Source organism: Mustelus asterias, chromosome 7 (genome assembly GCF_964213995.1).
Source record: "Mustelus asterias chromosome 7, sMusAst1.hap1.1, whole genome shotgun sequence".
In the NCBI taxonomy this organism is placed as follows: domain Eukaryota; kingdom Metazoa; phylum Chordata; class Chondrichthyes; order Carcharhiniformes; family Triakidae; genus Mustelus; species Mustelus asterias.
The window spans coordinates 124,122,849-124,536,106 of NC_135807.1; the positions used below are offsets into that span (position 1 = coordinate 124,122,849).

At 42.6% G+C, this 413,258-nt stretch overlaps 2 protein-coding genes across 3 annotated transcripts; one reads left to right on the forward strand and one right to left on the reverse strand.

Annotated features, from left to right (window-relative positions):
- Positions 1-29,421: 29,421 nt before the first annotated feature.
- LOC144495926 (arf-GAP with SH3 domain, ANK repeat and PH domain-containing protein 1-like) lies at positions 29,422-304,147 on the forward strand. 2 transcript variants are annotated; one of them, XM_078216746.1, is made up of 30 exons: positions 29,422-29,881; positions 30,219-30,301; positions 55,521-55,647; positions 123,636-123,708; positions 134,653-134,798; positions 140,054-140,128; positions 151,751-151,800; positions 156,071-156,200; positions 157,801-157,886; positions 159,037-159,112; positions 164,544-164,630; positions 189,532-189,632; positions 195,777-195,846; positions 213,006-213,093; positions 214,925-214,973; positions 223,537-223,700; positions 225,011-225,144; positions 232,703-232,794; positions 233,820-234,006; positions 244,075-244,160; positions 249,384-249,499; positions 251,275-251,342; positions 253,931-254,038; positions 259,339-259,564; positions 268,357-268,533; positions 280,869-280,938; positions 282,368-282,432; positions 283,605-284,311; positions 291,747-291,869; positions 300,836-304,147. In XM_078216746.1, the coding sequence occupies exons 2-30, from the start codon at positions 30,243-30,245 to the stop codon at positions 300,908-300,910; spliced, it is 3,615 nt and encodes a 1,204-aa protein (XP_078072872.1). In that variant the 5' UTR covers positions 29,422-29,881; positions 30,219-30,242; the 3' UTR covers positions 300,911-304,147. The 2 variants fall into 2 exon arrangements, with proteins under 2 accessions (XP_078072872.1, XP_078072873.1); XM_078216747.1 differs by having other exon boundaries at positions 29,511-29,640.
- Positions 304,148-325,396: 21,249 nt separating this feature from the next.
- Positions 325,397-334,006, reverse strand: LOC144495497 (elongation factor 1-alpha-like). Its single transcript, XM_078215514.1, has 7 exons — positions 333,863-334,006; positions 333,479-333,658; positions 332,819-333,115; positions 332,427-332,577; positions 328,895-329,151; positions 327,253-327,487; positions 325,397-325,509 (listed from the first exon to the last, which is right to left on the reverse strand). The coding sequence occupies exons 1-7, from the start codon at positions 334,004-334,006 to the stop codon at positions 325,397-325,399; spliced, it is 1,377 nt and encodes a 458-aa protein (XP_078071640.1).
- Positions 334,007-413,258: the final 79,252 nt, after the last annotated feature.

Genomic DNA, 413,258 nt, shown 5'->3' on the forward strand with positions numbered 1-413,258 from the left:
TGAAAATAGAATTTCACTTAAGAATGGAATATCTTATGAAAAGAAACATTTATCATCTATAATCACATGGAGCTGTCAATCAAACTATTCATTGAACACATATCCCCTGTGATAAAGGTAGGTTGTAAAATTATGCAGCACAAATCCTACAATGATAGTATTCAAGCTTATGTCAACAGACAGATTGAAATAGCAAGCACTGATTTTCTTTAAATTCTACACATTTTCTTTTTATTTTAAAGCCCAGCCAAGTTAAATCACTTGATAGCTTTGATAGACTCAATGAGCTTTGACAGTTCTTTGAAAGTGTCACGGATGCTTTGAAGGCATTTCCCCCAAATCGCCCATGAACAATGTATTTGTATGTATATTTTACCTTTGGAGTAAGCAATTCAATTTAAAAATAACCCAGCAGCAAAAAGAAAAACATTTTTATTTATTTCACTCTACTGCCCTGGAAGTTACTGAAGAAAAAGATAAAGTTACTAACACATACACACCCAAAGATTGGTTATAAATTAATATAAAATTGTACTTACAAACACAAATCAAGAGCAGTCCATATTCGGTGCAGGTGTAACATGTTTTGAAGACAAAGTGTTGTATTGTCTGAAGTGAAGGTCTTGAAGTTGTAGAGTTATGTCTGCAGCTGTGATGGCTTCCACTGTCAAATTTCTGGAGGTTTATTTTAGAGGTGACCCTATTAGGTGGAATCAGGATTTACAAAGAGGAGAGAAGGTTCCTTCCTTTTACTTCTGCAGGTGTGGCTCTTTCAAATTGTCCAGTTATTAGAGCAGAAGAGGTGGCTGTTTCTGGATGCCACTCCTTGTGTTGAAGCTTCTTTTAGATGGTTTTCTGTGGAACTGTCTTTGTCCTGCCCTTTTCAATGCTTTCTGCAAGTACGCTGTTATCATGTGACCTGTATAAAATGCCAAATTATCTTTCCACATAAACTAAGTAAATATCCCATTACAGCTATCCTTAACCCCTGTGGTGATCAAAAGGCTCAAGGTTGTTCACACTTTACAGTGGCTTATCAGTTAGCGCCTACAGAAAAGCTATCCAGTCAATGAGTTTCTGTTAATTCTTTTGGAATACCCATTGAATTTTAAATGTGTATGTCTGAGGATCTCTCCTATCCATCGTGCTGAAGGGTTTCCAGCCTGAATCCATAAGAAAAACATCACATGACCCCTAGAGTCCATTCTGAAAACAGTTTTTAAACTCAGTCCAAGGTTTACAAAATATGATCTTCAGGACTGTTTCCTTTTGTTTAAAAAAAGTGTACTATCATAACTGCACAACAGCTTGACAGTTCCTTAACAGCTTTGACAGTTTTTTGACAGCTTTGACAGTTCTAATGTGTTTATGCACCTTTTATGCAAAATCATGTCTACTTTTAACAATCCCAAAGGGCACTTGACCTACTCCAAAGGATGCCTTACCTCTCCCAAAGAATGCCTTACATCTCCCAACAGTGCCCCAGGAGCCTATGCAAAGGGGTACCTTATGCCTCCAAAAGGGTATCCCAGTTTTTCCACAAGGTTCCTGGTCTAATCTGCACACTTTGGGTTTCAGACATCTATTTCACTAAAATCACATGCCTGGAAATAAATGCTGACTTATATTGGCAACTGGCTCCGTGAACCATGAAGCTGCAATTTAGAACCTGCCCGCATTTGCCCTCTGCAAAAATGTCAGAGGCCAAGTTCTGAAACCACTGCTGGCACGTTAAGAGAGCCTCTCTGTCTGCATGAAAATTCAGGCATTAGGCTTGTTCCTGTTATTGTGCAGTACAATCAGTATTTCAAATTAGACTGCATGTATGAGCCATAGATACCATTGAACTTTTACTTGCCTTCCAATGTTTACAACCACATAGTAAACATTAATGTTATTGCACACAACTTCATTCTACAATTAGAGACAATATGATTTAAATGTCTCTGCCAGTAGCTTAATATATTATTCAGCTGGCAAAAAGCCGCAGAACTTTAATCAACTTAAAGCTCCAAAGGTTTCCACTCAGGCCACTCAGACATTTATGTCCATCTATTGTGCGTTACATGTTCAAATCCATTTGTCTAAAATTCAGGCTTTTACCTCATGAGCCAGCCTATCACTCATCCTAAAAGATCTCTCAGTCTGGTCATAATCTGTCACTATTGTTTATGACACAGGCTGTCTTCAATAAGATGATTTGTGAAGGTTTTTGAAGGTCAAATCAGGAAAGTAACTGTTTTAAATGGCAATGCTAGTCCAAAATGGTACTGAATGCGGAACCTGTGGTATAAGGACTAGCATAGAAAGAGGATATGGGACTGGGTACAGTACCCCCCACACTGTGATGTAAATGAACATATTTCCCCAGTCTAGAGAAGAGTTAGGGGCTGGACAGGGACGTGCGTAGAGACAAGCACAGAGACAGCTCCTAGTTTAGATCTTATACTGTACATATATACATAGTTATGAGTCATTAATAAGCACTTACTGTTAAACTATGCAAGACTCAGAGGGTGGGATTTTCCAGCTGCGCTCAGCCAAAACGTGGAAAATCCCGCCCGAGGTCAACTGACCTTTACTTGGTCTGTGTCCCACCCGCTACGATTCCCTGGGCAGGCGGGACTGGAAAATTCCGCCAGAACCTCTTCATGAGACCTTCTGAACTACACACCACACCTTACAACAGAATCATCACCATTGTTTTTGGTTTCATCAACTTCAGTCACACGCATTGCACAATCCAGAAATTCCAGAAAATTTTAACCAGTGACTTTGGAACGTTAAATTGGTCAGGATTGCATGATATACTGATCAATGATCCAAGTAGCCATAACACGAGATAATACAATTGACAAACATTTCATCTTGGCCCCAACTGTAATTCTGGACAGAACAGGGCAGGTGGTGGGGGGGGTCATGTGGCTACGTCCAACATTTCCCAGTCTTCCGCCCCCACCCCCACATCCTTCTCCTTTCCAGTCAAGCTTTTGTCTGACAACCCCTTCCCATGACTCGGACTTGTTGCCTAGCCAAGCCTTTAACCTGTAGCACATTAGAAGCTACCCCCACCTTCCCACTGGTAAGGTATACGAAGCCTTGCCTGAGACAGCCCTCTGAAGTTGATGTGTTGAAGCCTTGGCATGGAGTTTGCAGAGGTGCAATGCAGAGCAATGCAAGGTAGACAAACGTACTTCGAGCTCACGGGCAAAGTGCAGTTCGCTAGCTGCACATCGCTTATATCTAGTCAGGATGCACATTGGTCGAATTAGGCACTAAAGTGGCTTTTTGATCCAGCGTAGGGGCGTCATCCTGATGAACTGCCTTGATAATGAGCATTCATGATATTCTAATGTATTCAAATGACCTTCCCGACATGGTTTGGAGGGAAATGGGACCCACCATTGGGGTGGACAATTGCAAACTGTTTTCTTGCCAATAGGAAACTGATTTTTTGGCTCCCGCGATATTTTCCCTTCCCACCGACGTCGGGAATGGAAAGCCATGGCCAAAATTGCCATTCATTTCATTCCTCTCTCCACAGATGCTGGCAGACCTGCTGGGAATTCCCAGCCCTTTTTGTTTTTATTCCAGTATCCCCCTTCATTTTTTTTTTAACAATGATAAGAACGACAGTTGTTGACCTACTTTGAAAGCACTGTGATAACAGTAGGCATTCTGGTACACAATCTGTTTATGTAGGACAATACACTTTGTAACATCCAGTAGGCACAGGCCTGGTTCAGCTCAATTTCCTGCTGCGCTGTTAATTAGCCTGCCGTCACTTAATGCTAAATGCTGCTTCACATTTTCATCATGGATCACAATGATTCAGATATAACTAGGAAGCAATTACACCTTCAGCTGACTCAAACAATATTTGAGCAACGGCACTCAATATAAAAGGATGTCCTATCTTATTACCTAGAGAGATTTGTTTTTTGGACGCTAAAATATTTAAGAGACTCATTTCCTTTATTGCCTCAACGGTAATTACATCCTTAGTTCCAAAGTTTCTCTGATAGTAGTTGTGCCTTTTAATGTTGCTGGGGGACTTCTGCTGTTTCTTGTTCTGACCTCATATGGATATGCAGCGATTGTTTCAACTGTTGCCTGCAGAATTTGTCAACCAACAGAACAATTCCCGACCAGTACACATGAAATATTTACTTCGTTTGTCTAAGGGGGATAAAGGAACTCGATACGTACAAATAAGTAAACGATTAGAAATTAAGAATATGAGTTTCATTGGTTAGTTTTGCTCCATCCCATCAACCTGCCTTTATCTGAAGTACACATTATCTCACCTAGTCTGAACCCCACTGCATTTCTGGATACAGCTCAAGTCCCAGTGTCCCCTGGCATGGTGGTGATGGCCACTGGCCTGCAGAAGTTTCGAGCACAGCCTGTATTTACATAGCACCTTCCAAAATAGCTTCATGAAAGCATTGGCAAACGTAATTTGACAACAAGCCAAGCATATGGACAGGGACCAAATGCTTAATTAAAGAGCGTCTTAAAAGAGACAAGAGAGGTGAAGAGGTGGCGAACTTTAAGAATAGAACTCTGGGCTGGGATTTTCCAGCCCCTCGTGGTGGCGAGATCTTCCAGTCCCGCCGACATGTACGCAGTTTTCAATAGGGGAGAACCTGCCACAGTGGGGGCTGGAAAATTCCGGCCCTGGAGCTGAAGGCCACATAAGTTGAAAGCATAGCTGCTAAAGTTGGAGCAGTTAAAATGGGGGACGTATAAGAGACCAGAAATGGATGAGCAAAGAGATCTTGGAGGATTTAAGGCTACAAAGTTATCAAATGTTTGTAGCACAGGAACAACCCATTCAGCCCAACTGGCCCATACTAGTGTTTATGCTCTATCAAAATCTCCTCCCATGTCTTTTCATTTAACTCTAACTCTACCAACATATCCTTTCTCTCCCATAAGTGCATCTAGCTTCCCCTTGCACGAATCTACACTATTTGCCTCAACTACTTGGTGGTGATATCCACATTCTAACCACTTTCTGGATAAGGAACTTCCTCTTGAATTCACTTACATTTATTGCCCTTAGTTTCTGGTCCCATCCACAAGTGGGAGTGTAGTCTCCTCATAGAACCACAGAATCCCTACAGTGCAGAAGGAAGCCATTCAGCCCATCGAGTCTGCAACAACTCTCTGAAAGATCAGCCCACCCAGGTCCTCCCCTCTGTCCTATCCCCATAGCCCTGCACATTTACCATGGTTAACCCACCTAACCTACACATCTTTGGACACTAATTGACAATTTAGCATGGACAATCCACCCATCTTGCAAATTTTTGCACTGTGGGAGGAAACCGGAGCACCCGGAGGAAACCCATGCAGACAAGGGGAGAACTTGAAAATTTCACACAGATTGTCATCCAAGGCCAGAATTGAACCCCAGTCCTTGTGCTGTGAGGCAGCAGTGCTAACCACAAATTGGAGGCAGTCACCCAGCGTTAAACCAGAAGAGTCTTTGTTTAGGAAACAATTTGTTTCTGAACCTCCTTTTGGAATTTCACATCAGAGTGCAAGTGTCTGAGAAGTTGTGAGGTGTACTTTTATTAAAGTGACAACAATTCCTTGACTTGAATATGATGTGGAGATGTCGACGTTGGACTGGGGTAAACACAGTAAGAAGTCTCACAACACCGGGTTAAAGTCCAACAGGTTTATTTGGAATCATGAGCTTTCAGAGCCCTGCTTCTTCATCAGGTGAGTGGGGAGGTAGGTTTCATGAACATGGCATATATAGGCAAAGACACAATTGCTAGATAATGGTTGGAATGCGAATCTTTACAGGTAATCAAGTCTTTACAGATGCAGACAGTGCGAGTGGAGAGAGGGTTAATCACAGGTTAAAGAGGTGTGAATTGTCTCAAGCCAGGACAGTTAGTAGGATTTTGCAAGCCCAGGCCAAATGGTGGGGGTTACAGATAGTGTGACATGAACCCAAGATCCCGGTTGAGGCCGTCCTCATCTCTGAGGAACTTAGCTATCAGTTTCTACTCAGTGATTCTGTGCTGTCACATGTCTTGAAGGCTACCTTGGAGAACGCTTACTCGAAGATCAGAGGCTGAATGCCCTTGACTGCTGAAGTGTTCCCCGACTGGAAGGGAACACTCCTGCCTGACGATTGTCACACAGTGTCCATTCATCCGTTGACTTAAATAATATTACTGGATTTTTATGGTTAAAAATCCCTAAAGGGCTTGTTGCCAAGAAGGTAGTTTACTTGTGCACTTTTGACCAAGCAGGCTTTTTTTCTGGAGGTGGTGGCAGAGGGATGGTGGTTGGGGGGTGGTGGGAGGGGGCGGTGGGGGCAGTTTGCTGGGGGAGGGGGGTTGCGGATGTTCTGTAAGACTGTTTTAACTATGTTACTTTAGAACATAGAATAGAACATAGAACAGTACAGCCCAGAACAGGCCCTTCGGCCCACGATGTTGTGCCGAGCTTTGTCTGAAACCCAGATCAAGCTATTTCCTCCCTATCATCCCGAAGTACTCCATGTGCCTATCCAATAGCATCTTAAATGTTCCTAAAGTTTCTGACTCCACTATCCCTGCAGGCAGTCCATTCCACACCCCAACCACTCTCTGCGTAAAGAACCTACCTCGGACATCCTTCCTATACCTCCCACCATGAACCCTATAGTTATGCCCCCTAGTTACGGCTCCATTCACCCGATTCTGTACTTAAATTTATTTTAAGAAGTCTTTTCTTTTATTGTCAAGTTGGTTGTTACTGAAGTTCTATGCTTTTAGGATCAGTAGCTCTTCCTCCTTATTTTCACAATTAAGAAAAGGGTTTCTGATCAGTGAGACAGACCTCAGTCAGGAGCCTGGCTTTCTCAACAATGACGTCAGTGGTTGTAACATCTGTCAAACAGCACTGCGGGTCTACCTTCACCACACAGATTGTAGTGATTCAAGAAGTTGTTTCGCCATTATCCTCACCAAGACATTTAGGGATGGGCAATAAATAGGGGAATCTAAAACTAGAGGCCATAAGTTTAAGGTAAGCGGGGAGAGATACAAAAGTGCCCAGAGAGGCAATTTTTTCACTCAGAGGGTGATGAGTGTCTGGAACAAGCTGCCAGAGGTAGTAGTAGAGGCTGGTACAATTTTGTCTTTTCATTTAGACAGGATCATAGAATCATAGAATCCCTACAGTACAGAAAGAAGCCATTCGGCCCATCGAGTCTGCGCCGACCACAATCCCACCCAGGCCCTACCCCCATATCCCTACACATTTACCCACTAATCCCTCTAACCTACGCATCTCAGGACACTAAGGGCAATTTTAGCATGGCCAATCAACCTAACCCGTACATCTTTGAACTGTGGGAGGAAACCGGAGCACCCGGAAGAAACCCACACAGACATGAGGAGAATGTGCAAACTCCACACAGACAGTGACCCGAGCCAGGAATCGAACCCAGGTCCCTGGAGCTGTGAAGCAGCAGTGCTAACCACTGTGCTACCGTGCCGCCCACTGTGCTACCTTTGGACATGGGCCATATCCAAAGGTAGCACAGTCTTTGGATATGGGCGAAATGTGGGCAATTGGGACTAGCTTAGGGGTTTAAAAAAAAGGACGGCATGGACAAGTTGGGTCGAAGGGCCTGTTTCCATGCTGTAAACCTCTATGACTCTATGGCTCTAAATGCGAGTGATTCCAACATCCTGTGAAAAAAATGAAGTTTTAAAAACTCCTCTGGGCTCTGTGGTTTCAAAAAATCAGCAGCTTTGTTTTGGTGAATAAAACTGTAGCAGTAAGTGATCTTTAAATAATTAACAGTTGTTGGAGGCCAGATATTAATTATACATGGTCCCAGTTGAAATACCTTAGTTACTCTGAGAGGCTTCACAGATCTGTAGGCTGAGGGATGATTCGATGATGACATGCAAAATGTTAAAAAAATTAGATTGTGTTCTGATTTTATTTAATTCAATATATTGTAGAAGACCAGGTTTTATGCATATAAGTTGTGCCAGGGTAGGCCCAGGTTAGACGTTAGGCAATTCTTTTCTTCCCGAGGATATAAACATTTGTCACAAGTTGCCAGTTCATGTGGTGACTGCTGATTCTCTGCGAACCTTCATTAGAGAGCTGTTCTAGTTCCAGACTGTAGTGGGTATTCTGTCTTTCAAACGGCAGGTGGAATACTAGGTGAATGCCAGAAGCAAGTAAGGTCAATGTGTTTCCTGGACTTAGTTCCAATTTACCCATGGGGGTTAGAGAGCTTTTCTCCAGATTCTTTTCCTAATTAGCCTTTGGTTTGTATTTTTGTTTTGCCTCTTCCAGGACATGACATGGCTGCTGGTGAGTAGTGAGTGTCTAATCATGATGTTCGATGCACCAGATGGTCCTTTCTTGTTTGTCATTTGTATACATGATAACAAAACGTGTGAGCTGTGAGCTATGTGGAATTATAAATATTTGTAAAGAATGCACTGCAATTGCAGCAAATTCTCAGAATGTTCCCTCTTTTACGGCAGACTCACCAATTGACAAATCTTCTTTTTTCCTCCTGTTTCCTTTCTTTATTCTACTTTTCATGAAGAGAAAGTTTGGTGCCCTTCACACTAACAGCAATGTTTCATATGTGAGCCGAAATATTAAGGATATTTCTGCTTAGTCACCCGCGTTATATTCTGAGAACCAGCTCCGTCTCTTTGGTACACCCTAATTAAATAGCTATGCTGGGATCCAGGTACAATGGGGAATCCACCTCTGGGAGAAAGGTAAAACCCAATGCTACTGCAGTAACTGAAAAAGGTTACAGCAGCCGTTTTGTGTCCTGACTGATTCTGTTCAATGCAATATCAGATGCCCAAGGCTCTTCAAGTCACCAAGCCCATTAACTTAAATACTCTTCGATTGTGATGTCCCTAGTGTTGTGTTTGACCCTGAGAAGCGCTTCAGACCTCATATTTGCATCCTCACATAGACTGCCTATTTCCACTTCCGTAACATTGCCTGAATTCACCCTTGATCACAGCTCATCTGCAGCTGAAACCTTCATTCATATCTTTGCTACCTCTAGACTTAACTATCCCAACACACTCCTGACTGGTCCACCATAGTCTATTCTCTGTTAACTTAAGGCCATCCAAAGCTTTGCTGCCTGTGTCTTAAGTCCCATTTCGGTATCACATCTGTGTTTGCTGACCTCCATTGGCCCCCATTCAAGTAACATCTTGATTTTAAAATTCTCATCCTTGTTTTCAAATTCCCCTTTGGCCTCACCTTCCCTGTCTCCGTCCTTGAACCCCACAACTCTCTACGCTCTTCTATTTCTGGCCAATTGAGCACCCCAATTTCAATCACCCCATCAAGTCGCTTACGCCCTGGAATTCCCTTCCCACACCTCTCCACTTCTCACCTTGCTTTACTCCTTCAAGGCATTTCTTAAAAGCTATTTCTTTGATGAAGCTTTTGCTCATCTGGCCTCATATCTCCTTATTATAGAATCATAGAATCCCTACAGTGCAGAAGGAGGTCATTGAGCCAGTACCGACAATGATCCCACCCAGGCCCTATCCCTGTAACCCCATATATTTACCCTGCTAATTCCCCTGACACTAACTGACAATTTATCATGGCCAATCCACCTAACACGCACATCTTTGGACTGTGGGAGGAAACCGGAGCATCCGGAGGAAACCCACGTAGACACGAGGAGAACGTGCAAATTCCACACAGACAGTGACCCACGCCGGGCCTGGTGTCATATATTGTATTATAATGCTCATATGAAGCATCTTGGGACATTTTAAAGACAATATATAATGATATGTTGTTTTCTGTAATCCATCAAAGGGGAATCTTGCTTTTTTGGTTCTGATTCAAGCCCATGAAATGGTTTCGAAAGATGCTAACTGGCCTTTCTGGGGCTAAAGTAAGTGCAGTCAGCCAGACCTTTTAGCAATGCACTGTAATAAGCATGGTAACCAAAGACAATCACCTCACTATCTCGAGCTGAGTCGCCTACAATTTGCCAGCAACATGCAGAGGGTACAACAATTACCCCTCCAAACCACTTCCTCCTTCCGTAATGTTCCTTTTCTAATTGACAAACATATCAGAAGAGTGGAAGACTCACAAGGGTCTTATTTCCAGCACCTGTCATCACCAATCATTAAGGAATACTTTCTGACAATTAAAAAAACCTGCATTTATATAGTGCTTTTCACAACCACTTGACATTTCATAATGCTTTACAGCTAATGATGTGATTTTGCAATGCAGTCTCTGCTGTAATGTAATAACTGAGGTTGCATTCCATATGATGCCATGCAGTGTGCATTCTCACTGTCTATTTCCGTCCCAAAGGATCACCGCCCAGAACCAAAAACAAGGAAGTGACACATCAATTCTTCACCGATGCTGTTGTAAATCTGTAGAGAGACTGGAGGCTAAGGTTATAACTGAAGCAAGAAAGGCTCAGTGGTCATAAATAGTAGGAAGGATGTCAGACTTGTTTCCAATGAAAAATTGTTGTCACCGATGGAGCAAACTAGATTCTACAGCTCGGAAGTAGAAGAACACATTGTGCACTGAACAGCCAAATGCTCATGTCCTTATAAGTTTAAGTCTTAAGTTTATTTATTAGAGTCACAAGTCAGCTTACATTAACACTGCAATGAAGTTATTGTGAAAATCCCCTAGTCGCCACACTCCGGTGTCTGTTCGGGTACACTGGGGGAGAATTTAGCACATCTTTTGGACCGTGGGAGGCAACCCACACAGACACGGGGAGAATGTGCAGACTCTGCACAGACAGTGACCTGAGGCTGGAATTGAACCCGGGTCCCTGGCACTGAGAGGCAGCAGTGCTAACCACTGCCGCCCAACAAACAGTGTATCCTCAGTTTAGTAGAAGTTAATATCTAAGGGAGATATGCTCGTAGATAGTCTATTATTTATTAAAGCCAAAGATATTGGGCGGAATTTTTCCAATTTCTTTCCAAGTGTTGTCTCCGGTGAGAAAAAGGGGAAGGCAGCCCGCCAGTTCCCTTGCTGGATTTTCTCACCGTATTTTAAAACACTTAGATAAAAAATGTTAAGGGACGGGTCCCATGATGAAATTCAGAGCCTGCTCCGCCAGCAACTTCAGCTCCTGACAGATCCGGGCGCCCTAAGAAGATAAAAAATAAAAAAAGAACCCTCCCAAGCCAGGGGATCCCCTCTCCCCAAGGAATGCTGCCAGCCCCCTCGATGGAGAAGCCAATGGAAGCTACCCCATATCCCCACCAGCACTGACCCCGGCAGTCATGTGGAAACCATTAACTATTCATTTCTCCTGTTCCAATTATTTAATGTAGCCAAGTGAGCAGTCATGTAACATTATATTGCCATTGTGATCAGTCATTGAAAGGTCAGCAAAGAGCAGATAAACGACAGTAAATTAGAGGTAAAATACATAACTGAAATTCAGGAAATGCAAATTCAGGAGGTCAGTTAGTAAGTATTAACATGTGAGGTACTGCAGGTGTTTATGTTTGTTTATTTATTAGTGTCGCCTTAACACTGCAATGAAGTTACTGTGAAAATCCCCTAGTCGCCACACTCCGGCGTCTATTCGCACTGAGGGAGAATTTAGCATGGCCAATGCACCTAACCAGCACTTCTTTCAGACTTTGGGAGGAAACCAGAGAACCCGGAGGAAACTCACGCAGACACGGGGAGAATGTGCAGACTCCGCACAGACAGTGACCCCATGCCGAGAATCGAACCTGGGTCCCTGGCGCTGTGAGGTAGCAGTGCTAACCACTGTGCCACCCGCCATTTCCATGTGTATTAAGCAGCAGGTTGTTTGTCAAAATAAAATGGACCCTTGCTACCTTCTCTTTCCAGTTATAATATGTTCAGGAGGGGAAAATTCAAATTTGTTTTGAAAACAAAAGCTTAAAATCTTGAATGTCTGTTACTTAGGTTCAGGGAAAGCCTTTACAAGGATACGGCTGTAGTCGCAAACATGACTTTCCTTCCAGGAATGAAACTTAATTTATTTCTGGCAATGTTGAGGCAATCTAGCAATTTCAATGGGATGTGAGAGGTTTTTGTTGAAGCTCTGCCCAAACAAAGGTCCCAGTGATTTTCCTCCCCTGACCCTGGGCAACCTGCTCACAACCTGCCCAACACCATGCAGGCCATTCCCATTATTTCCATCCACTTTGCATTTCTACAAATCACCATAAGAATAAAGGTGCTGGTACTAAGTCTGTCCAACGTCCCATAATGTGGAGATGCCGGAGTTGGACTGGGGTAAACGCAGTAACCTGTGACTTTAACCTGGTGTTGTGAGACTTCTTACAATGTCCCATAGGCAGGAAGAGATCAGGATGTTGAAAATCACACAGTGGTGCCATTCCATAGCATTGCACTTTGGATGAACTGATCCCAGCAATGTCCCCAAATGCTGGATTCTTGACTGCAACATTTGTGGTAGTGGGGGCTGTATTCCCACTCAGCCCTGGTTTGTAAATAAAAATAGATTTTTTTTAAAGCGCAGTTTTGGCTGCAGATTCTGAGCATTTAAAAGTGTGGAGGATTTAAAGGGAACTGTGGTGTATGAAATCATGAATTTTCCTCTGGAGGCCCCATTGTTCATGCACTTGGAAGAGGAGCATGATGAAGATACGGAGAAGGATGGAGGATAAAAGATTATTGGATCCTATAAGCATGCAACACCTGACCGGCAGGTATCATTGCTATAGGGTCTATTGACTGTAGTAGTAGGTTCGAGTGCATATAGGGTTAATGTGGGACTGAGTACAGTATACACAGTGATGTAAGATGGCACATGACCCAAAACCAGGGTCAGTTTATAGATGGATAGAGGTGCGTAAAGACTTAGGATGGAGTCAGCTCCATACCTAACCCACACAGACACGTGGAGAATGTGCAGACTCTGCACAGACAGTGACCTGAGGCTGGAATTGAACCCGGGTCCCCTGGCACTATGAGGCAGCAGTGCTAACCACTGCCGCCCAACAAACAGTGTATCCTCAGTTTAGTATCTACTGTATCTATGTATAAATTATAAGTTGTTAACAAAGTCTTGCTGTTAATATACTCAAGACTACGAGGCCTACTTTGTGATGTCCGAAGCAGAATTCGCATTGACCATAGGTAGGTGTCCGACTTAGATTTTTCTGAAACATCAAGTGGGATTTTCCAGTCTTGCCAGCAGTGGGCATCATGGCAGGTGAGGTGGTTTTAGCCAGGTCCATAACTCTGTATTATGTAGGGAGTAAAGACTACTATAGGGGTGATGGCCAGCTGGAAACATGGACACAACATAGCGCTATAGGCCACCAGAAAGGTATAAAATCCCTGAATGTTGGTGGATATGTAATCCAGACTCAAGCCTGACAGCCTTGACATAGAGGTCATTGAAAACGAACCCAGTAAGATTAACTCAAATGCGGCTCGCCATTAAATCCTACTCGGTCCACAATGACAATTCTTCAGTGCAGAAGCATCAGGTGAATAAACCATGTTGCAACATCTATGAGGATATAAGACATGATCCTCTGACTCAAGCCTCAGGAATGCATTGGCCAACACCATTTATCTGGAACCAGAGGCTTTGCTCATGTGCCTGCTGTACACAAAGATTGCATCAGATAGAAGAGCCACTCACTAGATGACAAGTTCACAGAAACAAAATATATTTACATACGTGCAAAGGAAATACTGTTTGTGAACCTCCGTGCCAGCTTTTTGCTGTCAAAATGTATTAATTTTTCTTCCACAGCCGCAATGTCTTGGTGCATCTCCAACATCCACAGTAGCGGTAGAGGCAGCCTGCTGACTGCTACACCCTGTTGTCTGTGATGAACTCGTTGGATGTCCTCTGGTGGGCTGAGGCCTGGAAGGTCCCGACCTGCTTTGGGTCTCCTGCTCTGAGGCAGGTGCACCTTCCTCAGCCTGAGGGGCTGGAGCTGATGGGGTCAAGTGGCTGGTCAGCCCAGCAAAGTCCTGGGTGGATGGCCCTTGGGTGTCCGCCTGATACTCTTCATCATAGTGGGTGCCCAAGGGCCCCTCCCTGATGCCTTAAGGAGAAGGGGTTCCTGGAGAGAGATCGGTTTGCCCTGTCCCTCTCTGGCCTAGCCACTGCTGAAAGGTTCTCATGCCTGAAGCTATGATGTGCTGGTCCTTGCACACATCTGGTAGAAACTGATAGACCAAGATTTCCATGGCGAGCTATTTCAATAGTTGTAGGGGATTCTATAATTAGGGGGATTGATAGCAATCTTTGCAGGATCAAGAGTCCCGCATGGTATGCTGCCTGCCCAGTGCCAGGGTGAGGGACATCTCTCATCACCTTGAAAGGATATCAGAGTGGGAGGGGGAGGATCCAGTTGTTGTGGTCCACATTGGGACAAACAACATAGGCAAGAGAGGACCTGTTTGGGGATTATCAGGCACTAGGAACTAAATTAAAGAACAGGTGCTCAAGAGTTATAATCGCTGGGTTACTACCTGAGCCACGTGCGAATTGGCATAGGGATGAGAAAATTAGGGAAGTAAACATGTAGCGAAAGGAGTGGTGGAGGAAAGAAGGGTTCCATTTCATGGGGCATTGGCATCAGTATTGTAAACAGGAGGGATCTGTACTGTTGGGACGGTCTTCACCCGAACCGATCTGAGACCAGTGTTCTAGCGGAAAGGATAAATAGGGTGGTCACAAGGACTTTAAACTAGCAAGTGTGGGGGAAGGGAAGGGTAAAATTACAGGAAGTATAATGGTATAATGGAAGTATAATGGGAAACAAAGCAGCAGGTTAGCATGCGGGGAGGAGAGTTCAACTACATGGGAAAACTATGAAAAAAGTTAAAAGGGAGGAGAACTCAGGAGATGTTATTAATGGAGATGTTAGGATTCAAAAAGAAGGTATGAAAACTAGCATGTGGGCACTTTACCTACATGCTCGTAGTATTCGAAACAAGGTGAATGAGTTGACGGCACAAATCATTGCGAATGAATATGATTTAGTGGCCATTACAGAGACATGGTTGCAGAGTGGTCACAACTGGGAGTTAAATATCCAGGGGTATCAGACTATTTGAAAGGGCAGACAGAAAGGTAAGGGAGGTGGTGTAGCTCTGATATTTAAGAGTGACATCAAGGCAGTAGCGGGAGATGATATAGGTTCTATGGAGAAAAAGGTTGAATCCATTTGGGTGGAAATTAGTAATAGTAAAGAGAAAAAGTCACTGATAGGCGTAGTCTATAGGCCATTGAATAATAACATCACAGTAGGGCGAGAAATAAACAAAGAAATAACTGATTATGTAAAAATGGTACGGCAATCATCATGGGAGATTTTAATCTACATGTCGATTGGTCAAACCAGGTCAGTCAAGGCAGCCTTGAGGAGGAGTTCACAGAATGTATCTGCGATAGTTTCCTCAAACAGTATGTAATGGAACCTACGAGGGAGCAAGCTAACCTAGATCTGGTCCTGTGTAATGAGACAGGAATAATTAATGATCTCATAGTTAGGGAACCTCTCAGAAGGAGCAATCACAGTATGGTTGAATTTGAAATACAGATGGAGCGTGAGAAGGTAAAATCCAATACCAGTGTCTTGTGCTTAAACAAAGGAGACTACCATGGGATGAGGGAGGAGTTGGCAAAGGTAGACTGGGAACAAAAACTTTATGGTGGGACAATTGAGGAACAGTGGAGGACTTTCAAAGCTATTTTTCACAGTATTCAAAAGTATATGCCAGTGAAAAAGAAGGACTGTAATAAAAGAGATAATCAGCATGGATATCTAAGGAAATAAAGAAGGATATCAAATTGAAAGATAATGCATATAAAGTGGCAAAGATTCGTCAGAAAGTAGAGGATTGGGAAATCTTTAAAGGTCAACAGAAAGCCACGAAAAAAGCTATGAAGAAAAGTAAGGTGGATTATGAGAGTAACTAGCCCAGAATAAACAAACAGATCACAAAAATTTTCACAAATATATAAAACGAAAAAGAGTGGCTAAGGTAAACATTAGTCCTTTAGAGAATGAGAAGAGGGAAATGAGGAAATGGCCGAGGCATTGAACAGGCATTTTGTGTCGGTCTTCACAGTGGAAGACACAAATAACATACCAAAAATTGATGACAAGGAGGCTATGGCAGGTGAGGACCGAGAAACTATCATTATCATTAAAGAGGTAGTGTTGGGCAAGCTTATGGGGCTAAAGGTAGACAAGTCTCCTGGCCCTGATGGAATACATTCCAGGGTACTAAAAGAGGTGGTGGAGGAAAAAGCAAATGTGCTCGTGGTAATTTACCAAAATTCGTTTTGGGGCGGTTCCCGCAGATTGGAAAACAGCAAATGTGACGCCACTGTTTAAAAAAGGAGGCAGACAAAAGGCAGGTAACTATAGGATGGTTAGCTTAACTTCTGTAGTAGGGAAAATGCTTGAATCTATCATCAAAGAAGAAATAGCGAGACATCTGGATATAAATTGTCCCATTGGGAGATGCAGCTGGGTTCATGAAAGGCAGGTCATGTTTAACTAATTTACTGAAAATCTTTGAGGACATTACAAGTGCAGTCGACAACGGGAAAAAGGTGGATGTGGTGTATCTGGATTTCCAGAAGGCATTCGACAAAGTGCCGCACTAAAGGCTGCTGCATAAGATAAAGGTGCGTGGCGTTACGGGTAATGTATTAGTATGGATAGAGGATTGGTTAACTAACAGAAAGCAAAGAGTGGGAACAAATGGGTGTTTTTCTGGTTGGCAATCAGTGACTAATGGTGTGCCTCAGGGATCAGTGTTGGGACCGCAATTGTTTACAATTTACATAAATCATTTCAAGTTGGGGACCAAGTGTAGTGTGTCAAAGTTTACAGATGATACTAAGATGAATCGTAGAGCAAAGTGTGCAGAGGACATTGAAAGTCTGCAAAGGGATATAGATAGTTTAAACGAGTGGGCAAGGGTCTGGCAGATGGAGTACAATGTTGGTAAATGTGAAGTAATCCATTTTGGTAGGAAGAACAGTAAAATGGACTATTATTCTAATGGTAAAAAATTACAGCATGCTGCTGTGCAGAGGGACCTGGGTGTCCTTGTGCATGAATTGCAAAACGTTGGTTGGCAAGTGCAGCAAGTAATTTTTAAAGTTTATTAATCACAAGTAAGGCTTACATTAACACTGCAATGAAGTTACTGTGAAATTCCCCGAGTCGCCACACTCCGGTGCCTGTTCGTGTCAATGCGCCTAACCAGCATGTCTTTCAGATTGTGGGAGGAAACCAGAGCACCCAGAGGAAACCCACGCAGACATGGGGAGAACATGCAAACTCCACACAGACAGTGTCTCAAGCCGGGAATTGAACCCAGGTCCCTGGCAATGTTAACCACTGTGCCACCATGCGTTTACATTAAATTAAGAAGGCAAATGGAATTTTGTCCTTCATTGCTAGAAGGATGGAGTTTAAAAGCAGGGAGGTTATATTGCAGATGTATAAGGTGCTGGTGAGGCCAGTTTTAGTTTCTTTACTTGAGAAAGGATGTACTGGCACTGGAGGGGGTGCAAAGGAGATTCACAATGTTGATTCTGGAGTTGAGAGGGTTGGCTTATGAGGAGAGACTGAGTAGACTGGGACTATATTCATTGGAATTCAGAAGAATGAAGGGAGGATCTTATAGAAACACATAAAATTAGGAAGGGAATCGATAAGTTTTTTTTATTCATACATGGAACATGAACATCACTAGCTGGCCAGTATTTATTGCCCATCCCTAGTCGCCCGAGGGCAGTTGAGAGTCAACAACATTGCTGTGGCTCTGGAGTCACATGTAGGCCAGACCAGGTAAGGATGGCAGATTTCCTTCCCTAAAGGACATTAGTGAACCAGATGGGTTTTTCTGACAATTGACAATGATTTCATGATCACCAGGAGATTCTTAATTCCAGATTTTTTAAATTCAATTCAAATTCCATCATCTGCCATGGCGGGATTCGAACCCAGGTCCCCAGAATATTAGCTGAATTTCTGGATCCAGTGATAATAGTCCAGCAATAATACCACTAGGCCATCACCTACCCATAAGATAGAAGCAGGGAGGTTGTTTCCACTGGCAGGTGAAACTAGAACTAGGGAGCACAGTCTCAAAATAAGGGGGAGCAGGTTTAGGACTGAGTTGAGGAGGAACTTCTTCACCCAAAGTGTTGTGAATCTGGGGAATGCCCTGCCCAGTGAAGCAGTTGAGGCTACCTCATTGAATGTTTTTAAGGCAAAGATAGATAGATTTTTGAACAGTAAAGGAATTAAGGGTTATGGTGAGCGGGCGGGTAAGTGGAGCTGAGTCCATGAAAAGATCAGCCATGATCTTATTGAATGGCGGAGCAGGCTCGAGGGGCCAGATGGCCTACTCCTGCTCCTAGTTCTTATGTTCTTATGTGTCCCAATGGTATTTGGAGCTCCAACAACTCTCTGAGTGCTAATTCCAGAGGCTCATCATCAGACTTGGACTCAGCAAGAGTCTAGCCTGTAGCACCCCTCCAAGTGTCGGTGACCTTGGCTGTCACTCCCTCTGCCCGCTGTGGACCCAAATCTGTGCTGTGATGACCAGATAATGACCCAAGCCTGCTCTAAAACTAGGTTCCACTGAGTTGCATGTCTCTGCGCTGATAGAGGGTGCAGGTGAACACTGTAATGGTTTCACATCTGGCGGGTCCTCAGAATCCTCATCTGAGCTGGTCTGGGGGGTGGCACTGCTGGGCTGGGTGCTGGTGGGCACAAGGGTGTAAAAACTCATTTTCTTGCTGGTGCCGGCTATAAAGAGAAGAAAATAATTAGCCATTGGCTGCATAGTCACCCACATTGTAAAGTATAGACATTATGACAATGGATAGGTGGAAGATTTTAATCACATTTTTCACTTCATTTGATGTTTTAAATGAAATATCAATTGTGTTTTAATTTATTTTGAAATGTTGATCTTGGCTTGTTGGGAGACGATTGGTGCAGGCATGGTCTCTGTCTTTCGTGGCCAGCTCTGCTGCCTGCTCCTCATTGAGACTGAGTGGTCTGAGCTCCGACATCCCTCCCCCGGTCTGGAATCTCTCCCTGTTGTTGTGGCCGATCGTTTTCCGCATAAAGACAGATGGACAGACTGTGAGCAGGACAGATGCAGAAGCAGATGAGATGCATGCCTCCCTGCTGTGTATGCTGAGTGCACCGATGTAAAGGCTGAGCATACAACTTGTGACGGATATGACAAGAGATGGAGATATAAAAGTGTATGTGAGGGAATCTGTGGTGATGTCCCTTGTGCTGGTAGTGTGTGAAATTCCTACAACCCTATAGAGGCCTGCTGGCCTTACAAGAGAGTGAGTTGAGATTATGGAAAAGGTTGCCTTACCCTGGCAGAGCGGGTGAGATCATTCATTCTCTTCCTGCACTGGAAGGTAGTCCTCTGACGCACTGTGTTGGTGCTGATCGCCCTGGTGACAACCCCGCCACCACCCTTTTGTGGTGAGGTTTGTGGACCTCCAGCTCCCATTATAGGGGAAAAGTATCACCCGCTGGTCCTCAACTGCCTGGAGGAGTGCCGCCAGTGTGTTGTTGAACTTCAGGGCTGTGGGTATTTATGTTTTTGGGGGCCATGCTTGTCACAAGAAATCCTGGGCAGCGGTGTGATTGTGTGCATTGGGTGCAGTTCAAAATGGCACCCGGAAATATGAGCCAATGTGGTAATGAGGGGCAGATGACTTTCAGCCTGCCACCTGATATATGACATCATGCTGATGCATACATAATGAGCTGAAAAGTGGACAATCCGGTGCAGAAAGCCATCACAATAATCGGCAACAGCTCAGTCTCCAGTGAGGAGAATTCTGGCCATAGTGAAGACTGCTTTCCCATTTACCCTATGACAGAAATATGGCACTGTTGCAATCTGATGTAGTGTCTTTCCACCAGTGGGTGTAGCCTTATCTGTGGCTGTGCAGATGATAGAAGTGCTTCACATTTTTACACCCCTGTGCCCCCAAACGGCCTCTGGGGACAATCCGGCAGTCAATGATGCAACGCTGCTTTGGACACATCATGGATTCCCTGTGCAGGCACATTCTCTAAGTTTGTTTATCATCTCAGGCGTGAGAGTAAATGTTTATCAGCCTCTTCTGAGTGCCCGAATTCTCACGCATAGGTGCTGTTGATGCCACCTATGCAGCTGTGAAAGTTTCATTTGAAAGCCCCATTAATTTCACCAGCAAGAGGGATTTAATTTCCTAAATGCCCAGATAGTGTGTGAAGCTGGCCATTTCATTATGCATGTCAACTTGTATTACCTGTGAGATAGCAATGAGTTGTTTATGCTCAGGCTATGCAGGATACAAGCACTACTCAGTGAGAGCAATGAGATAGGATGACTAATAGAAAGCCATGGCCCCTGGCTTCAACCTTGTCTGATGATTTTGTTTTGCTATCCAAGGTCAGAGACTACAAACAGGTTCATTGCAGGCCTTGTACATTACCAAGATCATTGTGGAATAGATCATGAGAACTCTCAAGTCCCGTTTCCATTTCCGAGAGAGGCCAGGGGGATCCCCTTAGCAAGATTTCTTGAATTGTCATGGCATTCTCCATAATTTGTCCATTACAATATTATTGAGCATTCCAAATGCAGGAAGTGAAGAGAAAGAAAATTGCATCCGGAAGAACAGATTGCAGCAAGATTCACGTCAGAGCATTAATCTGTTATGCAGGTGAATGTAATGTTTACAGTTTATTTATTATGTATTAGTCACAAGTCAGCTCACATTAACACTGCAATGAAATAACTGTGAAAATCCCCTAGTCGCCATGCCCTGGCTCCTGTTCAGGTACACTGAGGGAGAATTTAGCATGGCCAATCCACCCAACCTGCACATCTTTGCACTGTGGGAGGAAACCGGAGCACCCGGAGGAAACCCACGCAGACACGGGGAGAACGTGCAAACTCCACGCAGTGACCCAAGCCGGGAATCGAACCTGGGTCCCTGGAGCTGTAAGGCAGCAATGCTAACCACTGTGCCGCCCCAAAGATGTTTCAAAGATAATTAACATATTGAAAAAAATGGCATATATTATACGTCTATTTTTTAAAATTCAAGTATCAGTAAGTTGCTATATCTCCTGACAGCCTAGCACTTAGTCTAGTACTAACTGTCATTTATCAGTGTACAAATATGCTATAATTCATATCTGAAACAAGTTAAACTAGTTGGGGCAGTATAAGAATGCAGACCTCCATTCTAGCAGCATTCCATACAAAGGAGTAACCCCAATAAATCTGCCTGCAAATACAGAAGTTATTTTAATGTTACGATAGCAACAATGCACATATCTTCATTGGGCTTGCAACTTACATTCACAAAAGTTTTGTTTGAACAGATTGTGGTGTTGGGGTATGACCCATGACATCTTTGGGGATATAATTGCATTGGAATGTGACATTGTGCAATTGGGGAAGATACCAAAGGCTTAGACAGTGGCACTATCATTAGGGATGAGAAGAGTGAGCATTTGAAAGGATAATAACTTTGGGTAGGTTGCCAACAAACTTATCCACAGTGGTCACGTGCTCATTGATAGTAATGCCAGACTCATGAAAGATGCTACTTTCTTTGTAGATGTGAGAGCTTTCTACTCAGCATCACCTTCTGGACTACACTCCTTACCACTAGTAGCCATTTGATCAAAGTGGGTGCTTCGCTTTCACCCCTTTTCTATGTAACCTCTATCATTGGAAATTGTGGGTATAATATGTCCTCAGAGGCAGAAGTCCCTTCACCAAAATCCCTTTATTTACAAGTCTGACAACAGCATACAGAGTGCTTTCAGCTAGCAGTCTACACCAGGGGTCCCAGAGGAACTGACATTACTGGTTAAATACAAAGCAAGAGGCTCCCTGACTGGTCCATCAATTTGGCCCTTAATCAGGGAGTTCATATTCTAACAGGCCAACCTCAATTGCCTGATTAAAGTTGTTACAGTGGGCTTGTGAATGGATGTGGTGAAGCTGGAAGTAAATGATTGTCTGTGAAGTATGAAGATAATATGCAATTTATTACTGGAGAATCAATTTGTTTTGAAAATGGAGACAGACTATTGCGGATGTCATATTGACAAAGAATAACATGTCCATGTGAAATATAACTTGATGCTTCCAATTCACTTCAGAGCGCATACTGATTGCAAATTGATACCTGCAGTACCTGCAATAATAGACTCTTTTTGTTTGACATTTACGCACAATGCGAACCAACTATTTATTTGCACTGTGCAAATGGATGCAAGAAAAAGATGCAAAAAGACATCTGGGATTCTAGTGATGTTCTCCCTTGAGGACTAAGAATGTTTGTTGCCATTTCCTTCCACCACGACTGCTTTTCTGGTGGGACTAAGGCCAAAGATACATAGGCTAACATGCCTAATTTTTACTAATTTTTCTGTTTAAGGCTATTTTTCATGCTTACACATTAATAATTGCTCATGGATAGGCAATAACTACAGAACTGAAGTATTTTTTATTATGATTATAAATTATTATTTAATAATATGTTTAAATCCTGCATCTTGTAGTTGGATTTTATTTAGACAACTTGATATATATTTTATTGCTTGGCAGTTCTTCCTATGACTCATTTTAGCTGTTTAGTTTATTGTGCAGATGGGTGATGGTACAAATGATAAAGCATTGCATGTGGAGGACTAACAATAAATAACTGAATCCAGCAGGGCAGAAATACTCATCAAGGAAACAGTTATGTTGTTTTGATATTAATGTTGCTGTGGTCGAAACAAGGCCAGGATCTAAAGTCAAGATTGTCATATCAAATCTGTGAAATAAGGTTAATGTTTTTCATCCTTGCAGCATGAACTCAAGTTAAGATCTCATGCTAACTCAAACCTACACCAAGGCAGCCGTTTCTGTTGATCCTGTGCCTAAAACAAGGCAACTGCTTCCGTTCATCCAAACACTAATCTCACATTCTGACAAGACTGCATCTATCCCTAAGCACCCCAATCGAGATTCTCATCCCTGCCAATTTTGTGTGCAACTGTAATTCATTGAGCAACAACATCTTTATTTAATCAGCTGCATTTCTGAGCGGCATGGTGACGCAGTGGTTAGCACTGCTACCTCATAGCGGTAGGGACCCAGGTTCGATTCCCAGCTCGGGTCACTGTCTGTGTGGATCTGCACATTCTCCCGTGTCTGCGTGGGTTTCCTCCGGGTGCTCCGGTTTCCTCCCACAATCCGAAAGATGTGCTGGTTCGGTGCATTGGCCATGCTAAATTCTCCCTCAGTATACCCGAACAGGCGCTGGAGTGCGGTGACTGGGGGATTTTCACAGTAACTTCATTGTAGCGTTAATGTAAGCCTACTTGTGACACTAATAAATAAACATTTAAAAAAACTTAAATGTGGAAAATATATGGTATCAATACTTCAGAAGTGGAATCTAATGACTTCGAAGATGATAATTGCTGTCGTTGAAAATGAAGAATTTGAAATTTTGTAGCACTTTACACATCTTCAAGGTGCTACAAAGGCGATTAAATAATTTTTTGATGGAGTCATTATTGTGATGGAAACATGTATTTTAGCTCATTTGCACCGTTAGATCTCACAAACTATCACAAGATAAATGAGTGGGTAATTTATTTTAGGTGATGTTGGTTTAGGGATAAATGTTGGCCAGGATATAACATGTGTCTTCTTCAAATAGGTGACAGAATCAATTATGTTTTATTAGATAGGCAAAACCTCCCATTCACTCCCTCAATGATGCACTCAAGTGCTGGTATTCAATTAGATTCTTTGGAATGAGGTTTCAAGCTATGATCATCTGACTAAAAGGCAACAGTGCGACTTCTCAGCCAAGCCTGGGAATTTCAAAAAAAATTATGTTGTAGTGACATTCTCTTGGATTAGAATCAACAGAAATTATAGTCTTGTTTGCGGATCAGATTCAACTGAGATGGGGGGCCTCCTCTTATTGTAGTGTAGAGTTAGGAATAAAAATACAGTAAGGTTAGGTTGTCATTCAGTAGAAATGGTGGCTTGGATTTAGGTTTAAAGAGGCCTTATTGAATATATAAAAATGCTGCCATTTTATGGAAACAAAGGCCTTAATGTTTGAAGAGAATGATTTTTAAAAGAAAGATTTCACTGAAATATTGCAAACTGTTTAGCATAGAAGAACAAATTAAGTATATAAATCACATGGAAAAAGAATGCTGGTGGTTATCATATACAAAGCTAGATTTGTGGCTAAATGCCCCTTAGTGAACAAATATAATTGCTGTCTGATATGCTTTTGGCGTTATTACTGAAATCTCTGTGGGCTTGCGATCAATATTTAAAATATGTGACCTATATATACCAGAAACATTTTATACTTGTGAGCAGTGATTGTAGTAAGATTAAAGACAGGAGCAGGCAACCTTGCATCCTTTGTCATATATATGTGGATCTTAAGAGATACAATGTGAGGGATGAGGGTCAACAGAATGGGCACTTGACATATCCAGTCATTGTAAACTGTGGAGAACAAGCCCCAACAAAATATTGCTTAATAAGAATAGAAATAGGAAGATGTGATGCTCAAATATGCTAACTCTCTGATCAGACCACACTTTGACCATGGTTACAATCACTCTGATTTGTAGGAAGCTTGCAAGCCCTGGTGGTAAGTCACAAGGCCGATCCCTGGTATGGGAAGATTCAGTTACAAAGAAAGACTGGAGAAATATTAGCTAATCATCGTCTAGATGAAGTTGGGAGGAACCTAATAAAATATTTAAGATCTATGTTAAAAAATTGAAAAAAAGATAAACTTGGAGTATGAGTTCAAGGTAAATTTTGACAATATGACACAACAGAAAGGCAGTTCTTCACTCATGAGTAATCAACATTTCAGTTAGATTTTAGGACAAGGATTGATGGAACATACCTTGCAGTCTTTTTTTGAGACATTTGGATATTGAGGTTTTGGGGTGGGAAGGGGGAGGCGAGACAGATGGAAACCGTGACTTTTTATAGTTAGTTGAGGTGAGATGGGCCAAATTGATTTCTCATCTATATTTTTCTTGCAATATATGTGTTTGCCATCATCAGTGCAAATGATGATGCACTGGTCATTTGCAAGGGCAAAATTGATTAATATGCGTTAGTGTAATTTGAAATTGCCCCATTATGTCCAATACCGTCACTCATGTGGACATTGTTAATTAATCTACGCCTAACAAAAAGAAAGCTGAGAGAGGAAAAGCAGTTAAGGACAGTTAGCCTAAGATCTGTTGTCAGGAACTGGGTAGGGTGAGTGAACACCTTAAAATTTTTCAGCTGATCAGAGGAAGCCGGCATGGATTTGTAAAGGGTAAGTCATGCCCGATGAAACTGATGGAATTTTTTGAAGAGGTGACCAAAGAGCAGAATAGAGGAATGTTTACTGATGTTATTTATATGGATTTCCAGAAGGCATTTGATAAAGTTCCTCATAAAAGACTATTTGCTAAAGCTGAAATTCATGGAAGTCAAGACAAAGTGTTGACATGGTGAGGAAATTGGCTGAGTGGCAAGAGACAGAGGGTAGGGGTAATAGGGAAGTAATCTCATTGGCAGGGGTGATGAGAGGTATCCTGCAAAGCTTCATATTGTGGCCTCACCTTATTTATTAACAACTTTGATGACAGGGGAAAAAAAGTCACATATCCAGATTTGTTGATGACACAAAGACAAGTGACACTCTAGGTCGCATAGATGAAAGCATAGTATTACAAAGAGATATTGATAGATTAAATGATTGGGAAAAACTACGGCAAATAGATTTCGATGTCGACAAATGTGAGGTTATCTACTTTGGACCTAAAGCAGATCAAGCTAAATGGTGAACATAAGGAACATCAAGGACATAAGGAACCTGTTAAGGGATATCGATAGGTAAAGTGAGTGGGCAAAATGTGGGAAAATGTGAACTTGTCCACTTTGGCAGGAAGCATAGAAAAGTAGCATATTATTTATATGGAGAGAGATTGCAGAGCTCTGAGGTACAGAGGGATCTGGGTGTCCTGGTACGTGAATCGTAAAAATTTAGTATGCAGGTACAGCAAGTGTTTTAAGATGATGGAGAGAAAAAAACATGGAATATATAAAGAAGGGGTTAAAAGCTAGCTGAGAGAGCTGCCCGGCACTTGCCTGCCTGGCCTGCTGGTCTGTGTGTGTGTGTGTGTGTATGTGTGTGCATGTATGTGTCTGTGTGTGTTGTGAGGAAAAGCACCTGGAAGTTTTCCATACTGAAGATATGATACAATATCGGAAGCGGTGCCCTTGTGAAAAGGAAATAGACATTTACTGTAGGAATATCTAAAAACACTCTCTCTGATTGTGGAAGGCAACCAGTCAGCAAAAAAGTTTGCAACTGGAAAAAAAGGAACTCAAATATCTCTACCAAACCACAGAACACCTGAATCAAAGAGTCAACTACTCGCCTGCAGAAGTCAACTATACTGGAATCAACTTGTAACAATGACATGCGTCATAATTTACTCCTTGCAAGTCAAGGACTGTTCCAGACAAAGTTTCATTTATATGTACTTACTATTGGACTCAATTCTTACTTCTAATCTATTTGAATGTAGATGCATGTGTTTTACCATTTCTCCTTACCCTTTTAGTGGTTAATGAACTTACTCTATCTTAACTCAAGGAACACAAATATAGGGTTTGAAAAAGCTATCCAAGGCAGAAGGAACCTTGTTAAATGAAGTCTCATTGCTATCAGCAGAGGGTGAACTGAATAAAGACTGGGGGCCACTCATCCCTCTTCACTCAGGTTTGTAACAATTTTGGGGGAGGTATCCCAACCAGACAGTGACAAATTGTGGGGGCTTGCCCATATGAACAACGTTTAGGGAACCTCACCTGGGGCTGGTTATATCATTAAGAAGGCAAATGAAATGTTGTTGTTTATTGCAAACAGGATGGAATAGAAAAGTAACAATGCTCTGCTACTGGCCATTGGTGAGAGATCACTTCTGGAGCACTATGTAGAGGTTTGGTCTCCTTATTTAAGAAAGATGTGAATACATTAGAAGCGGTTCAGAGAAGGTTCACTCGACCGATAGCTGGGAAAGGGGGATTATTTTATGAGGAAAATTTGGACAGGCCTGAAGTTTAAAATAATGATAGGTGGGATAGTGGTTAGCATTGCTACCTCACAGTGCCAGGGACCCAGGTTCAATTCCGGCCTTGGGTGACTGTCTGTGTGCAATTTGCACGTTTTCTCCGTGTCTGCATGTGTTTCTTCTGGGTGCTCTGGATTCTTCCCACACCTCTACTACCAAATAAACCTGTTGGACTTTAACCTGGTGTTGTTAAACTTCTTACTGTGTTCTTCCCACAGTCCAAAGATGTGCAGGGTAAGCGGATTGGCCATTCTAAATCACCCTTTAATGTCCCAAGATGTCCAGGTTAAGGGGTTTGTGGAGTAAATGTGTGAGGTGGCAGGGATGGGCCTGGGTAAGGTACTCTGTCAGAGAGTTGGTGTGGACTCGATGGCCAGAATGGCCTCCTTCGGCACTGTGGGGATTCTGTGATCTTATTGAAAACTGTAAGATCCAGAGAGAACTTCTCATGGTGAATTTTGAGTTGATGTTTCCCTGTGTGGGAGAGACTAGAACTTGGGGACACAGTTTAAAAATAAGGAGACTCCCATTTAGACAGAGGCAAGAAGAATTTTGCTCTCTCAGAGGATCATGAGTCTTGGGAACTCTCTTCCCCAGAAAGCCGTGGAGTCAGGATCATTGAATATTTTTAAGGCAGAGGTAAATTGTTGACTAACAAGGAAGTTAAACAGAAGAAGGTAGCAGTCATCCTTCAGCTATACTAAGCGTTGGTTAAGCCACACCTGGAGTACCCTGGGCAGTTTTGGACAGCATACCTTAGGAAGGATGTAATGCCCTTGGAAGTAGCACACAGCATAGATTTACAAGAATGATGAAGTGTCATTAGTGACCTGAAATATTAATTCAGTTTCTCTCCACAGCTGCTGCCTGACCTGCTGAGTGCTGCCAGCATTTTCCATTTTAATTTCAGTTTTCCAGCATCTGCAGCATTTTACTTTTGTTTGATAAGAATGATATCTAGGGGCAGGATTTTCCGGCCACGCTCGCCCTAAGGCTGGAAAATCCCGCCCGAGGTCAATGGATCTTTGCCTGGTCCGTGTCCCACCAGCTATGAATCCCTCGGTGGGCGAGATGGGAAAATTCTGCCCCTAGAGTCTGGGGTAAAATTACAAGGAAAGATTACACAAAATACAACTGTATTCTCTGGAATTTAGAAGGTTTGGGGTTGGTTTTATCAAAGTTTTCAAGATAGTAAGGAGGACAGGTAAGGTAGATTGAGAGAAACCATTTCCACTGGTTGGCGAACCTAGGGTGAGGGGGCACCGTCTACAAATTAGAGCCGGACCTTTCAGGAATGAAGTTAATAAACACCTTCTACATGTTTAGCTCAATTGGCTGGACAGTTGGTTCATGATGCAGAGCAACACCAATGGCGCGAGTTCAATTCCTGTACCAGCTGAGGTTATCCGTGAAGGCCCCACCTTCTCAACTTTGCCCCTTGCCTGAAGTGTGGTGACCCTCAGGTTAAAATCACCACCAGTCAGCTCTCCCTCTCAGCCTATGGTCATCTGAGACTATGGTGACTTTACCTTACAGGGAAAGCACCAGAAAATGGTTCTGAAGTAGAAGATCAGCCAGCATCTCATTGAATGGCAGAGCTGGCTCAAATGGCCTACTCCTGCTCCTATTTCTTATGTTCAAAAGGCTGTAGAAGTTTGGAGCCCACTTCTATAAATGACAAGTGGTGTTGGATAGATCAGTTGTTAATTTTAAATCTGGGATTGATATTTTCTGAACCAAGATTATTTAATGATACAAGGCAGAGTTGGGTATGTGGCGTTAGTTCACAGGTTAGGCATGGTCTCACTGAATGACAGAACAGGCTGGGGGTTAAATAGCTTCCCCCTGTTCCCTATTAGGGCGAGGGGCGAAATTAACTAGGGCCATATTTGCCACATTAAGGTTTTTCACTATCACTCCTTATCGTACAACAATGTATTTTTTAAAATAAATAACCAATGTTTACATGTACTTAATACAAATATTGGCACATTGTAATAATAAACAGTTTCATGGTGTAATGGATGCATTCAATGCTAGGTATTAAGTCTAAAGATGTGCATGTTTTTACAGATATCTGATTTCCGTTGGATTTCCTGGAGTCGCTGCTGTCAGCCACATTTCTGCCCATTGTATTCTGTACCGCTCACATGGTGGATTTTCCTTCCGTTTTTGAATCCCAGCTTCCCGCAGAGCACAAGGAACGGATATGGACACAAGTCACAGTTCTCTTCTCTCCATTGCTGGCGCCGACTCAACAAGACTTTCTTAACAGTCCATTCCACCTAAGCGGTTTGAGGGATAGAGAGGGGGGGGGGGGGGGACCTGAGAGGAGAGCGAAAATGGTATAATGGCAGCGCTAATTTCACCTACAGACTTGCGTGGGGAAGAAAAGCAGTTACAAGTTTTGGTAAGTCGCTGAAAACCATAGGCGTGGTTTGGAGAAACTGCAGGACTTCGGGCTGTTACTGGCGCGGCACATATGTCCCCGAGGGACTTTCTGTAGATTTTAAAATAATAACCACTGGTAAAGTGTGTCGAAAAGTGCCCTAAAGAATAGGCGCTGTGTCTTTCTCTATAAAGCAGATCTTTTAGACTTTGTATAGGATCGGCATGAACCCACTGCATCGACATCGGCGTCCCGTCTACACGTAGGTATTTTAAACTTTAAAACAATCAGTATGATTCCTGAAATCTGGAACTTTTAAATGAAAACCCATAAACGACCAACTAGTAATCCGTACATTAAGCATATTTAAAAAAACAATTATTATCTTCGATTTTGTAGTTATTATAATTCTGAGTTTTGGTTAAAAGGGAAACTTTGTTTAGTTTTGTTCTACAGTTATGCTTTGTCGACTTTCTCCCCCCAGTGTTGTTAGTAAGTGGCTTGCAAAACTCTACATGAAGCCAGGCTGTAACACAAGTAAACTGCAATTTCCATGTTGGAGAAGCCAGCCCGGCTCATTGCTGCTTTCATTCACTTAGGTCGGATTCGGTGTGAAATAAACCATGCGGTCTTCAACCTCCAGACTATCAACGTTCTCCTCCAGGGATTCGCTGTGGAACCGGTAAGCTAACCTGCCAAAGAGACAAGTCCCCCCCAACAACGTGGTTTATCACTCTCCGGGTACTGTTTTCTGTTTAGATCCTCCTGGTTCAACCTCTGACATTGCCCGAAATATTGCAGCAATGTTGTTTTTTTTTGGAGGGCGGGGGAAGCGGTGTAAATAATTGGGAAACGTCTTGGGGTGGGTGTGGGGGAGGTTGGAGGTGGAAAGGGCAACGTGTGCTGAGGGAATGTCCTGATGACAGTGAAAGTTGCCAGAAAGGTGTCACTGGCCCCACGACCCTGGGGAGAGTTTGACTCAAAAGACACACAATGTATGTGCAAATGAGGAATGCTTTAATCTGAGCAATTGGCAGTGATTGCAGTAAACTTGTTTCTGGTGAAATAAAGAATTTGTGGCAGTATATAAGAAATATATTATAAGAAATATATTATTAGAAATATTTCTTCTAAAATTTAAACATTAGAGAAATGAGCAGATATTGTTGCTGCGTGAATATGGTAAAGTAGTTTTTATTAAAGATGTGTTAATTCTAAAGAAGCATCACTGTAATGATATGATTGTGATCTCTCCCCCCCCCCCCCCCCCCGCCGCCTCCTCTCCAAAACTAGTTCTTGTTTCACTAAGACCTGGCAGGATCTGGATCTTTTGAGAGATGACAGATTCCCTTTAGACCCCCCTTCTAACCTCCCCCCAAACACACACACACCACTCATTCTTCAGGGAATTTGCTGATAAACAGTCAGCTTCTGGAAGAAAATATCGCGTGAATAAATCACGGTGGTTTTAAATCATTGTGTGTTCTTTTTTTTAAAACTCCGGGAACATTTTGTGCCGAGGTTGAGATTGCCAGGGAACTCCTGCTTACACGAGGAACGGATGTGTGTGTGTGTGTGTCTGCTTGGCTAAGTGTTTATGTTAAAATGTTACTTTACTCTTGACTACATAAACACTTCCTCAGCTGGCAAATCTTACTATTTCTCCTCGGGTCCGGCCTGAGGGGACACATGGCATGGATCTGTGGTTTTCTTTTTCGGAAAAAAAAACACACGCATTGATGCAAAAATTCCATTATTGCATTATTTTGAAGCAGATTGAACCACTTAACCTATGAATGCTGAGACAAAGAAAAGTGCGGCTTTGAGAGGGAGTAGTTTATTCTTTTGTTTAAAATTCCGAAGTGTACACGATTTAAAAACATACTCTGCTGTTTTGGGTATTCGGCCGAACATGCCGTTTGGTGGAAAGCTCTCTTTAGAACAAAAATGATGATGTGGCACTAAAAAACATACACTCACCCCTGAATTGCGTACATCCTTAAGATTTATCGCTATTGTTCCTTGCTTAAAACCTGAAGGTGGCGCAAAAGCTCCAATGTGTGTGGTGGGTGTGTGTGTGAGAGAGAGAGAGAGGGAGTAAGCTGCAGACCACAAAAAGGGAATGAATGTGCATAGGAGCGGATTTTGTGGTTAGCAGCGAGTACGGAGTTTATACTTGCACTTGCCTATAGACTTTATATGCACTCGCAAGTTCCTCAGAGCCAACCATTGAAAAACCACATGGCTTTCTGCAGGGGTTCTGTTTTTTGTAGGCAAGGCAAACAATTGTGTAACTCCTTAAGCAACCAGAAAGAAGAATTAGTAATAGAGAAGAAACCAGGTACTAATTGTTAGTTATTTAATTTGGTGTGTCAGGGAGAGAGAGAGACAGACCATAAGACATAGGAGCAGAATTAGGCCACTCGGTCCATCGAGTCTGCTCCGCCATTCAATCATGGCTGATATTTTTCTCATCCTCATTCTCCTGCCTTTTCCCCATAACCCCATATCCCCTTACTAATCAAGAACCTATCTATCTCTGTCTTAAAGACACTCAATGACCTGACCTCCACAGTCTTCTGCGGCAAAGAATTCCACAGATTCACCACTCTCTGGCTGAAGAAATTCTTTCTCATTTCTGTTTTAAAGGATTGTCCCTTTAGTCTGAGGTTGTGCCCTCTGGTTCTCGTTTTTCCTACTAACGGAAACACCCTCTCCATGTCCACTCTATCCTGGGACCACAGGAGGGCTGGATTGTGAGATCAGTGGGGAAGCGATGTCTCTGGCCACTGATCTGGACAAAAGCTGTCCGTAAAGACCTAGTGACCAGTGTGGTGTGGCTGCCCTCGCCTCCTCCCCCCCCCCCCCCCCCCACCCTTTTGGATAGTTGTTTAAAATCTAGCATTAAGTCAGGGGGTGGGGGTGCCCTGATGTTTAGCATCAGTGAGATGTCACAGTGACACAGTGGTTAGTACTGCTGCCTCACAGCGTCAGTACTCTTCGATTCCCGGCTTGGGTCACTGTCTGTGCAGAGTCTGCACGTTCTCCCTGTGTCTGCGGGGGTTTCTTCCGGGTGCTCCAGTTTCCTCCCACAGTCCAAAGATGTGCAGGTTAGCTGAACTGGCTATGCTAAATTCTCCCTCAGTGTACCCGAACAGGCGCCGGAGTGTGCGATGAGGGGATTTTCACAGTAACTTCATTGCAGTGTGAATATAAGCCTACTTGTGACTAATAAATAAACTTTAAACTTTACTTTGATGTCAGCAAGCAGGATAAACAGCCAATAACTTTGAAGCGTTCTCACAGACAGGAAGTTAGAAGCATTTCCGTATCCTCCCTTCACTTCGAGCCCATTTCCGGTTTCCTGCTCATAATCTTCTAATTGAGAATTGTTGGCGTGACATCAGCCATCTCAAATTCTCTGCCCCTCTCACCCAGTCTCCCCCTGATAAAGGCAAAATACTGTGGATGCTGGGATCTGAAACAAAAACAGAAAATGCTGGAAAAATTCAGCAAGTTCGACAGCATCTGTGGAGAGAGAATAGACCAACTTTTCAAGTCTGGATGACCCTTCATTTCTTCACCCAAAGAGTGGTGAGCCTGTGGAATTCATTACCACAGGAAGTAGTTGATGCCAAAACATTGAATGCATTCAAGAGGCGGCTGGATATAGCACTTGGGGCAAATGGGGTCAAAGGTTATGGGGAAAAAGCAGGATTAGGCCATTGAGTTGGATGATCAGCCATGATGGTGATGAATGATGGAGCAGGATTGAAGGGCCAAATGGCCTCTGCCTGCTCCTATCTTCTATGTTTCTATGTTTCATCAGAGCCTCTGAACTTGCTGAGCTCTGTCCTCTTGAGTCCATCCCTGTCCATGTGATCAAACCAGCTGACAAGGGTGCTGCCATTGTTGTCTGGCGACTTGACCTCTATCTCAGAGGCTGAGCGCCAATTCTCAGGCACTTACTCCATTCCCCCCTAGACCATGATTCCACCTCCAAACATCAAACCATTGTTTCCAGGACTGTCACTGATCTCATCGCCCCTGGAGGTCATCCCTGTAACCTCACAGTCCCTCAACTCCACACAGCACAATTGTAGATCCTTCCCAAAATCCACAAACAGACTGCCCTGGTAAAACCAGCGTACCAGCCTATTCCTGGTCTGCGTGGGTTTCCTCCGGGTGCTCCGGTTTCCTCCCACAGTCCAAAGATGTGCGGGTTAGGTTGATTGGCCAGGTTAAAAATTGCCCCTTAGAGTCCTGGGATGCGTAGGTTAGAGGGATTAGCAGGTAAATATGTGGGGGTAGGGCCTGGGTGGGATTGTGGTCGGTGCAGACTCGATGGGCCGAATGGCCTCCTTCTGCACTGTAGGGTTTCTATGATTCTATGATTCCTGTCGCACGGAAATAAATTCTTCCTGTCTTGACTCCATCCTCTCTCTTCTTGTCCAGTCTTTTCCCATCTATATTTTATGATTCCTCTGATGCCCTATGTCACATCAACAGTTTCTATTTCCCTGGCCCGAAATGCCGCCTCTTAACTATGGATGTCCAATCCCTCTGCACCTCCATCCCTTGTCTGGAGGTCTGAGGGCTGTCTGACCTTCCTTGAGTGGAGGCCCGAACAATCCCCATCCACCACCTCTGCTCTGCCTGGCTGAACTTGTTCTGTCACTAAATAATTCCTCCTTCAACTTGTCTCACTTCCTGCAAATGAAAGGTGTGGCTATCGGTACCTGCATGGTTCTGCCTGTCTTTGTGGGTTATGTGGAACATTCCTTGTTCCTGTCCTACTCAGGCCTGCCCCTGTAACTCTTTCACCGTACATTGATGACTGTGTCAGTGCTTCTTCATCCTCTTGTCTGGACCTGGAAAATGTATGGATTTGTGCTTCCAATTTCCACCCCTTTCTCACCTTCACATGGTTCATCGCTGGCACTTCACTTCCTTGACCTCTCTGTCTCTATTTCCAATGATAGATTGGCCACCAATATTCATTACAAACCCACTGACTCTCACAACTACCTCGCCTACAGCTCCTCATGCCATGCTTCCTGTAAGGATTCCATCCCACTCTCTGAGTTTCTTCCCCTCTATTGCTTCTGTTCCACCTTTGAAAATGGCCCTTCTGACATGTCTAACTGAGGTTTCCCTCCTACTGTGGTTGACAGGGCACTCAACTGGGTTCAACCCATTTCCTGCTCTGCCTCACCCCTTCCCCTCCCTCCCAGAACCAGGATAGGGAACTGTGTCCTCACTTTCCACCGCATTAGCTTCCTCATTCAAAGGAGCCACTCCTGCCAACTCCAGCATGATGCCACCACGAAACACATCTTCCTCTCATTCCGCATGGTCCACTCACTCTGTGACGTCCTGGTCCACTCCTCCATCATGCTCTTCCCAAGGCATCTTCCCCGGCAACACCTGCCCTTTTACCTCCTCCCTTTTCACCATTCAAGGCCTCAAACATTCCTTTCAGGTTAAGCAGCGTTTCACTTGCATCTTCTTCAATTTGATCTACTGTATTTGCTGCTCCCGACACTGTCTCCTCTACATTGGGGAGACTAAATGCAGACTGGGTGACTACTTTGCGGAACACGTTCGCTCAGCCCGCAAGCATGATCCCAATGGTCCTGTTGCCATCTTAACTCAGAACCTTGCTCTCATGCCCATATGTCCCTCCTTGGCCTGCTGCAATGCTTCAGTGAAGACCAACAAAAGTGGGAGGAGCAACATCTCATCTTCTGATTAGGCATGTTACAGCCCTCAGGGCTCAACATTGAGTTCAATACCTTTAGACTGTGAATCTTCTCCTCCATCTTAACCCCTTTTTTTCTATCCCATACATTTGTTGTCTCAATGCAAACCCTCTTTGCCCCAACCCCCATCTCACACTTGTTCTCAAGTTCACTTCATTTTTATTGCAATCTCTCACAGCGACAGTATAATATCCAACACATTTTCCTTCTCTTTAGTTCTGAAGGAGAGTCAAGCAGATTTGAAACATTAAGGCTGGGATTTTACCGCCTCGCCCGCCCCAGAATCGGAGTGGGCGAGGCTCGCAGCACGGCATTCTCCATTGGCCTTGGGCGGGATCTTATGAGCCTCGGACCGTCAAGGCCTCACTCTGCTTTCTCTCCGGACAGCTTTTCCGGTGTCCTCTGTTTTGTTTCAGATTCACATCCACAGTATTTTGCTCATTTAAGCTAAAGGCATTGATTGCCTTTCATTTTTAATTTGAATTTTCAGATGGAAACATTAGTAATTATGATCGGATTATGGCAGAAGCTAAAATATCATAAACAAGCTTTTAAAAAATTGACTATTATAAAAATGTGTGGAGTTTTCTTTATGTTGGTGAAATTTAATGTTCCACAAATATAGAATTAGCTTTTCAGGGCAGGTACGACTGTTTAACAATGATTATGAGATCAGATTGCCATTAAAAGCCCAGTTACACCTCATTCAACAGGGGTAAACATTTTCAAGAATTTTTATAGTGCGACCATTAGTGTAAAAGTGGAAGTTCTCGTCAATTCAATGATGGCCCAATGGCATAGTGGTTGGCACCACTGCCTCACAGTGCCAGAGACTTGTGTTCAATTCTGGCCTTGGATGACTGTCTGTGAGGAGTTTGTACATTCTCCCCATATCTGCGTGGATTTTCTCCGGATGGTCCGGTTTCCTCCCACAGTCCAAAGATGTGCAGGTTAGGTGGAGTGGCCATGCTAAATTGCACCTTAGTGTCCCAAGATGTGTAGTTTACATGGATTGGCGGAGTAATTGCATGGGGTTACGGGGATGGGCGGGGGGGGGGGGGGTGGGGGGTGGGGCTGGGTAAGATGCTATGTCAAAGAGTTGGTGCAGACTCGATGGGCCGAATAGCCTGCTTCTGAACTGTAGGGATTCTATGATTGCTTAGGAATTTATTTAGGCACAAATGATTCAGAAACTTCACGTGAGGAACTGGTGCACGGTTACATGTGGATATTCAAAACTTGCTGAATGAATCAACTTTGTGGAAATAGCATTTTGCTATCTGCCTCACCATTGAAATACAATGAATGATGTGAAACTATTATATTTGTGCAATAACTACAAACTGCTCTCCACAGAAAGCTAAGTCTTGAAACATAATGGGTGGGATTTTACGGCCTGACTTGAGCGAGACTGGAAATTCCCGCCAGAGGTCAACGGGCATTTTCTTTGTCTGCCCCTCGCCCGCTCCGATTCCATGGCAGGCGAGGCGGTAGATTTCCGGTGAATGTCTAAGTACCCTTTTAGCGATGTGATAAATGTTAATCACTGCAAATCAACCTCTCTGGCATTGAAACCTAACAATTGGCCTGAATTTATGGTGAGGAAGAGAGGAACCTTTTTGGCAACTTGCACCACTCTGCCGCCAGCTTTGTGAAAATAACCTCCCTATGAGTTTCCTGAAGTTGCTGCGTTTGCACATTAAGTAAACTCACCTCAGAATGTTAGGTCTGGTAATCATCATTATAGAAACCATAGAACCCCTACAGTGCAGAAAGAAGCCATTCAGCCCATCGAGTCTGCACCGACAACAATCCCACCCAGGCCCTATCCCCGTATCCCTACATATGTACCTGCTAATCCCTCTAACCCTCTTATTTACCCACTAATCCCACTAATCTACGCATCCCGGGACACTAGGGGGCAATTTATCAACCTAACCCGCACATCTTTGGACTGTGGGAGGAAACCGGAGCACCCGGAGGAAACCCACACAGACACGGGGAGAATGTGCAAACTCCACACAGGCAGTGACCCGAGCCAGGAATCGAACCCAGGTCCCTGGAGCTGTGAAGCAGCAGTGCTAACCACTGTACTACCGTGCCGCCCCTATGTACTGTTATTGACTGTTTCAACAGCTTATAAATTGGTAATGACAGCCAAATACCCTCTTTGGCCCTCAAAGTAAACAGCTTTAAGAGCAGTGTCTCAGACCTTCAGATTTTAACTGTTGTAGGAGATTTTAACCATTGCTCAAAAATATTTTCCTTGCACCTGCTCCTCACGTGAAGTTTCTGCATCAATTGTGCCTAAAGAACAAGGAGCACCATTGGCTTCTCTGTAATTTTCTTTGTAAATTCTGATCCAATAATATCCAGATAACTTGAAACGTTTTGCCTATTTTTTCACATCATTACTATGGGTAAATTGTTAATCTTATGATTGAGATTTGACTATTTAGATCTAAGTAATAGGAAAAAGCACCTTTTGGAGTCACTAGCCATCCTACCCTTTTCACAAATAGCCCAGATTTTGCAGTGGTAATGTTGGAAAAACTGTCAGCATTCACTGTGATCTTTCCATTGAAGCTGACAGCAACTTCAAGGGTCTGAACATGCGCAGGATAACTCAGACATCCACAAGTTACTGACGTTGATACTATACTCCTTCAGAGAGGGTGCTCTTGCGCTCTGTCCAGTGTCCAATCCCCAAGAAATCAGTGAATTGATGAGAACTTTCACCTTAACGCTGACTGTCAATCTTCCTTGTAATCCAATTTTTAAAAATCATCTTTTTGTACCTGATTTGACATTGAATTCACCCATTTTAATTTAAACTATCTTTGTAGCCCTTGTTAATTCACAAACCTTCAATTTCATTTGTTGAGGGAATATACAGTTGCCCATTTCACTCAATTCCCAGTTGCCCTGTTTCTCCTGCTGTGTCATTACCAGCTCGCATGTTCAACAAACAACCTGATACACAAAACATAAAAACTTCACTGTCCAAGGGCAAGGCTAATGGTAAAAGCCATTAAATGCCTGTACCAAAAAAAAATGGCTTGTTGACATTCCAATAAGTGAACTAATAGGAATTTATTTTCTTAGTTGAATAAATAATTACAACGTGAACCAAGTAAAAGGAATTTAAAATCAAGATAAAGGTTTCCAAAAGTCCTTAAACAGAACATTTTTGGATGCTGAGTGGTAAACCAAATTGTTTACAGTTAACACAGTACATAATGTCATAAAATACCTAGCACGAATGAAGATGGCTGTGGTTGTTGAAGTTCAAAAATTTCAGTCCTGGGATGCTAATGTGGGAGTTCCTCAGGGTAGTGTGTATCTTAGGCCCAACCATCTTCCACTGTTTCATCAATGACCTTCCATCATAAGGTTAGAAGTGGGGATATTCGCGCATGACTGCACAATGTTCAGCACCATTCAAGATTCCTCAGATACTGAAGCAGTCTGTGTCCATATGCAGCAAGACCTGGACAATAGCCAGGCTTGGGCTGCTAAGTGGCAAGTAACATTTCCGCCACATAAATGCCAGTCAACAACCATCTCCAACAAGAGGGAATTTAAATGCCTGTAACAAAACAAATATGGCTTGTTGACATTCCAATAAGTGAACTGAGTCTCCTTGACACTTAGTGGCATCACCAACATTGACCAGAAACTGAACTGGACCAACCATGTAAGATGGCTACAAGTGCAGGTCAGAGGCTGGGAATTCTGCAGAGAGTAACTCACCTCCTGGCTCCCCAAAATCTGTTCACCATCTAAAGACACAAGTCAGGAATGTGATGGAATGCTGTCCACTTGCCTGAATGAGTGCAGCTCCAACAACGCTCAAGGAGCTTGACATCATCCAGGAAAAAGCAGCCCACTTGATTGACATCCCATCCACCACCTTCAACGTTCAATCCTTCCACCACGCTCACACAGTGGCAGCCAAGTATACTATTTACAAGATGCACTGTAGAAACTCACTAAGGCTCCTTTGGCAGCATATCCCAAACCTGCGATTTCTACAGCTTAGAAAGACATGGGTAGCAGACACGTGGAATACCACCACCTGCACGTTCTCCGCCAAACCACACACCATTGTGACTTGGAAATATATCGCCAGTTCCTTCAATATCACTGGGTCAAACTCCTGGAACTCCCACCCTAACAGCATTGTGGGTGTTCGTGCAAAGTACGGATGGAAGTGGTTCAAAAAGGCGGCTTACCATCACCTTCTCAAGGGCAATTAAGGATGGGCAATGAATACTGGACCAGCCAGCGGTACCCAAATTCCATGAATGAATTTTTAAATATCATCCATTCTTTTTCCCAAAGAAAATACAAAATTTGTGTTACACGTCATTGAGGTCAAAACAAATTATGGTGAATGTTAATGTTGATTGAAATTTTAGTAATCTTTTGATCTATTAAATTATAAAATACAGCAGAAATCGTCCAAAACACAAAAAGACAATAACTTATTTTAAAATCCTAAACATCTGGTAAATGCATTTCTATTCCATCTATATATCAATAAATTATACTCAGCTTGAGGCAAGGCCGCAGTATTGAATATTATGGAGATTAAGCTTGGGGCCAAATTGATGGTGACATTCCAAGATTTTTCAGTCTCTTTTCTGTGTGATTCCATTTTATCTATCACTCTTATAGGTTATGTTTACCTAGGTCCGAGTCACCGTGTGGTACCAAACTCGTAGCGATTCTTAGCTGTCAGCTGTGGCTCAGTTAATAGCAGTCTCACCCCTGAGTCGGAACGCTATGAATTCAAACCCAGCTTGAGAAGTTTAGGCTAACACTCCAGTGCAGTACTGATGGTGTGCCATGCATATGTTTATAATATATATGTATATATACGTACATAAACATTTAACCAGTGGATATTACTGTAAATTGTGGCATATAAGATGATCCAGTTTTTCTGGGATCAAAAAGGATGTTTTTACTTGGCCCACTCATTTTTCAGCCATGCCATTCTCATATTAGTAGTCAACCTCCATTTTGCTCCCCACAAATGCATGTTTTACTTGCTGGTGCCTTATAAAGGATCAAGCAGGCAATACGTGTTACGAAGATGCATGGTAGTTTAAGACACGCCTGCTCTTTCTGTTGAGAGGAGATGACATTTCAAAATGGTAACCACCCAACCCTTGCCAGCCTTTCAATTTTATTCTCGATCTGGGCATAAAGCTCCACAGATCCCTGAAAGTGGCAACACAGGTGGATAAGGTGGTCAGGAAAGCCTACTGCATGCTTGCCTTCATTGGCCGGGGCATCGAGTATAAAAGTTGGCAAGTTATGTTACAGCTGTACAAAACTTTAGTTAGGCCGCATTTGGAATATTGCGTGCAGTTCTGGTCGCCACACTACAGGAAGGAGGTGGATACTTTGGAGAGGGTGCAAAGAAGGTTTACCAGGATGTTGCCTGGTCTGGAGGACTGTAGGTATGAGGGAAGGTTGGATAAACTCGGATTGTTTTCACTGGAAAGATGGAGGCTGAAGGGCAACCTGATAGAGGTCTACAAAATTATGAGAGGCATGGACAGGGTGGATAGTCAGAGGCTTTTCCCTGGGTGGAAAGGTCAACTACAAGGGCACAGGTTTAAGGTGAGAGGGGGTAAGTTTAGGTTTTTGGGGTCGGACGGAGAGAGGACATGTCCCCTTTTCTTCGTGCTCTGCCACTTTTCTTTTGGCTCACATCCAACCCTTGTTGCCCCTTGTGATGCCTTGCCCTTATATTTTGGCTTGCTGTCTTCTTGTCTCCTGGGCCTTCTCCATTTTCTTATATATTCTTACTCCTGTTAGCTTTTTCTTGTGCAGGGTGGTAAATGGAGGGTACCCTTGTGAGGGGGAGGGGGGGGGGGGGGGAAGTGGGGGTTGTGGGGTGGGGGGGGGGAAAGAGGAAAACAGGGTGATGGTCTGGCTCTGCTGTATTTTAGGTGGTTGGGGGAGATGGTTGTTGACGTGGTGTGTGTGGTGAGAGAGGGTAAGTTTAAGAGAGACGTGCGGGTAAAGAGGGTGGTGGGTGCCTGGAGCGCACTGCCAGTGGAGGAATCAGGCATGTTAGCAACATTCGAGACGTATCTTGATAGACACATGAATGGGAGGCGAACAGAAGGATAGAAACCGCGTATCAGCACAGGCTTGGTGGGCCGAAGGGCCTGTTCCTGTGCTGTATTGTTCTTTGTATAAGTTGACTCCTGTTTTTCGAGGAAGTTTTCCAGGCTTCAAATGTCAACTTATATCCTGACATCTATGGTATATCATTCTGTGTATTCTAATTATATGAATGTATTATTCAATTATAGTACTCTTTATTATGCCAAAATATCAAATATGAATGATAATAAAAACACGTACTTTATGCAGTCCATCTCAGGAGTGCTCAACGAGCTTGTTATCAATGAATCACTATAAGAAAATATAAAGAAAAAGAATCAATGATGAAGAACTGTAAAAACAAGTTACAAATTGTGTTGATGTCATAAGAGAAATTCCTCCAATGGTGAAAAAAATATTAACAAGTAAATCTTTGCTAAAACAGTCAAAGGAATACAGAATGCTACTGTCAGAACCCACTGATGTTTCATCAGATATTTTTAGTTAAAATTTCCTTCCTCACCAAAAAGTTTCCACAGAAACATTTTACAGGATGCGTGGGTGTGCAATTGTTCACAACTTCTTAACACTGGTTGCATATTTCATGAAAACTGCTGTTTGTTTGACCTGACGTTTTCTGTTGAGCTTAGTTTCAGTTTAATTGTTCTAATGTATGAAGGATTTTCTGACTTCATGGAGTTCTTCAATCTAGTGAGAGTCGAGATCATTATTAATCCTTTCATGCTGTTTCTTCTTGTCCTTCCTGGCTGTATTTGAAGTGCATCGATTGGGATTATATTGCCTACCTCCACCTTTGCCTCAGCTCATTTTGCTGATGAAAACCCCATCTTACCTTTGTTGCCTTTAGACTTGACTATTCTGACAAACACTTGGCTGGCCTCCCACATTCTATTCTCCATAAATTTGAGGTATTTCAAAACTCTGCTGCCCATGCCCTTACTCTCACTGAGCCCTGCTCACCAATCACCTCTTGTGCGCGCTGACCTACTTTGGTTCCTGTTTTTGCAATGGTTTGATTTTAAAATCCCATCTTAGTTTTCAAGTCCCTCCAAATCCTCACCTCCCCTCATCTCTGTAATCTCCTCCAGCTGTGGACTGCACTGAGATTTCTGCACCCCCTGTCCCACTCAATTCTGCGCCTCCCCTTCCTCAATTTTCATTGCTCCTCCAATGTCAACCATGCTTTCAGCTGCCAAGATCCCAAGTTCCGAAATATCCTTCCTACACCTCTCTGCCTCTCTTTATTTCCTTTAAAACATACCTTAAAACCTACCCCTTTGGTCATCTGCCCTAATAAACACAGTGTGGCTCAATGTCAAATTTTACTTTATAATGCTCCTATGAAACAGCTTGGGAAATTCATGACATTTAAGGTCTATATAAATACAAGTTTCTATTGTTGTTATATGTGAAAAGAGTAGTTAGATACAAAGAAAAAAATTTGTGTTTGTGTTGGAGAGAGGAAGGATAAATGTAAATGAGGTAGACAAACATAAAAAACTGTAAGGGGATAAAATAAAGATCCAGAGAGAGAACGTGCAACCAAAATTTATTTTATTTTTAAATGTATTCTGTCATGGGAGGTGGGTGTCACGAGCAAGTCCAGCATTTGTTGCCCATCCCTAATTGTCCCTGAACCCAGTGGCTTGCTACACCATTTCAGAAAGCACTTAAGAGTCAATCGCATTGCTGTGGGTCTGGAGTCACATGTAGGCCAGATCAAATAAGGACGGCAGATTTCCTTCCCTAAAGGACATTAGTGAACCAGATGTTTTGTTTTAACAACAATCAGCAGTGGTTTCATGGTCACCGTTACTGAATCTAGCTTCTCACTTCCAGATTATTAACTGAATTCGAGTTCCACCACCTGCCGTAGTGGGATTTGAACCCATGTCGCAGGACATTAGCCTAGGCCTCTGGATTACCAGTCCTGTGACATTACCACAATGCCAACGTCTCCCTATTTTGTGACCTGGGTAAGAGGTGAACATAGAGTTATGATTATATTTTCCCATTGCTCTATATGCAACTGTGATTAATTTTCAAATGGTGGCTGAATGAGTCAGCTAATATTTTAAATCCTTTATATATGGTCCTAGAATATGACTAGAAGTTATGTGTAGTTATTACATTTATAATATTGAAATGATAAGAAATTTGGAACTGAATTTGGTGAACAATCATTTGGCTTCTCTGTCTATGAAACAATCTGTTTGATGTAATAGCATATTGACTGCCGTCCCCTCAGAATTTGCTGACCAGGCCTTCCCCTTCAGGTAGTTCCTATCACTTGTAATGATGAAGTGGTCAGTGAATGGCTCCTTGGTGGCTTTCAGTGCTACATTGTCATCAGCTCAGAGGTTGTGGATTTGCAACAGCAGAAACTATGAAGTCTGAAAAAAAAGGTGCTGAACACAATGCTTGGGCAGGGATGATTACACACTCTGGTTGTGTACGTCCGAGACACAAACCACTTTTGACTGTAGGCTCCAGAACCATGACAACATTTTGTTGCTCCCTTTGCTATGGCACATCTTAAGTGGCATGAAATAAGATCCAATGTATTGAATCAGCTGCATGCACTGCCAGTATATTTTAGTTCATATGTTCGCCCTTGGGAAATCCTTGGTAGTTCAAAAAATATGCACCTTCATATTCTCTATATGGCTCTATCCCACAGCCATAAAGAAAAAGAAGATAGTTTGCTTCTTTTTACATTTATTAAGAATTTTCCCATGTAAATAAATCAGCTTCTGGCAGTTGTATAGAAAGCTGCTGCAGTTTTGTTGCAGATATTTGGTACGAAATTAAACCTACACCATTTGCACTTTATCAAAAATGTCTGCATTCCTTCGGTGTTGTTCGTTAGCTTATCTTTTGTTGACCTTTATTAATGAGTCAATGTGCAGAAAGCACTGACAATTAAGGTAATTAATTTTTGCCGTTTCATTTTCCGAGTATTTTTCGTTATTCACTCTTGGGATGTGGGCATCGTTGGTGAGGCCAGCATTTATTGACCATCCCAGGCGACACAGTGGCACAACGGTCAGCATTGCTGCCTCACAGCGTCAGGGACCCAGGTTCGATTCCTGGCTTGGGTCACTGTCTGTGTGGAGCCTGCTGATTCTCCCCGTGTCTGCATGGGTTTCCTCCGGGTGCTCCGGTTTCTTCCCAAAGTCCGAAAGACGTGCTGGTTAGGATGCATTGGCCATGCTAAATTCTCCCTCAGTGCACCCAAACAGGCTCCGGAGTGTGGCGGAGGGGATTTTCACAGTGGGTGGGATTTTACGTACTCGCTCGTCACAAAACCCCACCTGGGGTCAGTGGAACGTCCCATGCTCCGCCCCTCGCCCGCTTCGATTCCCGTGGCGGGTGAGCCGGTAAAATTCTGGCCAGTAACTTAATTGTAGTGATAATGTAAGCCCACAGGTGACATGAATAAATAGACTTAACTGCCCTGGAGCAGGTGGTGGTGCACTACCTTCTTGAACTGCTGCTGTCCATGTGGTGTCTACCAGAAAATTAAGTCCTGCTGAAAACCCTTAAGAGAAAAATTCTGGTTTGTATTTTTGAGGAAAAGATCTGGCGGTACCTTCTGTATTAGCCAGAAACACTTGGGCATTTTATTTGGTTATTCAAATTTATTTGGATTATTTATAGTACAGAATCACTTGAAAGAGCAGATCTGTAAATTATAGTGCTCACCCTCTTGTTGATTCACTCGCAATGAGAATCTCACCTTTGAGGAAGTTGCATGCAGCAGTGGTTCCAAACAAAGTTAGCTCTCTCAACACTTGGCAAGTAACACCAGTTGCTGGGTAAGCTTTGGAGCAGCATAGAGATGTCGAAATCACTGAACAGTGTGCGAACAGAAGCAGAGGGGCTGAACAATGCAGAAAGGGTGGCAGCAACATTTGCTCATCGCTGCTAACATTTGTGGTTATGCAGCCGATTATAGTGGCGTGAAAATGAAAGCAGGGAGAGTGTATGTTTGCAGTTTCAATCCTTAGATCTGTAATAAAACGGCGGCACAGTGGTTAGCACTGCTGCCTCACAGTGCCAGGGACTCAGGTTCGATTCCTGGATTTAGTGACTATCTGTGCGGAATCTGCACGTTCTCCCCGTGTCTGTGTGGTTTTCTCCCACAGTCTGAAAGATGTGCTGGTTAGGTGCATTGGCTATGCTAAATTCTCCCTCAGTGCACCTGAACAGGCGATGGAGTGTGGCGACTAGGGGATTTTCAGTGACTTCATTGCAGTGTTAATGTAAACCTATTTTGACTAATAAATAAAATTTACTTTTTTACTTTAAGCCAAATGCAACAAAACCTCTATATTTACAATAACAGATAAAAAATATTAATGGAATAATTTGTCTTCCCTGTGGTGGTGGAAAAAGCCTATCTGTCTCTCCCATAATTTTTTTTTCAAAATACTTCTTCTGTTCAATTTTTATCTTTCATTTTACAAATATATTCATTTTGTTGGACAGTTTGTTGGAGAGAAAAAGAAAAAGAGATGCACAGAGAAAATATCTTGTGGTACATGCAAAGATGGCAAGATTTCAGGAAATAATGGAAATTGAAAGTGTGTCCATCTTAAAAGAAATTAGAGTAAAAATAAAGCAAAGAAGTGAATGTGGACCAACTTCCTCAATGGCAAGCCAAAATGTTTCAACTGCATATTTCATCATTCACAATACACAGTTTCCATCAGATTTATTAATTTTATGTTTAATTCTTTCATCATAATCTTTATTAGTCTGATCCCAAAGCTTTCTCTTCTATCGGACAGTTTGCTGTTTCGGGGGAGAAAGCCTACCATTTCCTTTTCTTTCCCTCTTAAGTTTCTATAGATGCATCATCAAACTTGCCTCTTCAGCAGAGGCAACAGTGCAGAATCGCTATAAACAATTCCCTCTGATTCATTCATCTCATCTGGCTTTAGTTTTCCAGTAAATATATTTTAACTGTGGTGAGAAATGGAGTTGATTGCATAAATTGATTGAATCGCTATTTTGTGGCAATGCTGAAATTTACTGCTGGTATATCTATTTAATGTTAATTGTATTTATGTAGCATGACATGGTGCAGGAGGTGAAGCAAATAAAACGTCTGTTTCAAAATAGAACAGTTTTTTCAAAAATGGAACCCATGGAAGTGAGTTAAAGTTTTTGTCGCCACGTCTTTTAAAAATTGATTTTTGTTTTCTAAAATAGTCAGCACTAGGGTTGCCAATTGTGATTAAATGTATTCCTGGAGGCTTCATCACATAACTTGCCCTCAGTAGTCGGCCAAGACATCCATCCTTGTGGCATACAACCCTAAGTTGTTTGCCTACGGCGACACACTGCTGCCACACAGCGCCAGGGAATCCGGTTCAATTCTGGCCTCAGGTCACTGACTGTGTGGAGTTTGCACCTTCTCGTCGTGTTAGTGTGGGTTTCCTCTGGGTGCTCCAGTTTCCTTCCACAGTCCAAAGATGTGCAGGTTAGGTTGATTGGCCATGCTAAATTGACCCTTAGTGTCAGGGGGATTAGCAGGATGAATATGTGGTGTTATGGGAATAGGGCCTGGGTGGGATTGTGGTCGGTGCAGACTTGATGGGTCGAATGGCCTCCTTCTGCACTGTAGGATTCTATTCTATTCTATTCTACTACGCCAATGCAAAAAAAAGATGAATTCTCCAATTGGATGATGCCTGATTGGCAACTAAACACCCGTTTTCCCCCCACCCCTCCAATTTTCAATATTTCTATCTGGTAACATAAATATTCAAAGCAAATGACAAACAAATAATCTTTTCAATGTCCCGATAATTTTTCTCCAGGGTTGCACACAGCAGATTGATCTTCAATTCCTGGAGCCTCCAGGCCAATCCTGGAACGTTGACAAGTCCAGTCGGGGCCAAATTACTTCCAGCTTGAAATAATATGCAGAATATGCCACATTTAGAGAAATAGAACATTTGTTGTGCAAAAGGAGGCCATTCAGCCCATTGAGTCATAAAAGTTTTACAGCATAGCAAGAGGCCCTTTGGCCCATTTTGTTTGCGCCGGCCATCAAGCACCTATCTATTCTAACCCCATTTTCCAGCATTTGATCCATAACCTTGTATGCTATGGAGTTTCAAGTGTTCATCTAAATGCTTTTTAAATGTTGTGAGGGTTCCCACCTTTACCACACTTTCAGGCAGTTCCAGATTCCCACCACCCTCTGGGTGAAAAAGTTTTTCCTCAAATCTCCTCTAAATCTCCTGCTCCTCATCTTAAATATATGCCCCCTGGTTATTGACCCCTCGAATAAGGGGAAAAGTTTATTCCTATCCACCCTATCTATGTCCCTTATAATTTTGTACATCTCAATCAGACTCCCCCTCAGCCTTCACGACTCTAACGAGACCAACCCCAGCCTCTCTTTGCAGCTGAAAAGCTCCAGCCCAGGCGACATCCTGGTGAATCTCCCCTGCACTCTCTCTCATGCAATCACATCCTTCCTATAGTTTGGCGACCAGAACTGCACACAGTACTCTAGCTGTGGCCTAACGAGTGCTTTATACAGCTCCATCATAACCTCACTACTCTTATATTCTATGCTTTGGCAAATAAAGATAAGTATCCCATATGCTTTCTTAACCACCTTATCTACTTGTCCTGCTGCCTTCAGGGATCTTTGGACATGTACCCCTAGGTCCCTCCGGTCCTCTGTACTTCCTAGCATCCTACCATTCATTGTGCATTCCTTTGCCCTGTTAGTCCCCCCAAAAATCCATCACCTCCCACATTTTGGGGTTAAATTCCATTTGCTACTATTCTTCCCATCTGACCAGTCCATCTATATCACCCTGTAATCTAAGGCTTTCCTCTTCGCTATTTACCACACCACCAATTTTTGTGTCATCTGCGAACTTACTGATCATACCCCCCCCCTTCACGTTTACATCTGAATCATTAATGTACACTACAAACAGCAAGGGGACCTAGCATTGATCCCTGCAGTGCACCACTAGATACAGGCTTCCAGTCACAAAAACAACTTTCGATCGTTAGCCTCTGCCTCCTGCTACTCAGCCAATTTTGGATACAATTTGCCAAATCACCCTGGATCCCATGGGCTTTTACCTTCTTGATCAGTCGCCCATGAGGAACCTTGTCAAAAGCTTTACTGAAGTCCATGTAGACAACATCAACTCCACTGCCCTTATCTACACACCTAGTCACCACCTTGAAAAATTCAATTAAATTTGTTAGACATGATCCCCTCTTGACAAAACCATGCTGACTGTCCGTGAGTAATCCTTGCTTCTCCAAGTGGAGATCAATTCTGTCCCTCAGAATTTTTTCCAATAATTTCCCTGACACTGATGTTAGACTCACTGGCCTATAATTGCTCTTTACTCCCCCTACTTCCCTTCTTGAATAATGGTACCACACTAGCTGTCCTCCAGTCCTCTGACACCTCACCTGTGGCCAGAGAGGATTTGAAAGTTAGCATCAAAGTTTAGGATGTATCTTATCTGGGCCTGGGGACTTATCCATTTTTCAGCCCGCTAAAACCCCTAAACCTCCTCGCTCTCAATGCTAATGTGTTCAATTAAATGACAATCTCCCTCCCTGCTTCCTGCATCCATATTGTCTTTGTACATCGTGAATATAGGGGCAAAATATACTCATTTAATATCTCACCATCAAGGCTGTGTTGCCTGAAAAGGAGTTATCCAGTCTAATCTCACAAGGGAGTGAAGAGTTATAGGGGTGGGTTGGGGGAAGGGGGGGGGGGGGGGTGTGGAGGGCGAGGTGGTGGCAGGAAAATAGACTTGAGGCCAAAATCAGATCAGTCATGATTTTATTGGGTGTTGGGCAGCCTCAATGGGCCAAATGTCTTATTCCTGCTCTTATTTCTTATGATCTTATTTCCAGCTCTTGGTCTGTGGATTATAGCACTTAATGCGCATATTCAAGAATGGTATTTTCAAAATATGATGAGGGTTTCTGCGTCTTCCACTCACTAAGGCAGTGAGGTCCATCACCCCCTGAATGATACCATTTCTCTTCAACACCCGCTAATCCATTTGCCAATTAAAAATATACGTTTCTTGGTTACTGATCCCTCTCTTCTCAGGGAATTAGGTCCTTTATATCCACTCTAATTAGGCTCCTCAACTTTCTATTCACTTCAGTTAAATCTCCCTTTAGCCTCTTTTGATTTGATTTGATTTATTATTGTCACCTGTATTGGGAGACAGTGAAAAGTATTGTTTTTTGTGCACTAGACAGACAAAACATACCGTTCATAGAGTACATAGAGTTCGGGGCGGCACGGTGTCACAGTGGTTAGCACTGCCTCACAGAGCCAGGGACCCGGGTTCGATTCCCGGCTTGAGTCACTGTCTGTGTGGAGTCTGCACGTTCCCGCTGGGTTTCCTCCGGGTACTCCGGTTTCCTCCCACAGTCCAAAGATGTGTGGGTTAGGTGAATTGGCCGTGCTGAATTGCCTCTTAGTGTCGGGGGACTAGCTGGAGTAAATGCATGGGGTTATGGGGATAGGATCTGGGTGGGATTGTGGTCGGTGCAGACTCGATGGGCCGAATAGCCCCCTTCTACACTTTCTAGAAAATTCTACGTAGGGGAGAAGGAAAGGAAAGGGTGCAGAATATAGCATTGCAGTTCCTATTAGGATGTAGAGATAGATCAACTTAATGTGTGATAGGACCATTCACAAATCTGATGGTAGCAGGGAAGATTTCGTTTGGTACATGTTCTCAGACTTTTGTATCTTTTTCCTGATGGAAGAGAGTATGTCAGGAGTGCGTGAGGGTCCTTGATTATTCTGGCTGCTTTTCAGAGACAGCAGGAAGTGTAGACGGAGTCAATGGATGGGAGGTCGGTTTGTGTGATGGACTGGGCTACATCCACAACATGACACAACAGAGTTTGCATGTTTCTTGCGGTCTTGGTCAGAGCAGGAGCCATACTAAGCTGTTTTGTGCCAATGAAAACAACCCCAGGCTATCCAATCTTTCCTCTTAGCTAAAATTTCTATCTAACTGGCAGCGTCTTTTAAAATAGCCTCAGTGCCTGTTTTAGTGCAATCATATCCTTTTTGTTTTTTTTATTTTTAATTAAACAGCTATCATATTTCATAGAAACAAAAATAATTATAGGTCACCCCCCAATACCAACATCAAGGTACTTTTTAAAGACGTTTTCTTTGCATTAAAGATGATAAATGATGATTTTCAATTATAAAGTTCTCCTTGGTACCCAGATAGTGTGTGTCCAGGTTTAATATTATCTTTCAGAACATGTTGCTTGAACAGCAAAAACAAAATGATGGTAAATCAATGTGAGATGCAATAAAGGATGTTAACCTGACAAGAATCAGATTGCAAAAGATTCTCATTCATGAATTTCAAATTAATTAAAAATATTAAGAGAGAGCGAGAGATAGACTCAAATCCAGAGAGAAATATACTCCATGCATAATAGCAAAAGGGAACAATAAAGAGAAGTGAAAAACAAATCACATTTCAGGAGCGGGAGAGAGCAGAATTTGTGGTATGTGTGAAAGGATATTCAGTCCCCCTGAAGGGAGACAAGATGTCCTTGACAGTGTAGGTGAGAAGGGTGAGTAATAGGGAGCATTCAAACGCACAAGAAACATCCACGTTGTTTTGGAAGCTGTAAAGTGAGAGAGATTCTAGAAGAATCATTAACAGCTTGCATGAGAGATAAGGTTTCCAATATTGCTGAGTCCACTTTGGTAGCATATTGGCTGCAGCTTTTCTTTTAATGACATACTTCAAATTAGCTCTTGGTAATGATGCATAGGTGCTGCAATTGCAGACTGATAGAATGTCAGCAGATCATATGGAGCTTCCGGCATGCTAAATAGAGTAAGGAGGCAGATACCGTGAACCCAGTCTTAAGTCCATGTAAGCAAATGCGTTTTTAATTAGTTAAATTCCAGGCTCATGGTTCCATAATAAGTGGAGCAAAAGACTTATCACTCTGACGTTTACATGAGAAATGTTCCAAACAACCTGTTTACAAAAACAAATGAGGGTCAGTTGTGCAATCACCACTAGGAATAGATGGAAAAGCAGGGGTTCAGACATATAGGGGGAGTGGTGGCGTAGTGGTATTGTCACTGAACTAGTAATCCAGAAACAACCTAGACAGATGGTGAAATTTGAATTCAATAAAAGACATTAGAAAGTCAAAAGATGACCATGAAACCATTGTCGATTGTCATAAAAATCCAGCTGGTTCAGTATGCCCTTGAGGGAAGGAAATCGGCCATCCTTACTTACACGTGACTCCAGATCCACAGCCATGTGGTTGACTCTTAAATGCCCTCTGGAATGGCCACTCAGTTCAAGGGCAATTAGGGATGAGCAATAAATGCCGGCCCAGCCAGTGACGCCCACAGCTCATGAATAAATTCACAAATCTTTTAGGGAATTTAAGGGGAATGGCCTGATACACCATTGAAGTTTGGCAGGGGAAGTTGATTATATCCTTGAATGTGGAAAAATTAAGAAGAGTGGGCAGGTACCAGACTATACTGGGAAGAGGGTGCAGGGATCAGTTAATTTGGATGGAGATGAATCACTGGTGTGCACATTTTGGAGCATGGGAAATAAAAGGCTGAAAAAACAGCACAGAAAATATTGACAATAAATGGAGCAGAGAAAGGGCCAAAAAAGATGTAAGAAAAATGTAATGACAAAGAGTCTCCAAGATAGACTATATTGATGAACACAAACCTGAGTGCAGGAAAATGGGAACCAAGAGAGTGACAGAAAGCGAAAATGTGTAAGAGAAGCTGAAAGAGAGAGACACAGCAGGTTTTTTTTTTACAGGGTGCAGTAATCACCAAGCCAGGCAATAGCTTCTGCAGTGGCTAAATAGAGCTCTCTGAGTCCTCCACTGAATTTTGTCTTTAATGATGTGAGTTATTGACTGAGGTGCACCACAACTGCAGTCTGTGTCCCCTGCAAGGCCCCACTTGGGCCGATTTGCTGACACAAAGGTTTTGGCCAGTGCTGAAACAGTGGAGGAGTGCCCGATGTTGGCTTGACAGGTTGAAACTCGGGGGGGTGGGTTGTGAAATCTGTGATAAGGAAATGGTTTTTAATGGTGCCTTGTTTGTTCCATTCCTGCTGCCACAGGAACTCTGCTGTTATTTCTTGGAACGGTGGCCTTAGTCATATAAGCTGGTGTGATGGGAGGCGAGCAGGTGGATTGGTAAGGTCCTTGTGTGGCAACAGGCTTGGGTTGATGTGAAAGTTCTCCAAGAGTGTTCACGTTGCAATCTCGCTCCTTTACGTGAGGGGGTGGGATGTTGCTCAGGACTGGGAGCCAGGGCAGTTGAGTTGATCGGAGGGTATCTGAGATGATATGCATAGCTGTGTTGAGCTGGATATGTATAAGACTAGGATGGGATGAGTTGTACCATCCTGATGCACAGTACTCTGCAGTCGAATAGATAATGGCAAGACCTGAGGTCCTTAAGGTTTGGCTATCTGCACCCAATGAAGAGCCAGCAAGTTTGCTTGTGAGGTTGTTTCACATTTTGAAACAAATTTTGCAGCTGTCTTGCGCAGATGTATTTTGTATATGAATTACCACAACAAACAGCTTTAGTTAAATGGTGTAAAGGTTGAAAGTCTCCATTGATAAAGCCCAGGATGCCCTATGCTTTATTAGTTACTCTCTCAACCCGTTCTACTGCCTTCAATGATTTATGCGTGGATAAGGCTGGGTCCCTCTGTTCCAGGGTGACCAATGCTCACAGGAGAAATAAAGGGACAGCCTTTGCCGTGAGGGTCCGTACAAGTGGGTGTGGGTTGGTAGATGCTGCCAGAGCTGTGAGAGCAGGGTGGACGGGGGTTTTGCCAGGGTTGTCAGAACATGCAAACAGAGGAGGGAGTACTGTGCATGCATGAAACATGAAGTTCCTAATTATTGGACAAACATCACCCCAGCACCACGCAACCTGTGGCACAGGAAAATGGGCACAAAAACGAGACAAATCCCATAAAGTAAGGCACAGTTGGTCATCCTGCTCTGCTGCTACAGTCCCTCCAGAATTGTACCCTTCACTTTAGATTGTCTCTCTGCGTTCTTACTATCAAAATGAATCACTTCATACTACTCTGCATTAAATTTTGTAGAATCACAGAGTTTCATAGCACCAAGAGACCCTATGGCCCAATGTGTCTGTGCTGGCGATCAAGCATTTATTTCATCTGCCACTTGTCCGCCCAGTCCAGTATATGCCCCTTTTAAGTTTTATACTATCCTCCTCATGGTTCACAATACTTCCAAATTTTGTATCCTCTACACTGTTATTTTTTTTTAAGCACCGAATGGTTTGAGCAACTGAGAATAAAAATTGAACATAAGGCAGCTTCCCTCCATTTAAAGTAACATCATAGGCACCACGGTGACAGAGTTATTAGCACTGCTGCCTCACAGCTCCAGGGACTCGGGTTAAATCCCAGCCTTGGGTGACTGTGCAGAATTTGCATGTTCTTCCCATGTTGGTGTGAGTTTCTTCCGGGTGTTCCGGTTTCCTCCCGCAGTCCAAAAATGTGCAGGTTATGGGATTAGTCATGCAAAATTGCCCCGAGTGTCCCAAGATGTAGCTTAGGGGGATTAGTGGGATAAATAGTTAGGGTTGCGGGAACAGGGCCTGGGTGGAATGCTCTGTCAGAGAGTCAGTGCAGACTCGATCGGCAGAATGGCACTAGGGATTCTACTCTATGAAACAGTGAGCCAGTCCATGAAGTGGATTATTCCATAAGAGTCAACTATTTGTCCTGCATGTTACTGCGTCTAACAATGAGCAGGTATTAATTATTAAAGTTTTCAATGATTTTACACCACGCACCAAAAAGATCCAATCCTGACCAGAAAAGGAGACGCTGGAAATCTGAAATAAAAACAGAAAATGCTGGAAATACTCAGCAGGTCAGGGGAGCGTCTGTGAAGAGAGAAACTGAGATAATGTTTCAGGTCGATGACTTTGAGCACAGAATGCAATCTGATCGCACTCTCTAGCCAATCCCTCCCCCATTGATCTTGATTTGGTGAAAAGGTGATATTTCTGATTATGGGGAATATAAGTTGTTTGAGAAAACAAACATATCCCTAAGTGATTGGGAAACGACCAGTTTAGGTTGGGTAGATTCAGGATGAGATGCAAGGGAACGTGATGGGGAAGAGAAGGGGGGGGGGGGTACAGTGACAAAATTTAAAAGACATTTGGACAGGTGCATGGATGGGAAAGGTTTAGAGGCGTATGGGTCAAACGCAGGCAAATGAGACCAGTTCAGTTTGGGAAACATGGTCAGCAGGGCCAGGTTGGGCTGAAGGGCCTGTTTCTCTCTGACTCTATAAACAGCCACTCTGCTGAAAGTAAATCAGGAAGGTGCTGTCCCTGACCACGCAGGCGCAGAACACTTCCTTGTTTGGCCATGTGACCGACAGTTTTCGGAGCGTCAGGAGAAGGGGCGGGAGGGAGAGCAAGGCCGGAGGGGGGGCGGGGCTGGCGCAAGAGGAGAGGCGGGGCGAGTGGGAGCGCGAGCGCTGCCGGAGGGGGCGGGGCGAGAGGGAGAGCAGGGCCGGAGGGGGCGGGGCTGGCGCAAGAGGAGAGGCGGGGCGAGTGGGAGCGCGAGCGGCCAACTGCCAGCGTGCGCGAGCCCCCTGGACAAAAACGAACCGACTGCCGAGCGCGAGCCGGAGCCGCAGGACGCGCGTGCGCGGAGGAGAGCGCGAGCGCGAAGGAGCCCGGCTGCTGCCGTTGCCGCCGCCGCCTCGGAGCGTCCGTGATAGCACCCCCGATTAATCTGCTGTCGTATTGTTTCTCTCTTCCCCCCCCCCCCTCCCCCGCCGCCTCACCCACCGGCCACCTTCTTTCTTCATGTGAAAAACACTCCATCCATCAACATCACCACCTGGCTGGACCACCACCATACCTCCGTGAAGGATGCCCGATCAAATCTCCGTGTCGGAGTTTATCGCGGAGACGACGGAAGATTACAACTCGCCGACCACGTCCAGCTTCACCACCAAACTGCTCAACTGCAGGAACACGGCCACCCTGCTCGAGGAGGTAAGGCAGCAAACAATAAAAACAGCGGGCAGAAAAAAACCCCACTCGGGACAGGAAGGAAGAGAGAGAGAGAGCGGGGCACCGGGGGGCGGGGGAACGCCAGAGAAAGGCAGGCAGGCAGGCAGCCATCGATCACACACCGCCCGGAGCTTCTCTCTGTCTCCCCCTCCCAATGCGCAGCTTACATTTAGATCCTCTTGTGTCTAAGTCTGCGTATTTTCTTGCATAATTTAAGATTCGGGAGTGACCTTTGCCAGGCGGTGCTGGCCAGACAGCTGCTGGATGGGGTAGTTGTTGCATCTCTCTGGCAGTGTTGCTCAGCAATCCACCCCCCTACCCGCCCAGTCAGACCGAGGCAAATACACTCCCTCCCTACTGATCCCTCTGGCTCTCGATCCCCACCGATCCCTCCCAGCAATGATTCCTCCAGATCCCTCCCTGACTTGATCCTTCACTATTCATTCCTCCCCGGATCCATTGATTTCCCCACTGGTCCCCTCCCTCCCTGCCCCGTGCCCCACTGGTCCCTCCCTCCCTGCCCCGTGCCCCCACTGGTCCCTCCCTCCCTGCCCCGTGCCCCACTGGTCCCCTCCCTCCGTGCCCCACTGGTCCCCTCCCTCCTGCCCCACTGGTCCCCTCCCTCCCTGCCCCGTGCCCCCTGGTCCCCTCCCTCCCTGCCCCGTGCCCCACTGGTCCCCTCCCCTCCCTCCCTGCCCCGTGCCCCACTGGTCCCTCCCCTCCCTGCCCCGTGCCCCACTGGTCCCCTCCCTCCCTGCCCCGTGCCCCACTGGTCCCCTCCCTCCCTGCCCCGTGCCCCACTGGTCCCCTCCCTCCCTGCCCCGTGCCCCACTGGTCCCCTCCCTCCCTGCCCCGTGCCCCACTGGTCCCCTCCTCCCTGCCCCGTGCCCCACTGGTCCCCTCCCTGCCCCGTGCCCCACTGGTCCCCTCCCTGCCCCGTGCCCCACTGGTCCCCTCCCTCCCTGCCCCGTGCCCCACTGGTGCCCCTTGGTCCCCTCCCTCCCGTGCCCCACTGGTCCCCTCCTCCCTGCCCCACTGGTCCCCTCCCTCCCTGCCCCGGGCCCACTGGTCCCTCCCTCCCTGCCCCGTGCCCCACTGGTCCCCTCCCTCCCTGCCCCGTGCCCCACTGTCCCTCCTCCTGCCCCGTCCCCACTGGTCCCTCCCTCCCTGCCCCGTGCCCCACTGGTCCCTCCCTCCCTGCCCCGTGCCCCACTGGTCCCCCTCCCTCCCTGCCCCGTGCCCCACTGGTCCCCTCCCTCCCTGCCCCGTGCCCCACTGGTCCCCTCCCTCCCTGCCCCGTGCCCCACTGGTCCCCTCCCTCCCTGCCCCGGGCCCCACTGGTCCCCTCCCTCCCTGCCCCCGTGCCCCACTGGTCCCCTCCCTCCCTGGGCCCCCTCAGGTGGCCCCACTGGTCCCCTCCCTCCCTGCCCCGTGCCCCACTGGTCCCCTCCCTCCCTCCCCTCCCTCCCTGCCCCGTGCCCCACTGGTCCCCTCCCTCCCTGCCCCGTGCCCCACTGGTCCCCTCCCTCCCTGCCCCGTGCCCCACTGGTCCCCTCCCTCCCTGCCCCGTGCCCCACTGGTCCCCTCCCTCCCTGCCCCGTGCCCCACTGGTCCCCTCCCTCCCTGCCCCGTGCCCCACTGGTCCCCTCCCTCCCTGCCCCGTGCCCCACTGGTCCCCTCCCTCCCTGCCCCGTGCCCCACTGGTCCCCTCCCTCCCTGCCCCGTGCCCCACTGGTCCCCTCCCTCCCTGCCCCGTGCCCCACTGGTCCCCTCCCTCCCTGCCCCGTGCCCCACTGGTCCCCACCCTCCCTGCCCCGTGCCCCACTGGTCCCCTCCCTCCCTGCCCCGTGCCCCACTGGTCCCCTCCCTCCCTGCCCCGTGCCCCACTGGTCCCCTCCCTCCCTGCCCCGTGCCCCACTGGTCCCCTCCCTCCCTGCCCCGTGCCCCACTGGTCCCCTCCCTCCCTGCCCCGTGCCCCACTGGTCCCCTCCCTCCCTGCCCCGTGCCCCACTGGTCCCCTCCCTCCCTGCCCCGTGCCCCACTGGTCCCTCCCTCCCTCCCTCCCTCCCGGCCCCGATCCCCACTGGTCCCTCCCTCCCTCCCTCCCTCCCTCCCTCCCTCCCTCCCTCCCTCCCTCCCTCCCTCCCTCCCTCCCTCCCTCCCTCCCTCCCTCCCTCCCTCCCTCCCTCTCGGCCCCGATCCCCACTGGTCCCTCCCTCCCTCCCGGCCCCGATCCCCACTGGTCCCTCCCTCCCTCCCTCCCGGCCCCGATCCCCACTGGTCCCTCCCTCCCTCCCTCCCGGCCCCGATCCCCACTGGTCCCTCCCTCCCTCCCGGCCCCGATCCCCACTGGTCCCTCCCTCCCTCCCTCCCGGCCCCGATCCCCACTGGTCCCTCCCTCCCTCCCTCCCGGCCCCGATCCCCACTGGTCCCTCCCTCCCTCCCTCCCGGCCCCGATCCCCACTGGTCCCTCCCTCCCTCCCTCCCTCCCGGCCCCGATCCCCACTGGTCCCTCCCTCCCTCCCTCCCTCCCTCCCTCCCTCCCTCCCTCCCTCCCTCCCGGCCCCGATCCCCACTGGTCCCTCCCTCCCTCCCTCCCTCCCTCCTCCCTCCCTCCCTCCCTCCCTCCCTCCCTCCCTCCCTCCCGGCCCCGATCCCCACTGGTCCCTCCCTCCCTCCCTCCCGGCCCCGATCCCCACTGGTCCCTCCCTCCCTCCCGGCCCCGATCCCCACTGGTCCCTCCCTCCCTCCCTCCCGGCCCCGATCCCCACTGGTCCCTCCCTCCCTCCCGGCCCCGATCCCCACTGGTCCCTCCCTCCCGGCCCTGATCCCCACTGGTCCCTCCCTCCCTCCCGGCCCCGATCCCCACTGGTCCCTCCCTCCCTCCCTCCCTCCCTCCCTCCCTCCCTCCCTCCCGGCCCCGATCCCCACTGGTCCCTCCCTCCCTCCCTCCCTCCCAGCCCCGATCCCCACTGGTCCCTCCCTCCCTACCTCCCTCCCGGCCCCGATCCCCACTGGTCCCTCCCTCCCTCCCGGCCCCGATCCCCACTGGTCCCTCCCTCCCTCCCGGCCCCGATCCCCACTGGTCCCTCCCTCCCTCCCTCCCTCCCGGCCCCGATCCCCACTGGTCCCTCCCTCCCGGCCCCGATCCCCACTGGTCCCTCCCTCCCTCCCTCCCGGCCCCGATCCCCACTGGTCCCTCCCTCCCGGCCCCGATCCCCACTGGTCCCTCCCTCCCTCCTTCCCGGCCCCGATCCCCACTGGTCCCTCCCTCCCGGCCCCGATCCCCACTGGTCCCTCCCTCCCTCCCGGCCCCGATCCCCACTGGTCCCTCCCTCCCTCCCGGCCCCGATCCCCACTGGTCCCTCCCTCCCTCCCGGCCCCGATCCCCACTGGTCCCTCCCTCCCTCCCTCCCGGCCCCGATCCCCACTGGTCCCTCCCTCCCTCCCTCCCGGCCCCGATCCCCACTGGTCCCTCCCTCCCTCCCGGCCCCGATCCCCACTGGTCCCTCCCTCTCGGCCCCCCCTCCCTCCCTCCCTCCCTCCCGGCCCCCCCTCCCTCCCTCCCTCCCGGCCCCCCCTCCCTCCCTCCCTCCCGGCCCCCCCTCCCTCCCTCCCTCCCGGCCCCCCCTCCCTCCCTCCCTCCCGGCCCCCCCTCCCTCCCTCCCTCCCTCCCTCCCTCCCTCCCTCCCTCCCTCCCTCCCGGCCCCGATCCCCACTGGTCCCTCCCTCCCTCCCTCCCGGCCCCGATCCCCACTGGTCCCTCCCTCCCTCCCGGCCCCCCCTCCCTCCCTCCCTCCCTCCCGGCCCCCCCTCCCTCCCTCCCTCCCGGCCCCCCCTCCCTCCCTCCCTCCCGGCCCCCCTCCCTCCCGGCCCCCCCTCCCTCCCTCCCGGCCCCCCCCCCCTCCCTCCCTCCCGGCCCCCCCCCCCTCCCTCCCTCCCGGCCCCCCCCCCCTCCCTCCCTCCCGGCCCCCCCCCCTCCCTCCCTCCCGGCCCCCCCCCCCTCCCTCCCTCCCGGCCCCCCCCCCTCCCTCCCTCCCGGCCCCCCCCCCTCCCTCCCTCCCGGCCCCCCCCCCCTCCCTCCCTCCCGGCCCCCCCTCCCTCCCTCCCGGCCCCCCCTCCCTCCCTCCCGGCCCCCCCTCCCTCCCTCCCGGCCCCCCCCCCCTCCCTCCCTCCCGGCCCCCCCCCCTCCCTCCCTCCCGGCCCCCCTCCCTCCCTCCCTCCCTCCCTCCCTCCCTCCCGGCCCCCCCTCCCTCCCTCCTTCCCGGCCCCCCCTCCCTCCTTCCCGGCCCCCCCTCCCTCCTTCCCGGCCCCCCCTCCCTCCCTCCCGGCCCCCCCTCCCTCCCTCCCTCCCGGCCCCCCCCTCCCTCCCTCCCTCCCGGCCCCCCCTCCCTCCCTCCCTCCCGGCCCCCCCTCCCTCCCTCCCTCCCGGCCCCCCTCCCTCCCTCCCTCCCGGCCCCCCCTCCCTCCCTCCCTCCCGGCCCCCCCTCCCTCCCCTCCCTCCCTCCCTCCCTCCCGGCCCCCCCTCCCTCCTTCCCGGCCCCCCCTCCCTCCCTCCCGACCCCCCCTCCCTCCCTCCCTCCCGGCCCCCCCCCCCTCCCTCCCTCCCGGCCCCCCCTCCCTCCCTCCCTCCCTCCCTCCCGGCCCCCCCTCCCTCCCTCCCGGCCCCCCCTCCCTCCCTCCCGGCCCCCCCTCACTCCCTCCCGGCCCCCCCTCCCTCCCGGCCCCCCCTCCCTCCCTCCCTCCCTCCCGGCCCCCCCTCCCGGCCCCCCCTCCCTCCCTCCCTCCCTCCCGGCCCCCCTCCCTCCCTCCCGGCCCCCCCTCCCTCCCTCCGGCCCCCCCTCCCTCCCTCCCGGCCCCCCCTCCCTCCCTCCCGGCCCCCCCTCCCTCCCTCCCGGCCCCCCTCCCTCCCTCCCGGCCCCCCCTCCCTCCCTCCCGGCCCCCCCTCCCTCCCTCCCGGCCCCCCCTCCCTCCCTCCCGGCCCCCCCTCCCTCCCTCCCCGGCCCCCCCTCCCTCCCTCCCGGCCCCCCCTCCCTCCCTCCCGGCCCCCCCTCCCTCCCTCCCGGCCCCCCCTCCCTCCCTCCCTCCCTCTCTGCCCCCCCTCCCTCCCTCCCTCCCTCCCGGCCCCCCCTCCCTCCCTCCCGGCCCCCCCTCCCTCCCTCCCTCCCGGCCCTCCCGGCCCTCCCTCCCTCCCTCCCGGCCCCGATCCCCACTGGTCCCTCCCTCCCTCCCTCCCTCCCTCCCTCCCGGCCCCGATCCCCACTGGTCCCTCCCGGCCCCGATCCCCACTGGTCCCTCCCGGCCCCGGTCCCCACTGGTCCCTCCCTCCCTCCCGGCCCCGATCCCCACTGGTCCCTCCCTCCCTCCCGGCCCCGATCCCCACTGGTTCCTCCCTCCCTCCCTCCCGGCCCCGATCCCCACTGGGTCCCTCCCTCCCTCCCTCCCGGCCCCGATCCCCACTGGTCCCTCCCTCCCTCCCGGCCCCGATCCCCACTGGTCCCTCCCGGCCCCGATCCCCACTGGTCCCTCCCGGCCCCGATCCCCACTGGTCCCTCCCGGCCCCGATCCCCACTGGTCCCTCCCTCCCTCCCGGCCCCCGATCCCCACTGGTCCCTCCCTCCCTCCCGGCCCCGATCCCCACTGGTCCCTCCCTCCCTCCCTCCCTCCCGGCCCCGATCCCCACTGGTCCCTCCCTCCCTCCCGGCCCCGATCCCCACTGGTCCCTCCCTCCCTCCCGGCCCCGATCCCCACTGGTCCCTCCCTCCCTCCCGGCCCTGATCCCCACTGGTCCCTCCCTCCCTCCCGGCCCCGATCCCCACTGGTCCCTCCCTCCCGGTCCCCCCTCCCTCCCGGCCCCCCCTCCCTCCCGGCCCCCCCTCCCTCCCTCCCGGCCCTCCCCCCCTCCCTCCCGGCCCCCCCTCCCTCCCGGCCCCCCCTCCCTCCCGGCCCCGATCCCCACTGGTCCCTCCCTCCCTCCCTCCCTCCCTCCCTCCCAGCCCCGATCCCCACTGGTCCCTCCCTCCCTCCCGGCCCCGATCCCCACTGGTCCCTCCCTCCCTCCCGGCCCCGATCCCCACTGGTCCCTCCCTCCCTCCCGGCCCCGATCCCCACTGGTCCCTCCCTCCCGGCCCCGATCCCCACTGGTCCCTCCCTCCCGGCCCCGATCCCCACTGGTCCCTCCCTCCCTCCTTGCCCCGATCCCCACTGGTCCCTCCCTCCCTCCCTGCCCCGATCCCCACTGGTCCCTCCCTCCCTCCCTGCCCCGATCCCCACTGGTCCCTCCCTCCCTCCCTGCCCCGATCCCCACTGGTCCCTCCCTCCCCTCCCTGCCCCGATCCCCACTGGTCCCTCCCTCCCTCCCTCCCTGCCCTGATCCCCACTGGTCCCTCCCTGCCCTGATCCCCACTGGTCCCTCCCTCCCTGCCCCGATCCCCACTAGTCCCTCCCTCCCTCCCTCCCTCCCTGCCCCGATCCCCACTGGTCCCTCCCTGCCCCGATCCCCACTGGTCCCTCCCTCCCTCCCTCCCTCCCTGCCCCGATCTCCACTGGTCCCTCCCTCCCTCCCCCGATCCCCACTAGTCCCTCCCTCCCTGCCCCGATCCCCACTGGTCCCTCCCTGCCCCGATCCCCACTGGTCCCTCCCTCCCTGCCCCGATCCCCACTGGTCCCTCCCTCCCCCCTGCCCCGATCCTCACTGGTCTCCCCCCCCCCCCCCCCCCCCGCCCCGCCCTGATCCCCACTGGTCCCCCCCCCTCCCCCGCCCCGATCCCCACTGGTCCCTCCCCTCTGCCCTGATTTTTTTGCCCCTGTGCCCTGATCCGCCTGCGTGCCCCGATCCCCACTGATTTTCCCCACCCCCCACAATGCCCTGATCCCTCTCGCACTGATGATCTTCCCTCCCCCATCCCGGGTCTCTCCCTCCCTCTCTTCTGATTCCTCCCTCCACCAATCTCCCATCCCTCTTGAAATAATTCAAACTGCATTTCCACCGGCCCTTTAAAATTTTGCTGTGTGCTGTGAAATATTACTCAGTGCGGTTCAGAGATGAGCAATGAAACGTAGTGCATGCAGTGAATTTTCTCATGGTGTGTGTGTGTGTGTCAGGAAAAGACTTGCAATTTATTTTTCATCCTGTATGTTTCTTTGGCTTCACTTTGGAAGGCAGATTTATTTATAAACCATGGGGCGTTCGTGTTGCTGATATCTTGGCGAGCGTGTTTTATTATTCTCATATTTTGTGGTAATGTCAGTATTTCCACACTCCGCTTCTTGTTGATTAACCTTGTAGTATCAGTTGTATTTTCTGCCACCGACAGACATAAGTCATACTATATTATTTAAATATTGATTTTACTCTCTCGGTTTGATTTCTGGTTTACTTTAGTTTGAGTTTTAATGCTGTTCATATTGCTTTAATGCTGGTGGTTTTCTAATTTTTATGTTGCTGGTGATGAAGATGGTAAAGTTTTTAACAGTTGGGTTTTACTGTTGAATCTCTATAGCCTTTTGAGAATTGTTATTGGTGCCGAACTGTGCCGTTGCTCAATCAGTTGGATTTACTGATTTCTGCAGGAACATTTGGAAGCTTTTGTTTTAAACAACAAATTGATCCCTGTGTGATACATCACTTCTTCATTTGAGGATGGCAGCTAGCCTGTCAGCTTTTTAGATAGTTATGTTTTTGAACTGGGCATTGAGTGTATGGCATAAGGTGGGCATGCTCCTCAATTATTTTCCCTTTGGAAATTATTTTCCCCTTGTTTTTCCTCTTGTCTCTTTTTGTTTATTAACTAGGCTGAGATGAGGACTGCCAGTGAGGGAGAATAACTGGATTCCTCCATTTCACAGGATATGTCAGCACAATTACAGGCAGCCCCATTTTACTTGAAATTGGAGTGTTATGGTGGTAACAGGACTCAGCAGAGACTTTGGTACAGCACAAAAGTTTTATTCAAATGTACACAAGGAGAGTATATTAGCTGTTGTTCTGACTGTTTAGTTAATGTAAATGCATCAAATTTTATGTAGTGCCATGTTTAATGTGGGAGATGGTGGCATAATGTTAATGCCCTTGGACAAGTAATCCAGAGGCCAGACTGACTGAGACCAGCCAGACTGATGCTGTTGCATCACAGGCTCAAATTCCACCATAGCAGCGGGTGGAATTTAAATTCAATCAATTAATAAATCTGTAATTAACTAGTAATGGTGACCATGAAATCATCATTGGTTGTTGTGAAAACCCATCTGCTTCACTAATGTTGAATAGTGAAGGAAATCTGTGTACTTACCTGGTCTGGTCTACATGTGACTCCAGATCCATAGAAATATGGATGGCTCTTAATTGTTCTCTGAATTGGCCTAGCAAAGCCACTCGGTTACACCAAACCCCACAGAATCAGAAAGGAATGAAACAATTCAGACCACCTGGCATTGTCTTAGGCACAGTAAGAAGTCTCACAACACCAGGTTAAAGTCCAACAGGTTTATTTGGTAGCAAAAGCCACTAGTTTTCGAAGCACTTGCTGCTCCTTCGTCAGGTGAGTGGGGTTTCAGTTCACAACAGGGCATATAAAGGCACAAACTCAATTTACAAAATAATGGTTGGAATGCCAGTCTTTACAAGTAATCAAGTTTTGAAGGTACAGACAATGTGAGTGGAGAGAGGGTTAAGCACAGGTTGAAGAGATGTGTATTGTCTCCAGCCGGGACAGTTAGTGAGATTTTGCAAGCCCAGGCAAGTTGTGGGGGTTACAGATAGTGTGACGTGAACATAAGATCCCGGTAGAGGCTGTCCTTGTGTGTGAAACTTGGCTATCAGTTTCTGCTCAGTGACTCTGCGCTGTCGTGTGTCATGAAGGCCGCCTTGGAGAACGCTTACCTGAAGATCAGAGGCCGAATGCCCGTGACTGCTGAAGTGTTCCCCAACAGGAAGAGAACACTCTTGCCTGGTGATTGTCGAGCGGTGTTCATTCATCCATTGTCGTAGCGTCTGCATGGTCTCCCCAGTGTACCATGCCTCGGGACATCCTTTCCTGCAGCGTATCAGGTAGACACTGTTTGTGAACTGAAATCCCACTCACCTGACGAAGGAGCAGCGAGCGCTCCGAAAGCCAGTGGCTTTTGCTACCAAATAAACCTGTTGGACTTTAACCTGGTGTTGTGAGACTTCCATTACCATCAAGCTGTGAGATCAATCTTAGTTCAATGAAGAGTGCAGGAGAGCGTGCCAGGAGCAGCAGGCGTACCTTTTTTTTTGAAAAAAGCAGCCAAAGATCAACTGAGGGTTCCTTTAACCAACGGTTGAGATCAAAGCATTACAGTTCTGTAACATATAATCATCATTGGTGGTGGACAATTGAACAGCTAACCAGAGGAGGTTCCACAAATATCCCCATCCTCAACCACATGCAATCCCAGCATTTTGGCGCAAAAGACCAGGCTGAAGCATTTGCAAACAACTTCAGCCAGAAGTACCAAGTGGACGATACATCTTGGCCTTCTCCTGAGGATCCTGACATCACAGATGCCAGTCTTCAGCCAGTTTAATTCACTCCACGTTATATCAAGAAATGGATACTGCAAAGGCTGTGGGGACCTGACAATATTCCGGCAGTAGTACTGAAGATGTATTCTCCTGAACTTGCTACAATCATAGCCAAGCTGTGCTTATACAGCTATGACACTGGCATGTAACCAACAATGTATCAAATTGGCCAAGTATTCCCTGTCTACAAAATACAGGGCAAATCCACCCCAGTCAGTTACCACTCTGGGAACGTTTAAGACTTATCTAGATAGCCACATGAACGGAGTAGGAATGGAAGGATACAAAAGAATGGTCTAGTTTGGACCAGGGAGCGGCGCGGCTTGGAGGGCCGAAGGGCCTGTTCCTGTGCTGTATTGTTCATTGTTCACTCCCTCGGTCTATCTTGATCATCATCTTAGTGATAGAAAGTGTCGTTCACAGTGCCAATTGCTCAGCAATGACTTGCTCAGTAAGTTGAGTCACAGAAGGGCCTCAATACAACCTTGGTCCAAACATGGGAGGTATGACTGTCCTTGATATCAAGGCAGCATTTGACTGAATGTGGCATTGAAAGAGCCTTAGGAAAACTGTAGTCAATAGGAATTGGGGGAAAAACCTTACTGGTTGGAGTCTTACCTAATTCAAGAGAAGATGTAAATATGTTAGAAGCAGTTCAGAGAAGGTTTACTGGACTAATACCAGGAATGGGCAGGTTGGCCAGATCGTCTTATGAGGTTAGGTTTGTCTCAACTAGAGTTTAGAAGAATAAGAGGCGACTTGATCTAAACCTCTAATATCCTGAGGGGTGTTGACAGGGTGGATGTGAAGAGGATGTTTCCTCTTGTTGGAGAATCTAGAACTTAAAGATAAGCAGTCGCTCATTGCTAAAATAGAAATAACATTTAGGCTTCCCTAAAATCTTGACATGAAAAATTCTGGATTAGAATATTTTGTACTGAGCATTTTATGTGGTCTTTTAAGTCATTGCTCTTTATTTTTCAAATTGATTTATGTGGTCTGCATCACAAGTTCGAGAAAGCTTTGAAACATTTCAAAGGGTAGTGCAACACATTCATGAAAAAGACATGAAATATCAACTCGTGCAGGAGCATCACTAGCAAATGCCTCCTCTATAGTTCCTGCTTTTAACTATCCCCCTAAGATTTGTTTTTTGTCAAAACCGTACAAGATTGCAGAACATATTGCTACGAATAACTATTGAGAGAGTTCTTGACTCAGAATCAAAACTCAGTCCAACTTAGCAATACATTCAAGCAGTTTTGAATAGATCAAAAGCAAAAATATCTAGAGACCATGGATGAAATTTAGAAGTTTATTTCCAGTCACAAGCTTACAAATACCATAGTTGTGCAACTGCTTTTTATATATACCTTTGTAGGATGTGGGTGTAATAGGCTAGGTCAGCATTTGTTGTCGCCTCTAATCCTTCTTGAACCATTGCAGTCTATTTATTGCAGTTACACCCACAATGCTGTTAGGGAGTTCCAGAATTTTGACCCAGCAACAGTGAAGGAATGGCAATATAGTTCCAAGTTAGGATTGGTGTGTGGCTTGTCGAGAATCTTTTAGTGGTTGTGTTCCCATACATCTGCTGCCCTTGTTCTTTTAGGTGGTGGAGGTCACAGGTTTGGGAGGTGCTGTCATGGGAGTTTTGCTGAGTTGCTGCAGTGTATCTTGTAGATGGTATACGTTGCTGCTGCTCTGTGCCAGATGTGGAGGAAATGAATGTTGCAGATGGTGGATGGGGTGCCAATCAAGCCAGGTGCTTTGTCTTGTTAGAACTGCACTGATCCAAGCAGAGTACTTACTGACTTGTGGTTTGTAGATGTGGACATGTTTTATGGAGTTAGGAGGGGAGTTTCTTGCCACAGAATTCTCAGCCTCTAACATGCTCTTGTAGTGATATTATTTATATGGCTGGTCAGGTTTCTGGTCATTGTAGGGGGTGGGGCCTATACCCTTATTCCCACCCGAGAGGCCAGCAGCATAGTGCTGAGTGGGCCACTGCGCATGCACCGACCTGTCATTGCAGAGATCAGCGCATGCGCAGTGGCTCCCAACTGCTGGTCTTCCAATCACTGGCCTTCCCCAGAACCCCCTTGATCGCTGGCCTTCCTGACTCCCCTGATTGCTGCCCCTATTCCCCCTCCCCAAGGCCAACCCTGACCTCCCCACCACTGATGACCAAGCCCGATTGTGCTCCTCTCTCCCTCTCCCAGCGCCCAAGTGCGGAGTGGCAGTGGGGGCTCCCAATGTGCCCTGCCCCCATGGCACTGCTTGGTGTTCGTTTGTCCCTTGGGCAGTGCCAGAATGCCAATGGGCACCCCCCCCTTTGCCTCCAATCTCTCGAGGGTGCCTCAATGGCCTCTGCCAACTAGAACAAAGAACAATACAGCACAGGAACAGGCCCTTCGGCCCTCCAAGCCCGCGCCGCTCCCCGGTCCAGGATTGAATCCTGAATCCAGGATCCCCGCCCAATTTTCCAGCCTATCTACATCCTAATATCCTATCCACCGAGCTGTCCCTCACAGCTACGATGCTTTGTGGGGTGCGGATGCCTGTTCCCCGTTAGTGGGGAGCAGTCGTGAATCCTGTTGGAGGGAATCACTCCTGGGGGCGGGGTATTGACACTAGCGGGCCCAGGGAATACAGTCCCAGGCCCGCTAATCATATGGAAATTTCAATATGATAATCAGCTCAGCGCAGAGCTGATTGTGCTTTTTTTATAAAAAAAAGCACTTGGGAGACTCACCAGTTGCGAACCTTGTGTCTGGTGTGTCACGCCCATTTTTCCATAGTTTAATTAGAACCTGTTCTCATTTGATTGACTGGTATAATTGTGTGACAAAAATCATATCTGACGCTGCCATTATTCAAAATTTTGAATGATTTTCCTGCTTCCAGCGATGTGTTGCACAATGAACTGAATCCATTTCTGTTTGTAAGCAGACTGCACTGCATTTTGGAGGACCCTGAAACACACTTTATGCAGAATGTATACAGCTGCCGCCCATTATACTCCATACATCATCTGTTGTGAGACATCAGACATATGTGTATAACTGAGTATAAATGACATATTGGTTGGCATTATTCTACATTTGACATATGCTGAACCATTAAGTTTGATCAGTGTGAAGGTATGTCATCAGCAGCAGTAATTTTGATAAGATATTTGGACCACAGCTACAATGATATAGTGTGAAAATATTTTCAGTTTATTGCTTTATGGCTTTTGCATTATTCCACATTTTTGGATTTTACTTGGGCTCAGGTGGAGCACATATGTCAACCCTGCAAACATTACCCGTGTCAACGTCAACTCCATGCTTTCTTTGCCCCAAAACATTGACTATTACATGAGTATATATGATAACGTTAAAGTTTATATACAAATGCAAGTTGTTTATCATGCATATTTTTGCTATGGCATTCTAGTGTTGTTAGGATAAGATTCAAAAATGTCTGACACTTGATTGTATGTTAAATTGTTATGGTAAAGTCTTCTCACGTTTTCAGAGGAATCTCAATTATATGCAGGAGTTGGCAGAGATTAACTTCCCGTCAAACTTTCAGTATTATGCCTATTCCCACCTAATGTCCAGCGATTTCTGGTTTAAAAGTCATGCCCCTCATTTAGAACTTTTTTAAAAAGCTGTAAGTCAATGTATAATCAAGGCCCTAATAGTTCATTGTACTAGTTGCAGTTAGTTAATTCAGTAATCTACAACTTTTTGATTTCCAGTCCTATTACTTATTAGAACATAGAACAGTACAGCACAGCCCTTTGGCCCACAATGTTGTGCCGAACATGATGCCAAATTAAACTAATCCCTTCTGCCTGCCCTTTGTCCATAACCCTCTATTCCTTGCACATTCAGATATGGTCTGAGTTGGGGTCAGTGTGTATTGCAGGCTATGCCTCAGCTCCTATGAAATATTTGAATGTGTTGATACATTTCAAAGGTGGCTCTGTAATTGTAACGTTGTAATGAACTCCATAAGCCAGGCCATTGTGCTCCCTGATCCTCCAGTGGCAGGTTTACATCACAGTTAACTGATGAACTCATTGGAAAATGTCACAGCAAACATGCCGGTAACTTGTAGTGCAGTCTATGAATATCCCTGCAGCAATGGGCGCAGGCACTGATGTTTTCTTCTGAAAAAGTTCACCTCAAACTGTATAGTAAAAGGACATGCTTTGTGTAACAGTTGGACCATCACATTAACTGTTTACTTGGGATTTAATATAAATGTACAATAATTGTGCATTACTTTGTTGTTTAATCAGTAAATACAGGCCTCTGTTTGCTTTGTTTAAAGCAAGGGAAATATAGCAATATAAATCAGTGTGACTGACAGGTCACTGTATAATGTGACGGCAGACTACTTTGTGCGGTCCTAGGGGGCAAATGCTTGTGTGCACAAAATTGATGATCAAACGGGCCAGTGAAACATTACATTAGTCTCTAACAATGTTTCATTTTGTCCATTCAAAGTGCTGCATGGGTGGATTTGTAATTGACCCGAGTTGGTCAGTGATAGAAACTGCAATTGGATAAGGAAAAGCACAGATTTTGTTCTCTATCATCGATTTTAAATCGGACTCATCTGACCAGCACTTTCTTACTATGAACAGATTTCTGTAGTGGTGTGCGTGTGTGCGTGTGTGCGCGTGCGTGCGTGCCATGGTGTAAATAAAATGCAACACCATGGAATGGTTATGAATTTAGGTGTGAGCACTTTTCTGACTACTACGAGAAGCCTAATAGTGATGTTACCCAATACCCCTGATTGCATTAATAGGTAAAAATCCCCAATGGGCTGTTTCCATCAACATTGAAGCTTTGGAAGAGTTTTTAAACAGTCTTTTTAATACAATTCAATGAAGCATATGGCTTGAGCGAACTAATTAAAATATAGGTTTATTTATATTAATCTACATTTTAAAAGCAAAATATTCTTGTTTTTAATCCTCATTTCTGTTATACTGCATAGAATAGAATCCCTGAAGTGCAGAAGAAGGCCATTTGGCCCATCAAGCCTGCGCAGACAACACTGCCACCCAGGTCCTTTCCCCATAATCCCAAATATTTATTCTTGACACCAAGGGGCAATTTAGCATAGCCATTCAACCTAACAACTGTGCAAGGAAACCAGAGCACCCAGAGGAAACTCACGTAGACACGGGGAGAATGTGCAAACTCTGCACAGTCACCCAAGGCCGGAATTGAACTTGGGTCCCTGGCGCTGTGAGGCAGCAGTGCTAAACACTCTGCCATCCAAATATACTGAGTCCAGCAGCACGTTTCTCTAACGGTCCTTTTCTTTATTCTTTCATGGGATATGAGTTTCACTGGCACGGCCAGCATTTATTGCCCATCTGTATTTGCCCTAGATCTGAGTGGCTTTCTAGGCTATTTCAAAAAGGCAGTTAAGAGTCAATCACGTTTAGGCCGGACCAGGTAAGGTTGGGGATTTCCTTCCCTAAAAAACATTAGTGCACTATGACTGAGGCTAGCTTTCCATTCCAGCTATTCTTACAATGGGTCCTTGTTTCCTGGCAATGATAGTTTAACATTTCTGTTTAGGTCAAGAAACTGTAATGCTTCATTGTATGCCTCCTTGCAGCTCAAAACTAGAACTGCTTCCACACCATGACTACTTTTTGGGTATTGGCCATTTGTACTGACTTTACCCATTATCTTTTGGCAGACATGACAACTTTCCAATATGTATATCTAGGCAATGGCCCTCAATTTGTCATGATATTTTTGCAGCTGACTACTTTTTCTCAACCATTTCCCCATCTCCCACTTTTACATCCATTGGTGGAACTCTTGTTCCCAACCTTGTGGCCCAGAAATGCACTCCAGTCCACAGGGTGCTTATTTAAATGTATCTGGGGCACTACTGGCATGGGGGTGAAAGGGAATTTGGATCGTGAGGAAAGCAATAGAAGGTAAAAATAGAGAGCATGAAAGTAGTCAGGCCATAGGAGATACAAGGTTGACAGGTAACTGTGCATATGGACAGGAGAGGTTCAGGAAGAACAAAGTCATGAATTCAGTTGAGGAGTAGGCAAGGGGAGCTGAGCTGGAGATTGAAATCAGCAAGGATGAGGAGATATACTGGACCCCTCTTGCTCCTGTTGGACCATGGTAATTCTTTCCAGTACGCCGAGATATCATAATTGCTTCTTTCAGTGCTTCTACCTCCTGCACCATATGCAATATTTTAAGTGTCATAACTACTCCCAAAAGTTTTTTTTTATCTCACTTCATTAATTGTCTTAAAAACAGGAAATGCTCAGCAGATCAGGCAGCATCTTTGGACAGAGAAACAAAGTTGATGCTTCGTGTCAATAACTTTCCATCAGAATTGGGGAAAAATAGAGATGTAATATAGGCTTTTAAAGCAAGTGTAAACAGGTGTTAAATTAGGAAACCATTCTGCTATATGTAAATAGTATAAGTTTGGGATTCTTCTGCAAGCGACAGTTGATGTGGGTTAATTATTGTAAATCTTGATATTTCTGTCAGTCAAAGGGATATGTGGTTAAAAGCGGGTATATAGAGTTAATCAGCTAGATCTCACTGAGTGGCGAAATGGGCTTGAATACTTATGACCCACTTCTTCACTTCCTATGATGTATATTTAGTTTCAATCTGGATATACTAATCTAGTTTAAGTACAATTTTTGATGGACAATTGTTTCACTTATGGAAGAATGAAAGCAGTTTTGCTTGCATCTGTGATGTCTGTAGGATTTTACTTTATGACAACTGGTTTATCTGAGAGAGAATATTTTTCAGAAAGGTCAGTTAGTGCTTGACAACGTAATTCATTCAGTCTTGAGGTTGTACGTTGTGCACTCTGGTAAACCACAAAGTCTCATTGTGTATTTTGGAATCTGTAGAAGTTGTGCAGATTTTCATGATGCAATTCGTGTTACTAAACTCCAAGTAATATTGGACTACATTAATATGTAAGTGCAATAACGGAGAATAGTGATATGGATAAATAACTCTCTTTTATGTTGAGAAGCATATAATCATGAGCTACCTCATTCAACTGTTATCAACTATACCCCAATGTTATCTGTTAGTTATATTCATGTCTGAAGAATTGCTGTGACTCACCATCACAAAGGCATCATTTTGAAGAGTTTTTAAAAAAAATTACATTTAGCCTTCATTTTCAGTGAAGCAGTCCATAGGCAGCAAGACCTGGATTTTGGCTTTGGAAGATGAGTGACCAGTAATGTTTGTGTACACAAGTGCCAAGCGCCAACTTCAACAGGGGAAAACCTAACCATCCCCCCTTTGATATCCAATGGCATTACTATTGCTGAATCCCCCTCTACCAACAGCCTGGGGATACCATTACCAGAAACTGAGCTGGAACAGGCATGTAAATACTGTGGCTACAAGAGCAGGTCAGCAGCTAGGAATTCTGTGGTGAGTGATTTGCCTCCTAACTCCTCAAATCATGTTCACCACCTAAAAGGCACAAGTCAGGAGTGTGTTGGCATACTCCTCCACTTGCCTGGATAGGTGCAGCTCTAGCAACACTCCAGAACTTTGACACCATCCAGGTCAAAACAGCTCACTTGATTGGCACCCTGCCTACCACCTTCAACATTCACTCCTACTAACAATGGTGGCAGTGTGAGCCATCTACAAGATGCACTGCAGCAACTGGCCAAAGCTCCTCCGACGGCACCTTCCAAACTGGCAGCTTCTACTACCTAGAAGGACAAAAGCAGCAGATACATGGAAACACCGCCACCTACAAGATTCTCTCCAAGTCTCATACTATTTTGACTTCGAACCATATTGCCATTCCTTCACTGTCACTCGGTCAAAATCCTGGAACTCCCTTCCTAATAGTGCTGTGGGTGTATACACCATCTGGACTGCAGTCCATGTAGCTCATCACCACTTTATTTGAGGACAATTGGGGATGGATAATAAATGCTTGCCTATCCTGTAAAAGAACAAAAAAAGTTCCACTTCTAAAGGGTTGATGCAATTAATTATTTTTTGCAAATTGAGCTTTTTGTAGACCAGAAGCAGTATGCTATTTTGAAGTCTCTTTTTTCTGTATGTAACAGTAATCCATCCAATAAAGCAACTGCAGATTGTTGAAACCATATCAATATGAATTTGTTTGCTAAACAATTGATTGACCTGTGGCACCATCATTGCTGGTTAATTATTTGACTGACATTTTGAATTGGACGAGCCATAACTTTGTGCAGTTAACCATTGGAGCAATGCAGCTCTGATTCCATCATAAATTCCCTATCCCCAATATCAGCTCTGTATCTTTCCCTGGCCACTGTCTCAGGTTGATCCAAATTGTTCTCAACTGCAATTAAACCAAGCTTCCCACCCACATCCATTCCATCACTAAGACTGTCTGTTTCCACCTCTGTTACATTGTCTATCCCTTACCTCCTAAGGTATCCATATTTGATAAAGCCTTCGTCATGCATATCTGACTATTGTAGTACTCTTCTGCTGGACTCCAATCCTCCGCCCTGTGTGAATTTCAATTCATAAACTTTGTTTATATTCTCTCCCACACTGACCATGTTTGTCCATCCTCACTAATTTGATTGACTTGTATCATGTCTCTTCCCCATGCCCACAAAACTTATAATTTCCTTTCCTGATCATGCCATTCCTCTAATGCTCGCCTCTTGTGCATCCCTGCTCCTTGCCTTCACTGCATAGGCACTACACTCTGGAATTGCCTCAAATTTTTCATGCCATATAACAAAGATAAGTTATCCCTTCTTGTCATTCTCAACCTGTCTGAAGCCTTTGATAAGATTGATTACTCCTCGTCCAGATGTTCTCGATTGTGGTCTAGCTGGAGGGGACTGCTCTGATTTGGTTCCATTCTAATCTAATTTTAGCTAGAGTAGGCGCTTGCTGTGGCTTCCTTTTCTGTTCCCGTGCTCTCATCTATTTCAGATATTGCAGTGTGCCTTTTGGCATTGTACATTGTACCCTCTGCTTTAATTTGCACCGAGCTGCAGTCACCTTTGTGCTCACTGATTTATGTAGGCTCCCAGTTATGCAACATCTTGATTCAAAAATTCTCATCCTTATTTACAAATCCCTTCATAGCCTTTCTCCCTACCTCTGATCTTCAGCCCTATTACACTCTGATATCTGTGCACCTCTAATTTTTAGCCTCCTTAAGCATCCCTGATTTTTAATCACTCCACTATTGGTAGCCGTGCGTCAATCACCTTGGGTCTTAAATTCTGGGATTCCCTCCTCTTAATCTCTCTTTCCTCCTTTAAGACCTAATATCTCCTTATGTGGCTCAGTGTCATATTTTGCATCATAAGTCTCTTGTGAAGTGCCTTGGGATGTTTTATTATGTTGAAGGCACTATATAAATTTAACTTGTTAAAACTCACCTCTTCTAGAGAATCATAGAGTAGTTACAGAACAGAAAGAAATCATTATCATGTTCTTGCCAGCTCTGCAAGGGCAGCTCAGCTAGTCCTACACCTTTGCCTTTTTTCCATAACCTTGCAAATTTTCTTCTGTTTAGGTAATTATCCATTCTGTTTTGAAAGCTTTAATTGACACCAAGAAATTGCCATTCAACTTAAATTGGTGTCCTCTGGTTCCATTCTGGAACATGCTCTCCCAAGAAGCTGATGAAATCGAGTAAGTTAAACATTGAAATCGATAGGGTTTTTGTTAATTAGGCATATTAAGGGCTATAGAACATAGGCTGGGAGATAGTTGAGACAGCTCTGATATAATTGAATGTTGGAACGGACTTGAGGGCTGAATCCTATGCATGGGTTGAATTGCATTTGCCCCTGCTCTGCCCACTTGACCAGTCCATTGATATCCACCTGCAGTCTATGGCTATCCTCCTCTCTATTTACCACCTAACAAATTGTCATGTCATCTGCGAACCTCCTGATCATACCCCCATATTTAAGTTCAAATCATTAATGTACACCACAAATGTCAAGGTCCCCAGCACCAAGCCATGTGGAACCCCACTGGAAACAGACTTCCAATCACAGAAACATTCCTCTACCATCTGCCTCTCAGTCAATTTTGGATCTAATGTGCCACTTTGCATTGGATCCCATAGGCCCTTACTTTTTTGACCAGTCTGCCATGAGGGACCTTATCAAAAGTCTTGCTAAAGTTTGCATAGACCACATCAAATGCATTCCCTGTTTAACACTCCTGGTTACTTTCTCAAAATATCTGATTAAATTTGTCAACCATGACCTTCCCATAACAAATCCAAGCTGACTAGCTATGTGTAATCCATGTCTATTTGTGTGGGTGTCATGGTGGCACAGTGGTTAGCAATGCTGCATCACAGCGCCAGAGACCCATGTTTGATTCCGGCCTTGGGTGACTGTGTGGAGTTTGCACATTCTCCCCTTGTCTGCGTGGATTGCCTCCGGATGTTCTCCTTTCCTCTCTCAGTCCCAAGATCTGTAGGTTAGGTGGATTAGCTCTGGTAAATGTGTGGATTACAGGGCTAGGATGGAGGGGAGGGTCTGGGTGGGACGCTGTATCAGAGTCGGTGCGACCTATTTCAGATATTGCACTGTGCCTTTTGGCCTTATACATTGTACTTTCTGCTTTAATTTGCACCGAGCTGCAGTCACCCCTGTGCTCACTGATTTATGTAGGCTCCCAGTTATGCAATATCTTGATTCAAAAATTCTCATCCTTATTTACTAGATGACTTCTTTCTGCACTGCAGGAATTCTATGGTTCTATGCAGATATATTCTGTCCCTCAGAATTCTTTCTAGTATCTTGCCTACCCGAGGTTAGACTGAGTGACCTATAATTTTCTGGTCTATCCCTACCTTTTTTTAATAATAGCTGCACCTTTTTAGGGTGGCACAGTGGCTAACACCGCTGCCTCAAAGTGCCAAGGATCAGGGTTTGATTCCAGCTTTGGGTAACTGTGTGGAGTTTGCATGTTCTTGCTGTGACTGTGTGGGTTTCCTCTGGGTGCTCTGATTCCCTCCCGCAGTCCAAAGATGTGCAAGTTAGGTGAATTGGCCATGCTAAATTGTCCAAAGATGTGGGGTTATAGGGATAGGGTGGAATGCGCGGGGTTACAGGGGTAGGGCAGAGAGTAGGCCTGGGTAGGATGCTCTTGCGGTGAATTGGTGCAGACTTAATGGGCTGGATGGCCTCTTTTTGCACTGTAGGAGTTTTATGATCCCTTTGGCACCTCCCTCATGGTGAGTATTTGAAAATTACTGCCAGTGTCCTTGATAATTCATCCCTTGCCTCCCTCAACAATCTGGTATACATTTCATCCTAGCCTGCTGATTTATCCACTTTCAAGGCTCTTAAGGATGCTGGTGACCTCTCTTTGTTCATTTCCTCTAATATTTCACAGTCCTCCAGCATGATGTCCACAACTGCATCGTATTTTTCCATTGTGAAGACTGATGCAAAGTATTCATTGAGGACTGTACCCACATCTTTCGGATCCACACACACATTACCTATATGGTCCTTAGTCGGCCCTACTCTTTCCCTAGTTATCCTCTAGCTCTTTATATATTTAAAAAACCCTTTGAGTTTTCCTTTATTCTACCAGACAAATCTTTTTCATGCACTCTCTTAGCTTTCCTAATTTCCTTTTTAAGTGTCTCCCCCCGCACTTTTTATACTCTATATTGAGCTCTCATATCTGCCAAAAGTTTCTCTTTTTTTCTTAATCCTGACTTTTATGTCCGTTGTTATCCAGGGTGCTCTGGTCTTGAACCTACCCTTTTTCTTTACAGGAACATATTTGCCCTGTACTCTCGCTATCTCCTCCTTGATGGTCTTCCACTGCTCTAACAGTTTTATCTGCAAGTAGCTGCTTCCAGTTCACTTGGGCCATATCATATCTTATCTTAGTAAAAGGGCGGCACGGTAGCACAGTGGTTAGCACTGCTGCTTCACAGCTCCAGGGACCTGGGTTCGATTCCCGGCTCAGGTCACTGTCTGTGTGGAGTTTGCACATTCTCCTCGTGTCTGCGTGGGTTTCCTCCGGGTGCTCCGGTTTCCTCCCACAGTCCAAAGATGTGCCGGTTAGGTTGATTGGCCATGCTAAAATTGCCCCTTAGTGTCCTGAGATGTGTAGGTTAGAGGGATTAGCGGGTAAAATATGTAGGGATATGGGGGTAGGGCCTGGGTGGGCTTGTGGTCAGTGCAGACTCGATGGCCTCTTCCTGCACTGTAGGGTTTCTATGATTTCTATGATAAAACTAATCTTTCCCTGTTAGCTTTTATTCCCGGCTTATCCTTTCCCATAACTATCCTGAATCTAACGGAATTATGGTCACTATCTCCAGAATGCTCACCTACAGGTAATGCCTTCCACCTGCCCGGGCTCATTTCCAGTCCCGAATTGCTCCCTCGCTTGTTGGGCTTTCTACTTGTGGCTAAAAAGATTCTCCTGGCGCCTGGGAGGCAGCACACCATCCTGGAGTCATATCTGTGGCCACAGAAATGCCTATTTACTCCTGGCACTAACAAATCACCTACCACTATTGACCTTTTGCTCCCACTCTACCTTGCACACTAAAACCTATTAAAATTTGGTTAATTAAAATCCCCTACTACTAATGCCTTTTGATTTCTATACATTTCTGAAATTTAATTACATATTTGATCCTCTCTCCCTCCCTGATTGTTTGGGGCTCTATAGTACATGTCAACAGCATGTTTGCCCCTTTTTACTTTTACCCACATGACCTCATTTGATGATCCTTTCAGGATATCATCCCTCCTCGCTGCTTTAATTGATTCCTTCATCAACATTCCGACGACTATCCCCCTCTTTATCTCGCCTAAATACCCTATAATCAGGAATGCTAAGCTGCCAATCCTGCCCTCTTTCAGTCAAGTCTCAAACATAGCTATGATATCATACTCCCACATGCCTATATGTGCCACAATCTAAAGTCTTTCCTTCTGCACCATCTCTCCAACCACACATTCATTTCTTCTATCTATCTTTCTGTTCCTGTACTCACTTTTGCGTGGCACTGGGAGTAACCTGGAGATTATTACATTTGAAGTCCCGCTTTTCAATTTCCCACTTAACTCTCTAAAGTCTGCTTGCAGGATCTCATTTCCCTTTCTACCTATGTCATTTACCCCAACATGGACCATGACCTCTGGCTGTTCATCCTCTTCCTTCAGAATGTCCTGCAGCGGTTTCATGACATTCATAATCCTGGCACCTGGGAGGCAACACACCATCCTGGAGTCATATCTGTGGCCACAGAAATGCCTATCTACTCCTGGCACTAACAAATCACCTACCACTATTGACCTTCCATACTCTTACCCCCCCCCCCCCCCCCCCCGCCCCACACATGATTATCCAGACTACCAGGAGCATCTAGGATGTCCAAATCATGAGACTGAGTTCCCAAGACATAACTAAATTGAATATGTAGTCTAGAAAAATCTAATTCTTGTTTGTGTCCTCGTTAGTAGAATGGTTAGTACCTTTGCCTGTCACGTGAGAGGCCGGTGTCCAATTCCCTAATGGGAAGCTTTGAAGTTACATGAAGGCGTGCTGGTAGGGGCTCTTTTGGGGTCACGGTGGCACAGTGGTTAGCATTGCTGCCTCACAACTCCAGGGACCTGGGTTTAATTCCAGTCTTGGGTGATTGTCTGTGTGGAGCTTGCATGTTCTCCCCGTGTCTGCCCCGGGTTTCCTCCCACAGTCCAAAGATGTGCAGGTTAGGTTGATTGGCCATGCTAAATGCTCCTTAGTGTCTCAGGATGTGTAGGTTAGGGGGATTAGTGGGGTAAGTACGTGGGGTTACGGGGATCAGGTGTGAGTGAGATGTTCTGTTGGAGAGCCGGTGCAGACTCGATGAGCCGAATGGCGGTCTCCTGCACTGTAGGGATTCTATGATGATATCTATGATAATATCAAACACCCAGAACCCCTTAGCTCTATCAAATGAATAAATTTAGTTTTGAAGTTCTAAAATATTAATTATCTGAAGTTTTAAGCTGTACTTGCAGTCTCAGCTAAAATCAAAATTATAAGTTTCTTTTTGTTTTTGTTTCCCTGTTTCTTGTTTCTTTCTAAATGTATGTAGCCACTTCTAATTTAAAAAAAAAGGTTTTTCTAATTATCAGCTACTGAATAACCTTCCCTAACTGTAGTTCACCAACCAATAAACTTGCATTCCTCCTATGATAAGCACTGGTGCTGCTGACTGCCTGTCCCGGTCGGTCCTCCTCTTGCACTCTCCGTTGATAGTCACTGCCGTTAAGTAATTGGAGTATAATGCTTTAATGGGAGAATGCTCACAATGCCTGTAACTCCATGTATGATGGTGAGACCCTGGGGAATAATAGCAATATGGCATTGTGACCTCAGCCAGGTATTTTATTCTTTCACATATTGCTCTCATGTGTTTCATATTTTTCTTTCTGCCAAAGTTAATATTTGTTGTATACGTTGTGATGAAACTGATATACTTAAGTTGAAGTCAGAGGTCTGGATCCCGGGTCTTCTGTGCAGATGGCAGCCAGGAAACGGCTGCGTTTGTGTAGTTAGGGTTTTTTCCAATCTTCAGGCTGGCATTTGGTCTTGGGCACATGCACAATTAGCATTTTTGCTGCCTTCAGGCTGCAAACTAATCCTGTGTACCTGTGCGGAAAGAAAAGAAGCAAAGAAGTGAACCAGTGTGAAAATGCAGATCAAGTGATCCAGAGGAAGGAATCTCGGAGTGGGACGGGGTGAAGGTCCCAAACCATGGAGTGGGGCAGAAATTGGTCCCAGAAGGAAGACCTAGGCAGGGTCAAAGATGGGGATTAGAAAGAGGTCCTTTTTAAATAAAGTTAAAAGTAAGGAGCAGAATTAACCAAATTGAAGACAGAACAGCAAGGAGCATTGGTGAAGCAAAGTGGGCTTCAGAGAAGCCCACAAGATCCGAGAGGGCAGCCTAGGGTTGGTGTTGCGGGTCATATGGGAAAAGGTATCCCTTTGGAGCAGTAGTGTTTTGCTTGCATGGCCGAAGATCTGAAAGTGTCCTTGGAAGGTGATGCTTGAGTGTACTGTGAGGTCCAGGGGAAAGGAGACTCAGAAGGTGTGATTGAAATCCTGGAGGTAGATCCTGTTTGAAGTCATGCCGAGTTGGAGACAGCTGTAGAGAATTCCAAGGCAAGTTCTTGAAATGTGGAGGTTGGAAACCCTTGTGAGAAAGACAAAGTTCCAGGTGAAACTGATTGGCTTGCAATGTGACAAATGTTTAGTGTTGGTGAGAAATCCATGGAATCCGTTTCCATCACACATGTCATTTCGTTTGGAGTGTGGTGTGTCTGACCACAATTCACCTGTTAATTCACATAAAACAATTTACAATATCTAATCATTCTGATTTTGCATGTGTCTGTAAAGATATTGCTGGATTAGAGGAATTTTGGGAAATTTAATCATTTTATGTTTGTATTGAAATCCTTCCAACCTTTTTTTTCTAATGTGTAATGTAGTTAATTTTTCTTGCTTTAATTAATAGTTTATTCATTGTGTTAAGAATTCATCAGTGGAATGTGAATTTGTTCAATAACTCTCCAAGGTTTCTAAAATACGAAGTTAGGAACTATCAAGCCAGATTTCACTCTGGGATCTGACTTGTCTAGTATTAACATAAACTGGGATCTTAATGGATTTGTGTTTTCATACATACGAAAAGAAAGATTTGCATTTAGCTACTGCTTTACACGATCATCTGAAGTTTCAAAGTGCTTTATAGCCACTGAAGTGCTTTTGAAGTGTAGTCATTGTAATATTCAGAAACAATCTTGGGCTAAAAGCTAACAGCTTTACTGCAATTCATGATTTGGAGATGAAAAAGTAACAACAACAAACATAAATAAAATTAGTAGAAAAAAATAGCTTTACATTAGTGTGTGTTTTTCAGTTTGTTTCAAGATCCAATTCAGTGTGTTCAAAATCAGCACAAGGGCTGGCAGTAGAAGCCAGTCTCCAAGTTTGCTTTTTCTTTTTTGGCTTTTGTCATGTTAATATTTTAAGTTCTGTTCAATAAAAATTTTTTAGAACTTGTATTAGTGCTTGTATTAGGTCGATAAGTCCCCTGGGCCTGATGAAATATATCCTAGGATTCTTTGGGAGGCAAGGGATGAGATTGCAGAGCCTTTGGCTTTGATCTTTGGGTCCTCGCTGACAACGGGGATGGTAGTCATGATGTGGAGATGCCGGCGTTGGACTGGGGTAAACACAGTAAGAAGTTTAACAACACCAGGTTAAAGTCCAACAGGTTTATTTGGTAGCAAAAGCCACACAAGCTTTCGGAGCTGCAAGCCCCTTCTTCAGGTGAGTGGGAATTCTGTTCACAAACAGAGCATATAAAGACACAAACTCAATTTACATGAATAATGGTTGGAATGTGAATACTTACAACTAATCAAGTCTTTAAGAAACAAAACAATGTGAGTGGAGAGAGCATCAAGACAGGCTAAAAAGATGTGTATTGTCTCCAGACAAGACAGCCAGTGTAACCCCCACAGAGTTTCACTGGCTGTCTTGTCTGGAGACAATACACATCTTTTTAGCCTGTCTTGATGCTCTCTCCACTCACATTGTTTTGTTTCTTAAAGACTTGATTAGTTGTAAGTATTCGCATTCCAACCATTATTCATGTAAATTGAGTTTGTGTCTTTATATGCTCTGTTTGTGAACAGAATTCCCACTCACCTGAAGAAGGGGCTTGCAGCTCCGAAAGCTTGTGTGGCGTTTGCTACCAAATAAACCTGTTGGACTTTAACCTGGTGTTGTTAAACTTCTCACGGGGATGGCGCCAGAGGACTGGAGAATGGCGAATGTTGTTCCTCTGTTTAAGAAAGGGAATAGAAATGACCCTGGTAATTATAGACCGGTTAGTCTTACTTCGGTGGTTGGTAAATTGATGGAAAAGGTCCTTAGGGATGGGATGCTCCTGGTCAGTATTCAAAATGTGTTGCAGAAGGTTGCCATTTTGCATAATGTGTGAGGTTCTGTAGTACAAGTATTATTACTGATAGGAGTATTCAAAAGTAATGAGGTTGTAATAAAGTTGAAATGTCCTGTTGGGGAAGGAGGAAAAGAAGCAAGCATTTCTTGGGCCATTTTAAAAATCATTTTTTATCCCTACTGAAGAGGGAGAAAGGATTGGTTGATATTCTTATTGATTATGCTCATGGATAGTCCTGAGAATAGAGGAGTAATTGACACTTTAAACTTGCAATAACCTGAGTTCCCAAATTCCAAAACCCAGTATTGTCTCCACAAAAGCAAAAGACCTCAAAGTGCCAAAATAGCAGAATATTTAAAAGCATAACTTCTGCCATTGCATACTTGTGTGAACTATAGTATAAAATTGTAGTTTGTGTGAGATACAAATAATTATTTGCATCAGTAGAAGGATCCATATAATAGCCTGATTGGCAAGAATAATAATGAGTTTAATGTCTCACCTGGCAACTAAATATTGACTGTTTCATGCACAAGTTAATTGTAGTACAGCATAATTAGTTGTGTGCAATAGAAATTGAACTGTCATGCTGCTGGGTCAGACACAGACATCTGTCATAAACTCTTATTACAGTAGCAAGCAATTAGAATATTCCAAATATAGCAAGGAATTATACCATTATGAATAGAGCCTGACCGATTCAAGTGTTGCACCCTGGAGACAAAAGTGCCACCATAGCACAGTATTTTTAACATCCAACAATGGGGCCAGTATGGACAGCTTTTTTCCTTCTGTAATTTTAGGTACTTTTCAACCTTTTCTATGGACCCCTGTTAATTTAGTTTGTACAGGTGGTTTGGTCTGCCGCTTACTTTTCCCTTTTCAAGGGAAAATTGCACTGAAATGTAAACAGCTGAACTTAAGAATTTCTCAATTTAAATTTATTTTGAGCAATGTTTTAAAACAACTATTAATGCAATATTCTGCACAAATTCTAATCGTACTAGTTTTTAATCCCCACCCCCATATTCCTTTAATTTTAGCTTCCTCTTTTCTGAAATATGTCCTCTTGCTACATTTTGCTTGTAAATGTGAAATAGTTTGACATCAGTTTACAAAATATTTTCTGTACAAATGCAGGCTGGTGAGTAGTGTCGAATTTTGTAACATGGGCTCACCTTACTCATTGTCACTCTCCACATGACTTCTTCCCAGTGTTATCTTGAAAGTGTTCAGATAGCTATTGAGCACTTGCTGTGCGTAGCTTTAAAAAAAAGGCTGAAGCCCCTTGAGTAGTAATACAAGGGGTGAAAGCTTGGAGTGATTCTTTAAATTCAAAGTAATCAAAATTAATCTTTTGAAACATCTCCAAATTTTGTAAAGTTCCATAGTGTCCCCAGTTCTCTCTGTTAGTGTTTGCTTGAATCATTTAGTATGCTTTAACAGCAGAGACCTGTGTGTACATATGCACAAATTTGTTGAAGGTGACAGAGCAGATTGAGAAAGTGGGATCCTGAGTTTAGAGTATGAAGAGAATGGCAATAATTATTGGTGATAATCTACATATAAACTGGAAAAATTAGGTTGGCACTTGTAGTCTGGATGAAGAGTTCTCAGGATGCTTTTGAGATAGTTTCACAGAACAGCACATTCTGGAACCAACCAGAGAGGATGCAAAAAATCATCCCAGTAATAGGAGGTGGAGCAGAGAGAGGAACTTGGTGAAATTATAATCACTAGGGAAATGGTACTGAGCAAACTGATGGAACTGTGGGCTGGCAAGTTTGAGTCCTGATGGAGGCTAATGAGATATGATGGTCTGGAAAGGTTCCATCTGACTGGAAACTATTTGTGTTAGCAAATACAACCCCTCTGTTCAAGAAGGGAGGGAAGCAGAAAACAGGAAATTATAGGCCAGTAGCTTTGACATCTGTCATGGGGAAGGTATTAAAATTGATCCTTAAAGATGTTATAACTGGGCACTTAGACAAGCTAAAGATAATTGGAAATAGTCAACATGGTTTTATGAAAGAGGAATCATGTTTAACAAACTTACTAGAGTTTCTTTTAAGGAGTAACATGCTGTGGATGGAAGGGAGCCTGTAGACGTACTATACTTAGATTTTTGGAAAGCATTTGATAAGGTGTCACATTAAAAACTTATTGCAAAAAAATAGAAACTCATGCTTAGGGGCTAATCAATTAGCCTGGATTGAAGATTGGATTGCTGGCAGAAAACAATATGCATAAATGGATCTTTGTCTGATTGGCAGGATGTGATGAATGGAGTCCAGCAGGGGTCATCTATACTGGGGCCTCAATTTTTTACAATTTAATCAATGACTTAGATGAGAGGAGCGAAGGCATCGTAGTTAAATTTGCAGACAACACAGAAGATAGGCAGGAAAGTATTGTTGTGAATTAGACATGTAGGGCGGGATTTTACGGCCTCGCCTCGGGCGAGATCGTGAAATCCCGCCCAAGGCCAACGAAAATTTCCGTTCTGGGAACCTCGCCTGTCCCGGAATTGGGACGGATGAGGTGGTAGGGTTTCGGCCTCAGAGTTTACAAATAGATATAGATGAGTGAGTTAGGATCTGGAATACACTATTTGTGGAGGCAGAGTCAATGTGGCATTCACTGAAGAGTGAGAATTTCTATGGCGTCAAGCAAGTGGGATAAGCTAACATGCTCCTGCAGAGAGCTGCTTGAACTTGATGGGCCAAATCTGTGCTGTGCTCTAACCATTCTATGATTTGAAAAATCTTAAAATCTCTTGTGCATTATTAACAAAGACTCTGCATCTTTATTAGTTGAGTATTGAGCTTTATTGATTACAGTGTCTTCAATTATCCTATTAGCTGAACTATACCTAACCGAAAGTAATCAAATATTTTAGATCATGTACTATCTAGTATTGGGACTAAGCAAATATAGTAAGTACAGTGTAACAAGAGTTTTGAATATTTCAAAGAGCTTTGATAAATGCTTTTCCCATTGTGACGTTTGTCCACTTCAACATTAGTGGACGATCTTTCATTACTCATTAGTAACTGAAAAAACTAGTCTTGTTGGACAGTGCAGCTGCAGAGCTAACTTGGATTTTTGTAATAGAGCAAAGAATAATGCCTAATGTTGACCTTGACTGGCTGGAACTACAGTGCTATGGTTTCGTAACATAGTGTTAATACTGTGAATGCAGATTGGCTATGACTTTGTGACCAGTTGTACTACAGGCACTCTTCAAATTCTGACATCTTTCAAATTCTGGGACCTTTTAGGAATGCAAAATGTTGCTAACGGACCAGGACTTTGTGTTTTTTTTTAAATGAAATACTAAATCCAATGAAGCCACAGGATTTCCTGTTTAAAACAGAATGAATTTTATTCTACAAGAGTCAAACAATGCAAACGCTAAATATGATCTTAGATAACCTATACTCTAACATCTAGAATCAACTTGAGTTTAATTTGAATTAACAGTCAATTTAAATGGAAGTCAGTCTTAAACTATAAATTGCACGTTAAATGTCAGATATAGCTGAGACAAATCTTACAAATTGGTTTGGCAGGCCAAACTATATTAAACACAGTCACAAAGTCCTTCAAAACTATTTCTCACAGGATTTCAGCTCTTCCCCTCCCAGGAGCTCATTTAATCCCCAGCTGACAATAGCACATAACCATAGACATCGTCTTCACCACCATTGGCACATATTTGCAGAACCTGCTCAACTTGGTCTGGATGATATAGATCCTGGTGTTGTTAGACTTCTTACTGTGATATAGATCCGCCAATGTTATCTTCAAGTAACAGAAACAGTGCAGCAACTATACCCTTGCTTATTCTCAGCCTATGGATCAAACCGCTATTTTCGTCAGCCTTCAGTATGCCCGAACTGCGCCAGTGGGCTCCTCAAACGTTTTTACTCAACTTGGATTGACCAAGTTGTCGTTTTATATCCTTCAACCCAGTTCAGTCTGTCCATAAGATTTTATAGAATGTACTTCAACAGAACAATGGATACAAGGACCCTGGATGCATTAATGCATGCATAACCCGGGCAAGTTGACAAACTTTTATCGTAGTTATTTAGCACTTCCTGGCTTGCTTGCTTTCTATTAAGCTTTGAAAATCTTCTTTGTAACATCCTGATGTCACCTTGTTTATTAGATAAGTGGATTAACACAGTACCTTTTGGTTTGAGTGTTCACTTGATCAGCGTTACTTGATCATAAAGCCAAGAAGTATGTCTATGACTCAAATCTCCATGCAAGTTCCAAAGAAATGTGAGAATAAGGCATAATACGATAAAGAGGCAGAAATGAAGAATGTGGGAAAACAAACTAAGTTTCAGATATAAAATAAAGGGAAAGAACTAGTGGAAGAGAGAAACTGTCTTAGAGACATAACAAAACAATGGAAACAACCAAGAAGCCCATATGCAGGGAGAATGTGAAAGAAAATAAGAGTCTGAAATAATAGAATGACTTCTGGTTGGGGAGGGGGAAGAAGAGAAAGAGGTAAAGACTAATTTCTCAACCATTGCATTCGGGATGCCACAGTAAATAATTCCTGATCTTGGTATTGACATGTCACAAGAAAGCATACTGAATCGGAAATAGTGATATATAGTGATCATAACATGATTAATTTGGACACCATCTGGGATTAATCAATATTGTAAACTTACAACATTAAAAGGGTCATCTTCAAGACAACAAACATATATCAGTAAGAGAATAACACTGTAGGAATTTCAGTTCAGTACAAATAGAAAACTGGTACTGGCAATCAATTAAACATTTTCATATTAAGGACAAGTAATTGTCAGTTATTGAATAGACACTTTGAAGAGAAAAAAGTAAGAAAAACCAAACTCTAGCAAGCTTCTAAGGAGTGTATGAGCTACATCAGGAACGCTGAGGAGATTTTTTCTTACTTTCGGTCGCTCACAAAGATCTAAAAACCATCAACTCCTGCCTGCCCTTTCTATTCAGGATCAGCCAGCTGATGGACATGTGATAGTTTCCAAATTCTCACTGCAGGCCTGATGCCAGGCCTGGACACTCAGATCCAGCATCAGGACATCAACCGCAGTGAACTTCAGCAGACACACACGCACGCACCCCCTGGGCCTTGGTGAGGGGACTCGGCAACCAGCAAATACTCAGCCAACCATTCTCCAGTTTAGCAACAGGTTCCCACGGCGCCATTAATTGGACAATTCTGAACAATTAATTGGCAATGTCTCCGTTTCGAATTTTAGGTTTAAGTTAGTATATTTCCTCACCTGTGAAGAATATAGGATGCAACTTAGAAAAGTTTTTTAAAAACTAATGATGCATGCAAACTAACCTAATTTCCCTCCTTACACTTGTCCTCTAGTGAGGAAAGGGATTATCATCATCCAAATATGTGCCCATCTTTCATATCTTTGAGTTGTTCCATTCAGGTTCTGGCCTCGACCAAGCATAAAAGTGGCAGTAGCCCGAGACCATTGAAAGGGCTTGTAATGTTTGGAGGGAGTTGTGAGGTTATGTTATGGCATGGGAGCAATGATAGAGACACTGAGAGAAAATACAAATACTTGGGGTGGGCAGGATGAGATTAGGGTGTGGACACCTAATGTATTATTATAGAACTCATCTCATGGAATACAGTAGATCAAAAAGAAAGCCCATAAACATCTACTCAAGGGCAGCTGGAGATGGCAAGAATTGCTGGCCTTGCTAGCGATGCATATCCCAAGGATAAAAAAAGTAGGATTAATAGCTTTGATTTGTGCTAAGATGCATGGTAACTCAAGATAATTTTCTGCTTATTGGACTGATCAGGAGGATATGGTGAATGGCCTACATTATTTCTGAAGAATGTTGTAACAGATTAAATGTTTATTGTTGGCCTCAAGGATGCTCTCACAATTTCATTGGGCGGCACGGTAGCACAGTGGTTAGCACTGCTGCTTCACAGCTCCAGGGTCCCGGGTTCAATTCCCGGCTCGGGTCACTGTCTGTCTGGAGTTTGCACATTCTCCTCGTGTCTCCGTGGGTTTCCTCCGGGTGCTCCGGTTTCCTCCCACAGTCCAAAGATGTGAGGGGTTAGGTTGATTGGCCAGGTTAAAAATTGCCCCTTAGAGTCCTGAGATGCGTAGGTTAGAGGGATTACTGGGTAAATATGTGGGGGTAGGGCCTGGGTGGGATTGTGGTCGGTGCAGACTCGATGGGCCGAATGGCCTCCTTCTGCACTGTAGGGTTTCTATGATTTCATGTGAAAGATTGAGTCAATTAGGATTATACTCGCTGAAGTTCAGAAGAACGAGGCGGGAATCTCATAGAACCTTATACAATTCTAACAGGACTAGGCTGGTAATGCAGGAAGGATGTTCCCGATGATGGGGGAGTTCAGAACCAGGGGTTATAGTCTAAGGATATGGGGTAAACCTTTTAGGACTGAGGCGAGAAATTCCTTCGCCTAGAGAGTGGTAAGCCTGTGGAAAACAGTTGAGATCAAAACATTGTATGTTTTCAAGAAGTTACATTCAGCTCTTGGGGCGAAAGTGATCAAAGAATATTGGAGAAGGTGGGATCAGACTATTGAGTTGGATGATCAGCCATGATCATAATGAATGACGGAGCATGCTCGAATGGCCTACTCCCACTCCTATTTTCTGTGCTTCTATGACCCTTCCACAGAACTGTGACTCATCTAACCTGGCGGAAAAAAATTTATTTGTTTCGAGCTGAGTGAATTTGAGCCGAAGCATATGGTTTATTGAGCTGACGTTTTGTCTCGGGATATTATTGCTCAGTGAATTTCATGAATTTTTAGTCTTGGTGCTAAGTTTCTTTGTGCAACATCGGTCAGATAGCTTAGAAAAATTATAATAGTGTCGCCTACACTATGGTATTAGTGAACCATATATTAGCCAGGGATTTTTGGTTATAATCAAGTGAAACTGTTGGTATTTGCTGTTGCATTATTAAACCAGCAGAACTTCTGGGGACACGCAGGTGCACTTGAACATAGAAATCTGAAAATTGCTGTCAATGACACCCTGCTCCTTCACAGACTGCTGTTGCACCCAGCGCAGAATAAGTGATTTGACAAGAACTTAACCTTTTTGTGCGCTATTGTTGTAAAAACAGTTGAAAAAGTTCAGCTTTATTGAATGACATGTCACCAAGTTTTTAAACATCTAGTAAGTCATAATTACTTATTTTACAAACCGTCTGTCCATGAAAAGACTAGTTTTAGTCTTGTTCCAGTCCCTCCATTCCACAATCAGATTTTGTTTTTATTTTATTTCGTAAAGTTTAATATTTCAGCTTTGGCTTTATCCCCCATTATTATATCCCAAACTTTATTTTACTTGCAGTAATAAATCAACAATGATCACTCATTTTTTTCCCTAATTTACTCCATGTGAACAATTCAAACTGATTGGCTGCTCGTTGCTTAAAGGCTTCACTGTTCTTGAACACCAGAGATTTCTTATAGATGGTGCCACAATGAAATTCATGACATAATAGGGGAAATTGATGCAGAGACTGCTAAATTTTTGTGGACAGTTTTTATTGGTGGTCACCAGTGATCATTGCTCCATCACTGCTGATGGTGAAATTCAGAACATTACTGCCGTTACAAGACATTGCTTCAAAAACTTGTGGCAAACCGATTCAAAAAATGTTCAAAACAATCTGCGTGAATATCATACCCAAGAGTATTGTCTTGCTGTAATCCTAGTGCTGTTGCTATCCCAAAAGTACCATTAGTGTATCTCTTGTTAAAGTTATGCATGAACAGAAGAAAATTAATCTCTGTTTACACTACTCTAATGTGGAGAAACTTTTATGCCCGTGTCATTGTTTTCCAGATGCTGGTGAAACTAGTAGTTTTTAAAGACACGATATAGCTTTAACATCCCAAACTTAAAGGCAATGTAGTTGCCTTTATCTCTTTTTAAGTCTTTATTTTTGAGATTTAATACTGACCAGTTAATGTAAGAATGCCTCATGTTTTTTCATTTTGTACAAAAAAAACAACAAACTCTCAAAGATTGGTACAGTACAGCAGGGTCATTTTCAAACAAATGCAAGTAGAAAAAGAGGGGAAAAAAATACTAACATGTTAGTTCAGATTATTCACTGTATCCAGCGCCTCCCACCACACAAGTAACAAATGGATACATTGAAGGATGGGAGGAATATCAGGATACAGCCACAATTTGCTCAGTGGTGCACAACCAAGCTCAGAGGTAATAGCGACAGAGCCACAGAACTTATGGAAAACCTTGCAGATTAAGCTTGATAATACGGAGCCCAGAACATGATAAGGTAAGGGTCCCAGTCTTTATGGAATGTATAAGCCAAATCACATGGTACATTCCAGAATGATTTTATGCCAATAAGAACATGAGGAACAGGAGTAGGCCATCTGGCATCTCGAGCCTGCTCTGCCATTCAGTAGATCATGGCTGATCTCTTGGTGGACTCGGCTCCACTTGCCTCCCACTCACCATAACCCTTGATTCCTTTACTGTTCAAAATTTATCTATCCTTGCCTTAAAAACATTCAACAAGGTAACCTCAACAGCTTTATTGGGCAGGGAATTCCACAGATTCACAATCCTTTGGGTGAAGAAGTTCCTCCTCAACTCAGTCCTAAATGTGCTCCCCCTTATTTTGAGGGTATGCCCCCTAATTCTAGCTTCACTTGCCAGTGGAAACAACCTCCCTGCTTCTGTCTTATCTATTCCCTTCATAATCTTATGTTTTTATAAGATCTCCCCTCATTCTTCTGAATTCCAATGAATATAGTCGCAGTCTCTCCTCACAAGCCAATGCCAAATTGAAGGCGGCTTCTCTCTAATCCATGAGCAAAGGATATTCTTCCGTACTGTGACTGTTAAGATATTGTGCAGCTTTTTCCCATTCATATTTCTGATCTTTTTGTCTGAGAGACCCAGTATCTAATGCAAGGATCGAACTCCAAGGCCATGTCAGACTAATCTACCGACGCAGGAACTGCAAGCTAGGCAACCAGTCCTCCATCCGCACACCGACCAGAGTGAAGAACCTCATTGGACACAACCATACCCATAACACTGCAAACCACTCTCACTGTCTCCCAGGCTCAAAGAAGCAGACATTCCAGGAAGTGTGGAAAATGTGCAGGCCTGCAGGTGAGAGTGAAACAACGCGGTCCCAAGGCCCCTCCCCCTCCCCAGCTTACTCCTTGCAAATGTGCAGTCTCTGGAAAACAAGCTGAACGAACTTGGAGCCAGACTCACTTTCCAAAGAGAACTGAGGGACTGCTGTGTGTTCTGTTTCATGGAGACGTGGCTTACTCCTGCTTCACCAGACAGTGCCCTACAACCAGAGGGCTTCTCAATCCATCAAATGGACCGTACAGCGGCCTCAGGCAAGGCTAGGGGAGGTGGGGTCTGCTTCCTAATCAACACCTCGTGGTGCCTAGACGTAGCAACACTGGCAACTTTCTGCTCCCCAGACCTAGAATACCTGACGCTAAAATGCCGCCCCACTACCTTCCGCGGGAGTTCACCTCCGTTATCCTGATGGCAGTTTCCATCCCACCCCAGATCGTGCTGGACGAAATACACACCACTACGAATAGCCTTGAGACAAAACATCCCGAGGCCTTGTTCATCGTGGCTGGGGACTTCAATCAGGCCAAGCTAAAAGCGTACTTCCAAGTTACCACCAACACATCTCCTGCTCCACCAGAGGCCCAAACATCCTAGACCACTGCTACACAAATATCAAACATAGCTACTGCTTATCGCCTGCCCACACTTTGACAAATCGAGCCACAAGGCTGTGCTCCTGCTCCTGGCTTGCAAGCAAAAGCTGGAGCGGGAGAATCTATCAAAGAAAATCGTGCAATGTTGGTCTGAGGAATCAGATGATCTCCTTCGGGGCTGCTTGGAGTCAGTGGACTGATCAATATTTAAAAACTCTGCGACCAGCCTGAATGAGTACGCCACTACAGTAACTGACTTCATTAGTAAGTGTGTAGAAGACTGTGTGCCAAAGAAGCAAATCCGTGTGTTCCCCAACTGGAAACCATGGATGAACAGGGATATCCACTGCCTGCTGAAGTCCAGGTCTGAGGCGTTCAAGTCAGGCGAAACTGACCTGTACAAGAAAGCCAGATGCGATCTAAGGAGATCCATCAAAGATGCCAGAAGACAGTACCAGACCAAACTAGAGTCCCAGGCTAGCCACACGGACCCCCGCCGACTATGGCAAGGTCTGCAAGACATAACAGGCTACAAGATGAAGACATGTAAAATCACTAGCTCCAACGCATCCCTTCCTGATGAGTTCAATGCATTCTACACCCGTTTTGAGCGAGAGGTCCACGAGAGTATGCTCTCCACCCTGGAAGCCCTGGATGAATCTATATCTGGGGTCACTATTGCAGATGTCAGAGCAGCTTTCTTGAAGGTCAACCCAAGGAAAGCAACTGGCCTGGATGGAGTACCCAGACGTGCACTCAGATCCTGTGCAGATCAGCTGGCGGGAGTATTTACAGACATCTTCAACCTCTCCTTACAACAATCTGAGGTCCCTATCTGCTTCAAGAAGATGACCATCTTCCCAGTACCTAAGATAAACCAAGCAGCATGCCTTAATGACTATTGGCCGGTGGCTCTATCATCCATCATTATGAAGTGCTTCAAAAGGTTAGTCATGGCACAAATCAATTCCAGCCTCCCGGACTACCTGGATCCACTACAGTTTGCCTACCGCCGCAACAGGTGCACAGCAGACACCATTTCCCTGGCCCTGCACTCAACCCCAAAACACCTAGATAACAAGGGCACCTATGTCAGATTCCTATTTATTGACTACAGCTCAGCCTTCAACACTATTATTCCCACAAAACCCATCTCCAAACTCCATGGCCTGGGCCTCGGCACCTCCCTCTGTGACTGGATCCTGAACTTCCTAACTCACAGACCACAATCAGTAAGGATAGACAACAACAACACCTCCACGATCATCCTCGACACCGGTGCCCCATAAGGCTGTGTTCTCATCCCCCTACTATGACTACGTGGCCATCCCCCTACTTATGACTGTGTGGCCAAATTCCCTCCAATTTGATTTTCAAGTTTGCTGACGACACCATCGTAGTGGGTCAGATCTCAACCAGTGCCGCGACAGAGTACAGGAATGCGATAGAGAATCTGGTGAACTGGTGGGGCAACGACAATCTCTCCCTCAATGTCAACAAAATGAAGGAGATTGTCATTGACTTCAGGAAGCGTAAAGGAGAACATGCCCCTATCTACATCAATGGGGACAAAGTAGAAATAGTCAAGAGCTTCAAGTTTTTAGACGTCCAGATCACCAACATCCTGTCCTGGTCCCCCCATGCTGACACTATAGTTAAGAAAGCCCACTAATGCCTCTACTTTCTCAGAAGACTAAGGAAATTTGGCATGTCAGCTACGACTCTCACCAACTTTTACAGATGTACCATAGAAAGCATTCTTTCTGGTTGTATCACAGATTGGCATAGCTCCTGCTCTGCCCAAGACTGCAAGGAACGACAAAAGGTCGTGAATGTAGCCCAATCCATCACGCAAACCAGCCTCCCATCCATTGACTCTGTCTACACTTCCCACTGTCTCGGCAAAGCAGCCAGCATAATTAAAGACCCCAAGCACCCTGGACATTCTCTCTTCCACATTCTTCCTTCGGGAAAAAGATACAAAAGTCTGAGGTCACGTACCAACCGACTCAAGAACAGCTTCTTCCCTGCTGCTGTCAGACTTTTGAATGGACTTACCTTGCATTAAGTCGATCTTTCTCTACACCCTAGCTATGACTGTAACACTACATTCTGCATTGTCTCGTTTCCTTCTCTGTGAACAGTATGTTTTGTCTGTATAGCACGCAAGAAACAATACTTTTCACTATGTTAATACATGTGACAATAATAAATCAAATCGTATCAAAGGTCCTCTTAAGCTCTTTAAGACCATTAAACCAAGAGGCCTTAACCTTGACACAGGATCCAAAGCAACACAAGTAATCACCTACATCCACCTTGCACTTCTGGCATAACAAGGATTATGGTGGTGTCAAATCTGTACTGCAAGCTTGGAATAATATGCAGACAGTGCAATATTTTAAGCTGTTCTATTACAAATTTTATTAGCAAATATCACCCCATGTCTCTTAAGACCATAAGACATAGGAGCAGAATTAGACCACTCGGCCCATCGAGTCTGAAATCATAGAAACCCTACAGTGCAGAAGGAGGCCATTCGGCCCATCGAGTCTGCACCGACCACAATCCCACCCAGGCCCTACCCCCACATATTTTACTCGCTAATCCCTCTAACCTACACATCCCAGGACTCTAAGGGGCAATTTTTTAACCTGGCCAATCAACCTAACCCGCACATCTTTGGACTGTGGGAGGAAACCGGAGGAAACCCTCGCAGACACGAGGAGAATGTGCAAACTCCACACAGACAGTGACCCGAGCCGGGAATCAGTGACCCGAGCCGGGAATCTGCTCCACCATTCAATCATGGCTGATATTTTTCTCATCTCTATTCTCCTCCCTTTTCCCCATAACCCCTGATCCCCTTATTAATCAAGAACCTACCTATCTACATCTTAAAGACACTCAATGACCTGGCCTCCACAGCCTTCTGCGGAAAAGAGTTCCACAGATTCACCACTCTCTGGCTGAAGTAATTCCTCCTCATCTCTGTTTTAAAGGATCGTCCCTTTAGCCTGAGGTTGTGCCCTCTGGTTCTAGTTTTTCCTACTAGTGGAAACATCCTCTCCACGTCCACTCTATCCAGACCTCGCAGTATCCTGTAAGTTTCAATAAGATCCCCCCCCCACCCCCCCCCCTCATCCTTCTAAACTCCCAACGAGTACAGACCCAGAGTCCTCAACTGTTCCTCATACGACAAGCTCTTCATCCCCGGGATCATTCTTGTGAGCCTCCTCTGGACCCTTTCCAAGGCCAGCACATCCTTCCTTGGATATGGGGCCCAAAACTGCTCACAGTACTCCAAATGGGATCTGACCAGAGCCTTATACAGCCTCAGAAGTACATCCCTGCTCTTGTATTCGAGCCTTCTCGACATGAATGCTAACATTGCATTTGCCTTCCTAACTGCCGACTGAACCTACATGTTAACCTTAAGAGGATCTTGAACAATGACTCCCAAGTCCCTTTGTGTTTCTGATTTCCTAAGCATTTTCCCATTTAGAAAATAGTCTATGTCTCCATTCCTCCTTCCAAAGTGCATAACCTCACACTTTTCCACATTGTATTCCATCTGCCATTTCTTTGCCCACTCTCCTAACCTGTCCAAGTCCTTCTGTAGCCCCCTGCTTCCTCAATACTACCTGCCCCTCTACATATCTTTGTATCATCTGCAAACTTAGCAACAGTGCCTTCAGTTCCTTCTTCCAAATCGTTAATGTATATTATGAAAGGTTGTGGTCCCAGCACTGATCCCTGAGGCACATCACTAGTCACCGGCTGTCATCCTGAAAAAGACCTCTTTGTCCCCACTCTCTGCCTTCTGTCGGTCAGCCAATCCTCTATCCATCCCAGGATCTTACCCTTAACACCATGAGCACTTAACTTATTTAACAGTCTCCTATGCAGCATCTTGTCAAAGGCCTTCTGGAAATCTAAATAAATCATGTCCACTGGTTCTCCTTTATCTAACTTCTTTGTTACCTCCTCAAAGAACTCTAACAGCTTTGTCAGACATGATCTCCCCCTGACAAAGCTGTGCTGTCAGTCCTACTTTATCATGCACTTCCAAATACTCTGCGATCTCATCTTTAATAATGGAATCTAAAATCTTGCCAAGACCCAAGTCAGGCTAACCAGCCTATAATTTCCCGTCTGCTGCCTCCCTCCCTTCTTAAACAACAGTGTTACATTAGCTACTTTCCAGTCCTTTGGTACCCTCCCTGCCTCCAGTGATTCCTGAAAGATCGCCACCAATGCCTCCACAATTTCCTCAGCTATCTCTTTTAGAACTTTGGGGTGTAGTCCATCAGGTCCAGGTGATTTATCCATCTTCAGACCGTTCCGTTTCCCCAGAACCTTCTCCTTGGTGATGGCCACTACACTCACCTGTGCCCCCTGACTCTCCTGGAGCTCTGGAATGCCACTGGTGTCTTCCACTGTGAATACTGATGCAAAGTAACTATTCAGTTCCTCTGCCATTGCTTTGTTTCCTATTATTACTTCTCCAGCCTCATTTTCCAGTGGTCGAATGGCTATTTTTGCTCCTCTCTTACCTTTTATATATTGAAAAAAGCTCTTCCTATCTTTTGTATTAGTAGCTAGCTTACACTCATAATTCATCTTCTGCCCCCTTATTGCTTTTTTAGTTGTCCTCTGCTCACTTTTAAAGGCTTCCCACTAATCCTTGCCACTTTGTATGCATTTTCTTTTGCTTTTATGCTGTCCTTGACTTCCCTCGTCAGCCATGGATGCCTCATCCTCCCCTTAGCATGTTTCTTCCTCCCTGGGATGAATTTTTGTTGTGCCTCCTGAATAATTCTCAAAAGCTCCTGCCATTGCTGTTCCACTGTCTTCCCTGCTAGGCTCCCTTTCCAATCAACTCTGGCCAGCTCCTCCCTCATGTTTTTGTAGTTGACCTTTTATTTAATTGTAATACCGTTACATCTGATTCCAGCTTCTCCCCCTCAAACCGCAGGGCAAATTCTATCATATTGTGGTCACTGCTCCCTAAGAGTTCCTTCATCTTCAGTTCCCTAATCAAGTCTGCCTCATTACATATCACCAAATCCAGAATTGCCTATTCCCTAGTAGGCTCTGTCACAAGCTACTCCAAAAAACCATCTCTTGGACATTCCACAAATTCCTTTTCTTGGGATCCACTATCTACCTGATTTTCCCAGTCCACCTGCATATTGAAGTCCCCCATGATTATTGTAATATTGCCTTTTTTATATGCCTTTTCTATCTCCTGATTTATTTTCTGCTCCACATCCTGACTACTGCTAGGGGGCATGTACAAAATTCCCGTCAGGGTCTTTTTACCTTTGCGATTCCTCAACTCAACCCACAGAGATTCTATGCCTTCTGATCCTATATCATTTCTTGCTATCGATTTAACTTCATTCCTTACTAACAATGCAACCCGCCCCCTTTGCCCATCTGCCTGTCCTTCCGATAGGACACATATCCTTGGATATTTAGATCCCAGACCTGATCCCCTTGCATCCACGTCTCTCTGATGCCCACAACATCATACCGGCCAATTTCAATGTGCGCAACAAGCTTATTTACCTTGTTCCGTAAATTGTGTGCATTTAGATACAACACACTCAGTCCTGCATTGACCACCTCCCTTCTCATACTTGTTACCTTTTTTGCTCTGCCTAAGGTTAGATTCCTGCCACCTTCTATACTCTCTGTTCTATTATGTGGTCTGGAAATGTTACTAACTTCTCCTGAGCCCTCACTCCATTAACCTGCACTTCTACCCTCTCCTTTAATTTTGATTTTCTAAATCTCCATACAACTGAACCCTCCCCCCACTATTTAGTTTAAAGCCCTATCTACAGCCCTAGTTATACGATTCGCCAGGACTCTGGTCCCAGCATGATTCAGATGAAGACCGTCCCATCGGAACAGGTCCCCTCTTCCCCAGTACTGGTGCCAATGTCCCATGAATTCAAACCTATTCCTCCCACACCAACCTTTGAGCCGCGCATTTACCTCCTTAATCTTATTCACCCTGTGCCAATTAGCTCGTGGCTCAGGTGGTAATCCAGAGATTATTACCTTTTTGGTTCTGCTTTTTGATTTCACTCCTAGCTGTTCATACTCCCTTAGCAGAACCTTTGTTCCTGTTCTACCTATGTCATTGGTACTTACGTGGACCATGACAACTGGATCTTTACTTTCCCATTCCAAGTTCCTCTGCAGCCCCGATGAGATATCCCGAACCGGAGCGCTAGGCATGCAACACAACCTTTGGGATTTTCAATGTTTACTGAGGTCTCTCCCAAGACTGCAGCGTGTCCAATATATTATCACCATTATCCCATCCATTGACTCATCTACACTTGCTGCTGCGTTGGAAAAGCAGCCAGCTTTTTTCTATGGGGTCCGACGCACCCTGCACATACTCTGTCCCATCTTCTTCCGTCAGGATAAAGATACAAAAATCTGAGATCACGTACCAACTGACTCAAGAACAGCTTCTTCCCTGTTGCCATAGGACTTTTGAATGGATCTACCTAATAAGTTGATCTTTCTCTACACCTTGGCTATGAGTGTAACACTATATTCTGCACCCTCCTTTTTTCTCCCCTATGTACTCTATGCACGGTATGCTTTGTCTATATAGTGCACAAGAAAAAATACTTTTTACTGTATGTGACATTAAATCAAATAAAATCAAGATTTTGAGCATGGAGTGTCTTACAATTTACTAATTAAATGCCTGGGCTCCACAGAAAGCACTTTTTTTACACCAGGGAAATCTTAGCATCAAAAAGAAGAGTTGTTTTCTTAAGGACAAAGTTTCTAAGTTGCAAATATCTAAAAAAGGAAAGTTTCAGAATATCAAACTGTCGACACAGCTGTTCAAAAGATAACAAGGTAGCGCCATCAAACGCGTCCCCTAGCCCAGTGGTTCCCACACTGGTGTGCCATGAAGACCCCCCCCCCCCCAAAGTGTGCCGCAAGAAAAGATTCAAAATGATTCAAATTCATGTAATTAATGTAAAACCAACCTTCATCTTCAGTTCTATGGTTCGCATCTCCAAGACTCGACGAATCTTGTGCCTCCCACACATGTGCCAGCTAGGAAAGTGCGTGGTTTAAATGTTCTATGTTGGTTAGGCCCATGACCAACGAGACATAGAACTGAAGACAAAGGTTCCATGCACCCACACAAAAAGCAAGAACTCTCAAAGGGTGCAAAAAACTCAGAGGTGAAAGAGACAAGGGGAGGTTAAAAAAGGGCGAGCAGTTAAGAATAAAATTCCCAGTAAGAGACAAAGACAGAAAATAAGAGGTGCGCCTCAAGTTTTTTTTATAGTATTGAGGTGTGTCATGGCATATAACTGCCCTAGTCTACAGAGACTTCTATCTCCCCAGATACCAAAACTATGATCCATAAGACCTGGCTGGAATTCTGGATTACCCTGAATTGGAGAAAGAGTGGAAGTTAAATTAGATCTCCCCTCCAACTCACGGACCATATTGAAGCCTTTAGAGGCTTATCACACTTAGGACCCCATAGAAATAAAAGTAACTGTAAGGACTGATCAGCTTCAACATCCAGCCATATGGAGAAGTGGTCTCCCCTAACCCATTCATGTATAAATCTAAGGTGGGAAACGAGCTGGTACATCTTAATATTTGGCATCCCTAGACCCCCTTTAGGGCCAGGCAACTGCAACATAGCTAATTTTACACAAGGCGGCTTCTTATTCCAAATAAAAGAACTAAACGACCCATAAATTTCTTTAAAGATCTTAGTGGACAACAGGATAGGTAACATTTGCAGATGGTAAAGTAGCTTGGGCAACACATTCCTCATAAGGCAATTCTACCAAGCCAGGGAATTGGTAAAGGTGACCAGTGATGCAAGTCCCATTTTATTAATAGAGGCCAATAATGGAGGAAAGTTTGCCTGTATAGCAGCCTATAAACGAGGAGTAATGTGAATGCCCAGATAAGTAACCCCAGCGTGGGCCATCTAAACAAAAACTGAGAAGAAGGGAGGGATTTAACCTCTTAACCTGCCCTGGGGCATAACCTCTGATTTTGTGAAATTAATCTTATAACCTGAAAAAAGACCAACTCTAGCCACCACATCAGTAATCGCAGGAACAGACACTCGGAGACCAACAGCAACACATCATACGCAGAAAGCAATGTTTTGTGCTGCCTATCTCCACTGGACAACCTATAAACTTGGGGGTCACATCTAATCATAGAAGAAATCATAGAAATCATAGAAACCCTACAGTACAGAAAGAGGCCATTCGGCCCATCGAGTCTGCACCGACCACAATCCCACCCAGGCCCTACTCCCATATCCCTACATATTTACCTACTAATCCCTCTAATCTATGCACCTCAGGACACTAAGGGCAATTTTTAGCATGGCCAATCAACCTATCCCGCACATCTTTGGACTGTGGGAGGAAACCGGAGCACCCGGAGGAAACCCACGCAGACACGAGGAGAATGTGCAAACTCCACACAGACAGTGACCCAAGCTGGGAATCGAACCCAGGTCCCTGGAGCTGTGAAGCAGCAGTGCTAACCACTGTGCTACCGTGCCGCTGTGCTACTTGGCCTCAGCCAAGAGTTCAATCGCTAAAGCAAATAAAATGGGAGACCGGGCGGCACGGTAGCACAGTGGTTAGCACTGCTGCTTCACAGCTCCAGGGACCTGGGTTCGATTCCCGGCTTGGGTCACTGTCTGTGTGGAGTTTGCACGTTCTCCTCGTGTCTGCGTGGGTTTCCTCTGGGTGCTCCGGTTTCCTCCCACAGTCCAAAGATGTGCGGGTTAGGTTGATTGGCTCTGCTAAAATTGCCCCTTAGTGTTCTGAGATACGTAGGTTAGAGGGATTGGCAGGTAAATATGTAGAGATATGGGGGTAGGGCCTGGGTGGGATTTTGGTCGGTGCAGACTCAATGGGCCAAATGGCCTCTTTCTGCGCTGTAGGGTTTCTATGATTCTATGACCGGGAACATCTCTACCTAGTTTTATTCTGAAAGCCAAAATTCTCCAACCTATAAGCATTTATAAGGACCACCAATGTAGGGTTCTTATAGAGTACTTGAATCCACTTCATAAAGTTCCCTCCTAATCCAAACTTATGCAATGTATAGAACAAGTAATTCTATTCTATGCTATCAAAGGCTTTTTGGCATCTCGGGGGATCACTAACCCATCCAAAGCTCATTTTTGGAAGACTTGGATGATATTCAGCAATTCCCTAACATTATTGTATGAGTTCCAACCCTGAATAAACCCAGTCTGATCACTCTGGATAATCACAGTAAGAAGTCTCGCCACACCAGGTTAAAGTCCAACAGGTTTATTTGGCACTAGCTTTCGGAATCTCAGGCTCCTTCATCAGGTGAGTGAGGACTTACTGTGCTTATCCCAGTCCAACGCTGGCATCTCCACATCACTCTGGATAATCACAGGAAGGATTTTCTCCAGGTGCATGGCCAGAAGCTTAGACAACACTTTCAAATCAACATTTAATAAAGAAATGGTCTGTAAGAAGTGCACTGCTCACGATTCTTGCTGGGTTTCAGAAGTATTCGCTTCAAGGATTGACCGCGGTAGCAAACCTATGCCAAATGAATGATTATGCATACCAATTACTGGGTCTAATAACAATACTTTGAATTCAGGCCTGGATGCCTTATCAGACTGAAGCTGCTTTACCGCAGAAACCACTTCCACCTGAGAGATCGGAGCTTTCAAAGCTGTTCTCAGATCCTCTGTCTCAGAGGGAAGCTCAAGAGAGGAGAAGAAATGCTCCATAATTGCCTGAGCATCCTCAGCTTGTTTCAATTGATACATATTGGCATAAAAGCCTCATTAATATCTTCTGCCTTAATCTGCCAATTTCTCTTGGAGTCCAGCACTATAGCTATCGTCCTAGAGTCCGATTTCTTCCAAGTGAGAAAAGCCAAAAACCTGCTCAATTTATTCCTAAATTCCTAAAACTTCTGCTTAACAAACTTCAAACTCCTCTCTGTACACTGCGTTGAAGAATCTAGTGCCACTGTAACTACACCAATTTCCTTTAGCTTCACATGACAAGATTTCCTACCACTCTCCCTTTTCCCCCTCCAACTCAGCTAGCCAGACCTCCAACTGACGCTGCTGCTCCATCAGTTTATGCCTTTTTCTAGCCGTGAATGAGATGACCAAACATCCAGCAAAGGCCTTGCAGATCTCCCACAGAATAGAGGGGCTCACATCAGAAAGAGAATTAACCAAATAAAAAAACATCAAATTCAATCTTGAAGTAACGATGCATCAAATATTCATGGGCTAAGGGTGGGCCCCCATAAGAAGAAATTCAAAAAAACCTGGAACGTGGTCAGAAATCACAATACTACCTATCGTAAAAGAGGCAACTAACTGACTGCAGGATCATCTTTGGCACAGAATTGTCTATCTTTGTTGTGACACCGATGAGGGGCTGAAAAAAAGTGAACTGTTTATTCTTGGGGTGCAAAATTCTTCACCCATCCAAATAACACACCTCATCACAAGCCAAGGCCAATGCCCTAGTTTGCTGCATGGGAGGTTTTCTCATAACGGAGTTTATTAATTAGTGGGTTTAAGATGGCAATTCAAATCACCACCAATAAATGAATAATGGGAGGCCGGTTCTGCAAAGTCCAGGAAATAATTAAGTGGGGGGGGGGCATAAACACTCATTATCGATACATTCTCCCCATATACCAGCCCTTTGACAACCATGCGCATACTTTGTCTTTTACGCATCTTTCCAAATTAAAAGGCAAATTCTTATTAACCAACATTGCTACCCATCGAATGCTGGGAGTTTGAGGTGCTCCCTGTCAACCAGGTGAGTTTCTTACAACAGAGCTATGTCAACTTTCTCCTTAAGAAAAGATAAGGGCTGTAATTTTATCGTCCAGCCCGCCACAGGAATCGGAGAGGGCGAGGGACGGACCATGGAAAGGTCTGTTGATCTCGGCAGGATTTTACAGTTCCGGGACGAGTGAGGCTGTAAAATCCCGCCCAAGATCTTTTTCCTTTTAATAGGGTGATGAATTTCCTGCACATTCCAGATGCAAATCTGTCTTAGCTAATGCCATTTCTTATGCAACCACAAAAAATACAGGATATTAGCACAAGTAAAATGGCGATTAAACTGATACAGGTTTTCATGCCACACTTGGGCGTGCACCATAGGAAACTTCCCCATCCCCAGCTGTAGTGGAGGTGCTGAAGATACAATACAATGACTCTTGCCAGGATATATAGTCTGTCAGCACTATAACAGGAGTTAAGCAAGGATTCTATAACCTCAAAATAAATGAAATACAAAATATATGCAAGCCTATATGTTTTAGGGGGGGGGTTTTCCTCACCCACTGTGAGGACTCGCCGGGCCCTACCCACTACCTTCATGGGCGGCACGGTAGCACAGTGGTTAGCACTGCTGCTTCACAGCTCCAGGGTCCCGGGTTCGATTCCCGGCTTGGGTCACTGTCTGTGTGGAGTTTGCACATTCTCCTCGTGTCTGCGTGGGTTTCCTCCGGGTGCTCCGGTTTCCTCCCACAGTACAAAGATGTGCGGGTTAGGTTGATTGGCCAGGTTAAAAAAAAAATTGCCCCTTAGAGTCCTGGGATGCGTAGGTTAGAGGGATTAGTGGGTAAAATATGTGGGGATAGGGCCTGGGTGGGATTGTGGTTGGTGCAGACTCGATGGGCCGAATGGCCTCCTTCTGCACTGTAGGGTTTCTATGATTCTATGCTAAACCACTTGTCCATCTCCCTGCAATGGTGCTCCTCATTTTAATCATAATTGTAACAAAACGATATCTGGTGGAAAATGTCCACTGCTGTATGTACCATACATTTATAAGATGGAGAAAACGGATAAAAATTGCACAGCCCTAATACTATACAACTTGTACAATACACTTCTTAAAAACAAGAAATATATTGTAAGATGCATTCCATTAAGGATAAATGAATGTTCTTGGATATATCAGGATAACAAGCAAAAATTTGCTACCACGTACACTCGTAAGATGTGAACTGCAACACTAGACGGGGTCAAGCAGCTGGTGCGCAGTGGTTCGCTGGTGTGCAACAGCTTGCTGGTGCAGGAGGCCGGGTTGGGGGCTTCGGGTTCTTTACCCTTCAACCGCTCCTGACTCGAGCTGACGACCTGGGTGTGTGGGGGAGGAGGATTCGGAGTGACGATAGTGGCGACCCTGCTCCTGCAGGCTGTGATGGCTGCTGCCGTGGCACCGCGCTAGGACGACAGTGGCACACCCAAGAACACGACGTCGGACACAGTCAAACCCACTCTGACTTTCGCCGCAGAGCTTGGCCATCAGCGCCAAAAAATGCTGAGGGGACCTGGAGCCGTCACTTGGCGCAAATGAAGAATGGTCACTGCCAAGACCAGGAAGATGGCACCCCCATTAAGCTCAAAAGTGCCTGGCCGGCCAAGGCAAGGTGGCACAGCAGGGGTACCCTGACCCTACCGCTGTAAGAACAAGGTGCTACGGGTTGGCAGGAAGATGGCAGCCATCCATCACTGCTGGTGGCAGATGCCTGCCTCCAAGAGGTCTGTGGGTCGCTTTCAGGCTCAGGAGAGGAACCTATGCCCGTCGGTAAAGAGACAAAACCTTCCCCCAACCTCCCCTCTTTTTCCCATGGAAAAAGATAATATAAAACTCCTCCCAAAAAGGAAAAAAAAACACTCGTAGGATTGCCCTATCAATGCAGCAGGATCAATTAAGAGATGGAATTACAGGGGATAAATTGAATGATAAATAAGAATTGATAAAGAGCTGCAAAGTATGACTCTAAATAGGACAGCTGGCGAAATCCACCTCTGGATGTCCGGATCTCTCAGGATTTTTCCAATCAGTGTGATAACCCATATAGCAGGGTCAATTAAGAAATGCAATTCTAGGGGAAACATTCAAGGATTAATGATGACAAACTGTAGAATATGACTCTATACAGGATAGTCGATGAAATTCACCTCTGGGCCCAGTCACAGGATTGTCTCCGCCAGTATGAAAAAGCACAGTATAGGATCAACACGAGGAAATAATTATAGGATTACAGTCCAGGATTAACTAGAGCTGCAGATCATGATTCCTGAATCATTGCCTTTACTGATTCTCAAAAAGCTGAAGCCTCAGCCGGATTGTTGAAAGACCTAACGGACCCTTCGAGGGTGACCCTCAGGACAGCAGAATAGTGCAAGGTGTGCTGAATTCTAAAAGCCTTTCTGACCACATTGAAGCCTTTGCGTTTTCACTGCACTGCTGCTGAGAAGTCCTGGAAGAACAAGACTTTTGCCTCATTATAGTGCCAAGTAGCACCACGTTTGACAGTCTCCGAAATTCTGGTGGTCCCTCAAGCTATGGAAACATATCATATTAGGCTGTGGACTTTTGCCACCTTAGGCCTCGAACTTAGGATATGTCGTGCCTCTTCAAGCCTGATTCACCTGGCTTTCAGATCGAGGTTTAAAATAAGTGGCAGCCAGCTTGCAAAAAAATTAACTGGGAGCCTGCCTTCAGCTCCCTCTGAACATAAGAACATAAGAATTAGGAGCAGGAGTAAGCCATCTGGCCTCTTGAGCCTGTGCTGCCATTCAGTAAATCATGGCTGATCTCTGGAAAACCAATCACACGGATGTTCTGCCTCCAGCCCTGATTTTCCAGATCCATCAGGATATCTGACGTACTATGCAGCTGATTCTCAAGGATTGCAGCCGAGTCTCAACTGAAGAAACGGCACTTTCAACATTCAGGATTCTATCTTCTGCCTCACTGAACCTCTTGCTGGTATTCTGCAGTTCATCTAAGTGAGCATTAATATTCTGTGTCATCTATAACTTTGATAATGTTTGCAGTCATCTCATACAATGCCTTCGAGAACACCAAGCTCAGAGGCCTGTCCCGGGTGCCTCTGACTGCTCCTTTTTATCTAGGATTTTCCTGACACTCCTCAGCATTCTGTCATCAAGACTCCCCCCAAAATATTTCAATGACATAGCATGGAGTATGGACTCCAGGATAACGCGACTATGACCTGTGCATCAGGATGAAAAAAGGGGTTAAAAAATGAGCCAGAGCTTGCAGAAATGCAACTATTCCCACATTCATCATGTGACCCCCTGCTGCAATTTTTATTGACTGTTAATATGTTAGATTCTGTCTCAGTATGATACAAAAACAAACAGATCCTTTAATTACCCCACTGACTTTTCGAACTTAAATCTTCAATCAAGTGGTATGTATATGCAGACAGATTTAATGAGCATTCTCTGGACCTAATTGTATTAGTACAGTCATTAATTGCAGAACATGTTCCAATCTTTGTTTTAGTCTCTGAGAAAAATGATTAAATGTTGTTATTCCTGACAGCATCTTACAATATACAAAAATCTTTGGTTCAGAATTGCAAAATCAAATGAAGATCCAATGTCTGCAGTACAGGATACCAAGGTTAAAAATGATAAAAGCGAAGCCAGGTTAAATCAGAAAATTGTGATCAGTCGTTATTAAGTTTGGGTTTCCAAAGACTAACGATTATATGTGGGCATTTGTTTCAGTGCATGGATGAAGTAGTAATCACATTGCTGCTGGACACTAATAAAGCTATACTCAGGAAGCCTGCTTAAATTTAGCTTGGATGTATTAACCTGTTTCCAAGGAATGTAAAATTATTGATTTTTTAAAAAGTGTTTGATTAATCAAGCAAATCATATTAAATACTTTGCAACAAACCTTTTGAATAAAGAAGCATCTCGGGTACTAAGAAAGGTGGCTATGGAATTAGTGAGTGTGTTGGTTGTAATCTCCCAAAATTCTGTAGATTCTGGAAGAGTCCCAGCAGATTGGAGAGTGGCAAATGTAGCCCCACTATTTTGGGAAAAAAAGGAGAGAGAGAATAGGAAATTACAGATCGGTTAGCCTAACATCAGCAGCATGAAAAATGCTGAAGTCTGTTATAAGGAATGTGATAACAGGCCACTTTGTCTAAGTCAACATGGATTTATGAAAGGGAAATCATGTTTAGAGTTTTTTGAGGAAGTAACTCATAGAATAGGTCAGGGTGAACCAATGGATTCATATTGGACTTGCAGAAAGCTTTTGATAAGTCCCACATAGGTTAGCGTGCAAAATTAAACTGCGTGGAATTGAGAGTAATATACTGGCATGGATTGAGAATTGGTCTGCAGGAAATAGTAAGAATAAATGGATATTTTTCGGAGTGGAGCACACTGACTAGTGAGGTACCACAGGGATTAGTGTTTGGGGCTCCAGCTTTTCACAATATATATCAATGATTTGGATGAGGAAATCAAATGTAATATTTTCAAGTTTGCCTGACAGCACTAAAATTGGTGGAATTATGACTGGCGAGGAGGAAGTAAAACATCTTTAAGGCAATTTAGACAAATTGAGCGAGTGGGCAAATACATGGCAGATGCAATAGAACATGAATAGGTGTGAAATTATCCACTTTGGTAGGGAAAAAAAAGAGCATTATTTAAATGGTGATAGATGGGGAAATGTTGATGTACTAAGGGACCTGGGATCCCTGTACACCAGTCATTGAAAGTCAGCATGCAGGTGCAGCAAGCAGGAAGGCAAGTGGTATGCTGGCCTTCATTGTAAATGGATTTCAGTATAGCAGCAAGAATGTCTTGCTGCAGCTGTAGAGGGCCTTGGTGAGACTACACCTAGAGCATTGGATGCAGGGATGATGTTTCCCCTGGCTTTGGCGCGGGCGGAGGTAGGTGCTTTAGAACAAGAGAACATGGTCTCAGGATATGGGATAGGCCATTTGGGATTGAAATGAGCAGAAATTTCTTCACTTGGGTGGTAAACCTGTGGAATTCTCTACCACCCTAAAGCTGTGAAAGCCAAGTCACAATGTATTTTCGAAAGAAATAGATTCCTAGACGCTAAAGGCATCAAAGGGTATGGGGAGAGAGCAGGAGTATGGCGTTGAGATACAGGATGAGCCATAATCATATTGAATGAGAGAGCAGGGTCGATGGGCCAAATGGTGTACTCCCTATTTTCTGGCAGTGAAAACTAGAGTTTTGAACAAGTTGCAATATGGTATATAAAAAATTTATTTTAATGTTGCACATGCTGTTTGTTATCCCACACTTCGTCGTTTTTCCCCACAAATCATTAAGGACTTTTAGGGCAGATAGCCTGCCCCTGGCTGCAAAAGTGGAGTAATGTGTCTGCCACTTTTTTCAAGCATTTAATTCAAGATGACTAATTTATGCAAGACTGAAATTAGTGCTCAGGCAGTTTTTCCATCATTGTGCATTTGCTAAGTTTGTGGGAAACCTCTGAGGCAAGATCATTTTGCTTGCAGATATGGCAAGAATGTGGCTTTGCATGCAACTCATTTTTGCTTTCCCAGTTTTATTTATATATTTAATGCACTGAAGTGTAAGATGCAGTATAATGACATTTTCCCTAATAGTGCAACCATTACTGATCTGGTTCAGTGACATCTTTTAATTCTAATAGTTGGGGGCAAAGACTAAACAACATTCAGATTTCCAAAATTAATCTAGAGTAATTTCTAAATTGCTGGCAAATCAACTTGAAGAAGAGGGCAAAAAATAGCTATTAATAGGCCAAAGCTGCTTCAAATTAAAATTTTATTTGATGGATGTTTTCTGAGCCTTCACTTATTGCAATATACTGAATAATTGCACTTGCATTATTAATTTGACGTGGACTGATGTTGATGGCCTAAAGAGCACAAGCAAGAAGTAAGAGACAAAAATTAAAACAGAAAGATGCTAGATATACTCACCAGGTACAGCAGCATTTGTGAAGAACTAAGCGGATAGCCAACTTTTCAGTTCATTACCATTCATCACTTTTTCTAAAAGGAAAAAGTTTGAAATGTAACCGGCCTGAAGCAAGTACAGAAGCGTGGGGCAGAAAGTTTATTGACCACATCTCAGCTTTCAACACAATTATTCTTTCGAAACTCATCTCCAAACTCCGTGGCCTGGGCCTCAGCTCCTCCCTCTGCAACTGGGTTCTGAACTTCTGAACCTACAGACCACAATCCGTAAGGATAGGCAACAGTACCTCCATGATCATCTTCATCACTGGTGCCCCACAAGGCCGTGTCCTCAGCCCCCTACTATACTCCTTATACAACTATGACTGTCGTCAAATTCCCCTCCAACTCGATTTTCAAGTTTGCTGATTACAGCACCATAGTGGGTTGGATCTGAAGCAATGAAGAGACAGAGTATAGGAATGCGATAGAGAATCTGGTGAACTGGTGCGGCAACAACAATATCTCCCTCAATGTCAACAAAATGAAGGAGATTGTCATTGACTTCAGGAAGCGTAGTGGAGAACATGTCCCTGTCTACATCAATGGGGATGAAGTAGAAAGGGTCGATAGCTTCACGTTTTTAGGTGTCCAGATCACCAACAACCTGTCTGGTCCCCCCCCATGCTGACACTATAATTAAGCCCATCAACACCCCTACTTTCTCAGAAGACTAAGGAAATTTGGCATGTCAGCTATGACTCTCACCAGCTTTTACAGGTGCACCATAGAAAGCATTCTTTCTGGTTGTATCACAGTTTGGTGTGGCTCCTGCTCTGCCCAAGACTGCAAGGAACTACAAATGGTCGTGAATGTAGCCCAATCCATCACGCAAACCGGCCTCCCATCCATTGACTCCGTCTGCACTTTCCGCTGCCTCGGCAAAGCAGCCAGCATAATTAAGGACCCCACGCACCCCGGACATTCTCTCTTCCACATTCTTCCTTCGGGAAAAAGATACAAAAGTCTGAGGTCACGTACCAACCGACTTAAGAACAGCTTCTTTCCTGCTGCTGTCAGACTTTTGAATGGACCTACCTCGCACTAAGCTGATCTTTCTCTACACCCTGACTATGACTATAACGCTACATTCTGCACTCTTTCATTCTCTATGAACGCTATGCTTTGTCTGTATAGCATGCAAGAAACAATGCTTTTCACTGTATATTAATACATGTGACAATAAGAAATTAAAAATCAGGTATGTTATAGGGTGAAAGCCAGAAGTGGTTAAAATGACAAAAGGCATGCTGATGCTTGCATATAGTGTTCCCATATGTCTTTCACCCATGTCCTTCTAGATTGTAATGGTCATGGATTTGGAAATTGCTTTCTAAGGAGCTTTGGCGAGTTGATGTGGCGTATCTTGTAGATGCTGCATACTGCTGCTACTGTCAGTCGGTTGTGGAGCGAGTGAATATTTGCAGAAGGGATGCCAATCAAGCAGGTTGCTTTATCCTGCTTTATGCCAAGCTTCTTGAGTGTAGTTGGAGCTGCATGTATCCAGGCATGTGAAGAGTATTCCATCATACTCCTAGCTTGTGCCTTGTAGATGGTGGACAGATTTTAGGGAGTCAGGAGGTGGGTTTTGGTGCAGTATTCCTAGCTTTTGACCTGCTCTTGTAGCCACAATATTTAGATAGCTAGATAGTTTAATTTCTGTTCAATGGTAACACCCAGGATGTTGATAGTGGGGAATTCTGTGATGGTAATGCCATTGACTGTCAAGGGGCAATGGTTGGAGATCTCTTGGGATGGTCATTGCTTGGCCCTTGTGTGGCATGAATGTTACTTGCCACCTGTCACCCCAAACCTGGATATTGTCCAGGTCTTGTTTCATTTGGACTGCTTCAGTTTCTGAGGAATCACAAATGGTACTAAACATTGTGCAGACATCAGAAAACATCCCCACTTCTGTCCTTATGATGGAAGAAAGGACATTGACACCCCCCCCCCCCCCCCCGCCTGGATTCCCATTGTCTCCAGTTTTGCTCGGGCTTCTTGATGTCATACTTAGTAAAATGTTGCCTTGATGTCAAGGGCAGTCACTCTCTCCTCACCTCTCGCATTCAATTTTCTAATATGTAATGTGCAATGGCTGTATGAGTTCCACTAGTATTTTCTAAAAATGACAAGTGTCAGCACAACTTCCTCACTTCAGATAGAAATATCACTTCAGACATGCAGGCTGCAGCATTTTGAATGTTCACATTTAACCTCGTTTTGGAACTTGTTTAGACTTTGTCTCTTAAATTTTTTTTTGAAAATTGCATGGTGTAATGTTTCTGTATTAAAGTACTGCATTCTTGGACTTAACCATGAGCAGCGTCACAGCTAATTTATTCATAACGATAATACAGGTCATGTTATATCTATAAGCTGTATTTCTTGTCTGTTGCATTTCAGATGCTATGCTCAATTTCATTACATTTCAAAACAGCAGAGAGAAACCAAGGATGTGTACATTCTCTTAATTAATTAAGGCCTGCATTAATTCATTCAATGTCTACTGTGCAGCAGTCTCTTAATTGACCTATTATGTACCTAATGTTTATTTAGCAGAATCCGACTTTGTGACTGTAAAGAAACTTATTCCAGCCTTGTAAAACATGGTATCATTTGTTATACATTGAACACTGCCAAAGGAAATTTGCTTATATGAGGGAAACTGTTAAATGTTTGCAAAAATAGGAGAACTATATATAGTAACCAAAAATGCTAAAACAGTGTCTTAATGCAGCTTTGAAATATCTGGAAAGCAACCAGGCATCTGCACCAGCCAGATAATCTTGATTGATGTGATACAGATTCAAGGGTGAAGCATTGTACTTTTTGAAAGAATTGATAAAATTGTTGTGGCTTGTCAGACTGTAAAGAAATTTATATTAGACCTAATACTTCAGTGATGTCATTTTCAAACCGGGGAAATTATCTCCAATTTAATTTATAGCCTTAATTGTAGGGATGATGAATTTTTGTTCAAGAAAACCTTCAACCCCGCATCATTTATGTGTTCTTCGGCAGGTTCATGCATTTACTGTGGAATGTGGCATACTGCCAATATCGTAAAACATTTTTGCAGTCCTTGACTTTGCAGAGGATCAAGTTGATTTTATTTTGCCGTAAATATGAACCTTTAAATACGTCGGAGACGTAAACTTTGTTCATTTTTCTGTTAATTAAAGACTAGACTTGAAATACAGTTTCAGGTTTATTTATTAGTGTCACAAGTAGGTTTACATTGACACTGCAATGAAGTTACTGTGAAAATCCACTAGTTAACGCACTCCGGCACCTGTTTGGGTACACTGAGGGAGAATTTAGCATGGCAACGCACCTAACCAGCATGTCTTGCGGACTTGTGGGAGGAAACTAGAGCACCCAGGAGAAACCTACGCAGACACGGGGAGAACATGCAAACTCCACACAGACAGTGACTAAGCCGGGAATTGAACCCAGATCCCTGGTAGAGTGAGGCAGCAGTGTTAACCATTGTGCCACCATACCGCCAGGTATAACACTACGTATAACTACATCAGCTTTAATTATTATAAGGTTTGAGCGAAAAAAGCAGATTCCAACACCAGTGTAAACCTATATGATCAAATGTTTTAAATTATTTACAACAAAGAAGAAAAAGGACAAATTATATTTAAATCTCATAGGAAAACTGTATCATGGATTAAGATAGAATTATTATCAATACTGTTCAACAGTTTCTGCAGGTGCAGTCAGCATAATGTAACTTATAAGCAATAAATGAAGAACCAAATTAAAATACTTTGTTCTAGTTTTGGACTGTCTTCTGAGCCAGACTGTAAGACATCTCTATATCCTTTCAATGTGAGCTGAACTGCTGACCCAATATCCTCTGCAACACATACCACGTATTCCACCTCCTTAAAGTAATGTTCTCCACCCCTACTTGTCAGTCCACTTGGTGCTGAAACCCTCATCCATGTCTTGGTCACCTCCAAACTTGTGCAATGCTTCTGTCTTGCTTCTTTTCCTCCATTACTCTAATCCTTTTATGTTTAAACCCTTTTTATGGCCATACCTTTTGCTACCTCTCCAACTTCCTCCAGCTGCCCCTCACTTTTGCTGACTGTGTCTCCTTATGCATTCCTTATTCTTCTGCTTTGGTCCTCATTTGGCAGCTTTGCTTGCCATCTAATCTCATGTGCTGGATTCCTCCATGTCCTCTCTGCTTTCCTACCTCACTCTTCTAAGGCCCGCCTTAAAGCCCATTTCTGACTAAGCTTTTGTTCTCTCTTCAGAATCCATTGTTTAAGCATGCCTTCATGAAATGCCTTGGAATGTATTTGTAAATTGGGATGTAATATAAATTTGAGTTTTCATTGCAGACAATGGTAAGAGGCAGATTATTTCTGCAAGAAGGAAAATCTTGGTATAAGATTCATGCTCCCCGTTTAACACAATTTATCTTTTGTTTTCAATATATAGATTTATAATATGCAATTATTGTAGATGAGGAGTTGTGCAATCCAATATCAGTACTAGAAATGAAAACCTTGAATTGTTTGTGCACCTGAGTTAACTTTACTTTCATTTTACGGCAAACAAATGCTGCCATCAAAGTTGGTTTGTTAAAATTAGTCAACACTCTGCAGTTATGAAGAATATTAATATATATTCTTTCATTTTATAAGTTACTAGTGCAGCCTTAATTTATTCAAACATCCATGTACCTATTTGATTTTATTTATTTATGTAATTGATAATTAAGAAAGCAGGATATTATTTAAATATAGGTTAACTTAAATAATAATGGGCTTTTATTCAGTGTAAAGGCTGAATTTCAGGGTAACTTGTATTGAAAAAAATCATATAAAGACTAAGTAATCTGGTTGAAAACATGCAAGCGTAATAATCATTCAACATAAATAGAAAACAATTCAGTGGGTAACAGGGAAAGTGGTGATGGGCTGTTAAAATAAATTTGAATTAAAATTATAAACCAATACACCCTTCCCATATTGCAGGCACAAGTGCGCATTGATGACTCAAGCCATGTAAGGAATAGGGAGGGCTACTTCAGCACCTTTCCTTTTTGCAGAATGCTGTGGTGCAGAGTGATCCAGGTGGCCTAATACGTGAATCACAAAATGTTAGCATGCCGGGAGAGCAAGAAGTTAGGAAGACAAATAAAATATAGCCCTTTGTTGCAAGGGGCTGGAGAATAAAAGTGGGAAAATCTTGCTATAGATTACAGGGTGTTGATGAGACCCCAGGTAGAATACTGTCTATAATTTTGGCGCCCTTCTTTAAAAAGGGGAGAAATACATTGCTGAACATGCTAATAAAACTTGATGACTATCTACATGAATTACTAATGCTAGAAAATGAAGAATCCTAGATCAGTAATTTTTATTTTTTCTTGTCCAGTCAATGATCTTTTAGAGATGATCAATACTAATATGTCCAGTTCAGCTTTGTCAAGTAAAGATTTTCAGCAACCTTCATGTTTAATAGCATTGGAGGCACTCCAGAGGACTAGGTTGATTCCTTGCATGAAGAGGCTGTTTTGAGCAATTGTTGTGAAGATTGGGCTATAGCCTATACTGATTTTAATTTAGAAGAACATGTACGATTCTTAAGGGACTTGACACGGTACATGCTGAGCGGGTGTTGCCCCTCGGGGGAATTTAGAATGAAGCATAGTTTCAAAATTAGGGGGCTTCAATTTGAGATCAAGATGGATGGATTTTGATTCTGATGCTCATAATCTTTGAAATTCTGTACCCCAGAGAGTGTGGAGACTGGAATATTGAATATAGTCAAGGTTGAATTAGACAGATTGTTGGTCTGGGAGTTGAGAGTTTTGGGGGTAATGGGAGGGGTGGTCGGCAGGAAAGTGGAGTTGAGGCCAAAGTCAGGTCATCCATGATCGCATTGACTATTTCCTGTAGGTTCAAAGGGTGGTTTTGCACACTTAACAGGCTAGTACTGTTGCTCGTAAGAATGTATGCATGTTACACTTGGAGGGGCCTGAAAAAAAGGATAAATGAAAGAAAAATGAAAAGAGTGTGTTTTCTTGAAATATGGGTAAATTTAATGAAAAAGACATTTACCATTGTTCTTTGTTTTCTTGTGAGTTTCAATATCCTGTTTACTGGGCCCAATACCATGAACAGATACTGTTTGTTTGAGTGATGTAAGCTAAGCCAATCTGTTTTCTAGAGAGCTGCACTTTAAGCCAATCAGATTACTTAGGGGGAGGGGAAAAAATGGCGGGAGACAGAGGAAGCTGCAGTAGGGGAGACGCCACGTGGGGAAGAGGAGCTGTTTCCATGCGGTAAAAACCCAGTTTTAACGTCGAGGCAAATAATATTTGTAGACTAACATACTTCACCGTATGGGCACAAATATTACTGTGCAGTTAAAGCTAGTGTTTGTCGCAGTTTAGTAACTCGTTTTTTCCAGTTTGAAGTGAAAGGCAGCAAGGTTTAGTCCTGTTTGTTTTTTCATTACTGTTGAGAAAAAGTGTAAAGCGCATCGTCTTGTACTCTCAAGCGTGGACGTTTCTGCTAGAAACTGCCGGTGAGGGACAGTCAGCTATAAACGCCGGGTGTAGTTTGCACTGAGAAGATGGAGAAAACGAGGATTAGCTGAAGCTAACTTGCTAAGTAGCACTGCCAAGGAGGACAAACTTCAGCGCACTGGACCTGCGTCACTACACGGACAGCTTGCTGCATTTTGTTTTCCTGCTGCATCACCTTCCCGCTCGCAGACCCTTCTGGACTGTGTGTGTCGTGGTTGCGTGAGTAACTGGAGACTATACTATCAAGACACTGAACGGTATCAGCAGTGTGTTGTTGAGGGCGTGTTTTCTTCACGTGCACCAACGTATGGGCCCCAACGTTTATAAGTCCAAGCGCTTGGTAATATTTTGAACATTTCTCAGGGTTGAAACTGTTTAATTGAAAAATCTTTAGTTTGGGACTCTTTGCCTGTTTTATGAGACGCAACAATGCAAGAAAATAAATTTATTTTTGTTATTCCGATTGCATGGTTGTCCTGAACCTTTTCTTATTATAAGGTTTACATACTTACCAGTTTAGGAGGCACCGCGCTATTATTAATAGGTTATTACTCTAGATTGCAACTGCATACACTAATCCTTTTCATTCACGCCTGTACTGACATTTATTGGTAAATAGGAAATTTAGCCTAGCTCAACACCAACCGCTAAGAACTCAGGATCCTGTTAATTGAACATTTACATAGTAGCCCTTTATAACATCAAGCACATCCCAGGTGTAGCTTTACTTAACTCAGCTGGTCAGAGCATATAGTTGTCAGCAGGGGGTTACACACAATTAAAAGAAAATAACATTTTATAGGCGTGCTTTTTCACTGCAGAGCTGGTCAGAATTATTCTGACAAAATACAATGATTTTGGATTTTGACAGTATCTCTGAAAAATTAATGAAATTCAGTTAAATCCTGGTCATATTTGAGATTTATTATGCCAATTAAGTTTGGTGTGAATATGGCATAATTCACTTCAATTGTCAATAGTCTTGAGTTTGTGATATCAAAGTGAAAAGGAATATAAAATCTCTAAATATTGGATTCTTTAAAGAAAGATAGTAATGATGTAAATACTGCTGCTGTTATTTCTCAATTAGATAATTATGTATTAGGCAGCAGTCAGATTTTCATGTGTACTGTTAGGCAATGTAGTTAAAGATACTAATGGTGCATTTTCTAACCACTGTAAAAGCAACAGGAAACTGTTTTGGTAATAGTCATAGAGGTTTACAGCATGAAACAGGCTCTTCGGCCCAACTTGTCCATGCCATTAAAAATGAATAATATTTAACTAAAATATATTGTTTGCTGATGAAACTTGATGACTATCTACATTAATTACTAATGCTTAGAAAATGAAGAATCCTAAATCAGTAATTTTCATTTTTTCATATCCAGCGATTTTACTTTGTTCGGTCAATGATCTTTTAGTGATGATCAACACTAATATGTCCAGTTCAGCTTTGTCAGTCAAAGCCAGGTTGATACAGAGCTCTTCAATAATGATTGCTGATGCATCGATGTTTGGTGAACAATGATGCAGGTTAATTAAATATTTTCTTCAGTTTTTGGTTCCTTTTCTTGCAACGAGATCCTACCCTTTAGCCCAGAACAATCTGTACTCAATAATTAAGAACAAGGCTTACTTTTTGCTTCTCTCATTGAAAGGTATTATCATTTATATTGGTTTTGTTCAAAACATTTTGTTGTACTTAGCATGCAAAAAAAGGTAAATCAGATTAGCTAATGCTTTGATGCTTAGTTGGATAAGAAAATGCATATTTTCTACGTCTACTCATTTAATTATGTAATAAATTAGATACAATCCCTTTGGCAAATGAAATTGTTATTAACCACACTAGGCTGATGCATGCCTTATTGGAATAGCAAGAGTTGAGCGGTAAACTAATCTTTAAACAAATAAGAAAAAGATGATCAGATTGTCTTATATTTAACTGCCCTTTAACCATAATGTTGTAGAATTATGTTTATACCTGGATTTGCATATTAGTAAGAAGTTTAACAACACCAGGTTAAAGTCCAACAGGTTTATTTGGTAGCAAAAGCCACACAAGCTTTCGAGGCTCTGAGCCCCTTCTTCAGGTGAGTGGGAATTCTGTTCACAAACAGAACTTATAAGACACAGACTCAATTTACATGAATAATGGTTGGAATGCGAATACTTACAACTAATCCAGTCTTTAAGAAACAAAACAATGGGAGTGGAGAGAGCATCAAGACAGGCTAAAAAGATGTGTATTGTCTCCAGACAAGACAGCCAGTGAAACTCTGCAGGTCTTAAAGACTGGATTAGTTGTAAGTATTCGCATTCCAACCATTATTCATGTAAATTGAGTCTGTGTCTTATAAGTTCTGTTTGTGAACAGAATTCCCACTCACCTGAAGAAGGGGCTCAGAGCCTCGAAAGCTTGTGTGGCTTTTGCTACCAAATAAACCTGTTGGACTTTAACCTGGTGTTGTTAAACTTCTTACTGTGTTTACCCCAGTCCAACGCCGGCATCTCCACATCATGACTTTGCATATTAGAGCAGTGACCTCAAAAGACATAGACCAATCAAGTTGTTAACTGAGCACAACCATGATTACGAAGTAATAATTCCACTTGCATGGCTGTGGATCTGTTGCTGTATATAAAATTATGGAATTTAGCTCCCATTTTATCAGAATTCAGAAAGGCAGACAAGGCAGTTTTGCAGAGCATAATGCATTAAGCTTATTTCTGCTCATATGGCCTTGGGATATGGCATGACAGATGAGTTGATTTGGATAGGCTGAGGATTTTTTAAAAAAACGTCTGTCTACTGGTATAGGATCTGTTTAATGTGCTGATTAAAGGAGGCAAATAATCCTGTTAATTTGTGCAGGAAAAATGCATGTGAATTTCATATTAAGTATTTAAAATTTCAGCTAAATTGATATTGTCTGTAACTAACACTGTACATAAAGCACCAAGTGACTACATTGTTGGTTAACATTCAAAGTAAAAGCTAGTAATAAAGTGCATCTTTAATCAACAAGCAGCATGGTTTTCAAAACGGAAATGTTAGGGAGCAGTTTTGTATTGTAACCAAAAGATAGATCTAATTGGTTTATCTATTTCCTGTATGCAGTTGAGAAAGATGATTAGAATTTTTGAATACAGAAATATTTTGGTAGAATTGATGGTGTAGAAATAGATTGCAAGTAAGCAGATATTAAGTTCCAGATTCATGCAAGTTTGAATCTATGGAATAAATAAAATTCTTATACAGAGTAAAGTTCTTGTATAATTTACAAAATTTTCAGAAATCAAACCACTGGTGTCAGCAGAATTTTCTAATTATTGAAGACTTAAACTAAAGTTAGAATTTTTTTTCTCACAATTTCCATAGTCAAGCTTTCCCCTTATATATGTATTCTTTGAAAAAGAACATGCCAAACCTTGGGTGAGATTTTCTGTCCTCACTCCTGATGCGCTATTCAGACACGAGGTTTGAAGCTCAGTAAATGAAAGGCTTTTATTTACTGTTAACGAAGCTACCAGAACTTATATACACTATCCCAGACTGAAGGGGTCCCGGCCAGAGCAGGGACTCTTATACCTCTCCCAGGAGGCGGAGCCCGACTGGGATGTGCCACAACACTACAGTACAAAGGTGTAACAACCCCACCCTAACCCAACAGCAACAATAGCACAACCCAACAGTAACATATGTACATCCTTGTAGTCCTGGCCAGCCCCTGGCTCAGCACTATCCAGTGGGAACCAACGATGGTTCACCACAACTCCACCCCATCCTTCCTCCCCCCCTTAAAAATGCCTACTGAGATCCTGGACTTTATTTATAACTAGAAGCATGGATACAAATGCAAAGAAGTTATGATGAACCTTTATACAAAACTGGTTTGAGCTTAGCTGAAATCTTGTGTCCAATTCTGCGCACTTAACTTTAGGAAAAATGTGAGGGTTTTGGAGAGGGTTGTGGAAATAACATGAGGATTCCAGGAATGTGGGACTTTAATTGCAAGAATAGATTGCAGAATCTTGGATTGTTTTCTAAGAGAAAATCGAGAGATTCCATTGAGGTTCAAATTGGGGAGTCTAGACAGAGTAGATAAAGAAAAATTGTTCTAATTGGCGGAAGGGTTAAGAACCGGAGGACACTGATTGATGAAAGAATTAAAGGCGACATGAGGGGAAACCTTTTTTTACTCTGTGTAATGTTAAGATCTGGAATGCACTGTCTTGGTGTGTAGTTGGTAAATTCAGTTGTCGCTTTCAAAAGGGAATTGGTCAAGTACTTAAAGATAAAAGTTGAAGGGATACAGGTGAAGGGTGCATGCGTGAAGCTAGCTAAGTTGCTGTTGCAGAGAACTAGTATGGACTCAAAGGGCTAAATGGCTAACTTCTGTGCTGTAACCGTTCTATGATTCTGTAAATAAATTGGATATAAGAAAACATTAATTTGATTTGCTATGTTGAACTTAAACCATCATCCCTCTTTCTGCAGTCCTATAACAATACAAACGTCCAAACTGAGCATGAGAAGTATCTCGATCATATCTCTTTTCAGTCCTTTGCTTTCTGATGAAAAGAGCCACATATCATTGAGTTGACTGCCATTTGTTTTATTCTCCAAACTGATTAAGTTAATAGTTCTTTCTATAATGTTTCCAGCTTGGTATTTCACATCACCACAATGACCCAAATTTTACATTTTGATGAATAATGAGGCACTCAGTGCTCACAGGTATTGCAGGGTAGCAAGTTCTGCAATTTACACATGCGCACTTAAATGCAGAAATCTGGAAGTTGTTGTCAGTGACGCCCTGTTATTTCATTGGCTGTGCTGTTGCAGTCTTTGCTAATGGAATATGAAAATTTTTCAACATAATGACATGAAATTTTGATATTTCTCCACTTGCTGAGGACTGACGAGGGAGTTGGGCATTTGTAAGTGGGTGTGTTTTTAACAATGTAATAAATACTTATTACTGTTGAACAAGCTTTCTGGCCCTGAAAAAATACAAGTGTGGACTCTCATTTTCTTTGAAGAAAATTGATGTTTCATAATTTTAAATATATATTCTTTTAGTCTTGTTTTTCGCTCTTATCTCTCCCTGAATCCCATGTGTATGTTTTGATCTTAATTTGCACCCTGTGCAGTGTTTTAAATATTACTTGTATTTCCTGTTTTTATGCTACTTGCTTTGCACTCCATGTCTGTGAGGATTTTTCAGTCTGATTAGTTGAAGAATATCCCTGGTGCTTTCCCTATTTGGGCATGGATTTCAAGCAAACACTGGATGACTGGAAGTTTCTAATAAACCTGCTGAAAGTCTATCGGCAAACTGTATAAGATATGAATGGTTAAAGATGTTACTTTGGCACTCAAAATAAGATCTTGGCCAATAGATTTTGACAATTATCTTTTCATTTTTGCTTCATCTCGTGTCAGCTGTGGCTCAGAGGCAGTGCCTCTGAGTCAGAAGGTTGTGGGTTCACATTCCATTCTATTGAGCACAATAATCTAGGTGTTGCTGATGGATTACTGACAGAGGTGTCATGTTTTGGATGAAACGTTATGTGCCCTCAGTTGGACTTGAAGAATCCCATGACACTATTTAATTGAACAGTGGCATTATCCCCAGTGCCCTGTCCAATATTTAACCACAGTAAGAAGTCTCACAACACCAGGTTAAAGTCCAACAGGTTTATTTGGTATCCCGATTTTTGGGAGCGCTGCTTCTTCACCAGGTGAGTGGAGAGTTGGGTTCACAAACAGGGCATATATAGACACAGACTCGATGATAAGATAATGGTTGGAATGTGAGTCTTAACAGGTAATCAAGCCTTTACAGATGCAGACAATGCGAGTGGAGAGAGAGAGTTCAGCACAGGTTAAAGAGGTGTGAGTTGTCTCAAGCCAAGACAGTTGGCCAAATGGTTACAGGTAATGTGACATGAACCAAGATCCCGGTTGATGCCGTCCTTGTGTGCGGAACTTGGCTATCAGTTTCTGCTCGGCGATTCTGCGTTGTTGTGTGTCTTGAAGGCCGCTCTGGAGAATGCTTAACCGAAGATCGGAGGCTGAATGCCTTTGACTGCTGAGGCTGAATGCCTTTGACTGACAGGAAGGAAACACTCCTGCCTGGTGATTGTCGAGCGGTGTCCATTCATCCGTTGTCGTAGCGTCTGCATGGTCTCGTCGATGTACCATGCGTCGGGACATCCTTTCCTGCAGCGTATCAGGTAGACAATGTTGGCCGAGTCGTATGAGTATGTACCGTGTACCTGGTGGATGATGATCTCACATGAGATGATGGCATCTGTGTCGATGATCCGGCATGTCTTGCAGAGGTTGCTGTGGCAGGGTTGTGTGGTGTCGTGATCGCTGTTCTCCTGAAGGCTGAGTAGTTTGCTGCGAACCATGGTCTGTTTGAGGTTACGCAGTTGTTTGAAGGCAAGTCGTGGGTGTGTGGGGACGGCCTTGGCGAGATGTTCGTCTTCATCGATGACATGTTGAAGCTCCGGAGAAGTACTGGACGACGAAGGGTACTCTGTCGACCGTGTCCCATGTTTGCCTTCTGAGGAGGTCGGTGCAGCTTTTCGCTGTGGCGTGTCCGAACTGTTGATTGATGAGTCGAGCACCATATCCTGTTTTATGCCACACCGACCTCCCCAGGTGACAAACACAGGACATGGCTGACAGAGTACCCTTCGTCGTCCAGTACTTCCCCAGAACGGAGAAGCTAGGACATCTTTGAAGCCTTCAACATGTCATCGATGAAGGCGAACATCCCGCCAAGGTCATCCCCACACCCCCACTACTTGCCTTCAAACAACTGCGTAACCTCAAACAGACCATTGTTCGGAGCAAACTACCCAGCCTTCAGGAAAATAGTAATCACAACACCACACAACCCTGTCACAGCAACTTCTGCAAGACGTGTCGGATTATCGACACAGATGCCATCACCTCACATGAGAACATCATCCACCAGGTACACAGTACATACTCATGCGACTTGGCCAACCTGATATGCTGCAGGAAAGGATGTCCCAAGGCATGGTACATCGGCGGCACCATGCAGGCGCTGCAACAATAGATGAATGGACATCGCTCGATAATCACCAGGCAGGAGTATTCCCTTCCTGTCATGGAACACTTCAGCAGTCAAAGGCATTCAGCCTCCGATCTTCGGGTAAGCATTCTCCAAGGCGGCCTTCAAGACACATGACAGTGCAGAATCGCCAAGCAGAAACTGATAGCCAAGTTCCGCACACGCGAGGATGGCTTCAATGGGACCTTGGGTTCATGCCACACTACCTGTAACCATTTGGCCTGGGCTTGTGGAATCTTACTAATTGTCTTGGCTTGAGACAATTCACACCTCTTTAACCTGTGCTTAACCTTCTCTCCACTCGCATTGCACCTGTAAAGACTTGATTACCTGTTGACTCGCATTCCAACCATTATCTTGTAATTGAGTCTGTGCCTGTATATGCCCTTTTTGTGAACCCAACTCTCCACTCACCTGATGAAGGAGCAGCGCTCCAAAAGCTCGTGCTACCAAATAAACCTGTTGAACTTTAACCTGGTGTTGTGAGACTTCTTACTGTGCCAACCCAATTCAAACGCCGGCATCTCCACATCATTAATATTTATCCTTAATTAACATCACTAAAATATATTGTCTTGTCATTATCTTATTCATATCTTATTGCTGCTTATGGGAACCTGGCTGCTTCATTTGCTTGTTGCAATGATTGCATTTCAAAAAATAATTGGCTGGAAATCATTTAGGATGTCTGGTGGTCATGAAAGAAAGACTTGCATTTATATTGCAACTTTTATGACCACCAGACATTTCAAAGCACTCTCAGCTATTGAAGTACAACGATGTGATATAAATGCAAGTTTTTTTAAAATCCAAATGTTGTTAGCTTCTCTCACCATGAGGAAGGGTTCTCATGACTTCATTTAAATCCCTGTTTAGATATCTTCACAATTGCATCCAAGGATTTGCTTGATTTGGGGAGGGAAAGAGGGAGTGAAAACCAATCTAGTTATTATCTTATCCTTCAAATATCCATAATTTTTTTCAAGTCATTGAATGGGGGTGTGTGATTAAGTGAGGCAACGAAATGTGGTAAATACTGTAATTATTTTTCTTTGCTGTTTGCTTTCATAGGCTTTAGACTTGGACAAAAATGCACTACAAAAAGTAAAGAAATCGGCAAAATCAATAAACACTTCAGGTCAAGGTAAGTTTTAGCTGCAGTATTTATTCTTTTTCTGTCTTCACACAATGTATATATGGCAAACAATGTATTTTAAATCTGTAATATGCCTTATACAACAAAGTTGTGTTATTAAACAAAGTACACTTTCTTGTTATATATTTGAATAGTTGCATGATTGCTTTAAGAGCTGATCGCATGATTTGGTGGTAATGTCATTAGGGTGTTGCTGTTTAGTTTCAGTTTCTGTTCCGTGCAGTGCAGAGAACATCTCTTTCATTAAACCTATTGCGTGTTGGTTTGAATCTGTGTGTACAAACCATGCCCTTTTCTTGTGTAAAACCCAAAATCTCAAACATAGTTAGGACATTACAAAATTAAATTGGCAACGAGTCAGGATTTTGTTTTGTCGAGAAAAGATCCTAAGTAAAAACAACAACACTGGGGATCCTCACACTTTGAATGTTAGAAGGCTAGCAAAACTCATCAAGAGGATTAAACATTGAAGTAGGAGTAGGAGGACCAAGAACAAAAACTGTTGTTTTAAAAAGGGGGTTTATCCGATCAGAGAAGGATGAGATTCCAGGCAGTCTCTGGAATATATGAAAAGGATGCTTTGCTATATGGCTGGGGCTGTTTGGAAAAAAAATCAAGTCAGTGGTCTCCAGGGTAAAAAGGAAAGTATTGGGAAGACAGTAAAAAATATATACTGAGCAGTCTCGAGTCGCTAGTGCCTAGAAGAGAAATAGCAGGTCAAATAGGATCTATGGGTCCATTCAATGAAGAAAATGAATCATGGAGTTCCTATGCAGAATGAGGTCTCAGTACTTTGTACAAGTGAATAAAATTGCAAGCTAATTGCTTGTACCAGTTTTTCTCAGTATAATAGGGAATAAAACCTTACATTTGCTCGAATGCTTAGTTCATGCAGCAAAGTCAGGAACCAAAACTTAGGATGATTTGACAAAGATCCTTGAAGAGCTTGGGCGGAATTTGCCCAAAATATTTCCAAGTTTCATAACAGCAAGAAAACAGCAGTTTTTTTAGCTAACCTTTTTGGCGCGCGCACATTGCAACCTTCCAACACTTGGTGCAATGAAAGAGCCTCCATGCAATTCACACCCTCATGGAGACTGCAGGCATGTGACTCGCCCAAAGAGGTCACAGCTGTATGCAGTTAATAAGAGGGAGCTCCATTTAAGCGCTTACAGTGCGCATACAGTCACACCAGGAAGGTGGCACCGTGCAGAGCATCTCCATGATTTATGAAGGGAAAGTTAGGGCGACTGCTGGACGTCATGGAGGAGAGGGCGGCTGTTTCCTTCCTCAGGCATCAGGCTGGCGGTGTTTGCCCACGCAGTGACACAGAGGACGTGCACCCAGAGCAGAAAGAAAATGAATGACCTCGTTTGGGCAGCAAGGGTGAGTGTCCATTCCGTTGTGCCATCAATCCCGTGTGTCGTGCCTGGAATAGCCATGTTGAGCCACTTCTTGACACCCTGTGGCTTTCCAGCAACTGACTCCCTAGCAACTGCCTCCAACCCCTCTGGACCCCATCGCAAACCCTGTCTACCGAGGCACAGGCCCGACATACACCACCCAGTTGTACCCATCTTCGGCACCTCACACCCTTCGAGCCATCAGGCTTTCAATCCCCCCTCCCTTTAAGTTCCCCCCAGGAGAAGTTGGCCCATAACTGTCAGGAATGGGCGAAGACCGGGTCGGGGGGGGTTCCCAAGCTGTGCATACTCACTACATTTGAGGAGTGAGCCATGGAGCTGTCGGGGGAGTCAGAGGATAAGCGCTGTGACCGACAGCCAGGTCGGGGTGTGCCACAGAAGTGAGGAGCCACAAAACCTTCATTCATATGACCTATCTGCCCAGATACTTCTCCCTCCCTTGCACTGAACTGCACGTCTTGTTTTGCAGGAGATGATCCCAATGAGGCTGGCCTGTCATGGAGTTGACACCACCACCCCCGCCCCCCCCCCCCCCCCCCACCCCCCCCCCCCCCCCCCCACCCCCACCCCGGTACCCCACAGTGACTCTAATTGACACCTTGGGGAAAGGCTCCAATGATATCTCTGAGGAAAACGTTTGGCACGGGCATCACGCAAACCATCTACCAGCATAGACACAGTCACCTTGATGGGACATGTTAGTGGTGAGGTTTCTGGGACACTTTCTGGTGAGGACCACACAGCCCTTATAATACATCAACTGGATGTGGGAACATCTGAGGGCTCTGGCACATGGAGGATTCCCGGAGCCAAGGAAACAGTTGGCCCCCAGCTAGGTGCCAGGCATGCTGGACTCATTTCTCCTGAAACTGCTCGAGATGCAGAAGCAGAACTGGGATTGCAGAAGGGCTGTCAGCAACTGCAAGGCTGTTTCAAGGAGTCCCACAGCCTTCAGTCACTGAAGATGCTGCCGGCATTGCGAGACACTCAGGCCAACTCTGCAAGAGTGGTGGCTGTGGTGGAAAACCTGGGGCCAGAAATGATCACCGTGGGTTGCAGAATCCAAAGCATTGCTGAGTCTCCGAGGACATGGCCTCGGAGGCATGCTTGAGACACAACGGGTCATGGCTGCCTGCTTTGAGAGCGTGGCCCAGCCAGAGAGGGTCATGGCTGCAGGACTCAGGAGCTTGGCACAGCCTCAGAGGGCACTTGCTGAGGGGATCCAGAGTTTGTTCCAGATTAGAGCCTCTCGCTGAAGGCTCGTGCACCATGGGGCAGATGCAGTTGGACCTCCAGGACTGACAGAGCCAGGTGGCGCAGAGGCCTCTGGAGCTCACTTCAGCTGTCTCTCCATTCCAGTAGTCCACGGGCACTCCGAGAGAGGAGGAGAGGCTGGAGCTCATGCCGGGGCCTTCCACCCAGGATCGTAGCAGTATCTAGCCCTTCCGAATCCCTCCTTCCCGACACCGGTGCATCTCATGGGCAGTGGGATGAACAGTATGGCCCAGTACGGCTACCTCTGTGACACATGAAAGTCACTTGGGGCCCTCTAGGTCCCGGCCCCCCAGGGGACATTTGCCAAGGGAATCACAGACTAACTGCACATTCAGGGACTGGAACCCCTTCCTATTTATAAAGGGCACTCCTTGATCGTATACAGCCCGCAGGGCGAAGTGTGTTCCCTCGATAGCCCCCTGCATGTGGGACATCCAGCGTTGCCGGTGAAGCCTGCAGCTTGGGCTTCCTGTTCTACCTGGCCCACATTGAAGTAGATCTAATTGCCTGCCCGGGCATACAGGGCATCCGTCACCTCAAGATTGCACGTGTGCCCAGAAGACTGAGAGTTGCCGTACAGGCCTCCATTGGAGGCCTGAAAGGACCTGGTGGCGTAGAAGTGGAAGCCAGCGTGACCTTCACTGCCACTGGGAGCAGGTGTCGTCCTCCTGCGTGAGGTGCAAGATCCGCGAGGATCTATCACGGGTACCGCGCTGTCTCCTTGCTGAGATGCAGTCTGCGGCGGCACATGGCGAGTGGCAGTTCATCGAATGACGAGAGTCCTGTAGTGGCAGGGTCTCCGCCTCCGATGTCCTCTGGCCCTCTTCTCAGCACGATGGGTGGCCGCATCCTGCCCCTGACCGGCAGCCCCCTGCCCTCCTCCTCCCGCCACCTCTGGCCTGGACTGGCCTTGAACCGGGTGCAAGTCTCTCTTCTCCTCAGCAGCCACAAGAATTACTACAAAGTCGATTGACTCCAAACCAAAATCCATACTTGAGGTGGGGAGCGGAAGAGAGAGAGAGAGAGAGAGAGAGAGACAATCAGTAAGGTTATCCTCCCCAGGCCCCTCACTCCCTCCTAGCCACCAGTATCCCCATGAATCTGGGCGCTGGCAACCTGACATGATCCCTGGTGCCATGCGCCACGTCAATGGGCTGCCGACCATTGCACATCATTGTCATGGCGGTCACGGAGCATACGGGTGGCTCTGCGGAGTCCCCATTGGCAACTCCTGAAGCATAGAGATGAGTGCACCCACCTGGCTTCCAAGAATGTCTTGAAGTTCAGAGAGGCGGTGGAGAAGCAGCTTTGTGACTATCATGAATTGGTTTCCCATTTTGGGAGCACTGCAGGAGTTCATCTGGTGTGGGGAGCCTTGTTAACATCCGCAGAACTCCCTTGATTGGAGCAACAGTTGCCAGACCTGATGCTTGTTACTGTTGGTGGGGTCTTAGATGGAATGTCGACAGAAACCACAGAGCCTGTCCAGCAAACAGGTGGCAGGGTAACCATAGTGAAATCAGTGGGGTTGGGAGTAGAACACATAAGTAATCATTGAGGGGTCGTTCAATGAGCCTGAAGTTAGCAGGCAGTGACCCCCGACCTGGGGACCCCATTATGGGCATGAGTCCCGTCCCCCCCCCCCCCCCCCCCCCCCCCCCCCCCCCCCCCCCCTCTGCACCCTAGATCTGGTGCTCATTGGTACTCAGCATCTAGCTCCCCTTTGCGTCTGACCCACGATTTTATAGAGCAGTTGTGATTCGCGCTGGTGTCATGCCAGGCTGGAGAGGTGGGAAACATTCAGGAGGGGGAAACGGAAGCCTGCCGTTCTCGCTAATATTGAAATCCATTCAAATTTATGTGACTAGGCTTTGTGCCCAGTAAAAGGGGCTGGGAAGGTATTAAACCATTTGGCATTGAGTGTGAATCTGATTTTTAGCTTTGCACACTATCTTCCCAGCTCACCACGCTGATCAACTGGCACGGAAAAGTGGGAAGATCGTGCCCCATTACCCTCCAAAGCCAGTGATCATCACGGAACGGTTCAGGTTCCACCAAAGGAATCAAGTGGAAAATGAAAGCAATGCACAATTCGTGGCAACTTTAAAAAGGCTGGCATAACATTGTGAGTTTGGTGAATTATTAGAAGGTATTCTTTGAGATCGGCTAGTTTGTGGTCTCCAAAATGAGACTATCCAAAGAAGATTGCTTACTGAACATGCTTTGACTTTAAGGACAGCAGCAGAAATCACATTGCTGATGGAACTGGCTATCAAAAGTGGCTTCACAATTTGATTCAGGAATGAAGATCCACAAGTTGAGAACTCCCATAAAAAATTAAAACAGTAACAAGCATGTCACAGATGTGCCAAAATGGGCCATTCAGTGAGTGAATGCTGGAGCAAGAATAGTCAATAGAGCAAGAAGTGTGGTAAAGTGGGTCACATTGCAAAAGTTTGTTTGACTAGGCCAGCTTTCCCTGAGAAGAATCTTCAGAAGAAGGATCTTCAAGCAGAAGAACAAATTGCAAACTACAAAGAGAATTTATAACATGGAAGTAAAAGAATTACAACTGTGAAGAAGAGAATGTCCTGAGATATGAAGAAGAGCTCCACTGAATGTCTTATTCATACAGGGTGAATCACGTAGATTCTGGGTGTTTTTGTTTTAAGTGGGCAACCTATTAGGGTGGAGTTTGATGCTGTTGCTGCTGTATCTTTACTGAGACTACATGTCAACAAAAGCTGAAGTATCGTCCTTTAAAGCCAGCTGATGTGATTTTAAGTTCATACACGAAAGAGATTGTGCCGTTAAAAGGGTTACATCATGGTCAACATAGAATTGAGTGGACAAACTGCAGAATTGTGCCTCCATGTTGTCCGTGGCAAGTTTCCAACTCAATTTGGGAAATCATGGTTGGAGAAGATAAAGCTTAACTGAAGTGTTATCAACAGATTGGTCGATGCCAAAACTGACCCAACAGCACCTTCTGGATAAATACAAGAGTGTATTCGAAGAAACACTTGGCTCAATGAAGGAAGTTCAAATGAAACTCAAGATAAAGCCTAAAAGTCAACCAATAAATCTCAAATCAGGTGCGGTGCCATATTTGATTTGATTTATTATTGTCACATGTATTAGTATACAGTGAAAAGTATTGTTTCTTGCGCACTATACAGACAAAGCATACAGTACATGGAGAAGGAAAGGGGAGAGTGCCTAATGTTACAGTCATGGCTAGGATGTAGAGAAAGATCAACTTAATGAAGAGATTGAATTAAAGCATTGTTAGAGAATTTAAAAGAGTTAGAATAAAGTTTTAGAAGCATAGAACAAGAGTAAAAGATAGAATTAGAAGGTATGCTGGGCACAGCTTGCAAGAAGTCACCATGCTCCGGTGCCATCTTATTTGTCCCAAGGTCAAAGAAGAATTGGTATGATTTGTTAACACTGGTATGTTAGAGCTGGTTACAATGAGTGACTGACTAGGCTATCGTATCTGTCATGAAACCAGCTGGTTCAGTTTGTATTTGTGGTGATTGTAAAACACAATAAATCCAGTGTTGTGTGCTGATCAATATTCACTTCCTTTAATTGTAGATTTGTTTGCTGGGTTATTAGATGGATAGAAATTCAGCAAGATTGATCTTTCACAGCACATTAATAGACACATGTAGACGCTGAATCTCAACTAGTACTAACCATCATTGCTCATAAATGCCTTTTTCATTCTAAAAGATTGCCTTCTGGAATAGCATCTGCACCACCCTATTCCGAAGCTCGATGGATCAGATTTTAAGTTGTCTCTCTGGTGTAAAATGTTACCTGGATGATATTCTAATTACGGGGTCTAGTGAACAAGAGCACTTGAATAATTAAGAAGCAATGTTGGAACATCTTCAAGCACATGGTCGGCGTACCCAGAAAGAAAAGAGTAACTTTTTCCAGACGTCTGTCCAGTACTTGGATCAAGTTATTAATAGTAAAGGCCTACAGAAAGCACCTAAGGAGATAGACGCTACTTTAGAAGCACCGTGTCCGGCGAATGTGAGGCAATTCCTGTCCTTTCTAGAATTAATGAATTATCATGGCAAATTTGTTCCTAACTTAGATACATTATTGAAGTCATTTCATAATTTACTTTATGTGAAACAGTCATGGAACTGGGCAACAGAATGTGAGGAAGCATACAGGATGTTAAAGGTGCTTTGCAAAAGTCTGAATGAAGTATTGGAATCTGAAACTACCATTGCTGCTTGATAGATTGGGGCAGTTGTTTCACATATTATGCCTTTGGGAGAAGAACAACCAATAGGTTTGCTTCGCCTACTCTGACTAGTGCTGAATCTAACCATCCTCAGCTAGAAAAAGAAGCATTGAGTGTAATTTTTGTTATACAAAGGTTTCATCGTTATTTATATGGTCGTCATTTCATATTATTGACTAATCATCAAGCCTTAACTACCATTTTTGGGCCATATGAAGACATACCGTCATTAGCTGCTAGTCAGTTGCAAAGATGGCCACTGATCTTATCTACACACTCGTATGAGACTTTATATCGTCAATCAGAGTGCCATGCTGATGCATCATCATGCTTACCTGCACTTATTGAGCAAATGCCACCAACTAGTTTTGCTAATATTCTTTATTTTTCACTGGTAGATCATTTGCCTGTGACAGCTTCTCAAATTCAGAGACATATCAGAAATAATCCCATGATAGGGAAAGTGATAGAAATGTTTTTTATATTAGTGTCACAAGTAGGCTTGTATGAATAGTGCAATGAAGTTACTGTGAAAATCCCCTAGTTGCCGCACTCCAGCGCCTGTTTGAGTACACTGAGGGAGAATTTAGCATAGCCAATGAACCTAACCAGCACAACTTTTGGACTTGTACGAGGAAACCAGAGCACCCAGAAGAAACCCACACAGACACTGGGAGAACATGCTGACTCCGCACAGAAAGTGACCCAAGCCAGGAATCAAACCCAAGTCCCTGGTGCTGTGATATAGCATTGCTAGTGAGGCAACAGTACTATATGGATTTGGTTTTGAAAGGAACAATCGCTGGAACAAATTTTCCACATGCTGATTTGAAGCCTTATGTGTTAAGAAAGCTTGAGTTGACCGTCCAAGGTGGGTGGCCAATGTGGGGAATCTGAGTGATCGTTCCTCCTAGGTGCATGGAAGGGTTCTTAAACAGTTACACAAAGGACATCCTGGTATAGTCCAGATGAAGGAATTAGCACTTAGTTATTTTTGGTGGCCAGATCTGGATGCACAGGCCGAAGAAAACATGGGACAGTGTCAGTCCTGTGCATGAATAAGAAATATATCACCGTTATCTCCTTTACACTCTTGGGAATGGCCTGAAAACGATAGCATGTAGATTTTTCTGGTCCACTTGAGGGTTACAAGTTCTTCGTCATAACTAATGTGTACTGAAAGTGGCCAGAAGTTATCATGAGATTTACTATAATTAAACAAACCATTGAAAAACTTGACACAATTTTTGCAAGATTTGGTAAACTGGAACAGATTGTTAGCAATAATGGTTGATAATTTAATTCACAAGAACTTGAAAATTATCTCAAAGTAAATAACATTCAATGTATAAAATCCATACCTTGTCATCCATCAACCAGTGAATTAGTTGAAAGATTCATACAATTCTTGAAACATTCTTTAAAAGCTTCAAGAGAATTTATCACGTCATGTAAATAGCTTTTTGGCATTTTATAAAAACACTACTTATCTGAGTACCCAAATTCACCTGCATTACTAATCTAAGGGAAAGTTGAGAGCTACGTTTGATTTGTTATTACCTCCAGAAACGTCAGAGATGGTAGAACATCAAGAACAATCTCAAGTTGCTAGACGAGTAGAGAGGGCAAAACAACACTCAGTTCAACAAGGAGATCGAGTGTTAGCATGCATACAGTGAGAAATGGGTACCAGCCAATTTCTTAACATTGTTTAAACCGAAGATGAACTAGTTTGGCGATGCCATGCTGACCAGCTGTTGTCACCTCGAAATGATTTCTCCGAATCATCTCCAGAAGTGCCAATTTATTTAGTCCTTGGTATTGTCAATACGGCTACAGAAGACTTTGTTGAAGCTGCATTGCTTGATGATTGTGTCAGTGCTACTATACCATGTGTGAATGATACAGAATTAGTTCCAAGAGAAAAAGTTTGTACTAAAGTTCCAAATCATACTTAAAGCGTCAAGGACCGCCAAATTCTAGAACATTGTAACCCTAGAGGAATAGATGCCCTCCTGGTTGACTTTCTTATTGATAGTGTATGTTGATTAATGGTACATTGTACTGTCTAGACTGTTATTGTTCCTATGTTTAATTTGTTGCCATGACCAGAGAAGTAAAGCGGGGGAGCGATGTTATATGTTTAAATGGTTGCATGATTGCTTTAAGAGTTGATAGTTTGGATTCCCTAGCCCACAAAACAAGCTTTGTCTACCCTGCCAAACACCTTCATATCCTTGTATGTTTCAATGAGATCGCCGTTCATTCTTCTAAACATGGAGAGAATATAGGCCCAATTTATTCAGTCTTTCGCCACTGGACAATCATCTCATCCTGCGGACCAATGAGAAAAAAGCAGATCATTGAACAATATTTTGGTCTGTCTTCACAGCAGAAGAAGACACAAGTTCCCTACCAGAAATAGACGATAACCTAGGGGCTAAAAAGACTGATGAAATTAGAGAAATTACATCAACAGAGATAAAGTGTTGGAGAAACTTAAGCAACTGAAATCCAATAAATTTCTCAGACCTGAAGGCCTACACTGTAAGGTTCTAACAGAAATGGCTGCAGAGATAGTGGATGTACTAGCTATGAGTTTCCAAAACTCCTTGGATTCAGGAATGGTCCCACTAGGTTGGAAGTTGACAAATGTTGCACTGCTTTTCAAGAAAGGACTGCAGGCCAGTTAACCTCATGTCAGTTGTTGGAAAAATGATGGAATCTATTAGAAATTCTTAACAATACATTTTTAAAAAGCATAGCATGATTAGAACAGTTCAACATGGTTTTACCAAAGGGAAATCCTGTTTGATAAATTTTTTTGAGGACGTAATTAGTGGGGTTGATAAAGGGGAAATCAGTAGATGTAGTATACCTGGACTTCTAAAAGATTAATAGGCAAGATAAGGGTTCATGGGGTTGGAATTAGCATGGATAGCGGATTGATTGACGGACAGAAAACAAAAAGTGGACATAAATAGTTTTCAATTTGGCAGGTAGTGAATAATGGAGTGCTGCTGGGATCAGTGCTGGGGCCTAAGCTATTTACAGGACTTTGGTGAAGAAACGGAGCATAATATATTTAAATTTGCTGATGATGTCAAGCTTAGTGGATAAGTAGAGAACACAGTGAGGCTGCAAAGTCATATAGATAAGTTAGATGAATGGGCAATAAGATGGCAGAAGGAGTATAAAATAGGAAAATGTGAAGTTATTCACTTTAGTCGTAATGAAAAAGCAGAATATTTTTGGAAAGGTGTGAAACATTTAACTGTTGATGTTCAAAGAGACTTGCATGTGCTCAAACAAGGAACACAAAGTTGGCATGTAGATGCAGCAAGCAATGAGGAAGTCAAATGGCATGTTGGCCTTATTACAAGGGGATTAAAGTATAGGAATAAATAAGTCTTGCTGCAGTTGTACATGGTTTTGCTGAAACAGCATCTGTGCAGTTTTGGGTCTCCATATTTTAGAAACGACATACTTGCATTGCAGACGGTACAGCTACCTGGTTGTACCCAAAGGGGAAATGCATTTGTGTTCTAACACCCGTGCCTCTTGATGAGCACAAAAAGGAAATAACTGACACCATGCTAATTACTTATACATTTTATTATGTTCATTGTACTTCAATTGTTTTTACTTATGTGCAGGTGGAGGGCATTATCTGGGATTCATTTGAATACTTATAAAGAGGCACTTACCAAAACTGATGTAGTTGAGTTAGAAAATGTATGCTTATAGTGATAGATTTTGTAAATAAATGTAAGATTGTGTAGAGATTGGCTCCAGTATTATCCTCCACCAACTGGCTTTCTAGAATAGAACATATTACTTACATTGGCTGTGAAATATTTTTCTATCTGTATTTTTAGAATAGGGATAGTTACAGACATAGTATACCCATATGCAATTAGAATGTATAATATGATTACATCTCTTGTTTTTCTGTTTCTTTTACAGAACATGTGCAAAATGAAGAGAACTATGCACAAGCACTAGATAAATTTGGTAGTAACTTTTTAAGCCGTGATAATCCAGACCTTGGCACAGCTTTTGTTAAATTTTCCACACTCACGAAGGAACTTTCAACGTTGCTGAAAAATCTGGTAAGTGTTCAGGATCCCTTCTTTAGCATCTCTGATCCATAATGATTGTTTGCTTTCTTTATGTTACAGCCAGATCTGTCGGAAGACTTATGACTATAGTAGTCAAATGCAATATGATTGGTAAATTAGATAAAATAATTAAACAAAATAATGGTAAATTGTGTGATTTCAAAAATCACGTTCAGATCCTCACAGAACATGAGTCTCTCTTACAATTTAGATGTACACTCACTCCACAGCCTTTATATTTTTATGATGATTTTAACAAATGAAAAATTGTGTGGAATGCATGCCATGTCTCTGACCCTGTCCATAAATAAGAAGATATGCATTGATCATGTGAATCTTTGTGCTGGGACTGCTAGGTTATATAACTGACTCCAGAAAGTCCAGAGCAAATAAAGACAGTTAACTCTATTGAACCCACCCAGAGACTATGTATGTTTATTCTGCTTGTTACAGTCAGAGTAAAGATGGTGAGATAGGATGTTGAAATTGGCAGAGCAAGCCATGAGGAAGAATTTGTAGAGTGTATTCAGGACAGTTTTCTAGAACCATATGTTGTGGATCTAATCAGGTTATTTGGATCTGGTAATGTAATGAGGCAGGTTTAATAAACAATCTTAAAGAGTAAAAGATAAAACTAGACAAGTGAGCTTCTTTAAATATATGAAAAGGAAGAGAGAGGCCAAAATGAACATAGACCACTTGGAGAATGACACTGGGCAAATAATAACGGGGAAACAGGAGATGGCAGAGGAGTTGAACAAGTACTTTACGTCAGTCTTCACGATAGAAGACACTAATAACATTTGAAAAATACTAAATAATGAAGGAGCACTAGAGAAAAAGTTCAAGGGAAGCTAATGGGGCTAAAGACCAATAAGTCCCATGGACCTGTTGGGTTGCATCCCAGGATATTAAAGGAAGTAGCTACAGAGAAGTTGGATGCACTGGTAGTGATCTTTCAAGAACTCTTAAATTCTGGAAAAGTCCCAGAGGCTTGGAAAACTGCCAATCAAACACTGTATTCAAAAAGTGAGAGAGACAAAAAACAGTTAACAATAGGCCACATAGGTCAATTATAAAGGATGCAATAGCAGAGCATTTAGAAATATATAATATAATCAAGCAGAGTCAGCATGGCTTCATGAAGGGGAAGCCATGCCTGACAAATGTATTAGAATTCTTTGAGGTGGTAATGAGCAGGATAGATTAAGGGGAACCAGTAGATGTAATATACTTGAATTTCCAAAAATCTTTCGATAAGGTACCACACAAAAGGCCACTTAAGATAAGAGCCCATGGTGTTGAGGATTGTAAGTTAGCATGGATAAAGGATTGGCTAACTGATAGAAGACAGACTTGGGATAAGAGGGGCATTTTCAGGATGGCAACCTATAACAGGTGAAGTGCCACACGGATCAGTGTTGGGGCCACAATTATTTACAGTATGTATTAATGACTTGGATGAGGGAAGTGAATGTACTATTGCCATGTTTGAGGATGACACAAAGATTGGTGAGAAGACAAGTGGTGAGGATCACAGAGAGTCTACAGAGGGATATGGGTAGGTTAAGTGAGTGGGTAAAACTTGGCAGATGGAATATAATGCAGGAAAATGTGAAATTGTGTACTTTGGTAGGAAGAATAAAGGAACTGAATATTATTTGCATGGAGAAAGACTACAGAAAACTGCAGCACAGTGGAATTTGGGGGTCTTCGTACATAAATCACAAAAAGCTAGCATGCAAGCTCAGCAGGTAGTTGGGAAGATAAATAGGATGTTGACCTTTATTTCAAAGGGAATTTAAGTATAAACATAGGGAAATCTTGCTAAAACTACATAAGGCACCAGTTAGACCACACCTAGAATACTGTGAAGAGTTTTGGTTCCCTTATCTCCATTGGAGGCAGTCAAGAGAAAGTTCACTAGGCTGATCCTGGATATGGACTGATTTTTCCAATGAGGAGAGGTTAAATAAATTGGGCCTATACTCATTGGAGTTTAGAAGAATGAGAGACAACCTTATTGAGACATATAGGATTCTCTGGGGCTTGATGAAATAGATGCTGAGAGGTTGTTTCCTCAAGTGGACGAGCCTGGGATTAGAGGGCATAATCTCAAGAGTAAGGGGTCATCCATTTAAGGCACATGGGCAATAATTTCTTCTCATTGTGGATAGTGAATCTGTGGAATTGTTTACCGTAGAGGGCTGTCGAGGCTAGGTTATTAAGTATGTTCAAGGCTGAGATGGACAGATTTTTAATCAGTAAGGGAATCGGGGATTATGGGGATAAGGCGGGAAAGTGGAGTTCAGGATTATATCTCGTCAGTCATGATCTCAGTGAATGGTAGAGTAGACTCGATGGGCTGAATGGCCTACTTCAGCTCTTTCGTTTTATGGTTTTATGGTTCTTTCTTCCACCTCTCAACTGCAACAAAGTGTTTTAACAAAGTGTTTTAACCCCAACCCCTTGTGTACTTGACTTTCAAGAATAGACATTGACAGGCATTCTCAAAGGTTTAAAGTCAAATAAAGAGTAGACGTTTATTTTCTTAAACACCTGGCAAGTAATTGTGACAGCACCCACTCACTTATTCACACAAACACACGTACGCAAGAAAGGATGATTACTAAAGATATAGCATGTGCTTAGATTTCTTGGAGTCTGGAAAGTCACTTTTACTTTTGGTTTTCAAGATAGTAGTTGGAAATGTTGCAGGCCTAAGGGTTTGTTCTTGTTTCACTGAACACAGTGGAGGTTAGAGTATTCGGGCAATGGATTCAATGGCTTGCTTCATGTATCAATACCTTTCTGACTTTGTTCCTAAAAAAGTTTTATGTTGAGCCCTGTAGCAAAGATATCATCTGCAGATTTAAAAAAAACACTCTTTTATCTGGGATGCATTTCTAATCAGGGTTTATTCCTTTTTCTGCGGGAGATGTCTTCCCTCTGCAATCTCTGTATCCCGGACTGACTGTCCAGGGTTGGCCTTGAGAGCGAGTATGGTGTTTCTTATGATGAGCTAATTTCTGTAATATTGGTGTCCCCATTGTCCACACCAGTGTTTTGTAATGAGGTTGGTGTTTGGAATTTGGCCATTTGCATCTCACCATGATCAAAATGGCTTTGCTTTACACCAATTTTTTGGAATTTCCAACTGCAGCCACAGTGACTGGAGGGCCATTATGTATCAGTTTATGTAGGCATTTATACAATAAGAGCTGTTAACTCCACAGGAGTTTTTTGGTGTCACTTCAATGGAATACCCAAAGGATTATTTATATTTTAATGCCCTGGCTGCTTCCAGCCTTAGGCAGTTTTCATGTTTATTTGCAGACAAGGAGGCAGGTCACTTGACCCCGTAGACTCCATCTTTTGTCAATGTAAATTGTCTTTTTACATTCTTTCTTAAAATAATGTCCATCTTCTTTATAACGTTGTGGTCATATTACGCAGGTGTAGCATATTGTGGACTTATTGATGAGCACCTGTTGATCATGTTTTAAGAAAAATAATGCTTCTGATTTTTAGCTGACAAATGCTTATATGCAGTGTTTTGGCAGCTGTTTTAGCAGAGGCAATAACCATGTAAAATCACTATTTAAATGTAAGGAGTCACTCATTTAAGGCAGATGAGGAGAAATGCATTCTCTGAGGGTCATGGGTTTGTAAAACTCTTCTTCAAAAGGCAGTGGAAGCAGAGTTTGTGAATGTTTTTAAGGCAGAGCTAAATAGATTCTTGATTAACAAGGGTGTGTAAGGTTATTGGGTGTAATCAGGAATGTGGGGTTGAAATTCAGTCAGACCAGTCATGGTCTTAATGGCGTAGTAGGATAAAGGGGCTGAGTGGCCTATTCTTGCTCCTTTTTTGTGCATTTGTAAGTTAATGTCTGTATTAAAATACCAGAAGCTAAACATTTATCTGGCACAATCATAAACAGTAATTTCTGTTAAGTTTCAGTTTTTTCAGTTTCTCTTCCCAGTAGATAACACTGCAGCTTTATGAGAGATTTCAGTTCGCTCCCAAATTCGCTTTCTCCTCTTGGAGTTTTGTCTTGCATATATTCCTTAAAGACTTGTATCACATCTCTGCTTATGCTTCTTTTTGATCGGATAATTGAAAGGATTATCTGCTTGAGTCTTTCTTCATATTTTATTTCCTAAAACATTGAATCATTCTGCTTAATATTCTCTGCACCATTCTTAATAAATCCACATTATATTAGCTTATACATTGTAGGAGGCCATTCACCTAGTTGTTCCTGTACCATGTCTTTGAAATATTCAGTGTAGTCCCACATCTATTCCCCAAAATCCTGCAAATTGTTCCTCTTCAAGTACATTCATTGGCTTTTTGAAAGTCCCTCTGGAAATTGTTTCGTTCAAGTCTTTATGAAGTGCATCCCAGACCTGAACAACCCTCTGTGTGAAAGTATTTTCTGTCTACTTTTTTTACGAGTTATTTTTGATCTATTACCTCTGGGTCAGAATCCAGAGGGCATTATAGGCATATCCTGGCAGACCAATATCACGAATGCAGTAGTTCTCTCAAAAGGCAGTGTGTTGGTCCCAATCAAATAGGTGGCTTTGATGGTTTGGGCATGTCTGCAGGATGGAAGACAGCCACATACAATGTGTACTACCTACAAGATGCACTGCAGCAACTCATGAAGGCTTCTACATCAGCACCTTCCAAACCTGCAGCCTCCATTACCTAGACAACAGGCAGTAGGTGCATGGGAATATCGTTACTTATAAGTTTGCCTCCAGGCATATGACTCAAAACTATTTCACTTCTCCTTCGTCATCACTGGGTCAAAACCTTGAAACTCCCTCCATAACAGCACTGGCTGCAACTACACCAAGTCCATGAGAACTATATAAAGGTGCTTCAAAGGGTTGCGCTACCAAGTATTTAAAAATGATTTCATTTGTCTGCTTCATAAAATGGGTCTATAAAGTATATTATACCTCAAGGGGCCCGGGATGTAAGCATTGTAATAAGGGCTGGTGCATTTCAATTTTAATAAGATTTGGTTGTGATTATGTGGAAAAACCACTTTACTATTAGGCTGGTAAAACCATTTGAAAATCTCTCAATGGGGATAGATGTAACAAATATTATAACCTGTTCCACCATCTTTAGAGCAGAATAAAATTATAGATCTGATTGTGATTTAGTGGTGCTAAATTGTAAGACTGTATGATTATTAATTATTTTGCCTTTGTCTGAATGCACTTTTCAGCTGCAGAATCTTAGTCATAATGTCATCTTCACTTTGGATTCACTATTGAAGGGAGATCTGAAAGATGTCAAGGGGGTAAGTGCCTACATTTGGTGACAGAGTGATTTGATGATGTGAATGTCAAACTTGAGGATGTTGGCTGCGTATACATAGACCATCCAGTGCCAGGAAGTGCAAATAAGATTAGCATTTGAGCACAATGTCATGATCTTGGAAGTTTTTAACTGACATCTAAAAACTAAAATTGGCATTCATTGTTCAATATTCATTGCATACATTGAAATAATACTATGGTGAGATTATTGGACTTTATTTTAATCCAGGCTGATGGACTAAATGTGAGGTTCCTGCACAATATGATGAAGCTTTGTAAATATATTTTGATAGTCCCTATTTAATTTTAGTGTGCACAGATTCACAACAACCACTCGTGATCTGACCCTGGACTAGAATTGTGAGGCTGTAAAGACCTGGGAAATTTAAAAAATCACATTGGAGCATTGCAAAGATTTTTTTAAGGTTTGAATTGAACAATCAAGGATGAATTTATGTCCCCAGTAAGAGCTATGCCACAAGGCTTTTTCTAATTTGGGTAAACATTGAAAATGTTTTTTCAAGATGTCCAGCCTCTTGGGTGGGGATTCAGGATTCAATCCTGGACCGGGGAGCGGCGCGGGCTTGGAGGGCCGAAGGGCCTGTTCCTGTGCTGTATTGTTCTTTGTTCTCTATTCGGTCTCTTTTATAGTAAATGCATAAACAATTTAGGTTCCAATTGAAATGTTACTAAGCAGACTTGTAAAGGATAACTGTAAGTTCTAAGGAGTCCTCCTCCATGCATGCCTACTGCTTTAAATAACATAAGTACAGTGGATTGCCTGAAAATAAGAGTCATGACTGCTGCCTGTGGAGTGGGCAGTGATTTGCATGCGCTATCTGTGTGACGTACTGCTGCAACTCAGCAAGCATTGTTTGACAGCACTGCTCAAATCTATAATCTCTCCCACAAAAAAGATGAAGATAACAAGTGTACGAGAATATGATCACCTCCACTTTTCCCTGAATGTCACGCATTGTCCTGGCTTGGACATATATTTCCACTTCATTTTGGGAGCGTGTTCTGCAGCGGCACCTTTGTCTGGCGAAATGTAATCATTAAAGGAGGCTTTCCACCGACTTCCTGAGAGCAACTGGCAATTGACATTAAATGTTGATTTTGCTAATTATGTCCATATGCCACGAAAGAATTTTAGAAATATGCAGAATTATCCCTTTATCTTACTTTCAGCTATGTGGATAATTGGAACACTTTCTGGGGAAGGTGGGACCTGTACCAACAGGACGGGGTGCACCTGAACCAGAAGGGCACCAATATCCTGGGAGGGAAATTTGCTACGGCTCTTCGGGGGGATTTAAACTAATTTGTCAGGGGGATGGGAAAAGGAGTTGTAGTCCAGAGGTCAGTGAGTGTAGTGAAGTACTGGGCAGGGTATCATGGTCAAAGGTGGGTACCAGCAGACAAGAAGGTGGGTTGAAGTGTGTCTACTTCAATGCAAGGAGCATCCGAAATAAGGTAGGTGAACTTGGGGCGTGGATTGGCACTTGGGACTACGATGTTGTGGCCATTACGGAGACATGGGTAGAACAGGGACAGGAATGGTTGTTGGAAGTTCCGGGGCATAGATGTTTCAGTAAGTGTAGGGTAGCTGATAAAAGAGGTGGAGGAGTGGCACTGTTAATCAAGGAGAGTGTAACGGCTGCAGAAAGGCATTTCGAAAGGGATCTGCCTACAGAGGTAATATGGGCTGAGGTTAGGAATGGGAAAGGAGCGGTCATGTTGTTAGGAGTTTACTATAGGCCCCCAAATAGTAATAGAGATGTGGAGCAAGAAATTGCTAAGCAGATTATGGATAGGTGTGGAGGTCACAGGGTAGTTGTCATGGGGGACTTTAACCTTCCAAATATTGATTGGAACCTTTATAGGTAGAATAGTTCGGATGGGGCAGTTTTTGTGCAGTGTGTGCAGGAGGGGTTCCTGACACAATATGTGGATAAGCCGACAAGAGGTGGGGCCACATTGGATTTGGTAATGGGAAATGAGCCGGGCCAAGTGTTGGATTTGGTTGTGGGAGAGCACTTTGGAGATAGTGACCACAATTCGGTGTCTTTTGTTATTGCAATGGAGAGGGAGAGGGCCATACGGCAGGGCATAGTTTACAATTGGGGGAGAGGTAATTATGATACAATCAGGCGGGAATTAGGAAGCATAGGATGGGAACAAAAATTGTCAGGCAAAGGCACTAATGAAAAGTGGAACTTTTTCAAGGAACAAATACTGCGTGTCCTTGATAGGTATGTCCCTGCCAGGCAGAGAGCAAATGGCCGAGTGAGAGAACCATGGTTCACAAAAGAGGTGGAATGTCTTGTCAAGAGGAAGAAGGAAGCATATGTAAGGTTGAGAAAACAAGGTTCAGTTGGCTCGATGGAGGGTTACAAGTTAGCAAGAAATGAGCTGAAAAAGGGGCTTAGGAGAGCTAGGAGGGGGCATGAGAAGTCCTTGGCGGGTCGGATCAAGGAAAACCCCAAGACTTTTTACTCTTATGTGAGGAATAAAAGAATGACCAGGGTGAGGTTGGGGCCGGTCAAGGACGGCAGTGGGAATTTGTGCATGGAGTCAGAAGAGATAGGAGAGGTGATGAATGAATACTTTTCTTCGATGTTCACCAAGGAGAGGGGCCATGTTTTTGAGGAAGAGAGGGTGTCACAGGCTGATAGGCTGGAGGAAGTAGATGTTCGGAGGGAAGATGTACTAGCAATTTTGAATAAACTGAAAGTTGATAAGTCCCCTGGGCCTGATGAAATATATCCTAGGATTCTTTGGGAGGCAAGGGATGAGGTAGCAGAGCCTTTGGCATTGATCTTTGCGTCCTCACTGTCCACGGGGGTGGTGCCAGAGGACTGGAGAGTGGCGAATGTGGTTCCTCTGTTTAAGAAAGGGAATAGAAATGACCCTGGTAATTATAGGCCGGTTAGTCTTACTTCGGTGGTCGGTAAGTTGATGGAAAAGGTCCTTAGGGATAGGATTTACGACCATTTAGAAAGATGCAGCTTAATCCGGGTTAGTCAGCACGGATTTGTGAAGGGCAAGTCTTGCCTCACAAATTTGATAGAATTTTTTGAGGAGGTAACTAAGTGTGTAGATGAAGGTAGTGCAGTTGATGTCATATACATGGATTTTAGTAAGGCGTTTGATAAAGTCCCCCACGGTCGGCTTGTGAAGAAAGTAAGGATGTGTGGGATAGAGGGAAGTTTGGCCGATTGGATAGGTAACTGGCTACCTAACAGAAGACAGAGGGTGGTGGTGGATGGAAAATTTTCGGACTGGAAACCGGTTACCAGTGGAGTGCCACAGGGATCAGTGCTTTGTCCTCTGCTATTTGTAATTTTTATAAATGACTTGGAGGAGGGGGCTGAAGGGTGGATCAGTAAATTTGCTGATGACACCAAGATTGGTGGACTAGTGGATGAGGTGGAGGGCTGTTGTAGGCTGCAAAGAGATATAGATAGGATGCAGAGCTGGGCTGAAAAATGGCAAATGGAGTTTAACCCTGACAAATGCGAGGTGATTCATTTTGATAGGACAAATTTAAACGTGGATTACAGGATCAAAGGTAGGGTTCTGAAGAATGTGGAGAAACAGAGATCTTGGGGTTCATATCCATAGATCTCTGAAGGTTGCCACTCAAGTGGATAGAGCCGTGAAGAAGGCCTATAGTGTGTTGGCGTACATTAACAGGGGGTTTGAGTTTAAGAGCCGTGGGGTTATGCTGCAACTGTACAGGACCTTGGTGAGACCACATTTGGAATATTGTGTGCAGTTCTGGTCACCTCACTACAAGAAGGATGTGGAGACACTGGAAAGAGTGCAAAGGAGATTTACCAGGATGCTGCCTGGTTTGGAGGGTAGGTCTTATGAGGAAAGGTTTTCTCTTTGGAGCGGAGGAGGTTGAGAGGAGACTTGATAGAGGTTTATAAGATGATGAGGGGGATAGATAGAGTGAACGTTCAAAGACTATTTCCTCGGGTGAATGGAGCGGTAACTAGGGGGCATAACTATCGGGTTCATGGTGGGAGATATAGGAAGGATGTCCGAGGTAGGTTCTTTACTCAGAGAGTGGTTGGGGTGTGGAATGGACTGCCTGCAGTGATAGTGGAGTCAGAAACTTTAGGAACATTTAAGAAGCTATTGGATAGGCACATGGAGTACTTCGGGATGATAGGGAGGAAATAGCTTGATCTGGGTTTCAGACAAAGCTCGGCACAACATCGTGGGCCGAAGGGCCTGTTCTGTGCTGTACTGTTCTATGTTCTATGTTCTTACTGTCTTCGATCTCCAAGCCAATTACTGACCATGTCACAAGGTTACCTCCCAATTTCAAGTGCTTTCATTTTTGATGATCGCCTGTGGAACCTAATTAAATGTATTTTGATAATTCATACGGACAAAATCCTTTGCTGTTCCTTATTCCTCATGCCAACGGCTTGAAAAATGTCTGCAAAATTGATTGGATGTGACCTACTGATCCACAAATCCATGCTTATTCTGCTTGATCAACAGATGCATGTCGAATTGCTCAGTTGCTCTTTCCCTGATGACAGATTCCATTAACTTGCCCACAACACACTCCCACCTATAAGACACAAGTCAGGTGTATGATGAAATATGGTGCACTTGTCTGGAACTCCCTACCTACAGCACTATGGGAGTACCTTCACCTCAATTGCAGCAGTTCATCAGAAGGCCTGCTAACACCACCTTGAGGGCAATTAAGTGACAACTTTGTAAGCAATAACTGTATTCTGAAAATGAGTAACAGACTTATGTGCAATCACCTAGTTTCGCCCTCCCTTAATTCAAATTATAGAATGACCTTTATAATTTTCAAAAACCTAGGCACAATTCCTGAACCTTGAGATTTTTGGAAAATTATGACTTGTTACAGCTACAACCTCCTTACCTGGGGTAGGCGGTGGTATAGTGGTATTGCCACTGGACTAGTAATTCAGAGGCCTGGGAAAGTCTTCTGGGGGCATTGGTTCCAATCCCAGCATAGCAGCTAGTGGAATTTATATTAAAATATAAGCTAGTCTCAGTAATCATGACCATGACACTTTCATCTGTTGTCATAAAGACCCATCTGTTTCACATTAATGTCCTTTAGGGAAGGAAATTTGCTGTCCTTGGACAGTTTGTGACTCCAGACCCCACAACAATGTTTGACTCTTAAAATGCTCTCTGAAATGGCCTCATTTGTGTAATCTATAAGGAATACCGCACTGTGGGTACACCTACAGCACATGGACTGCAGTGCTTCATGAATCATCTTAAGTGCAATTAGAAATGGGCAACAATTGTTGGCCTAGCTAGTGACATACCGTGTGAATAAATAAAAGTAAAATTACTTATAATAATCTAGGGTGAAAACTAACAGGTCCTGGTCACTTGCATGTCTATCTTAAGTTATTATTTTCTCCATTACCATTTGCCATTTGTTTTCTTTATATTAAATTCACTAAGTTCCTCTCCTTGAACTTTCTTTGTACTATTGGGATTTTTTCATTTACTGTGAAAACGGATACTAATATTTGCTTATTGTCCATTATAATCCTGAATGAATCTGCCTTTAATGGGCCCATCTTTGCCATTTGCCATATCTTTTGTAATCTGGTTTATATTCTCATTTTGCACTTTACTACTTTAATTGTATCCTTTGTCTCTTTCTCTCTCTCTATAAGCTGTCTCTTACCTTGTTTCATCACTATGGTTGCTTAACCACATGCATGGAGCCTATAACTTCTAGGGGTATAAACTGGTTTTGTATAATACCAAATATCTTTCCATACTTTTTTATGTTTATGCATTTAACAATCCAGCCAATTTAGTGCATTGTTCATTTTTAATATTCCCTATTGCTAATGCACAATCAGAAGTTGGACCGAGAAGTAAGGTTGTGATATCTTGGGTAATAAGAGACAAAATAATGGTCAAGTGTGGTATGATCTGGAATTCAACACTACTGAGGATCGATACTTGGGCAATAAAAATGTTTTAGAATTCTAGCGTAAAGATAATGAAGAAAGTGTTGAAACAAATTGACTTTGGAATGTTGGTGGGGAGGAACTTAGAATTGCTCAGCACTTCATTTAAAGGCAATGGATCAGCATACAGGGCAAATACATATTTAACATTTGCAAGCACAAGCAGAGTAAGCACAATCAAAAGTGAATCAACAGGTATTCTGAGGTGAAATGAAGGACAAGTTTTACAAGAGTTTGCAGGGAGGAAGGTGAGGGAGTGTACAAAGAAATATTCAGGAGGTTTAAAGTTTATTCATTAATGTCACAAGTAAGCTTACATTAACACTGCAATGAAGCTACTGTGAAAATCTCCTAGTCGCTACACTCCGGTCGGTGCCTGTTTGGGTACACTGAGGGAGAATTTAGCATAGCCAATGCACCTAACAAGCATGTCTTTCAGACTGTGGGAGGAAACCGGAGCACCTGAGGAAACCCATGCAGACACTGGGAGAACGTGTAGACTCCGCACAGACAGTGACCCAAGCCTGGAATCGAACCCGGGTCCCTCGTACTGTGAGGCAGCAGTGCTAACCACTGTACCACCGTGCCGAGCTTTATTGAAAGGACAGTCAGGAGCAGGGAGGAATGCAAATGTTTAAAAAAAATCCAATACATTATTGATAAGATTTCTATTGATGAAGGACTTGAAAACTGGAATGTAGGTGAACCTAAGTAGCATGCGATATAGGCAGTTCTGTAATCTTATGGAAAGCTGCAAATCTTGGCAAATCAGACAGTGCAGCCCACAATTTTATGAGCGTTAAATTTAATTAACAGACTTTGGAGCATGCAGTTTTTGGAGATGTGTTGCCCTCTATGGGGAGAGCATTTAATTGCGGAATCTGCCTTTTTGTAGCCTCACCTTCACATAATTGTCTGAATGATTGAGACCAATAGAATGGAGGTCTTGTAAAGCCTAAAAGAACTTAAATGATAAAAGCAAAATAGAGCACATACTGAAATTCTGAAATAAAGTAAGAAAATACTGGCGAAACTCTCACGTCTGGCAGCATCTGTGGAGAGAGAAAGAGTCAACCTTTTGAGTCTAATATGGCTCTTTATCAGAACATTTTTCTGTTTTTACTTCAGAAATAATAATATAAGAATAAATAATATTATTTTTGAAGTAAAATATATTATATTTATTTTAAAATGCTGAAAGAAACAGTACAAGATTTGTAAACTGATGTCCCCTTACCATGATTTTATTGTTGAATGTTAGGAACATCCTACACCCATTCACAAAGGTAACAAACAGAACCTGTGAACAACAGATGCATTTGCCGTACATCATCAACTTTGATCAATAATAATGGCATTGATTATTAATAATTTAATATATGGACAGAAAGTTAATTGAAGCAACAGGTTGGTTGAAACAACAGTGGATTGTTAGGGGAGATGTTTTAAGTTTTGGGAATATTGAATGTAATGCCTAGGTTGGGATCTTTTAATTTCTATGATCAACTTTGGTGAAGAAACTCAGGGTGGTTTGGTGGCGGACAGGAGCAGAGAATCTAGCGAGAGCCAAAATGTTGGAAACTGGCTGGTGTGAAATCACATTGCAATTCTCCCAGTGGTGGATTAATGGAGGGTTGGACTTCCCACTGGCTGGTGGCGCAAACACCATTTGCATTCATTTGCATCTAATGAATACTCATTAAAGCAGCTGCATGAATGTCGGCACCCCGTCAGGCCTTGCAATCTGCGACATGCCAGTGTGAAATTACATAGGTCTGAAACTTAATTGCTAAAGAGTGACGTGCACAAGGCGGTGCTCATTTCGCAAGAAACTTGGAGGTGGGTGCGACAATGCCTTTCTACCAAACTGCTGTACTGCTCTTGATGCACTTTTCACCACGCAGGCCAGTTCCTGCTCTCCATCTCCATGTCGAGCTTGTTTTCATGGATAGCACCGTGCTGCTGGACCCATGGACCCTCCTGTGACACCATCTTGGATCAGTACTGTGCCTACAGTTGGGGAGTACTGAGGTCTCCTTTCCCCTGATGCCACTCACCAGTGTCTATCTGTAAGGTCCGAAGTTGGACCAGAGGTGGAATGGGAATCTCACTATGGCAGACAGAGGGCAAAGGAGGTGCAAGGAGAAAGCAAACAATGGAAGGCAGAGGGAAGACCAAGAGGAGTGAAAATGGACAGAGATGCATCAAGACTCCAGATGCAGTAGTAGAGGTCCAAGTGAAGCATGGACACCTTGCAGGTGATGGGCTCAAGAGGAGAGTGATTGAATTGAGTTACAGACTTGTTGGGGCTGCTAGCCTTTTTACTCTGGTTGCTGACATATTACATGGTCTGGTGAAGACAGGTGGGTTGGAGAGAGTGATGTGAGTATGCTGGACTGGTATTTAAATATGGTGCCGAGACCTTTGTGGTGGGCAGATGAATCAGCTGCTAGCCCACCAGGTAACTCGGGAGAACTCGCCTACGCATAATTAATATGTGTCCATGTGCGAAATGTGATGTGGGATACCGCCATTCTGGCCGGTGGGAAAGGCACTGCTGGAGCCACCCACCACTGCACTGTGTCTTCAAAATGGAGAATTCTGCCCTCTGTAGGCCATGCCAAAGTTGCCATGTTTGAGACATCCAAAGACCTATAAAAGGAATAAGATATATTCAGTAAATAGACAAAATAGTATTAAGTCAGATTGAGTACATATAATTGACTGAGTGGGATTCCCTGGCCATTCACACCAGCAGGATTCTCTGGTCTTGCTGCAGTGAATGGAGCTTTGGCTGATCGCCAAATTCTCCATCCTCGCTGGCAGTGGTAGTGGGGCGTGAATGGCTGTAGAATTTCGGCCATTACATTTTATTTTTACTCCAGCAATAATGTCAAAGCAGCTAAGCATGAAGGTGAAAGAAATCTCAGGATGTTGGCAAATGCGGCACTTAACATAGCTGGGCACTGTTGAAAGACAAACAACAAAATAAATGGAATGCTGCATGATATTGCCAGATCTGTAGAACATAATTACAAGGATTGACTGTGTCATCTCCTGTGGTTTCATCTTATTATCACTTCCTTGTCTCACTCGCCCCAACACCTCAACCCTACCTTCTTCTGTATCTGCCTTGAGGGGGGAAAAAAACTAATCCCCAATTCACTTATAACTGCCCATTGCAAATTCCAGATCTCCAGTCTTTGGCTCGTAGTTTGCTGCAACATTTCTGCAGACACCAATTTGCTTAATCTCACCTCCACCGGTGATGGCCTAGTTACCAATAAAACCATTACTCGTGCTTATCCTGGCCTTTCTTGTGTACGACCCTCCTCTCTGCTTTCCTAATTCTAAAGGATGCAGACTTAAAAAGGTAGGATGTGCAACTGGTTCAGCCGTTCACCGTCCAACCTGTGTGCTGCAAATAAAGCATTATCAGGGCCCTAAAAGTGCTCACTATTCCAGGATGACTTTTTTATACTATAAATTGTTGTAGAAATCAATAGAAATCATAGAAACCCTACAGTGCAGAAGGAGGCCATTCGGCCCATCGAGTCTGCACTGACCACAATCCCACCCAGGCCCTACCCCCACATATTTACCCGCTAATCCCTCTAACCTACGCATCTCAGGACTCTAAGGGGCAATTTTTAACCTGGCCAATCAACCTAACCCGCACATCTTTGGACTGTGGGAGGAAACCGGAGCACCCGGAGGAAACCCACGGAGACACGAGGAGAATGTGCAAACTCCACACAGACAGTGACCCGAGCCGGGAATCGAACCCGGGACCCTGGAGCTGTGAAGCAGCAGTGCTAACCACTGTGCTACCGTGCTGCCCCAACCTCTCTCCCTTCACCTTCAACAGTAAGCGTCTTAAACCTCTCTCCCTTCACCTTCAACAGTAAGCGTCAGGAACTTCTCCACTTCTTTGTGGAGAGGGAAACAGTTTTCAGTCTAATATGACTAGAGTCATAGAGGTTTACAGCATGGAAACAGGCCCTTCAGCCCAACGTGTCCATGCCACCCAGTTTCTACCATTAAGTTAGTCCCAATTGCTTACGTTTTTCCCAAATCAGAACTGTTTTTGTTATTTCAGAAATAGCTGATATTCCAATGCATTTCTGGTTAATCTCCCACATTCTACTCTCTGTGAACTTGAGATCATCTGAAATACTATCTGTGCCCTTTTTCACATCAAACCCTGTCCACCTATACACCACTGTGCTATTTGATTTACTTTGGTTCATGGTAAAACAATGCCTTGATTTTAAAACCCTCATCCTTGTTTTCAGATCCATGGCCTTGCTCTTTTGTATTTCCATAATCTCTCCCAGCTACATAACCATCTGATGTAACTATGCTCAGTTAATTCTGGCCTCTTGAGCATCCTAATGCTGGGCCTACCTTCAGCTGTGTAGGCCCTAAACTGTGGAATTCTCTTTTTCTTCCTTTTAAGATGCTCCTTAAAATCCTTAAAAAGACAAATCTTTTGGCCATAAGCCTGCATAGTTACTTATGTGGCTTCGTATTTAATTCTGTTTTATAACATACTTGTGGAGTGCCAAGAAATATTCTGTAACGTTAAAGGTGATATTTAAATATACATTATTGTTGAAACTATGAAATATTCTGATCAGGCCACACAATGAATTCTGTTGTCTCCAGGTTTTATGAGAAGAAAATTGTGCAAGTCTTAGAAGCAGTAAAAAAGAACCTCGAGGCCATTCCCTCAATGTAATGGGATCAAAGTGTACGATCAGAGAAACTTGGACTCTAACATAGAAACTAACCTGTGAGGACCTTAGAGGGATTATACAATATGTTGCGGTTTGGGGATGCATTTCTGGACTACTGTTTAGAAATAAGCAATGACAGTAGCATAAGGGGAGTACAGGTTCAAACCGTTGAAAGACAAATGTAGGACCATCAGTAAATTTACAATAAATGCTTACAGGGAGGCAGTGCCTTGGTGCTCTTGTCACTGGGTGTGTAATCCTGAGACCCAGAGTAATCCTCTGGAGACCTGGGTTCAAATCCTGCCATGGCAGATGATGAAATTTGAATTCAATTTCAATAAGAATCTGGAATTTAAAGTCTAATGATGACCATGAATCCGCCATTGATTGTTGTAAAAAAAATACTGGTCACTAATGCCCTTTAGGGAAGGAAATCTGCTGCCTTTATTTGGTCTGGTATCTGGCCTGGTCTGGACTCCAGACTCACAGCAATGTGGTTGACTCTTAGATGCCCACTGAAATAGTACTACCCAGCTCAACGACAATTCGGGATGGGCCATAAAGGCTGGCTCAGCAACGATGCCTATATCCCACAAATAAATTATTTTAAAAATCAATTTCTATGCAAGGTATGGTTGAGGCAAAAGTCTTTAAATCATTTTAGGAATATTTGAGCAATGAAATTAGTTATGTTTCTTTTGGATAGGTGAGCTGAGGTGACCCAAATGGTATTCCTTATCCATATTTATCTGTCCTGCAAGAATGCCCTTTTTATTGGAAGTAAAAGTAATTATTTTGCTAGATTAAATGTAATAATGTGATGAATAATTTTGGTAGTTTCAGTATATACCTTTTTCTACAGGATCTGAAGAAACCTTTTGACAAGGCATGGAAAGATTATGAAACAAAGTTGTAAGTACTTCTATTTTTTGACTGGGAAACTTGAGTTAGGCTTAATTCCTAGATATTCCAAATTAAAACTTGTTATATTGCATTAACATTTTTTTTCAAAGCAATATTAGTTGGCTATCACTTTAGTAAGAATGAGCCAATAGTTAGTTATTTTATTTGCAGAATGAATTGCGTTAGATGGTCATTTGCTGGAATGATGGTTTATCTTTGAAGTCATTTGACTTCTGCTTATCTCAGACTATACATACAATGTGCAGTTGATAATGTTGGAGTTAAATTGAGTTATGTCACCCAAAACATTCCCTCTGGGAAACCTGACTTGTTTCCCATCCTTAATCTCCAATGGGAATCCCTTCCCGGCCTCCACTGGATGGATTGCCTCCACTGAGGCATGAGAGTCTATTTCAGTTGTCATTTGTTTTCCCTGCCTCTATCTCCCAAGGCCTTATTGGTTTCCTCCACCAACTCTCTCATCAAGGCCTGATTGTGATTCCATCGCTGGCCACTTATTACTTAGTGTGGGCTGCTGCAGCACCAATAATCATTCAAACTTCCAGTAGCTGAACCACATAGCCTTTGCTAACAACGCTGTCTCTATGTTAATTGAGTCCAATATGAGATCTCTTCATTTGTGTACATTTTCCTGCTTGGATTGGGTAGGGAGCCAAAAATGGGTACTTCTGAATTTGTGGCAAGGTAGTCTGGAATATTGCATATTCTGTAGTTTTTTTCCCTGTATTCAGTAATTTATCATAGATCATGGGATATAAGTTGACCCCATTTTCTTGGTGCCAAACATCATATTTTTACTTATATTTGGCGTCTAAATTGACTCCCTCCCCCCCACTTTTCGGCTACTAAGTGATATACTCGCATTAATAGTCAGCCTCAATTTTTCACCCTTGAAATGCATGTTTTACTTGCCTTATACTGTAAGTTGGCAGAAGGAGGCTATTCGGCCCAGCAAGTGCACTGACTCTCTGATAGAGCATCTTACCCAGGTCCTATCCCTGTAACCCCAAGTATGTTCCCCCCTAATCTTCCAACCTACATATCCTGGGACAGTAAGGGGCAATTCAGCATTGGCCATTAAAACTAACCTGCACACCTTTGGACTGTGGGAGGAAACCGGAGCACCCGGAGGAAACCCAAGAAGACACGGGTAGAATAGGTAAACTCCACACAGACAGTAACCTAAGACTGGAATTGGACCCAGGTCCCTGGAGCTGTGAAGCAACAGTGCTAACTACTGTGCTATCATGCCACCCCAAGCAAGATCAAGCAGACAATGTGGGCTATGTTGCAAAGAAGATGCGTAGGAGTTTCAGACACGCCCACCAAGAGCAGACGACTCTTGGCATGGCGAGTGACGAGAGGAAGTTGGTCCTCCAGCGAAACAGATGAAGTATGAAGGTGCTTTCATATTTGCTAACTCATCAAATAATTGTGCTGCAACGAGAGAATTTGCTGTTAGTGAAAATTTGGTGCAAGACTGGAAGAAGAAAGAATCTGCTCTGAAGAAGATGCCTGAAACCAAATGTGCCATTAGAACAGGGACCAGTCACTGGCCTAATCTTAAGAGACATATATCAGAATGGACTCTCAAACATCTCCAGAATGGTTACATCTTCACCATATATATGCACTTTAATGAGACAAATCAAATCCTGAGTCCAGCAAAGATTTCAGACCAACATCTAGTGTAGCTGCTTTATGGAACAAAACAGTCTAGTGTTGTGGCAGAAGACGAAGATTGCTCAGAGACTACCGAAAGACCTCCATGCCAAAATTACTACTTTCCAGTGATTCTTCACACTCCTGCTTAAACACAAATATCCTTGCCCATGAATTTTGATGTACCTAGCAGCCAAACTGTGGATTGGAAATGTTTGATAAACATTCTAGTGAAAACAACAGGACGTGCAATGTCAAGATTCACGATGATACTAGTCAACTTGCTTGACAGAACAAAATTAAAGCCTATCATAGTTTTCGAATGTAAAACATCAAATTTCCTGCAGGAATTTTTGAGCATGTCTGTGACAACAGCTGGATGGATGAGGATGGAGTGAAGTTATGGATCAATAATGTATGGAATGAGTGTCCTAGTAATCTAAGTAAAGAATGCAGCTTATTAGTGATGGACGTGTTCAGATCCCATATAACCATTCAGATCTGTGGAGAAATAATGCCCGCATTGCAGTCACAGCAGAGGGTCTAATAGCCATAATTCAACCTTTGGATGTGTGTCCCAATGAACCATTCAAGGATCATGTTCATACTGAATGGACTAGGTAGATGGTTGACAGTGAGGAATCTTTCGCAAAGCGTGAAATTATGCAGCTCAGCTTATGTTTTGTGTGGTTTCTTTATCCAATCATTGGAAGCTATTAGCACACTGGGTATAGGAAAATAGAAATTAGGAAAAGGCCATTTGGTTGTTCAAGCTTGCCTTGTTTTTTGATAAGATCATGGCTGATTAGATTGTGGTCTCAACTTCAACTTCCTATCTGACTCCCTTTGTCTATCAAAATCCTATTTAATTCAGTCTTGGATAAATTAAATGACCCAGACTAAACTAATTTCTGAGAAGGAGAATTTCACAGACCAGTGACTCCCAGAGAAAATAATTATTCTTATTTCAGTCTTAAAAATGAGACCACTTATTTTTGAAACTGTGTTTTTAAAATTTTTGAGTGTCTTTAGGTCGTTCACAGACTCTGGCAGATAAACCATATCTGAGAGCTTTCAGGTTTATCTTAGGCTTTGAGATAGCCTAGCTTATCTTAGGCTATCTCCATGGCAACCTGAATCATATGGGCCTTGTATCCAGGTAGAAATACTGATTAGCTATATTTACCCAATTCCCTTTTGTCTTGGAACTAATGGAAACTTTAAAGCACAACTGTTCACAACCTGACATTCTCAGCACTTTAGGAGACTTGCAGTCCATCCAAAGTTAGCACACAGGCTGCCCTTCCCTTCAAGCATAAACACCTTGCACCTTTCCAGTAAAACAGCCTGGGCCCCCTTAATCCCTACAATCAAACCACCCAGACAGACCTCAGAACAAATTATATGACTTTTTCACTTTACCCAACATCTTTTGTGGCTTGATGTCAATTTTTGCCTGCTAATGTGCCTGTTGCTCTTCTTATATTCTTACTATGTTAAAAGCAGCATATAAATGCACATTCTATGTAAATCAAGTAGTAGTATAACAATTTATGGTGTAAAGTTGACCACTGCTCAACAGGTTTTGGCATCCTTGTGTTGCTAATTCTCTGTCTCTCTTTCTCTTCATTGCTGCTTCTGTACCCTTAACTTTTTTTTCTCTCCATCATTTTCTTTTCATTTTGGATGGAAAGTTGGTGTTTGTTATGGCATGATGTGGTCAGGAATGGAGCCAGCAATGTCTCCACTTTGTGTTTTAGGATAGAAATTGTAGCTAAAATATAGCCGTCAGCCATTCTCTTCTGATCTCAGCCTCCAATCACTTTTCTTCTTTCCACTCCTTCACTTCAGTTATGAATTGTAATCTATCTACTAGCCATTCTCGCCTTTCCACCCCCGGCTAGCATTACTACCTAAACTCCTTCACTTTTTGAACTGTCCATTCAACCGCTTTGTTGCACTGTCGCTAACCCTTTTTTCGTATAGGTTATCTCTTCTCTTCCTACTGAGAAGGAATAATGTTCAGGGTTACAGGGAGAAGGCAGAGAATGAAAGCGATGAGTGGCTCATTCAGAGAGTTAGTGCAGAAGTGATGAGTCGAATGGCTTTCTGCACACTAACAATTCTTTGATTTTGTAAATCTATTTTTCTTAATTCTATTTCCTCAAGGCTTCGTTTGCTTTAAAAAAAATTAAGAAATGAAGTTAAAATTGGGTCTCTCTCTCCCACTCTCTGCTCAATATAATTTGTACATCTTACAGAATATCTTGTGTCACTTGATAAAACCTGCAACATTAGGCAGAGCAATAATTGGTATTCCTACAAGAGGAGCAGGTACTAGACTACTTGAGAGTTTTTAATTAAGTATTTATATGTAATTTATTTAAATTTACAAAATAAAGGTCAAAATGTTTCCTAATCAAACTATAATGCTCTTTTTAACTTGAGATCTTTTTTCACAAAACTGTAATCCAACCTTCTCTCTGCAAAGCCTTTAACAAAGGAAGCTGAAATTACTGATTAGGGGTTTGTTGAATTGTTTTTACATTGCCACATGCTGGAAATTGGGGAGAAAAACCTGTGGCCTCTGTTACAGTGCTAAAATTGAAAAGGAGAAACGAGAACATGCAAAGCAGCATGGGATGATTCGAACTGAAATTACAGGAGCTGAAATAGCAGAAGAAATGGAAAAGGAGCGACGGGTCTTTCAACTCCAGATGTGCGAGGTTAGATATATATGTGTATATAAATGTGTGTAAATAATCTGTCCAAATACATAAGTATCTTTGTATTGCATGCACTTCTGTCTACTTAAGCCTATTTCCTGTGCATGCCTTTTGTCAAGTTTTTGGCAATATTTTATGATGTAAAGACGTGGTCAACATTTTTAGATTGAAAAAGGCCCCTTTGTTTAACTTGTTGTAGTTTCAGGTCTCCGGTGGTAATGCTATAACATGAATTGCCCAGTGTTGCTTTTTTTAAAAACCTGATTTCTGAGTGTTTTTTCTTATTGGATATTTCAAAAAAAATTATGTGGTTTTCATTCAATAGATATGGGGCACTTGGGAGCCCCTTGCCTTTATTCAAGCCTCCCAGCTACTTAGTCAATCCATTCATGGCTGTCTAATTTTGAACTTTAGGCCGCAAGCTTCTGACCTCACCCATCCAATTTGTTTTCACCATTACTGCAATGGATTGCCTCAAACCTAGCTCTTGAGCTGATCTGCATGGACTGTTTTTGATCAGTGTGCTTATTAAGTTAACAAGCCCATGTTCCAAGGAGAATTTGTTCCACTTTCATACTTTGCTGAATCTCTCTCTCATCTGCTCCTTGGAAGGCAACCTGCATCTTTGTCCAAATCATTCTGATTATCTTGTCATATCTCCCCACATAGAAAAGCACATTAGACACAAAATAGTGGCAAAAAAAAGTAGAAAAAGATATAATCGCAAAAAGACAGAAAAACATAGCGATTGTAAACCAAAAATATAGAAGAGAAATACAAATCCAAGTCAGAAAGGAAGCAGCATAGGTACATCCCCGAAACATGAAAACAATACAAAGTGAAGGGAAAGGTCTGGGATAGGAGATATTCCTATCTAGTGTCTTCTGGTGTTCTAGTATCCTATCTGGTGTCTTCACCAGTTGTGTATGAGTAAATATTCAAAATCCTGACAGCCTTCTACCATTTATTATCTAGAGATTCGCACATGAAGAATGGTTGTAAGGTATAGAACACCGACAACCACCTGTTGAATCATTCCCCAAAATGGGGAAACCTGATTATTCTTGCAACCATTTTATAGCTTACCTTAGCAAATGGTGAAAAATAGATCCGTAGTGATAACTCATTTGGTTAATTGCCATAAACCCACATCCCATAATTTTGCATCAGAGCATTTGGTATTTCAGAATGCTGCATTGTCGCTGACATTACAGTTTAAAAAATAAATGAGTTTATTTTTGAAGTTTCATCAGTACTTATTATACTCAGGTTTTTTGATAACTTAATTATTTTGTTGATAAAGTGAACGTTGTCCTATAAGTCATTTATTCCAGTACAACAATTAAATAATTGTGATGTGACTATTACTATTATGCTAATGAACTATACAATGTTATACCATGTTCTTTTAATTTGGAACAAAGTTAATCATAACTGAAACTCTAAATATTGACTCCTTATCAGTACAATGCAAATTAAGTCCTTTGAAAGGCAGCTAGAATATTTAATTGTTTGTATTGCATTTGATGAGAAGATTTACTTGTTTTCATAATTAAAAACATTGTGCTGATATTTTTGTAATCTGTTTTACTTTGGCTAGTATCTCATCAAAGTGAATGAAATCAAGACAAAAAAAGGTGTGGATCTGCTCCAAAATCTCATCAAATATTACCATGCACAATGCAAGTAAGTCTTTTTTTTTTAAAAACCCCACCTTTTTAATGGTTTAGTACTTTGTGGTCAGTAACTACATCCAGATATAATCCGCCTACTGTGATATAATGATCTAGTGCTAGTGTTTTGAGTATTTGACACACATCATTAACTCCATTCTTACATTACAACTATCAGTGCACTTCAAAATGGTTGTGAAAGAAGCAAAGGAAAAGAGAAATCAGGATGCAGTAATTAAGTGATGCTAAACTTCAATTTTAAAAAGCTGAAGTTTATAGTATGAAGAAATAACTGAAGGGGGTAAGGAGTTACATAGTTTTGAGGTCCTTTGATGAATTACGAGTGGGAGACTCCGAATGAGTCATTCCAGACATAATGAGATAAAAGGAAGAGGAATAGAAAAAAATATGCCAGAGCAGCACTTTTACAAGTATTTTCATGGTAATATGCAAAAGCTTTTTGTTTAAAACCTTTTGTTTAAGACCTAAAAACCTTAATTAAATCCTGTATAATTTTTAATAAATGAAATGTTATCAATTGAATAATGGCAGAAAAGATTGAAAGAGGTTGAATTGAACTTGAAAGACTAATACAACTCTTAAACATTTATATAGTGCTTTACAAGACCATAGAATGTCCCAGTCTACCATACAACAATTGCATATTTTGAAGTATAGTTGCTACTATAATATCAGAATATATTTCTGTAAAACTAGAATGAAAAAGACCTAAGCTACTCTGGATGCTTTATTTTTGTGTAAATGTTTTGGTAGTGCGGCAACTTTTTAAAATCTGATATTGTAATTGTTTGCACATATGCATATGGAAGCCACATGTTGTTATTTACAAATAAATGTGCTGTTGTAGATTTTGAGAATCATTTAAAAATCTCTACAGATTAACATGTGGTTGGTATGAAAAATGAGAGGCACCCAAACTGTTCAAGTAAATTTTACGACAATATTGTATATACAGATGTTCTTCGATTTTATCATATACTTGTTTCATATACTGCTTCACATAAACAAAATTAGATTAACAGTGAGAGGAAAAGTTCAAAAACTTGCATTTTACAAATGAGGTGAAGACAAAAGGATTTACCCAGGCCTGCAGTGAATTATAATTTTATCACTAACCCTGATTCTCGAATGTTATTTTCAAGTTTTTTTCAGGATGGCTTAAAAACAGCAGATAAGCTGAAACAGTATATTGAAAAACTGGCTGCTGATTTATATAACGTAAGTAATGTATTTGCAAGCTGAAGTTGCTCATGATATAATAGTCATTATTGTCTAGTTGCATTATTCAATTTCCCAATTGTCCCTAAGATTCGTACTGCTTGGTGAGCTGATTTGGACAGTTAATTGAATGATTTTGGGCAATTGCATGACTCTGAAAAAATGTATTGTCACTTTGCATCTGTTACAAGTTATATTTTGTTTTCCTCTTCAGTAACTGAACTCAGACACAGTGGGCAAAATCTTCCCCAAAATGCACAATGTTGGTTCAGGCGAGAAAACCAGTGTGAAGTTTGCAGGATTCACAGCCGGCATTTCTCATCCTATTGACCATCATTCTGTGCACTTTAAAAGGGAGCACAGTCAGCTCTAGGGGCGGGGCCTAAATACAGTGGCAAGGCCAAGAATCCTGAGATTCTGCCCCCCTGGCATGGTCATCATGACTGATTTTCATTTTTGAAAACCAGTAATTGATTCATGCCGGTGTGGCCGCCCACAGACTAGGTGCGAGGGTAAGGTATGAGCTGACATTATGGCACCAAGGCTGGTAAGAACATGTTAACTTACTGAAATCAGGCTCCTGCCCTTTTTGGGAGATTTAGTAGCAATTACGGGGTTTAAGAACAAAGAACAATACAGCACAGGAACAGGCCCTTCGGCCCTCCAAGCCCGCGCCGCTCCCCGGTCCAAACTAGACCATTCTTTTGTATCCCTCCATTCCCACTCTGTTCATATGGCTATCTAGATAAGTCTTAAACGTTCCCAGTGTGTTCGCCTCCACCACCTTGCCTGGCAGCGCATTCCAGGCCCCCACCATCCTCTGTGTAAAAAATGTCCCTCTGATATCTGTGTTAAACCTCTCCCCCCTTCACCTTGAACCTATGACCCCTCGTGAACGTCACCACCGACCTGGGGAAAAGCTTCCCACCGTTCACCCTATCTATGCCTTTCATAATTTTATACACCTCTATTAAGTCTCCCCTCATGCTCCGTCTTTCCAGGGAGAACAACCCCAGTTTACCCAATCTCTCCTCATAACTAAGCCCCTCCATACCAGGCAACATCCTGGTAAACCTCCTCTGTACTCTCTCCAAAGGCTCCACGTCCTTCTGGTAGTGTGGCGATCAGAACTGGACGCACTATTCCAAATGCGGCCGAACCAAAGTTCTATACATCTGCAACATCAGACCCCAACTTTTATACTCTATGCCCTGTCCTATAAAGGCAAGCATGCCATATGCCTTCTTCACCACCTTCTCCACCTGTGACGTCACCTTCAAGGATCTGTGGACTTGCACACCCAGGTCCCTCTGCGTATCTACACCCGTTATGGTTCTGCCATTTATCGTATAGCTCCTCCCTACATTATTTCTACCAAAATGCATCACTGCGCATTTATCAGGATTGAACTCCATCTGCCATTTCTTTGCCCAAATTTCCAGCCTATCTATATCCTTCTGTAGCTTCTGACAATGCTCCTCACTATCTGCAAGTCCTGCCAATTTTGTGTCGTCCGCAAACTTACTGATCACCCCAGTGACACCTTCTTCCAGATCGTTTATATAAATCACAAACAGCAGAGGTCCCAATACAGAGCCCTGCGGAACACCACTAGTCACAGGCCTCCAGCTGGAAAAAGACCCTTCCACTACCACCCTCTGTCTTCTGTGACCAAGCCAGTTCTCCACCCATCTAGCCACCTCCCCCTTTATCCCATGAGATCCAACCTTTTTCACCAGCCTACCATGAGGGACTTTGTCAAACGCTTTACTAAAGTCCATATAGATGACATCCACGGCCCTTCCCTCGTCAACCATTCTGGTCACTTCTTCAAAAAACTCCACCAGGTTAATGAGGCATGACCTCCCTCTCACAAAACCATGCTGACTATCGTTAATGAGTTTATTCCTTTCTAAATGCGCATACATCCTATCCCTAAGAATCTTCTCCAACAACTTCCCCACCACGGACGTCAAGCTCACTGGCCTATAATTACCCGGGTTATCCTTCCTACCCTTCTTAAATAACAAAGGGTAGGAAGGATTTGTGCCCACAGCTAGTGTGGCTGCTAGATTGTGACCCGTACGTTGACTGGAAAGACCTCTTTTTGGAGCTTCCATTGTCCTTGACCACTGCACTGTAGCTGGCACATTTAAACTGGAATAGATTTATCAAAAACAAAAATTTGTATTTACATACAGCTTTAACATAAACATTGCTTCACATTGATGAAATGGCTGCTGAACATCATATAGGGGCTGTGCTCCAGCGCCCCCATACGCCTTTTTTCGGTGTGGGTCCAGTGGGCGGGGCCGAGTGCGTTTGCATCTGTCGGAGCACCGAACTGCGCATGCGCAGCTCGAAGCCGACAGCACTCAGCGTGCCCGAGCGCGAAAGTCAAAGGCAGCGCTGACAGCACTGCTGTCTGTGCTGCCTTTGACTTTCCCTGGTTGGCGGGGGAAAGGGGGGGTAGGATAGGGTGTGATGTCTCTTCCCTGAGGGGTGGGGGGGGGGGGTGGTATGTGACGTCTCTTCCCTGAGGCGGGGGGGAGGGGGATGTGACATCTCTCTTCCCTGAGGGGTGTGGGAGGGGGCGATCTGACATCTCTTCCCTGAGGGGTCGGGGGGGGGGGGTGGTGCCGGGGTGGTTCGCGGGGGCTGTCCGCGCAGGGTGGTCGGGGGCGATTCGGCGGTTCAGTTGCTGAGTTGAAGCCCTATCGGACTTGAATTCAGCAACACGGTAAATGCGCGGGCGCCGATCGGATCGGAGCCTCGTAAAGTGGGAATCCTTGGGTAAGTTGGGCGCGGGCTTCATTATGCCGATTTAAATGCATGCAAGGGAAGAGTTCAGAGGAAATGTGCAAGGAAGTCACTTCTGAATGAGTATATTTGGACCATGAGGCATAGCCCTCCTGCCTTAGACATCAATGCCTGAGAAAGATAAATGTAAACAAACAGAGACTACTTGAGCTTCGCTGTTACCACGAGTTTTGTGTAACTAACATCTTTCAGAACAAACCATACCATAACATGATCTGGTGATATCCAAGATCAGGCATTGGCACCACCTGAATCTGATCATAACCAGATGTTACTCTGAACAGCGTTCTCAGTACATGCAAGTACGACCATGTGACTTATAATGCAGATCATTCCCTGGTATACACTAGGGTGAGGGTGCAACCCTTGAAGCTTTCAATTCAGATTAGAAATGCCTCCCTTGTGTCGTCAACCTACTCAAATAAAACCAGCAGTTTCACCATTGCCCAACTACCATTTTAATCATTTGTGGATGTGAAAAACAGCCTCCACCTTATTGAATCTTAGACAACTCATCTGTTCTGAACTGGTGACTTTCTACTCGCACAATGCTTTGTGTGACCATGGGTGTTGACACCTTGCATACTAGTTAGTACAAAATATAAGTTTCAAAACTTCAGCACAGATTAAAAGATAGCTTTTTGTAACAGCACATTGCAGAAAAATTAAGTCATACAAGTGTTTATTCCAGGCTGTTATATTAGAAACCCCGATCCAAATAAAAGCCAGAGCATTTTTGTTACATCCAACTGACCTGCTGCTTATTTTCAAACTGCAGATTAAATATAGCAGATATCCTTATTAGGTGGAAATCCAGTTTTTATTTGATGGGTTTGGGGATGGGTGGGAGTCCAAATAGCTGAATGCATGAAGTAAAAGCTTCATTTTGTAATGTACAGATGAGTCTGTCCTTGTAATGTAATTATTGTTGTTATTTCTCTTCCCGCATTTTCATCTGTTCCCACGGCAAGCTGTTTCCTGAAACTGGTCACTAGCCTGTCACTAGAGGCTAATAGTTTGAGGAGCGCCACTCCGCATCAAACATGGCTGACCAAGAGTCTATCCCGTGCTTAGCGCCAGCCATCAGCATCTGTTGGAAGGATTTTGCAGGTTGATACTCAACCTGTTGGCCACATTATGGACGCACCTTCCTTAGCCATCAGGTCCTGGAGTGGGTCTTGAACTTAGAGCTTCTGGCTCAGATGTAGGAATGCTACCCACTGTGCCATAGGACCTCCATTTATAGTTTAATGCAGTATATAAAAATAACCTGGCCACAAAGGATGCAAATTTCATCAAAGACATTTATCCTAGATGTTATTGTTCTGTGCGATGGCTGCAGTTTACTTTGTCCATGGGTAGGTTGAATTTCTTTCAAAGAATAAGAAAGGACATTGCAGTATCTTAGCAGAATGTTGGCTGCTGTTGAATAATCAATTGTTTTATTCATCTGTTTGTACATATTAAAATCCAATGTTGATAATTGTTAAAAATTGGTTGGTGATCTTTTATTTTTTCTATTTTTACAGAAATTCTTTTTGTGGGTCCATCGTTCACTGTAACAATTTAATCTTTTGTAGCTTTCACAGATGAAAGTTATTTAGATATGCAATACTAAAAAACAAAACAAAAATATGTTGGATTTCTTGATAGCTTTGATTTTTTAAATTTTTAATAAGTGTCTTAATTGAAGGCATTGTTGAACCCTAAAATAATTTGAACATATGTTAAATTTTAAGTGCATAAAAAGCCATCAAGTTGGATCAATAAACTGACGAGCATTTTTTTCACCATGTTCAAACACATCTAAAGTTGATCATTGCCTGTTTCCTTAAATTGTGCAGAAGTATGTTGTATAATATTTAAAAGTTGCTATTGATGGCCATCATTTTGGACAGTGGTTCTCAAACTAGGGGTCTAAAGAGACTTTCTGGGGATCCACGATGTGTACATTTGGTGGTCGGGAGGAAGTGAATGAGAACCAGGCAGAGGCATTCCTCCGGGCTCCTGCTCTCCATGTTCTCTTAATCTGCTTTCCATGCTCCAACACTCCAATGTCCCACTCCCGTTCCCTCTTTCCATCAATCCCATCCCACCTCCACTCTGGTTCCTCCTGATGTTGCTATCCCTCCACCCAATCCCAGCATTATTAAAGTATTCTATGTGCAGAATTCTTATCTATTTATGATGATTATATGGTATAAAGATGTGGATCAATGATTTGGAGATCTTTCAAATGGTTTTAAGCAATTTTTATACTTCACAGTTTGATAGTTTATATTCGTTCGGGTTCTACAAAGCCTACTAACCAATATTCTTCCAGCTGAGTCAAATTTTACTTGATTAAATAAGAAATCTCAATAAAGTAATCTCAGCAGTAATCAAGTTTTACAGGAATTTTTCGAGTTAAAGCAGCTCTTGTATGAGCATAAGTTGCTTTAAAAGATTCATATTTTCGAAGAAGTTACTTATTTGTTATTTTGAGAATCTACTTATCTAATTACAAAATGGGTTTTCTTAGGAAGGAACTGAGAACTCCAACTTATTGTATTTTACTTTTTGATGTCAGATAAATAACAAGACTTCAATTTAGTCTTTTTCTTTTCCACAGATCAAGCAAACCCAGGATGAAGAAAAGAAGCAGCTGTGCACACTCCGTGATATGCTCAAATCCTCACTGCAGCTTGAACAGAAAGAGGTAAGTGTACTTGAAATAGTAAGAAATTAAATTACATAATTAATTGCTCCAGTCTACAACAAATTATGCTGGTTGATCATTACATCTGTTTTTTTAAAATCTGGTCTTATCTGAATTCTTGTTTTGAAAGGTGTGATGCTAGTGTGCTTTTAAGAAATGCATTTTTTTGAAATCATGTTCTCTGCGGTTTGTAAGCAGGTTTTTTTTCATTGTTGCTGAGCTGTCTGCTTAGAAGGCCTTTTATTGCTGCCCAAGTGGTTTAAATGGGGTTTTGTTTATTTTTACTCTGGGCTTCATGCAGTATCCGGGATTGTATGACCTTTTGCATTGTTAGAGGGAAGAATGATTGGTGACAGGAATTCTTCATTTTCAGTTTTGGGCTGCTGGCTGCTGTTTTAGTTTAGAAGGTGTTTGGACATCAGACTGAAAAGCAGTATTGCTGTGTTTCTCTCTCCCTGATATTGTAAATTCTGCTGGCTAGCTGGAAGGAGGTCTTCTTGCCTTCCTGGAGTGAAAATTCTGCTGTTGGTGGTTTGTTAGCTAGTAGCTCGAGTCTCTCTCTCCCCATGGTGTTTTGGGAAGCTGTTCTGACTTCAAGCTTGTCTGTGTGTGTATCAAGAGAGCTGCAGCATCCAACCAAAGGACTAAGTTCAGCATCACGTGAGCATTCATATTTTCTGTGCTAAACCTGTGGCAAGGGTTTTGTTTTAAGGCAGTTTGGTCGGAACATTTCATATATTTATCAACGGTTATATAATATGGTTGTTTTTTTTCTTGTTTGTAATTGGTAAAAGTTAATGCTATATATTAATTGTATTCTTAAACACTTTTTTTGATAAAAGCTCCCTAGTGGGTCATTTGAAGTATCCTGAAGTGAAAAGTCTCATGCCTATCCTAGCCAAATTCAAATAACAAAATATATGATCCAGACTGACTTCATAAAACACTTGGGAGTTTCTGACTTGAATTATAACAAAGGCAATGTTCAATCAATGTCTTAATGATTCTCAATCGCTGAGTATGGGTTGTAGCCCATTACAGAGACATGGCTGCAGGATAACGAAGATTGGGACCTGAGTATTCACGAGTCATGACATTTTGTAACGACAGGAAGCTAGAAAAAGGTGGAGGGGTATCTCTGTCAGCTAATGGTGACATTGGTACAATAGAGAGAGATGACCTTAATTCTGGAGATCAAGATGTAAAACCAGTTTCAGTAGAGATCAGAAATATTAATGAAAAGTCACTGTGGGAGTGGGTTACAGGCTGCCTAACAGCAATCACACTGTAGGATGGTTATACATGAATAAATAATGAGGACCTGTGAAAAAGGTACAGTGATAATTCCATCCAATATCACAAAATCCAGAGTATAGTCACAAGTATATGCAGTTCAGGATTAATGATGAACTGCAGGATAATATGATAATATATCCATGGAGCATTATCCAGGATCCATCTAGAGTTTCACTGAAGTCTCTGCACTTCATCCATATCGTCATCTCGAAGCCCTGGTGAAGAAAAACCTAGGCACCACAGTGGTGTCCAGTCATCTCCAATCCTTCTTGATGAACAACAAAGATAAAACAATGTAAGACCAGTGGTCAGAGTCTTAGACTGACCCCAGGTCTTGAAGACCGGACACAATGTGTTTCATCGAACTTGAGATGCACAGCCCTCAAATCGAGACTGTGAAAGAAGGCAGCCAGTTCTCAAATTCAGCTGGGAATTCATCCCCATTTCCCCTCAGGAGACCCAGCACATGGATCCTCCTGCTCGAGCCCCATCTCTCTGAATCAACTCGGATGTCCGACATATCATGCAGCAGGATTTCCAAGAACTGAAGGTGAGCCTTCACCAAGGAAACTGCCCTCTCGACAGACAGGTTTCTCTTCTCTTCTTCATCCATTCTCTTTAGGATATCTCAAAGTTCATCAATATGAACACCAGAAGTCTGTGCTGGGGAGCCGAGACCGTCATCCACAACTTCTCTCTTAATGGCGCTATCACCTCAAGGTCGATACCGTCACAGAAGTGTAGGCCCGCTCACCAGTGAACCCCCATTGCGAACTGGGCCCCACCCCAGCCATCTCTGACCGCCTCAAACAAGGCTTTTCTTGAAGTAACTCTGCTCCCCTTCACCAAAATTCAGCCAGAATCCTCCAGGAACATAGCAGAGATTATGCACATCAAAATCGGATAATTATGGGCTGTGCATCAGGAATAAAAAGTAATTAAAAGATGAGTAACGTCAGAACTCCGCAAAATGCTGCCGCTCCCGCACCTACATCATGTGATCCTCTCGGGGACATAGTTTAAAAATAAAAATGTCTTTCATTTAAGAGCAAGATGAGAATAAATTTTTTGTCTTGAGGTTTGTGAGTCTTTGGAACTCTCTTCCCCCAGAGAGTGGTGAAGGTAGTGTCAATGAATAGTTTTAAGGCAGATGTTGAAAGATTCTTGGCTAAGAAGAGTCAATGGTTATAGGGGGTAGGTGAAATGTAGAGACCACAATTCGACGTGCTCTGACCTTATTGAATGGTGGTGAAGTCTTGAGGGGCCGAAGGGCCTCCTACTTTGTTTGTACATATGTATGAAATACAAAGCTTATCAGAGTTTAGCTTATATTCTGACAGTGCATTTATAATGTTCTTTTTTAACTTGTCACAAGTTTTCTTGATTTTGAACTGGTGAAAGTTGAGATTAGTCAAGGCTGAGGCTTATGTCAGACTGATGTCAGAAGAACAGAGACACCACATGAGGTTGACAACTAGCACTTGGTTGCATTGAGCAGCACAGCAGGCTGGGAAATGTCAGTGGGGGGCTGTAGCAGGCATTTCCCAGGCCAATTATTATGGAGTAATCAGCCTCACACCGGAATACAGCGCAAAGCCGATTACCATGTCTAAATTCAATTTTCAATGGCTTGCTAATGTTTTTGCCCCTGCAGGAGGAGGTTCTCACCAGTGGGGATTAAAGCTGGTCCCCATCAATGGAGACCAAACATGATGGCCGCACTGGAGTAGAGGCTCTTGAGGCCCCCCAGGAGGTCAGTGGCAGGGGGTGCCCCTTTGGCAGTGCCAGCTTGGCACTGCCCACCGGGCAGTGCCAAGGGGGCATGGCCTGCAGGGCCAGGGCCCCCTTTGGGGGGCAAACTGGGGGTGGTGGGAAGAGGAGGAGGGGGGGAGGAGGAAGGGGGGGGGGGAAGACCCTCGTGGGGGAGGGAGGGATGCAATCAGGGCTGGCCATGGGGAGGAGGGTCAGGCTGGTCATGGTGGGAGGGGGGGTTTGGGGGGTGTGGTGTGGAGAGATCAGGGAAGACATTGAGAGACCGGTGATCAGGGAGGTGGGGTAGTAGGGAGATTGGCGCATGCGTAGTGGCCTCTCAGCTGGCATTAGGTCTCCCCCCCTTTGCTGGCCTGAATCCCCCAGCGGACTCTTTTATGCGCACAGTGCTGGAAATTCAACCGACTAAGTACCCCTAAAAAACGGGTGGGAAAATCTCCCATTTTCCAGCCCGCTGGGCACTTAATTTCTTTTGAGAAAATTGCCCCCTAAATTTTTGCTGCATAATTTAAAGTAAAGAACGTGTTGGAGTTTCTTTTTATTTTTAGAAATGTAAAATATTGGGAAAATTGTTTTATAACAACAAGTAACAACAGAATTATTACTTTTTGATTTTAAAATGTAAATCATTATCAGAAAAACACAGTTTTTTGAGAGGAAGTTCTATGAAATTGAACTTAGCATTCCAGTTCACCAGAAATTTAGGCTGTTTGAATTAAATCAACCTGAACTTTTGCCCTCCTCTCTCTTCCCGAGCTGCACTTCTCTGAGCTGCACTACTTCCCCACCAACCCCACCTTGCACGCACCCAATTCTCCGCAATGTCAGTGGAAAAAAGTACCGGTCCAGATCTGGACTAACATGGCATGTAGAAGTTGGGACTTGCCTGGAGCTGCCTCCAGTGTTTGGGATGGATGCTGCCACTAAACCTGGACCCTGGAACATCACAGCACCACAGAACAGGTGGATCTTCCAGTTTTGGTGTCATCGAGGAGGTCCATCCTCCAGCCTCAGTCCATCTTCATTCTTCAGGAGGTCCACCTTTGTTCTTCAAAAGGTCCATCTTCATTCTTCAACAGTAGGTCAGTGATGTTGGGTGCCTTTTAAATATGGCACCCAGATATGACAGGATGCATGCCATCAAGCCCAGCCCATCACAGAAGATTGCGCGAAACCCCCAGATGCATTATTGATTAAGTTGGGGGTGGAAGATTTGGAGTAGTTTTCCTTCATCCTCTGCAGCTGGAAACTTTTCCCATCCCAGACCCCCACCTCAGGGCTTAGTTCCAGATGGGAGAATTCTGACCTGACTGTAAGGGCAATATATTTTGAAGTCCACAAAATATGTGATGCTCTTTTTGTCCTTAAAATACAATTTTAAATTGACTGCAGAAATCTCTTGAGCATTTACATTGAAGTTGAATCTGGATTTTTTTTTGGTTTAAGAAACAATTATTACTTTTTAATATGCATCATTTTTCTTCAAATATTTATACCTTTAAGAAGGGACACATTCTAGAGATTTTCCCACATGACTCTTGGCTAATCCATTTGTTGAGTTGATGAGCCCCATTGATATCAACAAAAGGTATTTTCTTGAAACCCATCTTATTTCCAACATCAGTGATGCAGTTTCAGTCTGATTGTAAACCTATATAAAGCCTATATGTTTTATTTCATTTTCACGGTTCCTGTCAAGTACATCTTTGATTCAAGAAACAATGCAGCAGACCTACCAGGCATTAAATTTGTATCTTTAAAAAATTCACCGTTGTGGCATTAGAATAGACCGAATGCATTGATATTAGTAATAAAAAGACATACTTAACAGTTTTTTAGGAAATAAATCACTTTGCGTTCTACACAGGAGCCATTCAAATATGATTATTTCAAGAACAGCTTATCCCACAGCTGTAGTCAGCATTAAAATTATCAAGCAGCTGCCTCAGTAATCTTTTCTGTCCATATTTGTAAACATAAGCATTACTGTTTGATAAAAACAATCAAAAGAGAACCGATCATCTTTCCATTGTGTGGATTGGCAATGAATGCTTCTTATCTTCCAAATGCACTGCTTTCTATTTACTTGAGGACTAAGAAGATTTTGTGGCATGTAGCAAATGAAATGGATACTTACTTGGAGGAGAAAGAGCACATTGTTCGGTAATTCTTTGGCAAACTATCGATTTAATTCAAGAACATAAGATGCTGGAAAAACTCAGGTCTGCAGCATGTATTAGGAGAAAAACAGAGTTAATGTTTCGAAACCTGCTGAGTTTTTCCAGCGCCCTTTGTTCTCATTTCAGATTCCAGCGTCTGTAGTATTTTGCATCCAGGGATGTTCAGTATTTAGGGTGGACAGACAAAAAGGTAAAGGCGATGGAGTTGCATTGATGGTTAAAGACGAAATTAACACCATAATGAGGAAGGATGTTAGTTCCGACAATGTTGAATCTATATGGAACTAAGAAATACCAAGGGGCAAAAATGTTATTAGGGGTTGTATATTAACCCCCCAAACTGTAGTGGTGATGTTGGTAATGTCATTAAACAGGAAATTGGAGATGCATACGATAAAGGAACATCTGTAATTATGGATGATTTTAATCTGTGTATAGATTGGGCAAATCAAATTAGTCACAATACTGTAGAGGAGAAATTCCAGGAGTGTATATGAGATGGTTTTCTGGATATACATTGAGGAACCAACAAGAGAGCTGGTCATTCTATACTGGGTGTTGTGTAATGAGAAAGGAATAATTTGCAATCTAGTTGTGCAAGACCCCTTGGGGATGAAAATTTTTTCATCAAGATGGAAAATGATGTAGTTGTTTCTGTGACTAGGGCCCTGAATCTTAATAAAGAAAACTATGATGATATGAGGCATGAGTTATCAATGATAGATTAGGAAACGTTACTTAAACGGATGGCGGTGGATAGACAATAGTAAACATTCAAGGAGCGCATGAGTGAACTGCAACAATTGTTTGTTCCTGTCTGGCGCAAAAGTAAAACTGCCTTACAAGGGAAATTAGAAGTAGTATTAGATCCACGGGAAAGGCATACAAATTGGCCGAGAAAAACAACAGACTTGACGATTGGGAGCAGTTTAGAATTCAGCAAAGGAGGACCAAGGGACTGATTAAGAAGGGTAAAATAGGGGATGAGAGTAAGTTTGTGGGGAGCATAAAAATTGACTGCAAAGGTTTCTGTAGGTATGCAAGGAGAAAAAGGTTGGTGAAGACAAATGTAAGTCCCTTACAATCAGAAACAGGGGAATTTATAATGGACAATAAAGGAATGGCTGACCAGCTGCATACATACATTGGTTCTGTTTTCGCAAAGGTGGAAACAAATAACATACCAGAAATGTCCGGGAACACAGGGTTTAGTGAGAGGGAGGAGGAGAAGGAGATCAGTATTACTCGAGAAATGGTGTTGGAGAAACTGGTGGGATTGAAAGCCAAAAAATCCCCAGGGTTTGATAATTTACATCCCAGAGTACTTAAGGCAATAGCCGAGAAATAGTGGCTGCATTGGCAGTCATTTTCCAAGATTCTATAGACTCTGGAACAGTTCCTACAGATTGGAGCGTAGCTTACGTAATCCCACTATATAAAAAGGGAGGTGGAGAGAAAACAGAATTATAGACCAGTATGCCTAATGTCAGTGCTGGGGAAAATTCTAGAATCCATTATCAAATATTTTATAGCAAAACACTTGGAAAACAGTGGCAGGTTTGGACAGCATCAGCATGGATTTATAAAAAGGAAATGATGCTTGACAAATCTACTGAATTCTTTGAGGATGTAACTAGTAGAACTGATGAGGGGGAGCCAGTGCATTTGTTTTAATTGGACTTTCAGAAGCCTTTCGACAAAGTCCTACACAAAAAAAATTAGCGTGTAAAATCAAAGCAGATGGGATTAGGAGTAGTGTGTTGAGATGGATGGTAAACTGGTTGTCAGACAGAGTAGGATTAAACAAATCTTTTTTCCAAATGGCAGGCAGTGACTAGTGGGGTACTGCAGGGATCAGTGCTGGGACCCCAGCTATTCAATATATATATTAATGCCTTCGATGAGGGAACTAAATGGAATATCTCCAAATTTGCATATGGCACAAAGCTGGGTGAGAGGGTGAGCTGGGAGTACGATGCAGAGATCCTTCAGTGTGATGTGGACAAGTTGAGTGGGCAAATGATTGACAGATGCAATATAATTTGGACAATGTGAGGTTATCCATTTTGGTAGCAAAAGCGGGAAGGTGGATTATTATCTGAATGGTCATAAGTTAGGAGAGGGGAATGTGCGACAAGACCTGGGTGTCCTCATATTCCAGTCACTGAAGGTAGGCATGCAGGTGCAGCAGGCAGTGAAAAAGACAAATGGCATGTTGGCATTCACAGTGAGAGGATTCAAGTACAGGAGCAGGGATGTCTTAATGCAGAGTCTTGGTGAGGCCACATATGAAATATTGTGTGAGGTTTTGGTCTCCTTATCTGCTCTAGATAGAGTGCAGAGAATGTTTACCAGACTGATTCCTGGTATAGCAGGACTGATGTATGAGGAGAGATTGAGTTGGTTAGGATTGTATTCGCTAGAGTTCAGAAGAATGAGCGGGGGTTGGGGGAGGTCTCATAGAAATTCTAACAGGACTAGACAGGGAGATGCAAGGAGGATGTTCCTGATGGTAGGGTGTCCAGAACCAGAGTCACAGTTTGAGGAAACGGGATAGACCATTTAGTATAGAGATAAGGAGTAATTTTTTCATCCAGAGAATGGTCAGCCTATGGAATTTGCTGCCATTGAAAGTAGTTGAGGCCAACAGTAGTTGAGTTGGATGATCAGCCATGATCATAATGAATTGCGGAGCAGGCTCAAAGGGCCAAATGGCCTGCTCCTCCAATTTTCTATGCTTATTTTATAAATTTAAATGATGTTACTGAAAAGGATATGTTAAAACTACCAATATAGTGCTTCTCAAACTTTTTAGTGGCTCAGACTTTGTGTGACCCTAGAATAAAATGTGGGAGAGACTTTAGTTGTTGTTTGGGATGGACTCCAATTAATGTAATTGAATACACATTATTGAAAGAGTGGGTCATCGATTAATGAAAAAGTGTATGGATTAATGATTTTGAAATTGAATAATCAAGATGCTAATACATTAATAATCTTATAGGTTCGTGATTATTGACACAATTGATGAATGACTTTAATCTAATAGGATCCTGATTATTGATGTGCTAGGACTCTGATTAATAATCAGAATATTCTAATTACTATATTACTTATTGTTGATGCAATAATTTCCTGATTATTCTCACAATCGGCCACTGATTATTAATGCAATAGAAAGTGTAACTAATGTAATAGTATTCTGATTATTAATGTAGTAGGATGATGATTATTTCTGCAATAAGATCCTGATTGTTGATGCAATAGGTACCAGACTATTAATCCAATGGTATCTTGCTTATTCGTGTAGTAATATCCTGAATATTTTCAGTAATGCGAACCTGATAAGACTAGTGAACGTTGATGCAATAGGATCTTCATTATTACTGCAATAGGATTCTGATCATTGATATAATAGAACCACGATAAGTAATGCGTTATGATCCTGATCATTGAAGAAACAGGCTCTCTACAAAAAACACCGTCCTTTTTACAGGTTTTTTTGGCAGCAGCAATCCAGCCTCAGTGAGCAGCAGCCTGAATTCAGTGAAGAGTGCAAGAGGGCATGTCAGGAGCAGCACCAGGCACGCCTAAAAGTGAGGTGTCAATCTGGTGAAGCTACAACACCGGACTACCTGCATGCTAAACTGTGGAAGCAGCATGCGATAGACTTAAGCAATCTCCACTCGGCCTTTTGGCTAAGATCAAGTGTAGTATCGACATGTTGTAATTGGTTGAAGTCATAAGGTTACATTGTGGCTTCATTTGAAGCAATTTTTAAAAGCAGCATCTTGGCCTTTTGGCTAAGATGCAAATGAGACCAAGCCTTGGAGGAGGTGCAATGCCTGCTCCAATCAGCTTAGATCATGTAGATCAAGCCCAAGTCAGGAGGTGAGAGCCCTGTCTTGTCAGCTTGGATCGGGAATGTCTCACTTGATGAGACTCTGAATTGGACTTTGATTGGATTGAATTGGATATATAAACAAAATAAAATCTCCACTGATGGATCAAATCTAAGCTCTGCAGTCATGTTGCATAAGGTCATGAATGGTGGCAAATAATTAAACAAGGGAGGAGGAGGCTCCATCTTCCATGGTGGTCGAACACAGCACATCTGTGCAAAATACAAGGCTGAAGCATTTATCACCATTTTCAGCCAAAAGTGCAGAGTGGATGATCCAACTTGGCCTTCTCCTGAGGTCTCCAATATTGCAGATACCAATTTTCAGCCAATTCAATTTATTCCATGCAATACCAAGCAACAGCTGAATGCACTGGATACTTCAAAGGCTACTGGCCCTGACAACATTCTGGCAATAGTACTGTGCTCCAGTACTAGCTATGCCTCTAACCAAGCTGTTCCAGTACAGTAAGTCCACTGTTTAAGTCGCCCTGCTTAAAGTAATTTCACTTTAACATCATTTACTCTTCAGGATCTTTTTTTTTTCGATTTATGTCATAATGTTGGATTTGATGTCACCTGTACTTCCCCTCCCCCACTTGTGTGCTAAACTCTGGTCCAGCTGCTGCCATGTTCTGATGCCGCTTCAGCAATCGCCAGAGGTCCAGGCAGCAGGGAGAGAGCAAGGCCCAAGATCCTGGAGCAGGGCGCTGGGGCAGAGATTGAAAGCTGCTGGCCGCCAATCAGGTACTGAACTGTGAGTAACCCAGAGAGGGGATGGGAGGGAGCAATTTCCCAGCCTCTTCCACGACTCCTGCTCCTTCCTTTCATGGCCCTCTTGGTTCCAGTGACCTCCCGACTTCTTTTTCCACCATCCTGCAGGACGGGCCTGTCCCCTGCAAACAGTCAGAAAGTGGTCAGGTACTTGAGAGTCAGAAAGACAGAGTGGGGAATGAGTGGGAGAGACAGTAGGAAAGGAAAGCAAGTAAAAACTTGAGCTCAGTTTCAGGGGTGCTGTGGGTATGATGCACAAGCTATGCTACTGGGGCTTGTTTGGATGATTTGATATGTAATTTCAATGTAAATATTTCTGTTAGATTTGGTGATTCATTTTATTTTGCAAGTTATTCCAGTTAATGCACGTGTACATTATATCAACTTTGTTTTCTCTGGGCAAGAAAAGTCTGAAGGAACCGAACTCTGATTTTAACATCGGTTCCTATGGTAACCTATGATTTACATGAAGTTTTCACTTAAAGTCACAATTTTCAAGAACTCAACCGCAACTTTAAATGAGGACTTACTGCAACTACAGCACTGGTATCTACTTGGCAATATGGAAATTTTTCCAGCTATGTCTTGTCCACAAAAAACAAGATAAATCCAACTCTGCCTATTACTTCCCCAGTGGTCTACTTTTGATTGCCAGCAAAAAAAAGGAAGGGATTCTTGACAGCACTACCAACACTTACTCAGCAATAACCTGCTCTCCAGCACTCAAACTGGCCACTCAGCTCCTGACTCATTACAGCCTTGGTCGAAACATGAGTAAAAGAGCTGAACACAAGTGGTGAGCTGTGAGTGACTGCCCTTGACATCAAGGCAGCATTTGACTGCGTGTGGCATCGAAAACCTCAAGCAAAACTGCAGTCAGTGGGAACAAGCAAGCTCTTCTCTAGTTGGAGTCATACCTTGGAAGATGGTTCTGGTTGTTGGAGGTTAGTCCCAGAACATTGGGGTTCCTTATGGGCAGTGGTTTCCAGCCTTTTCAGTAACACAGCACACTTCAATGAGACAAACAATTTCACAGCACATCCACTTTTTTTTCAGCTAAATCGATTGCTCATAAATGTTTCACGACGGAGTAGCAAACCGACAATGATCAATCACAGACAAGCGCTGCCAGCCGGTGTCACGTCTCCATGGAGATGGAATGTTGGAGTCTGCTACATTTTCGGCATATTCCGTGCGGATACTTGCCATTTCAGGCCATTCAAAAAGAAAGATTTGAAATCGGTATTACAACCAGCAACAAGTTTTGAAATATATTTATATATATTTTTTCAAATGCTCATCTTCAATTAAAAATAATTGAATTAAACAAGGTCATGGGCAGGGAGAAAGAGGAGATATTACAAACCATGACTCTCAAATTAAATCAACAAAATTTGTGGCATTCAAAAATAAGACAAAGAAAAAGATTCTGATAGATCCAGAAATTGACTTGAACTGTTCAGCTAAACTTCTTAATTTTGATTTTAAACTGCTGAAATCCATGCTGGTCTTAGAGGGGGAGCAAGCAGCAAGTGATTTCCATCAATTTGCTCACCACAAACTAAATATAATCTGTCATTAGAATTTGGAGAAACACTGCGCCTTTCAACTAAAACCTTAAAAGATTTCAATTTCATTTATTAGTTACAAACAGTGGCCTGTTTAAATCTAAAAATAAATGCAAATGTCTCCAATCCTGCGCACAACGCTATTTTTTTCTCTTTCTTCACTCCAAACCAGCATGCCAGAAGGGCTGCACGATATCCTCGCAATCTGCATTTACACACTTGGATGCCAGTGGCCCTGCAGTTATATCCCCCAAACATGAATCATTATTAAGAAGTTTTATAATAAAGGTCACTTTATATATGGTTTGAACCAAGGGAATGCATTTGCACAAATACATGAAACAATGGTTGATTGATATAAATTACATGCACCCATTAATAAGGAATTCATAAAAATAACACCAATAAAGATAAGTTCAAGATGAGTCCAACTAATGTTGATGTGAACTGAGTGAGGATCTGAACTTGCAGAAACAGGTGAACAATAATCCTGATGTGAAATTAGTCAGCAGCCTCCTTCCTGAGACAGGACTCTGAGGTTAGCGCAGCCGCACAATGATGAGCTGAAGCTGATGACAAGTTTGGGTTACCAGCATGTCGAGCAGCAGCACCGGTAGCTGGTGCAGGTAGCATAGTGCCATTGGAGCAGGAGCCGAGCCTTCAGGCAGTTGCGGAACAAAACATAAAAGAGCTGCAACAGCAAAACTACCATAGATGCATCAAGGGAAAGAACAGGAACAGCGCTGGGGGGAGGCTGGACACACAGCATGGGACAGAGCCCCTCTCTCTCTCTGCTGGCTCCCCGGGCTGACTTCAGGTATGTGGGTTTCCGACTGAAGGCAAACACTGGTTGAGCTCAGCCACTGACTCCTGGGCACAGTTGCTCCCTCCAGGCCCATCTTCAGGCACTACCTCCGGTTCGGATGGGGTTTTATTTTCTCCTCTTGTTCCATCCTGGCTTCTTGCAGCCTCTATCTGAGAAATCCCATCAGTGGTAGGAGCAGACATGGCCGAAACACTGAAACCTTCCCCCTTCTGCTCTTTTCCTCTTCACAACAACGTTTCCTCATGTCTTGCTGCCTCATCAGAACACAGCATTTTTTCACCACATGGACTCAGCTGGATTCTCAGCCTAGTCTTGCTGAACTGGGCGTTTGCTGGGTCGACCCTGACTTCTCCTGTGCCGGTGATCAGTAATGGAGTGGGGCTGCTTTGGTCACTTGGCAGCTATCATCTCTGAACTTTAACCAGCAGCCAATTTGGTCCCCGCAGTGAAGGAAAGCTGCTGAAGGCATCGTCATAACTGGTGAATGCTGACAGTCTTGCTATTTTTAGTACGTCACAATTCAGACCATGAAATAATCAGCAGTAAATTTAAAATAAGAGCCAGAAGATAAACATAGTTTTTCAATTATGAGATTATAATCTTCCTCCAGGAGGGGGTGCATTCTTTGGAGTCAATGGGGCTCCAACTAAAGACAGTATTCTAGCTTGCATAAATTGATCTAGGAGTGATGGCTTTTTCACTAATCATTGTTTTCTGCATCACCAGGCACCTTACATGAATACAGCAAAGCATACATAATAGCATGCCAGCAGGGCTGGACAATTACAAAGCAGTGTATTATAAACAAACTAGAAACCTGTATTAGTAGAAATGTATAATCACGGTTGGCAGTGAGAAATATCCACTCATTGGAAATCAGATGATGAGGCAGTTAAAACAGAATGGATAGAATACCCACTCTTTTCCAACTCCAGATTTTACGAGAATTTTCAGGTATGATAGATGCCCTGCTGGGTCAGACAGGAGTCTCGTATGTTCATGCAAGTTAGGCTCCTATTATAATTGGACCTCAAGAAATGTTAACCTGGTGGGAAGTACAGTGCCTGCTACAGCTACCCTTACATCAGCGACCTGATGGGAATAACAAGAGACCCTGTAAGGTGAGCTTAAAACTTTGCGGAGGGAGGAGATGGCTCCATCCAGGAGGGGCGGCGAAGGGAAGATGCTGAAGACATTGCCACAAATGGCTTTGGGCAATCTGCTCAAAGGCTCTTCCTGAGGCAGGAAGGTGTGGAGGCAGAGGAGCCTGCTGCAGTCCAAGGTGCAGTTTCTTTTCCACACAAAGTAAGAAAATTGGGATTCAGAGTCTGTTTCACAGACACGGGTGCAGCACACTTGTACGCTTCTGTTAGCATTCTGGTTGAAAACCACTGCCTTAGGGTATCCTGGACCCAATCATCTTCAGCCGCTTGATTAATGATGTCCCCTTCATCAGAAGGTCGGAAATTGGAATGGTAGCTGCTGATTGTACTGTGTTCTGCATCATTTGTGACTCCTCAGATACGGAAGCAGTCTGTGCCCATATCGAGCAAGACCTGCACAGCATTCAGGGTTGGGCTGATAAGTGGCAAGTAGCACTCACACCACACAAGTGTCCATCGCTAACAAGAGAGATTCTAACTGGCCCCTTGACATTCAATAGCATTATCATCCTTCATCCTCAACAACCAGGGTTGTGGGGAGGGGCGATCATTGTTCAAAAAAGATTGTAAGGATAGCCCCAGCAATTACATCAGTTTAACATCAGTAGTGGGTAAGCTTCTAGAAACAATTATTCGCGATAGAATCAGTAGCTGCATGGAAAATGGTGGTTGATTAGGGAGAGCCTATGTGTTCAAGAAGGGACTGAACAGAATGGATGCTCACCCTCGTAAAAGGATCAAGAGCAAGGGCACAGATTTAAGCTAATTTGTAAAAGAAACAAATGTTGTGTGAGAAAAATCTTTCGCACAATGAGTGGTTCAGGCCTGGAATGCACTGTCTGGAAGTGTGGTGGTGACAAGTTCAATTGAGGCATTCAGGAGGGCATTAGATGACTACTTGAATAGAAACAATATGTAGGGGTATGGGGAAAAGACAGGAAAATGGCACTATGCTATGATGTTTGTTTGGAGAGTCAGTGCAGACACAGTGGGCCAAATGGCCTCCTGTACCGTAACAATTCTGTGACCAGAATTGAACTGGACCAACCATATAAATACTGTAGCTGCAAGGGCAGGTCAGAGACTGGGAATTCTTCAGAGTAACTCATCTCCTGACTCCCCAAAGACTGTTCGTCTACAAGGCACAAGTCAGGAGTTTGATGTTATACTTACCATTTGCCTGGGTGAGTGCAGCTTCAACACCCAAGAACCCCATCCAGGGTGAAGTAACCTGCTTGATTGGCACCCTTTTCATCACCACATTCACTTCCTTCATCACCAACGCACAGTGGCAGCAATGTATACCACCTCCAAGATATACTGCAACAAGCCAGCAAGGCTCTTTCAACAGCACCTTCCAAGCCCACGATCTTCACCATGTAGAAATACATGAGCAGCAGGTGCATGGGAACACCACCACTTGCAAGTTCCCCTCAAAGCCATACACCATTCTGACTTGGAACTACTCACCATTCTTTCACTGTCACTGGGTCAAAATCCTAGAACTCTCTCCCTGACAGCACCATGAGTACCTACACCATATAGACTGCTGCAGTTATGAAGGTAGCTCACCGCCACCTTCTCGTGGGCAATTAGATATAGGAATAAATGTTGGCCTAGCCAGCGACTCGCAAATCCTTTGAAGGATTTTTTAAAAGTCTATTAGGCCATTCCCACCAACAAACAAAAATGTAAGAATTTAAAGGGGCCTTGCGGCAGTCAGAAATCAATCCTAAATCCACGGCAGTCATTGCTGCCTCAGAGCTCACAACCCCACAATCTGTCTTTCAACCCACAGCTTGTACTAGTATCTAAAAGCCTGTCACAAATTATCATTCTGAACAGTTTCTTACTTCAAAATTTCCATTTATCTTTAAGCAAATTGACTAATTACATGTTTCTGGCATCTTCAGTTTTTGTTTTAGTTTTCCAACTTTTGTAGGTTTAAAAAAGTGTTAAATGCTTTTGGCACAAATGAATATGAATGGAGTGTTATGTAACAGATGCTTTTAAGGTGTTTCCCCAAAGTTGCCTTTGAACAATGCATTTGTACGTGTAATTCTGTATATTTTCTTAGCTGTGAAGTGAGAAATTCAATTAAAAATAACACAGCGAAGCCTTTCTTAAAAAGGAAAAGGGTTGCTTTATTTCACATTATTGCTCTTGAAGGTACTGAAAAATATTTGTTAACATAAACATGCACAAAGATTAGTTCCAGGTAAAGATAAAGCAACACTTACAGAAGTGGAATCAATTCAGTCTTTGTTGTTCAATGAAGGTCTGGTAATTTTTGAAGTTGAAATGGTGCATTGTCTGAAGTGAAGATTTTAAGGTTGTAGGATTATCTCTGCAGCTGCGATGGCTTCCGTGGTTGACTTTCCGGAGAATGCTTTCACAGGTACCTTAGTAGATGAAATCAAGTTTACAGGGAGAGGAGAAAGTTCCTTCTTTCTCTGGCTCTGCAGATGTGACATTTTCAAACTTAATTGTGTATATCTGAAGAATCCATCCCTGTCTCCTCGGATTCTATTCTCCTATAATTCTATTCAGTAGCCTGGAGCCATTTTGAGCTTTTTTAAAAATCAGACCTTCAAAGGAATCTTTCTAAAAATTTGTAATATCACAATAGCGTATCATACTAAGCTGTTGTGGCAGAGTCTGGAAATCACCCCTACCTTGTTTGGCTTTCCCCTCTTTAACAATGCCATCAACATGCAGAGATTTAGACTGTCATGTACTGAGTTAGCTATAACTTTGAAAATACTTTTGGTGATGGGCAATATATGAAGATGAGGAAGACCTTTGTTTATTCATTATGTTCAGTGTTTTAAATGTTTGAATATTATAGATATTGTTTAGTGTCCTCAGAAAGACATCTCGTATAGTTTGGATCAACCATCTGTAACTATGTCAATACTCTAACTGTGAAATTTGTATACTTAAGCTGTTTCCAGAACAATCCAAAAACATCTTTGTGGTCTTCTTTAAAACACGGACAGGATTTTCCATTTTGGGTCAGGGTCCTAATGTCAAGATCAAATACAGGTCTCAGTAGCAGTAAACCAACAACAATTTTACTGGTTTTTAGTGACCAGATGATCGTTCGCCGTCCAGTTAAGGATGATGGGGAGGCCCTCGAAGCTGGAGGGCCTCCAGCGCTGAAGAAGCTGCAGCGTCATGTTGCTGGCAAGGGGGAGAAAGAACAGCTCTGTCTTGAAATGCCCTCACTGCTTTTTACATATTAAAAATGGCCACGGCTGCTGGCCCACCATTGAAGGGGCCTAAGACTGCAACTGTGGCCAGGTAGGTGAGGCAGTTGTGAGAAGGGGATGTGAGGTGTGACCTCAGCGATTCTGGAGTATTGTCCCCAGGTCTGTCATTGGAAGGTCACCTCCAGGCATCAACCATGCTTCTTAGGCTGCAGGCTGACTGTAAAATTTCAATCAGCATATGATCAGCGACTTAATTAGCTTTAAGCTAATGTCCGTGGAATGGCTAGGAATCAGGACTGTTGGAGGGAACCAACATGCCTGCTCACCTAAGTTTCCACCCTCAAATAGGGGCCAAAATCCTGCCCAAAGCTTTTTCCTATGAAATACACATCACTTAAGGATATTGGAGCCTGTTAACTTCTGAAATAAATTGTACAGGGAGATTTGTGCATATGTATATCTACCTATCCCAGATGTTCTGCTTAGATGTTAATTTATGCATCAAAAACTATTGTCGTATCCTTGTAGATTATCTTAGTTTAAAATGCAGCAAGAGTGATTCAAACGTGCAGGAGCATGTTTGCAGGAAAACTTTTTTAACAATTTGTTGATTGGTACGCCTTCTCTAATGCTAAAATCCCCTGTTTCTGAGGATATTAATTGTACTTTTTTCTCATTCATCCCTTGTCATTGATTCTGTTTTCTGGTCCTGGTTCTGTAGTTCTGATTCGCTGGTCCAGTGATACTACTGTTATTGGTCAGATATATGCAAACGTTGTAAGGGAATGGTGTTGAAATTCTAGCTTCAACATCAGCTGTCTTGTGCATAACTTCCCAGCAACTTTCTAATTGTCAGCTCATTTCCTATTATGCTCCCTGCTGAAATATTCTTAAAAATATACGTGGAGGATTTCTGTATCCCTTTCGTATGATGCCCCTCTCCCATTAATTACCATCCTCGGACAGGAGGTCTGTTATTGACTGAGCATTGCATTTAGAAATTTTAACAATTGCCAACTCGCAACTGGAAACTTGGGGTAAGTTGCCTGACTGGCAAAAGATATCATTAAGAATTTTGCTGTTTTCGGTCCACATCAGGAACATGCAAGCAGGCGGGCTGATGGCCAAAGACTGAAATTAACCATTTTAACACTTTCTGGCTCATGCCAGGAACTTGGAAGGAAGCCAGCTGGGATGACAAAGGATATAATTAAAAAATTAAAGACTGTCACTAGGACATGACCAGCAATGTTTTTGGAAAAGTTCTGAAACTTTTGTAATCAGGTCTCACTGCACCAGTACAGTAATGCGACAATAAACAGTCCAGGATCTTTCCACATTTCATGGGATTCTCTGCACCTTAGGACTAGTCCCTTCTCTCTCAATACTACCATACATTCCCCTTCAGGAGTCCTTCATATTGAGCACCCCTTTGTCATGAGCATTGAGTAACCCTCTTGTTGTAAGAGCAGTCACCTTTCATAGTTTTAGCAGAAGAAAGAGAGATGCTGTTAATTAGAGGCTGGGTAAATTAACTGCATTCTACTTCAAAAATTTTCTGTTTTTGCCTTTGTATTTCTTGCAACATATGCTTTCCAGAAATGCAAGTTTAGAAAATCTGCTGGTATGACAAGTTTAAATGTGCCATTTTGCACTTGCAGTAAAAATGTGTTCTTTTAGTGTGTTTAGGATTTTCCAAGAAATATCAAACAGTAGCTTATATTTATGTTGTGTCTTTAACGTAATAAAGCACCCCAAATGCTTCACAGAATTATAAAACAAAATATGACACCAAGCCAATAAGAGATGAGTGAAAAGATGAGGTCAGATGGCCAATAGTTTGATTAAAGAGGTAGGTTTTAAGGAGAGTCTTAAACACCCTCAAAGTGAGACAGAGAGGCAGAAAGATATAGGAAGGGAGTTTGAGAGCTAAGAGCTAGCCAAATTAATATTGGAGATGCTCAAGAGGCCAGAATTGGATGAGTACAGGTTTCTTGGAAGGTCATGAGGCTGGCAAAAGTTACAGATCTTGGGATGGACAAGGTCATGGACGGATTTTCTTCTCTTTTTTGTTGATCTGTGTTTTGGGATTCTTAGGTGTTGAGAAAACAGACCCCTGATCCCTCATCAACTCAAGACCTGATGGGATACTGCAAGGATCACTGCCAGAGCAGAGACTGGTCTCTGCCAATGAAGTAGTCCAGAAGTAAAATAATTAGCATCCTTATTCTTTTTGGATTATGATCCAAAATGGGGGCTGGTTCCCAGCTCAGGTTTGGAACCAGTCATGAAAAAGACATTCCTCCTTGGGGTAGTTTTTGTCTTTATAAACTACCTTTCTGTAGCACTACCACAACTGAAATGCAGTTTTTAAAGAGCTGTTCAAATTACAATGGCAAGGTGACTTGGCTTTTTAAAATAATTAAATATTAACAGACCCAGAGACTTGAATTATCTCTTTTTAAATTTGCATGTAATTTTCTTATGTAATCAGCCTCTTGCCCTTCCCATGCGCGAGGCTGATTTTAATATTTAAATGCTCATTTAAATATTATTAACGAGCCCGGGATATAATTTTCCAGACTCACTTGTCCCCACCAACGGGGACCAGACGTGATAGTCTCACTGGTGGGACTGGAGGCCATTGAGCCCCTGTGGCTGGGTGGTTGGGGGCAGGGGTGGCAGTGTCAACCTGGCACTGCCAGCATGGCACCCTGGCAGTGCCCAGTAGGCACTGGGCAGGGCCAATGGGAAGGGATGCAACTTGAAGGGGAGGCACCTCATGGGGCCTCTGCAATTGGCAATTGCTGGGGCAACGATATCAGTCGGGGGTCGAGGAGGTGCTAAACAGGGGCAGCACTTGGCAGAGTTGGCGGGGGGGGTGTGCACCGATGTCTGGGGGAAGTGACAATCTCCCAGTGCACTCTGTACTCTTGTACATAGTCCCCCTGGCGAGAATCACACTTTGCCTCATTTATTTTTCTAACTTTGATTAGGTTTGATTTTTTTCTCTCACCGAAAAAATGCGCATGACTCTTTCCCGCTTTTACGCTCCTTCAGCACTTAGAATTATTTTTGCAAAATCGCCCCAATAGAATTTGATTAAAATTATGCATTTGTTTCCATGAAAATGAGAATATTTCTTTATTCCTCTGCGATATGATAATTTATGAAGGAAAATCAAAATAATGATTCACTGAAGTTAAATTCCAGATATTCAAACAAGACTTTATTAATACACAAGATTAAAGTATTCATTCACAAATCCTCAAAAAAATATCAAATAAAAATTGCTTTGAGGCTGGTGCAAATTATGAGAACTCAATTTTGTCCATATAAAGCAAAATGTTATGGATGCTGAAAATCTGAAATAAAAACAAATAATGCTGAAAATACTCCGCAACTTGGGCAGCATCTGTGGAAACAGGTAATTGTTATTGTTATCAGGATACTCAAAGATGATTTTTAGAAAAGGCTTCTCCCAATCCTTTCGGTCAAAGATGTTGGCTTCAATCAGTCAACCTTGCTCTTGTTTAAATGCAGTCTTCGTATAAATTGATATCCCACCCCATCATGCATAATAAATCTCAGTTGACATACCTCAATCTGCAACTGAACATACTTGTCCATTATCCAAGCTGTAACCAACCCAAGGTCATAGAGCTAGCTACCCAACAGATATACTCATCAAGGATTGTCTGGAGGAAAGTAAACCTCAACCATCCCCATTCAGCTGAGGTAGTTTCATTGCCTTTGCTCCTCCAGCCTCTCGCCCTCCTTATTTCTCACTTCCTGCACCCATTTTATTTCTCCAATCCTGGGTGCTCCAGTCATCTTTTCCCTCATTCTTCGTCCGCTATTCCTGATCCCACTCACTATCTCCATGCTACCACTGTCTCTTCTGCAACTGTGGGTGGCACAGTGATTAGCACTGCATCACAGCGCCAGGGACCCGGGTTCAATTCCAGCCTCAGGTCACTGTCTGTGTGGAGTTTGCACGTTCTCCCTGTGTCTGCGTGGGTTTCCTCCGGGTGCTCCGGTTTCCTCCCATACTCCAAAGATGTGCGGGTTAGGTTGATTGGCCATGCTAAATTGACCCTAATGTCAGAGGGATTAGCAGGGTAAATATGTGGGGTTACTGGAATAGGGCCTGGAGGGGATTGTGATCGGTACAGACTTGATGGGCCGAATGGCCTCCTTCTGCACTGTAGGGATTCCATTCTATGAATCTGCTCCCTGGCTAAGTCTAATTATTCAATGTGTGCCCTCCAAACACCGTTTCTTTTGTCCTTGACCCCATGACTCCCTGTGCAGTATCACAAGATCAAATAGTTGCAAATGAAAAATTAGTGATTTCAACGTTCTAATCTGGTGCGCGAACTGTGTTGTTACCTTATTCAATGCTACTCCTGTCCAACTGCAGTCGTTAGCATTTACCACAGGGTGGCACTCCAGCAGTGCATTTTCCAGAGAACAACAGACATTCTGGTATAGCAGTTTCATTGTACTCATCTCAAGGTTTGTAGAAATCGTGTGTGTGCGCAAGTGTGTATTTCCCCACCATTTTTGCCAAAGTAGGATGGGTTCTACTCCTGAAGTCCACTTTGTTTGTAGGCCCCCTCTGTTTCTATGATGCATTGCCACTGGAGTACTGAAATGCCCATTTCCTTCAGTATTTGTGAGATGACTCCACCAGCCTTTGGGCTATTTTGCCTGCCCCTTGTTGACTACTGATCACCAAATGTCTGTGGAGAATAGTGGCAAAAGTTACTGTTAACATTGCAACTTTCAGAGCATGCTGATGAATTTCTTAATGACCTCAAGATTAGACTTGATTTTTAATGTTATTATATAAGGGCCCTTTATTACCCTCTAATTCCTGTCCTGGTCCTAAAGCATCTTTCCCTTGATCCATTTCTTGCCACCGCCACTCTCCATCCTACGCTACACATCACATCCCAGGACTCTAAGGGGCAATCTTAGATTGTAGTATTTATCTTCCAGCTCCATCAAACCACCAAAAGAAAACTCCATCTCAAGAAGGATGCACTTTTACTTTTGCACCAAGAACTGAGCCAGCCATGTAACTTTTCAACGTCCTTTTTCCCTGTCGCTCATATTTGTTGCAGCGCTGATAAATTACCTAAATGATGCTTCTTTTCAAACTGACAATGCAAGCTTCTTAAGATTAGTAACGGAAGCACCAGGAATGAGACCAAGATCAAGGTGCAATTTCTTGCTTTTTCCACAAAGGAACTTTCAAATAAACCATCCAATTGGTTGGCGAAATTGGATTTGGAATTACCACCCCTCTGTGTGTGAAGTGACCTATATGTCTATAGTTAGACTTGAATGTGTAACAGAGAGTAAGTGAGGAGCATGTTAACAAGGAAACTGGGGGGAGGTTTGTGATAGTGGCACAGAAGACTATATTCAGTTTACAAATGGTTAAGGCCTGTCATGAAGTAGGTCAGGAGGGAACTGAAACAGAGTCTGGAAAAAAAATTGAGGGGATTTCTTTTAGGTAAAATATGGTAATCATTTGTATTCTTTTTCTTCAAGATATTTTTAACTTTAATTGAGCACGGTTCAAATATACCTGATAAATTGAGAGAAAACGAAGGAGAGATTTGAACAAAATGATGATTCTAAGAGGAAGACCGAGAAATAAGCTTGTGGACCAGTGATATGCCATTTATTCAATCACAATATTTTGCAATCAGCAACGTACTTAAAATGCACCACTGCTGTCCTTCTGTTGAGTTCTTACAATTCAGATTTGTGGCTCCCAATCATGCGAACAAATTTTGTGATTTTTAACTTGATGTAGAATTGATATATATGGAATTGATATATTTAAGGGAGAAACTGGATAAAAATGTGAAGGAGAAAGGAATAGAAGGATATGTTGATGGGATTAGATTTAAAAAAAGGATGAGAGGAGGCTGCATGACATAAATGTGTATATCAATATATCATATATGTATATCGCAGATGGAGCTGGTATCAATGCAGGACTTGTTTAGTTGTTGTGTGGTCCCCTTTTTTAAAAACAAAAATGTTACATTTTACAATAAATTGAAATTTCTTACCCTAGTAGTTTTCATCAGCCTTCAAATGTGCATTTAAAGTTAGGTACAATGTTACTAGTTCGCCTTGTATAGGTGACTAATGGTCATGTTTGTATGCTGAAATTCGTCTTCTGAAATAATTATTCTACATAATGTTTAATCATGTATGCTATGTAACATTAAAAAATAAAATGGCCTATTTCCTGTTAACTTTCATATAGTAAGTGGTATAATGGGTGAAATTTTCCCAAAAAATGGCAACATGTATTTCTCACCAGAGACGCAGCCCAGTTTTCGGACCAAATTTTCTGACACTTAGAAATCTGGGAGAGTGGTTAATACTGTCACACAGGTGGGACGGGACCTGATAAACCTGGCAAGGCAAGCTCCATGGAGATCGGGCGGAGGGGGCACCACCTTTAAAGTGTGTCATGATCTGCATTTCAAAGAAGTTCCCCCAAACCCCACATGGACACGGAGGACCACTTCCACAATCATCAGAGCAATCACTGCAGTGGGGGCCCCCCCGGGCCACTCTCCCCTTCACAGCCACAGCCCCGCTATCCCAGGGGGCCATGTCCTGCCTTGGCCCTCAACCCCTGGGGCTTCCAGGACCTCTGCGCTCCCGGCATAGTCATCATGACTGATTATCGTTTTCCAAAACCAATAGTAAATCGTGGCGGCGTGATGTCGTGCTGCTGGGGGTGGGGTGGGGGGGGTGCGCAACATGGCCGGATGCAACGGTGTAAAGTTGTTTAATAATAAAATGTAATTGAAATGATGCAAATCAGGTTCGTGCCCCTGATTACATCACGGGCAGGGATGATCTCAAACCGAGATCTCCGGCGCAAATCCTGTTTTGGCCATCCCCTGAGATATAGCAGCCATAACGGGATTTGTGCCCACGACAAATGGGGCCACTAGATCTCGTCCTAGGTGTTTAACCAGCATGAGATACATCGCCAACTGGTACCTCAGCTATATACAGCAGGTATATAAAGTTGAAGACTATTGAGAAGTTGAAAATGCAATGTTATTTAAATAGTCTCAAATAGAACCATTAATTTACCTGCCTGCTAGTTTTTTTAAAACTCTAGCACATTGAAAATGTTTCATTCTGTAAAAATATGCTTCCTTTTACACTTGCACTTTTTTCCTCTTACAAATGCTTTTGCCTTCCCTGATCAAAGTCTAGGAGAGTAAGTTCCAGTTTTAATTCACATTTGCATGCAGGTTATTTTATCTGTTTCATTTTAGTTGTATAGCAAAACTATTTTGTCGTTCACCAATCTCAAATCATTGCTTCTCTAATATGCCCAGCAATTTTTACCCAAAAATCAATGAAATCACTATTTGGGTATGATAGCAGCGGGCGCTCAGAGTGTAACTAGTAAAGAAATAAACAATAATTATCAAATGTTCTGTCACACTAAAGTGCCATGATGATATTTGGGAGCAATGTAAATAAACTAAATCTTAATTAAAATTCTTAGGCAAATGGAAGTGATACAATAAGATCAGTTATAACCTCCGTTTAGACTCAATAGTACAAATTGCTTCTATTTTTATGAGTCCTTTGTTCCAAATTCTACAACACCAGGCTCTGTTTACATTTGATTGAAGACTTGTGAATAGCAAAACGGACTTGACCTGCCCAATGTTGAGGACCTAGATTTGTGCACAAATATCTGGACTAGTGTTTGAGTCATTCCATGCTGTGTGTGATTTGTACATTGGATTTGAACAATTCTTTTTGCTATTGGTTAAACCCTTATTGGTGTGCTTCTTTGTTCCAAGGTTTTCTATGTTGATTATAGTCTTCTCATCACCATTGATTGTCAGCTTACATTAATAGAGTATATAAATCAATAATTAAAAGCATTGCTATATTTCTGTTACAATTAAATGTTGGGAAAACTAAACAGTTAATACACATGAATGATAACTTAAGACCAACCTTCAAGTTAGCTGGTGGATGGAATAGCCATGGAACTTCTCTTGTCTTGTATTTTTTGCTGCATCTTGCATCATCTTCAGTTCTGCACGTTTGTACTCAATTCATTAAGACCTCATTTACTGTTTGTGTTTGCTTTTCCATTGTGTGAGATATTCAGCATTCTAACCTATTGGTTTCTCTTAGGATTCTCAAAGTAGACAATCGGGATACAGTATGCACCAGCTTCAAGGCAATAAGGAATATGGCAGCGAGAAGAAGGGATATCTCATGAAAAAAAGTGATGGGTATGTATTTTTCTATGTTCAATAAACTAATGTTCCAAATTAATGGCTCATCTATTCACGTTCATCTACTCCAATCTGATGCATGGATTTCACTAGAGCATCTGAACCCATCTAATTCTGTTCAAGTTTCCAACCTTAAAGCTGAACTTTTTAAGTTACAAAAAATGCAAGTAATGTTTTGCAAAAATAATTGTAAATTATTTGACAAGCTATTGGAGTCAAAACTTTGAAGTGAGAGATTCCAGGTTATTTAAACATATTTTTAAAATTGTTTCTTGACTTTTGCTTTTGAAAAAAATAGCTTACTTGAGCAATGCAGTGATAACCCATAAAGTAACCCCAGTGAGCTGTGCTAAGACTGCGTTTTCATCTGATTTCCTCCACGTGGTCTGCAAGAGAGTAGAAGATAGAAAGAAATATTTAGAAAATAAGATGAGTCATAATGAACATTACCACCTCCTTTTGACATTATCCTGGGATCAAGTCTTAAGGCTAGCCTTATAGCTAAGAAAAGCTATGGACTGAAAAGTAAGGAAAATAACAATAGTTACACTTCAACATAATTCCATTTATTTTGTAATTATACCAGACTGTCCAGAGCATTGGGTGGAATTTATTTGATGCCCACCCCTGAGGTGGATTTGGTGGCGGGGGGCCATTTAATCAGATGGGAGGGTGACATGTGGCGATCCTGCTTAGTTCAGTCCCACTCAAGTTCAGGACAAGACGACTTGTAGAAGGTCTTCCCGCTATCATTCATCATGATGGATTCTCCATGAGGGAAGCCCTAAAAGCAAACCCTTTTGGGTTGTTTGCAGGCTTCTGAGAAGAGACCCTCACTCGCAGGTACTTGGTGCCTAATCAAGGGAACCAGCATCAGGAAGGAATTTCCTGCTGAGAACCATCTTCCTGCCTTTTTGCTGAACCTCCTTCCCATCTCCTGCAGCAGCCACCACTAGCCTGTGGCTGGGATACATTGGCAATCCTTGGCTTCGGCTGGGTACATTGGAGGCAGCTGTTGCCCTCCCGTGGTGGTGCTGCCGAGTCATGCACAGTTGCCAGCCTCTAATCGGCTGGCAGCCCTCAGGTGGGGTGGCTGGGATTTCCACCCTCTGGGATCTTTGTTCCTGGGGAATCACGTGCCTGATTGGCATTTAATTTGTTGTGCCTTCCTGAAAGGAGGCAATGTAGGTTCTCCTCCATTTGGTACGGAGTGATGCTTGTGTTATTACTTTCTAGATTAATATAAACAAAGCTGAAGGACAGGCATAGAGGTTGAATACAGAACTTTAATGGAGACTTGGCGCTGCTTTAGCTTACACATAGTAACTGTGGAAGAGAGGCGCTAAATGAATATTTTTTGTCAGTATTCACACAGGAAAAAGACAATGTTGTCGAGGAGAATACTCAGATACAGGCTATTGGACTAGACGGGATTGAGGTTCATAGGAGGAGGTGTTAGCAATTCTGGAAATGTGAAAATAGATAAGTCCCCTGGGTCGGATGGGTTTTATCCTAGGATTCTCTGGGAGGCTAGGGAGGAGATTGCAGAGCCTTTGGCTCTGATCTTTATGTCGTCATTGTCTACAGGAATGGCGCCAGAAGACTGGAGGATAGCAAATGTTGTCCCCTTGTTCAAGAAGGGGAGTAGAGACAACCCTGGTAATTATGGACCAGTGAGCCTGACTTCTGTTGTGGGCAAGGTTTTGGAAAGGATTATAAGAGATAGGATTTATAATAATCTAGAAAGGAATAATTTGATTAGGGATAGTCAACACGGTTTTGTGAAGGGTAGGTCGTGCCTCTCAAACCTTATTGAGTTCTTTGAGAAGGTGACCAAAGAGGTGGATGAGGGTAAAGCAGTTGATGTGGTGTATATGGATTTCAGTAAAGCGTTTGATAAGGTTCCCCATGGTAAGCTATTGCAGAAAACACGGAGGCATGGGATTGAGGGTGATTTAGCGGTTTGGATCAGAAATTGGCTCGTTGTAAGAAGACAGAGGGTGGTGGTTGATGGGAAATGTTCACCCTGGAGTTCAGTTACTAGTGGTGTACCGCAAGGATCTGTTTTGGGGCCACTGCTGTTTGTCATTGTTATAAATGACCTGGATGAGGGCGTAGAAGGATGGGTTAGTAAATTTGCGGATGACACTAAAGTCAATGGAGTTGTGGACAGTGCGGAAGGATGTTGCAGGTTACAGAGGGACATAGATAAGCTGCAGAGCTGGGCTGAGAGGCGGCAAATGGAGTTTAATGCGGAAAAGTGTGAGGTGATTCACTTTGGAAGGAGTAACAGGAATACAGAGTACTGGGCTAATGGTAAGATACTTGGTAGTGTGGATGAACAGAGGGATCTGGGTGTCCATATGCATAGATCCCTGAAAGTTGGCACCCAGGTTGATAGGGTTGTTAAGAAGGTGTATGGTGTGTTAGCTTTTATTGGTAGAGGGATTGAGTTTCGGAGCCATGAAGTCATGTTGCAGCTGTACAAAACTGTGGTGCGGCCGCACTTGGAGTTTTGCGTACAGTTCTGGTCGCCGCATTATAGGAAGGATGTGGAAGCATTGGAAAGGGTGCAGAGGAGATTTATCAGGATGTTGCCTGGTATGGTGGGATGGTCTTATGAGGAAAGGCTGAGGGATTTGAGGCTGTTTTCGTTAGAGAGAAGAAGGTTAAGAGGTGACTTAATAGAGACGTACAAGATGATCAGAGAATTAGATAGGGTAGACAGTGAGAGCCTTTTTCCTCGGATGGTGATGGCTAGCATGAGGGGACATAGCTTTAAATTGAGGGGTGATAGATATAGGACAGATGTCAGAGGTAGGTTCTTTACTCAGAGAGTAGTAAGGGCGTGGAATGCCCTGTCTGCAACAGTAGTGGACTCGCCAACATTAAGGACATTTAAATGGTCTTTGGATAAACATATGGATGGTATTGGAATAGTGTAGGTTAGATGGACTTTAGATTGGTTTCACAGGTCGGCGCAACATCGAGGGCCAAAGGGCCTGTACTGTGCTGTAATGTTCTATCTTCTATAGAACTGAATCATGTGATATTCATTACTTTATAATTACATACATATTAGCATAAACATATATTTAAATAATTATATTTAATTTCCTAACAAACGCTATCAGAACAATATTAAAGTAACAATATTAAAAACCTTAATATTGTTGCAAGGTTTCCAACAGACTAGACAGACAGAATTTAATATAGAGAGTTATGAGATAATGCATTTTGGCAGAAAGGATAGGGAGAGGTGTTATGTATTTAATGGCGCAGTTCAAAAGATGTGCAGTTATAAGGTTTACTGCAGGGAATGGAAATGAAGAAAGGAAAGTAAAGAATGTTGTTGGAGCTGCACTCATCCAGGCAGGTGGAGAGTATCCCATCACACTCCTGACTTGTTGCCTTGTAGATGGTAGACAAGCTTTGGAGAGTCAGGAGATGAGTTACTTGCTGCAGTTTTCCTCGTCTCTGACTTGTAGCCATAGCAATTGTATGGCTACAGTTTCTGGTCAATGGTAGCATCCAGGATGTTGATAGTGGTGGATTCAGTGATGTTAACGCCATTGAATGTTGTGGGGCGATGGTTGGATTCTTTCTTGTTGGAGGTGGTCATTGCCTGTCACTTGTGTGGTGCAATTTGTTACTTGCCATTTGTCGGCCCAAACCTGGATATTGTCCAGGTTTTGCTGCATTTGGACATGGACTGTTTCTGTATCTGAGGAGTTGCAAATGGTGCTGAAAATTGTGCCATCATCAGCAAACACGCCCCCTTCTGATGAAAAGGTCATTGATGAAGCAGCTGGAGGTAGTTGGGCCTTGGATGCTATCCTAAGGAACTCCTGCAATGATGTCCTAGAATTGAGATGATTGACCGTCACTAATTATACCAATCTTCCTTTGTGCCAGGTTTGATTTTAACCAGTGGAGAATTTTTCCCCGATTCTTGATGCCACACTGAGTCGAATGCTGCCTTGACCTCACCTCTAATGTTCAGTTCTTTTGTCCATTTTTGAACCAAGGCTGTAATGAGGACGTGAACTAAGTGACCCCGGTTGAACCCAAATTTCACATCAGTGAGCAGGTTATTGCCAAGCAACTGTTGCTTGATAGCACTGTTGATTACCCTTTCCATCACTTTACTATGATCGAGAGTTAACTGGTGACATGGTAAATGGCCAGGTTGGATTGTCCTGCTTTTGGTGTACAGAGTGTACTTGGGCAATTGTCCACAAGTTGGGAAGATTCAAGTGTCGTAGCTTTATTGGAACAGCTTGGCTAGGGCCACAGCAAGTTCTGGAACACAAGTCTTTATTACTATTGTTGGAATATCAGGACCTGTAGACATTGCAGTATCTAGTGTCTCCAGCCATTTCTTGATTTTACATGGAGTGAATCGAATTGGCTGAAGACTAGCATCGGTAATTGACCTCCGGAGGAGGCCGAAATGGATCATCCCCTCGGTAATTCTGGCTGAAGATTGTTGCGGATGTTTCAGCCTTATCTTTTGCATTGATGCGAAAACATTGAGGATATTTGTGGAGCCTAACCTTCTCTTTGAGTGAATTGTTTAATTGTTTACCACCATTAACGACTAAATGCGACAGATCTTAGATCTGATCTGTTCGTTGTTACAGATTGTGGTTACAGTTCTGCTGCTGTTGATGGCCCACGGCGCCTCATGGATGCCCAGTCTTGAGTTGCTAGATCTGTTTTAAAATGATCCCATTTAGAATGGTGGCAATGCCGCACAACACAATGGATGTTATTCCCCAGGTGAAGACGGGTATTCGTCGCCACAGGGACTGTGCGGTGGTCACTCCTACCAATACTATGGACAGATGCATCAGTGGCAGGCAGGTTGGTGAGGATGAGATCAAATTCCGTTCAGGTTTTTCCCTCATCGGTTCCCTCGACACATACTACAGACCTGGTCCAGCAACTATGTCCTTTTGGACTTGGCCAGCTTAGTCTGTAGTGATGGATGTTAAACTTCTTCACCCAGAGTATATTTTGTGCCTTGCCAGCCTTAGTGCTTCCTCAAAGTAGTATTCAATATGGAGGAGTACTAATTCATTAGCTGAGGATGGTAGTATGTGTTAATCAGCAGGAGGTTTCCTTGCCCATGATTGAAGTGATGCCATGAGACTTCATGGGGTCCGGAATCAATGTTGAGGGCTTCCAGGGGAATTGTATACCGCTGTACAGCCACCTCTACTGGGTCTGTCCTGCCAATGGGACAGGACATATCCAGGGATAGTGATGGTGGGGTCTGGGGCATTATCTGTCACATATGATGATATGAGTATGACTATATTATTGCTTCACTAGTCGGTGAGGCAGCTCTCCCAATTTTGGCACAAGCCCCCAGGTTTTAGTAAGGAGGACTTTGCAGAGTTGCTAGGGCTGAGTTTGCCATTGTCATTTCCAGTGCCTAGGTCGATGCGGGATAGTCTGTCTGGTTTCATTCCATTCAGGTTTTTTAGCAGTTTGATGCAGATGAGTTGTTTGGCAGGCCATTTCAGAGGGTATTTAAGAATCAGCGCATTGTTGTAGATCTGGAGTCACATGTAGGCCAAACCAGGTAAGCATGGCAGATTTCCTTCCGTAAACAATATTAGTGAACCAGATGGGTTCCTAACCCTAACCCAATTGACAATGATTGCATGGTTGCCATTAGACTTTTGGTTCCAGATTTTTATTGTATACAAATTCCACTATCTGCTGTGGTGGGATTTGACTTTGGGTCCCCAGAGTACTACTGTGGGTCTCTGGATTACTGGTCCAGTGACAGTGTCACAATGCCACCACCTTCCTCCAAATATTAAGTGATAGAAATGCCCAGAAAATCTGTCAGCAAAGGAAATGATATTTCAGGTAGAAACAGTTCATTCTGATGAAAAATCCCTGTCTGAAACATTAATATTTCTTTTTCTAGATGCTGACCACACTACTTAGTTTACTGGCCTTGTGTCAGATCTCTGCTGCTTTTTACTTCAGTTTGTGCAGATGCAAAATATGAATAAAGGTGCATCTGTGTGAATATTAATGGTATATATGAAGATAAATAACAGTATGGTTCTTCTATTAATTTTATATTACATGAAGTGATTATTTGGATTTCTTTTATTGTAGTCTTCGAAAGGTCTGGCAGAGAAGAAAATGCACAGTCAAGAATGGCTACTTGACAATATCACATGCAACTGTGAGTAATGTCTGTTTGTCTTTTTATAGAGCAAAAGGAAATAGAGTTTTCAATCAAATATTAAGGAGGTAGTTAACATAAGCATTTGCAGTATCGCGTATTGATTTGAGCAATTTGTGAAATTGTGACTATCAAAGTGAACAAGACATTATTATGCAAATTGTGTAGCAGAATTATAAGCTAATAAATGAGTTTTCTTCATCAAAAAGGAATGTTAATTCTGTGATGGCAATAGGATTATATTGGATAAACCACTGAGAAACATTCATTCCACTAGTTCATGCCGATGTCAATGCTGCATTTGCACCTCTTCCCGTCTTTTATCATCTAAATCTATCATCGTAAATCTCTAGTTCCTTCTCCCTCATAACAAGCATTTTGCATCTGTCATGGTAGAAGATACTAAAAGCATCCCAATAATAATACATTATCAAGGGATAAAAGACAGGAAGAAACTCAAAGCAATCACTATCACTAGAGAAAAAAGTAGGAAGAAAATTAATAAGTCAGTCCCACCATATAATATATGAAAATAACAACTAGGAAATGATTCCCTGGCATATCCAGCCTGCCCATAAATAATGCAGATAATCCCCATATGCCTGGAGGCATGTACTTTCCAGGGAGAGGCAAAAAAAAGGCCAATTCAGGAAGACATCTGGAGGTCTCTTGGCAATCTGGATGAGTCCAGGAGATCACATCGACCCTAATTTATATTAGAAGATACCTACTTCTTGTATGAGGTGATCTCCAACTCAGTTAGAAACGAATTCAGCTCTCCCTTGAAGGAATACAATGGATCTGCATTCACTGTACAAAGCAGCGACCTTTTTCACAGGTTCATTATTGTCTGGGAAACTAAGAACTGCCAAACATCTAATGTAGTCCTACCCATGCTTAAGTTGTAAACATGATCCCCAGTCCTCCCTCACCTATTGAGCTTAAATTAATTGGTCACTGTATCCACAATTTAATGCCTTCATTGTTTCATATACATTAGCAAAATCACCCTGGGTCTCTATAATATGCAGACCTAGCTCTTGGAACCTATTGGGTAACTAAGAGATGTTTTAAGCTGGAAATTTATCTTGCGTCCTCCTATGCACCATTTCCAGAATCTCAATATTCCCCAGACCATATGAGGAGACCAAAACTGGACAGTTTCTTAACTGAGGCTTACCCAAGGTCTTGTAAAAGGATAACGTGGTATGCTTTGTTTTATCGTGAGTCATTCTGTGAATATAATCTAGAACTGTGTTTGCATTGGATATGTTTTCATGACATCTTTAGCGAGTATGTACTAAAGCCCAGATCTTTCTTTTACCACTAGCTTTAATTCTGTTCCCAGCATGTGACATTTGATCTTTTTATTTGCATTATATGTGACTCATCACAACCTCGAATTTCATTCACTCCAACTTTGTAATTTGAAGTGTAGAGAATCCTGGCAGTTATCTACTGCAAAATTAATATGGTTATTTATTTTAGATCTTCTTCTAGAACTTGTGTTTGGATCCAGCATAGTTTAATAGAATTAAATTTTCTTCCTCAAATATCATATTGAAATTGGTTTAAACAATCTCAACCCAACTCCTGGTGGGCTTAGGCCCATAGTATACACTGCCCATTGAGTTGATACTGTGCCTTTTCCTATTCAAAAGATTAAATTGTCTTTGCATTCTATGCATATCTTTCAGCTTTTTTAGTTTTTAAAAAAAGTATTGACAATTTCAAAATTTTTAACTAAACCTAAGGAACATAATGAACTGATATTATTACAGATGCAATAATATAATTCACTATAACCTCTCTGTACGTTAGTTTGTCAGAGTTGCCATCTTCTTTAAACCCAATGATGTTATCAGCAGTCACTGTTTAAATAAGCATATAATCTATATATAGAGCTACTCAACATGTTTCAATAAAAATTGAAGTGCAGTGGAAAAAAAACTCTGAACTGGTATCAGCATGGATGTATGACAGTGTGACATGAGTTTGTCATGACTTAGGCTCCAGTTTTACCCAATAACATCAGTTGTGCTGTAGAGAGATATTTTATTCTAAAGTGTTATTTCCCACAAGGACCGGGAAAATTTTTACACACTTTTTGATGCAATTTTCAAGCCTTTGATCACCTTTTCAACATATTTCTGCATGTTCTTAATTTCATCTGTGAACTCCTCCCCCTTTCGCCTTGCAGGTTATCTCTTTGGCCACCAAATGCAAAGGGTAAGAAAAGTTCACAACATGTCCTGTGGGAAAATTACCAGTTAATCTTTCCTGGCAAAAATAATTGAGGGAGAAATGCTGGTAGTCTTCTTCTCCTTCATGCGCCATCACTAAATATTATTTGGGGAAAAAAACTAGGCTTTAAATATCTTGGTATTTTCAACATAATAGCCCAAGTCTTCCAGATTGTCAGAGATGGGATACAAGTTGGGAGACGCACTTCAGGACCTACAGATATCCTGACGTGCACACATGCACTGAAATTGCCTGGGAAGTTTAAACTTCTGATTCAGGACCCTCGAATGTCTCCAATACTGAACTCAGAGTCAGAGGCTTAGGCCAGATACATGGGAGTTACTTGTATACATGGCTTGCAAATGTTATGATGTGGAGATGCCAGCGTTGGACTGGGGTAAGCACAGTAAGAGGTCTCACAACACCAGGTTAAAGTCCAACAGGTTTATTTGGCAGCATTAGCTTTCGGAGCCTCAAGCTCCTTCAGGTGAGTGAGGACTTGTGTTCACAAACAGGGCATATAAAGATACAAACTCAATTTACAAGGTAATGGTTGGAATGCGAGTCTTTACAGGTAATCAAGTCTTAAAGGTACAGACAATGTGAGTGGAGAGAGGGCCAAGCACAGGTTAAAGAGATGTGCATTGTCTCCAGCCAGGACAGTTAGTGAGATTTTGCAAGCCCAGGCAAGTCGTGGGGGTTACAGATAGTGTGACATGAACCTAAGATCCCGGTTGAGCCCGTCCTTGTGTGTGGAACTTGGCTATCAGTTTCTGCTCAGCAATTCTGCGTTGTGTGTCATGAAGGCCGTCTTGGAGAACACTTACTCGAAGATCAGAGGCTGAATACCGTGACTGCTGAAGTGTTCCCCAACTGAAAGGGAACACTCCTGCCTGGTGATTGTCGAGTGGTGTTCATTCATTCGTTGTCGTAGCATCTGCATGGTTATCATGTGTGTTAACGAGACACAACGCAGAATCGCTGAGCAGAAACTGATAGCCAAGTTCCCCACACGTGAGGAAGGCCTCAACTGGGATCTTGGATTCATGTCACACTATCTGTAACCCCCACGACTTGCCTAACTGCAAAATCTCTCTAACTGTCCTGGCTGGAAACAATACACATCTCTTTAACCTGTGCTTATCCTTCTCTCCACTCACATTGTACCTTTAAGACTTGATTACCTGTAAAGACTCGCATTCCAACCATTATCTTGTACATTGAGTTTGTGTCTTTATATGCCCTGTTTGTGAATACAAGTCCTCACTCACCTGAAGAAGGAGCTCGAGGCTCCAAAAGCTAGTGCTACCAAATAAACCTGTTGCAAATGTTACACAGTATAATACCTAATCTAACATAATTGAACAACTGACCCACCCCCTCCGCAAACTACTCGACTACTCACCCATTTATCCATTCAAACATTCTCACTCACCCATTCATCCAACTTCATTCATTCATTGAAAGACTTGAGACCTTTAAAAACTTAACTGAATATGGAACATCTGTTGTAAAATGGGGCCATGGCCTTCTTTGCCCAACTCACGGGTCTTCCATGTGACAAGGTTTGCTGGTCCATTTCTGCTCAGCTGGGATCAAACATCCTGACTAAAAATGTGTAGTATTGTTGAGTGAAAAATTCACAGGCAGTGGCAATAAATCTAGATTTGCCGCGGACCTGAGGCTCTGAATCAGTGTACTGTATAAATAAAGTCATTTATTTTTCTGTTAATGTTCAATAACTGTCAGCAGAGGCAAGGAACATATGAACAGTAGTAAGCTATTTAGAGGCACAAGCCTTCTCTGCCATTCCCTGCAATAATGACTGATCTGTGACATAACTCTAAATACCTGACTTTGCCCCCAATCTGTTTCAAAATAGTTTTGTTGGGTGCAATGGAGAAGATATTGTGCCTCTGGTCAGCGGCAAATCTGGATTTATTGTCACTGCCTGCGAATTTTTCACTCAACAATACTGCAAATTTTTAGCCAGGATGTTTGATCTCAGCTAAGCAGAAATGGACCAGCAAAGCTTGTCACATGGAAGATCCGTGAGTTGGGGAAAGAAGGCCATGGCCCCAGCAGTGGGTAGTCAATCTAGATTGCTAAGTGGGGTGAGAGAAGAGGAGAAACATGACTATAAATCAAGGCAGCAGCACTCTGGTGAAGCCGTTGCACTCCCTGGTACATTCTCCATGGCAATATGGTTCATTTATGCTTGCTAAAAGTTATATGTGTTCATACATCAGGACCTGTCCTCTGCCGGCAAAGGGCATAAGTACAGGCATTGTGTCTTTTTAATTAAACAAAAGGGGCTCTATTTCCTGCCTGCTGTAAATGGCAACTCCTGTACCAATCAGAGTTGACTTGCCAACCAATCAGCACCCCTTTCTCATGCAGTACAAATTGTTACTCCCTTCTTGTGTCTGTCCTCATGAGTGCAAGACAAAAAGCTTCAGCAACATGCCCCTAACAGTAAAAGTTTTGTTTTGGGTCTTGCAAGCATGGATTGGTTGAGTATAGTCTGTACTCTACCTGTTATGAACAACTAAAGGATTTCCTTGCACATATTAATACGTTCCATCCCACACTCAAATTTATTTTTGAGATGGAACTGTCTAATGGATTCCCTATCCTTGATGTACTAATTGAGAAATCTGCTAATAGGTTTTCCACTAGTGTTTACCACAAGCCAACCTTCACTGGTCAATATACGCATTGGAATTGTAAAGTTCCATATGCTATAAGATTTGTCTTATCAGTAATTGTGTAAGTAGGACCCTGGCCATTTGGTCACTTTGCAAACCTGATGCAATATAAGAGCAAATCAAACCTATCCTGTGGGACAGTAATGTGCAGGCTAGGTTGATTAGCCATGCTACGTTGGCCCTAGTTTCGGGGGGGATTAGCATGGTAAATATGTGGGGTTATGGGGATAAGGTAGGATTGTTGTCGGTGCAGGACTGATGGGCTGAGTGGCCTCCTGTACTGTAGGGATTCTATGATTCAACAATGGATATGTTCGCTGTGTGTCATGCAAACTGGTAAATGGACCAAGGGACCTGAAAAATGCTAGTTTAAACAAATTGCTGTGGAAAGGCACAAGTTTCTCAAATTTGAGAAGCTGTTTCATGCTGCTACTATGCAGTGGCTACTTGAATCAAATTTTCCACTAACAGTGTGCTGCTGTCTTATCCGCCTGGTTTATTTAATTATTTATTGGGAAACCTGAATATGTTTCCAAGCTACTGCACATGCAGTTGGCAGTCTTTCTCGAAACTTGGACACATATTTTTAATAGAGTAATTTCTTCTTCCTCGGTCATAATTTTCTCTTGAATTAATTTAAGTGATTCTCTTCCTTTGTGTCCATAAACTAACTCAAAGGGACTGAAATCCTCATTAGGTGCATTTCTATTGGTAAATGAAATTCCTTTATTCCAGTCCTAAGATATTCAAAGCAATAAGCTCCAAGTATAATTTGTTGAGGTTTGATGGCATCTTTCCAATGCCCCTGAGATTGTGGGTTGTATGCAGATGATTTAATCTACTTTACCTCTAAGGTACAAGCTCTTATATTTGCATCCTAGAATATTCATAGCATGAAATTTGATCCCTGATCAAACAGAACCTCCTGACCTAACTAACCCATAATTAATCTTTTACAGTAATTTTTCTTGAGGGAAATACTTCTGGTAATGCGATAGACAAATCCATGATAGTTAAAAGATATTGATGCCTTTTTTGGCTTTGTGCAGGCCCCCACACAATCCACCAAAATTGTACTATATGTTTCTTCAAAAACATATATTGGTATCAGTGTAACTGGTTTAATTGACAGCTGGGGCTGTTGACATGTGTGACATTTCTTGCAGAATTCAGCCACTTCTCCATGCAACGCTGGCCAATAAGTTTGAAGTTTTGAAGTTTATTTCAAAACTTCAAACTTATTTGAAGTTTGCTTCATTAGAGTAACTTTTCATTAGCGTTCCAAAATGTCTCAAGCATCATAAGCCTTTTGCAACACCTTTAGTATCAAACCTATTGATGAAACATTCATGTCCGTCCACCAATGTCAATTTCAAGTAACAGCCGCAGAAACTGTGTGTTTGCCTATTCTCAGTGTCTGGATTTAGCCTCACCATTTTCAGCCTGCCTGTACTGCATGATTTGTAGTCAACATTAGCTGAGCTCTGATAACTCTGTCCTTTTTATATGGTTGCAACCAATTTCAGTCACCCTGGAAGTTTTGGTTTCCAATTTCAGTTTCAGTCCTGGTTTCTTTATTCCTAAATGACCTGTCATCAAAATCTCATGCACAGTTCCTAATATTTTCCTGAGGTAACCAGGAAGGACAACAATTTGATGGATTATTGTTCACTCCTTATTTGTTGGCCTCCGAGGAGGTCTCCAAGTCCTCTTTTCTTTAGGTACTAACATTCAGGGACCCTTTTTTATTCTTCTTCAGAATGCGCCATCTGAGGCAATTCCTGCAAACCAGGGTTTTCTTGCTGGGCTTCAATCAAGGAAGCTTGATGTCTTATTCCGAATGCTGTGCTATTGCATCAATGATTTCTGCTTTTTCAGTCCCTACTGTTAACCTCACAGTTGTTGATTGTTGCTATGACTGAGATAAATTTTCCCTCTCAAGAAAAGGCTCAACATTCTGCTTTCCAAAGATTCTGTAAAATTCACTGTGAAATCCTGTTAGTCAAAACTTTAGCAAATCCCAGCACTGTTATCCATCTGTGGATTTGAAAGCCTGCAAAGAGCTGCCAATTTTGTTATGGTTGCGGCCAATAACTTTTTTTTGAAGAAGAAATCTGAAATCTCAGTTTATTTTAACGGAACGAACGAAGTGATAAGATTCCAAACTTCAAACAAAAAAAAAAGTAAGAGTCAAACAAAGCAAGCAGCAAATACTCTCTTGGGTAACTGCCTATAGTCTAAAAGCCAGAATCAATATAATTTAAACATGAATTATTAGGCAAATTGCTGTCAATTATAAACTATAAATTGCACTTAAATGTCAGATACAACTAAGATGGATCTTACAATTTGATTCAATAGTTCACTCAGTATACATGTCATCAGTCTCAGTCATAAATTCAGTCTTCCTCATTAACAATTTCAGCTCCTCCTCTTCTAGAATTCAGCCAAATCTCCAGCTGACAGTAGCATGTGGTCTTCACCAAAAATGGCACATGTCTCCAGAATCACCTCTTCACGATGATCTGGATAGTGTAGATCCGCCAATGTCAATTTCAAGTAACAGCGGAAATTGTGTGTTTGCCTGTTCCCAGGTTGTAGATTTACCCTCCTCATCTTCAGCCTGCCTTTACTGCATGATTTGGAGTAGCCAACATCAACTGAGCTCTGTTTCCTTTTCATTTACAACCAGTTTCAGTCATCCCGGAAGTTTTGGTTTCCAATCTCAGTTTCAGTCCTGGTTTCTTAAGAAAGTGGAACGATCACTTTGCTTTTGCAGTTTTATTTCAATTAGGGTCTGTCTGAAAAAAGACATGATGTGGAGTTGCCGGCGTTGGACTGGGATAGGCACAGTAAGTAGTCTCACAACACCAGGTTAAAGGGCAACGCTCCAAAAGCTCGTGCTACCAAATAAACCTGTTGAACTTTAACCAGGTGTTGTGACACTATTTACTGAAAAAAGACAAGCCTTGAAACCACAGCGAAGGTGCGCCAATTTTTGTATCATCTACAAAATTGTGGATCATTTCCCTAATATATTTTTCATGATCATTAATAAAGATAGCAAAGTACAACAGTTTCCACTGGTCGTCTATAATATCCTTCTCTGAAGCTAATCCCACCCAAAATCTGTCTTAATTCCACAAGATTTTTACAATCTCATTTAATTGAAACTATCATACTAAACCATTCAGGGTTCCCAAAGTGGTACCAATCACATCAAATCCTTTATTTCAGCATTTTATTTTACATCAATCAATAGGTCAGTCAGCATCTTTGGCAAGAACTGCCAAGTTAGAATTTTAAGAGTAACTTTTCACTAGAGTTCCAAAACTTCTCCAGCTTCACAAGCCTTTCACAACACCTTTAATATCAAATCTATTGATGAAACATTCATGCTACCACACTTAAAACATCATTCACAGGAACTTGTTAACAATATTCTTATTTTTTTTTGCACTCGACAAATTAATGGACAGTGGGTAATGCCCTCCTCACTGTAAGCAGTTTTGTAAATCATTCAGATCAACTATCTGCATGCTCGGGCAACCAGCAAAGCCATTGAAATTGTATATTGACCCAGAAGTACACCAGCACAGAAAGGTGTACTGCACCACTTCCAGGATGAATTCAATACATCAGGGGCAGGTCTCATCCTGATCAATAATCACAAAGCAGAGCCGGGAAGCTGAGTCAATGGAACTCCTGTCTGTAAGATGAACTAATATGGAATGATGGGGTAATGCAAAATAAACAATTGGGATGCTCAAAGCAAATGAATGATTTTGCAGTACTGATTTCTGTTATTTAGAAGTTCTGATTTTAGGTGTTTATGCATGCGCGGAATGAATAGCTCGTTCAGCATTATATGGATGCACCATTGAGACTGCCCTGCTATTCAATGAGACCATGACTGATCTGACATATCTTCAATTCAATTTTCATGGCTTATCACCATAATCCTTGATTCCCTTACTGATCAAAAATCTGTCTATCTCAGCCTTGAACATACTTAATGACCCAGGCTCTACAGCCCTTTGTGGTAAAGAATTCCACAGATTCACTATCCTCTGAGAGGAGAAATTCCTCCTTCATCTCTGTCTTAAATGGGTGACCGCTTACTCTGAGATTATGCCCTCTGGTCCTAGACTCTCCCACAAGGTGAAATAACCTCTCAGCATCTATCCTATCAAACCCCTCCTGAGAACCTTTGTGTCTCAATAAGGTTGCATCTCGTTCTTCTAAATTCCAATGAGTACAGGCTCAACCTCTCCTCATAAGGAAATCCCTCCATATCCAGGATCAACCTCGTGAACCTTCTCTGAACTGCCATCAATGCCAGTATATATTTGCTTAGATCAAAGGACCATAACTGTTCACAGTATTCCAGGTGTGGGTCTAATTAGTGTCTTGTATAGTTTTAGCAAGACACTTGCTCCTATTCCCTTTGAAATAAAGACCAATGTTCCATTTGTATGCTAGCTTTTTGTGAATTATGCATGAGGACCTCCAACTTTCTGTGCTGCAACTTTCTGCAGTATTTCTCCATTTAAATAATATTCAGTTCTTTTATTCTTTCTACCAAAGTTCATAACTTCACATTTTCCTAAGTTATAATCCAACAGTCAAGTTTTTATCCACACGTAACCTGTCCATATCCCTCTGTCTTCCTCACCACTTGCCTTTCCAGCTCTTTTTGTGTTATCTGCAAAATTGGTAATAATGCATTCACTTCCCTTGTCAAAGTCATGAATATATATTGTAAAGAATTGTGGCCCTCGCACCGATCCCTGTGTCACTCCACTAGTTAAAGGTTGCCATCCTAAAATTGCACCTCTTATCCCAACTCTGTCTTACATTAGCTATCCAATCCTCTAGTCATGCTAAGATACTACCCCCAGCATCATAGGCTTTTATTAAGTGGCATTTTGTGTAGTACCTTATCAAATGTTTTACATCTATTGGTTCCCCTTTATCTATCCTGTTTGTTGCCACCTTAGAGAATTTGAATAAATAGTCAGGCATGATTTCCCCTTCATGAAACCGTGCTGACTCTGCTTGATTATGGTATGTATTTCTAAATGCTCTACTATTACATTTATTATAATAGGTTCTTTTAGGAAATTTTAGTAACATTTTAATAAATCTCCATCTCATCTGAGTATCAAGTTTAAGTGAAGAAGCTTCAAAATTATCCCACAATAAGAGACCCAAAGGTATGTCAAAAAACACAACTACTGAATAACCTGGAAAAGAACTGCAGAGTATTTCTTGTGAAATTTACTAATATCACAGCATAATTGGAGTACTGCATTTACTTAAACCAACAGCAGTGAATCATATGAAACGTCTTATGTTCTGTGAACTGTAGCTTAGACTTGCTTGACATGTTCAAAAAGCATGCCAGTTGCTTATTATTGCAGATCTGTCAATTGATGAATAATAACTCTGCCTAGATGTCATCTTGACTTTAACTAAGTGGGCAACAGTAGCTGTAAAAGCAATATATTAACCATAAAATCCCTACGGTGCAGAAGGAAGCCATTTGGCCTAACGAGCCAGCATCGACTCTCTGAAGAGCATCTTACCAGTCCCACCCACCCCGCCCCACCCAGCTCTATCCCCATAACCCCACACATTTACCATAGCTAATCCACCTAGCCATCACATCTTTGGACATTAAGGGACAATTTAGCATGGCCAATCCACCTAACCTGCACATCTTTGGACTTTGGAAGTAACAGTGGAACCCAGAGGAAACATGGAGTCACGGGAAGAATTTGCAAACTCCACACAGTCACCCAAGGCTGAAATTGAATCCGGGTCTCTGGTGGAGAACATGCCCCATCTACATTAACGGGGATGAAGTGGAAATGGTTGCGAGCTTCAGGTTTCTAGGTGTACAGATAACCAACAACCTGTCCTGGTCCCTCTAAGCTGATGCTATGGTTAAGAAAGCTCACCAACACCTCTACTTTCTCAGGAGGCTAAGGAAATTCGGCATATCCGCTATGACTCTCACCAGATGCACCATAGAAAGCATTGGCTTGGTATGGTCCCTGCTCTGTTCAAGACCACAAGAAACTACAAAGGGTTGTGAATGAAACCCAGTTTATCACACAAACCAGCCTCCCATCCATTGACTCTATCTACACTTCCCGCGGCCTTGGAAAAGGACCCCACGCACCCTGGGCATATTCTCATCCACCTTCTTCCGTCGGGAAAAAGATACAAAAGTCTGAGGTCATGTACCAACCCACTCGAGCAGCTTCTTCCCTGCTGCCATCAGTATTTTCAATGGACCTACTTTATATTAAGTTGATCTTTCTCTACACCCTAGCAATGACTGTAATACTACATTCTGCACCCTCTCCTTACCTTCTCTATGAATGGTATGCTTTGTCTGTATAGCGCACAAGAAACAATACTTTTCACCGTATACTAATACATGTGACAATAAATCAAACCAAATCATTGTGTCTCCATCCCAGCCTCAATTTAACCCCTGTTGAACCCTCATCCATGTGTTTATTATCTCTAGATTTGACAATTTTGATGTTCTGTGGCTGGCTTTCCATCGTACACACATTACAAACCTGAGCTTATTCAAAAATCAGCTGCCTATATTCTACCTTGCAGCAAGTCCCAGTCAGATTTCCCACTCACCTCTATTGACCCCAAGTTAAACAGTGGCTCAGTTTCAAAATTTTTATCCTTTTTGCAATGGCTTTTCCCTTTCTATTTTTGCAACCTCTTCTTGCCCTACATCTCTCCAAGATCTCTGCCTCCATCGAATCCTGACCTCTTGCATATCCCTTTTTTTTTGCTCCACCATTGGCGGCTGTGCCTTCAACGGCCATAACTCTAAACATTGGAATTATCTTTTTAAACCTCCCTGCCTCTAAGCCACTGTCCTCCTTTCAAACATTTCTTAAAGCCTGCTACATTATTCAAGCCTTTGTCACTGTTGTAATAACCTATATGACTTGGTTTTGTTTGATAGCACCCCAGTGAAGCACTTCAGGAAATTTGACTACATTAAAGGTGCTATGTAAATGGAAGCTATTATTGGCAGTGAATAGGGAACCCCAAATTGTTTGTGGAATCAAAGAGGGAGGCAGAACAATTATGGAGTGAATTGCTGCTCCAATAGTTCAGGCAGCACACATTGAATCCAAGGCACACCTTGAATGAAAGAAGGCTGAGAGGAGACTTGATAGAGCTATTCAAGATTCTGAAGGATATGCGCAGGGTAAATTCTGAGAAACTATTCCCAGTCAAGAGAGCATTAAGAACTGGAGGGCACAGATTCAGAATAATTGGTTAAAGAAGCAAAAGTGGTTTAAGAAAAGATTTTTTTCACCTAGAGGGTGGTGGATATTGGAATGAACTTCCTCAGAGGATGGTTTGAAGGCAGGCTTGATCCAAATATTCAAAAGAGATTTGGATTGCTATTTGAAAAGTGTGTGTGTGCAGGGTTACAGGGGTACGGCAGGGAGGTGGGACTCGGTAAAATGCTCTTCAGAGAGCCAGTGCAGATTCAATGGGCCGAATGGCCTCCTTCCAAACTGCAAAAATTCTGTTTGACTGAAATGCAAGGGGAGAATCTTTTTCCTAATGTAATTAGTGAACTCACTTGCAATGACAAAATTAAGCAAATCTCTGGTATTACAAAATCCTACCAATGAGCGAACATTAAGGGATAAAGGTTTGTTTGGACCCATTTGCAGATCTGATGTGGCTAGAAGATCAATAGCAATCGGCTTTGGGCCACATCTATGTAATCTGGGAGAGTTGGTGATGCTGCTCTCCTGAGAGGAAAGGTTAATTTAGGACCATGGAATAACAAGTGATTTGTAGATTTCAACTATTAGTTCAATGTTATTGTTTTTGTATTTATTGAATGGTCTTCCCCTGTTACAACAGTGAATTTCATTTTACTGAACATATTAAGTATCTTAAAGTTGACACAAGTCCAATGCATTTTGAGGCTTTTCAGATTCCACTAAATCAAAAGAACAGAGATGTACATGCATACAATAAAAAAAAACTGACTTCAAGTTTAATAAGGATCTGTAAGTTTCAATATTTCTTGTGTGCTCGCCAGTATATTCAAAGTTCTGTGAACTTTATGCCCATTTCTCATCTTCTGGCTAGATTGGTACCTTATTTGGGATGGGGCGTGTTGACAAATGAGAATAATAAATTACACATCAGCCATTAAGTTATAAAAGGTGGCAGCTGAAGAGGAAATTTGATTTTGTTTTGAAAGCGTAATCTTTTGGAAACCAGCATTATCTCCAGAATATTAAGTTATGTGGCTTGAGCAAATGATTGGTAAAGCATCATTAGGAAGAGTACTCTGAAATATAGCATCTTGTCACGATACTAAATATTTTTGCAGTATTTAATCACTATCTTGCCTTGCTACCCATGACCTTTCAGTACGCACACAGCCTTTCCCTTAATTGTTCTAATCTCATGAGATATAACTTGCTCTTTAGATATGTGTGTATATCAAGGTTTTTTATTTATACAGAAAGTATTTTAATCATATACAACAGACATTTCCAAGCAGCAGAATTGAAAGTGACTGCATTTGTACAGTTGGAAAAACAGGAGAAATGGGATCTCCTGACCATCCCTTATCCAACATTGCTTTCCACATTGAGTTTTTAACAGATTGATTTGTGAAGTCCCTTTTTAGTGCAACAGAGCTCAGATTTTCCTGTCCTCAATCAGGGCGGGCAGAAATTGCCACCGTGCAATGCGGATAGAAGTTCCACCTCTGTTTCTAGCACTAATCATTTTCATTGATCTGGCCTCAGAACAGATGCGCACCTATAATGTAACTTTCCTGGCAGGGTTTGGGAGCCTTCAGTGATTGTGCCTAGTGAGGAAAATGGCAATGGAAGCGAGTCAGAAGGGCAACTTTGTTGAAGGTGAAGGGAAAACATTCAGCTGGCTGAAACAGTTTACTGCATGGACTGAGAAGTTGCAGAAGCTCATTAAGGAAGAGGGCCAAAAGGCAAGAATGGGACCCTCGCCAACTTGGTGGCTGGTCACTGTCTTGGTATTGACTGGTGTATTGAACCAGGGTTGGACATCACCTGATCAGGAGGAAGGGTGCATCTGTAATGGATGCTGCACCATCATAAATAGACCATCAAAGAAGTGCAATGGTAACATACACAATAAATAAGGGATCCCAAGCTACTTGGACTGATCTTGATTTGAGTCTTTTTACATCTTTCAACAGTGTTTCCATATTGCTTTCCCAATCTCCGTTTCATTAGAAACTAGAAAGTTCAGTTTCAATTCTGTGTTTACCCTTTCTATTTCCCTTTTAGTTTTGTTTAAACTTCAGCTTCTGTTTTGATGTAGGGTCTACCTCAAAAACAGAAAGTAAAAATATAGATTTCCCTCCCATTGCCATAAAGCTTTCATTCCTTGCCAAAGTCAATCCTTCCAAAGCACTACATCCCATCCCCAAATATGGATTCTGGGAGACGAGGGCTCCTCAGTCTTCTGCGAGTGTCATGAGCAGATCCAAAAAGGTGTTACAATGACATACATCTGCTAAACAGAACCTTCATTGACTCGCTGTCTGGACCACTGAGGTGGCACCCTGAAAAAACACACCTGTGTCATGTCCAGTACTGACATGTCATATTATGAACTTTCAGTCAATACTTTAAAAAATTGACACAGCCAAGCAGTTAAGATGGCTGCTGCAAATCATGTGACTTTTGACATTTGTGATATAGGCATCATCGTGTATGCAGAAGATATCTAATTAAATATGGACATAGGTGAACATACATCTCAGCCATGTGTGGAGTCCTCACATATCAATGTTTAAGGATGGGCCAACACGTAAAGGTTATGGAGTTTCCAGACTGCCTATCTCTATGCTCCATACCAAACAAAAAGGAAGATCAGAACTCAGTGGCCACAATAAACTTCTCATTGTACCACAATGTTCTCACCTATCCAAGCTAGGCTGAGTAGGCCTCAGAAGTGCTAACCCAGCAGTCAAGTGATTGAAGCTGGTTTCAGAGGCTGCACACTTAATAATAGAACCATCAGTCACCAATTAGCCTGAGAATCAGGCTCTGAAATGAGCCATCAGTGTCAGAACCATCAGTCACCAATTAGCCTGAGAATCAGACCAAGCCGATAATGTGTGTGTGTGATGGTCCTCATCACTGCAAGTGGAGCATCATCGTGACACTGCAGGCCATCAGGGAATGTGTATCACGGTTAGTTAGTGGTAGATTGCCTTGTGTACCTCAATCCCATTGGATGGTGTGAAATCAGAAGTGCCCATGGCCATTGTTCATTCGGTGGCCTCACATCTTTCGGATGGTCACGTAGGGCTTTTGGGAGCGGCTAGTTGATTCAGGGTTATTGTGGAGAGAAACCCTTAAAGTGTCTGTTCTCAATTGCACCACTTCACTGGCACCTCCAGTTGCTGTACGTTACATTCTGCAGGATTGAAGAGAGAATGCTAAGGGTCATCGCTCACTGTCAGAAGGCTCCATATTACCCGTGTGAGGCCAGTTTGCAGGGTCTTACAAATGGGGGACAACAGAGAGAGGCTTCAGAACAGATTTTTCTCTCACCTGAAAGGTCCATTGACAATACTTAAAATAAGCTGGATGATTCAGGCACTCTGGTGGCACAGGTGTGTTTTTATCTTGCCTACACTGCCTCCTTTCCTGCATCCAGGCTGCTTGATTGAATGGTAGACCTGCTCTTATCTAATTTTCCCCGACCAGGGGAAAATTGCTGCCTGCATTGGATTTGTAACCTAGAGGTGAGCCCACCTCCTGTTACCCGTCTGGCCCTGTGTGTTATTCTTTTCAATACTTCTAACTGATGTGTTAAAATGTGCAGCTATGCAATTTGTTTTTCTAACACATGCTTGATTGACAAATTTGTTGCTGGATTCTGCACATTCACCCTTCCTCTTATAACCTATACAACACAAGGTGGCTATTCTTTGAAGAATGTAAACATATGAATGAACATTTCCTGCCCAAAATATTACTTATCTTTCCCCTTTGTTCCCCAATATGTAGAGTTTTTGTTATTTTCTCATATATTTAAACAGGTACTTTTTAATACATATTTTCAGGCTTTGTGAACAGAGTTTAGCAGGTTTGTTGTCATTTCATTTCAAACTATATGAAGAAGCAATTTCACATACCTTACATGTGACACTGTTGCAACAAAAATGAGTGCTGTTCTGCTGCCTCATTTCCCCAAACTTAAACTTGTTATGCTAAAGGTATTGCCTCTACATTATGATCATTAACCACTAGTACTGTATAATAAAATTTGTAATATGTTTCCAATAGAGATTGAAAACCTAGATAAATGATTGAAATAATGATCTTAATAAACTTCTTGCCTCAGCTCTCACACTTTGAAGGATTAAACTGAAAAGTTTGAAATTGAATGATGAATATTAAACACTGCTATTTGAAGTATTTCTCACAAAGCTTCATTGCATAACTTCATTACTAAAACAGGAGAACTTCTTGCTAAATTTGAGGTAGATAGGTTCTTGATTGGTAAGGGGATCATAGGTTACAGAGAAAAGGAAGGAGAATGGGGTTGAGAAACTTATCAGCCATGATTGAATGGAGAAGTAGACTCGATAGACCAAATGGCCTAATCCTGCTCCTCTATCTTATAGTCTTATGGAGGGCTAAACTTGTTTTGTTTGATATGGTCCACGTTTCTATGGTTGTCTCACTTTAGGTGTAAGTTTTACAATATACATGAAAATTTGGAAAGCTGCCAACTATTAGCCTGAAAAAAAATTCCCCATTGAATCCAAGACAAATTATTGAGATTTGCATAAAAGTAGAAAACGCTGAAAAAACTCAGCAAGTCTGGCAGCATCTATAGATAGAAAAACAGAGCTAATATTTCAAGTCCAATAAGACTTCTTCCAAACTGGGGAGAGGTAGAAGTATGATGGGTTTTATGCTGTTGAATAAAGGGACGGTATTTTGCTTTTATTATATCATGGTTTATATGCTGTAGCGAGAAGCTTTAAACAATGGAGTTAAAATAAATACTTTGCACAGAAAGTGCTCAAGTATGCTTTCCACCCTAACCCCCCCCCCCCCCCCCCCCCCCCCCACAGCAAGTTCACTTGTCAAGTTCATTCTAAGATGATTTTTTTATTTTTAGACCAACAGACAACCAGCAAGACTGAATCTGCTGACTTGTCAGGTGAAACCAACTGCCGATGAGAAAAAGTGTTTCGACTTGATATCACGTATGTTTCTTTACTGTTATTGGCTTGGATTCTGTTGTTCTGAAATACCCTCGTGATTAAACTTAGGAGGATATATTTATAGCTATTAGCACAGATTTATAAATGTTTAGTCTTAAATAATTTGGGGTTTATGCCAGTATCTCTTGTAAATATCACGGGTAGTACTTGGCTTTCAAGTAAACAGCAAGTCTCACCATCCAGATTCTTTTACAGTAGGCAAATAATTACAAGGAACAATGATGCTATTCCTTTGAGTTACATGTATTTCTCTGGAAATTTGTTTAAATAATCAGGGAAAATACTAACTTTAAGTAGCCTAATGTATATGAGGAACTTAAATTACCATTAGCAGAGATGCAGTTATTGACCCATCATCAACCACATATGTTAAAACTTGTGCCTTACAACTAGATCCAATAACTTTTCAAAACATATCTCAATTATGACCATACTTATTCATTGAAGTAAAACAACCAAAAATACCTTTTTAAAGTGTATGTTTGAGGTAAATATACTTTCTTTTACTGATTATTAATAGGGATCCTAATGGTAAGTCTCCCTTTGATGGTTACACAGCTGACAAATTTAGTTTTGAAGACTGGTGAATTCACAGTTTGAAAATAACTGGGGTAATTTAATGGACTATATGCACAGGAGGGTATATTCCAGATATTCCTAATACCTCTGGGGATACTGTGTGAAAATTTTTTAGGCCACCAGCTAAATATCTCTAGCTTTAATGATTGCAAACATTGCATTTGATGCTGGTTTGGACAACAGTGCAGGGAGAGTAACATAGTTATGATAATAAGTAGATTGAACAAAACCTAAAAATCACCTAGTTGTTGATTCGTTCCTGAACTATAGAACAGATTATTATTAGCTTCCCCCTTTGCCATCCTTGGAATAGCTCCCTAGATCCCATCCAGACAGCATTCTTCCTTAGGAGGATATGGCACACCAAGATTGCAGTTCTGGAACCTACTGAACCAGGCAAGTAAACAGCAGAAAAGGTTAAGGGAGTCACATCCTAAATCTTCCTCTTCACAACAGTGAGTTGGTGTACGGTAGTTTTTGAAAAAACAAATATAATGTTTTGGCCTGAACTGAAATCATGTTATTGGCGGTTCAAATCTGGGTTTGTTCACCTGCATATTAAGTAGAGTCCAAACTTTGAAGAAGGATGTTGGATCACAGATAATCAATCGATTTAAAACTAATTAAATGAAATACAATATCCACAAAAAATCCAACCCTTTATTCATTGACTTGTAGAAATGTACAACCAGAAATTTAACCATGACATGCTATTAATTTTTTTTGCAACCAAAATAAATGATAGAGGCTGTAGTGGTGGACATCAGTAAGTTTGAAACAAGTAAGGGTGAATGATGTAAACCTACAAGCAGTGGTCGGGTGAAAACATTGTTTTCTTCCACCCGTTGGAAGAAATTAAGAATGCTCCAGATCAAAGTTGAGTACCAAACTGGTGCATACATAGGCTACGTACACCTTGAGCATAAGCGCATCAATTTATAAACACAAATTAGTACATGAATTGATATGGCATAGAATTAAGTCGGAAAAGAGCCCCAGGACAAAGTACCACTAAATGGATCTTTGCTCTGTAAATGACCAAAATATAATGTTTGTATTTAAAGAATTTAAAAATCTTTACTTATAGTAATTTAATGTTTTAGGAGTTCTGTCCAGCTGCCTGATGGTATTTATGAAAATTATTTCTGTTGTTTATTTCATAGCTATTTTCACCATGGCTTTTATCCTCGTTTTGTCATTTCTTTTTACCATTTTTCCCCTTCTACCACCACAGACAACAGGACCTATCATTTCCAAGCAGATGATGAACAGGAATGTCTAGTGTAAGTGCTTCTGTGGCAAAAATAATTTATTTCCAAAATTGTGTTATGGGGAAAATAGAATGTGTTGACTGCATGCGATTGATGTCATGGTAACTTTATTAAACATAAACAATTGGTATCTATTTGGAAAATGTGGAAATATTTTGAACCCAGTTTCAAGCTATTCAGTCGCATTGCCACATTGTTTTGTTCAGCACAATCACCTGGATGAAAATATGCTCATCGTGGGGGAAAAATATTGTTTACTAGCTTTTGGCTGTGTAAGCAAGATTACCCAATTATTTTCAAGATTCCCATTAAGTTCCAAGATGCTGTTTACAGCAGATTGTGCTCCCACTCCCACACATTGCATTATAGTCAATTTTAAATTTTAGTTCAGTTGGGCAGCATGGTCGGTACAGGCTTGGAGGGCCGAAGGGCCTGTTCCTGTGCTGTAATTTTCTTTGTTCTTTGTAAAGATGCTATTTGTATAATATGTAAGTGCAGTTGTAAAACAGATTGAGCTAGGTATAATCAACTGTTGGGCTTAGAATGTTTAACATTCATTCCAACTTCCCCAGTAACTGAGAGCCTATCCAGAGAATAAGTCAGTCATATAAACTGTGAAAATTTATTTTTGTTTTCCATTTTGAGTTTTAAGTGATGTTGGCTCAGGTCAATTTTTAATCTAACAGTTGACTTCGGCAATTGAAAAGTACCAGAAGGCATGTGTATGGACACCAGTTGAAAATCTGATCACGTTTTGGGTTTGGGTACGATGCCTACTGTGGCTTAATATTGCTGCATTCATGGCTTAAGGCTCACATATAAATAATGGTCACTTAGACAAGACACCAGAGAACAACTGATACCTATCTGTGAAATTGTATCCCAGCAAGGAATCAGCGTCTTTAGGAGAGAAGGCAAGAAAGTGAAGATAGGAAAACATACATAATGCTTTGGAATATAAATTCACTGTGCTGCTAAGTAGGGGGCATGGCTTTTTGCCTGCAGTCCTCTACATATTATGTTCTTGACAGTTCCAACCAGGTGAAATTACTTCTTGAGGAAAGTTATTACTTGGGCAGAAATGACCATTAGCATGAGCTAGAACGGGGTTTTCTTTCATGCATTCAAATTGGGCCACAGGAAGATTGAGAAGCCAAATTAGGAATAAAACGGAGATGTAATTAGTGACCTTCCAAAAAAAAAGAAACTTGAAAAGATTTCTTAAAGTATTTTTGCCTCTTTTTAACCAGGTTCAGTGAAACGTTTTGATGGTTGCTTATATAAATCAGTTGTTTGATACTGAGCTAATCATCACCACAAGTGCCACGAAGTTCGATCCCTAGTTGTAGTTCAGTTATCAGACTCAGTATAGGCATTATCATTTACCTCTGTGGCATTGCACAATGGATGGTAGGTTAGTGGGAAAACCTCAAATCCTGCTAGTGATTGAACTCCAGTGATGTTGCTGGGAATTGCTTGGATGGATGCCATTTAGCTTAGCTGTGTTACATTGCATTGTCAAGTGGACCACCACCACTCACTATTTGTTCTTATATACTTTCTCTCTGCTTGTCATCCTTTTCCCTTTCCTGAAGATTTCTTGTTGGGCTTTGGGTATATGGTTGTGGTACTGGGCTAGCCATGCAGAGTATGAAAGTTCAAAGCCTATTGTGAAATTGAGACCAGTAACTCTGGTATTTGTGGACCTGCAGTAAAAAAACTGACCATGAAAGCTGCTGTTTTGTCATAAGAACCTAATTGGTTTACCACTGTATTTTAGGGAAATATAGCCCAACCTGGTATGGCCAACAGTTGACACCAATTTCACACCAGCCAATTGAATCTTATTGCCCTAGGCAACGAGGAGTGAGAAATGAATGCTGCATTGTCATTTTCATCTACATCCAAAGAAGAAATATATATCAATATTTTTTTTTAAATCTGATCCTGTCATCCACATAAGCAATAGGAATCCTGACTAGGAACACTGTGGCCAATAGTAATGAAATGAATAAACTAACTACAATGAGGGATTAAGCTTGGTCCATATCAATATAGAAAACTCAGCCACTCACTGTTTAACCAGCTGAACCATCCAAGTAGTTCACTGAAGTAGGTTTTAAGAAATTTTACTCTTTACTATTTTTATACTAAAGATCGGGCGGCACGGTAGCACAGTGGTTAGCACTGGTGCTTCACAGCTCCAGGGTCCCGGGTTCGATTCCCGGCTCGGGTCACTGTCTGTGTGGAGTTTGCACATTCTCCTCGTGTCTGCGTGGGTTTACTCCGGGTGCTCCGGTTTCCTCCCACAGTCCAAAGATGTGCGGGTTAGGTTGATTGGCCAGGTTAAAAATTGCCCCTTAGAGTCCTGGGATGCGTAGGTTAGAGGGATTAGCGGGTAAATATGTGGGGGTAGGGCCTGGGTGGGATTGTGGTCGGTGCAGACTCGATGGGCCGAATGGCCTCCTTCTGCACTGTAGGGTTTCTATGATTTCTATGATTAATTGTGTGCTGAAAATATGCCAGTGAAATATGATTTTTTGTTTTATTTTCCAAAGTGATGAATTTCTATCCTGGAGACATTTTAGCATTTTAAACTGTTGCATCTAGTGTCACAGCAAAATATTTCCTTTTTAGGTATAAACACAGATTTAGGTGAAGAATAAATTAACTTTACCTTTTACTTATTATGTGCCACAACATGAGCTTTTGAATCATTGTGCCCTTGTGAAAATTTGTTTCCATAACATATCTTCTATTGACTGTTAAATTTATGATGTAGAGTCCATCAATCAGTTTCATGGTGTAGGCTCATCATTAGCAACATGTCTGTTGTTATTGAAAGTCATTCTCCCTGATCTATAGTAGCAAATTTGATCCTGATTGATATGTGGTGTGGCTTCTGTTTATCACTAAACATCACAAATTGAAAGGCAAGTTAAATTATACCCCTACTTTGGTTCTTTCAAGGTATGTTGTTACAGGATGTAATGCTGACAGTGTTTCCACCCACCACTGATATGACCGCAAACTAGTGCAGACACCAATTCTGTAACGATCATGATCACTGATCCCACTGTCTTAAACCTTAAAAACAAAATTGGAACTCCCAAGTGTCCTTCATGGAGGATAAACTACACTCCACTTGCCTCCTGACATGTGTCTTATAGATTGGGGACAGGCTTTCGGAGATCAAGAAGTGAGTTATTGTCCACGGAATTCCCGTGTCTGACCTGTTCTTGTAGTAATTTACACTCTTAAAATTTATAGAAGAAACTAAAGGAATGGCTCTGCAATTTGATATGTCTAGTGAGGGAGCTGTTCTCGCAGGAGTGTATCTTCAAGAAATTGTAGAAGTATAACAATGTTATCGCCCTGCCCACCACAGAAATCAAAGTGAGTGAGGGGCGACCACTGGAAAGGTCCGTTAACATCAGGTGGGATTTTATGGTTTCAGGACGAGCGAGGCCGTACAATCCCGCCCACTATGTTAAATAGCACATTATCCACAATGAAGGACAATTGAAAGAATGCAGAACAAGAGGAATGGAAAGGATGAAAGTAAAATATATAGCCTTAGAAATTTGCAAAACTATTCACTCTTATGCTTCCAAGCAATCTTGCAGTGAAAAAGTTGTTGAAATTGAAAAACCAAGATGGATTGCAATCAAAGGCTACAGTGGTGAAACATTTCTAAAACTGATCCTCCTTAAGCAGTGATGCCCTCTGCCTTCAGCTTTCAGTATAACCACATAGTCAACAACCAGTTTACACTTGCCAATGCAATACTTATTTTAAGATGCATTAAAATGTATCAAGGATAAACTTTAATTGCTGAATCAGTAAGTAATTCTACATCTATTTTAGTATAAAGAAATCTTTGTATATTCTGTAATAACTGAAAAATTCTGATAGTGATAGTGATATTGCATTACAAAAAACAGGATGCAGAATGCTGCTGTATTCCAGTTTTTCTACAGTTAATGGCTAGTGACAGGTACAGAATATTATACTTTAAAGAGATAATTTTACAAAAAGTACTCCTGGCACTAAGATTTGCCCATAACACATAACTCTCCAAACAATTTTTCCTCCATTCATAAAATTATCTTGGCAAATGATTTTGGTTTTGTTGGAATCCTAGCACGAGTGGAATTCTCCCAAAAGAATTCTAAGTGTTGAATTTGCTGGAAAACTGGAGTAATTCACGCTGTTTTTTTCAGTGGGAGTTCACACTAGAATCTCCCACATTCTGTGCACTGCAGAGGCCACTAGCGTGAATATAATTAGATTTTAGGGGGGGCGGGGCCTATTCCTGCCCAGGAGGCTGAAACCAGTAGGCCTCTGCGCATGCACAGTGGCCCCAAACTGTCAACCTCCCGTTTGCTAGCCAGCTCTATAGCCTGCCCACCTCAATGGCAACATGATTCACATTGACCTTGTATTTTGGTAGAGATGCTGATTAGCTATGCTTGAGAGCTCAACACCCTTTCATTCAAGAAATAAATGGACAATTTAAAGTATAACAGTTTACAACCCGCAATTCTCAAAGCTTTTCTGGGATTTCACTGACTCACCATCCACTCAACAAACTATCCACTCAACATGCATTGCCATTGGCTTCAAGTGTAAACATCTTGCACCTTCCCAGTAGAACTATCTGGGACCCCCTTTAATCTTCAACAATCAGAGTTTCCAGCTTACTGTCAGATAGACTTAGAATCATAGAATCCCTACAATGCAGAAGGAGGCCATTCGGCCCATTGAGTCTGCACCGACCACAAGCCCACCCAGACCGTATTCCCGCGACCCCACATATTTACCCTGCTAATCCCCTGACACTCGGGTCAATTTAGCATGGACAATCCACCTAACCCGCACATCTTTGGACTGTGGGAGGAAACCCACGCAGACACAGGGAGAATGTGTGAACTCCACACAGTGTGGAGGTTGCAGTTCAGAACAGGTCATGTGACTTCCTTTATTAACTTAAGTTAAAGATACAGCAAAACAATTTTATAAACCTCATAATTGTACCTGGTTATTTTAGCAAAATTATACATTGTTATTTTTCAAAATGATGATACTTAAAGTACACTTTTGTACAGAAATTTGGGCCATATTTTTCTGGAGGAAACAGAACCACCATATATATGCTTTGTCGGCAGTTCTAGTAGTTCCGATCATGACGAGCAATGTTTTTTAAAAGATATTCTATCTGATTGACTTTTTCCAGCCCTTAACCAGCTTTATTGGTAGAAAATTCCGAGTTAGTGTAAATTGCTGGAGGGACCCGGATGGATAGTAGAGAATGGGTGACTCTAGTGATTGACGGTTCAGAAAGTTTGGAATTTTTACTTGCCTATTGTTCATTGTCAGCAACAATAATTTGCATTTATATACAGCTTGCCTTTATATTTACACAATAGTAGAAAAAACATCCTGAATTATTTACAAAGGGTAATTTAAAAAATAGCTAAGCCTAAGAACGCAATATTAGGTGGGATGTCCAAACGTTTAGTCAGAGAATTGGGTTTTATGTAGTCGTAAAAGAGATAGATAGATGTAGACAAAAGGGAGCGAGTGGAGGTCAAATTTCAAAATGTAGAACATAAAAGCACGGTAGCACAGTGGTTAGCACTGCTGCTTCACAGCTCCAGGGACCTGGGTTCGATTCCCGGCTTGGGTCACTGTCTGTGTGGAGTTTGCACATTCTCGTGTCTGCGTGGGTTTCCTCCGGGTGCTCCGGTTTCCTCCCACAGTCCAAAGATGTGCGGGTTAGGTTGATTGGCCATGCTAAAAATTGCCCTTAGTGTCCTGAGATGCGTAAGTTAGAGGGATTAGTGGGTAAATATATAGGGATATGGGTGGGATTGTGGTCGGTGCAGACTCGATGGGCCGAATGGCTTCTTTCTGTACTGTAGGGATTCTAAAGACAAGCTGTCAGTGCTGGGATGAAAGGAGGGGTAATGCACAAAAGGCCAGGGTCAGAGAGACAGAGAAGGTGGATGCACATTGAGAATCTCAAATTTGAGCTATCGTGGAATTTGAAGTCGTTGTAGGTCAGCAAGAACAGGGTTGATTGCCAAGCAGAACTTGGTGTGGATTAGGTTACAAGCAGCAAAGTTTTGAACAGCTGAAGCCTGTGGAGAATGGTGGAGGCAACCAGAAGAGTATTGGAATAGTTGAGTCTAAAGGTAACAGAGGCATGGATGAGTGTTTCAGAGGCAGGCAGCCAGAAGTACAAATGAAGATGGCAGCGTTAGAAAGCTGGAAGTCTTCATGAATCACAAATGCAGCTCAGGGTTAAACATTACATTGAACTTGTGAACAGTCTGTATTAGCTTGATGCATTGGCTGGGCAGGGCAATGGTGTGAGTGGCTTGGCTGTGAGGTTTGTGGTGGGTTTCAAGGTTAGGGAGGGTCTCTGCCTTTTGATTGTTCAACTGGAAAAAATTATACCCATCCACGACTAGATGTTTGACAAGGGCCTGAATTTTCATCCTTGAGTTGGGAATGTTTCCTGCTCAGCCTGCCCTCCTCGGGACATTGAGCCCATAAAGACGTGAATTTCATTATTGGGGCGCGAAAGCAGGCTGTAGTCAGGCCAGCTGACATTCATTCTGCCTTACATTCCTATTCCCCATCCATGCTGCTTCCCCATCCATGCAGCTTCATACCCCAGCCACCCCCAGGCCGTCATAGACCCAAAAAGCCTCTCTGTACTCCATAACCAGGTATGGCCCCTCATGTCCCAATGCCAATGGGGCAGCACGGTGGCACAGTGGTTAGCACTGCTGCCTCACAGCACCAGGGACCCGGGTTCAATTCCTGCTTTGGGTGACTGTGTGGAATTTGCACATTCTTCCTGTGTCTGTGTGGGTTTCCTCCAGGTGCTCTGATTTCCTCCCACACTCCAAAGATGTGCAAATTAGGCAGATTGGCCATGGTAAATTGTGCCGGGGGTTAGCAGGGTAAACTCCATTGCTTCACATGCCACCTGCACTGGGCTGTGGCACTTCCATGCTCATTGACCAACCAGATGCTGTATTGAACCAATTAACTCTATAGTGACAATCAGATGTGTTTTTTTAAGTCATTTATTCACAACTTTCCACTATGTTTAGAAACAAGTCATTTTAGTGTTCTAAATGAAGCTAGGGCTGTTAGCCAAGAATACACAAGGAGGCTTGGCTGAGAGTCCAGAAATTCATTAATCTGTCAGAAAATCTAAGCACAGTAAGAAGTCTCACAACACCAGGTTAAAGTCCAACAGGTTTATTTGGTAGCACAAGCCACTAGCTTTCAGAGCGCTGCTCCTTCATCAGGTAAGTGGGAGTTCTGTTCACAAACAGGGCGTATAAAGACACAAACTCAATTTACAAAATAATGGTTGGAATGCGAGTCTTTACGGATAATCAAGTCTTAAAGGTACAGACAATGTGAGTGGAGAGAGGGTTAAGCACAGGTTAAAGAGATGTGTATTGTCTCCAGCCAGGACAATTAGTGAGATTTTGCAAGCCCAGGCAAGTCGTGGGGGTTACAGATAGTGTGACATGAACCCTAGATCCCGGTTGAGGCCGTCCTCATGTGTGCGGAACTTGGCTATAAGTCTCTGCTCAGCGACTCTGCATTGTCGTGTGTCGTGAAGGTCGCCTTGGAGAACGCTTACCCAAAGATCAGAGGCCGAATGCCCGTGGCCGCTGAAGTGTTCCCCAACAGGAAGAGAACACTCTTGCCTGGTGATTGTCGAGCGGTAAGACTTGCATTCCAACCATTATTTTGTAAATTGAGTTTGTGTCTTTATATGCCCTGTTTGTGAACAGAACTCCCACTTACCTGGTGAAGGAGCAGCGCTCCAAAAGCTAGTGGCTTGTGCTACCAAATAAACCTGTTGGACTTTAACCTGGTGTTGTGAGACTTCTTACTGTATTTACCCCAGTCCAACGCCGGCATCTCCACATCAAAAAACCTAAGCCCCAGAGAAACCTGCTTGATTGACAGTTCTGGCTCTGTAACCTCTCCTATCAATTGCACAATGTTTTCTTACACAAGGTTAGGAGGTTTCAAGTGCTTGACTGCAGGGTGTGGGCTTTTGATCTGAACCAGCCCGTGCCTATGAAAAGGCACTCCCAAAGATTGGAAGCTCTTGTAATCATTGAATCAGGTCCTAGCTGCCATTTCTAAAGAGCTCCCAAATTGTCTTGACTCGATGAAAATCCAATCCAACCTGTCTCAGATGAAAATCAGTGGAATGGTCAGTAGCGATGCTGGAGATATGCAGCTTGGTGATATTAGTGTACGTGAAAACTGACATCATGTATGTAGAGGATCAAGGTTTGGTCCAGAGGCAGTGGTTCTCAATTTTGAAGAGAAGCTATTGTTGAAGAAGTCTTTGCTATGGTCAGATGGATAAGAGCAAAACAAAGAGAACAGGCATGCAATTTTGTTAAGATTTCTACCTTTAAAGTAACCCAAACTACTCAGTTCGAGAAATGCTTCTTGATCTGAATAGCTGTAATTTTTGATGTTTTGTAATATATTTAAGATTTGTAAGCTATTTCCTCTTTAACAGATGGATATCAGTATTAACCAACAGTAAAGAGGAAGCATTAAACATGGCATTCAGAGGAGAGCAAACCAGTGGGGAGAACAGCATAGAGGACCTAACCAAAGCCATCATTGAAGATGTGCAGCGGATGCCTGGCAATGATGTCTGTTGTGATTGTGGAGCTCCAGGTCTTTGTTTGTTTACTTTTCAGCAGAGAAATGTTATTTTAACTGATGTGTTGTTGGAATGGTTTTGTAATTTTCAGGCCAAACCTGAAGGATGTTTCCAGTTAAAGATTTCCTGCAGCGGTATTAATCAAACCTCTCTCAAGAAAGCTTTTCACTTTGTTCGATTTAAGCTTTATTCAAATCCAAAACAGTTAAGTGTTGGCATGCAGTAACCTTACAATGGATCAGTCTTTGCATCTGGATGTTTGGTTCAGAAGACAAATAGATGGGTTTGCACAAAATGAATACTCCATAATAAGATTTTGCAGTGGCCGTCTTCTAGATTAACTTCACATAAAACTTAGCCTGGTATTTTTGTGCTTATTTTTAATTACTTAATGATACAAAAATTAGAACATTCCTTCTGTTCTACTTGTCACAATGAAAAATAGCCACCAAAGCTCTTGGCTGTGAAAGGCAGCATTGCAGTTATGCTGGAAATAGTTTAATTCTTCCATAGCTGGTATATCCTCATATTAACATTTTAAAAAATATTCCTTTGCTCATATCTTGTGTAAATGTATCGTTTTAAACTATTTTGAGCACTGACCTCAAAGGTTAATTACTAAAAACTGCTATATATTCACTGACATGGGTATTCCAGTATCAGCAGTGTACCTTATCTCCCAAATTAATTATCTGATTATAAGTCTTGCATGTGGCACACAAATGTTATGGGCGGAATTTAATGCAGTCAACCCCTCCCCACTTGTTGATTAGGGAGCAGTAGGTGTGTTAATCAGTTAGAAAGATACCGTGAGGAGTAGACGTGTCCCTCCAATTAAGTGGAGCTTTAAGGGCCTCATTCTGATGCTAACATTCAATCAGCAACAGGCAGGGGACACACCATGCATGAAGACCAATGAGCAAAACCTATTGGGTTTGCTTGTGGCCTTCTGGTGGATCCCTTATTCACAGGCATTCTGTAACTGATCAAGGGAAGTGGAGGGTCATAGTTAGAGCCCCATCATGTATAAATATGCCCATTTACTTTATCCCTGTCATCGAGATGAGAGTGACAAATCATACTGAGTTAGTCCAGTTGACCATGCCACCAACAATGGACAAACAATAGTAGCATTAACTAGGGCCAATGCATGGTACATGATGTAGAAAGCTCGAGTTTATTTCTACCAATAGTAAATTTGAGGCTTCAGTTAATTTTCACAAATTTTCTTTATTGTTTTACAGGAGGATTTTAGTGAGCATTGCGTGAGTTTATGCATGAAATGAGTACATTTTGATAAATGTCATTCTTTGTTTCCTTGCAGATCCTACTTGGCTGTCAACCAACCTAGGAATTTTGACATGTATAGAATGTTCTGGAATACACAGGGAAATGGGAGTGCATATTTCCAGAATACAGTCCCTAGAACTGGATAAATTAGGAACCTCTGAACTCTTGGTGAGTTATTGTAATTATAAGGAAAAATATACCAGTGCCAACTTGCTAGCTTGTCAGAATCCATTTCCAAAATTTCAGATGTACAACAGTTGGGGAAATCATGAGGCACTGCCTCTGCTACCAGTTATATGCTTTCTCTGATAGTCAGATCCATTGGAGTCAATGGAACTGAATATTTGGCAGGGCATATAACAGCTGTCTAATAGGTTAGGTTACGGTGTTTTTTGTGAAATGTCCCAGACAGGTTTCTACCACACCGACCACAAATTTTAAACAATAGTTTTGTAGTTGTAATTGCTAAATTGAGGATTGTCAAAATATGATGATTGTTGATTAACATTAGCAATGTAACTGTGGGAATTGAGTCTTAAAATTATTACCGTCAAGAGTATAGAATGACCTATTGTGTCAAAAGCTTGAATAACCAGCTCATCTTTGTCCTTGAGGTAATCCTCGCTGAGGAGACCTAGTGATTTCTGGTAAGTGTTTCACCTGTATTGCTGTTCAGTGGGACTGCAACTGATTCCAAAGTCTTTCCAGGGTATTCCAAGTGCAGAGCTGGAGTAATACCATTAAGTTATCCACAGACACCAGTTCAAAAAAAATACATATAGAAAATTGAAGATTAAGACATACACGTGGATGGAAGTTAGAAACTAAAATATCCTGGAAACATATTTTTAAATTATTACTGAATAATTCAGTATAAAAAAATCCACTAATCATTTGACATCACTGCTAATCTAAAATTACCTTTTCAAGGCCAGTTCTGTTGTTCATCAAATTTTATTCATCACATTGCTGTTATAAACCCACTTACACCTAATTGAATAAATTGTAACATTTTATGATTTTTTTAACAGTGCCCAGGGAGTGGAAGAGTTGAATCTCTTTCTGAATTCAGTGAATGTTGCCTGTGGGATGTGGCACTCCACAGCCTGTGACAGGACACTGAGTGACAGACCCACAATTTCAGGATTTCTGTACCTATATGCTCCATCAGTTGTTAGTGCCTTCCAGCTAGATAAATCTCAGCAGATATAGCATTGGATTCTGATGCCTTGCTACTGGAGAGATATTTTATAGTTTTAATGGCCTCTGGCAATGAAAGTTCAAGAGAAATGATGATCAAACAATTGATCTATAACCTCATTTTCTGTGGAGGACTTCTGGTGTGTAGTAGATTTCTAAAGTGGTTAGCTCATCCATCAAATTTGCTTAGTGTCAGTCAACATAATGGAACCATCAACATTCATTAAGACAGGAGAATCATAGATGGTTTATAGTGTCCCATAACATCTTTACACATCACGTGTCATTAGCAGGCATCTAAATTTCTTCAACTTGCACACTTCAACAGTTGCTTGCAAGACACTCACAATGTTCATTGTTATATTCAGCTTCTTTGAAGTTCATAATGGGCTTTATAACCATACTTGGTAAATGGTTTATTTTTCAGAGCAATTTAGTGATCTCAACATTGTCCTTATCAAACCCATTTTGTGGGGGGAGAATTTGTTTGTGAAGTGTGCTATGCAAATTTTTATCAGTTCCCCAGAGCAGGTAAAGGGACACTACATACACAGCTACATGGCGTTCTTCATCACTATCATTGAAGACTGTTATGCAGGTAGTGGCTTGCAGAATTGTCTATACTTGGGGGACCAATAGCCTGCATAGTGCTCAGAGAAGCAAGACTAAATGGACAAATTTCTCCCCCTTGATGTTTTCTCGTTTGGACCTGCATCCTTACTAACAATCATTCCTGAAGGATTTTTGGCCCATTTTGATGTTTCCAGTTCAATGATGATATTCCAGAGAGTAATGGAGCTGATTTTCTACATTTGCTTCTCTCAATTTTGAGGAACTAAAACATGTTTTTTTCATGCTGAAATTGAGCTATCTAGGGATAAACCTTTGCTCAGTTGATTCAATTTGTCAACATTCTGCTTCCCTCAGGACTTGTGGGATCTTAACATCTTCAACATCTCAGTGGACTTCTGTGTGCGTAGCCAATCATGTGCCAGTGTTTACAAATAATACATAGTGAAAATTTTAAACTAATATTCTTAATAGGAACAATTGGCTGTTTGATGAGATGTAACACACAATCTGAGCTGCTTTGAATTTTAATGTATGAAATTGTATTGCCTGCTGTAGTTCATAATCATCTAATATACCAATTCAGTGGACCGGTTGCAAACAGGGAAAGATTGAAGTCAAGGTAGGATAACTGAGATAATGTTTAAAAAGAAACAAAATCTAGATATGTGCAAGAAGACTGGAGAGTGGTGGATGTAGAACCCATTATCTTTAGCAGAAAATAGTGTTAATCTGGGCATTGACAGGCCAGGTAATTTTAACATGTGGTAGGGAATTACCTGGAATATTAAGGCTGAATTGCCATCAATTTAACTAAAGAGAAATAACTGGAAATAGTCAGTACAAATATCTAAAGGGATGATGATGCGTGACAACCCTCATAGAATCTTTGAGCATGTAACTTATAAGGTTCGGCTTGTATCCATTATCAAATGGAATACATTAGTTGAGCATTATATAGAATATTGAGCTACAGTTGTTAGTTTAGAAAGTTGCATAGATGTACAAGACAGTCTTTTAGCACAGTGGAGAGAGTGTGAAGAAATAATGACCTGGATTTTGTGATGTCGATGGCGAAAAATCAACATTCACCATTATTACTCCATTGAAACTGACAGCAGCTATCTGCACATACACTCAGTAAGAGGGAAATGCAGAAGTTGCTGTCGCTGATTCTGTGGGCAGAATATTATGGGGTGGGTGCCACCTCCCCATGCCCTGAAGTCGGTATAGAGGCGACTCGCTCCATGCCAACCTGCCCCACAGCCATAACATGCTGCAGGCAGACTATATGGGGGTAGTTGGGACTTCCACCCCTCACTGGGGAGGAAGTCCTGCCCTCGAGAGCTGCTGTCCAATCTGGCCAGCATCTCTATTAATCCCAGCAGCTCCAAGAGTGCAGTCGTGGTCGCTGCCAGGCTGCAACCAAGAAGAAGAAGGCGGCCCAATGGACCCCAGAGCCATTTAAGTCCATCTTGAGGAGGGGGTTTTGGCTGGTTGAGAGATTTGGAGGGTCGGGGCATTGTGAGTAATGGAGCAGGTGGGTAAGAAGCAGGAGGGGCTTCCCCCCCCCCCCCCAATCCACAAAGCGCAGCCCCCAAAGATAGTACTCCCTTCCATCCTTGGAATTTTTTTTTGAAAGCAACCTGCCCAACAACCCATGCCAACCATTTTATGGCCTGCGCAGCGTTATCAGGGTCAGCCCAACTGACCCACAATTATTTATTTGCATATGGCAGTTGGGCTGCCAATTTTGGTTCCCACCCACCCCAGTATTATGGCAATGAGCTCAGGGGTGGGCAAGAAGATGTTGGAGTGGGCACCCACCCAATTCTATGTGCTTCCCATCGTTGCAGAAAACACGCCTGACTGGGTCACTAAAATTGGCCCTATGTTTCTCTTTAGGGCACATTATTGAGGCATCCTCAGACTGCAATCAATGGAAAATCTATGAATTGATGAGAACTTCCACTTTTTCATCCCTTAAATCCCTATAGAAATTAGAATTGTTGGCATAGATGCATTGTACATGGAATTCAGGAAAACCTTTGACAAGTAACACATAGAAGATGGCAAGTATCACCTAGGAGATTAATAGAGAAGATTAAAAGGTATGGAATTAGGGGGCGAATCTTACTGAGTCTATGTTATGCGGTCTCTAAAGTCTCGATAAACTTCCTGTTGCGTGGAGTTAAGTATTTTTTTCTAATTTAGGTCTCAGTAAGGTTTTTATAGGTTTATTATTATCTCTTGACTTTAATGTTCTACATCTATCATCATAAAATCTAGACTTGTTATAGCACAGAAGAAAACATTTGGTCTATTCTATCTGTACTGTTCTTCAGATGTGCAATTCCCCTTGTGCCATTCCCCCACCTTCACTCCATGATCCTGTGCATTCTTCCTTCTTATATAATAGTTTAATTCCCTTTTAAATTCCTTGATTGAACTTGCCTCCACCACACTCTCATGCAGTGCATTCCGGATCCTAACCTCTCTCAGTGTGAAAAAATTTCCTCTACTTTCATCATTGCTTCTTTTGCCAATTAGCTTAATTCTGTGTCCTCTCATTCTTGATCCTTCTATTTTTCCCTATGTATTCTGTCCAGAACCCTCATGATTTTGGATACTTCAATTAAATCTCCCCTCAACCTTTTCTTCTTCAAGGAAAACAGACCCAATTTCCCCAACCAATCCATGTATCCCTGACTGAGATGCAGTACTCTAGTTGAGGCTGAACAGTGTTTTACACAGTTAATCTCCTTGCTCTTGTAGCCTATGCCCCTATTAATAAAAATTTAGTTTTTTAATGTTTATTTAATTAACAGCATTTCAATCTGGCAATATGGGCATCGCTGGCTGGGCCAGCATTTATTGTGCACTCCTAATTAACCTTGAGGGAGACATGTAAGAGTCAACTGTAGGCCAGACCAGACGGGTTTTTACAATTGGCAATGGTTTCATAGTCATCATTAGACTTTTAATTCTGGATTTGTTTTCAATTCAAATTTCACCATCTGCCGTAGTAGGATTTGAACCTGGGTCCATCGATTGCTAATCCAGTGTCAATTCACTCAGCTACTGCCTCCTCTTCAATGACTCAATGACAGCCATTTTTGAATAACCTTTTCGACCCCTGTGGTTCTCTCTTTAATTGTTTGTGAACATATGCTCTCTGCTGTTCCACAGTGTAGACACCTACATCCACTCAAAGTTTTAGCCAGTGGTCGAGGGATGAAAAGCCAACCAGAAAGACAAGGTTAAAAGTAAGAAATTTAGAACAGAATTGTGAAGCTGTAGAATTAATTTCCTAGTGTCTGCCTCAAACGCTAACCCATGTCAACATTCAAAATTAGATATGTACATGAAAGAAAGGAAGCTGAAGGAATATTGGAACAGGTGAACAAATGTAATTAATACTACTTTTGCTTTTGTAGAAAATCATCACCAATGGGTGGGTTGAGTGGCCTGATGCTGTATCTTAGATAAAATGTACCAATGGATACCGTTAATGGTATTCTAGCTTGAAGAAAATGAGAGGTAGCTACTGGATTGTTTTAACTTTTAAATGTAACTTTAAAACATCACTATCTGATTAACATAATTCTGGAAACATAATTTTATTAACTATTGCAGGATACGGGATTTACATTCACTGGGTGCAGTTAGTACTTTAGAAGAGATTTAATTTGATTTTAATTTGATTTATTATTGTCGCATGTATTAACATACAGTGAAAAGTATTGTTTTTTTCGCGCTATACAGACAAAACATACCGTTCATAGGGAAGGAAACGAGAGAGTGCAGAATGTAGTGTTACAGTTATAGCTATGGTGTAGAGAAAGATCAACTTAATGTAAGGTAAGTCCATTCAAAATTCTGACAGCAGCAGGGAAGAAGCTGTTCTTGAGTTGATTGGTATGTGACTTCAGACTTTTGTATCTTTTTCTTGAAGGAAGAAGGTGGAAGAGAGAATGTCCGGGGTACATGGGGTCCTTAATTATGCTGGCCGCTTTGCTGAGGCAGCGGGAAGTGTAGACAGAGTCAATGGATGGGAGGCTCGTTTGCGTGATGGGTTGGGCTACATTCACGACCTTTTGTAGTTTCTTGCGGTCTTGGGCAGAGCAGGAGCCATACCAAGCTGTGATATAACCAGAAAGAATGCTTTCTATGGTGCATCTGTAAAGGTTGGTGAGATGCCAAATTTCTTGAGTCTTCTGAGAAAATAGAGGCGTTGGTGGGCTTTCTTGACTATAGTGTCGGCATAGGGGGGTGGGAACCAGGACAGATTGTTGGTAATCTGGGCACCTAAAAACTTGAAGCTCTCGACCCCATTGATGTAGACAGGGGCATGTTCTCCTTTTATGCTTCCTGAAGTCGATGACAATCTCCTTCATTTTGTTGACATTAAGGGAGAGATTATTGTTGCCGCACCAGTTCACCAGATTCTCTATCTCATTCTTGTACTCCGTCTCGTCATTGTTTGAGACCCAACCCACTACGGTGGTGGCGTCAGCAAACTTGAAAATTGAATTGGAGAGGAATTTGGCCGCACAGTCATAGGTGTATAAGGAGTATAGTAGGAGGCTGAGAACACAGCCTTGTGGGGCACCGGTGTTGAGGATAATCGTGGAGGAGGTGTTGTTGCCTATCCTTACTGATTGTGGTCTGTGAGTTAGGAAGTTCAGGATCCAGTCGCAGAGGCCGAGGCCCAGGCCACGGAGTTTGGAGATGAGTTTTGTGGGAATAATAGTGTTCAAGGCGGAGCGGTAGTCAATAAAAGGGGTCTGACATGGGTGTCCTTGTTATCTAGGTTTTCCAGGGTTGAGTGCAGGGCCAGGGAAATGGTATCTGCTGTGGACCTGTTGTGGCAGTAGGCAAACTGTAGTGGATCCAGGTAGTCTGGGAGGCTGGAATTGATTCGTCCCATGACTCACCTTTCGAAGCACTTCATAATGATGGATGTCAGAGCCACCGGCCGATAGTCATTAAGGCATGCTGCTTGGTTTATTCTTAAGTACTGGGATGATGGTCGTCTTCTTGAAGCAGATAGGGACCTCAGATTGTTGTAAAGAGAGGTTGAAGATGTCTGTGAATACCTCCGCCAGTGAACTCATTGATATTTCACTGTTGTGACCAATGAAATCCCAGAGTAAAAGATTTGCTTCTTAAGTTAACCCTTGACTGCTTACAGTTGACTGTAAGCAGTCAAGGGTTAACTGTTTGACTGTTTTTAAATTTTAAATGTAAAGCAACACAATATTCACAGCTAGCACATGGAAGCAGTTGGGATTTAAACCCCTTCCATCTGATGTTGGATCTGTCACTTCCCCTTGCTTACGTCATTCCATATTTGCCTACTATAAAATCTCTAGCGTACCTCTGAATCCTTATGTTCTTCTCACCTCCCAATGCCACATTAAAGCCCATATTTATCTGTCATAAAGTACATGGTACTGATTTGTTATGTATTAATCCTTTGCTATATTATTTTTAATTAGCTGTATTGTTAATTTATTTATAAAAACATAACTCAATACATTTTCCTGATTGTGATGTAGTGGGATTGACAAAAATAAAAATATTATAACTGCAAATTATATTCATATCAGGGAAATTTGAAGGATGATTGCCTGAAATAAGTTGTAATGTTTTCATGAGGTGTGATGATGAAAGAAGTTCAGGCTCTAGTCAGTGCTGTCACTCAGTTGTTTGTCACAGTTTGTGTTTATTGGAATGTCAAGGCCATCATTTTTGAAATGTCTAATATAATTTATTTAACATTTTAATGATGTCTTAACATATTGCTGGTTTATGTGATCCTAATGACAGCAAAGGACTAGGAGTATGGGCTTTTGAAAATTTAGCAATGTGATGTTATCCATTCCCTACATGGCAATAAATACATTCTGTGTCTTCTTGAAGAACTGAAACAAATAAATTTTTTTGCGTCTAGCTGGCCAAGAATGTAGGAAATATCAGTTTTAATGAAATTCTGGAAGCCAATCTGCCATATCCATCACCAAAGCCGATTCCACATAGTGACATGTAAGTACACTTGGAAAAAGTGATTTAAAAATAGTAAAAGGCAATAAACTGGAACACACGTTTACTTATTGTTTGGGTTAAGTTTATGATCATTAATAGGCCAGTTAATTGAATAAAGTGACTGCCTACCTCCTATTGGCAGGCAGCTGAGCCTCTGCTGTTCCCACCCTTTGAAATATTTAATGGCTGTCGCTATTTGACCAAACATCCTGTCTTCCAACCCATTTCCAGAGGCCTGGTAAAATCCTAGCCTTCACTTTTGAAATGGTTATTCAAAGGATGTGGACACACCCACACAGCTTGTGACAGAATAGACTTGCACTTTGCATTTCAGTTAGCCATATTTTTCAGGAAACTAATTGACAGGCATTTGGTGAGGCAGGTCCATCAATATTCTTGCAGTTTAGTAGATCTAAAAGTCTTAGATCTAGCATATCCCATTTGTTACAATTTTGTTATACTTGAATGTCAAATGTGGTAATGCTTTTAAATGGAGAATGTACTTAAATTTTCAGGCCTCCCACTAACAGGTTGCTCTGTGATGAAGTGACAAATAAAGGAATGTCATGTGATTTCAAACTAACAATGTTAAAATGTGTTTTCCTTAATGCCAGCATTTATCACAAACAATTGAAAACCTAAGAACCACAATTTTCAAACTGTAACATTCTGTTTGATTGCCTTAATTATTATTTTTCATTATTTGTTTTATTAATTCACTATGAAGTACACCTTTTATTCACATTGATAGCTTTAAAAAAGGGGCTTATAGTTAAAGAAGTTGGTAAGCTAATTTATCAAGATGATCTCTATTTTTCTGTTCTTAAAAACGCAAACCTGATGCATAATAATATGGATTGTTGAATTGATTTGTTATTTATTAAATATATTCAGGTAATGAGAATGGTCACCACTGAATTATATATTTTAAAAATTATCTGTTAGGTGTTGCACTGCTGCTTTGTATCTTTGTCGAAAAACTATGACATGCTATTCACCTACATAATCTGTTGCCTTTTTGACAGGACTGCACGTAAAGAATACATACATGCAAAATATGTAGACCATAAATTTGCCAAAAGATTGTGCACCTCTTCTTTAGCTAAGATGAATGAGTTGTTGGAATCTGTGAAATCCAGGGATTTACTTGCACTAATTCAAGTCTATGCAGAGGGAGTTGAACTAATGGAGCCACTACCAGATCTTGGACAGGTGAGAACTAGTAACTATTAACTTCAATTACCTGCCCTTGATATTTTCATTGGGAGCTGTCGACAGGACATTGGCCGTCTTAATTTTTCTGCCCCCTCACCCATTCCAACCTCTTCCTTCTGAACTTTCTGCTCTTCGCTCCCTCAGGTTCAACCCTGACATTGTCATCAAACCTGCCAACAAAGGGGGTGCTGTTGTCGTTTGGCTTACTGACCTCTACCTCGCAGAGGCTGAGTGCCAACTCTCAGATATTTCGTCCTACCTCCCCCGGACCATGACCACACCGCTGAACACCATGCCATTATCTCCAACACCGTCACCGACCTCATTTCCTCCGGATGCCTTCTCTCTCTCTCTCTTCTTTTCTCTCCCCCCCCCCCCCCCAACACACACACAGCTTCTAACCTCATAGTCTCCCAACCCCAGACAGCCCGCCTCTACCTACTTCCCAAAATCCACAAAAAGGACTGTCCTGGTAAGCCCATTGTGTCAGCATGCTCCTGCCCCACTGAACTTATTTCCTCCTTTCTTGACTTCATCTTCACTCCTCTGGTCCATTCCCTCCCCACCTACATCTGGGATTCGTCAGATGCCGTGCGTCATATTGACAGCCTCCAGTTCACAAACCCTAACTGCCTCTTATTTACCATGGATGTGCAATCTCTCTACACCTCCATCCCACACCAGGAAGGCCTGAGAGCTCTTCACTTCTTTCTTGAAAAGAGGCCTGAACAATTCCCATCCACCACCACCACTCCTCCACCTGGCTGAACTCGTTCTCTCTCTCAACAACTTCTCCTTTAACTCATCCCATTTTCTCCAAATCAAAGGAGTAGCAATGGGTACCCGCATGGGTCCTAGCTACGCTTGTCTTTTTATGGGGTATGTGGAACATTCCTTCTTCCAGGCCTCCCACAATTCCTTTACCGATATGTTGATAACTATTTTGGTGCCGCTTCATGCTCTCGTCCAGACCTCAAAAAATTAATCAACTTCACCTCCAGTTTCCGCCCCTCCATCGCTTTCACCTGGTCCATCTCAGACACTTTCCTTCCCTCTCCTGACCTTTCTGTCTCCATTTCCGGAAATAGACTATGTACCAATATCCATTACAAGCCCACTGACTCCCACAGCTATCTGGACTACAGCACTTCGCACCCTACATCCTGTAAGGACTCCATCCCTTTCTCTCAGCTCCTTTGCCTCCGTCGCATTTGTTCCGATGATGCCACTTTCCAAAGTGGTGCTTCTAATATATGCTCCTTTTTCCTCACCCGTGGATTTCCGTCTATAGTTGTCGACAGTGCCCTCAACAGCATGCGGTCCATCTCCCGCACCATGACCCTCATCCCCTCCTCTCCCTCCCAGTACAAGGATAGAGTCCCCCTTGTTCTCACATTTCAGCCCATCAGCCTCCGCATGCAAAGCATAATCCTCCGCCGTTTTCGCCAACTCCAGTGAGATCTCACTACCAAACACATCTTCCCTTCACTCCCTCTGTTGGCATTCCGCAGCGACCGTTCCCTCCGGGATAACCTAGTCCACTCCTCCACTATACTCAACACCTCTCCCGTCACTCATGGCACCTTCCCATGCAATCGCAGAAGATGTAACACCTGCCCCTTTACCTCTTCCATGCTTACCATCCAAGGTCCAAAACACTCATTCCAGGTGAAGCAGGTTTCACTTGCACCTCTTTTAATTTGGTCTATTGCATTCGCTGCTCCCAGTGTGGTCTCCTGTATATCGGAGAGACCAAACGTAGACGGGGTGATCACTTTACTGAGCACCTTCGGTCTGTGCGCAATCAGGGCCCTGACCTTCCGTTTGCTTGCCATTTTAACACACGATCCTGCTCCCATGCCCACAGGTCAGTCCTTGGCCTGCTGCAATGTTCCAGTGAAGCTCAATGCAAACTGGAGGAACAGCATTTCATCTTCTGGCTAGGCACTTTACAGCCTTCCGGTCTCAACAGTGAATTCAACAACTTCAGATGATTAACTCCATCCCACTTCGACCCCTTTGTTTTCATTTTATTTAATTTTTTACTGTTCTCTACCTTTTATTTCTTTATTGTCTTTCTTCATTTTTCTTCCCCCTAATCTTTCCCCCTACTTTATCCCCCCCCTTTCCTTAAGTTTTCTCCCCCTTTTTCTGAATTTTACCTCTCTCCTACCCTGTCCCCCTCCCTCCGTCCCACATCTTCACCTGTCACAGTTTACCCTCTGATTTTAGCTTCTCTGCCGTTTGGCCATTCACACCCTTTATTCTCTCTGTGGACTGCCATTAGCAGCTTTTCACCTGGTTTCTGTGGCTATGACTCATCTTTTATTCCCTCACCCTGCAGTATAAATATCTCCCACTTTCTATGCCTTTTAGCTTTGACAAAGGGTCATCTGGACTCGAAACGTCGGCTCTTTTCTCTTCTTACAGATGCGGCCAGACCTGCTGAGATTTTCCAGCATTTTCTCTTTTGATTTCAGATTCCAGCATCCACAGTAATTTGCTTTTATATTTTAACTGCCTGAAATTACGGAAACAATCTTGCTGGCTTGCCATGCCGATTGATACCAGCACTGAATTGCTGGCATGACCTGGACGTGAAACTGATTTAAATATTTAAATAATTTTCATATTATTAGTGAGCCTGAGACGGAGTAAGGGGAGACGGTGTGGAATGAGATATCTCCCAGTGCACCAGCTGTAGACTTTACACAGTGCACTGGGGATCATGTGCAGTGGCACCTTCTAGCAGCCATCATCCTGCCGAGAATAGACTCCGTCCACGCCACTACTAGTGCGAATTTCACTTTGCCTAATTTTTTCTTGTAGGTGGCATAAGATTTAAACCTTTTTTTTGCTGACAAAATGGGTGCGATTCTCTCCCATTTTCATACTCGTTTGGCACTTAGAATTTTTTTTACTGATTGCCCCCTACATGTTTCACTTCTCAGTTCTGTACGCAGAGTATATGTATAACATTCAAAAGATTTGTTTTTGATCGATAAACATTTTTTAAGAATTCCACATTTCAATTTGGCCTGGGTTTTCATAGAATACAGCATTACTCCCAACTGTTTTGGTTAGCAAGGCAAAAACCATAGAAAATATTTCTGTTAAACAAGTACATAGGAAAGTACCATGCTGTCCATCTGGTATGGCCGTCAAATTATTCCTTTCGACTGCATTCACAAAATAATGAGAGAACTATGATGAGGAAGGTCATTTGGCCCATTTTTGTCATCTATCCAGAAAGATCATGCAGTAGTTATCTTGGATTTTATTTCAGTAATGTCAGTGTTTTCCCTCTACGGGAACACTGCTTCATGATTCTGAAAAAAACGGGAAGAATTGTTTTTTCTTTGTTCTTTCATGGGTTGTGGACGCATGTGTTGCCATCCTGAATTTCCCTTACTGGATCATTTCAGAGGACAATTAAGGGTCAACCCATTTGCTGAGGGTCACATGTAGGCCAGACCAGTTAAGGTTAGCAGATCTTCTTCCCGAAACGACATTAGTGAACCAGATGGAGTTTTATGACAATCAATGATAGTTACATGATCACCATTACTTAGACTACTGAAATTCTTTCAGTACTTATGCTGTAAGAAAACAACCAGAGAGAGCATTAAAATACATGAATAGCTTCAAAACAGGGCAAGAGTATGAGATAATTCCGAATTATGACTTTTCCATGCATTTGGGTGGGAAGATAAGAACAGCGCATCAACAAGATTATCCTCATCAACCCACTCTGTTACTTCATCAAAGTGCTCAAGCAAGTTAGCTAAAGACGATTTGCCCTTAAAAAAATATCCATGCTGGTTTTCCTTAATTAATTGCATTTGCCCAAATGTCTATTAATTTTGTCCTGAATTAGTGTTTCTAAAAGCTCCCCCACCACCATGGTTAACTGTAACTTGCTTGTAGTTGATGGGCTTATCCTTATACCTTTTTTGAACAAGGGTGTAAAATCATTTGCAATTCTCCAATCCTGATACCACCCCTGAATGTAAGGATGAATAAGAAATTATGGCAATTTCTACTCACTTTGAGCATTTTTTGAGCATGTAACTTATAAGGTTCGGCTTGTATCCATTATTAAATGGAATATGTTAGTTGAGCATTATATAGAATATTGAGCTTCTGTTGTTAGTTTAGAAAGTTGCATAGATGTACAAGACAGTCTTTTAGCACAGTGGAGAGAGTGTGAAGAAATAATGACCTGGATTTTGTGATGTCGATGGCAAAAAATCAACATTCACCATTATTTCTCCATTGAAACTGACAGCAACTATCTGCACATACACTCAGTAAGAGGGAAATGCAGAAGTTGCATTTCTTGGATGCTTCTTCTTGGATGCATCTCATCTTAGCTCTTTATCAGCTTTAAGTTTAGCCTATCCAATATCACGCATTATGAATTTTAAACTCTCAAGTGTCTGAATTGTCTCCTCTTGCATCATGACCTGGACAGCATCTTATTCCTTGCTAAAGACAGATGCAAAGTATTCATTAAATACCTCAGTCATGCCCCTGGCTTAATGTGTAAATATTCATTGGTACCTAATTGGCCCCATTCTTCCTACTACCCTTTTACTGAGTTTTTCTGTCTTGTCCCAATCCCTCCTTATCTCCCAATGCAAGCTTCCAGCCCTGACTATATTTCTTTCCCCATTTATCTCCCAACAACACAAATAAATAGAACAATGAAGGAGTCAAGTGTAAACGGCAATAGCAGCTTATATTTATATAGCATCTTAAATACATTGAAACATACAAAACATTTCTTCAGAGCATTAACACCAGAAGAAATAGGAACAGGAGTAGGCTGTTTGACCCCTCTAGCCTGCTCCACCATTCAATCGGATCATAGCTGATCCGATATTTCTTACGCCCACTTTCCTGCCCTTTCATTGTAACCCTTGATATCCTTGCTGATCAAAAATCTATCGATCACAGCCTTAAATATACACAATGATTTTGCCCCCACAGTTCTCTAGCAGGGAGTTCCAAAGACACTCAACCCTCTGAGAGAAGAAATTCCTCCTCACCTCAGTCTTAAATTGGCACCCCTTTATTCTGAAACAATGCCCTCTGGTCCTAGACTCTCCCAGCAGGGGGAACATCCTTTCAGCATTGACCCTGTCAAGCCCCTTAAGAATCCAATATGTTTCATTGTAAAGCAAAGTTCAATGAGCCACATGAGATATTAAGTCATATAACTAAAAGCTTATCTGCAGATGTAGGTTATAAGGAGTGTCTTAAAGAAGGAAAGCGAGGTAGAGGAGGGATAGGTGTGGGAATAAATTCCTGAGCTTGAACAACTGATGACGTGGCCATCAATGGTGGAACAATTGTAGTTGGAGATCTGAATTAAAGGAACACAGATATCTCTGAGGGTTATGGGGCTAAAGGAGATTGCAAAGCTAGGGAGGGGCAAGGTGATAGAGAGATTTGAAAAAAGAGAATGAGAATTTTCAAAGTCAAAATGTTACTTGACTGGGAACCAATGTAGGCCAGTGAACACAGGAATCATGAAGAATTGGAGCAAGAAAGTGAGAAGCAGAACAAGACAGAGGCAGAGGAAATGCAAAAAAGAAAAAATCGAGACAATAAAAGAGAGAAGGGAAAACAGATAACCAAAATGAGAGAGAAATGCTAGGAAAGTAGCAGTTACAAAGGTACAACTTACTTCTGGAGCATGAAGATGACTTAACAAAAATATCGCAGTATATTCTCCTCCAATGTATTATCAACAGCACTATAGAAGATATACTGTTAATAAAATCAGTTCAGTAATTCATATTTTGTATCAGCCATAATGTACTTTGCATTATACTTTTTGTTTGGCCAGTAGTTAATATTTATAAAAAGGCCAATTTTGTCAATAAACATCCTCACGAATTGTGGAGAAAGAATGTGGCTTTCCTGTGGCATGAGGACCACCAACATCTCTCCAAAGCACTGAAGCAGTCATTATCAGAAACACTGACATTACAATTTTCCGATTCAAGGGAGATGACCCCAGAGTCAATGCCTCACAGCAAGGTCTGGGAACACACCTACTACAAAAAGGCAAACCGATTGCATTTGATACAGAATCTCTGTAACACAGTCCAACTACTCCAACATTAAGCAGGCAACGTTAACCTTAGTGTTTGCACTCATGCATTTTCATATCTACCTATTTGGCAAACAATTTGTGGTAGAGTCTAACCACAAGCCATTGGAGAGGTTTTCCCTAAAACCATTGACCAACGCACTGCCCAGATTGCAGTGGCACTTGATCAAGATTCAAAGATACAACTAAGATTATGGACAATCCAGATAACCTAATGGTCATATCGGAGGCACTTAGCAAATTGCCTAACCCACCGAAAACAGCAGATATATCCTAGGTCTACAAGTTAACTTCATTGACATTGAATTTGAAGATGTTCTACAAATTGATCTGGTGCATTTAGCTCAACACAATTGCCAAGCAGTTACAAGAAACAACGGTGAAAGATTCAATGCTACAGAAACTATCGGAAACCCTCGTTGAAGAATGATGATTTCAGTTCAGCATGCCAACGAACATGAGACCATTTGGCCTTTTTGGGATGAGCTAGACATCTCAAGGAGAGTCATTTTTAAAGGCAGGCACGTAATCTTACTGAAATCTTTGCGACCTGATATTTCAACAACTTCATCACTCATATATGGGTGTAGGTCACACGGGAAGACTCGCAAGAAAGGTGGTCTGTTTGCCGGGTCTGAACATTGATGTAATCGCCAGGAAGTGCAAAGCATGTCATGTGCATATGCCAAGTCAGCACAGAGAACCACTGATTTCACATGAAGTTGGTCCACAATTGCATCCAATCTCTTTCATATCCAAGGTACTGACTTCATAGTCATTGTCGACTACTTTGCCAAATACCCCATTATTTCACATGGTGAAATCCCTAATTCTCAAATGTTGATAGACCAAGCAAGATCTACACATTGCACTGTTGCATCTGAGAGTGATGCTTTCAGTGCAACTATTCCATCACTGGCAGAGCTCATGTTTTGATGTGGAGATGCCGGCGTTGGACTGGGGTAAACACAGTAAGAGTTTTAACAACACTAGGTTAAAGTCCAACAGGTTTATTTGGTAGCAAATGCCATTAGCTTTCGGAGCGCTGCTCCTTCGTCAGATGGAATGGATATCTGCTCATAAACAAGGCATACAGAGATACAAACTCAAGTTACAGAATACTGATTAGATTGCGTATCTTTACAGCTAATCAAGTCTTAAAGATACAGACAATGTGAGTGGAGAGAGCATTAAGCACAGGTTAAAGAAATGTGTATTGTCTCCAGACAGGACAGCCAGTGAGATTCTGCAGGTCCAGGCAAGCTGTGGGGGTTACCGATAGTGTGACATGAACCCAAGATCCCGGTTGAGGCCGTCTTCATGTGTGCAGAACTTGGCTATCAGTATCTGCTCAGCGACTCTGTGCTGTCGTGTGTCGTGAAGGCCGCCTTGGAGAACGCTTACCCGAAGATCAGAGGCCGAATGCCCGTGACCGCTGAAGTGCTCCCCCACAGGAAGAGAACAGACTTGCCTGGTGATTGTCGAGCGGTGTTCATTCATCCAGTGTCGTAGCGTCTGCATGGTTTCCCCAATGTACCATGTCTCGAGACATCCTTTCCTGCAGCGTATCAGGTAGACAACGTTGGCCGAGTTGCAAGAGTATGTACCGTGTACCTGGTGGATGGTGTTCTCACGTGAGATGGTGGCATCCGTGTCGATGATCCGGCACGTCTTGCAGAGGTTGCTGTGGTAGGGTTGTGTGGTGTCGTGGTCACTGTTCTCCTGAAGGCTGGGTAGTTTGCTGCGGACAATGGTCTGTTTGAGGTTGTGTGGTTGTTTGAAGGAGCAGAGAAGCTACGGCATCTCCGCCAGAGCCTTCAACATGTCATTGATGAAGACGAACATCTCGCCAAGGCCTTCCCCACATCCCCACTTCTCGCCTTCAAACAACCGCACAACCTCAAACAGACCATTGTCCGTAGCAAACTACCCAGCCTTCAGGAGAACAGTGACCACGACACCACACAACTCTGCCACAGCAACCTCTGCAAGACGTGCCGGATCATCGACACGGATGCCATCATCTCACGTGAGAACACCATCTACCAGGTACACGGTACCTACTCTTGCAACTCGGCCAACGTTGTCTACCTGATACACTGCAGGAAAGGATGTCCCGAGGCATGGTACATTGGGGAAACATTGCAGACGCTACGACAACGGATGAATGAACACCGCTCGACAATCACCAGGCAAGACTGTTCTCTTCCTGTGGGGGAGCACTTCAGCGGTCACGGGCATTCGGCCTCTGATCTTCGGGTAAGTGTTCTCCAAGGCGGCCTCCACGACACACAGCGCAGAGTCGCTGAGCAGAGACTGATAGCCAAGTTTCGCACACATGAGGACGGGCTGAACCGGGATCTTGGGTTCATGTCACACTATCGGTAACCCCCATAGCGTGCCTGGACCTGCAGAATCTCACTGGCTGTCCTGTCTGGAGACAATACACGTTTCTTTAACCTGTGCCTAATGCTTTCTCCACTCACATTGTCTGTATCTTTAAGACTTGATTAGCTGTAAAGATTCTCATTCTAATCAGTATTCTGTAACTTGAGTTGGTGTCTCTGTATGCCTTGTTTATGAGCAGATATCCATTCCATCTGACGAAGGAGCAGCGCTCCGAAAGCTAATGGCATTTGCTACCAAATAAACCTGTTGGACTTTAACCTGGTGTTGTTAAAACTCTTACAGAGCTCATGTTTGGCAGACTAGTGCACACTAATTTACCTACTCTTACCCATTCAATCTCTCAAAAACTAGAGAGCAACTTTTAAAATTGCAAAAGACGATGACCAACATGCAAGTAGTAATGTGGGTACAAATTGCAAAGTTTACAGTTGGGACCAGTTTTCATCCAGGATCCCACAGAAGGCAACCAGCCAGAGTAACAAGGATTTGTTCAGAACCAAGATTCTATGAAGTCATCACACACAAATATGCAATGGTGAGTTGTAAAAGCGAACAACTCGGATGCATTCCAGCTCCTCAATCGCCATGCAGTTCTATTGCCTCGAGGACTAGCTCCTGAATTAAGCCAGGAACAACATTGAGGTATGACAGTCCCACAGACCACTATGAGCAATTAAAGAAACCTCCAGACAAGATTACCTTTATAAGATCTGAGTGTACCAGCAGATTGCTTCAACACTTTAGAGTCTCCTATATTAATCAGTTCTATATACTTATGTAATGGTAATTAAACATGAAGATGTACTGCAAAAAGTTATGTATCTTTGGAATTTGGACGATAACTTTAAAAATAGAGGGGGTTGTTGCAATATGCCTTTAAGGGACTGCAGCATGACATCACTAGAAGGGAAGTGTGTCATGCAATCCAGTCTTGCTTTCACTTTTGCCTTTGAGCAGAGCACACACCGATCTTCATGCTTTCTACCTCGGTATAAATGTTTTCATGTGTCTCGTCTCAATAAATGAACCGACAACATGCTTACACAACCTCTTATGAGTAATTGTGCTTTTATATGATAAAAATTAAACATTCACTACCTTCCACTTGCACGCCACATGCTTATTTGGAGCATTGCAACCTTTTGTGATTTCTTTTTGGCCTCATATTCATTGTCGTTTCTGGGCTGAACCTTAAGCCTTCACTTTATCTTTCATTTCTGTATTTTCTATCATTTTCTAGACCGTTTCCCTGCATGATCTTTATACCTAGATCTGACCTGGTACTTCTAGGCAACAGTCTTGCAGTGTAATCTAGCTTTTGAAAAAGATTGTGTTAAAAACATAGGTGAAGGATCGCTAGAACCATACAGGTAAAAATGTAGTTTTGACTTACTCAGTCATTGTGAGTCAGCAATCTTTATAATATATGTGTTATGTATGTTAATATCAAGAAAGAGCTCAGCATTTGCGGTTATTAGTTGAATTATTATAATTTAAATTCACTCTGTTAATCTGGTTGTTTATTTAACAAACAGGAGCCAGGGGAGACAGTGCTTCATCTAGCAGTGCGAACTGCTGACCGGACCTCACTCCACCTGGTTGACTTTCTTGTACAGAACAGGTAAAAATCACTTAATGGTAAATTCAATACCTAATATTCGCATCCAATGTCTTTCTTAAACTCATGTTGCTCATTTTAGTCACTCTGCAATCTTTGGCATTATGTATCGCACATCTTCTTTTGATACTTGTTCATTCTGGAATACCATCAACTTCAGCCTAACAAAATATCATGTATGACATCTCCTGCCAATTAAAAAATGAAGCAAACCTCCCAATTAAAGTGTCCATTCACTCTGAACTGTTTGATTTACAGCAATTTTCCAATTTCCAATCAATGAGAGTTGCCATAGGAAAGAATAGTGTATTTTTGGTTAGTTTAAATACTTTATAGTTTAACCAGTTTACTGAAGGTTATAAAATGTTAATGAATAGAGCAAACAAGAAAGCACTAAAAATAATGCACTGCATTAAGATAAAATACAACTTCTACTGTAAATGTATAATAGTACTGATCTCTTCAAAATATTGTATTAATATCTTCAATTATTCCTAAATATGGTGTTTTTAGAATATATATTCGCTTTTATCTGTAGGAGATTGAAATTATTGATTTATTTCTAGTATTTAGATGGTGTAGTTAACATAGGACTTAGGAGCCATTTGGCCCTTCAAGGCTGCTGTACCATTTAATAAGATCATTGCTGATCTGGCTGAGGTCTCAATTCCACTTTCCTGTCTACCTCCCATAACCCTTGACTTCCCTGCCTAACAAAAATTTGTCTCACTCTGCCTTGAATCAATTGAAAGACCCTCCACTGCTTGCTCAGGAAAATAATTCCACGTACTAACGACTCTCAAAGAAATAATTTATCTTTATCTCAGTCCTAAAAGAGAGACCTCTTATTCTTAAACTGTGTCCCCTAGTTCTAGTTTTCTCCACAAGTGGAAACATCTGACCAGTATCTACCCTACCAAGTTGCCTTAGGATGTTTCAATAAGATCACCTCTTGTTCTTCTAAGCTGCAATGGGTATCAGCCCAGCCTGTTCAATCTTTCTTCATAGGTTAAGCCCTTTATCCCAGGAATGAGTTGAGTGACGCCTCTATGTACTGCTTCTAACACAATTATATTATATCTTTTTTTTCAAACAAGGAAACTAAAACTGCATTTTGTCTCCTTATTTGTGGAGTATTCCAGATGTGGTCTCATCAATGTCTTGTACAGCTGTAGGAATACTTCACAACTTTTATATTCCATTTCCCTTGAAATAAACATCGGCATTCCATTTGCCTTCCCAATCATTTGCTGTACCTGCATACTAATAGTTTATGATTTATGTACCAGTGCAACCAGATTCCTCTGCACATCACGATTTACAATCTCTCCCCATTTAAATAGTGCACTTTTTTTTGTTCATCCTACCTAAGTGGACAAGTTCACGTTTCTGCACATTAAGCTCCATCTGCCAATTTTTTGCCCACTCATTTAACCTGTCTATATTCATTTGCAGTAACTCTATCATTCTTGACAATTTACTTTCCTATTTATCTCGGTGCCATCGACAAAGTAGCTACCATATATTCCATCTCTTCGTCCAGATCATTGATAATGTAGATTATAAACAGGTGAGGAACGAGCACTGATCCCTGTGGCACTCCACTAATTGCAGCTTGCCAAACTAAAAAAGACTTATTCACTGGGATTTTCTGACCTCCCTGTGACATATTTTTCAGTGATGGGAGGTGGTGTTCATTGGCCGGCGGTGGAATCTTCCGGTCCCATCACCGTCAACAGGTCCCATTGATTTCCCATTGATTCCACTGCATTCCGCTGGGAAACGGGCGGTGGGGTGCACTATTGACAGGACCAGAAGATCCTACCGGCGTGACGAGCTAGATCGCGCTCATTATCTCTACTTTCTGCTTCCTGTTAACTAGCAATCATTTATCCATGCCAAAATGTTGACCTCTACACAATGTTCTCTTACCTGGTGTACTGAACTGAAGTGGTATAGTATCAAATCCCTTTTGGAAATCCAAACATACAATATCTATAGGTTCCCTTTTATCCACTTTGCTTATTACTAATAATTTAGTCAGTCATGATTTCCTTTCACAAAGCCATGTTGACACAGCCTGATCACATTATGATTTTCTAAGTATCCTGCTATAACCAACTTGTTAATGGGTTTGAACAATTTCCCAATGACAGATATTAGGCTACTAATCTTCTGACTTAGCACTAAGCTTTGTAGATTTGTACAGTGTTTCTTCCAAAATTACGCAATCCTTAATTTCTTATTTATCCTTCTCAGAGAACCTTTCTTACTGGCATAAATCTTTACTGAGAATTATTAAATACCTCCTGAAAAGTCTGCCACCGTATCTCCCCAACTCTATCTTTGAATCTAGTTTCCCAGTTCAGCTCTGCTTTCATACCCTTACATTTAAAATACTAGCTCATGGTTATTGCGGTACCTTCCTTTTATACCTCATTTATTTCTTCCTGTATGCTCTGTACTACAGTCTAACTACTGTTAGGAGAGCCCATAAACTACACCCACGAGTGATTTCTTATCTTGCATCTCTCACCACTGTACTAATGGCATCCTTAATTAACAGAGCTACTCCGCCATCTTTTCATAGCTTCCTGTCTTTCCAAAATATCAAAAACCTTTAAATATTCAACCTCAGTCTTGATCACCCGGTAACCATGTCCCTGTGATTGCTATTAGGTTATACATATTTATTTCTAGCAGTGTGAATCCTGCACACTTTCAGATACAGAGCTTTTGACTTGCTGCCTTTATCTTTGCCCAAATTGCTACCCTCATTGTTATCCCTTGATTTACTACATCTCATGATTTTCCATCCCACATCCCAAACCACCATTTAGTTTAATGCCCTCTTTACCTTAGTTATACAACTTCTCAAAACACTGGTACCAGCATGGTTCAGGTGAACCCCATCCATTGATACAGCTTCCACTTTCCCCAATGCTAGGACCAGTGTCCCATGAATCAAAATATATTTCTCCCACATCAGTTTTGAGTCACACATTCATCTCTCTAATCTTCTTTACCCTACATCAGTTTGTTCGTGGCTCAGGTAATAATCCAGAAATTATTACCTTTGAGGTTCTGCTTTTTAACCAGTCTCTCCTTGCTCATAATCCCCAAGCAAAACCCATTTCCTCGTCCTGTCTCTGTTATTGGTACCGACGTGGACCATGACAACTGGATCCTCCCATTCCCATTGCAAATTTCTCTCTAGCCCCAAACAGATGTCCTGAACTCTGGCCCTGGGCAGGCACCACAGTGGTTTGAACTCACGCTTGGCTGCAGTGAACACTATCAATCCCCCAACTTTACTCTCCCCCACTATCACTATATTCCCATTAAGTTCTCCCACTTGAATGGTTTTCTGTACCATGGTGCTATGATCAGTTTGCTCATCCATCTTGGAGCATCCCCTTCCGTCCCCGCAAACTGAAAAAATTTTAAACCTATTGGACAATTGCAAAAGCTGAAGCTACTCCTATCTTCTTGGTCCCCTTACCTACCTCACTTGCAATCACTCTGACCTATCCACGACCACTGCCACCTCCAGGACCCCCCCCCCGATGCATCACAGTGTCTGCAGATTTGCCCCCTGCTCAGTAGCCCTGGGCCAAGCTCCTCAAATAGCTGACATTGAGAACAACATATTTACCTTGGATCACAATTGTGTCCAGAAAACCCCACATTCTACAGTCACAACACATCATCTGCCCTGCCGACTTTATTATGTGATAATTAATTATTCTCTTAAATTGTTTATCATTAATAAACCATATTATATCCCATGAGCTTTACTACTGCTAGTAACCCTTACTATTACTAATTAAATCTGACAATTACTAATACATTACATGAATTTTGAATGATAAATGAGTAAAATACTCATCAACCAATTACTTACCTGGTTTCATAGAATTGTAGAATCCTTACAGTGCAGAAAGAGGCCTCCTGGCCCATCAAGCCAGAACCGACAACAATCCCACCCAGGCCCCATCCCCACAACCCCATGCATTTACCCTGCTAATCCCTCTGACACTAAGGATCAATTTAGCGTGGCCAATCCACCTAACCTGCACATCTTTGGACTGTGGGAGGAAGCCGGAGTACCCGGAGGAAATCCGCACAGACACTGGGAGAACGTGCAAACTCCACACAGTCACCTGAGGCTGGAATTGAATCCGGGTCCCTGGTGCTGTGAGGCAGCAGTGCTAACCACTGTTTTCCTCCTCCCTCACTCAACAAATGCCAAAGTTAAAGCACTGTGACTAGGTGCACTCCGTGATGAGCTATTGTCATCATGATTGTTTACTTGTGCGCTTAGCAAGACCACCTATACTCCTATTAGCTGAAATTCAAATTCCCAAGTTCAAACTCTGTGCCTGTCTGCACTCAGGGATGATCTTTCTTCGTGCTTGCACACTTTCTCACTTAACAAATTTCATGTCTCTTTGCAGCATAGTAACAGGTTATTCACTATCTATTTCAGAGAGAATAATGATAATTGCAAATCTGTCACATCAGTTGAGAGTGTAATAGGCATCTGAATGAAATAGAATTTTTTTCTGACCTGAGTTTCTTCAACCATTTCTAAGCTCTAACATTGGATTTTCTGTATTTCATTATTACTGCACAGTTTTTCTGATTTCAGTCAGTTAATAACATTAAGTGTCCCTCTACAATCAGTTGAGTGCTTTGTCAGTTGATTTGAGGTGATTTTGCTAAAGATTATAGCTGTTTTATACCTAGTACTTTTGTATATCAAGTGGATATATGTTTAAAATAATTTTAATACAAATATTATTGTATAGTGTGCTAACTTCCAATAGTGTGGCATGGTACAGGTAGGTACCTACGATTCTCCAGACGCTGAGTACCCATTCTTAGCCATACTTTATTGAGGAGGTTTCCCATAGAAATTACTAAATTTAAGAATATAAAAAGGTTACCTGTCCAAATGTAGCCTTGAATGTCTAGTTATAGAACAGGATTAGAAGTTTCAGTGTTGAACAGATGGGACCAGGTCCCTTGTACATCCTATCAATTGGGGAAGCTGTGTGGTAAGACTGTAAGAGAAAAAAGAAGCTAAAAAAATGCAACCCCAGTGCAATTTATATATTCATTATGAAAATTGTAGGATTAATGGCTTTAGTACATCAATATACATCACATTCATTTGATGCAATAAAATAATTTACATTGGTATTTTCTTTCACCCTTGTACAGTGGCAATCTGGACAAACCAACGACAAAAGGAAACACAGCTGTACATTACTGCTGCATTATGGATAAAGTGGAATGTTTAAAATTGCTTCTCCGGGGAAAACCAAGTTTAAATCTAGGTGAGTGTGCTCTCGATGACTTTAAATTGCATTTTCTATTACATATGACTGCCAGCAGAGCCCAGCAAACAACTTAACTCCTTGGCCCAATATTCAGCTCAAGCAGTATGGTGAAGATTTTGCAAAGTTAAAGCTACTCAATGTCTATCCTAGCCTTATTATTGTGTTATTAGCAATGTACTATAAAAACAAACATCGGAAATATAATCTAGATAATTTGAAAAATATAAATTATCTTCTTACCTGGTCATCCCATTTTACACATTCTCACTTTACTCTATCTCCTATTCTCTGCCATGCTTAAGAATAATTTCAAAATCTTCTATTTATCGTTTTTCGTTAACCTGTCAGTTACCACTATCTAATTTGCAAGAAGAACAAGCTCCAATGAAAAAGTCTAAACAACCAGTAAAAGCACATTTAGTCAGTCTAAACAACCATTAAAGGCACATTTTTCAACTGATTCCACATACTGCAGATTGACAAAATAGTAGCCTCCAAGAATCAACAGCACCCAGAATGGCACTATTGAATTAAGGGACCTAATTAGGCTTAGTTCATAGGCAGATTATCATCTTTCCATACTCTTTCTGTTCTCTCCCCAACGTTTGCATGGAATTGGTTCATAGTACTAAAGTAGGAAGAGTCACGTAAGCAACATTCCTCACAAAATGATCTTAATATGCTACTGCTTCTTAGTAGAAGGCCATTCCTTGTGATTCTTCCCAGCAGAACACTCTATCAATGCGAAACATATATTTGATGTGAAGACAACATAGGCAGCTGCTAATTGCTGTAGCTGTGGTTTTAATCCATAATATCTGTACTGCTGCTTTACCCATGGGAATGTTGAACTTAAAATGCTCCAGCAGTATTCTTTCCTTTTATTTTGAATAACTTAGGATGATATCCAACCAGCAAACAGAGCATCTGAGAGTTAGCAAGTATGCTTTAACAGCTTTAACAGCAGTAGGTGCTTTTGATTGCAACGTTCTGGAGTGGGATTCTCCCAAAAAAATTCTAAGTGTTGAATTTGCATAAAAACTGGAGTAAATCACGCTGTTTTTTCAGCGAGAGTTACAGAATGAATCTCCCATACCCCCTGCACTGCAGTATCCTGAATCTTGTTATCTTAGTGTCACCTAGGCTGGAGGCAGACCTTGAAGGTCTCCAAATGAGTAGACAACAAGTGAAGACCGAATGTGGAGAATCAGTGGTTAATAAAGTCAGTAGAAAAAATGTGACAAAAGTGACATGTACTCCAGTCACAATGAAATGAAAAAATAGGAAAAGTGTTACAGGAAGTACCTGTTACACTACTGGAAGAATAAAATCATGCAATACTTCATGTATACGAGAGGTAGATAGAAGATCGCAAATGGAAACAAATTATTTCTAATTAAATTGTCCCATCAAATAGAAGTCACAATTTCCTGTTATATTTACACGATTCTCCAATCTCGAACAATATTTTAGTGTTTCAACAAAGTAAAATTATGGTAAGTTGGTGAATCCACTGTCAGTTGTGCATAATCTCAATATGTAAATGGAAGTTTACATGCAACCATTTGTGGTCCTTTAATGTGTTTTATTATATTTTTATTAAACAGTCTAAACATTTATTTTGTCAGCATATTTTAGAACGAAAATGAATTTGTATAATCTACACTGAATAGCTACTTCAGAAAATTAATGTATGAGGAATTGCTGACTGCATTGTATTTTCTGTCTCTGAAGTTGTATGTATTATGCACTGAATTTATTAACCTTAACAGTAAACCAGAGTGGAGAAACAGCTCTTGATATAGCAAGAAGATTGCAGCGTGCACAGTGTGAAGAACTGGTAAGAAATAGTTCAGTTTGATATTGATTCCTTTCACAGAATTTCTAGTCCAACCTTAGATTTAAAACTTATTTGAAAACCAATAGTTACAGTGCAATTGTTTTTGCTTGGTATATTTAGCTATAATATTGGTCATGAAAACCTTTTTGAAATTCTTAAAAAAAAACAAATATATTCAATTCCAGTAATTTTCTTTTATCCAAATCCTAAGGCCGTTTGAATATATTTTTCTGACAAAAAGTTCCAATTATTGACGTGTATATTCATTGCATACTTGCATGGTTTGATGTCATGTCTGACCCAAATGTTCAAAATATATTCTAAATACACATAAATTCAATTCCACACACATTTGCCATATGGTGATTCAGAGCCCAACTTAGGACATTGAGGCAAAATTATTTTCTGTTAATTGCTGGAACTATAATTTCTCCTGCACTCGGAGATCTTGTCCTTCCTGCAATTAACAGAAAGAATCCATCTTACCTAGCGAAGCTACAGTATCTCAACTCAACGTATCCTACAGAACATAAGGACACCACAGATTCCAATGGATGCTGCAACTCCTCATTCCCAAAATAGCTACAAAAATTTCCACAACTCACAAGTCTAACAGAACAAATGAAAGAAAATTTGGGAACCCGTCCTTACAACAATTACACACAGGTAGTTTGTCAATTCAGGTGCACCAAGCAGGCTGCACTCCTTATGTGACATATGCTATGGAGTATTTAGTTTCAATAAACTTTCTAGTGCTAGATCTAGCTATTTGGAGTGGTGGACAATATTACTGGTCAATATTAGAGTTTTCCCATACCCATACTCCTTTCTGTTGGTATGTCTTTTGAAAACCATCTTGTCTTAATATGCAAGTGCAATTTTTTACAGTAGAAGCAGAAGATAGTTCTTTCTACGGTCACATTGATTAAGCTTATGTGGACCATGTGCCAGTCAGACAGCCTTGTGAAGAAGTGCCTCCTCCCCCACATTCAGGTTTATAATGGGCAGTTGCTTATGTAAGCAACAAAATGATAGCCACCTGCATTAACACCAATTTCAAAGTTGCCAGTATAACATCTTAAGTTCTCTAAAATAAACAAAATACTGAGAGTGCTGGAATCTGAAATAAGAACAGAGGATGCTGGAAAAACTCAGCAAGTCTGGCAGCATCTGTAAGGAGAGAAAGCAGAATTAATACTTTAAGTTCTTTTGGCACTTCATCAGAACTATAGCCAAGGAGAATATGTTAAAGTGTAACTGTGAGAGATTACAACAAAATTTAAGAACAAAAGCCATGGCTTGGTGTGGTTGGTGTTACATTGAGGCAATACATGTATGCGGTATTTTTAAAAAAGGTGTTTAAGATGGAGGGAAAAGGTCACAATCTAAAGCTGTTAAACTCAATGGTGAGATATTTTAAAAAGAGGGTTTAAGAGCCCCTTGTGACCTTTGTCCTCCATCTTAAACAGATTGTCTCCACAAAAACCGCAAAGACAGCAATCAGTCTGGAGGCGGTCGCTGGAGAATTGGGGAAGGTGGCTCAGAGGCCAGATTGAGGGGGGTGTTTTCAGCAGACCCAACCTTCCCAATGTCAAATCCATCTATAAGGCGAAGAATGTCTGAAAACAAGACAACGCCCCTCCCGAGGCCACAGGCAAAGGAGGGGGAGGGGTGGGGCGGGGTGGCACAGGAGAGTCATGCGAGTTCTTTAGCCACCATTAAATTTCTCTGGGCTGGAAGATAATTGGCTTTAAGTGGCTCATGAATGAGCCTAATTGTCTTCCTGCTGTCAGAAGGCAGGATTCCTGCACCAGACTCTTCTGGCCCCAACTTAATTTCCCAACACTGGGAATTAGATGTAGATACTCTCACCCAATTCTCACTGGCCTGCCTGCGATCATGCCCTATCTGGCGGGCTCCACTAAATCCAGCTAGATGTAACAAAATTAGAAAACTTATTCCATTCCCCAGGGTCTGTTTTAAAAAAAATAATACACATGCATAAAAATGCATAGTGATTCCAGGCAAACAGAGGCATTCCAGAGGAAGTTAACTTCCAGAGGCATTCTGAAGATATCAACACTCATCTCCCTCAATTTTCTAACATAGCTTTCAGACTGTTTGTCAGACATCAAGTAGGAGTCATATTGGGAATGTATAACAATGTAAAATGATTGAAACTGTGTTGAACATTGAGTATTAGCTTGTATAAGTCAATCATAAAGTGGCATTATATAAAATGTTTGTTCCCCTGCTATCTCAAAGTACTGATTGAATTGGCAATAATCCCTATAATCTGTTTTTTTTTAACTTGAGTTTTTAGGTAACCAATAATGATGCAAACCTAAACAGTGCATTCATATCCTTTTACATGTAAAAATAAATGACATGTTTATGTAAACATTCCACCAGATAACAAATGTAAAGACTTATGGTTCACTTGTGCAATGTTCTTGAGCTGAAACCACCACCTTTTCTTCCTTGGGAAACTAAGTTGCTAATTAAAGGTTTAGGATGTAAATATCCTATTATGAAACCATTCATTTAAATACAGTTGTATTTGATTTAATATTTTGTATTAATTTCAGATCAGTCAAGCTGCTTTAGGAAAAATTAATCCTCATGTTCATGTAGAATATGAATGGCAATTACGGCAAGAGGAAATTGATGAAAGTGATGATGACTTGGATGTAAAGGTGAGCGCAGAGAATATTTAACACAGAAGAAATTTTCTTGCAGTCCATCAAGCTAAGCTGTTATAACAAACTATCTAGCAACCAATTATAGAGCATCATTTGGTGGAGACCTTGATACAGCTACCTGCTCTTAATGCCAAAAATAACATCAAAGGAAGTTCAAAAGAGATCAAGCAAAATAATCTTTTAAACTCTTTCTTAAATATGTCTTTTTAAACGATTGTCTTTTACAAATTGGATTGAAGAAATGGCCAAACATAACATTTTGACCTGAATGAGAGAGCTGAATTTGTAAATGAATGTAGAATACAGATTTTACATTTTAGAGTAAAATTGCTGAGAGATCTCTGGTAGTTCAATGGATAATTATGTTCTTTAGTGCGGTGCTGAGCCATATGCATCAAGAGGCACTTCATTTTGATCCTTCGCTGTAGTCAAGGCACAACAGTTCACCAAAACAGATCCCCAGCATCCTTCCATCACTGATTTAGTCAGGCCAAAAATACGGCGAGGTGGTTATTGGCCTGTACTTCCTGGGCATGAGTTATCATTTGAGAAGAGCACAGGAAGGAAAGTTAGGTAGCTAGGATTGCAAGCAGGTGACACCCAGTGGCATAGTGGTATTATCGCTAGACTACTAATCCAAAGACCCAGGGTAATGCTCTGGGGATCTGGGTTCAAATCTGGAATTAAAAGTCTAATGATTACCATGAAACCATTGTCGATTGTTGCAAAAACCCATCTTGCTCAATAATGTCCTTTAGGAAAGAAATCTGTTGTCCTTACCTGGCCTGGCCTATACGTGACTCCCGATCCACATGTGTGGTTTGACTCTTAAATGCCCTCGGGGATGGGCAATAAATGCTTACCCAGCCAGTGACACCTCATGATCAAATTAAAAAATGAAGGACATATTAGGAAAAATCCAATATGGGTGTCTCATCCTCCTCAATTGAGTTTCTAGGCAATTCAGATAAATATCTACCCTAGAGTTTCATCTGCATACTGCTTAAAAAAGTGTGCACTCTGGCAGATATAAGGATCAATCTTATTTGCTGTAAGTGAAATATGAACTAGGAGCAGGGAAAACTATCGATGAAAATTGACAAAATATTTAAAATACTCATGCTTTATTGATCTGACTAAAACTATATTTCTGATGAAATGGGCAAGAGATCATTTTAATTGTCACATCTTTCGCAATATTCCAGCTAAAATGATTTGCAATTTCAAATTCTTGCCATTAATCATGCCATCCTATGGTTAATGTGGTCTAGATTGGGAATCTTAATTGTTACTTGGTCAATTCTGAATTCTAAGTGAACAATGTCAGATATATCTGTGAGCAGTTGTAGGATTTTTCTCAGAAATTGGTAAACTTTCTGAAGAGCAATAGAAGCTATAAAACAATTTTGGATGAGTTAATCTGAGTTTGGATTGTAGTCTGATTTGACATTCATAACAAGGCTTTTCCTGGAGGGTCGATTTTAGTCTGTCATCTTTTTCTGATCGTAAAAGGACAATAGCCAGGAGGGAAGAAAGAAAGATTACATGTTACCCATCATACATCAGACTATTCAAAAGCATATTGCAGCCAATTCATACTTTTTAATTGTAGTGAATGTTGTTGTTTAGAAAAGATGGCTGAAAATTTGCACACAGCAAGGTCCCACAACAGTGATGAGATGAATGACATTTCGCGGTTCACTCAGGGACTAATTTTAGCCAGGTCAACAGGAGACCTCCCATGCTGGTTTTCAATATGTGGGATCTTTTGTGCTCATTTGAAAGGGTAGTTGGGACCTTGGTTTGACAGCTCATTCAGCAGGCAGCATATCTGTCAATTAATACTCTCTTTTCTTTAGTATTGCACTATAAAGTAGATCAAGATTGTGTTCATCTTAAGTGGAATTTCAACTTGTGCCTTTCCGACTCCAAGGAGAGAATGGTCCCACCGAGACAAGACACTTCAACAACGTAGCATGTTTTTACAAATAATTTTGAACCATTCCTGGGTTATGTATTGAGTAAGAAGTCTCACAACACCAGGTTAAAGTCCAAAAGGTTTATTTGGTAGCAAACGCCACTAGCTTTCGGAGCGCTGCTCCTTCGTCAGGTGAGTGGGAGATCTGTTCACAAACAGCAATCAGGGCATATAAAGACGCAAACTCAATTTACAGAATAATGATTGGAATGCGAGTCTTTACAGCTAATCAAGTCTTAAAGGTACAGACAATGTGAGTGGAGAGAGCATTAAGCACAGGTTAAAGAGATGTGTATTGTCTCCAGACAGGACAGTTAGTGAGATTTTGCAAGTCCAGGCAAGTCGTGGGGGGTACAGATAGTGTGACATGAACCCAAGATCCCGGTTGAGGCCGTCCTCATGTGTGCGGAACTTGGCTATCAGTCTCTGCTCAGCGACTCTGTGCTGTCATGTGTCGTGAAGGCAGCCTTGGAGAACGCTTACCCGAAGATCTACTCCCCACGTTGGAGATCTTTACTGCCTCCCGAAGATACACAAGGCAAACACACCCGGCCGTCCCATCGTATCGGGCAATGGGACCCTGTGCGAGAACCTCTCCGGCTATGGGCGGCACGGTAGCACAGTGGTTAGCACTGCTGCTTCACCGCTCCAGGGACCTGGGTTCGATTCCCGGCTTGGGTCACTGTCTGTGTGGAGTTTGCACATTCTCCTCGTGTCTGCGTGGGTTTCCTCCGGGTGCTCCGGTTTCCTCCCACAGTCCAAAGATGTGTGGGTTAGGTTGATTGGACATGCTAAAAATTTGCCCCTTAGTGTCCTGGGATGCGTAGGTTAGAGGGATTAGCGGGTAAAATATGTAGGGATATGGGGGTAGGGCCTGGGTGGGATTGTGGTCGGTGCAGACTCGATGGGCCGAATGGCCTCTTTCTGTACTGTAGGGTTTCTATGATTTCTATGATGTCGCAGGCATCCTGAAACCCATTGTACAAAGAACCCCCAGCTTTTGACGCAACACTACGGACTTCCTACAGAAACTCAGCACACATGGAGCAGTTGAACCAGGAGCACTCTTCGTCACAATGGATGTCTCGGCACTCTACACCAGCATCCCCCACGATGATGGCATTGCTGCAAATGACTCAGTACTCAACGCCGACAACTGCCAGTTTCCAGATGCAATTTTACAACTCATCTGCTTCATCCTGGACCACAATGTCTTCACCTTCAACAACCAGTTCTTCATCCAGACACATAGAACAGCCATGGGGACCAAATTCACACCTCAATATGCCAACATCTTCATGCACAGGTTCGAACAAGATGTCTTCACCGCACAGGGCCTTCAACCGATGCTATACACTAGATACATCGATGACATTTTCTTCTTTTGGACTCATGGTGAACAATCACTGAAACAACTATATGATGACATCAACAAGTTCCATCCCACCATCAGACTCACCATGGACTACTCTCCGGGATTGATTGCATTCTTGGACACATGCATCTCCATTAAGGACAGTTACCTCAGCACCTCACTGTACCGCAAGCCCATGGATAACCTCACGATGCTCCACTTCTCCAGCTTCCACCCTAAACACATTAAAGAAGCCATCCCCTACGGACAAGCCATCTGTATACACAGGATCTGCTCAGATGAGGAGGATCACAACAGACACCTCCAGACGCTGAAAGCTGCCCTCATAAGAACAGGATATGGCGCTCGACTCATCAATCGACAGTTCCGACTCGCCACAGTGAAAAACTGCACCAACCTCCTCAGAAGACAAACACGGGACACGGTGGACAGAGTACCCTTCGTCGTCCAGTACTTCCCCGCAGCGGAGAAGCTACAACATCTCCTCCTGAGCCTTCAACATGTCATTGATGAAGACGAACATCTTGCCAAGGCCATCCCCACACCCCCACTTCTTGCCTTCAAACAACTGCACAACCTCAAACAGACCGTTGTCCGCGGCAAACTACCCAGCCTTCAGGAGAACAGTGACCACGACACCACACAACCCTGCCGCAGCAACCTCTGCAAGACGTGTCGGATCATCGACACGGATGCCATCATCTCACGTGAGAACACCATCCACCAGGTACACGGTACATACTCTTGCAGCTCGGTCAACGTTGTCCACCTGATACGCTGCAGGAAAGGATGTCCCGAGGCATGGTACATTGGGGAAACCATGCAGACGCTACGACAACGGATGAATGAACACCGCTCGACAATCACCAGACAAGACTGTTCTCTTCCTGTTGGGGAATACTTCAGCGGTCACGGGCATTCGGCCTCTGATCTTCAGGTAAGCGTTCTCCAAGGCTGCCTTCACAACACACTGCAGCGCAGAGCCGCTGAGCAGAGACTGATAGCCAAGTTCCACACATGAGGACGGCCTCAACCGGGATCTTGGGTTCATGTCACACTATCTGTAACCCCCATGACTTGTCTGGACTTGCAAAATCTCACTAACTGTCCTGTCTGGAGACAATACACATCTCTTTAACCTGTGCTTAATGCTCTCTCCACTCACGTTGTCTGTACCTTTAAGGCTTGATTAGCTGTAAAGACTCCCATTCCAATCATTATTCTATAAATTGAGTTTGTGTCTTTATATGCCCTGTTTGCTGTTTGTGAACAGATCTCCCACTCACCTGACGAAGGAGCAGCGCTCCGAAAGCTAGTGGCGTTTGCTACCAGATAAACCTGCTGGAGTTAACCTGGTGTAGTGAGACTTCTTACTGTGTTTACCCCAGTCCAATGTCGGCATCTCGACATTATGTATTGAGTTCCATTGTTGCTTAGCCAATAAACAAATAATAATAAATAAATAAACAAACTGTCCTCTTTTATCCAAATATAAATAAAATCAAAATAGGATTTTTAAAAAGGGAAGGCAAATCTTCTTTCGTAGCTTATAGGATGTGTTTCAAATGTGATTGAAATTTGAAATGATCAAGATCTTTAAGCTTAATATAAGCTTGAAAAACAGTGATGTCTTAAAGGGAGCATATTTGTCTGAACAAGTATAGTCTTTCATAGTTATAAACTTTGTAATTGAGATAAGTTTTGCCTGGAAATTACTGTCACACAAAACACAATCAAATCTAAGATTCCAAAATTAAAAACTATACATTAAACAAAAATACATTTGGGCAAAGGCAATAAACTACTGAAAATTGAGTGTGATAGATACAGAGACTTTTCATCCCTGGGTTGCTGTCGTTGTCATCTCAACAGAAGTGGATTATTAATCTTAGATTCAGTGTTGTCATATATTTAACTCTGTCCCCTTTTCCCCTTCACTAGACCAGCCCTGTAAAGAAAGAGCGTTCTCCAAGGCCACAGAGCTGCTGCCAGTCTTCCAGTCTCTCCCCACAAGAAAAACTTATGATCCCAGGACTTGCCATTGCACGAGAAAAACAGCGATTGTCCTATGGGGCATTTAGTAATCAGATATATGGTAGTGGCGCAGATTCTCCAATGTCACCAGCCACAGACGCCCCTCCTCTTCCTCCCAGGAATCCAAGCAAAGGTTGGTGACTAAAATGAAATACATTTTCTGAGATGTTAGTGTGTTTAGTTATGATTTGCAATTGCATATTTAGCTTCTAATTGCATTATGGTAAATGTTCATTAAATACTCCAATCAAAGCAGTGTCCACTTTTCTTACTGTGCCATTTCTGTCATCAACAGGAACAGTTGCTCTGCCATTATTCTGTGGTCAATTGTATTATAATTCTCTCCCTTATTTTTGGCACAAAAACTTGATTAATTTTTCACTGACTTATTGTTGCCAATCCTTCAATGAATCCTTTGTTAACTTTTGAAAAAATGTTGAACTGGCTAATGTACGATTGAAAGGAGTTGTTAACTGATGATTAGTCTTTGCTTCGCATTGGATCATTCCCACCCACCCTTCCAAAAATGGCTTCATGAACATCAAAAATGATTAGTCCTTGGTGAAGCCATTAATAAGGAAGTTGTACATGTTTTGCTACTGCAAAATCAAACTAAAAATGTTAGTACAGATCAGACATGGATTATTGTGCTTAAAGAATGAGAAAATTGCAGAACACCACAAATGCAGGTATAAGAATTAAAGTAACTAGTAAATTCATTATATCAGGCTGAAGTAGTGTGGGTAAATACTCGAGAAAGAAAAAAACTAAACTAAAAGTTATAACCTTGTTGACAAATTGATGACTTTGAGTTTAAAATTTTAAGAAGCAAGCGCCAATGGTAAGTTATCCCCCCTTTGCACCTCTCGAACTTCTACTGCTGTGCCACCCTATCAGGTTGTCAGGGATCCAACCACACCTGGGTTCCCCTCCCACCCAATTCCCCTGCTCCTGCAGTCATGCTCTAGATCCTGCTGCACCCAACTGGATACCGAGCTTGTTAATCAGGCTGACATCCGGTTGGGGATGTATTCTATTGAGAAGAAAAGACATACGCTATGAAGTTCTAGGGGAAACCCAAATTTCAGCTTTCCCATCTGAAGCTCCACCCCTTTGCCTAAGAAACTAGCATTAATATCCAAGCCAGAGAATCCAAATGAAGAATTCAGCAGGAAGTTGATGAAGCCAGTGTCCCAGATTCCACCATTACAACTGACTGTTCCACTGTCAGGATGGACCTAACAGAATTGGTATACAGTGGTATACAGTCAGGAAGAAAAGGTCCTGGGAGCACTCAACATTGACTCCTGACCCCATGATATCTAGTGGCATCAGGTCAAATATGGGCAAGAAAATCTGTTGCGACTTACTGCCTACGTCCTCCCCCAGCTGAGAAAATCGGTACCCGTCCATACTGAATGCATTCAGCAGAAGTACAAAGTGAGGTGTACTTGATAGCGGAAGGGGCTGGGGGGCGGATGGGTTCTATGTCCATCAATGCTTGTTAGCACCCCTACTGACCAAGTTATTTTATTTATTAGTGTCACACGTAGGTTTACATCAATACTGCAATGAAGTTACTGTGAAAATCCCCTAGTCACCACACTCCAGTGCCTGTACACTGAGGCAGAATTTAGCACGGCTAATGCAGCTAACCAGCATGTCTTTCAGACCATGGGTGGAAACCATAGCACCCGAAGGAAATCCAAGCAGACACGGGGAGAATGTGCAGACTTTGCACAGACAGTGACCCAAGCTGGAAATCGAACCCAGGTTCCTGGTGCTGTGATGCAGCAGTGCTAACCACTGTGCCACCGTGCTGCCCAAGTTGGCCAAGTCCGCTAGGACATAGCTGCCAGACTGGAGCTGCAGCAGGTATTAAGGGAAATAAAAATGGGGAAAAGTCTACTTGGCCTCATCCTCACCAATCTACCTGACGAAGATGCATCTGTCCATCACAACATTAGAAGGAGTGAACACCGCAAAATTCCACCTTCACATTGAAGATACCCTCCCATTGTGTTAAGTGGCACTACCACTGTGCTAAATGGGATATATTCAGAACCAATCTAGCAACTCAAAACTGGGCATCCATGAGAAGTTGTGAGCTATCATAGAGTCATAGAGGTTTACAGCATGGAAACAGGCCCTTCCGCCCAACTTGTCCATGCCGCCCTTTTTTTTTAAAACCCCTAAGCTAATCCCAATTGCCCGCATTTGGCCCATATCCCTCTATACCCATCTTACCCTTGTAACTATCTAAATGCTTTTTAAAAGACAAAATTGTACCAGCCTCTACTACTACCTCTGGCAGCTTGTTCCAGACACTCACCACCCTCTGTGAAAAAATTGCCCCTCTGGACACTTTTGTATCTCTCCCCTCTCACCTTAAACCTATGCCCTCTAGTTTTAGACTCCCCTACCTTTGGGAAAAGATATTGACTACCTAGCTGATCTATGCTCCTCATTATTTTAAAGACCTCTATAAGATCACCCCTCAGCCTCCTACGCTCCAGAGGAAAAAGGTCCCAGTCTATCCAGCCTCTCCTTATAACTCAATCCATCAAGTCCCGGTAGCATCCTAGTAAATCTTTTCTGCACTCTTTCTAGTTTAATAATATCCTTTCTATAATAGGGTGACCAGAATTGCACACAGTATTCCAAGTGTGGCCTTACCAATGTCTCGTACAACTTCAACAAGACGTCCCAACTCCTCTATTCAATGTTCTGACCGATGAAACCAAGCATGCCGAATGCCTTCTTCACCACTCTGTCCACCTGTGACTCCACTTTCAAGGAGCTATGAACATGTACCCCTTTATTCTGTAACTCTCCCCAATGCCCTACCATTAACTGAGTAAGTCCTGCCCTGGTTCAATCTACCAAAATGCATCACTTCGCATTTGTCTAACTTAAACTCCATCTGCCATTCGTCAGCCCACTGGCCCAATTGATCAAGATCCCGTTGCAATTGGAGATAACTTTCTTCACTCTCCACTATGCCACCAATCTTAGTGTCATCCGCAAACTTACTAACCATGCCTCATATATTCTCATCCAAATCATTAATATAAATGACAAATAACAGTGGAGCCAGCACTGATCCCTGAGGCACACCGCTGGTCACAGGCCTCCAGTTAGAAAAACAACCCTCTACAACCATCCTCTGGCTTCTGTCAAGAAGCCAATTTTGTATCCATTTAGATACCTCACCCTGGATCCCGTGAGATTTAACCTTATGCAACAACCTACCATGCGGTACCGTGTCAAAGGCCTTGCTAAAGTCCATGTAGATGACATCAACTGCACTGCCCTCATCTAGCTTCTTGGTTACCCCTTCAAAAAACTCAATCAAATTTGTGAGACATGATTTTCCACTCTCAAAGCCATGCTGACTGTCCCTAATCAGTCCTTGTGTCTCTAAATGCCTGTAGATCCTGTCTCTCAAAATACCTTGCAACAATTTACCCACTACAGATGAGAGGCTCACTGGCCTGTAGTTCCCAGGCTTTTCCCTGCAGCCCTTTTTAAACAAAGGCACAACATTTGCCACTCTCCAATCTTCAGGCACCTCACCCGTGACTATCGATGATTCAAATATCTCGGCTAGGGGACCCGCAATTTCCTCCCTAGCCTCCCACAATGCCCTGGGATACACTTCATCAGGTCCCAGGGATTTATCTACCTTGATGCGCTTTAAGACTTCCAGCACCTCCTTCTCTGTAATATGTTCAATCCTCAAGCAAGAGCAGCAGAATTGTATTTAGCCACAATCTGTAACCCCAAGGCCTGGCATATCCCTCACTCTACCATTACCATCAAGCCAAGGGATCAACCCTAATAAGATTGAAGCCTTTAGATCTGTGAATCCACAGATCAATAGACTTGTTGACAGGATCAGGACAGATCTGGTCGTGATCTCTCAGAATAGCAAATCTAACATGGTATTCTTTCAATTCACTACCATGACTGTTCAACAGCCATAAGGCATGGTGTTTATGCAGAGAGACCATAGCCTGTAGTGGGCCCACCCAGGGTTTGTACATAAGGAGGTTGAGTTACTTGGTTCCAATACCAAGTTAGCAGTCTCTTCAATTGTCTATGGGAGTTCAGTTAGAAGGAACACCATGATAGGTGGCCATATAGCTACCAGTATAGAAAAAGTGGGTAAGAGAGAATCACCATGATGATAATTAGAAGATGCTCATCTATCCATCATCTTTAAATAATCACTGTTGGAATTCAATCATCTTTCCGTTTCTACTAGAGAACAGGGAAAATAGCTATGGTTGTGTGCATTTAAGATTTGTGGATAGGAGGAGAATGAAGTCTAACCAAGATGATTCTCTTTGTACTGATTGTGAGTTGCAGCTATTGTATGAATGAGTGGAAAAAGGAATCCTGGTCTTGGGTCATAAAGCAGTAGATGGTACCTCTGAAGCAAACTTCATCGGCCATCAGGGGCTTGTCATTGTTGCTCCACTTCTGCCCCCAAAAAAACACCTTACTAAACTGGAAACCGTTAAGCATACATGGCACACAACAAGGAGTGATAAAGAACTACAGTATTACCACAAAGATTTATGAAAATGAAACATTTTTATTCAAATGCTCAAAGTAAAGGACAATCTTGACTTCAGTAGCCTGTCCTTTTTCAGTCAGATAGCACCTGAATGACAATTCTGGTAGTTTTAGTGTTACATTCTTGAGCATATCAGCACCAAATGCAGGAGAGCAATGGCCTGTGATCGGAGGAGCAGTTTCTTTCCGAATCTTCCACTCCAATTTACTAACATTTTGAAAACTCCCTTTGAGAATCACATTGGGAGGGCTTCGCAGTCTACATCCAGCACATTGGACAAGCCTGACTAGAAGCACCAGGGCAACAGGCATGTGTCAACAACACCATCTCGCATTCCCTTCAAAAGCCGCGCACCATCCTCACTTTGAAACATATAGTCTTCCCTTCAAATCTTGGAATTTCCTATCTAACAGCACTGCATATTATATATCATGCAGACTGCAGCAATTCAAGAAAGTGGCTCATTGTAACCTTCTCGAGGAATGAGCAACAAATCCTTGCTTTGCCCGCAACACCCAAATCCCACAAAGGAACGAAAAAAATGGCATATATCTATTTTGAAATAGGGGCCGAGATTCTCCCAAATAAGTGTCGAATTTGTAGGAAAACTGGAGTAAATCATGCTGGTTTTTTCAGTGGGAGTTCACACTAGAATCTCCCACACTCTGTGCAATGCAGAGGCCACCAGCAATAATAATAATAATGAATATCATTAGATTTCAGGGGCGGAGCCTATTCCCGCCCAGGAGGCTGATAGTTCAGGCCTTTCTGCATGTGCAGTGGCCCTGAATAGTCAGCCTGCCTCTTTGATGGCCAGTTCGATCGCTGGCCAGCCCTGGACCCCCGCAGTGCTGTCCCCCCCCAAACCCCGTAGGCCCAATCGCGGCCCCCTGGCCATTCCCGGGCCAACCCCGAACCCCTCCCCCAACATCCCGGACCGCCAATCTCCAGCCTGCCCCAATTGCTGGCCTCCCTCCTGCCCCGTCCAGATCCCAATGCAGAGTGGCAGTGGGACCCCCCTACTGATTGCCCCACCTCTTTGGCACTGTCCCATGTCTGAGGGGCAGTGCCAAGGTGCCTCCTGGGCATGGGCACTTTGACCCTTGGGCAGTGGCAGGGGCACAGGCTGGCACTGCCAGAGTGCCCATGCCCAGGGAGCACTACCCCCGCAGCCCGAGCCCCTGGGAAGCCCCCCCCCCCTTCAGTCCAGTGGGGTCGTCCCATTAGTTCCCGAAAGTGGGGAGCTAGTCTGAACCCCGCTGGAATGAAATACTCCTGGCAGGGTGGGAGATGCAAGCGGGCCCGGAGAGTTCAGTCCCAGGCTGGCTAATAGCATTTAAATAGTATGCGAAATACTATTTAAATGCTAGCCCCGCCTCCCAACCAATTTCCGGCGCCATACAGACACTGCCGGAAATCCGGGTCTGGAGGAAGCAAGAGAATGTTTGCGGGAATCCCGCGAATCGGCTGACGCACTATTCTCCCAGCCCGCTGCGCTAGAAAATTAGCACAAGGGATGGGAGAATCGCCCCCAGGAAGTTTGATCCAATTATGCTGCAATATCTGACTAGATAATAAATATACTTCAAACTAATCACTACCTCACAATCACAAAGCAGAACAAATTAATATGGCCTCTGCAGGCTAATGAGGCTGTCCTACTAACTTAAGAGAAAACCATTGTTTTGTGCATGCAATTAAGGAAGCAATACATGAAAAAGTAGTACTTCTGATTCAAGCTACTTGTTAATAATTAAAATAGTGACAATTAAACACATATAACTATAAGAAAGAATGAAAAATTATAGGCAAACTGAAAAAGATAAAAACAGAAAATGCTGGAAGTAAGGTTTCATGGCTTTTACCCATTACCACTCTCTTTGGCTTAAGTAAAATGAAACCTTTTGTCATTAAATCTCCCTTGCTCTGCACCCTATTATAGACCTTCCCTTTTGTTGTTCCTGCCTCTCCCCCTGATGAAGGAGCAGCTCATGATTCCAAATAAACCTGTTGGACTTTAACCTGGTGTTGTGAGACTTCTTACTGTGTCCACCTCAGTCCAACGCCGACATCTCCACCTCATGGCTCCCCCTTCCATTATTTCTATCTTTCTTTGGCTCTGATGAAAGGTCATCGACCTGAAAGCTTAACTCTGTTTCTCTCCACAAATACTGCCTGATCTGCTGACTATTTCTAGTATTTTCAATTTTTATTTCAACTTTCCAGTATCTGCAGTATTTTGCTTTCATATTGCTAGAAAGGATAGATATTAGCTAGGTGGTTTCAGATTTCTGGTGTGAAAACTCAAGCATTGATATTTATAAAGGAACTGACCTACTGATTTTTTAACTATGCCCTTTTGAACTTGACGTAACAATACAAGTTGTATTTTTATTCCAATGTATCCACAGGACTTGGCAAAAAATATAAATCTTGCTGCATTTTTAATTTAATTTCTAACAGTCCAGAATCTGTTCATGAAACAAAGCTTTAGTAAACTATCATTTTCCTTCACAAATGTAAAATCAAACATAGGCCCAGATATCTGATGTAATGCATTGATGGATGAATGGTCATCCTAAAACAAAGGTGAATCCTAAAAATCTTTCTGGGGCAGAATAGTGTGTAGCACATAATTTTAGCTTTGTGAAAAATTAAAAAAGAAAGAAAACAAAAAAGATCTTTTTGGCATTGGATGGTGAATATTTCTACACTTGTGTGCTCCCAGCAAAGTCATGCTTACAAGGAGCAAATATTGGAAAACCTAAGCTATGGAGCTGTATTTTATGCTCCCCGCTCGTATTTTTGAAGGCACGGGCTTGCAAAATAAAGCGGGTGGCCTTCCGATTGTCTTCCTGCACATCACTGGCCTGTCTCCCAGTTAATATGAAAGGGAAAGGTGCCAGGTAGCCCACCTGCCCCAGGACCGATTGAGGCATCTAAGTATCCAATTATTGGCCACTACAGGGTTCTCATTCCACTTCTGCTAACATTTAATGTATGGCAGGGCAAGATGGAAGCAAAGCAGGTAATTTGGCAGCTTTCATTATGCGAGCTGCTGTTGGGTAGGATCATACCAACTCTCATTTAACCCTCCACCCCTGGCCAGATGGAGGTGAAAGTTCCATTACTGCTGCGGGGGGGGGGGGGGGGGGGGCGTGTGTGCTAGTCCCATAGTGACACAGCCCTTTTTACAGGGAGGGCCGAACTTTGCATATTACGCCTTCATTTAGATGCACAGGAAAGAGAATGTGCATTTAGACAGCATTCTTGGCATGTACCAAATGACTTTGCAGTTAAGGAGTAACGTTTAAAGTATAGCAATTCCATTTTATATAGACAGACATGAAAACAAATATACGTTGAGCCACGTACCATACATAGTAATAAGATAAATGGCCAGTTAGTCTGTTTCTGTTGGTGTTGTTTCAGGGCTGCTGATTGACTAGGGCATTGGAAAAACTCTTCTACTGTTCATAAGTGTTTTACATCTACCTTAACAGGCAGAATGAGGCTTGTTTTTGTACCTGAGGTAGCTACAGTAAATTCTGTGTTATCCGGCACTCTACAAACCAGAATGCTGTAATGACTGGAATTTCTGATGTTCCCCTAACATGTATTTACCAACCGGAAGCAATTATGAAGTTATCAGAACTCAAGACGTTATATTGTATTATTTTATACTTTGTTTTAATGCACTGTTAAAAATTACAAGTAAAGAGAATGCTGTTCTTTGATTCTTCCATTTTAGTTCATGCTACAGACATTGCACATTATTCCATTGGTAAATGGAACTCTCCATTAATTTGTATTTTTGATTAATCAGCACATTAATCCAGCGCAAGCTGGATAATAAAGATTTTGCTGTATTATGATGCAGCTCTACCCTAATAATGCATTGAGTGACAGCCTGGATTTAGTGATTGAACCTTCTGAGTTGGAGTTGACACTTTGTAAAAGACAGCGAAAAAAAACATTTAAGTTTGAGAATCCACTTGCAGATACCGGTCATCATTAATATTCACTACCAAGAGTGATCTGTCGAGAGCAATTTATTTTTGTTTCTAATCCTAAATCTAACAAATTTTGAAACTGATATCTTGTACAAATAACATTTGGAATGCTAGGTATGCATGTATTGTGTATATATTTAATTAGATGATCACCATTACTACCTTCAAGTGAGAATTTGCTTTCTGTTCATCAGTTTTAGTTAGTTTGGACAGGAAGAAGTCAATTATTTTGCATTTAATTTTGATCCTCCATCGCACCATTATTGCTTGCTTTCTTAACTGCTCTTAACATATTGTGCAGTAGTCAGCTATGTTTTTGTGCTTCTCCAGCTCCACACGGCCCAGTCCCTCCTTCAATCCTTCCTGTAGGTCCCCAGGTCACAACCGGCAGCTCCACTCTATCAAAGAAGAGACCACCACCCCCACCCCCTGGACACAAACGAACCTTATCTGACCCACCAAGCCCGCTACCTCATGGTCCCCAGAATAAAGGTCTGATTCCTTGGGGTAAGTTTTTCTTCTATTAAGCTGATTAAGTAAAATTAATGTAGGAAGCAGAAAATTGTATTATTGTTTTTCAAAGTAAATGATGTAAAAGGGAAAAACATCAAAAAGTTAATTTTTCCTGGTTTATTGAACCTCCACCGAATGAAGGAATTTGCTGTCATCAGTGCATGGAAACTAAATTATCTGGGGACTTTGACAAGTGAAGAAATTGACACCCTTGCATTGTTACTTTGGGTAAATGTTTATCACCAGCTCAGTTGTAAGCTGTCATTCTGGACTGCACTTTTTTTTCTCCCATTGTTCATCACACTTTTGATTATGTATTATCCTTCTATGTGGTACACTTTGAAATAACGTGGGAGAATCTGAGACATCATGACTTGGTACCAACAATTTCCAAAGTCATTGTGAGCCCTCATTTATGGTTCTGGCTGGCATAAAAAGCATTGGCCTGACCTAATCTTGAGTACTATGTGCAATTACACTCGCCAGTCACAAGATAGACTTTATTGCTAAGAACAAAGATGACTTAAGTTGTTAGGAATTTAAGTTATAGGAAAAGATGAAACGATGCCTTCCTTTATAACTCACTTACCTAGAGAGCATGCACAAGAGCCAGGAAGGAGAAACGCCATTCAATCACCATCAGTGACTCAACTTATTACTATTCAAACATTTTAGGAAATTCTGGTGGGAAGCTGTTTGAACGGACTTTGATGTTTTGGATCCCTGGCTGTAAAAGATGGTAAAAGAGGAGCTTGTCATAAAATCATGGCCAAAATTTAGAGGACTGATTTTTTTATTTAAAGTCATTCAGAGTGTGCTGATTAGAGATTTCTTCAACACTTCATATTAATTACTTTCAAATGAACTATCAGTTCATTGAAGTGAGCTGTCAGTTTCTGCTCCAGTAAAACCATCAGTGTTTCCGAGAATAACAAGCACTCGGGTAAACCCATCAGTAACTAAAGATCATTCAGTTTGGAACTCGTATCATTCCTAGAAGAACAAAATCTAGCACAAAAGGTTAGTTCATTATTGATTGTCACATTGTAAGCCAACATTCCAAGAGTTTTTCCTTTTGGACACCTGGGAGTAAAATGGGAACATTAACTAATCATGATTAATCTGATTTTACAGCTGAGAGAAATCACTTTAGAATTAAAGGAGATATAACTGAAAGATATTAAAGGAGATAATTCAGAAAAGAAAGTAGAGAGTAGTGGTGAGCACCTGTTTTTCAGACTGGAGGGAAGTAGAGTGTCACCCAGTGATCAGTGCTGTTAGAATCACTGCTCTTTTTGATATATATTCATGGCGCAGAGTTGGGTATAAAGATCATAATTTCAAAGCTTGCAAATGACATAAAAGTCAGAAATGTAATAACCAGTGAGAAGGATAGTAACAGACTTCAGGGATGTATAGAGTGGCGAAATGGGCAAGCACATAACAAATGAAATTGAATGTGGAGATGTGTGACTTGATGCATTTGGTAGAAACCATGAGGAAAGGCCATAAAAACAAAAAAGTACAATTTTAAAGGTGATGCAGGAATAGAGAGACCTGGAGGTGGGCATACACAAATCTTTGAAGGTGACAAGGCATGTTGAGAACACCGTTTTGAATGATGTACAAATATCTTTGGCTTGGAACCAGGAATGTGGTACTTTAGCTATGTGGACTTAGAGAATCTGCGATTGTTTCTTCAAAACAAGAAGATTAAAACGAGAATTGACAAAGATGGTCAAATCATGAAGGGTTTTGATAGAATAATATAACTATAACCCTTATTTATAGTGGTAGAAGGATTGGTAATAAAAGCATACTGTATTAATGTAAATGACACAAAAAATAAATTCCACGGCAAGTTATGAAAGGGTGGCAGAAGCAGATTCAATGGCAACCTTCAAAAGGGATTGGATAAATACTTGAAGGAGAAAAACATGCAAGATTAAATAAAAAGGGGAAAGAGTAGAGAAGTGGGGTGAATTAGTAGCTCTGACAAGATGGGCCAAATGACTTCCTGTGCTGTATCTAGAATTCTAGGAAGCACTTTAATAGTGGTGCTTAACGCAGGCTGAACTCGTATTTAGACTCCCACTGGTAGTATTCCGTACCACTTTATTATAATCATTCTGCGGTGGAGGCCAGATGATTAATACTGCATTGCCTATTATATGTTTTGCTCATTGTTCGAAAAGATTTCACCCACCATAAACACAGCCTACTCCTTGTTGTGACCGGGTTATAGTTGCAACTGTTAGATTTTAAATTTTACATGTTATACTGTTGGTCAAGTGTTCACACTCTGTCCAAGAGAGAAGTGATCTAGAATAAGGCACTAAATGTATAAGCGTGGGGGGAAAAAACAACAAACATAATTTGGCAGGGTTTCAAATTTCTTAAAGGACACCCTTGTTGATTTATTTTCATCCCCATTGGATGTTGTAAATTCTATTTGTATGTGGAAGTTGAACATCTTTCGAATAATGAGGAACATTATACCCATAGCTAATTTCAAAAAATGTTTGATGAATTGTTGATGCTTTTGCCCTTTTTACAAACACACTTTTATTTTTGCTAATATATCTTATCACCATGTCCTCCCAACCTTAGAAAAGGAGGATACGCAATAGATCATCCATTGTAACCAGAACATCACTATTTCTCTGAGCCAAATATGACCGTAATGAAAAAGACAGGAGACACAAATCTACAAACACAAGAGTGTGTTTGTAGATTTGAGTGCCTTTGGATTGACTCTCAGGCCAGTCTGGGATTTGTGAGCAGGGAAAGCAACATTGTGTCTGGCAAACCACTCAGATTGTAGAGTCCTCACTGAGACCCACAGAGTTGGATTTTAATGAATGGAACTGAGAGATTTTTGGGAGTGGATAGGGATTTAAACAGGTAAAATTGACAGTGCACCACGATTTCCAGGTTTCATTGCAATGCATTAGGCTGCATAAAAGTATCCTCTTCATAAGAAGTAGTTTGCCACTTAACATTTGTTAATTGTTTAATTAGAACAATATTGACTTAGGTCTTTAACTTTAGCTTTTGGTCTCCCAGGCGTCAGAGTGTTGCCAGTGAAAGCAAGGTGAGTGCAGGGCAACAAATTAGAAGACTGAAAGAACATCCAGAAATTTGCCATGAGTATTCAGTGCTGACAGCTTCTTTCTTAGTTGCTTATGGGAAAAGATTTGTTCACAGTACTTGTGCTGAACTCAATATGGTGGTTTGGAGTTCTGAATTATTAAATTAGCACAGGTTCTGCTTACACTGCCTTAGTTTGGACTTTGGATGAGAACCAAGATGACTAGCAACAGAATTACCAGCTGCTACTTGGAGTCGGAGGATACCCATTTAACAAATAGTTGATGATACCTCTCAGAAGCCAAAGGAATGAATCCTAAAGTGCAAGAGTGAATGCCATATATTTGATGTGTCCACAAACAAGCCTGGACAAACCTGGAGATATCCTTCAGTATGCACTAGCCACGGTCTCCAAAATGATGATGATGCACAACGTTGCATAGCAGCGAATGTTTGACCTACAGAAAGACCAGGGCGAAGAGCAGTGAACCTGGTTGAGAGGATGAGAAGGAAGACGAGAGAGTCTGAGGTGGTGAAAGGGGTACAAAACCAGTGAAGCACTTTTCTGCCCAGGGTGCCCTTATTATTCCAAGGTTTTGTGTTATTTGTCCATGGGTGTCACTGGCTGGGCTAACATTTATAGTCCATCCCTGAAAGCATTTAAGAGTTAACCACATTGCTGTGGATGTAGGCCAGACTAGGTAAGAACCACATATCCTTCCCCCTAAAGGATGTTAATGAACCAGATGAGTTTTATGGTCATCATTACACTTTTTAATTCCAGATTTTTATTGAATTTAAATTTCACCATCTAACATGGTAGGATTCGAACCCGGGTCCCCAGAGCATTACCCTGCATTTCTGGATCACTAGTCCAGCAATAATGCTACTACACCACTGCCTCCAAAGGGTTTCACCGTACATGCACATGGATCACACAAGCTTATGCATAAGCCATCTTTGCCCCACTCCACCTCCACACCCCCACCAAACAATCAAGCATCCATTTCACACCCCCTCCATTGGTTGCTGTCAATTCAGCTGTTTTTCATCAAACAACCAAAAAGGCCACTTGCCAACCAACAGCTAAAAATGGCAACATGGAAAAATGGTGCAAAAGAATATTTATGTGCATGAAATGGACAAATAGGATTTAACCATACAAGGTGTGTTGGGAATCCAGGTGCATATCCTTATGCAACCACAAATCTTTTCCTTTTCCTGTTGCCTCAATGTGGTGTAACCAGACTGGTTTCAGTAGAAAGAGACATGCTACGCAGATCCCTTGAGTTGTTCTTAGATTATGTCCTTTGGGTTTGATGCCTGAGGGGCTTGCCAAATATTGTTCCGCCTTATCTGTGCAAGGGACAGACTGAGCCATTAGGACATGAGGCAGCATGCCAGGTACTGGCTGCGCTTGAGTTTGCAGGCAACAGATGAGAAATGGAAGCACTTGAGTGGAGTCCCTGTTCATTTTCTGTGAAGAGTTAACTCTAGTAAGAGCATACAAAGCATGTGCAAAAGAAGCTCTGTTGCAGTCATGTTACTCACAGAGAAGATGTCAGAGTAGCATATCGGAGAAGAGCTCTAGCTGTTAGTCTTATTTAACCTATGTAAATAGGTAGCATGTAAATCCTTTCTAGAATAATAAGTTAACGAATCCAGAGACAAATCCATGATAACAGATGGAGGCAGCAACGACTACACCTACAGCAGAATAGTAAAAAATGGTATGAAATACCACCAGTGAAGCCCAGCAACAGTACAGCACAGTGGGTGAAGGACTTTGAGACCAACCCAACAGCCGCACCAGAGACCACCAAAAATGCCATCAATCCGATGACCAGCAGGACACACATCGTGAGAAAAGATAATCTTGGTTCCGGGTGAGCGATGGCTAATCTTCTCAAAGTATTGAAGGCCCCAGACAGGCTGAGCAAAAGCAAAATTGGCAAAAACCTTTGATCTGATACCACAGCACCTCAGGGCTTGCAATTAAGAGAACAATGATCACGTTAGAATTTTATAATATACTGTTGGGATCATAACAGACAACATGCTCGCCAGATGGGGGGGGAGGGGGTGAACAAAGAGACAGCCCCCTATGAGGTTGTCATCAGAGTCTCTGACTCATATTTCACCCTTGTAAAAATACTGTTATTGAGATGGCAAGTTTAACTGGTGAAGTCAGAAACAGAGTGAAGGAATTGACCCATTCATCAATGACTTGTACTGCCTAGACCCAAATTGTGAGTATGGGACACTAAAGATGACCTGATCAGAGAGCGAATAGTCATTGATGTTTTAGCTGAGAATCTCTTTGACAGATGGCCAGGTGGGTCAAAGAGGTCGAATAAGGCCCTTGTTCGAGGTGCAATGGAAATTTCCCGAAAACAGTCCATTGATGGGAATAATGCCTCACCCGGATTGCACACTACCTTGAGTGTGGCCATTTAAACATGGTCTGTCATTCCAGCAAATCCGTGTTTATAAGGCAGACGGAGAACTCTGTTAAAAGAATATCCGTTCAAGAAATCCTAGACCTTGGCAAGCAGGAAACACCTTCCTGGGAGAAATCGAGACAGATCAAAATCAGTTTTGGAATGTTGACATTGAAGTTAATGGGAATCTGAGCAAATTCAGGGAGCTGCTGTCTCAGTGCTATCTAACAGAATTTCATAGCTTAAATAAAGTGACACTGCAACAATGCATCCTTTATTTAACCCCAGGGTCTAGGGGGGGACCAAATTAATTATTCAAGGCCAACTAGAGACAACACTAAAATATAGAGTAATTCCTGAAACATTGTTCGTCATCCCTAATCAAGCATACTCTCGACTGTGTAGCTTTAAACCTGATTATAAAAGTTGGTGAGAGAGAAGAGAATGAATTTAGGAGAGAATTTCCCACACTCTTTGTAGGCTTAGGTAAGCTGAGGACTGCTGCTACGTCAACAATAGGAAATTGTGAATGGGTGAGATCTACCTATAACTTCACCAGCTAACCAAAAACATTGAATTGTTTAAAGAGAACTTGCCACCTTAAGGATGCAAGAAAAGACACCAACTAAAGATGGCTACCACCAGTCATCTGGGGATTTTCCGGCTGCGCTTACCCCAAAATCAGAAAATCCTGCCTGAGGTCAACAGACCTTTGCATGGCCCGTGTCCCACCGCTACGATTCCCGTGGTGGGCGGGATGGGAAGATTCCACACCTGATGTCTGGCATTGTAAGTTGACCCACTTTTCTGAAAAGTTCCTGCAATGATTGCACTGCAGAGCTGCCCTAACATGGAATTTCATGCCTGGGGGTGTGAAGATCTACAGGAAAAATAAATTTCAAAAACCCTTTGTTCTGACCAACCAGGGAGGCTGAATAAAGGGGAGTTGGACGATCCCTCCTTGTCTGGTTGTAACATCATGTATCACATTCCACTTAAAACAGATGCTATACACCTTTGACTATTCACACCAAGGAAAATCCCACATCCACTTCTAAAAGGGGTAAAAAGTGAGATTTGAGGCAATGCTGCAACAAGGAGTCATTTCACTTGTCACTAAACCAGTGGTGCTCTTGTATGGTACCAATGGAGCCCAATAGCTCCATTTGTATCTGTGTTGATCTAACACACCTCAACAAGGCAGTTGAAAGAGAAATGCATCCAATGGCATCAGTGGATGAGAACTTTGTCAAACTTGTCAAGAGCACCATCTTCACCAAATGTGATGCTAACAGCTGCCATTGAACTGAAGGTCAAAATTATTAATTAGTTTTATTATGTCCTTTAGACAATACTGTTTCAACCATCAGCCGTTCGGCATCACGGCAGCCCCGAAATATTCCAAAGAACAATGTCCAGTACACTGCAGGATATTGACAGCATTATCTGCTCCATGGGTCAACAAAGCAGCATGACAAATCGGTCAGGGAAGTCTTCCTAATATAGGAAGAGCCTGGCTTGACGCTCAGTGACAAATGTAAGTTTTCTAGGCCTGTGATAAAGTTCCTAGGACACATTATCCAAGCAACTGCAAAGCTGTCGACCCTCCAAAAAAAACAATGATAATAAGGGAATGTCTGGCATCCATAAATGTAACAGAGCACCAAAGGTTTATGGGCATGGTCAAACAGCGAGGCAAGTTCCTGCTTCACTTAGCGCAGATAAGTGAACCCCTCCGACATCTTTTATGACAGGACCAGGTGTAGTACTGGACAGGTGATCAACTGTGGTCATTTGAACAAATTGAAAGGATGCTAACCTCAGAAGTCCAAGCCCACTTTGACCTAGAATCTCTCATGATGGTGGCAACTGATGCATCTGCAACGGGACTTGGAACGGTGCTATTCCAGGTCCAAAGTGATGGCAAAAGAAGGCCAGTTTACTACCAGGCTATTAGCTGACACGGAACAGCACTGTGCTATTATCAAAAAGAAAAGCTGCAGCAACTTGGGCATGAGCGATATTCTCTGATTATGTACTGGACCTCTTTTTTTTAAGATTGAGACCAATCGTAAGTCATTAGTAACATTGTTAAACATAAAGGAAATCGCAAAGATACCACCCAGGATACAGAGATTCCGGTTTAAACTCCTCATGCTGCAATGCTACTGCATAGTATGTGGAGGGTAAATACCATTACACTCAATACACTGTCCAGGATACCCACCATTTATCCAGGACAGGAAGACATGGCTATCATAACAGAAGTGGCAGCCTTTACAGCCTTAACAACCAGATAATTCATGATAACAGCTCAGACGCTGCACAAATTTCATACGGCCAAACAGAAGATGACAAGTGCATCCGTTTCTGCTTTGATAGATGGCCACAGTACAACCCAAGCAACCTCATCCTCAGACAATATTTCAAACAGTGGAACCATTTTAGCATCATAGACGACCTCCTGTATAATAGAATAGTGGTGGTACCACATGCTCTCTGTCTAGTGGCCCTCTAGAAGATCCACTAAGGACATCTTGGCAGGACACAGCAGTCTGTACGGTGGCCAGGGATTTCAGACTCAATTGAACAGATGGAATCCAGCTTTGGTACAGAGATTCCGGCTTAAACTCCTCATGCTGCAATGCTACTGCATAGTATGTGGAGGGTAAATACCTCCACATCTATACCATCCACAGGCAGGACCAGAAAGAGCCGCTCTTGCCCTCTTTCTTCCCGTAAAGGCCTTGGGAATGCCTTTGCATGGATTTGCTTGACTATAAAGGGAAAATCTTTCTTCTAGTGGCCCACTGTTATTCCCTCAACATAGAGATGCAAAAGCTTCATGGCCTAACCTCTTATGCTGTTATTACTTTGTTGAGTAAATATTCTCTACACATGGCATTCTGGATGTAGTCATCTCTGATAATGGACCACAGTTTACCAATGAGTGCTTTTAATCTTTCACAAAGTCATATGGATTTGTGCATGCCCCAAAATAACCTAAGGCTGACAGAGAAGCTGAATGAGGAGTATACATCATCAAAGACCTCTTGAAGATGAATAACAACTTTGAGCTTGTTATGCTCAGCTACCATTTGACACTATTACATAATAGGTTTGCCCCATGTGAATTCCTGATGGGCCGCAGGCTTAAGATTCAACTTCCCTTCCTACCGAATGTCACTGGGGAATACCATGATCAAATTAAGAAGAAGCCTACCACGCACGCCCGGCTTGTACATTCAACCAGCGGCATAGACCTCGAAACCTTCTGATTCTGGGAAGAGAAGAAAAGGTATGGAACAGAGTCCTCACCATGCAGGTATGGCAATTGGAAAAACTACTACAACTGAGATCGTACCAGCTCAGGCCACAAACAAAGCAGACCAGGAATGACAGATCTCTCAAACTGACCTCAAAGCAGCCAGAACATGCCATCTACCCCAGGAGTTCCATACACGTTCAGGGAAATTGGTGAAATCACCAAAGAGATATTCCCTTGAAGAGAACAGACTTTGGGACGAAGTTTAAGGGAGTATGTGTAAAAAAGAATGGGAATAAAGACAAGGGGAGAGGGGTTGGGGTAGATGTAAAGCACACATTCTGAGCATGTGCAAAGAAAGCAATGTCATAGTGATGTCATTTATTGCAAGAGGATGTCTGAGTAGTATCTCAGAGGGCAGCTCTAGCAATATGTTAGTCTTATTAAACCTTTGTAAATAGTTAGCAGATAAATCTTTTTTGAACAAAGACCATTTTGCCTGGTGAATTCTCTTCTAGAACGAGAATCTAACGAAACTCGAGTGAAAGCCATGATATCAGACTATCATCACTCTCCTGTCCATGCTGCACTTTCCTGTTATCACTGTGGTGGAAAATAATTTACTGCAGATCAGTGAGGTGCTGAAAGGCTTAAGGATTTGTTTATCTCATTTAATATTTCATCTAGTGTATGTAAGCCCTTGTTTGAAGGCTTGTATGCACTCATTCGATTTCTACATTTGATGTTCTCTGCATTTAGCTAGTCTTTCTGTGGAAGAAAACATCATTGCAATGGCCTGCAGCACCATGTTACCCCTACATGAGACAAATTCCTCAAACTTTCATGCACTTGGAAGGCCTATCAATATATGAGCAAAGCCTAAAGAGTCCTGTGCCCTTGAACCTGACACTCTACTGCAGCCTATCATCTGCTCTTGCTCACTTGTGAAGCACAAGTCGCCATTGTGAAAATCCAACTGCATCTAACTAGCTGCACCAAAGTATATAATGCTTGCTGAAACTAACTGTAATGGTGACCCAGGATCTGATAATGAAATGGCTGCATTGGTAAACTGTTTTTAAAGTCTCCAGGTTTCCAAGCATTTCTGGGCCCCCTTGAACCCTGCACTCATGCACAATAAAATCCCAGCTTAGAGAGTCTACAGCAAAATATTTAATTTAGTGTAAATTATGTATAGAAAGTAAAATAAAGAGGGGAAAGGAAAAATGGATTTGAGAGAGAGAGAAAACAAAGGAAAAATTATTTTATTTCTTTAAAATCTCCAACAATATTGTTCATGTCATCATATAAGTTGACCTTTGAAGCCTCTAAGAAAATCTCAAAATTGGGGTTGACTTGTATGCTAAGTATAAAAAGTAGTCTGGTTACGTAAGTGGTCGCCATCTTTTGTGATTCATCATGCAGGTTTTGCTTTGTGTGGGCATGTCTTAAGCTCCCACGCATCTTCGCAACACATCCCATATCATCTACTTGATCCCTTGCAGCCATCTTGTGAGGCAGAAAATTAAGGCATGTCATGTCTGAAAAAGGGGTGTCAACTTAAATGCTGATTATATGCAAAAATCCAGTTTTTTGGGGCTGTCGTATTTGATGCAATCTATGGGAGGGCGATTCTCCGATCTCACTGTATTGTTAGTAGATCACGTCAATCCTGGAGATTAGCGTACACACTTAAAAGTCCATTTTGCATCCGGTGCCAAACAGTTTGCGAGTCTCCCAGCTTCTTCCAACTGTCATGATGGGGGGGCGTGTCAGGGTGCATGAAGTGGGAGCATGTCAGGGTTCATGATAGGGGACCCATCGGGAGAGCTTTGGTGCAGGCGACCCATGTCGGGGAGGGGTTGCAGACCACACCTGAGAGACCAGCAGGGATCACTCCGTTATCCTCGCTGTCATGACATTTAGAAATTGTTTGGGAGAATTCCACTCATGGTAATTAAATTTCACAGGAAGGAGACTCCACATTTGAAGAAGTAAATTTTCAGTGTCTGAATAGATGTCTGACAGTAATTGAAATTTATCATGCCGTTCAAAATTCACAAATATGAATGCACAAGCCCTAACTTTTTCTGGCATGTTTAGTGGGTAACAAATAGTAGATACCACAACCTCATACCCTTTATGTATTTCAATGGCAAGTTTTTTTGGTGAGGTACCAGTGCAGTGAAGCTAATAGAGGAGTAAGACAAATCGAACAGCAGCTTCCTGATTTTCATATTTAAGTGGACATGTATGAACATTGGAAGCTGCTTTAAGAGTCTGTCCATAATAGTGGGGAGTGCTAGCGGTTGCACCATTAATCTATAAAATTGGCAATTAACTAGCTTGCTGTTCAAAAATTGGTTTAAAAGGTGAAATAATGCTGGGAGCTAGGTGACCAGGAAAAATACTGTGGTTTAAATAAGAGAAGCTGGTACTTTGGAATTTTAAAATTAATAATGACGACATGGTGAACATATGGGGCCGGTCAATCGGCGCAGTGAGCCGGGAAGGTAGCGTATGAGACTTTGAAACTGGTCTCGCGCCGGAAGCCATCCTGCTTGGCCATGTTTTGATGGGGTGATTGGCTTGTGCCCAAAAACGGCGCAAAGTCAATTTAATGCCATTAACAGCCTGGCACAGCTGCTTCCAGCCTCACTGATGAGAATCACTCATGGTCCCCACCGAAGGGGACCAGACATGATGGCCACACCAGGGGGATCGGAGGCCACTGAAACCCCTGGGGGTCAAGGGGATGGCTGGGCAGTGCCCATGGGACAATAATACCAGCCTGACACGGAGCATCAGGCACCCTGGGGCCTGAGTAGGGATGGTGCGATATAGGGAGCAGAGCCAGGGGGGGAGCACTGCATGGGGGCTGATCGGAGGAGGGAAACTCTGCATGGGGGCTGATTGGTGGGGCATACTCTGCAGGGATGGTGATCAGCGAGTGGGGGAATCTCTGCAGATGGGGTGTGTTCGGCAGGGTGGGAATTCTGCAGATGGGGAGGTGCTCATGGGGGGGGCAGGCAAAGTGGTAGGGAGGGACTGGCACAGGGAACGGTGCAGAGTTGGTGCCAGGAGATCTCTCAGTACACTGGGAGATCGGGGCGCCTGCGCAATGCCGCCCCCGCCCGCCACTGGTGAGAATAGCACTTCTGTCCAAAAAAATGACAGACTGTCATTGCATTTTTAAACTCGCCCAAAAAACAGGTCTGAAAATCTCCTGTTTTCTCGCTTGTTCAGCACTTAGAATTTTTTGGGGGAAGATCTCATCCCTGTTGTTAATTTTTTGTGTATAACATATGCCAATTTTTTACTGCAATTCCTGGATTCTAAAATATGCATGAAGTTTGAAGTAGCTGCAGAGTTAGAGTTAGTGATTAGAGAATTACATTTTGGACAGTGTTTACTGATGCTTCATTTTTAGTATCAGAATGTGCTGGCATCCATTTTTGGTGGTTTGTCATTGTAAGTTTCAGTATTCCTGTCTAAATTAATGCTAAACCAAACAAAATATAATTGTCTCTTAGGCACAGATTCTGGTCCCCCACAGCCAAACCGAACAGGAAATAAGTTTGAAGGATTGGTTCAACAATCGAGGTAAGTGTAGACTATTTGTATCTGGCTGACTTTTAAACAAATTATATTTGAACCCTCCAATCCTAACATAAGGAGAAAAAAAACTTGCTGAAGCTGGAAAACTCCCATCAATTGTTTTACAACTCAAAAATAAGAACTTTGTTACAGTTTTAGGTTTCTCAGAAAAGGAGTTGAAGTGTTAAAGATCACATTTGTTTCATGATCACTGGAGTTTAAATGCTTCATAATTCTAATTCTCTGAAAGGAGAGTTAAGGTAATTGATTGGCATAATAATATTAGTGTTTCTATAATGGGCTATCAACCATTTCACTCATGTGGCAGCCTTGGTCAGATCACATTTTGCATCAGTCTAATTCTGGGCTTAAAAATAGGTCAGCTTTTTCACCTCAAAAATGGATTCTGGGAGCCAGGAAAAAGAAAGAATGAATAAATACAGTCAAGTCTGTATATCATGCACATAACTTTACAAGCTAAATATTTTGTGTGCAGATGTTCATCTAAGATAAATTGATTTGCCACAATGGAGATTATTTACTTCAGTGTTTGCCCAAGCATTTTATTGAATGGTGTGGGTGGTAATCCTAATATTTCTTATAATTGAGCAATGTACAGAAATTAAATAGTTTCTCATACAGTTCAATATTGCTCCAATGTATTGATCTGCCTTTTTTCAAGGCTCCAGCCACAGAATGTTCTCTCTTGTCAATATGTAGGCACTTGTGTTTCAACCTGTCAATTATCCAACTGCTCATCTTCATTGCTTCATGATCTCAACTTCCAATTTCCAGCAAGACCAGTTTTGTGGGAAGCTCAGTAAATGGTCAACTCGTCCTTGCAACCCATCTATCATTCACATTTTCTATCGGGTTCCTCATCTGAGCTCAAGAAGCCCTGCGGAAAGGAAACATTGAACACTGTAAATCCTCTCCACAATATGATGATACTACTTGCGTAACATTATACTTAGAAGAACTAGAGTTTACAGTGTTATCATAACTTTAAACTGGATTGAAATTCACAAATTTAAAAATTCTCATTATTAGCAGGAATTTGTGAAACCAGATCATTTGCAAGCAACAGCAAAGTTGTGTCCAGATGGTTCTGTTTGGACTTGAAATGTGGCCCTTTGTTCCTTCTTGTCTCCCAAAAAATTTAACCGTGGCCTTTGCACGTGTGCCACAGAAAAAGAAGCATATTTGTAATATATTTTGTTTGTGTTATAGAAGATATAGTTTGATAGATTTTAACATAAATATTTGACAATGCTGTAAATGATAAGTGCAGAAGAAATGTTACTACCCATGGCTACTGGACAATATAGAATGGGAGTTTCAAGAGATTGTGCACTTTTATTTTGATCTTGGAAGCATGTTTCATAGATAGTTACCAGTATTTTAACTTGGCGTTGTCTTTCATTTGCTTATACAGTACTGGAACTGGAACCACAAAAACTGCCTTAGGCCCACGCGTGCTTCCAAAACTACCTCAAAAAGGTAAGGTTAAATGGGTGCAAGTTGAATTTGGCTTCAAATATTTAATTGTATAAATTAATACTATATTGTAACATTTTTCATAATTGGCTCTTACATTGGAACCTTTTTTACTGATGTGCATTATTTGCTACTCTGTCAGCAAAATATTTAGGAAAATGTGTGTGGAATCTGGTTCATTAAGATTTTTGTATCTGGCATGTGTCCAATGCCCTGTAGGGTGTAAAGCTTTCCAAATAGTTCATATTTTACATTGTGAAAGAACATAAGAGCAATCACACCCTTACAAAACTCGAAAGCCTTTGAGCATGAAGCTTTTTCCCTATCCACTCATATTATGCCCTTGAAAGTAACATTTCTAATATAAAAACACAAATTCTTAATCTTATAAATACTATCTTCCAGAATTTCCAACAAATGGTGCTCACATAAACCTCCTATCTCTTGGCTTTGCTGTGGCTCACGAAACACTACAGCACATGCATAGGATCCTAGCAGATCTCTCTGTTGCTGAGAGCCCTGCATCTTAGCCTTGCCCTTACTTTCAGCCCCCCCTCAAGTGAAAATGCTGTGGACACTCTGAAGTGAAGTCAGCCATCCTCTCCACTACCAAGGCTCCTTAGGCAGCACCTTGCAAACCCACAATCGATACTACCTTAAAGGACAAGGGCAGCAGATACATGGGATCATCAATACTTGAATGTACCTCTCCAAGCCATCCTGACTTGGAAATATATCGTTTCTTCACTGTTCCTTCACTGTTGCTGGGTTAAAATCCTGGGCCTCCCTCCCTAATAGCACTGTGTGTAACTGTACCACATGGACTGCAACGATTCAAGAAGGCAACTCACCACCACCTTCTCAAGGCAATTAGGAATGGGCAATAAATGCTGGCACAGCCAGCCAAGTCCACATCCCCTGAACGAATTAAATGTATAAGATGTGTGTTAAAATAAAAGTTTTATATTTTGATTATAACTGATTTTCATTTCATAGCAACAATTTCATATGATTTGTCTCGTTACATTTTATTTGTTTGTGGAATGATTTCCACAAGCTCCATAGTTGGCACGTTTTGCTAAAGAGTAGAAGATATATGATGATGTTTAATTTTATAATCACAGTGAGCATTTTAACTGAAGAACACTAATCTAAATACTCGTCTCTACTTCTAGTGTCTCTGAGAAAGATTGATAGCATCCATCACAGTTCAGTAGATAAATCAAGTCCAGAGACCTTTCAGAAGCCGCATCTGGGAGATCTACCCCAGAAACCACATGTGGAAGACCTGCCGCAGAAGCCACATCCTGGAGACCTGCCCCAGAAGCCTCACCCGGGAGACTTGCCCCAGAAGCCGCACCTGGGAGACCTGCCCCAGAAGCCGCACCCGGGAGACCTGCCCCAGAAGCCTCACCCGGGAGACCTGCCCCAGAAGCCGCACCTGGGAGACCTGCCGCAGAAACCATACCTGGGAGACCTGCCCCAGAAACCGCACCTAGGAGACCTACCCCAGAAACCGCACACAGGAGATCTACCCCAGAAACCACATCTGGGAGACCTACCCCAGAAGCCTCATTTGGGAGACCTGCCCCAGAAGCCACACACAATAGACCTGCCCCAGAAGCCGCATCTGGGAGACCTGCCTCAAAAACCCAAAGATCTGCCCCCGAAGCCACAGCCAGGAGAAATCCCTCAAAAATCCCATGTCGAAGTTATCCAAAAGCCCCAGCCTGGGGAGGTATCTCAAAAGCAACAGGCTCAAGAGATTTCTCCAAAACCGCTGATAGGAGACACACTGCAGAGACAGCCATCCGAAGATGCAAATGGTACATCGCCCAGTCTTCCTGAGACCCCTGTGCCCCTTCCTAGAAAGATAAATGCAGTAAGTGTACTTTGTTATGTTCAATGTAATCTGTAGTCATGAATTTAGGGAGGGAAATGGATAAAGGCTAACTAATTTGGGGAAGGGGGTTGGACAGAGTGACTAGCAAACACTAATTGAGACACTGGGAGTGAGGGGACGGAAGGGTTGGGGGTTTTGTGCTCTGATCATTAAAGTTGACAGGGCTGGTTGATAAAGTGATTAACAGGGCATACAGGATCCTGGGCTTTACAAATAGAGGTACAGAGTACAAAAGCAAGAAAGTTATAATGAACGTTCATAAAACATTGTGTTCAGCTCTGGTCACCACATTTTAGGAAGGATGTAAATGCTTTAGAGAAGGTGAAGAAAAGATTTACCAGAATGATTCCAGGTATGAGGGGCTTCAATTACATGGATAAATTGGAGAAGTTGAGGTAGTTCTCCTTAGAGAAGACAAGGTTGAGAGGAAATTTGGTAGAATCATGATTGGTCTAGACAAGTGGATAGAAGGAAAGGATAGGTAGAAAGAGAATCAGAGGAGGCAGATTTTTAACTAGTTTGGCAAAAGAACCAAAGGTGACTTGCAAAAACCTTTTTGTAACGTGACTTAACTTGGGATTTGTAATGCATTGACTGGGAGTGATGGAGGCAGATTCAATCGTGACTTTCTAAGGGAATTGGTTAAGTGCCTGAAGAGTAAAGATTTGTAGGGGAGTGGGACCAACTCAATTGCTTTGGCAGAGAGCTGGTAGAGACTCAACAGACTAAATGACTACCTTCTGTAATGTAACCATTCTGTCATTCTATTCTATGATTTACTTATGGTCTCTCGTACGAAGGAAATGAATTGTTCTTTTTTCTACAAGCAAAAACTTAGTTCATCTTGGGGATGTGAGGGAAGACCAATTAGGTCAAGGTGCTTTTAAGAACTTCACAGCAAGCAGTCATGTTAATAAGAAGCTTTGCTCCACTTTGCAGGATACAAGGCCTCTTTAGTTTCTCTTACTGCCATTAGTGCACCATTATTGTTTCCCAACAAAAAGTTCTACAGTTTGACAAAACATTGAAAATTTTGAAGACCACTAAATGTTTGGGTAATTTGGTTTCACTAAGGCTTAGTTTGCCTGTTTTGATTGGTCCAACAAAAAAGGTTGCTTCCAGGGTGTGAGTTCTCAAGTTTTGAAATCCGCAACCAATCGCTGATAGACATACTAAATACATGGGCCAGATTTTCACCATCGTAGCAGATGGTTGAAGTCGGGAAATTTCCTGACTCGCTACAACTGCCCCAGGTGAATATTCCCATATGGCAAATTTTTATTCTGATGGGGCAGGTGTGGGATAAAGTTAGCCCACCGACCCCAGATGTAGATTGGAGGTGGCCACAGGCTGCCGAGGACCTGCTTTGGTTCTCTGGGAATTGCTTTGTTAAATATTAGGCCTTTCAGCCCTCACCCACTATCTCCATCCACTCCCCATGTCCCATCCAGGCTAATCCTGCTCTCACTCACCCACCCTCTGTCATGTCCGTCATACCTACCATGTCAACTCATGACCCCCCACCCATCCCCATGTCCCTTATGGCTCCTATGCCAATCTATGCTCACTACCCTTTGCCCTTACACCCTCCATGCCAATTCGCCTAAAATTCTGCATGGGCAGACCACAGAAACCAAGCTGGATATTATGGATGATGAAATAAAATAAAATTTTAAGCATCTAGGGGAGGCGATGGCCTAGTTGTTTTATTATTAGACTATTAATCCAGAAACTCAGCTATTGTTCTGGGGACTTGGCTTCGAATCCAGCCACGGCAGCTGATGGAATTTGAATTCAATAAAAAGTATCTGAAATTAAGAACCTGCTGATGACCATGAAACCATTGTCAATTGTCTGAAAAACCCCATCTGATTCACTAATGTCCTTTAGGGAAGGAAATCTGCCATCCTTACCTGGTCTGGCCTACATGTGGCTCCAGAGCCACAGCAATGTGGTTGAATCTCAACTACCCTCCAAGGGCAACTAGGGAATGGCAATAAATGCTGGCCAGCCAGTGACGCCATGTCCCACGAATGGATAACACAAAATCTATTATACACTTTCACTATATTATAAATACTCATTCATGAAAACCAGTACTATACTAGTCAGTATTTATTGCCTATCTCTAATCACCCTTGAGAAGGTGTGGTGAACTGGTGCAGTCCCTGTGCCTTGAGTAGACCCATGGTGCTGTTAAGAAAGGAGTTCCAGGATTTTGAATCAGCAACAGTGAAGAAACAGTCACAAGTAAGAATGATGTGTGGCTTGGAGTGGAACGTGTTGTTTTTCTATGCATCTGCTACCCTTGTCCTTTGATGTATTAGCTCTCATGGGTTTGGAAGGTACTGGCGAAGAAGGCTTGACGAGTTGATGCAGTGCATCATGTAGCTGGTATGCGCTGTCCATCAGTAGAGAGTGAGTGAATGTTTAAGGTGGTGGATGCGGTGCCGATCAAACGGGCTGCTTTGTCTTGGATAATGTTGTGCCGCTTGAGTGTTGTTGGAGCTGCACTGATCCAGGCAAGTGTTGGGTATTCCATCACACTCCTGACTTGCGCCTTGTAGATGGTGGTCAGGCTTTGGAGAGTCAGGAGGTTAGTCATTTGCTGAAGAATTCCCAACCTTCGATGTGTTCTTGGAGACACAGTATTTATTTGTCTGACCAATAGTAAGCCCCAGGATGTTCAGCTATGGTAATGCCATTGCGTGTCAAGAGGAGATAATTAAATTCTCTCAAGTTGGAAATGGTCATTGTCTGATGGCAATGTGATGTGAATATTACTTGCCCCTGAATGTTGTCCAGGTCTTGCTGCATATGAACATGAACTGCTTTGATACCTGAGGGGTTGTCAATGATACTGAACATTGTGCAAACATCCCCACTTCTGATCTTGTGATAGAGGGAAGATCATGGAAGCAGCTGAAAATGGTTGGACCAAGGACACTAGCCTGAGGAGATCTTACACCAATATCCTCAGATTGAGATGATTGGTGTTCAATAATCACAACCATCTTCCTTTGTGCTAGGTATTACTCCAACTGGTGGAAGGTGTTTTTTTAATTCTTTCATTGGATGTGGGCAAGGCCAGCATTTGTTGCCCATCCCTAGATACCCTTGTGAAAGTGGTAGTGAGTTACCTCTTTCTCCCCCTGATTCGCAGTGTCCTCAGTTTTGCTAGGGCTTCCTAATGTCACACTGAGCCAAATGCTGCTTTGAGTCAAGGGCAGTCACTTTCACCTAACCTCTTGTGTTCAACTGTTTTGTGCATGCTCAATGTGCTTTCAGCTTATCGTGATTCCGTATGAACTGCAAAAACAAATATTTTGGGACCTCTATCATACCACTAGAGACTTTGAAACAAAGCAACTGTATAGGTTTTCTTGAGTAATGGAGGGTGACCTTGTTGATTCAGCCAATTCATCTGTGCTATTGGCACTAATTATCAACAGATATTGCTTTTTCAGGCTGCTTTTTCTGTTTCCAGAAAAAAACTATAGCTGGAATTTATGATCTTTCATCGTCAATGGAAGAAAATATATTTTACAATTCACAGATCAACCTACGGGTGAGGATGTGTTCTTGCGGATGGACTTGCGGATAGCGATGAACATTGTCGGACAATACAGCAGGATATAGATAGGCTGGAAAATTGGGCGGAGAAATGGCAGATGGAATTTAATCCAGATAAATGCGAAGTGATGCATTTTGGAAGAAATAATGTAGGGAGGAGTTGTACAATAAATAGCAGAGCCATCAAGAGTATAGAAACACAGAGGGACCTAGGTGTGCAAGTCCACAAATCCTTGAAGGTGGCAGCACAGGTGGAGAAGGTGGTGAAGAAGGCATATGGTATGCTTGCCTTTATAGGACTGGGTATAGAGTATAAAAGCTGGAGTCTGATGTTGCAGCTGTATAGAACGCTGGTTAGGCCACATTTGGAGTACTGCGTCCAGTTCTGGTCGCCGCACTACCAGAAGGACGTGGAGGCTTTAGAGAGAGTGCAGAGAAGGTTTACCAGGATGTTGCCTCGTGTGGAGGGTCTTAGCTATGAGGAGAGGTTGGGTAAACTGGGCTTGTTCTCCCTGGAAAGACGGAGAATGAGGGGAGACCTAATAGAGGTGTACAAAATTATGAAGGGTATAGATAGGGTAAACGGTGGGAAGCTTTTTCCCAGGTGGGAGGTGACGATCACAAGGGGTCACGGGCTCAAGGTGAGAGGGGCGAGGTATAACTCATATCAGAGGGACGTTTTTTACAGAGAGTTGTGGGGGCCTGGAATGCGCTGCCAAGTAGGGTGGTGGAGGCAGACACGCTGGCATCGTTTAAGACTTACCTGGATAGTCACATGAGCAGTCTGGGAATGGAGGGATACAAACGAATGGTCTAGTTGGACCAAGGAGCGGCACAGGCTTGGAGGGCCGAAGAGCCTGTTTCCTGTGCTGTACTGTTCTTTGTTCTTACAAGGCTGTGTTAAGTCCAGGAAGATATTCAAAGGGACCCAAGAAATTGTCATTTTTTTTCCTATTTAACAGTGTCCCCCAGTATTGAGACTCCTATGGGCTGATAAAAATCTTTGGTGTTCAAATGACAGAACACATAAAAGCGACTATTTTTAAAACCTGCAGCAAAGTTGCCTATATTTTGTCAAGAACATTTTCATTGCTAATTAGGGCACAATATGATAGCTATTCTCTCTTCATCTTCTCTCCTCACCTCTGCTCCTGAAAATACTGACTCTGCTGGGGTACAGCTTATACCTCATCCAAGTGACTGCTCTTCATCTTGTGGACGCTAACAGCAAGTATTGGTAGGCTATTCAACTGCAGATGCCAAGCCCGATCCTTTGCTTACATAACCACTACACACCAACACTTCATGCAGAATGCTAAATGATGTTCAGCTCCTAACCAAAGATGCTGAGGTTCATTTAAGGAATGCTCCTGTTGCTCTAGCTAAAGCTAACTATCTTGGCACTGACTGGAGCTTGATCTTGTGTACTTCCTAGTCTGCATATTTCTGCTGCTCGTTAAATAAACTTGCTGAATTACTGGGGAAGCCAAATGCAAGTAAACTATTTTTGGGTTAATTGAGACTAGAAAATCAGTAGTGTATTTCAAACATCAAGTGTTTACAGGTCACATTTAGCACATTCTTTTGTCTCATTTCTTTAGTCTCAACTTTAGAGAAGTATTCCTTACCATGCCATTTCCATTACCAAAAGAATTCTTTTGCAGGGTTTTGCAGAATTATATTAAATGCATATAACAAAGCGGTGGACTGAAATCTGCATGCTCACATCACATTGTATGGCAAGCAAAGGAAAAATGTTTGCGAAACGCTGATTAATAAAAGCCATACCTAATTCATGAAATGTGAATTGCTTAATTGCTTCCCTCTTTCTACCCAGTAACTTCTGACTTTGAAATGGACATGTACGTTTTCTGTGTCCAGTTCAATTATTAGGGTTTCCTTGAAATTCACATGAACTATGCACCAGTTTGCAGGCAACTAACACACTGGACGAGATTTTAACCTAATACTTTGCCAGCTTTTAAGTGGGACTAAAGCATGCAGTGCCGAAAACAGGCCAGCCTCCAGATCGTTGACTTCTCTTATCTATGTTAAGTATTCTATTGGAAGTGTGCTGTGTGCCAAAAGTGCTCACAAAGTTACATTTGAATCTAGTCAGATGACAGGGGCTGATTTTGTATGTTTACGTTTTCAATTATAACCATAGGAATGTTGGAGGTGTGGAATGCAAATATATGATAGGATTAGTCAGTGTTGTGATATCACTTTAAGAGAATATGCCAATTGTATCATTGCTGAAGCAGGATGTAAAACAGCAATTGATGTGTCTGTGCACGCTGTGTTGAGCACGCCTGTACTTGTGTACATGTGATGCAAAACAAGAAGAACAGAAAGATGCTGCATTGGAAGACATCTGTTAGTTATTGTAGTTCCTTGTTTGAAAACACCTAGGCCTGAATTTTACACATCCTCTGGTGGGTTTAGAGGTAGGGATGGGAGTGTCAAATCTCATGGTCGAGATTCTCTCTTGGACTGAGTGCAGTTTTATGGTGCAACAGACAGAACCTCGGAGGAATAAAACCCTTTAAAATAAAACAGAATTTGACCTTTTCGATTAACATAACTATCGCCTGATAACATATAGATGTTAGAAAAATATGAAAAGTAATCTCCCAAATCAATTTTAAAAATCTAGACGTCTAATTGAACAAAATTGAATTATTTAGTCGCCTAAAACTAATTATTTTTAATTACTGGTATAACTCAGTGCAGGAAGTACAGCACTACGCTAAAGAAAGGTAATTTTGGCATTGTACAAACCTTGGTATGTCAATATTAAATTCCCAGGACATTTCTGATGCTTTAGGCCAAAATACTGAAAATTTTCAAGATTTTTTGACTCCTAATGTAATTTTAGTTTTCATTGTCACTAAACCCAGATCTGGGAGTGCCTGGTTCCACAAAATTATTCCATGATTTCAAAATGATATAGGATTATTCAAAAACTCTTGTTTGGGAAGAGGGAAGAATTTATGTCAAAGCAATACTTAGGGTAATCAAATGACACTGTTTTCCAATGTATTCAGCTCCAGTAGACTTCCAAATAATTATTAAAATGGAAATTTTTGATGTCAGTAATTTGGAAAGGTCTCTAGATAATCACACAGTGGAAATCACACAGTGCCCTCCCTTGCAGGCAGCTTTCAATTCAAAAAAACAGCATTGTGAGTACTGTTCAGCTGTTTAAAGCTCTGTTGAACGGAGTAGCAGACCAGCTGCTTCCATTAAATTTCAAATTAACTACAACAGTTTTAGCAGTGCATTAGGACCATTGCTGCACTATTCAAACTTTTAGTACTTTCAGAGAACATTTACAAAGCAAAGGATTACTGCCCTATTTCCTCTTTTTTACCATCTTTGGGAGTCTATATCACAAACTCATGAATAAAACTAACTAGACTGGCTTAATTTAAATGACATTTAGCAAACAGGATTTCATGCTTGTAACTGCAATATTCCTAAAAATGAATTATTTATTTCTTATATGTCTGAATAAAAAGTAATTGTTAACATTTTTATTGATCATTAAATTATATTGACATATCTGTTTACCAACACGAGTTACACTATTTAGTTATATTAATTTTATATTCAACATGGAAGTCGTAAAACTAGGAAGTTAATATAGCATTTCAAATAAAAGGTTGTGCAATTTATGACATTATAAATGGTACTGCAAAATCTTCAAAACCTTTTTAATATTTACATTGCCCTGTGCCATAAATTTTCTGTTTCTGTGCTTAAAGTGATACTCAGTTGCTGACTTAACAGAAATGTGTTCTTTGTATAGAGTCTTAATAAACAAAGTTTTTCTTCAAAGGCAAAGAACAAAATACGCCGAGTGAAAACCATATATGATTGCCAAGCAGACAATGATGATGAACTTACCTTTATTGAGGGAGAGGTGATTGTTGTGACAGGTGAAGAGGACCAGGAGTGGTGGGTAAGTGTCTTAAGTGCAATAGTTTCTAGAATGTTAAACTTTGGAATTTTTCATCGACATTTTATGCAATTAAAATGAGATTCTTAAAGGCAATCCTAAAAGTTTTCTTAATATTATCCACTAGTATTTGGGTTGTCATTGAAATGGACACTAGAATGTTACTTATTTTTAAATTTTGCTGGCATTGCCAACAGTTGTCACTTTGAGAACCGCTTGGTGCATCTACATCCATGGTGCTAGTTGTTTGGTTTGGTACAACTATGGCTTGCTAGGATTTCAGCAGGTAGTTGGGAGTTAACCACATTGCTGTGGATCCTGAGTAACATGTAGCCAGACCTGGTAAGGATGGCAGATTTTCTTTCCTAAAGGACATTAATGAATCCAATAGGTTTTTATGACAATCAATAATATTTTTATGGCACCATCACTGAGACTATCTTTCAATTCCAGATTTTTATTTTACTGATCGATTGAATTTAAATTCCCATCAAGTGTGATTTGAATCCATGTCCCCAGACCAATAGCCTCGACCTGTGGATTATCAGGCCAGTGTCATTACCACAATCCCATGATCTCTATCTGCAAAACTTGTCTAACTCAACGACCTAAGATTCATCATGTCTTTAATGTAGAATAACGTCCCTTGGGGCTTCACAAAGCATAGTCAGATTTTAAAATGTCACAAACTCAAAGAAGGAGAAAATGCAAGGGATTGCCAAAGGCTTAATCAGAGGTGGGTCTTAAGAAGGGTCTTAAAGAAAAAGAAAGCTAAGAAGGCCTTCCAATATAGGGTTTGGCAGCATATAAACTTCCCTACTTTCTCCTTTTTTGTACAGGACATTGTTAACCCTCAACTAGAAATAGGAGCAGGATGAGATTATTCAGTCTAACAGTATGATTATTGGTCCTGGCCTATAAACTATTCCCACCTGCAGTTTCTGACCCCGTTATTCCTCATTTCTACCCATACAGATTCTACTTCCTGATCTTCTGAGCCAAAATCCTTTCTTACTGCTGTTCTTGTCATCCTTTACAACTAGGACTACACCTCACCCATTTCCATTCTTCTTGACTTCTTGAAATGTTGTGTACCTTGGAATATTTATTTCCCAACCTTTGTTACTTTGAAACTGTGTCTCTGTAATTTATATCCATTTGTTCCATTAGTTCATCTACACTGTGAGTGCTTCATGCATTCTGATGGAAGACCTTTAATTTCACCTTTTACTATTATTCTTTGCATGAACCTGATCTGTTAATTTTCTAATGCTCTGACCCTAGCTGTCTCACTATGCTTGTCTTTACTGAAATTGCTACACTACACTGCTCTGTTGCTTCAGCTTTTCTCTTTAGATTTCTAAATCTCCCTTTACCTGATGCCCCCTTCTCTTTCCCCTTAAGCTTAAGGCCCCTATCCACAGTCCTAGAAATACAATTTGCAAGGACATAAAGGTTCATCCTGTCCCTAAGAATATTTTTCCAATAATTTCCTATCACTCAAATTTGATGACTGGCCTGTAATTACTCGGATTATTCCTTTCGCTATTTTAACCAACGTGAGCTGTCCTTAGCCCCCTGGCAGCACGCCTGTAGCAAAAAAGGATTGAAAAATGATCAGAGCCTTTGTGATTTCTTCCCTTGCTTGCCTTAACAATCTAAGATACATTTCATCTGGACCTGGAAATTTACTTATTCACTTTAAACCTTCAAATATGTCTATGTCAATTTCATCTAATATTTCACTCTACTCTTACCCGATTGCACTGTCTGTATGCATCTGCTCTTGCCTGAACCAAGATGCAAAGTATTTATTAAGAACATTACCTATTTTCTCTGCTCCTTCCTTCTAAACTCCACTCTTTCTTTAGTTATCCCCTTGGTCTTTATTTATTTAATTTTAAAGTCTTTGAGATTTCCTTGATTTTATTTGCCCATACTTTTTAAACATTTCTAGATTTTGTGCAGTATTGAGCCATTAGTATCTGGTGTAATCTTTCCTTTAGTTCTTTACAATCTAATTTAAGCACTTGACATCCAGGGGCCCTAAATTTATTAGTCCCACCTTTTTTTCTTTAAAGGAACATTCTTGTCCTGAACGCTCACCATCTGTTCTTTGATTGTCTCCCACTGATTTACTTCAAGTACCTGTTTCCAGTTCATTTAGGTAAATCACAACTCAGCTCAGTAAAATTAGCTTTTCCCCAATTGAGAACTTTTATTCTTGATCTATCTTTGTACTTTTACATGATTGTCCTGAATCTAACTGGTTTATAATCACTTCCACAGAAGTGCTCTCCGCTGATAACCCGTTCCACATGCCCAGTTTAATTCCTTCAAGCTAATCCAGAATGGTCCTCTGCATTGTTGGGCTTACTACGTACCAGATAAAGTAAAGTTTATTTATTAGTCACAAATAAGCTTGCATTAATACTACAATGAAGTTACTGTGAAAATCCCCTAGTCACCACACTCCGACGACGCCTGTTCGGGTACACAGAGGGAGAACTTAACATGGCCAATGCACCTAACCAGCCCACCTTTTGGACTGTGGGAGGAAACCAGAGTACCCGAAGGAAACCCACACAGACACGGGGAGACTGTGCCACCCCATAAAATGCTCTTCTGTGTGCATTTTATGAATTCTGCTCCTTTCGTACCTTTCACACTAATACTATCCCAATTAATATTGGGGTAGTTAAAAAACCCCAGTTCTGCTGCCCCAATATTTTTGTGACTCAGTTTGGCCCACATATTTGCTCTTCTATCTCTGTCTGATTGTTTGGGCGTCTATAGTAACATTCATGCCACACAAATGGCAAGCAAAGACTATTTCCAACCAGAGTATCTTATCAAACCCCCTTGTCTTCAATGCATTGCCATTGCTTAATCGCCCATCATCAACATCCTGGGGCTTACCATTAACCAGGAACTAAATTGGAACAATCATATAAATAGTGTGACTGCAAGAACACACCACCTGAAAGTTCCCTTCCACCCATGCACCAGACTGACTTGGAACTCTAACCCATCCCTTCACTATTGCTGGGTACAAAACCTGGCCCTTCTTTCCAGCACTTTGGGGTTACATACACCATATGAGCTGCAAGGTGACTCACCATCACTTTCTCATAGGCAATTAGGGATGGGCAACAAATGCTGGCCTTGCCACTGATGCTCATATCCCATGAAAAAAAAATGCACTTCTATTAATTTGATTGCCCCTTATTGTTGTCCTACAAATTAGGAAGAGGCTACTCTGCCCCTCAAGCCTGCTCCTCCATTCAATAAGACCATGGCTGATCTGACTGTAACCTCAACTCCACATTCCCACCTACCCCCAATAATCTTTCACCCCCTTGCTTATCAAGAATCTATCTACTTCTGCTTTAAAAATATTCACATTCTGCTACCACTGCATTCTTTGAGAGAGTTCCAAAGACTTGTGACCTTCAGAGAGAAAGAAATTCTCCTCATCTGTCTTAAATGGGTGACTCCTTATTTTTAAACAGTGACACATGGTTGTGGATTCTCCCACAAGAGAAAGCATCCTTTTCATATCCACCCTCAGGATCTTACATGTTTCAATTAGGCTGTCTCTTACTCTTTTATAAGAGTAGCAGATATAAACCTAGCCTGTTCAACCTTTCTTCATTAGACAACCCATCCATTTCAGGTATTAGTCTAGTAAACCTTCTCGGAACTACTTCTAATGAATTTACATTCTTCTTTAATAAGGAGACCAATAGTGTACACACCAGTCCAGATGTGGTCTCACCCATGGCCTGAAAAATTGAAGCATAACTTCCCTACTTTTGTATTCAATTCCCTTTGCAATAAGCATTAACATTCTATTAGCTTTCCTAATTATTTGCTGTAACTCCACATTAATCTTTTGCAATTCATGCACCAAGCCACCCAGATCCCTCTGCATCTCAGAGTTCTGCAATCTCTCACCATTTAGATTATGTGCTTTTTTTATTCTTCCTGCCAGAATGGACAATTTCACATTTCCCCACATTACACTCCATTTGCCAGGTCTATTACCCACTCATTTAATCTGTCTATATCTTTTTGTAGCCTCCTTATCTCCTCTTCACAACTTGCTCTCCTACTTATATTTGTGTCATCAGCAAATTTAGCAATCATACCTTTGGTCCTTTCATCCAAGTCATTTATATAAATTGTAAAAAGTTGAGACCCGATAACTGATCCCTGGGGCGCACCAGTCATTGCATCATTGCCAACTGGAAAATTACCCATTTAAACCCTGCTATAACATATTGAATAATAACTTTGCATCATTGTCAACTGGAAAATTACTCATTTAAGCCCTGCTATAACATATTGAATAATAACTTCTAACATTTTCCAAATTTTCTGCCTTCCATTTCCGATTTTGTTTTCCTTTTGAATCTATTCTGAGATTCCCATCCATCTCTTGTACAAGGTAATGTCCACCCAGCAGTAACAGGACTTCCTCTCACTTGAAGAAATTCAGTGAATTAACTTTCATTGGTGAGCTGTGTCTGGGAAAAGATACATCTCCTAACGCTGTTATTCCTAACCTATTCAGTTGGAACAATTAGTTTACACAAATAGTCTAGTCCCTTAGAAACCTGGATCAAATCACTCCCAAAGTCTGCACTTCTCCAAAGTATGAAGATAGGAGCCTATTTGATACTTTAAACTGGGTGTAAATCTTGTGACCCCTTGAACCATTTCTAAAACCCCAATATCACCCATTAAACAATGTATTCTAACTGAGACTTGTACAAGGACCAAATGGTATGCTTTATTTCAGAGAAATTTCCACCTTTTATTTACGGAATTCCACCCTTTGAAATATTTTTCCGACCTCATACTCTCCATTAATTCAACATCATTATCAACAAGCGCGGGCCCACTCCTGTTTATAAACACCTCCTGCCTTCCTCCTCTCAGCAGGAGCCGCGATATGCTTTGCTATTTTGAAGCTGCTGCTGAGTGGCTAGAACCTAAGCTGAAGATATAGGGGAAACCTACCGCCCCCCCAGCCTGTGACCGTGCCAGCAGTGAGTTTAACCCAGCAGCTCGCAGATGGACTATTTGAAAAATAACCAGAACAGCTCAAACTGCCTCTGCCTTCGGCCCAGGGAGATAGATAGACACCATAGTTTAGAAAGCCCACCAATGCCTTTACTTTCTCAAAAGACTAAGGAAATTTGGCATGTCAGCTACGACTCTCACCAACTTTTACAGATGCACCATAGAAAGTATTCTTTCTGGTTGTATCACAGCTTGGTGTGGCTCCTGCTCTGCCCAAGACCGCAAGGAACTACAAAAGGTTGTGAATGTAGCCCAATCCATCACGCAAACCAGCCTCCCATCCAATGACTCTGTCTACACTTCCCGCTGCCTCAGCAAAGCAGCCAGCATAATTAAGGACCCCATGCACCCCAGACATTCTCTCTTCCACCTTCTTCGGGAAAAAGATACAAAAGTCTACGGTCACATACCAACCGACTCAAGAACAGCTTCTTCCCTGCTGCTGTTAGACTTTTGAATGGACTTACCTTCCATTAAGTTGATCTTTCTCTACACCCTAGCTATAACTGTAATACTACATTCTGCACACTCTTGTTTCCTTCTCTATGAACGGTATGTTTTGTCTGTATAGCACGCAAGAAACAATACTTTTCACTATGTTAGTACATGTGACAATAATAAATCAAATCAAAAATAGACTGATGATGATGATATTTCTGACCACGATGCCCAATCCATTTTTCTTTTAAACCATTTTCTGTTTCTGCAATTGTGCAGGGTTTTTGTATCTGTTGATATTTCAAAATAGCATAACCTAGGCTCTCTTCAGTCTTAACTTTGAGCCTCATGCTCTGAGAGTAACATTCCCACTCGCTAATGGGAAGCAGCATGATGTTGCAGGCATTTGGACCAGTGTGTGTGAGGGAGAGGCTTGGTTGTTAGAATCACCACAACAGCCATTTGTAAAGCAGAGCCGATCATTCACAAAAAACATTAATCAACAGCTAATGACCATCACCAATAAGAGACACTCTAACAACTGTTCCTTGACATTCAATGATGTTACCCATCACTGAATCCCCCACTGTCAACATTCTTGGGGTTACCATTGACCAGAAACTCAATTGGACTCACCACATAAACACTGTGGTTACAAGAGCAGGTCAGAGGCTAGGAATACAGTGGCGAGTAACTCACCTCCTGACTCCCCAAAGCCTATCCACCAACTACAAGGCACAAGTCAGGAGTGTGATGGAATACTCTCCACTTGCTTGGGTGGGTGCAGCTCCAACAATACTCAAGAACCTTGACACCACCCAGGACAAAGCAGTGGGATTAAAAAGTGACTGGTGCAAATCCAATGAGAGGCGAAAAGTACAGCATTGATTCAGTTCACATTTAAATACTTACAAGGTTTAACTTTTTATGTGTGATGTGTATATATTTGTTTCATGGGATGTGGGCATTGGTGGAATGCCAGCCTTTGTTGCCCATGCCTAATTGTCCTTGAGCAGGTGCTGGTGAGTTAAAACCGTGTCGCATTAGAAAATAGTTTACAAAGCACCGTCATAGTCCTTTGCTTGGCTTTACTTGTACATAATCCAGCAAGGTCATGTTCTGTTGTTCGTATGAGTTCAGCCCTGTTTTACATGCACGAACGGCATTGAAAGCTGAAATGTTGAAATCACTTTGGTGATTTTATACAAATCCATTGACAACTAATGTTTCTGCCCACTTGAACTCTAATAATTCCACACATTTGAAATGGCATAAAAGTATTTGCACTTCACTACAGGCTGTTAAAACTACTATGTTTTCTTGTCACAAAAAAATTCAGACCTTTTTGTCTTTGGCTACTAACACGCTTGCTGTTACCTACTTACTATAGCTTCCTGGTGTTAGTCATGAGCTTTTTCAGGTTGATGTATTGCAATGCCAAAGTTTGCTTTTCTTTTTTCTTGTCTTTATCATTATTTTAATTATGTTTAACATTTGACCTGAAACATCTATAACACTATTTTTCTAAGCTAAATGTAACTTGCCAATCGTGAACCCAATCACTCAACACTTCTAGATCTGGTTTAGTTTTCAAACATCATCTATTGTCCTAACTCTTGTACACATTTTATTATTGTCTGCAAATTTGCAGATTATTCCCTCAGCGCACAAATTAAATGAAAATTAGTTGGCTGATAAACCCAGGCTGCAAATGCACATCTAAAGGTTGTTGAAAGAATTGGTAGCAGATCCCCAAATGTTTTTAGTCGAGAGGGATATGTAGTACGAGACCAAGTGAGGGGAAAAAGGAAACAAAATATGGTACATTAGAGCACAAGGTCACAAATGAAACGATAAAGCTGCTACTGTACATTTCTTAATGTCTGATCTCGTGGAGCCATTGGTGGCTGGAAGAGAGTTGGTCAACTATAGTTGGCATGTGAACAAGGAAGAAACATTTTCTTTTTTAAAAAGAGCAGCAGTTAATTTAAAAATTATACAAAATAACCATTTATATTTGAATTAGTTTTACTCATTTGTTTGCCGTGCTCAGATTTAGAATTACTAATAGCTATTGCCTATTAAAAGGGTATTCTATCAGTGAAAACTTAACATTGCATGTGATAAGGAAGGGTTAGGAGAGAATTGAAACTCCTGCACTCTTCCTTTACTTTCTTACTGTATGGTTTTGGAAAGGAAGATGTGTGTGTTTCTTGCCCCTGAAGTATGTGCATCCAATGTAAATAACAATGGCACGCTTTTGTGGGTTTAAATAAAAAGTATTATTTATGCACACATCCACTCCAATAATCTAAACGCTATGTCACTTGCTCTCGGACACAGTTATTGCTCTTTTGCAAGTTGTAAGCAAAAGAATGGTTTGTAGTTCACGGCCAGAATTCTCCCATCCTGCCCGCCACGGGAATTGTAGGGGGTGGTGGGGCATGCAAAGGTCCATTGATCTCGGGCGGGATTCTCTGATTTTGAGGTGAGCACAGCCGGAGAATCCCATCACCCATGTTTGGCTGATAGCAAAAGCAGTTAAAATCCCTACAGTGCAGAAGGAAGCCATTTGGCCTATCGAGCCTGCACCTACAACAATTCCACCCAAGCACTATCCCCATGAATTTATGTTGCTAATCCCCCTGACAAGGGGCAATTTAGCATGGCCAAACAACCTCACCTGCACATCTTTGGAGTGTGGGAGGAAACCGGAGCACCTGGAGGAAACCCACGCAGACACAGGGAGAATATACAAACTCCACACAGACAGTGACCCAAGGCCAGAATTGAACCAGGGTCCCTGGAGCTGTGAGGGAGCAGTGCTAACCACTGCCACCGTGTTGCCTTGTCATGGGCCTGGTGAAGGTGGCGGTTTCACTCTGAGAGAGTAGTTTAGGTAGATATCAGGGATTATTGTATTTCTCCCTCAAAAATTAGATTTGCAGTCAGTCGCTTGTAGTTTCTTCTTACCAGGATATCAAGTTTCTTTATGAGTGGACTTGGAGTGAGAATTGGGCTGGGAGATCAATTAGATGCAACAGTCTCCAGGTTTAAATAGGAGTGGCCTTTAAATAGGACTGCCTTTCTCCTTCTCATGTCTTGCAGCTGGTAGTCTGAAGACTGACTGACTAGTTTTTTTCTGGTTCTTGGATTAATAAAAAAAGGCATAAGAAGCTAGTTTCAGTCAGATGGCAAGTGTTACATTGTCCACATAATGGATTGGAGCAAGGATGCATGATACAGAATGGGGGAATAATTGGCAACTCATTTACATACCAGCTACAATTAGCTCACTGGAGTACCTTACTTAATGTTCCACCCTCATGGCTCCAACACATCAAAATTAAATAAAAATGTATTTTGTGTTTGCATCTCAAGTGGAAGGGCAAGTATCTGCTTCTTGAGATATTAAATCTTTATATTCTTCTTAATTTTGACAGATTGGCTACGTTGAGGGGCATCCTGACAGAAGTGGTGTGTTTCCAGTGTCATTTGTGCACATTTTATCCGATTAACAGCCTATGAACTCCAGCGTCACACCTTCACAGCTGTGGATGATTCCATTTGATGTAAAATGGCTGCAACTTCCTTATTCATGTGCATATGTTGTACATAGATGATCAAGAAAATCATTTAAGATCCACCTCACGAGGTGACTGTATTGTAAATACTGTGTTACTTGCCTTTGCCAGTATTATAATAGCCTTGGAACCAGACACGCCTTATTTGGTGTTCTGCAGCCATCCATGGCACCTAGCACTTACTAATCTTACCTATGCTGTTGATGGGATACATCTGCCTGCTTGTCAAATTATAGGCAGTCTCATTTAGTAATTTAACTATATAAGCTTGACTTTTGTTCTTGACATCATCTCAGTATTTTGAATAAAGTAAAATTAGTGGTTTTGCTGGGGATAGGTTCAGGTTTCAGTTTGCACTGATCCTCTTTGTCCTTCTGCTTTTAACATGGATGCTGTGCATACTGTTCTTAATGTACTCATGGGATTATATGTGGTTTTAATTGTAAGTGATCAGACAAAGTTACTTGAGACTGAATGATTGAGGAACTTGTTAAAGTTTCTTTTACCTCATTCTGAGGAGACAGATGTTCAGAATTCCGCACAAGGATTTATTGTCTGTTACTGATAAATGGTTTAACAGGCTAAGTTATTCCAAGAGAGTCTTTCGGAGGATCCATTGAGAATAAATTAAAATTAGAAATACATTTGCAGTTTTTCAAGTCTGGTGTTAGGATTTTAGAGCAGTGCTTGAATTCCCCGGGTTAGGTGTTAGAGCTGAAACATTTCCACTTCCTCCTCATCCATTCACTTTTTAAATGTTATTAGCTTAAATAAATAGGTTACGTTCCATCTCAATCATCAATGCAATTGTGCTAGTTTAATTTGTAACAACAATTTGGAAGTCCCTGAATAACCTATATGATTTTAGATATAGCTGATTGTGTTCCAGGACATTAGCGCAAGTCCAGTTTAGCTGTGACAGACGGAATGTCACTGCCGCCTGCACCAGAGAGATGGATGATGTTGTTACCTCTTCGCTGTGGCAACAACACCTGAGAGTGGAGACCCTCAAAAATTGATGTTTAGTCACAGATTATTCAAATAATACACAGCGCAGGAGCAGCTGTACACACATGAAATGTGTACAGTTCTCAATTTTAAATATATATATATTATATATATATAGTATTGCATATGTTTACATCATTTGGAATAGTACATCATTGCACGTGAAAGTTAGTTGAAGATATCATTCTAAACTCTGTCAAATACTTAATCCTCCTCCTCCTTCCTTCTGTTGTTATTCAAAATACATTACCATCGGACACTATAAAGTGCAGAGTTTCATTGCAAATATGATTTTGAAAGTTGCTGTTTGTGATATAGCATACATTCACATGAAACAGACATTGTCTTTGAATGTATTAACTTAATCATTGTGTGGCTAATTGGCCATTTTGGAGGGAGAGAGAAATAGAGGCTTTACATATTTTTAAACAAAATGCCTACAAATTCAAACTGGCTACTTGTGCTCTGTGTCATAGAGAATAAATTGCATTATTTGCACAAATCCTGAACTGCTTGGGGAACAAAGTGACAGTGGATCTTTAGGTTGCTTAAGGCTTTAATGACTATACAGCTTCATATTCATTACTGATATTCAGTTACTCCAACTCATTTTAGGGACCAAAAATAAAATATAATTCTGAAAGGAGGCCTGCTTACATTTCATACCTTTCCAAGAAAAAAGTAGGTCTTGATACAATTAAAATATTCAGTTAGTGTGGGGTTAAGCTTAACTCTAATGACAACTGATAACATTATTCTTTATAAGGATGTAATTTAATTCTTAATAAAGGTACCTATTTGTTTAAGTAAATTTAGATGAAAATGAATAAAAATTAAATTGAATATCATGTATTACCTGTATGAGATAAGACTTCTAGCCTGGTGCTGCAGTGGTCTTGTACAATGCTGAACTGTTGCCAGTACACCTATATACAGTCCTCTCAAATGTTCAGGTCAGCAGAATGTGGCTGGGTCCCAAACCTTTTCCCCCAGCAATTTGAAATTTTCAGTTGTTTAATTTTGTCTTATTTGCTTCCCAAATGCAGACATGAACAAGTTATTGATTATGGATTTTGTGATGCATTCATTACACGCAATTGCCATAGTTACTGCATCAAATTGGCGGAGTTTGGTTAGCCAGAGCTTATTATACAAACCAATGTATGTAATCATGGACAGCTGAAGATCAATATTTGGTTAACCACTTCCAAATTTGAATTGATTGTGCTTAAAGCTACAATTTTATGCTATTATTTCAGATGAATTTAATTCATTTTAAAGTGATTCGAAATGGTTAATTTCTAATCAGATACAGAATGATGAGCAATTATTGTGGACTTCAGCACTTTGCTCTGATTCTTTCAACATTGTTTGCCTTTTATCCTGGATTAGGCTTCCCTTAAAGTATATATTCAGTAAATCAGGCGGTACAGTCAATCTACTGGATGTAAAGGTGTGCGATATGACCACGGCTTACCATATCACGTGTTTGCAGTCTGTTTTTTTTAATTATGTACAAAAATTGCTATGGGAAGATATTTTAAAAAGCAAAATTGTTTATGTTCCAATGTTATATTGCAACATAAAATCCTATGACATGTTCTAAACTGAATGTAGTTATCTTTTCTCATTTGTTCCTTACCTAATCAAAACTAGCAAGGAGTTAGAATGCATTCTTCCTGTTTCCATAGACAGTGCTACATACAGCAATCAGTCACACAAAATATTGTCTATCATTCCAAGGCAAAATTTGGTAAATTGCTAAATAATATAGCAGTTGGAGTCTATGTCAGTGTTGAAATAATTGTTTATACAACAGAATATCATGAAACAAGATAATCACATTAATTGCAGTCATTTTTCCAATTCAGAGGGAAGTAGCACAGGTTTAATCAGTAACTCTGCTTAAAGTGTACAACAAATCCATTTAATGGCGTTGCCGTTTCAATTTAAATTTACATGCTTGAAATTGTAGTTTGAAAAAGGTGTTAATTAGTAGCTGGAACTACTGCACAGTCAAAATGTATGTTACAGTTCATGCTGACTTTGGGTTTTCTTTTTTGCTGATGACTGTAAATGTATTAAACATAAATAACTATGAATGAACTGCTTAATTCCAAACAGTAGAGTGAAATTTGTACTGTCACCTTCTTTTGATTTTTTTACCAGTTGCCTGGTTTTTTAAGAGAAAAGGGGCACCATAATTTCACATTGTCTGTTTTACCTGATATGGCAAACAATGGGGGAGAATTTTCCTGTCCCACCCACCACGGGAATCATAGCGGGCAGGGTTGCGAATCATGCAATGGTCTGCTGACCCCGGGTGGGATTTTCCGGTTTTGGAGCAAGCGCAGAAGGAAAATCCCACCCAATGATTTTGAGTCATGGTCAACACAAAGCTTAAACACACTACTAATATTCAACCCTGACTATGCATTAAGCAAAATTGACACACTGGATTTAAGTTTAAGTTACACAAGCAGTACAGTTTTGACAATGAATTTGCATCTTATCTACCTTTACTAAATATAGTTAAATACTTGACGCATAGAAAAAGTTAACTCCAAATACATTTGGTATGATGCCATACCAAAATCAATTTTTCAGCAGAAAGCTTTACCATACATTGATCAGATTTGTACCTAAGTAGCTTTGGAAAAGAACAATTCTCTTTGAGTATGTAGATACTACGGTGTTAAAATTTGACAATCAAAATATATTTAAAAGTCTATTTTATGAATCTAAGCCTTCAGCAATCCTGCTGGATTTACATAACAGGAAATCATAGATAGAACCCTAGAACCATAGAAAATTACAGCTCAGAAACAGGCCTTTTGGCCCCCCTTGTCTGTGCCGAACCATTTTTTGCCTAGTCCCACTGACCTGCACTTGGACCATATCCCTCCACACCCCTCTTATCCATGATCCTGTCCAAGTTTTTCTTAAATGTTAAAAGTTATCCCGCATTTACCACTTTATCCGGCAGCTCATTCCACACTCCCACCACTCTCTGCGTGAAAAAGCCCCCCCCCCCTAATATTCCCTTTAAACTTTTCTCCTTTCACCCTTAACCCATGCCCTCTGGTTCTTTTCTCCCCTAGCCCCAGCGGAAAAAGCCTGCTTGCATTCACTCTATCTATACCCATCAAAATATTATACACCTCTATCAAATCTCCCCTCAATCTTCTACGCTCCAGGGAATAAAGTCCCAACCTATTCAATCTCTCTCTGTAACTCAACTTCTCAAGTCCCGGCAACATCCTTGTGAACCTTCTCTGCACTCTTTCAACCTTATTTACATCCTTCCTGTAACTAGGTGACCAAAACTGTACACAATACTCCAAATTCGGCCTCACCAATGCCTTATATAATCTTACCATAACGCTCCAACTTTTATACTCGATACTCCGATTTATAAAGGCCAATGTACCAAAGGCACTCTTTACGACCCTATCCACCTGTGACGTCACTTTTAGGGAATTCTGTACCTGTATTCCCAGATCCCTCTGTTCAACTGCACTCTTCAGAGTCCTACCATTTACCCTGTACGTTCTACTTTGGTTTGTCCTTCCAATGTGCAATATCTCACACTTGTCTGCGTTAAATTCCATTTGCCATTTTTCAGCCCATTTTTCTAGTTGGTCCAAATCCCTCTGCAAGCTTTGAAAACCTTCCTCACTGTCCACTACACCTCCAATCTTTGTATCATCAGCAAACTTGCTGATCCAATTTACCACATTATCATCCAGATCATTGATATAGATGACAAACAGCAATGGACCCAACACCGATCCCTGCGGCACACCACTAGTCACAGGCCTCCACTCAGAGAAGCAATCCTCCACAACCACTCTCTGGCTTCTTCCATTGAGCCAGTGTCTAATCCAATTTACTACCTCCCCATCTATACCTAGCGACTGAACCTTCCTAACTAACCTCCCATGAGGGACCTTGTCAAAGGCCTTGCTGAAATCCAGGTAGACAACATCCACCGCCTTCCCTTCATCCACTTTCCTGGTAACTTCCTCAAAAAACTCTAATAGATTGGTCAAACATGACCTACCACGCACAAAGCCATGTTGACTCTCCCTAATAAGTCCCTGTCTATCCAAATATTTGTAGATCCTATCCCTCATCACACCTTCCAATAACGTGCCCACCACCGACGTCAAACTTACTGGCCTATAATTTCCCAGATTTCTTTTGGAACCTTTTTTAAACAATGGAACAACATGAGCCATCCTCCAATCATCATATTCATCTCAACAGACAGAAAACCATAGGGAGTACACCCATAATTTCCCAATATGCACTGGTGGGTGAGAGTCTGTCAAAAGTACTGATCATAAAGTCAGTCCCAGTGTGTTATAATGAGTAATGCACTATAATTAGTGTTTGCCTTATATTAATACTGACTGACTTTGTTCATGCATATTTTATTGATGAATTGCCACTTGCGCTATTTTGAAAGGCAGCATCTTAAGATGTACCCAAGTTCTCATTAAAATGCCCTTTTGTTTTCAGTCAATGGGATATAGTTAGAAGCCATTGAGCTAGTTTGGTTTCTGTTTATATGCAACAAGCTGTTAAAATGGGCAATGCCACCTTTGCTATGCCTATTTAAGGAGATAGATAAAGGCAACCCTGTTTCTTTTCATACATTTAAACAAAACTGGTCATCATCTATTTGAAGCTGGATCTTTCTGAATGTATACAAACCAAGCTGTTAAAATGGCATTCAAAATCTTGATTCACCGGATTTGCCTCAAATAAATAGATTTTGAACACGCAAGTGAACAATACCATTCATTTTCTGCATGTATATTTTGGGATCTTCAACAGCCACATCAGCATTTCTAAGGACAGTGTCTCCTTATTTCTCCTGGATTGTCGGCCAGATAGCATTGAAACCTTGTCGTGTGCCTACAATCTTTGGACTGAAGGTGAGAATGCTACCATTTGAACTTGGCTGGTCATCAAAATTGAGTGCAAAATCTTTTAATTGCATTGCTGTATTTCTTTTAGGTAACAGTGCACTTCAACATGTATCCAAAAGAGAGTTTGGTTATCCTAATTTAATTCAAGATAGCTTGGGGAATGCCTTTAACCAATCTCACATGATACTTTTCACCAAACTAATTTTTCACTTCATGGAAAATGTTTCAATTGCTTGGTAGTACAGAACTTGAATATTGCTGAAAAGAGATATATATTGCTGAAGCTTTTCATCTTATGCTCATCAGGACAAACACAAGAATGTCAAATTTCAAATGCTGATAACACCACAGGAGAAAAAGGGTGTTAATTAGTTGGCAAGTCAACTTGGAATGGCCAAAGTGTTGCCATAGAGAAAGCAATGGGAAATAAGCTCCCCAAGATCTCTGTTAATTCAAATAAGGTATAAGGCTAGAACATATGCCATTTGTTTGCAGTGAAGAAGTTCGTATGTATGAATGTATACTACTACTAGCAAGGGTAAATGAGGCATGTTACAAGCTCAACTGATCATAAATTGATAGCGTAGCTTTCAGCAATCTCAGGATTGTTCAGTACATGCTACCCAATTGTGGAATCATATCTAACTAGACGTTTTCTTTTGGGTTTAGTGAGTGCAGGCTTGAGTACAGTCTTTACTCTGCCTATTATTGACAGCTGGAGAAAACATGTTGCTTGGTTCGATCAGTCAATAGTTGGGACACAGCCTGTGTACCTGGCATTACACTGGCACTGAAATTCATACAATGTTGCTCAATTGTGTGATAAGAGAACACCTTTTTGGACCAACAGCAGCATCCAATGGAAAATACTGCTCATGAGGCTACTGCGTGGTTACAAGAAACGGTTTGTTTAACCTGCTGTTTAAACTTTTGAGTTACTTTGCCTTTCCAGAGTAATGAGGTGACCAGACACTTTTCAGTTCCAAAAGTGACAGCGTTTGGCCCATTTATGAATTGTGTGATTACAAGGCAAACAATGATTTGATCAGGATAGAACAAAGAACAATACAGCACAGGAACAGGCCCTTCGGCCCTCCAAGCCCACGCCGCTCCCCGGTCCAGGATTGAATCCTGAATCCAGGATCCCCACCCAATTTTCCAGCCTATCTACATACTAATATCCTATCCACCGAGCTGTCCCTCACAGCTACGATGCTTTGTTCATCACAACCTATTAGCTCACCCCCACCCCCCCCCATTCCAGACCATGTGATCTCCAGGGAGAGGCGAAAACCCCAGGGCCAATATGGGGGGAAAAAAATTTGGGAAATTCCTCTCTGACCCCCTGAGGCGATCGAAACGAGTCCAGGAGATCACACTGGCCCTGATCGGAAAATGCTTCCCAACCCTATTCATTTCCACTTCCACGAACACCATATGAATTCCCTGCCCCCGAGACAGGTTCCCAACTATCCGCAGTCTCGCTCTGTACTGGCACCAGCAAGTTGATCATAGAATGAAGCCTTGAAACGAGAAACAAAGAACAATTAGCCCGCGCCGCTCCCTGGTCCAAACTAAACCACTCTTTTGTATCCCTCCATTCCCACTCCGTTCATATAGCTGTCTAGATAAGTCTTAAACGTTCCCAGTGTGTCCGCCTCCACCACCTTGCCCGGCAACACATTCCAGGCCCCCACGACCCTCTGTAAAATATGTCCTTCTGATATCTGTGTTAAACCTCCCCCCCTTCACCTTGAACCTATGACCCCTCGTGAACGTCACCACCGACCCGGGGAAAAGCTTCCCACCGTTCACCCTATCTATGCCTTTCATAATTTTATACACCTCTATTAAGTCTCCCCTCATCCTCCGTCTTTCCAAGGAGAACAACCCCAGTTTCCCCAATCTCTCCTCATAACCAAGCCCCTCCATACCAGGCAACATCCTGGTAAACCTCCTCTGTACTCTCTCCAAAGCCTCCACGTCCTTCTGGTAGTGTGGCGACCAGAACTGGACGCAGTATTCCAAATGCAGCCGAACCAACGTTCTATACATCTGCAACATCAGACCCCAACTTTTATACTCTATGCCCCGTCCTATAAAGGCAAGCATGCCATATGCCTTCTTCACCACCTTCTCCACCTGTGACGTCACCTTCAAAGATCTGTGGACTTGCACACCCAGGTCCCTCTGCGTCTCTACACCCGTTATGGTTCTTCCATTTATCGTGTAGCTCCTCCCTACATTATTCCCACCAAAATGCATCACTTCGCATTTATCAGGATTGAACTCCATCTGCCATTTCCTTGCCCAAATTTCCAGCCTATCTATATCCTTCTGTAGCCTCTGACAATGTTCCTCACTATCTGCAAGTCCTGCCAGTTTTGTGTCGTCCGCAAACTTACTGATCACCCCAGTTACTCCTTCTTCCAGATCATTTTATATAAATCACAAACAGCAGAGGTCCCAATACAGATCCCTGCGGTACACCACTAGTCACAGGCCTCCAGCCGGAAAAAGACCCTTCCACTACCACCCTCTGTCTTCTATGACCAAGCCAGTTCTCCACCCATCTAGCCACCTCCCCCTTTATCCCATGGGATCCAACCTTTTTCACTAGCCTACCATGAGGGACTTTGTCAAACTCTTTACTAAAGTCCATATAGACAACATCCACGGCCCTTCCTTCGTCAACCATTTTGGTCACTTCTTCAAGGTTAGTGAGGCATGACCTCCCTCTCACAAAACCATGCTGACTATCCTTTCTAAATGCGCATACATCCTATCTCTAAGAATCTTCTCCAACAACTTCCCCACCACGGACGTCAAGCTCACCGGCCTATAATTACCCGGGTTATCCTTCCTACCCTTCTTAAATAACAGGACCACATTGGCTATCCTCCAATCCTCTGGGACCTCACCTGCGTCCAGTGATGAGACAAAGATTTGCGTCAGAGGCCCAACGATTTCACCTCTCGTCTCCCTGAGCAGCCTTGGATAGATTCCATCAGGCCCTGGGGATTTGTCAGCCTTTATATTCTCTAACAAACCTAACACTTCCTCCTTTGTAATGGAGATTTTCTCCAACGGTTCAACACTCCCCTCAGAGACACTCCCAGTCAACACATCCCTCTCCTTTGTGAATACCGACGCAAAGTATTCATTTAGGATCTCCCCTACTTCTTTGGGCTCCAAGCATAAGTCCCCACTTTTGTCCCTGAGAGGTCCGATTTTTTCCCTAACAACCCTTTTGTTCCTAACGTATGAATAAAATGCCTTGGGATTCTCCTTAATCCTGTCTGCCAAGAACATTTCGTGACCCCTTTTTGCTCTTCTAATTCCCCGTTTGAGTACTTTCCTACTTTCTTTGTACTCCTCCAGAGCTCCCTCCGTTTTTAGCTGCTTGGACCTAACATACGCCTCTCTTTTCTTTTTGACCAGTCCCTCAATTTCCCTGGTTATCCACGGTTCTCTAATCCTACCCTTCCTATCCTTTTTTACAGGCACATGCTTGTCCTGTAGCCCTAACAACCGTTCCTTAAAAGACTGCCACATACCAGATGTGGATTTACCCTCAAACAGCCTCTCCCAATCAAGAGCTGCCAATTTCTGCCTGATCCCAATAAAGTTAGCCTTCCCCCAATCCAACACCTTACCCTTGGGACACCACTCATCCTTTTCCATCACTATCCTAAAGCTAACAGAATTGTGGTCACTATTTGCCACATGTTCCCCTACCAAAACTTTGAAGACCTGACCGGGCTCATTCCCCAGTACCAGGTCCAGTATAGCCCCCTCTCTAGTCGGGCTGTCTACATATTGTTCCAACGAACCCTCCTGTACACATTTTACAAATTCCTCCCCATCCAGAGTCCCTGCCCTCAGTGATTTCCAGTCTATACCAGGGAAATTGAAGTCTCCCACTACAATAGCTATTGTCCTGGAAGATAGCTTTGATGTGCTCTATTTCTTCATCAAGCTTGCAAGGCAAGCAAATGGCGAGGGTTCTACTTTCAAGATTTCTAATGACACCAATCTTCTAGCATATGGAGGTACACAACTCCTAATCTGTATATTGTCTGGTGAAGGTAGGCTCACCTTAGACTAGTGGAGAAACCATTAGATATCTTATCTAGCCAAAGGAGCCAGTTTAACTGCTCCATACTAAAAGTGAATTGAAGCGTTGGATGGAGCACATTAAGGTGTGTAAGGAAAATCTTACAAATGGGAGCAAATCTATCAACTACATGTCAGAGACAGGGTCGGCGGTTGGGCCTTATTGCATGAAGAATGCCTTTCCGTGGAAACCAAAAATGTTGGGGAATGCTGAACCCTACCAATAAAATGGTATGGGAGAATGTAGGAGGAAAGTATAGTTAAGGAAAATATGGTTTTGTATTGCAGGAGAAAAGGGTGCCAAATGGCTGGCAAGTCAACCCAGACTGGCTGAGGCATTGCCACAAGTCACTGCTGAAATCAAGATGCATTATACAGACCACAATCTTTTCCAAAACCATATTTTCCCTAACTATACTTTCATAGAACAGTACAGCACAGAACAGGCCCTTTGGCCCACGTTGTTGTGCCGAGCTTTGTCTGAAACCCAGATCAAGCTATTTCCTCCCTATCATCCCGAAGTACTCCATGTGCCTATCCAATAGCTTCTTAAATGTTCCGAAAGTTTCTGACTCCACTATCACTGCAGGCAGTCCATTCCACACCCCAACCACTCTCTGAGTAAAGAACCTACCTCGGACACCCTTCCTATATCTCCCACCGTGAACCCTATAGTTATGCCCCCTAGTTACCACTCCATTCACCCGAGGAAATAGTCTTTGAACGTTCACTCTATCTATCCCCCTCATCATCTTATAAACCTCTATCAAATCTCCTCTCAACCTCCTTCACTCCAAAGATAAAAGCCCAAGTTCCCTCAACCTTTCCTCATAAGACCTACCCTCCAAACCAGGCAGCATCCTGGTAAATCTCCTTTGCACTCTTTCCAGTGTCTCCACATCCTTCTTATAGTGAGGTGACCAGAACTGCACACAATATTCCAAATATGGTCTCACCAAGGTCCTGTACAGTTGCAGCATAACCCCACGGCTCTTAAACTCAAACCCCCTGTTAATGAACGCCAACACACTATAGGCCTTTTTCACGGCTCTATCCACTTGAGTGGCAACCTTCAGAGATCTATGGATATGAACCCCAAGATCTCTGTTCCTCCACATTCTTCAGAACCCTACCTTTGACCCTGTAATCCACATTTAAATTTGTCCTACCAAAATGAATCACCTCGAATTTGTCAGGGTTAAACTCCATTTGCCATTTTTCAGCCCAGCTCTGCATCCTATCTATATCTCTTTGCAGCCTACAACAGCCCTCCACCTCATCCACTACTCCAATCTTGGTGTCATCAGCAAATTTACTGATCCACCCTTCAGCCCCCTCCTCCAAGTCATTTATAAAAATTACAAATAGCAGAGGACCAAGCACTGATCCCTGTGGCACTCCGCTGGTAACCGGTTTCCAGTCCGAAAATTTTCAATCCACCTCCACCCTCTGTCTTCTGTTAGATAGCCAGTTACCTATCCAATCGGCCAAACTTCCCTCTATCCCACACATCCTTACTTTCTTCATAAGCCGACCATGGGGGACTTTATCAAACGCCTTACTAAAATCCATGTATATGACATCAACTGCACTACCTTCATCTACACACTTAGTTACCTCCTCAAAAGATTCTATCAAATTTGTGAGGCAAGATTTGCCCTTCACAAATCCGTGCTGACTATCCCGGATTAAGCTGCATCTTTCTAAATGGTCGTAAATCCTATCCCCAAGGACCTTTTCCATCAACTTACCGACCACCAAAGTAAGACTAACCGGCCTATAATTACCAGGGTTATTTCTATTCCCTTTCTTAAACAGAGGAACCACATTCGCCACTCTCCAGTCCTCTGGCACCATCCCCGTGGACAGTGAGGACGCAAAGATCAATGCCAAAGGCTCTGCTATCTCATCCCTTGCCTCCCAAAGAATCCTAGGATATATTTCATCAGGCCCAGGGGACTTATCAACTTTCAGTTTATTCAAAATTGCTAGTACATCTTCCCTCCGAACATCTACTTCCTCCAGCCTATCAGCCTGTGACACCCTCTCTTCCTCAAAAACATGGCCCCTCTCCTTGGTGAACACCGAAGAAAAGTATTCATTCATCACCTCTCCTATCTCTTCTGACTCCATGCACAAATTCCCACTGCCGTCCTTGACCGGCCCCAACCTCACCCTGGTCATTCTTTTATTCCTCACATGAGTAAAAAGCCTTGGGGTTTTCCTTGATCCGACCCGCCAAGGATTTCTCATGCCCCCTCCTAGCTCTCCTAAGCCCCTTTTTCAGCTCATTTCTTGCTAACTTGTAACCCTCCATCGAGCCAACTGAACCTTGTTTTCTCAACCTTACATATGCTTCCTTCTTCCTCTTGACAAGACATTCCACCTCTTGTGAACCATGGTTCTCTCACTCGGCCATTTCCTCACTGCCTGGCAGGGACATACCTATCAAGGAAAGTTCCACTTTTCATTAGTGCCTTTGCCTGACAATTTTTGTTCCCATCCTATGCTTCCTAATTCCCGCCTGATTGCATCATAATTACCTCTCCCCCAATTGTAAACTATGCCCTGCCACATGGCCCTCTCCCTCTCCTTTGCAATAACAAAAGACACCGAATTGTGGTCACTATCTCCAAAGTGCTCTCCCACAACCAAATCCAACACTTGGCCCGGTTCATTTCCCATTACCAAATCCAATGTGGCCCCACCTCTTGTCGGCTTATCCACATATTGTGTCAGGAACCCCTCCTGCACACACTGCACAAAAACTGCCCCATCCAAACTATTCGACCTATAAAGGCTCCAATCAATATTTGGAAAGTTAAAGTCCCCCATGACAACTACCCTGTGACCCCCACACCTATCCATAATCTGCTTAGCAATTTCTTGCTCCACATCTCTATTACTATTTGGGGGCCTATAGTAAACTCCTAACAACGTGACCGCTCCTTTCCTATTCCTAACCTCAGCCCATATTACCTCTGTAGGCAGATCCCCTTCGAAATGCCTTTCTGCAGCCGTTACACTCTCCTTGGTTAACAATGCCACTCCTCCACCTCTTTTACCAGCTACTCTACACTTACTGAAACATCTATACCCCGGAACTTCCAACAACCATTCCTGTCCTTGTTCTATCCATGTCTCCGTTATGGCCACAACATCGTAGTCCCAAGTGCCAATCCACGCCCCAGGTTCACCTACCTTATTTCGGATTCTCCTTGCATTGAAGTAGACACACTTCAACCCACCTTCTTGTCTGCTGGTACCCACCTTTGACCATGATACCCTTCCTAGTCCCGGACGACAACTCCTTTTCCCATCCCCCTGACAAATTAGTTTAAACCCCCCCCCCCCCCGAAGAGCTGTAGCAAATTTCCCTCCCAGGATATTGGTGCCCTTCTGGTTCAGGTGCACCCCGTCCTTTTGGTACAGGTCCCACCTTCCCCAGAAAGTGGTTCAAGTGCACCCCGTCCTGTTGGTATAGGTCCCACCTTCCCCAGAAAGTGTTCCAATTATCCACATAGCTGAAACCCTCCCTCCTACACCATCCCTGCATCCATGTGTTTAACTGCACTCTCTCCCTGTTCCTCAACTCGCTATCCCGTGGCACCGCCAACATACCAGAGATGACAACCTGTTTTGTCCTGGCTCTCAGCTTCCACCCTAGCTCCCTGAATTCCTGTTTTAAATCCCCGTCCCCTCTCTTACCTATGTCTTTGGTGCCGATGTGCACCACGACTTGTGACTCTTCCCCCTCCCCCTTTAGAATCCTGAAGACACGGTCGGAGATGTCACGGACCCTGGCATCCTGGAGGCAACATACCATCCGTGAGTCTCTCTTGTTGCCACAGAACCTCCTATCTATCCCTCTAACAAACGAGTCCCCAATAACTATAGCTCTACTGCTCTCCCCCTTTCCCTTCTGAGCCACAGGGACGGACTCAGCGCTGGCGATCTGGTCACTGCGGCTTACCACTGGTAGGTCACCCCCCTCACCTGTATCCAAAGTGGAATACTTGTTGCTAAGGGGAACGACCACAGGGGATCCCCGCACCGACTGCTTCCTCCCAGCCCCTCTCACTGTCACCCATCTATTTTCATTCCCTGGAGCAACTATATCCCTGAAGCTTGTGTCTATGGCCCTCTCTGCCTCCCTGATGACCCTAAGCTCATCCAACTCCAGCTCCCTAACGCGGTCTTGGAGGAGCTGCAGATGGGTGCACCTCCCACAGGTGTAATCAGCAGGGACACTGACGGTGTCCCTCACCTCAAACATTCTGCAGGAGGTACATTGCGCTGCCTTCACTTCCATCCCCTCCATATAACTTACTGCTACAAAGAAAAAGAATTGTTCCAATGGAACACTGAACCCTTTTTCCCCTTCCTCAGAGTGCACTGGGAAAGAAGTTTAAAAAGCAGGAACACAGAGCGGTGACAGTTTAAAAAGCAGGAACACAGAGCGGCGACAGATGAAACCCAAACAACAGAGATTAAACCCAAACAACAGAGATTAAACCCAAACAACAGAGATTAAACCCAAACAACAGAGATTAAACCCAAACAACTGAGATTAAACCCAAACAACTGAGATTAAACCCAAACAACTGAGATTAAACCCAAACAACTGAGATTAAACCCAAACAACTGAGATTAAACCCAAACAACTGAGATTAAACCCAAACAACTGAGATTAAACCCAAACAACTGAGATTAAACCCAAACAACTGAGATTAAACCCAAACAAACTGAGATTAAACCCAAACAAACTGAGATTAAACCCAAACAACTGAGATTAAACCCAAACAACTGAGATTAAACCCAAACAACAAATCTGGAAAAGATTGTGGTCTGTATAATGCATCTAGTATTTATTGCAAGAGTAGAGTCGAATACAGGAGTAGTCAGAGTCGGAGGTTTCCCTTCGGCCCAAGTTGTCCATGTCACCCAGTTTTTTTACCATTAAGCTAGTCCCAATTGCCCATGTTTGGCCCATATCAATCTTACCTACGTAACTGTCTAAATGTTTTTTTTTAAAAAGACAATTGTACCTGCCTCTACTACCTCTGGCAGCTTATCCCAGACACCACCATTTGAAAAATTTGCTCCTCTGGACCCTTTTGTACCTCTCCCCTCACCTTAAATCTATGCCCTCTCATTTTAGACTCCCCGAAAAGATGTTGACTATCTAGCTGATCTATGTCCCTTATTATTTTATAGACCTTTATAAGATCGCCCCTAAGCCTCCCACGTTCCAGGGAAAAGAGTCCCAGTCTATCCAGTTTCTCCTTACAACTCAAACCATCAAGTCCCGGTAGCATCCTAGTAAATCTTTTCTGCACTCTTTCTAGTTTAATAACATCCTTTCTATAATAGGGTGACCAGAACTGTACACTTGTATTCCAAGTGTAGCCTTATCAATGTCTTGTAGAACTTCAACAAGACATCCCAACTCCTATATTCAATGTTCTGACCAATGAAACCAAGCATGCTGAATGCCTTCTTTATACTCTGTCCATCTGTGACTCCACTTTCAAGGAGCTATGAACCTGTACCCCTAGATCTCTGTTCTATAATGCTTCCCCAATGCCCTACCATTAGCTGAATAAGTCCTGCTCTGGTTCAATCTACCAAAATGCATCACCTCACATTTATCTACAACTCCATCTGCCATTCATCAGCCCACTGGCCCAATTGATTAAGATCCCCTTGCAATCCTAGATACCCTTCACTGTCCACTATGCCACCAATCTTGGTGTCATCGGCAAACTTAATAATCATGCCTCCTAAATTCTCATCCAAATCATTAATATAAATGACAACTGTGGACCCAGCTCTGATCACGGAGGCATACTGCTGGTCATAGGCCTCCATGTAGATAACATTGACTGCACTCCCCTCATCCAACTTCTCGATTACCCGTTCAAATTGGTGAGACATGATTTTCCACTCCAAGCTATGCTGACTGTCCCTAAGTCAGTTCTTGTCTCTCTAAATGCATATAGATCCTGTCTCAGAATCCTTCTAACGACTTACCCACTAAAGACGTTAGGCTCACTGGTCTGAAGTTTCCAGGCTTTTCTCTGCAGCCCTTCTTAAACAAAGGCACAACATTTACCATCCTCCAATCTTCAGGCACCTCACCTGTGGCTGTCAATAATTGAAATATCTCTGCAAGGGGCCCACAATTTCCTCCCTAGCCTCTCAATGTCCTGGGATTCACCATCAGGGATTTATCCACTTTGATGTGCTTTAAGACTTCCAGCACCAGCTCCTCTAATATGTGCACTCCAAGTTAAACCTTGCTTTAATCATTTAGAACCATGGTTAGAGCCCACTTGGAAGTGGTGTGTGCAGTTTTGGTCCCCTTGGAAAGGAATATCATTGCACAACAAATGTTCATAAGACTTGGAGAGATTGCAGAAACGGAGTCTGTGTTCTCTAGAGTTTTATTAAATGAGAGCCAATCTCACTGAAGCCTATACCATAATTAAAGGGATAGACAGGGTAGATGTAGGTAAGATGTTTCCCCTTGTTGGAGAGTTTAGAACTTGGGGGGCACAATTTCAAAGGCAGGGAGAAAGCCACTTCGGACTGATTTTTTTCTGAGGGTTGTAAATCTTTGGAATCCTCTATCCCTGTCAGAGTATGTTTAAAACAGACAATAACAAATTTCGAAATACCAATGAGAAAGGACTGGAATAATGTGGAAAAGGCATTGAAGTGGATGATCAGCTATGATTTTGATGGGGTGAATAGCCTACACCATCCCTTCCACAACTGTTCTCCTTTCACCACTGATGCAGTGATTTGTACTATTGTACAGTGATGCACTGTAGGAGCTCCATGGCTCATTAGGCCCCTGACCACTACCTCTATGGCAAGGGCAGCAGACACATAGGAACACCATCACCTAGAAATTCCCCACCCACCCAGATTTGGAAAGATATTACCATTCCTTTACTGTTGCCATGTCAATCAATTAAACAGGTGGGATTCCCTGCACTGCTTGATTAGTTATTCATTTGAAAATCTTAGTGAGTAGTGGTAGGCTGCTAATGGAGACAAGATAGCAAATAGTAATTTCACCCCTCCCACCCATGAAAAAGCATGCATTATAAATAATGTTCAATTTCTTTGCCAACTAGACCAAATACTTAAACAAGTGATCAGGAAATTGAAAGCAGCAAATAATTCCCAAGAGTGCCCCAAAAGAAGTAGTTAAACTGAGCATTGGTCCCACAGTGAGGGAGACTGAGGAATTAAGAATAGGAAACAAGGAAATGACAGACTTTGAACATATATTTTGTAATGGTCTTTACAGAAGTGACAAAAAGCATCCCAAGAATAGTGTAAAAGTGGTGCGGTGCGGTGCGGTGCAGGGTGTGGGGTGGGGGGCAAATGGAGCCTGGGGAATGACAGGCATGACTGGTTGATAGTGGCAGTTGAAATGTATGCATGCAGCATTCACCTACCCTTCATTGTGTGCTGCTCATGGCTGCTCTGGACTCTGCCAAGAATGTGCAGGCAATATCAGTGGGAAGATAGAAGCAGAGGAAGAGAACATAGCACAAGCCAGATATGGCAGTGCACACAAGGTGCTTTTGGCCATCATTTTCCAGAAGGATGATGGCAAATAGCTGAAAGGAGCCTCTTTCACCAGCACCCTCTATGCTGGATCTACCTTAACCTAATCTTCATGTCAATAGCTCAATCTTGGAATATGTAGTTACATTTTCACAGTCACAATGTCCTCAGCCTTGGAATATGATGCGGTCTCTGGAACATGTGGCCTTTTGGTATGGAATAATAACTGCAATGGCACATTTTGAGTAGAGTTGAGCCTCTTCAAACATCTTGCCAACATCCCACTGCCTATGGCAGCCTTCAAGAGGCAGAAGCAGCACTGCAATCTTCAGTGCACTCATTGCATTATGCCTGCAGTCTGGCAAGGAGCCTTGAGGACAGTCAGTAGTTCTAACCTTCATGGAGTGAGGTTGATTCTGAATCCACACTGATATCTCTTATGATTACTGTGCAGAGAACAATCATGTTCAAGACACCAAAATGCTATTCACCTATACCAGAGATTGACTGATCATTTTTACCACCATCTTATTCCTTTCATCCTGCTTTTTCTGCACCCTATACTGCGAGTTAGCAGCAAGGGTTTCTCATGCATTGACCATCAGAATAGCTGGCGAATCCTGCCATGGCAGGTGGTGGAATTTAAATTCAAATAAAAAATATCTGGAATTAAGAATCTACTGATGACAGGAAGGAAATCTGCTGTCCTTACCTGATCTGGCCCACATGCAACTCCAGAGCCACAGCAATGTGGTTGACTCTCAGCTGCCCTCCAAGGGCAACTAGGGATGGGCAATAAATGCTGGACCAGCCGGTGATACCCACATCCTATGATTGAACAAACAAGTTGACACATAAGGCAGCTATCTGCACCAGCTAAGTGCTATTCCCTTGTATTTTCTCCATACCTCTACACATCTACAATCTAATGACTTGATTGAACCTGCCTCAACCACACTTCCAAGTAGTGCATTCCAGACATGAACCACCTGAAGTTTCTCTTTAAATGTGCTTTTTTGCAAACCACTTGTACTCAGATTCTCAATTCTTTTGAGAAGGAACAGTTTTGCCTCATCTTTTGCCCCCTCATGGAATACCAACCATACCATAGGCATCAAATTGTTCAAAGCAACTTATGGGGAGCTGAATGGAAAATGGCCATCTACGGCCCACTTGGTATTGGCATGCAACTAATAAGTTGCCTTTGTCTGTTACAAACACAGAGACCTCAAATGAGATTGTGGATTGATTACAAAGATACAACATGGAGTTCTGGAGGGGAAATTGTTTAACTTGAAGTTTTGGGTAACAAGAGGGTTGAGGAGGTAATAATGGTGTGGTGCACGTGGAGACATTTAGAACAGCACCACACAAACTTGAAGTTAATAGCTCATGGAATTGTGGATATAAAATTGGCTGAATAAGCAGTGATGATCAGTGGATTTTTGAGTGGGAAGATATGTAGTAGTGGTGTTCCCCATGGGTCAGTATTGGAACTGTTGATGTCTGGTGCTCATGACAATTTCAAAATTTGCAGATACAAAATTGTAAACTGTTAAGGACAGTGTACAACTTCCAAGGATAGAGACAAGTTGGAAGTGGGCAAATAGGTGCAGTTCAGTGGGGAAGTGAGGTGATGCGTTTTAGTAGGACTAACATGGAGAGACTATAAAATAAGGGATATAATTAAGGGGATGAGGAGCTAGGGAAATATGTGCATAGATCATTGAAAGTGGTAGGACTGGTGGAGAGTGCAGCTAATAAAGCATATAGTATTCTGGACCAGGGTATAGAATACAAGAGCAAGGTTATGTTGTAATTATACAAGACACTAGTTGGACTATTGTGTTTTCTTGGAAGGTTGTCTAGAGATTGCAGAAAAAGATTACAGGATGGTTCTAGAAGATAGATTGGAGGGGTTGGGACTCTTTTTGGAGAGAAGGCTCTAAAGGAGATTTGACGCCAATGTTCATCCAAGATGGGAAAGAGGTTGTTTGGCCACTTTTAGCTTACTTAAGTTGTAAAGGTGGTGTCAAGAATACAAGCCTGATACACAGCTTTGTATTTTCAGTTAGCTTGTTGGTCCACACAACTTCAGAAATGACAGTTGTGACTTTCACTAGGCAATCCTGTATTCAGCATCAATTATCAAGCTACTGATAATTGAAACCTTTAGTGACATCCATAATCTTGGTTGAAAGTGATTTTGACATCCTGGCCTATAACTTCAATCTTCGAGATGTGGATTATTGGTCTAAACATCCTAGACAATGGTTTCATGCAGTGGGGTAGAATGGGTTAAGTGCAAAGTGTCATTTTTTTTTTACATTCAAGAACATTCCATGGGGCAGATGCCATTAAAAGAAAAACAAGCGCCTGAGGTGATTGGGACATCAAACCTTCAGACTTCCACCTTTTATGTAAAAAGTGATTCCCACATTCTGCAAGAGTTTAGACTGAATCAGCTCCTAGGACCATAGTTATGGGCCAAGATGTTAGAGACTCTGCCTTCCAACATGAACCAGGCAAGGCTTCGCATAAATCAGCAACCTGTCTCCTGCTACAGAGATCAGCAGCAGGATTGACAATGACAGGTCACCAGGCTGAGAAATCAAAAAAAGTATGCAAATTGAAAGTTTGAAGCTATGTACCAGCCTTGTACTCTTAGCACCAACTTTACAAGAGCAAAACATGGGCAGTTTATGCAAGCCAATTAAATTCATTGTCACAAGTAGATGTATATTAATACTGCAATGAAGCTGTGAAAATCCTCTGGTCACCACACCTTGATGCCAGTTAGTGTACACCGAGGGAGAATTTAGTATGGCCAGTGCACCTAACAAGCATGTCTTTCAGACTGTGGGAGAAAACCCACGCAGATATGCAAACTCCAGTAACCCAAGCTAGGAATCAGCTGCGAGGCAGCAGTGCTAATCTCTGCCTCCATGCCACCAGGAAAAAGCAACTAAACAGCTTCTATCAGCACTATGAATACTGTGCATCTCTGGCCAAGATGCCAAATCTAGTAGACCTGCACACAGGTGCCAGCATGTTGGTTGCAGAGGTGTCACTGTTGCAGAAGTCAGAGCTGAATGGATGATTGCCATATCCCCAATGATGTGCTCTATGTAAGGCTTGCCATTGGCAAGAGCTACAGGTCAACTTTGCCTGCAATACAAGATGTTTGTAGGCAAGGTCCACATACAGTTTTGGTCACCCATCTTATAAAAAGATTGCCACTGGGAGACAAGTGATTTACAAGGATAAGATAAATTGGGAAAGGATCTACAAGCTGCGGCAACTCAAAAAAAGGCTGGAGGTCTTCAAAATTATGAATTGTTTGGATAGAGGCAAGGTTTCTTCTGGTGGGCAAGAGCACTAGAGGCAATCACTCAATTTAGAAATTTCACCAAAAATTTTTATGGAGTGATTGAAACAAGTAATTTAGATGCATTTAAAGAAAGCTTTGGTGACTAATTAAACATGCTAGAAATTTGAACTTTGTTGGAAATATTGGGGCAGGCAGCATTGAAGAGTTAATATTTCAGGTCAGAACATAGAGAAAAGTGTTAAGCTGACTCCATAAAAATTAAATACATGCACAAAAGGTAAATTGCTTAAATCCTGTAAAAACAGTAGGCCATAGTAAAAGTGAGCAAAGACCACCTCCTGACAGCAATTTGACTGTTACCAGTCATCAATGATCCAGGGGCTTCTAAGAAAGTGACATCAGTTCCAATAAATTCAAGGGCAGGAGATCTAGGATGGAAACCTATATTTTTACATCAGAGAGCCCTCCATGGGTGAGGCCCCACAGATCAAAAAATTAAAGATAAAATGAGCTCTGTACATTCTTTGGAATTTGGTAAACATGTTCAATTTATGGTTTTTATACCTTACTTTACATCTGATAGCATGATCTCGGTGAACATCCAGTAATGTTAATGTACACCAACTTATTCCCTGCACACAAGGTTTAGTCTATAGGATCTGTGTGCTTGTTGCAATCAGCACAATCAGAATAAAAAAGCCAAGGAGGTATGATCAGCAATTTGCAGATGAGGAAAGTCTCAGATAGATTACAGGATGATATAGATGGCAGAACAGTGGCAAATGAAATTTAACCCTGAAAAGTGTGAGGGGATGCATTTGGAGGACAAAAAGGCAAGGGAATACACAATGAGGACCACAGGGACATTGGGGTGCATGTCAATAGATCCCTGAAAGCAGCAGGGCAGAAGGCATCGAATACGCAGGTTATGAAGCTGCACAAAATCATTAGGCCAAAGCTATAGAACCGGTGTGCAATTGTCACCATACTATAGGATGTGATTGCGCAAGAGGGTGCAAAGAGATTCACCAAGATGTTGCCCAAGGTGGAACATTTCAGCTATGAGCAGAGACTTTGGGGGGGGGGGGGGGGGGGGGGGGGCGGTGGTGGCAGAAGGAGCTGGTTCCTTAGGGCAGAGAAGGCTGAGGGGGGGGATGGATCAGATCAAGGTGTACAAAGAAAAAGAGGCACTAGATAGGAAAGGACTTCTCCCTTTAGTGGAGGGGTCAATACCAGGGGGCACAAGACAGGAGATTTGAGGAAAAAGTTTTTTCAGCCAGAGGGTGGTGGAAATCTGGAACTCACTGCCTGAAAAAGGGCGAGGCAGGAACCCTCAGGAACATTTAGATGCGCACTGGCATACAAGGCTATGACCCAAAGGGCTAGAAAATGGGCTAATAGATAAGTATTTGATGGTCAGCATTGACACGATGGACAAAAGGGTCTTTTTGTGCTGTCTATTAGCAAATAGATGGCAAACCTGGAATTCTATACACTAGATAATCCTAACATCTTCTGCCAAGATTTTCCTTCAACTTACTACATAACTACTGCTGTCCTATGCCAAGTGATTAAACCACCTCAACAGCTTCCACTGCTAACCATGCATGTTTCTAGATGAGCAAGACAAATTCAAACAGCAATGCACACATTAGCACAGTAATCCACTGCAGCACATTCCACCATGCACAATGAAGCCAAGTTGCAGATTTCTCAAGGCAGCTCATGTTTAGGTGACTAAAACATGTTAATATTGCAAGTACAACATTACCTCAAAACAGAAATCAAGCCCGACTCCCATCCCATCTTGGCTTTTAAGTATGGTATGGTTGGTATTCCATGAGGGGGCAAAAGGTGAAGCCAGAAATCCTAGTCCAGTTGGGAAACTTAAATCAGGTATCAAGAATATAGAAATGTCTTTATGTATCACATTTCATAACCACTGGATATTCCAAAGCACCTTTTTTTGAATCGTCATTCTGACATGGGAAAAGCAGCAGCTAATTTATGCAGAAAGCTCCCACCTGATATTACAAAGTTTGTGTTGTTCGAGGGATAAATATCGGCCATAAGAGGGGAAGCTTCCCTGCTTATTCAAAAAGTAAAAAATCTTTTGCATCCACTCACTGAACAAGCGGGTTGTCAGTTTTAATTTCTCAAGTGAGAAATACTGCACTGAACCTACAAGTCCTGTCATTTTTAGTTTAGATAGATATTGTTCCTGAAATTTCTTAAGCAGGGCCTCATGGATAAAAAAAGTGTCGTCTTTTACTCATTGCTCCAACAGTCCTATCCACATTTCTCTTGATCACAGTAGCTCTGACAATTGCTTCTGCCACATTCCATGACGGTGGATGTTCCTGTCTATTTAAGATGGTGGGTGAGAACGCAGAGCTAACAGCCTTCTGCAAGTCACTTGCCTGTTCAGTTAACTTACCTACATGGGGACAGGCTACTTACTATACATTACACATGGGTAATCATTGCAACAATCAAGAAACTAGACACCATCCAGATCAAGTCAATTATGTTATACACACCATCAGTTTAAACATCATAACATCTACAGTATTCACAGAAAATTGTCAAGGCTTCTTTGACAGGGCTTCTGCCACAAGGCATGGGAACACCCACTTTCCAATCCAACAAGGTACTGCTGCAGATAAAAGTTCAAGGGTGAAATCTGTCCAAGTCCAGCAGAGGAATATTTTTAAATTAAGCAGAGTGCACAGTAATTATTTAAGTAGGCTATAGTTGAAGCAAGTTTAAGAGCTGGATTATGTTCAGTTCTGGGCATTGCATCTCAGGATGATAGTAGCCTTGGGACAAATAATGATAATGTCACAAGGATAGTGATACAAATGGGCAGGCCATAGACGAGGCAAAAACTGTAAAGGCCTGACTAGTGCAAGTGAGAAATCAGATTAAAGGGATTCCCAAGATGAATAAATTGACGGACCTGATTCTACGCCTCAAACACTACCTCAGGCTCATGTTCTGCTGAACCACCGCTCCCCCAATTTTCAACACATCATCCCATTTGCACAAGTTCAAAGGTTTGTGGGCTTTGGCTGGATTGTCAAGTATTGCTGCATTTCCCTTGTAATTTAAGAATTGAGGGCAAGAACAAAGTCCCCCAAAAACTCTTCAAATGCCAAGTTTTTATTGAACACACTGATTTGGTGGTGATTACGCTATGGATAGACAGTGAATGAGCATTAACTTCCAAAATTGGAAATGCTGAAACCTACAGGAGAAAATATGATCAGACAGTTAACACATCACATGCACAAGTTTATTGTTTGTAGCAGACAGTTGGAGAAAGCACTGATAATTACAGTGCAAAACAGCTCATTGCCAAATTTTTTGAACAAAAATCATTTCAACCCAAATTTTAAAAAAAGGATCTGCTACTTCTGTTTGGTTTCAAGCACCAAATTATATCTAAAATACTTTAACTGGCTTCTGCATCAGCTTCTTAGCTCTTGAATTTTTATCCACAGACTTAATGACGCCAACAGCAACAGTCTGCTTTAAATCTCGGGCAGCAAAACGACCTGAGAAAAAAAAAGATAAGTCTTGGTGTTATAGAATGCACTAGTCAGATCACAAGAAGCAGACTAACAAAGACCAGTATCTTTTATAATCTGTGGACATCCAAAAAAGAGTCAATTGTGTAGTCCCTTATAATCTAGGAAACATTGCCATCAATTTGCACATAGCAAGGTCTCATGAATCATAAGATGTTGGTTTGAGGAATAGAAAGTTGGCTGGGGAGCCAAGAACATCTTGCTCCAAATGGCATGGGATTTACACTCAATCTGCAAAGGCAGAAAAGGACTTGGGAATAGTGTCTCAGCAGAACACTGCCTCAGCCATGCAATGGAGTGACAGCCTTCGATTTTTTGCAAAGGACTGGAGTGGGGAATTGAACCGATAAGCCTGGTCTGACACTAGAATGCTTACAACCCAGAAAAAAAAAAGAGGCCAAATGTTTGCATTTGTGGATGTTTATCTGCAAGTGCAACTCCCTCACCAAGACAAGCATGCAGTCTGGATTTTGCACTAATTAGCAAGTACATCAAAACCAGTTATTCAAGTAAATCAGACCAAATTTCAAACTCATCCACACACGCAGTTTAAAAGGGTGTGTCAGTTGCACTGCTCTTCCACAAACTTTGCTACACTTTAACTCACACAAGGTAACTGAATTTTAATTATGGCACTGCCAAATTACTGAAAATTTAAGTGGTTGTTAATTATTTTCCCCAAAACTCAGTTGGCTGGCCATGCAGTTGCTTGCTCTACACAGCACTTGGATTTGGCTTGGATTTACAGCACAGTCTGGATAGTGTGAACAATTTGTTTGCTTGCTGCAAAGTCCAGGAGAGGAGTGAAATTCTTTGCCTGCTGTAAGGGTTCTATTGCTCAGTTAGACAGCTGATGTTCTTAAACATGCTTTGATCAAGCAACAGCCACCAATTCAGCCTTACACTTTTACCAACTGATCCTGGAGGTTGTTCATTTAAATGCAGAAGAACTACAAATGAAAGTTTGTCAATTATTCTACATCAATCTAAAACAATAAAGGTTGAAATAAGTAAGTCTTACCCAGCTGGTCAGCATTTGTATACTACTTTCTGCTGAGTGAATAAACCCAAAATACCCTCTGGACAAAATGACTATTCTAAGTTTTAAATGCTACAAATTTATTTTCTTGTGCTGTTTGTACAGATTGGATAAGCATATTGTTCAAATATCAGTGGTTCAATCAGGATGCAATAAAATTTTGGCCAAAAGTAGACATTGTGGAACGTGATATTTTCTCCATGGAAATGGAGGTCTGCTCCCCTGTTGAAGGAAGTGGTACAACTTCTGGAACCAAAATCTGGCTGCTTATGCTCCTGGTTGAACAGGAACCAAGCAAAATAAAGTCAAATTTAATGCTCAGTTTAAGCAAGAGCTAGCTGGTGCAGAATTGCAACATTTCTCCTTCAGGAAGTTACCCTAAAAAAAGTATTGATCATTCTCTCTTCCCTTCTCTCCCCCCTCCCCCCCATCTCCAAGTTAACTAGCCAGCCGTGTTTTATCCAGTTTGATTGCAGGAGGATCAATTTCCCTATTCTAATCCTAGGGTAAAGAGGCCAGTTCTAATTACCAAAATGCCACTTCAGCCTTTTTTTTGCGCACAGGTACAGAACCAAAACTCTCCCTTTAAGCTAGGTACAAAACAATAGACAGTTTTGAATGTGAAATTTACCATTACATCAATGCCTTGAAGTGTAGGCAATGGCACTTACCAAGAGGCGGATATTCAAAGAAGGTTTCAACACAAAGCGGCTTTATTGGGACAAATTCCACTGTGGCAGAATCTCCAGACTTCAGCATCATAGGATTATCCTCTAGCTTTTGGCCAGAACGCCGGTCAAGCCTTTCCTTCAACTCAGAAAGCCTGCAAGTAATGTGGGCAGTATGGCAGTCTACCACTGGTGAATAACCAACCTTGATATACCCTGGATGATTGAGGACAATTATCTGCAAAAGGGAATACATTAAATGAACATTCCAATGATCAGCATTACTTTACTACCAATAATTAATTCTGAATGGACAAGCATGTCTCAAGTCGGACGATGGAAGCACAGCAATAATTCCTCCAAATGAATCTGGTTAGTCTCCATAGTGCATGCTGATGCGCGTTATCACACACAAGGCTTGAGATGCTCAAGGAAATAAAGGCTTTTATTTACTATTACAACGAAGCTACCATGTATAGTACACGATCCCAGACTGAGGGGTCCCAGACAGAGCAGTGACCTTTATACCTCTCCCAGGAGGCGAAGCCCGACTGGGATGTACCATAATAACTATAATACAGGTGTAACAGCCCAACCCTAACCCCAACAGCAACAAGTAGAACAACCCATCCCTAACCCCAACAGCAACATATATACATACTCGTAGTACTGGCCAGACCCTGGCTCAGTACTACCTAGTGGGAACCAACGATGGTTCACCACACATGCCATCCCACCAAATAGAACACAAGGATGCAAAGCTCCTCTCTACAGTTTAGCAGCTTGCAAACATTAGGTATTGTGGCAAGGTAAACAACTGTTGCTTTAAGCAGAGGACTAATAGCATTCAATTGGAGGAATTATTGCCATGCTTTTATAGTTTGATGAGACATGGATGTCCATTCAAAATCAAAGCAAGTCAAGGCTTGGCATTGTAATCACAGCCTCCCATCACAATCATCTTTTGTTTCTTACCTAGCAGATGGCTCACCACTGCATCTCCACTTGGTCTGGGATCTGCTAATAGTTGACAATCATGACAGGTTGACCTCTTTTTAGGGCAAACCAAATAAACAAACTCAGGTTAAGTCAGGACAAAGCAAAAGGGGCAGCTCCCCAAAAGGAGGGGAAATGCAGAGCTTTTAGCTGAAGGAAATCTTGGTTTGCCGGTAGTTCTACCAGGTTTCTGCATAGAACGACCGCGACAAGACCCGAACCTGCAATCTTCTGACAACATAGTCATGATTAACGAAGGAAAACGCCTTACCCATTAGGCCACGCAGTCAACAGATAGCATACTTCCACTGCAATTTTTCATTGTCACCTCGTGTAAACACTTTAAGGGCTGGTAAAATCCCAAACGTTATTGACCCTTTTACAAATTCCTTTAACTTCCTTCCAAAGAGCAAGTCTGGCGAAACCTAACTTACTGTTCCAAAGGTCCAACAAAATAACCTTTAGCTTCAGTTACAATCCCTCATCCCCAACCCCCAGAAATATATCCAAGTTCCTGCACCACAGTATCAAATTTGGTCAAGTTCATCTCCTATTTGTTTCTCTCCCCCACAATTTTGATTCTTGGGTCCTAATCCACATTCTAACAGGAGATTAGCCTGTGTTTTTCAAAGCTACTGTGGTCACACACCTGTGCAGTGAAGCAGTTGGTCTCAGTTGGTGGATCATTTCTGCAGTTTCCAGCCACATTACCACGACGAATAGCCTTCACGGGTACATTTTTAATGTTGAAACCCACATTAAAGCCAGGGAAAGCTTCAGCAACAGGTTCATGATGCATCTCAATCGATTTCACTTCAGCTGTCAAGTTCACCGGAGCAAAGGTCACCATATTACCAGGCTTCAAAACTCCAGTTTCTACCCTTCCGACAGGGACTGTGCCAATACCTTAAAAATACATTTTTATATAGAATCATTTCAGCAATATCTTTTGACACATTCTCTTTTAGATGAGATGCAATTCAAAGGAGTAGGCCATTCAGGCTCAAATCTGTTGTGAAATTATGGCTGACTTGTAGCCCAATGCCATATACCACCTTTGTCCCATATCCCCTTAATAAAACTCAGATTTCCATTGCTATTTGTATGTCTTTTCACACCAAGTAAATGAACTCAAATTAACTCGAGGACAAATTAAAAGGGGCAGCTCCCCAAAAAGGGGGAACAGCCCGAACCAAAAACAAAGTCGAAAGGAAACTTAAAACATCAAACCAAAAGATGATCAGGGTCGATAATACACCCCAGCCCGTGGTGCCCAGCGGGTGTGGAAGGTGTCAACTGCGCCCATGGACACCACATGCTCCTCTCCAGGGACACCTGGCCACGAATGTAGCCACGGTAGAGGGGCCGACAGTCAGGATGGACGACCCCGTCGATCGCCCACTGCCTGGACCCATTGATGGTGCGTCTTGCCAGGCCCAGGAGCAGGTTGCCACCCTGACTTACCCCTCTCCGCACCAGGTGCCCATAGATTAGGAGCATGGGACTGAAGTGCGAACAAAACATCAGCAAAAGGTGTTTGAGGAAACCAAAAAGGGTGTGCAATCTAAAACATAGACACGGTCCACGGACTCCGCAAGGCCACAGAAGGGGCAGTCTTGGGAGCCTGTGAACCGGTAAACCTACGGTTGTATGGCACTACTGCATGCAGCACCCTCCACCCAGGTCCCCAAGATAATTGGGGGAGATCCCTCCGTAGAGGGACCTCCACCCGGCGGCAACAAGGCCCAAGGTGTATCCGGGCGACAGGCGAGGACGCAGTAATGAAAGGTGTGCAGCAGCAGCCCGTACAGGAAACGCCTCCATGTGGTGGAAAAGGGCACGGAGGACATTTCCGCGAGGTGGCACATGTAGTGGGGCACCTGACCCGGGGGGGGGGGGGGGGTGGTCTAGGCTTTGGGCCAATGTGAAATTCTATCCGAGCAGGGGAATGCTCGGGCGAGATCCCACCACACACCTGTGACGCCTCGAGACCGCGTGTGCGCTCGGGGCCAAGCATGACCGTCCCAAGGTCTTGGATGGCTTTGGCCGTGCGCCAGACAGCCACCCCCACACGCTCAGCCAGCACGTGGGGGCTCATCCAGCCCGTTCCTCCACCATCCAGCAGGTCCCTGATCTTGGTCACCCCGGCATCCACGGCCCTCCTCTCCGCCAGCCACCTGAAGTTGTACGGCTGCAGGTGCGGATTCCTGAGCAGCGGCTCTCACACGAGAGCCGCTACTCCTGACAGGGGAGAGCTGCGTCATGAGGAGACCGCGTTCCAGACCGCAAGGAGGTCCTGGTAAAAGACGGGCAACTCCCGCAAGAATGCCCCAGGTTGATATGCCCCAGGAACTGCACGTCATAATTGAGGCCGTGCAACTGGCGGAAGAAATACGTCGCCAGGGCACGCCATCGTGGAGGAGGCTCGATGTAAAGGTATCTCTGCAGGGTCTGGAGGCAGAAGGTCACTTCCATTGCTATTTGTATAACAGCTTTCCAAACTTCAACCACCCTTTGAAGAATTTCCAAATTTCACTGCTGAATGATCTGGTTCTATTTTAGACTAGTCCTAGATTGCCTACCCAGCAACCCCATCCCCCTCAGCAATAACTTCAATCAACTCACCCTTTAACAACCCTCATATCTTTTCACAATTTAGCCTCGAGTACAGATATCAGATCTATGCTGCAGTCCTGCCCAAGTCCAATAAATCCTTAAGGTGTCCAGAATTACTCCAATATTGTTGAGTAATGTACCCTTTTGTATTCCACTCCCAAGTAGAAACCCCAGCTTCAGCTTTTGATCTTCAGTAGCTATTCAATAATTGGACCCACAAAATCTTTCCACCTCCACCATATCAATGTCAGGTCCCAAAAAAATGAAACTTCATTTGTGTGCATCAAAATCCATTTGCCAGTGTTGTAATTTTAAACTTCCATCCAGACAGTTGACTATGCCTCCCACTGTGATTTTCTGTCCTGCAAGCTAATGTGAATAGTTGAAACCTGAAAACAGACCTTGAAGGCCATCACTGGTCATATGCTGCCAAATCCTTTTCAGCAACTGACATGTTATTGCCATTGCTTTATCTTGCAATCAAGACAATTTATACTACAGGAAAATAGGGTGACCAAGTTTATTGAGTAGCCAAGGAAGTAAAAGTAACAGACTTCCAGGTAACAAAAGCTTGAACATATTCTTTTAATATTCTGAAAATTAAAATGCATCCTTTCTAGCAAGTGTAAATGAGCTACATTACATACTTCAATTGGCTGTAAATGTAGCTACTCAGGAGTGTTCAGTAAGAGTTTGATTTGGGTTTTGCAAGCATGAGCTGCTCGAGTATAGTCTGTACTCCCTATAAAAACAGAACAAACATGCAGTTTAATTGGACCAGCCCATCACTGGCATCATATTAGCACTGAAATTCAGGCAAAATGTTGCTCTATTGTAGTAGGCAGAATGCTTTTTTGGATTGTGGTAAACACAAACAACTTGAGGAAACCCATTGTTCGAATTGAAGTACTCGTTTTTCCAGAATAATTTGAGGTACACCAGACATGTAAAAAAAAAGTGTTGAAACACAGCCTGAATTTGTCATTCTGCCACAATGTCTTAGCAGGTTTCTACTTTGAAGCAGATTACGTAACGTTCAAGAGGCATCTGGATACATACATGAAAAGACATGGGGATTATGGACCAAGTAGAGGCAAGAAAATTAGAGGGGGGCATCTGTGTTGGCACAGACTTGGTGGGCCCAAGGGCCTGTTCCTGTGCTGCTTTGTTCTTTCCCCTCATTCTGCCTGTTGCTTTTTTCCCTGCTCAAGCCCCACTTTACGTACCCGGTTTATCCCAATGCATGCCTCGCAGCAAGGACCCTGGTTCCAACCCTGCTCTTGGAGAGATTTTCTGTACAAATACAGCATTTCAAAATTGAAGGCATCAAGCCCCATTGACGGCAAGGGTTCCTGAAAACTATACACATTCAAGTTGCGTTATTTATAACAATCTTCATCTGAGATGTGTTTGTGGGGCTCTCGGAAGCTCTAACTGACCCAAAGCCCATAAAATATTCTTGTTTTACATTCTTGACACTACTGTACCCGTTCACCTTTAGAACGGGAACCAGTGTTAAGAGTGCTTCAGAGTTAATACTTTATCAAGCTCTGGGCACAGTTTACCTCCGATTTTGTAGACATCCTGGAGGGGCAAACGCAGGGGTTTCTTCAAGGAACGCCCGGGAGGAAGAATCGAGTCCAGTACTTCCAGCAGAGTTTGGCCACTCGCATGTCCTTCTCTCCGTTTTATTTTCCACCCCCTGAACCAGGACATCTATGAATAATCATTGAACCGATGTTACAGGAGCGTAATTACATTAAACAGGATTGTAAAAACCAAAATTCCGACCCCAGTGAACATCAAGTTTCTAGCACAGTACAACACGGTGACAGGATTTATAACTACATCAGAACAATCTCGAATAGCTACTGAATCATATTGCAGATATTAATAAAGCTCTTCCTTTGAAGTGATAATATGGATTCATCCTCGCTAGATTTGAACTGGCACTTACCCTGGCACTGGGGGTCAGCATGTTCTCACCACTCCACCCAGAGATAGGGATGAAAGGGACACTTGCTATATCATAGCCAATCTTCCGAAGATAAATGCTCACGTTCTTCACCACTTCCTCAAACCTTCCCTGGCTGTACGGCGGTTGAGTCACATCCATCTTATTGACACAGACAAGGAGTTGTTTCACGCCGAGTGTGAAAGCGAGGAGGGCATGTTCCCGGGATTGGCCCGACCGAGAGATCCCAGCTTCGAACTCTCCTGGGGCAGCCGAGACAACGAGGAGAGCAACATCAGCCTGCACACAGACAGACAGGAGTATCAGCCAGTATACATTCAGCCAGGACAACAGCATCAGCCTGATGTGTGCGCAGAATGAGATAACAAACCACTAATTAATTTAAAAAACCGACATTAACTAGACACTTTACTTTCAGAAGTCACTAGTTCTTTCAGTAATTAAAGCACAAAATGAAAACTCAGGTAATGTCCGTATAGAGAAAAGTTAACATTTCGGGTCTGTAGTTTCTCTCCACGGGTACTGCCTTTCCATCCGAGTATTTCCAGCAAATTTCATAGCATCCACAATATTTGACTGTCCCATAATCCAGGGGGTGGAGGGAGAAGGGATAAAGAATTATAGCCGAAAGGTTATTTGTACCTGAGATGTTCCAGTCAGCATGTTCTTGATGAAGTCGCGATGGCCTGGAGCATCTATTATGGTGAAGTAATATCTCTGGGTATAAAATTTCCAGAGTGAAATATCTATCGTGATGCCTCTTTCCCGCTCAGCCTTTAGTTTATCCAAAACCCAAGCATATTTGAACGATCCTTTCCCAATCTGCAAAAACAACTCGGGGAAGTGAGTTTAACTTTAAACAGTACAAACACCTACCTTATTGGAAAGGGCAATAAATCATTTTGTAGACGTTTCGTTGATTTACTAGAATTACAGACATTCAACATTAGAACAATTGAATTATAAACAGTCACACAAATATAAAGTGGGAACGTACTCCACAAATGTACGTTAGAATAAGCCCACCTGCACCGCTGCTTGTTCTAGTTTCTCGATAGTGCGCCGCTCAATACCACCGCATTTATAAATAAGGTGGCCTGTCGTAGTGGATTTACCAGAATCGACATGGCCAATTATTACGAGATTGATGTGCGTTTTCTCTTTCCCCATAGTTTTCTTTTATTAAAAAGAAACAAACGTTTGTCCTTTCCGTCGAGTTTTTATACCTGAATCAAATCCTAGGGCTCAGTAAGGAGCCTGAGATTGCACGTGGAACCATCACAAGGCTGATGGACAAAGAAAACTCAATAAAGGGAACCAGAACTCACCCACTTCCCCAATTGAGAAATTTCATTTGAAATTCTGTTGCTGATGGACTTGGTCTCAGACTAACTGGGAATTTCTCGCCATCTCCTTTAGGAGAATGCTTCCAGCTGATACAGATTAGTCTCGTCCAGTGATGTCTAAAATCAGCTTGTAGGAACGAAATTGCCATCGAAACAAAGTTGAAGGAAGATTTAAACAATTAAAATTTCAATCAGTTTCAACTGGCTATGGTTTATTCAGAAGTATTTTATCTTACACTGACCATTAATTCACATACTTGGTTAGTAAAAAAGATTGACCTTAATTTATAAGCAACACCTTGCCCTTAACATAGTGTCCTAAGGGTGGTTTTAAACCCAATTTGACACTGGCTGGAATGGTGATGTGAAGGAAATATTTTTAAGTTGAAAAATATACATTTAGTGAATGTTGTTTTCTTTTGAACTATTATGTTTCATTCACTTGAAATTGGATGTGTTGAAATTGTGTTTTTAAGACGGGAATTGTTTTTGATATACTTCTGAACTAATTTCATACAAAAGATTGAAAATGTGTTAAACAATTTCTTTGGGGATGAGTGAGTTTTCTGCAGGTGTTTGGTAAGTAAGTAGGATCACTGTCCAAAAGGAAATATCAAATGTGCTGTTTAAAGAAAAGCCAAATACTAAATACCCGGGGTCTTAATTATAGTTACCTGACTTACTGGCACTCTGGAACATAACTCTGCTAGCCTTCACATCAAAACATGATGCTAAAATTAACATTCCCTCCTTCCAGGGTTAAGGCTCAATGTTCAGAATAATAAGGCTGAATAGATAAAACAAACAGTGTGAAGTTAGTAGATTGGTGAAGCCAGCATTATAATCTTGAGCATACATTTCCTCCTCGTGCTAAGTTTTTATATTTTGCTGGATTTACACTGGTCCAGGGTTATCAATGAGCAGTGCAGTAGATATATGTACACAGTGTTGAGTTTTTATACTCCCTAATTTGTGATAGTGTAACTGAGGTAGTTATAATCTACTGGAATGTTGCACAATCAAATAGTGACACTTGTGCACAGAGATCTAAAGAACCAAAGAGTGAATATATAATTTGGTGGGTAAAAGGCAGCAAGTGCTCATTTGGTTGCGTTAATGTTATTTGCCAAGAATAAAAAGCAAGGAACAGGGCAAAAGACTTCAATGAGCAGCTATGTAAAGATAACTGCTGGAGGAGTTTAGTATTGTAAATTACTGGGTATTTTGTAAAGGAAGGGGGACCTGTATGTAACTAAATAGGAGCTAAGTTGTTGGTATAAATCATAAATAAGATGTATTGCATTAAATTATATAACACTAGAAGAGGGCACTCAGCCCACTGTGTCTATGCTAGCTCTTTGAAAATGCTTCTTAATTAGTCTCACTCCCCTCTTCTGACCCTGTTTTTCTGCAAATTCACATTAAAAATTTTTTAGAGGAGACTATGCCATTGTGTGGGCAGGTGGCATTTCCATTATAAATACATGAAAAAGGAGGCTGAAGAATACTTGTTTTCTCTAATACCAGGAATATTAAGAGTAAGCTTGTGAAACTGGAGGCATTTGCAGTAAATGAATCATGGCAGTTTTAATGTAGTAAGTGACAAAAGAAGCTTCAGAATTGAAGCAGGTACTGAGTAGAATTACAGGATAGTACAAAGGCATGTTCAAAAAGATGGGTCTTCAGGCAAGAGAAGTTTTTTAAAAACTGAGCTTTCAAAGAGTTTGAATCTAGTGTCGCTCAGGAGGGTATTAGGAAAGCAGACCTGTTGGAAGAGGGGCAGGCATGTACTGGCACATCTGGCTGAAGAAGCTTATAAGCATAGGGTGGGTAAACAAAGGGATTTTCAACTTGATGTGTTTGGGACCAAACAAAGTAGGTGAGAATAGAACATTAGAAAAGTGGGATTTGATGCGAGATAGATTGTATAAAATGGAGTTTTGGAAGTTGAGACTTGAAGTACAGTGAGCTGCTGATGAATATTGGGGAAGTTAAGCTTGTCTCTGTGACTGAAGCATGTATAGAAGAGTATTTTGATGAAAGAATAACATTTCTAGGTGAGAAGAAGCTTGTGGCAGTTACTAAAGAGTAGCTTAAGTTGTCGACTAAATTATATCCCACTTAAGTTTTATAAAAGCACATTCCTAATGCATGCCTTCAGAACCCTGCGCTAATATATTTCATAAGAACATAAGAAATAGGAGCAGGAGTAGGCCATCCAGCCCCTCGAGCCTGCCCCGCCATTCAATAAGATCATGGCTGATCTGAAGTGGATCAGTTCCACTTACCTGCCTGATCCCTATAACCCCTAATTCCCCTACCGATCAGGAATCCATCTATCCGTGATTTAAACATATTCAACGAGGTAGCCTCCACCACTTCAGTGGGCAGAGAATTCCAGAGATTCACCACCCTCTGAGAGAAGTTCCTCCTCAACTCTGTCCTAAACCAACCCCCCTTTATTTTGAGGCTGTGCCCTCTAGTTCTAGTTTCCTTTCTAAGTGGAAAGAATCTCTCCACCTCTACCCTATCCAGCCCCTTCATTATCTTATAGGTCTCTATAAGATCCCCCCTCAGCCTTCTAAATTCCAAGGAATACAAACCCAATCTGCTCAGTCTCTCCTCCTAATCAACACCCCTCATCTCTGGTATCAACCTGGTGAACCTTCTCTGCATTCCCTCCAAGGCCAATATATCCTTCTGCAAATAAGGGGACCAATACTGCACACAGTATTCCAGCTGCCTTTACAACCTTCACACAGATTGCATCAGAAGTGTGGGATAAAGTGATCAGTACAATGTCTCCACAAATTGTATAATACATCTTTACTCTCCTTGTAAATTCTGACATCATGAAAGCAAATCTGAATTGAATTTTAAACCTGATAATGTTAATACTTGGTTCCAGTATAAGTTGTATACTACTGCAGTATGCCTTTTCATTTAAGCCATGGAGGGGTTGTGGCCCAGTGTCATCATCTCAAATAAATTTAACAAGAAGTGTCCTCTTTGAGGTAGTGTTGGAGGAAGTCAGAAAACCCTGGGATTGAAAAACTAATATTACTAAACAGGGGAATTTAAAATAAGGACCAAAATGTGCCTTACTTATTTTGTACAAAGGTACTACTTCCATAGGCACATAACTACTGCTATAGAAATTAAACAAGTATTTTAGAATGTATTGTGCACCTTGGCCAAAATGCAAACTGGTCTGGAGCATAATGGGGAGAGAGTTAAACCAGACAGGCCACATTCTTTGGGAACAATGAGCCACAGAATACAGTTATGTTATCAGAAAAAGTCATGGAAAGTACAAATTCTCATACTTTAGAAAATGAATAGAAGTATTCATAATGTATATAAAGTATTCAATTCCTACTGATGATAAAGCAGAATGAGGCAGTGGGAACATCACCTTTTCAACTCTGGCTTAAGATGAGAAAGCAACCTTTGAACCTTACGGATTTATGTAAGCGGGGTTGTTTAGTGGGTAGGAACTTCCAGGTCCTATAGGCCAATGAATTCCTAATTCTGTTGGAACGTAGGATGCAATTGGCCAAGTTTAATAATGTGCACCAATGCGATTGGAGCATCCAATTAGGATGACAGGGTAGGCAGGAGAAATGAAGTTACAAAAATGTATAACTGTTTTGCCATCGCACCTCAGAAAGGAGTTGCCGTGTCCAGATGCCTTTCTTCCAGCATGTGTTGGTCAATAAAGAATGTCTTTAACCAGCATACTGTCTTTCGTGAATCTTTGTATTTAGTTGTTCAGCTCAATACTTAGCAACTGTGAGAAAACCCCTGCTTCAGGTAGCAATGAATAAAATTCAGATCATTAAAAAAGAAACCTATCAAATAATTTTATCATGGGGTATTCCTTTTGAAATTCGGAAGATGTAACATGATTTATGTTCTTTGAGGATGATCCCAGCAGGATAGATAAAGGGGAATCAGTAGATGTAGCATATTTGGATTTTCAAAAAGCATTTGACGATGTGTTACATAAAAGGTTACTGTAAAGATAAGATCTTGTGATGTTGGGGTGATATATTAGCATGGATAGAAGATTGGCTAGCGAACAGGAAACAAATAGAGATCAATGGATCATTTTACGGTTAACTAGTGGATTGCCATAGGGATCCATGCTGGACCTCCATAATTTGTGATCTACATTAGTAATAACAATAACATCGTTGCCAAATTTGCACATGCTAAAAGATGAGAGCAAGTTTTGAGGAGACGACAAATAGTCTGCAAAGGGATATAGATAGGGTACATGTGTGGGCAAAAAATTGGCAGATGGCATATTATATGGAAAAATGTGAGATTGTCCACTGACAGGAATAGTAGAAAAGCAGAATATTATTTAATGGAGACTGCAGAATGCTGCAAAACAAAGGGGTGTTGGTGCCCTTGTGCTTGAATCACAAGTTAACATATGCAGATACAGCAAGTAATTAGGAAGGCAAATAGAAATGTAGCTTTCATTACAATGGGGATAGAGTAGGAAACTAGAAGTCTTGCTATAAATGGCAGGGCATTGCCCTGGTGAGACCACATCTGGAGTAATTGACATAGTTTTGGTCTCCTTGCCTCAGAGGAAACTACTTGCAGTGGAAGCAGTTTGGAGAAAGTTCACCAGGCTGATTCCTGGATTAAGGGGTTGTATTATGAAGAAAGGTTGGGCATAGAGGTCGGGAGTTTAGAAGAATGAGAGGTGATTTTATTAAAACTTATAAGATCGACGAAGCTTGACAACAGGGTAAATGCTAAGAGGATGTTTACCCTTATGGAGGAATCTAGAACTGGGGGCACAGTTTAAAAATAAGGGGTCTCATTTAACATGGAGATGAGGATTTTGTTTCCTCCCAGGGGCTTGTTGGTCTCTGGAATTATCTGCCCCACACAGAGTAGTTGATGTTGGAGTCAAGGGTCATGGGCACAGGTGCGAGAGTGAAATTAAGGCCACAATCAGATCAGCCATGATCTTGTTAAATGGCAGAATAGTCTTAATGGGCTGAATAGCCTATTTCTTAGGATCTTAATTGGACCCACAGTCTTGTCCCTCTGACTAATTTGCACAATTGTTTTCACTGGTGTAAAATATTCTTTGCTGTGATGTATCCACATCAGCTCATGAAGCTGACAAGACTGCAGCAATCTAGCTGGTGCCTGAGTACGATTTTTATTCCCATCGTGGGCAAAAACCCAGCAAATGCTATCTGTAATTATTTCATAATATTGAGTTATGTTCCAGTCAACAGTGTAATCAAACTTTGCTATGGTGCTTTTTATGTTTAATTATCAGCTTCTAAATCAAAAGACATGCTGCTTAAAATGTACCACCCTGCTTTGTCATTATGCAACAATTCTATTTTAAACTGTATAAAATTTGCAGGAGTTTGAGTATTTCTGCATTAAAATTAGGCTTTGAACATGGGATTTCAAACATGAGTCTCACCGTCATATGAATTTTGACCACACTTATTCTTACAATAGTAAATTTCAAAATAGATTTACTTCTTTGTTAACCTCATCACGAGCCAACAACTAATCTTTGAGGCAGGGGATGTTGGATATTTCTGCTAAATTTAAAATGAAATTTTGTAACATGTCCAAAAATGATTCCCAGCCAATGAAGTCCCTTTGAACTGTTGTTACCATTTATAATGCAGGGATGCAATTGAATAAAACTGATTAGCTTTGTTCATCCAAAGCTGGTCCAGAGAGGCAACTACAGAGCCAAATAATCATTGTTTAACTATTTCAGTAAGCTGAGTATGTACGTGTTCCATGATTTTACTAAATGAGCTATTCTAAAGTCCAGGCTTCTTGATATAGCTGGGCAGGATGTGTATCTAATTGCATGCACATGTCTTTGAGCCTTGGAATTATGCCAGGTGATGCTCATTGCTTTACTTGAAACTTCCTGAGATTAGTGTTGGTGAGCAGTGTATGTGTTTGACTCCTTTCTTTCCCTCAATCTGACAACTGTAATTTAAATTACTCAATTTCTGCATGGACGGACTTGTTATTAGTGGCCTAGATGCTCCTATTTGCGATTGTGCGTAAAATTGATTGGAGCCAAAATGATGTCAAAAAGTTTAAAAGGACTGGTGCTAATTCCAACTGAATGGTAATGAACCATTTGCTGAATTGTTTCCTATGTACTTTAACAAATATATCCCGGTGCAGATTTGGGCTCGCATATGGAGCACTCAACAGTGAATGAAATTTAAAGAGATGGAAACAATTAAGTGTCAGTGTGAGGATGATAATTTGCAAGGTATCATCCACATATGAGAAAGTTAATTGATGCACAGAAGATCTGTATGCAGGTTTGGAACTATAACTGAATGTTGGAACACAAGTGAACAGTATAGTTCTGCTGCCTTAGACCATGTGAAGATTCCTGCCCATGTTTAAAAACAATTGCTTCAAAATTCCATTATTTGAGTGCATATGGTTTTAGATTGGGGCTTTGTTTTGCAAAAGTTGAAAGTTAAGAACAAGTTCCCTAACAGATGTAGGATGATCATTTACAGTTGGACATAATGTAAAAAGGAGTCTTGCACGCATTGACTAAGAGGTCGTTAAATGCCAGCTCTAGAAATGAGAGGATCCAGATCACTGTACTCCCCACAAGGGATGTGATGACTTCCTCGGAGATGCCTTTTGCTCGGTCAACATTTTCTTTCCCTTTACTGTTTTTTTTTCCCCTGGAGTTTGTGCAACACCACCTAGTTATTTTTCCCCTGGAGTTTGTGCAACACCACCTAGTTATTTTACATAAGAACATAAGAAATAGGAGCAGGAGTAGGCCATCTAGCCCCTCGAGCCTGCCCCGCCATTCAATAAGATCATGGCTGATCTGATAGTGGTTTAGTTCCACTTACCCGCCTGCTCCCCATAACCCTTAATTCCCTTATTGATCAGAAATCTATCTACCTGTGACTTAAACATATTTAACGAGGTAGCCTCTACTGCTTCAATGGGCAGAGAATTCCAGAGATTCACTACCCTCTGAGAGAAGAAGTTCCTCCTCAACTCTGTTCTAAACTGACTCCCCCTTATTTTGAGGCTGTGTCCTCTAGTTCTTGTTTCCTTTCTAAGTGGAAAGAATCTCTCTGCCTCTACCCTGTTTAGCCCCTTCATTATCTTATATGTCTCTATAAGATCTCCCTTCAGCCTTCTAAACTTCGAGTACAGGCCCAATCTACTCAATCTCTCCTCATAAGCTAACCCCCTCATCTCTGGTATCAATCTGGTGAACCTTCTCTGTACTCCCTCCAAGGCCAATATATCTTTTCACAAATAAGGGGACCAAAATTGCACACAGTACTCTAGTTGCGGCCTCACCAGTACCTTGTACAATTGCAGCAAGACCTCCCTGCTTTTATATTCCATCCCCTTCCTGATAAAGGCCAACATTCCATTTGCCTTCTTGATTATCTACTGCACCTGCAAACTGAGTTTTCGCGATTCATGCACAAGGACCTCCAGGTCCCTCTGCACAGTAGCATGTTTTAATTTTTCACCATTTAAATAATAGTCCATTTTACTATTATTTCTTCCAAAGTGGATAACCTCACGCTTGTCAACGTTTTATACTCCATCTGCCAGATCCTCGCCCACTCACTTAGCCTATCCAAATCTCTCTGCAGACTTTCCGCATCCTCTACGCAATTCGCTTTCCCACTCATCTTTGTGTCATCCGCAAACTTTGTTACCCTACACTCTGTCTCCTCCTCCAGATCATCTATGTATATGGTAAACAGTTGAGGCCCCAGCACCGATCCCTGCGGCACGCCACTGGTCACCAACTGCCAACCAGAAAAGCACCCATTTATTCCAACTCTCTGCTTCCTGTTAGATAGCCAATCCCCAATCCACGCCAACACCTTACCCCCAACTCAGTGTACCCTAATCTTCTGCAGCAACCTTTTGTGAGGCACCTTATCGAATGCCTTCTGGAAATCTAAAAACACCACATCCACCGGTTCCCCTCTGTCAACTGCACTCGTTACATCTTCATAAAAATCCAGTAAATTCGTCAAACATGACTTTCCCTTCATGAATCCATGCTGCGTCTGCTTGATCGAACCATTTTTTTTCCAGGTGTCCTGCTATTTCTTCTTTAATGATGGATTCCAGCAATTTCCCAACTACGGACGTTAAGCTAACTGGCCTGTAGTTACCCGCCTTTTGTCTACCTCCTTTTTTAAACAGTGGCATCACATTAGCTGCTTTCCAATCAGCCGGCACTTCCCCAGAGTCCAGCGAATTTTGATAAATTACAATCAACGCATCTGCTATTACTTCTGCCATTTCTTTCAGTACCCTGGGATGCATTCCATCCGGGCCCAGGGACTTGTCTACCTTTAGTCCCATTAGCCTACCAAGCACTACCTCTTTAGTAATAGTAATCGTTTTAAGGACCTCACCCACTACAGTCTCACTACCGTCAATTTTCGGTAAGCTATTTGTGTCCTCTACCGTGAAGATCGACACAAAAAACTTGTTTAAGGCCTCGGCCATTTCCTCGTTTCCCATTATTAAATCCCCCTTCTCGTCTTCTAAGGGTCCAACATTTACTTTAGCTACTCTTTTCCTTTTTATATATTTGTAAAAACTTTTACTATCAGTTTTTATATTTTGTGCTAGTTTAGTTTCATAATCTATCTTTCCTTTATTTATCGCTTTCTTAGTAGTTCTTTGTTGTTTTTTAAAGCTTTCCCAATCTTCTAATTCCCCACTAGTTTTGGCCACTCTGTACGCATCGGTTTTTAATATAATACTCTCCTTTATTTCCTTAGTTATCCACGGCTGGTTATCCCTTTTCTTACATTCCTTCTTTATCACAGGAATATATTTTTGCTGAGTACTGAGAAAATCTCCTTAAAAATCCGCCACTGTTGCTCAGCTGTCCTACTAACTAGTCTGCGCTCCCAGTCTACATTAGCCAATTCTGCCCTCATCCTATTGTATTCCCCTCTGTTCAAGCAGAGGACACTGGTTTGGGACCCTACTTTCTCACCCTCCATTTGTATTAGAAATTCAACCATTTTGTGATCACTCATTCCAAGAGGATCCCTCACAAGAAGATCATTAATTTTACCTGTCTCATTACACAGCACCAGATCCAAGATAACTTGCTCCCTTGTAGGTTCTGTAACATACTGTTTGAGGAAACTATCCTGACAGCATTCTAAGAACTCTTCCTCAAGTCCACTGCGTCCGACTGGAGTCAACCAATCAATATGCAGGTTAAAATCCCCCATGATTATTGCTGTTCCGTTTTTGCACGCATCCATTATTTGCTTGTTTATAGCACGACCCACCTCAGAGTTATTATTTGGGGGCCTATAGTCCACGCCCACCAGTGACTTTCTCCCCTTACTATTCCTTATCTCCACCCAGAACGATTCCACATTATGCTCCTTCGAGCCTATATCGTGTCTCACTACCGCCCTGATATCTTTCATTAACAGAGCTACCCCACCTCCTTTTCCTTCCTGTCTATCCTTCCGAAATGTCTGATACCCCTGGATATTCAGTTCCCAGTCCTGGTCACCCTGCAACCACGTTTCTGTAATGGCCACTAGATCATACCCATTTGTGCCATCAACTCATACACTTTACCTGAATGCACGTAGCATTCAAAACAAAGTGTCTTTATGCTAGCCTTTATATGGACCCGATTTTGTTAGTGCATTCTTTTGATTGCATGCTCTGTCCCTACCTGTCGCAAACTGGTTATCCTTCTCCAGACCATCTCCTTGCACTGCGTTGACCACCTCCCTTCTTGTGTTTGTCACCTTTTTTACTCTGCCTGAGCCCTTGACTCCTTTAACTAGATGAATGTCCTCATCATTAACCTGCACTCGTTCCCCCCCCCCCCCCTCCAACTATTTAGTTTAAAGCCCTATTTACAGCCCTGGTTATACGATTCGCCAGGACTCTGGTCCCAGCACGATTCAGACGAACCATCCCATCTGAACAGGTCCCATCTTCCCCAATACTGGTGCCAATGTCCCATGAATTCAAACCCATTCCTCTCACACCAATCTTTGAGCCACGCATTTGCAAGACTAAAGCAAAATACTGCAGATGCTGGAAGTCTGCAATAAAAACAGAAAATGGTGGATGTACTCAGCAGGTCAGACAGTATCATGGAGAGGTAAAAGACTGACAGTGGATTTTGATACCACTGTAAAGAGGGATGACCAACTACATTGTTCACATTAAGCCAATATGGTGTGAAAAAGAGGAAATGTTGGGTCTTGCTATGGTACATAACACATTGTTATTATGGTATATAATGCATTGTTATAATAGTATAATTATCACAGTAATGGTTTTATGTTTATTTGTACCAAAATTTATCTGCACTAGAATTCATTTCTTGAGCACTCATGGCAGACACTCCAGTACAATTTCCATACCCAGAAGTAGCTCTTTGTCTGAAAAGCTTGCCCACTCCTGACTAGGTGGCCATTCTTCATGTCACTATAAATTTCAGTAAGGGGAAACAAGATGGAAACAAATTAAAACATGCTACCGTGCAAAGGGACCTGGGGGTCCTTGTGCATGAGACGCAAAAGCCCAGTCTGCAGGTACAACAGGTGATCAAGAAGGCAAATGGGATGTTGGCCTATATTGCGAGGGGGATAGAATATAAAAGCAGGGATGTCTTGATGCACCTGTACAGGGCATTGGTGAGGCCGCAGCTGGAATACTGTGTGCAGTATTGGTCCCCTTATATGAGGAAGGATATATTGGCATTGGAGGGAGTGCAGAGAAGGTTCACCAGGTTGATACCGGAGATGAGGGGTTTGGATTATGAGGAGAGGCTGAGGAGATTGGGTTTGTACTCGTTGGAGTTTAGAAGGATGAGGGGGGATCTTATGGAGACTTATAAGATAATGCGGGGGCTGGATAGGGTGGAGGCGGAGAGATTCTTTCCACTTAGTAAGGAAGTTAAAACTAGAGGACACAGCCTCAAAATAAAGGGGGGTCGGTTTAAGACAGAGTTGAGGAGGAACTTCTTCTCCCAGAGGGTGGTGAATCTCTGGAATTCTCTGCCCACTGAGGTGGTGGAGGCTACCTCGCTGAATATGTTTAAAGCGCGGATGGATGGATTCCTGAGTGGTAAGGGAATTAAGGGTTATGGGGATCAGGCGGGTAAGTGGTACTGATCCACGTCAGATCAGCCATGATCTTATTGAATGGCGGGGCAGGCTCGAGGGGCTAGATGGCCTACTCCTGCTCCTATTTCTTATGTTCTTATGTTCTTATGTGATGGCCTAGTGGTATTATCACTAGACTATTAACCCAGAAACTCCGCTAATGTTCTGGGGACTCGGGTTCCACCACGGCAGCTGGTGGAATTTGAATTCAATAAAGAATATCTGGAATTAAGAATCTACTGATGACCATGAAACCATTGTCGATTGTCACAAAAACCCATCTGGTTCACTAATGCCCTTTTTTAGGGAGGGAAATCTGCCATCCTTACCCGGTCTGGCCTACATGTGATTCCAGAGCCATAGCAATGTGGTTGACTCTCAACTGCCCTTGGGCAACTAGGGAAGGGCAATAAATGCTGGCCAGCCAGCGATGCCCATGTCACACGGATGAATTTTTAAAAACAAATTCAGCATTAACAGACTTCCAACTGTGGAGGGCATCACAGCTACACCCATGGCTGTTTTTGACCAACATTTGCATACCAATTCCTCCTGAGCAATTTTTAAAAATACTTTTCCAATTCAATCAAATCAAGTCCAATTCCGAGTCTCAGAAAGTTGAGACATTCCCTGATCCAAGCTGACAAGACAGGGTCTGCAACCCCTGTCTTGGGCCTGATCTACATGAGCCAAGCTGATTGGAGTAGGCGCAGGTCGTCTTCCTCCAAGGCTTGATCTCATTTGTATCTTAGCCAAAAGGCCGAGATGCCGCTTTTAAAAATTGCTTCATATGAATATGAAGCTTAAATGTAACCTAATGACCTCAACCAAGTGCAGCATCCTCTACATACTACACTTGATCTTAGCCAAAAGGCCGATGGATGTATCAGGAACAGGGTCTCTGGCTGAAATTTCCTTTCTCTTATCCATATGAATCATTTGGCACAATCCTACTGCTAGCTCTTCTAACTCAGCATGTTTTTTAGATTGTGTCATGTAACATGCAGCTTATGAAACCTAGAATGGTGCTTTTCTCCCTATGAACCACCAAATCTAACGCCAATCTCTCGCTTGTTCCTGATACACTGTAAGATTTCTCTTTATTGGACTCTATTTTATCAACAGTTTGAGATGGGTAATTCCACATTCTAACAAGCCACTGTGTATGCATGCCTTTTTTAAAAACTTCCCTTTAATTTTTAAAATGTTAAATTTGTGCCCTCTTGCTTTTTGATTTTGAAAATGGTGGAAACAAAAACAACTTGCAATTATGGAGCATCTTCAACATAAAAATGTCCCAAAGTGCTTCGCAGGGATGTAAGGAAATTTGAGAACCAAACCAAAGGGAGGGAGAGCATAACCAAATATATTGCTATAGAGGTGGATTTGAAGGAGAAAATGGGAGGTGGAGAATCAGAAGGATTTAGGCAGGGAAATCTAGAGTGGACTTTGGGCCACTAGAGGGCGATCTCTAGGTGGGAATCACTACTGACCACTCTAGCTGCAAATGGTGGCATAGAAGGTGGATGTGACTGAACTCGTAATCCAGAGGCCCAATCTAATGCTCTGGGGAGGCAGGTTCAAATCCCATCATAGTAGCAGTGGAATTTGAATTAATAAATCTGGAATATAAAGTCAGTCTCAGTATTGTTTTTATTCATTCAAGGGAAATGGGTTTCATTGTCTATCCCTAATTATCCGTGAGAAGGTATTGGTGAGCTGACTCCTTCAATCGTTGCAGTCCATGTGGTGTAGGTACACCTATGGTGCTGTTAGGGAGGGAATTTCTGGATTTTGACTCCGTGACGGGGAAGGAATAGTGATATTTCCAAGTCAGGATGGTGAATGACTTGGAGGGTGAATTCCAGATGGTGGTGTTCCCAGGTATATCCTGCCCTTGTCCTTCTAGATGGTAGTGGTCGTGGGATTGGAAATTGCTATTTGAGGAGGCTTGGTGAGTTTCTGCACTGCATCTTGTCGATGGTATACATGGTGGTAGAGGGAGTGAATTTTTCTGGATGGGGTGCCAATCAAGCAGGCTGCTTTGTCCTGAATAATGTTGAGCTTCTTGAATATTGTTGAGTTGCACATAGCCAGGCAATTGGAGAGCATCCCCCCACACTCCTGACTTGAGCCTTGTAGATGGTAGAGAGTCTTTGGTGAGTTACTCACCACAGGATTCTCAGTCTCTGATCTGCTCTGGTAGCCAGAGTATTTATATGGTTAGTCTGCTTCTGTTTCTGGTCAATGGTAACTCTCAGGATGAAGATAGTGGGGGATTCATCAATGGTAATGCCATTGAATATAAATGGGAAATGGTCTGATTCTCTTGTTGGAGTGGTCGTTGCCTGGCATGAATATTAATTGCCACTTGTCAGCCCAAGCCTGGATATTGCCCGGGTCTTGCTGCATTTGGACATGGACTGTTTCAGTACCTGAAGTCATAAATGGTCTTGAACATTGTTTAGTCATCAGCAAACATCCCCACTCTGAGCTTATCATGGAAAGAAGGCCATTGATGAAACAGCTGAAGATGGTTGGGTCTGGGACACTACCCTGAGGAACTCCTGCAGTGATGTCCTGAGCTGAGATGACTGACCTCCAGGACCACAATTATCTTTTGTTAGATATGACTCCAACTAGCTTTGATTCCCATTGACTCCAGTTTTGCTTGTGCTCCTTGATGCCACACTCGGTCAAATGTGACCCTGATGTCAAGGGCAACCACAAATTCAGCTCTTTTCAGTTTGAGCCAAGGCTCTAATCAGGTAAGGAGGCGGGTGGCCCTGGCGGAATTTGAGCTGAACGTTAGTGAGCAGGAGATTGCTGAGTAAGTGCCACTTGATGGTGCTGTTGATGGCCCCTTCCGTCCCTTTGCGAATAATCAAGAGTAGATTGATGGGGCAGTAATTGGCTGGTTTGGATTTGTCCTGCTTTTTGTACATGGGGTGTACCTGGGCAATTTCCTATATTGCTGGATAGGTGCCAGTGCTGTAGCAGTACTGGAACAGCTTGGCTAGGGGCACAGCAAGTTCTGGAACACAAATCTTCAGTCTTATTGCTGGAATATTGTCAGGGCTTTTTTTAGCAGTGTCTTCAGCCATTTTTTATCATGTGGAATGATTCAAATTGGGTGAAGACTTGACATCTGTGATGCTGGGGACCTCCAGAGGAGGCCGAGATTGATCATCCACTCAGCACTTCTGGCTGAAGATCATTTGCGCTGCTGGGCTCCCCATCTTTTGAGGATGGGGATGTCAATAGAGCTGCCTCCTTTTTGTGATTTGTTTAATTGTCCATCACTATTCACAACTGGATGTGGCAGGACTGCAGAGCTTAGATCTGATCCATTGGTTGTCGAATCGACAGTCGTAGAAACTATATTTGACTGCCATTAAGACCCATCTGGTTCACTAAGGAAATCTGCTGTCCTTTCCCAGTCAGGCCTACATGTGAATCCAGACCCACAGTTAAGTGACTTTTAACTGTCCTTTGAAATGTTCAGTTCAAGGGCATTTGGGGATGGGCAACAAATGTTGGCTTTGCCAGTGACACCTGCATCCCATGAAAGAAAGGGGGGAAAAAAAGAGGCTGCTTAAAGGAACAGCATAATTATAGTAATCACTAGTAATCCAGAGACTGGAGTAATGTTCCAGAGATGTGAATTCAAATCCAACCCACAGTTGGGCACATTTAAACTCCGTTAATAAATTGGGATTAAGATGTTAGTCTCAGTAGTAATGATCATGAGGCTACTGGATTGCTGTGAAAACCCACCCTGGTTTACTTGCGTTAGGGGAGGAGGAAGTTGTAGTACAGGTGATAGAACTGAAGGGCTGGAATTTTATATAGGTGGGAGGAGAGAAGTTCATAAACTGAGAAAATTATATTTGAGGTTTTGGAGGACAGCCAATTCGCCAGTCAATCAACAGGTGTGATGGGCAGTCTCTGTACAGGATACTGGCAATACTTGAGCTTAAATGTGTTGACATTTTGAGGTGATAAATCAAGAATGAGTGTTTTGGCAGTAGATGGGCTGAGGTTGAGGCGGAAGTTAAATGTGTTTTAAAGGTGGAAATAATTTTGATAGCAAGCATACTGAGTTAAAAGGTGAGTTTAAGGTGCAAAAGAACACCAAAGTGGTGAATAGACTGGCTCAGCCAGAGACAATAGCCATGGAGGAGAATGGTTTAATGAAACCTGGACTTACCTTGGTCTGAAGGTCAGAGGTTGGGAATTCCAGTTCCGAATGAACATTGGGTCTTCCCACGTGCACCAGCAGGGGACTAACCCCACGTGCGTAATCTGTGTATTTTATGCTCTTCAGGAAGAAAAACGGCACAAAAATACAGATTAGATGGCCTGATGCAGAGAGCTATTATCTACTAGGTGTCCCAGGCAGCAGGACATGGGAGGGTGACGGGGAAAGGTTCCAAACCAGAGAGGGGCCCCTAGAGGATAGTCCCAGAGGCTCCAAATTAAAGAGAGTTGTAGGGAGTACACTTTAAGCAAAGCAGGAACAAGAGAAGCCCTTGAGAACACAGCCAAGGTTGGGGATTCTGCTGCAGAACCGGACAGACCATCCCAGCATTGATCTTGGATACAGAAATGATAAAGATACACTCTGCCCAGCCCAGTTGACCATGCAAAGTCCTCCTTACTAATATTTGGGGACTTGTGCCCAAATTGAGAGCTGTCCACAGACTAGTCGAGCAACAGCTGATATATATGATATATGAGGGCGGCACGGTAGCGCAATGGTTAGCACTGCTGCTTCACAGCTCCAGGGACCCGGGTTCGATTCCCGGCTCGGGTCACTGTCTGTGTGGAGTTTGCACATTCTCCTAGTGTCTGCGTGGGTTTCCTCCCACAGTCCAAAGATGTGCGGGTTAGGTTAATTGGCCATGTTAAAAAATTGTCCCTTAGTGTCCTCAGATGTGTAGGTCAGAAGATTAGCTGGTAAATATGTAGGGATAAGGGGGTAGGGCCTGGGTGGGATTGTGGTCGGTGCAGACTCGATGGGCCAAATGGCCTCTTTCTGCACTGGAGGGTTTCTATATGATTCTATGATATAGTTTTACTCAAATCATATTTATATCTTGCAACCAATTTCCCAGACTCACCACATCTGGATTTTTCCTGTCCGACTGGCAGGAGAGTGACCAAGATATGCAGCCATGAGGGAGTGGCCCTGGAATTCTCAACATTGATTCCAGTATCATGACCTCAAACCAAACATAAGCAAGGAATCATCCTGCTGACTACCATTGCTATCCTCCCTTAAGTGATGAATCAGTGCTCCTTCTTGTTGAACAATATTCTGCTTGGGGAACTTCAATATGTATCATCAAGAGTGGCTCAGTAACAGCACTACTGACCAAGCTGACACATCTGCCAGACTAAGCCTGCAAAATGTGCTCCGGGAGCCAAGCAAAATGCAAAAACCCATTAGATCTTGGGTCTCACCGATTTACCTGTTGCAGGTGCACCTGTCCATTACATTATGGAAGCAGCGATCATCTCAGTCATTTTGGACATAAAATTCCACCTCCACACTGAGGACAGCCTCCATTATTTTGTGTGGCACCATCGCTGTGCTCAATGGGATACTCTGACTTAGCAGCTCAACACAAGGCATTCATGAGGTGCTGCCGGTCATCAGCAGCAGCAGAATTGTATTCCACCAAAATCTCTGCTCATGACCCAGCATATCCATCATTCTGATTATTACCCAACCCCAGTTTAATGAGTGTAGGAGATCATGTCAGGAGTAGCATGGAGTCTACGGAAATAGGGCAAACAGGTAGGGAGGTCATGGAAGCTTTACAGATTAAAGGGGAGGAGGTGCTTGCTGTCTTGAGGCAAATCAGAGTGGATAAATCCCCAGGACCGGACAGAGTATTCCCACGGATCTTGAGGGAAGCTAGTGTTGAACTTGCAGGGGCCCTGGCAGACATATGTAAAATGTCAGTATTCACGGGGGAGGTGCCGGATGATTGGAGGATGGCTCATGTTGTTCCGTTGTTTAAAAAAGGTTCCAAAAGAAATCTGGGAAATTATAGGCCAGTCAGTTTGAGCATGGGCATGTTATTGGATGGTGTGATAAGGAATAGGATCTACAAATATTTGGATAGACAGGGACTTATTAGGGAGAGTCAACATGGCTTTGTGTGGAAGAAGGTCCGTGGGAATACTCTGTCCGGTTCTGGGGATTTATCCACTCTGATTTGCCTCAAGACAGCAAGGTCATGTTTGACCAATCAGAGTTTTTCGAGGAGGTTACCAGGAAAGTGGATGAAGGGAAGGCGGTGGATGTTGTCTACCTGGATTTCAGCAAGGCCTTTGACAAGGTCCCTCATGGGACGTTAGTTAGGAAGGTTCAGTCGCTGGGTATAGATGGGGAGGTAGTAAATTGGATTAGACACTGGCTCAATGGAAGAAGCCAGAGAGTGGTTGTGGAGGATTGCTTCTCTGAGTGGAGGCCTCTGACTAGTGGTGTGCCGCAGGGATCGGTGTTGGGTCCATTGTTGATTGTCATCTATATCAATGATCTGGATGATAATGTGGTAAATTGGATCAGCAAATTTGCTGATGATACAAAGATTGGAGGTGTAGTGGACAGTGAGGAAGGTTTTCGAAGCTTGCAGAGGGATTTGGACCAACTAGAAAAATGGCAAATGGAATTTGACACAGACAAGTGTGAGATATTGTACTTTGGAAGGACAAACCAAAGTAGAACGAACATGCAGGGTAAATAGTAGGACTCTGAAGAGTGCAGTTGAACAGAGGGATCTGGGAATACAGGTACAGAATTCCCTAAAAGTGATGTCACAGGTGGATAGGGTCGTAAAGAGTGCCTTTGGTACATTGGCCTTTATAAATCGGAGTATCGAGTATAAAAGTTGGAGTGTTATGGTAAGGTTATATAAGGCATTGGTGAGGCCGAATTTCGAATATTGTGTACAGTTTTGGTCACCTAGTTACAGGAAGGATGTAAATAAGGTTGAAAGAGTGCAGGGAAGGTTCACAAGGATGTTGCCAGGACTTGAGAAGCTGAGTTACAGAGAGAGATTGAAATAGATTGGGACTTTAGTCCTTGGAGCATAGAAGAATGAGGGGAGATTTGATAGAGGTGTATAAGATTTTGATGGGTATAGATAGTGAATGCAAGCAGGCTTTTTCCACTGAGGCTAGGGGAGAAAAAAAACCAGAGGGCATGAGTTAAGGGTGAAAGGAGAAAAGTTTAAAGGGAATATTAGGGGGGGCTTCTTCACGCAGAGAGTGGTGGGAGTGTGGAATGAGCTGCCGGATAAAGTGGTAAATGCAGGGTCACTTTTAACATTTAAGAAAAACTTGGACAGGTTCATGGATGAGAGGGGTGTGGAGGGATATGGTCCAAGTGCAGGTCAGTGGGACTAGGCAAAAAATGGTTCAGCACAGACCAGAAGGGCCAATAGCCTGTTTCTGAGCTGTAATTTTCTATGGTTCTAGCACCAGATGCACTTAAAACTATGATGCAAACCTAATGAAACTCCAACATGACTACTGGGCAGGATATTTGGTGTATCCCCCACCACCACCTCTGTTGCATGTTTTGTGGTAGTTGAAGCAGCCTGCCTTTGGCTAGTGGCAGGATCTTCTGGTCCCATCGTTGTCAATGGGGTTTCCTGTAAATGCACCCACCCCGCCATTGCTGGGAAACCTGCGGTAGGGGTTCGCTGTTGGTGGGGTCAGAAGATCCCACTGGTGGGACAGCCAGAAACTTCTGGCCTATACGTACATTCTAAACAGCACAGCATGCGATAGACAGAACTAAGCATTCCCACAACCAACAGACTGGCGGCACAGTGGTTAGCACTGCTGCCTCAGTGCAGCAACCCAGGTTTGATTCCTGGCTTGGGTCACTGTCTGCGTGGAGTGTGCACGTTCTCCCTGTGTTTGCGCAGGTTTCCTCCAAGTGCTCTGGTTTCCTCCCACAGTCCAAAGATTTGTGGGTTACATGGATTTGCCATGCTAAACTCCCTCCAGTGTACCTGAACAGGTGTCGGAGTGTGGCGACTAAGGGATTTTCACAGTAACTTCATTGCAGTGTTATTGTAAGCCTACTTGTGACACTAATAAATAAACTTGGATTAGATCAAAGCTCTACAGTCCTCCCATATGCAATGATGGTGGAAAATCAAGCCACAAACTGGAGGAAAAGGCTTCGAAAAATATCCCATCCCAATGATGAGGGAACCAGCATCACTGCCTTCAATTTGATTAATTCCATGAGGTATCAAGAAATGCTGAAGGCACTGGATACAACAAAGATTGAGCCTGGATCTCATCCCACTGTACCAAAAGGACTTGTGCGAAGTTGCACTTGCTCACCAATAGCCAGATGTTCAGTTTGAGTTTTGCCATGGCCACTACAGCCTTGATCCAAAAATAGACAAAACGGCTGAATTCCAAAGGTGAGGGGAGAGGTGGCATTTGATCGTGTGGCATTAAGGAGCCCTAGTAAAATTGTAGTTAATGGAAATTAGGACAAAAACTCACCATTTATTGGTGCCATATCGTGCTGAGGAAGATGTGTGTGGTTGTTGGAGGGCAAACATCGTGGCCCCAGGACATTGCTCCAAGAATTCCCCAGGGTAGAATACAAGGCCCAAACATCTTCAGCTGTTTCATTAATGCTGTTTCTCCATCATAAATCAGAAGTGGAAACATTTGCTGATGACCACACAGCGTTCCATACCACTTGTAACTCCTCAGATACCGAAGCTAATCATGTCTGCATGCAGCAAGACCTGGACAACATTTAAACTCAGTTAGTAAGTGGAAAGTAACAACCATGGTCTCGAGTGCCAGGCAATGACCATCGCTAAATAGATAATTTAACTATTGTGATGATAGTAGGTAGTTGCTATAGATATATTTCTGTAGAATGTTTAAAATTTCAGCTTTATTCTATAGACAGTCGGTATGTTGGAAAACATATAGCTCAAGGGTTGTAAAAACAAGCTAATTACTAATTTCAGCTTGGAATTTGTTACTTTGATAGAGCTAATGGACTTTTACTTACACAAAAGATTCCTTGAAGTTGACTACATGTTTCTTGATCACATGGAATGAATCAAATTGAAGACAGTGATGCTGGTTCCCTCATCACTGGGATGGGGATATTTTGAAACCTCTTCCTCCAATTTGTAATTGATGTGGTTAATGGGCAGAGCTGTAGCAGAGAGAAGGAAGTTTTTGCAGTTTAGAGTTTTAGCTGGAAATTGTTTGAAGGCCGAGGCTTCTGCAAGCCACTCTGAATTGCGCTCTCTCTCTCTCCAAAGGTATCTACACTTAAAGCAAGTATATTTGTGATTGCTTGGGCGGCACAGTAGCACAGTGGTTAGCACGGCTGCTTCACAGCTCCAGGGACCTGGGTTCGATTCCCGGCTTGGGTCACTGTCTGTGTGGAGTTTGCACATTCTCCTCGTGTCTGCGTGGGTTTCCTCCGGTTTCCTCCCACAGTCCAAAGATGTGCGGGTTAGGTTGATTGGCCAAGCTAAAATTGCCCCTTAGTGTCCTGAGATGCGTAGGTTAGAGGGATTAGTGGGTGGGATATGAGGGTAGGGCCTGGGTGGGATCGTGGTCGGTGCAGACTCGATGGGCCGAATGGCCTCTTTCTGTACTGTAGGGTTTCTATGATTTTTAACTACATTTAAAGCGGCCTTTAATGAGGAATGTTACTTATAGAAACCCTACAGTGCAGAAGGAGGCCATTCGGCCCATCGAGTCTGCACCGACCACAGTCCCACCCAGGCCCTACCCCCACAGATTTACCCAGTAATCCCTCTAACCTACGCATCCCAGGACTCTAAGGGGTAATTTGTAACCTGGCCAATCAACCTAACCCGCACATCTTTGGACTGTGGGAGGAAACCGGAGCACCCGGAGGAAACCCACGCAGACACGAGGAGAATGTGCAAACTCCACACAGACAGTGACCCTTATTTGGAACTGTAACAGTGATGAATTGGAAATTAAAATAGTTAGTTATTAGTTCATATTTAAACTTATGGATAAAAATAATTAGATATAAAAATCCTTATTTTGTCAGTGGAATCAATTCTGGAGCGAAGTACCCTTTTCTCACATGTTTGCCACAAAGGAAAAATTGTTGAGGTCTAGTCCGGCTTCTGAATATAACTTGGGGTTCTGGTCCAGTAACCTAACACTATCTTCCCTTTTAATAATGTATTCCAATGCGGAATCCCCCAACACCAATATCCTCTGGCTTGCTATTTTCCAGAAACTAAATATAACCAGCATATAAATAATGTGGTTACAAGAGCAGATCAGAAGGTGGGAATTCAGTAAGTGACTCCCCAACATCTGTCCACCATTTACAAGGCACAAGTCAGGAGTGTGATGGAATATTCTCCACTTGCCTGGATGAGTGCAGCTCTAACAGCACTCAAGACGTTCAACACCATCCAGGACAAAGCAGTCATCCACCACCTTAAATATTCACTTCCTGCACCACCCTGTATATAATGGCAGCAGTGTGTACCATCTACAAGAGGCACTGTAGCAAAGTGTACTATAGCACTGTGCTGAGGCTCTTTTGACAGCATCTTCCAAACATGTGCCCTCTACCAACTAAAAGGATGAGCAGCAGCTGCATGGGAACACCACCTGCGAGTTTTTCACCAAGTCTCTCACTATCCTGATTTGGAAACCTATTGCCATTCCTTCACTGTTGCTGGGTCACAATCCTGGATCTCCCTCCCCAATAGCATTGTGGATGTACCTACACTGCATGGTTTGCAGTAATTCAAGAAGACAGATTATCACCACCTGCTCAAAGGCTACCAGGAATGGATAATCAACGCAAGGATGAATCATTGTAGAATACTGAATGTAAGAGTGTGGGGGTGAAAAGCTAACTCATTGTTAGAGATAATCTGGTTTTGATTGAAACTCAACACTGACAATCCCACCAAACTGGCCAATTAAGGAAATGTGTTGGAAGAGGATGCAAAGAGATCAAAAGGATGAGAAGAAATAATGTACCTGGTCATAATCACAGACAATGGTGGGAAGTTATGGCTACGTCATGGTGTGACCCACCACAGGGGATCTCGGGCCAGCCAAGAGTCCACTGACTTTTGGCAAGACTGGAAGATTCCAGCAGTGGGTGAGGCCAGAAAATCCCAGCCAATGTCTTTTGTTTTTATTGGGGCCATTTCAGTGTTGTTGGGGAGCAGTAAGTTGATTGGAAGGATTTAAATAGGGAGTGTGGCAAATGGGTCAATACTGAGAGGCAAAGATTTTGGAGAAGAAAAGATTAGAGTTAGGGTAGACAGAGGAATTGATATTTAAATGAGTAGGGGACTTATGATATAGTTTTGAAAAGTAGGAGTCAATGCCTAATGAGGGAATTATAATTAATAGAAGGGAGTTATTTCATCTGGAGTTTAGTGGGAAATTTCAAGATAGAGGGCAAGGGGGACAAACTAGAGAAAGATGTGGGTTCAGGCAATGCTTTCTCAGGATGTCTTTATTGAACTGATGGTAAGATGGCAGCTTACAGAGCATTGCTGATAGCAGAGGTCACATGACTACAGCAAGCCAGATAGGACATGTAGTAATGTTGCATTTCAAGACCCAACCAGGCAGATTGTTTAGTTAACTGGGAAAAGGCGACATGAGGTTAAAAACGCAGTGTATTCAAGTTCAGCGTCCTGTGACCCAATTCACTCTTCCATTCAAAGCAAACTGGAGAACAGCATCTCATCTTCCAGTTAGTCACTTTACAGCCTTCCGGATTCCACATCAAATTCAATAACTTCAGATGATTAGCTCTACTCCACCTCGACCCCTTTGTTTTCATTTCATGTAATTTTAACTGTTTTCTACCTTTTTTCCTTATTGTCTTTATTTTTCATCTTTCCTCTATTTTATCCCCCCTTTCCTTTTTCTCCCCCTTTTGCTCCCTGTTTCCCTGAATTTTGCCTCTCTCCCACCCATCTCCCCCCTCCCCCCACATCTGCATCCGTCACAGCTTACCCTCTGATTTCAGCTTCTCTGCCGTTTGGCCATTCACACACTTTATTCTCTCTCTGGACTGCCATTAGCAGCCTTTCCCCTCGTTTTTGTGGCTATAACTCATCCTTCATTTCCCCCACCCTGCAGTGTAAATATCTCCCACTTTCTATGCCTTTTAGCTTTGACGAAGGGTCATCCAGACTCCAAGTCAGCTCTTTTCTCTCCTTCCAGACCTGCTGCGATTTTCCAGCATTTTCTCTTTTGGTTTTAGATTCCAGCATCTGCAGTAATTTGCTTTTATCCACTGGTTTGAGATCCAGTTCGAGTCATTTTCAGGCAATGTGTTGTAATGCAACTTTCCAAACGACGTGAACTGTACTGGACTGGAGTACCGAAGAAAACTCACCTATTTCTTTACTCCCTCTCCTCCATATATACCAAATTGCATTATTATGCAAACCTCCTCTTCCTTCTACCGCCACTGTTCCAGCAGAAGTTAATGTTAAATTAAGCTTAATAAGAGTTAATTTTTCTCTCGACAGCATCCTTACAGGAAGTGTGGTTACAAAAATACTTGTCTAAATTGCCAAATTTCACATCATGCTAATCATAAGTTGGCAATGCGACTAAAGCAAATTGGCCAAAGTATCAAAGGCAGCAAAAGGAAGCAACAAACTATTAGTGTGTAATTTTAAACAAATACAATGGTGCGCTGAAGCAGAACAGCAATGTTGCAATGAAATGATACATGCTTGGCGATAAACTAGTTAGTTTAATAAGATTTATGGTATATTTTGGTCAATTTTACTGCAACAAATTCTAAATGTTGCTAGTACATAAACTGGAAAAAGTAATTACCAATGAGCATTTCAATTATAGGCACCAAAGTATTATCCTTCTAAATATTCTGTTTCAGGGTCAGACTCCCTTTTATCAGATTATTTTTCTTGGCTTTCCATGCCAAGCACCATTTAAAAAGGTAGATCTGTCACTTTGAAGCCTGAGATGTGTGAGACTGTCCTGGAGTGAAGAACTTTTAATGTCTCCCTTTCTAAAAGGCAGTGCCTGGACTCTGATATCTCGCTGCAGAACTACTGAGATCAGTAACTCCGTATGTTGGAAATCATGGATACAAACCTGCACCAACTATTAAATGATACTGTGCTCCACTCTATTTTACCACCCAGAGGCCTCCTGCAACACATTCAAGAACTCTGCATATTATTAAACCTTGTCACAGGTAATTCAAATAGTCTATTTCCAACATCAATTTTGCTCATTTATACATAGATCTATGTATACACTGTCATATTTTCTGTTTCCCTGATATTTTGAATATTATCCCAGTTGGCTAGATGGCTACCATATGGTTCAGACCAACACTAACAACGTGGGTTCAATTCCTGTTTCGGCTGAGGTGGACTTGGGATTTGCTTCCTTACTTGCCCCATGTTTAATGTGGAGTGGTGCTCTAGCTACATAGCCAATTCTCTTTTCGAGAAATGCCTAATGTTTTGTGGACTTTGGCTAATTACCTACCTACATAATATTTTGAATATCATTGTCTTTGTTTTGGTGATGCTTATCTTCTGTTTAAAAAGATTGTCACAGGGTCATGGAGGCTTACAGCATGGAAATAGGCCCTTAAGTCCAACTTGTCCTTGCCGCCCAGTTTTTACCATTTAGCTAGTCCAATTGCCTGCATTTGACACATATCCTTCTATACTAATTTTTAATTGATTTTAAATGGGATTAAATTAAAGAATGACCAAAGTGCAAATAAAGGTAAAATGGTAGGTAATTGCTTCACAATGTCATCACCTCAAAGAAGAAGGTTATGGATTATTTTATTGCTGTGCTCCTGACTGCAGGTACCAGGTTAATTGGTTGCTGTTGGCTTACTGTTCATATGAGATGCTTGTGCTAAAAATTATCAGCACAGCCTAAATTCTTCAGCGTAAAACATTTATCAAGATCAATTATTGTTGAACTATACCTGGGATGGCATGGTGGCACAGTGGTTAGCACTGTTGCCTCAAAGCACCAGGGACCCAGGTTAATTCCAGCCTTGGGTGATTGTATGGAGTTTGCGTGTTCTCCCTGTTATCTGCATGGATTTCCTCCGGGTGCTCAGGTTTCCTCCCACAGTCCAAAGATGTGCTGGTTAGGTTGATTGGCCATGCTCAATTGTCCTATAGTGTCCCAAGATGTGTAGATTAGGGGAATTAGCAAGGTAAATATGTGGGGTTATGGGGAGGGGGTCTCAGCAAGATACTCTGTCAGAGAGTTGGTGCAGACTTGATGGCTGCCTGCACTGTAGTGATCTATGATTCTATATCTAATAATTGTGATTAACATGATCAAATATACTGAGGGCCCTATTTTACCATTTTTCATTCTAAGTGCTGGACGGACTTGAAACTGGGAGTGTTTCAGATCTGACTTTTAGACCCGTTCTCACGCACCCTAGCTGAAAAAATAGCAGCAATTCTGAATCATGCTGCAGAAGCCTGTGGGCGGGGCTTAATGCACCTGAAACCCTGCCGTTCCGATCAGTGCCACCAACTGCGCATGGGCAGTAAAAAAAGATAGAAAAATGCTTCCCTGTCACATCCCTCCCAGATAATGCCTCTCCCTTGGCCCAACAGACATTCCCCCACCTCCACAACATTAATGACATAAGAACATAAGAACATAAGAAATAGGAGCAGGAGTAGGCCATCTGGCCCTTCGAGCCTGCCCCGCCATTCAACAAGATCATGGCTGATCTGAAGCGAATCAGTTCCACTGACCCGCCTGCTCCCCATATCCCCTAATTCCCTTATCGATCAGAAAACTATCTACCTGTGATTTAAACATATTCAACGAGGAAGCCTCCACCACTTCAATGGGCAGAGAATTCCAGAGATTCACTACCCTCTGAGAGAAGAAGTTCCCCCTCAACTCTGTTCTGAACCGGCCCCCCCTTATTTTGAGGCTGTGCCCTCTAGTTCTGGTTTCCCTTCTAAGTGGAAAGAATCTCTCCACCTCTACCCTATCCAGCCCCTTCATTATCTTATATGTCTCTATAAGATCACCCCTCATCCTTCTAAACTCCAACGAGTACAGACCCAATCTGTTTAATCTCTCCTCATAAGCTACACCCCTCATCTCCGGTATCAACCTGGTGAACCTTCTCTGCACTCCCTCCAAAGCCAATATATCCTTTCGCAAATAAGGGGACCAAAACTGTACAGAGTACTCCAGTTGCGGCCTCACCAGTGCCTTGTACAGTTGCAGCAAGACCTCCCTGCTTTTATATTCTATCCCCTCTTATCCCCCCCAACCCCATGCTACCAAGACCGATTGTGGCCCCCTGCCCCACTTGCCCCCCCCCACCGATCACACACAGAGTGACAGCGGATCCCCCTCACTGAGCAGAGGCAGAGTGGCAGCGGTTCCCCCTCTTTCTCCCCCCCCCCCCATCTGGGTGGAGCCATCTGACCCACCTTCCTTCCACCCTCCCAACCAATCTAACGCAGAGAGCTGCGGGACACTTGGAACTTATCTCCTCAGAAGCTGGAGTGCCCAAGTCGGATCTTTGCGGACCATGTCTGTTTCGCGCTGAATCTGGATGGGCGAATGCGGTGATAAAGGGGGCAGTGCCGGTAAGTTTAGGCGTACAGCTCATTAAGTCAATTTAAATGTATGCAAATGCATTTAAATCGACGTTGCACCAGTTTCGGGCATGGTCCCAACAGCAGCCATTTTTGGCCCTTGGTAAAGGGGGAACCAGCGCGGAGGTAGGCATGGATCGCGCTACTCGCCTCACACCCCACTTCACCAAGTTTTCGTGCCTGAAAATGGTCGCAACTTGATGGTAAAATTGGGCCCTGAATGTTGAAACTCCAGTAACCATTTTTATTTCCAGACCGAATGCTTGCAATAAACCAACAAGTCCTTAGCAACTGCATAGTTACTGAAGGAAAGCAAGTTACGCTAGCAGGTATAATAACCATTTCAGTCATATGTGTAATCAGTGTTTCACTCTATTCTCAAAATTATAAAATTCGAGGCACAAAGTGATTGGGACTGAGGGATGAGAGAACTATCAAGTAGGCTTTTAAGGTAGGGAATGATGTAAATAAGATAGAATAATGTCTTCAATACAAAAAAATCTCCCGGCTCTAAACGCTGAGTCAAACAATAATGGCTAGCCTGGCACTATAAAAAGAAATCGGACAGTCTGCAGTTTTGTGGGAATGAGATCAAGAAAGCTGGAGGTGCATTGAATGAACTAGATGAGGGGAGACAGAAGAAAATCTTAAAACACGTTAATAGGTTTAAAGTGCAAGGGGCAAGGTTTAAAAGAGATGGACGAGGCAAGTGTTTTTGTACGCAGAGGGTGGTGGGTGCCTGGAACTCTCTACCGGGGGAGGTAGTGGAAGCAGATACGATAGTGACTTTTAAGGGGCATCTTGACAAATACACGAATAGGATGGGAATAGAGGGATATGGTCCCCGGAAGGGTAGGGGGTTTTAGTTCAGTCGGGCAGCGTGGCCGGTGCAGGCTTGGACAGCCAAAGGGCCTGTTCCTGTGCTATACTTTTCTTCACGTGCATACAGATTTAACTAGGTTTGATTTGATGGTGAAGGGATGGAGGCAACTGAAGCAACTAAAGTACATAAGCTCCGTGTATTTTTTTTCTTGAGATAAGAATGGAGACTGCAGAGGAGAGGGATTTGAAGAGGCTGGTAGTGGAGATAACAAGTCAGTGGTTATCTTTGCTCTTCATGGTGATCCTAGCGTAAGTGACAAAAGTGGCCACTGGAGTTTGATCTGGCGATGGGTGGTTAAACCAATGGTATATCAGATATACTCTTGTTTTCACCAGTTTGATTAGTTTTTATTGGGGTTGTCGGTAACAGTTGGAGGTGAGGGATCGGTTGAGGAAAACAATGATTGGAGAAGTATCATGATGAAAGGAGGAGCAAAAGCTGGGCATTTTGAAGTTCAAAAGTGGTTGGCAGAAACATAAGAGGCCATTTGGCTGGATGACCCTTCGTCAAAGCTAAAAGGCATAGAAAGTGGGAGATATTTACACTGCAGGGTGGGGGAAATGAAGGATGAGTTATAGCCACAAAAACGAGGGGAAAGGCTGCTAATGGCAGTCCAGAGAGAGAATAAAGTGTGTGAATGGCCAAACGGCAGAGAAGCTGAAATCAGAGGGTAAGCTGTGACGGATGCAGATGTGGGGGGAGGGGGGAGATGGGTGGGAGAGAGGCAAAATTCAGGGAAACAGGGAGCAAAAGGGGGGATAAAATAGAGGAAAGATGAAAAATAAAGACAATAAGGAAAAAAGGTAGAAAACAGTTAAAATTACATGAAATGAAAACAAAGGGGTCGAGGTGGAGTAGAGCTAATCATCTGAAGTTATTGAATTTGATGTGGAATCCGGAAGGCTGTAAAGTGACTAACTGGAAGATGAGATGCTGTTCTCCAGTTTACTTTGAATGGAGGAGTGAATTGGGTCACAGGACGCTGAACTTGAATACACTGCGTTTTTAACCTCATGTCGCCTTTTCCCAGTTAACTAAACAATCTGCCTGGTTGGGTCTTGAAATGCAACATTACTACATGTCCTATCTGGCTTGCTGTAGTCATGTGACCTCTGCTATCAGCAATGCTCTGTAAGCTGCCATCTTGATGTGGAGATGCCGGCGTTGGACTGGGGTAAACACAGTAAGAAGTTTAACAACACCAGGTTAAAGTCCAACAGGTTTATTTGGTAGCAAAAGCCACACAAGCTTTCGAGGCTCTGAGCCCCTTCTTCAGGTGAGTGGGAATTCTGTTCACAAACAGAACTTATAAGACACAGACTCAATTTACATGAATAATGGTTGGAATGCGAATACTTACAACTAATCCAGTCTTTAAGAAAGAAAACAATGGGAGTGGGGAGAGCATCAAGACAGGCTAAAAAGATGTGTATTGTCTCCAGACAAGACAGCCAGTGAAACTCTGCAGGTCCACGCAACTGTGGGAGTTACAAATAGTGTGACATAAATTCTGATTCTAGGATCGCATGATAAAGACTCGCCATCTTACCATCAGTTCAATAAAGACATCCTGAGAAAGCATTGCCTGAACCCACATCTTTCTCTAGTTTGTCCCCCTTGCCCTCTATCTTGAAATTTCCCACTAAACTCCAGATGAAATAACTCCCTTCTATTAATTATAAATAATTCCCTCATTAGGCATTGACTCCTACTTTTCAAAACTATATCATAAGTCCCCTACTCATTTAAATATCAATTCCTCTGTCTACCCTAACTCTAATCTTTTCTTCTCCAAAATCTTTGTCTCTCAGTATTGACCCATTTGCCACACTCCCTATTTAAATCCTTCCAATCAACTTACTGCTCCCCAACTTGGGTATCCTTGTACACCAGTCACTGAAAGGTTGAATAGGGTTGTATTCACTGGAGTTTAGGAGAATGTGAAATTGAAATGTATAAAATTCTGACCAGGCTGGAGGGACTGGATGTAAGGATTTTGTTTCCTCTAGCGGGGGGGGGGGGGGATTACATTGATTGACGAGAACAGGATTGAGGGATGACCTACTCCTGCTCCTATTTTCTATGTTTATGCTGCTTGTGAGATTCAAGTCTTTTGGATATTGCCCAGATGTTACAAAGCGGAAAAAGACTGTGACTGGTTGGAAGTGGGAGGTCTATTCTATCGGTGCATTGGTTTCACTCCCAAGTTTAAAAATGGGAAAAGTCTTCCAGCAAACTAGCACCAACCAATTAATCTGCAATAATGTGTTGTTTCTATCCATACAAGTGGCCTTTGTTAACAGGAAAAAATACACTTTGCATTGGGTGAGAATGTTTTTCTAATAAGCTGAAACTAACCACACTTACAAATACCCAGTGTAGGGCATATAATAGGAGAGCAAAGAACTGAAGATGCTGGAAACCTGAAATAAAAACAGGAAATGTTGGACATATTCAGCAAGCCAAGCGGCATCTGTGGCACGAGAAACAGAATCAATGGGCAGGATTTTCTGATCCTGCCATGGCAGTACCTGCCTTGGGGACTGCGGCAGGCCAGCCAAAAATCCATTGACTTTGGCAGAACCAAACAACTCCGGTGACGTATGGAGCCAGAAGATCCTGCCCAATGTTTCAACTCCAGTTGCGCTGTTCTGATGAGCCCTAACTGATCCTTCTTTCTCTCGGCACAAATGCCACCAGATGTGCCGAGCATTTTCAATACTTTGTTCCTTTCACCAGCCCCTCAAAAATCCTTCAGACTTCCTGTGAGACTCCTTTCCTTTCTGCAAGATACCCAGCAGCATTGACCCTCATTCTGCTTTGGCACAACATAAAATGTGTATTGAAAAAAAAAAATTAAGGTATGAAGAAAACATAAACAATTCACTAAGAAAAGCAAATCAATAAATCATTTAAAAATAAATTTAGTAATTAATAAAAGTGACTGTAGTTTCCCATAACCAAACACCCTTTATTGTGCATCAAAGAGAGGGCTGTGTTTGCAGCTAGACAGTCTACACCTCGGGACCTATAATGCTAGTCAGGCTGAACGCAGGTTTTAAAATCCCCTACTGATCTTCTCATGATCTGCCTCTGCTTGCTCAATAAGGGAGTACGTATTCCACAAAGCCCACTTGGCCATCATAACAGTGACCATTAACAAATTCCAAGCAGCAAAACTAACCATTTTTGCTTAAAAAGCAGAGGTAGAGAGAGACAGACCTCAAGTCTTGGTCACCAGGGAAGGGAGAAGGGACCAGGGTTGCATTCCCCTCTGGTGGTGAACTGGCCTCAGCAGAATGCATTTGAAAATGGAGGTCGGAAGCAGATTGTCTTTCAATCTGTGTTTTCCCTCCCCGTGAGGGCGAGAGCACAGCTAAGGGCAGGCCACATCACCCAGAACACACCTGAGCTGTCGAAACAAATGGTGGCATACACTTAGGCTCTCCCTCCAAGACAATTGGATCATGAGTTGCTGGAACAGAGCATCCATCGTGTGCTTGTGTGTGAGCACATTGAGGAGTGAGGCGGTCACTTCAGGAGTGATGCTGCCTCAGCCCAGGTCCCCCAAAGGCATAGGCTCTAGTGATTAGCACCATGTACTGACCATCTACAGTTGAGCGTAGACTGGGAAAAGGCATTTTACAGTACAGTACAGGGTCACAACATTAGACTCTAGCAGTAGCATGGATGGGAACTGCCAAATACACAGCAAGATGAAGACAAAGAACTGGAAGAGATTATTGAAAAATTCGTTCACAGGATGTGGATGTTGCTGGCAAAGACAGCATTTATTATTCCTCCCTAGTTGCCCTTGAGTAGGTAATGGTGAGCCATCTTCATAACAACAGTGAGGCCATTTTAGAGGGCAGTTAAAAGTAAATCTCATTGCTTTGGATAGTCACAAAGTTGCCCTATTCACCTATTGTATGAACAATCTTTCAGGTGCACAATGCAGTGGACAATGGTGCACTCACTAATTCAGATATCTTAGATTCTATGATTTTTTTTTTTGTTAGTACTTTATTCCAGAATACCTCAAAACATTCTTGCATGGTCAAATTGTAATAATTTGTAGATGTGTTCTCTTTTTGCTGCTCCAGTGTTTTCCTTTAGTGACAGTCTGTGTTGTGTACATTAAAGTTTAACCTGATGGTCCTTCTCCACTATCCCCCAGCAGGAGGAGTATGAGAGGTAATTGGCTGCTGGTTGTCAGCAAAGCTTATTGGGACTGAACCAGTTCAAGGAGGCAGAACTACACAGGAAAAATAGTTAGTTTAACTGCTGCATTGGCTGCTCAGTCATGCATACATTCTGATATATCTATTGTTATTGTGCAAGCAAGCCGGAGGGACAAGTATCTGCACTGTTGGTCCTTGATCCAACCATGAACATGCTATGGGGCTTTGCTTCACCGTGCCTGCAGATCTGCGTAGAAGGAGACCACTGCAATGAGGACCGTGAAGCATTACATAATGGTGTTCTCCATCCAATCATTCAGCACATTGAACTGGACACTGAAGCCACTTGGAGACTAGAAGTCAAAGCTCTTACTGCAGTTGTTTATTAAACACTGTTACAGACGGAATTCACGCTAGACTGTAGTTTTAATAAGCAGTTGTTGAAACTGCATTGATATGGGTAATGGACTTCAGCAGAATTTTCTTGAATGACATCTTTTATAATGAAAAAATATATTAAAATAATGACTAAAAATAACTATTGACGCAGAACTGATAGCTAACGTTTGTCACAGTATTTTGGTGCAATATATATGCACGATTGCGTAAGCAAGGCAAAAAGAATAATGACAGAAAGATGGTCCTAGCAATGAGACTTGGGCAATTCTCCAGTTTTACTCTAGCCAATTCTCACTATGTTCTCATACAATCTTTTGTTCTGTTCATATTGATCAAGGAGTACTAACTTTGCCCTCTTGTTTTGTGCCATTATTTTCCTGCAAGCAAAAACACAGCACTGAGATGTTACAAGTTTGAAAATCAAATGATGACCCAAATGATGACCCAGGGCGGCACGGTAGCGCAGTGGTTAGCACTGCTGTTTCACAGCTCCAGGGTCCCGGGTTCGATTCCCGGCTTGGGTCACTGTCTGTGTGGAGTTTGCACATTCTCCTCGTGTCTGCGTGGGTTTCCTCCGGGTGCTCCGGCTTCCTCCCACAGTCCAAAGATGTGCAGGTTAGGTTGATTGGCCAGGTTAAAAATTGTCCCTTAGAGTCCTGAGATGCGTAGGTTAGAGGGATTAGCGGGTAAATATGTGGGGGTAGGGCGTGGGTGGGATTGTGGTCAGTGCAGACTTGATGGGCCGAATGGCCTCCTTCTGCACTGTAGGGTTTCTATGATAATCTATGAAATGTTTACCCTGCATCCTAACTTTTGTGTGTGAGAGTGTGTACGTGTAACTTGTAGGTCAACTGTGTGCGAAGTTAGTTTTGTGGCATCACCTTTCCAAATGGTGTAACAACTGTCATTTTAAATGGCAGCAGTGAAGTCCTCAGTGCTACTGCAGTGTGGTTAATGCAATGAAGCTTTAAAATGCATATTTTTGGGGGCTTAATAATCAGCCTTGAGGCGTAACAAAACATGTGGAAAAGTCTTTAGTGTCCTGACTATTTCATACATCTACTTAATCTAATGTGATACTACCTAGCCTCATCTTAGAAGATTTCTGATTTATTTGGCTTTTTAACCTTATTTGTTTCTGAATGATGAGACCACATTTATTCTGGGGGTCATCACCTGCTGAGCAGGTGTTTGTTCTATGAGAATGGGTACCCTTAAGATGCCAAAGAGACCGCAACTCTTCCATGATTCTTTTGACAGATACCTCCAAATACATCTCAAACAATATCCCTCACTCAGTTTTTATCTGAACAACCAGTATGAATCTCCAATTTAAATTGCAGCTTAATTGCATTTTTTCCCTATCCCACCTTGTATTTTATCCTGTTTTCACCCCCACCTTTGCTGTAAGACTTGTTGTAAGTGATTTCTGAAGAGTTCATTGGCTCAACACCCATTGTAAACTCTGGAAGGCAAATCACTGTGATACTTATTAGAAACAAATCTTTTTTGAGCTGATCCCCTCTGTTCTCTGTAGAAATTTCCCTGTCTTGCAAGTGAAGGTGGGATTCAACTTTTTCCACTATTGCTTGATAACTCTGAAAATGATATTGCATTTTGGCTCAGAATTTGAAGGATTTGATTTCTGATGACTTTGGACTTTTTGATCAGAAGGCTGATGGTTTGGTAGCTGTCAACTCTAGTAATTAAAGTATTTTCAGTGCACTTTTCCTTCACTCTGTCAAATCTGCCCTTTATTTAATTTGATTGAAGTGTCTTATGCCCCTTGGGTACATGGTTTGGAAAGTGGTCATGTTTTTAGAATAGCACACTTTATTTGTATGATATTATTCCAAAGATGGGGAGGATATGGATTGTCCCCTGTGGTTTCCTACATGATAGGTTCCCAACCTCAGTTGGATAGTGTTTAGGGAACGGTCCTGAGTAGAGCAACTTGTATAAAAAGATTTGGTGAAATAGTTATCACAATTTGAAGGCTTATTGAATATCAATGCTGGCAAATGCTCCAGGAACAGGTTCCTTACCCAGCTGCTTAGCCAAATAATAGAAGTTCATAGAATCCCTACAGTGCCGAAGGAAGTGATTTCAGCCCATTGAGTCTGCACCGACTCTCTGACAAGAGTATATTACCCAGACCCTCTCCCCTGCCCTATCCCTGTGACCCCCCCCCCCACCCCACATTTACTATGGCTAATCCAGCTAACCTACACATCCTTAGACACTAAGGGGCAATTTACTGTGGCCAATCCACCTAACTTGCACATCTTTGTACTGTGGGAGGAAACTGGAGCACCCAGTGGAAACCCACACAGACACAGGGAGAACGCACCACTCTATTGATGATGCGTGATAGATAATAAAATAAATCAACGTGAAGAGTGACTCACTCCACACAGTCACCCAAGATTAGAATTGAACCTGGATCCCTGGCACTGTGAGGCAGCAGTGCTAATGACTGTGCCACCTTATGATGATGTGATGTAGATAATAAGACAAATAAGCGTGGAAGGGTGACTCTTAAAATCATGGCTTTCCTATCATAATATGCTTTTGCAAAATTATTTGAAATCATTTTACTTTCTAGATTCCTTGCATGGCTATAAATATATAGAGCAAGCTATCTTAAAATATTAATTCACATATATCATTTGATAAAAGCTATCAGTATTTAGAATGGATCGTTGGAGATTATGTAAATTCAAACCTAATTTATGTTGATGTCAAGATTATTTTCAGCAAAGTTAAAACTGCACAGGTATGTCAATTGTTAGAGATCATGCAGGATATTCCTCTATAACAGGGCTGAACAGCAGTTAGCAGCAAGAATGGTCATCATGCAAATATACACAAATATTTTCTTCCTTTCCCACTTCCTCCTGTGCAATATAACAACATCGTGCAAATTGGATATAACCTCACTCTGTTTTTTCTCACAACAATTACTCAGAAATGTTTAAGCAATTCAATCTAGCAACCATGGTAGTGAGACATAAGGGCCACATCGGAAAATTGCAAAACAGGAAGTGCAGCATGTTGCTGTAACACTTCAACGAGCCTCTTCCTGTAAGTAAAAAGGAATACCATTAAAGGACACCAAACCATATACTTTGCAAAGCTCTTCCTGGTTGTGTGACCACAGCAACGCTGAATAACTGTGATGCAGATTATTGTGAGGGCTGTAATAGCAGTGTTAGCGCATATGTATGTCTGTTATTGATACTTGAACTTATAAACATGATGGTTACATAGGATAATTAAATTAAATGTAGACCAAATGTTTCTTAAGGGGCAATTTAGTACAAGAGGTCACAGGCATAGGTTGAGAGGCAGTAGATTTAACACTGAAATGAGAAGAAACTACTTCCCACAGAGGGTGGTGAATTTGTGAAACTCGCTGCCCCTTGTGCAGTGGAGTCTGAATCGTTGAATAGTTTCAAGAAGGAAGATAGATATATTTCTAATAAAGGGAATATGGGGACAGGTGGAGAGGTGATTTTGAGACCAGGGAGAGATCAACCATGATCTAATTGAATGACGGAGAAGGCTCAAAGGACTGAATTTGCCTACTTCTGCTGCTAATTCTTATGTTCCTTTTCTCTGTGCTGATTTAGGCAGGTCCTATCTCGGCAAATTTTGCAGATTGAGTATTACAGCACAGATGTTTAGGTTGTCATGGAGGCATTTTTCTAGGAGATGCTTTGCTGGGCATACTACCCACTCTGCCAAACCATTAAATTGTGGGAAGAGGGGGTTTCTTGTGATGCGTTCAAAGTCTCGTGTGTGCGCAAAGTCTTTGAACTCCCTGGAGACAAATTGCCAGGAATTATCCTCTGGGGAATGCCATGTGTAGTGAAGTGTCTTAGTGAAGCTTTCCAGTTACTGTATTGCCTTTCATGTCAGGCAGATAGTTGACTTCATACCGGCCTGAGTATGAGTCAATCCAAGATGCTGTTTCCCATTCTATTTGAATATATTTGTCGCCATGAGTGACTATGGAAGGCCTGGGACCTCGTGGTGGTGCAGGGTTCTTTGGTTTGAGACTTGAACGCATTGCATGGTGCACATCTGGACACTTCCTTCTCTGTCCATGTACATTTGAGGGTCAGTACATGCTCTACACTTTGTTGCTTCCACCCCTTGATGGAGTTGCTGGGTGTATTACCTTTGCCAAGAAGTAGGGATAACACACAGCCTGTCCTGCACAATAAATTCCTCTCTCGTGGCATAGAAGGCTCATGGGGAAGCTCCCTTGCTGACACCGGCCAGCCTTTCATAATGGCATCATGGAGCTGCCTGCATGTAATCCGCTTATAGGGAAGCATCAAGTTTATCGATTCTACAGGATGGCAATACTTGAATTGTCATGATATCAATATCTTCCTCATGATCTGCCTGGTCAGTGGTAGATAGATAAACCTTGGCAAGGACATCAGTGAGGTATAGCTCCTCACTGTACTTGGAAAGGACACAGTTTGTAACATTTGAAGCTTGAGCATCATCCACTGCAGTTTATGCTGACACAGTATGAAGAGGCTTTTTGAGAATAGTTATGAGTGGCTGGTGATCAGTTTCAACACTGGCAAGGTGGCAATAGATGAAGTCATGAAATTTCTGACCGGTGAAGACCAAGGCAAAGAGTTCCTTCTCGATCTGGGCATAGTGAGGTTCCGTGTCAGTGACAGCCCTTGATGCAGACGCTACTGGTCTGCCATTCTGGATCAGGCTTCACCGAGTCCATGCTGGGAGGTGTCTGCTAATGAGAGTACATGTGCTCAAATGTCAAAGTATTGTAACACCAGTGGGGCTGAGAGCTGGTGCTTGTGTTTGTTGAATGAGGCATTGTGATGCACCTGTCAACACCTTTCAACATCCTGGTGGAGAAGTTGACCGAATGGTCCAGTTATCTCGCTGTATCAGGGAATGAACTTGGATAAATAATTTATCATATAATAAGAAATGTTCCAGAGCACACTTGTCCTCGGGAATGAACATTTGCCATATAGTCATTGTCTTATCTGGGTCTGGCTTCACACTATCGGCTGTGAGCAGGTGGCCCATGTAAGGAACTTTGACCCTGAATCTGCATTGAGCAGAGTTGAGCTTCAATTGTCTGGTCCTGATTTTTGTCAAGGACCAAGCACAAAAGTGCATCATGTTCGTGCATTGTACAACCCCAAACCAGGATGTCATCAATGATTTCACAAGTTGTCCTGCAAAGAGCTGCTCCATTGATCATTGGAAGACCTCACTACTAGTGAAGATATCATAGAGCATTTGGATGAAGCGATATCTGCCTATTGGAGAAATTAATGTAATTTTAAAAAATGTACTTAACTTCAGTTACTTACATTTTTAAAAAAAACTTCTTGCAAATGAGCTTTGTCAGAATTATCAGCACTAGGATCTTTTAAAGATCTTTGCCTGAAATTCAGCAGAATCCCTTTAGTTTTAGGATGGAACTCCAGTTGGGGGGTGCCAACTGCACTCCCCAGAACCAAGATAATTAGACATCTACTGGTGTTATCATATCACAGGTCCAACACAGCTGCCCACCTTAACTACAAATCATATCTCGGGGTTTCTACCAGAGCTGTAGCTGGTTGGAGATCAGTTGCACCTTTATAGGACCTCAGAAACCTCTCATCTCAAAAAGCAATGACACTTAAACCAACTAACTCACGAAAGGAAGCATGATTAGTAATAATCTAAACTTGTTTGAGGATGGTCACAGGTGATAACTTGTACAGTTAGAAAACTGGACTCAAGATTGTCAAATTGTGCTCAGTTAAACTTGGTGTGATTAAAATAATATCATATCCATATGCAGCTGGTTGCACAGAATCGAACACATTTTTCTCTTGGGTTGCTCCCTGTCTCAAAGTATGAGTTGTAATTAAGGTAAGCAGCTCCTTATGTCTTTTGTCCATGTGCACCATTTTCAAATGCAAGAATGGCCTGGTCTTTTTTAGATGGAACAGTCTACAAGTGCAGCTTTCACTTGTGTCAGTTGTTAGGCCTCTCTCATACTGGATGAACTTCTATAATTGCATTGACGCCCATCAGGGCTGAGGAAAGAAACCATGGACCCTGGTGCTTTCCCCTATTTCCAGACCTCTTATCTTCACCGATACCCCACTCCTTTAACCCTCCCTATCATATCCTTTGGGTGCCCAGAATTGGGCACTGAGATTGAACAGTTTCAGATAGCTTTAAAAAAACTTCTTGGATTGTGCTTTTATTATTCTATACTTCTATTTATAAAGCCTAAGGTTTCACTATGATACACTTTACAACCACCTCTTTGTCAGACAATTGCACACAACTTGGTCATTCATATTATAAAACTAGCTCCCTTTCTTTGAACCTGGCCCTATACAAGGTCCAGGCAGCAATATCCAAAAGACTTGAACTTCACAAGCACCTCAAACAACAATCTTATGCACATTTTTAGCACATGACTGGTTTCACTTTCAAGTTTAAAAATGGCAAAATCTTCCAGTAAACTGACCTGCAATAATGTGCTATTTCTATCCACACAAGTGGGTTTTGTTAACAGGAAAAATACATTTTGCATCTAATAAATCTTTTCTCATTTTAAATAGAAGCTAACCACATTGACAAATGCCCAGCATGGAACATGTGATGGGAGATCAAAGTGCTGATGCTGGAAATCTGAAGTTTTAAAATAAAATTCTGGAAATACTTGGGCCAGGTAACAGCTATGGAGAAAGAAAAGAGTCAATATTTTGGGTCCACGATCTGCACTATTTCTGACAAATAGTCACTGACCTCTGTTTCTCTCTACACAAATACCACTGAGATCAGAAACCCCAAGGTATATTATGAAGTTAGACTAGACCCCAACTATTTGCTATTTTGGCATTAATGTGAGGAAGGGGTGTTTCACTCCAGTCATGATTCTATGGACAAACTGGGAAGCTTTTATCAAAACGAATTTTATTTAACATTGTTTAATTATAATAACTGAATCAGTTTAACATTTAACATTTGAACAATTCTTAAACGTGACAAGTTACAGTTCTTAACAACTAACCTATCCCTATGCATTCCAATTCGAGTAATTTTCCTCTTACAGACTTAAAACCACTCTTCATGCCATTGCTGTATTCCCCACTTACCATTGACCAGAAACTCAACTGGACCAGCCATATGAATACTGTGGCTAAAAGAGTCAGTTAGAGGCTGGGAATCCAGTGGTGAGTAATTTCCCAAAGCCTGACCACAATCTACAAGGTACAAGTCAGGAGTGTGATGGAATACTCTCCATTTGTCTGGATGAGTACACCACCAACAACACTTAAGAAGGTTGAAATGATCCAGAAAAAAGCAGCCCATTTGATTGGCACCCCATCCACAAACATTCACTCCCTCCATAACCAATGAATAGTGACCACAGCTTTAAAATGCAATGCAGGAACTCACCAAGGTTCCTGAGACAACACCTTCCAAACCCACAACCTCTACCATCTAGAAGCACAATGGCAGCAGATATATGGGGACACCAGCACCTGGAATTTCCCCTCTGATGCGCGATTAATTCATTCGGGAGGCTGGATCGTACCCGGGAAATAAAGGCTTTTATTAGCAACAAGAATGGAGCATACTGCTTAACAATACAATCCCAGACTAAAGGGTCACTAGGAAGTGCAGTGACCTTTATACTCCTATAGGTAGGCGGAGCCAACCGGAGTGTACCACAGAACAATACCAACAGGTGGAACACCCCAACCCTAACCCCAACAGTAACAAGAGTAACATATGTACAAGTACCCATAGTGATAACCATCTATGGTTCAGTACCCATAGTGGTAGCCATCTATGGTTCACCACGCCCTCCAAGTCACACACCACCCTGACCTGGAAATATATTGTTGTTCCTCTGTTGTCGCTGAGTCAAAATCCTGGAACTCCCTCCACAACAGAACAGTGGGTATACCTACACCATAGGGACTGCAGTAGTTCAAGAAGTCAGTTCACCACCACTACCACCTTCTTGAGGTCAATTAGGGATTGGCAACACATGCTGACTTAGCCAGTAATGCCCACATCCTGTAAATGAATAAAATAAATCTGTAGATGTGAAAATGTAATTTATGGAAATCTGATTTTTAAATTTTACCTTGCATAGAAGTATTTGAAAGAATGCATTTTATTATCTGAGAGTCTACAAAATTTATTGAATTGAAATGAATATTTTGGTTTGGATGATACCTGTAATTTATGCATCCAGATTGTAACAGTGAATTGAAAACATTAGGTGGAACTTTGCACTCAGTGCTGGCTGTGTTGAGAAATGATGTGGAGATGCCGGCGTTGGACTGGGGTAAACACAGTAAGAAGTTTAACAACACCAGGTTAAAGTCCAACAGGTTTATTTGGTAGCAAAAGCCACAAGCTTTCAGAGCCTTAAGCCCCTTCTTCAGGTGAGTGGGAATTCTGTTCACAAACAGGGCATATAAAGACACAAACTCAATTTACAGAATAATGGTTGGAATGCGAATACTTACAACTAATCAAGTCTTAAAGGTACAAACAATGTGAGTGGAGAGAGCATTAAGGCAGGTTAAAGAGATGTGTATTGTCTCCAGACAGGACAGCCAGTGAGAGTCCAAGTCCAGGCAAGCTGTGGGGATTACAGATAGTGTGACAACGTTGTCTACCTGATACGCTGCAGGAAAGGATGTCCTGAGGCATGGTACATTGGGGAAACCATGCAGACACTGCGACAACGGATGAATGAACACCGCTCGACAATCACCAGGCAAGACTGTTCTCTTCCTGTTGGGGAGCACTTCAGCGGTCACGGGCATTCGGCCTCTGATATTCGGGTAAGCGTTCTCCAAGGCGGCCTTCACGACACACGATGGCGCAGAGTCGCTGAGCAGAAACTGATAGCCAAGTTCCGCACACATGAGGACGGCCTCAACCGGGATATTGGGTTCATGTCACACTATATCTGTAATCCCCACAGCTTGCCTGGACTTGCAGAGTCTCACTGGCTGTCCTGTCTGGAGACAATACACATGTCTTTAACCTGCCTTAATGCTCTCTCCACTCACATTGTTTGTACCTTTTAAGACTTGATTAGCTGTAAGTATTTGCATTCCAACCATTAGTCTGTAAATTGAGTTTGTGTCTTTATATGCCCTGTTTGTGAACAGAATTCCCACTCACCTGAAGAAGGAGCTTAAGGCTCCGAAAGCTTGTGGCTTTTGCTACCAAATAAATCTGTTGGACTTTAACCTGGTGTTGTTAAACTTCTTACTGTGTTGAGAAAACCAGTTGCACAGCCAAGTTTTCTTTCCAGATCTCTTGACACTCTGTCTGTGCACAGACAATCTGGGGCATGATTTTCGTTGTCACATTGGTGGGGTGGGGCCTGATAGAACTAGCAACTCAGTTCCACAGAGATCGGGGTGCTCTTTTTGTTTTAATGCAGAAAGAGCTGCATTAAAACAAAATTCCCCAACCTGATGGACATCTCCCCCCACCCCCCCCTCCCCCTGATTCACATAAGGGGAATCTCCCCCACTGGGGCTCCCTAGAGGGCAGTGCTAGTAGTTGTTCCTGGGTGCCAGGGCCTCCCCTGAGGGATATATTTACCTTTGCGCCCCCAACAAGTTTCACTCGACTACTTCCCATTTTTAATACCTGTTGGGAGAGTTCCTTACCTGGGGGAGCAGATAGAATCATAGAATCTCGGCACAACATCGTGGGCCGAAGGGCCTGTTCTGTGCTGTACTGTTCTATGTTCTATGTAATCCCTACAGTGCAGAAGGAGGTCATTCAGCTCATCGAGCTTGCACCGACAATAATCCCACCCAGGACCTATCCCCATAACCCACGTTTTTCACCTGCTAGTCCCCCAACATTAAGGGCCAATTTAGCATAGCCAATGAACCTAACCTGCACATCTTTGAAGTGTGGGAGGAAACCAGAGCACCCGGAGGAAACCCACGCAGACACAGAGAATAACTCCACACGGACAGTGACCTGAGGCCGGAATTGAACCCCGGTCCCTGGCGCTATGAGGCAGCAGTGCTAACCACTGTGCCGCCCCAAAAAAATGATACTCGTAGTGGACATGCTGAATTTCCTTCTTCAATTCCTTGCTTGGAATTGTTCTTAGAAAAAATCAACTTTTTAAAAATATCCATTGGATATGAACTTCATCATTAGCCGTGGTGGGATTTGAACCTAGGTCCCCAAATCTATGGTGGGGAAGACCTTTTCAGTCCATGTTAGTTAATTAATTTAAATCAATTTAAATGAGGTTCCCTCATTATGTCACTGGCGATGGGCAGGGAAAATCAGAAAACAAGATTATGCCATTGAGATTCTCATTCCTGCTGTCTCGTGGGATTTTCTGCTGTCATCATCATTTTCACCCTGATGCACTATCAATCAAGCAAAGACTAGTTTGTATGCTAGAACAAATAGGCTTTTATTAGCAAAAGACTTGGAGCACACCCATGCCGATGAACTGGTCCAGAGACTGAGGCAGGGGGTGGGGAGCAGTCACCTTTATACCTGGACCAGGGGGGAGGAGTCCCAGGCCGGGCCGGCAGGGGCATGTCCAGGCATGTTTCTCACACACACACACACACACACACACAGAGGCAATAAGCTAACAGTGGTTTACCACATTCAGCCCCTGGTGAGGTGGGTGGAATGATATTTACAGAATTACAAATTTAGTCTCCCTGGGGGCTTGATCTGCCGCTGCGACCGCCGTAGTGCCGGTTGTGGTGTCGGTTCCAGTGGCCGTGGTGTTGGTTCAGGCGCCAGGCCGTAGTCGCTCGAGTCGCTGTAGTCCCTTCCGATTGTCGGGTGCGTGGTGGCGGCTCCTGGGGCTCAGGCATGCTGTATACGGGGGTTGGGGGTGTGGGGTTGTGGGTTGTCGTGGTCCCTGGGGCACCTGTGGGTGCCAGGTCTCAAATAGAGACTGTGTCCTCCCGCCCATCGGGGTATGCCACATAGGCGTATTGGGGATTGGCATGGAGGAGTTGGACCCTTTCGACCAGGGGGTCCGACTTATGGGTCCTCATGTGCATCCGGAGCAGGACAGGGCCTGGGGACGTCAGCCACGATGGTAGTGAGGTCCCCGAGGAGGACTTTCTGGGGAAAACAAACATTCTTTCGTGAGGGGTAGCATTGGTAGCTGTGCAAAGGAGTGATCTAATTGAGTGTAATGCATCAGGGAGGACCTCTTGCCAGCGGGTGACTGGAAGACGTTTAGACCTCAGAGCTAGTAAAATGGCCTTCCAGACTATCGCGCTCTCCCTCTCTACCTGTCTGTTCCCCCTGGGGTTGTAGCTGGTGGTCCTACTCGAGGCTATGCCTTTGGAGAGCAGGTACTGTCACAGCTCATCACTCATAAAGGAGGATCCCCGGTCGCTATGGATATAGCTAGGGAAACCGAACAGGGTGAACGTGGCCGAGGTCATATCCGGGCAGGGAATAGCGAAGGGGAAACGTGAATATTCGTCAATGACGTTGAGGAAGTATATGTTGCGGTCAGAAGAGGGGAGGGGGCTTTTGAAGTCGACGCTTAGGCGTTCGAAAGGGCGGGTGGCCTTTATGAGGTGTGCTCTGTCTGGCCAATAGAAGTGTGGCTTGCACTCTGCGCAGAGCTGGCAGTGTCTGGTTATAGACCTGACTTCCTCAATGGAGTAGGGCAGGTTACGGGCTTTAATGAAGTGAAAAAGCCTGGTGACCCCCGGGTGGCAGAGGTCGTTGTGGAGAGTCTGCAATTGGTCTATTTGTGCGCTGGCACATATTCCCCGGGACAGGGCGTCTGGGGGCTTATTGAGCTTCCCGGGCCGGTATAAGATGTCGTAATTGTAGGTGGAAAGCTTGATTCTCCACCTCAAGTAGGGCTGGCAAAATGCCAAATTTCTATGACAGGCGTCATATGGCACGTGCCTAGGCGGCTAGGGCGAAGTCAGACGCCTCGCTCTCCACCTGGAAGGGGATGGATTCGTCTACAGCGTGCATCGTGGCCTTCGCAATGTCTGCTTTGATGCGGTCGAAGGCCAGGCGGGCCTCTGCTGTCAGGGGAAAAGAGGTGGATTTGATGAGCGGACGGGCTTTATCCGCATAATTGGGGACCCACTGGGCGTAATACGAGAAGAAGCCCAGGCATCTCCTCAGTGCTTTGAGGCTGGTGGGGAGGGGGAGTTCCAGGAGGGGACCCATGCGGTCAGGATCGGGACCAATGACCTCATTTTCCACAACACAACCAAGGATGGCGAGGTGGCGTGTGCGGAATACGCACTTCTCATTATAGGTCAGATTTAGGAGTGTGGTGGTGTGGAGGAGTTTGTGGAGGTTGGCGCCGTGGTCCTGCTGATCATGGCTGCAGATGGTGACGTTATCCAAGTACGGGAAGGTGGCCCGCAGCCCGTTCTGGTCTACCATTCGGTCCATCTCATGCTGGAAAACCGAGACCCCATTGGTGATGCCGAAGGGGACCCTAAGGAAGTGATCGAGGCGGCCATCCGCCTTGAAGGCAGTATATTGGCGGTCTTCCGGACGGATAGGGAGTTGGTGGTATGCAGATTTTAAGTCGATGGTGGAGAACACCCGATTATTGCACAATCTGATTAACCATGTCAGATATGCGGGGAAGGGGGTACGCGTCCAGCTGCGTTTAGTGGTTAATGGTCTGATTGTAGTCAATGACCATGCGATGTTTCTCCCCAGTCTTAACAACTACTACTTGGGCTCTCCAGGGGCTGGTACTGGCCTCGATGATCCCCTCCCCTAGGAGCCGTTGTACTTCGGACCTGATAAAAATTCTGTCTCCAGCACTGTACCGTCTGCTCCTGGTGGCGATGGGCTTGCAGTCGGGGGTGAGATTTTCAAACAGTGACGGAGGGGCGACTTTAAGGGTTGAGAGGCTGCAGGTGGTGCGCGGTGGGCGATCTAAGAACTGCTAATTGCAAACGGAGAGCATGGGGAAAGGCCCATTATACTCCATGGTGACGCTCTTAAGGTGACACAGGAAATCTAGCCCCAGGAGTATGGCAGCGCAGAGTTGTGGCAGCATGAGGAGCCTAAAACTTTTGTACACTGTACCCCGTACAATCAGGGTCGCCACGCAGTACCCGAGGATATCCACCAATTGGGACTTTGAAGCCATGGAGATCATTTGCTTCATTGGCAGTACTGAAAGGGCGTAGTGACTCACTGTGTTAGAGTGAATAAAGCTCTCCGTACTCCCACAGTCAAATAAACAGTTTGTAGTGCGACCGTTTACCTCGATGTCCATCATGGACCTGGCGAGTTGGTGAGGCCTGGATTGGTCCAGCGTAATCGAAGCCACCATTGGATTTTGCGACGCGGCTGACGGCGTCCAAGCTGACGGCTCACACGCGGCTACTGGCGCCCAAGATGGCGGCCCCCGCGGGTCGCACGCGGCGCTACTGGGCTTGGAGGTTGATTTTGCCCTGTATACCTTCACCTGATGGCCCTTCTTTCCACACCCAGAGCAGATTGCATCTTTCGCCGGGCAGCGTTGTCGGGGGTGCTTCCCCAGGCCGCAGAAGTAGCACTTCGGGCCTCCGGAGACTGCTGCAGTGGTCAGGTCATTGGTGGGACGTGGCGTAGGCCTGCGGCCCTCCCGAGTACAGAGGTGGCGGCAACCGCGGTGCCCACGATGCGCCCCCGTGGTCGGGGGTGTAGGCCTTGAGATTACGGAAGGCCACCTCGAACGAGTTGGCAAGTGCCACAGTCTTTTGTAGGTCCAGCCCACCCTGTTCCAGCAGTCGTTGTCGGATATAGTTTGACCTGATACCCGTGACATAGGCATCTCTGATTAAGTCCTCAGTGTTTTGGGTGGCTGTTACGGCCTTGCAGTTGCAGGCCCTGCCAAGTGCTCGCAACACACGCAGGAATTGATCGCCCGATTCTCCTGGCTGTTGTCTGCGAGTAGCCAGGAGGTGTCTGGCGTAGATTTCATTCGACTGTATGTTGTACTGGCCTTTTAAAAGTTCGATCACGTCCTTGTAAGTTTCAGCGTCTCTAATCATCGAAAATACTTGATCGCTTACCCGGGCGTGGAGCACGTGTAGCTTGTCGGGTTTCGGTCCAGGAGGCGGTGAGGAAAGTTTTGAAACAGCGCAGCCAGTGATCAAAGCTGTTAGAGGCTCCTACAGCTTGTGGATCCAATTCGAGTCTATCGGGTTTTAGTATCTGCTCCATCCCAAAACTTTTGCTAATAAAATTTATGCACCATCAATCAAGCAAAGACTAGTTTGTATGCTAGAACAAATAGGCTTTTATTAGCAAAAGACTTGGAGCACACCCATGCCTTTGAACTGGTCCAGAGACTGAGGCAGGGGGTGGGGAGCAGTCACCTTTATACCTGGACCTGGGGGAAGGAGTCCCAGGCCGGGCCGGCAGGGCCATGTCCAGGCATGCCACACACACACATACAGGCAATAAGCTAACAGTGGTTTACCACACACCCGTGGCCAATGGCTGCAGGAAATCCCTCCCAGTATGTGATGCAAAGTGTGGTATCAAGGGTTAATGCTAAATATGTAAATATATAATCTACATTATCAGTAACACACGATCATGACAACAGAGTACACTGAGCTCTGTGTAGAGCCTTGTGCTAAGTCTCAACTGTACATGGTTTGTATAATGTTCAATAAAAGGCAAAGTTTACTAACAGCAAACATTTATTTCCTGCTGTTTGGCAATGTAAGGTGCATAATTATGTTGAATGTTACACTGGATTCTCACAGGAAAATTAAGATTTTGGAAAAAAACAATCAATTGTGCACTTACCAGGCTCCTTCAACAGCACCTTCTGAAACTCTGACCTCGATCACCTGGAAGGATAAAGATCGCAGATGCATTGGAACAGCATCACTTGCAAGTTTTCCTCCAAGTCACACACCATCCTGAATTGGAACTATATCACCATCCCTTCAGTGTCACTAGTTCAAAATCCTGGAACTCTCTTCCCGGCTTGGGTCGCTGACTGTGTGGAGTTTGCACATGCTCCTCGTGTCTGCGTGGGTTTCCTCCGGGTGCTCCGGTTTCCTCCCACAGTCCAAAGATGTGCGGGTTAGGTTGATTGGCCATGCTAAAAATTGCCCTTAGTGTCCTGAGATGCGTAGGTTAGAGGGATTAGTGGGTAAATATGTAGGAATATGGGGGTAGGGCCTGGGTGGGATTGTGTGCAGACCCGATGGGCCAAATGGCCTCTTTCTGTACTGTAGGGTTTCTATGATTTCTAACTGCACTCTGGATATTCCTACAACAGTGGTACAAGAAGGCAGCTCACCACCACCTTCTCGAAGGCAATTAAGGATGGGCAATAGATGTTGGCCTAGCCAGTGAAGCCCACGTCCCATGAATGAATTTTAAAAAAATGAGCAATCTGGTAATGAGTAATAACACTGCACTTCAACCACCACCATTATTTCTGGTGCTTCAGCTTCAACAATAAATGTTATTTCAGTTCCATCATGTTTTCTGTGAGTTACTGAGAAGACTATTTTCTCAATGATGTCTGTAATTCAGTTTGACCAACAACATTCAAAAAACTCAGCCAAAAAATAAAAATTAACTAAACCAACTAAAAGTTAATGGTAATTCTTGTAATTGTACTTTTTGTTTTAAAAAAGTGCAGTTTTCAGTTCCATCTTTAGCTTTCAGTAGATGTTAAATTTACAATCGAAAACTAGCACTTTTATTTGTCACCTAAAGCAATACCACAGACACAAATAGAATGGAAATAGTGTGTTATTGTGGGTGGGATTGCATTGACAGAGCCGAACATTATTTTAAACAGAGCTGTGAAATAAATGCAGTTCAAACTGACAAACACATTAACAACTTGGTATTTTTTCACTCAATGAAAAGAGCTTGCACATTGAGAAGAAATTTGACCCTGTAAATCCAGCTACTTGAGTCAAGATTTTCAGTTTAACTATTTTCTCTTATTATTAATGCAATTAAATAATGAAATGAACAGAACTTTAATCAATGTCATGTTTTGTTCCATTTTCTTCTGAAACAAGACATCGTCAGTGCAAAATATTAAAATTATAAACCCGATTTTCTTTTTAGACAAATTTCCTTTTTCCCTCTTGGGAAGATTTTAGATTTCCCTCTTAGTAGGTATATCTCTAAAATGGGTTATAGTAATAAATATGTATGAACTAGTGGATCCTCGGCCAGCTTTGCCAATTAGTGTCAGTAACTGTTAGAGCCATCAGCTACCCATGGAGTTTTGGTTCAAAATCCTTAGACATTTTGCTCTCAAAGCTGTTGAAATCCTTGGAGGTGATGTGATTTTAAGACAGGATCTTGGATTCTCAGGGAGCAATCTTTCACTCTCCTCCATCTGTTTCTCCTATTTCTCTGATTCCACAGGCAGAGTTTTAATGGAATAGACCAGTGCACATTCAGGGCCTGGCAGGGTGGATTGACGTATTGTTTAAATGTTTTCGCTTCCAATTGCTATCTTTCACGCTGTCTTTGATCTCCCTGTTGATTGTTCAATGTTGGCACATTAGATTGCAGGTTGCTCCCATGTCAGATGATGGTGAATTCCATAGTTTGCTCAGAACTCTGAACTGACTGGGAGAAAAAAGACTGTAGTCCATAGTCTTCAGCGAAACGACTTGGTCAGAATGTCAATGATCAAGTGGTGGTTATGGAATTTGTTGTAGTGAATTCCAGCTCCTTGTTAGTACATGATGAACAACAAGCAAAAAGCATTGATTGCTCATGGCTGCTTGCACTTCTAAATATATCCACTTTTGAGTTGTTGCCATGGTTTTGTTGGCCATGCAGTCCGCTGTAGAGATGTGAGACATGGTTTAACAAATTTTTCACTGAGTGTGCAAGTTACGCCGTCTCTAATGAACAATTCTATGCAGTGATCTATTGCTGGCCAACAGACTGCTTTGCTTTGTTTCATCTTAATGATGATGCAATACACATTGCTATAGCATTATAACTGTTCGTTTGTGTGTGATACAGTTGCTGTCATCAAACAGTGCCAATTCATTGTGTACTCTAGTAGGGGTCCAGTTCTTCCTCTATTTTACAAGGCCACTTGGTTTTTATATACTATCTTAACTTCTACTGTCGCCAAATCTGCCTTCAACTCCTTTTTTATAACTAGATTCCTGGTTGTGTGTGAAATCATGCAGTCTTCAATGTCACAAGTCACTTCACTATAGCTATGCCTTCTCTGATAGTGGTATGGCTAAGCATGTCAGCCATTTCGCTATGTGAACTTGCGAGACACTCGCCCTCAAAGTTATGCTGATTAAGACGGTCTGACCGTTTGCAGATGCCGAGAGGTCAATGATCAAATCCTGATGTGGTTAAAAGTGTAGTTAGTGCTTGATGATTGGAATGGAGTGTAGGCGATTTTACCTCTTAAGATCAGAGCCCAAGAATTGCAACTGATGCAATCTCACACTAAATCCAACATCTTTTATTGAGGATTATAAACAAAATAATTTTGATTAAATCATAGTTATTCCTCAGGTGGTTGATCTGAGGTGACTGCAGGATGTTTAGAAGTAATCTTGGACTAAGATCTTCCTGTATAGTTCACTAGATCACTTCCTGTCAATACATTTCTTGTGTGCTGCCCATGTGAGACTTTTCAGGGTGTACATGTGGAACATGCTGTGAAAGAGTTCTTGCAGAATCCACTTCTGGATGCGGATTGGTTAGTTGTGTGCATGATTGGCTGTTGGTTAATGTATTCCCAAATAAAAGCAAAATACTGCAGATGCTGTAGGGAATGTGTATTCTGTCAGCATTTACAGAGGTACTATGCACCCATGGAGGGAGAGGTGAAGAGCTAATTTCCACCGTGAATGCCATATGTGTTGGGTATTTGTTCTGGTGCACACCTCCATGGAAAGAGAGCCCAATTGCATGGAGAATCAGATGTGATGGCTCACCAGCTCCAAGTTTACCCTGATCAATGCCCTGCATACTCTGCCACTTTTTAAATATGATGACCTTCTGTAAATCTAGATAAATGGCATCTAATACAGTACCGTTGTCTATTCTCATTATTACCTCTCAAAAAATTCAGTAAGTCGAGTAAAAGTTTTCCTTTTGAAACTCATGCTGACAATTCATTATTATGGGGGGCAATTTACTGGCCCCATTAGCCCCAGGTGTAAATCCCGCTAGGCCAGTGAGTTTGACAAGAGGCACAAAACGGGATTTGCGCCAAGTGTCAAACAGAGCAAGATGCTCTCGACCCGTTCCAGCTGCGAAAGGGCGAGAACCTGGTTGATCTAAATTCTTTTTAATTTCATTAGTGAGAGCGAGCTAATTGATCCCACAACCAATGGATCAGATCTAAACTCTGCAGTCCACATCCAGTCATAAATTGTGGTGGACAACTGAAGGAGGAAACTCCACAAATATCCTCATCCTTAATGAAGGGGGTGCCCAGTACATCATTGCTGTGCACGTCTTTCACACCAATCTTCAGCCAGGAATATCAAGCAGATAATCTGTCATGGATTCCTCCTGAGCTCCCCAGCATCACAGAGACCATTCTTCAGCCAATTCAATTTACTCCACCATGTGACATCAAGACACCACGGCTTGATCGCTGACCCAGCGAACATGCCGGGCAAGCCTCGACCCACCCCACCCCTTACCCCGATGGACAGCACCGATTGCTGGCCTCGTTCCCTCTGTCACCGCTGAGTGCAGAGGGGCAGCGAGGCCCCTATGGCACTGCCCAATGCCCCTTGGGCACTGCCAGAGGGCCAGGCTGGCATTGCCAATGTGGCAATGCCCAGCAGGCAACCCTCCTGCCGCTTGACCCTCTGGGGGCCTCTGGCCCCCTTCATTCCCGCAGCGAGGACGTCACCGGGCAGAAAGCCCCACCCCCAATCTCCCCATTTGGGGGGGGGGGGAGGAGGGGGAGGTGTGGGGGATGAAAAGTTTAAGTTCCCCACAAGCGGGGAGCTATTACAAACCCTGATGGAGTGTAACACTCCTGGCAGCGGGGGAGGGGTGAGGCTAGCGGGTCTGGAGGTTTCAGTCTCGGGCCTGCTAATTACATTTAAAATATATACTAATAAGAATTTACATAATTTATGCAGCTCTGCGCCAATTTCTGGCGAGAAGTTGATGGCGCCGGAAATCCGGCACTTGGAGACTTGCAGAGACCGTGGTGCCCAGCGGGAAGCCCGTGCACGAAATAGCCTCTGCCTGAGTCTCCCACCCCGCTGCACTGAATTGCCCCCATGATGTTTTAACAACAGTGTTATTTAAGCAACATTAATATTTCTTTAAGCTGGTCAGCTGTTACATCCTGCGAAGCATAACTGGTAACAACTGTGAAATGAAGGGAGTGTCTAGTGTCTGGAAATATGTGAGCTCAGTGACCAAGATACTTAGTGAGTCAACTTTCTGGAACATTTGTTCTCAAATGGTTGGCATATTTGTATGTATTTGTTGTCGGATATTATCCATCTGGATAATGGCTGTCTGGATCGCATTCTGAGGTTTCTTTATGGGGTAACCCAATACAGTACCATCCTTCTGTTGTCATTATTATCATACACAGGTGTCTCGCTTTGGAAGGAAGTTGGTGGTCAGGCTTGGAGACTAATCTAATCCACATCCTGATCCAAAACCACAATGGACTCCATGTCTCCTTTGCAAATCATTAAGCTGTCTTTTCGCTTTCAAGCTGTCCTCAATTTTTATTTTAGACTTAGACCACTTTCATTTTAAAAAATTTTATTTCCTTATTCTGATGGTTCCTGTAAGTCTTTTGTGGACATGGTACTTAAAAGGTCAGTTACCATCTGTATGGATTTCAAAAGATAACTGGCATAAGTTCATAAGCACAGTATGTACCTTAACCTGTGCCTTTAACAGTCTCACATTGAGTTAATATAGCCCAAATCCAACAATTATCCTTGATTCTGATCAATCGTTTATTGCAAACGTGTGGGGTACTCACCAACATCTCTTGTTTGTTCAGAATATAGTAAATATGTTGACTAAGTTTGTAATTAAATCTAGAAATAAAATGATATATGAGAATAAATAAGATGCAAGCAAAACAAGCAGCATAAGATTTACGCAATAGGAATCATCCCTTTTTAGAAAGCTGTATTTTACAGTTTCTTGGAATGGAAAAATTTCTTTGAACCAATTAATTGAGCCTTCTCATATTCCCTGTTCCTCGGCTCATGGGAAGAATTTTTGGGACCCGTCAACATCCGAAATTAAGTCGGACGGGACCCAAAAATACAGCTGGTGTGCCTGTTTCCTGACCCCATTCCCAGAACAGCCATTTTTGCTGAGGTGTATCTGGGGCCTAGTAGGACAACTCATCCCACAATTAAAGCAAAGCAGTGAATTAGGCTCATTAAGAGCCTTGATGAGGGAATAGTCAGCTTCGAATTTTCCAATACGATGGAGAACAGTTTAACTGCCTAGAAGTAGACACCCAGGGCACCACTGCTCCAGGAAGGTTGACAGGCAGTCCCCATCTGCCTGATGTGGAATGCAAGCAAAGGTCACCTTGTAGCTACTGGTGGCCTAGTTGTTTTAAAAAATTTTTTTAATGGTGGTGAGGGCGCATTCTCTCATGGTTACTTGGCCTCTAGTTGAACCCCCAACTTTGAGAGTCTACCTGCCACCCTTAATTGGACAGGGAACCTATCTCCATGCCAATTAAGGGGGGGGCGGGATAAAAATCCCAGGTCAGTGACAGTTTACCCCTGGGTATAGGTGCAGGGAACGGTCCTGTTTCCTGTACCCAAATTATGAAGCAAAAATCCAGCCCCATGTCTCAAGGAACGTCTTTCAGAATGAGACGTCACATGTCGAATATGTAAACTTCAAACAGTCATAGAAATCATAGAATCATAGAAACCCTACAGTGCAGAAGGAGGCCATTCGGCCCATCGAGTCTGCACCGACCACAATCCCACCCAGCCCTACCCCCACATATTTTACCCGCTAATCCCTCTAACCTATGCATTTTAGAATTCTAAGGGGCAATTTTTAACCTGGCCAATCAACCTAACCTGCACATCTTTGGACTGTGGGAGGAAACCGGAGCACCCGGAGGAAACCCACGCAGACACGAGGAGAATGTGCAAACTCCACACAGACAGTGACCCGGAGCTTCCTCAGCTGAGATCAAAACTAATAGCCTGATCCTGGATATTGATCTTGTGCGACATTCTTTTTAGAGTTGTCAAATAAAACCAAGATGTTCACCGTCTTCGCACCTTGCCAGACAACTGAGTAAAGGGTTGTAACAGTTGTACGTGCATTCAGCATTTTCCACCAGACTATTTTTACACAGAACCAAAACCAGAAATTGCTTATCTGCCTGATAAAAGCTGCAATCATTAACATCCTCCTCCAGTTATCAAAGTGAATCTTCTTGCACTAATTTGTGAATAATTAGTGCAAGATAATCCTGCCTGACTTATGTCTGGTCCACAATTTTGAACTTGGCAAAATTAGCAATATCACATGTTTCAGTAGAATAAAACCTAAATAACCTATTATATTTTAATCTCATTATTTAAAATCCCACAGGTCTCATTATTGATTCTGAAAAATATTTGACCAGTTTTTCTCACAGCAGATGGTTTGTCCTAGGAATAGTTTTTAGACAATTGAAAAGTAAAATTGCATGAAAACAGATGTATTTTTGAATCTTGCATAGCGTCCACTTATCAAAATATTTAAGTGCAGTTTATTCCAAGTGTGGTATTGAGGGCAACTATACTTCTGCAGATTAATCTGGACCATCCATAGTTCTGCTTGCAATTACTATGTAATTACAATCCCTCAGAGACCCATAAAAAGAGGTTTGAATTCCCAGTAACCGACCTAAAAGAATTGCATGCCAAAATTTCAAATTTTAAGACTTAATATAATAAGCAAAGTAAAATCCATATTGGCTAAACATTACTTAGTGGACAACTAATACACTACATTACAGAAAAAAGCCCCTATTTGTTTCTTAAAATGACCAATAGCCCTATGACAGGTTTCTATATTACACTGCTTTCTCTGCAGAATTACTGGGGGAAATCTTACCAAAATTTGTCAAATTATCAATTCTGGTGAGAAAACCAATGTGGAGTCTCCAGCTGTTTTCTCCCAGAATAGTCACATCTTGACAGTGAAAAATGAGTTTTCCCTCATCCTGGAAGAGAAGGACAAAGCTGGCTGCACAGAGATCGGGACACCAAGTGCCACGATCGAATAAAACAAACACATTAAAAGAAAAAAATCTTCCCCTCCCTCAGTTTAAAAAAAAATAAAGTGGCCTACCACATACAAATGGCACACCCGCGGAGCTCCCACTAGTGCCTGCCCTGGCAATATATCCTGGCACAGGTTGGCACAGCCAGGTTGGCAGTACCAACCTGTCAGGGCAGTGACGGGCATTGCCTAGGCATGTCCCCCTCCCCAAAAATTATAGTTACTTTGCATCCCTAGAGGGATACCTTTGACAGACTTATGTTTCTAAAAATTTGTGGAGAACCTCGCTGATGTGATGGTGAAAGGGGTAAAATTTGGCAAGGATACATGTTAATTATGTTCAAATCTATTAAAATCAGGCTCTCGCCCATTATGGGCATCAACCTGATTACATCAGTGAAAATTGGAAAGTGCATTCATGCCGGAGTTAACCACGCTTTTCGAAATTCATGGGATTGTGACCCCACTCCATTGATCCCATGTCCAGAAAGTGAGGGGTCAAAATCCTCCCCACTGTCTATATGGGAACCAGTCCAAAATTACTGCCAGCTCATTTCTCTCCGTTTCGCTGAGTCGTATTGTCCAGTGTCCACTGAAAGTTACTTCCCCCAGTCTTCTGAAAATTCTCCGCACCAATTTCCAGCAGCAAGGTCCACTGTGGTTATTTCTTTTCTGACCGGGTGATGCAAAATCTTCCAGTGTCCTTAAACCTCTGCAGGTACAACTCTTCGGCCAGAGAAACTGTTCCCACCAGCATTTTGCCTGGTAGCTAATAGAGAATTGTCTTTTTCCCTGTTCTCCACAATGGCTGCTGTTTTCCTGTCTTTTTTTTCTCTCTCTTTCTTTCTCTCCATATATTCAGGGTCACTTTAGGAAGATTGCCTGAGAGTCTGTAAGTTTACCCAAAGCTCAGTCCTTTGTTTTCAGGTGTTTAATCCTGACACATGGATTTCAGTTGCACTTGACCTGAGTCACTTGTCCTCATGATAGGCAGGGCAGAAAGGCCTAACATTGGGCAGAACTAGTAGCAGCTCACATGACCCTTTTCATTATCCTATTTTACCTTGAAATAAAGAGACAGTGCAAAGCAGAACCATCTTATGATGCTTAGCTGACACAGCATATACTGACGCTGAGAGTCAATTCCTCAGGAGAGGATGGATAGGGGGAAAGATATAAAGATATGTAGAGGGAGAGGTAGTAATGAGGAAGCAGGGGGGCTGCAGAAGGACTTGAACAGGTTAGGAGAGTGGGCAAAGAAGTGGCAGATGGAATACAGATGGAAAACAATGTGGAAAAGTATGAGGTTATGCACTTTGGAAGGAGGAATGGAGGCATAGACTATTTTCTAAATGGGAAAATGCTTAGGAAATCAGAAACACAAAGGGACTTGGGAATCATTGTTCAAGATTCTCTTAAGGTTAAAATGTAGGTTCAGTCAGCAGTTAGGAAGGCAAATGCAATGTTAGCATTCATGTCGAGAGGGCTAGAATACAAGAGCAGGGATGTACTTCTGAGGCTGTGTAAAGCTCTGGTCAGATCCCATTTGGAGTATTGTGAGCAGTTTTGGGCCTCATATCTAAGGAAGGATGTGATAGCCTTGGAAAGGGTCCAGAGGAGGCTCACAAGAATAATCCCTGGAATTAAGAGCTTGTCGTATGAGGAACAGTTGAGGACTCTGGGTCTGTACTCATTGGAGATTAAAAGGATGAGGGGGGATCTTATTGAAACTTACAGGATACTGCGAGGCCTGGATAGAGTGGACGTGAAGAAGATGTTTCTGCTAGTAGGAAAAACTAGAACCAGAGGGCACAACCTCAGGCGAAACGGACAATCCTTTAAAACAGAGATGAGGAGGAATTACTTCAGTCAGAGAGTAGTGAATCTGTGGAACTCTGCCGCAGAAGGCTGTGGAGGCCAGGTCATTGAGTGTCTTTAAGACAGAGATAGATGGGTTCTTGATTAATAAGGGGATCAGAGATTATGGGGAAAAGGCAGGAGAATGGGTATGAGAAAAATATCAGCCATGATTGAATGGCGGAGCAGATTCGATGGGCCGAGTAGCCTAATTCTGTTTCTATGTTTTATGGTCTTGTGGGAAGAGGAAAAAATAGCTGGAAAAGGGAGGAGGGAAGGAAGAAATTAAAACTAATATTAAATCTAACTTCCAACACAAGATGAACCATAAGAGATAACTTCTGATTGTGTTTCAGATGGGGTAGGTTTCCTGATACTTGCACAAAATGGAAAATAGGACTTGTGCTGTATGTGGTTTTATGACCATTAATTTAAAGAGTTTGGAAAATCACGTGCAGCATATTCTAATAGGAATTTCCAATAGTAGCTCTGACAGGAAAGCCTTCTCCAGCAGAGAAATGGCACACAATGCTTTTGAAATATAATGTTGGAAATACTCAGCAGATCAGGTAGATCTTTGGCGAAGTCACTGACCTTTCATTAAAGTAGCAAGATGTTTTAGTGATGAGCAGTTCAGAGAATCATAGAAACTCTACAGTGCAGAAGGAGGCAATTCAGCCCATTGAGTCTGCACCAACAACAATCCCACCTAGGCCTTATCTCCATAATCCCATATATTTACCCCTACGCATCCCGGGACACCAAGGGCCAATTTAGCCTGGCCAATGCACCTAACCCGCACGTCTTTGGAGAGTGGGAGGAAACCGGAGCACCCAGAGAAAACCCACGCAACACTGGGAGAACGTGCAGACTCCGCACAGACAGTGACCCAAGCCAGGAATCGAACCGGGGTTTCTGGAGCTGTGAGGCAGCAGTGCTAACCACTGTGCCACCATGCCGCCCCAGTTCTTCTACAAGTACAGAGCTTGGGAAAAGTAGCAGTGAAAGACCAAAGGGGTGATAACATGGAGTGAAGAGTGATTAAATGACAAAAGTGAAGGGAAAAGAAGGTAATGATGACACAAGTATAGAAAGAAAAGATGGGTCCAGAAGAGGGAAAATGGTCATAGGAAATGGCTCCCATGGCCAGGAAATGCAGAAAGATAGAAGAAAAGCAGATGGACCCCAAGGATGCAGACCACCATTATTGGTTTTGTACCAATAGGAGATCCCCACCAATAGAACGAGCCCACCACTATTCCACTCCCAATGGCTCTAGTTCAGTCATCTGTCATTACTAGTGCTGCTGTATGAGAGAAAATGGAAGTGATGGTTTGGTTTAAAGTTGTTAATCTCAGTGATAAAGCTGTAAAGTGACTAGTGGAAAGATGAGGTGCTTTTCTTCAGCTTGCATTGAGCTTTATGGAACAGTGTACAAAGCTAAGGACATAAACATCAGAGTGGGAGTGAGATGGAAAAATAAAATGGAAAATGACCAGAGGCTAAGGGTCACGCTTGCAAACTCAATGGAGATGTTCAGCAAAGCCATTGCCCAGTTTTGATCTCTCCAATGTAGAGAACACCACATCATGAGCAGCAAATACAGAATACTAAATTGGAAATTGGAGAGAATATAAAAGTTAACATAAAAGATAATCTAAGTATCTTCTACCAGCATGTAACTAGTAAGTGGATTGTAAGAGGAACTTGGGGTCTATTGGAGACAAAGAAGGAATGCTTATATGTGTATGGCAAGATGAAAATACTTAATGAGTACTTTGTATTGGTGTTTACTGAGGAAGAATATGCTAACAAAATATTGGCAGAAGCAGAGAAAGTAGAGGCAATGAATGGAGTAAAAATGGATAGGTAGGATGCATTTCATGCTTAGAGTGGATGGGTTTCCTGGTCTGGATGGCTTGCATCCCAGGTTGCTAAAGGGAAGTGGAGATGGTGGGATAGCTTGTCATAACGTTTCATTCTTCCCAAGATACAGGGAGGATACCAGTCAGAGGATTAGCAAGTGGTGAATTGACACCATTGGGTGTCAAGAAAATGTGTAAGGACATTCCTATTAACTTCAGTGGAGGGTAAGTGTTTGGAAACAATGATCAGGGGAAAAAAATAACAAAAAATTGAAGAGGGTTGTGTTAATTAAGGAGAACACAGTAAGAAGTCTCACAACATCAGGTTAAAGTCCAACAGGTTTATTTGGTAGCAAATACCATAAGCTTTCGGAGCGCTGCTCCTTCGTCAGATGGAGTGGAAATGCATTCCAAAAGAAGGACAGGACTGGCAGCTGAATATTCCGGGGTATAAGTGTTTTGGGTGAGACAGAGGAGGGGCTAAAAAAGGTGGGGGAGTAGCGGTATTAGTTAGGGAGCATATTACAGCGGTGCAGAGGGTGGACAATTTAGAGGGGTCATGTAATGAGTCGCTGTGGGTGGAGCTCAGAAACAGGAAAGGTGCAATCACTATGCTGGGGGTATACTACAGGCCACCCAATAGCCCACGGGGAAGTGGAGGAACGGATATGTCAGGAGATTCTGGATATGTGCAGAAAAAATAGGGTTGTTGTATTGGGAGACTTCAATTTCCCTGGTATAGACTGGAAAGTGCTTAGGGCTGGGGGTCTGGACGGGGAGGAATTTGTAAAATGCGTACTGGAAGGTTCTTTGGAACAGTATGTAGATAGCCCAACTAGAGAGGGGGCTATACTGGATCTAGTTCTGGGAAATGAGCCCGGTCAGGTCGTCAAAGTTTCGGTAGGGGAACATGTGGCAAATAGTGACCACAACTCTGTTAACTTTAGGATAGTAATGGACAAGGACGAGTGTTGTCCTAAGGGTAGGGTGCTAAATTGGGGGAAGGCTAACTATAGCCGGATTAGGCAGGAATTGGTGGCCATTGATTGGGAGAGGCTGTTCGGGGGTAAGTCCACGTCTGGCATGTGGGAGTCTTTTAAGGAACAGTTGATAAGGTTGCAGGACAGGCAAGTGCCTGTAAAAAGGAAGGATAGGAAAGGTAGGATTCGAGAGCCGTGGATAACCAGGGAAATTGAGGATCTGATCAAAAAGAAAAGCGAGGCGTATGTTAGGTCCAGGCAACTGAAAACAGTTGGAGCTCTGGAGGAATACAGAGAGAGTAGGAAAGAACTCAAATGGGAAGTTAGAAGGGCAAAAAGAGGTCATGAAATGTTCTTGGAGAATCCTAAGGCACTTTATTCATATGTTAGGAACAAAAGAGTTGTCAGGGAAAAAGTCGGACCTCTCGGGGACAAAGGAGGGGAATTATGCTTAGAACCCAAGGGAATAGGGGAGATCCTAAATGAATACTTTGCATCAGTATTCACAAAGGAGAGAGACTTGTTGACTGGGAGTGTCTCCAGAGGGAGGTGTTGACCCGTTAGAGAGAATCTCCATTACAAGGGAGGAAGTGTTAGGTTTTTTAGGTAACATTAAAACTGACAAATCCCCAGGGCCTGATGGCATCTATCCTAGACTGCTCAGGGAGACGAGAGATGTAATTGCTGGGCCTCTGATGGAAATCTTTGTCTCTTCATTGGACACAGGTGAGGTCCCTGAGGATTGGAGGATAGCGAATGTGGTACTGTTATTTAAGAAGGGTAGCAGGGATAACCCGGATAATTATAGGCCAGTGAGCTTGACGTCCGTGGTAGGGAAGTTGTTGGAGAGGATTCTTAGAGACACGATGTATGCGCATTTAGAACGGAACAATCTCATTAGTGACAGACAGCATGGTTTTGTAAGAGGGAGGTCGTGCCTTACAAATTTGGTGGAGTTTTTTTGAGGAAGTGACAAAAATGGTTGACAAAAGAAGGGCCGTGGATGTCGTCTATATGGATTTCAGTAAGGCATTTGACAAAGTCCCTCATGGCAGGTTGGTTAAGAAGGTTAAGGCTCATGGGATACAAGGAGAGGTGGCTAGATGGGTAGAAAACTGGCTTGGCCACAGGAGACAGAGGGTAGCAGTCGAAGGGTCTTTTTCCGGCTGGAGGTCTGTGACCAGTGGTGTTCCGCAGGGCTCTGTACTGGGACCTCTGCTATTTGTGATATATATAAATGATTTGGAAGAAGATGTAACTGGTGTCATCAGCAAGTTTGCGGATGACACGAAGATGACTGGACTTGCGGATAGCGATGAGCTTTGTCGGACCATACAGCAGGATACAGATAGGCTGGAAAATTGGGCGGAGAAATGGCAGATGGAATTTAATCCAGATAAATGTGAAGTGATGCATTTTGGAAGAACTAATGTAGCGGGGAATGGTACAATAAATGGCAGAGCCATCAAGAGTATAGAAACACAGAGGGACCTAGGTGTGCAAGTCCACAAATCCTTGAAGGTGGCAGCACAGGTGGAGAAGGTGGTGAAGAAGGCATATAGTATGCTTGCCTTTATAGGACGGGGTATAGAGTATAAAAGCTGGAGTCTGATGTTGCAGCTGTATAGAACGCTGGTTAGGCCACATTTGGAGTACTGCATCCAGTTCTGGTTGCCACACTACCAGAAGGATGTGGAGGCTTTAGAGAGAGTGCAGAGAAGGTTTACCAGGATGTTGCCTGGTATGGAGGGTCTTAGCTATGAGGAGAGATTGGGTAAACTGGGCTTGTTCTCCCTGGAAAGACGGAGAATGAGGGGAGACCTAATAGAGTTGTACAAACTTATGAAGGGTATAGATAGGGTGAACAGTGGGAAGCTTTTTCCCAGGTCGGAGGTGACGATCACGAAGGGCCACGGACTCGAGGTGAGAGGGACGAGGTATAACTCAGATATCAGAGGGACGTTTTTTACACAGTGTGTTGGGGGCCTGGAATGCGCTGCCAAGTAGGGTGGTGGAGGCAGACATGCTGGCATCGTTTAAGACTTACCTGGATAGTCACATGAGCAGTCTGGGAATGGAGGGATGCAAACAAATGGTCTAGTTGGACCAATGAGCGGCACAGGCTTGGAGGGCTGAAGGGCCTGTTTCCTGTGCTGTACTGTTCTTTGTTCTTAACAAAATTAAGATTCATGGAATATCAGTTAGTCAACTTGGATGAAGAATTGGCTTAAGGACAGAAAACAGTGAGTCATGGTGAATGGTTGTTTTACAACCTGGAGGGTAGTACACAGCAGTATTCCCCAAGGGTCAGTGTTAGGACCACTGCTTTAGTTTATGATAAGAAGTCTCACAACGCCAGGTTTAAAGTCCAACAGGCTCATTTGGAATCACGAGCTTTCAGAGCGCTGCTCCTTCATCAGGTGAGTGGCTCCACTCACCTGATAAGGAGCAGTGCTCCGAAAGCTCGTGATTCAAATAAACCTGTTAGACTCGTGTTGTGAGATTCTTACTGTGCCCACCCCAGTCCAATGCCAGCATCTCCACATCTTAGTTTATGATGTAAGTGACTTCAATTTTGGAACGCAGTAAAATTTCAAAATTTGCCAATGATTAACAAACTTGAAGATACGGCATACAGTGAGGATGATACAGGACATAGGCTATCAGAATAGGCAGACAAGTGGCCAATGGAAATTAATACAGAGAAGATAAAGGTGATGGATTTTGGCAGGAGGGATGGAGAGAGGCAATATTTACTTAAGGGCACAGTTCTAAAGCATGTGTGGGGAGAGGGACCGGGGGAGTTTATGTGCATAGATCTTTGAATGTGAGAGAACATATTGAGAGTATTTAGCAAAGAATGTGGAATCTTGAGCTTCATGATGAGGTATTGAGTGGAAAAGCAGGGAATTTATGCTGAACGTGTAAAAGCTTTGCTTAGACTAAAAGTGGAATATTGCATCCAGCTCTGGTCAACACCCTTTAGGAAGATGGTGAAGGTCCTTGAGAGCATGTGGAGGTGATTTACTAGAATGATTCCAGGGATGAGGGAATTTAGGTACGAGGATAGGTTGAGAAGCTAGGGTTCTCTTTGGAGCAAAGGAGATTGAGGGGAGATTTGCTGGAGGTGTACAAGATTATGACGCGTTTAGATAAAAGTTGCTAATGGTCCAATGACTGAGGGACACTGTCAACTGTGGCTCAGTTAAAAACTTGCCTCTGAATCACAAGTGAGTTCAAGTTCCACTTCAGGGCTTGAACACAAAAATCAAGGTTTATACTCGAGGGAGTGCTTTGTTGATGGAAATGCTGTCTTTCAGATAAGACACTTAAAATGAGGTCCCATCTACCTGCATGTTTGGATGTAAACGATCCCATGGTATAAGTTCATAGAAAAGTAAGGGAGTTATCCATGTTGCACTGGTCAATTTTTAACCTTCAATCAACACTACAAGAAAACAGATTATCTGATCATTATGACATTGCTGTCTGTTGGGTTTGTGCTTCCTTTCCTACGTTACCGCAGTAATTGCACTTCAAAGACACTTCATTGACTGCAAAGCACTTTGAAATGTCAGGTGGTCATGAAAAGTACTATATAAATGCAAGTCTTTTTTGCAGATTTAAAGTATTTGGCAAAAGATACCATGTGAGGAAGAACTTTTTTATGCAGCAAATGGTAATGACCTGAAATAAAGTAATAGGGGAGGCAAATGCAATGCTGGCTTTTATTTCAAGGAGGCTTGAATATAAAAGTAAAGAGGTGTTGCTGCAACTGTACAAGGTATTGTGAGGCCACATTTAGAATACTATGTATAGTTTTGGTCCCCCTTTTTAAGGAAAGATATATATTTTCATTGAAGGCAGTATCGAGGCAGTTCATCAGGATGATCCTGAGTATGGAGTCACGGCCATATGAGGAAAGATTAAACAGATTGGATCTGTACTCCTTAGAGTTCAGAAGAATGAGATGTGATATGGTTGAAACATAAGATTCTTAGGGGGTTAAAAAGGGCAAATGTTGGGAGGATGTTTCCATTTATAAGAACATAAGAACATAAGAAATAGGAGCAGGAGTAGGCCATCTAGCCCCTCGAGCCTGCCCCGCCATTCAATAAGATCATGGCTGATCTGACGTGGATCAGTACCACTTACCCGCCTGATCCCCATAACCCTTAATTCCCTTACCGATCAGGAATCCATCCATCCACGCTTTAAACATATTCAGCGAGGTAGCCTCCACCACCTCAGTGGGCAGAGAATTCCAGAGATTCACCACCCTCTGGGAGAAGAAGTTCCTCCTCAACTCTGTCTTAAACCGACCCCCCTTTATTTTGAGGCTGTGTCCTCTAGTTTTAACTTCCTTACTAAGTGGAAAGAATCTCTCCGCCTCCACCCTATCCAGCCCCCGCATTATCTTATAAGTCTCCATAAAATCCCCCCTCATCCTTCTAAACTCCAACGAGTACAAACCCAATCTCCTCAGCCTCTCCTCATAATCCAAACCCCTCATCTCATTTATGAGTGAGTGAAGAACCAGAGGGCATAGTCACAAAATAAGGAGTGCTTATTTTAAGATGGATTTCAGGATGAATTTCTTCTCTCAAAGAGTGATGAATCTTTGGAATTCTTTACCCCAGGATTTCAAGGCTGAGATCAATCTATTTTTAATCAGTAGGTTTAGTAATTCAGCCCAATGCTAGTATTCCATTATCAACACCAAAGGAAAAGGCAGCTCCGCTGCTTACTGTGAGATAGTCTTCACCTCAAGATCTACAACTCTGGTCCGAGTAAAGTAACAGGCTTAAAACCCCTGCCATCCGCTTCCCATGGGTGAGCCTCTGCTTGATGAATAACGCAGTTTCTACTCCACGAAGCCTACGGGAGATCAACTGATGATCCCTCATGGCCATCATAACTTCCCTTTCCTCTTGGGTCCACAACTCTCCCAGTACCCCTACTGCAAGGAGGTCCTTTTTGTCGCTTGGTACTCAGTCGGAAGTCCATTGAAGGCGGGGCTGGGTCAAGTGGTGCAAAGCAAGCAGGGGACTTTCTCTTTCGAAGGGAGAGTCACAGGATTACTGAAGTGGTTTCTTAGAATCATAGAAACCCTACAGTGCAGGAGGAGGCCATTTGGCCCACCGAGTCTGCACTGACAACAATCCACCCAGGCGCTATCCCCGTAACCCCACATATTTACCCTGCAAATCCCTCTAACCTACGCATCCTGGGACACTAAAGGGCAATTTAGCATGGCCAATGCGCCTAACCTGCACATCTTTGGACTGTGGGAGGAAACCCACGCAGACCCAGGGAGAACATGCAAACTCCACACACATAGTGACCCAAGCCGGGAATCGAACCTGGGGCCCTGGAGCTGTGAGGCAGCACTGCTAACCACTGTGCCACCATGCCTGTTGTCGGCAGTTATCTTCTCAGTAAATATTGCACATCACAATCTGCAAAACATTATCATACAGAGAAATCCCCTCCTCTGGTTCTGCTTCAGCCCGGAGACCCACTTCTTCAGTCCCCATCTCCGAGTCCATACCTTCTTTATTTGGAGGGGCCAATGCAAAGTCAGCTTCAAACAGAGGGCTGGCACTGGCAGCAACTACCTCCATGCCCGATGGCGGAGGTTGCTCAGGTAGGGACTCCCTGATTCTGAGATGATCCAAGTGCTTCTTTAGGATTTTACCCTGAACTTCGACTTTGTAATACTGCTCCCGTTTTCTCTGTAATAGTCCCAGGGACCCATCTGGGACCACCCCCAAAGTTGCTTACACGAACCAGATCACATGTTGCTAGAGTTCTTTCTTTCCTTGCAGAATTGTAGTTTCTTTTTTTTTTGGTTTTCCTGTTGGGACTCCACCTTCCCTGCCAAGTTTTGGAATGGCTGGCATAATCTGGTATGAAACTGTGATGCCATTAACAGCTCTACTGGGGCAACATCTGTTGTTGTGCGTTGTGATGTGGTCCTGTAATCAAACTAAACTCCTGCCAGTTTAGTCTCAATGGGTGCCGCTGGTGGTTTTTCCTGCAATCTTTGAAGGTTTGAACCACACGTTCTGCCAGTCCATTTGACAACGGTGATAAGGTGCTGTTTGGACGTGTCAGATACCATTGGACAGCATGATGTTCTGGAAATCACTGCTAGTAAAGACCATACCGTTATCGGAAACCAGGACTTCCGGTATTTCATGAATAATGTCATAATTTCTCGATCGTAGCCTGAGAGGTCATGGACCCCATGCAGTGTACTTCCAATCAGTTGGAGTGTGCATCTACCATGATTAAAAACATGGAATTCAAAGGGCCCGCAAGGTCCATATGCACATGCACCCATGGTCTGCCAGGACACTTCCATTGGTGTAGGGAGGCTGAGGGTTGGAGTTTTTGATATTCCTGGCACAGGTCACATTGTGATACCAGAGTCAAGACCCGGCCTGCCAGCATCTATATTTTTGATACTCCCAGCTTCTTCTCTGCTGCCATCAGACTTTTGAATGGACCTACCTTGCATTAAATTGATCTTTCTCTATACCCTAGCTATGACTGTAACACTACATTCTGAACCCTCTCCTTTCCTTCTCTATGAATGGTATACTTTCTTTGTATAGCGTGTAGAAACAATACTTTTCACTGTATGCTAATATATGTGACAATAAATCAAATCAAAGCAGTTGGTCTTTATGTAGTTCCATTAATATTGGACATCATCCTGTGAGCGGAACATTTATCCCCAAAGAATGACCCCGTCCTCAACACTAAGTTCAGCTTTCTTAAAGAGATAGGGCTTCATTTCTTCGGAGGGCTATCCTTGGAATCATATGGAATATAGGATCATATGCTTGATTTTGAATAAGGTTGCATCTTTTTGGGTCCAGTCTTTAATCTGCCTTGCTGACACTGGTAGGGTCTCCAAAATGTTCAGAGTCATTGCAACTTCTTCCAATGCAGGTAAAGGAGCCAGGCTTGTGGGCAATGGGAGGCGACTCAGTGCATCAGTACTAGTTTCAGAAGTATTTGTAGGCCGCCAATAACAAGGCCCAGTGTTGTATCCGAATGGAGGCAATGGGAGGATTTGCCTTGTCTTCTGTGAAGAGGTCCAGTCAGGGTTTATGATTGGTAACTATAAAAAACAGGCGATCATACACATATCAATGGAACTATAGCATACCAAATACAACCACCAATCCTTCCTCCTTAATTTGAGAATATCTTCACTTCGCATCCGGAAGAGTCCTGGAGGCACATATGATGGGCTTTCTCATCCCATCTTTTCAGCAACGTGACAACCGCTCAAATCCCGTATGCAGAAGCATCACAAATTAATGTAAGTTCTTTCTTAGGGTTGAAACGGACCAGTAAGTTAGATGACAGTAACAGACATTTAACTTTAGAAAAGGCCTCTGCCTGTGGAGTATCCCAAAGCCATCTCTGGTATTTTCGTAGTAGGGTATGTAAGGGGGCCAGCATGGAAGCCAAATTCGGATAAACTTTCCATAATAATTGACGAATTCCAGGAACGATTTTAAGTTGTGGTATTCCTCGGTGTTGGTACATCCTTTATGGCTTTTGTCTTATCCTCTATTGGATGTAACCTCTTGCCATCTACTTGGTAGCCTAAATAGATTACTTCAGCCGCTTGGAAAACGCATTTCACCCGAGCAAATTCCCGCTCTGGAAAATTTCTGCAAGACTTCTTCTAGGCTGGCCAAGTGCACCTGTTCTGAAGCTCCCATGACCAAGATGTCATCTAAGTATACTGTTGCCTTGGGTAGCCCTTGAAGGATGTTCTCCTTTAGTCTTGGAGGATGGCACCTGCTGACAAGACCCCAAAGGACAAACGGGTATACTCGTAAAGTCCCTTATGTGTGTTGATTATTACATATTTCCAGGAAGACTCGTCCAGTTCCAGCTGAAGATGGGGATGGATCATGTCCAACTTGGAGAATGTCCTGCCATCTGTTAACTTGACATACAATTCTTCAATTTGGGCATGGGTTACCTATTGAGTTTGGAGACCCGATTGGGTGTTAATTTATAGTAACCACAAAGGCAAATTGATTTGCTGGGCTTATGAACAGGGACAATGGGCATGACTCATTCTGCATACGCTCAGTGTATTGGGCCCAGTCTTCCCCATTGGTATCATTATTATATCCAAGCTTTCAAGGTGGCCTAGTTCAGTTTCCATATCTCCAGCGTGGAATATGGGACTTGTCTAGCTCTGGAGTGCCGAGGTGGACTGTCAATGTAGACCTTGGCCTTGGTTCCTTCTATTTTCCCCAGGTCCTCTTGAAAAACTCCAGGGTATCTACTAATAACTTTGTACAGACCCCCATTTCTAGTCTAAAGATCTCCAACCAGTTCAGTCAAATCTGCAGGAGCTAATCACTTCCTATAAGGCTTGGTCCATGCCACTTTACAACAATGAGTGGGAGATGAGCTGATTGTTGCTTATAAGTTACTGGGGCCATTGTGGTGCCTTTTATTTATAAAACTTTCCCTGTATAAGTGGCCAGTCTTCGTATCTTCCAACCTCGAGTAGTATGCCTGATTGGAAGTGCTTATTTATGTTCTCCAATAACGGAGACTGCAGTTCTCGTGTCCACCTCTATTTTCAAGCGATGGCCATTCATTAGTAATTCCTCCATTATTGGGCAACTTTCATGTTACAATGCGATTTAGTTGTAGTATCCCTGTCTCTGGAAGACAGGATAACTGCATGGTATGCTCAGGTACTGGCTTTGGCTTTCTTCTTAGGCAGCCCATGCTTTGCCTGTTCCTGACACTTTAATGTGGCTGTGTCCTTTGACAGTGCTTGCAATAATCCATAATCTAGCAACTGCATCTTTCTGGAATATGTTTTCTAATACTCTTGAAGTTGTCACTACCTTTCCTTGGCTGTCTGGTGATAACATTAGAGTTCCTATATTGAAAGAGGTCCTTTAACATCTGATTTACACAAACACTCTCCATTGAGGACTGATCACGAGGTCCCTCCCCCTAATTGGAGAACGTTGCTACCTGATGCCCCTTGTTTTTCCGGAGCCCCATTTCTGCATTCTCAAGCTATTTCAACGTCTTTGTTTAAGGCCAAATTTGGTTACACCATCAGCTTGTTTTGGATGCTTAGGTCATTTATGCCACATACCAATCTGACCCGCAACATTTCATTAAGAGTTAGTCCAAATTCACAGTCTTCAGTTAATTTCCACTACCTAGCCAAGTCAGTGACAGATTCCTCTGTGGCCTTCGTGGCCATCATAACTGCAGGGGAATTAAGGTTTATGGAAAGAAGGCAGGAAAGTGAGTGTTAGATCAGCCATGATCTTATTGAATGGTGGAGCAGGCTTAAATGGTTGAATGGCCTACTGCTATTCCTATTTCTTGTGACCTTATGGTCACTACAAAGGTGGCGGAAGTGAAGATGGTCATTGGTTTCAAAAGAAAATTGGTTAGACACTTGAGGGAAATGAACTTGCGGGCTCGAGCAGAATAGGAATAGAGCAGAAGAATGGGGTTGACTAGATTGCTCTAGCAGACATGGAGCTAATGGGCTGAATGGCCTCTCTCAGTACTTTATATACTCTGACTCCAGGATACACACACCTTCCTAAAGATAACAGCAGGCATGTATGGATTGGGTTGTGGTTACGTTATGTGTTGTTTATGGTTTAACTAACCCTCAACTTCCTCCTGCCCATCCTGTATTGAGTTAATATCAAGTTCTTATGAACAAGACTCAATTATATGAGCTTGTCCCTGATGAAAAGGAATCTACGATGTCTACTGCTATGCTTAAGGCCTTTTGCAATCAGTAGACACCACTAGGAACAGAGGGCTTAATGGACACTTGTAATAACATAATGATTTAATTGCACAAGGTTTCTTAGTTTTTGTTGAAATGAGACCTTGATGCTTTATTTTGAGCATCTCTCAGTTTAATGGGACTATATGCTAGATTACATTAATGTTGCTGTTCAAAATAGATAGTTGTGCTGCTGACCTGTCAGATGATACTTGGATAGCCCAGTGCCAGACCTATTGATCCAATTAAAATAAGCCCAAATTGCTTCAGCTCTTCTCTGCAGATCAATATCATCACTCTTAGTTACAATTAAATCCTCCTTAACAGAAAGAGCTACATATCTTCCTCTTTGTCCTATATATTCAATATCCCTTGTAATACTTTAACTGAAATTGCCTGATTTGTCTTTGCTGCATTTGACTACAACTAACGTTTTATTTCTAATACTTGCAGAATTGTCACAAAAGCATCTTAAGGGATTGCCTTGGGAACTTCCTCATTTTTGCAGTTACCCCTGTGGTTTAATTCAATTGAGATCTGGCTTTTTGTCCTGAGGGATCCACACTGAGTTAACTTGAACAGATTCAGTCCCAATTAGCTTAAAGCTCTTTGACTGCTTCCTCACCATCCTCACCAATTGAAATGTAGCCCATGTTCCCTTAAAAGCTTATCTTCACTTGAAAATGTTTTCCAGTTGTCCACAAAATGACAGATTCTCCAATTGGTCATTTAGGCCACGTATCTTCCTGTCCCTGTCTGATGAACCTGTAATTATAGGTAAAAGGTCATCAACCGGTCAAGACCGGTTAGTCTTACTTCGGTGGTTGGTAAATTGATGGAAAAGGTCCTTAGAGATGGGATTTACGACCATTTAGAAAGATGCGGATTAATCTGGGATAGTCAGCACGGATTCGTGAAGGGCAAGTCGTGCCTCACAAATTTGATAGAATTTTTTGAGGAGGTAACAAAGTGTGTTGATGAAGGTAGGGCAGTTGATGTCATATACATGGATTTTAGTAAGGCGTTTGATAAGGTCCCCCATGGTCGGCTTATGATGAAAGTGAGGAGGTGTGGGATAGAGGGAAAGTTGGCCGATTGGATAGGTAACTGGCTGTCTGATCGAAGACAGAGGGTGGTGGTCGATGGAAAATTTTCGGATTGGAGGCAGGTTGCTAGCGGAGTGCCACAGGGATCAGTGCTTGGTCCTCTGCTCTTTGTGATTTTTATTAATGACTTAGAGGAGGGGGCTGAAGGGTGGATCAGTAAATTTGCTGATGACACCAAGATTGGTGGAGTAGTGGATGAGGTGGAGGGCTGTTGTAGGCTGCAAAGAGACATAGATAGGATGCAAAGCTGGGCTGAAAAATGGCAAATGGAGTTTAACCCTGATAAATGTGAGGTGATTCATTTTGGTAGGACTAATTTAAATGTGGATTACAGGGTCAAAGGTAGGGTTCTGAAGACTGTGGAGGAACAGAGATCTTGGGGTTCATATCCACAGATCTCTAAAGGTTGCCACTCAAGTGGATAGAGCTGTGAAGGCGGCCTATAGTGTGTTAGCTTTTATTAACAGGGGGTTGGAGTTTAAGAGCCATGGGGTTATGCTGCAACTGTACAGGACCTTGGTAAGACCACATTTGGAATATTGTGTGCAGTTCTGGTCACCTCACTATAAGAAGGATGTGGAAGCGCTGGAAAGAGTGCAGAGGAGATTTACCAGGATGCTGCCTGGTTTGGAGGGTAGGTCTTATGAGGAAAGGTTGAGGGAGCTAGGGCTGTTCTCTCTGGAGCGGAGGAGGCTGAGGGGAGACTTAATAGAGGTTTATAAAATGATGAAGGGAATAGATAGAGTGAACGTTCAAAGACTATTTCCTCGGGTGGATGGAGCTATTACAAGGGGGCATAACTATAGGGTTCGTGGTGGGAGATACAGGAAGGATATCAGAGGTAGGTTCTTTACGCAGAGAGTGGTTGGGGTGTGGAATGGACTGCCTGCAGTGATAGTGGAGTCAGACACTTTAGGAACATTTAAGCGGTTATTGGATAGGCACATGGAGCACACCAGGATGATAGTGAGTGGGATAGCTTGATCTTGGTTTCAGATAAAGCTCGGCACAACATCGTGGGCCGAAGGGCCTGTTCTGTGCTGTACTGTTCTATGTTCTAACCTTGCTTCTATAGTCAATCAAGCAGTGATATTTTCTTGCAAAAGAACAAATTATAATATTATTACTACCAATACGTATGATCATGATTGTGTTCTCACCCCTCTATTAATTTGTGAAACCGCATGAGGTACAGAACAAGGCCTGTTTGTGGAGATTTTATCTTTATAGTTTGATGCCAACTTTTTCTGTGGCTCCATTTAATCTTATTGGTTATTAAATCCATAAAAATAGAGCAAAGTGAATAATTTGCATATGTGAAAGAAGGTCTCTTAATTAACTTTTAGCTAGTGCCTAGAAAGATAAACCTGACTCTCAAAATATTGTGTGCAAAAGTACTAAGGCCTTGGAGTAATTTTATGCAACCAACGCATGAGTCAGCTCAAAATGAAAATTGAATCAACACTAAACCTTAATTTGTGTGTAAATCTAATGCAATGTATCATTTCTACTTGTATATTTAATAACCTGGAACACAATGGAGCATGAACCATGCAATTTTTTAAAATCGCAAAATATCTGCAATGAAAACAATGTACACTCCTAGGGTATTACTGGATTAATAGTCCAGAGGCTTCGGATAATAATTCTGAGAACATGAGTGAAAATTCCATAATTATGTTGAAAATTTAATTTGTTTTTTTAAAAAATCTGTAAATTGGCCAGGGAACTATTAGATTGTCATAAAACCCCAATTGGCTCACTAATGTTCTTTTCAAACTGCTATCCTTCCCTGGCCTTGCCTATACGTGATTCAAATCTCACACCAATGTAATTGACTATATATTGCTCTATGAAATAGCCCATAGCAACCTTGTAAAGGGAACCAGCATAGGCAATAATTACCTGTCTTGTCAATGTTGTCCGCATCCTGAGACTGAATTTTTAAAAAATCTCCTGACCTACAAAGCTATGGGCCTGGAGGAGGAAAGTAGGATTATGCCAGGTTGTTCTTTTTTTACCATGGAAACATGATGGGCCAATGACCACCACCCCCCTCCCCCCATCCCTTTTCTGTCCATCATTACCATCACTCTCTGATTACATTTATGACAATTTGCATGACCGTCTTGAAAGTGACCAGACAATGTGAAAAACTCTGTATGCCAGATTAATTTGTTGTTTTCTTATTGTTTCTGAGTTTGCACAGTGCTTCTCAAACAATTGCTCAGTAGTACAGAACTCGAATGCTGAAAAGAAATATTTTGTCGAAGCTTCTAATCAGACACTCATCAGGACAAATGCAAGAATGCTAAATTTCAAATGGTCACCATTTGTACGATAGGAGAAAGGGGAGTATTAATTGATTGTCAAATCCTGATTGACTGAGGCATTGCTATGGAGAAAGAAGAACAGAATTATAGGCGCCTCTTGTAATTTAGAAAAAGGTAGAAAGCTTGAAAGTATAGAAATAGCAAGATACCTGGCCTAAAAGTCCAATTGAAGAACCTGCGAACTCATTTTTGTGGACAAAAAATTGTATCAATTGTATAATATAAATTTGTTTGCAGAAAGCAGTTCCCTGTGTTGAATGAATGTTGCCCTGAACAAGTGTAAATGTACCATGTTATGAGCTCAACTGATTATCTTAAATTGGTTGCTAGTGTGACTATTAGCGCACTAGTGCCAGTGTGATGCCAATTATGTTGGCTGAACATCCCAACAATTAGCTGGTTAAATGAAACAACATGTTCCTCCGGCAGAGTACAGACTGTACTCAACCAGACTGTGTTTGCCAAACCCAAAACAAAATTTCTAGTGTTTAAAATAATCAGTCAAGCTCATACCATAACTCATTTAAGCTTGTTAGAAGTGACGTACATTCATACACAGGGACCCATTTGCTGCAAACAAAAGGAATATGTTCAAGCTGTTTTGAATTACCTGGAAGCATGGGGAGCCTATAGTTAGTTCCCTGTTGCTTTCTCTATGGCAATACTTCAGCCAGTCAGAGTCAACTTGACAACTAGTTAGCATTTTTAGTCCAAAAGTATAAATTGTTGTGGTTGTTTGAAATTTGCCATTCCTGTGTTTCTCTAGATGAGTGCAAGATGAAAATCTTTGACAGCGTGTTTCCATTTTCAACATTATACAGTGCTTTCTATTAAATATAGAATAGGATATAAAGAGTGATGAAGTTGAAGTATAATGTCTTTATTTGGAGACAAATATTTTTAAAAGAGTAGGCACCAATCCCAATACGATATCAAAAGGTCTGTCCATTTATTGACAATAAAGTGATCTTGATCTTTGCAGGGTAACTTGATCTGTGAATTTCAAAAGACTAAAACAACCCATCTAAAGAAACTAGTAAAGGATGGAGTGATTGACTTCAAACCATGAGTGATTGGGCAACTCCAGTCAGCCCTGTCATTAAACCAGATGATTCTAAAAGAATTTGCAGTGATGATAAATCCAGTGCTGTGTGTCAACCAGTACGCCTTACCATTAATTGAGGACCTATTCACTGGACTGTCTGGGGGTCAGCGGATCAGTGAGATAGACTTGTCCCGAGCACATCTCCAAATGAAGGTGGCAATTGAGTTGCAACCACTGCTAACGATTGTTATTCACTAAAGATTCTTCTGGTATAAACACTTACCCTTCGGAATTACATTGGCACTGGCCTTATTCCAAAAGTCCATGGATAAAACCCTAAGTGGCCTTAACAGTGTCCATTGTGATCTGGATGACATTCTAATAGATTACCCCAGTCCAACGCTGGCATCTCCACATCATGACATTCTAATCACAGGCAAAAATGAACAGGAACATTGACAAAACTTAGAAAAAATACTGGAGCATCTAGAGAAGCACAATCTTCTTGTAAAGAATGAAAAATGTGCATTTTCCAAACTGTCAATCAGTTCTCAAACTCACATGATAGATAAAGCTGGTCTTCATAAAGAACCAAAGAAAATGACAGGGATCCTCGAGGTGCCAAGACCACAGAATGTGTCACAGTTATGATCATTTTTAGGACTTATAAATTATTATTTGGGGAGGCGATGGCTTAGTGGTATTATCGCTAGATTATTAATCCATAAACTCAGCTAATGTTCTGGGGACCCAGGTTCGAATCCTGCCATGGCAGATGGTGGAATTTGAATTCAAAGAATAAAGAACAAAGAAAATTACAGCACAGGAACAGGCCCTTCGGCCCTCCAAGCTTGCACCCACCATGCTGTCTGACTGAACTAAAACCCCCTACCCTTCCGGGGACCATATCCCTCTATTCCCATCCTATTTATGTATTTGTCAAGACGCCCCTTAAAAGTCACTACTGTATCCGCTTCCACTACCTCCCCTGGCAACGAGTTCCAGGCACCCACTATTCTCTGTGTAAAAAATTTGCCTCGTACATCTCCTTTAAACCTTGCCCCTCGCACCTTAAACCTATGCCCCCTATGCACCCTGGGAAAAAGCTTCTGACTATCCACTCTGTCCATGCCTCTCATAACCTTGTAGACTTCTATCAGGTCGCCCCTCAACCTCCGTCGCTCCAGTGAGAACAAACCAAGTTTCTCCAACCTCTCCTCATAGCTAATGCCCTCCATACCAGGCAACATCCTGGTAAATCTTTTCTGTACCCTCTCCAAAGCCTCCACATCCTTCTGGTAATGTAGCGACCAGAATTGAACACTATATTCCAAGTGCGGCTTAACTAAGCTGCAACATGACTTGCCAATTTTTAAACTCAATGCCCCGGCCGATGAAGGCAAGCATGCCGTATGCCTTCTTGTCTACCTTCTCCACCTGCATTGCTACTTTCAGTGACCTGTGTACCTGTACACCCAGATCCCTTTGTCTATCAATACTCTTAAGGGTCCTGCCATTTACTGTATATTTCCTATCTGTATTAGACTTTCCAAAATACATTACCTCACATTTGTCCGGATTAAACTCCATCTGCCATCTTTCTACCCAAGTCTCCAACTGGTCTATATCCTGCTGTATCCTTTGATGGTCCTCATCGCTATCTGCAAATCCACCAACCTTTGTGTCGTCCGCAAACTTACTAATCAAACCGGTTACATTTTTACATTTTCCTCCAATATATATATATATATATATATATATAAATATATATATATATAAAACAACAAAGGTCCTAGCACTGATCCCTGAGGAACGCCACTTGTCACAGCCCTCCATTCAGAAACGCACCCTTCCACTGCTACCCTCTGTCTTCTTTGACTGAGCCAGTTTTGTATCCACCTTAACAGCTCACCTCGGATCCCATGCGACTTCACCTTCTGCGCCAGTCTGCCATGAGGGACCTTGTCAAAGGCCTTACTGAAGTTCACGTAGACAACATCCCACTACCCTACCCTCATCAATCATCTTCGTCACTTCCTCGAAAAACTCGATCAAGTTAGTGAGACACGACCTCCCCTTCACAAAACTATCTTGCCTCTCACTAATACGTCCACTTATTTCCAAGTGGGAATAAATCCTGTCTCGAAGAATCCTCTCCAATAATTTCCCTACCACTGATGTAAGGCTCACCGGCCTGTAATTACCTGGATTATTTTTGCTATCCTTCTTAAACAAGGGTAGCAATAAAAAAGATATCTGGAATCAATAAAAAAAATCAATGATATCAATAAAAATAAAATCTGGAATTAAGAATCTACTGATGACCATGAAACCATTGTCGATTGTCTGAAAAGCCGATCTGGTGCACTAATGTCTGGAGTCACATGTAGGCCCAGCCTGGCCTACATGTGACTCTAGTGCCACAGCAATGTGTTTGACTCTCAACTGCCCTCAGGCAACTAGGGATGAGCAATAAATGCTGGCCAGCCAGTGATGCCCATGTCCCATGAATGAATAATGAATAATTACGGAAAATTCATTCCAAAGCTTGCAACACCACTGAAACTATTTCATATCTTGTTGTGTGCTAACCAACAATGGAACTGGACAACAAAGAGTGCAAATGCATACAAAGGAGTTAAAGAAGTCTGAAGTGTTGGTCCATTTTAACTCAAAGTTGAAAACTCAACTAATGCAAAGCATCGCCCTATGGAGTGGTTGCCGTTGTCTCGCATGTGATGCCAACAGGGGAAGAACGACCAATGGCATTCACATCTTGAACTTTATCAGGTGCTGAACAGAATTATGCTCAACTTGAATAAGAAGATGAGCATATTTTTTGGAATCAACCAATTTCACCAGTAACTGTATGGGAGACACTTCTATTTGTTGATTGACCACAGGCTGTTGACAACAAGTTTTGGTCCATACAAGGAATTCCATCATCAGATGCACGTTATCTACAAAGATGGTCTTTCATACTATCAGCACAAAATTATAGTATCAAATATAGGAGATCAGAGCAACATGCCAATGGTAATGCCTTATCGAGTTGCCAATTCAGGATAAAACTGAATCACAGGATAGCTACATCAACATATTATACAGTTCCCTGGTAGAGGGTGTACAAATGACATTGTCTCAGGTGCAAAGAGACACAAAGAATGATCCGGTGATGGGGAAAGTTATGGACATGGTCTTAAGAGGAACATCATTGGACAAACCAAGGAAGAATCCTACATTCAGACCTTATATCATAAGGGAACTTGAATTAACAGCCCAAAATGGTGTACTGCTGTGGAGAAATGGAGTGATCATTCCTTTATGTTTGTGAAGCCAAAAATCCTGGTACATCATAGAAATCATAGAAACCCTACAGTACAGAAAGAGGCCATTCGGCCCATCGAGTCTGCACCGACCACAATCCCACCCAGGCCCTACCCCCATATCCATCCACTAATCCCTCTAACCTACGCATCTCAGGAAACTAAGGGCAATTTTAGCATAGCCAATCAACCTAACCCGCACATCAATTGTGCAAAGGTCTTCCAAGGGTAGTAAGAATGAAAGAGCTTGCAAGAAGCTATTTCTAGTGGCCAGGACTTGACTCACAAATAGAAGAAAAAGTGGGGCAATGCCAGAGCTGTGCTAGAATACAAAATATTCATCTTCTACAACCACTTCATCTGTGAAAGTGGCCAAAACAACCATGGCAGAGAATACACTAAGGTTTTGTGGGACCAATCGAAGGATATATGTTTCTTGCCCTAGTTGACACACATTCAAAATGACCTGAAGTCATGATGATGAAATCTACCATGACAGAAATAACCATAGAGAATTTGGACGAGTTATTCACAAGATTTTGAAAGCCTGAACAACTAGTCAGTGATAACAGAACACAAGGAATTTGTGGATTACCTTAAGAGCAATGATACACAGCACATTAGAATTGCACCATATCATCTGTCCACTAATGATTGACAGAGACACCCATACAACCACTGAAGCATGCCATTAAAGTGTCAAAAGACAAAGGTTCGTTATCTGGGACAGTAAACAACTTTCTCATGTCCTAGTGGAACACTACTCATGTGACAACACAAAATTTGCAAGGGGAAGGAAATGGAGAACTAAATTTGATTTACTCATGCCACCTGATACTCCTACAATAATAGAGCGACAATAACAAGCACAAGTTACTCAGCATAAACAAACATTGAAACAGAGGAGTTTTAATTAAGGAGAAAGAGTTTTCGCAGGAAATATTCTACAAGTGAGAAGTGGGCATCTGCTACCTTCTAGTCCGATTTCTGATACCATACAATTTGATGATGAGAGAATTTGGAGGGGGCACACAAACCAAATCCTCAATTCAAAGAGTGAATTAGTGGAATCTGTATCAGAAAGGCTTACATCAGACACCCAAGATTGTGAAACTACTAAACCAAAGGTTACTTTAGAACCGAGTTCAAATTCTACTCCAGTAGACAACCTACATCAGTCGAAGCTGACAAGGAAGCAACTTCACAAGATGTTGAGCCTGTGTATGGTTTGCTTCATTTATGCAAAAGACTTAATTTTAAGATAGTTCTGCCTATGTAACTAACTACGCGAAGCTTTAAAGCTAACTTGGACACATTTTAAAACTTAACTGGGATGCCGGGATTAGCTTAGAAATTGACTGCATTCTTTGAAAGTACAATGTTAGCAGAAATGGCTTTCTCATAAGCCAAAACAAAAGCTTTCATGGTCACAGCTGCAAATTATTTATGAAAGTTAGAGACACTGCTTGTACCCAGTAATTTCATAACACACACAATCGAAAATTTATAATGCTCTATACAGCTATATGTGGGCAGTGTAAGGTTTGGATCAAGTCTGTGTCAGAACTGGCTGTGCTGGTTTCTCTCTCTCTCTCACACGCACATGTTCTCTCTCTCTCTCTCCAGTAAATCAGTTTTTTCACTCTCTGTAATGTGTTAATTTTAAAATTCTGCTCAATAAAAGAAATTCAACGTGCAAGTGCTGTCTACGTGTATTCTGAGGAATGGATGGACCCGACACGAGGTGAAGTACCTGATATGAGTGAAGAACAGACTGCCGAGGATATTGAAGATAAGACTCCAGAATGTCGTACCATACCAAAATGAAATCGATGTCTGCCAAAAAGATTCTCGTATCGTCTGTATATATGTAACTTGATTATTTAACCTCTGTTCATAGTGGGTGAGTGTTAATGTTTAATGTTTAAAGTTTGTTGTCATACAATTGAAGTAAAGAGGGAGGGATGTTATGTATTGTTTGATTCGTTGTGTGATATGTAGTGACGTCATCAGAGACATTCATGGTTTTTCCCTCTCTTCCATCCAGGACTTAAGTAAGCAACAACCATTTAATAATGTTCGACTAACTGATTAAGTCTTAAAGCGCATC

Bases quoted from the DNA above. Each gene is read 5' to 3' on its own strand.
- LOC144495926 (XM_078216746.1), top strand. From the start codon at position 30,243: ATGCGGTCTTCAACCTCCAGACTATCAACGTTCTCCTCCAGGGATTCG. The intron at 249,500-251,274 runs GTGAGTGTGCTC...TAACCTTAACAG, and splicing joins AAAACCAAGTTTAAATCTAG to TAAACCAGAGTGGAGAAACA. The intron at 282,433-283,604 runs GTAAGGTTAAAT...CTCTACTTCTAG, and splicing joins TCCAAAACTACCTCAAAAAG to TGTCTCTGAGAAAGATTGAT.
- LOC144495497 (XM_078215514.1), bottom strand. From the start codon at position 334,006: ATGGGGAAAGAGAAAACGCACATCAATCTCGTAATAATTGGCCATGTC. The intron at 332,578-332,818 runs GTAAGTGCCAGT...GATTATTCATAG, and splicing joins TGCTGACCCCCAGTGCCAGG to ATGTCCTGGTTCAGGGGGTG. The intron at 327,488-328,894 runs GTGTGTGACCAC...TCCCTTTTGCAG, and splicing joins CCAACTGCTTCACTGCACAG to ATAATTGTCCTCAATCATCC.